We start from the raw sequence: 544,043 nt of genomic DNA, 5'->3' as shown, positions 1-544,043 counted from the left end.
CTGGCTAAACATGAGTCTAAACTGTTGAACTATGAGTCTTTACTTTTGTCATTTAATTTTCTGAAACTAGGGGACAGAAAAAGGAAGTGAAGAGTAATTTGGAGCAAAATGTAAGGAAGTTCTATAAATACAAAGAGAATAGATAGATAGTTGTGAAATGAGCTAGTGCCTTCAGGCCAGATTCCAATGGGTAAGAGCCAGGTTTTCCGGGGTCAATAGGAAAGGTGTAAACTGCTCCATAAGCAGAACGTTGTCCCAATGTCACTGCATCCGGACAGAGGAAGAGTTAGTGTTCGTTTTGTCTCTTCTCAGCTGTGTCCTTATCTAACTTGTCCAGCTTTCTGGGCACAAGTTTTTGCTGTGCACAACTATTCGCTATCTGATATATAATCTTTTGAAAGATTTGGTGAGTGTTTTAAGGATGTGGTTAGTGGTTCTGGCTCCTCTGAGGAAATATTGACTCTCATTTCTGGAGAATGTATACAGTGCAACCATTATACTGGCTTTTTACCCAGACTGAAGATCTAGACATCTAGATGGAATCCATCTCACCTACTTTTAGAACTGACTGGCATAATTTTGCTTTATAGTTGATAATCAGGAATATATGTGGAGGTCTTGCAGTTGTTTCATTGCCCACCAGAAGAGGTAAATGATGACAAAGAGGTTCTTGACATAGGAGGGAAAAATATTCAGTAATTGGAGGAAAAAGGATTTGTGCAGTGAAAAACATAGACTGAGGTTGGTAAGAGGATAGCAAACAAAAATACAATGCAAAGTGTTCAAACAAAGGAGATTGAAGGGAAAGGTTGAAGCAGAAATGAAGGAGTTTGTATTGAGCTAGAAGTGCTGACCATTCCAAGGAGAGACAGGCAAGGCTGAGCATGGCAAAGCAGAGGTCTGGGAAATGCAGATGATGCAGGGAAAAGTGCAGGAGGATAGGACTTCTGGTTGTGGGGAAAGAATAGAGGGTTAAATATACTTTGCATATGAAAATTGAGAAAAAAAGCTGATGCACCTAAAGTGAATGGTTGCCTCAGGAACACTGTTCAGATGAGGAAAGAGAGTGTGCGTGAGGATGAGGAAAGGCTGGAGAGTGTAAGATCTTTGTGTGTTTGCTCCTATTTTCTTGGGTGTTCTTGTGTTCTTTGGAAAGGCCACAGCTGGGGGTCAGAGATGAAGGCAGGATGTCTCTCCCCTTGCTCTGTCTCCTGATGTCTTCCACAGGGCAGAGCCATCTAGAAAAATGAGGAGATGGTTTCTTTATTGAGAGTGGTGAGTGTGCAAAGGATGTGGCTGATGCTTCAGAGCATTGTGCTAGAGTGCAGAGGATGGGAGGGAACCTGGGTTTTCCCAAGAGGAACAGAAAGTGGACCTGTGGGGAAGCCTCTGGGGCAATGGAAAGGAAGAGGTTTTTGGCTAGAGTGCTACAGAGGAACTGTGTGGGTTGTTTTGCAACCCAAGAAGACACTGAGAGAAAGCTTACAGCAAGCACTTTCTCTGCAAAGTTACTGTGAAAAGTGGAGACATTTGTTTTTAAACCTCTTGTTAGAGAACAAACACCCCCTGGTGTTCGTTGTCTCTGCAACACGGTTCAGTTTGAAGAAAAGGTGCTGATTTTTCAGCCTGCTGGATCTGCCCCCCTTGGGGTTCAGTGGGTGTTGAGAAACCAAAACAAAAGGGAAAATAAAAGGTGTACTGACCTCTAATTAGTGATGGGAATGAGGAGGGTGGATAATCTGTCAAAGGGCAAACAGAATAGTAAAAATGAGGCTAGATTACACATCTCCCATCTGCCCAAAGATTTCTCCTCCACTCCATATTTCAAGAAAAGATTTTTTTTTAAATTCTGGGCAGTGGGAATAGTACAGAACAGAACTTTTCTCCTAATAATAGTGCTTTTCATTTCAGAGTTACCACATGAGATGGTCATGCTTGTCAGGCTGCTTATGAAAGTAAGCTTATGTCAAAGGCACCGTTTGCTTTGTACATTGGCTTAATCATACATTTAAAAGTGCACAAAATTTAGGGCCTATTCAGAGTTAAATCTGTTTGCAACCAAATTTTAACAGGAAGTAGGAAATTAGAAATGTGCAATTTCCATATGTTGCAAAGATAACAAAAGCCTGGAAAAGAAGAGGCCATTTATCTTCTTGACTGTTTATTTGCCAAAGCAGGTTCATTTAGTTCATATAACTATGAAACTGCTATTCTTAGTTGGAATTCAAATGAAAAGGAATTGATTATGCCACAAAGAAATGGCTACTTCCCTGAATATGTGAAACTCAATGATATAGAAACTTAGCATAGTGACACAAATCTGGAAGGGCTTTTAAGCAAATGAGGAAGCAAGATAAAAAGGAAGGAAATCCTAACACTTTGCTTGAAAACCATTTGCATTCACTTAAAGAATCACAAGAGAAAACCACTGCCTATGAATTTTCTTCCTTTAACAATTTTCCATTACTTCTTGTGTGCTTTTATAATTTGACTAAAACTGCATTGGCTGCTACAATAATTTCAATTCCAGAACTTTAGTGTTTTCTTATAACTCCAACTATTCCTAAGTTGTTTTTTCCTCAATTATTCTTATGATGTTTGATAGTTCAGACAACTAAAGTGTCATTCAGAGTGAATTTCATAAACGGTTTCTGCCTGTTCTCACATTTAGTGTGTTCAATATAACATGACATTCTACTCTTGTTCTCATGCCAACACAGCTTGACGCATAGTTTTTCAACTGATGACTTCTAGAAGAAACATATCTGGAGAACTTTTTTTCTGTAAATAGCCTAGTGGTATACTATTATGATTTAGTTCAGAGGAATAAAATGTACATTCACTCCTTCCCATGAAGAGCAATGGTAGCTCTGTGTGTCTATTTTTTACTATTACTTTCATTAAAATAACTTTTCTCTGATCAGTCTTTCCTTACTTTGGAATCTTCAATTTTGCATTTAATTCCTCAAGCCAGTTACTGTATATTCTTTATAAAGTTCATTCTGTATTTTAGTCTTTGAATGCTTCCTGCTGCTCCTCTCTGCCCCACTATTCAGACTTTATCAGGAAGTGTACATGCCCAGAAACTGCAGGACTGGATGTCTTCTAAACGTGGTGAAAATAGTCCACATATGTTTTCATATGTAAAATTGCCTGAAATGAAAAACCACATTCAAGCTGGTATGACTATTAAGTACAGTTACTAATAAAGAGTAAGAATGAAAGAAATTTGGAAGAACCATCCTATTTTGTGAATTAGTCTGTCGACAACATGACCTAAAGGTCCTGTATCACTGGTAATGCTTTAGGAAAAGTCCTGCAATTGCTGAAATAGTGATGGAGATGGTAGTGAAAGAAAGGAATTCTTTACCCTATGCTTTGAAATATTCTCATGATTTTTACTATGTTCAGAGAAAGCTGTCTGTCTGCTCTTCATTAGTGAGTGATTTTGCTGTAGCTCTGAGATCAGCCATGGACATTCCCAGCCTCTCCAGAGACAGAGCAGGTGCAAGGACAGCACACGAGGATCTCTGGCACCTTTCTTGCCCTTTGAAGCAGGACAGCCTGGGCACAAGGCTTTGGTTGCAGACAGGAGTGAGGTGATCCCAGGCCAGCCTGGGTCAATGGCTCTGGCATGTGGACCCCAAGGAGCTTCCCTGACATACTGCTGCACTTTAGAGATGCAGAGTCTTTTATTTACCACTGAGTGGAGTCCTTAACAAGACTACAGATGTGCAAGTCAACATTCTCCACTTGCTGTGTGATATTTTGCTCAGAGCAGCTTGGCAGCAAATCTGTGCCTGACACCACAGCCAGATTTTTCAGGGTATGGGTGAGTGGCTTGTCATCAGGGTACTACAAACAGAGGGTTATCTTTTCCACCACTGTCAAATACAGTTTCTATCAAGTAGTAAATACAGATTTTTGTTTTGTTTAACAACTGAGAGAGATGCTTCTAAAACAACATTATTTTCAAAATTTTTGTATCTCTACTCATTATAGTTCACTGGCCCTTTCTTTGGACAATGTCTTATATCAGATACTCACCTTGAGCCTCTTCCTGTAACTGCATTTACTACATTAACCCACTTGCAAAGCTGGCTCAATGCTCCCATATATTCAAATCCCATGGTCAAGCAGATGAGTGCTTCCAGTAGGTTGTAAAAGTTGCATTCCAAATCAAGGTCCAAACCAGATGTGAGCTTTCAAGAAATTGGGGTCCCAATTCTTCAAGAAATTAATTATATTGCAAGTGTGAAATGAAAGCACAACAATCAAACAATCCAAAGAAATCAATCGTGAAAAGAAAGTAAGGAAATAGGAGTTAAAAGCAGCTATTTTCCTCATCCTCATATTTCTGAGTGGCTGTGCATACCTGTTTGTCATTCTGCAGTCACTGATATTGTCTCCCAGTATCAGATCCTCTTCCAAGACTTCTATTTGCCTCTCAGTACTCTGCTTGCTGGTAGTACCTTAACCCCTGCAATTGTCTGTTTTCCTCCATCTCTTCATGGTGTGCAGGGTCCCCCAGTGAGTGCCCACTACCTACTGGTCTCTGCAAAAGCAAATTGCCATGGAGGAGCACACATTGATCCAGTCTCTTCCTTCATATCACTCCTGTCTGTATGAATAGACAGAGAAAGCAGAGGAAAGCACACAGAAGATGCTTCACCTGTTGTGTGCAGAAAAAGTTGGTGATGATGCATCACATGGGAGCATCCTTTCTCAGAGATACTCAAAACATGAAGTTCAGCAAGGCAATTGTAAAAAAAACAATTATAATTCCTAACAAACAGCACTGGGCCAATCTGTTGTCGTGCTGCAACTATCAAGTTCTTACCTTGCACTTTACTTCATATTCTTATGAAAACAAACATTATATAAATCTTCAGTACACAGACACAGTGTGTTATCTTACTGGAATGTGTTACTTCCATGTCACACTAATTGTATTGTGAAACAATGTGCTACTTCATAGCTTTAAGCTTCAAAATACCTTATTTTCAATTTAGGAAGCATTGTGAAGATTCTTGGATAAGCATGATTTCTGTGGTTCTGAATGCCACTGAAAGAGAAGTGTGAATGCCATTTCTTTTTTCAAATGCTAAAACACACAATACAAGGCATGATATAATTTAAAGCTTTAAGGTCTTAGAATTTGATATATCCCGTGAATATGAACCCATAATCATATACATAATAGAAGTAGGGAACTGAAAAGGTCCTGCCCAAAAGCAGTGTCAGCTAAAACTGATCAACTGCTGAAAGATCCGGCACCTCTTTTAAAATTTCCAACAGCAACCGTGATTTCAGCTCTTTCCTGGGCAGCCTTGGCAACGCTTCTGTCCTGATAGTGTTGGAGTGCTTTGCTGTGTTGCTGGCTCCTGAGCACAGCTGGGCTACAGTGGCCAAAATAAACTCTTGGTTCCTCCAGAACAGGCTGGCACCAGCTGTGTTCAACCTGCTTCATGGGAATGGCCCCTGGAATGCTGGTCATGCCAAACTGGACCTAGAAACCCCTTTGGGGATGTGTTCACTGTCGTGGGTGAAGGACACATGCCGGCACTAATTTACTGAATAGACAGATCTGCAATATTGCCTTTTCCTGAGTACTATTTAAATTAATTAAGGGTGCCTAGTTACCAGCTGGGCTTAAACCATGAAACAAAGCTGAAATAATTTATTAACTACACTTTCCCATTATTTGAGCTGTTAACATACAGAATGGCACCAAATCTTTCTAAAATCCTTGTCAGTACACCTACCAACTCAACATAAGCTACTAATTACTGTTCTTTTTTTAGGACAATGCTTCCTTATTATCTAGTCATCATCTCATGATTAGCAAATAGTACTGCTTTATCTAATACTTTTTCAGGAATTCATTTCAGTGTGCCTGTCTTATAATTCCTTGGTATTTTGATACATTCAAACCTTGCCTAGCTTCTCTCAGCATTTATTGAGAATTGCAAATTTCTCCAAGTATTACAGCTTGTCTCTAAGAGTTAAAAGAGTTAAAAACAAACAAGTTAAAAAAAATGGAGTTGCCTTGCAGCCCAAACATCACATTAAGTTTTCATCTTTAATCTTTCCTGTTGTTTTATGCATAGTTGGGCACAATTTTTGTAAACTAAACAATGCTCCTCGTATAGGAAATGGTCTTGCAAATATTTCCTTATCTTCCATTGTTTACAGGCCTCCTAATGAAGTGTCTGACAAAATGCTGTGGAAATGAAGACCAGGCTTTAAACATTGCATGCTGTGTTTTGGTAGGAAGCATTAAGCTCATGAATGCAGCATCACTGCCTCATGTAAAATGAGAAGAAAAATGTATTCTGCACTGAAGCTTTCCAGAGCAGACTAAGTGTGATAGACTATGATGCTGCCAAGTAAAAGTGTGAGATTATTGAAAATGTGAGCAGGAGCTCCAACTTATTTTAAATGCACATTGGCTTCATAATATGGAAAATCAGCTAAATTAAAAGTACTCTGTACATGCAGTGATGTGAACGGCATCCAAAAAAAAAAGTATTTTGATGGATGATGTGCCTACTTCAACAAATATTTAGAGAAAAGTAGTGACTGAAAAAATCATGACATTGGCTGCAGAGCCTTGGATAGTCCTTTAGTTGGAAACTGGCTCTGACTTGAATTTGAAGCTTTGACCAAGGCTCACCAGCTTTCTAGAGGCAATTTAGATCATCCTAGCAGTTTTTAATGCAGTGTACCACTACACAAGGTCTTGTGTCTGAAGAACTGAAAACATTTTCCTAGATGTCATATAGGCTTCAAAACAAGATAATTTCTTGCAGATGCAAAAATTGGAGGTGTTATGGTTTGAGTATGATAGGCAGGAGCACCTGATAGGTGGCACAAGGGCAGAGCTAGGAACAGATACACTAAATTATTTTTTAGTTCCTGCATGAGTTCAAAATCAGGGCAGCTTTTGGTTATGCTCTGGCCTGATGAAGTATTTTTTAAGGTAATTACATGGAGGTTCTGAGGTGCTATCAGTGGCTGCAGTTCACTGACTGTCCTCTTCACAACAATCAAGGAGTTGTGGAGTATCAGCAATGGATAAAAGAAGATGAATCTAATTCTCTCAAAATTTGTGAATGTGGTGCCTGGTTTACCTCAAGTAAGATCATTCCCCACTCCTTTTTCTGTGTCCATACAGCAAGGAGCAGGTGAGAGAAGAGAGAGAAAAGGGTTAGAGAGCAGCTGGTCTCGCTGGATGCGCGTGGCTGGTGGCTGGGCTAGCACATGCCTGCCCTCGACTCCCTGCAGAACGAGGAGTTTGCATTGTCAGCACTAAGAAGGCAAACAAAATTGGTCCTGAAAATGGGATCTGAACCGTAAATCCCATCCATGACCATCACCCTTGTAGCTCTTTGCCACTCAATTGACTGTCTTACTAAATCTGGATTAATTTAGGGAAAGGATAGGTGCCTTTCTCTCCAAAAGAGGCAATTCTACACAAATGGTGTGACCAACAGAGTGTGCCCAGGGCACGCTCAGGCTAAGTAAGGTCATAGTTTTAGCATTAGACAGTCCTGAGAAGTATGTAAACTGAACTGATGTTGTTCAGTTGATGGCTGAGGCATAGACAAATCACTGTCTGCTCCTACAGACCAGGAATTGACATTCCAAAGACAAAAGGAAGTAAAAAAGAAGAAAAGGCACTGCAGTGATATTACAAAGCTCAGGCTATGCCTGGAAGAGCTGTGAGAGAATAAGATGTCCTTTATAACAAGGAAATCTGGAAACTATTTCAGATTAAAGCCAGCCCTTACAGCTATTTACGGAACTCATTTTGCTATTTTATTTGAACAAGTGTGTGCAACTTACCAGGAAAAAAAAAAAAAAAAAAAAAAAAAAAAAAAAAGCAAACCAAAGAAAACCACAAAACCTAAGCCCTACATATCTTTTAGTAGTTTTGCAGTTAAGAAATTCCTTTGGTAACCGTCCATGTGAATGTCTGCTCTCTCTCTGCTATCTCCTTCTATGCTGTTAATTATGAAATTTCCTTCCTCTTTCAGAAAATGGGCTTGATACAATTGTATTTTGAAGGTTTGTGAGGAGGGGAGGAAGTCCAGTGTCTTCTTTGCCAGTGGATGCAAAGAAACTTCAGTCACTCCCCCCCAACAGAGACCGACACATAGGTCAGGCCATGAATCTGTGTTGGGCATCAGGACATTTTTCAGATATGGAATTTTTCACACACCTTTGTTGCCCATCTTTAAAATCATGTTCTGGACCTCACCAATCCACAAAAAGTGGGGGAAGAAAATGTTTTAAATACATTTTCTTGCCAACTTTACTGCTTCAGCATGTTTCTCTGAGTTATTCAAGTCAAATTTGGTGTTTAAATTTGGTAGGGAATTCTACAAAAACAAAAGGATTTAAAATCTTGAAAAAAAAATCACAGAATATCTTTAGTTGGAAAGAACTCATAAGGATCTTTAAGGACAATTCCCTGCTTGTCACAGGACATCCTAACACTAAACTATATGACTAAAAGCATTTCCCAGATGCTCCTTGAAGTGTTTGCCCATGGGAAAATGGTATACACTTTCTTTTTAATAAGAAAGGAAACAGTGATAAAGCAAAGGAAGAAAACAAAGGTTAATAGAGATAATATAAAGAACAGGCACATTTCCAGTTATTTTTAAAACTATATACTGGTATCCAGGAAGTACGACTGGACTAATTATTTTTTCTTCCACTATCCATTATTTAAACAATAGTCCAAAAATGCATGTTGATTATTTCCAATGATTGCTGAGCTCAGTTAACAAGAAGCAGTTAAAGGGTAGTACAAAAGGTTGATGAGTGTATCTGTAAGCCAGTGCTCATGGAGATATGTTTGTCTGCTGTGCCTCAGCCAAACTATTGAGGTTCAGGTGCTTGTGTCACCAGGCAGGCCTATGCAACCTCTGCAGCTGTGATGTGCACCCTTGGGTGCAGTGTCCTAGATGGGGGACTCCTCCATCCCTTGAATGTGGCCCCTGTTGTCAATGGAATTTTTCATGATCTTTTAATTGCATTATGTAATCCACAACCTTCCAAACATTAAGAAAATTGTGTTTATTCTTAAATATTATTTAAGCATGTGTAACATTCTTAGATGTTATGCAACTTGCACACTTTCCAGGAGATTACATTAATGGTTTAGCATTGTTACATTAAATTTTTCAAAAGTTCAGTCTGAATATAAGCCCATAAGGCAAAACTGATTTAATTTCAGTACACATCCTTTCCTTGCTGTTCTTCCCCAAGCTTACATAATTGACACTTGTACCACAAAAGACTCATGGGTTGAGATGAGAACAGGGAGAGATTACTCACCAATTACTGTCACAGGCAAAATGGATTCTGCTTGGGGAAACTTGTTTAGTCTATTACCAATCAAATCAGAGTAGGATGGTGAAAAATAAAAATATTTCTGCTTAAGTACTACATGCTTTGTGGTTGCTTTCACTAGGTAGGTACAGAAATCAAGCAAATTAATGCAATAGCCACAGTACTTTCAGTCTCATGGCTTATTTCCCTAAATTACTTCTTACTTTGTTCTGTGTGGATTTCATTTTTCTGACCTTGTTAGAACAACTTTAAACTGTTGCCTTTATCATTCTGAATGAAAAGGATTGTGAAGGATTATGGCAAAGAGTACCTATCCCCCTTGTTAGAACCTGACCAAAAAAATAGCAGACTCATCAAAATATTCAACGAAATTTGGCAATGGAAGACCAACTAATGCCATAACCCATGAGAACAAGGAGTCTGCAATGAGCCCCCATGGCTGGGGCACTGCTCTCAGCCACTGCAGTTGCTGAATGGGCGCACTTACCCTGCCCATAGCTGCTTTTTCATCAGAGCAGATCTTTGCTTAGAAGGGATCCCAAAGCACTGTATGGGTATTCCTATGTCACTGCAGCAGTCTGTGAATGCCTAACATCAATAACTGGCAAATTATCACCTGCAAAGCCATCATGGCTTGTTAGCTCCCACCCCTTATCCATTCAGACCCATCAGACAGGTAAGGTAATGTTGAGGTTGTGCTTTTCCCCTTAATCTTAGAGATAGTAGAAGTTTAATGAACTTGGTGGGATTCCAGAGAATCCTTAACAGCTCAACTTTTATGCTATCAGTACTCTCTAAAAGAAATTAGTGTTGGGGATGTTGGCATAACAATTGAATTTGAAGTATCAGACAATTGTGTATATTCATGCCAGGGAGTAGCTCTTTGTTGTTAGCCCAATTTCTGACCTTTCAGATCGGGACTGCCCCACCTGCACTCCACGGCTGGATGCAGCTTGTGCTGAGCTGTGAGTGGTGGCTTGGGGCTGGTGCCTGACACTGCCAGATTTCACAAGTGCAAAGGAACAAGAAGGCAGTGCCACCTCCTGCCTGGTGCTCCCTGAGGTGTGTGTCAGGTGCAAGGTTGGCTGTTCTAACTTTGCTCTTCCTTGGAGTCTGTCCTCAAGGATTTCAGCAGCCTTGAGCAGGTACCCCTTTGCAGGAATCAGCACAGCACCCCATCATTCACAGTACTGGCTGTAGGAGGAGAGTGGCAAGCACACCAGGTGTGTTTGTGGTATCAAGGATGCGGTGCAATTGTTCAGATTTTTCGCCCGAAGACCCATCTGAGACCAGGCTGAAGAGAAAACAGTGTTTCCTTTACTACCAGGCTGCAGCTGGCTCTGGTGTGGCTTGAGGGGCAGAGGAGGCTGAAGAAAACGGATAATTTCCTTTAATTTCTTAGTTATTACAAAACGTCCAACTGAGAAGAAAATGGAATTCCTCTTGACCTCATGTTGTACAGGCTCCAGGATAAAACAAGGCTGTTGAAATCCCTGACAATATAAATGACAATATATCTTTTATATAAATAAGTCACATGCTGTAAGGGAACATTGTCAGTACGAGGCAGATCACTTAAGGTCAAAGAAAACTTGCTCTTTCTAGGCAAGATCTTTAACAGCAGATTAAAACATATAAGTTTTTTTAAAAAATGTATTTTCCAAAAGAAGTGGTTGACTTTATCCTTGTTGTTAGTATATTTTGTCATAATCTGAAAAAGAAAATTCAGCTAACTTTGCCCTAACATCTGTACCTAGCATTTCCTTGTAATTTCTTATTTCACTGTTCACTTTCTTCCTTTTATTTTAATCCTATATATTTTCTCATGGAATTAACCCCCTTTCTTGTGTTGTCTTTCTGCTGAGCAGACAAGCAGAATCAAATCCTGTATTTGAGAAATGCAGTCATCTTGGTTAAAAACAGGAGAGGACGACAAATTTTCTTGATATCATACTTTTGCTACAGGTGCCAATCAATATGTTACTACGCTTCAAATGATACTTTTATATCACAGACTGCTTTTATCCATTTAGAAGTTTTTCTAAACAAAACAAAATACTTCAATTTTAAAAACCTGCTGTGACAAAATCAGGGCTTTAGACAGATATAGGGACAATCTTACAGTGTTGAGGAACAGAGTATTGAGAGTGCTGCTTTTCTCAAGTCTCAATATTTAAGTTTGGAAACTATAGTGCTGAATGCTGGCCCTGGGTAGGATCTTGATTTGGGTAAAAAGCAATATGTGACATTTCTTGAAATTGTGACTGGCTTTTGGTATGGCTCTCAAAAAAGTATTACCTACTTCATAAGAAAAGGAAGCACTGATTTACCAATAAGCAATTCTTCATGTAGTTTTCTAGTTGCATTTATGTAGATGGCAAAATCCTGTAGAAGGGCAGAATTTTTTTTTAATGTCCTGCAGAATGAATTTTGATGAGACAAAAGTGAATAAATTTCACTTTTTTCTTATCTCACAGATAAAAATATGAGGCTTCTGTGTTTTCCTGCTAGATTTTTTTTTGTATAGTTAATAGGTAAGATGTAAGATTTAAAAGCTAAGGCTGAATTTCTGTCTTTAGTATTTAGCTGTTGATTTGATCCAACGAGCTCCATGTGTCTCATCAGCAGGGACAGTGGGAATGTACTGAGATATAAACTTGGGACCACCTGCTTTCCCAATGAAGCATGGTCTGCTCTCAGTGAGATGTCATTCTTTTTTGAGGGTAAAATTTGTGCCACGTGGTCTTGTTTTTTAGAAATGTGGCATGTGACAGAATGTTTCCTTATTTAGCACTGGGAGTTTTTACCCAACCACCCAGCCTGCAAAGCTGAGGAGGAGCGGCCGCTGTCCTCTCCTCAGCAGGACTTTACCCCCAGCAACTCTCACCATCCAGGTTTTGCTGAAGGGAAAGAAAGGAAACAGAATTTACAGTTATGTTCTCTGGGCTCTTGCTTGTTCTCTCTCTTGTTCACAGTTCTTTGCAGCTGGCGGGTAAGTGCCTCCTGCTTGGTTCCTGGGAAGGTTGTCATGAAAGTGCTTCCACTCCTCTGGCTTTTCTGGGTGATTATGGTTCTGTGGTACTGCCAATATATACATTATTAGTTTGGGGATGGGGAACCTCTTAATGCCAGGCAAGAGGCAGGGGAACAATCTCACACAAAAAAAGAAATGGTTATAGAAAGAACCAGAGACACAATCCTTAATGGTTTTATTAATATATAGTGGCACTATAATTTCAATTACTCCAAAAGATCAGACGTAAGAAAATACATGTTTAAATGCCATAAAAAAAAGATTTAATTTTTTGCTACTGATTTTTGAGCTGTTGGTGTCTGGGTAATGCTTTGCAAAATCAGGCAGGGAAAATCTCCAGAAGTGGCGAAATGCAGAAATATTGGTAGGATATTAAGATATTCACAGATGGCTGTAAAAGGGGTTTTATTCATTGTTTTAAACAGACTCATTGAATTCACTGGCATTGATAAAGTGGATGGATTTTTTTTTTTAACACAATTGGATTAAGTTTAGGAAATCTCTTGTGGAATTGCAGTCTACAACATTACTGCTCTCCCTTTAGCTGCATTTCTCTCTTGTAGGTATTCTGCAGACCTAAATGTTTGAGGTTAAATCCTTTCACCTTTATAACTCCTGAGTATTGGCACAGATTGTCTCAGAGTATATGGTATTTTTTTAACCACCATGATCTCCCTGCAGGCCAGAAGAATTATTTTCAGTGTACTGGCTATTATCAATTACATAGATTTCAATTTTTTTGCAAGCTTTTTAAGGAAATGTCTTTAACCTCTTAAATACATTTTTATTGAATATGACACCCACTGCTCAAGATGTGTATCAGGGACAAAAACTGGTTATGAATCCCACAAGCTTTGACAGGAAATACAACCAGATGGGTCACAAGGCAGCAGAGCAAATTCATAGGCACGGTTCACAACTGCTGCTGATAAGGACTGAAATTAGCTCGCCTGCTTCTACCTTACCTTGAAGCCAACACTCCAGGCATGATCAGGTAAACTGTCTGGAGAGCTAGGGACCCAATCTCTGGTGTAGGTGTACCTTCTATCTTCCACTAGCCTTTACACACCCGGTCAGTGTCAGATGCTACTATTCCCTGCTCCTTGCTACTTTCTCAGACTGCAACTGGCTTCCCAAAGTCATTCCTAGTTTTATAGTCAGTGCTCATAGTAGGGGATGGCAGATCTTGTAGTCAGGAGGAGCCCAGAGTGACCCCTGAGAAGCCCAGACCAGTTCACTCACACTTATATGATGAAAAGGAAAGGAAAGGTGGATTTGGGGGAGGGGAAGCAAATGGCTCAGCAAAGATGGCAGTGTGCCCACTGGGAGACCTGTAAGATCTGGAAGGGTGGGAAAAGTTCATAGAGGTCAGAGATCTACCAGGCCATGCATCTGATCGTAAGCTGGATGGAACAAGGTAATGGTAATGGCAGTGTGGCTGAGGGAATTCACTGATGTAAAGCCATCCAACAAGCTGTGCTCAGCTCAGCTGCTGCCCACTGCATGGTGATGTATAATCGTGACATACATTTTCTATTGTCTACTTTATTTTTAATCAGTAGAATTGATGTTGGTCTGGACCCTGTTGAAAAACAGAATGTTTTTATCTGACATGAATGCAATGACTTCTTCATGTGAATGGGAAGTACAATCATATTCCATATCCACTATACATATATTCTACAATAACTATTTGCTATGTGTTGTTTTGTTTTACAGACATTAAAACATTTTTGCTGTATAATAAAGTCAACAGGCTCTGTCTTGAGGCATCTATTGCACAGTCAGTTAGAACTGCCACTTGCAATCAAGACAATGAATCACAAAAATTCAGGTGGATCACAGATCATCAGCTTATGAGTGTGAAACTGAAACTATGCCTGGGGGTGCCACTGAAGAAAGATCAGGCCATGGTCACCCTGTATCCCTGTGATCAAAAAAGTGAGCTCCAGTGGTGGGAATGCAGAAATGAAAGCCTCCTTGCAATCCAAGGAGAAGATTTATTTTTCAGTCCTGGCAATGAAGAGCATGATAATGTTTTGTTAAAGAAGGAGCTGAGTGCAAAGAATAAATGGAATATCTATGGGGCCACGGATGTGTTATGTTCCCAAGGATACGAAGGTACAAAAAATTGATTCTTTCCTCCTTTCCATTAGTTACTTTGTGAGTACTAGAGTGTTTAGGATCTTTGGCTCTGACTATTCTGACTCCTTCAGTGACCACCAGTTTTAGAACATTCATGCACTGAGGTACTTAACCTTGAATTTAATGTTATATTTATGTCCAAGCCTGTATCATACACACACACTTTTTTAGTCTATGCATTATAGTACATTAGTATTTCAAGTACTATAAGTATTACATGTACTCTCTATATATTCTATAAATATACATTATTAGTAAATATGTATATACATACTTACTCTCATACCATTTATAGCAATCTATACTATGTATAAGTATTCTCTAAAGTCACTATTGCTCACCATACTGTGTCACTACCTTATTAACAGAGCACATAAAGACTAATAAATTTCTTAAACATTCACAGGAATATGAAATTTACATCTCCATGAATGAAGCACAATATGGGTGACCTGAGTGAAAGTACTGATTTAAGCAGAGGAAGCGTGGTTTTTATGACTCAGGAGATGAGGATGCTCATGGAATTATTACAGTCAGCAGTGCAATTACCTTTTTTGATTTGCTGAAGTCTAATTGTTCTGACTGGCTTTCTCACATCCAGAATGAATGCTCCAAAAACCACCTCACAGGATATTTGAGCAATGAATTCTTAGCTTTGCGTGTGGGAAGCTGCTTCACTGTACGAGATGTTTAGAATAGTCATTGGAATAAAAACACACAGAGATAGTATAATATATGTTTACTTTTTTTCCCAGGAATCAAGACTTATAAATATTAGTTCTTGCTCTTGCACATGTTACATAAATCTTAACATTGTTTGAAATAGAAGTATCTTAGGGTAGAGCTCTGGATCCTTATTAAGATTGTAAAAGCATCTTGGTCAGAAATTTAAATATAGACCCTATCTATGATATGTTACTTTACATCAGAATAGCACACGTCAGCAGCTGAAGTCTGAAAAAGTGCTGAAGCAATTTTTTTTAGGATTGTGGGACCGGAACCACGGAAAGCACTTTGAGATGCAATTCTGCCCCAGACCTTACTCTTTCTCTAGTTTACATTCATTTGTTATTTTCATATTCATGTTATCATTTTGTCTTCTCAGAGACCTTCACGCTGCTAGGAAATGCTTTTGGGGCCCCGTGTGTTTTCCCTTTCGTGTACGAGCAGCAGTGGTGGGCGGAGTGCACGGCCGCGGGCCGCACCGACGGCTGGCTCTGGTGCGCGACCACTGCCAACTACGACACGGACCAGCGGTACGGGTTCTGCCCCTTCGGAGGTAAACCTGCTCCCTCCCAGGTCCCCTCGGCGTGCCTTTGGCAAACCAGCACGAGCAGAATATGATTATCTTTATAATAACAACTCATAACTTACAAGAATGTATTTTAGTATACGATGCATTGCCACAGGCTGCAGGTCACTATGCAAATAAATGACATGTCGCACAAAGATGTGAAGAGAATGATTGAAGAGTAAATCAGCATTCAGTTCCCATTTGCTGTGAGGGTGTTGCTGAGCAGTACAATAATTCTGAGCTCCTCACTGCTTCCCAGCCAGGATGTGTGCTGCCACTGTTTGTACAACCCTCTTCTGAGGACTCCCGTTGTGATGGATGTGGGCACAGAAAAGGGCACTGTAGGAAGATTGATATTGAAGTTAATGTTTCAATTTGCATGATTCTCATGTAAACATATTTTTTTGCTAAAGTGGAATGTGTCCTTTTATCCATGCTTTTAAGCCCTGTTCATATTGTCCAGGAAGCAGCCTTTCCACCCCATTGACATCTGCCTGGCATTTCTCTGCAATTTCAATCACTTTCTTTTACTTCTGTGGTCACTTCTCCCTCTATCTCCCTTTATGGCCTGGAGAGCTTTGCGTTCATGATGCTGAAATCTCCACCTGACACATCTCATCTTTCCTCTGTATTTCTCCCCATGGCTCCTGTTCAACGTTGGCTTTTGTTATTAGAATGTCCCTTTACTCCACTTGATTTAAAGTGGACTTTCAGTGTGGCACACATCCCTAGTCAACTGTGCTTTCCAGGCTCCTGCAAAGATATCTCACACACTGAGCCCTGAAGGTGTAGCATAGAGTCATTTAATAATTTTCAGTTTTTGAAAGGTAGTCCCAGCTTTCAGTTCTTTTTTCAAAATCCATCTTCATGTCGACTTTTGGGAGTGATCAAATACCAGATAAAGTTTTGTATTGTGCTTGATAGAGCGTGTTGGTATCTTCAACAAATCAAAAATGCAAAGGTAATCAGAGGAGGAACATGGTGCTGCTCAGCACCATTGCTGTGTGACAGGCACATCCAGAGGCTCTTTAAATGGGGATGGGAGTAATCTATGAAATATTTTGATGCTAAATTCAGGTCTATAGCTATAGACCTGTATATATATGTATATATATAGTTCTTACAGCTCTCAGTGGGAGCTGCTGTCCAGAGAGAGAAGGAGATGTTGCACAAATACTTCAAAATTTTCTCCTGGGACTTCTGCCACGCACTCCATGCAGTGCATTTTCCTGTGCAATCACTTTCCTTGTGGTAACTCCTGACTTGTCTCTCCTCATGGAACAGGAGGCAGTACAGGCCAGCTTTACCTGTCAGCTTACTGGCCTTAATCTTGTTCTTCCCCATCTGCTCACAACATTTTCAGTGGTCTTGAGAGAGCAGCCCAGGTGAAATTTAAGGAGACGAATGAGAACCTGCTGCACAGAATGAGAACCTGCAACTCAGTTTTCTGTGGCCAGTTACTATGATCTCTGCTGTTATTATTCTTTCCACAGATAAAGACAGCACATGGACTGTAGATCTGTCAACAAATGTTCACTACCAAATAAACTCTGACTCGGCTCTCACATGGCACCAAGCTAGGAGGAGCTGTAAGCAGCAAAACGCAGAATTACTGAGTATCACAGACATTCATGAACAAACATACCTTAAAGGTAAGGGAGTAAAGCAAACCCTGGGTTACATCCAGGATCTGTTCAGGTCATCATAATAGCTAAGGATTATTTAGTATGATTAGGCCATTGCTTTTGGAGCTAAATATGTGTAGGCAAGAAAAAATATTTTAGAATTTGCAAGTTCATATCAAAATTGCTGCCAAATTTACGTAGAATTCAAAGTATTCCATCATCATGCAAGTGTAACAGTTTGACTTCATATTTACAAATCTTATTTTTTATATATTTTTAAATGGAGGAAAAATCTTGAAAAGTAAATTAAAGACTAAGTTTTGGAAAGTAAACTTAAAACAAAAAAAGAAAAGAAAGAAAAAAAGATTAATCTTTATGCCAAAAGAAGGACTTGCTTTGTTTCAAATGCCATTTTGACAGCTGTTTTTTTCCTTCACTTGGCAAACTGAAAAAAATCAGTTATTTACAGATATCAAATTGCAGACTTATGTATCCACATATAGATGAAGAAATGATATGGAAGAAATATTTATTGTTGGTTTTAAGGATTAATTTAACTTCTAACAAATTTTTTATTAATTTTTATATTTATCAATAATTCTACTTAAATGTACAGAATTTAGCCTATTCTGCAGAAGCAATTTTGTTTTGGATATTTGGATATACTCTGGATATAATCTGTGTTCATTTCACATTAGTTGACAGAATAAAACAGGAAGTTTCTGTTTGTTTGCTTTCTTACAGCATTCAAACTTTGGTATATTTCAATGTATTAGGTACCATTATATCTACAGATATTTGCAATTAGATATTTTGGAATACAAGTCTTCCTAGAGACAGTTAGAGACCATTGTTAAAAGAGATTTATAAAATAATTCCTCTTATTTTTGTAATTTAGAATTAACAGAAGGTATAGATTCTGCGCTGTGGATTGGACTCAACAGACTGGACTTGAGTAGTGGATGGGAGTGGATTGGAGGCAGCCCTTTCCAGTACTTAAACTGGGCTCCAGGTAGGTGGGACTTTGTTTGATTTTTTATTTCCAAAGAGAAAAGATACATACCCCAAATACTGCTGTAAACTTTATTATCAGATAGTTATGCCATGAGATAAGTATTTTAGCTTTTCTTGCTTTAGCTTTAGAAAAATCTCTTTTTCTATAGCAATATAAGACAGAAACCTTCAATGTATTGCAAAAATATTTTAGCTGTGAAAACAACACTGCCTGTCCCCAAAATATTCAGTCTTCCATTTCTTGACTAGCAACTAAAGTAGGAGTTTACAGGTTTGTATCCTCTTATCTAACTTACACACTACATTTCATACAGACATTTCCACTACTGGAAATATACCTTGGCTCTTACCAAAGCTGGGAAAGACACGACCTCCATCACTTCAGCCAGGAGTGGTCTCTCATGTGCATTTTAGGCCTTAGAGCTCTGTTTTTCATTCAGAAAAGTTCATTTTTTTCTCTTTACTTTTCCCAAAGGAAACCCGTCTCCTGAATCTGGAAAGCTCTGTGCAGTTTTGACTCCTGAAACAAAAGCTAAATGGCAAAACTGGGAATGTGATCAGAAACTTGGTTATATTTGTAAGAAAAGGAACTTTACTTTGGTTCCTTCAGGTATGTTGATACATATTGGTAATTAAAGTAGAAGCTGTTACCTGAACGCTCAACATATTGACAAAGACGAACAGAAGAATTTTATTACAAATAGAACTATTTCTAGATTCTCTGGTTTACTTTGTACAACGATTGTAAACTTTGTAGTCTGATCTCCAGTTCCACAACACACAGACTGAAACAGATAAAAGCAAAGAATGTCCAGCTAGTCCCTCCTGTCTTTGTTTCAGGGGCCAGGTCTCCCCCTTAAGTACACACACTGCTGACCATCAAAAGGGAGAACAACTCAAAAATTATTTTTCAGAAGCAGGACATTAGTAAATATAATCCCAAGAAAGAGAGATGCATAACTTAGTGTGGTTCTAAGTCATTCTCCACGACTTGTGGTCAATCAGCATCCAGACAAGCAAGTTCAGAGTTCATGGCAGAAGTGGTGGAAGATTGAGACAGTAGAAGATCAACACAGTGAAGTGAGAAAAGATATTCTAAGTGTATGAAGATTTCCCTGTTCGTGTGACCCTATGTATTCATCTGGCTGTAAATTTGTCTTGATGGCTTTTACTCTATCAATATACTTAATCCTTTAAAAATTCATAAACCTTCTATGTTAGCTGCAGATAATGTCTGATTTCTCCTATCTGACAAATAAGTACTAGGTGATACAGAAGGTAATAAAATTAATGAGTTGCAAAACGAATGTATTTGATTAATACATTACAGAACTAATATATTTGTTGCAGACATTTGACTAAACTAAGAATTTGTATTAGATATTACTTGTATTAAAAAGTTTTCCTTCTCCAAGCTAAAAATTACCTGGTTTAGAGAATCACATTTATGTCTACTGCATTTCCTTATGAAAAGAATTTAAAAAGAAATTCTTAGTTTAGAACTTTTGCTCAGATGAAGTGGAAATATTTTCAGTGTTATGTCTCTTGCATGGTAATTGGAGCTGTAAAGCCTTGGGACGTGTTCCTAGGTGACCCTGGGTCTGTCACCTGCCCAGATGGATGGGTGCCCTATGTGGATCACTGCTATAAGATCTTCAGGGACAGCAAAGGATGGGAAGGAGCTTTCACCTCTTGTCAGAAGGAAGGGAGTCACTTGGCCAGCATCCAAAGCCTTGAGGAGCACAGCTTTATGGTGTCTCAGCTTGGGTACAGTGAGTATTTCCAGGGGGTCTCTTGCCTTTGCCTGTATGGAAAAGAAGACATTGATAGTTCCTGCTGAACTCTGGATGTTGTCAAAACTATTATTTTATTTATTGCCTACTGATTGATGTAGGTCTGGGAGGCTGGGCTTAGGGGCTTGTTGAAAGAAGCTTAAAACATTCATGCTTCAAGTTACATAAAAGCAGTATTCTAAAATTTGACCAGTTCCATTGCACTGGAAAAGTAACTATTCAGACTTCTATCCTCCCATCGTGGTGTATCAGCATTAGGCTGGTAATTCACACCCACTGTTATGAGGAGGAAGAGCAAAATTTTTTCACCCAGTGCAAGAATTTCCTTACAGCCTAATTTTCCAAAGCATACAGTCTTTATTTTTATATCTATATGAAAATATTAATTTACAAAATTATCATAGAACATGCTGCAAAATTTTGTGAAAGGAATTGTATGTTCAAAGCCCAATGGTTGGTGCTATGAAAAGGGTGGTGTGCCAAAAGAGGTTTTATCTCTGTTTCCATCTTCAGAGCCAACAGACAAGCTGTGGATTGGGCTGAATGACCGTAAGGTTCAAATGTATTTTGAGTGGAGTGATGGTACCCCAGTGGCATACACAAAATGGCACCTGGGAGAGCCATCCACTACAAACAACAGGCCAGAAGACTGTGTCCTGATCAAGGGCCAGGTGACATTACTCAATACATATTGTACTTCCATACTAAAAATAACTACTTAATAAAAGAATAACGTGCTCTGTTATTTCAGCAAATGGCTAAGGCCAGAAAAAAAAGAGATGTAGGGATTGAATTGCATGAGACTGGGAGTGAGATTGAATGTGACCTTTAAAACAAACAAAAGAAATACTTCATCGCTGGTGAAATTTTATCTTTATGCACATCTGAAAGTCACAAATGAAATTATTAGGATGCTACAAAACAGGTATCTGAAGGTATTTTGAGTACATTCTCTCCTTTTCATCTGGTGGTAGTGATGGTATATGGGGATCTCTGATTCTTGCTGACTTGTCTTTGGCTGCTTATTTGCCATCCCACAGCACAACTGCCTGTGCAGGACCCAGTACAACAGGTCAGGGAACAGCTCCATGCACCTTCCTTCCTTCTTATCACAGCCAGCTGAGGCTATGCTGCTATAGCCCAGTCCACTATTTCACAGAATGTGAGCAGATTTGGTTTTGAGATCATGTAGGAAAATTGGATAATGAAAAATATTCCATTTAAAAATAAAGGAGAAAGAAAACAAATAATTTTCATTATAAAGAAAGACATTATTTATGTCCTTTAGGTTATTCATCTTTATCTTCTTTTTGTTTCAAACTTCTTCCTGACACAGAATGGCTATTGGGCAGACCATGTCTGTGAGAAGAAGGCTGGCTACATTTGTAAAAGAAAAGCTACATCACAAACAGCTAGAGAAAAAGAAAGTAGCCTTGCAGGTTGCAAAAAAGTAAGTATGTGAGAATAGAATGTCAGTTTCTTAGATGAAATAGGTACATTGAGAGTCAATTAGAATTATTTGAATTATTTGTATTATTTACATGGAAGGTTTTTTTGTTTTATTTATTATGAAGTTTCTCCCTCTCTCTCAGTTACTCTAAATTTTAAAAACCCATTTACAGAAACCACTTAGGAGAAATCTGTAATTTCACTGCAAAAAGTTTCTAATTAATAATATTCATTATGATTATGCTTTATTAATTTTTAAATGTCATATTTAACTTAATACATGATACCAAAATTATTTAAAATTTGTATGAAAATCCTAAAATCATGTTACAGGGCTGGAGAAGATATGGGACCTACTGCTATTTTATTGGACATGTTCCAGCAACATTTTCAGAAGCAAACACCACTTGTGAAGGAGAAGAAGGTTACTTAGCCACAGTTGAAAGTAGGTACGATAATGACTTTTTCTTTGCTTTTAAATATCTAAAGACTGTATCTTATGAAATATTCCTAGAAAAGCTAACACAACACTAAGCAGCAAAATGGTTAAGAGACAGATGAGGTCTCTAGTTGAATAACAAAAAGTCTTGCTTTTTTTGTCGTTCATATGGAATCTGAGTCCTACGTAGGGTCTTCTCCCCAGCCTGAGGCAAGGAATAAGAGAAAAAATTCCATCATCACATGAGACTGACAGGATTTGGGTAAACGCCTTTGTTTTCACTTGCATCTTGATGTCTTTTCCAGGTATGAACAAGCCTATCTGACTAGCCTTGTTGGGCTGAGGCCTGAGAAATATTTCTGGCTTGGCCTCTCTGATGTGCAGGATCAAGGCACCTTCAGCTGGGCCAGTGGTGAAGCTGTCTCCTTCACGCACTGGGATGCAGGAATGCCTGGTAGGTGCTGTGACGAGGGATGGTGGCTGCTCTCTCACAATGTGGGTAATAGGAGTTAGGTTGTGTGGGTAATGTCCTCTGAATTTTTTGTTTTAAACTTTTGGTATGTTTTATAAGTACTGGCACTTTTCATATCCCATATTCTAATTTCAAAGGGAAAATTTTAAACTGCACTTTTATATTAGGACATCTGATATATTTACCCATAAGATTAACTTTTGGGCCATCTTCACAGGGAGATAAAAGGAGTTACAAATGGGTCCTAAGACTATTCCACGCTTGTCCCTCTATTGAAAAAGCTAGCCTGGCAGAAGAAGTTGAAACAGAGCAACTGGAATATGAATTTTAAGTTAGAATTACAAACTCAAAGTATCAAAAATCACTGTGGCATTATTATTTTTATGTGTGATACTAAGAAAACTGCATTAACGGGTTCATACTGTACAGAAGTACAGAAAATAAGATTTCATTATGCCATGAAGAAATCTGTTTTTTGTGGGATATACTATGTTCCTCTTAGTGATTATTTGTCTGAAGACTTTTTTTAAAACCTTCAGTGAGGTTATAAAATTTAAAATAAAAACAATAAAAAATTCTGAAAGACAAAGACTAATAAAACCTTAGCAAATGCCGTAAGAAAGCTTGCCAAGGAGTCTGTGCTGTCAGAAGATGATCAGAGCATGAGGAGAGCACTCAGAGGTCATGTTAAGGAATTTTCCCTCTCTGACCATCCAAGTGCCCCTCTGCAGTCACGCTCACACCACCTGAGCTGGGACCAAGGTCCTTCCCTGCTACACCTCCACACTCGCACAGTCAGACAAAGTTTCCTTAACAGCTTGAACCCAGATTTCCTCAGATTTTTTGATCCCTAAAATAATTCAGTCACGGTGTAATAATAAAATAACCCCTTGAGCTGGGTGCCTCCAAGGAGGGTCCATGAACAAAGGAAACCCTGGGCTGTTTTACATCTAAATGCAGTAATGTCTGGGGTCCTTGGCCCCTGCTGAGCCTTTGGGTGTGCAGTCACCTGGCTGGACCACTGGTTCCTGTGCCCTTTGCTATGCAAAGTGTCAGCAGCAGTTCAGTCCAGTCAGCCCTTTGCCTTGGGTCCCACCAGCCAGAGCTTGAGTTGGCACTGCGGCTGGCAAACCAAACTACCCACAGCAAATGAACTCCTCAACAATCAGGCTGGAACAGTAAAGAAAAATCTGTTTCCTTGCATCTATGTTCACTGAGAAGAAAATGGACTTTGTGCTGGAAAGTTTCTTCATGAGAGTATCTTTGGAGAGTCTATTTCAAGCTGAAATATCAAGAAAATAGATTATGGAGGAAGTTGATGGCATGAAGTCAGGACTAAGCATGGCTGCAGAAGTATCCAGGGACTGTTAAATTACATGAAATAAAAGCTTCTCTTTAATGTGTAAAGAGAGCTTCAGCTTTAGCTTTCTTGCTAAAGCTGCCTTGACATCTAAGCTTTGCTAAAAGACAAATTTGGTGCCAACATTTAAAATGGTTACAGAGAGATATGGGGAAATATAGATTAATAAGTCATTAGTAAATTAACTGAATCTGTAACAGAGAAGCTATAGTGGGAAAGATACATAAAATCACTTCTGGAAAGGGAGGTCATGCTTATAGATCTCTCAGAGCTCCACACAGTAGGTGAAAGCATATGAATGAGGGAAATCTAGTAAGTGTGGTCTATCTCATTTAGCAAAAGCCTTTCAGCTAATCTAATATAACACAGAAAAGCTCTTACATTAATAAAAATATTGATAAAAAGGCACTGACTGGAAGTTGAAGGTGGATTTTTTTAATGGGGGCTATTTTTCACAAGGGAAGTGTGTCCACCAACAGAACCCCATAATGACCTGTGCCAAAGCCCATGCTGTTCAATATATTTGCAGACCATACGGAAAATGTGCAATAGTGAAGTGACAAGATTTGCTGATGAGAGGAAATTATTTCTGATAGCAAAGATGTGCCTGTGAGAAAACTCAGGACAGTATCAGGAGAATAAGTGACTGAGCATGACCAGTAAAACATTAGGTGCATTTGATGCAGGCAAAGGATATTCTTAGGAGAAAATGCATGCATTGAATTGCCATAAAATGATGGATTTATAGCTGAATTTCATTTCAGCTCATGGCACCACAGTAGATGAGTGCATTAAGACATCAGGTCTGTGCCCAACAGAAGTTAAAAAAAAGAAACAACCAAAAACCCCCAAACAAAATGTTAAAAATACTTAGGAAATTAAGAGCACAAAGAAGCCCATTTTGGGGATTTGACTGCATCTTGTGTGATGTAGGCACCTCTGTTTCCTTGTGAGAGAACAATCTAAAATCACAGCAAACATCATGGGATAAGTTTCACCCTGAAGCTGCCTAGGTTTGCACACCTGCCCTCTGTATGAACCAGTGGGGCTGCTGCCATCTATGTGAAAACCACTCATGGCCAAGGTAATGTTATCTCATGTAAAACAGACCTAACATAAATAGAAATTAGATTGTCACTTGAAAACACAAGATTTCACTGTAAAAACTCTCACTCTACTTTCTACCCAAATAATTAATTATGTGGGATATTCAAAATGAAAAAAAAAAAAAAAGAAGTAGGATTCTATATTGATCAAGACTTCCTCAAACAGAAAATTCTACTCTGCTTGTATGAAAACCACCTAAAATACAAATTTTCTTTTCAAATGTTATTGCATAGCAAAAAGTGAATAGCTACTGATTGACAGAATTAAATAATTCACACTTTAGAAAATATCCAGCATGTTTGTTTTGGTTTTTTTTTCCTCATAAAGGAAATAATCCAGGATGTGTAGCCATGAAGACAGGGACTGCAGCTGGATTATGGGATGTTCTTGACTGTGAGACAAAGCAAAAATATATTTGCAAGCAGTGGGCAAAGGGTGCAACAGTTCCACCTGTTCCAACTACGGCTCTGGTCCCCACATGCCCTGAAGGCTGGGTGTCAAACAAGCACAGAAGTTCTTGTTTTAAAGTAAGTGCCTGAATAGTTAAAAGAAGCAGCTTGGGTGGGGAAAAAATAAAAAAGAAAAAAACCGGAACTGAATCTTCATTTTGCAATATCTGAGATTGGAATAGAGAAAAAAAAAAAAATTCTTCTAAGGAAAATATCCATGAGAGGGGAGAAACTAAGGAAGAAAGATAAGGTTGAAGGGAGGGAAGGGAGAGGAGAAGGGCACAGGAAAGAAAATGAGGAAGTTTGTGCTTCAGGGTTGAAGGAACTGGAACAGGAAATGGAAGAAGAGGAACATAAATATCAAGGCCACAGAAAGAAAAGAAAAGAAAAGAAAAGAAAAGAAAAGAAAAGAAAAGAAAAGAAAAGAAAAGAAAAGAAAAGAAAAGAGAGAAGAAAAAAAAGAACTCCATGTTAAAATTATTAAAAGGAAAATGTCAAAATTCCATGTTAAACAGCAGAAGCAGCAAAGCTGGTTTGTCAGCGCTGCTCTTTATGTCTGTTGTGCAAAGATGTGGTGTTTGCCTGAGACTTGTGGCAATTCAGGGAACAAACAGAGAAACAGTGAAGTGTAACCTCCAGCAGCACAATGCCTAAGGCTGGACCTTGCTAAAATCAGCACATTACCCCACAAAAAAAAAGATAAAAAGTAGTGTGCAAGGTTAATTAAACCAGCATTAATGAAGGACATTTACTTGAGAGTTTCCCATGCAAAGCTACAGAAAACTTGTGTTTGAAGTACAGCCAGTTGTATCTGAGCAGGCATAAAAAAGGAGTTTGAACAAGAAATGAGTGTAATGTGCAAACAGTGATTTGGGATCATGCAAAGTTGAAATGTGCTAAGTGCGAGGTGTTAATTTTTTTATCACTTTATTGAATTAATGAATAAGTCTCTCTTGTTTTTTTTTTTTTTTGTTTGTTTGGTTTTTTTTGGTTTTTTTTTTGTTGTTTTTTTTTTTTTTTTTTTTTTTTGTTTTTTTTTTTGGTTTGGTTTGGTTTGGTTTGGTTTTTTTTTGTTTTTTTTTTTTTTTTTTAACTTATTTCTTTCAAATTCATCCGGATTGCTATTTATTTGGCCACCTTTATCCCCAAACCATAATTTAACTTTGGTAAAATCTGTACTGTTGTCTCTTAAACCAGTTAGACATCATATGCTGAGAGATGTAAATTACCATGAGGTTGTTCTTTTGCCTGAATCTTCAGAGTCATTCCAGACCATTTTGTCTCTCAACCACAGCTACTCCTCTTTCCCTTCATATGGATGTTGGCTTGTGCACTTCTTCAGTTAAAACAAATTAATGGGAGTTGGGGAGTTGTATTCCCTTTTCCCTTCTAGGAATTCCTTTTTTTTTTTTTTTTTTCCCACTACGCTAAGTAGGTAGGCAACCCTGGTGTAAAAATTTGAGGAACAGAGTGGGAAATGTTATTTATCTTACGGACTTTCACTCGGCTCATATGAAACCTCATTTATGTTTAAGCAAGATGATAACTTTTTTATTATTGTAACATGTATATTTAAATTGATTTCTTCATAGTGTTTTTGCAGATCAAAAATTAGAAAGAAATCATGGTTTGAAGCTCGAGATTTTTGCAGACAAATAGGAGGGGATCTGGTCACCATTAACACTAAGGAGGAAATGCCATTACTAATCCAAGCAATGAGGTTGGTATTTGATGTGTGTTTATCTTATCTGATTCAAAAACTTTTCATATGAACTATTATGAACGATCCTAGATGGTTTCTGAAATGTGTGGTTTCATCAAAAACCAAAAGACCTGTGATATTTTGAAATTTATCTGTTCAGTACTATTTTAACCTTTTCATGAAAAAAAAGAGAAAGAAGAGTTTTTAAAAAGAAAAGCTTTTAAAAACATCCACCAGTATCATGATTACTAGATATAGTTTAGAAACACATGAAATTAGCAGTATTTCTACAAGGGTAGAAAATATGATCAACGTACCTACTGTTGAAGTAGGTTTGTATCAACCTTTCAGTGGTCAGTGCTGAAACCACTTTTTGATTTTGTGAAGGTTTTCCCTGAGTGAATAGTACATTTGGGAAATACATGACCAATACTACTAATAAGTCTGATAACCAAGCTACTGACACTGAACCACAGAAATATTACACATTTCTATGAAGAACAAGTGTATGCACTTCACCAAAGGTAATAGGGAAATTTGCAACTTCACTGCTTTTACAATGTGCTTTAGAAAGTTCAGTTATGTATTTCTGGATTTTTTTGTGCTGGTGTTTACTCACTGCTCTGTCCTGTGCTTTCTTTTAGAGCCACTCGCTGTTTGTTTGAAATAGTTTGGCTTGGTATATTTTCATTGAATCCAGATGAAGGATTTGCCTGGAGTGATGGCTCTCCAGTGAGTATCTTAATTTTTCATCATATTTGTTTGCTTAAGATCTTTTGGAATTTGTACATATACTTAGCTTTTTGCTGTTATTCTCATTAAAGAAACCACCAATCCTACAAAAAAATCATGTAGATGCTAATCTGCATTGTCATGACTAATATCACAGCTAAACATTTGAATACATGGAAATTATTGGCATCTCATCAGATTCTCTAGGTTTCTGTGTAACACTTCAATTTATTTTCTCTTCCAAGATGATAATATTTACACCTAAGATCATAACATAAAAACATAAACATCTAAAAAGCCGATCAAACAGCAAGCATGTTTCCCAGTATACTCCTGAATCCCCCAGTAAGTGATGGCTCAGGGTCTTTTAGAACTGGAGCTCATATCTGTAATTTTAATTTATTTATTTATGGGAATTTATCCAGTCATCTCTTGAACCCATGCAAATATCAACAGCTGTGAAAAACATTCCTGCAGGATTCTACTCCTTATTAACTCCATTTACCACTACTCCCTGTATTTGGTTTTCTTTAACACAAGCAAAGACCTTTTATCTTATCCTGTTTAAGTTACTTTCCACAAAAGTTTCAGAAAGGGTTGTTATCAAGAATTCTTGGCAATAATAGGTAGGTTCTATCACCTGTGTTTCCCTCACCACTTGGATGTCACTTTCTTCAGAGGTACCTCCTCTAGATTTGTAGGATATGACTTCCCTGCCCAAAGTCACACTCCCATCCTCGTTAACCACAGGGAAGGGAAAAAGTAATGCTGAATTGATGCACAACATGATCACTGCCACCAGAGAGATGCTGGACAATGTAATTTTGAACCAGCTCAGATGTGGAGTGAAAAGTACCCTGTCTGCACATGATTAGCATGAGTGATATGTGGGCAAAGTTCATTAGAAACAGTTCCTTTGGCTGTTTCTCTTCTGTCTGTGTCTATGGCTCAGGGCACAAACAGAAAAGCCCTCCATGGCAAGACAGCCATGTCTGAACACTGACACCATTGGCCCACTGTAAAATCCTCGTACCTACAGCTTTCCCTGCGTTTCCAGCTCTTTTTAGCTAAAACCAGAATATTTGAGACAAAAGCAATTAGTTTTCATTTTCCAGTGGAAAGTATGTCTACTGAAAGAGATGAAAAGAGTAACAAAATTGATTTCTCCTATAGGTTAGGTACACAAACTGGGATCATAGTCCAAGGAGCTCAGGACGACTCCAGTTTTGTGGCTCGTTCCATTGTGCGGGATATTCTGAACCATGGTCTCTTTCGGTCTGTCAAGTACAGCATAACTGGGTTTGCCAAATAAAACAAGGTAGATTTCTTCTTTATTGGCAGGAAGATTAAAAAGCTTTAAAAAGTAGTTGCTTTCTAAGTTAAGTTACTGAAGAAAGAGACAAAATTTTGGAGGACTACTTTTTCCAAATGGATGTCAAGAACATTAAGTAACATATTATGGGCTGAGATTTTTCAGTCATGAATGATATGAATGAATTGAAGGGTTTTTTACATAAAAAGGTGTATAAATAATCCATATATTTGCAAAATTACAAAATTGTTTATATTAAGTAACTTTTGCTTTTATTTTTGTAATGTTGGCGTTAAGGAGTTGCAAGGGCAAGTATTGTATTCCTTACAATACTGGTATTTATACTAACACAGGTGAAGCTAAAAATCAAGTATGATATATTTGTCAGATTTGTTGGTACTTCAGGTTCTCCCATAGAATTATTCAGGATTCAACTGGTTTTGGAAAAGCAATGGTTCATAGCAACGCTATTTATTTTTCTATCCAAACCAGAAACAACTCACAGTTATTTTATATATCTATACCTATATCATCTATATCTACACCTATATGTATATATATATATATATATGTGTGTGTGTGTGTGTGTGCGCACATAAAATCATATTTCCTTTTGTTTATTAATATTACTCAGAGAGTTTTTTTTGGCAGAGCTAAAATAAATCTAGTGGAAATTTTCTCCTTCATGGTGAAAATACTCCCAGGTGAATTACGGAATATCTACTTATGGATCAGTAAAGGAGCTGTATGCCACAGTTTAAAGTGTTTCAGATAAGTCTGCTGTGACTTACAGGCTTGGAAGAGCAATTTTCCCTTGCCTTGCTCTTTGCGGGAATGTGATTCAGCCAAAACTATGCCGTTGCTGAAGTGAAGCACGGCTTATGATATAAAATTAAAGTAGATGACCTTGCATATTGAGCAATGTGAAGCTGAACTGTGTGGCTAAGCCTGCTTGCCACAATGGCAAAGGGGCGCAGAATCCTGCTCTGTTCCTCACTCTTCTTGCAGTCAGTCACAAGCTGCATCATAACATACTCTAAAGAGATTCATCATGCCTTCTATTTTCTTCTTTTGCAGGAGTGTCATTAAAACCTGAACCAATTGACACATATGGTGGGTCTTTGTATCTATTAATTATTTCTATCTTTTTATTATTAATAATTTTTTTCCTAAAATTGTTATTCTAAAAAAATTTTGTGTTCTACACATATAAAATTTAAGGATACTTTATTTGTCTTCCAGAATATAAAACCACTCCAGATGGATGGGTCATATATGAAGATAAGCTCTACTATATCAGCAAAGAACAGGTCTCCATGGAAAGAGCCCGAGAGTTTTGCAGGAAGAACTCTGCAGACCTAGTTGTTGTTAATAGTAACAGTGAGAGAAGGTTCCTAAAGAGAGCACTACAAGAAAATGTAAGAGTCATTATAAACATACAGCCTAAATTAGAAACGCTTTTGACAATCTGCTTGTAAATCTTGAGTTGTCTCAGAAGCAGAGCCATCAGCATTTTCACTAATGAAATATCCCCAAAGGCACCATTTGATCCCACGGGATTTGGCTTCTCCTGCTTCACGCCAGCTGCACTGATGCAGTTGACAGGAAGAGTGATGTGGAAAAGTACCAGCTGTCTTGGGAAGTAGCTGGTCTTTGAGGGAGAATAAAAAAGGAGTACCAGTTTTGACTCAAAATCTGCTTCTTTTCTACTCCATCCTAAGGCCCTTCAGTGCTGCCGGTCTTGGCTCTGATGTCCCAGGTGAAAACCTGACTTCTGTGCCTGGGCATATAAACACGTTGTAGTGGTTAACTGCAAGCAGGTGCTTTACTGCTGTGGACTTCAGTGGCTGCTCTGTGACCTAATCAATGGTGTATCAATTTCTGTTTGTTTTGCTTCAAAGATTTCTTTTTTTCATTGAAGTAGTGTCTTTCTGATTTAGGAGAGGTACGGGAGAGAGCCAATAGGATACTTCATTGGTCTAAGAGTGAGCCTTGATAAAAAGTTCAGGTAAGTTGAGATGATCAGTGCATGTTCTAATACATAGAAAAAAATAGAATATTTTATGAAGCTGGAGGGACTCAATATGGTCTCTTGAAGGTCTGAAGGCTGTTCCACATACCGTATACAAAGCAAAATGGAATAGTCCTAGAATATTCTAAAGTCCAATAGTTACCCCCAAAAGTTATCTTGAGTAAGCACTTAGCCAACGAAAATCTTGGCAGCTCTACTCTCCATACACACTTTCTCAAGTTTCTTCCAGAGATTTGTCCTATAAATTGGAGTGATACTTTCCTATACTGAATTTTTAACCTATAAACATACACATGTACACTTAAAACATGCCCTATATCATAGGATTTGGTTTCTTATGCTTTTTATCTATATAGCAGAGGGGTTCTCCAGAGTTAGGAAGACACAGGCAATGACTACAAAAGGTAGTCTCTGCAAACTCCTATTCCAGGAGAAAAGTCAGCAGAAAATTACAGTACAGAAACAGTATCTAGTATTCTGAAAAGACCAACATAAAAATCAACTCAAAGCTACTCTAAAAGATACCAAAGAGCGTGATACACTGCTTACCTTCCTACCTGCTAGGGAGGATGTTCCTGGGAGGTGAAAAAATGTGCTTCTGAGGTTGACCTGGAAAACGTTAGAGGAGATTTGACTTTAACCTTTCTATTTTAATACTACTGTTGAATGTATGTAAATCACTTACCTTGAGAAAGGCAGAAGAGGAGTGGAGAGAGAAGTTGATAGTGACTGAGTTGGTGGATGACTTTAACCTCCTGATTTAGGAGTCAAATTAGGGATATAGAGCATTCCATGGATCCAGTGAGAATCTCCTTTATTTAGATCAATTATATCAGCAGCAGCAAGACAGAGATGATACAGCTGAATTTTTTCCCACTTCAGGCTTATTGATCTATATTCTGAAATACTGATTAAAATGTGGTGAAAACCTCCTCTTCCTCCAATAGCAATATATTAAAATAAAAAGCAGGTAAACATTGAGGAAAAAGTTTCAACTTTGGTACTTTAGAAAGGATGGTTTTAAAGTTGACAGAATGTCCTTCAGTTTACACAAAAATAGAACACTCCCCCCTACTCCCCCATAGAGCAGGGTAAATCCAGAGAAAAATATTTCTCTGGAAATATTTCTTGTTTTCACCTATGAAAACACCACAAATGCTCAGATTGAAAAGCACAGCATTACCCATGAATAAAATAGTTATTGCAATAACTATTAAGATAAAAATAATTATTGAGATAAAATTTTAATATCCTTTCTGTAGTATGTATTATGAATAACTGATTTTGATTTCTCTTATTAAATGTTATCAAAACAATTGTGGCCATTAACAGAAAATATGCTTAGTGTATGCTTTTTCTAATTTGCAACCAGAAATATTTTACAGAAATTTCTTCAAACTGGAATAATCAAGTAAACAAAGGGAAATCTCTAACAGTCCCTCCCATTGTAGTCAGTTTCCATGAATCCTCATAGACCTTCTCACTCATGAGGTGTTCATTAAGACTACCACGTCACAAATGAAGGTATTAATTAATAACTACTTGTACATTTTTTCTTTAAGCTGGGTGGATGGAACTCCAGTAACCTATGTGGCCTGGGCTCCTAATGAACCCAACTTTGTAAATAATGAGGAAAATTGTGTGGTTATGCTGTCAGAGCATGGTAAGTGACAACACAAAACTATTAGATTTTATTTGTCTCTGCTTGGGTTATAACTGATGCCGTCAAACACCTGCTGCCAACTGTCACAAAATCTTTGGTAGCTGTTTTCTGCAATTTCTTTTCAGTAACAAACCAACACAATGCAGAAACTCCCAGTCATGGGACCAGCAGCCATGGAAGAGTCTATGCCCTTAGAATGGGGGGATTTCAGTACCATAAGTAATTTAAAGCAGAGTTTCCTTCTGGGTTTTGTCCTTTTTACAGGGTTTTTCACTACTTCTTTCAGTAAAAATTTGAATAGTCGATCTTCTCTACCATGAACTTAAGAAAACATTTATAGCAGGTGCAGGAAATAGGAGTTGAAGGTACAAGTCAATGAGGAAAGAAACAAATACATCTAATGTCCAAAGATATGTTTACAAGTACACTGAAATGCAAATGTCTTGCAAATCCTAGAGCTCTACTTCCTTTTGGGTCTATTTCTGTAACTTTAATGAGGCTAATGGGAATTTAGTATATATGTGTTGATCTCTTAACTTATGTTTTACAAGGGATCCATGCAGTATGTTTGCACATCTATTGTGCCATTAGATTGATCTGGTATTTCTTATCTCATCCATTCTGATCCTTTTCTTTTTTTCAAATTTGCTTACTGGTGTATTTCCCCTGCGGCCTGCAATGTGATGATGCCACAGCTCAAAAAAAGCCAAAAACCTATGAACAGGTATAGACACTTCTGAACAAGGAGCAGATGGGTCAGGGAGCTCAAATTAACTACAAGGGGCTACAGGACTCTTACTATTAGAGTTTACTTAAATGTGCCAGGTTACTTTGCCTTCAGATCAAGATATAGCCTGAAATACAAAACAGAGAAAATTGTGTTTATTTTAAAAAAAGGTGGTAAATTATTATTACTAAATATTAAATACTATAATGTTGAATTTTTTTTTTTCCCAGGCTTGTGGAATGACATTAACTGTGGTTCTGCCAATAAATTTGTATGTGAAAAGCATAACAGTTCTATTAATGCAACATTACCTTCTCCATTGCCTCCTGGAGGATGTCCAGAAAGTTGGATTTTTTTTAACAACAAGGTATGTCAACAAACATCTTCAGTAAATTGTATAAAGCAGTAGAACTGAAGAGAAAATACTGAAAACCTCACATATTTTTATGAAAACAAAGAAAATCTGGAGAGTAATTACTTAGTCAAAATGGGCAGACTGGATGGCTGGGCTTTTTTTGAGGTGACTTAGACATCTAACTTTGCAGAGAAGTACAGTAAAGTACACTGAGTGTATTTCAGATGTACACTGAGTGTATTTCAGAGAGCATAGTTTGTGCAGGCTTAAAATACACTGTTACTGTTTAAGAAAACCTCTCCTTCTCTCTTCATGTACATTATTTTGTTTAGAAATGCAAGTTTGTAATGGTCAGTCTTGTAAAAAAGGTGGAAAGGTTTAGAAAGAATGTATTCGAGCAATCCCTTCTGCCTTTAGGAGTTCACAAAGCTTTGAATTCAGAAAGATTTTCAAACTACAATTGTTTTGAGTACAGCTTTGCATTCAGACAGAGTCTGGAAGTCCTCATCACTGTAAGACAAGAGTTTGTACCAATCTGAGTTGAAGCTCCATCTACCAAAGGATATTTTGTCTATTTTATGTACACTGTGCTGTTATTGCATCCTCAGAATGCTAGGTCAATGTGCCAAAGGATGTTTCACACCCTTTGGCAGGATGAACAGTTGTAACCACAGTCATCAGAAGGAGGACAAAGCACAGTAGAGATAATTCCCTGCAACTGTGTCACCCAAAGCTACATTTTCTTGGTTTCAAATGATGCCTCTATTACTTCAGGAAGAAGGGAGATGAAAATGTGAAAAGTGATCATATACTTGACCTCGTTACAATCAGTTCATTTGATACCAGACTCCCAGATTACACCTTGTACAATGAGGGGGGATAAGTGTATGCCTGGGTAGACATCCAGACTTTCTACTCCTGAGCTCTGTCACTCATTCTTGGCCTGATTTATTTTCTGCAGAAAAGTACATCTTAGAGATAATTGATAATATTCATATATAGTAATTCCAGTCTTTGCTAGTTTGAAAAAGTGCTTGATTTGTTTCCAGTGTTTCAAAGTATTTGCTTCCAATATAACAAGAAATCTCACATGGCTTGCTGCACGAGATGTTTGCTTCAATTTGGGAGGAAACCTGGCTACTATACCAAATGAACAAGTGCAAGGTATGTATGGACTCTATTGAAAGAAAAAAAATCTTGATCTCTCACTAAACAAGCTGCTGAAGTCTCCAATATAAAATATGGGATTACCTGATGAAAATTGCTTATTAGCCAGGTCACTCCATGGTTTATTTTAACTTCAAACTGCAAGGCAATAGCTAAAATTATTACAGATAAAAAATGAAGTTTATTTCTAGTTCTTTCAGCTGCTTTGTTTTCATGAAACTTCCAGTGTGTTCTGAGGGTGTTTGCACGGATCTCTCATACTGACAGGAATCTGTATTTCCTGTCTCTCTCACTGGCAGTAGGACTTTCTGAAACCCTATGTGTGCATACACAGTGGGGAAGGGATGCTTATCTGAGTATTTAATTAATGGCAGATAGGCTGTGTAGGGGAAAATGTTATCCTTTTATTGTGTCCCCCACTCTGGGCCTTTGCATATTTTCTCTCTTTTAGGCAAGTCATGATGAGCTTTCCTTAATGAGAAAATTTTGCTTCTTTCCAGCTTTCCTTTTCTATCATTTGAAGTATGCCACAACCAATGTTTGGATTGGGATGAATGATATCACCAGAGAGTCCACATTTCTTTGGACAGATGGAAGCACTGTTTCCTACACCAACTGGGTTAATGGTGCACCAGAAAAGCAGCAAAGCTACTTTGACTTTTATGAGCATGAAACATTAACAGATGATGCTCTGGAGGTACAGAAAATTTAAGTAACTTCTATGCTTTGGGCAGCTAGTTGGTTTTCCTAAAAGAAAAGTTAGTATAGAAGCAATAATAGGATGCTGAAACAAGTCCTTTTGTAAGCACTATGAGGTTTAGTAAATCATCTGGTAATAATTCCAAATACAGCCAAATGTTTGGCAAAGGTTCTGTAGAAGAGGAATTTTAAGACTTCCATCTGAACTATTGCAAAGAAAACCAGCTCTGTAAAAGAAGCTTGGAGAAGCTTATATCAGTTCCTCCCCAAACTGCATTAATGCAAATACTAGAGCTGCAACACCAAACAAAGACAAGGTATGATAAACCAAAATTAAGATTTTTGATGCAAAAATAATTTAGCTGTGTGTATGCCCCACTTCTGGCTAATGTGCTCCCACACTGCTTTACTCATTTCTGATGGTACAAATTGATATCTTCAGTGAAATTACTCTTTTTCTGCAGAAACTCAGGCTCTTTTCCAAAGGTGGTAATTTCTGAGGAAATGATTGGCAGTTATTCACCCAAGATTTTTAACATCTGCCATCAGTCAACTTTAGCTGATGACTAAAATTTATTTAAATCACCATAAAGGAGAAACTTGGATGACATGCCAAAAGACTGCCATGGCCGATCTTGAAGTCAGGGGAGTCATGAAGGAAATACTGGAGCAAGTAAATATAAGGAAGTAAAGAGAAAATATTTTGTTGCATCTGATAATGGTAACTTGATAATAACTATAAAAAAAACAGCAAACAGCATCTGCTTTCTGCAAGAGAGTCTGCTTTGGTTAGACTAGTGTAGACTAGAGCTCTTAACAGTAGTTCTTTTATTGTTGGTCTCATTGATAAAAATTTTTTAAACAGATTTACATAACTGTAAATCAGAACAGAGAAGATTTATTATAGGTACCTTTGTCATTTATACAGTCATTATAGAGTTCTTAATAAAACTGGTAAAATGAGTTTTAATTGACTTCTTTCAGAACTTAACTGGCACCAGTGGAAGCCTGGTTCAAATTTAAGGGGTCACTAATAAATACCAGGTCAAGCTGCTTGGCAGAAAACTAGGAAATTTGAACTAATTACAGAGGTGTTCAATGAGCTCCCCTCCTCTCTGCCATAGGCCTGCACTAGCAGTACAGGAGCTTCAGCTCACCCCCTCCCCACTGCCTCTTGTAATGGCTGTGCCTCTTCCCCTCCCCTTCAGACAGATTGTGTCTTCATCAGGAAGTCAGATGGGCAGTGGAGAGATGATAGCTGTGACAATGAAAGAGGCTACGTGTGCCAGATGAATTCACGTGAGTTCTGTCAACCCAGTCTCCTGAAGAGAAAGAATACCTTGGTTAAATAAGATGAATATATAACCTGATGTGATTCCTTCCAGCTTTGAGTCTTATTCTGACTCTCAGGCTTTCAGAGCTCCATCAGTGTTAAGCCAGTGCTATGTTTAAAGTACAAATTGTTCCACAGAAATTGCTGGAGAGGAGCTACTATCTTAACTGGGATTTTGTACCTAATAATGAATAATACTAAAGAATAATAAATAAAAATATCTTTTTTTTCTCAGTGAAGTATAAGAGCTTTAGGTATCCTGTCTAAGTGCAGCATAAATCATGTTCTTGCAGTGATCTTCCCATTCTCTTCGATGATCTGAGCAGAGAATTTAATCCTCTCTCACAATTTCTACTGAATGCCATATAATGTCAATCAAAATGCACAGCTTCTTGGATGTGTCTTTATTGTAGAAGAATATTGTTATCTTTTTTTTGCACCAAAATGAGTAATGAATGTTGACTCTACTCCTGTAGAATTTTAATTACACAAATCACAGCTGCCCAAGCATATAACGGGAGTAGAGAAGGCGAAGCACTGATAACAAAACAATTTTGCCCCAGCTTTATTAAAGTAAAAACTGTTCCCTGATCCCTCTTCTTCAGTCAGTTCCTGCAGCCTGTTCACTCAGCACAGCTAACATTCTTGTAAGAAGATCCCCTCCCCACACAGCAAATATATAGTTTTATGGAGGCATTTTTAATTTTCTTGATCCCAGTTCCTGCTCTTCTGGATACAGTCACAAAGGTAGAAATATACACTGCCTGACTCAAACATGCAGACAACATTCTGGCAGCCCTTACAGACAGGCCAAGAATTTGGAGTGAACAGTGAGTGGTGATTAAATAACATCAGGTCTCAAAGTCTTAGGCTGAGTCTAGAGATTACAACAGTTAATGCCTTAAATGCCTTGTCCTAAGTTCTATCCACCAGTGATGAGAAATAAATGTATACTCAGATATTCAGATTTAGTCAAATAAAGCACAGAATCTGAAATATGCAATTTAGGAGTCTTAGTCTGAACCAGTCAAGTCTGTAGCAAGTATACTCTACTTCAGGGCATCCAGGATTTAACTCATCTTATTACATTGACAAATTTGCTCCATGTCTTGAAAGTTATGTTTGGCACTTTTTTTGGGGTTTGGAGGGGTTTTATTTGGTTTGATTTTATTTAGGTTTCTGATTTTGTTTTGTTCATGGGCTTAAAAAAAGATTTTGACTTATTGACTAGTACCTTTTGACCAATTTTTATAGCTTGCATGCTACAGAAGAGCAATATGTTGTAAATTCATCCATTCAGTTTTTCCTCCATAGTTCCCTCACAACCTGAATTACCAACAACAAATCCAGCCTCTGGCTTTACTCATTATGGTGACAGTAGCTATTCAATAATTTCATCTGAAATGCAATGGGAAGAGGCCAGAAGAAATTGCCAGGACAAATCTGCAGAACTTGCCAGCATCTTGGATGCCTACATCCATTCATTCTTGTGGATCCAGATGCTGAAATATGGAAAACCTGTATGGATTGGTCTTAACAGCAATATGGTAAGTGCTGGGTAGATGGGAGGGGCAGGTGCTCAGGGAACTTTCCTGCTCTAATAGTCCTCTGGATGACCAGTTTTGAACACTGGAGCAATTGTATTCGGAATGGCTTCACTGTGTAAATGCACAAAAATCTAGGGGTACTGTTAGAACTAGTCAAGGATTTTCATCCTTGACACCAAACAGAGTGAATAATCACAGAAAGTGTTATGCAAGAAGCAAAAGATGAAACCAGAAAGTTCTAGAAACAGTAGCAGAAGTCAAGCTGCAGACTGAGAGTCAGAAAGTGCAGCTGTCATGAAGTGACTGTTGGCCACCCTGAAAGTCAAATGCCCTGCTATACAGGGGGGTACTTAGAGCTATTAATATATTAATAGAAGTTACTGTGAGTATTAGGGAGATATTTTAAGATTTAAGCTGACTGTTTAATGTTTAATGTCAAGTAATCTCTATGCACAAGTAAGTCCAAGTTTTAACTTAAATAAAGCAGAGCAGAGGGGACAAATTCTCTGTAATTGCTTCTCTTGATGTAGGATTTACTAAATGACCCAATATGGCCCCATCTGACTTTCCTGCCATATTGTAAAAATTTGTTACTTCAGAAAAACCCTCCCAAAAGCAATGCAGTGTTGAACACTGCTCATATGTAGTTCTTGTGTAACTCAAATTGCCCGGTGACATTGCTTAGAACAGTGAATGGGATTTTTTAAAATGGTCCCTTTTTTCCCAAAAAAATCAAATAAACATATGATTATATTTACACTATATTTATGTGACAGAAATTTTTATGTGGAAAAAACCCCAAACCTATTACCAGTATTCCTTTGTTTTCAGACTGGTGGCTATTATAAATGGACCAATAACTGGAAAACCAGGTACACAAAATGGGCAGCAGGGGAACCAAAGGATAACAATGCTTGTGTTTACCTTGATCTTGATGGTACTTGGAAAACAGCATCTTGCAATGAAAGCTACTTTTCAGTTTGCATGATATCAGATGGTAAGCAAAGGCATTTAACAATTCTAAAGACACATTCCTAATTCCATAAACCTGCCTAATCCTAGAGACTCTGCTCTACCCTGGGCTACCCCTGCAGAGGACTATGCTTCAGGGTAGCATGTACATCTCAGCAGAATGTGGACATTTGTTATTGGATGATGTATGAATTTAGGCACAGGAAAGGCTCTTGTGAAAATCCAGATGGCTGCACTGCTATCATGATAAAACTGTTTCCATAAGATGAAGCTCTATCTTCAAGGTCTATCTTGCTCTTTACAAAACGTGACCATAAATCACATGAGTCTGTGTGTAATATAAGTATATGCTGGGTTTGTGCCCTGACTGTATGAACTTCAGCTGGGGAAGGTCACACTTGAGTGTCACTGAGCCGAAACACAGCCAAGAGTTTCACTTCCATTCACCATTGCTAGAGCTAAAACTGTAAAAGCCTTGGCAATGTGAATGTCACTTTAACTCTGCAGATATATGCAGAGGCACAGTTGCATCTAGATTTTGTAGAATCGTGCTATTTTCCCTCCTTTATGTTTTAAGGTTGCATACATTTGGTCTGCTTATGCAGTGCAAGATTCATCAAAGTGAATTGGAGTTGCAGCCATGAGCAGAAACAGAATCTGATTTGGCAGAGGCATGCTACACTGATGGCTTTTTCTTTTTTTTTTCTTTTCTATAAAGTGACAACATTAAGAGACCAAGCAGCCAGACATCATGGGACTGTGGCATTAGTGATTCATTAGCCTACAACAGCTTTCTGTGTTGTGAAAATGCAAATTTGAGATTCGTATCATCCCTCAGGGTTTGCTTTCCTCACAGTACTGCCAAGGCAATTAGTTAGATATTGCAGGATGCAATTTGGTTCCTTGTCCTGAGAAATGTGATTTGAGAAATAAAATGTTTAACACTTTTGGCTGCTTAGCTCTCCCTGTTGTCTGGGTTGGGGGAATGTGGGAATAGTCATGAGTAGATGTTAAGACAAATAAAGCTGGGTGAGAGAAATCCCACACTATTTACACACATGTCATAGAATCCGAGATGACTCACAATGCAATACCAGTTTCATACCATATGGCTTCTTTAGAGATAGCTCCTACTGACCCTGCTGAGCAGCCTGGAGACTGTCCTGGAGAAGATGAACTCCAAGCTTGGATCCCTTACCATGATCACTGCTACTACCTTGAAGCATCAGCTGGGAGAACCTGGGCACTGGCCTCCCTTGAGTGTGCTCGCTTAGGTGAGAGCCTTCATTATCGACTAAAAAGATTCGTACCAATGTTTTTATAAAACTATCATAAAAATGTAAAGATATTGATTAAAAAAAAAAGTTAGAAATATATTTTGTTTTACCCACTAAGCTGTTCTAAGGCTGGCACAATGGAAATGTCCTCTCAGGTCTACAGCTTCCCTGTGTAGGAGCTCACCATTATGTCCTGGCTTGTGGGATACCATCCTGGGGGCAGCAGTGGGGGCCACAGCCTCTAAGTACCTCCAGGTCATTGTCTTCTGCAAGAAGCAGTGGAGACACCAACAGAGCAGCATTAATACAGGAGCTATTGCTTGTACAGACTAAAAAGGAGGTCATTGCAGTGGTTGGTCATGTGGGTTATGGTTATTTGCTTATTAATGCCTTTCAGGAGCTACCTTGGTTTCAGTAGAAAACATGGATGAATCTCACTTTCTGACTCATAAAATTCAACCACTTGGAAATAAAGTAGGAGGCTTTTGGATAGGACTTTACCAGAATGTGGAAGGTATGTCTAAATTTCAGTTTTTAATGGAAAAGTGCATTGCTAATACAAGAAAATTGAGTCAGTACTTGACAAAAAAAACCATGGGTTTCTGATGAACAGTGGCTTACTATAGATATTAAAAGTAAATTGCTGAGCTAAGGAGTTAAAATATTAATGAAATAGATATGTTTTAATTTTTTTTACTCTGCGAGTTGCTCTGTAGGCCAGTGGTTGTGGCTAGATAATGCTGTCCTGGACTTTGTTAACTGGGAGGAGAAAGAGTTGGATGTGGAGCATCAGTGTGTGGAAATAACTGCACCCTCTGGCTACTGGGACAAAAGTGATTGCTCTGCTGAAAAAGGATTTATCTGCAAAAAAACCAAAGGCAAGTCCTCAATGTGTCATCCCTGAGTGACAGGACAAACCTGTTCACTAGTGACTGTTACAGCCCTTCACCACAGCTCTGGAAGTAATCCCTGGCAGTTTGGTTTGGCATATCCCACTTCTCTAACCATCTGTAGCTGCCTTTATTTTATAGACTGCAAACTCTCCAAATCACTGTCTACATGGACACGCAGTAACATCCTGCACAGCCTAGGTTGAGAATGAAACTTTCAGAAATGTTTGAGTACCTAACACAGGTGTTGATATGGCACCTGTCAAACACCTGTGCAAGGGTATGACTATTGCAAGAACTGATTATTGTAACAATTATACCCTTGCAAGGAGGAATCAATGTGAATAATCAATCTTCCTCTTCCAGCTTGTTGTTCTCAAAAATATATATTATTTCCCAAGGTACCAAACTGGCTTCATATTGGCCCTGATTCAGTAATGCCTCAAGGATTCTAAAAGGTCACCTGTTTGTATTGCAATAATGAATGATATGAGAAATACTTGCATTCTTAATGTAAACTTCAAGTCATTAGAGAAGCTGTCTCATCAGCATTTCTGGAAACTTTCACTCAGTACTGTATATATCAGACTAATGCTTCAGAGATAAAACACTACATGCATTATTCCCAAGTGGAGATACAAAGGAAAATGTCTGCAAGAGAGCAGTATAATTTTATTCTTCTAACCTGGATGTTAAAAGTCAATCTATCTAACTTAAAAAAGTGGTAGGTAGCCATCATTAAACCTTTGCACTTCCTTTTGTAGTAGCTGTGGGATCAGGCTTAATTTTCCAGATTTTGCATTGTGCATGTTCCCAGTAAATCATGGGTAGCATCTCTGTTCTGTGTTGAAAAAAAAAAAAGATTGGCTGTAAAGCCGGTTTTAAGATTCTATTTTTCAGATGAAAAGTTGAAAAAATTTGGTTTCAATGCTAAAGACATCTCAAGACATGGTAGGTGGTGAAAAAATAACTGAAAATTTAGGGTTAGCATTTACTCATTTTCCAAGTAGTCTTTAATTAGAAAAAGATGCTGCACTGTAACCAAGAAATAGTCATCTCCTGTGCACTGTTAATTGCTGTGCTTAAATCAGCACATGCCCATGGCAGTAAGTCAATTAACCCTTATTAAATACTTAATAAAACATCCAAATTACATCCCATCCTACATCGTACTAAAATAATAAGGAATCTCTAAAGTTCCTACATTGAGTCATACAGAGCTCCCATATGTACTATTTTATGCCTTAGTAGGGATTACTGTTGTATTTATCTATTAATTTTGCATCCTGTTTTGCTTTCACTTTACATTTTGCCTTAATAAATTCTCCTCTGGGTATCAAGGGTGTTTGCAAACTGATGCAGAAGAACCAAGAGAATAAATATTTTCATGATAATTTAGAACTCTTTAGTTCTATGTGTATAATTCTTCATTTCTGAGTGCCGAACTGGTTTTTTTTTTTTTTTTTGCACTTCTTCAACAGCAACAAAACAATGTTATAAAGGTCTTTCATTTTTCTTTGTCTTACACAGAGTTGAATAGGAAGATTACTCATGTGATTTAGCAGGCATTTTCTTGGGAAGACATTTAGGAATCAAAAACTTTGTAGCAGCTAGACATGCAGATCTTCCCAAAATATGCCATGTAAAACAAATCTCCGGAATGATAAATCATGTTCTTAGTACATTAAAATTAATATTTCAGGAAAAATGAGAAAAGATGTTTTGAATGAACATAAGAAAGAATCAGTATTTTAATGTTATTAATATAAAAACAATATAAAGTTTCAAAAGTGGATAAAGTAATGCTAAGTAGGAAGGTGAAAGCTTGGCAATGTATTCTTTGTCTCAATGTATCTTTTGTCTCAAGCCTTTTATAGCAGATATATATGTTACTAATTCAATGGTAGAACTTGAGGGGGTTTTGTTCCAGTACTATTTTTGCAAACAGTCGAACATACGGATTCTAATAAAGTGTAATGTGATTTCTCTCTGAAATTCATTGCAGTTGAGCTGAATGGGAGTCTTACAAAGCAAAAAGGTAAGAGCTTTCATAAGAAAATGAAGAAAAATCTAAATAGAGGAAGAACTTAAAATGAGTTTTCCCAAACCACTCTCTTTTGGAGCACAAGCCCTACTGAGGGTTGCGCAGTTATCAATCACTCGGGGTGACCCCACGGTGCCTTTCACAGGCACAGGAGCACTCATCTGTTCTTGTGGGACTGCTGCAGGGCTAACCCTGAGCTGGCAAGCTCAGCAGTGACCACACTCGAGAAGAACTTTGAGAGCAGCTACACAGTGCTTTAACAGGCTGTTAGAAACTATGTAGATGTATGTGAAAGTTTCTTACAAAGATATTATTGTAAATCATGTCACAAAATATTGTAAAACTAATTTCCAGTAATGAGCATCCCATATCCATCTAAGGCATACATTTTCATTACATTCTTAAAGCATCCCTTGCACCCATTGTACATTACTGTACCCCAGATCCACTAAAACTACATTAGTTTCACATCAGCTTCAGGAACAGCGACCTGACTACTGATCAGCAACAACTCAGGGCTCAGCTTTACAGCCTTCAAGTTCAGGCAGGAGAGGGCAACTCATTCATGTTTTTCATGTTGTATGTGGAAATAAAAACTACTATGCTTTCTCACAGTTACATGGATTCATTTCAGGCAAAGAAAAGAATGAGGAGACCCACCCACCTGTTCATGTTTCTGTTTGGCCACTCATTTTCTTGGCTGTTTTAGCTGTCTTTGGAGCTGGCATGGCAGCCTACTTCTACAAAAGAAAAAGACAAAACCAGCTCTCAAGAGATTCTGGCAATGAAACACTATTAAGATGATATCTTGGTAACAGAAGAATTGGTGAGAATGGGTCCTGTGGTATGTTACTTGGAGAAGCAAGTTACTCACTGAAATTAAAGGATGTGTCTGTAGTGAGATCTTAAGTGAGATCTGGTGTAACCTTAAATTAAATCACTTTCCTCTTTTAGTGCTTGTGGCATTCACATTCTCTGGAAAAATCCCTTTGCCCAGGATTTTTCTTCTGGGAAGCTGAGAAGCCTCAGAGAACAGGAAAACAATTCTTATCTCATTTGCTTCTCCTGTGTTGTGCTCACTTGTGGAAGGTGTTTGGAGATTGTTTGCCCACAGGTGATTGTTTCATTGGATTCTGGTGTGAATTGTTTTGACTCAGTAGCCAATTATGGCCAAGCTGTGTCGAGACTCTGGAAAGAGGCATGAATTTTCATTATTATCTTTTTAGCATTTAGTAAGTATCCTTTCTGTATTCTTTAGTATAGTTTAGTATAGTATTCTTTAATATAATATAGTATTATAAAGTAATAAATTAGCCTTCTGAGAACATGGAGTCAGATGCATCATTCCTCCCTGCCACACATGTCCCTGCAAATACAATAAGTATTAGCAGATTTTTTTTATCATTAATATTTTACAAAATCGGAATTAGAGTTTGATGTTACAATTTTGCAATGGTCAAGATGTTCTCAAGTGCCTTAACAAGGATGGTTGTGCAAAAAAACTTGTCAAAAACAATTACATGTACTGAAAAAGGACTATGAAAGTCACCTGGTAAGAATGAATGCCCAATAAATTGTGAATGTCATTTAGAACTTAGTTGCTGTGATATTGTGGACACTAAAAAAATCTCAAAAATTAGAACACGTCTAACTCTTTTGCAAACTTGAACTCATTTAATTCCACAAACTTCATTGCATCAGACCAGTACTTTTACTGTTCTTTATGGCTAAATCCTATTACACGTATAAAACTGCTTCATATTCTTTTCTCAGAAAACTTTGGGATAGGAAGCCTTGTCATGTTCATTTTCTGCTATGGAAAACACAGTTCATGTCAGCAAAGAATATTAAGACCAGGTATAAGTTGTAATCATTTTTCAATACAGTGATGTGATTTTTAACTGTATTATGCTTGCTTACATGCATTAAAACATTCTTACCCTGACATTCTTGCTTCTTTTTTGTTAATGCTTTGAAATAAATAAATAAATAAATAATTTTTCTATTGGTATAATTTTCAGCTTCAGCATTCCCTGTGAATCAAGTGAGGAGAAGGGGAAAGGGGGGTGCTCCTGTCAGTACAATAACTCTTTTGTCAATAACAAGAAGGGCTTCTCTCCTCCTCACTTTGAATTCAGCTTGAATAAGCACCAACTTCCCATTTTTAAATGCAAGAAAAAGGAACTGAAAACTAAGGAATTCAGCAGATGGTTCTGTACTAGAAATCTGCAAGAGACTAAATTTTAGATGTCAGAAAAACAGTAGAAAACACTACAAGATAGCTTTTAAATGAGTTGTAAATACAAACTAAATGCTTTATGAGAAAGAGTGCTTAGCAGATATCCCCAGGAAACAGCCTGCCTTCCCCAGGCTGCACAGAGTCTGTTGAGCAGGCTGGAAAGTTGGGAAAAAGAAAAAAACAGAAAAAACTCCCCAACCAACTAATGAAGTTGTTTTGCTAAGCACTGAAATCCAGTTTTCTTGGTGTAAATACAAGCAAGAGTGTAGGACACTGCTGAGAACAGTTTATTGCACAGTGTGTTATGCAGCACACAAGATACTGACCCCAAAAAGTTTGCAGCTGGCACAAAGCTGGTTGGTCATGCCAAAGGGGAGCTCTGAAGTACTCAGTTCCTCTTTTAGCCTACCCCAGTGTCTGCATTAATCTTTCCCCACCACTGTAGCCCTGGACAAATCCTCACAAGCATCCATTTACACCAGAGGGAGGAGAAAGCCCAGTTTGAACCAGATCCAGGCTGGTACTTAATGAGCAAAATGAGAGAACTGGGCAGGAATTGTTACCTCCAGGTATTTTGCCTTGGGATTTCCTTTGCCAGAGAAATTTTATTTTGTTATTTTAGATGTATCTGAAATATGGTTTCACTCAGGAAAGCCAGCTTTTATTTCAGCCCCACCACATTGGTGCCTGTGGCACCATTCAGCTGTACAACTTAGAGCTACTCATGCAACCCTTGCTCATGCTGAGCCCTCTCTTAATGTGACCTGCAAATAAAATAGTTATTATTAAACAATTAATTAAATTCCTAACTTTGCTGTAATCCAGACACTTTTTCTCAGAAAATGTTTTTTTCTCTTACTGCTTTCTACAGGCAAATCAACAAGTTTGTCTGGTTCTTGCAATAATTTTTCCCAACACTCTTAAAAAAAAAAAAAAAGCAATGATAGTTGCTCCTCCTATGACATCTACTGCTCAGCTGCTATATATATATCTCACTACTGGCTTTTTCACTTCTTGAATTTTTCAATTCCATTATCACAACTTTTAATTTCACTGATGTAAATAAACAGAAGGAATAGCAGGACTTTTGAACATTTGCAGTAGGGCTTTGCAGAATGTTTGTAGAAAAACTGCCATGCCAATACAAGTCTTCAGATGAGCACTTTGCTTACACGTTAAAAGGAGCTTTTGCAATTTCATTTGTCTTTGGCTTTGCCCTGAAACAGCCTCAAGGGGAATTTCTCAGATAGATAAACACATCTTTTTACTTGGTAAAATATTCATGTATTCCAGGCAAAAAGTTTCCTTTCTGTTACAGGGAAGCTTACCACTAGACTACGGTGCTGAACATCACTTTTTTCTGGTGTTTGACAAGCAATTATAAACAACTCAGCCCCAAACCGAGATCAAATAAACCAACATAATAACGCTAATTTTTTCCTTAAAGTGAGCAAAAGCTCATAATGCACCAAAAATGCAGTTTCAGCAGTTTGCTCTCTTTCTTCTAAATATATAATGCTGTGACATTATTGCAATGTATTGAACCACTGGGATTTTGAATCTGCTTGTTTCTGAGATGTAAGGGTTAAAGCAGAGGGCTTTAATTGATGATATTTCACTGCTGGTTTCTTTCCCCTAATTCTCAAGTTGCTTTTCCAGATCTGTGTAGCACCCCACCAACTAACCTGAATTAACGTTAGCAATGTCACAGAAGATGGCAAATGTCTCCACCTCTAGTTACAGGGATGGAGACTTCAGTTTTGGAAGGGACTTGCTCTTCAAAGAGAGCAGTGTTTACAGTGTGCACTCCAGTTATTTCAAAATACCACATGACAGAACATTTCCTTATTTAGAGTACAGAGCTTTATCCATCAACCCGTTGACACAGAGAAGGACCCATCACTATCTGCAGAGAGAAGGATTTTTATATATCACCAATTTTCTAATCCAACTTTTGGCAGAAGAATGCGAAACAAGTTACATTTGCAATGAGTTTCTCCAGGTTTCTAGTTTTCCTTTCCCTCCTGCAATGTTCACTACAGTCATCAGGTAAGTTTCCTGCTAGTTTTGTATTAAACTAGATATGAAAATGCTTTACTTTGGGCAGCTTTACAGTTTTAATGTAAAGACTGATGATTTTGTATGTTTTATCAGATTTGATACATGATGTAAAGAGTATGTTATGTACCCTGGCAGTTCTTGATTCACAGAATAAAAGGGCGGGGAGTGTAAGGATGATAGAAAATTTGAGGTAATAAGAGAAGGATCTTTAAACTGGAATTCCTTTCTGTGGAAATATTAAATCAGATGGCATTGTGTGGGATGGAAATGAAAAATGAGGGAACATGGACCTCTTTCCATTTACCTTCCTCATTACACCCACGGTGCAGTGATCAGTTGAGGAATTTACATATTTACACGATAGTTATGTGAGTTTCTCTTTCTGCCCCACGACATGAGGTATGAGAAGGAAGAACTGGCTCCTCCCCTCCAGCCTCAACAAATTAGATGGGCACTTCTACTTTGAAGATGTTTATCAGTCATTGGCTATAGCTATAGAGAGAAATGGTAAAGCAGTAATTTCTGGAGAACTGAGTGGAGGAACGAATTTGCATGAATGTGAGACTGAGGGTCTACATCAGAAATTTCACCATAAAATAACATTCCCATTATACTGTAATAGTTTAAAAATATGAAGCATTGTAAACCCTAAAGAAACTGAGTTCAGGATTAATCTGAAAGAGTTCTCCAAGTGGAGTAATGTACAAGTGAAACCTAATATTTTCACTGTGTAAATATGCTCATCACAATATCATCTCTATTTTCTCTGATTAGTCATCCTTTTTCTTTTAACAGTTAAGGAATAGATGGGGTGAAAGAGTGGTTATGGATAGAGTAATCAAGCAAATAAAGCAAACTTACTGAGCTGTGCAGAAAACAAAAATGCAGTGAATGTACTGTTGTTTCTGTTCTTGCAGTTTTTCTCTCTTCAGGAACCAAAATGTATCACCAACTTTTCATCACAGAATTTGACTTGCCTACAGTGTATATACATCAAATTCTAACCACAGTATTTAAACTTCTCATTTTACTAAAACATTTTATTTAAAATCTGTAGCCACGCTAGGGAGGAAATTATAATAAAAATTAATTTTAAAAGATTGCATAACTTCTCAATTCGATAGACAAATATATAATAGATAGATCCATTACTAGAAATTTAGATATACGATTTTATTATTATTTTCATGTCCTTTAATGCTTTTTTCCCCTCCTAGTTACTTTTACATTACGAGGAAATGCCAATGGACAGCCTTGTGTATTCCCTTTCAAATACAAAGACAAGCAATACAATGAGTGCACAGATGCTGGCAGGTCAGATGGGCTGCTCTGGTGTGCAACAACTGCAGATTTTGATGCTGATAAACTCTATGGATTTTGCCCACTAATAAGTAAGTCTTGCATTTTATTCCTTACCTTGTCATGAAATGTTGTTGAGCAGACCATCTCTTGAGCTACCAGGTTTTTATGAGCCACCAGCTGCACACCTGCGTGCCTGACCTTGTTAGAGTAGCCCAAATGAAAACCACCGGACAGGACACTAGTTCCAATGGCCAAGAGCTCTTTTTGTAGTGAATGGAGAGCAAGAGGTGCCACCGAAGAGTGGCTCAGCCCAGAAAGGTCCTGACTCAATTGCTGGAGGTGACTGTTTCTCTCTGTGAACCAGAGGGATGAAGAGGCTTTTTCATGGGACTTAAGTGCAAGGCATGAACAGCATGAATTTAGACATTCATCTTCCTTTCAAAAAATTCCTATTTCTTTTCCTTCTGGCATTTCCTATAGGTCAGTTCTCACTTAAACTGCTATTTCCTAGTTTTTTCCCTTTAATTTTCTACCTTATTCTCATTTCCTACACAGAAATGCTCCTGTGAGAATTATCTTTCTCTCCCAGCTTTGTTCTGTCTTCTGCACTGAACTTAGCTTTGGATCCTTCCCGTTCAGGACACAAGCATTGGTCTCACAGTGCCCTTCCCAATTACACAGCAGTTTCACCAGGTTTGGTGAGTTGCTCTGCAAAGTCAGCAGCTGAACTGTAAATTGGTGTTACACAGAGTTATTCTGTTGTTTCTCAAACTGTCAAAGGCCATTTTCTGTTATTTTTGGAAAAACTGCTTCTCTTGATGGTGAGTTAAGAAGAAGTTCCTACCCATCAGGCATGAAGAGCTTCCAGGGTCATAGTTCACTTACACACTTGCTTTTCTCCTCTGACTTCACCCTGGAATCTCTTTATTTCAATCAATAGATATGTCTGGTTTATGTAGAATTGCATGTGCAGTATTAGAAAATTCAAAAGCAAATATTGGGAAAAATGTCACTCCTTTCTAAAAATATAGAAATTTTAAATAATATTTTTATTTAAAAAAATATACATTTTTCTAATTTGATGCCTAGACTTATTATTTTTTTTTCTGATGCTTAGCATGCATCTTTAGAGATTTTGCATTATTACACACTTTATTTTCTTTTAGTTGGTATATGTGAGTCCACTAGAACAGTGCTCTATGTCACTTCTTCCAGACGACACAGAAAGATTTTGGACAAAAGACGTTTCAACTGGCATTCACTACCAGATAAACTCAGAATCAGCTCTAACATGGCACCAAGCAAGGAAAAGCTGCCAGCAGCAAAATGCAGAACTACTAAGCATCACAGAGACTCAGGAGCAAGCATATGTAGGAGGTAAAAGGATGGATAATAAGACCTTAAAATGTCTGTGATGAAGTGGGCTGCCTTGTTGTGTGCCTCAGGGAAGAAAGGGGGCAGGGTGTCAGGGCTGGCTGGGCAACCACCAAAGGAAGATGGTCTGAACTGCCCTTGCACTGCCTGGTTTTTTTTATGAAGCATTGGTCACAAACCTCTTTGGCAGTGAAATGTCCCCATGCCAACACTGTGCTCCAGATGGGAGCTCCTGCAGCTCCTGCAGTCGGTCCCAGGGGAAAGGTTTCCTCTGCTCATCTTTGTGCAAGGGCACTCAAACCTGACCAGGGCTATGGGCTGGTCCTCTAATTTACCTTTTTCCAATGTGCTTCAAGGATTATTAGTATTTTCAGGAGAACATATGCTGATGGTTAGATTGGTCCTAATATGGATACATTTGCATACACAAAATCAAAATAACTCTAGTGGATTTTAGGTACAGGTGTCATGGCTTCTGTTTGGTTATACATAGTGTAAAGAAGGCTTTGAAAGAGCTCCCACAGAAAAAAAAGCTGGAAAAAAACTTATTGACTTTTACTCCATGAAATCTGTTACAGAAGACTTTTAGAAAAATTCCCTTATGAATGACGGGGCTTTTTTACATGTCTTGTGTTCTAATAAAAGCAAGTGAGAAAAAGAAAGTCTTATTTAAATAGTGAAATAAGATGCTGATTTGCCCTACTAAGATTTCTGGTAAATCAATGTAGATTCATTTTCAAATTTTACTTTTTGTAATCAGTGCATCTGCAGTAATGCAGAAAGTACTGGTTTGGGGCTGGTTTAAAATAAGAAATATGAATTTCTTACTTTACACTTAATTTCTTTTAAATGATCTTATTATGAATAAGAATAGAGAGATACAAATGAGGGATTTCTTTTTCTCATTTAGAGCTAACTAAGGAATTTGGTTTTGCCTTCTGGATTGGATTGAACGCTTTGGATTTCAACAGTGGATGGCAATGGGCTGGGGGCAGCCCTTTCAGATATTTAAACTGGGCTCCAGGTAAGAGATGTATCTATTTTGTAATCTTTGAATTAATTCTGATAAGACACCAACTAATAAAAACTGCCCTAGCTAACTTTATTTTAGTGAAACCCGTTCTGATTTACAATAGCTCAAGACCCAGATCCCTGTTTTAAGACTAACCCTTTCAAATTACAAAGTTCATTGTGGATATCAGTTATAGCATATTATTCTATTCTCTTATCTAAACAGAGAGCTTGTTTATGAAAGCAGAGTCTCATTTGGAGTGATACATAACCCTACACATCAAAGATCAGAATTTTCCACAACATGTTGTTCACGAGTGTGAATAAAAGTCAAATCTTCCAAAGGTAGCAAAATATTCAGCAAATAATGGCTCTATGTTGTTTAGAGAAATTCTAAACACTATTGAGAGGCTTAGGGAGCCAGCTTATAATTCCCAACAATTTATGCAAAATTGCACTGGGCCACTCCAGGAAGGGAAATGGGGTAGGTTTATGGTGTTCCTCATATAGGGTGAGCTCTTCTTTTTGTTTTTTGGGGTTTTTTGGTTCCGTGTTTGCTTTGTGCCATCAGTATTCCAAACTGTCTATTGATTTGGAAAATTTTCAAAGTGTCAAATGAAAAATTAAACTCTCCTCTAAGTTTTCAAAAGCTATATCAGGAAATTTCCTCTGCTGCTTACAGAGGTTTGTACACACTGCAACAGAAAATAAAAGAGCTATTTCATAGGAAAGCAGAATTGTAAAACTCTTGCAATATACCGGAAATATAATATAACTTAAAACTCAATATACGAAAGTTTGGAAGTTTTTGTCCAGTTTCAGCAGTTCTTCCTGTAAGAACCAGGGTGTCAGGAAAAGAATTAGACATTTCCCTGTACTCTCCTGGTAACAAAATCAGTGGAGGGTCATTATTTCACTCTCAGTGTATTGACTAAAGGTAGTATTGTATAAACATCAAGGCAATTATCCTGTAAGGAAGAACTTCTTCCTATTAGTGATTCAAGGAATCATAAAAAGCAGATGTGTCCACTGGTAATATGGTGTTTCTGTTAATGTTTTTTATTAATTTCTTGCTGTGAAATTCTATTTTCTCTTTCACTTAAAGGAAGTCCTTTCCTGCTCCCTGGGAAAATCTGTGGACTGTTGAATCCCAGAAAGAATGGTAAATGGGAAAACCAAGCATGCAACCAGAGACTAGGCTACATTTGTAAAAAAGGATCCTTCAGCTCAAAGCCTGACATTATGCCCAAAGGTAGGTTAGTCAAATAAAAAGAAAGATTTTTATGACTTCTAGAAAGAGAAACTTGTGTGCAACATTATTTTTTAACAAGGGTGTTAGAAACCTTCAAAATACACAGCTGTACATGACACACAGACTTTTATAAGCTGCCCTTTTTCTTCCTTTGTGTATTAAACATTCATAGGAGAATTTTATTATTTTGTTCCATCACTCTGTCTTTCATTCTTGCAAGACAGATTGTAGATGCTTCATCATGGTAACCAGACCCAAAAGGCAAATTTGCATAAATATGGTAGGAAATATTATTCTCCATTGCTCCAGATGAATACCTGCAGTTACTCGTACATTCACGAAAAAGTCCTCCTCTGTCTGATGTCTGCAGTTTGCAGTGCTTTGGTTTCATATGAGCAGAGCAGGAGCAGCAACAGCACTGACACAGACCTTGATGCATCCGTGGGCCACCCCAGCACAGCTGTGAACATGGCCCATGTGAGAGGCGTCCACTGGAGACTGTCACCTGGGAATGTTGCAAAATCTACTTTTAAAGAATGAGTTACACCAAACAAAGTAGAAAAATAAATTCAGAGAATCTCTATTCCAGTATTAACATTAAAAACAAACACAGGATTTTATTTTTAAAACAAAATTCCATTTTTAAACCAAGGTACTTTTAAAAGAATGTACGATATAAAAATGCCACTGAGAGGATATGCAAAGTCCCCACTAATTTACAAGGTTTACTGACCAGCAGTTGCCAAAGAACTGCTTCATGCTTTTACATACCTGAAAAATAAGTTTGTTTGTGAGAACCATAGACCAGCAGGCAGAGCCAATGTGAGTCACACAGTCAGCACAAGACTGAGTAGCTCTGGGGGACAAAGAGGAGAGGCTGATGTCTGCTTTGTTCTCTCTTTTCTCACAGATCATTATTTCAAACTGCATTTCTGAAACAATGTGGGTATTTTTCAGTGGTTCTCTGTTTAAGCAGAATTCATTCTATTTATAAATTTAGCATCCTGTGCCTTAATGATATTTGCTTTTAATTTGAACGTATTTTGCATTGTCAACTACAGCTTTATGTTTATTCATATAGTTCCATTTTTGTAAAGAGTACTCATTCTAGTGTCCTCTATTTTCCTCTTGTTCTGAAAAAATTCTGTTCTGATTTTAGGGGAATTGAGGCCTGTTCAGTGCACAGATGGCTGGTGGCCATATGCAGGTCACTGCTACAGCATTCACCGGGACCCCAAAACATGGGAAGATGCTCTGTCCTCATGTAAAAAGCAAGATGGAGATTTGGCAAGCATCCACAACATTGCTGAATACAGCTTTCTAGTGTCACAGCTTGGTTACAGTGAGTATATATGTAGACCTGTATTGCATTTGCTCTATCTGTGACATAAAAGCTGAACTTCATATTAAAGTTTAATGTTTCTCTGAAATATGACAAGTGAAAGACTGAATTCAACTAACCATGCTCTTTTATGTTTTTGCTGTTGCAGAACTATATCCATGTTTATCAAGAAATAAGCCATGTTGTAAAACATTATAAAGGAGGAGAAGAAAACAAAAAAAAAAAGAATTTTTTCCAGAGACACATAAAGATCTCTAATGATTGCACTTTTGGCACCTAAATTTTATGTACAAGGCTTTAGAACTCAACTAGAAACCTAGAAGCTAAGCTTGTTGCTGAGATTCAAATCTCTTGCTGACACTAACCTCTTGCCATATATCCTTCTAAGAAAACAATATCTTTTCACTTCTAATATTCCTTGGATCTGTAGTAGCAAGTCCTGACACTGCAGATGCTGGCCTTGGTGAACACACCTGATGGGCCAGCACAAGTCCTCTAATGTCCTGGCAGGTGTCTTCATGGCTTGGACTCAGTATGATCTCCAGACAGGTGGGACGCCCACAGCCATTCAGTGTCCTCATGCTCAGGACCATTTTGTTCTGAATCACAGAAAGTTTGCAAAAATCTTCTGCTGGATGTAAAAAGCCTTATGCACATTAAAATCAGCATTTCTGAATGGAATCTGATGGTTTTCCCACAATGTATCTCCTACAGAGATCTGAGAGGAAACAGCATTTTTATAAAAGCACAAAGACCACCTCTTGTGTACCACATGCCAAATTTATCACTCCCTGCATGTTCTGCATGTGGAAGTATTCACTGCACGGTGGAGAATAACCAAACCCATTTCTTGTCATGCTTCAGAGCCAACAGAAGAGCTGTGGCTGGGTCTGAATGACCTGAAGGCTCACTTCTACTTCGAGTGGAGTGACGGGACCTCTGTGACGTTCACCAAATGGCAGCGCCGGCATCACACCTACACCAACGGGCTGGAGGACTGTGTGGCTATGAAGGGGCAGGTTAGCATGCACTCATCTTACAGCAGTGCAAATTACTGACATTATCTGCTTATTCAGGTACCATTCCTTATGTTATCTTGAAATAGTTTTGCTCCAAAATTTGGTATCAACCAGAAGACAAGTTCAGAGGCCAGGAGACATCAGAAGGAGAGGAAACGTTTTCCTAGTACCACCTTCTGAAGTTCCTTGTCTGGTGAAAATTATGATCCAGAAATTTTACATTAAATTCTTTCCCTTGGTTTCAGCAAAAAAAAAGTTTAAGCTCTGGGAGAGGGATAGGGATGAACTAGTTAACACCCCATGTGGGTACCACTGGTGCTATTTGCATACCTCATATTCCAATCAGATAGACAATTTTTTCCCTCAGTGTCACATCACTGAGACATGGCATTGAGGCACAGAGACCTGCCACCAGGACATGTTTCTTCAGCAGTCATCTACCTGCCAAAAAACTAATGTAAAATTCTATAGTATTTCTGAAAGCTTGACTCACAAACTTTATTTTATTGCAATACATGTTTGATACAACCACCTGCATGTGCATGCCCATGTATGCACACACAAAAAGTGTCATAAATTTTGAAAGAAAAAAAATTAAAATGCTGGTATGAAATGCATGCTGTTATTGAGAGAACTTTTATGTCATACAATAATGTTAATGTTTGCCAGTATTAGACATGAAAAAATTGAGCCTAAACCAGATTTTATTGGGGGGATGAGGGTAAAGCTCTTCTTAAACAGGCTATATTTTTTAAAGTAATCAGTCACATTCAGATTCCTTGGTGGATAAAATATTTAGACGTACTACAACCCTAGCAGATGTGCATTAGTTAGGTTTAATTAATCTTTTTTCCAGCAGTGTAGTGAAATAATCTTGCTCCAAAGGCAGATCCTATCTGCTGCAGATGAGACGGATCTTTACAAACCCTTTCATTTAAAAGTTATGATAACAAGTAATGTTGAGACTTCAAAATGTTAATTTCCTTCTTTCACCTCAAAACAGCATTAAATGGATCTTAAACTAGTACTTACAGACGTGCCTACTTGTTTTAATAAATCTCCAGCTGGCCTTGTGAAGAAAGAGAAAAACGACTAGCTGTGCTTTTGTGTGCCTTTTCTTGACATTTGTTCCTTCTCCCTGCTATTCTAGGATGGATACTGGGCAACTGATGTTTGTAATAAGCAACTTGGTTACATCTGTAAAAAGAAGCCTTCATCACAATCCTCTGAAAAAGAGACAACTGAGGACCCAGGCTGCCAGAAAGTAAATGCTCTCTTGTAAATAATAATCTTTGAAACAATGCACAGGAATTAATTTACTTGTTCTCGCTTCTTTTGGATACTATCTTTGTATCTTATAGAAAATCTACTGTTGAGGCAACCTGTCTCTTCCTGATAGCAGTTTACTAACACCATTTTTCATTTCTGTTCTGAAAATTTTCAAGAAAGTTGAGATTCATGTACGTATAAGTGAATATTGCCTTGCCCTCCATTCCCAGATGAGCCACCCTGTGATTCAGAAAAGCATTGTGTTGTATTGGTCAGCAGAGATCTCTGTAAGAGCAGAAAGAAGTGGGACTGCTTTACTGATATTCCTTCTTTCTGCTCTCCCTGAAAACAAGCACTTCTGGATTCCTCTTGGCTCAGAAAATCTCCTCACTTCTTGTACTTGGGAGTTGCAGGGACAGCTTTGGGGGGCTGTGCTTGAATGTGAATTCATTTGTGTGTTGCAGTACTCAGTATTTCATTATGTCTAATTGTGCAGCTCTGGAAAGCTGGAGCTGCAGGTGCCCCTGGATAAATCACAGGCTCCTTATAGACTCAGTTTGCATAACCTCAACCTCACAGGGCACTGGAAAGCCACTGCAAACAGCAGTCACAATTTTCTTTGAAAAGTCATGTATGCTAAAAAGAGCTGATAACTGAGATTTTTATGTCATCTCTTAAACAAAAAGGCCTCCTGTACGATTGAACAGCATCAAAAAACAAAGCTTTTATTTACTAACAGATCAACCCAGTCTCATCTTAATTTTAAACTCAGCTGCAACAAATTGAGCATTTAATGTTTATACACACAGAGCAGATAAATATCTACACTGAAGTCTCTTTCCATTGCACATTAAAAATCTTATGTTTGTCACAGGGTTGGAAAAGATATGGTTTTCACTGTTACTTTGTGGGTTCTGCACTTCTGACATTCTCAGAAGCAAATAAGACATGTGAACAGAGCAAAGCTTATCTGGCTACAGTGGAAAGCAGGTGGGAAAACAACTTCTTTAAAAATCAATGTTTTTAATGGAGAAACTTGCAGGAATTTTCCACTTTTTGATCCCATCAAAGTGTTTTATCAAAAAATATTATTGTAGCAGAGCATGCAAATAATAATCCATGCAGGAAACCTAAACTCAAACCAAACACTTCAATGTTGTAGGGCTATCACTTAATCCATTACAGCAACTTTCAAATTTGGGGGCTTCTTGAGTTAAACAGTTTCCTCTTATCTTTCAATTCATAATTAAAAATTCTGGCATTGGTGGGGTTTTTGGTTTTCTTTTTGGTTGGGTTTTTGGGTTTTTTGGTTTGCTGGGATTTTTTTCTGTTGGACAGTAGGTACTACAATTTTCATCTTATCGAATTCACTTATTGACAGGAGATTTCTCATTATGATAGGAAAGCTTTAATAAAAATATTTTCCTAAACTACCTTCTAAGGCAAATTCTGAACAAATGTAAGAAATCTTCCCCAGAGCCTCCCTCTCCAGGATGTATCATCTCTAATCTACCTACATCCCTGTCAGGCTTCAGAGGCTACATGGCCCCTGAGGAACATGACCGCCTTCAGAGGTGACGGGTGACCAAGCTGACTGCTTGGTCCTGTCTTGGTGGTCTGTTTGAGGCACCTCAGAGATTTGGAAAGACAGTGAAAAGAGTAGAATATAACTAGAAGCCCATGGGAGCAGCAATTTGTGATGTTTCGGATGCATTAAGCTGTAAGGAGAAAGTTGTCCCTCATTAAATTCTTTTGACTGCAATTTAAAGGCTGCCAGAATTTTGCTTCGACTTCACTGAGGAGCTTCTGTTTTGGGGTCATGTTAACACTCCTCTGTTTGCATCTCTTTGATGAATATTGCACACTAACAGGCTGTGAATGAACACTGTTTCCCATGCAGAAATGAGCAAACCTTTCTGATTAGTCTGACGGGGCTGAGGTCTGAAGAATATTTCTGGATTGGACTCTCTGACACAGAAGAACGAGGGAGTTTCAGGTGGACCAATGGAGAAACTGCTCATTTCACACACTGGAACGCAGCCATGCCAGGTAAGCTCTGCATGGGCTCAGCCCCTGCGACAGGAGTGCAGCTGCAGCTCACACAGGTTTGTGCTTTCATTCCCCTGGTTAGAAATTAGAGTGGGCACTATGTTTTGTGCCTGTAGCTGTAGGTGGCCAACGCCATCAGACGTGTGTCTGACACCAGCACTGTCACAGCTGCGCTACAGGTGATGGTGTAAGTCAGCCTCCTGCCAAGGTGTGCAGAGACAGATTTTGGTAGGTTAGACTGAAGGCAATACTGTGTAGGAGTTAACAAGGTCCATGGTACAATTATTTTTGCCATTTTTAACACCAGTTAACAACTACTCATCAGCTTTAGAAAAATTATTCTGGACAGATTTTTGACCCACAACGTGCATATGTGAGAAATGAGCAGTGAACAAGAAGCAGTTTGGTATTTCAGCAATACAGCTTAGCAGCTACCTGTGAGCTCTTGCCTTCACACAGCTAGCTGTGCCTTAAAAGAAACCTGCTGTACTTGATATCACCCTTCTTGAAACTGAGTTACAGGATACTCTGAGTACTTGTCAGGTCATCTATTATGTATGCATATTTAATCAAGGGCCATTTTCCCAGGGTTGGCAAGATAAGGAAGATTTGTTTTCTGAAGCTGCAAATCTCTGGTCTTGGTAAAGCTGTGTATGTGGACTCATTGGCCACTCTCTGGCCTCTGACAGTTGATATTAAACATAGTTTTATATCCAGGATATTTTTAATATTCATAATCTGCATCTTTCTTTTCATAATTTTCAATTAATAAAAGCAAAGGTCTCATTCCTTAGACAGCAATTAAGACTTTGGTTTTACTCATTTCTCTTCCACATCACAAAGGGAAAGAGGAAGGCTGTGTTGTCATGAGAACTGGAATTGCAGCTGGATTATGGGATGTTGTTAGATGTGAGAAGACATCAAATTACCTTTGCAAGCAGCGGGCAGCAGGAGTGCCACCTCCTGCTCCTCCAGGACAGGTCCCTGTGGCCACGTGTGCCGAAGGCTGGGACAGAGCCTCCCGGGCAGACTCATGCCTCAAAGTAAGTGTGTGTCCATTTTCACTGGGAGCCTCAGCGTGGCCCAGGCCAGGGGACAGTGCCCTGGTCACCAGGATGCTGGGGCATTATTTGGGAATGCTCTCTTTGGTATTCAAGGCAAGAAAACATGGGGAAAAAAAATCCATCAAATGTAACAAAAGTGAACAACAGAAAATGATGAACACAGAGTGCTAGAAACGTGATTTCTTTTATCTAAATGCCAGGTGAGAACCTCACCTAATTTATTTGCTTCCAGAAGACTGGAACTTCGGAAAAAACATAGTATTACATCTCAAGAACTGGCAGTGTCATTCAAACAAAACAATGTTTCTGAGAGAAATTGTGCCCCTCTGACAACCTTTTCCCACACAGCATGTGATACCTGTAGCAATATTTTGAATCTGGATTTAGTTGGTAACCCTTTATAGCAAGTAAAACTTTTGAGCATTTTCTTGATTTAGCTAAAAGTGCCTTTTAAAGCTCTCCTTTTTTGCAAAGGAGAAAATGAAAGAAAAGCAGTACAGACCAAGTAAATAAACATGCAGCATTGCTCTTCCATGTCTTTACATAAGTCTGCTCTCTCTTTCCTGAGACTCTCTGCCTGTTGGGAAACCACAGCTGATTTTATTCCTGTATTTACAAGGGTCTGAGCTTCTATGTCACAAGCAATTATGATTAAATTGGTTCTGCCATTTACCAAATTGTTAATTATAATTTCTATAAAATGTCAAGCACTCAGTCCTGTTAAACATTTCCTTAGTCCAAGAATGTATGTTCCTCATGGCAGAAAGTGTATTTTGTATTTGTATGCTTGCACCTCAATACAAAAACCTCTTCCTTAGCTGGGGTCCACACTTGGCCAAACAACTTTCTATCCATTTTATCTTTTCTAATCCAACTCTCTGACTTACCCTTCCCCTTCCTTTTCTCAAAAATCTTCTTCTTTCTACTGCAAAATGCCATGGTTGAGTTTTTCCATCTTTTTTTGAACGTTTCAGTGGACAAAGCTTCAAGTAAGTTACAGATTAGCTTTTTCTCCTCTGTACATTCTGATAACTTTTGTTCTCCTCAGATGCCTATACTACTTTTGCCTTATTTTAAAATAGATGATGCTAAGAAAAAAATATTTACACTTCCCATTTTTAATGTTTAATATTAGAGGCTTGGACAGCTGTCATGTTTCACTCAAGAATAAAGGCATGCTAAAATGATGCTGATTTTAATTACACATATTTTATAAGTTTCACAAATTTACTAACTTATTTTTACTTTGTGTTGTCAACAGTTTTATGTGAGAGAGGGAAACCAAAAGAAGTCTTGGTTTGAGGCTGAAGAATTCTGTAGAGAAATAGGTGGAAATCTGGTCACTATCAATACAAGAGAAGATCAAATTTTATTATGGCAATTAGCTTCGTGAGTACTTGCATAAGGATTCTTTTTCATATTCCTGCTATGTTAAATAAAAATTACTTAAAACATACCTGGAGCTGAACAAGTGAGTGAGTAAAAACAACCAAATTTAAATTACATTGATACAAGAGTTTAGCATCCTGCAACATTGCTTTTGAAAAAAAATCTTGGAAGTTTCAAAGAGGCTTAATATTTTGGTTTTAGCAAGGCTGTCTTCCAGATCTTATGAAAGATAAGTCCCTCTTCCTAAAGGGAGAAAACAAAATATTCAACTCTAACTAGCATTTTGTAACTGTCTGTAATTCTTCTTTAACCAACTCATATAAAAAATCCCTTGAGTTACCAATATTCAAGGAATTAATGTGATTTTTTTTTTCCGACTATAAACTGAAGAATCGTGAAATCAAAGAGTAATTAAATTTAATTAACCTTTGGTAGCATTGTAGATGCTATGTCTTGCTTGTGACATATAAACTTGTGGCATTATTTTCCCCTCAAATTAGATCAATATTCTGATTGTATTCCATAATATCAAGACAGGTCAATGACACATAATATACAGCTTTTTAACTAAAACTCTTCCACATAGTGGAGAATTGAGATTTACTTTCTGAAACAGATTTAAAACTTTGCTATTGAGAAGTTTTTGTGATCTTACCCTTCTTAATTTTAAATATATTTCAGAATTGTTATCACCTGAATGTGGTTTTATTTGTCTGTTAAGTCTCTTTGCTTTAGAGTATAAAATATTTGCTGAAGGAAATCTTTGTGTTATGCAGTGACTGAAATAGTAATTTTATTTGGTCCATAGGCACGACAAAATAAAGAGCATGAAATATTAACTAAACTACTTAGGAAGAGCTAAGAAGCAAATGAAAACAGTTGAAAATCAATCCTCACTATTTTTATTAGTTAAATAAACATCTATTTATGCTTTACTTTTGCTAAAGCCTCTGTTATTGAGCTTGTACTACAACCAAGATGTGTGCTACATCTACAGGGATGGGAACCTGAGCTGGCTCTGGGCCACATCACTTTAACTCATTTTTAAGTATGAGAAGTTTTAGCCCAACACAGAGCATTATCTACACCCTGACAGAGTGCAGGGAGTGAGCTTGGCTTTGGGCCACAGCTCCCAGTTCAGGTGTGACAGAAAGCAGGATATTTCTATGCTTTTCAGGATTTATATCCTAGCTTTCTTTCTATGCATTTTTATCTATATTGTATGAATTATTTTAGGGACAAAGGACTGAACACTCAGGCTTTCTGGATTGGTTTGTTTCTCTTAAATCCTGATGAAGGATTTGCCTGGATTGATGGCTCCCCTGTGAGTATTTATTTTCTGGATATTAATTGACTTTCTGTCTTTTAGAAAATATATACTTTAGAATATATACTGAATAGATGCAGTGCACTGTCTTAACACAGCATTGCTTGTGTTTCATCCCTGCTACCATGTTATATCCCACCTTCAACAGTCCTTAGACCTTCCCAGGCTTCCAAAATGGGCACTGCTGTGTGGCAGCACAAGGAAGTCCAGCTGCCAATATTCACAAAACAAGACAAATGTGACTCTGTCTATCAGTTTTTCTTTTGTCAAACACATGGTTTTCTATACCATGTAGTCTCTGCACGTTCTTCAGGGGATGGTGGGGAAAGTAACCTGATCAGCATGACCTTCACAGCCCTCTCAGGTCTGTTTGAACTCCTACTGATCCCATAAAAATGGTACTTGAGATGATGAGATACTGCAATTGTGTCACGATGGCAAACTCAATTACTTCTATTCAGCTCGTATCACACAGTAATTGATATGTATTTCCAACACAGGTAATTTATGAGAACTGGGAGGAAAATGAACCCAGCAACTATGGAGAACTTGAACATTGTGTTATGTTCAATAGATCACCCCAAATGCGCTGGAATGACCTGCGCTGTGAACATTTACTTAATTGGATTTGTGAAACAAAAAAAGGTATTATTACTTCCCCATTTAATTGGAGCAATAAACACAAGCTTAAAAAGCAAATTTTATGGATTTAAACAAATTGAAAGGAAGAAAGACACTGGGAATTATTCATTTTAAAACAGCAGTAAAGGCAACACATAAACCAGGCAGAATGAATTGAAATATTTCTCTTGTCCTTGGGTGCAGGAAGTTAGAGTGACCCTATTACTTCATCTCTAGTTTTTTCTCTTTCTGGCATGGGTTCAATAAGTTTGTGAAGCAAAGTTACTTATCCCCTCTCCTTTTACTATTTCCTCTATTTCTATCTGCTTCAGGCTTACCCGGGATAGCTGTAGATGCAGGACACTGGAGTTCTCTCTATGAAAGTGAAAAAAGCTTTGCTTCCCACTGAGACACAGCTAATGGGAACCAAGAGGGGATCAGTGCTATAAGAACCAGAAACTCTGAAAACCAATCTGATCAAAAGCTGAGGCTGGTGTAACCTTGATGGACTCCTGCATTCATCAGCTTTGCCTGGAAAGCAGCATCCCAGTGCCGAAACTCCCCCACCAGGTGCCAGGCTCACAAAATGGACCTGACAGATGTTGGGGTGCCCCCCAGCAGGAGATGGGAATGGGGTCTGCAAGGGCTGAAGAGATCAAGTGACAGCTGACAATGAAAGAATTTGTTTTGCTTGCTCAGTCCTACTTCTACATCCCTGCTTCCTGGTTGTAAACTGAGTATTTGTATGCATCTCCATGGAGAAGGAGATTTTTAAAACCTTCTTGAAACAAAAAGAAAGTTGGATGCATACAGGGAGGCACAATAGGAAGGGGAAGGGATAAGTAAATACATAGAAACACTGAGTGTTTCTAGTATTTGATGACTCTGCCAACAAAACCCTTGAAGGGTGAATAAGGCACCATGGTAACATTGAAAAATTGCTTAACCAAAAAGGAAGAATCACTGTTCCCTTTTAGTAAACTAGTCACACAAGTGTACCACCCAAGCCCTGATTTCTGCATAGCAGCTCAAAGCAGCACATCCTGTGCAGCCCCTTCTGGCACACTGAGCATGCTGCTTTGTATGGATGTGACTCTCTGCTCTTGGTGAGATTACTCAGAAGGAGCTCAGAAACCACAACACAAAGGCTCTGATCAGTTTATCTTGATCATAGACGACCTTTCAAAAGCATGAACAAAATCAAGAAATTAATCTTGTAATTGTGAATCTAGATTATGTGATGAGCAACATGAGAGAAGATGTGCTCAGATATGAATTCCCTCATGTGCACTTAAGGCACCTATTTACAAAAGATATTCCAGATTTCTGAGAACAATGAATGTTACAGTTATGTGAGGATTAAGCAATAAAATCAAAATGACCAGAAGTACATAAATGAATAATGAGACATTGGGATAATTTTAGTTCTATTGTTTACTAAATACTTAAGAAGAAAGTGTTTAAATGATCCCAAAATAATTTTACTTGGTTTTTCTTTTTTTTTTTTTTTTTTTGTTTATTTCTCATCAAACTATTTCTGCCATTTCTACAATACTGTGTTTCTGCCCATCAAACCAGAGTAGAAATGTGAAAATTAGTAGTCCAGAGGTACAAAATAACAGGCAATCATATGAAAGCAGAGTTTCCTTTGAGAGGCTATAGGTGGCTCTGGGAATCCAGCTAATTTGCTTCCTCCTAATTCAGCTTGTAATCAGAAACTTTAGTTTGATATCTCTTGGCTCTCCAGGACTCTTAAACAGACTGTCCTAGTAAAAGCCAAGTCATTAGGAAAGGAAGAATTCATTGACACACTGGAAGTTACATCTGACATTAGCAATAAACCAGCATTAAATTTTCAGTACTTGTGGATAGTCCATTACCATCTAGGTAAGCTTTAGAATTTACTATATTGGATTATGTTGTTTGGCTCTAGTCCCAAGAATATAAAAAAAAAAATTAATCATAGAGTGTCAAGTGAAAATGCTAAAACAAATTTTCAAAGTAATTTTTGTTTAATCTACCATAAATTTACTATGAAACATGGATTTTTTTTTTGACACAGTGCTTTTGGATATACATTACTGTAAAGTACATATTTTTCACTGGCTAAATATTTCTAAATTATACACTTTAATATGGCAGAATGTGCTCTAAATTCTTGGAAATGTATTATCTGATTCAGTTTGCTTGGTGGGTTTGGTTTTTTTCCCTTCTATTTTACAAAGCATGTGAAACTACTTAAAGCAAACATCCCTGATATATTCTGTTTTTAATTTAGGATGTTGCTTATGAAAATCTTCTATTTTACAGGTACATTGATAAAGCCTGAAGCAAACTACAAGCTTGGTAGGTTTTTTTCCTCTTTCACAAAGATTACTGTATAGTTTTCAGACTCTGTACAGACCAGATAGGAAAGCATTATATATGATTCTTTATCTTTCAGACTATCAGCTCACCAATGATGGATGGATTATGTATGAAAATAAGGAGTACTATTTCAGCCAAGAACGTGTCCATATGGAAGAAGCACGGAGAATTTGTCAGAAGAACTTTGCTGATCTTGTTGTCATCGAGAAAGAAAGCAAAAGACGATTTCTGTGGCATTATGTAAGCAGAAAGCCTATTAGTTATATATAGTTGAATTTTGAAGCAGAGCAGGTGATAAAATACAGGGAACATACCAAATATTTAGCAAGGCTGGAGTCCTGAGCTATTGTCCTACATTACTTATTTATAGAGCAATAGATTTGTTCAGGACTTATAAAATTACTATTGTTTCCAATAGGTAGAGGAAAATGGAAATATTAAAGAGTTTGCAAATATTAAAGGTTCAGCAAAGGATAGTTCAGGCCCAGGATGCTTATCTTTTCTAATATATGTAGAGTTCAGCACAGTGAAAATTGCTTTCCTGTCCAGTGAGCCTCACTCCAAGATGTTTCACATATCTCTGTTGCCTGCTCAAAACCTGAGTCTGAACCTACCGTATTCTTAAGTAGTTAAACATAAAATAAAAAAAAAAAAAAAAAAAAAAAAAAAAGAAAAAAGAAAAATAAATCATAGGCATGATTAATTGGCTTTCAGGTTTTTCTTGACATTGAGGAGCAATTTAGTGCTTAACTATTAATTACTTCTTTTTTAGATTTACACAAAACAGAGAGGAAAATCTTATTTCATTGGCTTAGTTGTCAGCTTTGATCAGAGATTCAGGTGAGTAAAGAAAAACTGGTAATGGACAACAAATGATGGTAATTTCATCTCAGGGAGCATTTCTGTGTGCTTTCATCTTGCAAGTTAAAAACAGTTGTACAAGTGACTTCTGGACAGTTTTAACGAGAAGTCTCAGATCCAAAGTATTACATTCCTCTATATTTAAGCAGAGAAATGCATTTTCCTTCCAAACTGGGAAGAGCAAACCCAATAAAAATTCATGGCTAAGATTCAGCTCACTTAATACCTTACACTGTGAGAACTGCAACCCTGCATAAGTAGTGAGGAGAAGCAGCTAATTTTAAGATGTTATTTACCTGCTCTGTTCTTGGCATCAACCTAAGGGTGAGACTTACCCTGACCAGATCTCCAGTGGCTACAGAGAAAGCCTGGGAAGTTTTGATAAAATATATATGTAAGGGTTAAATCAAACTAATCCCAAGTGGTTCAAGTTACGTGAGCGGGAAGCAAGAAGCATGAGCAGCATCTACTCCAACAACCTTCTGAAATTTCTGGCAGGAAACTAGTTTTAGCAATCCATTTGTAGAAGACTTTCAGGAGGACACCTTTCTGGGATGTGAAGGATGTCCATCCATGCCTTGAATCTGGTAGTACTAAACAGATGAGAGGCAGCAGTAGTGCTATGGCTGTATCCTTTCCAGGATATGTGGAGCTTTTGCCCTCTGGTCACTGCTAATACTTTGCTTAGCCCTCTGCCCAAACAGATCTTGTGAGTAACTGACTGCTGAGACGTCGGCTGGCAGCCACTGTCCCCTTGTTTCTTCCAGATGGCTGGATGACAGCCCGGTGAATTATGTTGCCTGGGCTCCAAATGAACCCAATTTTGCAAATAATGATGAAAACTGTGTGATAATGTCAGAAGATTTTGGTGAGTAAAACAGCAACAAGAAATATTTGGGTAAAATTTAGCATCAAAATCCAAAATGTTTGGTACATACTTAAATTTGAGGCTACCCCACAGAGAGGTAGTTCAACAATACTGACATCTTTTTGTAACACGCTCAAGTTTGAAAATGTGTCATCACTTAGAAAAGAAACACATTGCAGAGGAAGGAGGAGTGCATTTGGGTAAACGTGTTTCACTTGTGCTTTATGAATGCCATGTGAACCTGACTGCTCTAGTGGTTATACAAGAGTTTCTCTGTATTCTGCAATCTTTAAGAATTATCTGTATTTCATTTTTTACAGGCTTATGGAACGACATAAGTTGTGCTGTGAAAAATGCCTTTATCTGTGAAAGGCACAATTCAACTTACTCAGGATTTGCTCCTACTGTACTTCCACCTCTGGGAGGATGTCCTGAAACTTGGCTTTTGTTTAACAATAAGGTACAACAATAAATCTCAGATATTTTTAGGAGATTTGCTCTAGGTGAAGAAAGCAACTATCCCTTTTATCTCATTAAATAAATTCTCTCTCTTTAAACACCTATTTACCAGGAAGTATGCTAGTTAGCAGTGCAGTGCATTTTCAGGTTGGCAAATTTGTGACTAAATATGAAAAAAAAGGTGATTTGAATGTTTGAAATGATAATTTTTGTAAATTACTGTGTGCCTTTAGCCATAGTTACTTTTCTAGTTTCTAGATACTTCTGCTTATTTTAGGCATATTTACTGCATGGAAATCCTGATCCATTATCCTTATCTGTAAATGTAACCCTGTTTTTCTGAGTAACAAAGATGAAAAAATGAAAGGTCACACTTTTCATAAGTAATTGGCCATCACAGCAACTCATCCTAAGCTGAGTAACACAAACAGCAATAAACGTCAAATCAAATATAAAAGACAAGCAAGCATTGCTTTCTGCTAAGTTAAGCAAAAAAACCTGGACATATGAACTTCTAAAAAAACCCAAAAAACAAACAACAGGGGAAACCCAAAAGTCAATTCCACAATGCAATCAGTAGGAAAAGTTTTTGTGCATTCAAAGGGCATGAAGAAGGAGGAGCTGTGTCTTCTGTCCCTCAGAAGAAACACAAAAAACATTTTACACTGGTATTCAGGGAAAACACCCATTCAAAAGGGCACTTCTTCCTGACACTGTTCCACTCATGTGAGTTCTCACATGAGCTGAGGTTTTGGCACTCCATCTGTGGTATATAATTGAAAAAACTTGACCTAAGAAATTACTACCTGCTCCAAATTAGGTTCACAATCAGGAAATAGTTCCAGTCCCTCAAAATTCTACTTTTCAGTAACATAGTTCCTCAAAAGCTTTTGGTGGTTGTCTGCTCTTTCCCAGCAGTGATCCCACACGATTGTCAGTGCTGTGCACATGTCACTGGGATTGGCTGGGTCTCCTTCCTGCCGGCTGACAGTATTTGTGTTCCAGCAGATCCCCCATCTGCAGCTCTTTGCATGCAGGGACTAGCACAGAATTAATCCAAATCAATCTTCTTAATATTCTTTGACACCTGAAAGTCTGTCTAATCCTTTACTCTCTCCACAGTGTTATAAAATATTTGGATCCAGAGAAGAAGAGAAACTAACTTGGCACTCAGCAAGAAGTGTTTGTAGAGAATTAGGAGGAAATTTGGCTTCTATACACAATAACCAAGTGCAAGGTATGACACCTGAGCCTCACAGCACTGTGTATGAAGTCACATATTTCACCATCTAATGATGAGCCTGAACCTACCTCCAGACCTAAATTACCTACGAAGAAAGACCTGGAGGTGTTTGATCCAGAGGGAAGACTGGAGTGAGATATTATTACACTTCCCAAGTTTTGTTCATCTGTGGAAGGAATAGGATAATCTGTTCCCCATGGTCTTGGAAGGTGGGATAAATTGTAATAGTTTATAGTCATCAAATGCTCACAGATATTCAAGTTAGACATTAAACAGATATCCATCAGAAATTACATATATGCAGTTGATGTTACCTTGGGAAAGACAATCCTTTTGAAGTCACTTCTGACCCTGATTTCTAGAACATTTCCAAGAAGCCTAAATAATTTTTATCAAATTTTTTTCCCTTTTTTCCTCCTCTTTTTTTTCCCTGAAATCAAACTGCTTCAGCTTGATTACCCATAGTGAATTTTTTCTTTTACCATTCACTCATAGCCTAATAATACTGAGGTTGGTATTGCCAATATATTTAGAAGATGATTGGTTGTTGTCTTATCTGTAATTTGATTTACATGGAATTTACATTGAAAAAAGGAAACTCCTCAGGTACTTTTATTTTTTAATTTATTTTCTATCAGCTTTCCTTACCTTCCACCTAAAGGATGTTGCCAATGAAACATGGATTGGGCTGAATGACATTAACAGTGAGAATACATATCTTTGGACAGATGGAAGTGTTTTTGACTATTCAAATTGGGCCCCAGGATTCCCATTCAGAGATAAATTCACGGTGGTTGACTGGAAGTATATTACAATAGAGGTAAACAGAAATAAATCAGAAAATGTACAACATAAATGACATACTCAATGTTTGAGTAACCAGCCTGACTTCTGTCTCAGCAAAGATCTGATCTTTAATAGCTTAAAGCAGAAGTGAACTGAAATTGCAAAGATCAAATTTTTAAAGCTTTAATAAGAAATTAACAGGCCTGTTTAGAATCTAGGCTTAGTCTCCTTTGTCAAAGTCTAGAAATGCAGAAAAGAAATCTTTACTGCTAGAATTAATTATACTTTTTATAACTATTACATTTTAGTGAAAATATTCAGTGTTACTAGTTGTGATTTTTATTCTGGTTTATTGTTTTTCCTTGTATGATGCAAATTCAAATGAACCTCCAACAAATTCAGTACAGATTACCATAAATTCCATACTAAAAATATCTTCAATACATTCCAAGGAATTTTAATTAACTGACATAAGTTCTTGCAGCAATCTGCCAATGAAAGTACATTTGCTTAAGATATATAAAAGAATTTAATTTCCAACAAACAATACATGAAAAAAACCAGAAAATTAGAAAAGAAAGCTATTAAATTTTTCTCCTCACATCTTTTTCTATTATTTTGCTGAAAATTTTGCATTTTATCAGCAACAATTCTATTTTTCTTTTTTTCCCCTAGACTGATTGCATTACAATGACAAAAAGGTCTGTAGATGGTGCAGGTTTATGGGAAAATACTGACTGCCAGCATAAAAAAAGCTATATTTGCCAGATGGACAGCGGTAAGATTTTTTTTTCCACTTTTTTTTTTTTTTTTTTTTTTTTTTTTTTTTGTTGCAAAACATTTACTGAACAGTTCAACCATTATAACTCAGAGAAGCTGACCTTGCCTACCCTGCAGACATCCACACTTAAATCAGGCGCCTGGCATCTAGACACTTTGAAGACAGGTTTCACCTTCTTAATCATAAGAAAAATGCCCTAACCAGGTTCCTAGAAGGTCTGTGCCTTCAAAATACCTGTTTTCCCTATTAACAGAAATGTGTAGCAACCTGTGCTTTACCCAACTATCACAGATGTAGGTGGCTGAATGCAGTTATTTTGCAAATACAATACGAAAGATGAATCCCTCAGTGACCTCCAGCTGGGGGTCAACCGAGGCCAATTAAACTGATTGGTTTGCTCATCAGTCTTTAGCAAGGCCTTCACATCACAAGAACAGCAATACTCAGAAGGGCAAAAGTTCCAGTTCTCTTCATGGAGCCTTAGGGTGGGAGACACATCCGGAGCACAGCTGCACTGCAGAGTCTGCAGGAACAAAAACAGGGAACTGCTGAGCAGCAAGTCAAAATAGAGGAAGAATCCACAGCTGGGTCAGATGATTCACAGCTCTGTCCCGTGCCAGTGCAGAAAGCTGCATGAGGATGGCACTAGCAAAAACAATCGCCAGGGCATCCTCAGCAATGACTGAACACAAAGTTTATGTCTTTTCTTCTGCCCCCATCACTACCTCTAGGCCCTTGCCTTCTATTTCTGCATACATAATTATAGGTACAAATACAGTTTCCTTTTTCACTTCATCCTAGGAGAGAAAGATGTAGCAGCATGGTCATAAAATTTGCACGGTCATAAAATTTGCTTAGAAAGAAATTATTTTGAGACTGAAGTGGTGTGAAGATCTTGTCCTGTGCTCATGCCTGGGAAAAACTTCACCTGCACTGTGGTCACGGGACATAGAGAGCTTTGGGGGGAGGATGGTGGTGGAACCAGTATTGACATAATTTCATCTGGACAGTCTGTGTCTATAGATACACACAGCTCATGCTCTGCCTCTCTCTAATCCTTGAATGTGTTTTTACACTGTAGTGTAAAATAATTCCAAATTGCCATTAAAATAAATCTCTTTGGTTTTATGTAAGAAATGCTGCTACTTGATGCTTGTGCTGCCATGTTATATTCATCTGCTACTCAAAAGTAATACTGCTATCCAGCAGCTAGTAAATTTTCTGTTTTCTCCTCTTCCTTTCAAATTTGTACCTCTTTCCTACAGACCCTGAACTGTTTCACCCCAGAAGTGCTCCAGATTTTGATTTTGTCCATTATGGCAACAGCAGCTATTTAATCATTCCTTCTAAAATGAATTGGGAAGAAGCAAGGAAAGCATGCAAGGAGAAATCTTCAGAGCTTGCAAGCATTTTTGATTATTACAGTAATATATTCTTGCTGCTGCAGGCAGTGCAGTATGGAGAGCCCTTATGGATTGGGCTCAACAGCAATGTGGTAAGATCAAAAAATTAATAGTTGATAAAGTTAAATGCTGCTACTATTAGCAGGAGATTTGTAGCATGAACATTTAGAAACCTAGGACAGGTGGACAGTCTCACATCTTTTGACTTTATTGATCTTAAATCACTAAACTCCATTTTAGGCTATGGAGAAGGATAAGAACCTTTGGCAGTGCTGGACTCTATTTACTAGCTCTGTGTGAATCTTGGAAACTTAGGTAAAAACACCTGGTAACCTTTCAGATAGCCATTTTTAGGAGAGGTGACCCCTACCCAAAGAGTGCAAGATGGTCAGTAAGGCTAGTGCCTCATGATCATTGACAGCTGCAGCTTTTCCATTATGTTTTGGTTCAGAAGGGTTCATAGGCCAAACCACACACCTTTGAACACACACTCTTTGTTGTACCTGCTGGGTCCCAAAGGTTAAAATCAGTAAAAGCTATACTGTAGCAGGAGTAGTGAATACTGAGACCCAGGTCCACCACTTTCTAAGGGAACACTCAAGTGACAATCAGTCTTATTAGCTCTGTGACTGAGTGACAAATTGAGCTTCAGCTTCCCCACTGAATATGCAGATGCTAAATGTACTTAATTATCATGTTTCTATTTCATTGTTCTTTGATCTGACTAAACCACCTTGATAATAAAAATGAGCTTTTTCATCAGTAATAACCATCTTAACTATTCATTGTTTTTACTAATTGTGATTCCACACTTGTTATATATTGTGATATATAACATAGCAAAATATGTCTGAAATTCAGTATCCCTAGGGATAGTTATAACAAATATTGTGTAAAAATAGCATTTCCAGTTATATGATGTAGCAACACTCTGATACAACCCCTCTGAAGGCTGAAAAATTATCTGAAAAAATGGACTTGTTGCTGAACAATACATATTTCCACTATTCTAACAGTGCCGTCCCCACACCCACCAGCAAAAATGCTCACATAAGTGATGGATAGTCACCAACCTTAAAATAAATCCTTCCACTTGCACAAGTGCACAGGACATCTCTACCCAAATGAAAATAATAGTGTTTAAGTCCACTTAAACTTAACCACTTACCAAAGTTGGTTGTTTTTTAGTCATAGCAATATGATTTAGAAAGCAGCTAAAATTCCTTTTCGATCCAGCTTGAATCCCCAGACATTCCCCTGGTACTTATAAATAAGCCATCCTTGATCTTGCAGAGTCCAGCTTTGTGGTTCCTCCTGCTCCCCAGGCAGTGAGTGACCTTGCCCTGATGATGCCAAGCTCAGTATGACCGTGCTCACCTGGCATCTCTCTTGACACAGCCAGACACTGCAGTGAGATCACATCTTATCCCCCTCTTCTTAATGGCAGCAATATATTGCCTGTGTCATTTCACTTTTCCTTGTAATTCTTCTGATTTTTCCCAGAAAAGAAAAAAAGGGGAGGAGGAAAGACTAAACAAAGACTCAAGAATTCCTGTTCAACATATTTCTCTTTTGCTTCTCACAAAGTAATAATTTTCTCTGGTTCCTCATAGCGATGGCTGCAGTTTACTCCTGAACATTTCTCCTAAAAACTGCTGGAGCTTGAAGTCCTTGTCTGATAGCAACTCTGAGACAAATTTCCACCTGAACTTTCCACTGGTTTCATGTTCTTATGGTCTTCCTGCTTTTCTTGGAGATCTGACTCTTCTGGGGCGGTGATTCCACCTTACAGCACTGTTTGACAAGGGACTGAGTCCCCAGGGAGCATTATTTACCCTTAAAACTTCCATGGGATGTTCCAAAACGGGAGCCATAGTGCTGTGTCTGGTTTTTATGTTGCTGAGTCCTGATTCAACCAGTATTTTAACAGTACTAGCACAGATACACAAACTCAGCTGCCTGTATCACTTTGAAAATGTGCTTCTGTGTGACTGCATTTAGGTGAAATAGCAGATGAGAGTTTACAAAAGTAATGTCTAACATCTGTTTCAATTTCAGAATTATGGATATTATAGATGGACCAATAAAATGAAAGTAAGTTTTTCTAAGTGGGACTATGAAGAACCAAAATGGAAAACAGCCTGTGTCTATCTAGCACTCTCTGGGAGGTGGAAAACAGCACGTTGTAATGAGAAACATCTTTCTGTCTGCAAAAAATCTGAGGGTAAGCAATGGCAATGACTTTTGGTTTTATGGCAGAGACTTTGCTTGATCTGCTTTGCCTAAGTTACAAATTTTTAAGTATATAGTGAAGAATAATAAGGCTGACTATGTAATGTCAGTACCTTTATTTTGCATGCCAATGTTTTATTTTGATGGAGTTGGCATTCACCAGCCAAGATATTGCCATTTTACTGGACTGGAGTGATAGCTGCCATGGGAGCAGGCAGACAGATCTTAACGATTATGGGAACATCAGGCATCTCACATTGAGTCTAGAATGCAAATTGTTTTGCTGATAGAGGTTTTATGAGAAGGTCTGTAATTAATGAAGTCCACTGAGTATAAAATAAATTTCTTTCCTTCAACATAAACACATCATTCCTACACTGGTTGTTACTTCATTGCTATTAGATTCCAAAAACTGGGTATAGGAGAAAGAGTTGTATCTGATAAAAAAGGGTCTGTTCTTAGACCCCAGAAAAAGTTCATACCTCATAGGGTTTGTATGGGCAGCACTGAGGAATGCTACACAGTGAAACTACAGGCAAACCTCAGGATGGGTTTTTTGCTTTCTCATTTGTATTAGAATAACGTCTCTTAGCTCTAGTGACACACACTTAATGGAAACTCAAAGTTTATTTGGGGATTTTTGAGTTTGTTTTTGTTTTGATTTGTTTTGGGTTGGATTGGGGATTTTTTGGGTTTTTTAATTGGTTGGTTGTTTTTTAATTTCTTTTCTGGGCCATGTTCTGAACTTCATAGCTGTTAATTTGCAACTTTTGTTATAAAACCACAAGTACTAAGTGAAAATGTTGCCTTTTCTTTTCATAATGTCATTGCTTATAGGAAAATGAGGGGTTACTACATAAATTATCAATGAGCCTCAGATTACTCTATGCTTTGTCAGATATAAAGATGTTCAGAAATTTTATGTAAGGACTATGTTATCTTGAGGAAAATATTAAATGGGAAATTTCTATTATATGATATTTAATTTAAAATAAAACTTATTTGCACTTTTTGAGAGTTTGGGAGTTTTCTAGGGGTATTTTTTTCTGCTTTTTAATGCTTCTTTTATTTATATAAATTTTTTGATTATAACAAAACAAACTAGAACCAAAATTCTTGAACACTCAAATATCCTTGACACAGTCCAAGTTTGATTTAGTTAGAACACAGAAGAGCACAGATTCACACTGAGTCATCCTCTCACAGCTGACCTGATCCTCATTGTCACTCTTGACTTAGTCACTCATAATTCTAGCACCGCTGAGTCATCCTCTCACAGCTGACCTGATCCTCATTGTCACTCTTAGTCACTCATAATTCTAGCACCATGTGCCAAAGAATACTTCAAACACTTTTAAGAAAAGGTGGCTTTAATGTTTGATTTCATGTATGAAGAACTGCAATCCTTACTGAATGAAAGCATTTATAATATCTCATTTCTTCTAGATGTACTTCCTTCTGATCCCCCCCAGGATATTGGACAATGTCCTGAATCTGATCACATATCTTGGATTCCTTTCCGAAGCCACTGCTATAACTTCAATGCCAATGAAATGAGCTGGGCTCAGTCTGTGACTCAGTGCATTCAATCAGGTAATTATTACTTTTGCCCAAATATAGAACTTCAATCTTGACATTAAAAAGAAGTCTTGAAAAAAATCTTGAAAAGTAATAATGCAAAATCTACAAATATTAAAAATAAGGAATAAATGTCTCATTTATTTTTTACTGCTATGTGCTTTTAAGTTATGTTTAAGGTGATTTCCTTGTTCTATTTTTCCAGCTATGCTTGTTGCTTGCTATATGTCTTCATTCACAAAATTTCTCCTTTTAGTAAGATCTTAAATTTTATGTGACTTGAAAAAACCCATTTGTTTCTGGCCTTATCCCTTCTTTTCCATATATTTCCCTATACAATAGGCAAAGTAAATATCATAATGACAGCCACTCACTTTTAACATGGGCTGCGTAGAAGGGGTTGATCCAAAAGGTGTTGCTTGTGCTGCCTGATAGCCCTTACTCTATGAGCAAGGCTCCGTGGCAGACTGCAGAGTCCAGGGAGGGAAAATGCTTCCCTCCTTCTCCTTGGAGACATCTGTTCCTGGCCAAGACCAGAGCAGCACCTTGGCACACTTTCACCTCTGCTGCTGAGTCATCAGCTAGCTCATCCATGTCTCAGGAGGCCAGGAAAGAGAAAATAAATGGATCCTTTGTTTCATACCTTTTTAGATCCTCTTAGCCCTCTTATGCTACCACCACTGCCACAAAAATTAATACATAGGTTTGAACTGCGGATTTGTTTGTTGCGCAGATTTTGTTGAGCAGTATTTCATGCTACATATTATTCTGTCAAACTATGAAGAACAAATAAATAATCACTCATAATTCCTATGAAAAATATCATCTAACCACTTGAAAACATAGTGCACTTTGCCTGCTGTTTAAAAGTTATCATATCTGTGCCTTTGTGTCTTTCACTTCAGATGAGATCTCTCACTGTCTGTGCTGTTCCCCTACAGCTGGACAATTCCCTGTGGTCTCTGTTTAAATTCTTCTTTACTCCCTATCAGTGGGAGAGGTTTTTTAATTAAACTTAACCTGTCTCAAAAGCTGTAACTATGTTGGGGATATCTCCAATCATCTTCCATTGCTTTTTTTATAGGTGGTATGTTGGCTTCTGTAGAAGATCTGTATGAATCAAACTTTTTAATAGAACATGCAGATTTATATGCAAGCAAGACAAGCGGCTTCTGGATAGGGATATACAGAAATGTAAATGGTAACTATTTAAAGTTCTATAAATAATCATAAACAGACTTTATTAAATTGAAAAAAAATATTAATAAAATTAATGGGTTTTAATCAACCAATTGAAGTAGAGTTGGAGTTCAGACCTGAGTCCTCTCAGAGGTTGTCTCCTATTCCTGGTCTCTGAGAAAGCTTTTCCTGTTGAGTAAAAACTCCTGGCTGGCTGTCATCTTCTCTTGGCTGGGGAAGGCTCACGTGGGACCTGTGGGAGTCCCACAGCATCAAGCTCCTCTGTGACTCTGTATGGAGAAAATTAGGCTGCTTGCTAAAGCATGCAGTTGTAAATATGCATCTGGAAGAAAACACTGTTATTAGACTACAAGCAGTCAGAAAGGGTTTTATTTTAGATTATTTTCAGTCCATTGAAACATCAAAACTTCCTTTAGAGTTTATAAAAAAAGTTTTAATTTTAAATAAATGCATTTTGAATGCGTTTTAAATTTAAATAAATGCTAATTTTACATTTAGCATTACAGTAAAAGCTTCATGATTTTCATTGAGTGCTGATGAAATAATAATTGAGACATTTTTATAAAAATTCTGAATTGATTTTTTTTCAGTTTGAAATTTTAATATCCTAGGCAAACATACAGAGAAATATAAATTAAAACTGTGATATTATTATAACTGATAAATCTGCAAATCATAATTTGGGAAAGCAATTCTATTGTTTTTGAGACAACACTCAAATGAGATAAAATGCATCAAAAAAACAAACACAGATGGAATTTCTGAAGAAAGTAGTATTGCTTTATAGGCTGAAGAAAGTAATATGTCAATATTCACTAAGGTGAAGACCTTTCCTGTGGATCTATTAGCATTGATACTAACATTTGCCACATCAGGGCAGCTGCTTTGGCAAGACAACAGTGTCTTAGACTTTGTCAACTGGGCTGAGGGACAGCCCTCGGGGGACGAGCTGGCTTTCTGCGTGGAGCTGTCTGCGGCCACGGGCCACTGGAGTGTCCTACCCTGCTCTTCCCAAAAGGGCTTTATTTGTAAGAAACCAAAGAGTAAGTGACTTCTTTAATATTCACTCTTTCCATTTATGGTTTTATTTCAGTAGTAATAGCACAATATGAGTGTTGCAAAGGACTGACACAAATATTTCAATGTTCAGACAAAAATAATACAAGTGTATTTTTTTGTTTGCCCTGTTTGCGATTTCTTGCTTCATAACCTCAGATTTTCTTACACTGTATTTTTTACACAAATACTTCCTGAAAAAAAATGCAAATTTCTTCATTTTTTTGTTCCCTTCCAACATAAACACATTTTTTTTTTCTACTGACATTCCTATTTTTTTTCTATGGAACAAGAGTGGCATCAATAATTTGCTATTCTTCCTCTTGCTGTACTATGATACATGCTGTTCTAGCAAGAGATGGATGAAGCAATCCTATTTAAATAGGAGCGGAAGTGCAATCCAGAGAGCATATAGTGACTTTTGAAAAGAGTAGAAGTGTTTTGGTTAGCTTTTTTTTTTTTTTTTAATATTGTATTTCTGTATAACTGAGTACCATCTGCTTCAGTCAGGAAGTAGAAATATCGGAATAGTGTGAGCCAAGCAAGCATGTGGTATTTTGGAGTTTAACTGTTAATTCTGCAAAAAAGTCCAATTTCCTGCCCTGTTTCACAACCCCAAGGTTCAGGATGTTTCTGAGGTTCAGTCCTTTCCCCCACCAAAGCCAACCTGCAGCTGCTGGGGGAAGCAGCAGTCACAGCATTGTTCAGGTCACGCTCTCGAAAGGATAATTCTGCTTTCAGGACAATGCCTAGTTTTCTTTGCAGGCAACAGACACTACTGAATGATAGCTCTCTGCTACCAGATGTCAGAAAGCAGAAATTCACTATCACCACACACTTTATGTGATGGGTTTGACTGTGAGTGGCCCTGATGCGCAATGCCAAAGTACAGAGGTATTTTATTCCAGCAGAACGGCGTTTCAGCACAACCAGGTGTTTATCCCATTACAGCCAGCTCTGCGCCCTTTCAAGAGACAAATTTAACAGCTGCTTCTCCTTCGTGCTCGCAAAAACACCAGAGCCCCATGCATTGCCCTGGCTCTGCTGTAGCAGCCCGGCTCCTGAGCATCCCTGGGCTCCCGCTGCCCACGGGGAGAGCCGTCCTTGCGGGGCCAGCTCCCAGCATCTCCCAGCATCTCCCGGCAGCTCCCGGCAGCTCCCGGCAGCTCCCGGCATCTCTCAGCATCTCCCAGCATCTCCCGGCAGCTCCCGGCAGCCGGCCGGGAAAAGCCTTGCAGACTGCGCCCTCTGTGCACAGCCGGGAAAAGCTGCACAAGAAAGTTGAGTTTATACGTGTAGTTACAGATGCAAATAAATAATGGTAAATTAAGACCTGCTGGGCCTCAAAAGAATTATGATACAGGAAAGCTCAGCTGTCCTCAGCAGTAGATCAAGTTTTCCCAGACTCCACAAGAAACAGAGCCGGTGGAAAGGGCAAGGTCAATTAATCAGGAAGAGTCCTCTTAAAACAGTCAGGAACCACTACTGCTTAGCTTGGACATATTCTGGTTATTACAAAAGAGGCAAGAAGGGGGATTTAATATGCAAAACACTGCAGTCTTATTGAAAGGAATATGGAATTAAAACTCTTTCGTGCATTTTCAGCTCTCCTAATTTAGCAGATGTGTTTCCAGAAGTGATGATGATGTGCAGGTTACCAGATCTTTTGCTAATATGAAACTGTCAGGAAGAAAATGTGACCTTTCTAGATTTTGACTAAACATTTGTCTTTATTTTTGACAGCTATTTTTGAAGCAGCTGGAAATGTGAAAGGTAGGACTTTTTCCCCTTCCAATTAATTTCAAAGATACGTGCTTAAATTTAATATTATTTATTTAGTGTATATATATATATATGAGCTTAATTTACTTAATTGCTATTGATTTCTTTCCCAGCCTAATTTATCAGTATCTGCAAGACTCTTAGGGAACCCCAAGATAATCAAATGCTTTGGTAAATTGAACACCCCCTCTTTGATCCTCCTTTTGTAAGATTCTCCTCCTTTGGTAATATCTATGAGAAAGACTGACACAGAGACATTATAATAGATTTTCCACGTGGTAATTAAAGAAGAAATGACAGTTTTCAGTAGTCTTATATGTGTTTGTGGCTACAGTTCATTCATTTCTATTTACTTTTTATTTATTTACAGATGCCAAAAAGGACAAAGACAGTGGTCACCTGAATATGTGGATACTACTTACTCTGCTCCTCATAATTTTATTGGGGGTGGGCTTCATGATTTATTTCTTGTTCAAGATCAAAACTGGAAGTGGAACTGGAAGAGAGGTGAGGCGGAGCAGCAGGCAGCTGGAATACTGCCGTGTCTTAGCTGCAGGAGACAGTGGAAGTGATGCTACCAACAACAAAGAAAAAAATGAACATAGTGCTGTCTGATGAGATAGCACAGCCAAAATAAATGATTAAGCTGAAAAAAATATAGCTGAACTAAAGGAAACCTTAGTCTCTCAGGTGCATGTAATTCCTACTATGGAGTAAAGTTGGCATTTATTCCTTTGGTAAAGATTAGGAACTATTGCTGTATGCTCCTCAATAAATACTCTCAGGTATTTATTGACTTAGTACTGTACAAAATGGCTAATGAAGCAAGCAAGGAAAATAACAGAGCTAGTGGGAATTTAGATTTAAAAGTTATGGGTTACTTATTCAGGAATTTGTGACAGTATCACATACAGAGTCAAGACTAATACTGAGCACTCTTTGCAGAGCCATCAGCCCTAGTTTCTGCACTTTGATAGTATCTCACCATACTGTTCTGAAGCCTTCACACTGTTACTTAAGTGATATGTGGAATAAACAGAGATTTACAAAATTTTACAATTTTGTAAAAATTTACAAAAATTTATGAATTTTTTGTCCCCATTGCTGCCCTTGTGTTACACCCTTTACACAAATATCTTGCTTGTGATAGTATTGTAAGTGAAATGCAAATACTTGTCCTTCATTCATGGCTTCAACTTGAATTTTGCAAAACAAATAAATCTTTACATACAGCCTTATTCTATCACTTTGAATGTTTTTTATCTATTATGAACATGAGACTATATCAATAAACAATCTATATATTACACAATAACATTTCAGTGTTTAATTAGCATGTGGAGATGATACATGGTTTGTTGATCTAATGAGTCTTCTTCCTTAAAAAAGAGGCTGACAGCAGGAGACACAGAAACATGAACAATATGACTAAAAAAGCCATAAATAAACTATAAAATAAAATAGTTGCCAAATAAATTTTGAAGAATGCACTCCTGGTTCTATTCCACTTCATCACTTATTTTAGGATAGCTCTGCTAACTATCCTCCACCTCTCTGATAAATGGACTGATAACTGGGCTCTGTGTCCATGATTCAGGCCAGTAAAAGAGTGGGGCATAAAGCAGTACCTTGCTAGTGAAATGTTTTAGAGATTTATTGAGATGCTTAAGTTTTCTAGGAATTCTCTGTGGTCTACGACATTCTGAAGAGAAAAAGATCTCAAGGACCTCTGGGAATTACAAACCTTTAGAAAGAGCCTAAGAACTGCAGAGGAGATGCTACATTGGATTGACAATTTATAGATATGTCAATTAAACAAAACATATTGCAGAGGATAAGGAATAAGGCCATTTTTTACTCAAATACTATTTTTTATTCATTTTTTTAAAATTCATTTTTTATTCAAACTACTTTTAAATGGCAGTCCTCTTGATCTTCTTTTCTCCCCTTCATGTAAGTTACAAAGAATATTTTTTTTTTGGTAAATATGGAAATGGATTCTGTGCTGTTTGATTAAGGCAAAGTAAATGCAAAGAATAAACAGAGGAAAAACTCCAACATAATATAATTATTTAAATGTTTTATATTTTATATTGATAACACAACTCCAAAGATTGTATTGTGTGAATGAGTTTCTTCTATCTTATTAAGTGATGCTTTGCTCTTGCAGAAAATACTGTGAGATTTGTTTTCATAATAAAGCCAAGAAAAATGAGAAAAAATTTGAAGGGCAGTTTCAGCTGAATTTCTTTCCTCCCTTTTTTTCAAAATTACTAAGGGATTGTACATCATAGCTGTAGTTCATTTCCACTTAAATGACTGAAGTTCACTTGTAAAATTTGAAACTATTCCTGTATTATTGTCTCACTTATGCTTGGTATAAAGAAAGAGTAAAGTACTTAAGTTCATTTGTATTTTATGAATGAAATAATTTTGAAAGGCAGGAGTTTGTTTTTCAAAATCACAGAATGATCTGTAAAGATTTGGCTAATTTGTGTTGGTTCTTCTAAGATAAATTCACATGAAATAACAACTCACTAGTTCTACTAGCTGATACACCAGATAGATAAAGGCAGGTGCATGCATTTTGTCAAGTCACCGTGCAAAATTAAATTGTCCTGTGCAGGTTAATTTTTTTATACTGAAATGGTCAATATTGCTCACTGCAGTAAATTACATCAACATATCTTTTGCAGCAGTGAAGACCTTTCTGGCTAAGAAATTTGCATGTATTTTTCTCTGAGTTCCTCAGGTACATATGTCTGACATTTAAGATTCATTTAAAGAGCACTCCCTACTTCTTTGTCTTTGAGGATCAGAATGTTACAATTCCAGCACAGAACCAAGAAAGTTAAAAACAATTCAGTGGAATGATCTTGAACTGTTCAGACTTTGCCACTTGCATTTGAATGGATGGAAACTTCACTTTCAGATGCAAAGTTTAAATTTTGTAATTATTTATAGATTTCAAAATACCACATGTGACAGGATATTTCCTTATTTAGAGCCCAGAGTTTTCTCTTTCAACTAAAAATCTTCAAAACCGAGAAGGAGCCAGCACCAACTGATTCTTTAAGACCTCTACTGCAGCAATTAATTTCATGTCATCTCATCTCCTTGTGAATAAGAAGACAGAATGAAAAACTTGACCTTTTCTACAGTTTTAGTTTTCCTGTCATTTGTTCATACTGCTTTTCAGACACTCGGTGAGTCTATTTTTTATTATCCCCTGCAAAAGTGGATGTGAAAGTGGTCATCTTTGTTGTCTTGCTGTCTTCTCTCAATCTAAGATTTTCACATAGATTTACTACTCTACATTTCATATTTCTGCTAATGGGAGTGGTCCACAGAAGTTTCCACAAAACAGATACAGAGATGTTGGTTTACTTTTAAAGAGAGGCGAATATCCAAAATGGGGTAAAGCTGGGAATCAAAAGTCAGGACTGAGTCACATATATGAATAAAGATTGCCTTTTAGGTACAACTTATTTATTGGTTATGTTTGCTACTGTAAAGTAGATGGACTTCACAGTGTGCTCCATAGTCTTTGTCTGTATGTGTGACTGACTCACAAAAAAATGAAAAGGATAAAGGAATTAAATAGGGTGTTGCATGTGTATCTCCTAACCTTAGCATGAGATTGTGTGGGATGAGGTGGAACTTGTGGATTGATGTAAGGTGTAGCAATGTGGCTGAGAACACGCCAGTGAAAAAAAAAAAAATTAGAAATATCTGAAAGTCAATAACAGCTGTGGAATAACCACTACAGCAGTAAGAGTAAAGACGAGAGGGATACTTAAGGCTTTGAAGCTGGCCAAAGACAGATCACAGCTCCTTTTTAAGTAAGTATGATGATAATTTTCAAAGATGTGTTTACTTTAGCCTTCAGTTCATTAGACTTGTGGAGTGAGGTACATATCACAGCTTCCAAAAGCAGACCCTGTTCCATGTGAGCTGTGACAGCACTACCCTGTGCAAAAAATGGGGTTTCTCACCTGCTCTGTGAGCTGGGAACCTGACCCAAAAGCAGAAACCTCACAGTTTCCAGCAAGAACTCCTATTATTAGATCCAAAAATTTTATGAGGGACAACAACTGGTACTTAGGGGACTACACTAAGCACTTATTTACTCAGCAGTAAGAAATTAAAGACTTTGTAATATTTAAAACTTTTTGCCTAAATGGACAACAAAAGAAGAAACTAAGTCTCAGCTTCAAATTTAGATTTACAGAAGTGAAACTCCTATATATTACTGAGCTGGTCAAAGTAATACAGGGACCTTCTGAAAGAGCTCAAGAACTCTTCTTTCTGTCATACCCTCCCAGAATTTCCCAGAGACTTTCTCCTCTGTTCACTACCCAACACTGGCTCGCCCTAACATCGTACACTTGTCCTAAAAATTTACTTTAGGATGTGGAGGGGAATCTCACTGCCTCTTCTGAGCTATTCTCTCGGAGGGACATGGCAGTGAAGCTGCATCTCAGTTTCCAGGTGTGAATTTGAGGCACAGAGGGCTGAAGGGCAAAATTTTGCCCTCCTGTTCTATAGGTGCTAGAATATTCTTTGTAGTCCAAATTCCAACCCCTCATGACCCAAAGCCAGTGAGAGCTGCATGCTACCTGACATTTTTAAGAGCATGCAGCTGTTTGCCCAGGAGGACTTGTTTTGTGTGTCACAGCAGAGCTGCAGTTCTGGACAGCCCTTCCCAGCAGGGTTTACTAATCTCAATGGATTACAAGAGCAGGCTGCCTGTAACCCTTTGGGAGTGTTCATTATCTTGTGTGGCACTCACAATGCACAGGCATGCAGGCCCACCCCTATAGTACCTATATAGATAGTACCTATATAGTATCAACATTTATATCAGTGTTTGTTCTTGTGACAATGTTTGCGATTTATTGCGCAAATTATGTTGACTTCTTATGACAAATGTGCTATGGAAATTATACTGGATCAAGGCAAGGTAACAAGTCACCATTACATGGTTTTTAATTCCAAAAAATACTCCAAACCATAACAGAACACGTAAATTCCAGAAGGAGCACTCACTAACTCTATTAAGAACAAATGGGATCCCATGGAGATGTATGTCACAGGAGCTAAATCTAAATCTGTAATGCATGAAAGTGATGGCCAACTTCCAAATTTTCAGTAAAGGTCTCTTTTGGAATTCTTGAATGAAATGTGCATTTCAGAAGAAGATAAAATTCCATTATTATGATCACATATTTGAAGCTGTCTTAATGTAGTTTATGTGTTCTTATTCCCCTGTATTGTGTTCCCATGTATTTCATGAGCTGTACTTACTTTTCCTTCCCAGAATGAAATGTGTCTTGAAAATGCCATTTGATCCTTGTAAAAATTTGCAGCCTCCTGACATGAGTCAGAATAGAATCATAGCATAGATCAGCATAGAATAAACAGCACATATTTCTCCTCACAAGCTCCTCTTACCTGTGCTCACCCTAACCAGTTATTCTGAATGTTTTGTTTTACAGACAAGGAAATATTCTTAATATTCAATGAGGATACTAAGTTCTGTTTAATTGCTCAGAGTTCTGAGGCAGTCACAACAGCTGCTTGCAAGAAAAACAATGATTTACAAAAATTCAGGTGGGTCTCTGATCATCAGTTAATGAGCGTGGCGTTTGCACAATGCTTGGGAGTGCCCAACAAGAGAAACCAGGCTAAAATTTCTCTGTACCCATGCAACAAGAAAAGTGAATTCCAGAAATGGGAATGCAGAAATGCAGCCTTGGCAATCCAAGGGGAAGATTTATTTCTTAGTGCCGGCAAAAAAAGAGAAAATATTGTGCTGAAAACAGGATCGGATGCAATGGATAAATGGAAGATCTATGGAACCGTGGATAATTTGTGCTCTCAAAGCTACGAAGGTAAGGTTTAAGGTTATTTTTGTGGTCTATTGAATTGTCTTGTTTGCCATCAGAGATAGGGTCTTTTGATTTCTGCCCTCCTTAGCCTAATACCAGCTTTTCCCCCTGAGGCCATTGTGGACTAGAGAATGATTAGCTCCCATATTCAGGCCTGTGTCACTCCATCCTAGAGAAAAACAGCTGCTTAGAATCAGACACAGTGCAGTATGTGAGAAAAATGTGCATATCTTTTGTTCTTTACTTTTAAAGCAAATGTGGATGTAGGTTTTTTTTTAACTGTTAGTGTTAATCACTCTTCCCAGTGGTGCCTAGCAATAATACAATTGGCAGAAACCAAAGCACACAAAGTTCTGCTTGAACAAGAGGAAGAAGTTCTTTTACCAAGCACCGGAACAGATTGTCCAGAGATGTTGTGGAGTTTCCCTCACTGGAGATATTCAACAGCCATCTGCACACCATCCTGGGCCATGTGCTCTGGGATGGTCCTGCTTGAGCCGGGAGCTTGGAGCAGATAACCCTCTGTGATCCCTTCCAACCTGAACCATTCTGTGATTCTGGGACTTTGTAATCAAAGCACTTTATTTAACTGCATACTATTACTACCGAGATTGTATTAGTATTATTGCATGAAAGGGAAAAAAATCTCTTAGTTTAATACATCAATATTTAATGTAAGGAAATAATTCCATGCATAATACCTTCAGTTGCTCTAGGAGATTTCAGGTGCCAAAAAATCCCACAATATTGAACCACATGAAGTGGAACTTAAGGCACATGATAAAAAGATAGCATTATTTTTAGAAAATTATAGATGAGATAAAAATATATCATATATCTGTAATATATATATAATATATATAATATATAATATATATTATATTATTATATATATTATATTATATATGAAATAAAAATCACTGCAACTCTTTTATAGTTGACTACAGCATGAAACTGCTCAATCTTTAGCTGGTACAGCTGATGTCATATCCCAGAAGAAAAGGGTAAATTGCAAGACCTACCAAGAACTTCCATGGAAGACATTGCTGGTGACAGCATTTCCCCAATTACACTGGTGAAACACTTGTCATGCTTTCTCCACATAGTCTCATGGAGAGTACAGACACACATATTCACAAAGCTATATTAATACTTCTCTTTTGCTCCCTCAGACATGTTTACACTGTTAGGAAATTCCAATGGAGCCCCATGTGCCTTCCCCTTCCTGCTGAGTGGAAGATGGTACGCTGAGTGCACAGCTGCAGGCAGGTCAGATGGTTTGTTGTGGTGTGCAACAACGTCCAGCTTCGATGAGGACCATTTGTTTGGGTTCTGCCCAGCTGCCAGTAAGTCCCACATGCTGACATAGACCCTGTAACACAACCCTGCCTACATAAATATATCAATATTGAGATGCTGTTAATGCACAAGGGAAAAACCTTGTAGTGGCCTAAATTTTACTCAGAAATGTCTCTTTCATGCAATAACTTCCTGACAGAAGTAACAAATCTACTTGCTAATAGCCTACAGTAAGTTTGGAAGTTGTCCAGGTGTGTCCATCAGTAGTTAAGACTGTAGAAAAAACAGTGTGCTTTAAATATCACTCTCTTCAGCATAGAATCACCTGAAAATTGAGATGCCATTCACAGTCTAATACTCACTGATGTTTGTGATAGCAGTAGTCTAACCTTTTCTACCCAAGCAAAGCCCTGTTCTGTATAACAAGATTGGTCTACAGTTCATGGGAGGATGTTGTTTTTGAAAGATATAAAATTAAAAGATTGGCTCAAAGGTTTTACTGAAATGTTAGCACCATCAGCATTTCCCTTTTAGTGTTTCAGACTATATTACAAAATAATGCTATCTTAAACAGATAAAAGTAATGTCATGGGAGTGCAGGATAAAGAACCCCAAAATACATGTTCATGAAGATATTAAAAATGCTGCCTCTGACCTAAAGTTTCAGTTCAATACCACAGAACCAGAATCACAATTTGTCAGTTTGATGGGAGCATTGCACTGGTAAACCAAGTTCAGCTCGCTCTTAACCACTACCAACCACCAACCACCATCATTCTGACTGATTTGGTGAAAATTATTCTCTGGTGCAATATTGTAAGCAGTAGCTTCAAAAATCCCATTACATCCTCCTTATATAAACTAGAAAATATGAAGTATTTGCCATTATAAAATTGTTGGGACATTATCACTAATACTTGAGTCTACAGTTAAAAAAGAATGTTAAAAATGTCTGAATCAGCAATAAAGAAACACAATAAGAAATAGAAAACATTTCCTCTAACAAACCATTTAAGAAATTTAATGTTTTTTTCTCAACAAAAGAGAAATTTAGGACAAGTTGTAATCACAGCTCATTTTAGTACTTGCCCAGTGAAGAGTTTTGCTAACAGTGAGCTCCCAGAAGACAATTTCAACATTTGGTTATCTAAAACACATGCGGTGGTCTATAACCTCAATTCCCTCATCTGCTCCTGACAGGGCCCTTCACCACCTCTCTTGCCCTCCTCTGGAGGTGCTCCAGCACCTCAAGCTCTTTATCACAGTCAGGCTCAAGACTGAGCTGAGTATTTGAGGTGTGGCCCCACCAGTGCAGAGCCAGAGGGGCAATCACTGCCCTGCTCCTGCTGGCCACACTCTTGCTGATACAGGCTAAGATGCTGTTGGCCTTCTTGGCCACCTGGGCACTCTCTGGCTCACGTTTGGCTGGTTATCAACCAGCACCCCCAAGTCCATTTCCACTGGACAGCTTTCCAGCTGCTCTTCCCCAAGCCTATAGCATTGTAAATGTGATCAGTCATGGCACTTTCGCAAGAAAGGTTTCATTACTGCAAATGTTTGTATTTCAGTTGTGTTCCAGCCAAGAATAAACTTGGGCATAGCCTATGAGCTTCTGAACAGGTTCTCAGGGTAGACAATGATCAAGATACAGTTTTGACTTATTGGCCTCTTTACAATATTCTTTTTCTCCTGGAGATTATAAAATTTGAAGGGGAAAGCGCAAATAAAGGATGAAAGGCTTATCATTGATAATGTCAATGTCACACCCTCTTTTCTTAACAAAGATCAAGATAACTTGTGGGTCTGAGCCTTAATTGCTCCAAAATGTTATTTCACAAATAAGCTTGCAGTTAAATTTTGCCATAACACTTTGTGTAACATGTTTATTACAACCTCAGGTACTAAATCTCCTTTCTCTCCCACAGACATGGGCAGATTTTGGAGTACAGATCCTTTGACAGGAACCTACTACCAGATAAACCACCAGTCAGCTCTCACATGGCACCAAGCAAGGAAGAGCTGTCAGCAGCAGAATGCAGAATTATTAAGTGTCACAGAGATACATGAACAAATATTTCTAAGAGGTGAACTAATAAGCAAGATTCAGTAAAAGCTCTTTTGAAAAGTATTTTTTGACTGATTAGAAATGTTTCAATGCTTTAATCACATTACAGTGAATAGCTGATGTAAGAAAATGGTATCTATACTAATCAGAAATAACACAATTACAGTACATTAGGATTTTGATCCGTGGAACTTTAGTAAATTGTGAAATTACTATTTGAAATTATTATTGTTGTTGTTGCTGTTGTTGTTGTTGTTGTTTTTTATTTTATTTTATTTTAAAAATTTAAGGATTTTCAGCTAATTAAGCAAAAGTTAGCTCAAGCTCAGAAAACACCAGAAAGATTCTGGAAAGAGTCACATGGCAATTACATGGCAATTACATTATATGACACATTCTAAGATTATATTTTGCGTTAATAAATCAGTATTCTTCATGTATAGCTAATGAAATAGTTGTTTTAAAATATGATACAAATTTTATACAGACTTTATAGATTTATGCACACTGTAGAAGCAAGGTTGCACCACAAGCAAGAAAACTTATAACAATATTAATAATAGAAATTCAATCTTTCAATTTTCAAAGCTTATTGTTTATATAAAACTGTAGAATAGCATTAAGTTCAGGTAAACTAATATGTAAAATAACCTTTTTCAATTCTCTACCCTTTATCTACAGAAAAAAACCTCTGAGTTTATTACCAGTAAACATGAATTCTGTACTGAACTTACAAATCACTAAGACTTTTACTATCTTCTTCTAAACTTTAGAAATGCTAAGTTTTCCTAGCAAATCTCATTAGAATTCAATTCTTTTGGTTATCTAGATTTGATTGACAGCAAGAGATCCTCTCTCTGGATTGGGCTTAACAGTCTGAATCTCAACAGTGGCTGGCAGTGGAGTGGTGGCTTTCCCTTCAGATACTTTACCTGGGCACCAGGTAGTAATCTTTTTAAACAATTTTTGGAATTCTAATTTGAGAATTATGCTGTTCTTAACTAGATACAACTCATGGAATTTCAAGCAGAAGACCTAACTAACCTCATCTCCTATCAGAAGCAGATAAAGTAAAACACCCTAGTTGAGTTGTATCATACTGGGATGTCTTCAAGGCAGTGAAATCCTCTCTGTCTCTACAACTGTCACAGGGTTATCAGACCCTGCATCCTGCAAGGACTCAGCTGTCAGCCAGCATTGCCCTTGCAAAGCCTTCCTCTTCACTTCTTATGCTTTTTTCTCATTCAAGAGTTCATGGCATTGACAGCTTCTCTTTGAAAGTCAATTATTGCCATGGCAACAGCTGGTTGCAGCAAATTCTGAATAAATGCAGGCATAGTCCAACTTTCTGCCTTCCCAAGACTCAGGTGCCACCCGCTATTACCTGGCACAGAAGATGAAGGGAAAGCCCAGAGTTGCTGAGTCTGGAGGAAGATTTTCTACCTTCTGTTGAGCTGATCAAATTCCTCAAGCTTTGCAGGGCTGAGAGGTCAGCTCTCGGGGCACTCAGCCCACAGCCCCAGGGCTCCCCACGCAGTGGCTGTGGTCATGAGCTGGTCTACACACTTCCAGTTCATTGCAGAATTAAGTGGTAATTTTTGTGGAGAGAGGGGAAAAAATTAATTCTTTACACTGTGGGCCTCTCTGAGAAGAAAACACTGACCATTCCCCAGGGATAGTGGTCCTCTGGAAAAACTCTGAGGTGGAAGAGGCAGGCACAGGAGAGACAGCAATTGTGAGGGAATGTCAGGAGGTTCTGCTTGCAGCAAGGAGCAAATCTGCATTCAAATTGCAACAGGACATGCAGAAAGGACCACTGTTCTGTAATTAAATGCGTGAATTATGCAATAACCATCAAAAGAAATATTTTGATGGGTACTTCTAAATTACATTTCGTTATCTCTGGTAGAAAAACAATTGTAGGAGTGAAATAATGAGCCCGTAATTGACACATGAAAAGGTGATCAGTAAATTGCTCTTTTAGCTGCTGATATAAACCCTGTGCTACATAAAAATAATTGGTTTTTATCCCATGAAGGAAGCCCTGAGCCTGAGTCTGAAAAGCTCTGTGCAGTACTAAACCCCAGAAGAGATGCTAAATGGGAAAACCAGCCATGTGAGCTGAAACTTGGCTATATCTGTAAAAAGGAAAAATCTACAAAGGATCCTTTAATTCTTCCATCGGGTATGTCAACCAAAAAAAAAAAACCTCTTGATAAAAGCATAACTTGTGTCACTAAAGTTAAATTTAATGGCTATTAAAAATAAAAAGAAAATGCAAGCATTGAAATTTGGTTTACTGCTATGATGACAGGTACAGAACATAGCTTATTGTTATTTCTTTAGCAAAATATATTTAAATACTGAAAATGTTCCTGGAGCCCACTAACCACACAAGCATTTTTTACTTTATATTATTATTCACAATTCCAGAGGCACTGGGTTAAGCCATAGAGTTTCATGAAAGTATCATGGTCTGCATGGACATCAAAATATAGTTAGAGATGCTTCACCCTTCCTGCAGTGCATTCTAATGGAAAGACTGAGGTTTGTCACAGAAGGGTTGGGAAAATGTCATCAGTAGGCTCAGAGCAAATTCTTGATGGCAAAAAGATGGCAATCTTTTTAGATTGCTATAAATATTTCGAAAATTTTGATCTAGAAAGATGGCAGAAAGGAGCTCTTTTGGACCACTTTTCTACTATACTTCTCTCCGGTTTATTTAGTGAGAGTTGGCATGGAAAGCCATGAGTGCAGAGAATTACTTGTGCTGCAGTAATAATGCCTTTCCTTTATGAAATATAAAAAATGTAATTGGGTGGGGTATATTGTGTGGAAATGCTGCATATGAAATTCCAAAATATTCCTGTGGCCAGTGAATTCTTCACACTAGTGAAGCCCAGTAACTGCTGGCTCCAGTCTTTTCCTCTTTTGTTTAAATGCAGTTTGCTTTCTCTAACAGTACCATGAGCAACAACATACAGACTAAAATACGTGTGTGAGGAATGAAGTACTGCTTGTTTGTTGCCACCTCCTTTTCACTTTAATTTGTTAATTAGCTAAATTTCAAATGTAATTGCAGTTATTCTAGGCTTCAGTTTGCACCATTTAAAAACTTGAAATATCTATTGATTTTGAGGGGATGTAGAGCCTGTTAAATGCCCAGAAGAATGGTTGCCCTATGGAGGTCACTGTTTCACGGTTCATAGAGACCCCAAGGAATGGAGAGAAGCTCTAATTTCCTGCAATGAGAGCAATGGTGACCTGGCCAGTATCCACAGCCCTGAGGAGCACGGCTTCATACTGTCCCAGCTTGGCTACAGTGAGTAATTCTACAGGGCAGTGTTTGGCACAGAGAACTGTACTACTAGAAATCTTACAGGATTTAAATAAAATAATTCTTTATTGCTTTTTATGAATATTTATAGGGAAGGCCACAGATATATAGGTTAGAAAAATGTGAAAGCCAAAAAACTCGTAAGAGGAGTCATTATTGTCTTTTCATTTTCATTTAAATTCTTTTAATTTTGATTTTAATTTGTTTTTCACTGCATGAAATCACTTGAAAGAAATAACAGCTCTAGTCACTACAGCATTTGAGTGGATTATCTGCATCAGACACCTTGTAGCTGTAGATAAGTAATGTACTTTACTGATAAATCTGACCAATCTAATTTCCTGCTGGTATATAATTTTTAACTTATTGAAAGAAGAATGAGAATTACATTTTAAAATAAATTCATCTGTCTTTTAATACAGATGAATTTGCATTGCAGCTTTGCAATTTCAGCTCATCTCCATAAAATCTCACTCCTATGGACTGTTTCAACTCGGGTAATAACACAAATGAATTCCTGTCCTTAGGAGCTGTGGACGAGCTGTGGATTGGCCTGAATGACCTCAAAATTCAAATGTACTTTGAGTGGAGTGATGGGACTCCTGTGACATATACCAAGTGGTTGCCTGGAGAACCAACCCATGAAGTCACTGGCCAAGAAGATTGCGTCATTATGGCAGGAAAGGTGAAGCATTCCACATGAATCATGCAGTGTAGCACTGCACCATTTGACTTTTAGCTACATTTCTAGGGAGATTTTTAATGCAGCTTAGCATAGTTGCTAAGCTGTATAAAATCAAAGAATGTCACATTTATTCACTCAGACATATGGTTGTTCTAAATTAAATTTAAAATGAAATTTCATAAATATATAAAATATTCATATCTGATTGTGAGTGTACATTATATGCCAAGTAAACCTTAACAGTCTGGCTGTGCCACTTAGCTTAACATAACCTCACCTCCAAGCTCAAATACCTGGAATCCACTAAAAAATACCACTATTCACATTGAAACAGTATTTTGAAAAGAATGATAATATTTCTAAAGTAAAAAGTTTCTGCCTCACTGCTTTTCACCTCTTCCCAAACTGCAACTAGGATGGGTACTGGGCAGACAGTGCCTGTGACAGGAAGTTAGGCTACATCTGCAGAAGAGACCCACTGCAAGGAGTTTCTGGAACAGCAAAGACTGATCCTGCCTGCCTGAAGGTAAGAAGAAAGCATAACCAAGAATCTGGTTAGCAAAATTTCACAAGTTCCTCTTGACAGTGAAATGATCTTTTTTTTTTTTTTTTTCTTTCCTAGCAAGTGTTATTCCAGAACAAATTCAGGGTGATATTTTTCACTACATTCCCATATAAGGAATAATAACAAGCCAGGCCTATTACTTCTCAGAACTTTCTGTGAAAGGAGCTAAAGCCAATTCTGTGGTTGTCAGCATATTTGTTACATTGTTCTGCAACCATCTGTGGTTATTGAATACGTAGTAAGGACTGGTAACAATTCTGGACTATGCAGCATGATGCAAGTGAATTTGTTTTGATCAAGTCATTGTATCCTACTAGTTTTTTCCTTCTTTTTCCTCTTTTTACTTTCCTATTTACTCCTATTCTATATTTAGTAACCTTTCCCACAAACCCATATGGGGAACAGAGCTGAGACTCATTGTGCTCAATGGAGTTAAGCAGCCAAATACAGAACACAGAGTTCATTCACCTTTCTTGGGTGCAGCAAGCAAATCTTGAGATGTCACAACAGGGAAAAGTGACTTGGAATTCAGCTGTAATTTTGAGGATTTTGCTCTTCAGTGATTTCTATGTTACCTCTTCAGTCAGACTTTTTAGGTGATCTGATGTATTACATCAATTAATTAATCAATTTACTGTTCCTTTAGCCTCAGAAACATAGTAAACTTGAGCCAGCATCTCTACTATAATACAGACTACACTTTTCATTTGTTCCAAGCAAAAAATAATTTTATTCATCTCTGAGTCCCTCTGACTTCTTACCAGTAAAATTTTTTTCATTATTGTCAAAAAAGTGAGACTCCACTTTTAATAGGCATTAAATCTCTTCTTTCTGCATTGCTAATCTCTTCTTTGCATTTGCTAAGCTGAATTTCCATTGGTACACTGGAATTCAGATTTATACATAATCATCTTACGTTATATTAAAAATATGTTGGCTTATATATATTCATTGAAATTCAAGTGCTAGAACTTACTTTTTTTTAATTGCAAGTTTATTTCACGTGTTCTTGACAGGGTTGGGAAAGATATGGTTTTTACTGCTACCTGGTTGGACATACCTCTGTAACATTTTCAGAAGCAAAGAAAACCTGTAAAAGGAGCAGTGGTTACTTAACAAGTATAGCAGACAGGTATGAAAACAGTTTAAAAATTGTATATCTGATGCAATAATATTGGAATTTTTAAAAATAGTTGAGAACTTTTTGAAAAAAACCAAACAAACCAAACCAAAAACCCCCACAATATCCCCACAACAACAACAACAAAAAAATAAATTAATAAACATAGTATGGTTTTTCTTACTAAAAATAATTTACACATCGATATTTTCTAGTACTTTACTTTGAAAGAACAGACAACAGCAACTTCAGCTCTGTAAGGAGCAATTTTTCAGTATAGCACAACTTCACCCCCTCTTGCAGCTGGGCCCAGTTAAACAACATATTCCCCCTAAGAGGAAATTTAATGGAGAATCTATTCATTCTAGCTGTGTGAAGTTTGGATGCTGAGGAGTGGAAGATGGAAGGAAAGCTAGACTTAATCCCATCTAACTCCTATCATTTCAGATATGAGCAAGCCTACCTGACCAGCCTCATTGGTCTGAACTCTGAGAAGTATTTTTGGATTGGTCTCTCAGACATGGAAGAGCAAGGGATTTTTAAGTGGGTGACTGGTGAAGGTGTTCTGTACACAAACTGGAATGCAGCAATGCCTGGTACTCTACTGATGCCAAATGATTTTTGCCTTTTTCTTTCTATATATTCTCTGTATTCTTTACACATATATTTCTAGCTTATTATGGTATTAGAAGCTAGTCCCAATGCTTTTCCCTATCTTTCCCCTATCCAGAAGAACAAAACATATTCCAGACCTCCAAGCCCCAGGGGATACAAGGCCCCCATCCTATCTTGTTTTTTTCTGGGAACCAAGGCCAAAAAATAGCACTTCAAGATATATTTTCATAAACGAAGTTTAGTTTCCATCTGAGGGGGGATAAATCTATAGGCCCAGATGGGATCCATCCCAGGGTGGTAAGAGAGCTGGCAGATGAGCTTGTGAAGCTGCTCTCCATCATTTACCCACAGAGAGACCTGGAACAGTTGGATGGATGGACAGAGTACAGTAGGATGAATTATGGTCTTTAACAAGACCAAGTGCCAAGACCTGCACTTTAGTCACAATAACCCCCTGCAGTGTTACAGACTGGGGATGGTGTGGTGGGACAGTGTCCAGGTGGAAAAGGACCTGAGGGTACTGGTTGACAGCTGGCTGAACATGAGCCAGCAATGTGCCCTGGTGGCCAAGAAGATTAACAGCATCCTGACCTGTGTCAGGAATAGTGTGGCCAGCAGGAGCAGGGAGGTCATTCTTCCCTTGCACTTGGCACTGGTGAGGCCACATCTTGGGTGCTGTGTCCAGTTCTGGCCCCTCAGTTTGGAAAGGACAAGGAACAACTGAGGGAGCTGGGGGTGTATAGCCTGGAGAAAAGGCAACTGAGGAGTGACCTTATCACCCTGTACACCTTCTTGAAAGGTGGGTGTAGTCAGGTGGGGGTTGGTCTCTTTCTCCAGGCAGCAACTGACAGAACAAGATGACACAGTCTTAAGCTGTGCCAAGGGAATTATAAGTTGGACATTAGGAAAAAGTTTTTTACAGAAAGGGTGACAAAATACTGGAATTGTCTGCCTGGGGAGGTGGTGGAGTCATCCCTGGATTTTTTTAAAAAGATTGGATGCGGCACTCAGAGCCATGGTTTAGTTGAGATGTTAGGTCATGGGTTGGACTCAATGGTCTTAAAGGTCTCTTCCAACCTAGTGATTCTGTGATTAGAGAGGGTAGAACTGAGGGAAATTACCTCACCTCTTATATATCTTACTGGTGATTTTTGTCAATTATGCTAATTTTCTAAACTTACACAACTGTATTCACCCTATGGTGGGCTGGGAATTTTGTGGACATTTTCCATATCTGCCCCTGCAGGCCTCCAATAAAGATCAGCCTTTATATTACCTCTTATACTAATGTTGTCTCAAAAGTCTGTTGTTTCATTTCTAGGTTCTTTAAGGCATCACTACCAGTGGATTAAATCTATGCTACTAAGGAACTGTGTTCCCTAATTCTAAATTTTCCAACTGTTTCCCATGTATTTATCAAAATAAATTCATGACTACACATATGAACATTCTGCCTTTGAAACAGAAGTGTCTTTGCTACATGTACCTGGCACTGGTGAGGCTGCAAATCAAATCCTGGGTTCAGTTTTGAGTCCCTCACTACAAAAAAATAGGGAGATGCTGCAGCATGTCCAGAGAAGGTCAACACAGCTGGTGAAGGGTCTGGAACATGAGTCTAACAATGAGTGGCTGAGGGAGCTGGAGTTGTTTGGCCTGAAAGAAAAGAGGGTCAGAGGAAACTTTATCACTTTCTACAACTGCCTGAAAGGATGTTGTAATGAGGTGGAGATCAGGCTCTTCTCCCAAGCAACAAGTAATACGGGAAGAGGAAATGGCCTTGTGGTGCATCAGGAGAGCTTTAGATTGGATACCAGGAAATGTTTCTTCACAGAAGGGATGCTCAGGCCTTGGAATGGGCTGCCCAGGGAAGTAGTTGAGTCACCATCCCTGGAGGTATTTACAGGATGTGAAGATATGTAGATGTGGCACTGATGGTTTAGTGGTGGGCCTGGCTGTGCTGTGTTAATTGGCTGGACTCCACAATCTTACAGATCTTTTCCAACCTAAATTATGCCAAAGCCTTGCCATGCGTGACAGGGGAAAGAGGCAGGCAAAGAGTTGTTCATGCATTCAAAGGAAAGGGACAATGATGAAGGACTTGCTGGTTTCCTCTTTTCACAAAGCTTCTCCTGTGATTCGACACTACACTTAATATTTCAAATAGTCTTTTGTAAATTAATTACATGAGCCATAAAAATGTTGAAAGAGCCTCTTTAAAAAACATTTCAACTTTCTTTTTTATCTTGCAAAGGGAAGGAAGCTGGTTGTGTTGCCCTCAGGAGTGGAAATGCAGCTGGACTATGGGACGTTCAGAACTGTGAAGTAAAGGCAAAATTTATCTGCAAAAAATTAGCTGAAAAAGTCACTGTTCCTGCTGCTTCTGAAACAGTTTCTGATTCCAAATGTCCCTTGGGTTGGGATACAAGCAATAGCACTAATTCATGCTTCAGAGTAAGTATTGTTTTTTTGCCATAATCCTACCTGGGAAACAGGAGAGCATCAAATGCACAGGCAATTGAAACCTCACAGAATAGCACAACATAGCAAGCTTTTACACAACTATTCAAGTACCACTGCAATTTTCACTCTATCAGTGATAAGTAAGGTTATCCAATTACTTTTGAATCCATATTGTAATGGATAATCGTAATGGAAGGTTTATTTATTTTTCTTATGCAAGGGAGCCACCAGATTTCAGTTTAGCACACTGAAAACATGGTGTTCAACCTGCATTTAGGGTTTTGTGAGAGAAGAAGATCAAAAGAAAACATGGTTTGAAGCCCGAGATTTCTGCAGAGAAATAGGAGGAGACCTGGCTGCCATTAGAAATGAAGAAGAGCAAACAGTGTTAGAAAACTTAATAAGGTAAGCAAGCAAACTGTCTAATAATTTATATTTTGGTGTAACAACACATGATACAGTAATAAATAATGTGTTGTTTTGCTCCTGAGATAATTATTTTAAAATCTATCTGGTTTTCACCATAACAATAGGAAAAGTAACTGAGAGAATGTCTCATATGAGTAATGTTTTCAAAGAATTTTTGGAGCTCCTAAAATGTGTCATAACCGCAAACATTTTACACTCAGATAAAAACCAACCCAACAACAGAATTTGTTAAATGCTTTTCCACAGACCCTATTCTAAATTTGTTTAGTGAATAATTTTTGAAACCAAATTTTGCCTTCTAGTAGCCTGAACATTTTATTTCTGAGAAAAAAACCACTATAATCACAACATCAAGGCAGAAAAACAACATGCTGTGTTTTCAATACAACCATTTGCAAAGCAGAAAATTTTAAGGTGTGAACTTCATGTACTTGCCAATGGAAGTTTGCTGATCAACAGTCAGCACCAAGTTTAAAATTTCTGCATTGAAATGTTCATTAAGTGTCAGAGTTATTGTCCCACGTAACTTTTAAAATTGAGCAGAGCTAACAACATTACCCTCTTCCACTGTACATTTTTTCACACTAGAAAGAAATCCTCATCATTTCAGCTTTTCTGGATAGGTTTGCAGTGTTTGGATCCTGATGGTGGACTTTCCTGGAGCGATGGTTCTCCGGTGAGTGTTTCACCATGCCAGTTTCCTTCTGTTCTGACATTTTTTCTATTGGAGAAGCTTCCATTACTGGTGTGTATAAAAGGTGTATAAGAATTTCCAAAAATGCCTATTTTTCAGCTGGGTAACTCTGAATCATTATTCTTCATACTAGATTGTTAAAAAACAAAAGAGGCCAATAAACCCTGAGGTTATACCATCACAAAAGTGATAAACAAAGGACTACTTTCAGCTACAGAAATGATTATCCAAAGGCACAAATATATGAGAAAGGTCTCTCCTGATTTTTGTTAGTCTCTGGTGATAAATTGCCAGAGACTTTTTCCTGTTTTTCATTTATAATGTCATTTGAGTCCAGGTTTTGTGGGACAGCTACAGACTGTTAGATGCTGCATAAACTCAAGAGCCCTTGTTTCCTCTTGCAGTGTTTGTAATTTAATAGCTCACATTGGCTTCACAGCCAGAGGAGGGGGAAAAGGAGTGGTTGGAAAGTTTTGTTCTACTTCTCATTCCTTATAGAGTACAGTTTTTTTCCCTGTAGATTAAAATAAAAACCACAGGTGCGTTTTCTCTCTAGGTGAATTATCAAGCAAGCAACTATTTTTACAATACTGCTTTTCAAGATTGTGGAGCAATCAGTGAAAACCCTTCCCTGTCATGGATTAAGGAGCATTGTGAATACAGTCACAACTGGATTTGTGAAATAAAGAAAGGTAGGTTACTTTTTGCTCTAAACTCACCTTAGGAAGAAATTCAAGTTGAATCCATTCTATCATAACAGGAGACTCTACATGTTACATATAGGTAGAAAGTTTTGTTTATTTCACAGGAATTTTGCACACAGAAAAGTAGGTCAAGACCTTTGGAATACAAGATTTCAGCTGTTAACAATAAACTTTTTTGTTTCATTATAAAAAAGTGTATTCCATGATAAGCTTTACTAAAATTACACTTCTTTACGTAATTATGTAAAAATAGAAAATATTATTAAAGCAATCTTAAGAGCTTACCTTGCAATATTCACTGCTCTGCAGAAAAGCAGATTTTTGTCAAAACAGAAATTCTGACTGAGCGAGGAAGAGAGGACTATAATTCAAAGAAAAAAAAATAAAAAGAAGAAAAATACTATTTTGAATTTCCATATGCTCTGTGAAGTGAAACTTCACTCCTCTGCTCAAATGTTGGTACACAACAGCACAGTAGTCACCTACTCTAAATTAAACAACACTACCAGCATTATAGAATTGGTCTTTTTGTAAGATGACATGTAAAGACATGCCTGTAACAACAGGCCTGCTGTAACAAGAAGATGGTAACAAATGCTTCAAAATTTAAGATAGTTTCACATCTTCATCGCATACTAGTAGAAAAATCTCTACTTCTCTGTTTTTTTTTTTCTTTTCTCAGCTATTGTTGGGAAAAATATTCAGTGAATGTTTTTCAAGAGGAATAGCTATGTGTTGGGCTACATATTTTACTTCCCACAGTAACAGCAATGTTCCTCTTGTGGCTCTCACACTAGCCTCTGGGCTCCTTCACACTCATTTCATTTATTACTTCTCTAAAAATGTAATTTCTGTGCTGCTGAATTATTCAAAACAATTTCCTAACCAAGACACATAGTCTCAGCTTCTTATACTTATAAAGCAATAATCATAGACCTCTATCTCAGAGAGATATTGTGAAGATATTTTTCCTGTTAGTTGCTTTATGAGTTGCTTTACCTGCATAATCACCACAGATAAAAATCATTAGCAAAGTGTCAATAGTGGCTGTTTACTGTTAATTAGTAGTACCATATGAATGGCAGAAATTACAGCCTGAAGAAATTGCCATCATTAGTCAGTAGTGCATAATGGCATGCTGAAATAGACACATTACTTCATACTTGAGGAACAGAAGTATATTAGGGCTTTCTTTTAAATCTTGTAACCATTTGCTTTTTAAGATTGCAACCAATCATACAATACATTATTTTTAAAAGCTGACTTTTTTTTTAACCCAAGCATATGTCAAAAAGCAAAAATTTGTTTAGTATTTGAATTTCTTGTTCAAATACAACACAATGTCCATAAAGAATTGTTCAAAGTTTACCAACATTGGAGTATTTTCTCTATTTTCTGTTCTTTCAGAAACAAATATTCATTCAGACTAACTTCAGCCATCCAATTTAGGCAATATTCAAGATATTCAAGATGCACGTATCAAAAATCTACCAAGACAGAGATGTAGGCCTGTAATGCATCTTTTATTCACCAAGCATCCATTTTTAACTTTGCACCAAAGATTCCATATGATTATATTCTACTTTGAGTATGTAAAATGTGAAAAGTTAATAGACATTAAAATAATTTCCATTAATCGAACACTTATACTGGCTCAATGTTTGGGAAATATTTTACATCACCTTTTTTTTATCCTATTTCATTACAGGGACACCCTTGAAACCAGAACCTCTGGGCCCTTCTACCAGTAAGCTTCTGTTTATTTTCACTTACAATGTAACACCACCAGCTTTGCGTAAGAACTGAGAAGAATGTAGAGATTTCTCTTCTGTGTTGCAGCATATGAAGTCACAGAAGATGGCTGGATTATAAAAGGAGACAAACAATATTTTTTCAGCCTAGAAAAGACCTCTATGGAGAAAGCCAGAACATTCTGCAAAAGCAACCACGGAAATCTTGCTACTATTGGAAATAATAGTGAAAGAAAATTTTTGTGGAAATATGTAAGGGGAGATTTTGTTATGTTATACACTACATGGCTTATATCCTCTGCTTGTGAAGTACAGAAAAATGTGCTTGTTGTATAATATTACCACTTTTACCAAATATTACTACTACTAAAATTTTATTAGTATTAGCTTTAAATATTCTATGAAAAAATATTTATGCTACTAAATGAATTTTCACTTTGGGAAAAAAAAAACATGTAGAAGAAGTTACTGTTTACTAGAATGGGTATATTTTTGTCTATTTTAGTCTGAATGGAGTTCTGAGCAAATACATAAGGAGCAAGGAACAGGCAGAGTAGGTGTATTCTCAGAAAACTCTCCTGCTGACAGGGTGGTTGCCTCTATTCTGAATATCATATACTAGAATACAGCGTTGGGCATAGATCAGGCAGGAAACTGCCAGCGTAGCTTTGATGGTCCTACCTGATGGTCATGTTGCTCTCCAAAACAGCTTTTCAAAGAAAGGCTGGTCCAGGTTGGACTGATCATTCCAACAACCCTTCATGGATCAGTTTTCCTGTACCATGACCAAAGCACAGCAAGGGAATGCTGACAACCAAATAGCACGGACGGTATCTCAAACCTCTGCCATAATCCTGCTTGGTTTGCTACTACCAACATAGCCACACAATCACCTTTCTGAGGCACACTATTAGCTGGTTGTTTTTATTGTGGGAAGGGATATGACAGGAGGAGAGCTCAGCCAGCTTGAGATACAAGAATTACATAGCTGCTTACAACCAGGAAAGTATCAAAAATTCAAAAATTTTACACTTCATGTTTTTCTCAAGTCTTCTATGACTTTTTCTTCTTAAATTGAGAACAGAACTTTGAAAGCTTTGATCATACCAGTAATTCAGCCAAAAATGGGAATGTATCAACAAAAAAAATAATAATAAAGCAAAACTAAAAGCTGTATGGTATCTCAGGTGACTGTGCACAATAATTTAAAGAATATGTATTAATTTCTTTGCTTCCATAGCACAATATTTACACTTTTTTTTGTATTAGATGACTAATAAATATTATAAAACACTAATCAAAAATATATTTTTATGTTTAGATCTTAAAAAATGGCAAACTGAACTCATATCTTATAGGATTAATTCAGGATGCTGATCGACAGTTCAGGTAGGTAAATACGCTACATCAAGATCCATAAAGAGCAGTTGCAGTAGTATTGTACTGCCAAAGTTCTTTCTGGAGGAACCACTGCAAAGGAGTTAAATGCAGATTCAGAGAGTGATAATGCTTGTTGAAATGTGTGCTCTCCCTTGGTTAAACAACACTGTACATACACAGTTCAAAATGGAACTTTTGTATCTATGAATATGTCAATATCTGTTAAAAATAAAGGTATTTTTGTCTTTGACTTGATATGCAGGGATTTGATTATATAAGGTCTTTTAATCCTAATGGAAACTCAATTTACAGAGACACTCAGCTCTAATGTTTAAAAAATATTTTTAGTATGTTAAGGAAGATTTTTCTCAAGTGTTTCATGGACATTGTCTCAGCAACCACTACTGTTTTTCAGTTGGATGAGTGGAAGCCCAGTGCACTATGCAGCTTGGGCACAGGGTGAGCCCAACTTTGCACAAGCTCAAGAAAATTGTGTGGTTTTAAATAAAAAAGATGGTGAGTTACACAACTATGGTTTGTAAAGCCATTTTATGGCTGCTGTTCTTCCAATGTTTGTTTGAAATCTCTTGTCAATTTTCACCCATTCTTTACCAGAAATTTTGAGAAATATGCATTATAAAGAATAGTTATTATATCTGAGGTTTCTTCAGGGGAAATATTATCTGTAAAAGTGGAGTCTAAGAAATTGATTTTAATGGGGAATGCAGTGGCAATTTAATCAGCTGCACAAAGAAAATGTTCAATTCAAATCAAGAGCAATTAGTTTTTAAAATCATTACCATTAGATAATAGTGAATTGAAAATATTTCCTAATAATAGAAAGTATTTGAACTTATAATAATAGTTCTATAATTTATTTTTAATAATTAGATATTATTTTTAGTAATAAGAGAATTGTTAGCAAAGGAATAGAACATATACAGATTTTCAAATTCTATAGTGCTTTCACTGATTAAGCTTTACTTGGCACTTGCATCTTTGAGTGCAACAAAGCTGTTTGGGAGGGTTTCACTGAGAGGCCATCTCATCTGGCCACTTCTCCCCCAGTCACAGCAGGACCAAAGTGCTCCTCTGTACAGGGACAATGAGAGGTAGAGCTGAGCTAATGCTGGTTATCCCATATTCCCAGGCAGATTGCTTCTGAACTCCAGAAACCAGTTCACCTTCCCACAAATTTCAATCTTATTCAGTGTTTTAATACCTAAACTTCAATTGATTTCAGGCTTGTGGAATGATGTCAATTGTGGTTTTTCCAATGGCTATATCTGTGAGAGGCACAGAAGTTTTATAAATGCAACTCTTCCTTCAGCAGTACCTTCAGCTCCTGGAGGATGTCCTGCACATTGGATTTTATTTAAAAATCAGGTATGATATTTTCATGTAAGCACAATGATATTACTGCTTTGGAAGATACTTAAATATACAGTAAAGGCCTTTTGTCTCTCAGATATGTTTTGTCAGTTGTATTAAAAAATGAACCCATTGGCTAATTACTGCAAAATTGGTTTTACAGATGTTTAATTGTTTTCTTGAGAAGTTGTCACCTGAGGCACATTGGGAACTGTTACATTGTATATATGTTTCAAAAAACTGGAGAACTGAATTCATCTGAAAGCACTGGGCATAGCACAAAATCAGTCATTTGAGATGGAACAAAGCAGAAATAAGACAAATTTTTTCTAAACAGGCTTCAATGTAATGCTTGCCTCTTCCCAAAAGGGAAAAACTCGATGTGCTTAATAAGTGAGGGTTCTCTTTCCATACATAGAGCATTGTTATTAAGGCATCCACTGATATCACACCAGGTGAGTTTATGCCAGGTTACAGTCATCAAAGTTATTATTTTCCACAAACCATGCAAGATAATTCTCTGACTGTGCTACTGGCACAACACAGAGCAGAGGGTGAGCTGCAAACATGGAGGGCACGTGAGGCACCCTGGTAATTATCAGAACTTTGAGAGTGAAAGCCAGAGAGCAAATTTAAAACTTGTAAATGGTTTTGACTTGGCTCCAGATCCAAATTAACTGAAAAAATATTTTGGGGGTCTGAATTAGGCTGATTTTTACTTAAACTAGTGTAATTCATACCTAAATTCTTTCTCCTGTCACTCTAACAGTCTACACTTATTTTTCCCTAGTGTTACAAATTTTTTGGCTCTGGCTATGATAACTGGAGTACTGGAAGAAGAGTTTGCATGAGCCTTGGAGGAAATTTGGCAAGCATACCTAATGAACAAGTTCAAGGTATAGTGCAACAGCCCCTTAGGTAATAGAGAGCCTTTATTCTGTATACAGTGGACATTTCCGGCAAAGAAGGCAAATGTCAGTATGTAAATATATGCTTTTTATAATTTGTGTATTCAAATTATGCTTATATGGCCATGGCATCAAATGTTTTTAGAACTGAACAATCTGTTTGGGGCATGCTAGTGATGCTAAGGATTGCTTCCTCATGTTACATGCAAAGCGTCTTACATTATTTATAGGCATGAATTAGGATAAAATTAAAAATCCAGATATGGCATTTGTAGCTTTAGGCACAGAGAAAAAAACAGAATGCATGGTCTGTTTTGCCAGAAATAGAATGGGATATGCTTCTATACCTCTGCCTAAATTCTGCAACTCAATTTAGCAGAATGGCAGAGAAAGGCATATTTTTACCTTGCCTGTGTTCCCTGGCTTCCATTTGCAGCTGTATGTATTTCCATCATCCTGACTGCTGAAATAAGTGAACTCTTTAGATATCATGGTGGTCAGACAGGCTTTTTTTTTCTTTCCCATTTCAAATCTTGCTTCATTGTTCCCAAATTCTATGACTCTTTGAGATTTTTCATGGGCATAGGCTTGGCATAACCTTGAAATAATGAAATCAGGTAAATTTCTGATCAAATATAATTAAAATGTTTTATAAGACTTCAATGAAAAAAAACCAGTTAAGTATTTGTTTATGAGTTGATGTTTTGACTGATCATTAACACATGTAACACATTAATTTTCTCCTCTATTGGCTTTTTATTCCAGCTTTCCTCACGTACCATTTGAAGGAAGTTTCAAATGATCTTTGGATTGGCTTGAATGATATGCTCAGTGAACTCAACTTTGTTTGGTCTGATGGAAGTGCTGTCCCATATACAAACTGGGCTAAAGGTTCCCCAAAACTTGTAGAACCTGTTTTGTATGACAGTCTGCATCCAGAAGATGGCCTAAATCGGCAACAGGTAAATATTGCTTAGTGTTTACCATCAAGCCTAAATCTGAGGAGCAATATCACTCCCAGTAAACAGCTCACTTCACTACAGACCTTGCCCCAGCCTTCTCCACTGGTTGGTCATCTATCTTTACACTGGAACTAGATATAAAACCTTTCAATGTTTGAGTATTCTAGCTATTTCAGAGCATAAAATGGCATTGCTAATTTTGTCAAAGTATTTGGCAAAATTGCAGCAATGGCCAGATTGAATAAAAGACTGGATATATTGAATAAAGTTAGCAAAGTTACTTTCTTTTTCATAGTAAATTGTTAATTTTTCAGAGAATATAAATGTAACATTAGAATTTTAGAAGTCAACACACAATTACTTTCATGTCTATGAAGGAAGGAGAAGAGGATGCAAGAGGAAAGCATTTTAACTTTTTCCCTTTTTAAAATTGTAATTGAATTACTAAGGGCCAGTAAATGTCAACTACCTTCTAAGCCCATCAAACTCTCTCCACTGCTAGCACTTAAATTAAACCTCATAATGCTGTAAATAAAATAGCATTCTAAATAACCACACCAATACAGACTGATTTGCACACCCACATTGCCTATTTTCTACTTATTTCTATATCTTGCTTTCCAAACTTGCCCTTCACAATATGTCATTCCACTCACTGTCCATTCTCCCAGCATTTTTGTATCCATAGCTTTAGTGAAGTCAGGGATCTGGGCAACCAACTTAATCTACACCTGAGCCAATTCATGTTGCTCTTCCCCATGTAGCCATTGGTCAAGGCATGCAGGAAGACATAAATGACACTGCACAAACCATAGCTCCACTGCAGCTCTAATAACACTAGGAAATACCAAGCAGGAAAAAAAAAAGTGCCAAAGTACATTGTGCTTTTCTCCTTCACCTTCAAGACACTAACAGCTCTCTCCTTTAAAGGGTCCTTTTCAAAGGCCAAACAATTACCCCATGGCAGCTTAGCAGAGGAGATTGCAGCTTGTAATAAACTTGTAATAAATTTCAGCTTCTTAAGCTGATCTCATGTAGCTGAAAGAGAAATTCTAAGAACTAGAGCTGATGAGAGCTCTGCCAAGGACTGTAATCTAGGTGACTTTGTCAAGAATCAGCACTATTTATAGCTGTCTTTGTAAGTGAAATAAAAAGTACAACCTCTATTTCATTTTTATTCAAAAACTTAATAATAGTCACCCATTAGTTGGGATAGATAATGTGGAAGAAAGTTCTTGAAAATAAGAATGTCTTTCAAGCATTTCTCCTGGAAAATAACTAAATGAACAAGCAGGCTGAGCTGAACAGTGTACAACAGGGGAACTGGCCATCACACGGGAGGTCAGAAAGGACAGAGAAGGATGAATGAAAGGTATTTCTAGAGTTGTAACACACCCTACAACATCAGAACTAAAAAAAAAAAAAAAAAAAAAAAAAAAAAAAAAAAAAAAAAAAAAAAAAAAAAAAACCAAAAACCAAAAAAAACCAAAAAAAAAACTAAAAAAACCCCAAACCTAAAACTACTCAGTTATAGTACTCTGTTTTATAACTTCTAATATGCATGTATATTAATTTCCTTACTTCCAACAGTTTGACTGTGTTTCTCTGAAGAGAGGTCCTGCTGATGACACAGGAAAATGGAATAATGAGGAGTGTTATAAGCACAGAGGGTATATATGCCAGAAGAATAGTGGTGAGCTCTGTAATGTTAATCTTGAAAATTATAGCATAAGGATAAAACCAAATTTTCTTGTTTAATATACTTTATTTCAGTTTATTTTTGGTTTTCTTTCATTTTGTTTTGGTTTTTAGGTAAAGGATCAGTAAAACCTAAGGGCCCATCCCGCTTCCCAGTGTTACTTAGCAATGTTTTTCAGAAAACATAGCAGAATATAGGAAAAGAAAATTATTTTATTTTTAAAAGTGTAATTAAATAGATGAAGCCCAAAACCATTTTAATTACATGTGTTCATAATGATCTATAGGGTATCAAAACTAGTAAGTTTAACACTTATCCATATAAATCTTATAGTCATTAAGCTGCAAAGAGTATTTGAAAAGCAGGCAGGGCAGATGTGTTATTTTTGAATGATGGGGAAAATTTACCTCTGCAGTGTAAAATACTGTGCATTTACTGATTCAGAATTGTCAGAGGTTGAAAATACATGTCTTTTATCAGAACTGTTGTTTTGATGTTATATTTAATTATAAAAAGCTAAGAAGATGTTTCATTCCATTAGTAATTTTATATTAGGTTTGTAAATAACAAAGATGTTAATTGCTCAAGTCAAGTATGTGACTCCAGATTTAACTACTCGTGGGGCTTTTTTTTTTTCCCCTTTTTTCCTACAGATCCTGAACTTTTTAAATCACCAGCAACAGTGCTGGACTTTGCTTTTGACCCTTCTAGAGGGATTAGCTATTCTGTCACCCATTCCAAAATGAACTGGAAGGAAGCACACCAAAACTGCAATAACAATGCCTCAGAACTTGCCAGCATTTTAGACCCATATGGCCAGGCACTGTTGTTCCTACTCGCAGAGGAATATGGAGAGCCTCTGTGGATTGGTCTTAACAGCAACATGGTAAGAACCAAGGCATTGCATACATGCAGTCAGGCTGACACAGGACCTGATTTTACTTCATGCTCTCATCTCGCTGCCATTGGGATTTCTGCCAGTGTAGAGCTGAAAACAGCATGTTACATCAATGTAACAGCCATTTGCAATGGAAATCTTCAAATAAGACTCATACAGTCGAGATTTCCTTTAGCACAAGGAAATGTTCCTGTAAAACCAGTACACAACAGCGTAGTGTGTTGTTTGGAGTAGTTTAAAGTATCTTGGATATAAATTGTAAAATTTCCTATTTTTTGAGTTGATTTTAATCTAAAAGTGGTTCCTGCCCTCCTGCCATGTGTTTATGTACCTCAGTGATCAGTGACAAGGTATCAGAGGTCACACACCTGTCACCTGATGAGGAACGATTTTTATGTGTGTGTTTATGCTCACACATTTTACTAGAGTAGTCTTATTTATGGTAGAAATAGAAAACTACAGAACAGAAACTGGGGTAAATACTAGTAAAAGGAATATTGAGACTATATCATATGGCACATATTGACCATGGCTGTATTTTTTTTTAAATTTGAAAATATAACTGGTGTAACTGCTCCCATTAGAAATTAGAATACTGTGGAAAAATAATCCTATCTATTTGTGAGATGTCTATATCAGTTGTATGACAGGAGAGGGTGAACATTTGGATGGTAGGTGTGTTTTGACATGCTACACTCTTCATCCTGAATCACAGTCACGACAACTTCAACAAAAGCATTGGTGATCAGAGCTGCTTAAGAGCACTCCCACACACACTCCCATTCTCCATGCAGATGTTTGGGTGGTCATACCAACAGGATATCTTTTCTGACTCCTAATTTTATGCCTTCTCTCATGCCCCCCTTTTTTACCCTTCAATTTCACAATGCTTGAAAAAAAATGCTCTGAATTAATGTTAGATATTTTTTGGAGACGTTCACATTTGTGGATGACAGACACTGTACATTTTAGTCAGTTAGCATTTACCAGCTAAGAAGAGGCACTAGTAAGCAGACAATTCTACACTGGTTATGTGAGAGTCCTCTTGAGGATCCTGTATAGTAACTGTGTCTCTGTAAGCAAATGTGAAATTACCTCCATTTCACTTCCAGACCAGTGGCAAGTATCAATGGATTGACAGGTGGAGTTTAGTTTACAGCAAGTGGGCCAGTGGAGAACCAAAGCAGACATTAGCCTGTGTCTACCTAGACACTGATGGCACCTGGAAGACAGCTTCTTGCGAGGAAAAATTCTTTTCTGTCTGTAAAAAATCAGATGGTGAGTAACTCCATACATGCATCTTGACTCGAGGCTGTATAGTGCAATAAGCCAGTGGAAAAATACTTTGTTAATACACCAGTATACAGGAAGACAGGATTACCTAACTAGTTCTAAATATGACATGAATTCTTTCCAAAAGTTAATTGATTCATAGTAATTACCAAAAGCCTAACAACTAAAGGATTGAATATTCACTTTTTTAAACTACTTATCTTATTAGGAAAAGTAATTCACTTGCTACAAGATCTGTTTTTATTAGACATTATATCTGGGTATCCAGTTTGGGGTAGCAACGTTTGAAAAGCTTCTCGGTCAACTAGGGTTTTCAAATCACCAGTAACAATAATTTAAAGAAAAGACTGGAGTTGGACAAAAAACTAAGAAACCAAAGACTGTGAGAAACCATATTATTATTACTAAATATTAAAAAATATTTTTTACAGCCTTACAGGATGGAATTTAATTTTTCTATGTGTCTGATATGAGTTGGAAAGGGGTAACAGACTTAAATACAGCAAGAAAAACCTTCTGATTTTATCAGTACAGAAGTTTTTAATAAATATTCTGGACAGACCAGCAAATCTCCATCACTACAGCTTGCAAAGAACAGACAGGACTAATATCTGTCAAAAACAATATATCAGCTTCATGTCACCTGTGAGCACAAAGATGAAGTAAATAACCCCTTGGAAAGCACAATCTTGTATAATTTATATGGAAATAAGTAAAAATATTATTTAAAAACTTAGCTATATTCTTGGATTTTTTTATGGAAGACTTTGAATCATTAGCAAATTTAAGTCACATGTCAAATTATGTTCTAAGCTGTTTTAATAGGACAAAAAAACCTCAAAATTCATATAGAATGTCTCTTTTCACTTTATGATTCTGGAAATCTCATTTGAGAGCTAAGTATCCCTTAGGGGAAAGCAACAGACTGTAGAAGACTCACAGGAAGAAAATTTGGCAGAATACATAATATACATTGCATCTGTATTTATGTACCCATCCAAAACTTTTCTATTATATCAGTCACCATGGAATGTATTCAGGATGCAGTTTAATAAAAAGTCCTGCAAGCTATGCTTAGTTATACCAACACTTTCATTCACAATTACAGTTTGTATTGTCTCAAACAGAAAGAACCATATTCAAGCTCTTAGAACTGGCTTCATTTCCTCTAAGATTACAAACCTAACATAATCATTTAGTTTTGTCATACTAGTATAATGGGAAAAACAAGTCATATAAAATAGCTGGACTCCACCTACCTGATCTCTTATCAGTAATGGCCCCTACTGAACCCCCACAACTTCCTGGAAAATGCCCTGAATCAAGAGGACACAAATCTTGGATACCTTTCTCTGGTCACTGCTATTACTTTGAGGCCTCCAAGAAAAGAAGTTGGTCTCAAGCTCAGGAGGAATGTGCCCGACTAGGTGAGTGTTTAGTCTTAGAAAGATTGATAATGTAATTAAACACATAAAATAATGGATAATATTGCTAAGCAAACCTCAAATTACTTTAAAACTTCATATTTAATACCTTTTTTGGTTGCTTTTCTGAGCATGCTTTTGCACAATAAACATAACTTTTGTCAGAGACAGCAGCATATCTCAAATATCAGGTGAAATACAAGAACCACAAAAATATTAAATTCCTATTATTTTTATGGCAAAAAAAAAATAGGGAAATAAACATTTTTACAGACTCACTAAGGCACAGGCTGAAGGATTGGTTTTCCTTTTCCCAAGTAAAAGGATCTCCACATGCAGTGCAATCTGGGAGACACAAAGTCATAGGATAGCTGTGTTTGTTAGTTACAGGGCACAGTTCATTAAGTGGATCTTAGTGGCTGGACAAGAAATGAGATGGAGGAGCTGCTTATATTTCATGAATCAGTAAAACACACCAACTGGGTGTGCTCACCTGCTCTGGAACAGCCCCATGCTTCCTCCATGGAAAGAAGAGCAGTACCTTCATCAGAGAAGGGAAAAGACACTTTGCCCCACATTTCTGAGAACTGGTGCAATGCAACACATATTTCAGTGTGAGTAAGAATAAGAAACATCCTATACATTTCCAAAGGCACTTCTTCATATATCTGAAAACACTGACCTATAACTGAGTAAACAGAAAAAATAGCTTTGTAAAGTCATTTTGCTCTACAGCTGTACAAAACAGAATTCCTGCAGTGGTTTTGTAGAAAGATAAATCACATAATTACTACAAAAAATAAACATTGCACTAATAACCAGGATGAAAGGTTACAACTGGACACTGCTCTGTGTTGTAAATTCCTACACTTTTGCCTGCCTGTTACCCACTGGCCAGGCCAGGAAGGTGGTCATTTCCTTGTGTTCCCAACACAGCTTTGTGTATTTCCAATGCCAGGGCATATGAAAATTATAAATCAACTTCTGGACATCTTCTGGACTGCAACCTCCATCTGCTGACACATCAGGCACTGCCAAAACTGCTGCCCAGCCACCAATGAGAGATAGAGCTGTAGTGGCAAGAGGCACGGTGGTGACTACATCACATGCACCTGTTTCAGCTTACTAGCACCACAATCTGGGATGTGGTCAGGCTTGTCCAAAAAGTATTGCAAAAAAGCAATTGTTCTTCTCTAAAATAGCAAAGACTAAAAAAATCCAGAAAATTTCAGAAAACCCATATCTTTGTGCAGATTTGTATCCATACAATACACAGTCACGCTCAAAAAAATACCATACAGAGATACAATACCCACAACAAGACTGGTGAATAATACAGAAGAGTTGGTGTCTTTTATATACTTTTGCATCTCTTTTATGTGTTTGTTGACTTGAGCTCTAAGAAAATGACTCACTGTGATGTGTTCCTTAATATTTTTTCAGGTGCTGATTTGGTATCAGTAGGAGACTATAGTGAAACAAACTTTCTGTCAGAAACCATTAAGATACTCCATGGAAAATCACTGAACTTTTGGGTAGGGCTAAAGAAAAGTGACAGAGGTAATATTTTTCATCACATTACCCTATCAAATGAAATTACATGGTAAAAGAAATCAACTTTGTACACTTGAAACTACATCTATATATATAAAAATTACACAAAGTTTATTTCAAATTATGCCTAAATGTGCTTAAAATTATATCTAAAACATTTAACCAGCTATTCATGTTATAAATATTTGTTTTCTCCATTACAACTCATTCTATTTGTCTAGACCCATGTATTTTACACATACATGTCAAATTTTTAATATTAGGACAGTGGGTATGGACAGATAAATCTGCAATGGATTTTGTCAACTGGCAATTGGGAGAACCATCAAACCAAAGGCTTAAAGACTGCGGAGAACTATGTGCAGTGTCTGGCTTCTGGAACACCAACCTCTGTTCTTTCAAAAAAGGATATATCTGTAAAAAAATTAAAAGTAAGTAGTATTTCTAATATTTTAAGGTTAATAATGTCTAATAATGTATTTTCATTGTACAACACAGAAATGTAAAATACTCTGTGTGCAAAATGAATTGATTCTAATGGCTGCCTAAACACTGACAAGCCCCACATGGCTTCTGACTGCCTTCTCAAAAGGCTGCATCTCCCCTGTGTCCTCTAGGACTACCATCAGCCCTGTACAGCCATCACGAATACTTCAGGCCCCTGAGTTTAGGTGAAAGCTAAGCTCAAAAGCAACACTTTGTCTAATTTCAGCTGAATGTATTCTCAAACAAAATCTTGTTCTGATGAGTGCAATGCAAACTGTCTTGTAGAAATGCTGGAACTGGTGATTCCTTTCCTTACTGACCACCGATCTGATGGATTACAGGAATAGTACGGCAAACATTCTTGTGGCATTCTTTATCTACACTATGATTATTATTATCATGTTTAATAAAATACTGATAGTATCCTGATAGAAAAATTATAATCTGTAAGAAAATGCATAAATTAGTTTACCAGTTACTAAATCAAAGTGGTACAGAACATGGACATTTTGTTTGGTTAAACTTCATATTTCTGTTCACCTTTGTATTACCTGCTATGTTCAGGAAGAGCAATTACCATAGGGACCACATCCACATGGAATGGTTGTCTCTCACAGAAGGGGCTACAACAATAGAAAAGTCCTTTCAGCTCAAGTAAAATGCTCAAGATGCACTGCTAACCCTCAAGACATCCTTTCAGGAAACACCTTAAAATGACTAAGGATACTGTGGGGAGATTCTCAGAAATAAACATATTTGAAAACACTTTTTGAAATAACAGAAATCTGTCTCTACATGTTGTGTTGGGTATCATGACTGAGGAAGTCAGATGCTCTTAGGATGAAAGACCCAATCATCCTACTAGAGTTTTACACATGCTTAGTTCCATCCCTCTGGAAGAGTGTCCATCACCAACACATGAATTCAGGGGGAATTATCAGAAACACTGACACTTAGGAACTTTGAAATGCCTTTTTTTTTTTTTTAAGCATTCAGAATAAACGTTTTTTTCCTTTCTAAAGCTCCTGAAAACAAAGAAATGTCAACAGAAAATACAGGTAAGCATACTTTCTTTTAAGTAGAATAACAAGAGCATGCTAAAATCAAACAGGAATATAATTACAGTTTCACAGTATTTGTTTTGAGAGTGTTTAAAAATAAAAAGTCCATAAAGTTTTACTCTGTATCTCAATATAGGATATAGAGGTTATCCTGAAGTAAACATTTATTTACTTTTATGTTTATATATTTAATATTGGCCTTGGATCAGATTTAATTACATTTTGTTTGGTATTCATTAAAAAAAAAAACAAACCAAAGCACATGTTGAACTGAAAATCCATGTGCACATTGATTTTTTTTTTTGTTTTCTTGTTATAGAAGTCTCATTTATTACTAAATTCTGAAATCTTTTAACCTTTATTCCATTGTATATTCTTACAGAAGAGAAAATGGGGAAAGTACTTTCTGCTGGCATCATTTGGCTGTTCTTTCTTCTAGCCCTTTCTATAGTTGGAGCTGGAAGTATAATTTATTTCTGCTTGAGGAGGAAAAGACAAAACTTGCCACATATTTCAACCAGAATGAGTGGATCAGAAGCAACTGTGGATATTCAAGTAAAAGACACACATTCAGACATGCAGTCTGACCAAATGCCCATGTGATCCAACTACCAAAAACCAGGCCACAAATCAGTGAAATCTTACCCCAGCTTTGTCTTCTCCTACCCAGACAACAGTCTCCTTTCTTCTCAAATATACATACATCTTTCAAAATTCCTTCCAAAGTGTTACAGAGTAGTTTAGTCTAGGGAATGTATATGTGTTATTCATATAAATGGGCATGGGTGAAAAGATGGCTCCAGAGGTGCTATGGGGAAAGTCTGACATATATTTATGATGTGAAAATGACTTTATTTAGCTTAGTGTAGAAATTCTCCCTTTTTAAAAACAGAGGAAATCATTAGTCATTGCTTTAAATTATTTTTCTCTGTGTGTTATTATATGGTATCTAGACTATGATGGGAATCACAGAATTAACTAGGCTGGAAAAGACCTTTGAGATCATCAAGTCCAACCTATGAAACACTGCTCATATCAGGTTTTCAGTTTCATAGTTTATGATACTATCTTTTTATTCATGTAAAAACTGTTACCATACCTGCATCTATGCATTAAGTACTATTTGTTTACAAAAGAAAATTGCAAAATAATTGAAGAGGCTAATTTAATTTTGCCTCCAGTCTGAATTTTTTAATAATGCAATTTCCTACAGTCTTGCACTATTCTAGTATTCTGCAAATACCTCTATTTTTCTGCAGTTCAAATTAATAATAATGATAGAACAGGAGAGGACCTGTCCACTGGGTTTTATTTTAGTATGCAGAACTGCCCCTTTCTAAATCCAAGCGTGCATAATAAATGGCTGTCTTATAGTGCTTTCTGTAATTCTTTGGTGCAGCAATATAAAATCACTGACATACTTTTTGAAAATACATTCCTTCTTTTTTGTTGTGATTTCGTGTGACAAGGTGCTGCCTAGACCCTTCTCAGCTTTTCTTCCATTGTACACAGTAGCAGCGTTTGCCTCAGGGAGCAGTTTATCATTCTGCGTATTTTAAGACATGCATCACCCCTCCTGAGAAATGGGAACACTTTTTCCCAAGCCACAAGAGGACATGTGGCACTAACAGAGCTCACTGAAGGCCATTTGGAGGAGCAGGACTACAGCAAAGGGGCTTCTACCAAATGTATGTACTGGGCAACAGATTCTTTCTTTTGCACTTCTGTCAGAACTTCTCACTCACTCCACATGCTTACAGTCTGACTGACAAAAAGATGTGACCACACTAAAAATCTCTGCAAGGGAAGAAAATACCTGGAATAAGTGGAATAGGTTTCTGCACCAGGACTTCTGTGTCTATGCCTCAGCAGCTTGAGAACATGCTTGAATTACCTCTATTATTTACTTTTATTCTAGATATCCATCAACCAATAAAGGCTTCTAATTAAAAATGTTATTGATAGTTACTTATAATGGAATTCCTTCCTCTAGGAATACTTATTTCAGATATTTTAACAAGGGCTATCTTGAAACATGGGTCACTCTGGTAATATTTCCTTCTGAAAGTTCAATTTTCCCCAGCACTCCTTTGCTGGATGGACACACATGATTCCACACATTATTCTACACCTTTGGTTAAGCTGGTAAAGAACTCTCACCAAACACAGAAACAGAAAGATATCTGAAGAATGTGTGGCTTTCCTTTTCTTACTTAACCAAGTAATGTTGTACATAAAAGACCTGGTTAAAAACAAACCAAACCACCAAAAAAACCCAAACACAAAACTCCCATCCACAGGTTATTGAAAACAGAATTAAAAATTAAGTAAACAAAAGTCTATTTTACAATTTATGTAATTTGAATACTTTGTAAAGCCCAGAGATAACAGCCTTCAGATAACAGTTCCTTGTTACTATAATAAGTCCTGTAGTACTCCTTGCAATAAAGAAAGTCATAACCATTTTCAGGAGGAAATAGGAAATAGCTGTGAGAGCTTTGCACAAAACTGTGCAAATGGGAAAAACAACACCTGCTTCCCACGGAGGTGACTACAGATAAAATTGTTTCCTGGTATGTAGTACAGATATCTGGGGATACACAGTTCTGCTTGCCCTTTGGAGGAGTTAGTAAGGCAAGCACTTTTCCTGGTCTATGTTTGCAAACAGTACATGCTGCTGGTCCTACTGTATTTATGCCCAGCTGGGTGAATCTTATAAATTAAAGTTACCTTTCCCAAAAGAAAAAAAGGAAACATACAATAGAAAAGACTGGGGTTTTTTAAAGGTATTTTTAAGTTAACTACAAAAATTGGGAGTTTGTGACAAAAGTATTCTGGTGACCAAATTCAGCACAGCCTGGGACCTTCAGAGAAGAAGCCTGGCTGATATTTCCACCATACAGGAAGCACGGAGAGCTCAACAGTCAGGCTGCTCTGCATACCAGCTCTATGTGTTATCTCATGAAAATATTTTGATATGTGTATATTTTCATGTCCAGATACTCTATAGTTGGACTGAACATCATGACTGAACAAAAACTGGACAGGATCACAGGCTAGACATGAAGTATGTTGCTGATCCCCCTGAAAGGTACTGAGAGACCAGAGCCTGATCCAAAATGCCTCCTACAGAAAGACAGAGAGCACTGCAGTGAGAACAGCAGTGAAACTGACTACTGAGTGAGCCAATGCAGCAGTGCTCACACCCAGGGACAGGAGCTGAGAGCCATAGCACCGACCAGATCTGTTCACTGTCATCATTAGCTGCTGTTTGCAGCATGGGACAGCACTGCCAGAGCAAGGACACATCATTCAGCCTACAGTCTCTCAAACAACTGAACAGTCACTGGGGACCAATGCATATGAGCACAGACTTTTCTGCATTTGTCATTTGGACCTGACAGTGGCTATGAGTAGGACACTGCCCACACACCTCACACATTGCTCAGACACAGAAGAGGGGTGGGTTGCACTTGTTTAAACTCCACAAAACAAAAAAGGCCATTACCAAATCCCAGTGTTTCTGCTCAAGTAAGTTGTTTGCATGTCTCTTTTCTTTCCAAAAAGTCCTGTATACTTAAAATCACTGTCCTGTCAGTTCAGTGCTTGGAATAGGAAAAAAATTTCCTATTGCTGCTGTTTAAATTAGATTTAGAGTGGAGAAGACACCTCAGCATTGATGTGTTTCATACTAATGTGTGTGATGTGGGATTTTTCTTCTCATTTTCATAAATAAATGGTGCCAAATTTTCCTCGGTTATAATCATTACCACTTGCAACGACAACATAATCTCTTTCATATGTAGGCTCAGCTACCTAAGGCGCCTGAAGGCGATGGAATTCATCTCACATAATGCAGACATCTAAAATGCAGCCATATCTAGCTAAACTACTCACCCAAGGTCATCACTGTGGTCAGCACAGAAGGATGGATACATTAGGGTGCAATTATTTGATCTGGGTCTAGAGACTGAAGAGAATTCTAGACTCTCTCTGACACAAAGCCTAAAACAATTATCTCACAGTAAATGAGCTCTGCAGAATCCACTTCTTAACTGATATCTTATTCAATTTGTACAAAACACACTAATAGCTTTTAGTTGATTATATTCATCATCAATAGCTGCAGGCTATTCAGAAAACTGCTATCAAAACAATTCCTTGTAGATTTTTCCCCCCTGGCTTGAAAATCGTTACTTTTGGAAAAAAAAAGCATCTGTCAAATTAAAAAAATTTTGTTGATTTTATTTTCCATACTAATTCAGAACGGAGACTGAGCTGGTAGCACTTCTTAAGAAATTTAAGAACACAGACAGAAGCTCCTACAAAATTACAAATAAACTTCCAAGGGAAGCATCTGCCTTGGTACCTCCATAAACACTTCCTAACCTAGTGCCTGGACAGGTGAAAAATCAGTGAAGTGTGTCTGCTCATAATCTTGATACAATCTCTGTGTTTAATGCACACCAAACTGTTCCCCCAAGCAGCTACTGATGTGTTCACACCAGTGAACCCTTGGGAAGATTAAGCTGTGCTAAGCATCAGAAGTGAGGGCTCTGACACTTCTGCCTCCACCACTGATACACAGAGTAGAAAAAATGAGCATAAAAGTACTTTTCAGTCCCATACAGAGTGCTGCTGCTAAAAGTTCCCTCTTCTATTCTGCACAGACTGCCATAAAACCACTGCACCTGCTTTGGCTATATTCTGTTTATATTTCTCCCATTTATTTCCTTCTGTATCCATAATCTTGATGCTAAGCTGATAATTGCTGTTTACCAAGAATCGTGCAATTTTTAGTTCACCTAAATCTGGACAGAATTTATTTTTAATTTCTGTAACCCCCATTTCTGTTCACAATACCATAGATAAGTCTTATGACATAGATACATAATGTCATATAAATCTTAACTATTATACTTAACTATTTAAACATCATTACTTATTAATATCTGTATATCTCAGCCACTCCACCCAATGCTGTCCTCATACAATGCAGGAAACATTCCTGAATTATACAGCATTATTCTCCTAATGGTTTCAAATGATGCCATGTTCCACTGGCAAAAAGTGATCAGAAATGGCTCATTACTTGAACTGTATTAACAAAAAATTTTCAATTTTTTTGCACAAATACACAGATACAGGTGGGTAGAGAATGGGTTGAGAGCAGCCCTACTGAGAAGGACTTGGAGACAGTGGATAAGAAGCTGGACATGAGCCGGCCATTCGCCCCTGCAATCCAGAAAGCCAAACATGTCCTGGGCTGTAGCAGAAGAGGTGCAAGCAGCAGAGCCAGGGAGGTGATTCTCCCCCCCTATTCCTCTCTGGTGGGACCCACCTGGAGTGCTGCATCCAGCTCTGGGGTCGCTGGCACAGGAAGGACATGGACCTGCTGAACCAAGTCCAGAGGAGGCCACCAAGATGATGAGGAACACCTCTGCTATGAAGACAGGCCGAGAGAGATGGGGTTGCTCAGCCCGCAGAAGAGACGGCTCCAGGGAACTTAGAGCACCTTAGCTACAGGAGGCTACAAGAGAGCTGGAGAAGGACTTTTTACAAGATCATGTAGTGTTAGGACAAGGAAGAATGACTTTAAACTTTAAAATGACAGGTTTAAATTAGATGTTAAGAAGAAATCCTTGACTGTGAGCATACTGAGACACTGAAACAGAAAGTTGCGGACCATCCCATCCCATTCTAGGATTCTATGAAATTAACTTATTGCTACATTCTTCTCCTTTTCCCCAATTTATTCTCTTTACCAAACCTTGCCATTTTAGTAAATTTTGTCTCAATAATTATTTTTTAAAACATTTTCAAAGGAACACTGGTTTCTCAATTTTCACCCTCAAAAATACATCCAAGATATCTTTTAGTAGTCAACTGCTTCCAGTTACTGGCACTGATGATTACCACCAATATCTAGGTTATTTCCTCTCACGTCCAGTCTGAACTTTTCCTGGCGCAGCTTTGAACCATTCTTTTAACAAGCACCTCTCTTCTCCCCCTAACTTTCTTTCCCTGCTGTGATTTTAGTATTAAGTTCAAAACTGAAACGTTAGAAGGAGACCAAAGTATTACACCACAGCTTTTCAGTACCTCTTTTTACATCAAGGAAAGTGGACTGATGACTGCCGTTACCTAATTTGTCAAATAGTTGTAGGATTCTCTAAGAGAAAACTCACTTCATTTCCCAAACCTTTTACACATCTACCACATACAAGTTTAGAAGATACATTTAGAAAGATACTTAAATGTAAGGTCTTCATGTAATAATCTCAGTGCTTTCGTTAAACACTTAAGAATATTTTGCAAATTTTATGGCTGAGAAAGAGTATTTGAAATTTGACATATGATACAGTTTATGTTCATTCAGCACTCAAGCACAACCAAACAAGACTTTTTTTTTCCTAACTGAACATTAGTTTCATCCACTCACTAGCGGGTTTCTGCAATTCCCAGTTGCTCCTAACTAACTTCATAATTTGTTGTTTATAACTTTGCTACATATTCAGAGGAAATTGTTCAACTTCATTACTTGATCCCTTTTTTAATAGAAATTGAATGGTTTACATTATTCTGGACTTTGTCTGAGTCAGGTTCCAGGTATTTCTAAAGAAGCTGCAAAATGGAGAATTTTTTTCCCACACTGACATTCAGATGACAAATTGGCATTGGCATCCCAGTATTCCATGACCCACACACTGAGGACAGGGCTTCATCAAAGACCAGCTGACAAATAAGCTTTTATTGTTTCCTCACATAACTGCAAAGCAAGCAAAGAACATATTCCCCATCCTGGAGTACTAATAGATGTCTCTCATTACTCTGGTTATTGGGCTGAGGAATGACCATTGGAGAGTGTACCTTGTGAACAATGGAAGAACCCAGGTTTGGAGCGTGCCTCCAAGTCTGACACTGGCTGGCACTGCGGGCTCGTGGGGCTGGGAGATATGCACAGCCCCTCTCGGTGCCAGGGGCTGCACTGTGTGATTTCTCTTCCAACCCCAGCCTGGGGCGGCTTGGCCATGCTTTCCCTCTGCCAGGGCAGCCACGCTGGCGTCCGATGCGGCCAAGCCTCACAAAGGAACAGCCCCCCAAAGGCAGGGCAGACTGAGCCCGCTTCTATCCTTTTCATTAAGCCCCGGGCTGCACGTCCCGCAGCCTTCCTCGACGCGGGGGATCATCCCTGCAGGGCCCGCACCTCACAGCCGCCTTGGGCCGCACCGCCAGCAGCGGCCCCGCTGCCCGGCACGCACTGCAGGCCTGCCGTGCCGTCTCCACGGGAGCTGCGGGAGCCAGTGGGGCTGGGCAGAGCTCGCAGTCTGTCGGGGAGCCGGGAATGGCGGTGGGGCAGGTACAGGAGGGGAGGGCAGGGCAGGAGAGCAGCAAGAAGGGCAGAGGAGGTCAGGGTAGAGGAGGGGAGGGCAGCGTAGAAGAAGGGAGGGGATGGTAGAGGAGGGCAGGGCAGAGGAGAGGAGTGCATGGTAGAGGAGGGCAGGGTAGGGCAGAGGAGAGGAGAGGGGAGCATGGTAAAGGAGGGCAGGGTAGGGCAGAGGAGAGGAGAGCATGGTAAAGGAGGGCAGGGCAGGGCAGGGTAGGGCAGAGCAGAGCATGGTAAAGGAGGGCAGGGTAGGGCAGAGTAGAAGAGAGGAGAGCATGGTAAAGGAGGGCAGGGCAGGGTAGGGCAGGGCAGAGGAGAGGAAAGCATGGTAACGGAGGGCAGGGCAGGGTAGGACAGGGCAGAAGAGAGGAGAGCATGGTAACGGAGGGCAGGGCAGGGTAGGACAGGGCAGAAGAGAGGAGAGCATGGTAACGGAGGGCAGGGTAGAGCCGGGGCCGGGGCCGGGGTCGCAGCAGCCGATGGCGCCATCTAGCGAGCGAGCCCGCGCGGAGCTGCGGCGCTGGCCGGGCCCGGCGCGCTGGGCTCCGCCGCCGTTGTTGCCGCTGCCCGGGGCCAAGGGCAGCACCTGAGCCTCGGCGGGGCCATTTTCGCTCTGCAGGCGCGGATCCCCGAGCTCGACGTGTCCGGGATGTGCCCCAGCACGGGCGCGCTGCGCTGCCCCGCGGGCTGATCCCAGCAGGACGCGTGAGGCCTTGGGAGGCACGGCCTGGGCCCGAGGGAATGGGCTGCCCAGGGGATGAGAGGGAACGGCTTCAGAGCATCATTAATTTTTTAGATGTCAAATGAGATAATGGCTTGGTGTTATCTCTCCAGCTAAAATTGTCTGGTTTTCTAGCTCAAGGTTGTGTGTGTGTAATTTTTTTCTTATGTTTGGCCTGTAAGTGAAGTAGAGCTAGTAAAATAATGGTAATTTTCTTCAGTTTCTCTTTTGTTTCTAGCTTTTTCCCCCCATTCTCACAATTCTTGTAGGACCATCACAACAGTGTTCCAGGTAGGCATTTGTCATCATCCATGACATTAGGGTGAGTTTGAACAATATTAGCAACAGACAGGATGTGTGAGTGATTCACTGGTACTTCTAGTTAGCAGCTCATTACATGGCAAATGAAAAACTGTGTGCCTCCATCTCCCTTGCTAATAAAGGGATAATGTGTGTTTGTCTCATAAAAGCATTATCAAGATCAGGTAATTGCTTTTAAGTCTTAAAATTGAAAAGTCTACAGAAATGCAAAGAACATTAGCTTATTATCATTACAGATACAGAACTGACAGGAATTCTCCTGGCTCAATTTCAGAAACTTGTTTATACACCAGAGTTGCCCCTCTTGGGGATATAAATATGGTCACTTTTATTTCCAACTTTTTTGTCATAATGTCAGGATGAAGATATTTTGCTGACTGCATCACTTGTCTTTCTGTAAATGTCCATTTATTGCCTTTCAGTAAATGTCCATTGTGTTGTTTTTATGGGTTTTTTTTTTCAGACTTTAATGAGATACATTTATATCTTTACAGATTTCTGAGGAAGTGAAATGGAGTTGCAATTAGAAGCAATATGGCTTTGACACATCAGAGAGCATCAGTGTAATTGCAAACAGTACTTCTGGTTTTGTTGACTCTTTAAACTGTTTGCTAAGATGGTATTGCCTACAACAGATTGAGAGACTTCAAATGAAGCAAGAATATTTAGTTATCTGCACAATGTTTATTGTATGGGTGGGTAGTCATGTAGACAGCACATGTGCATGTCCATATCTGCTTTTTGTATCAAAAGCTCACAACAGAAGGCTAATCCATCCTAAGAACACAAGGCCATGTAAGTGTTGTGCTGAGTGAAGGTCACTCTGACATTAATTACATTCTCCTCAAATTTTACATATGTTAAGAAAAAAAAATTAAGAAGTATCCTAAAAGTTGTTCTGAAAGAACTAGAAATTGCTGTTTGCTCTATTGCATAATCTCTTACTGAAAACATTACCAATGCCAGAGGAATAGCAAGACACAAATGTTACATCAGTCTCTAAAACAAGCTCTCTGTTTCCTGAGTACTTTAAGATGGCTAATCTAATTTTCTGTAAGGTAGACTGATAGAAACAGTAATAAAATAAGAATTAGGAGATAGCTATGATAACTTATACAACAGTAAATATGGGGTCTGTATTGGAAGATGAGGCCTAAAAACTACTGGAAGGATCCAATAAATGTGGAGAATGTAGATCATACCCTATTCAGAGTCCTAAATCACCTGAAGAAAGAGGTAGTGATGGTGTTTACTGATGATTCACATGTATTTGTGGTCACCTAGAACTAGAGCTTCAGTATGGATACCTGCAGAAGATTTTTCCGCTGCTGAGCTATGACATAATAAAATGGAAACTAAATTTAGTGCTATGAAAGTCAAACTAAACTACAAGTTCAGTAACAGCTAAAATTAGCAACATTAGCTATGAAATGTATTTCTCTCTCTCATACATGTATCCACTGGGGTGATTTCTTTAAAGTGTTTCTTTACTGTCTGAAATACTCAGCTAACTTTCCTTTGTCAGGAATTCTGACAGTTAATAGAAATGTTTTATTTTGTCTTGGAAAAGAAAATTTATGTTTTCATAAGACATTGCCAAATGTATTCTGCTGCAGAAAATACTCGCTGAAGTTCCATGCTTGCTTATGTAATGGTTTTCCAGCATTTGAAAACAAGCCCAAAATATGAACTGTATATTTGTATGGAATCATTCACAGAGATAGATTTTACTGACTAGCAAAAGACACTTTCTGTAACACTAAAAAACACATATGTACTTCATCTGGGATGACTTCCAGCTCTGTTTACTAAGAGACTACCTTGAAGACTTTCATACCAGTTCTTTAAGTAACAGCTCAGAACATGAGCAGAAATCCATGTTTGGTATTCTGAAGATGTTGAGTGTTTAACTTGCTCATGATGGGGCAGTTGGAACTAGTGGATCTTTAAGGTCCCTTGAAGCCCAAACTGTTCTATGGTTCTATGATTCCACTTATACTTTTCCATTGGTTCAGATGCTTAGCCAGTATGTAGGGCTATGCCAACTTGCTTGTATTCAAATACATATTTATATAACACAAGTGATTAGTAGATTCCAAGGTCAGAAAACAGTGTGATAATTACCTTCTTTAATCAGAGACCAGATTGTATGACTTAGATCTGAGTCAATTCATGTCAGGCTATTCTTCTACTATATCTTTTGATTATTTTACAGAGATTACATATTTTTCCACTACCATCAATAACAGAAACACATTAAACTGTCTCCCTGCTTTGTTCTTGTAGCATTCGCTTTGTTTCAGAAATACGCTCTTATTTCCTGCAAGATTTCCTTCATGGGCCTGTTAGTCCTTCTCACTTAGATTAAAAATATCCTTTAATCTTGCTTTGTGACTAAGTAATGAACTTCCAGCACTGTGTTTATCTGTGCAGCATGCTGGAAATACTTTGTCCCTCAAATCTTAGGATGCCCGGAATGCCGGCTGCTTAACCTATAAAGACCTAGGATAGGGCAACTAATAATGCTTTTCAAGATAGCAGCCTTCCAACCACCGTCCATTCAGCCACCCTATCAATTGTTCAGAGATGTGTGCTTTGTGGATTCCCTCATATTCATTAACTGACTTTTAGTCAGTTTAAAATCAAAATTTGAAGTTTACAACAAATTATACTTCAACGTCTTTTTTTTTTTTTCTTTCAGCTTTAGTGAAACCAGTTTAAATATCACTTTCAAAACTGACATAACAGTGCTACATGTAAACAAGCCTGTAGTCCTGTGCAGCTGCTTCCTGAGAAATTTTTTGAATCTCGGCTGCTGAAAATGTAAGCTGGATGTATTATGCCTGATGCAAACTGTATTTATTTGTGCTCCTGTGTAGGCTTTGCTCACTGTAGGAAAATGCTCTGTGCTGCACATCATGCAGTAACTGGCAGGACTGGAGCCCTACAGAAATATGATAGAGGAGGTGAATTGGTGGATTCAAGTCCAATAATTTGTGACCATCTAGCTGATGTACTTTTATCTTTCTTTCCTTGAGAAAGGGTCTCAGGGGAATTTGATACATCTTTTGTGATGGATTTTTCATAGCAAATATCAGTCCCAACCAGTGAGTTATTTTCTGTATTTAAATTGGTTTTGGAATGGCATATATTGCACTTACACAAATTTTATCAGGGAAATCCATTATGGTCTCATAAATTCAGCAAAGGTTTCAGTGATTTCATCTTGTGTGCATATCCCACAATTTATTATTAAAACAAACATTGTTGAAGACTGTGGTAACAAACTACGATGACTTATTTCACCACTGAGTAACTTCTGGATAGAAATATTTTCCAATTATACAGAAGGAGTCACTTACTATCTAGTACATTTTAATTTTTATTATAAGGGCTTTTTTCCTATATTAAACATTAATCCAGAACTTTATATTAAACTAGTAAGAAATTGATCAAGAATTATTGCCAAGATTAAACAATCATTGTGCAAAGTTTTAGGTGAAATACTTGGAATGTTCAGTAATTTTACTGTTTCATCTTTAGTTTATGTTTGTAGTAGATAAGTTATGGACAATTGAAAGTGCCATCTTTTTAAGCAAAAAATTTAAATCCGGTTCTCTAAAATGTGATGAATCAGAAAAAAAGTATATATACAAATAACAAAGAGCTCTAAAGGATAAACTTCTCTTGTGGTCTGTTTCTTTCCCTGTTCAAAAGGACATGAATTTAAATCTGAGTAGGATCTTCAGTATAGTACTTAACTACTGCATAGGGAGTAAGAGAAAATGTGGAAAGAAGGGAAATTTGAAGAGAAGAAGGGAAGTTTTCTTTGATGTTTTCTACTAGTCTGGATTTTTATGGCAATATTGCAAATCACATAGCTGGCAAATGAACTGTGGAATCACTACAAGTTGGAGTTCATGAATATTCGTAAGCTCACTTACCATATTAAGAATGAAAGCTTGGTAGGTTTTAGTGATAGTGTTGCAGCTGTCTTGCATATTTGTACAATAATATATAATCAAACTAATGAATTCTTTGTCTTGATAATATTTTTTATTATGCTGTTGTGATCCTTAATGTTTCATGTATGGTCCTCCATGATACATGATTTAAGAGCTCCATTCTTACCAAATTAAATGGATTCTTTACTAAACTAACCACTTATGGAGGTGTTTTACACATCAGTTTAAGATTCTCAGCCTTGGGCAGTATCCTGGATGAGTTCCCAATTTGAGTTATAGCTAAAGCTAGAAATTGAAATTCAAAAACTCTTACTTGATAGGAATATTTAAATAACACATCATGGAATGTGGCCAAGTGTACAAATCTTCTGTTCAGTTTCCTGCAGTTGAATAAGGCCGGATTCCTCTTCGAGCTGCTGGAGTTGTGTGCTGTTACAGAGCGGTCTATGTTGTAGCCACTGTAAGAAGACTTCAGACCTAAAAGCACTAGATGTCATTTTCTTGATGAATGGAACCTTAAAAACTTCATCAGTGATGACCCCAGTGCATCCCAAAAGGATTTTCTCAGTCAATAGCCAAACGAACAGTATTTTCTCATACAGATAATTGAGAGCAGCAGGACTGTAAATGAAACTAACAGCTAATGCCTTTATAGGGGCAAGGACTGTGTTTTAGGCAGGCTGACAGGACAAAGGCTGCCTTGGTGTGTACACTCAAAGTTAGCACCTTCAAGCAGCCTTACCTCGTAGTGGTAGCATGCCCACTGTACTAGCGTGTGGTACTGCCCTCACTGCCACACCTGTGCAAATCCCTGTGACAAGGCACGTCTGCTCTCATGTGCAGCACTGCTCCTGCAGCTGCCAGTGTCAGCGCCTGTCAGTTCAACTATCCCACCTCTCATAAACACCACCTGAAACCAGGCTGACGAATAAGAGAATAATACCTGAGTCTCCAAAGGAAGTTAGTATATTTATCTAGTCTTCCCTCACACTGGGTCCCTCCACAGCAGCTCTTTGCTGAACTATGTGATTAGTGGAAGTAGTGTAGTGGATCTATTCCCCTAGCAGCCCTAGCCAACAGAATCAGCCAGGATTGACAAGGTAGGGTGTGTCTGTATATATGTCCAGCATTTCCTAGTTTAGGCCGTTTCTGTTTAGGTACAGGCTTAGAGATGTTGGAGAGTATCAGGCTAATCTTAATCAAAGAAGCTTTGTTGGGTGCTTGGTGCAATGGGTGACAGCTCTAAACACCCTTGGCTGGTGACTCCCTTATTTGTGGAGCATTCCTCAAGCCTTTCTTTTTATTTTAGACTAATGGTGTTTTCAATTAACTTGTCTGTTGAAAATGGCCTGTATTGCTAAAAAAGCCAGAAGAAAACAAAAGCAGAACTATACAGAACTTTATACAGAACTAGCTGAAAGACTGTAACATAAAAGGAAAATTATATTTATGCAAACAGCTTCAAAGTAAGCAGTTTAACTTAATAGTTTCAATATGGGGACATGATATTTTCTTAAGTGCAACAAGGATACCATTTAGCTTGCAATTTAACAATGACAAGTTAAACATGAGTCAGCAGTGCCCTGGCAGCCAGGAGGGCCAGCTGTGTCCTGGGGTGCATTAGGCACGGCATCGGGAGTAGCTCACAGAGACTGTGCCCCAAGACACAAAGAAAATGCTTAGAAACAAGATTTCTTGAGGAATACAGGATGCAGTTTATGTGCAAATCTGGTAAATCCAAGCAATGTTTATTTGTAGTTGAGTAAATTCCTGTAAAATGCTTAACTAGTCACCAGGTGCTTACTCCCATGCCAGCAGCAAGAGGCATCTCCTTGTAACTTCTGATTGCAATGCGCATGCTGTGAGACAGGACTCTTGGAAGGAAAGGTAGGTGTTTTCCTGCCCTCACCTTCACTAGCCGTAAACTTTAGTGCCATCATGCTATACTTATCTACCTCCTCCTCACATGTGCACAATTTTTTCTTTTGATTTTGAGAGCCAGGCACCTTGCAGAACATGTGGGAGAACAATGATAGCTGCTGCAGATTACTGACTTTATGCATTGATACCAATGTTAAGATGACCTAAAAAACAGTATGATTCCAGGAGCTGTATTATATTAAGGTGATAAACTAAATCGAATACTTGTTATTAGTACTGGCTTAGAAATACAGGGGGGAAAAAAAGGGTACAGAACTGTTATTGATTTAATTTTACAATATGCTAAAAATTTAGTAAGGAGAAGTTAAGAGGAAATTGATTTTAAAGGGACAAAAGAAAATCCTATTTTACACATGAGGTGGAGAATTTCAAAAATATTTTATCACAGAATGTTATGAAAGCAGTGCCAAGATGGATTAGCTAAATGTGTGGAAAATGTTTATGAGCATTTAGAAAGGCAACAATCATGGGTGTGCTCTCTAACAGCTCATTCTAATGACTGCATGTGCTGCATGTGAGGGGAATGGACCCCAAACAGTGTTGGGCTTGCATGCACTGTCTAAATAGCATTTTCTGTTGCTGTGATATAATGCTGAGCAAGGTAAAGCAATGCTTAAGGCCAGAAGAGCTTTTCTTAGTCCTGACGGTCCTCTGCTCTGGCTTATTCCTTTAAATTCACTTTGCATCCTTCTCTTCCATGCCTTGGAGCTTGTTGCTTATTCCAGTTGAAAAGTAATTTAAAATACTGCAAATACTTATTGAACAGAATAAAATGGACAAAAGCCATGGACTTTTGCAGGGTTTTCAGCAAAACCATGGATGTTTCAGAAAATGCACAGGAAGAAAAAAAGGTCTCATAATTTGTGAATATGGCTAAGCTTTGTGAATATGGCTAATTTGTGAATATGGCTAATTTGTGAATATATATATATCTAAGCTAAGGTTTCTGCTGTAAAAATAAAAATGTTTCATTTTTAGGATATTGTTAAGAATCTGTGACAATCATCACATAATTGTCTATGCCTTTTATTGGATAAATGCAAGTGTAGTTGGATGTGCACCCATTTGAGGATGTGTTTTCAAAGCTATGTTATGTCACAATGTGACTGGGCTACCCTGCAGTGCAAGTCACATCTTTGCAGATAATAGGCTTATTATTGTTGGGAGTATGGTATGGAAGAGTAGCACTTTCTTCTGAAATGTACAGATGGATGGATGGATTTAAAAAAAGAAGAGTAAGAAAGAGAAATGTTGGAACAAACTGTCCTGTAGACTGTTCATAGACTGTTCATATTGCATCTTCTGTTCTTACTGCCTCCTCATTTATAACATTCATTGAGAGATGACATTTAAAAAGACATTACATTAATGTCATGAGTATTGCAGCGTGTTTAGTTAAAATATCTCTTGAAGTAAGTCAATCTACTTTGCAAAACAAAATTGAGAATATATTTCTTCATTGTATCATGTATCATCTTTGATAATCATTTATTTACTTTGACAATTCTGAGTCCTACTGTAAAATTCACATTCCTCTGCTGCCAAATAAACTTCATTGCAAGTTAGAGAAATAAACAAAAGCAATCTGGCATATGCACTTAAACATCTGCCTCTAAAACTAGTCATTCACCAGCTTAATGTGAAATGGAGACACGTGGAAACTGTTCCATGCAGCAGAGGGCAGCAGTAGTAAAACGGAGTAGCAAGGAGGTGATTGCAGCATGCCTACTTTTATAATCTCTAATACAGTATAGCTCAAATAGTAAAAAAAATTTAAAAACCCTGCTAAAAGAAAACAGAGTTAACCCTTTATTTCTGTCTTCTTAAGGATGATGTCAGCGTTTATTGTCATTAATAAGAGAAAATTATTTTCATCCATAGTTTCTAACTTCTGGGCTTGAATTACTGTGGTTTTCCCTTCACAGAAAGTTCCCTGAACTTTCTACCCTGTAGAATTTGTATTTTTCTTTGAAAAAAATCATATGAGATCTGGTTCTCAACTAGGAAATGGACTTTTTTTTCCCCTGAGATCATAAATTGCTGCTTCTACAGATGCATTTTATTAGAGATTGCTTCATTACATTCTAGTGGTCACCATCTTGTTGTACTCCCTCACAATCACTGAATTCTTTTTCATGAATATAAAAATATTGGAAAGCCTTTATAAATTAAACAAGTATCAGATGCAATGAAGATGTCTGTGTACAATGGCTTTGAATCTTTTCTTTGGATTCATTTTTAATAGCATGGTTTATGGTTTTCATAGCATTTCTTTTTGTTTATTTCATGTCTATAGCTAAGTCCTATGTCTGCAGCTTTCCTGCACATAGGTACTAGTAGAATGCTTTTTCCAGTCCTTATTTTGCATAAAACTTGCCGAAATCTTGGATATTTTTGCTCTTCTGTCAGATATATTTAGAAGTGGTAAAATTGTTAATAACTTACTGGGATGAAAGGAGTAAGGGAATTCATACAGGGACAGAGAGGGATTTAACTGGCAAAATGTAATTAATAGTACAGATGTCTACAGCAAAGAAAATCTCTCAAGGCTCTTTTAGCTGTCAAGGATGTTATAATTACAGAGGCTACAGTGCAATTCCTCTCATCCAAAAGTTTGGTGTGGAATAGGCCTGACAAATTGCCTCCTAAAATGCCTCAGTCTCCAATGACTGTACAGGGATCCTAGGATGACTGGTCCAGATGCTTCCATATACTGCAAATTTAGATAAGACCCATCTTAACTACACACAAAAATCTTGTCAGCTTTAGCCTCACTTATTCAGGTGATGACACTGAAAAAAGGCAAAAACCCCTTCTTTTTTAAATGAGGGTGGAAAATGAAGGTAAAAGAAAGAGAGAAGCTAAATAATTAAGACTATACTCAATTATGAATAATAATGGTTGCAAAGTATTTTCTTTTTATAAAAAACATGATGAAAGAGAATTAGTGGTTTCCATGCATATGTTAAAAGGCTTTTTGGAACTATGCTTTTACAGAAAATAAAAAGATTGGAGACCAAAGAGTAGTAGGCAGGTAAAGGGTTTTACAGTAAAGTTTGTAGATTTTTAAATAATTGATTCGTTGACAGAAAGCTAAAAGTTTGCATTCTGAAAGATATAATTCAGCTTTATCAATATGTTAAAGAAGAGATTACATAAAGAAGCATGCCAAAGGGAAAGGGGGGTCTACTTTTCCGCCTCTCACGCGCATGTAATTTCCTCTTTCAATGATAGTAAAGGTAGTCTTTGGCAGGTGTATCTATCTCAGATTCCTTGCTGCAGTAATAGAGCAAACTGAAGTTATTACATACACAGAAAAGTGTGAAGTTAGCCAACATACCAGTGTCATTTATTGATTTTAATTTATTTGCAGAAGAGTTCCATGTCCCTCAAAAGCAGGCACAGAAACAGTGCAATGAGTTATCACTCAGAAGATGGGGAGGAAACCCAGTACATTGGACCTATCCATCTATCTGAAAGTGCTTACAGACTCACACTACTCTTTTTCTTCACTTTGTCACAGGTTTGTAAGGAGACTCAGTTATCTTCCTCTTACATTAAATTGCCTCTGTTTCCTCCTTAGTTCTTTTCAAGGCTTCTGCAGAAAAAAATAAGATTTTTAAAAAATATAAAATTCTGGTAAAAAAATCCCCCAGCTCTCCTTGTAGGGAGTTAATTTTGAAAATTACTTCAATGCCCTAATGCTCTGCATACTAATCCACTTAGGCTTTATTTTTCTAGCTTATGAGTGCCAGCCATTGACTTGTTCTACTTGGCTACTTCAAATCTCACACTGGGTTGCAGATTGTATATTGTTGAATGTAAGAAAGCGTATCCAATTGTTAATAATTACTTACTTTAAATTCATCTAAATAAAATGTGAAAATTAGGATTACACTTTATAATTATGGTTTTTCAAATTCCTCTGGGGGAGGGGTGTGTGTGTATATTTAAGAAAGGCAGTGGGGAAAGGGCGATTAGAATAAGCTTTATTCTTGAATACTTCAAAATCTATTTCCAAGTGTGTGGAAGGTAGCGTGGGAACAAGAACCACAGCAAAATCAGAGCTGCAGGAGGCTTGGTTAGTGTTATACTAAACAGGTAAGTTGCTTGTAGTAGACCCTCAGCTCCAGGAAAGTTTCTGCTTTCAGTGTTCACAAGCTGCTCACATTGAGCCCTTCAGTATAAATCTGTAGCACACATGAGAACTTGCTTGCTGCTAAATCAGAATACAAGCACTAGCTTAGAAAAGAGTTAGCATGGACTGCAGTTCAAGACTACCTGATTTTTTTTTTTAAACAGATTTTTTTCCTTGTCCTTATCTATAGAGAAGAGACACGAGGAGCAAAAGAGAAGATAAATCTTATTTCTGTACTTTTGGAAGAATTTGTTCAGCAGAAGGAAAGGCTTGAAAAATCTTCACAGAGAGATTATTGGTACCAAATTTTCCCTGTGCTGTGGATTGCTGTTTTGCTTTTTAAGACATAACTTACACTTGTGTGGATTTCTAGCTCTTGCTCTTTTTACCTCATTTTAATCTATTTGTTAGCTTTAAGCTGAGCATATCTTTAGCATAGTGCTTTGAAGATAGCATTTCAGGATTTTCTAAAAGTATAGTTGCCATAGACCCACCAAAATCTATACAGCTTAATTCAAATTAAAGGCTACAGTAACCGATGGAATTGGATTGGCCCTGAACGAACAGTTGATACCTACAGATGCCTACCAAAATTCTTTTCTAGGACCTAGTGATACAAAAAATTCTATGGCCAACACTGAGCAGAATGAACATTGTGTCCTCTTATGATAAAAAAATAATTGTTCCTAAACTGGATAGAACAATTCTACAAGGATATATGGTGTGTTTAACTCAAACTGTATTTGCAAAGTTAAAATAGTAGTTAATTTTGTATTTTCTTATAGGTTAGAAAAAAGCAAGCATTTACTTCAGAATGCAATGGTTGCATGTGTGCATTTATTGTGAATACTGGTATTCATATACTGGTATGGTATAGAAAAACAATTATTTTAGAAACAGTAGAGAGAAACAATTATTTTACAAGTGAAAAAGTTTCTTTCATAAAGTTCAAACATTTCTTATTATGAACTCCCTTCTCAGTACTCTTGTTACCAAACATTCAAACAATGAATATACCAGGCTATAAAGGAGAAACAGTGGTTTGTCAGTAGTTTTAATAAAGGCAGAAGTAAAGTCACTGACATGCAGTGAAATTTGCATTTGTCTACTTCTTTTTCTGTAGATACTGGTTCTTTCATTGTTCTTCCATTCTAGGATTTTCCTTTTTTTGTCCTTTTCACCTTTATTGCTTCAGTATCTGTTACTTGAAGCCCATCTAATCAGTCACATATTCTGTAAACTCTTCTTACTATTGGTACCACTTACACACTTCCTGAATTTAAGACAAAGAGATGGAAAGAGACTTTCTCCTCTCATTCTGGCTTGTATTCATGCCTAAGAAACTTACATAGTTTTCTTTTATTGGTGGTAGCCTAGAAGACCTTGAAAAACATTAATCTCTCAGACAACAGGCTTTTGCCTGAAATTACTCTTCTCTGTTGTGAGAATTTCTTTAGAATTGAAAAGTGAGTCATAGTTTAAAAAATGAGTAATCACTTGTTATCTCAATTTCTCTGATAGAAAAATTATTTATAAATATTTTATGAATATTTATGTAAAGAAAAAATACAAAAGTACATAAAGAACATTTGAGTGGTTTTCAAGGATAAGGTAATAAGTATCAGTAGGAAAGGAAAAAAATCAATATGTTGGGGTCAGAAGTCAATGGCTAAAAAGATGCAACTTACAATACATGTCAGTTTCCTACAAGGTGAACAATATAATTTTCAAAAGGTTGTTTTTCAATTTTGAACTCTATTTTTTTCATTGAAATATTAGTGTTCTATGCTGTAGTACTACACAATATTTCACTTGGGATATTTAAATTAATAGTTCAACATACATGATAAGACTGTAAGTGCTTTGCATTAGGTAACACACTCTTAGTAAGATCAACTCAGTTTTTGAGCCCAGTTTCTTTGGAAACCTAAAGGAACAAAAAAAAAAGAAACAACATACATAAACAGTCTGATAATACTGCAGAATAAAACCCTACAATAGGCAGTGAAAAGCTTAGAAATTGATTTCTGCATCTCTTTGGTATAACAGGAGGTGAGAGAACTGAAGCTGACTTGGTGGTCTAGTAGCTTTACTTTAATGTTTAGATACTTTCATAAAATTTAGGTTTCTAATGTTCCTAAGAACAATAAATACAAGTACATTTTTTAACCTATGTGTTCTTTAAGTAAAAAATGAGCAACATTATATCCATATTTATGAAACCTTTTTTCGTACCCAAAATACTAATATCTCCTGTTCTGACAAAGTTCATGATAATAATTGCTATCACTGAATAGTCTTGATGGTTATACCTACATCCAAATGTATTTCAGTTTTCTTTCTCTGTTTTGTTTTAAACACAACCAGACAGAGCAGTAGAGAGATTGTGTGAGGGAGAAGTCTGTAGTCAGATGGAGTCAACTAATAATTTTTAAATCACACTTTCCGTATAAATGAACACTTTTGTTTAATTTCAAAACTGTTTCCATGACAGTAATATTTTAGGACAATAAATGTCACCTTAATTCTGTAATATGTGAGAAGGCACCTCTGGGGGTATATTTCTTAAAATGTAAGAGGATTTGCTGGCCTAGAGTGTACAGTAAACTGTAACTTCTTTCTTGCTATTCTACTTTAATGTAAATAGATTTCCAGGTTGTCTTGGAAAACTTTCTGCTAACAAGTGAATTTTGTAATCCTGAACTAAAACAAGATTTGTTCCAGGCATATATATATATATATATATATATACACTAATACATGTAACTCAGATAATTTCAGTAATATTAATTTATTTTAATTCATTGGCAACTTTAATACATGTGATATTGCTAAGATTGGCATGTGATGCCAAAAAAAGCTTAATTGACTCTGGTAATTTTAAAGTACTGACATTTTTTATTACAGCACCCTGGCATTACATTGGCAAAGATACTTTATGTATTGAAATTCTACAAATTACATGCAAAATGTAGTTCTTTCATATGTCAATATACTGCCTATGGCTGTAATTATACAATGTGCACACATCACATTAATAACATGGAGGAAAGCTGCAGTGCCAGAAGATTCACTTCTGTTTGCCATAATTGCTGCCATTAGTAAAAAGGAAGAAAATGCATTTGCATAGTCCATCAAAACAAGTTACACAGCATTGAAGGAATAAGAGTTATATAGCTGCATTACCCAGTATGATGTGAAGTTCAGCAGGGGTCTTGCTAAAATTATGCCTACATCCTCTCCCATTCCACTGTAAAAATAAAATAAAGCCACTTGTCATGTTGGTAGGGCTCGTGGAAATGCCCTTGTCATCTCAGAGTGAGTCTTCAATAGAGTTTTCCTATTCCTACACAATTTATTCATCAATCATTGAAACCCAGTAAATTGCAGAGTGCAGTTATCCATGGCATTTGTGAATGGGCAACTTGCTTTTGTTCCCACAGCAGGTGTGAAGGTGGGAGAAGCCAGATAAGCTGCAATTAGTCTTACTGGTTCACTTAAAATTAAAACTAACTAACTAAACGCCTGAAACTAGAGAGGCCTTGCTGCATGTTCTATGTCTAGTTGTGACATTTCTAAATTGTGTTCATTCCTTTTCACTAAGACCATAAGTTGCTGCTGTATGAGCTTTCTAAATCATAAAAGATTGTGGGTGGAAAAAAAATTATATGCTGTTTTCTGGGATCATTAATCTAGTAATGAAATAGAGTTTTGAGAAGTTCACATTTTTTTCACTCTTTTTTTTACCTTATTTCTTCTTTTACTTTTTTTTCCCCGGGTCATACACCTATGTCTGTCAGCAATTAGTTGCTTTCTTGCAAGTACCCCAGCACAGTAATTGTTCAAACTAATTTTAAAATACTGATTTTTTTTCCTGACAATTCTTGATCTTATATCCTTGCTTTTGCAGACCAAGGGATGTAAATAAGTGCAAAATGGAATAGTATTTTTAAAAAATTGTTTATTTTGTCAGAAAATTCATCCTACCTTTGGTTTTGCTATAGAATGTCTATTGTCGTGTTAGAATGGTAATGCACTTCACTCTGAGTTACCCCAGTTCTCCAGTTCTTCTCAAAGTTTTCTTCCATGCATATTATGATTCTCTAGTAAATTGAGAGTCTTTGGCTTATGAGTATTGTTCATGGAGTTTTTTTCCACTTTATCAAAATTTTCCAAAAGGCACACAGTAAAATCTGAGTCAAAATGTTAGTATCATATCACATGAGTTACAATATTAGTGACAGGTGCTTTGGGAGGTTTTAAGATATTAAACTGTATAAATGATTTTTTTTTCTGTGTATCAGTAAATTTCTAATAGGTATCTAACTACACATCTCTGTATTTGTCGTGGTCCTATTTGATCAGTTGGCACAGCCTCGGGATGGGTGAGTAGTGGGGGCATAATGCTGCTACACAAGGGTTTGAACAAAAGACTTAGCAACTGATGCCAGCAATTACTTCAGAAGAAGTAATCCAAGTGCTGTGTAGACATAATAGTTCTTTAAGAACAGCGGCATGACTGTGAAAACACAGTGTCAAGGGTAAAAGCAGAGTGTGAACCTTGAGTCGCTGTCAGTGATTTTGCCACCACTGAGAAGCTCATTTCCAAGCCAGGAGAGGTTTGCAACACTTAGTCATAGAAAGGGATGTGAATTCCCCTTTGAGATCAGCCATTGTAGACTGTACCAATTATCTGTTGTTTTTTCATGTACTGAATATTTTCTTTTTTTTACCATCACTATGTAATATAAATATTAAAGTAAGTTGTAGCCAGTATTATTATGCAAATCTCTCAGAAGCTTTCAATAGTTATGAATAATCAAATGTGTTTTTAAATGTTAGCTTTTCTCAGTAAACTGAAACAACTCACCCTCTGTTTGTACACTTTAATTGTATGGAATGAATTCTTAGTTTCAATTTTTAATTATACATAAAACATCAAATGATATACAGATAAACTTATTCTATGTTTGTTTGGAGATTAAGCAATCCCCAGAGTTAAATTCTGGAAGCTATTGCCCCATTATCTGAGGAATTATTTTTATTAGTGGAACAAATCTGGACATGGTTAGCTTTGTTTGACAGAGCACATTATATGAAAGCCAGAGGAAATGCATATTATCATGTGTTTCTGCTTTTCAGTCATTCTTATAAAAATATTTATATGAAAAATTTCTGTAATTCCTGTTTTTTTAAAGTGGTATATTTAGAAATGTTAGATTGATAAATATCTTTTGTAATTTATGAAGTAAAAATAATATTTAAAAGTAGGACTGTTTTTTAAAATAGCCTTCATCACATGGGAATCTTTACATGTACTTGTACTTTGTGTTTTTGAGAACGTTTGTTTACATTTTGTATTTCCCTCAAGCTGGCGTTGTCAGTTGAATTCTTTTATAGTCAGCATCAGTTGTCAGTTCTCAGTCTTGCTAAAACAAGGCTGTTCCCTTTGAGCTTACCACCTTACAGACATTTTAGAACCCTGGATTTTTTGTTAATCTAGCTTTAAAGAGAATTATAATGTTTATATTACTACAGGCTTACTGCTTCACGGGATTTCTTGAGCCAGCTGAGATGATAGTACTCCATAGCAGCACGGAAGGTTTGGAAGGTGGGAGAATGATATGACTGGTGTGCTGGTCTCTGTAGAAATCTGTCAGTTGTGACAGTTTTCACTAACTTCCAGTGCAGTAATATTGTAATAGTGTGGTGATGTAAATGTCAACTTCGTAACAGCGTCCCTCTGGAAAATCTGAGTGGGTGGACGGCAATTTTTTTCACCACAGGCTGAGCTATCTCAGCTTTTTCAGTTGGAGCAAATGTGACACAGGATAAGTGGGAATGAAAGAGGCTGTTTTCTATGGGCAGTGTTTTGCAAAGAAAAAAATATAATTTTTCTATGGATGTGCTTGAAAAGATTTCTATTTCTGTTGTGTTCTCATATTTTGAAAAAGTAGTAATATTTTAATGAAAAAAAACCAAAACTGAGGTTTGTTGTAGCATTGATCAAATAATTTAGTAACACAGAGAACAGTTATGAGTGCTTGCATATATTATCCATCACAATGAAATACACTCTTTAGTAGATTTTATACATCTTGTATTTCTAAAATAGACTGTTTACATAAAAAGATACCTACTAGAAAATGTGAAATAAATTCAATAATGCAAGGCTTAGAACTTGCAAGTACAAGAAGAACATGTACTAATTCCTATCCACCTCCATTGTTACCTTAAGGGCAGCTCTCTCCATAGCAACTGAAAACTTTTCAAGGCAGCAATAAACTAATCCTCTCCAGCTTCCAGAGCACCATCAAGGAATTTTAAAAACATTGGACTTCCAGCAGCTAAATACTTCTGAGGATTCAGAAGGCCACAAACCTAGATACTCGAGCACTCTTTTTCCCTTCAGAAGGTAAGGAAATAACATTTAGAAATAAATACTCATAATATCCTTGTAACTATGATACATATTCCTAACAGTAAAATATATCTAAACACCAAAAGATTTCCTAATATCTACAAACATACTAACTTTTTTTGGGACTAAATGCCCATTTGAATTCAGCAGTTCTTTTTCAATTTTAAATAATTTGTTAGCAAAGTTTCCTTTAAAATAAGACGTCTATCATATTGCAGTTCAAAGATGAATGTACATGTGGCTGTTTAACATGTGCTTTACTATCTGAATATGTATGTCACTGCCAGCATCTGTCTATCAATAAAATCAAAACTTCTGTGGAAAACAGAAGTGAAACTATTTTATAGATTACTGTTAAAGTAGAAGGAGTGGTTTATTAGGAAGGATTGTGAACAAGAGAGATTTATAGTACAAAATGTCTTTTGCACCTAGAGTTAACAAGTTACGCTTGTTTGTCTTGTTTATTCACTGAGTTCTTTGAGTGAAATTATAACCTCAGATTTGTAATTCTTCCATCTGAGTAATAATCACTAATTTTTAAGTACATCTTGTTTCTTCCTTTTTTGTGCAGTATAGCAGGAGTTTAGTGATGTTGGTAAAGTGTTTTGACAATATAACCTTCTTTATCTTATTTCTATGTAACATAATTACTGTGCATTCATAATAGTATTAGACTAGCAATATTTATTTACAGCTATTTTTGTTACTAAAGACCTGTTTTCATGATGAAATGAAAACAAAAGCTATGGTATTTTCCTATTAGAATTAGTAGAGAATGCAATAACATAACACTGAAATGAAAGCCATAGACTTTATTTTTAAGAAGAGGGAAGGGCACTTTGAGACAACCTCTTATTGGTAATTCTAAAGAAGTTTTGAGGCCATAGTTGTCTTAGTTTCCTGCTGTTCTGTGCTGTAAAGTCCTTACAGGCTCCCTGTTGTTCAAAACCAGCTTGTCACTGCAAATCAGCTTAGCCGACCAATTAATAAATCCTTTCGAACATATTGCATTCACACTAATTAAAGGGTTGGGTTTTTTTTCCCCTTTACCATTCAGATTCTTCAGATTTCCAGTTTAAGCTGTGCAGCCCAAACAACAATCCAACGTTCAGTGCAGATCACAAACTGCAGGAAGAGGAGATGTGTTTTCTGACCAAGCATCCAGCTCTTGGGGTGGTATGTTCTGCTTTCATATTCAGCGTGCTCATTGCTGAAGGACAGCCTGGGGAAGAGCATGGGCAGGATGGCAGCAATCCTCCCAGCAGAGGCTCTCTGGTGGAAGTTTTACGCATTCTCTCAGCTGAAAACACTGAGCTCCACATGAACCACTCACGAGAACTGGTCAAAATGTTACTGAAGAGAGCTGAGTGCCCACAGCGGATTTATGGCATGCAAGAGGATTGTAATCTGGTTAGTGCTTCAATTAATGAGGGATATCTTTACAGAATCATCAGTGAGTTCTAACATTTGTTTGAGTGATACTGTCCTGAATATGACACCTAAACATGTAAAAATCTTGTTGCAGCAAAAAAAAATTGTTCATGCTTTGTTTCATTTTGAATTATTATTATTTATTGTTTGAGCTCATGAAGAGATATTCCAAACATGACCGACATTCCTTTTAAAGTTCCCAAGTGTTTGTTTTTGAGCAAAAGTTTTTCTGCTGAAACCTGGTGTAACAATAAAAGCATGAGCTTGAATTTGGGGCACAGGATTTCCACTGTGGAAAGACATAGGTAAACACTGGGGACCAGTTTTTCCACTTCTTTTGTTGTTGTTCTGGATTTTACTTCATAAAAATAAAACCAGACAGGATTGTCTCAGATTTATGTACCACTTCACTGAAATATTCAAGATTAAGGGGAGGGTTTGTAAGCAGTTCAGGTCAAGGAAAATGAAAGGCAGAACAATGAATCTACAAATCCAAATTGAAACTGGAAGTAGTCCAGGGTACAGTTGCACAGAGGGATTGGTTGTCTACTTGAGAATATTTTAAGGACTCAGTCCTGATTCAGTGAAGAAAGGACAGGGACAGTGTTACTGAGCAACTTAGCTAAAAGGGACGACAAAGGGCTTGGTCAGCCTTGGCTTTCATTACTCTGGCTCTGGCACTGTTCAGTGACCTACATACAGCAGTGTCATTTTATACCACACTTACGAAGATGGTCTGAAAGGTGAATGTTTTTACAAGGTGCTGTTTTCAGCAATCTGCCAAGCCAAAGAAGTAGTAATCTTTTTATCCTGTGCAGTAGGCAGCTGCTCACTTTATTAACCCTTTCTAAAAATGCTCCCATTTTTCATACGAACCCAAATGTGAAATTTCATACACAAATATTGTAGGTGCCTCTCCTTGCCTAAATGGATAATTTTTCATGAAAGAGATTATTCACACATGGGCAACACATATGCATCAGATACAGGCCCAGACTAAAAATTAACAACATCCTCCCAAACTTCACAAAACAGGGGGCTAAGTTTTTGTTTGCCCTTTTTGTTTTTCTTTTCTAGTGGCATGGTTTTTCCTTGTATTTGTGATGTATTTCTGGAGAGCTTGCTGGTGTCCTTGGATGGACAAAATCTAAGGGAAACTTACCTGAGGCTTACTTTGGTCAGTATTGCTGCTCTGCTCAGGCTTCATCTTGGAAATTTTCTAGAGGAAGACTTTGAGGACTCTTACCATTTTCGGGATTCCTCAGTGTAATCTGAGTCAGAAACACTGCACACATCCTGCACTGTCAGTGTTTCTGTGCCAGCACCACAGGCACGTAGTTTTCTGTAGGAAGTCCTTGAGAGAAATGTGGCACTTCAGTCACATGGTGCCCACGTGATACTGTGCTGAAATCTTCCATGATGATTTAACAAGATTTGGTAAACCAAGATAGCAAAAACTGTGCAAGAAGCACTATCCTTCAAGTTCATCAAAATTTGAAACAGAATATCCCATCTTATATTGGCATTTTCTTCCTCATACTTGCTGGGAATCACTAATTGATTTCAGATTCAATTTCCCTTCTAAATCCAGGATTGGCTTATACCACATGACTTTGTTTTCAGATTTTTTTAATTTTTGTTTTTATGATATCTCTATTGGGCATTTAAAAGCAGTGAAGTTTAACATTTTCTTTAGACTCTCTTCTGGTTTGTTGTTATATAGTGGCCCTAAGACTCTTTGGGCAGGGGCTGGCAACTGTTGAATAGCATCTGATATTTTTTTATCTCCTAAGCAAACAGACGTCATATATTTCTTGCATTGGTAAGCAAAATTTTTTTGGAACTTCTGGCCACTTAAAGAAAAGAAACTCAGACTTCAGTGCCAAAGTTCTGGGCTTCTTTTTTTGTTTAGCTTTTCTAAATCAAGGACAGATGTTTTTTTCCTGTAAAAATAATAGTAGCAGCAAAAAACCCCCCAAACTAAAAAACAAACAAAAAACCCCCCAACCTAATGACTAACTACTTTATATTCTCTTAATATCGCTTCAAGGGTCAGTCACCACGGGCTACCCATATGCTATGGAGTAACTGCATCTTTTACAATGCATCTGCTTCCTTCTGATTAGCAATTTTCTTTTCAGTCATCTTCCTTGCAAGAGCAAACAATGGACTCACTGATTGCAATTTATCCTCAGTGGATTTTAAAATCTTACAGAAATCTTTGAAAATCTTCCACTTCATGCCATATGTTTATTGTATTACTACTGAGTGTTCATAAAGGCTGGTTGACTGACTTGAGGTCTTTGGGACAGAAAAGAGAATAGACTCCTCATAGTTGAAAGAGTAATTGTCAGAGACTGAATTAGGAAAAGTTAAAGACCTTAATAAGCAATGAAGGCAGGACAGGACACAGTGAACCATACTGTAATCTAGCTTATTTATGTATATAAATAGTTAATTTGGCTATTAGTGTCTGCAATTTTGTACATATTAAAAATCTGTGCTCAGATGTAAAGCCTGCACAGGGTGAATATGTAATTTCAGTCCCTCTTGAAATGCTTTTGAAGGACTAAATGGGGTTGAGACCTTGTGCTGGCTCTGCACTGGATCTCATTGTTGCAGTTAACAGAATTCATTGAGAAACATAAAAATATCTGTGTGATTATGGGCTCAATTATGTCTCTCAGCAGTGCATTGAATATGGTATAACTTCTGTTTACATAGCCTCAATTAACTACAGTTCAGCAACTGTTTTTATCTCATAATGTAAACACGTATAGAATGCACAGATGAAAATATAAATAGGCCTAGCCCTTATCTAATATATTTGCAAGCAGAAGTATAATCTGCTGAAGCCAGTGGAAGGTTTTCACTCTCTACAACGATTGATCAAAATTATTCCTAATTGTAGCGAGTCTCAGACCACTAAATCATAGAATTACGGAATAGAATCATAGAATGGTTTGACTTTGAAGGGACCATAAAGGTCACACAGTTCCATTCCCTCTACCATGAGCAAGGGCACCTCCCAATAGACCAGGTTGCTCAAAGTGCCATCTCTAGGACACTTGACTTTCCTTAAAAATAAAAGGGGCTCTGGAAAAAAACCCCATGGTGTGATCTTGCAGTCATAGAACTCTGAAGAATTACCTACCCCCTCCTCCTGCCATTCTGCCAGCCTGCATTTGTGAAGTTTTGGGTTCGATCCCTTAAATAGAGAACTTGTATTCTCTCGTTGTCCTTCCTATCTGTATTTGCAGATGCCTGGCAGGGTGTCACTTGAGTTGAATTTCCATTTATTTTTATTTCTTCACAGTGCCTTGAACCAGATGCTTTGTTACTGATAACTGGAGGAGATTTAGAAGATCATCTCAGTGAAGAAGTATTTGAGAGAATTTCTCTTATTCTTCTCTACTACATTCTTCATCGTAGAGATATGTGCTCTTCAGAATTCAGCTTGAATGATAAGGATTATAAATTTTACCTACAGAGTATGCTTAGTTTAAGACATGATGAAGACTGTTATTATTTTTCACGAAATGAAACTGAAGATATTTTAGCTGCAGTAAGGCAGCATTTTAAAACTTCTGAAAACCAGGTAAAGAAAACATATGTAAAAATAACTTCATCTTTATTACAGGTATAATGCCTTTATGCTAGTACAGAGACTGTGCCAGTACCACAGTCCTCCAGAAGACTTGTAGGTGAAAGTGTCCTAGCACAGGTTGAACACTGGGATTGTGTTTTATGTGCTCCTTAATGCTTTTCTTTGAGTTGTTTCTGGCAGGGTCTGTGGAAGTGGTTGGTGAAATACTGCACTTTAGGTACCATTCCTAATGGACAATTCAGATGCAGTTGCTCTGCTTAGGGCAGATGGAAAAGAGCACAGCTGTGTAGATGCAATATTTTGCACGTGGCTCCAAGGACAGAAAATAATTTCTCATAGCTGATATTTGTTAGCATGGATACACTACCAGTGATCTATGAGATCTATTTGAGATAGATCTAAGGATCTATTTAAGATGCTTATCTCAAATAGGATCTATAAAATAACAGAACAATATTATAGAGTTCAAAGTTGAAGTATTCAATGGTATAAAGCAAAACAGATCCATTACTGGCTGGTATAGGAGAAATAATGAATTCTTTTGCTGTGATGAAATCCCTGCCAGGTTCTACACTTCCCTGTCTATCCAAAGCTGGACGAAATGAGGAATATGAAGATATGATGGCTTCCTTCAGTAGGAACACATTTGTGACTAATTATCTACCAGCATGGATGTGCCTTGTAGAAAGATTGTTAAAGATAAGCTTAAATTTAAAGTTGAAGAAAAAAAACATGTTGAGGATTTTTGGCTTAGATCATCATTTCTAAGTCAGGGAACATGTTGTGAGTTTTCTCACTGCTGTTTAGAATTCCTTATTTCAAATAAAATCTGTAAAATAATAGAATAATATTCTGGAGTTCAAAGTCGAAGAAGAAACTTTTTCTTGTAATGGGCAATAAAACAGGTTTTAGCCAGATTAGATAACTCCTAAAGTACAGGTTGACCTCCTGTTTGTAGCTCCTTAGATCTGTTCAATGGATTGAGTTAAATTTGGTTTATACAAAGCTCAAAATTTTCATTTCATTAGATTTTCATTTACAGCATGCTGTAGTAGGGTTTTCTGCGCAAGCAGAAGATGGGTAGGAGACCTGGCTGTGTCCAGAATGTTGAGAGCCTCCAGTTCCTCTCTATGTCTTCTTTGTGTGGTCATTTCCCTCCATAAATTATTCATTGACCAGTGCTTTTGATTCTGAGTCTTGATGAACGTGCCGATTTCCAAGGACTCCAATGGTATCTGAGCAACTGTAAAGAGGCATTGGAGGGTATTTGGAATGTCAAGATAGAATAACAACGCTAAAATGTTTTACTGAGGGTTCTGTTTGTTTATGCTGGCAGTACAATCAGTTGTCAAGTCTGTCCAGTGACTGAGACTTCACCATTCACTGACTTGAGGGAAAAGAGGTTTCTTTTATGAAAGGTACACAAAACATAATAGCATAATACTTGGAATCACAACACTTGAGTTGTGGAAAAGGGCCAATGGCACAGGGTAGTCATAGAAGAAAAGCATTTTTAGTGGCTCTTTATGTGTTTTGGTTTCACAGAAAATATTCTCTTCTTTAGTCATGGCACCTATTATCTTGTTGGAAATGAGAGATTAAGCTTTGGATTGTGAAAATTTTAATGTATAGTGAATGAGCAGGAAAAGAAATGGCAGCCTCCTCTCTGAAGTGTTTGTGGCCTACATAAGGAGAGATGAGTATGTATGAAATAAATGGCTACTGTACTGGCTCATCTAGCTGACCTTTTAATTTTGCTAATATGAGTTAGAAAATAATTAAATCAAGTAATTTTTTATCTTTGTTGTAGTTTCATTCAAACCCAACTATTTGCAGTGAAAATAAACGAGAAAGGAAAAAATGGAAGAAAATATGAAAAGGGGGGTAAATTTCCAAGCAACTAAGATAGTTTGCAAACCTCCACACACAGTTGGTATACCACTGACTACTGTTTTTATTTGGTCATTCAGCAGGAAAGTCACCCTTTATCAGCAAAATTATATCTTTCCATATTGTACCCAGATAACTAATCCATAAAAAACTATTGATTCCATTGAATAGGTCAGGAACTAAAAACATTTAAAGAATTCTTTCTGAAGTTTGAGATGAAGAGTTACAGTCTGTATTATTTGAGCCAATTTCTTGTGCCTTAACAAAAATTCCTTCCCTTTCTTCCACTTTCTAGAAGTAGATGTAATTGAGGAGGACACTTGGAACAATAGAAACAGCAGGAAAATAACACTAAGCAAAAATAACCTGAATGAAGGGCTGTACTTTTCCCCTATTAGACACTGAGTAAATGTTCAAGATTTTTAATTCTATGCCTGTTCTCCTGAAAATGTCCTTTGATTAGCTGTCCTGCTGGCAATTACAGCTTGCATCTTAGCATTTGTTCTACTCTGGCTGTCTGTGAAATTGTTCTCCACAGTTTCTCCTCCTGTCACTTTGATTATTTAAATGAAGGTGAGAAGGACTGTCTTCATGCTGTTTTCTCCTGATTTCAGTGTGTTGATGTGAGCACTCTGGAGAAAAATGCTGATATAGTGGACAGAGATGGCGCTGATGAAAACACTCTTCCACGCCTGGCTGCTTTAATCCTTACTCTGGCTCTCCAAGGAGTCTGTATGGGGAAAGCAAGTTTGCCTTCCCCAGAATTCTTTATAAAATATATTTTCAGTTCTCTAAATAGTACCACTGAGCTCCAAGTGACAGGTAAGCTGGAGTATGCAAAGGTAATTTTATTCAGGAAAATTTATTGCTGGACTTATCAGAAATGCTACTTAACCATAAATAAATAGAAGTATAGGAGTGCTCTAACTGGTCCAAAAATAACAAAACAAAAAACCTGAAACAAAACAAAACAAACACCAAGCTCTCAGCACCAGCAGCTATTAATTTCTGTAAAAGGTTGTGCCTGCTTGGCAGTTTAAGAAGCTACACCATCAATTCAGAGGCCTGGTATGGGTTTAGAAGATTGTTATAAGATATCAACTTTTCCTTTTTTGTGGCAATTGCTAACAGCAACAATTTACAAGCTTTTCAGAGCACTTTCTTAAAGTTACATTAACTATGGGTTAAAACAGATTAAAAAGTTGAATTGAGCATAGCTAAAAATATTTTAACATTCATAGGTTACACAGAGGTATATTGAATCACAGAAATAAATACTAAAAAATAATAATCCTTAGCCCTAAACTGGGGCTTATAGATTGTATTTAAAAACACTGGTTTGGCAGCAAAGCTCTTCCTTTAAAATTACCCAGCCATATCTTGTGAAATAATTCTCACAAGAATGGATGGAGCCATCTCAGCACAGTGCTACTAAATAGCTATATATGGTGAAATCTGGGCCCCAGTGAAGGTAACAGCAGGACTGTATGCTTGGTGGAGTTAGGATATCATTCAGAAAAACAAAAAGAGATTCTTAACCAGTTTGTTACAGAGTAAGTATATTTTAAGTCTAAGCTCATTATATTGTCCCTTTAAATTTATTTAAATTCTTAACAGTAACTTCAGGAAAGAGTAAGAATCTGAAGCATAGAAAAAGAAAATTAGATTTTACTACATTTAGAAAACAAATATACCTGCAAATATAGCTCCATTCAGATCTGTTTGTTTAAGTAGCCAAAAGAAAGTAGTGAAACATTTTATCAGAAACTTTTTTGTGAGATTTACCATTAAGATTACACCATTTGCATTTTCTGAGTAACAAGATTTAAAAAATTAAGGATTATCATATTGAAACATTCCCATTAATCTAAATTTCTTGAAAGTTAATTTGTGGACCCCTTTTTAACAGACAGAAATTATCACTATGGTTTTATTTGACAGTGCAGGGGAGAAGGAAGGTGATAAGGAAGATAGGATAGGGCCTGCCTCTCAAATAACTGGGCATTCCATCAGCAGAAGCACCCATTGCACCCCAGCTGTGTCATGATACGTCTGTGCATGATCTCAGATTTGGATTAGGGATCCTGTCTCTCTCCTTCCTGTTTCAGTGCTCTGAGCAGGCATGCTTCCCAGTTAACCAAAGGAGAGAAAAAATTCACTGTCCTGTGCTGCACTTCTGAAGTGCAAGGACAGCACAACATCCTGAAGATTCATTTCAGGACACCCTATGGAGGATGAGTTTTCTGATCCGAATACCTGGCTGTGGCAGCTTAGCGTGGAGTTCCATTTACACAGGGAAATTTTAAGAACAGTGAAGTTATTTAGCAATTACTAGATAACTTTGTCAGAGATGCTGATTAAATGAAAGATGAGTTGCCTTCCAGTCACATCTGAGTGTGATATGTAAAGAAGGAAAGGCTGAGGATCTGGGTGTCTGGAACTTCCAGAGTTGTTAAGCAGAAATTGCCTCCAGTACCAAACTGAGAAAAGAGTATTAAAATGAGGAATTGAATCAATGTTGTAACAAACAAAAAGAAAAAAAATATTGTCTTTTAAATGTTTTGTCTTTTAAATGTGCATTTTCCTATGGTAACATATCTGTTCTCTAATTAATTACTAGAACTAGAACAACTGCTCAATGTGCTTAGAGCCAAAAAGACCTGCACTGTAAATGGACAATTTCACAGTCACAAAAGAAGACGTTACAGTATGGCAATCAGAGATATTGGAAGAAGAAATACTTCAGTCAAAGGAAACCATACAAAAGGAGACTATCTGAAAGGCTATTTTGAAGATCGTGAAAGAAACACAGATTGGGACCAGGTTAATTTATTTTTATGTTATTATAATGTTGGTGACAGAATTTCACTGACAGAAGTTTAAATTGATTTGCAAACCATGCAATATGTCTGAGGTAAAATGTATTAGTTTCAAAAAGGCGTGTAGATATAGAAGAAAATATAGATTTATAGCTATATTTGTTTAAATATTAATTGGGAAAAAAACCTTTGTGGATGTTGAATGTACAATTGTAGTCACTGGGAGGGGCTAACAATGGTTAGTGTTATGTGGCATCAGGTGTTTCTTCAAGACTCAGAGGAGTGGATTAACATGGCTTTGATGTTTTCTTACAGTTATTAGAGATTCCTTGTGGTTTTATGTCACAGAGTTTCTAGGATGCCTTAAGTGACCTGGTAGAAAGAGGGATTGTTTTGTACTAAGGAAAACAAAGTAAATTAAAGTTTTTATGTAAGTTGCTTTTAAAAGGCTTCTGTAAATTGAAGATTGGACATTTCCAAACTCTTTTTATAGCCATCAGTGGAATCCAGAGGCCTTCTTTAGAAAGTATAAGGTCTGTAAAACAAAGCCTTAGGTATTCAAAGTATCCTCTCGGAGAACTTTGAAGGACACTGGCTTATTGCAGGCGATTTCATTCTTATCCTAAGAATCTGAAAATAAATAAAATTTGTTTATGACAATGATCAAGATGGTAATTGACTTCCATCCTTAGAGTGGGTATCATTCCTTAGACAAAAAAGGAGACTTCAAAGTATATATTTTGGTGTATACCTTGGTGTATACATTTGAAATATATCCTTCAAAGAACACTTTTCTATTGTTTTCAACCCTTTACCATTTATATTAACTCAGTGGCAATGTTTCTTCTCGATTTAGGAGAACTGAGCAATGTGCAATTGACTTTTTCTGTATGGTCATTTTATCATGGAAAGCTGAGACAAATTTCATCTGGCTAAATGCTATAGATATTTATCTGTGTAATTGTATTGCATTTGAAATGCATACTCTATCAATACATTTATTTCTTTGCACCACAAAAAAGGATCACTCTGATCAGCATGATGAGGCTTTTAATGGGGTCTCAAAATAATCTTAAATTAAGGTCATTTTAAATGTGTTTCATAAGAATTTTAAATTATGAAGGACAGAAATCAGTAGTGATTCTATCTGTAAAAGCAGTAAAATTCTCCAGCAATTGAAGTATTTTTAAAGCTCAGTTTTTTGATGTCTTGAACTTCTAAAACTGACTGTAAATCAAAGGATAAGTGTGCAGGGGCATTATCTGAGTCTTAGGAGTCAACTGAAAGCCAAATATTCTGTATACATTAAAAAAAATCACAAAGAAACATCTGGACAGAAGATAATTTCTCTTCTTTATGAATATTAGTAGTTTTTAAGGGTATTTTTTATTATTTCTGTTCTTTTTAGCTATGTCTATTTTCCTTTACATATTTCATTAGAACACTTCATATTTCACTGCAGTGTTGCTCATTTTGTCTCGTGTTTTCTGCACCTATGATAGCCATTGTGTTTCATTAGTAGCAGATTCTGCTACATACAGGACATTGACTTGCCTATGGCTTGTGTTTGCTAACTAGCTTAAGATCTGTAATTTAATTTTTATATAGGAATAATTATTTAAAACATTACCACAAAAAAGGGTCACTGCTTTCTTTTAAAGTCATTATTTTCTCTACAATTAAAAATGTCTATAAAAGAAAGTAAGTGGCAAATGATCTAATAAGATAAATAATCATAAATTCCATTAAACTATGTCACAATGTCTATGTATTCATTTATCCTTCCTCATTAAACAAACATGGACTTTGGGAACCCAAATCATCCATCCATCCATCCATCCATCCATCCATCCATCCAGTTTTTCATATTAAAACATGCAAAATCAATGTGCTTATTTCTTTGTTATTATCCTCTAGGATGATACATACATAATTGCTTTTCTAATGGAGACAGTTCTCTGCCTCCTTATGTTAAAAAGCTTCAAAGACTGGGGCTTGCAACTAGAAAAGATGCAGGTCTTCATGCCCCACATCTTACAAGAACATTTTACTTAATAGACATTAATGCTATTTTTATGTAGGGGTGGACAGTTTCTTTTTACAATTGATATTTTGCTTTTCATTGAAAATTAGTGGTAATAAATTCACATTAAAATTTAGATTCATAGTAATCCTGGACCTCATCTTGTCTATTATACTTTTCAAAAAGAGCCAGCTTCAAAGTCAGATCAGGTTTCACAGAGCCATGTTCAGTTGAATTCGGAATGTCTCCAAAAACAGTGTTAGACAGTCTTTGGGAAACCTTTACCAGTGCTTTATTGCCTTCATCTTGATGGCCTTCTTTATTATAACAAATTTGAGGTTTTTGTTGCTGTAACTAATACCTTTTGCCTCTCATTCTTTTACTGTATGCCTTTGAAAAGACTCTGGTTATCTCTTCCCTCTAAACACCTTAGACAGTTGAAGACTTAAGATACCCACCTACCCTTCTGTTCCCAAACTGAGCAAACCCAGGTCTCTCAGCCTCTCCTGGCACATCATGTGCTGCAGTTCCCTAGCAATCTTGGTGGCCCTCCACTGGACTTCCCTCAATTTGCCAGTGTATTGCACTGCTGGTTATTAAGCTGGACATAGTCCAGATGTGGCCTCCCGTGTCCTGAGTTGTGGGCAATATTTTTTCTCCAGTACCTGCTGGCTCTGCTCTTGCTAATGCAGCCAGTGTGCAGTTAGGGGTCATTGCCGCAAGTGCACACTGGTGGCTCATGTTCAAGGTTCCTGTCAGGACCCACCCCAAGGGCTTTTTCTGGAAACCTGCCTTCCTTCTGGCCAGTTTTCCCTAGCCTTCATTGACACATGGAGCTATTCTGTGTGAAGCACAATAAGTTTGTCTTGGCTGATCTTCATGAAAGTCTGGCCAGCCCATTTCTTTGTCTTGTCAAGGTCCCTCTAAATAGCAGCCACACCCATCAGCATACTGACTAGTGGTCCCAGTTGAGTTTCACCTGTGAATGCCATCTGGTGCACTCTGTTCCATCACTCAAGTTGTTAGTGAAGCTGTTAAATAATATCATCCCTGCTCTTACTGGTCAGCAATTCTGCTCATAATGAGCCAAAATCCCAGTCTTCCAACTTAATACCAGATATCAGTGGTCCCTAGTTCTAGAGTCAATATCACTGCCTAGAACAGGCAAAATTAAGGTCTCTTCCAATATGGTAGGTCTTTATTGTCTTCATGCTCTCCTTTGGCTTGAAGGCAGGTCCAGGTGACAAGATCACCCATTGTCCTGAATATTTGAACGTGGTTTTCAGAAAAAAATATATCGGTGCTCAATTAATTCAGTTTCTTAGTGAACCACAGGGCATATTTTACTTCACTAATGGATGAGCAATAGCAGGAATGTGTTGGGTTTTAACTGGGTTATTTAAAGGTAATTATACTTAACAACTTCAGAAGAAGCTTAGGCTTCAGTAATGAGAGAAAGAATATTTAGGAATCCCTTGAGTCTCAGATGCAGACCAATTTAAATGAAAGAAAATTTTTTGTTTCCAAATATTGAATCGCAGCTCATCAGATGAGATTAAGAAATGAAGATTATTAATAAGATAACATATTTGTTAAGTAAGATAACATATTTGATCTGCAGTTCTGTTTAAAAATGTTTACAGAAATTTCCACTAGAATTTTTCTTGTGTTAACTGTTCATGTTTTTACTAGAAGTTTCATCCTAGAGAGAAAAACACAACTCTTCATGAAAATTTTGGTAATATAAATGCTTCCATGAAAAATTGCTTCTTTTGACAAAGAGATGGTCCAAGCAAGAACAAAAAAGTAGATGGAATTCTGAAGTACCTGTAATAATACAATTATTAAGCAATCTTTAGACCAGTGTTAGACTATGTAACATCTAGTTTGCTGACGTGCACTCATTTAATTAATTTAAAGTGCTAACTTATTTCCATATCTTAGCGAAGATCCAGTACAAGGACGAATCTCAGTGTTGCTTTGATGTAGGCAGTATCTTATATGAATAGCACAATTACTGCGAGAATAGTTTCACAAAAATAGCTAAGAATATGGTTTGTATTAGCATTAAAACATTTTTCTTAGCACATATAACAATAAAATATTGAGAGATATTATTTTTTAAGATCTTAATGACATTAAGTGGCTTCAATAGAAATTGAGCTGGTTAATCCCCAAGATTCTGGTCTTTCTGAAATATATGGTAATATCAAGTTTACACAGAAAAAAAGTGAAGTAATTAAATTAATTTAAGCAAGAAAGAGTATAGATATATAGCAGTTTTCTTCTAGGACTGGAGTGCCCTGTCTTCTTCTAAGATTCTGTATTTAACCTCAAAATTAAATGCAGGTATATGCAACATGTTTAGTAACTCTATATCCTTTTCTACAAAGGTTTGTTTCTCTGCCAATGAGCTTGTGAAGATATTTTTGAAAAACAGTTCTTCCTCCATTTCTAAGGACCACTTCAAGCAAATCAGTCCAGCTATCATTCAACAACTTTTAAGTTGTTCATGTCAGCTTCCTGACTTCAAACAGACAAAGCTTCCACCAACAACTGTGGAAAGTAAGTTATGTTCTTATTAATAAATTAATATTTAATTAATATTGATAAGATAAAAAGGTGCAAGGACTTCTGGGGACTTTTCATTAATTAATAATCCAGAACATGGGATTTATACCATCTGTAATTTATGCATTCTATCATTTCATAGCATACATGTCAGATAATAGTATTATATTGAGAAATGAGGGGATTCAATGGTCAAATTTCATAGTATTTGGAATTTTATTTCCACGTGTAAGATTTTAAGCTTTATTTTCTTCTTTTGTTAGAGGACTGCTTGATACTGCCAGCAGGTGGGCAATAACAGGTCCTCGTCTGTGGATTGCTGGGCAGTAAGGGTTTATATTGTGAAAATTGCACCAGGTTTCTGTTGTAATCATTGCATTGCTCTTACATAAAGCTTCAAAGTTACATTAGCTGGCATTTTATACAATGATGTGGCAAATGCTTGATACAGACAAGTTGTGCAGGAGCATTACTGGTGTTTCAGCTTGTGATATTTTATAGCAGAGAAGCTTTGAGGATTTTATTGGGGTTAGAAAAACATCCAGAAAATCCAGGGCAGCAGGACCTGTGTGATAGAGCTGGAACACGAACTGACTGAGGGTATAATTGAGTTGTTTCTACTTGCAGTTGTAGCCCTCACATGCCTCTGCTTCCAGTGTTTTCTGCTCCATGTGTTCCATGGACTCCACTTCTCCTGTAATCAATCCTTAGTTCACCTTATAAAAGAAAAATCAGAATCTGAGCTGACTCAGATTCAGGGTCAGCTTCCTAATTATTCCTAATTAGGGCTTCCTAATGTGTTTTCTGGGTTTTTTCCTTACTTTAAGCCAATGATATCTGGGTTACAAATCAAAGTGTATTGGTGTAATAACAAAGACATTAAGTTTGGTAGGGAATTTGGGAGTCAGGAATGACCAAAAAGGAGTAGACATCTAACCATAATTGCCTGCATCTACAGGAGCACTTTTTAGGCTACAAATCAATGTCTTCAATGCCTTTATCCTAATATCTACTTGGTCAGCTTTAGATGACTAGGTCTTTCTGGAGCTAGTAAGTTTTCCCCACATCCTGCCGCTCAATGATCCTTATGGAACAGCACACGAATTAAAAAGCATGAAAAGACACATGTGAATATCCCAGAAGTAAAAAGCATGGGAGGATACTCATGAATATCCAAAGAATTGTTATAGTAGAAAGAGAATAGGAAGAATCATTATTGGTCTTCAACAGGCAGCAGTCCTTCTTTCTTATCTTATATCTCTGTTCATTACCTGAACACCTTGCAGTCTTTACTGCTTTGATCTTTTCTGTGCTTCACAGATATGACCGTTTTTTAGAACAGGAATCAAGGGACAAAGAAAGAAAACAAAGGAACTTACTCAGGTCACATACAAGGTTCATAAAAAAATTCACTGTTAAGTGGGATTCTTCCAAGTCTAAAGCCATCAGCCTAATCAATGACATTTTACTGATCTCATAAAGGTGAGAGATGAGAAAAATTGAACTATTCAAGTGCAGAATGGAATTAATAAGAGCCCTTTCTGCAGCCCTTTCCCTGTGCATTTGGACAAAGGAAGGTTTCCATGACCACAGGGACACTTCTGCTGTCTTGATACAGATAAAGAACTCCATGATTGACCTGTGTGTGACCTAGTGACCTGGGCTTAGGCTCATTAGTCTTATTCTGAACTCTATTTTACTGATGGGCTGTGCTGTTTTGGCTGTCACCAAGGCCTGACATTCCATATATATCTACTATACTCTTGTATTTGGATGTGCAGTCTGTGAAATTAGCTGTCTGATTTTATGAGGTGCTAAGCACTTGCAGTGCTGTTGAAGTTTAAAATGTTAAGTAACAGTTTTAAATATTTTGGCATTAATTCCTTTATGTGTGTTTCTCATCAGTGTTTTACCTCCCATTATAAGACTTCCAAAGAAATTAATCAGGATTCATGTTGTGCAAAAGGTTGGAAATGTGAGCAGTGAGTAACTCTGAGGAATTATAAGACTAACATTCAAAAACATTCCAGTAATCTGGGAAAAATAGGCTGATGGTCCTGGTGTGTTAACTGAAGGGATGTATTTCCACAGCAGAATTTTAAATATAATTTGGACCAAAATGTTTATGCTTAGAACCTAAATTAGATCACTACATTTATTTGAGGTTTTAGGCCTTTGTTTGTTTACAGAAAATGATTTAGTTAAAAATGTGGTGTTGACTGTAAAGATACACAGGTGTGGCATGTGAGAATATAGAATCTCAAGCATAAATCTTTTAATAGAGGAAGCAAATGCAGAGCAGTGTTTACTGTACTGCTCTGAGTGCCTCTGATTTGCATAGCCACAGTCTGTTTAGCTCTTAAGGTCTGAAATTTGGAAGTACTAGACTATTACACGTAGAGCCTGAAAAAATGAATGTTTTCTGGGCTTCTAATTCTGTCATCTGTTCACACATTACTAGAGAAATCTATGTGGCTGTTGTGGCTTAACCCCAGACAGAACCTAAATATGAAGCAGTCATTTGTCCACCCCTCACTGCCTCCCACCCAGGGACTGGGGAGGAGAACTGGACAAAGGTAAAACCCATCAGTTGAGCTATCATCAGTTTAATAATTGAGATAAAGTAAAATATACAATTCATGCTACTCCTCCTGCTACTGCAATTAGTAATGGGAAGGAAGATTAAAAAAAAAAAAAAAAAAAAAAAAGAGAGAGAGAGAGGGAAATAAACCCCAAGATAAAGAAGTGACGGGCAACACAATTGCGTACCACCTGCTGACTGATGCCCAGCTCACCCCTGGGCAGCAGTCAGCCCATCCTGGCAAATTCCTCACAGTTTCTACACTTGGCATTATGTTCTGTGGTGTGGAGTGTTCCTTTAGCCAGTTTGGTCAGCTGTCCCAGGTGTGTTCCTCCCTCACCTCCTCAGATTCTTGTTCAGCTCCTCACTTTCAGAGCATGAGATACTGAAAAGTCCTTGACTCAGGGTAAGCACAGCTTAGCAACAACCAAAACATTAGTGTGTTGTCAACATTATTCTCATCCTGCATCCAAAACACTGCACTGTACCAGGTACTAGGAAAATTAACTCAATCCCAGCTGAAATCAGATAGTGTCACAATGAATCACTTCTGCATGCTTGTATATAGGGGTATGTAAACATGCCCTCAACAACAATTATGAATACAAAAAAATACTCAAATACAAATACAAATATTGGATGATTAAAGGTGCCCTTGTTTTGTTTCATTTGTTTTCCCCTACAGAATATGGTTACAGCACTGTTGCTGTTTTACTTATTACTATTGGATCTATGTTTGGTACAACTCTCATTTTATTTAACTCCTGTCAAGAAATCTATACACTCATTTTACAGCTGTTTGTCGGTTTGGCTGTTGGAACCCTTTCTGGAGATGCATTGCTGCATCTTATTCCTCAGGTAAGTAATAAAGACTTCTGTGCTGTTTAAAATGTTGACATATATGAAGAGAAAGATTTCATTTAAACCTGGATAATGCTCATCAGGTTATAAATAAAGCTTTCCATTAAATCCTCCCAGCACCCCAATTAAATTTGCACTCTGTAGCTCAGAGAGAGGTTAAAAATAATAATAAGCAGAAATCCGTAATTGATGTATTCAAAGAAAGAAAGGTTCCTATTTTTCAAAAAAAAATTCAGAAACTCCACAAGTACTTTGCAAGGCACATTCTAGATTGGTATAAATTTATTTCATAAGGCAGATTCTGTAACACATTTTAACAAAAATTGTTCTGAGGTTATATGAGCCATCCACAGTCCCCTCCACAGATTGTTCCAGGGAACCAGGCGCTACCAACCTAATTAATCCTGATGCCTAGAACTATAATAAAATGGGTATCATAATCTTTTCCTAAATTTATAATCTAAATTTTAAGAACAGGATAAAATGCAAAACAGAACCAAATTTTCCATTGTGTATTCATTTATTTTTAACAGTCTCCTCTGATATGACACAAATGTTGTGAGTAAACTTACAGTGGTCACAGAAAGACCTTCGGAGCTTCACTTCAGATTCTGGTTAAAATTTTCTTTATGCTCAGTGTATCATTTCTGGAAGCAAAACTGGGAAAGTGGTTTAAGGAAGGCAATTCTCACTAAATGTGAGACAAATGCATTTCTTTCAGCAGCACTTTTTAAGTGTGGAAGTAATCTCCTTCACCAGTTTTAAGTGATGTATCCAGTAGCCTTTAGAGCCCTCACTTTCAGAGCAAAGGAGGGCTGCTGTGCTGTGACACTAAGGAAAAGAAGGAAGCATACCCACCAACAGAAATGCATTTCTGAGTTATTTATGCATTAATTAATTTATTATATGCATTATTTTCACAGAATCACAGAGTTACAGAACTACAGAATAGTTAGAGTTGGAAGGGACGCCTGCAGATCATGTAGTCCAACTCACTGCCAAGGCAGGATAACCTAGAGCAGGTTGCAAAGGAATACATCAGGGTGCTTTTGAATGTCTCCAGAGAGGGAGAATCCACAACTGCCCTGCGCAGCCCATGCCAGTGCTCTGCAACCCTCAGTGTAAAGAAGTTCTACTTCATGTTGAGTTGTGTTTTAGTTTATGGCCACTGCTCCTCATCCTGTTGCTGGGAACCACTGAAAAGAGTCCGCCCTCTTGGCACTCACCTTTGAGATATTTATATGCATTAATGAGATCCCCTCTCAGACTTCTCTTCTCTAGACTGAACAGGCCCAGTTCCAGCAGCCTCTCCCCATAAGAGAGATGCTCCAGTCCCCTAAACATCTTTGTGGCCTCTGCTGGACTCTCTCCAGTAGCTCCTTATCTATTTTCAATAGGAAGTTTGCATATTAAGATAATGCAAGTATTTTGTATAGAATTTTAGCATCAATATATTGCAAACAAAATATATCTCATATATATAAAGGGTGATTTCATAAAACTGTCCCTAAAAATAATGTTACTTTCACCACTGAGAGATGAAAAAGTGTAGCTGTGCTCCTCATGATTCATTTCATCCTCTATTATTCAGGTGATTATTTCAAAACACAATTTAACTTTGACAGAACTGGAAAAATAAAATTCTGAGAATAAAATGAATGCATGCACTATGGCTTGCAGCAGCCAAAATTAAAACATTGCCATTTTAATTTTTTTAACTTTATCTCTTTTATTTTAGACTCTTGGTTTGCATAAACATGAAGCACAAGATGTAGAGCATTTCTATGAGGGAAAAGAATATATTTGGAAACTTTTGGGAATAATTGGAGGAATTCATGGATTTTTTCTGATAGAAAAGTGTTTCTTTCTTTTGGTAACACCTCGTGACAAGGTAAAGCTTTGTACAATTTACCCTTTAAAAAACCTCTTGTATTTTGAGATTTTGCAGTGCACAGAATGTTAAAATGATTGTGGAAATGAATTATAATTTCTGTGGGTTAAATGAAACATTGATAATTGCTTTCCAAAGTGGTCCTACCAGATTGACCTTCAGTTTCTATTTTGCTTTGCTCTGTGGATTGTGCTTGCTTCATGAGTGTGTTCCATATATTTATAATTCCAGAAAGGGAACAGTTAATCAAACATGTTCCACAAGCCTGCATTCCTGAGTCACACTGAAGCAGGTGAAAAGTGTGTATCCATATGAAATAGCAGTGACTGTTGTTTGCTCTAGGCTCTGTTTGAAGAGGAGAAAGATGCAATGGAAAGATAGATGCAAGCATAAGATATTTTCAAGAATGATATCTTAAAATTTCCAAATTGTTTTTGATCCCCATCCCAGTGATGTGAAAATCTAATATGTGTGTTGCAGTCAGTAGGACCCAATTTTTAATAATAAGATCTCCTTGCTCACAGCCATGCTTACAGTAATTCTATTACTTTATTTCAGTATGGCAGGAGCCTGAAAATATGATTATGCGCAAGGATAGAATGTAGCACAAAATGTGAAGGCTCATTAAGTTTCTCAGCATGAGAGACAATCCTAATGTCACTTAAGAAGGCTAAACCTTTGCTTGTTCTGTTTACAGAGTGTGTGAAGACTGATTTAGGCATCAATGACTCCCTAATCCCACTACCTTTGAGTCACCCATAAGAATATAATGTGAGATTAATAGAATGAGAGTATTTTGATGATGGTGATATTTTGTTTGCTTGGTAAAAAGGAGTCCTTTTTATTCCTTGTTTGAGAGAAGGGTTTTATCATCATCCCACCAATTTTTAATTTTTTTCTACTGAGAACTAGATGAGTCCTGAGAGTCAATTTTTATATCTATCACAGCTTCAAATTTGAATATGATTTTTAAAATAAATTAAGTTTTATCAAACCTTTGTGATTGTCACTGATGTATCTGATTCACTTTTCAGGGTTTTTAACAAAATAATCATAAGGAAATGTTGATGCCAGTGATCTTTTTCAACAGATTTTGTTTGGGAAAAAAATCATTAAAAATGATAAATTTTCACAAAACACTGAGAATTGCTGCACCTGTGTTCATTGGGTTTCAGAACTAATTGCAAAGCATCTTCATTCAGCAGGGTCTTTCTTTAGTTAATGGGCACTGGGGACATTCCCATGATCTTCCAGTGGAGTCTGAATTAAATGAACATTCAGGCAGAGGCAAATCTACTTCAACCATACAGTTGGTAGGTTATCAATATAACATAATTTCCTAAATTTAAATTCTTCTTTCTCTGTTCCTCTAAAGAAATGAACAAAACTAATGTAATAAATCAGTATTATTGTTCAGTCTTTATTGATTTGTTGTTTATTACTTGACATGATTGTCAAAAATCTCTAAATTCTGAAGTTTATAATGAGCTTTCTCAGATATATCAAGAACAGATATTTTACAATAACTTTTCTTAAGTGTGTATCAGATTGTTATAACAATACACTTCCTGTATTGTTATACATTTTGTTGATAAAATTCTTGAAAATTTCCTTCTCCCTTCTTTTTATACATTGATCATATGTAAAGGCAGACTAGACTCTCCCTTAGGAAAAACTTCAGAACTTCCTGCAATAAGAGTTAAGTGCATAATTAGTGAACAGATTAAATCCTGGACTCTTCCTGGGCATTCTTCCACAGATTTGAAGAGTAATGTAAACACTTCAGATATCTGGGAATGGTGCTTACCTACAAGAAGTTACATACTTTTATACTTGTCTGTAGATAGCATCCAGACAAATAAACCTTTGCAAATTAAATTGAGTCATAAATTTTACCCTTTTTTCTCTTTCTTTCAACAAATGTCTTCAGTTTATATCCAGTATCTCGATGCACAGGTGAACTCCACTTTACTAATCTAATTGTGGCGAGCAAGAGCTTCATGAGCAACCACTAATCTCTAAAACACAGTTGGAAAATTCTCAATAAAAAACAGATCAAACAGGAGAGTGAAGCATGTTTACTTTTTTGTGAGACATGTCAAAGCTTCCTGTTTATGATAATGAATGAACATGTTCCCCTCAGATGTAAGATCCCCCCAAAATTCTATATAGATCACAATATCTACACAAAATTAGCCTGGCCGAGCTGGTTTGTACAAGAGCAGCCAATTTTTCAGAATCATGTGAGTAATACTAAGACAAACACTGGTTGACTAAGAAAAACTTATAAATCCTTCAGATCAGTAATTAGTCTTGCAGATTTGACTCACAGTTCATAGAAGTGGCATGTGAATAAATATAGAAGAAGTGGAACAATTACTGGAATTCGTATGACTGGCTGCAGTCATGGGAACTAGAGACATTTATATTTCCTTTAAAAAGTAAAATATGAGAAACAATTCCTTTTCCTTCTCTCCTCATGCTTCTACAGAACATATCCTTCATCACAACCAAGCTAAGACCAACCAATAAACATATCCTATTTTGTAGCCAGGCACATCCCTGTTACAGTTTTTGGAGTGGTGGCTGCTGTCCCTAACACAGAGCTCTTGTGCTGTTGTTGACTCCACTGGCTGTCATAATAGATTTTAACATACTTTTTTTGGGAGAAAAGCCCTCAGAAACTAAATTTCAGTCTTTCTAGTTTTAAGCAAACAAGTCTTTTGGCTTCTCTCTCCCTCACATGAATTTCTAATAATTTCTCCAATAGGGGCAGTGAGAGATTACTCATGTTCTCCTTTATTTCCCAACAGTTGCCATATCTATTAATTAAATGTTTGGGCTGGTACATCAATTTCTCTCTCTAGGATAAGGAGGAAGTCACTGTCTCTTTCTTCACTTGAAGTACGGGTAAATTTCACCATGGAGTGTACTCAAGTGCTGCTATGCCCAGCCAGTGCTGCCTGATGCTGAGATGAAGCCCTTGCTAAAAGCCAAGACACGAGACACTGGAGAAAAACCCCTGTATTTTGAAAGGGGATGAAACCTACTGATGATCATATTTTTCAGTCTTGTGTTTTCACAGATAAACTCTGAAGAACATGAGTTACTAAAAGACTCTACCTCTTTTTCCCTGGAAATCCTATGGACACATTCTCCAGGAAAATACAGTTATCCAGTTATGACAAAATGAAAACATGCAGTTTTAATTATAATGTCCCTCCTAGTCTTTGGCTAAGGTTTTTGTGTATTCAAGCAGAAGTGTGGCTTTCTTGGGTTACAACAATGCCTATGAATGTATTTCTTCCTGCCTGAATAAGACTTAACCCTCCCTGGCAGAGGTAGATTTCTTTTTTATGTGTTTCTGCAGTACCAATCATACTGCCAGTGGCCAGTAAATTATTCTAATGACATCTGTGCAAATAACCATTGACTATCTTTAATTCAAATAGCTTGAACTTTATTTTCCTGTATTTATGGCAGCAGCTGGAAGACACCCTTAACACTGACCCATTATCTTTGCTTTTAACTAGAGAAGCTCGGAAGATTCTGAACCTGCTGAAGCTCCTCCAGACAGCAAGGTGATCAGCAAAAAAAGTTAGTATCAATAAAAAGACTAGACAAGACAGGAAAAACCTTCAGACCTAAGATGGAATTGAAAGTGTGCAGCTGGCTTAGTTCTATGTTTGCTGTGTGACACATCATCACATCCGACGGTGCCTGGCTACATAATTTAATCTCTGCTTAAAGACCTTCTCATCTGCCAACCCTGTAATTGTGAAGTTCATTAATCTCACACTGGTCCTTGCTTTAGTATTTGCTGTCTTACTGTTGCAGTCTATTTTCCTAAAGTCTTTGCTTAAAGGGAAATAGTAAAAAATTAATACAAGACATATTTTTATAATTTTAAACTTAGCTCAGGGTTTTATTTCTGAAAGTGGTGAAATATTTTTTGTAGACTTGCTGTGCTAATATAATTCTGCATCCTTCTCTTAAACAGTAAAGCAATAGACTCTTTAAAGCAGCAGTGATTTATCACAGGTATGGAATTGTAGCCTCATGATGGCTCTCAGTTTTAGAGTAATCTGTTTGCTTCTGAGAACTTTGATAACTCCTGTCTTCTGTGGTTTTTTGCTGCTTAGTAAAAATACAAAAATAGAGTATAAACCAAATTTTGCCTTTAACTGTACTTTGTGACCTTGGTGAATTCAGTAGAGCTGGAGTCATTTAACTGAGGGAATAATATTTTAATTTAAATCTGTTTATTTACTATAATTAGCTCCCCTTACTTCCATAAATGAAACCTTAGTAGGAAAGGGTGGGAGGTAATTTGGGTTTTTTTTGGGGGGGGGGGGGGGGAAATACGTAATTAGAAAAGTTGGTTTCATTACAGTTCTTTTAAATAGCTAAGAGCATAAACATACCTGGGTACCTTGATACTGAGTGAGGTGTTTCTTCCCCAAAATTGAATGGAATCTGCATGTCTAAGAGAGAAGCCTGACAACTCCAGAACTGCAAAGCTTCACTGTAAATGCCTGTCAAGTAGGACTGCAAAAAGAGTAAATCACCATAGATAGTCAGGGAGTAACTTAGAAAGCAAGAAACTTTCTAAATAAAAAGATGTCTGACTGGCCCTCTCTGCATTTATCCATACTTGTTCTATCAATATCAGAGAAGAACAGTAGCATTTTATATTTGTTGTACTTAGTGACACTTTACATTGACTAGAAATATTTTTTCTGTGTTAGTCATGGAAACATTGGAAAATATCTATTTATGGATAAATGTTTGCTTTAAACTCTTCTAAACTTAAAAAGTGCAGTATATGATTGAGGTACCCATTAAGGAAAATATCTATTTATGGATAAATGTTTGCTTTAAACTCTTATTCTAAACTTAAAAAGTGCAGTGTATGATTGAGGTACCCGTTAGTTTTATGAACATTATAGAATAGAATTTGCTATGACTTCTGATCCTCTATTTAAGCAAAGAAAAAAAAGGAAGATTGTTGAAGAAGAAGAGGCTTTGTAGAAAAAGTTAAGGTACTAAGTTAATAGTTAATAGTTTGTGTTGGAATATAATGCAATGAGATAATTGCCAGTAACAAAGTTGCTTTAAAATAGGTTGAAAGTGAAGTAAGATAAACATTCAGATTTGTTTATACATGCATCTTCTTAACTTTCTGTCAAGTAAGGTCACAAGGCTTATATCTGTAATTGCTCCACAATGTTAACCCGATCCCTGTGTTATACTGAAACATCCTGGAATGAGTTCCAGTAATCATGGAGTATATCTTCTCCAGCAATCAGATACTTGAACAAAACAGACTAATAAGACCTCAGGGCAGGCCATGAATTCATCCTGACCAGTGCTTATTACAAATCACAAACTTAATGTAAGACAGCAATCTGTTATTTCTATGTAATTCAGGCTCTGCACTATTGATTATAAACTGCCCATAGTGTTTAGAAAGTACTGTGCAAACTGGGGACATCCACGTCCTGCTCTGTAAGCTGGCAGCAAAATCTTACAAGCCTGCCAATTTTTCTGAACCCACAGAGCTCCCAGACAACCAAGGAGGATTTTCTGAATACGGTTGTTAGGCTTTTATGTGCTCTGCGTGTTTTTTATAATAGTCTGAAGACTTCAGTTCTAGCCAGTTTCTGTGAGAAAAATATCTCCACCATCACTATAAAATGGTCATCTCAGAGAAACATTACTGGACTGAGACAGGTAATAACTGTATTCAGACAGATTGGTGCAGTTTGACATTTGCTCCTTAGTCTGTCATATTATGTCTATGTGGGGTCACCAAAAGTCAGAAAAATACATATTTAGGGCCCAAATTATGACCCTGCTTCTTCAGGCATTAAACAAACCCTTTTCAAAATGTTCTATCTGTTCTGTGTAGAGGGAAGCTGGATGAGTTTCTTGACAGACATTAGGCAGCCCTGACTGTAAGACTGTAGATTAAATGAATGAAAAAAATACAGAATAGAGCAGCCAATTGTGTGTTACTAAGTTTAGACATTGAACCTATATGGAGCCTTCTTGCTTCTTGAAGAGATAAACTGCCTCCCTGGGAATCTGTTCAGCATTCCACCCAGCTGTCTCTGTTACAGGCTGGGCAGAGAGACTATCCCTAATTCCTTAGCTTGATTTCAGTACTTGCATTGCTGGTAGCACCTTTCCACTCAGGCCAGGTGACATGATGCCATGAACACCCAGTATACTGTTCTACACTAAAACAAGGTCACAGAGCAGCATGGGAAAGACAAACAGCCATCTACACCCATGAGTAGTGCTCCAGATAGGAGTACTATGAGCATAACAGCCATTAATTGACTGGAACAAATGTTGGCTATAAGCATGCTGTAACCCTGTACTGTAAGTGATACTCTGAGGCTTGGTGTCTTTCATTTCTATCTTTCATTGTAATACAATTGCATAAAAAAACCAGACCCTGCAAATACTATTCAGTAATAGCAAGCTTTACAGGATTAAAACAATCAACTGCATGAGACCAAATATTCATCTTCACTATAGCTCTGCAATTCTGTGAGCAATGGTGGAAGAACTCCACATACCAACTAGAAAACTTGTGTGAATTTCATCAAATAAAGAAAGATTAATAAAGAGCCTTAGGATGCTTCATGAGACAGGACACAAACCTAAATGTTTGTCTAATAGTTGACCTAGTAAGAATAAGGAAGTTATTTCTTGGCATTTGCATCTCATTTTGAATTGTTATGGAACCTGCTTTTTTTTTCAAATTTATTGAAGGAAGTGCCATAACAAGGACAAATCAGATAAACACTATTTCCTTCTGATTATTATGACTTTTTGTAATGTTATATGCAGTCACAAAAACCCCAAATCTTTTGTAACATAACAAAGCTGGCAATATCTCTTTGGGTTAATACTGGGCTTTTTATCTGTTTGTTTGTTTTTCTTTTTTGAGGTAAAAAAATCAGCTTGTTAGCAATAATGGTTCTGGTGGGTGACAGTCTTCACAATTTTGCTGATGGCTTGGTAATAGGAGCAGCATTCTCATCCTCAACAGAAACAGGTGTGACAACGACTGTTGCTATTTTATGCCATGAAATTCCTCATGAAATGGGTAAGAAATATATGTATGTATTTTTCCTGATTGACTTTTTATTTCCAGGTTTCCCAAAAATTTCTTTCCTGTATGACATTTGTGGGAATTCTTGCTTATAGCATCATGAATTACAGCATTGCAATATGAGACTGATACTTTCTTTGCCCTTCACAAAAACCGGAGGAGGCTTCTGCACTCATTACTGGATACCTTTCCATTTCACTTTCTCCAGATGCAAATGGCATCAGGTCAGGAGTGACCTGTTATTCTTATGTATACGGACACAAAAAATAATAAACTGTTGGCAGGACCTGTGTGTGTAATGGCCATGCCTGACACAATGGGCTATCCAAGAATTTCAATACGCAGCAGAGCTATTTAATCAAGTATACCTCTTACTACCCTCATTCCTGCTGGACAGGATGGGTGGATTGTATACTGCCCTTGACTGACTGTTTCTGGTAAAACTTCCAGCATGGCTGAAGCTGCTCCTGACATTGTGTTGATGAATGTTTATGAATTGGGAAGTTTTATTTGAGAACTGCAGGTTGTCATTTCTATCATTAAATGACTGAAGATTTCACGTGCTATGTAGAAAACTCCTCCAAACAAAAAGGTGGGATGGAGGATTGCTGTAAATCTGCTAACTCTTGTTTGCATAGCAAAGCAAATTTAAATACTTGACAATTACCTCCAAAGACACCTTCTTAATTCTGGGGCAATAGTGCCCCAGTGTCAAAGTGACATTTTTACAGTCATGGAGCAAAACTTTTCAAATCTTCTAGTTTTGGCCTGTTATGAAATATTTCATTTTAGAAGGCAAATGTGTGATGGGATTCTGATGTACAATTTACTCCATCTGATTAGGACTGAAATGAGTGGGATTACACTCAAACTGGGATCAGACTGGCATAGATTACTCTGACTTGCAGCACCTGTAAAACACTCAAAGACCATGCTGCAAATATACCCACATGATTTGAGCTGGCAAGTTCCCAGTGGAGAAAGATTTAGAAACTCTGGGAAACCATGTGACTTCACTTTTGCATGTATCCAAGCTGGAAATGTCACGGAACACAGAGAACTAACAGAAAGCCACTCCCCAATACTGTATGCTATCTTTAGGAACAGCTAAACAAGTACAAATCAATATGACTTCTTTGTTTTGAGATTTTTCTTTCACACAGGACAAGTTTATAACTAATTCTACAGAATTCTAAAGGCAGGTATCCATCATTCTTTGTCCATATCTTAATTATTTTCCTTCATATTTTATTACCAAGAGTCTTAAAAATACATTCATCAACTAAATAATAAATGTTCTTCTTCTCTGTGCAGGAGATTTTGCTGTGCTGCTAAGTACAGGGCTCCCAACGAAGATTGCAATTTTGATGAATTTTATAAGTGCACTAACAGCATTCTTAGGACTTTATATTGGCCTTTCTCTGTCGACTGACCCATCCATTCAAAACTGGATCTTTACTATTACAGCTGGAATGTTCTTGTATTTATCTTTAGCAGAAATGGTGAGCACCTCAGTCTATTTTTATATTTTCTTTTTAGCATAGCCACATCATAGATGAGTGTCAGACAAATGCAGGGGGATGAACATGGAGACAAAAAGAGCTTGTTGGGAAGAGCATGTTGTCTGCCCTGTGTGTGTACAGTGCTTAGAAAAGTACTCTGTTTTTCTTCTGTGTACTCTCATGCTAGGTTTCATTATAATGAACAGGGGAAATGAAGACCATTAAGAGACTAAAATAAGAGAAAGGCATAATGGAATTTTAGAGTCTTTTAAAAAATCTTTTAAAGACTTTTAAACAATGTACTTTTAGTTATTTAGTAAAACATATATTTGAACCTTCAAGGATTATAAGATCTTGAAAAAACTGGTTGGTTTTTTTCTTTTTCTGCCCTTTTCTTTATATATTTTTCACCCTTTGTTTCAATGCAAACTTGCAGTTTCAGAACTAAAATGTAAGATGCTTATCCTGAACACTTCCTTTTTGTCCTAGGGAGGTTTGAATTAGATCTTAAGTAATAAAAAAAGACTTCAGATTACCTCAACTTTTTAATAGTTGCCCAATATTTTTCATACTCCTAGTTCAATAGCAATGATCTGTCTATCGAAAAATAAAGTGTGAAGATACAAGGTAGGAGGAAGGTCTAAGTAAAAGTGTGGAGCAGTCATAGCTCATGCAGATGCCTCAGGCCACATAATTTATTGAAGAGGTGGATAACTGTTACACTTGTAGCAATGCAGAACTTAAATGCCTGCCCAGCTTTGTCACATGGGTCTTTAACCATCATGTGTTGATGTAAAGTTCCTTGCAAGCTCCTCCACAAAGATGGAATGTTTTGAGTGAGTAGATCATGAGGGAGAAAAAAAGAAGTCTCTTCAAAAATTATTGTTTTGTTTTTTCCCAAGATTGTCTGTCTCTCACTTGTGTTTATTACCACTTCATGCCTGAGATGCTCTTTACCAGGTTCAGGCATCATGCTTTAAACCTGATATGCCATTCCAGTATTATGACCTATTTAAAATTCTACTTACATTAACTGATCTTAGTCCCTGGTAGTATTTTAGTCTGTTTTTGCTATTGTAACTAGAGTAAAATGAACATAAAGTTCACCTAAGAGTTTAAGAGGCAACGGCCAAAGGATTGCTGATGTGTCAACAGTCCTGACTGAGGTAGTAAATAACAGACAAGAACACTTTGTACCAAGTTGCAGCTTGTTCTGGCAGAGAAATTTGGAAGTGAGGCTGCCTACCAACTGTCTAGGCATGGTTTTACTAATGGGGCTGAGAACGATGTACACATATTTTTCCTTCAGTGTAGGATCGGCATCCATCAAGAATCCACTAGCTCCGAGAACAATACCATGTTTTTCCCTGAGTTTTCAAAGCAATGTGTCAGCTGTAAATCTCAAGAGAAAATATAGTCCCAGGCAGAGACAGGGACATGTTTTGCCTTGTTCTCAGCTTGTCATCATAATCCTAGTCTTGATGTGAAGGGAGGAAAGAAGGGAGAGAGAGGGAAGGATCTTATTTCTCTCAATCCCTTTTATTAATAAGACTCTTATCAGCCTTTCTCTGCATTTTGTCAAAGGAACTGCCATTGGGTGGCTCACCTGTATATCAGTGTCAAATATCTCAGAAATTATTTTATTTTAAAAAAATATTTATGTAGCACTGCAGGCATCTATAGGTCTGAAAAGTTTTGTGTTTGTATAGTACATCTCAAGATAAAATGATACATCTCAAGAGAAAACGAGCCATTCTTTTTGTATTTTTCTACTTTCTGCACAGAAATAGGTTCTATACTCTGCTGCACTCTCATATATAAACCGTCATCAGTTCTCCTGCCAATGGTGTACAAACACTTAATAGTACACAAAGTTTGACTGTTATTTTCAATACTTGTTTTATGGGCTCTCACATATTTATGTGCTTGTCAGAATTGCAGTTAGATAAAACTGAACAGCCTCATTGGTTTCTGCACTGAAGAACACTGAGGGGTGTGAGTGGAGGTTTGTTGACAGAACTGCACTGTGAGACTGCCACCACAGACAAAGTAGCACAAATCTACTTCTGTGGTTAATTAAAGGTTTTTCATTTCTACAAATGGCATTGTAACTCCATTAGCAAGCTGGGTAGACTAATAATTTCAGAAACTGAATAAGGAACAAAAGATAAAATCACTTATCTCCATTATTTTTCACCAAGAAATCATACAAAACTGGAGCTTACTCTGATTAATTTTAAAAATGTTTTCAATTTTTAAGATAAGAGGGTAGTTTTTAAGTGATTTTCTGGACTGTTGCAGTGCAGCAGCCATGCCACATGTGCCCAGCTTGGTAAGAGCTCTTTTTCAGCCAGTACATGCCTGAGAGCCTCTCATGCCTTCTTTCAGCGTGCTGCTTCCTATTTATTCTTATCTTTTGTGCACTCATGATAACATGAGCTGGAGTAGAACAGAGAACTCCCTTGATTAGCTGTACCTCTTTTGCCTCTGACAGACTTGGAGCACTAGCAAGTGTGATAGCTTCCTACAGCTTGGATGTGATGCTGCGTTCACCTTAACTCGTGAAGTGTGGTTTGCATCTGCCTGTTGAATAGTTGTGCTTTTTAACAATGACATTCTCTCTGCTGTACTACAAACTTTTTTGTTCAGAGAGAGCTGGGAACCATGGCTGATATTGTGACAGCAGCCATTTTATTTTAACAGATGAGCAGGGATGTCACACTAGGTACAGCTATAGAAATGGTTGCTGTGTTGATTACATGCACGTAGGTGAGACGGAGGGAGCAGACATCAGCACTGGATGTGGGAAGGGTACTACTTGCTAAAAATTCCTTTGAAAACTCTCTTAATTACCTATTGTGCATGTGTATAGCTCCTAAATTGTCGCTGACAGCAGTAAATAAATTGTCACTGACAACAATAGAAATTAAATTTTGCAGTGGGAGGAGAAAATTTTCTTGTTTGGAGAACTTTTCACTCAGACACTGGGGAAGAGAAAAAATAGACTGATTATAAAGATAAGAAAGACTAAACATCTAGACTGGAACTCTGGATTCAGGCTAGGTCTTAATTAACAGTTTTTACTTATATACACAAAAAACTCAGTGTGCTCTGAGCACTTAAAACTGTCAGTTCAGAGTCTGATTTACATCAGAACTTTGAGGTATTTGCACTTGCTTTAGATTAAAAGTTTATGATTATCTTTAAAAACTGATCAAATATGACTACATAAGTTTCTGTACTGTAATTTAAACCACTGCCTTGTAATGAAAATCCAGGGCATTTGAGTTTCCCTGCTTTTTTCAGGCAAAACTTGAAAGCGGAGGCAGATTTTTCAGCACAGTTTTGTTTTGGGCCCAGGCCAACTTTGAGACAAAAGAAGAATGCAGAAGAAACAGCCCCAAAGACCCCCCTCTGACAGAGGGAAGGACAAGCATAGCAAACACTCCTGTTAACCTCCTTGGTCAGCACCACTCCACTGTCTCCCAGTGGCTGCTGCTGTTACAGCTACCGTGAAGAGCCTCCAAAGTGCACAGGAACTCAGTAGTTTTAGTCAAGCACAGAACAAAACACACAACCAAAACCAGAGGTCAGCACCAGACTATTGCTCTGTATTTATTTCGAGAGTTGATGTGACAGTATTAGCAGTCATCAGTGTCTCCCCTGAATAAAGCAGAAATATTAAGAGAATTTGAGCCTGAGGCATCATTTCTGCAAGCTCTGTTTAGACACATACTTAGTTTAAACATTTGATAAAATACAGTGTGTAGAGTGAAAGGTCAATGCAAGTTGCTTTTATTTTGATTATAAACAAGTGTTTAACATGATTTAAAACTCACAGAGAAAAACACTAAACATTTATTTCAAGCATATTTTAAAAGTTCTGTTTTCTACTTGTACATTTCCTAAAGCCCAAGTAAATAGGAGTGTTGCCAGTTATTTCAGAAAAAGCATGATTGACCCTATATATAGTACTGAAGCAAAAAAATACTCCAACTAGTTTATTCCCACAAAAGGAAATCACTAATTTTACTAAATAAGCATTTTCTTGCAGACAGCTGTATAAAATTACTACAAAATATTGACATGTTAACAAATTTCAGAATCTTATTTATAATTCTTGTCAGTGCTAGTAAAAGAATCAAAGTGGATAGAATTTGATTAATTTAGATATTTCATTGTCAAGATCAGCTTTGTCAAAATGTACAGAAAATGCTACACATTAATAACTATAGTCAGAAGCTCAGCATTTTGAAAATTGCCTTTTTTTAATGAAGTTTGCCTTGTTTTCCCATAACTTTTTTTTCCCACAGATGAATGTATCTGGCTCTCATTCTGCTGTCTTATTCTTTTTTTAGCTTCCTGAAATGACTCATATTCAGACACGGCGACCCTGGTTGATGTTTCTGCTACAGAACCTTGGATTACTATTAGGCTGGCTTTGCCTCTTACTTTTGGCTGTATTTGAACAGAAAATTAAAATATAAGTTTTCTGTTGGAAATCTCAAAGTACCACTTATGACAGTGGATAGCATTATTCACAATTTTGTTATGTCTGCCATAGTAATATGTAAATTAAGTTGCTGGGATTTTATATCTGAATAGTAGATAACTATTTTACTTGATTAACTTATTGTCCATATTTTTGTAATTATTTTTTTTTTGTAAACATGAATATTTAGAATTCTGTTTTATTTGTTACTGAGTTTACCAGATCCCATGCTCAAACTCACAGGAGCTTTTGATTAGCTTTTATTGAGACTGTTCTAGTTGAATGCTCTAAGTGATCTCTGCCAGTCTGATTGAAGAAAAGAATAAAACACTTTTATATGCAATAATTAAAGTGGACTAACCATAGTTTAATAATTTGAATATGGAATGGTTTTTTTTTTGCCTTTTAGTACAAAGAATTATTTCTTTAAATTTAAAAAGTGTAGCAAAGCTAAACTGCTAAATGGCATAAAGCAATCTCATAAAGTCTGCACTTTCTACTTTGTCAACATAAAGATTCTCATCAGTTGCATCTTTCTGGACCACTGTGGCAGGAAAAAATGAAAAGTGTAAATGTTGAAGTTTATGATACAGAAATTTGGGAATACTCTTTTTGGACTATAATACAATTTCTCATATATGATGGAACCTGTGCCAGTTAAGCACTGGACTAACCACCTTTTGATTATCTCACCTCTGGTAGTTGCTTTTAGCAACTGCTTATGAAGCATTCCAAAAAATATGCTTAAATTTACCCTGATATTCCTTCTAGGCTCCTCAGATAAAGGGATTTCTTGCTGCTTCTGAGACATCACATTCAATAAACCCTTGCCTTCCTGTCAGCAATTAGCTTAATCATAGTTATGTGATGTGCATTGTGGAAAGAACTTTTTCAATTGTCTAGAGGGCACGTAGCCTCACTGCAACTCCTCCCATTCTGAATGATTTTTGTGTAGTTAGTCCTCTTGATTTCAAGTTAATTCTGCAGAAGTTGAGATGATTCATTTAATTTAGTTTTGCAGAACCAGGTCTGAAACAAATATACAAATTCTGCCCTGATTCTGATATGCTGAGCAGCTTCCAGGAGATATTGGGCAACATTCAGCTGTGTGATTTCAGCTTTTTACATGATCTCAATTTCTGGTGCAAGGACTTCTCCCCTACCTTATTTATACTTTTGTATGAGAACTAAATTATGTTCTTTCTTTCTTCTCTGATGAGCTGTGGAAATAGGGAGGGCAACTTACAGAATAGACATACATTCTTTATGAAGCAACTGGGAGTTTTCTTTTCTTTGTCTAAACTCTGTCCTGAATATCTCTACATTATGACACAACATGACTGTCTCACAACGTGCCCTGTGTTTATTTGATAGCTCCTAGTGAAGGTACAATTATTCTCATATTACAGAGGGGAACAGAGTTTACTCTCCCCCAGCAGACTATCAGACCTGTTAGTTCTCCAAAACTTCATGGGCACCATACTAACTTATCAAAATACAAAGTGAAAAAAAAATACGGAATGGCACTGTTTATGATAGCCCAGGCTCATGGGCTTGTGAACCCCTAGTCAACCACTCAAGGAAAGAAAACCAAACTTAGAGATCATTTTAAAAGTAGACATGCATTCATTTTCAGTGCCTGTTAGTTACGAGAAGCTGTAGCAAATACCCCAATTCAAATCTAGATAAATTTAGACATGTACATGCATTCAGAAACCTCGTCCCAAACAATTTATCCAAGGTAACACAGGAAGTCTCTATCTGACAAGGGAGTGAACTGAGCTCTTTTTAAGGTCCAAAGTACAATCCTAGCTTTTTTTATTTAGGTGTGCAACTATTACGATTGCTTTTTATGTTGATGTAATTTTGAAAGGTGAGTTGAGAAGACCTGTCTAATGCTTCTGTTTTAGAAGTTTACATTTTTTTCCTTGAGCTTCTGCTTGATTTTATTAAGGTAATATTTTTAAAAGGGATTTCTCAGTATTTCATCTATTTGTATTGGCACTGAGTCACTTTATGACCTTCAGCTGTGACAGTCAATTCAAGCAATAGCAGGGCATCACTGGACGTAAGCAAAATCTATTCCTGTATCAGATGGTGCAAATGAATATTGGAAACATTCATTATTTCAAAAAGAAGAGTTACCATAGTTTGAATGCTTATGTATGCCTAATGTTTGCTTCCACAGAAAACAAGATGACCAATATGATCATGTTTTAGTAATGTTCTAGTATTCTGAAATATTTGTCTACTATTTATTAATGTGTCTGAAAGAGGGCAAGTATTTTGTGGCAGTGTGTACTTTAAAGTTGCATATGAGCATAGGTTCCCACAGATATGTTCTGTGAACATATTGTATCCACATCTATTAAGAAAACGCTGTCTTTTGGCTATATATGCTTATCAGGCATCTTGATCACATTTAACAACCAAATGTATTTATACAGCTGCCACCACAGGCACAGATATGTTGGTCGGAAAGCCAGTTCATCTTTATTTCTGCAACAGAACTCTGGCTTTTGTGGTGTTGGTCAACAAGTGAGTAGTTCTATGACCATTTTACCCTGGTGTCAAACCTGAACATCTGAACTCTCATCAGCATATGAAAGGTTGAATTCCTGTGGCACTTAGAGAGAATTTATCTCACTACTTAAGGTTAGTGCCTCTGCTGTAAATCTCTTTACATTAGCATCTTTAAAAAGGTATTGAAGGTGGAGTATTGTAAATCAAGACCTCTAGCCTTACAGAGGGCTGGAAACTGTTCCTATAGATCATTGAAACAGAAAACTAAATAAGTTTTACATCAAAGAGTCGAATTACAGAGTTGATTTACACCACTGTCAAATTAATCGTTTTAGTCAATGTTCTCTAAAAATTCCAGGAAAAATAATAGATGTTTTTGTGTACTTACAAAAGAGAAGACTCAGCACAAGTGTTTTTATGATGCATTCTCTTTTAGTTTGTTTTATATCTGTAGAGTTTGTTCATAGAGATTTGAAACAGATCTCTTTTTAGAGCCAGGTACATCTTTCTGTTTCTTCAAACCTAACAGACGGAGAGCATAATATGCCAATGTTTTCATTGAGTCAAATCCTGAGTAAGGACTGCAGAACTTCATCACTTGCAGCCCTTAAATCAGGACTAGGTTTCTTGGTAAGAGGTGTGCAATTACTCAAACAGATGTTATGTGCTTGATGGAGAGATTACTTGGTGAGGTTTTGCAGCCAGTCAGGCAGTTCTAACTAGATAATCATAACGTTCCTTTGAAACTTGAAGTACATGAATCTATAGATAAAGGCATTTTTCTGGAAGAAGCTGTTTAGCGTTTCTCCCTTTCATCTATTCTTAGTTTTCAGGCACTCTTAAGATGAAATAATCTTGCTTTCCTAAACAGAAAACTAGAGAGAAAAAGAAGGGTTGAAAGAATTTGTTTGCTACGGTATTTTTTCTTGGAAGTTAGATGGCAGAGGGCCTCACAAAGAATACTTCCAATTCCAAACTACCAGCGCTCCTGAGAGCTGACCTTGTACCTCTCTTTTCTGTATATGTTACACATTATCCAGTGACTCCTAAGATAAATAGTTCCTTCTTTGCACTCAGTTATAGTAATGCCCTCAAGTTTCTGGAGCTCATCTGCATGTTTTAAATACTGCCATCTATTCCTTTACTGTATTTTATGCTTTAAACATGAATGTGGCATTTTCTGCACTTTTCTCAAGTGCCATTGCACTTGAGAAAGCAAACTATCATTGTAACAGTTTTAAACATGTTTATACCTGTCTGATGTATGGAATAGGGCTGATACCTTATCAATGTCCTTAGCTTTTCTTTCTTTACTGTAACCTTTTGTCAAGCTTTCCTCTCATTTTAAAAATAAGCTGCCTTCTATTGTGAGTGTAGCTGTAGGAATGTGACTACAGAAAATACAAGCAGTAGTTGCACAATGGCTTTAATCAAAACAAAAAGTCCTGCAATTTATTTTACTAGACCCACCTACATTCCCTTCTCCCCAAAAGAACAAAAAAATCCACACATGGAGCTGTTGCTCTGGGTCACGTAGGGGAGTGTAAGAAGTGCCTCTTTCCTTTTATGTCCCTGATAACAGGACCCAGCACAGCGGGAGCCCCTGCACAGACGCGTTGAAGTCCTTGCCAGGCTCCCGTGGGCGGCAGCGCAGAGCGTCGTCCCGGGGCAGGGAGCGGGACCCGGGTGGGCTGGTGCCGCTCCCCCGGCAGGGACAGGCACGGAGCAGCCGGGGAATCCCGACGGGGAACCGCAGGGTGGCACTTGGGCACTTGCAGCGGCAGGATCCAAGGGTTTACAGCTGTCTCCCTGCAGGCCACGTTGGTGCATGTTGCCTGCTTTGGAAGTGAAAACTCTTGCGGTCCGGCCGATAGCCCGTGAGCGTGGGCTCCCGCAGGACAGTGGTCCGCTGGAGCCCAGCAGTCAGGGTGATCCCATCAGGGTGATCCCAGGGTCTCCCAGCGAGGCCCATGTCCACCTGCAGCTGCCACGTGGCAGGCTGTCTCTTCCAGGGTCTCAGCTCTGGCATTGCCAGAGAGCATTAAGCACAGGATTACCTGGCAACCTAAATCTGCTTAGCAACCATTTACATATTGGCCCAAGATAATGCCAAGAAGCTCTAATGCAGTGCTGTAGATGTGCCTATATGTGACATTGTTTTGTTCCACTGCAGCTGGCAGGGGAACCCTCCTCCTCTTCCCAGGGGCCAGAAGGACCTCATCTGACCCATCCAAGAGAGGTTACAAGTGATATGCATAGGGAAATAGACTGGTCAATTATTATGACGTATTCCAGTCTTGATTGTAGATCACACCAAATTGTCCTCCATGGACTCTCATGTTGCAGGAAGGGCAGCAGACAATGCCTGCACTGCTCTGTTGGGTAGCTGCCCAGGCTGTCCTCATCAGGGTATAGGGCAGGTGAACAGCAGCCATAGCTCAGGCCTGGCAAGTGTTTCAGAGCATTCCAGGTGCCCCTGTATTGCTGGCATATCCACCAGCACACCACCTCAGGAACACTCTTTTTAGCTTTTCTGGCAAGGTCTTTCTAGTGTTTGTCTTTCCATCTGCTATGCAAATACCATAACTCATTTGATACAGGCTGATATCTGTTCTTGTCCCCCACCCATGTTGGTGGTTTTGGACAGGTTTTTGTGTTGCCACAGTTTATTTCTTCAGAAAGGGAAACAGAATGTTGGAGAATTAACTGAGAATCACACAGAAGGAGGTGCTGGTACACAGTGGTACCAGTAATACATCTCGTTTTTGGAGAGACACTGCTGTGAGTACTGAGCACACACACAAGTAAGTCATCTCTTGATTCCACACTGAAGTGTGTTGGTTTATCTTTGTGCTCTTCTTGGGTGATTTTATCACCAACAACTGGTAGAGTTTTAAGACTTCAAAGGCCATCTACATATTCCTGTGCAAAGGCATATTATGAGCTCTGGAGCAAGAGTACACCTACTTTTTGTCTGTCATCCCAATCCAGAAGAGGATGGGTATTGAATTTAAATATACAACCTAATGCCAGCTATATGCAGAGTACAGTGACTCAGGAGCAGGTAGCTATTATTTTCAGCAAGTTTAGAAAGTTGTAAATGGGCAATATGTATCTGGTGATTCAGTATGTGCAGGATAACACAGCAGCATTCAGAAAACATCCACACTGTGCTATAGCCATGAATGCAATTCTTCCCAGGTACTAACCACATGAGAAGTCCTACACATGTTAAAATCACTCTATTACACTCCGGAACATCACTGATGATATTTTTGCACAAGGTTTCAGAGAAAAAGATAAAATGGACAATAAGGTCTCTTCTGTAATATGGAAAAAACCTGAACAGAAATGGCAACACACTGTAAATTGCACAGTGATTCCTCATGCTGCACACATGCAAAGCATCTCCCTTTTCTCTTTGAGACAAACAGGGCAAAACTGATACAGAAGAGGAAAGTCAGAACAAGGAACTGTCCAGAAAAAAAGTTCTTATAGATGTGTAAGCTGTACAGATGCAAAACAAACAACAAATACATTAAAAAATTACTCTCTCCTCATTGCAGTACCTTCTCATTGACAGTCACAAATCCCACGTAATTCTCTCAAATGTTGTTGGAAAATATTGTGGCTAAGTCAAGTTTTAGCACTGGAAATAGTTCACATATTACAAAATAGATGACTTTCAATAACTTAAACTTCAGACAGGCATTGAAAATATGATCTATATGTTCATAGGCATGCAGTTTGGAAACTACATATTCATATTCAACTACATATTCAATTGATGAAATTAGTGTAATTTTGTGCACAGGATGTAAATTCCATCTCAAGTAATGAGAGGGGAAAAAGCTTATGAGAGCATAGTCCATTTTCTATCATTTTCTACTACCATAAAACCTAGTTTTCAAATTGGCTTTTTGTGCTTGCAATTAGCAAGAATATGCCATTTGTCTAGACAACAGAGTAGCTGAATATCTGATGTTTCTGGCATTATTAGAGTAGACTAAGAAATCACATGACTATTTGTAAATTCCTTCCTAGCATGTAATATTTTAATACACCATCAAAATTCTTAGGTTGGAGTGCACCAATTAACCCTTATTCTTGACTATGATTCCTGCTCATGGAAATGTGTTTTCTAGAAGTAATTAAAATGTATTTTACTTGAGGGAAGTGGCTTTTTCTGTTTCCTTCCCTTTCTCTCACTTATTTTCTCCCATCAATATAATTCCTGCTATGTGTTAAATTTCAGTTTTGGTGGAGAAAATCTGATTTTTTTAGAGGCATTTCATTACTATAGTGTGTGTTGGATCATGGGCAAGAGAGACTTCAGAAAGGATGGTTTGAATTCTGAGGAAGCATACATAGAACAAAAGGTTCCTACCTTTTTTTTGGTTGGTTGGCTGGTTGCTTGAGGTTTTTCAACTTGTTTGTTTTATTTTGTTATTAGAAAGTATACTTCAGCTTTAAAAGAAAAAGAAAAAAAAAAAAGAAACAACTAAAACCCCAACAAAAAATTTAAATGTCAAGGTGTAAATACCAACTCTGGTACTCACCAGTTTACGTTAGACTGCAAGTGATCAGGTCTTCTGCACATCTGCAATCACTCTTTTAAAGCTATTGCTTCCCAGCTGAGACATATTAGCTGACCCTGGCCATGTGCCTAATGTTTTGAAAATTCTCAGTAAAACAATTGCTAACCACTTTCATTTCTACAGCCTACTAGTATTACAGATGAAGACACAGAAAAACAGTTTCTAATAGTGGATAAATATTGGATTTAGGCAATATAAACTGAAAATTGCTGGTGACTTGAAGTAGATATGTACTTGCAATAAACTCTTGCAGTTTATAGCTCTGGTATGAATGTAAACTACAGCAATAACAAGAGTTGCTTTTGAGTATCTCATATTGATTTCAAGTAAGAAATATTCCATAGTTTTCCCTTCAGAATTCACAACACAAAGGGAATCTCAGACATTAAGAAGAAACCTTCAGGTCCCTGGCTTTCTCATGAATTACATTTTTAAAATGGCTATTTGAATAGTAAAAAGGCCCTTTCCTGTCTTCTGCACTTTTGTCCTTTGCTACTTATTTCAGAAATAGCCACCTTTTACAAAGAATTGCCAAGCTTGTTCCCCAGGGAAATTGGTGGTTCACATGGTAAGACACACAAAGTTTTGGCAGAAGAGACATTTATATTCACTATATTCATGGTTACAAAACAGAATCAGATGTCAGACTCAAGACTTTGCTCTCTAATGCTCTTTAAATCAGTGAGAGTTTGCAGTGAGACTTAACGAATAAACCACTTCTGAATCCTCAGGTTTTTTTGTTTTATATTGGCAAAATTTTACTAAAAAGCAGTAATTTCTGCTTCATTCTATTTTAAACAAAAGACAGCACGGGCTTTTGGATTCTTTATAACAAAACTCCTAAGTCTGCACAGCGCCTCTGTTACTGAGATCTACATGATAAGGGGATCATCTGAAATACAGCTGGCAACCAGCACTGTTTCTCAAGTACTGAAAGTTCCTAGGCAGTATGTTTGATGAAAAACACACTGCATGTTCATTTATCCTCTATGTCTATTTAAAATGTGAAATATAAACATCTCTACTACAGACCAGCTCAAAAACCCTATATCTGGTTTACATCCTTCAGTCACCACAAGGACACTTCATTAGCTAATCCATTGTGAAACTGATTTTTAACAAAATAAAAGCAAATTCAATTTGTTAAGTTTAACCAGATCACATGTAATACCCTTCCAGTAAGTCTACCACCACAGTTCTAGCTGTCTTGTGTTATTATTTTCTGGTGACAGATAGGCTGCTACAAATACTTCTACCATAATTAATCTGCTCCGAGGGGAAAAAAAAATAAAAATAAAGGGTTGAAAGTAAACTTCTAAATTACTTGGTGCTGCACCTTACAGTGTGAATTGGTCCTTGGGGTTTTGAGGTCTATGAATGTAAGACAAATAAGACAAAACAATTTCCCATGCAGTTACAGGGAAGAAGCGATATTTGATATGTCTGTGATGCCAGATAATAATCATCAATAATAATGTAACAGTTTTGGCACTAGTCTGCTTGTCTTTAACTCTGTCTGTGGGCTACATCTACTATTTTCATTCTATTTATACAGTGTTCCATATTACTTACTTAAATGAGAGAATAATCAATAAAGTTCTCTCAGAGAAAATCAAATGAAGAAGAGTCCCTTCACAGATGAGGTTTTTTCCATGTCTTGTCTCTCACATTATCTCATCAACTGAATTCTGCATAATGGTAAGGAAATTGAAAGAATTTCTACTAGAGTTCAACAGAAAGCTCAAAACATGGAGTTTTCTGGTCAGTTTTAAGCAGCATCTTTGGGTGCTTCAGGTAACCCCTAGGTCTTGGCAAGTTTGTCAATTTGTAGTTAGATACAGCAAAAGAAACTTCCTTAGCTCTGTGGTCTTATCTTTGCACAAGAATTTGTAAGGGAGCACAATGGCAGTAGGACAGAAAAGAATTGTCAGTGAAAAGCCCCAAATATCTGCACAGAAACCACCTGTTTCTAGGTGTGGCTAATGCAAAAGGAAGCAAAATATATTAATCCTACCTTTTTTTCTAGAGTTTAGAGACCTTTGAGATTGCAGGGATAATCCAGTCTGGATGTAAAGAATTGGATGTAATCCTCTCCAGATAGTGCACACATTTTCTATCAAAGATCTGCATCTGATCACTCCTCTCTGTTAGACTTGTATAAAATGTAATTGCAGATCAGAATACTCAAAAACTAATCCAAAACTAGTTAGTCCCATTTCCAGAGACTGCTTGTGCATTTTCTACAGGGCCTACTGTTCCTTGGAGCAAAGACTAGAATCCCCAAGTGATAAATTGGTTGCCAGGCTGAGGAGTAACAGCCAAAAAAGAGCTGAGGTGGGCAAACACCTCTGGAGATTCTCTAGTCCAATCACCCTAGCTCAGAGCAGGCTCAGCTAGACAAGGTTTCCCACAGTCATGTCCAGCTAAGTGTTGACGATCTCCAAGGATGGAGACTGCACAGCCTCTCTGGGGAGCCTGTGCCAGCACCCAGTCACCCTGTTTCAATTTGTGCACTTCACCTCTTGTCCTGTCACTAAATACCACTGGGAGGAGTCTGCCTCTGTCTGCTGCATAACAGTTTAACTTCAAGTATCCATGCTCAAGGATAGGATACTTCCAGACCTTCTCTTCCTGAGGGTGAACAGTCCCAGCCCTCTCAGCTTCTCCTCATGCAGCAAATGCTACAATCCCTTCAGCGTCTTTGTAAAAGTTTGCTGGCCTTGTATTTCCATGTGTTTCTAGTCCTGGGAAGTTCAGCACTGGGCCCAGCGCTCCAGATATGTCTCATCAGGGCTGAGCAGAGAGGCAATTCTGGCAATGCTGATGGACAAGCTGGACATGAGCCAGCAATGTGTCCTTACAGCACAAAAGGGCAAAAGTCTCCTTTGCAAAGCTGATTTCCAGCTTGATCCCAGCCTGTACTGGTGCATGGGGTTATTCTTCCCCGGGGACAGGACTTGGCATTTTGACTTTTTGAACTTGATGAGATTCCTATTTGCCAAGATCTCCAGCCCATCAAGACCCCTCTAAAGGGCAGCACAACCCCCAGTTCTTTACCACCTGCAGATCACATTCCTTCTTTTCTTTTTCTCCAACCTACCACCTTAAATTAATTCTTATGGAGTTCCGAAGAGAACTGAGGAGTGTCATGCCTCAGAGCTGCCAGTAAGTGTGATGTAAGCACAGTCCTTTGGGGGGGAGGAAACAGGGATCTCAAGCTCCTCCTGATAAAAGCAACAAGGCAATATCCCCAGCAACGTTCTTCACACATTAGATATCTTGCCTAAGAATAGGGATCTGTTATTCCCTCAACCATCTCTGGAAAGGCAGTGATCTTACTCTTGGTCAGGGGATAGTTCACAAATTAGGCAATTTTGAAGCATGTCTTGGCTGGCCCCTAGAAAATTCTTAATTTATAGGTCTTGAATCCTTGAGAGATAACATTCTGAATTGCTCAGACTGTAACAGAAGCTGAATTTGAGGAGCTTATGAACCAAAGGGAGTTATTTAACAAGTTTATGTAACTCTAAAAATTATTCAACTTAACCCTGACTTTGTCCTTTCCATTCAGCCTTACAGAGTGCCAAGAGTGCACAATATTCTCTGTCAAACTACTGCTACTGCTAGAGATGGGAAAAGAATGAGATGAGACAAATATTGCATAGTTATTTTATTCCAACACTCCCAGCCAGTTCACATCCCTGCAAATTAGTACAACTTATGCTGTAAAAAACCCACTAGAGCTACAGATTTATATGTTGAAAGTTTAAACAATTAAGCATTTTTGAAAAATAAAAATAAAAAGTTAAAACTCTACTTACTACCATCTTCATTTCTGCCAAAGCTATGTGAATATGTGAAGTACCCAAACATTATCTAAGCTTGTTTGAAAATCTGAAATTCAAAGAATGATGTTTTATATTCATATGTTAACAGTTTACTTGCTATCAATAAATTCCTTCAGCTTCCTGCACTGCACAGATCTGTCTGTACTTTCCATGCTTTTGTTAATGCCAAAATGTGCCCATCAGATAAAGTTTTCTATTTGGATAGAACTTCTTGTCTTTACAAAGCTGTTCACAAGTCTGGAACACAGGCTTTAAAATGCCAAGTTTGTAAGATGTCTCTTTATCTGAGTGAATGTGCCCTCAGTTAAAGCAATAGCCCCTTACACTTCAGAGGTTGTCTTAGGAGACCAGGAAGAAATTAAAGGTAAATGTGGGTGAACTACAATAAAAAACTGAATATATTTCAAAGGTGATCTCAGTGCATTTATTTAAATAAAAAAAATGTAAATCACAAATCCTTTAATTAAAACAGTTTTCAGAGCCCCTTAAAGAATCACTGTAGGAAGCAGTTAACCCTGAATCTCAATTGCTTATTTCTTGCTATCAAAAAATTATCAGTATTTATAGTTGCAAATGTAGAAACTCTGTAGAAAATGAAAGTTAAATCTTTGGAAGTTCACAAATACATTCGCCTGTGCTGTTTCACTTACTTTTGCTACTTTGATCACATTCTTTGTCAAAGGTTTTTTGATGCAATTACAACTAGCTGGCATTCACAAAGGTGCTACATGATCGAACAGAGGGTATTCAGTAGGCTTACTGTAGCAGCATTTGTTCCTATTGACTTTTTTCCAAAATGTTCAAAATTTGTTTCCTCCAGGGAAAGCTTTTATTTGCCTTAATACTCATACTTTGCTGTGGTACAATGAAAGGGAATCTTTTGTGCTGTAAACAGCTATGGAATTGTGAATTACTTCTATTCACCCAAGAAATGCTGTTTCAATAGTATTCAATCCCATGTAAATGTTTAATGTGAAGTCCTTAATATGCATTTCCTTAAGAAGTGTAATTCCTATCTTTCTCACGACACAAGTTAGTGGGTTTAAAATAAAATAAGCTCATTGGTTTGCAAACCATGGAATTTTTTAGATGTTGTTTCTTGACATCTTTTAGTTGTAAACAATAAAACAGAGGTTGATGATAGGGCAGCTCTAGGGAAACTAGTATCTTTTTTCTAAATGTTATAATTTTTTCAGACATATATTGCTCATAAAATCACAGAAAATAACATTTCATATCATAAATCATATCATAAATTATTTGAAAATACCAACACTTGTCGTGGTGTTACTACCTGTATATTGCATGATATATTGCATATATTTGCCCTGAGAATGCATTTATGGCCTGAAGAAAATATAGAGGTAATGAAAGTGATAGTAAATGCTTTCTTATGAATACTGTATACTTCATACTAATCCCTTATTTATGGTGCGGGCCAGATCCAAGATAGCAGAAATTAAAATTAATAGGTATTTTTCTGGCAAGAAAATTTACTCCATTATTATGCACTGGATATTACAACAAAGAAGGGCTCTTCCTTTTTGTGCTCTCACAGTGGATTGACAAGACATTTGGCTGTCATCCTTAAAATTTTTGGATATAAAAAAACAGGCTTTGCCATAAATATTTACATTTGGTTGTAGTTTTTTACACTGTGAGGACCAAATAAGAAAAAGGCTTGAAACCTTCAAAAGCTGTTGAAGTAATACCTATCTCTTCTCATTTTATAGCATTTCTGTCTTTTAAATGCATTTTTACTTCTCATTTGGGAATTCCTAGCAAGATCAGATTTTAGCATAATGGAAGAGAAAATTTGGAAGCTGCTGTGGAAAACAGGTTACTAGGGTTACTAACCTGTTAACTTGTTTTCTACCCAAGATCTTGTAGGGGTTCAGAAGCTTAAGGTATTTCAGGTCTCTTATATTTTGTGAGTAAATAATATTGGCTCCCTGAATAGATCTCATTTTAAAGGTTTGATTGTTTAAAACAGTGGCTGGTCCAACACCTTGAAGAGCAAAAGTCTCAGGACAAGAGCAGTGGCTTTGCCTGGAGTGCCCAGCTCAGGGCACTGCTACTTCACTTCCACAGATTTCAAATTTCCACCAGCTACAGCAGTTCAGGGGAGTTGTATCCATACAGGGAAGAGATGTACACTCGGTATCCCAACCTGGTTTTCAGGCTACTGTGCAAAAAGGGCTGTGCAATAGCTCTCAGTGTTGTAAATCCTCTGAAGAACAATCATCTTAGCAAATTTAGTGAACTGCAATAAACCAACTTCATCTTATGGCAGTGTTAATACTTGGTAGAAGCCCAGAGCACTGCAACAATCAAAGTAGGAAAATCTGATCTCCTCTCTAGAGTGACTTATCTGGCAATTCTCAGAGAACCTGACCTAATTTGAGTTACTCTTCTTGCACCTGTGCTAATGTGAAATGTGATGAGAGCACTTAGAAACTATTCCCGAAAAGTCCTCATGGGGAAAGGGGGGCGCGTGTGTGTATCCCCCCTCATATACCCCAGCTGGCAGCTGTACAAACTGAGCTGCCTTAGCTGAAACTCAAGTGACTCATCATTTTAAAGACAATTGCGATTTAAAGTGTGCTTCTATAATAGCTTGAAATACTCCTTATAAATGAGTAAATGAGATGACTGTTTATAAATAAGAGTGTATATTGATAGTGGTAATATTCTCCTTCTCTCTGAAAGATTTATGATAATAATTCCAAAATAGTACATCCTTATAAAATACATAAGAAGAGTTTTGTTGAGAATAATTGTTTTAAATTATTATTAAAATAACTAGGCTTGCCTAGTCTCTGCCTCAATTCAGAGCTCTGCTACAGGAGTTTATCAATCAAAATAACAACTGACTTATCCCAACTGGCTGTTACTCAATTTAGTCGTTTTAGAACAGCTGATGTCACAGAAAGGGATTTGTAAAAAATTATTATTACTTTTATACTAGCCTGCTTGCTAAGATATCCTTTACTGGACTGGATTTGTATTTATGAAGCTGAAATAAAATACTGACTTCTTCAAAAGTTTTGCCTAGACCTGGCACATTGTGATGTGGTTGTACATGACATGACTACTGATGTGGGTGTGATGTTTACAAGCCTCTCAGGGGAGTTTTGTTGCTCAGAAGTAACACTGGTGAAACACTATTTTTGGAAGTGTTATCATATGGATTGCTTTTACTAGCAGCATTCTTGTGCATGAGGCTGGCGCTCTTAGATGTGTGTTCACGTCAGTATTGTTAATCTGAGAAGCTTCAATGAGTGCTACAACAAATATATGCTTAAAGTAACCCTAATACAAAAGCTGCTGTAAAATTCTAATAATAAAGTCACCAGGTAGAAATGCACTGATAATTCCCATTACAATCAGAATAAATACCAAAGTATTTGGAATGGAATTGCATGAACTAATAGGGAACAACCTTGAGCAATAGAGGTACTGTTGCTTTGATGAAAAGGGCAGGAGACACCAGAGAGCAGATTCTTTCTTTAGCCCCAAGAAAGTATAAGATTTATTAGGCAACCAATTATTTCCATTCTATATGGCGGCTTCAATAGCTATTGAATCAAACAGCATTTCAACACCACAGATATTTGGTTGATTGGCTCTTAATATGCCAGCCTAGTAGGTATGTATAAGCAGTCAAAAGATAAATTCTAAACTCTGAAATGCAGAATCATACTTCATCTCTATCAATGAACTTATTTTTTGATTCTGACCTGCTTAAAGCTAAACTTTTTCTGTGGTGTCTCTCAGCATAACGTAGCTTTTTGACATTTTGACCTTTTTCTAAGTGGGTTGTACAGCTCTACATAGGTTTTTCTCTTAAACTTCACTAAAAGCAACTGAGGAGCCATAGAAACAAAGGTCTCTTGGCATATACATACTTACTAGAGTGAAATGGAATACATTATATAAGCCAACATTTTACAGTCCTTCCAAACTAAGACTAATTACCAGATGTTCAAGAAACTTTATCATTAGTGCTATCACTCCTGATGTCCCTGCTTTATGGTATACCTTGTTTTTGCCTTTCTGACACATATTATTTCCTGTAGGGCTTAAAATGGTGCAGTTATATGGCTCTTTGTGTGAACTGGTTTTACTGCACACATTTTTAGACTGGTTTCTCTTGATTATGATGCAATCTGAGAAGTGCCAGCACAGGAGTCTAACCTGTCTGTGCTCCAAATGCATGGGAATTAGTGTTAAGAGAAGATTTGTGTGGAACTCAGTCACAGAATCCAGAGAACAGCCAAATAGCACTTCCCATTCATGACATTCTGCTGTGTTTGTCTTAGGGCATTTTGGTCTCAGAGTTTCCACGTGTGAAGTCATATCCACATGGAGAAATCTTCAGTTAAATTGCCTTCCCTCTAAGACCATAAGGAAAATGAACAGCAGAAGGGTTAGAGACTCTGACAGCCCTACATTTAGCTGGCCTGTGAGGTTCAGCACATATCCCACTATAGCCAGGGCTGAAGCCATAAATCAAAGGCAGTTTTACAACAGCTGGCCAGCCTAGAGGCAGCACGCTTCCAGCAGGACAGAGCGCAGTGAGTGCCAGCCACCTGAGCACTACCAGCTTCAGTTCAGGTGGAATGTGCAGCCCTGGCTGGATCCCAACACTCTCCTGTTTTCCCTGCCAGCTGCCTTCAGCCTTTCTCAGTACAGACTTCTGACTGCCAGGGATGTGCTGGGACACAGCTTTACACTCATGGAGTCACAGAGCCACTGTTGTTCCACACCAAGCTTTCATCTGTCATTAGCTTCAGAAATCTCTGTGGACCAGCAGTAGTTTTTAAAAAAAAAATTTGAAGCAGGGGAGAAGAGGATGAAACAATTTGGATTTCCAATCTTTAGTGATTTGCTTTCAGCAAAGCTACTGACTGACAAATATTTAACAATATATATGTTTTGTGCTAGAAATGCAAAGATGTAATCTATCTGCAGATGTCTTTGTTCGCAGTATTAACATGAGATATTTTTCTGGAGAGCCAGGGAAGTTGAAATCGAGATTATAAAAATGTCTCTTGACAAAGCAGGTTCTTGTTAATCTAAGATCCTGCAGAGAACTGTAATTTCCTGCTGACAAAGATAATATTCAAGGATCACGTGGCCTTTGTCATCTAACAAACACTGAAGGGTGCTGATTTTACTTCTGCAGCAGGTAGATTTTTTCTGTACTGTACAGCCTGAGGCTTCACACCTGAGACCTTACACTACTGCTCTGATACCAGTGAAATGAGGTAATTTATGGCAGAGTCCACAGCATGTCTATGTTAACAACATGATTTTCCTTTTTCTAGTCTGAATGGCTAAGTAAATATCAAAACTGCTTAAAAATATTTTATATTCTATAGAAAACAATTGTTTTTCAAATACCTTTCTGTCTGTGCTTTCACTTTTCAAAATTTTCAGGTTTTTAATATTTTTATTTTACCAGGGATTTTAATTTGTCTCTTTCTTTCTTTTGTCTTTCTTTATTTTCCTTTTTTTTTCCCAAACTTGGTCTTGGATCCCAGACAGAGGAACTTGTGCTATGGGTTACAAGTTGGGTTTACTATATACCTTTGCCAATGAAGCTGGCCAGTCAAATCTAGTCCTCCTTTTTTGTACAGACATTAAACACACTTATAAAGTAACTGCAATGAATTATTCCAAGTTTGGATTCTACTTGTCTGGGAGATAAAAATGGTAGCAACAAACAATTATAAGATACTAAGCCTTGAAAGCCTTCATTTTGGTTTGGTGTGGGAGGATGTTTGATTTTGTACTAAACTGATGCTATACACTTGTTGCAAATCACTCCCAGTCTGATCATTAACTTTGAATGTAATGCAATGCTACTTCTAACTCTCTGAGCTCTGAAAATATAATCAAAATACATTTTCATATTATACGTAAGTTTATTCTTCAGTGCTTTCCCTACTGAAGTATATGTTTAGAAAGGAAGATGTGGAAGTGTTAGAGAATGCTGAATGTTCCATTTCACTGGTAGGTTGCAATATAACATTTTACCTCCCAGACATTTTTTTACAGATTTTTTTCTGTTAAAGAAATTCTTTTTGAAACACTTTGCATTTATAGTTTTTGTACTTGTATGTTACATTTACAGCCAGTCTACCTGTTTAATATTTATGTTGCTTATCATTAAAAAAAAAGTTGTATGCACAGACCTACTGAGCAAACAGTAACTGCACTGAGAGAGTGTTTGTTTCTGTTTTTAAGGATATTTTGGTTTGTAATCTGATATCTGTTTAATTACCCAAAATCTAAAAAAAGGTCATCTTTAGGATGTCTCAGATTAGGTTTACCAGTTGTGTTTTCAATACTTTTTGTCATGTTTTTCTGTTTGGAATTGACTTTGCTTTGTTTGATTCAATAAGTTTGGATTTTCTCTAAAAGATGTTGTGTAGTATCTCTGAAATTTTAGCTACTTCTAAAATGTAAGGGCTGATCTAAAAATAGGATTACTCTCATAAAATGGGATCTGAATTGAGGTTCAGAAGCAGTAAAGAGCAAACCTGATAAACCCTCCTGGGGTGCCAAGTGATCTTAAAGGCACTCAACTCGATGGATTTGTGTTTCTCTTTCAGGTTGCACCTGGGACCAAAGAGTAGGTAACTTTTTTCCCCTAAGAAACTCCTTGTCCTGATAGGTGAGGATGCTTATATCTACAATATCTATCTGTCAGGAAGTTCCTGTAACCATCCCAGGCAGAGGATGCAGCATCCCTGAAAGCTTTCAAAGTCAGATTGGACAGGGCTCTGAGCAGCCTGATATAGTTGAGGATATCTCTGCTCATTGCAGGGGAGTGGACCAGATGAGTTTTAAATGTCCCTTCCTACTCAAACTGGTCAGTGATTCTGTGATTCTATGATCACAAATGGTCTCTATTCTGAACACACATTTTGATAGGACAAGGAATAAATATTAATTTTTAGTCAGAGGGTTGAGTATTCCAAGAAGTTTGAAATATCCTGATTTTATTCCTGTTCTCAAAGAACATCTTAATTTATCCAATGCCTATGTTGGTTAAAAAGCCAGTACAGTCTCACCTTGGAAACACTGAAATGTTCTGTACTTCTTTTTCCTGACTTGCAAGTTATAATTTCACTGGCTAATTATACTATTATTTCTAATCAATGTTCTATTTTAAAATGTTTAAAAAAAAAAGCATTCAAATTACAGTGCAAGCCATTTGGCAAAATTACTAATTCTGCAAGACATTCAGAATAATGAAAGTGTTAAATGTACTGGAACACATATTTGTGCAAGAAAGACACCTATCTCAGAGTTGTTGTTTTCCCCTTCTAATTGAAGCATGGTAGCAAATGCAAAACAGTGATGAATTTTCTTACAACACGCAGAATGTAGCTATGCACATGGAGATTATATATAGACACTATAGTAGATTGTGGCAAATGAACTTTCATTGCAGTGGCAAACAGCAACATGAATGCTAATTAAAAAGAGTTTACAGGCTTGTTGCACAACAGCATATGTGCAATCCAAGAAAAGCAGAGCAGACACCCAGCCACGTGGTGATCTCAACTGCAGTGGGAAGGAGCACTTATGAGCAGCACCTAATCTCTTTATGAGCTCTCAGAGCAAGGAGGATATAACAAGTTTCTTTCTTCTACATGATCTTCATGTAGATACTTTGGTATCTACTCTGTTTTTATTGCTAATTGATAAAAAGACAGGTAAAAGCCTTTATTATAACTTTAACCTTGTTTATTTAGGGAAAAAAAAACACAAAACACAAAAAAGAAAAGAAAACACTTTGGCAATAATTCCTAGTAAAAGCCATTTTAGTTTAATGCTAATAGCTGAACAAACACTGAAAACAAACTGATGTTTCTTCCAGAAGGAGCTACATGGCAAATGAAGCTGGAATTGCTGAGTGGGTGACCACATTCAGCTGGCCCCTTTGCTGCTTTAGAACATTGCTGCTTCAGCAACGCCTGCTGTTTAGAGAACTATTACACTGAACATACAAGTGAGAATCAAACATTAGTCTTGTTTTAAACTGGTATACTGGATTTGAAACAGCAGGAGTTCAGGAGTTGATTCCTAAACAATAGTTTGGCTACAAACAGCTGAAGTTTTTGTTCTGACTATCTCACTATGTTTACTGTCATTGTTTCCTTTATGCTGGGTGACATATAGAGCAAAACTAAATAAAACAGTTTGTTTTTTGTAGAAGCATGGAACAGAGATTTTTCTCCAAGAAGCAACCTCACAGCGACTCAACATGAAGAGCCCAGAGTTTCACACTGGTCAGTAATATTTATGACATTTGCCATACTATGTATGTAAGGAGCCATTCACCTATAAGTTATTCTGTTGTTGAGGAACTTACTTTAATACACAGTGTTTTCTTTTTTTCATGTGTTTGATCTATTCTAAATGTTTTGTGTCAGCCTGTAGAAATGAAATCATGGGGTTTTGCTATTTTTTGAAGAGTAGGTGAGCATTCAGAAGGTATAAGCACATTAGCTACAGTAAATATTGAATTACTGTTTATAAAGTGCTAGAAAAAACTTCCATGAAGAATTGTGTTAGTGTTTATAAGCCATACTGAAACATGTTCAGTGCAGGAGAAATCATGTTTGGGATTCTGGCATCCAGTCAAAAAGTGTAGAGCACTTTGTAACTCATGAAGGGTTCTATGAAATTAATGAAGCTATGTTCATGAATGATTTTCAGGACTCCTTTTGGTACCCTGATGTACAGCTCATTCACAAATCTTAGAAAACTAGGGCTTAAGTAATATCTGAAGAGGAATAGTTTTCTTTTTTGATGCTTCTCTTCAGGTTGATGTGAAAACTGGCAGGACTTCCTGAGCTTTGAGTGAATAAAAAGATGCACTGATTATACCAGAAAAAAAAAAAAAAAAAAAAAAGGAAACAAAGCAACAGCATGAAATTTATTTGAATATTGTCCAAACAAAGGCTGTAAAATCTCATCTGGAATATATTTTGTTCTCAGGAAAAATTCTTTATGGCTAATTACCAAAGACCATGTTTTGCTTCTTTTCTTGAGGAGGAAATTTTTTAAGGCTTTGCTCATTATCACTCTTTGAAATGTATTTTTCTTCCTGTTGTGCTAGAATACGCTCCATGTATCTTTTCAGAATGAGGTCTCTGGCTAACAGGATGTTTCTTTAGTATTTGTTGCCATGGAGCTGCCTCTGCCTATTGAATTCACCTGGGCAGACTTCAGTTGGCTCACCAGAGCTGATGCAGTCTGCCACTAACACGTGTCTTCAGTGACCACAGAGTTTCACAGGTGCCATAAGGAAAAGCAGTTCTGATCAGATTTCCTATGAAGGGATTGTTTTAAGTAATACTAAAAAGTTTGGGTTTTTATGGGTGCCTTGTGAGGTCACTGATGGCCTGAAATGCCCTCCTTGAAAGAGCAATGCTTCCTCCCTTTCATTCTTTGCTGCCTTTTTTAAGAAATAGGCATTCAGGCAACTAACCAAGAGTGAACAGGGATGTGTTTCACCGTGGCTTTCACCATGGCTTTCAGCAGCAGCTCCTGCACTCCCCGCTGGAGTAGTGCAGAGTGGTTTGATTTCTAAAGTCCTGAGTGGCACAGGCTTGGACACCAATACATTAGCTCTTGATTTTAATAGATATGTGATTTTAGAAATTGATCCTTTTCTATTATTTTTATAAGTGTAATTCCATCATGAAAAAAAAATTTAAAAAAAAAGTCTATTTCAAGCTATTCCTCCTACAAAATAGACCAGAGCAAATTCTAAGGGAAATTTATTTTCTTAGCATGCAATGATATAAGGAAACTATACACATTTGAGAAGCATCTGAGGGTGTATTTTAAAATACACAGTTTCAAAATAATATAAAAGTAAATGTTTATTTTCAAAATGTATAGTACATTTGATTGATACTTGCCACTGTTTTCTTCTTTGCACATGACTGGGATCATCAGAATGTTGCTTTAGGCTTTTGGCATTTTCTTTCTAGAGAAGTCAGATGGGATGGCAGTGTTACAATAGAAAATTATTATGTCTGTACTAACTTGGTTTTAGGTTTTTGAAGGACACTTCAAGGATAGTTATCTCAATAAAATTCAGGGCAGCATGGAGTCAGAGAAGATGGTGGAGACTTATGCGCCATTTCATGTTCTAGGGACACAAAGGTTACCCTTAAAAATTTTCTCTGGAAATAGATAAGTTGGTTTTGATGGCAATTAATTGACTGTAGCAATTATAGCACTTACTTCACAGTAGTAATGTGACTGTTGATATTTTATTCTTCAGAATAATTTTTCTTATAAAACTTGAAGGGTTCTTTATTAAAAGTCATTTTCTTACAAAACGAGAACTTCAATTTTGGTAATGATTGGGTGAAAGTTGAGTAAAAGAGGCTTAGCAATATGTGAGAAAAAGGAGGAACAAACAAAAGCATGAAGACTTGTCTTTCCTTGCCTCCTTTTGTTGCATAAACTCAAAGTACTTACCAAAAATTACTTTTCTGAAATCAAATCAGCATTATTCTGCAGTAATGTTCTCAAAACTAAGCCTTTGCAGTTTGATGTTTATGGCCAGGCTGCCTTAAGTGTTGGTGTGCTGCCAGGAAGGAATTTTTCAGCCCTGCTCCAAGTTGTGTATCCCTGCTGTCTCTCCTTCCCCTTTCACCTGGCAGTCACACTACTCAGTCTTCATGGTAGGATGGTTCAGGGAGATAAAGCAGCAGATTTACCCCATGGAAAGGTAATTAATTTTCTGCTGCATTTTACCTTTAGTTCTTGAGTGGAGTCCCTGGTGCTCCAAGAGCCAAGCGGTGTGCCATGGAGGATCAGATTAGCGCAGCCAAGGCAAGGAGGGAGGGAAATGACATCTGGCAAATGCTCACTTTTAAAACTGACTAGATGGCAACATGGAGCGGTGCCATCATCGATTTGCACTTCAAATCTGTACATGTATAAATTGGCAAAGAATTTCAATACTCTCAGACGTATGAACTCTGCCAGCAGCCTTGGTAACGATGAGTTAACTGTCAACCACGTCGGTGGTTTTGCAATCCGCACACTGACTAGAGGTTGTCACTGTCTTCTCTTACACAATTTATTCTGAATGAAGTTTTGCCTCAGTGCCACAAATAAATGATTGTTGGGTTGATAAAAAAACCACCAACAAACTACCCAAAAGCAGAGAAGCCCAAACTGAGCACAGGGCTCAATGAAGGGTGGAGGAAAGGCCATCCTCAAGGAGCTATGGAGAGCTTGGATGCTGTCCTTGGACACAGGCCACACACAATCTATTAAAATCTGTCTCTCATGTCAGTAACTCACATGGGCTGAGCATATTTGTGGGTGAGAATGCTATAAAGCCTTTTTGTGTTTTTGTGATTCAAGTAGTTAATAAGAGAAAAATGATACTATAAATAGGAACACCATAGTTGGTAAGGACTGGGGATACAAAAGGAGATATGCAGTCTCAGTTATGACAGGAGAGCAAAGAAAAAGCAAAGAAAACATCAACTGAAACCAGCAACTTCTGCAGAAGTGCTTAATCAAACATGAACTTTGTATACAACCCATTGACAGTGAATTTGCTCTCGCAAAGTGAACAGCTTGCGAGCGGGAGCGTGCCTTTTTTGGTCACGTTCTGCAAAGGGCTGAAAATATGTGCTTAGTAGGTGTTGTGGCTTTTTCCAGTATTGTGGGCCTTTCTGTGCATTAAAAACATTTTTGCCAGTGTTTATATATTACTCCTATCTTCCATCATGTGGAAACCTTCGTTGTTCCAATCCTGTCTTCTCCTGAAAACATTGCAACAGGATCAATCAAGGCTTTCTTAGGAGTGTGGCACCTATATCCAAGAATAAAGCATAATAAACAGGAGCTGGGAGAATGGATCAGTTCATTAAATCCAGCCAGGTGGTGTTGTGCTCTGATACAGACAGATAACGAGTTCAAAAGTGAGCCTGTCTGGAGTGGTTTTGTTCAGACTTGTGTGAAAGATAAAGTACTAAAATAAGAGGAATCCCTTTAATTTGCACTTGTGACAGGCAGCTTCCCCTTTATCACTGAAAAAGATGAACTATGCCTGTTTTGAGATATTAAAACCAGGCAATCAAGTGATTTTTTTTTTATTATTATTATTCACAATATTGAATTTCTAGCTACAATTCATTTTAGGCAGGAGGTGGCACAGACTAATAGATGGCCAGCATTTCTTTTTAACTGAAAGTCCTAAAGAAATTGTCTATATCAGGGCTTTAAACGTGTGCTCAGTTAGAAGCATTTTATATAGTTTCATAAGAATAATTGTAAGCTCACTGGTCTGTATTTGTGCAAGTTTTTAATGAAGTCCCTTGGGTTTAAGTTATTAGCTTTTAGCTGCACTTGCACAAATATCAGCCAACCCTCCTTGGCCTATTTTTTGCACATTTAAGTGACAGTTATAGGCTAAACCAAACATGTACTTGCCATACGTAGGTACAAAGGCTAGGACATGGTGCTGACAACACATTCTTACACTAGCAGTAAAGAACAATTAAACATGCAAAGTAATACAGACCTCCTTGCTTTAAAAGAACATCTAAACTCTCATGCAAAAAAACCAGCTATTTTTGGCACCCAAATCAGGTTTCTTGTTTGTCAGTCTAAGCTTTTAGGTTTTTTTTTTTTTGTTTGTTTGTTTTGTTTTTTTGTTTTTTGGGTTTTTTTTTTAAAAAAAAAAGACCTATGAAAAAACAGCTTGTGTTTTCTTCTGATTTCTAATATTTACATGTTTATAAAAATCCAAATAAGCATGCACAACACCTCTTCGTTGCAGATAAAAGTGTAAATAAATGCAGCAGTGTAGCTTTCTGCTGAGAAGGGGTTAGGCATACCAGGTTGCTTTTCCCCTTGAGAAAGAGCAAGCAATTTAGAATCTCTGCACACTGTTTTTACACTGACCCTTCTCCTGGAGCAGAGGTGGCCAAAAACAGCATGCAGAGGGATGACTGCATGCATATGTGTTCAGCTGAAGGATTTTCACTGCACATTTCAAGGTTAGAGAACTTGGATTAACTGGTGAACAAAAGGAGTGAAACAGAATAAAATACAATTATTTCTCTATGCTAATCTTCTAGCCACTCATTACATCAAGGCAATGAATGATAATTGCTGGTAAAGAACTGTTATGTAGAATATTTTTCCTCAAAAAGAAAAACCAAATAAACTTACTGAAAATTCAGGTGTTATTTGTGTGTGTGTGGGGGTGGGGGGGGGGAAACTTCTTTCTTGAGTCTTTACTTTCTACAGACCCTACATGGGTGTACATAAATACGCAAAGTAATCATCATTATATTTTTACAGTGGAAACAAAAAAAAAAAAAAAAAAAAGACAAACTAATCATGAAAGATATGACTGAGCACAGAAAAAAGAACTTCAACTGACATATTCAAGCTCTAATTTATAAGAGAGAAGAAATACTCTTTCAATCCAGATTCACAATTTATGGTTTTAGAAACTGTAATGTTTCAAAAATGATCACTACTACTCTTACAGAAGGATGGTATACTAAAAAAAATGCTCTTATTTATACACTCTTTCCAAAGTGAAAATCCAGAAGGCAATATGAAGGGCCGCTGTTACATGATTAAGTGATTTCCACTCCCTTCTCTGTGTGAGAGAGAACAGGCAATCCCTGACAGATGCCTGAAAATCTACCAAATAGATGTACTGAATCATGGTCAAGCGCCTGTCCTAGAGCACGCCTTGAAACAGAAGGATCAATTGTTCCAAAGCCATAAAGGTGTTAGAAATTCAAACACAACGTCCTTCAATAATAATATGCCGCCCAGCAATTATTAACAAAAATACTGTGTTTAGGTTTTCCAGTAAAGTCCTTAATAATTATGATGATCACAAAACGTAATTCCATTTAAACAATCTAATTTGTGCCAAAGAAATAACTACTTCAAAGCCTCTACTAGATGGTGAAGTATGCATTTTTTACACCAAATGTCTAAAAAGAAAATATCTTTTTGGTTATAACCACCTGAAGAACATCTGGATGCAGTCCAGGCTCCAGCATCTTTTCAGTTTCAAGATTGTTGAACATGTCTATTGAGTTATTTGAAAGAAAGTTAAGCAATAAACCCCACACTTTTCACTTTAAATTAAGGTTGTGTTTTGTCTTGGACAACACCTTAAAATTCTAGAAAATAATTTTGAAATGTTGTCTTCAAAAATAAATACGAATTTTTTTTGACAAATGAAGGTTCTTCAAACCTCAGAGCTCTTCCTTTTGCAGAGGCAGTAAATTCCTTCACAAAAAAAAAAAAAAAAAAAAAAAAAAAAGGCAGTTCCTGTAAAATTTTCACTATTCATATAAAAAAAAAAAAAAAAAAAAAAAAAAGGGCAGTTCCTGTAAAATTTTCTCTATTCATATAAGAAAATCCATAGGGGTAAGCTAATTCAGAAAGGAACCTTATTAGCTATTATGAAAAATGAAATAAATCAACCATGCAATCTGGACAAAGCTTGAAAGTACTTCTTGAAATTGATCTGGCTTTTGTGCTGGCTTTGGTTTGCTGGCTTCTTTTCCTGAAAGCGACTTTTATTGCTTTTAGTAATGGTGGTGATTTTAAGTGTGTGCCATTAGGCCAGTCAGTTTCTAGACTTAATTTTCACTGTTTACAATCAGCTGATAAGAGATTTCACGAACCATCACAAAGTGATTCTGAAAACGTCAGTTTCCATCATGCTGCATGGGGCACAGCTAGGTCCCATCCAGTGAAAGAAAGGTATCAGCCATTGTGGGCATCTCAGGGTCAGAGAGATTGGTCTCTATCAGGACCAAAACGATCTGTCATTCACAAAAAATTAAAGATCATCTCAGGGGTGGAGGGTGATTTTGCCGAATCAGGTTTCAAACAGGTGTTCCAAGCGCGTCCTGTGGGGTACCTGATAGCACGACTGAGATTGTGCAGACACAGGTTATATAAAATTCGACAGTGGGCTTCATCTTTCTCATCCCTTGTTGATATATGCACAGATATATCCAAGAACAGGCAAAAACCCCTATCAACACGAGAGACCTACGGACCTTTGTCCAAGAGCCGCTTTGCTCACTAAAACCGCAGGTCTCAGCCGAGGCGCGCTGAGCCAGGCGATGCCGTGCGGCCGGGGTCGAGACGCCCGGCAGGGCTGAAGGGCAAAGCAGGGCCTGACCGCACCCCTGCACCCCGGTCCGCAGCCCCAACAGCCCCAACTTTGCTGCTCGCCGCTCGGCCGCCTTCGGGCTGGGCCGGCGCGGATCCCGATCCCGGTGCCGGTGCCGGTGCCGCCCCCGCCCGGCGCTGCCGGAGGGAGATGCTCGCTGTCACTTTCCCTCTTCCCCACGCACCGCCCCCTGCCCTCCCCCGCGCCCGCCGCCGGCGCTGCCCCGTCCCCGGCGCCGAGCGCTCCCCGCCGGCAGCAGGCAGGGCAGGGCGGAGCAGAGCAGAGCAGAGCAGAGCGGAGCGGAGCGGAGCGGAGCCGGGCTGGGCAGGGCAGGGCAAGGCCGCCCGCCCGCTCCTCGGCATGGCCGGGCGCTGAGCGGCGCCCGCCGCCCCGGCTCGGCTCGGCTCGGCTCGGCTCGGCTCGGCTCAGCACGGCTCTGTCCCGCCGAGAGGCTCGGCGCCCAGCCACCCTCTCTCCTCGCCAATGGTCCAGAGCGACATGTCCAAATCTCCTCCCAGCCCGGCGCAGGAGGTGCAGATGGAGCTGCTGGACAACCCCCTGCCCGCGGCGGCGGCAGCGCAGGTACCGCGGGCTCGGCCGGGGCTGCGGGGCGGGGGCGCGGGGCCGCCGGAGCTGCCCGTCCTTCAACTTTGGTCACCGCCGTCAGAAAAGTTTGACAGCTCCCCTAAGACGCCCGAAATCCCTGTCTTCGCCCCCACCCTCAAATGCCGTTTAATTAACATCCATGGGATGCTCTGGGCCGTAGAAGCATCGTAAATCAAAAGAACCTTGCGATTATTTGGAGGATGAATATGTAAGAATACGTTGCTATTAAGCTGATCTTCCACACATGTATTACTCGCAGGGTCCGGCTGTTTTTCCCTGCTCCAGTAACCTGTTGTATCTGTACCTGATGCTTACCACGCACGGCTGAAACCTGCCTTGTCTGTTCCACGGGCTGGTGACAGTCTGTAGGTGAGGGAAGGCGATTCATGCCAGTTGTTCAGCAAGAATTTTGGGGAGGCTGAAGGTGTTGAACATGCTGAAGATTTAAGCTGCTCCATTTTCATGCAGAAGGTGGTTGTACAGTCGTCTCAGAAATTTTAAGAACTCAGTTCATGTGCAGTGTTCGGGCGGATGGGTGATGAGAAGGAGGCAGGGTAAGGCATACTTAGAAAAGATTTCATATTTTGAAAGGTTGTTTCTGTTGCATGTATGAATGTTACTTAATATCTTCAAGTTTGCAATAGTTGGCTACAAACACTTCGGAGTGCTGGTTTCGAACCCAGTAAAAGGATGGTAAAATCTGATTGTGTGCATTTCAGATTACAAACGTGCATGATCTTGTTAGGACAGAGGTTTTTCCTTTTGGGGTGCAGTTTTTACTGTTGCTGCCAAAGCTGTCTCTGGTGCTCTGTTTGAGAAGGTGGACCAGCTCCATCCTAGAAGTGCTTGATTGACAGAGAAAAATGCTGTCAGTCTGTCAACAGTCTTGGTGATTGATCTTTACTTACTCAGGCCCTGTGACAGCAGAACAAAATCCAGGCACTGAAGCAGAGACTAGGTTAAACTAAAAAAGAGAAAGTGTCTCTTTGGATGTCAAAGCCTCCAAGCACAGAACAGACATTTCAGTAGGGCCATATGCTTTGCCAGCTTCTCCAGAAACAGTGGCAATGGAGCTAATTTCTGACCTACAAATCCCCCACTTTTTACATCTTTTCAGCCCGAAGCACAGATTTAGCAACTGTCAAATCATATGGTACATCTCTGTTGTGGACAAATATCAAATACTGATCATAAAATTGATTTCTCAATCCTCCTTTTTACTAGGGTTAAGAACCTCTGTTTAGAGAGGAAGAATAGTTTCCTAAAACCCACATTATTTATGTTTCAGGTTATGCATTATATTCTATTTTATAAAACAGGTTTCTGAACATTCACAGCCAAAAAGATTCACTTTTTAAGGCAGTGATAATGCACCTTTTTGGTTCAGAGATGTTTTTCAGTTTTTGGAATCAAAGTCATTAGGCAGAACAGGAATCATCTTCTCAATATGTACTTGTTTTAGTCATATATAAACCTTTGGTAGAGAGGAAATAAGGTTATGGAAACAAAAGAGCCCTTTGTCTGAATAATATTGCAGGTTAATTCCTTAGCAAGCACTGCTTTTAGAGACAACTATTTTGATTTGAATTTTTGTTCCATGAACATTTAAAAAACCCAATATTGTAAAATCTTGGTGCTTTAGAACACACAATGAGAAGGAGAGGCTTAATGAGGACATGGGAATCATCAAGTAGATTGCCTACAGGTACTTCAGTTATTTGTGCCACTGTCTTTTTCTCTAAGGTAGTTGAATATCAATCCTAGAAACATTTCTACCAAATAATCTGTCAGGAAAAAAAAAAGACCCCAAACCAACATGTGAGTTTATGGCATGATGTCACTCCTAAAATTGTTCACTCTGAAGTGCTTCTTCTGGAAATTATGATTTAAGGAAATATTACTGAAGAGCCTTTGTAGAGTTGTACGAAGTCATAACAATTGTCTTATGCAAGAATTTTACTTCTGTAAAGCTGAGATTTCTTTTAATCTATGTTAACATCATGGTCAATATTTTGGATTTTGCCTGTCCATTTGGATTGTGCCTTTTGCATTTCGGCCAAACTTGTCACCATGGGGCAGAGGAGTGAAATGTAGTTAACACTCTAGAAATAGTTCACTTAAAAGGCAGTTAAATATGTGAAATATTCCTAGATAACATCTGTGTAAAATCTATTTCTTATTTTCATAATGCATTTTCCTAGCAAGATCTAGATCTAAACAAAAAATCTCTTTGGATGTTGATCGTGACAGTTATACTGTATTTTTCCAGGGAAGTTCTTTGCAACTGGGACAAGATATTGGTGTTTTTTTCTGTATTACCTAAAATTCTGTGGCTTTTAGGTCCATATGACTGTAAAAATATAGTTCTATTTATAGTTCAGTGTGATCTTAGTCTCAGATGGATCTTGGTCTTAGATGGAGTCGCAGTAGAGTTTCAGATGTCCAGTTTTATCTAAAAAAATCTGCATGCTGATAGTTACACTGTGGACTTATTCACAATGTCCAGGTGTATGTCAGTGCAAAGTGGTGGTTTTAGGTGTGGCCCTTTTGTAATGAAATCAGCATTAGGTTTTCTGAAAGAAAAGAAGCAAACTGTTCAAATGTATCAGTGTTTGGTGATCGGTTTTTTGGTGTATTTTTAAATTGAAATCAACTCCATTCTTCTCTTTACTTCCTTATTTAATGAACCCCTTTGTTTTTTAGGAATCTGAATTAGTAGAATATTCATTTTAATAATTTTAATTAACCCAGGTACTATTATGAATTGTTTATAATATATCATAGCACATTAATGCCTTTCATCATAACTCTTAGCCTCTCTTCCTTTTCCCCCTTGCTCCCATGTAATTTTCTTATGATCCTTCTTCAAAGTCTCTCAGTCCTCAAAAATCATTAGATTCAATTTCTGTTGCTGTTTTCTCATCACAAAGCTTCCTGTGCTGTGCATTAGGGACAGTCATAGCAAATCAGATGAGTAAATTACACGAAGACATTTCAAACAAAACATAATGAAACCTTCTATCAAGCAACTACAGACTACCTTGTGGAGGGATGAATCTTACACTGGATGAATTCTTCCCTATTCCTCATTATTATTTTCCTCATGTTCTTCTTTTTTGCCTGCTTATTCATCATCTGTCAGTGCACGTCCTAACAACCTGACACATTTTATGTGGAAACAATTCTCTTCTCGATTGTTTTCTTCAGCTCTTTCACCTGCATTTAGATTTCCTCTGCTACATGGTACTGCTAAATGCTTCTGCCTTCCAAGTCTAAAGGCTTCATCATCCCTGGAGTGCTTGGCTTGTTTTTCAGGTTGCATTGCAAGAGGTAAACTGGATGCATGAGTCTAGAGGACAGACTTGTTCAGTTTTCCTTCTGTATCAACTATGATTGATGTTAAGGTGAATTTTAGGGTGATGTGCATGTGCTGACTCCAGAAAATCAGCTTAGTTACAGGCCCTTACACTGGCTGTTGTCCTTCCTGAATCTCCAGCTACCTTCTCAGTTGTATAGCACCATCCCTTCACTGCCTGTCTTGTGGTAATGAGGAATGGAACAATATCCAGAGATTTACTCTCAGCAGATTAATCACACTGCCCTCTGCTGCTTTCAGCCGAGTTGATTTATCCCAGTTCATACCATGTTTACCTGTTCTTCAAACAAACATTTTGCACCCGTGTATTTCCCAGTACTGACTTGCAAGAATACTTTGTAAGCCATAAACAAACAAAATGTATATCCCTTTGCTTACTTAAATAATAACCATACCCATTTTTTATAGAGGTGTGGAAGGTTTTACTCTCTTCTGGCAGCATCCCTAGAGGCCAGATCCAATGTGGCAGCAATTCGGTGGAGGATATACAAATGAAGAAGAGATAAAATCCAATTCCATTCATTGGACTTCCTCATGGCCCTCAGCAAGAGGTAGTGTTTTCTGTCCTGAAGTGGTAATCTCCCTTCAGTGTTGTATTCCGTACTGACAAAAATAAATTTTAATAGTCCTTCACTGCAGAAAGCCCTTCAGGTTTCAGCTATTACTTTTCTGATAATTCTCTGTTCTTTGGGGGTTTTTTTGCATTATCCTGTACTCAAGCAATAAAAGATGATTTTGCATGCTCATCTCTTCCAGAGATATTTTCCATTTGGGTATTACACATTATCAGCATAAATGGGATATAATAGTTGTTCTTTACATTATCCTAGAGTGTAAAATCACTCCAAAACAGTTCAGCAGTTTCAGTTCTAACTTACATATATCAGGTAACTATCTTCTAGAGGCAGTGTCTTTTGTCTTGTTTTGTCTCTATGGATGAAAAGTTCCTGTACTATTACAAGGCTGGCTTTCCTGGAGTCTCAGTTACTTTTCTTCTGCTATTTTTACTCATGTCTTTACTGTGCTGCGATAGAAGAGTTTAAAAATCAAGGAACAAAAATTGCCTTCCTTGCCCTCCAAGGGGTTGCCTTGGTCTCTGTCCTCAGGGTAGCAAACCCTTAGCAGAGGGAAACTGTCTCATAGTTGGCTGTTGGTCCCTGCGGGCATCCTTCTGTCACAGATCTCTTTCTGCTTGCTTGTGCAAGTGAAATACAGAAATCCGTGGAGAGCGGGTGGGGAGGTAGAGGCACGTGGCCTGCAGCTGTGGTTGCCAGTTTTAAAAGGCTGCAGGAGGCACAGTGGGGTTTGGGCATGAGCTTCAGCACCTCCTGCTGCTGGGCGCTCCTGTTTTGCTGAGGGGGGAGCTGACATCTTCATCGCTGGTATCACAAGTAGATGTGCAGCAGGTTTGCACCGAGGTGGGTTTCCAAGCCACTGGGGATGAGGAGAGCCTGCCAAATTCCCAGCTTCTTGTCTGGCAGGTGGAGACCGCCAGATGACCTGGTCTGAGGCCAGGGTGGGAGCACTGGGAGATGGCTTACAAGTGTAGGAACTGGCAAGAATAGGGCTGTTTCTAGATGCAGTGCTGGCAAGGCTTTATCACAGGCCAGCAGAAAAGAGCATCTAAGATTTAACCATTACAGGTTGCTCAGCAGAAATTAGTTTTCTTTTAATGGTGAAAAAGAAGCATCTGTTAAATACTTATTTATGTATTATATTTGCAAGTTTTGAAAAGTGAATTATTTGTGGAGGTTTTGGGGTTTTTGTTTGTTTGTTTGGGTGGATGGATTTTTGTTTTGGTGTAGGTGTAGGATTTTATAAAATGACTGTGAAATGGACTTTGCAGGCTATCCCTGTAGCTTGCATGAACTTGATGACTCTATTGGAGATCCTCAATTTGATAGGATTCCTGAGGGTAAGTCCTGTCTTTCCTGAGTTTTGTCCCGATAGCAAAAGTTGTTTGTTTGGAGAAATCCAGGTTTTGAGACCTAAGCTGGGGATTCTTTTCTGCTATGGGGACGTAAGTCTGTGCTGCTCGGGCTGCAGGTATGTCACAGAGCCGGGTGCCTGTCACAGGGCTGTGCTGATGTTGACCACACAGAGTGACTCAAACCCCTGCTCCTGAGGTGGAGGCAAGCCAGGATATATTGCTGTATCCTACCTTGCCCTCTTGCCCTCATTCCTGTCGTGGAAGGGAGATGTGGATTAGTGGGGAACACATCACCAAGGTCTATGTACTTCTTCCAGTCCTTGGCTATGTGGTCAGGAAACTGACCTCTACTCCTTTATGAGATTAGTATGATTTGTGGTGCAAAAATCGGAAATATTCATGTCTTTTTCTGTTAAGTGAGAGTGTGGAGGTTGCAGCTATGCAGCTGATGCTGGAAGGTTTAATTTCTGAGTGGTGATAAGCCTGACCAGTGGCCAGAAAGGGCCCAGGGGGTCAGAGCTGCAGGAGCATTTGTTTCCTTGTTGTAAGGAATTGCTTAAAGAGGCAGTGGCTGTTCTTTTAAGGAAAGGATGAAGCTGGATGCATAGTCTGCACTGTCCCGACGTGCTGTGTATGGAACATGTGCATCTTTAAATATTTTTTAAGCTTTTGCATGGGAAGGAAAAATACTTGGTGCATATTGGCATTTCTGACCTTCTAGCAATTCCCTAATCCTTCAGGGGGGTCACTTTTTACCTTTTTAGGTGTTTTGATTTTTGTAGTTGGTCCCTTGTTCATTTGAGATGATGTAAGATTCAGTGTAGCTCTGAAATTTAGTTTTCTGGTTTTGTTTTCTCCAATTTATTTCTTCCATCTTTGTTTGAGGACCTGTTTTGGTGTCAGTGACTCTGCTGCCTTAATCATCTGTACCCTTCCTTCATGAGACCAGATTTTAAGGGTTTACCTCTGCCACCTGCCATCAGTCTCAATGGCTGGTGCTGTTTTACCTATGATAAATAGTTAAGGTTCAGACTCATCCTTTGTGTAGTCCTCACGACTGCTTTGCTATGAAATGCCATTACAGTGGTTACTGGTGAAGGACATTTTAAGACTCCCACAGAAGACCAGTGCCCTGGTTGTAGATGGTTGGTAATTTGAAATGTTTTATATTTCCTCTTCCAGATGATAGTATTTTGCCTACAGGGATAAACGATGCCTTCTGCTTGTCATGTGTGTTACAGGATTGAATGCTATGTGTTTTATGTGTTGAGACAGAACCTCATTAAAATTCAAGTTTTACTGAGCAGCATTGATCTCATCTGTTTACAATAACAAGTAATTGTACATAAAACTGTTAATTATCAGGAAACTGCGGTGTATGCCTTTAGTACTTGATACGATTCCCATATTTTACTTGATTATATGGGTTGAATAACAGTTGCACAATCAGAGTTTCTAATCAGAGCTGGAAAGCAGAGTCTTCTTTGCTTTGTTAAGTCTTGGTTGATGAACTGTTTTTTTTCAAAACTACTTTGGTTTGGGTCTGGTTTTTTGATAAGGTTTCACGTTGTTTTTCAGGTATTTTATGAAGCTTTAGAACATAAATGTGTGTGTTTTATTTCTCCTCTTTGAAAAGTCAGCCAATTTTAAAGGAATTTCACACCTCTGACTAATAAATGAAGCTACACTTTTGAACTTGTAAACACATGTATACATAACTTTATGTTTGAATAAGATGCTCTGCTAAACTCCAGTAAGAATGTTACTGTCAGCAAACTTTTTTTATGAACAGGTTTGTTCCCAGGGCTGGAGTCAGTGGTAAGCGGATCGGCAGGGACAAATGACGATGTGCCAGCCCTGCCTGCTGGGTTTGGAGGCTGCCACCATTGGGCACTGCACACTGGGGTGCTGAGGTGTTTGGTCTGCAGTGCTTGTTCTCTTAGGTACAGCTGCCATACAGGTTAGGAAGGACTGCCCTGTGTTGCTGCTTTTGCTGGCCAATGCCCTCATGTTGTGATTCAGCCCTTTATTTTTAGCTGCCTAATTGCAGCCAAGTGCTGCACAGAACACAGATAAGGGAACGCATTTTAACATGAAAATCACAGTAATATATTGGGCAAAAATATTCTCTTTTTTTTTTTTTCCCTTGAGAATTGAAAGTAACTGAGAGATCATTACAAATTTATTTATTTATTTATTTATTTATTTACAAAGGCCTTGTTCTCACATTTAAATCTTTTGGAAAAAAAACGCACATGAAAAAGCAAAACATAATGATCATGACAGGATGAGTATTCAAGCTTCTCCACGTGGCAGAGATAATTAAGAATTTTTAATAATATATAAGATTGTTTTGATTATGGAAGGCTAATCTCATTTTCAGAAGAAAGTTTCAGGCATTTCTTACTGTGGGAATAAGCTTGAATGGCATGGAAAGGAAACGTAGCCCCCAATTAGCATCCTTTAAAATAATGAAAAGAGTAATCAAATCCCAGTTTTCCCACATACAAAAATTGTCCCCCATTCTTCTGACTGAAAACTGCTCTGTGCAAAGAAGCAGGTGTAAAACTGACTCTGCCTACAATCTGCAGCCACAGCTTGCCATCATGTCAACAGGTTTTTTGTGTTTAAAGTTAGTATGTTGCTCATGCTTCTGAAAAGTTTTCACTTTAGAGCAGTAGAACAAAAATATGCATGTTGCTGTGCACAAAAAACCTCCTCAAACTGAAAAATCAAGGTGAGTTTTAGCCTGAGCCGCATTTCTGTGGTGTTGCCAGAAATAAATGCTTTTAGTCATTGCAGCACAGATATAAAGCACACCTCTCTATCTGTGCTTGTAACATATTCTTTTTCTGCTCTTATTTGTTTTATCCTCATCACTCTAGACTCAGTCCCTCTTTTGCCTCATAATTCTTTTGTGTTAGCAAACCGAGCACTGTGATACTTTAAATAAAATAAATGTTGTAGAAACTGGAGACAAATACAAAATGTGTGACTGTGAGAGAGAATATGTGTACATGTTTTTAATTATCTCCTTGTGAATTACACAATATTGTACTGTACACTATTAATGAAATTTTCTAGATAGTGTGGTCTTCATGTAGATGCTTTATATGCTTGAGCTTCTTTGTGAATGTTAGAAATTGTTTATTTTTTCATAAGTGTATTTTTATATTCTTCCACAAAAGTTGTAGGAAAGGAATTCAGAATATTTGTGTGTAACCCTAGACAATTAACTCAATGGGAACCATTCGGAACAGGTAAATTTAAAGATGTTGTTATATTTGAAGAATACTGCTGTCAGAGATATTTTTATGTATTTTAGGTACTTTGATATTATATTAGGTGGAATATTATGTTAATTGTATTATACTGGGTGAAAAAAGATTGTTCTGGTAGAACTGTCTATTATAACTGGAAAATATTTTTAATAATTTGCTAGTAACAGTGGTTCCAATCTACTTATTACTCTTATTGATTGAGGAAGATCTTTTCATTGCCAGCAAGTTCTTCAGTTATAAAAGTTTCCTTTTAGAAATGCAACCATGTAAAACTATTCCTGATTGAAATTTAATTTTATATTTTGAGACCTGCTGGTTTACAGTCCTAGACTCATCAGATAGTCCTGTTTTCACCCCCATAATCTTCAACATGCTGATTTTTGTATAGTTCTGTCCTAACCAGCATGCTTAGAACCAATTTGGGTGCCATTCAGAAATTTCTTGCAAGATTTTGCAGTTTTGACAAAAAATCATATGAGCTTGGCAAAATGTCTTTCCCATGAATCTGTTTCTTGTGGGATACAACATTGCTTTTTTTGTAGTCATTGTTAGGTTAGTGAGATAACAGATACTGATTTTGCTGAGTGAGTGTCCGGCCCACAGAACTGCTATTCCTCGAGTCATCCTTCCTAAAAGATTGGTGCATTAGATTCCATCAAGTGCTCCAAACTCAACCAGTATCAACACAGTTACAGTTTGAGATTGTTCTCTAGCATCTGGTGGAGGCAAGGTACATGGATGTGCCAAAAGACCTGAAGTTAGCAGCGGCTATCTGTAGTCCTCCTCAGTCTTAGACTGCAAAATATTTAATCTCACTTACTGTATGTGTTACTGCTAAGAACATCACTCACATTTTGGAGACATGATATTAAAAATCTGCCAGTATGAGATTTTAAGTGTTTCAGCCTGCGCTGGAGCCCTCTCTTCCCTACCACGAGAATCAGTAAGCTCAAGCCCAAAGCTCTGAAGGCTGCACAGCCCAGAGGTGGTGTCATGGCAGAGTTTACAGTCTACACAGTTTGCACTCATACAGAAATATGGTTGCAAATAACATAGTTTTGAACTATTTCTTTTTTTTCCTTGTAATTTAATGTAAAAATATTTATTGATGACCCATTTTTAATGCACAAAACAAATTACTTTTTGTGGACACATGCATGCATTTGCTTTGTTTCTAAATCATTATTTTCTGTGTTTCCAAACCACAGTTTTAAAGTTTTTTTTTCAGCCAACCATATCTTTCTACTCATGTCTCTTTAAATTCTTAGTAGATGAAAGCAGATTAAAGATGCCTTGCTTTTTAGTAGCATATTACCCCTTTCCCAGTTACACATATAGTCCTTTTTTATTGTTATACTGCTTTTACTTTCTTGAAATTATTGTAAAGAATTATTATTGTAAAATCTCCCTCAGTTTTAAGATTGTATCAACAAGTTGTTTGTCACTTCTTGCTGTTAAAGGTTCCCTCAGCTGACTTGGCTCATAGCTGTGATGTACTGGAGTCTGCTCCAGTACCTCCTCTCCTGCCTTGTTTATTTAAACTAGCTGCACAACAAACTGTACTTGTTAATCACTGTGACTTAGGTAAATAATGTTACATCTATGTGAGTCTATAAATACGTTTTTGAACCAAATGTGAAAAAAAACCCAACAACAACAAAACATTTAGGGCTCAATTGACCAAGCCTGGTGAGCAGTTCACATACATCCCATCAGTTACTTACTGAATATGTGCTTATTGATTGACACAAAGCTGATAATCTGAATCCCTGCTAACCTAGGAGACACTGGAAGCTTTCTGTGCAACACAAACTAATGCTGTAATGCTGTTTCTCTAATCTGTTGGTTTGTTTTTTTTTTTTTTTTTTTTTTTTTACAGTCCTATGGTAAAGGGGCAAGAAGAAAAAACCGATTTAAAGGCTCAGATGGGAGTACATCTTCTGACACTACCTCCAACAGTTTTGTACGCCAGGTATGGGTTTTCAGTTTCTGAAAGATTGAATGGCTTGCTGGTGTAAATGTTCAAAATATAATTTTTAATTTATTTTTTGTAAGTTGTCAACTCAGACTGATGCTGTAGTCTGAGAAATAGCAGAAGTCTCTTCTGGCACAATGAAAAATATTTGGTTGCTATTGTTTTGATCTTGGCATAAAAATACTTTTTCTTTTCTCATTCCTTTCCATGTATAGTAGTTACCCTTATTTTTGTTACTCTAATGCTATCAGGTGATTAAAGCTGGAGGAGGAGGCAGAGTCTGATAGAATTGCCTGAAGTGGCAACATTTGGAAGAAAGAATCAAACCCCTACCAATCCTTAGGGTTTTCCTGCTTAAAATAGTGCTGCATGAAGCAGTGTTAACCTAGATGCTTTCCTCCCACATCCCACTGTTATTTTAGGCATGGGTTGGAGGGGAAATCCTTGGCAGCATTTGTCCCCGTTGCACTGATGCTGGAAGGAGCCTGTAGAAGATGGGGTGGTGGTGTAGGCTTCTGTGCCCTGGTGTCTGTGTGTCTGCTTCCAAGGGAGAGGTCCTGGTGGAACCCATGGTGATCCCAGACCAGTGTGGGTGCTCGCAGGACAGCTCATTCTGGCCAACAGAAGGTGGCTGGAAGCGTGTCCAGAGCCCAGGGTGGCTCTGGTGCTACTGAGACTGTGCTTCTGAGGAAGGAGGGTGCGTGTCAGTGACGTGTGGTTGACAGCTAGGAGAGCAGAAATGGTACCCAGAGCACCAAAGTGGCTGAGCCTGTGCAGTCTGAAACACAGCTCTTCATGCCCAGCTGATTCAAGCCATGGTATCTTCAGTGCAGACTTGGCCATCTTTTTCAGAGAGGTTCTGGAATTTGGGAACTTTCATAGCAGAGTTTTGGGGGCTTTTTTTACCATAAGCAGGCATCACGCCTCCTTCTCTGCTGGCTTGTTCTGCATGTCCCTTCATCCCAAATTATTTAATGACTCCATTGATGTTGCATTGATTATATCAGTACACATCTCCTGTATACAAAATTTTTTGACTTTGTCCTGCTGTGATTGTGTTGGTAGGTTTTGTGGTAGGCTGTGTATTTGATAAAGTCAGACCCTTGTTACATTTCACTTTCTGTTGGACCCAGATATGAAATATGAATTGATCATGGGAGTTTTCAGCAGCAGTATACTATATCAAGGTGGAAACCCTGGATCACGTAAATTACTTGTTTGGGACATTTTGTCCTGTCTTAAAGTACAGTGAGTCTAAGCAGTGTTTGAGAGTAGCAACAGAATCTCCCAGTTCCAAGGAATCTTTGTAAGGAATTCTTTGTTGCTGTTTTCCTTAGCTCTTTGTGGATGTTCAATTCAGCCTGGAACATTTTTAGCAGAGTATGAGTGTTTATTTTACACCAGCTGCACATGCTTCTTTGCCTTTCTTGTTTACCTAAATGAAATCTGAAGTTGGTCTCAAGTATCTCCTCTTGCTTGTTTTGTGATGGTGAGGAGCAGGGCAAAGAGGATCCACAAGGAGGGGGATCATCAAACCAAGCAGTGATGTTGAAGTGGAGATCTGGTTGTCTCTACAGAGTGTGAGGCATGATTTATCAAACCTCCAGACCTACCATAGGAAGCAGATTTGGTGAGCTGTAGACTGTGTGTCTATTTCTTTCTGAGGGCTTTAAAGGGAGTGTGACTTCAAGTGTAGATTTTTACAGAAGAGATTTATATATTTCCATGAAATAAAATTTAGTAGTTACTCAAGTGGTGTAATACAAATGATTGAAAAGTGAGTAGCTTCTGTGAAAAATTAGAGATGTCATAGATTGCTAAAGCAAAACTCAGCTTTGTAATTGTATTGTCACTGAAGATAATGAAGGGATGTTAATGGATAAGTTAATTAGTGAATACATTTGACAATTAATGAATTAATTTAATATTACATTAAATTGTCCAGAGTAAATTTTTAAAAAATCCCCACAAAACACTCCTACCAAGTAATGTGCAGGCAGAGCCGTTCAAGTTGTAGCAGATGTAGGAGAGAAATAAATGCTTCTTCACAGTTGCTGCTGAGACGTTTATGTCAGAGCTTGGATTCCATGTTCAACAGGTTTTCCTGCTCTGATTCCTCTCCTGGGACAGCTTGGTTTCTCTTACACTAAGGAAGAGTTACCACCAACATGACCAGGGTGCCCAGTGTTCCAGATATTAAACAGAATGGGGGCAGAGTTTTCCGCTTGCTCAGCTGCTGTACCCTTCCCAGAAACTCTCTTTGTATACATATTGTTTATCTCCAGGTATCTTGCAGGATATTTTACATGGTGTAAATGAACATAATTGTTTTGCAATAGCCATTTATTTGCAGGAAAAAATATAAATCCATTAATTTTGTCTTTTTCTAAGATGGATGATAATTGCAGAAAAACAGGGCAGACAAATGAATTTAAACCCTTTAGAGTCAGTGATGTACCATTCATTTCCTGTTATTTTATTTTAGTGCTGTATTAAAATCAAGAAATAAGCTCTTGCTTAAAAATGAATTTGTGGGGTTGTTAATGGCGGTTTTGATCTAGACATAGGATACACAACCTGTTTGTTCCAGCAGTGCTTATGATGCCCATAGCTGCCTTTTGTTTCTCCAACCTCATTTCCCTCCATCAGTTCCCGCTTCCTTTCCCATTTAATTTTTAACTTCTCTTGCCACTTTTATGTGCATCTCTACAAGTACTTCCCTCTGCACTGAAGAAGGAGTCCTGGGGTTGTCCTGAACATTTATCACCAGGATCTGTCTGTATTCCTCATAAGGAAGAAGAAATGTTTGGAAGGTGCTTTTGTGGGATATTTAGCTGGCGTATCCTTAAGCCAAGGGGAGCTGTGAGAGGTGTGCAGGTTCTTGCCATAAGCATCAATAGAAAGTAGTAGTTCCTAACACAGAAATATATTGTTGCTGGATAAAAGAAGACAAATACATTAGTCCTAAGGAAATGTCATGCACATGGAAGGCAATTGAGGTATTTGGCAGGAGCAAGGATATAGGATTCAGTCTTTTGAATTCACAGAGCTGCTGGGCATTTAAGGAGGGCTGCAGGAGGGAGGGACGGACTTCATGTTTATTGTTAACATTGATGAACTTTGTTGTCTGGGTTTTAATATTTCCTTAAGGACATATGCCTCTCTTGCTCCAATATATTTACCTGGCAGGTTTCCTGCTATGCACACCACATGTTACAGTAATAAAAGTAATGCCAACATTGTACTCTTTCCTTCAAATGCAACTAAGTAATGTTCAAATTGCTTGTAAACTCTGCTGCTGTATAAGAAGAATGAAATGTGGCCTGCAGAGCCCTGTGTGCAATGATCTTTTCCATTTAAATCTGTTTTGTGGAGTGCTGAAATAGAGCAGAGCAATCTATCCAGTATTGTTTCTGATGCGTATAAAAGAAGATTTAAACTGGAGCAAGAGCATCTGTATATAATATACAAATTAAGCCCCCATTCTTTTCAGTCCAGTTAGAGCTCCTCTGTGCTGTGAATTTTATGTATTGATACAGATTTTTATTATAATTTTTACTTGTGACACTATAATATGTATGAGATTTTAGGGGAATGTTTGGATCATGTTCTGTTTGTTTGTTACCAAAAAAATGTTTGTTTAGTTTTGTCTCCAGTTTGTTATTGATGATATTTGAGCTTAAAAAAATAACAACAATTTGGCCTTCTTTTTATTTGCTAGCAACAACTGCTTGTCTTTTTAATAGCAGGAGAGGGAATTTTTTTTTTTTCTCTCTGTTTTCTTGTGAAGTTGTATTGGCAATTAAGCTGTGTATTTGGAAAGCAGAAGCATCATTGCACACCAATCAGCTCCTAACTGAATGTAATAATGTCTTTAGGGAACCAAAGGACATTGTGTTATATAGTTTTCATCATCTTTTTTGAGCTTTGGAGTGATAAGCAGCTTGTTCTTAGGGTTAGTTATGAAAGACTGAATTGGATTTGAGCTCTAGTTGTTGCCATTTTGACTGATGGTTGGTAATGATTTTGTTCCCAAGGGTTTCTTCAAAATACAGATCAGACAACGTGTTTTGCACACAACACTATGGCACTTCCCAGGAACATTATTTTAAGCAAATTGCATGTTCTGATAGCATTACATATTTTGTGGTTGTGCTTCTGGACCTGTCTTTGTCAAGGTTTTATTTTAAATCATAATGATTAATCAGAGAGGCAGGCTAAGTTGTTGGGATTTTTATGTATTGCAAAGGCAGATTAGATTGTGAAATAGGCTGTTGTCTATGGACTGGCTTACAGAAATATTTAAGGATTTACAAATCTGGTTTTTTTTTCCTTTAAATATTGGCTTGATGCCTGTTATGCTGTGTTCACTCAAAAACACAGCTATAAATAATTATGTAGGAAATTCATTATTCTTCTGCTTTCCTCTAAGGACTTTTGCCTAGCTGTGTAATTACCTATTGAATTTTATGAATGGTAAAACTAAGATTTGCTCTAAAAACCAATTTGAAAATATTGACTTAGTTTTGCTCATAAACATGCCTCTTAATCTTGATTTCACCAGAGAACTGGGCTGTGTCAGAAATGTATTCCTCTTGTTTTAATTGCCTTTTTTCTTTCAGATGTAGAGCTTAGCTTTGATTTTTAATTTTTTTGCCTTTTCATGAGGGGAAGAGCTTATGTATTCAGCTCACAGATGCAGCCTGCCAGTGAGGCTATGCATTTACAGGCTGAGCCACAAAGAACTGGTGCAGAGTGGGCAAAGATATTAGCTTTGGTCTTCATGCCCAGTACTAACAAGCTTAGGCTGAAAACCTGTCTGTGTTTAACCTGCTAGGACTATTCCTGCTTCTTGAAGACTATATGTGAACAAGATTGTGGCCAGCCAGAAAATCTAAATAAATAAGTACAAATAGGGCTCACTTGCCTATTAATATATTCTTACATCCTTTGTGGGCCTCGAATTATGAGACATGTTTTGCTTGTAGAGAGAAAAAGGAGCTTTGCAAACTTACCATTAGATTTTACCCATAAAAAAAAAATAAGGTATGTGAGGCACTTTTAGAGGTATTGTGCAAACACTGATTGTAATACATAAAAATATATATCTGCTGCTCAGCTCAATTTTCTCATCTCCTATTTCTGATGCAAATGTCTGGAGTTGTTAGATTTTTTTCTGGTGTCTTTCTGCAGATTTCACTGAAAGCCAGATCAGTGGTGCTTGTGGTCTGTGTTTGCTCTTGGGATTGCATTGAAGCCTTACACAACCAATAAATTCTAGAAAGTCTGCTTATTTCAAACACATTAAATAACACTGTTATTTCATGGGGAATTGATGCGATTGTGGTGCCCTGTGTTTTGCACCATAAATTGTAAGTTATTGAAAGAAATGCATTGCACTTGGATAAAGCCAATTTAGTGAGGGCATGGGGAGTATGACGTGTGTGCTGCTCTGTTCTTCTGGTGGTAGTGGGAGCACCCAAACTTTCCCCTGAAGGCCAGTGTGTGACTTCAAATCCTGGGCAGGCAGCGCAGTTCCAGGGTGGCCTGCTGCTTGTACTGAGCAATGTGAATCAGCTCTTAGTCAAATCCACTGAGACTGCCTGTGTTGTGATACGACTCCAGGAGTAGTACTGGCATGGGAAAGCAGCTGTTTTTTATGTACTTCTTGTTGTATGAAGTAAACCAAGTTCACAGCAGGGTGAAGAACTTGGAGCAGTGCAGGTATTCATAAGAATATGTCAGTTCAGCTGTTGATGTAGAGTTTCATTTATGGCTCATAAATAAATAAGTAAATTGTTCTCAGTTCCTCAGTTGTGGTAAAAAGCAGTTGGATAGGGAGTAGGAGGAGGAAGGACAGCTTTTAGAAGAGGCCTGGGTTGGGAGCATGGGGCTGGAGGAAGGGAGCAGGAAGAAAGGGACTTTCCCTTCTGATGGCACTTGTGGAGCTGCAGACATGGGGAAAAATAATCACATTAGGTTCATTGAGCTATAGATTTCCTTGGCTGTAGTAAGAGTTTGAAAAGTCTCCTTTTTTGGCCTGGAGAGAATAGAACAGATGCCCCTATAAAGCATGGGATTTTGGCAGGCATGACTGGAGGGGAGATGGCTGAGAAAAAGCTGTCAGAAAGGAAGTTCATTTGTGGACTTCAATTCTTTCATGGGCCCTTTTTTGCCTCAAATGGTTTCTAAGAATAGAAGTCAAAATGTTGCCATGTGTTTAAAATAAACCCCATACACCCTCTAACCAAAACAAACAGGCAAAACATCTTAATGCTCTTCTGACATGTCCATTTATGCTTCTTGTAGCAGGGTAAGAGAAAATTACCAAGGGGGGAACAACTAAATGTAATTCTTTGTAAAAACAGAAGGGTAGGAGCTCTCTTTATAGCCTTGAATGGGTGTGCATGTTTGATGTTACTCTGCATGCAGCTGAAGTCAACACATCCTTTTCCAAGGAGCAGTGGAAATTTTGAAGGTGGGGCTCATACCTGATGTCTGCTGAGATGATTGCCAGCATTGCTTTGGAGCTTGCTGAGATGATGGGTGGGTGTTGAGAGGTGTCTGACAGGTCAGACGTGGCCTGCTGCACAAGGGAGATGCAAGCCCTGAAGGCGGGTGGGTGGCATCCCTGGAGGGGCAGCTGTTGCACCTCCTTTGGCATTCCCATTGCTGCTGGCTCTGTGCTTCTCTGGCTCTGTCAGGGAGAGAAGGAACGGGGCTTTCCAGTTGCTCAGTGTCTGCCGCTCAATCAAACCATCACTCAATCGCCTTTGGCAGCATCAGATCCGTCATTTTGTAGCGGGGCCTTCAAAAGGCGTGACAGGACTTGTGCATGGCTGAGCCAGGGGGTTTCTGCGGGTGACTGAGCCACCTCCGTGCAGAGGAGGGCGAGGAGGAGGAGGCAGGAGCTCAGTTCTTTGAGCAGGCAGAGGTGTGAGGAGTTTTTAAACACTTAGCTAAACTGGTGAAGGATTTTTGGAGACTCTTCTATCATAGTGGATGGCATATGGAATGAGCAGAAAGCCTAAACTGGGTTAGGCTTAAGCCTTTGTCTTTGGCCAAATACCTTTATAGCTGCTGATTGCTCTCTGACTGTCTCCATCTTTCAGCTTTGCTCTAATCAGAGTGGGCTTGCAAGAGCTGAACCTCTCAAAAGCCTTACAGCTGTGCTGGGAAGGAATCTCCTTGCCTGTATTTGCTGCTCCTTGTGTGGGATATAGCAATTTTTTCCTTTTTCCATGGAAAAACTACGCAGTTGTAAACAGTTAAGATCAAAATTAGGAATGGGATTGAATGAGAATCAAGTGTTTTGTTTTATTTTGTCCCCTGCTTCTCCCAGAAAATTCAGTGTGGTTTCTAGTTCTTGTGTGCAGCATTGTCTGTAAATTTGTGGTGAGATGCAAGGTTTATTATATGCTATCATAGATGTTTTGTAGTACAGACATACAAAATATCTGCAATGGAAGAAGGTTTCTTATGCATATATTTAATTATAGTGAGTGCAGAGACTGTAAAAATATTTTATGAAGATAAATGCAGTATTTTTACAACTTTTACTTATGGGCCTATCTAGTTGGAAATTTTTTTAACAAGGCCCTAAAATATGAGGGGTCTTTTTAGAAATAACATGTTTTAATTCACCTGCAAAATTCCGTTTATAATTACATTTAAGTGCATCATAAACAATTGTTTAGTTCCTGAAGTGTTTTCTGTAATTTTCAATATTGCATTGATTTTCAGGGTTTGCATTTACACTGTGTGGTTTTGATTGGGAACAAACGCCTAAGACAAGGGAACAGTTTGATCCTCTGTAAAGTAAATGTCATCTTCTGCTCCAAAATGCAGGCAGATTCATTGGAAAATAACTGCTGCTTGGCCAATGTGCAGCAAGCTGCTTCAATTTCTCTCCATCGTGAAGATGAGCCGCTCCCAGTTGCTGGCAGGGCTCAGGGAGTAAGGAAAGATCGTTTGCAATTAGCCAGGGGGATTTACTGGATCTTTTGTTTTTCATGATATTCCACCAGTACATCCTGCTTTAACTCAGGAGTGCTTAGTTTCATCCCTCACTAAATAGATACACTGCAAAATATATGTGCCATTTCTGTTTAGTTAGTCACAAAATTGCCAGTTTTATGGGCAGTTGCAGGAGAGATCTGTCTTTTCTTGGGCTATGTGTTTAGACAGTATTTCCAGTGCTGATTATATGTTCCTGTATACTTCAATGTTGCTTTTTTTTGTGTGATCTCACTCAGACTTTGCTGGAATACTAGGTTCACTGAAAAAGTTTATGATCCAATACTTTTAAAATTGATTGTAAATCTTCTCAGGAATTAATTTTTTTTTTTTAATTTGGCTATCAAATTGTAGAGTGACATCCATGTGAGCACAGTTTAGTGAGTGTTGTTTCCACTGATGGTCACGTGATATTTTAGTTCCCGAATATGACTGGCCTGAAAAAGAGTGGGACCTTAAGCGAATCTGGGTATGTAAAAACACTTCTTTAAAATATGATATTGTAGAATATATGAATTCTTTTTCCTCTGCCAAAGGAAATAAGTAATTAATAATACTCTTGTGATGTGCAGTATTAATTCTAAGCACCATATAAACCTGTAGTCCCCTAGGTGTTAAATGGTTTTAATCAGATGGTTTACCAATAGGATAATCAGGTCTTGGATAGGAAAGAGAAGTAATTCCTACAAGCAGGTGGGGAGCTGAAGGAGGGGAGGATGGATGAAGTGCAAAAGGCGCAAGAAAGATGATGTGAAGAAGGAGAAATATAATTATACATGCCTTTGATATTCTTCCTCCTATTGTCTCCACTGGTGTTTCCAAGTTTTCAGTTGTTTTGCAGATTGAACCTGGGGAGTCTGTTGCAGGATGAAAGATAGCCTTCTCTTTTATGCCAAATTGCCTTTAATTGCTATGTTTTTTATGTCAGAAATATAGCTTTAAGCCATGGTTGATCAGGTGGCTCTCAAAAGTGTCCTTATCAGATCCTGCTTTTGCAGGGACTGAGCTGAAGGCAGGCATCATTGCTCCTGCAGAAACAGTGAAGCATAGCTAGTTGGGTTTATTTTTCCTACAAATGGTGGACAGTATAGCATATGCTCAGTAATGTCCTCTTGCTTTTTTTCTAAATATGTGTTATTTTATGTGCAGTTCTCTGAAAAATCAATCACTTTGTCCAGCTTCTTTGACCTTATTTATTTTTTAGGAATCCTTTTGAAAACAGTAATGCGTCAATGAAATGTTTGTTTATAATACAGAAAGATTAAAGTCTATATCAGCCTTGTCCTTGAAATAATTGCTGAGTAAATTGCCAGAGTTAGTAATAGAGATTAATCAGGAATTGGTTGGTTTTAACGTCTCTTCCCAAGGTTAACTACAATTTATCCATCATCTGCCATTTAAACTGAAATGGGAAAAGGATGCTTTCCTAAGACGCTTGTATTAAATAAAATGCTGAAATAATATGTTAAAGTAAAATTTTCCATGCTTAGGAGAAATTATGTTTGCTCAAACTCCATAAATAGTTTGAAGATATTAAAGGTTAAAATACGTAAAATCTTCATGTTCCTGTTATTATCTGAGAAAAGTGAACAGTATTAAAATGCTATTATAGACATTGCAAAGAAATGAAAGTACATCAATAGATTTAAACAATTATGTTGTTACTATACTTTGAAATCTGAATGTAGAAAATTAATCAACACTTTACACAATCAATAAGTGTGATGATAAAGTATGGTGCTGAGATAAAGCCTTGGAAGGAGATGACACAGCCAAGTAAAAGAGAGACAGCATCATTTTGAGGCCCAAGAAGCAGTGATTCATTGGAGATAGTCTGGAAGAATTGGCAGTGTGCCATGTGGTGTTTTTTTTTTTATGGAAATAACTTAACTCTGGAAGGTTGAAGATTTTTTCTAGTCTTACTGATTAACTGCTCATAAACAAGAGCTACTTAGAATGATACTTCAATTTTTTGCACAGTTCTCAGCCTCTGTATAATATTTATTTATTTTAGAAAGATTCCTGGCTGTTTGAAGCACATAGGAGTATCACATTTTATCTTTCTTGCAAGTTTTTCCTACTCAGTGTTCAACTCACAATTTACTTAATTTGGTCCTGTAGTATGCCTAAAAGTCAATGTGGTAAAATGCTGTTTAGCACGGCATTTGGGATTTAATCTGGTATTCTTTCTATCAGAAATCTGCTCTCTACTGTGGCAAAGTTCATTACATCAGCCCAGAGTTCATTTTGCACTGAGAAAATCCTTTCGTCTCCTGTGACATGTGATGTCACACTCTCTTTGTTAACCTACACCCTGTATTTTCTCTTAAAGCAGGGCCAGTTAAACCTAGGGTATTTCCAGCATGCATCAAATGTATATAATTTGGGGAATGTCCTATTAGTTCTTAAATTTTTGAAAGGATAAATGGAGTCCAAAACCACTGGAAAATGTATATTTTTGATACTGTGTCTCCTGCTTGTAACTTTCACTATGGTTGTTTGATTGTTGATGTGGCAAAGCACTTGTGGGTTGCTTACATTTAGCATGGAGTTACTAATAGCCAGGGGAAATTAAGAGATGAAATAATAATGAAAATCACTGTTCCAGTGTTTGCTTCATTAATAAAAGAGTGTTCATCCATGTGAACAAGTACAGACATTACGATTTTGGGAGATGTGTGCATCATTTGTCCTTTTATCAATGCTGCAAAACAAAAGCCCCAGCCCCAGTTCTGAAGGGAGTCTTTGCTGATGGTTCCCTTGGGGTTGAAATGAATCTCCTTGTACTGTGCTTCTGACTAAAGACTGCAGCATATCGGTCAGAAGGTGGCATTGATCTTTTCTGTTTTTCTAGTTTTTGTGCTGTAAAGTACTAACCTGTTTAGACTTGCCAGTGCTATTGGTTCTGCAGGCTGTTTGCAAGTAAAGACAGACCTTGGCCAGATGAAATTATTACCTCTGCTGTTTCCACAACAGTTTTAATTTTCTCCCATTGGAAAATCTGTATTCAGCTTAAAATACTGGATCAATTTACGCATCCGAAAAGAAGAGTCCTTGATTTAGACATCAAATGACCTCCTCTTATTGCCTGAATATTTGGTAGATGGACTTGGGGGAAATCCTATTCCTAGGTTGTAAAAAAATTTAAACAGAAAGTTTCTAGGCAGACTTTCTTGGCAGCATACATGAGATTTTATTTTTCACATTAGGAAAGTTCACTGTATTTATAAGACTGGCATTATTCATGTTTTTTCAGAACACATGCTTGAAGTCAAGCAGCTGCAACTAACAGTTAATCTGGCAAACATTTACCTCTGCTTGCTCTGAGTACCACTCAGGGACTTTTCTCTGCTAGCTCTTTATAAGGGTTTTTGAAAGGTCTTACCAATGTGGTACTGCCAGCTGTGGAACAGGACCTTAACTTGGTCTTATTTGTACTAATGGACTTCCCTTCCAAGTCTGTTTAACTGTGTATGAATAACTAATTTTTTCTCTGAAAGTGGTATTTTAGTGGTCATTCAATAGCTGGAAATACAGTTTCCCTTTCCAGGAAGACAGGATTTGCCTGAAAATGCATCATCAGTTTTATTACATAAGTTATCCCCAAAACAGAACACTATGAAAATGTGAAATGTGTATAAACCCCATCTCTGCCAACTTGTGAAAGTGCTTTTCATTGCTGCACTTGTTTGGGACAGGAATATTGTCAGCCACGGGGGCAAGGAGGCACTCTGAGACAAGAGGGCGAGCTGCTGGAGAGTCATTTGCCAGAGCTGCAGCTCCCAAAATATGTTTGAGCTGCTTTGCTGGGCCAGGGAGGCTGCACAGGCTGCTCAGCTGGTGGCGAGGCAGGGTTTGGATGCTTTGTCCCAGCAGGTGTCCTCTCCAGCCCCAGGTTGTGTTGCTTGAGTGCTGCTTTGGGTCAAGTGCTGCATGCTGCTTCAGAGGACTCTAGGAATGGTCCTGTGGGTTTTTACTGTACACAGGACAGCCCCTGGCTGAAGAGTGTGGTTGAGTTCCTTATCATGCCAAAAGCCATCCAACTTGGATGCCGTAGTCTGTCTGGTTTTGCCCACACTGTGGGAAGCCCCTGGCTTGGGAGCACACCCTATTTGCAGCATGGCAAGCAGAGATGCATGTAAACCCCACTGTCTTTTACCTCACCCCTGCATTGTGAGGAGTTTACCTCACAACTGCATTTTAGTTTCCCTGGAAGGGAAGCAGTTTGCAAGGAGGCTCAACCTGCTGTGTGTTCCAGAAGTTTCTGAGCTTGGGCAATGGCTGGACCATTTTTTCCCTGTGGCTGCTGGACATTTCTCCCCCACACTGACACCTGTCTTGCTAGCATGTGTGTCCCCAGCTGCTAACAGGAGACTTCAAATCCTGTTTCGAAAGAAGCTTTTGGCAAAGAGTACTGGAAATTGTGATATCAGCAGGTGTTAAGTATGAGATAGGTCAGGAAGCACACTGACATGGAAGTGAAGGTCATGTGTCAGTACAGAGAAGAATTCCCAGCCTTTGTAAGCAGAAAAACCAGAATACCAGATTAAACAAAAGGAAATTTTCCCACTGTGGCTACAAACATTTTACAGGGCCCATTTGCTGTATGGGATATTCTAGGGATTTCAGAATAGAGCCAATTTATCAGATTGCTAGCAGTCTGTTGTTTGTTAGGTCTCTAGGCACCATAAATGAGGGTGACTGAGGCATTTGGCTAAATGTTGTTTGCTCCTTATGTGGTATATCATTGCCATTTAAGAGAGTATCTATTAATTACTATCCACTTATGCAAACTTGTCTGTTTTTTCATGAGAAGATAGGGTACAATTTGAACTATTCTATTTTAGAAAATTTTTTCCTTGCTTTTATCCTGATTTTCTTAGGAGAAAAGGAGAACCTGGTATGTAGTCTGTGTTGCTTAGCTCATTTTTCTTGCCTCCAGTGGATGCTGTTGGCATTAGGCAGGGAGGAAAGTACTTTTTGAGCTCATCCGAGCTAGCAGCATTCTTGGGTGTGCTTGATGGTTATGGACTCAGACCATCTCTTCCAGAAGTTGATTTGTATTGCCTAAATTAGTCTTGTGCTCTGGAATACTCTCCAGAAGAAGGAATTAGTGCAGGGGGAGCATCAGGGAACTGGCTTTCTCATTTAGCTGCCTCTGGTTGGTTGCTGTAAATAGTCTCTTTTGCTCATACCTGTGTCTGATGCTCAGGCTTTCCTCTTGGCTGATGTTTCTGGAGCTGTTTAGCATTAATAGCACCTGTTCAGCTATTGAGCACAGATTCAGCACACATTGCTATAGTGTTTTCTGTGTCTATACATCTTATTTCAATGGAAACCTTTTGCATCTGTTCTAATCATATGTTCTGATACCTGTGGGGTGTAGAATACAGCAGCACATAAGCTGTTTTTAATTGTCTTGCTGCTCTGTGTTTAGGAGTGACTCATTGCTTTGGAGACTGGGTTGATGAAAAATTTGCACATCTCATTAATCTAATACTGTAATTCCTGAGAAACATTACACTGAAAAAGCCCATTGTTCAGATGGTGCATGGTAACTTTTACTCTATGGAATAGTACTATGGTCTTCATGAAACAATCCTAGGTGTAATTTTCTAGCAAATAAAAATAGAACACAAGGACCTTGCAGAAACAAAAAAAAAAAATGATGCCTTGGAACTTAGACCTCAGGGAGAGTTGGATCAAGAGTTTTAAGAGGCTTCAATTTCATTCTGTTAGTCATATGATTCATTGTTATTAATATCAACCTTGAAGCTTTTCTGAACAGTGACATTTTTCTTTATTTTTCTCTATAAATCTAGTAGATTGATGACAACCACCTGATTGACCAAGAGATTGGTTTTAAAACTGTTTTAAAGCTCTTGTTTTATGTAGTGGTAGTCCATAAAGGGACAGAATAACAATAATAAAAAAAGGAAAACCTTATACATCTTTCCTCCCCTTTAGTTTTATGATTCTCATTTAGACAAAATTTTTAATGCAGAGCATAGCTAAGTGAGCTACTTCTAACAGTTTTAGAACCAAATTGATTATTTTCTTGTTTCACTATTTGTTTTTACTTTGTCTTGTAATACAGTGTCTCATGTCTTCCCTGCTTCCCTCCCCCTCCCAAAAAGCCCAATCCCAAAAGAGCTAATGAAGGATCCCTACAACTCATTTTTGCATATAAAAAGTTCTGAAGGTGAGAAGAAACTGAAAATAATGTTTGATGTGGCAAACAGTCATTCCCAATATTAATTTTAATGGAATGTGAGAATTGTAGGAATGACAAGCAAAAAAGTAGAAAAAAAAAAAAACAGTGGAGAGAGCACTGGAAAACACTTGATCATAGTCAATTTTCAACGTCTCACTTCAAAGACAGTAACACTAGTTCAGTTTTGGGCCTGCTTACTGGGATCTGGGCAGCCCAACTCCACGTGAGCTTGAAGCTCCTGTCTGGAGCAAAAGCTTGGTGTCTGCTGTAACATCCTTCAGGGTAAGTGCCAGAGTTTGCAGCGTTTTGTATCTTCTAGGAGTAATATTTTTGGTGTAGTAAAGTTACTATGGTAATATACTAAGAATGAAAATTCTGAATGTGGTAAAATGTATGGACAGTTCTTAACTTAAGCCACACTCCCTGGTTGTAATCTTTTTAATGCTGTAAGAAGACAGCATGATGAATTGCACATGGAAGTGAAGCTGAGCTTTGCTTTTTTTAATCTATAGGATGTGTCTGTGTGTGTACTTGCTTTATTTCCTTTTTTGTCTGGAGGACATAAAAGTAGTTTTCTTGCCCTGAAGTTGTGGGCAGCCTGGTGGGCACCTGATGTGAGAATTTAAGATACGTTTTCTGAAAGGGAATGGTCCATGAGTCGCAGTGATTACTTTTTTTTTGGCTCACATAAATGATATCTGCTCTGTTCAACGTTGTGTGCATTCCTGGGACTCTGTTTATTTCAAGTACAAACTAGGAACAGAAACTCCAATTTAAGAAATATTTCTTTAACTTCCTATAATTGGAGATTTTGACCTCCAGTTTAGGTTGGAGAGTGTACCTACATTTCAGTCTGGTAGGTGGTGTTTTAACATGTTTTGGTTCAAGACAGAGAAATGTAAGTGAGGAACAGGTAAGTTGTATGAATATAATTAGCTGTAAATTGTGGGACAATATTGCATAGACTTCAAGCTTTGTTATTTGTGAGTGTGACTTCCCTGATCCTGATGAAATGCAGACTTAACAGACACAAATGAGAGTGGCTGTCTCTTGGAGGAAAGGCTCTTGCCCCCCGAAGCAGAGGCAGCTGATGCCTTGCAGTGACCAGTGTTGCAGTTCTGCATGGGCTGTGAGCAGCTGTCCTGTTACACTGAGGAGATGTAGAGGCACTGGTTTGTAAACTAGTACATCCTACTCTTTATCTTTCTTTTTGAGCCCTGCTTTGTTTCATAGTACTTTAGGCCACTGGTGTTTGATTTTTTAATCCTGTGAGTTAAAAGCTAGCTACTATATTAAGAACAGTAGTAAAAGAAGTGTCCATCATTTACTGAAGAAAATCTAAAATTGTATGCATTGAAGGTTTTCATAGTAATTTTTTACATATATATTTATTCAAAACATTGGGGAAAAAATCTGTTTGCCCTGCTAGTGGTCTCTAGCAGTTCTACATCTAAGCTTTATGTGTTGCTCCACAGCTGCTGTGCTCCAGGTCTTTCCCTTGCTGCCTCCACACCACATTGTGTCATCCATCTGTTTCTTTAGCTGATAACATACAGCTATTCACAAAACATAGATCAAATTGATGACACTGAGTAGTGTACTTAGTATATCTTTAATTCTGGAGGCATGCCTTTTTAATATTGCTTGTACAGAGCTTATGCTAGTTCTTTATTTATTTTACCTGTGGAATAACCTGGACATTCCACCCTGATCTAAAGACGCTGGCTGCCACACTAGATTACTAAAGGTTGTGAAAGTTAAACATATTTCATTTTTATTCTTGCTTTTGTGGGAGTTTTAGATACACAGACTGGTTCTGGTCATGATGCTTTTAAATGTATGGCTTTGTTTTTGCTTGACAAGAAAGGAAGCCAAACTCTGTAAGAAAATAAAATGTTCTCTTCTCTGGGATCAAGATGCATTACATATAATATATTATGCAGAAATCTGTGCATTGTTTTCTAAATTATGTGTGCTTATTTCCAAAACTAAGCAAAATTGAATATGAACTGTAATGGAATAAAATAATGAAAGGATGAGGAATTTTAAGTTTCCTCAGTAGTGTCAAAAGTTAACATGCTAGTTGTCTGGTTTTAGGTGTGGGAGGCATCACCAAAAGTATGTTTTGATACCATCGTTATTATGAGACCAAGTGGCATTTTTTCTTTTCATTTTCCATGTATTTTTCTCTGAGTAATCTAAAATAATTATCTTACTGTCCTTAATATTTTAGATACAGATGCTGTGATACATATCTGTCTGGACAATTTGTGAAAGACAATGAGGCATGTGTATGTTAGTCTGAAAAAATAATCATGCACTGACTAAAATTTGACACCCATTTTTAACATGTTTCATTTGCATGCTAAGCCATTAAAAAAAAAATTATTGTTAGTCTGCATGCATTGTTTAATATCTACCAGGTACTACCTCTTCTGAATAATCCAGCAGGAAAATAGTTGAGCAGTATTAACAATATTGTTAAAATGATTGTAATTACTGATTGATTACTAATGATTGTATCAATTATCAAGTTGCCATAATACTTTCATAATGGAACCTCATTTATGTAACTTAAGTTTTTATACATATACATTTACTTTAAGAGATGTGGCAAAAAAGGAATTTTCTTTCTTCTAAAAAGGAAGTTTTTATTGCAATTCTGTTAGCTCAGAAAAATGCTAATTAAACACATTAAATTGATTGAAGATGTAGACAGGTTTGCTCTTTGCTTTTCCATTTGTCCTTTCCATTCAACCTTTCTGATACTACATATTTGGTTACCTGCATTCGATAGGAAATCTTCTTATTAGAAGTTTGCATTGTCTTCTACTTAAACTGGATTAATGTAGTTAGTGAATTCCTACCATGTTGTGTTTGGTGTACCACTAAATGTAATTTCCACTGTTTAACTCTCCTTTTTCATGTTACTTGAGCTGTGAGCCTGAGAGCTCCAGCCGTGTTGTGAGTCCCACCACACTGGTCAGAGTTTCAAGTGTTTCATAGATCATATGATAGTTTGGGTTGGAGGGGACCTTTGGAAGTTATCTAGTGCTATCCCAATAAGCAGGGACACCTTCAACTGGATCAGGTTGCTGAGAGCCATATCCAGCCTGGCCTTGAATGTTTCCTGGGATGAGTCATCTGCCGCCACTCTGGGCAACTTCTTCCAGTGTCCCACTGCCCTCATCGTAAAAGTGTCTTCCTTGCATCTAGTTTAGATGTAGTCTAGTCTGAGATGTAGCTTCCTTCCCATCTCCTCTCTGTGTTCTTGAGGATGCTTGCACAGTGGTAGAAATTTCTTTCCATGCCTGTTCCTGTCCCCATTTTGGAGTTACTTTGAGCTCTAGGGATGATTACTGGAAGCCTCAAAAAGACTCCTTGGACCACACTAGTATCAATGAACTAAAGCTCAATAATCCCGAGTAATTTGCATCAGTTTTGGCTCCATCTCACCCCTGCAATTCCTAGAGCTCTCGTCTCAGAGGACCCTCTGTGCTATCTTTTGCCCATAAGTCACTTCTAAGATAATTCTTTCAAGCAAAATGAAATCTATTCTTTAATAGATGCAGCTCATGAGCAGAGTAAAAGATTGCTCAGAGTGGTGATTTTACAAAGGGCTGTTTTTAAGCAGATGTGTTTCTTGTTTCATTCCCTGGCTGGGAGCAGGTTCAGGTGTCTGTAACCATTCCCTGCCAGAGCCGATGTTATCATCACTGTGTTCCCTCTGCAAGGAGCGCTCTGTCCTGCTCCACACCTGGGTGGGCGATGGAATCGGCTCTTGGAGGTGAGACAGGGGGCCCAACGCTGGACAGGCTGCAGGAACCAAACATTTCAGATGTTACAGAGGACCCTCTAAATCTTAGACCCAAGGATGAGCTGGAAACAATTCCTGTGAAAGAAATTCAAGACCTTAAACCTAAGGATTTGCAGGAATCTTCTCCTCCTGAAGCAACTCAGGATGCTAAACCTGAGACTGGACAGGTACAACAAAGGGATAACTGTGGATAACTGGGGTGTTTTTGCAGTTGCAGTAATGTATTTGTTAGCAATTATAAGCATACTGTTTTTAGTTATTCTTGAGAAGGCTTGCTTGGGTTTTATGGATTCAGCCTGGTATGTCTAGAGGTTGTAACTGTCAAGCCCCAGAAGGGTGGTGCATATCATGGGAACCCTTTCTGTTTTAACTAGGGAAAAGTTTATGTGTCTCACTGTCATCTTCAGGGGGGTTGAGTGGAATGGGAGTATCTGTTTCAAGCTGACCTACATAGCCAATTTACAGGTGTAATGCTGAGCACTGTCCATAATGGATAAATTGAAGCTATCCTAGTATAAGAAGAATTTCTGTGTGCAGTTGAAATTACTGGCCTCAGATGAGAGTGAGGCTAGAAATACGATTGTTCCTATCTGTGGTATTTTTAGTGTTGGTTCCTCTGTAGAAAATTGCATTTTATTTGATATCACAGTCCATGGAGACACATGAATATTGAGGGCTTCAAAGAGAGCAGGTGTAAAATAGGTTTTCTTCATTGGAAAAAACTTAAATTATTTTTCATTGTTGCTCTAAACAAGCGAAGAAGAGATCTCAGGAATGGGAGACAGGTTTTGATGACTGGTTCTGATGATCTGACCTTTCACTGCAAAACAAAACCTTGCTTTTATGTGCTGTAAGAAGCAGGTGTCCAAAATTCTGGACTGGGGTCTTGCCCAGAAATTTTCTCATCTTAATATTTCTCTATAAAATTTCCACGTTTGTTGCTCCCTAGATTTCCCCAGCTGTTCCCCAATTGTTCAGCTCTCAGTGCAGCAGGCATTTGAAACATCTCCTAAGCACCAGGTGAGTGTCCTACCCAGCAAGTATTTTCCTCCAAATCAGTAGTCCAGATCTACCAGAAGCTGGATCTCAGCCTGCTATCTACATCCTGAACAGGTGTCTTTCTGTTCCTTAAATATTTGTTTTGTGATAAGTGCTTTGAATTTTTTTAATCTGAAATTTTAACCAGCAGTCCTATCTGGAACTTGAGAAGTCTGTCCCAAATAAACTTTTATTAAAAATATCATATTGTTGCTAAAAGTCTAGCTAACAGATTGACTGCTTTTATCTGCAGTATTGTTCTTCTGAAAAACTGTTAAATCAAGAAATGTTAGGAAGAATTCCTTGCCAGAATGAAAAGATGACTCTTTTCTCTGGATGAAAGAATAGTTAATAATACAACCAGAAAATTATCAAGTGTCTCACAACAGTTCACTAATCTGAAAACATTTTTTACAGAGTGCCTTGACTCTGCTGGAAATTATGAGCTTCTGATGTTGAGGGTTTTCTTCTTTCTTATTGAAGGTTTGAGTCATAGGGTAAAGGGTCGTGGTGAGACGGTTGTCACCTAAACCAGTGTGACATGGTGTCGCAGTTGACAGCAATGCAGTTCCACACAGCTGCTCCTCACTCCCCCAGCAGTGGCACTGGAGAAGGAAGCAGAAGAGAAAAAGGTAGAAAACTTGTGAGGTGAGGTAAAAACAGTTTAATAGGAAAAGGAAAAGCAAAATCCACACACACAAGCAAAGCAAAACAAGGAATGAATTCACTGATTCCCATGGGCAGGCAGGTGTTCATCCAGGAGAGCAGGGCCCCATCACTTGGGGATGGGGACTTGGGAAGGCAAACACCATCACTCCAAATGCTCCCCCCCCCCCCCCCCCCCCCCCTCCCTCACCAACCCCCCCCCCCCCCCCCCCTCCCCACACACACACACACTTCCTCCTTCTTCCCCTTACTTTATATACTGAGCATGATTTCATAGGGTCTGGAATATCCTTTTGGTCACTTTGGGTCACCTGTCCCAGCTTTCCTTTCAAGTCTTGAACCTCCCATGCCCCCTCATCTCCCTTGCCATTGGGGCAGTATGAAAAGCAGAAAAGGCCTTGGCTCTGTGTAAGCTCTGCTCAACAACAAAAACATTTCTATATTATCAACCCTGTGTTTAGTACAAATCCAAAACACAGCCCATAGCAGCCACTGTGAAGAAAATCAACTCTACCCCAGTGGAAAACTGCAGACGTGCAAAAACTCGGGTACTAAAATTTTGAAGAACAAATGCTTCTGAAACAGGGCTTTCTTTCTACTTCTAAAAATTATTTCTTGCTATGAACAGACTCTAAATCTTAGCCTTTAATAATTGATTTTCCTATTGGTCAAATAACTTCCTTATTTACTAAATGAAAAAAATGAAGTGTGAGGGGATTCTGGAGTTGCACTTTAAGAGTACATCTTTTATATCTCTTTATCCAGGTAACATTCAGTGTTGCTGAATGTAAGATATGATTGGTTAATGAGCAGTTGTGATAATGTGTCCAACATTCTTGAGGCTGGTTTTTAATGCCAAATTAAGAGGAAATCCGTCCCACTGGGCATCTTCAAATATGGAGTTACGAAAAGGAAAGGGTTATTTTCAAAACTTTGAGATTTAATCTTGGCATAGTTTATTGCTTTTCTCTGATGCTTCTGAACATACATTTTCAGAACATAGACATACAGCTCTGTGAAAGCACCACTTTGGCACAGTCCTTCCCTTTTCTTTGTTTAATAGCTGGGAACAGTTCTTGCTGTTTAGTTCTTAATGTTTTCTAAGTTCTTTTTGCTGTTGCTGACTTCATGTGCAGAACCTCATGTGTTTCAGGGTTGTATGTGTACATGGCCCCTTTCAAAATGAAACAATTAATCAAGTTGATAGAGTTGAAAAATTCTTGGCACATGTACAGGAGTTCTTTGCTTATATTCAGAAGGTCTTTTTATTGTTTTTAAAACTCAGCTAAAGTACATCCCAATATTCTTTAAGGTCTCTGAAAATTTAATTTAGCTAAAAAAAGATGGAATTCATTAGAAAATATGTTCTCTGTTTGGAAGTTTCTTCATCTTAATGCTTTGAACTAGATACAAATAAGTTTAGAATGATTTCCATTAGTATTTTGATGTGAGGTAAATGAAAGCAATAAACCATTTATGAAGAAATAAAGAAAGCTATTGTTAGTAAGGATACAAGATGATAAATCAATGCTTTAAAAATATTTCTGCCTTTTTAGGACTGTCAAGAGGCAAACTTTCAGTGTATTCTGGATACTAAGCACTTGCATTATATAATGATGTGTGTGTAGTTCTTGAACTTTTAAAATAATGTTTAGTTTATGAACTTTTCAACTTGAGATACAGCAGATTCTGCCTAGTGACAGAAAGTAAACAAAAGTTAGAACCTGCAGCTTCATTAGATGCCTAGACTAAATACAGTTTGTTTTCTAACAAAGCAGTATGAATGCTATTCATTCCCCAGCCTTTATATTCAGGGACTTCTGGTAGATTTATGGATCTTGAGTGTCTTTTTCTTTTTTTTTTTTCTTTGTCTCTCTCCCTCCTTTTCATTTCTGGCATCATTTCGTATGACTCAGATATTCCACTATGCTCTCTTTAAAGTGCCAGTAATGCTTGCAAGAAATGCCAGTGTAATGGACTAGGATATTCTGGTTCCTCTTCTCTAGAAACAATCCAGGCTAGGCAGTGGCCAGCCAACATCATCATACAGCTGAAAAAGCCACCATTTCTTACCAGTCTTAGCCTATGAATGGGGAATCCTTAGTGGCAAATAACTGCCCCTAATAATAGCAGAATTATGTTCAGCTGGGGAGCCCAGGCTGAATGGGGCACAGGAGAAGATTGTTTCCGATGTGGTTTCCCTTAAAGTGTGCATGTGCTTAATTAAGAACAAGTGAAATGCTCAGCCAAGTATTTGGGGTTTATTACTGTCAAGGTGTTCTTCTGCATAGCCTCTTGTGGTTTCCCATTCTGCACTGTTTGCTCTGCTCCTTTTCTCCATGAGAATAACTTCATTGATTACTCCAGGTCAGTGTGACAGATCTCACCTAAAGAAACTACGTTTGATTCAGATGGGCTCCTCGGCATAATCTATGCATTTACACCACAATTTCTGCTCTTGGTGCTTTCTTTGGATGCAATCAGGAAGCATCCCTAAAAGGACCTGGTATCTGCAACATTGGCTCATTCCCAACATTTGTTATATCATGCCTTCTTCGGGGAGTGCAGCTGTGTGTCATTTTCACATATATTCAGAATACATTATGAATGGAAGTTGCTCTTTCCCAAAGAATGTGCAGCTCTTGTTTCTGTTTGTGATCAGGAGCAATTTAGATTGATAATAAACTTGTAGGAATTAGTAGTGGTGGATATCATGCATCTGAAGCAGTCTGATTTGTGTTCACTCTTCTCAGTAGCATCTTACTTGTCAAAATTTGAAATTTTTTTGCTTATTTGTCAATATTTTGCAATTCCCTTAGGGGCTTTTGTGTACAAACTTTGAATCATGTGTGAATTTATTGACAAGTCAGACTGCCTAATGCTTTGTAAGTTTTCCATGATTGTTTTAATTGTTGAAATAAGCCAAAAATCACAACAGCTTTCTTCTAGTCTGGATTAATGATTACTACTCCAACTGATTGTAACAGGGTTCACTTGGACATGGGGCATGTCCTATATGATTGGGACCAGTGTTATTTACTGTCTTCATCAATGACGGATGAAGGGATTGAGTGAACCCTCAGCAAGTTTGCCAGTGACACCAAGCTGAGTGGTGCAGCTGACACACCTGAAGGACAGGATGCCATCCAGAGGGACCTGGACAAGTTTGAGAAGTGGCCCATGGGAATCTTATGAGTTTTAACAAGATCAAGTACAAGGTGCTTTACCTGGGTTGGGGCAACCTCCAGTATCAGCACAGGCTGGGGATGAAGAGATGAAGAGCAGCCCTGCCCAGAAGGACCTGGGGTGTTGGTGTCATGAAAGGTGGGACATGACCCAGCTGTGTGCATTCACCTCCCAAAGCCAAATGCGTCCTGGGCTGCACCAAAAGAGATGTGAGCAGTAATTTGAGGAAGGGGATTCTGCCCACCACTCCATAATTCTTTACTGTGAGGGTGGTGAGGCCCTGGCACAGGTTGCCCAGAGAATCTGTGGTTGTCCCGTCCCTGTAAGTGTCCGAGGCCAGGTTGCATGGGGCTCTGAGCAACTTGGTCTAGTGGAAAGTGTCCCTGGGTATAGCAGGGGAGTAGGAACTAGATGATCTCTAAGGTCCCTTCCAGCCCAGGCCGTTCTGTGATTTCATTGTGATTGGTGCCTGGGTGAGTCCTGCTTTATAAATGTATCATCCTGAATCTCAAGCTAGTAACAGGAAATGATTTGGCTCCTCAAGCTGTCCTGCAGTTTAGTACTTTGCATATCTGAACTTGAGGTAAACCATTAGTTTTGGAGGTGAATGTTTCATCAGGAGACAGCTGCTTCTTACAAGCTGTCCCTGCCATGGTCAGTGAAAGGCGGTGTTAAAAGAGGCGAAGCAAGTGTGCTGCATGACTTACTTTACAGTGCTAAAGCCCTCCACAGTCACAGTCTACCAAGGCCAATGTGAAACCTGTGTGAGCAGCTGGAGGATTATGAATCATTGCTCATTATGAGGAGCCATAATTCAGGCAAATATAAGTGGCGACTCAGGAGACACTGAATTGTGAAACAGAGAGCAGCAGATTAGTTTCAGAGGGGCCCAGGAACCTCCCTTCAGCAAACCAAGGAGTGGAAAATGGCACATTAAATGCCAAATGATCCAAAACATGAACTCAAGTTATATGTAAGATTTCAGATTCTAGATGAAAATTAGAAGGTTTCATAAATCAACACCAAGATTTAAGGAGCAGAAGAAACCATGAGGTTGAGATTCATTTGCAAAAGGCTTTTTCTGAAATCAGAGCATTGTGAATCAGCTTTATTGTTTGTGTCTCCAGTTACATTATTTAGACCTTACATTATCTGAATTACTTAAGCACATCAAATGTGTTTTATTACACTTCAGTATTTATGTGGTTAATGATGATCATCATAAATTTCTTCTCTTAATTTTAATGCTAAAAAAACTCTTTCAACCCACTTTCATGCCCTCTCCTCATTTTTTAAACCTGTGCCATCTAAATTTGTTCTTAATGACTGTCCAAAAGACAGTCTCACCTAATTTGTCTAGATTCAGTTTCTAATCCTTTGCATTTGTTTTGACATTTTCTGCTAGATTAAAGACGTGTTTACTGTTATAAGTCCTTCCTGCTCCAGCTTACGTGTAATCCTTGTTCAAGTCATCTCTAACTTTCTTACTGTAATAAACAGACTCAACTGCCTTAACATGCCTGAAGTAATTTTTCTGGCACTCCTCTAAAATTGTACAGTTTTCATCAGCAGCCTAAAAGATGCGTGGATGTTTGTCCTGCACACATTACCACTTAATCTTGCTAATAACCATCACACCACCTACTTGCTCTCTCTTTACATTTCTTTGTAGGTTCAAAATCATTATGACCATCTAAGCTACAGACCTGCTTAGAAAAAGTCTTTCTGTGACACCAGTATTGTTCATGATCCTTTCTAGTTTGCTCCTTTCCAAAGTATTCAAGTACTACCTAGTTCCCCCTTTAAATAGATCTGTGTGCTTGGCTTAAATTAATTTAGTCAGGCCAAGTTTCCACGTAATTGTGTCATCTCCAATGTTTATTGCATCCTAGATTTTTCAGATTATTCTACCAGTGAAGTCACCACTTTGTTGCAAAGTCATTGTCTGTTCTATCAAATTTGGCAGTGCAGTGGAGATCTTAAAAATGTTAATTTTATGCTGAATTTGTGAAAAACAGAGGAGAGTGTGGGAAGCAGACGGACGGGGATGGTTCCACAGCGCAGATGGGTGAAATCTGACCTTTGCCCTCTCTTTATGGCAGTGGTGACATGGTCAGTGGATGTGAAGCTTGTCATGGGGCAACAAGCACACGTGTAGGTTCAAGGCACCTGCTGTCACCTGAAGATGCGGTAGGAGAGGATACTGGTGTAAGCAGGGAGCACTGTGGTGCTGCCCAGAATAGGAATCTGGTGCATGAAGAAACTTAGGGAATCTGGGACACTGGCTAACACAGTGGTTGAGATATGGAAATGCACAGGGGCTTAAGACAGACCAGTGTAAGATTTCCTGGTTTAGGCTGCCATTAGCTCCACTGAACTGCTCTGAGCCCATTTACCATCCTTGCATTCACATATTATATGTGTCATGGGTCTGGGCTACATATTTAAAGTAAAACATAGTCATTTGCACTTTGCTGTTTTTGTCAAAATCTTTTTTGTCAGTGTACTAAACACACAAATCTGAAAAAATATTTTTGTTTAAGTTAAGAAAATCAATGTAAAATCCCATTTTTTCCCTACGAAAAGTTCTAACAGGAGATAGTCATAGCTAGAAGCACCAAGCAAATATTTTAGAACCGCAGAAGAAACCTAGTGTTGTGCTGCTTTGGGTAGCATATGACAAAACTGGTTAGAGTGCTGTTTGAGAGCTAAGCCTATATTTTCAAAGATAAATCCTACACAGTTAAACAGCTAATGCATTATTCATGTGATATTAGGGAGAGATATAGATTTCTGCAGATAATTCCATATGGCTGGAATTCCAGAGCAGTAGCGTGGAGTCATTCTTGCTGTTGCTTGCCATGGGGGAATATGATCAGGATGACATCGTGCTGTTGCTCACCAGTTTAAACCCCATCCTCAGCTATGCAGAAAGCCACCAGACTGTAAAATGCAAAATGGGAATGGTGATAAGAAGATAATATTTTTTATGGAATTTTATTTGTGACAGTAGTTCAGTTTTGAAAAATGCCATTTAATGATTGTGTGTGCCTGTATTTGATATTTTTATGGAACAATTATTTTATTTCTTAAAAACACTCTAGCAGAAATGTTTCTAAACATATATATAAAGAAGAAACAGATAAAAATACTGGATAGCCTTCAGCTGCATATTTTGGAGGAAATTTTTTAAAAGTTACCAGGCTCGGCTTTTTCTGTGATACTTTCTGTTGATTTTTTAAAAATAATATCTTCTAAATAATAATGCATTATTATATAAATATGGACATTAACTTGTGTTGCATGCTCCCTTTAAATGATTTGCTCATTGAATTTGCTCGCCCAAAGTTATTTGTTATAAATATTTTGCTGGTGTCCAAGCAGTGTTCAAGTAAACTTTCTAATAATGTCTCTGAAGTCTGACATAACAGGGAATTTGTTATGGTTATATAAAGGTGAGACTTAAGATTAAGACACTGGGGCATGGAGCATTTGACTGTGAAGCTCAAATGTTCAGTATGAGTGTATACAAAATAGGTGTTGTAGGTTTGACTTACCATGAGCATGAAGGAAACTGTTATAAAAGCAGATAACTGGAATAGCTTATTGTTTTTGAAGATTGCTTTTCTTAATGGCATGGGAACTGGGTTATGTGTACCCCCCAACATTCTGTTCTCCACTCATGTCCAAATGATTTTAATTGTTACATAACCTTTGATTTCATGTATTTCTCTGAAGAAATGCCGGGAATAATTTTAAGACAGAATTGTATCACTTCTGTCTATACAGTGTCTAGCAAATCAAACTGTGATATTTGGTAGAGCATTACATGACATTTTATGCATTTTTATTATGTCTGCTATTAGCAATAATTTGTTGGAGACTCAGCTTATATTTCTATAGTTTATTTAAACAAAAATGTATAATTGTTTTTTTGGTACTGATCCTTCAAAATATAGCCACAAGAATCCTGTTTTCCTGAAGAATTTAATGAAATATTTCTTCTTCTTGTGGTTCAGAGGAGTATCTCTTTACCATGCAAGAAATTGAATTAAAAGCTGTCAGAGCATACAGAGTTTTCATAGCTGGTATTTGATGGCACTAGAGCTGAATTGCAAGAATTAATAAATATTGTGTTATTATTTAATTGCCTCACTGATCAGCAAAACATGACACTTCAGTTGCCTGCAAAGAGGCTGCCAGCAGTTCAGATAATCAGATTGTAAATATCAGTGTCCAGTGATCTACTCTTGGCTTACTTCAGGAAATTATCTAGTCATATATAAAGCAAACACTAAAGACAAATTTAAAAATTAACAATGAAATTTAATGCACACTACTCTGTGCATGGAAATTAATTCACCTGAACTCACATTTAATTTTTTGACAAATACTGTACATTCAATTGTAATCTCTGTGAAGCTGAGCTAGATGCTGCAGTTGGCATCTTCTGGAAATCCTGCTGAAAGTGATAAAAAGTACTCAAAGGTGTTATTGAAAGTTGGCAAGAAAGCAGAAAGATATTACAGGGAAGCATTATTCCATCTATGTGAACATGATGGATTCATCTGTTGAATACAAAATTAGGGGGTTTTTGAGTTCTTTTTTTTCTTTTTGACTAACACATTAAAGAATATGCACAGGATAAATTATCATAGGAAGAAAAAAAAGACGAAGGCAGTCAGCATCTATATTATCATTTGAGTTTTTAAAGTGCTTTTTGTTCTCTCTGGTTTATTTGAATTATTTTTATTCTAGCAACTGCAGAAGTCTTCTAGAAGCTAGGTTAACTATATTAATCAGAGATGGTGATCAAAGAATCAGATGAGGGAGGATAAGAAATCATCACTGCTTCAGTAATGATTGAGCAAAGCATACAGTAAATGCAAGACACAAATGCATGTGCATTTGGGACATAGTTTAGAGAAGCTGCTATAGCTGGTTTCTGTAATTCTTTCTCTCTTCATGATCACTGCTGAGACAACTCTGTGTCCCTGTGTTTATTGCACAAGGGATAGTTCTTCATAATTGTTACTGCCCAAGAATTGCCAGTTATTTACAGAGTAAAGCAATTTTAGAATTTCCTACAATATAAGTTTTTTTTTTTTAAGTTCAGAATGTAATAATATTCATTGTGGAAGTACAACAGGTTTCTTTAGGAGTAAATTACAATGTTTTTCTGATGACAAAAGTGTGCCATATTTGGTAATCTGTTTTTGTGATATCTATCAACATGTATTCAGGGAAACAGAAAATATGTCTAGGTGTAGTTTCTAAAATGTCAGTTGCTGTTAGAGAAGCATAATGCATATGAATCTTTTAATGGCTAAGGTACTGCATCCATAATTACTACAGGAGAATGTTTTTTATTAATTTAAGTACAGCCTAAACACTTAAAAGATTTAAATTGCATAGATACTTTGTGAAGTAAGTTTGTCTTTTCTTTCTGCTCAGCAGTCAGGCTTAGGTCCCTTTGAATATGAATGTTTATCTCTTTATCATTTTGGTATTAGAATAGCACAGAGGTAGATGTGGTTGTACTGAAGTTACCATGCCCTGCCAGTATGTGTGTATTTTTTCCCTAATATGTATTCTGCTGCTTGCACCAGCAGCATGTGTGTGTGTGTGTATATGCAAAATGGATTCCTCTTTTTTTCTTTTCAAAAATTCTCCAAGGATAAGTCTTTTGCTGCATGTAATTATAATCTCTGGAACATATTCTCTGAGTGACCCTAAATGTTACAGATTTTTTTTTTTAATCTTGTATTCTTGTGTCAGCCAAGGGATATCTAACTTAAGAACACAAATACATGAAAAATATGTGCTTCCATAATTCTGTTTTTGTCCTTCACTCTTTAATGTCTCATGAAGTTTCTCAATATAGTGAATAAACAAAAGCATGGCTGTTAGTTGGTTCCATCTGAATTAAGCTGCAGCAAGTACATATGGAGTACTAAATCACTTATTCAAGGATGCTTATAGAGAATAATTTGTCAGTTGTGTTGACTTTGGCTCTGATGAGAAGAAAACTGGCTTTGACTACAGTGCAAATGTGTTCTGCATCTTCTAAATTCTGCAGTTAAAAACGTTAAGACAAAAGAAACTTTGTTAATGAATATTGAATTTATGTTATCAATGTAATTGAATTTAAAGGAAGATTTAATGAGCTGAGGCCAGTGGTAAATGGTTATTCAGCATATTTATGAAGAAGACCATGCACAATTACTAATTTTTCTGTATACTTGCTGAAATGGCTTTTGATTTCAAAGAGTTACAGAAAAAACCCCCACAGTTCTAAAGAAATTCTACTATAAAGAGTCGACCAGCAAGAAGTTTCATGATGTTTTCACTTTCCATGCAATTGTGTGCAAGTTACACATAAATTGTAAAAAACATCAGATGACAGTGAAATGGTTAATATTTACACAATTGTATTTTTGGATACAGAACTGTTGGTCTGGAAAATGAAATTCCATTTTTAATTTCTAAATATGTTTGTTCCCTCTGCTCTCTGAATTTTATATTTAGTCCAATACACATGACATGGATGCTAAGTTTACCTAAAACAATTATCAATCTTGCCCGCCTTGACAAGCTTAGGGGAATACTTCTGACCTTTTGCAGTGTCATTTAAAACTGAATATATCTCATGCTGCAGCGTTACAGATATCAGACATGCAGGCAAACTTTCTAATAAGAGTAGTTTTGATTACATCTTAAACTTCACCATCATATGCTGGAAGTAGATCTCTGTTCCAATGGGATTATTTTGTATTTAAGACTCATGCATAATATTTAAAAATTTTTCATAAAATTTGATTTGTCAGGTAGTGCCCATACATTCATCACATACACAGCATCAAAGATATTAGGACATAATGAATGAATCAGCATAGAATTCCCAGATACCATAAATTGTATAGTAGTTGTACAGTGGCAGGGAAGAAGTTCTGTGATACTGTGAATGTCTGAGAGTGTAATTATTCATGTCCATTAACTTGGGAAGACATGTATTTGAAAATACAAAGCCAGTTGTATCAAACGCTGTTTTTTAGTAAACATTTATTAAAGATTTTTATTTTGTTTTAAGAAGGTTTGGTATTTTTTTTTCTAAATTATTGTTTTCTCCATAGATGGTCCATTTGCTTTCATGTTTCCACTTCTGAGGCTTGAAAGACCAAAACTGAACAAAACTCGTAGGTTTTCTTTGTGCTGAAAATTTACATTATATTGCTGAAGGAACACAAGTCAGCTCTGGTTTATGTCAAGCTTTCTTTCTTTATATTTTGAGAATACTCTAAAATTTGAAGAGAAAGAAAATCTCATTATAGAATGGTTTTTATAAGCATGATGGGAAATTAAAGTGGCAACTGTGTAAAAGCAGAAGCTCAAGGTGTGCCCCAAATGTTCTACAATCCTTTGTGGTTCTAGTAGGGTCCAAACCAGTGGTTGAATAATATGTGTGCCAGTAAACATTTTGTCCAAGATTAAATCTTTTCTGAAATAAAAACCTTTCTGTGTACAGTGGAGGCCTACATGGGCATCGGCACTGATTTTTTGTTCGTCTGCTGAATGGTTTCTGTGGTGCTGCATAATTGCTAATGGAGAAGCAGCCAAGACTATAATCTCCTTTTGGTGTTAGTGACTTCCTTAGATAAGCCATTTAAAGGCTTCCTCCTTAGCATTCCACAATCTCCCCACTTCTTTCTTCCCTAAGTGCTAGTACATTTTATAAAACTTGTTACTATCATAGATAAAGGTGTAGTTTTTCTTCAGTTAGTCTTCCATTTCTTGCACATCTTTCGAATCTATTAGAAGATATGATTTTTTCTTGGCCTTTGGGGGGAAAAAAAAAGTAAGGATTGTTAGTAGTACAAGGTCCTTAGGCAGCCAGAGGATATGTTTTTGCAAGCTGCTCCCCACATGTATGTGTTATCAGGAGGGATGTGCAGCATCTTAACGTTTGCTTCTATGGTTCATTGATGTTAAGAATGTGAGAAAACCATGAGATGTGTTTGTGAACAAAATGATGAAAACAATGCTTTAGATCTATTCAGTTTTCCCTGTATCTGTGAAGGAATCTACACTGACTACTGTTGGTTGTTATTTGTCAGGATAATTACAGATCCAAGCTAACACTGCTTGGGTGTTAAAATTAGTTTCACATGTAAATAAATATAGATGTCTTTGCAAAAGGGGTGAAGAAGGTCTGTAACATGAAAGATGGTCTTTAGCATTGGGTTGAACTCTTCTTACAAGACTCATTCTAAACTCTCTTAGTACTGTACTCAGTCAAGTGACTTACAGCTTTGAGTGCCAATGCAAGCCTATATTTCTCATAGAAATAAAAACACCTAGTGATGAAAATCTGATTGTTGGGTTGTTTTCTTTTCCTGTGGTATTTTGCTGTCTGGGTTAGGCTGTGTTTCTTTTTCACTTGGTGTGAGAAGATCAGACACTGGTGTTTAGTGTAGCAGCTTTTATGTCACCAGAAGGAGCAGCCCTGGATAGGCTGTTTTCATCCATGTCTGAAGGGTGGAAAGGATGGTGACAGGGAATGTGCAGCCATTGCCACAGCAATTCATTAGTCTGTGCTTTTTCCAGTGCTGTTTGGATACAGGCAGGGAGTAGATTTGCAACCTTGATGAATATTTACAAATAATTATTTTCTCTCAGCCATCACCTTGACTAGAGATTTCTGTTTCTTCTAATCTTGGTGCCTCAGGCAGAGCAGAGCAGGGAAGGACAGTGTGTGGTGGAGCAGTCACTGGTGCTGCTATCTAGTCATCCTTCTGCCTTGTCCCAGGGAAGTGCCAGGGGGACATGCAGACCATCCAGGTAATAGGCTGAGCATCTGTGGTTTAGTCCATCCTGATGTTGGGGAAGTGGGTTTAAGTGTCTGTCAGTGAAACTCTCGTGAGGAATAAACCCGATAGGATCGGATCACCGTGGTGATCTCCTAGTGCCCCTTCTCCATACTGAAGAAAGAACTGAATTTTGTTACTCCAGAGTGCCCCTCTCTACTTTGCATGAGCACAGGAGGCTGAAATATTTACCTTCAACATGTGGATGATAGATGTTCTGCAAATTAGCATTTTCCCAAGTGAAAGAAATGGACCAATGTCAAGAATAAGTTTTATTCACTGATTGTTAGTTCTATAATTTATTAAAAGCCTGTGTATATCCAGTTAGTTTCTACCAAAAATTGCATTTAATATTAAAATAGTTCCCTATCTAGAAGTAAGAGTACCTTTCTCTGGATTTAAAATACTGAAGGGTAAAGGAGTGAGTGCCTTGCATCACTAACACTGAATTTACCTTCCACTCACGTGTAGTGTGCATTAATATAATATTGTTCTGTTCAGGACATGAACTGCATGACAAAAATGCTTCTCTGGTTATAGGGGTTTTAATTTCTTTTTTCTTTGTTATTTTCTGACATCTGTATTTATTTGGTTTTTTTTTTCCCCCAAAAGTTAGATAAATCTTTATTTATGTATATTTTAGAGAAAGTGTGGTTAAATGTCTCTGTCTGAAATGCTATCTTGCTAAAAGCAATTCTGTATAGTAGATGGAAGTATAGTACTGGTATCTCTCTTATGGTATTTGAGTTTCAGAATAAAACAGTAACCAAACACTTGATGAGCTCATGGATTCTGGATCTTGGGGGTCGTATGTCTGGTGTCTGAAAAACATTGGCTATTTTGAAAGGGTGTATTTTGTAGTGATGGAGATAGTGCTGGTGAGCTTTAATTACTGTTTCATTAAGTAAAAGGTTTTTTTCGGAAGCTTTTTCAGATTTCTTGCACTTAAATAATATTTTGGGATTAGAACAGAATGAACATTAAGGAGTGGTATATTTTAAGTACATGAATAGTCTTCTACAGTACAAAATCCCCCATTTTGTTTCCTCTGCTAGGTTTTCTTTTGATTACAGATGGCCTGTGTGATAGTTGCTATAGAAACCAGACCATTTTACTTCAATCTCTCTCTGTTGCTATGGTGTGCGGAGAGCTGCTATGTGTAAAGTGTCATTTAGATTTTTTTGTGATACCCCATGTAATAGTTAACTTGCAGTCAATACTCTCTAACAGCAGACAGAGTAATGTGACATGCTAATTAATGCTTTCTGCCACCAACTGTTGGATTCAACAGTTTGGCAGAAATTAGTTGCAAAGTTAATTTAACGGCAGATAAAGCTTCCTTTAAATGCTGTAATATTAGAAGAAAATAACTCACTGTTAGGCGGAATTGTTTTTCCTGCTGTAGCACGCTCCCTGACTGAGAACGAATGTATAGAAGGCACCCAGAGCCTCTGAAGGCAGAAACCTCATGTTTGCAGGGAGGCTACACCAACCAGAGGAGCTGGTTTTGCAGCCTGCAGTTGCCAGTGGCAGCTGTAGCCTTCTGGCAGTTCCCAAAGGCGCAGCAGTTGGGACCGCTGAGTGTGAATAAGCAGGAGCACAGCTGTCCCGGCCTCCAACCTTCATCCTTCTGCCAGCCTGAAATAAAACCACTCTGGGGTGGGGTGTAAGACTTGTAACACTTCCCTGTTGCAGTCTTCATAACTGGATTTGGCAACTAAAAATTAAAATTAAACCAACTTCTATAGGACTTCAAAAATTAGATTTTCAGGAAATGCTACAAGGGTGGTATGAATGAGCCCTCAGTGAAGGCGATGATCCTGTCATTATCCCAAGGTGAAGATGAGATTATTTTTCATGCAGAATAGTTGTATCCAGAGCAAAAGCCTTATGTGAAGCAGGCTAGTGAGGATATAGAATACATAATATGGCAAAATGTTCAGTGATCCGTTGCCTGTTGCCAGACTTGGTTCGTACTAGCTCCTACTTAATTTATTTTGCTCAAACCCCAATTGCCAAGGCAGCACAAAAGTAACAGAGCTTGCCCTGGATCTGAAGTGTCAGGAGGAGTCCCCAGGTTAGGAGCATGGTGGCTCTTTGCCTCCCCTCTGGGCTGAGCAGCCCTGGAGAGGCTGTCCTGGGGCATCAGCAGTCAGTTTGCAGCCATCGGGGTGGCACGGCACCTCAGCCTGCAGCACCGCCGTGTTCCCCTGCAGCACACGCTGCAAAGGAAGAGAATTCCATGGAGATTTTATTGGTTCCCAAGTTCTGTCATCCCAGAGAGGCTCCAAAATCCTCCTTCCACTTTCCCTGCACAGTTTCAGTAATAAGCAGCAAGGAGTGTTTAGATGATGCTAGCTACATCCTGAGGCTTCATCAACCCCCAGCTCTTCAGGTGGGAAAATGGTACCATCAGGGTGCATCTGTGTATGGCTTTGGTAAAGTTGTTTCAAGGGTAAAGTTGTTTTATTTTGAAACATAAAATCTTAATGATACCTGCTTTTCAGACGTGAAATCTTCTTTATTATCTAGCCCCCAGTAAAGAAAAATAAAAAAAACTTGCTCTGCTGAGAGGAGTTCTTGGGAAGTGATATATGCTTTCTGGAAGTATACTTTTGTAAACATCAGGATCTCCTTTTCAGATGTGAAATGTTCTTTAAGATTTTTAACCCCCAGTAAAGAAGAATAAAGAAAACTTGTTTGTTCTGTTGAGAGGAATTCTGGAGAAGTGATGTGTGCTCCTTGGAAGTGCAACAAGATAAGCATTATCATCACTCAGTGTCCTGAAAAGACCAAGTCCACCCTCCAGAAGTCCAAGGCAGAGGCTTTCTTCAACCCCTCCTTTATTTCACCCAGGATCAAAAACTCTTTATCATTTTGTGTCTGCTGTGCCCAAGATGAACTCAGCACCACATCTCCCACATCTCTGTTTATAAACAGCAGGTCTAGGCACACACCATCCGTGGAAGTCTTGCCTGCCAGCTGTGACAAAAATTTATGTTCCATGCACTTCAGGAACTTCATATACTTTCTCCTTTTCACTGTGCTGAGTTTCCAGCAGAGTTACAGCAAGCTGAAGTCTCCCAAAAAACCTTCACCTTGGATTCTTTTCAAGGCAATAAATATATGAAGTTATGTGTGGTGAATTTAATTTTTTCTTAATGCGATTGACAATGCTGAAGTTGAATAGCACAGATGCCCATTACCTGTCACTGGAGCAGCTGAATCAGGAGGTGGTCATGACACTTACACTTTCCACTATTTTTTGTGTTTTGTAATAATTTATTTTTATGTTTTTGTAAATGAGCCTACTTTATTCTTGTAAATGAACATAAACCTTAATAATTGAAGCTCCTGGTTTAGGTCTCATGCCTTTGTTTAGAAAAAAATATGAATTTTTGCATCTTGGAGAAACATTATATCACAGAGCTGTGAGTGCACAGCACAGTTCTTTAGTCTGTGAGAGAGGGATCTGTCTGTCATGTTAAACTGGCTTCTAAATTGCACCCTTTCCAACACATATTACAAATGGCACTTTGTACAAACAATGGGGTTTGTACTTCTCATGGGTGCTTTGCTGAAAGAACAGGAACTGTCACAGTCTGTAAGGACCATGGATGGGTGTGCTCTGTTGTATTCTAATAATATGGATTTTCACAATTGTAATACTTTGTTAATATTTACAAAAGAGAGGATATATTCCATTATGAGCCAATACTATATTGCAGACCCTCTAACAGTAAAGTAAATACACATTCCAGTGTAATTTTTCATATTAAAAGTTAAAGTCTTGTTTAACTAGTCTGCTTAATTAAAAATTAAATTACCCAAGGCACTACAGCATTGAGAAAAGCTGTCTGAAACTATTTCTGTAGGAGTCAAAATTGAAATTGAGGGCAACTTGAAATTGAAATTGAAATATGTTTTTGTTCTACCTCATTCATTGTTTTTTGTCATTGTTGTATGTGAGCTAATGAAAATGAAAGACCTCTAATCTAGATAATTGAGCCTAGTCATCCAGGATGTATTGAGAGTCTGACATCTGGAAACATCTGTGTATATTAATGTTATTTTAAGTGGTTGTGGTTTTAAGGACGCTACTAAGACTGCTGTGCTGTGTTTATGGTTTGGACTGTTTTCAAAATCAATCTTTGTCTTAAAATATATATCCATGTGGATAGTATTGAAAGTAGGCATGCAGATAGATGCTCATTGGTTATCTAGTAACATGTATCCCAGACATTGTTCTTAAAAAACTATGGTGTTTTATGTTTTTATAAGTCATTATTACGTTGCTTCTTTGTATCACTGTTATCTAGGGAAAACAGAAAAGTCATAGTAACCACTGAAGTCACAGTTCATTACTGAGTCACACATAATGTGTTCTTGAGCAGGAAATGTTACTTGCACCATGCTGGCAGAAATAATTTTCAGTTATTGACTGGACTACATTTAAATATATTATTTCAGGCATGTCTTGATAATTTTGAGTATAGTTTTATTTTCTGTAGTTATGTAGGTACTAATGTAGCAATTAACATAATCTTTACTGATGAAGTATTTTTCATTTATTTCTTATACCTTGAGCCTGTCTGTACTATTTTAGTTCTTAAGTGAATTTTTAGAACACCTGAAAGCCAAAAAAAAAAAAAAAAAAAAAAAGTGAGGGTTTTTTAAAGGACCCTTAAAAGACTCCAAGACCCTTTTTTAAGTCTTTGTAGTTTATGAACAAGACTGCTTCCTACAGAGATTTCCTTTATACCTCAAGGAAGGCTATTGCATTTCTGTCTTTCTGGTTGTCTTTATCCCCCTTCAGCAAAAGTGAGACATCTCTTGCTTCTTTGGTTGTGATGAGCTGTACTGGCTTTTGATAACCCAGAGAATATTGCCATAAAGTTGGAGTAGGACTGCAGGATGTCTTTGTAGGGTCAGAAGAGGAGCAAGAGCTTATTGGTACCTCTTCAGGGAGAGACATCTAGTGTCTGGTTGTAAATTAGCATGGAAATAACCTATTTTTTTTTTTTCCTTAAAGAAAGGTTAGATTCAAAATAGCACCTTAAGAGCAAACTACAAAATTATGCCCATGTGATTTGTGGGGTTTAGGTCAGTGTTTACTGCAGGCAAAGTATTACCAGTAGTGCAGGGAATTTATTTTTATTTTTAAGAGATACTTGATGGTAGCAGTGCTTTATAATTAACTGTAAAGGTAGGTTTCTCTTACATTTGTCACAGTGGAATACAAGATATGGTCTTAGGTATACATATATTTCCAGAAGCGAAAGTTTCTCTGTTGAAGAGTTGAGTCAATGTAGAATAAAGCTGCTCATGAAATTATTGCATCTTTGCTGAAAATGGTTGTAGGTCTAAGTCATTTCCTTCTGAGTGTGAAATTGACTTTAGTGGCTCAGCATGCTGTGAATATTAACTGAAAAGCCTTTTTATCAGTTTGTTGATTAGTATATTTTATTCTTGGTGATAGAGTTCTGGTTGATTTTACTAATGGCTTTCTTCTGTCTTTGTGCTTTTTTCCCCCCCTTTGTACTAGTTCTAAAAATTACTTTGCAATCCCTTTGGAACACATGCTTTGCTCTGTTTGAGTTCCTTGAAGTACTGTGCACAGTTGGAAGCAATGAAAATTATCAAGTATTACAAATAATCTCTCAAGTAATATTCTAGATGGTGAAAAGTAGACTGAAAATGAAAAGATTAAACTAAGGTGGTGTGTTGGTTTTTTTTGGTATGTTTTGGTGGGAAGGTTTTGGGTGTGATTTTTGGTTTGTTTTGGTTGATTGGTTTGTTTTGTTTAAGGAAAATAAATGGAAAATATATTTTTAACTTAAAAAAAAAAAAGGGAAAGGAAAAATATCCTTATTTGTTTTCTTCCAGAATTCTGGAGCTGTTTTTAGTTAATTTTAGCATTCCCACCATTGCTCAGCTGTTACAATTTTTGTGTAAGATACAGTAAACAGAACTAAATTCCAAATCAAACTTGGAGGAAACAAAACTTGCTTTGCTACATTTTAACAAAAATGGTGTGTATAATGTAGAGATTCCTAGTGGCAATTAAATCTACACAATTTGCTGGAGCATAATATCAATTCAAACAGGAAGTCTATAAACGTGCTTGACAACTAATTACTTCATTCAAGAGAAAAGTGCCTTGTCCTTTGTTTGATGCCAGCACCATTCTTGCCTATTGTGTGTGTGGCAGCAGCTGTATGAAACGATTTCCTATACTGTGAATACAGTTAATTGCTGCAGCTATCGTTTCCCTTGGTGGAAGAAAACCCCCAAGCCATCTGAAGGGAAAAGGGGAAAAGGAAAAAGAAGTCATTCAGGATTGGAATTGTAATTGTGGGTTTGTTTTCTCCAGTCTTTGTCAAGGTAGTTTGGCTCTGAGAACATGAGCCTGCCAGTGAGTGGAAGGTTGCTGTCCTTGTGATGAGTGCAGTGCCAACAATGTGACATCTGTGAGCAGATACTCATCTCCATGAGTCACTGGTGGCCCGTCATGCTCTTGCTTATTCTCAGACATAGGGGTGTGTTGAGAAACGTTTTTCATGAGATGCCTCTTTCTCCAAAGTGTGGACCCCTTTGCCACTGTATTAGCACTGTCACTTCTGTATTTAATTTGCTGAGGGAAGTGTGTTCGAGGCACATCCTCTTCACCTGCCCTGCAAAAGTTTCAAGCTGCTCATAATGTGAAAGATATGTTGGACTTTCTTCCTAGCTCCTGTTTACTCTCCTTACTTTCCTGAAGATGAAAACCAGGGAATAGACTAACGTGTAGATTTTACCCTCTGTCTTTGTTTTTCTTTAATATTTTTAGCATTTCCTACCTATAAAATAGTTGCAAGGATGGGTAGATATGTAAAACAACACTTTTCAAATTGATTATTAGTGCTTCCTTTAGGAACCACAGTTGAGTTGTGTTTCAAAGGAGAAAGAGCTGTAAAGTCAGAATTAGTTTCAATCCCTGGTATAAAAAAGTAAAGCTCTAAAATATTTTCATTACCCTTCTGAATATTGTGGGTTTGTTAGTGCCTGGGGTTTTTTTTCAAAAATCAGCTCACAAACCTACTATGTTGACTACTGGTGTTGCATTACAGGCAAGCTGGAGAGCATGGCTAAGCATAAGATGTACAAGCTTTCCTGTGTCCGCAATCCTGGACAAATAGAATTTGGGACACATCTTTCTGACTCATTTCACCTGTGAATGAAACCAAGCTGGTAATTATCCAGGAGCAGGCATTTGGTGTGTGCCACATGATAGTGGTGCTTAGCCTGTTACCAAGTGTCACAACTCACCTGATGCTATGCAGGAACACATCTACAATTGATCTGAATCCAACTGCGCTCTTTGCTAATATGATTTATATGCAGTCACTAAATCAGCCATTTTGTAAATGAAGTAAACTGCGCTACTAACCCTCCGTGGAAAAACAGTGTGAGTACAAGATTGGTCATGGAAGGTTATTTTTGTCCTTTGGTTCTGCTTCCAAAACATATTAATTATTGCATGCAGTTAGGTGGCACCTTACTTCTGCCCTCTGCGATATGTGAAGAAAATTCTGTCAAGCCTATGACAATCATCTTTTTTGTATGAGGAAATGCTCTAAAAAGAGTGAATGATGTCAAGTGATGGCAGAAAGCAAGATTTATGTAACTGCTTGTAGTGACCTGGTAAAGCTGTGATGAGAAGAGCAGAAGTACTGTATTGCTTTTTAAAAGTGCTAGAGCATGCATTTATGGAAGAGATTGTCCTCAAGTAAGGATAGACACTCCTGAATTAGCAGAAGTGAAGGTTTTTATGCACTGTGAAGTGTAGGTGAGAGACTGAAGGGGATAGCAGAACATCTTTTTGCATAAAGATTTGTTCTGTTTTGACTTTCATGAAGCAGAGATTGAAATACCATACCAGCGCTGTTGTATAGCACAGAAGTGTGAAAAGGTATGCTGGCCACTCTTTGCCATTTTTTAACCATTCATGACCAGCCTCAGTGGTGGTGTTGAACACATTGAAATTTGATATTCTTGGGCTACCCCAAGCCTTCTTCCAGGGATAATTTAAAGTGGGGTAAACTGGACCATCTGCTCCAGGAGCAGGTCCCAGGTCTGGAATTCCTGTGGATTTTAGCAGGGGTGCAGCAGCAGTGCCAGGGACTCTGCTGGGCAGTGCATGGTGAGGGGGAGACATGTCCTGTCCCCAGCTCGCCTGTCACCCCAGCAGTCACTTTCCATCCAGGCCAGACTGCTGGCAGGTGTGGGAAGGGGCCTATGTTTGTTCATCTGGGAAGGATTCCAGTGCCAGTTCCCAGTCCTTCCCTGGGGAGGGCGTGGTGGGTAGTTGGAAAGCATTTGGCTGGCTGACAGCAGAGCCCTACCGGATATTAAGCTACATAGGAAATTAGTGAAGTTAGCACAGGGAAGTTTAAGTTGTGGCTTTAAAACAAAGGTTTTGCTTTCAAGGCACACCATATTTTTATTTTATTTTATTTTTATTTAGTAGTTTAAGAATACAGAAACGAAACATTTTGTTACAGCTCAAACAAAAGGTTTGGTGTTCTTAATGCACTATTTTGTGAACTGTTTATGTCTGGGTAAAAAAAGTTTGATTTTTCCTTTTATTGGAACCAAATTTACTTTCTTAAGCTGTAGCAGTTCAAAAATTATTTTATATAGGACCTGGTTTGAATCCTGACACATTTTTAGTTATTTGCTCACATTGCTTTTCAGAATGGAGTTTCTATTTTTTGGTTATTTGAGTCACCATTTCATGTCAATCAATACACTCATTTCAGGATTCAAGGTGGCATCTACAAGGAAATGTAAAAGTATTAGCAAAGCACTACAATTCGATTTCTATATTATACTTTTGTTTGCAACTGGTAACAATTTTGAACTGATTATGCTTCTAGAAGAAAAACAATTATAGTGACCTGCTGCATTTAACAATGATGGGTTGTATTCTTTATGATTTATATGCTGCAAGGCTATAAAGCCTGCACTCCCTCTTCTGCTACTCTTTCCTCATTCCAGTGTGTTTGAACTTCTGATCACTGTTATCAAAACAACATGCCATCCAAACAGAGAAGCCAAGATTAGTCAGGCTTAAGTTATCATGTATGGAGTCTGTCTCAGGAGACAGGGGCTTCCTGACACTGCATCAGGTTTCAGGCAAAGTAGGACTGCGAGGTTTAAAATGTTTTCATTTCCAGCGAAGTGCTTTGGTGCCATCTGAATTCTTCCAAGCAACAAGTAGCTGGAGGAAGTAGAGATTTCATTAGTTAATACCCCAGGGATGTCTTATTTGAGTTCACGAGATGTGCCATCTGGAAATTCTTGTTCATTCACATGTTGCATCCTTTTTTGGACACTGAAGAGATCCAAGGTGCTTTATTTGAGTTGCTTTGGAAGTGCCTAAAATAAAATGGGGAGAAATATTTGAAAGTCTCTATTAAAAATAAATAAATAATAAAAAAATCTGTTTCCATCAGAGTTGCCCAGGTTACCATTCTTTGCTATGAAACCAGTCCAAGCTTTCCTGCTGCTTACTGCTATGCTCTAAGCACTGACTTTTTCTTCTACTTTTTGTCCATTTATACTTTAAAAGTCCAAGAAGTCACCTTCAGAAGCATATCCTTCTCTCTCCCTCTCTTTTTTTTCTGCCCCTCAGCTTTTACCCCCCAGTGTTCCTTGTGGTCCATGGGAAGTTTGGGAACATAGCCAAATCCAGACAGTAATACTCAGCACAGCCGTTGTGATGTTCTCGTCCTTGTAGTTGTCTTGTTTGTCGTGGGGTATGTTTGCTAGGATGAAACTTGAGTTCTCCTAATTCTGGTGTGTTTTGCTTGCAAAATGCTAATTTGAGAAAAGTCTCTGATTTGGCAGAGCCCAAAGGGTGGCAGAGGTGTACCTTGTGGTTTGCTGTCTCTCTCTGCCTCCTACCCCATGACTGCAGCCTTGGAGCTCAAGGATTTCTGGGCTTTCATGGTCTGGGGTATGGAAGCTGCCCATAGAGACAGGGGTTGGGGAAGCCACATCCCTGCAGAGACTGGCGAAGCTCAGAGAGTGCCACAAAACTGACACTAACACGTGGTTTTTTCCACTTGCCATTGCGTAATGCAGACATTCTTTTTGGGTGTTGGGTCAGTTTGGAGAAGGAAGAATGTTTTGAATTACTTTAATGAAGTGTGCTGAAATTTTAATAATGAAGTAGGATTTATTTTGCTGTTTCAAAATTGATTCAAATATGTTTAGCCTTAGTTACTAAGGCATTTTGTCCAAAATTGAGGCCCTTTGTGTAATGGTTGCCATGTTTATCCCTCAGCGTTTCCTATAGAACCTACAGTTTCTTTTTATTTGGCTAAGCAAAGCGGTAGGAAATTTGTGCTTAGTGAGGTGAAACACTATTGAAACTGACATATGTGCCCAGTACAAAGAGGGAGACATAAGTTGTATTAGGAAACTACTCTGAAAGGTGATCGTTCATCCTTTTTGGTTGGAAGTAGTGAAATATTGCCCATAATTTGGAGAAAATCCAAATCATATTGCACCAGCTGCCTTTATTGTAGTAAATTTATTTTCCTAGGAAAATTTTATTTTAAATAAGCTGTGACATATATATTTTTAAAAGAAGTTTGTGTTTTTGTTTGCTTGGTTTTGTAAGAAAGAATTATCACTGGGTACTCTGATCTTCTTAAAAAATATAGGTTTTGTTGCATTTGAACTTCTCCATTCCTTATATTATGGTTTGCCAATCAGTAACACAATTCAATAGGAATAGACAATTGTTTTCCAAGAGTCCAACAGGCTTGGTAATTATGAAGTGAATGTTTGAAAAAAGCTTTGGAAGTTAGTGAGACTATCGTAAGAGGAAAGTTTTGTCATGCTTTTTTTAAATGTTTTTATGTTTGCTTTTTCATAGCCGTGCACTCTTAAAACTTTACAGCATCTTAGTATCTATAAAAGCTTCACAAAACAATTGTAAAACATCAAGTAATTGTCTTTTGAATACATTTATTCTTTGATTAGTAATAAGGACAGATTTAGAAAAACAGACTTCTTTTAAATAAAAATTACGCTGATTGTGTCCTTGCTCTCAATAAAGTAGCTTGAGCATTACTTTCCTATTGCTTTTAGAAGCTAAACATTAAGTAGTATAAGAAATGGAGATTGTAAGTTCTTTCTTTAAGTAAAAAGACTACTGCAAGTTAAGCTTAGGCTAAATTCTGTGGCGAGTCTACTTAGTGTTTGTAGAATCAGAGAATGATGGAAGTAGGAAGGTATAACTGGAAATCATGAAGTCAAACACGTTGTTCAGAGCAGACTCAGCTAGAGCTGTTTGCTCAGGGCTATGACCAGGAGGGTTTTGAGTATATCCAGGGATGAGGACTCCATAGTCTCCCCAGGAAACCTGTTAAAAGTGCTTGACCACCCTCACTATAAAATAGCTTTCTAATAATTAATTGAAATTGCCTGTATTTCAGTTTGTGCCCATTGCCTCTTGTCCGGACATAGGGCATCTCTGAGTTGCTGGTGCTTTTTATGATGTCCCTTTAGGTACATAAACATATGGATAAAGTCTCTTCTCCAGGCTAAGCATTACCAACTTTCTGTCTCTTTCATGTAAGGTGATCCAAGCCTTTCCTCATCTTCATGGCCCTTGGCTGGACTCATTCTAGTATGTCCCTGTTTGTCTTGTTGATGCTGTCTTTCTCTGGACAAGAACATTTTCTGAAGGAATGAAGGTTTGTGAGACCATGCCCTGTTTGAAGTGTGATGAACTTGGCACCTCATCAAGGTGCTGTGAGTGAGTGATGTGGAGCCCTCCTGAGATACAGGGACTCATGCTGTGCCCTCACTCTGGACATTATTGTAAGCTGCTTCCAAGTGACCTGTCTGCAGACTCCTGCTTTTTGGAGGGCTGAGAAACAAAGGTAGCCAGCTGTGGGAGTACCTTGCTCTGTCTCTCATGCTCCAGAAACTGGACTGCTCAAATGTGCTTAGCTGGGGCCTTGTTCTTTTGTTCCTCCTTTATCATCCCCTTCTCCTCCTCACAATGTGCTTTGGATCATAGACATGCCACAGTTTAGGTTAAGAACTCAGAGCACTTCTGGCTGCTTCTTTTAGCCTCTCCTGTGACACAGAAGCTCATGGATTTTATGGCTGCATCACTGTGATCAGTAACTGACATGTTAGATGACACACATCTAGGAATGGGAGTGGATGCTACTGAGCAAAAATACATTCCACATCTACTGCGTGTAGCTGGTAACATTCCAGGGGGCAGTGCTCACTGCTTTGGAATGACTCGTCCTCAGTCTGGTTTATTGTTTTCTTTCCTTCTTATTCTGAGAGGGATGTTTCTTAGTGACTGTCATTTAAAATAAAATGCAAACTAAATAGTGATGTTACTCAGCACTAGATCTTCCTCCTTTACTATGAAGAATGCCATCAAAACTGTTGAGCATTTACTATCTGCAGTGGCTGTCTCAGATTCCTTCTTCTCTCCAGTCTCCCTGCCTTGCAATGCTGGAGCCCCAGTGGTTTGTAAAGAGCTTGATATGACAAGAGCTTACCATTAGAACACACTCAGTACAGTATGTTTATCATTTTCTGGCTGGTTAAGTAGTTTAGCTTAGGCAAAAATCCTTACCTGTGGAGCTCACAGTACTTCTATCTTGGAGATAAGCAGATCTGTCCTATGAAACAGGGGAAAAAAAACCAGGATCATCCTGCCTTTATTCACTCTGGACACTTCATGCTCCTGGTTCATGGTTTGTTTTTTGGATGGTTTTTTTTTTTTTTTTTGTTTTGTTTTGTTGGTTTTTTTTTTGGGGTTTTTTTTGGTTTTTTTTTTTTTTTGGCAGAAGGAGGTACTAATATTGTGAGTACATTTTCACTAAGTGCTTGCTCAGTATTTCTTTGGGAACCATGGGACAGGAGAGCTCTTCTTCCAAACTCTTATCTTTAAGATGAGTTCCAGATGAGTCAGATGGGGTTTGCTTTGCAGTATATTTGCAGGAAGTTTGTGGATCTACTAATGTTCGTTTCATGTCACTTTTAGCTGTATTGGAGGTACCGCTGATTCCAGTACAGTGGGGTGTGTGAGTGTAGACAGCATGAATCAACAAGCAGATGTGCTGAAATGAAAAGAGAAAGTAAGAGCTAGCCAGAAAAGGTTAAGGAGAAGAAAGTACTAAAAGAAAAGCTTAAAATACTGTCTCACTTTGTAAAGTATTTGCTGAAATTCAACCAGATGGAGAGTGACTCTGCTGGTTTGAAAGACAGAAAAGCAGCTTTTGTATCAAGAAACATAAGGAGTACTGTGTCTTCTGCAAGTTAGCATTACTGTACCTGCTGTCAAGTCAGAAGGTATTATATGTTCTAGTAGGTATTCTCTTCTAAAGTTAAAATTTGTATTCAGTATTTTTATTGTTACCCAGTGCAGTAATTACTTCATTTGATTTCAAGAACAGTCAGTAAAATTATTTTGCCATCTTTTAAATATTTAAATAGATGGAAGAAGCAGTTTAAATTCCTTATGGATAATGTAATAAAATAGGTTTATGATTACTGAATTTAATTTTTCCTTTACACTTCTTTAATTTTCTGTGTCATTTTTTAAATAAGCCCTTTGTATTCAAATAGAAAGATACAGCCAAGTTTCAGACATTTGGTTCTTTGGCCAACTTTGCCACCTAGCGGCTATAATTAAATAGAACAACTCGTTTTCTGTATTTTCAGGAAAGGTAATGTAGCACAGTACTGCTGCCTTTTTTTCTTTGCAGTGAATTATTCGAGGTTTTTTGAATTAGCATAATACTCAGATGCAACTGAAACCACTCATAATATGTTATGAAAAGAAGCACTCTTTTCTAATGTTTAAAAGCTTAGTATGCCAGTACAGGAGAGTTCAATACAATACTTTGGTTTTCCTTTTTTTGTAAAAAAAGTAGTCTGGTTGTAATGGAATCAAAAGAAGAAACATCCCTGTTATATTCTCTTGCAAAAAGATGTCATTTTAGGTATGTGTTTTATCTACTGTGAATTGTTTTTTCCTTTAATATCCCTGTGAAATATATAAAATAAATAATTCTTCTTTAGCTATCATTCCTACAAAGCAGAGAGGAGAAACCAGCACCTGCAGTGTTTGTGCTTCTATTGTGCTTTATAGGCAGGCTGAGCCCACGGTAGGAGTAATAAAGACTGCATAAGTATTGTTTTCTCCTCTTCTACTTGCTCCTAGTTCTGATACTGAATCAGGTCCAAGAGAAGTAGAAATTAATCTGGCTGGAAATTGTACTTTTGTATGTTGTAGTGCCTGTATTTCTGTGAAATTCTGTTGAAATAAGAACTCTGTAAAAGCTGTTTCCTCAGTCTTCCTGCCATGGGGTGGCACGGGTGCTGTGAGCAGCTGCAGTGGGCAAGAAATGTGTGGTGGGTGCAGTGATGAACCCTAAAACCTCTGGGCAGTGATCCATCTGACATCTTCTCTCTGGACTACACAAAGACACAGGCAAGGCAGTTCCCCAGTTTGTATGTAATCCTCCTCCTTCCCTCCCCTCTTTTTTTTCTTTTTTTAAAACCAGAAATGTTACCTTTTGTTTTTTTCTTCCTCATACACTTTGAGCTGACCTTGTTTACACTTAGTAGAAATTGGCTTAAAGAGAGGTGTTGAGGGAAAACTAATTCTTTCAATAGAAAAAAAAAAAAGGCATTTTTATCTATAACATGGACATTTGAAATGAACAGTGATATTTAATTTTGGAAAATATGGTTACAGCAAATAGTTTTTTAGACATGAAATGTTGTCCTTCAGTCTCTCTTGAAAGGTTCAAAGGAAAAAAAAAAAGCAGCTGTTGTCTGAGCAGCAGAGCTACAGAATCATAATTTCCTTTTCCTCTATGTCCTTTTTAAGTCATATATCCCAATAATTCTTTCTAGGCAAGCAGCAGCTTGTGCTGTGACTATTTCAAAGTTAGATGTGTGGTGACTTCCCACACATGTATGCATGATATAATATTGTGGCAAAGCATGAGCTGTTTGTTTATAATTTAATATGATTTTGTAATTATCAAGGGTGTGTGTGTCTCTCACTTTATGCATCTTCTAGTAGGTGACAAGCCTGTAGAAACCAAATATCCTTGAAATTTCCAGTATTTGAATTATATAGACTGACAGGTGGAGAATCTGATGAGGTGGTGAAAGGAAGGATCACTGAATTAAAGCTTTGTTCCCTAAGAAACCTTATCTAAAAAGCTGTGGGAAAGGCTATCTTGCATCTTGATCAAAATAGAGCCAAGAGAGCATTCTGCATACAATGAGAAATTACAATAAAGACCTGAAACTAATAAGATATAGCATGGACATCTTCTTAATATTTCATAGCATTCATATTATCAGATTCAATGCAGCAAATTATTTAACTTCTGGAACTTGTTCAATAAATCCCTAAAGTACAGGAACAAGTAGACATAGGACCAGAAAAAAAGGGAGGGGATGGTGCAGATTGTCTTTAATGAGAAAGGAGCAAGTCCTTGACTTTTGAGCTGGGGACAAGGAGAGGTGATGATAGTGTCTGAGATGGTATGAGAGATGACCTTCCCATGAAGGAGCAAACAAAGATGACGGGGTGCAGAAGCTGCCAAATGTGCATTGCTAATGAGATTTCTGATAACATCTGTCTGTGCATGATATGACCTGAACTAGGGGCAGAACATATCTGAACATTAGAGTTCTCAGGTGGAAACACTAGGGTTGGAGACAAATTGGAGTAAAGAAGAGAGGATGCCACAGAGAAACATGGTATGTTCAAACAGCTGTCTGACAGGAAAACCTGAAAATCTGGCTGCCGCTGCAGAGAGTGATGGATCCAAGTGCAGAATCACAAGAAAAGAAGCTGAAATACAGTTGATGTTTCTGGATAAAAAGAGACAGCATGAACTGCAGACAAAGGGAATAATGAGGCATAAAGAAACTCAGCTGACATGCAGACAGCATATGTCTGTAAGCAGAAATCCCTTTAAAAAAGAGTAGGTAGTGTGGATACCAGATCACATAAAATCTCCTCTTGCATCAAAGCTATAGTGCTTCTAGCAGAGTAGTGTAACTGTAGTTAAATTTATGCTAGATAGAGAGTGTCTGAGAGAGCCTGTTGGCTTTTTGAGGGCCCTTGTTTTCCTTGGTTTTTTGGAGGCTATGTCCTTGACTACTTGCATTTGTGTCAGTTTATGTGACTGCTATCCTTGAATTTGTCCCCTCTTCTCCAGTAATGTCTGTGGTACTGCCAGTGGCAGAAAATTCCAGAATTTTATGCCTGATATTGTAAGAAGTATTTTATTTTATTTGTTTGACTTTCTAGGAAATCAGTTTCAAACAAGTCAAATAAAGTTTAAACTATGACTTTCTGGTTGCAATTCTCTGACGTAAATCTGTATGAGAACAGCCACAGCTTGGATGATAGCTTGACAGATTCATATAAACCTAGGTTAGCAATCATCTAAAGGAAATTGTTTATTATCTGTCTTTGGAGAGATTTTAACATTGAAAAATGAGCTTGAAAATATTGCAGTTTGTATTACTCTCTAGGTTAACGGGCACAGTAGGGTTTGCATACATGGCTTCTTTCAGGATCAGCTCTGAGGGATGATTTATTAAAGGATATTTTAAAAATTATTTATTTTTGCTCAGTAATTACATGTGCATAGATGTTGTAAGCAAGATCTAAATATTGCTAATTAATGTAAACATGTACACCATAATGTAATACATGTAAACCAGCAAAAATAACATAGTGATAAATAACTAAATCAAAATACTTCAGGTTGAAAGGGTTTTGGTCTTTTCCAGTCTATTTAGAAGTATCTGCATGCAACTTCAGCCGCTTTATAAGAAAATAAAATTAAAAATTGAGCAATACAGCTCTGAGGTAGAGATAGCCAGCATGAAGCTCTCTTAATGAACATGGACACTCCTTAGCACTGATATTCTTCTCCAGAGAAAGGCTGGAAGAGAAGAAGATATTTATAACATTAATAGAAAGTCAACGACATTATTTTCTGATGTAAGACAGGAAGGTGGGAGCCATACTTTGCAAAAGCTTATTGTCAGTGATTAAATCACCAAACTGTTATTTAAAAATGTTATGTAAATGCAGAGTTCTTGAGCTAGTATTGAGTACTTTTTTATATTAAATTTAGTTAGTTTTTTCCTGGACAATAGAGATCATACATGGATGATACAGTATAGTTATCAATTTGGAATACCATTAAAAAAGCAGCTGACTGAGGAACATTGTTTTTCATCTTTTGAGCAGTGGAAGAGTTAGACATCAACAAAAGCAGGTTCTTGAAAAGCCTTGGGAGAAATTGAGTATAGCACATAGTCAGTAAAATATCATGTGAGAAAGCTGATGCTGCTTGAGAGAAATCATATTCTTAAGTTGTTTCCAGCAGATTCTGAGAAGCAGTTTTGCCTTTTTTTCCTTCTTCCTGTGTGTGATTTATTGCATAATACATAGGAAATGCTTTGTAGAAGTTGGACTGTTTTTGAGAATCTCATGCAGGTTTTTTACCTGTAACTTTGTAAACAAAGTAAGTTTTTTTATTTGGTTTTGATTTTTAGGGGGGAAGGACTGCATGACTTTTTCTACAGTTCAGAAAACCAAGGGATTCAGAAACAGCTTATTCTGCCAAAAAGTCTGAGATGTTTTTGTTGTGATTTCTCTGTCACCATAGACCCTTCCAGTTTAGCATGGATGCTTAAATACTTAAAATGCTTTTTTTGTAGGTAACTGAGTGGCTTAAAATATCTCAAATCAGTTTCTCGGAAGTTCTTCATGTTAAATGGAAATAAGTAAATGAATCTATTTAAAGACTGACCAATATGCCAAAAACATTTAGCTAAAAATAATACATTATTTCACAAACACTGACTCAGATAAACTGCTAAGAAGTGATACTGAAAAGCTTTAAGGTGATTAAAATTAGAAGAAAATGAAACATATTGATGTAAATTTAGGAATCTATTCACATATTTAGAATAAAGTAATGATGCAACTGGTAAAATCAGACCTAAGTATGTGTGTAAAGCTTTAGGGGAGAGGCCTTTCTGAGGGACACTGAGTATCTATTCCACAAAGCTGACGTCCCAGCAAATTGGAGCTTAATAATCTTTAAAGAGTCATGCTGATTAGGGAAAGTTGGTAGGGCTGGAAGAAAGCAAATATAACCTGGGTGAGAAGGGTGAGAAGAAGAAGAAGAAGGAGGATCGGAGGAGCTACAGGCTGCTCACTTTTACTTTGATCTCTGTAGGTATTGTGGATAAGTTGGTAGGGCTGGAAGAAAGCAAATATAACCTGGGTGAGAAGGGTGAGAAGAAGAAGAAGAAGAAGGAGGATCTGAGGAGCTACAGGCTGCTCACCTTTACTTTGATCTCTGTGGAAATCCTCTTGGAAACCATGATTAAACATATGAAGGACAAATAGGTGACTGGGAGTAGTCAGCATACATTTACACAGGGCAGATTGGGCTTGACCACCTTGACAGCCTTTTATGATGAGATGAATGGCTTAGAAGACAAGGGTAGAAGAGTGGATGCTGGTTATCCTGCCTCTGGTGAGGTTTTATAAGCTATTTCCCAGCACACCCTCATAGACAAAATGATGGAATGAGTAAATGGATGGTGAAATGGACTGAAACTTGTCAGAACTGCCAGACTAAACAGTGTTCAGCAGCATGAAATCCAGCCCAGACTGGAGTCCAGTCACTAGTTTTGTGCCCTAGGGTGGTCCTGGAGCCAGCACAGTTTAACCTCTTTGTTCGATAGTCTGCGTGATTTATGCAGAGCATACCCTCAGCAAGTTTGCTGATGCTACAAAACTGGGAAAAGTGGGTGATAGATCAGAGGGTTGTGCTGCCATCCACATGGACCTCAGCAGGCTGGTGAAATAGTTTGACAATAGCTTTGTGAAGTTCAACAAAGGGATAGGCAACGTTGTCCATCCAGAAAAATTAGTCCCATGCACCGATATAGACTGGGGCTGACCATCTACAAAGCAGCTTTGTAGGAAAGGCCCTGGAATCCTGGTGGAGTCCACGGGAGCATGAGCCAGAAACATGTCCTTGCAGCAAAGGCCACCAGCCTTCTAGGCTGTGTTAGGAAAAATGCTGGCAGCAGGTAGGAGATGACCTCTTTCTGCTCAGCACTTGTGAGACACATCTGGAGTGCTTCATCGAGTTCTGGGTTCCCCAGGACAAGAGGGACATGGACATTCGAGAGTGAGACAATCCAAGAGCCAAAAGATACAGGAAACTGCAGTTACACTTAAGATAAAGCCTTTTTTTTTTTCCTGTGGGGACGGTCAAGCACTTTAACAGGTTACCTTGAGAAGTTATGGAGCCTTCATCCTTGGAGATAACTTGAAACTGGGATATGGCCCTGAGCCACCTCTTGCAGCTGAGTCTGCTCTGACCGGGGATTGGACTCAGTGATCTCCAGTAGTGTCTTCCTGCATCAATTTATCCTTTAATGGATAAATTGAAATAATAATGTAGTGGATATTACCTCCAAAGGATCCTGAAGAATCTGCCATAGCAGTCATTTTTTCTGTGACTTTTTATAGAGGGTTTGGAGGGGGAGGTTGTGTCTTGTGTTTTGGGTGTTTTTCATCCAGAAGAAAGATTCAGCATGGTTTTATTTTGTCATTGTTGTCCTTTGGAGTGGATGCAATGCCATTTGAGGTAGCTAGGGAAGCAGTTCCTTGAGCTTGCTGGCACTGAACGCTTCAGATCAATCTCATTATCTCTGGACAGTCACTTGATCACATTATGGAAGATCTGGCTGTGAGCTTCAGTTGACTGAGCTGGCAGAAGCTTCACCCAGACAGTGCTGGTTAGCTGAAGAAACCAATCCAAGTAAATGATAACACTTCTGTGACAGCCTCTTTTTCTTTCCTCACCCTTCAGTTTATATAACCTGTGAAATGAAGCACTTGAGGAGAATACAAATAGCTGTATCACTCATTTACCTTCTAGAGGTTCATTCCTATTTCACTTTTCATGCCAGCCTGTTCATTTAATTTCAGATAAGAACTTTTGTCCTTTCTTCTGTGCTCTTTCAGCATTGGAGAAGCTGCATCTAAAAATTGAAAAATTAGCCTCACTGATTACTTCAAAACACTTCTAAATTTTCTCCTTATTTATTGCACCTGTTAGTATATATTTCACTGTCTTTTTCACTGTCTTTTCTTGCTCCCCAAGTGTCTGTACAAGTCTTTTAAATGTTTTGTATGTGTCTGATAAGCTCCTTTTTTGAAGGTGCTATCATTTTGCCCTGTATGCAAAAACAAAATCAATCCCTGAGTACATTAACCTTGGTGTTGCCTTAATGATAATGGCTAATGAAAAGGTCATTTCAAAAACACATCACAAGGAAAACAAGATTTGTAGGATTTTTTTTCCATGTTAGAGCAGGGAAAAAAAAACCTTTTACTGGCTTGGTAGTTTACTGTCTTCATAGTGAAATTTTCAAGGTTTTAATTTTTTTTTTTTGTTAGATGCCTTGTTACACTTTCAGTTTAAGGTAACATGCAAACATTTTTGTTTAACAGAAAATGTAAGTGGTCTGATTCTGTTTTCACTGCATTGTCCTATGGGGACTGTGGCAAAGTCATATTTGCTGAACACTAAGTTTTACCAGATTTCAATTAGATGCGTTTGACTTGTGTCCCTTCTATCCCCATATAGTCATCCTTTCCTTACGTTTCCATAAAAAGCAACACAGACTCACATTTCAAAAATTGTCTTTGGTAATTTTTTGACGTAGACTCATGACAAAGTATTTTAGTAACTTGGAGTAGGAAGAGAGAGACAACCAAACAATTTTCCTCCCTGTGTTGAAAGGAGAGATTTACTGGTTAAATTATGAAGTCTTTGGTTGTGAGAATAGTTGCAGACTAATTTGAGTAAGAATTCTGATACTGGTTTTGTAGGAGGTGCTTGTGGTTGCTGGGAATCTTCTCGATGAATTTCAGGAAGGGTTAAAAACATAGATGGATATGTCTTCCTCAGAAACAATTGAAACTTCTAAAATTAATTGCTACTTTTCGTATTGTTTCCTTACCAGTGCAAGAAACATTTATGTGAAGCCAATGTTACTGATCATTTCCACATAAGTTTCACAAATTTTTAAAACAAGTTGAATGTGTAGCATACAGCTGATGCATGGTTTTTATATTTGTGTTATTTTGTGTCCCCATCAAAAGATCTTCCCCAAGAGTAAAACGTAGTCATTATAAGGAGGGAATTTAGAGAACTGATTTTTACCTACATATGTAAGCTACTGCTGCATTATTTTGTCTAGCTTTATTTCATTAGCTATTTTGAAATACATTACCATACTTTTTCTATGGTAATGTTCAGTATATCCTACTTCAAAATGTTTTGTTCTTCCAGCTAGTTATCATTATTGCTATTATTAATGGTTTTATTAGAATAACTCTAAGCAGTCCTGATCAGAAGAGATTAATGATCTACATTGCTTATTGATCTGGTATTCTGCTTTTGAACTGTGAAATTGCTACAAGGACACTTCCTTATGGGTCACTGGGAAGTACCAACTTCTGTTCTTCTGCTAAAGACAAATCAATATATATCAGACTGTGTGGTAGGAGGTAAAATAAAGATAACTTAGATTTAGGTGTATATATTAGGTCCTTACATCCACAATTTCCTGGTTTTAATTTTATTAGTCTTATTATATTTTTTTAAGATGCTGAGAGCATCTGCAGATCCAGCTGAGATGAGTTATCAGCAATATATCTTCACTAACAACTGTGGCTTTACACCGAAAGTACATTTGACTTAAAAAAAACAGTCGGCCCATTGGTGTCCATAGGAATGGACGGTTGTTAGTTGGATTGGAAAAAAATCTACCAAAAAACCCCCACCTAAACCAGTCAAGCTGATGATATTTGAATGGCTAAACAGTCATTTCTGTCCCCAAAGTCACAGACATACTTAGCCCCACTGATTTTTACTGTTTTAAGAGGGATGTTGCAAATCAAAAAGAAGTGTACTTGAAATTGGCAGGAAGTGAATTGCCAGACTTTGGGCTTGTAAATGTTAACTCTCTTTGTTACATGATTTTATCACACTGTCAGAGGGCTTCCTACTTCAGTGGGGAGACTCCTTACCTTGCACTGGAATAAAACTCTGACCGTTCGGCTCGCTTGTGTATCTGATAATATTTTGCCCACACACAGATAGCTTGCCTTCTTTGGAGTCCTCTCTGAACTCCAAACCAATCTCTGAGGAGTATCAGCTTCCTTTTCTTTACCTTTTTGGGAAGATTTAACCCTTTCATTAGTCATCATATCAGAGCCTACATAAAGACAGGATAGAGATAGCTTGTATCATTTCTAATTTTTTCATTGCAACTTTAAACATACTGTAGTACAATAATACATTAATTTTAGTTAATATTACAAGTATTATTCTATTAACTATTATTTTAGCAAGGATAACTATAATTATATTAACAACTATTTTAATCCCATTGCTTATCCTAGTTTTTAGCAAAATGCCAGCACTGAAAGAGTTAAGTGTACCTCAGTGTTAAAAAAAGTGCGTGATGTATTCATCTGACAGGAGATACACAGTACTGGAGACGTTTGAGACTCTTAGACCACTGTCATAAAGTAGTGAAGGATGGAGTTTTAAGATATAATGTAGCTATTAAGCCTTTTCAGTATTGGTACTCAGTCTCTCCCATAAGAAAAGTGATGAACTGTGATCATAAACAGGTTAATTTAATCTGACCTGATTTCAGAAGTGTCCCCTTATTGCTTTAAGGGTAATAATTTTTCATTATATTTGTCTTTTCAAAATCATTATCTGTAAGTCTCAATTATCCAGGTATTTAATTAGTTCTCTAAGTGCGTATTCAGAGTTTTAATGTTCTCTTGAGTTCTTTTTGTAAACAGTGTCAGCAGAGGAGACTGTGCCTCCAATGCAAGTCAGGTAGCAAGGCCACTCAGCAGTCCTGCCTACAATTCATGTGAAACACGTCTCGCCAGACAAAGCATCTGCCTGTTTGGAGAGTGGTTCTGTAGTCTTGCAAATCCAGAGTGAATTCAAGTCTAGACTCCGTCATTTTTCCAGGCTGTTGGGAAGGGCTCAGTAACAAATCAGATATGCCTAAGATAGAGCAGAGGTAACGCTGAAGCAAGGATGCTATTGCTGGTTTGTGCATTGGGAAGAAAGCTGTAATAGCAGCAACAGCAGCAGCAATAACAACAGCAGCAGCGGCAGCAGCAGCAAGAGACCTTCAGAAAGCCGGGCTTGCAGCAGTCGCAGATATAAGGATCCTGTTATGTCTCTGTCTCTCCTAAGTTCAGAATGGTTCGTACAAACCTTACGCCACGTGTAGTAAAGGATGTACAGGAATATGGAATTTGCTTTGTAATAACTGGATGCTGAGGAAATAAAGACGTACCTCTGGGTTTTTGTTGTTGGGGGTTTTTCTTCTGCCTTTCTTTTTAAATCATCGGAAACAGAAGAGATTGATTTCCTCAGAGAAAGTAAGTTTCATCTGTCTTCACGATAATTTAAAGGGATAGTTTCAGAGCTGAAGGGTGACCATTTTGCTATCTGTTCCCTTGCATCTGGGACTGAAAAGTGAAGAGAAATGGACAGTGTCTCAGAGGAGACAGGAATGACCAAAGCTCGGTGAAAGCACACACTGATTGTTGTCTGCTGTCCTCTTCATGCAGTGCTGTGGGCTGGTGCACCGACGGCGAGTACGGGTTTCCTATGTAAGTTTGCATTTGTATTAGAACGATGCTGACTTGTATGTTCCACTCCTAGCATATTAGATGATGTGGTATGACTGAGGCAGGTATTTTATTGCATAGCTGAATGACTGACCAGAGTACCTGTGAAATAAGTTTTTACAGCCCAAAGACACAAGGATCTTTTTAACAGGTATGAGTCTTGTTATCTATTTTCTTGTAACTTGTTCTTATTCTCAAGGATTTGTTTTTTTTTAATGACCTGTAGTATTAAAAGACTAGAAGTCTGACCATTCTGACTTCTTTTTTTAAAATTGTGTATATATTCTTGCTAGGTGCTTTGTGTAAATGGAGTTATTAAAAAAGGACATCTCTACTTATGCATATATGATAACTGAAAATCAATTAAAGTTATAAGCAATTATGGACTGGGAACAAAAATTTTTGGAAAGACCCTGGGGAAATATGTAAATAATACTGTGAGTTATTTCTTTTGAAAAAGAGCAGTAGTACAGTGGCAGAAGTATAACCTGATATTTTGCATGGTGTATTTGCTTTCCAGAACAGGGTGTTTCAGTACTCAGGTATGATATGACTGCTCTGTCTTGCAAAATGGCTGTCTCAAATAAATTCCACAAGGAAGGCCAGCACCAAAGCTTAAGTATTAGTAATGAAAAAGATTAAGTACTAGCAGAAATATATCTGAATTACGCTCAGCTGACATGATAACCCTCAAGTAATTAATTTATGTTTTAACTTTCCTCTTCTATTCTTCTATTTAGTTGTCAGACAAGATAAGAAACAGGAGGTCACAATGATCAGGATAAGCTGCAAATTAAAATTGCTGAGTATGAGCAACAAGCAGCTTGTATCTTGTTGCACAAGAAAAGAGCAAAGGTATCAGGACATATAGTTCTGTTGTCAGAATTACTGTGTTTTTCTCTTTGTAATAGAAAGGTCTTTTAGAAATGCTTAAAAATTGATCACAGAGCAAGCAGGTCATAAATAGCTGCAATCTAAGTCAAAGTTTGTATAGGGGATTGATGGAGAGAATTGAATTATTAAAAACCCCTAAATCTCTCATTCAGAACAAATTGCAGAGATGTAAACAACTGGAAATGTGAGTGTGATCATAACTGTTTTGCACAAAGATAATTTGGCTTTGGGTGGGTTTTCTTCTCACTGTTGCAACAGTTGATACTGTAAGAACCAGGCAGAAGAATGGAGTATCAGATGAGATAAAGGAAAGAACTTAAACAGTACTATATTTTGTATAAACTGTGCAAAACATAATATAAAGTTACTTTTAACCATCAATTCGGTATAAAATCAAAACTTGGATGTCATTTATGCAGATACTTGATAATATTCCCAGAATTGCACACAAGTTGAAATACAAATACATTGAAAACGCTTCTTGATAGCTCTCGCATGCCAGTGAACTTTAGGGCATATGATAATAATGACCTCTTGAGAAGCATCACCCACCTCCTTGTTACTGTTTTTTTAGCAGTAGCACTGGCCACTATGAACAACATTATCTAGACAGAATTCCGTGAACTCCATCATTTCTTGATGTTTGTGGGTAATAGAGAGAAAGGTGCTTAGTGAATGTTTCATAAAGTACTAAAGTTTGTACCTTTTTTGTGTAAAGGATACTGTGCAAAGCTGATGCACCTCATGGTATTCTGAATATCTCACTGTTTACAAAGGAGAAAGTCACCCAGTCTTAGTTAGGATGAGTGAAATGAAGTTTGCCCTTGATCTTTTTGGTCTGAATGCTAGTGTGTGAAAGATGACCGTGTTCTTAAATAACTTAATTACAATGAAAATTCTCTCTGTTGTTTGAATCCTTGATTATCCAAACCCGTTATTATTAATTTTTTTTTGGCACTCCCTATGGCATTGGACTAATTGAGGTTATACAGTGTGATTCTTTTGGGATGAAAACACTGAAATTAAAGTGAGCCAAGATATGACCTTTTTATTAACGTATGACTCACTGGGGAAAAACATTAGATTTTTATTCTGGGTTATTAGTTTACAGTTCTGAAGTTGCTTATGAATTGTAGTTGTAAATGATCTGTATTGGAAGTGTGGGGTTTTTTTTATTTTTTGGGGGAGTTTAAGGTACTGTATGTAACTGAAACATATGACCAAACCTAACTGACCGATGTGTGCCAGCAATAAAGGTCATTCTGGTCTGGGTCCTAAGATTTGTGCAAATCTTAGGCATAATCAATCCCTTTGATGATGTTTTGGGTCTGGAATATAGACCACTACCCTTACTACACAGGCTGTCATTGTTTCTTTGGAGGAGCAGCATTGTTGGTAGAGAAGATATTTGTATTCATATATTGCTCCTTTCTGTGATCTCCTGCATGTTGGGCTGTCATGCACAGAGATTAGTCCTGCATCAGTGTGCTGGGATAAAACTGAAGGCCTGGATGGGTTATATCCATCTTTACCTTCTCTCCTGGTTTTGTAGCTAATGAGTAGTGTGGAGACCACACAATGTTAACAAACTTAAATCTGGCTCAGGCATTCTCACTTGGCTTGCCCTGATCATTGACTCTTCCCTCATGCTGGAAACATGTAATGCCTGAATCCACATTTCCACTCTTCCTCTTCTGTAGTTTCTTTGGATGGGTAAGCAGGGTGATGGGGGCATGAGGTATCATTTAATGCAATTTGTTTAACACGGTGTGGAATAATCTGCAGCTCCTAATGGTAGGAAGTTTCATGTAGACATTATGACTGCCTTTTAATACTCAATTTCAGAAATAAAGACCCTCATACTGGACATTTTCATGGCAAAAGCTGGAGATAATTCCAAGTAATATCTTCATTTTATTCCTTCAGTCATGTCTGTGAGATGCCATTTGTCAAATAGTATCTATTTGGAGTAGTATGGAGGAGCAGCTGAGTGAAGTCTTTCCAGTAAATAATCTCGTATCTTTCTGAAAGTGAAGTTTAAAACATTAGTACTAATTATTTATTGCCCAGAAATGTTTTCACTATTCTTACTGCCTAAATAGTATGGAAAATCTAAAAGCACTGAAGCCTGAAGAATGAGCAGTTTATTTCTTGTTCAAAGTTTAGTCCAGTCTATCAATTGTTGGTCCAGCCTTCAGGAGAACTTGCAATCTGATGGGAGTCACTCAGAAACCTTGTACTGCTCTCTGTTCTCCCTGGAAGAGTCTGGAAGTAAAGGCTGTTTGAACACAGAGTCCAAGATAATTCCAGGGTCTACGCTTATCTGAGCAGAGCAATTCTGTCAACCACTTTGCCTAACTGTATGTGTGCTGCCTTCTCTTACTGCTGCGAGTTGTCTCGTTTGCTGTGGTTCAACTTGTCAACAGATCTGGAAAAATCGGTTTTATGGCACATAATAGGGTTTACTGAGCTTTTTAATCCATGGCAAGTTAGATTGAGGAGGACGATTTGTATAGTTTCTTGAAAGACTGTTCAAGTCACTGTGCATGGAAGGGCCAAATCCATATCTGGAAGGCATCTACTGGAGCATACAGACAGGTAATTTCAATCCCCTTGAGAATCCCAGTGTACTGCAGGGCCTGCTGGTTTCTCAGGATGCAGATGTGTTTATTGCTATTTTTTCAGCTTGTAAACAAGGAGTAGGTGAGTGTGGTCAGGGAGGACCAACACATGATAATCTGGATAGGCAAGCCATGGGTTGGAATCCATTGTACTTTAAATAATAGCTTAAAATCTTTAGCTGCCTGGATTTCCAAACACTGAAGTTAACACTGGTTTGTTTGAAAACTCATGTGTTTTTGAGTTTTTGTGGGCTTTTTTTTTTTTTTTTTTTTTTTTGGGTTCTTTTTCAGAATTGTTGAATTAGACTTTTGTTTATGTGGAAGGACTATTCAGAATATGTCTGATCTGATGTTTTAAATCTTTTTCTCAGATATATAACTAATTTGATAAAGCATCGAGATGACGTCTGGAAGGCAAATATTCATTACTCTGGCTCTAATCTTAACAAAGTACTATTATAATTTGATATAAAAAAGAAAAAAGAAACTTCAAAAATGCATTCCAAAACAATATAAAATTTATTTGAACATTAGTAGTGAAATTTATGGTATGGCTTGTACTGTGTGTTTTAGTTTAATGTAATTATAGGACCTTGGTATGGTTTTGTTTCAAGATGCTTCTTTTCTAATGGTGGGGACTGTAATTGGAGAGCTTTCTGCCTGCAGCAGTGAGTGGGCTCCAGACGTCAGGCTCTTTGTGCCTGTGTCTGGAGGATATTTCATACCTCCTGAGGGAACGTTCTCTTTTTGGTGTTGTTACATTTGTGCTAGGGCTTGGTTTTTTGTTTGTTTTTTTTCCTGTTCCTTTTGAGACCATAATCTTTTCTATCTATCACTCAATAATGTTTCTCACCAGATCATTCTTTATCATAGCAGATACTGTCCTTTTCTTTGTTCCTTTTGCTTGCCACCTCCCTTTCTCTTCTTCATTGCTGATTCACACTTTTTTCTACATAGAGCTACATTTTTACTCTTCTCCACCATGCTTCTCGACCTGCAGAATTCTTGCTTTACATTTAAGAACTTCTTTTGCTTTTCTTGACAGTAGTCTCAGCCCTTCATGGCACCTGCCAGGGCTATTTCTGTGACCCCCCTAATACTCCTGTGCCATCAGCTCTAGTCTTGTGTCTACCCCTATTTTCTTCATTGCTGCTTTTGTCAGTTTTAGTGGAAGTCTGAGCTGTTCACAAGGACACAAGGAGAAGTTGCAGGCTAAGGCAGCTGTGGTTGAACTGTTGTTAGCAGAATTTGCATCCATGATTCTCTTCTTTGTTTATTGTTGGCAGAAAAGCACATGCTGAGGAGGAGGAAAGAAAGTATAAACAAGTTGTAGTTTACTGATGAAGACATTTAGAGCAATATTTTTCAGCATAGTTATATTTACAGCTTAAGGGAACTGGCTGGAAAAGGGAAAAGCCCTTTAACTTGCTTGAGTCGCTGCACTGCCCTCAGTATGGGTGCCTCAGTACTGTTAGGAAGAAACTCATAATCTATGGATTTGGGGGCATATTTTCTATATTTAAGTTGTCTCCAGGAAGTCCTTTTGCTTTTTTTTTTATACCATAATTTTCTAATTTTTTGTTTTGGTAGCATGGGGAGAAGAGAGTCAGTGAATAAAGTGGAATAAACCAATGGGGCAATATTTAAAGGGAAAGTGATTTGAACTGACTCCCTTAGTCATTGTATATCAGCCAAACCAGGAGTGCCAAACGCTGCACTGCCAAAATTAAAAGTAATAAATTCTCTTTGTCTGCATTTACTCTCCTACTTCTGTCTAATAACCTGTCTTCATTATGCTAGGGAGTAGTATTGACACTAAACTCTTTTGATTGCAGCTCCAGTCCTTTCAAGTGAAATGTCACACTTGTGTTCCAGTTGTTTTTCTTTTAACATCATTAAGAGGCCATTTTTTGGGGGTTTTTTTTTTTGACTCTGTGGCTCCATTTAGAAGATTTTATAGCATAGATTTGGGACTACAAAGCCTCTGTTTTCTTGGCTGCCTTATTTAAAATTCTCGGTGCATTTCCTAGGTGCAACCTTAGAATTTTATTAACTAGCAAAAAGGGCTTCTTTTGAAAAAAATCTTACACTTAGGAGAATTAAATGGAACATTTGCAGCTTGTTGTGCTTTCTGTAGTAAAATTATATAACAATATGGCTGATGAATAAAGTTCTGTGACGATGTCTGCAATAAGTGCACACTATCATTCCTTTTTCAGTTGTGTATAATGTAACTGCTTGAGTAATAGATTTAAAATATGTAATATGTAAAAATTTCAAGGCAGCAGCAGTATCCAAATTTTAATTTTTTACTGAAGTAAAGAATTAGAGAACCCCATTTTAATTATTTTTCACTACCCTCATCTCTTAAGGCTGAGTTCATATTTCCTTTAGCAATTCTATCACTATTTTGCTGTTGCTTAAATGAAGCATTATTTTTTTATTCCTTGCTAGTTTTGGTATATCAAAGTAATTATATTATTTGCATTGTTTCTGGCAAGAAAAGCTCAGATGTGTGAAACCAGCTGCTTCCCTTGTAAACTCCTCTTCCTCCATCAGTAGCACCCTTGAATGTTATGTGTATTTTAATGTTAGTTTTCTGAAGCTGTGTTCAGATGAAGTGTTTTTAAAAAGGCTTTGTGTTTTCTGAAACATATGATATATTACTGAAAATAAGTTTGCATATTTTCAACAAGCTGTACACTTCAGTCACTGGATGGCCTATGATTAGACTATTGGTGTTAATAAGTGGGAATTGGGATCTGTAACCTCTGTCTCCAAACCCACCAGTGATTCATCCTGCGTCTGTGAAAAAGTCACATGGATACAGGCCGGGGGCACTTCCTTTCCATAAAACTTGAGGAGAATCCTGCTGCACAAATATGTGTGCAAACAGAATATTTTTTACTAAACTTGAAAAAAAAAAAGAGTATTTGTTAAAAACAAACACTTAAAACTAGCTTAAGAGGTTGCTATATGTAAAATGCAACCCATTTTCATGCTTCATTTCTTTTTGGCTTTTTCTCCTTTGCCTTTTCTCCCACTTCATGCACAGTGAACTTTGTCATCTTCATTTGGTAAAATGTTTTTCTCCTTTTTTGGTAGTGTTTTATTGGTTTGGGTCTTTTGTTCTTTCCTGAGTGTATTTTTTTTTCCTTTCAGCAGTTATTTATTCTTTCTGCTCTTCTTGAGTACAGTGTCTTTGAGTACAATACTTACTGACTTCAAGGTGGAGGAAAAATTTAAGTAGTCTTGGCAATTTTAATGAATTTTCTGATGAGTTGGCATTCCTTAACAATTTTATGAGTGTGAAGTCATGAAAAATTAACTGGCTGTCTTACAATACTAATTGAGTCCCCTGAATTCTCTATAGAAGAATGCCATGCTGAATGTCTTTCCTACTATCTTTATACTAAACCAAAGTGGCAAAATTAGTAACTTAGTATCAGGGAAATGAGAGGAAAATAAAAGAAGACTTTTAGATTTGAATGGAAAAGATAGATTCATGGAGTGCTGGACATAGCAAGAGTGCTTCACTGAGTAGAAACACTTCTGGAAAAAGTCTTGTAATTGTTCTGTTGTGATTAAACGTCTTCCATCAGGAATGTTGAAGGAATACAGGAGAATTTTCTGAACAAAGCTCTGATCGAATGAAGTTTGCTCAAAGATGTGGCTGCAGCTCTCTTCACAGACAGCAGCAGGCACAACTTCCCCAGGATTTTTCCTGGGGAAGGCAGTGAGAAAGCTCAGAGAAAAAGAAAAACAATTCTTATCTTCACTTGCTGCATCTGTTGTTTGGCACATGTGGAATGTGTTATGGAGATTGTTTACTCAAAAGGGATTTGTTAATTGGACACTGGTGAAGGTGTTTGGATTGATTGACCAATTAGGTCAAAGCTGTGTCATGACTGTCTGAAAGGGCCATGGGTTTTTCTTTAGTTTAGTATAGAATATAGTATAGTATTAATATAGTATAATATAGTATAGTATAATAAAGCTCTCATTCAGCCTTCTGAATCATGGAGTCTCTGCACATTATTCCCCGGCTGGGGGTTGTTCTTCATCGATACAAAGTTGTCAAGAGCAACAAGAACAACCTCTATAGGTGTATTGATGATAAAAGAAAAACAAGGGAAATTGTGGGACCTCTCCAGACAGAAATAGGAGACCTGTGTACTTGGCACATGCAGGCTGAGGTACTCACTGGCTTTTTTGCCTCAGTCTTCTTTGAAAAATTCTCCATCCACACCAACTAAGTCACAGAAGGCAAAGGCAGAGACTGGGAAAATGTAGAACTGCCTGCTCTAGCAGATTAGGTTTGAGACCATCTAAGGTACCTGAACATGAGCCAAGTCCATGGGACCTGAGGAAGTGTGTCTGTGGATCCTGAGGGAACTTCCAGGTGAAGTGGCCAAGCCACTATCAATCATATATGTGAGAAATCATGGCAGTCCAGTGAAGTTCCCGCAGACTGGAAAAGGGGAAACATAATTCTATGTGTTATGGAACAAGGAGAATAAAGATATGATTGGTGACAGCTAACATGGCTTTACTAAGGTCAAGTCATGCCCGACAGATTTGGTGTATTTCTACAACTTGATTACAGCATTGGTGGAGGAGGGAAGTTGGTCAGAGCATGGTGCTAATAACACCAAGTTTGTGGGGTCAGCCCCTGCACAGGCCATTCACCTAGAGCTGGACTCAGTGATCCTTGAGGGTCCCTTCTAATGCAGAATATTCTGTGAATCTACCTGGATTTGTGCAAAGCATTTGACAATGTCCAGCACAGCATCTTGGTCCCTAAACTGGGTAGACGTGTAGCAGGCCCAGGGCCTGCAAGGCCTCCTTGGCGGTCAGAAGCCTGAGCTAGGAAATGCCAAGTCACCATGACTGGGCCTTAGAAGCCCCTCTCTTCCGCCTTTGGACCCTTGCTTATCTCTCTGTAAGCCTATAGATCACTTTCCCCTGACCCTTATTATTGGACAATTTCCAAAACCCCTGTAGGGTATAAAAACCCCTAATTCTGCCTGGTTTGGGAGAAGAGCTGTCACTGAGAACCTTCGTGGAAGACCCTAATAAAGAATCCTGCGGAACTTTACACAGCTCTTCTCCTCTCTCTCCCTGCATCTGCTGCTGCAGCACAAGCAAGCAAAAGAGCTGAAATTACAAAGAGCTGACAATCACTAAGAGCTGAAATCACTATAGCTTGCTTGGCTGTCTGCAGCTGGGAACTGCTTGGGAGTTGGGACGCTGTTCTGAGCCGCCACTGAGTTGTCCTGGCCACGGCAGCCCACCTGGCATAGCTCGGCTGGAAACTGCCGCGATAGACATGGATCTGACACAGGGATAACTCAGCATGGATGCACTGGCTGGATGGTTGCACTCAAAGAATTGTGGTCAATGGGTCAATGTCCAAGTGGAGATCAATGACAGGTGAAATTCCCAAGGCGTTGGTTTTGGGACTGGTGCTGTTGAACATCTTTGTCAGCAATATGGGTAGTGGGATAAAGATCTTCCCTCAGCAAGTTGGCTGACATCAACAAGCTGTGTGGTGCACTCCACACACTGGAGGAAAGGGATGACATCCACAGGCATCTTGTTCCACCTGAGAGGTGGGTCTGTGCCAGCCTCATGAATTTCAATAATACCAAGTATCAGGTCCTACACCTGGATCAGGACAATCCCAAGAATAGGTAAAGGCTGGACAGAGATTATTCTGAGTAGAATGAGAGCAGCCCTGAGGAGAGGGACTTGGTGCCCTTAGACCTGAGGGGAAGGTGTTGGTAGATGAGAAGCTCCACATGATGCTGCAGTGTGCACTCACAGACCAGAAATCCTGAGTTGCATCATCAATAGAAGCAGATTATAGATGTTAATAATTCTGATTACAACATTATAATTCCTGTCCAGTTAACCAAGCAAGCAGTACATACTTGTGTAGGAAACAGAGTACTCACGGACCTCTGGTAGCAGGTAGCAGGGCCTTTATACTGAAAGTTCTGTAGTAATGTTTTATGCTTAGTCTTTATTTAAGAATAGCTAGTCATCAGGGATAAGTAGTTTTTACACACTCTTCCTCTAGATGGAACCACTCTGCTGCTTCACTTGGATGAAATACTATTTGTTTAACAGCTGCAGAATCTGTTGCAGTGTGTATTTGCAATCATGCATTTATGTTCACATGTGCATGTGTGGCTCGGAGCAATCTGTGTGGTATTAAAGCGTGATGCAAGAGAAGGAATGCTCCTGGGGTTTGTGTTGCTTCTGGAAATAAATAATTGGAAGGTAGTGTTTGCACGCTTTGATCTGTTACAGAGTAATAAAAATTACTATCTCTATGGGAATAATGACCTATTTATTCTACAGCTGGTGAAATGCTTCATCTTGTCCATCATCTCTGTAATATCTATTTCATAGTTTATAGCCAGACTGCTAGCAATAGCACTTCCAATCTTCACATTTTATAATCTTTTCTACTTACGGGTTTGTGCACAGAACCTGGTTGACTATAGCAGACATTGATACCTCTGTTTTCAGTAGAAACATCTTGCTTCATTTATTGCTTCTCTGTTTCCATTTGTTACTTCCAGAAACTGTCCCAGTCAAAACCTTTCTTATGAACATTTCTCCCATATTTTCTGATCATGAGTTTTTTTAGTAAGTTGTAAATACCAACAACTAAGGTTTTCTAAAGTTCCTCTGTTTTTACCTGACTTAAAAATATTCTGTTTACCTCTTGTTTTTCCAATTGTTAATGTGAGCTGCATGTATTACATAATATCCTCTTTATATTGTTGTCATTGAATTGTGAGGCACAGACTTTACTTACACTGGATAGTTTACTATTTCTAAGAGCAGCACTCTTTCTAAGGCCTGTGTCACCACAGGCCATGCAAAAGATTCAGAAAATAGACTAGTTGGATTAATGATCTGCCTAATCAGAATGAAACGTAGTAGAAGGTTGTCCAAGGGAGAAGAAAAAAAAAATGTTTTAATACAGTTAATTTAACTATTTTTTAGTCTTCATTTGTTCATGGAATTTTCTCATGGAATTCTGAAAGTATGCTAGAAAAGCCTGACCCTATACAATACCAGCATCAGTAAATAAACACAAGATGCTGGTTTTTACTGCCAAGCAGCTAAGGAAAGAAAGGCTTAGCCATGCAAATCTTTAAGAACTTACCAGCAAAAATCTAATTGAGAGGTTAGAAATCAGATTAATTCAGATCATGTTCGTATGGAATAATAATAAGCTACTTGAACTGAAAGAATTAGAGACATGATAAAGAGAAATTCAGAGGGGATGTCAAAGAGAAGTCAGCAGACCTGGAGGAGGTTTGCCATGTGTATAGAAAAAGCAGGTGGAGAGGAATCACACTCATGGCACCTTCTTTTGTGGAGGAAATGGTTCATATTGTTATGAACTACTGCACACATTTCATTAAAGATATATGTATAATTTCATTTGAGATACACGTTTGCGTGTGTCTGAAACCACAGTACCAAAATTCAAGTAAAATGGACAGCAGAATTTTTGCAAATGTTAGTTAAACTATGTTACCTAATGATTGCTGGTAATTGTTAAAGTATTGTCGTGTTTGTCTTTTGAATTGTCACTGTGCCATTATTTATTAATCTATTTGCATTTTAGTAATGACCTTTCTCTACAAGGATTAACATATTTGTGTAGGTTGCATACGAATTACAACACATACCTTAGGAGAGGACATCACCAAGGGCAGCAGAGATGAAAGAAATCTTACCTGACTGAGGCAAAGAAGTGTGCATTAAACCAGGCAAGCCTATGAAATGATCCCTTGTCTAAGAAGGAAATATTTGCATCTCTGAGGAAACAAAACAGGATTTGTTTTGAGAGGTAGACTAACCCTAGAGTTCTGTGTGTTGTAAAAAAATAAATTAATAAATTTGTCTCAGTGACAAATGTTGAGGGAGAACTCAATGATCAGGTTAATTTTAAAATGCCAAGCGCTTCACCAAAACCAGGAGAAGTTGCACCCTGAGGATAATGATATGCAGAAAGATGGAAAATGGAATAGAAACACAGGAATGTCTGTGAAAAGGAAAGATTCAGCTTCCTTACTTTTGTCTTCATAAAAAAATTTAACTGTTGACTGTTTTGGAAGTTTAAAAGAAATATTTTTATTTTTGTTTTAATCTTAAATGGGCTTGTGTCAAGGATTGGAAAGCTCCTGGGTAAAGCTCCTCATCCAAGCCTATTGTGAGTCAATCAATTCATTCACTCTCTCTTTGAAGAAATATTCTGTTTGTCCAACGTGTGTGCAGGGTGACCAATGGTAACAAGGTTTGCCCTGGAAAAGGGTGTCCTAGGGTCACATGAGTCTCTGTGTCCCAGTCACTGCTGGGGGATCAGAGACAGCAGTTTTTAAATGGGTCACCAGTGACCTTGCCAAGAAAACATTTTAAAACTGCTTCCCTTGTTGTGGTCTATGATGATACATCTTCCCATCCATATGGAGTAGGATTTGTGAAAAATTAAAAAGGTTTAAAAAACAACAACCAGAAAAACCCAACAAATCCCCCCCATCACACACACACACACAAAGCTGGAAAATTGCACAGGAAATCTCTCCTCGTCTGAAATGCAGTGACCTAGCTCAGCCTTGCCTTTGCCAAGCTCCAGGCAGCTGCAGATGGAAGAATTCCTGCAGGGGACCCTTCCTCCAGGTGTGCATTTGAAAATATGGTGTTTATGCCAATTTTCCTTTGATTTTATACTTATTTTTTAAATTGGTTTGGATTCAAAGAGATAAGACATCATATTATCATGTTTTCATGCTAGTACTGTTACTTACAGTTCAAGAGCTGACCCCAGTCTTAGTTATGTTTCTAAGCCGGATAAAGTGATCCTTGTTAATTTTGAAGAAAAATGCCAAAGTACTGCAGACTGTAGTACTGTTTTCTTCAAAGAGAGAAATAAAAAGGAGACAGAGCAGAGAGGATAAAAACTCTTTCCAGAAATAGTGATATTTACCTGTGGTACAGGCAGAGATCACAGAGGTGGTTTTTTTAGTGAACTCTCTGCAGTCACTCATGGCAGAGATCTGGGTGGAATCAAAGGAAAAATCTCTGTCTTCTTGTGCAAAGCTTGCTCACAGTACCAGTTGTTATTGTGAGGCCGTGTTTCAGGAGCACTGAACAGAAAGACTTGCTGTACTCATAGAGAAATGGCATGGTCATAGGCAGAAAAAAATATGTTTCTTATATACTATAAATATACAAAAGGAATAGTGTAGCTGTTTGGTATTAGGGAAGTCATATATATTCTAGAAAAAGTAAATGTATTCAGAGTACATGGGCGGAAGATGGGACAGAAAGGGTTTATGACTACTGCAGTAAATAAAAAAGTTGTTCAAGAACAGTTCAACCAGCTGGAAATTAAAAAAATTGTAAAACTGTCAAAGTCAGTGAGACCCAAAGCAATTTGCTGATTGAATGATGATCACATGTTCATGCGCCTGTGGGTTCTGTTTAGTTCTTGTACTTTCATGCTGTAAATTTAAAGCATGCTAAAAAGGGACAAATTAGACAGAAAATAAAACTTGAAGTGTCAGTAATTTCTTTAGAGCTTGTATTCTTTTTTTTTTTTTTTTTTTTGGTGTGGGACTTGTCTTTGGTTTTTTTTTGGTGTGGGGTGCTCTCCAGATATGAAGGTGTATGAATCACAAACTGAGAGTAACTTCTCTGTCACTTTGTTATCACATAACATGTGAATTTCTGCCCTAGAAGGTGGAAAATTATTTTTTTATTTTATTTTTTAATAACTGATTGTAATCTCATTCCTTGGTTTAATACAGCAAATGACATCAACAGTTCTTAATATAACAATTTATTTTGCCTGGAGAATTTGTAGATGCCCCATCCCTGGAAGTGTTCAAGGCCAGGTTGGATAGAGCTCTGAGCAACCTGATCTCGTGGATGGCATGCTGCCCATGGCAGGGGGCTTGGAACTGAAAAATCTTCGAAGACTTTTCCAAACCAAAAAGTTCTATGATTCAATGAATATGACTAAATTATTGAGGTAAATGCAAAACTCTTGCTGTGATTTCAATAGGGTAACTTTTTCAGTTTGAACTTGAGAGCTCAGTGTATTTCCCAAACTGAGTGGTGCTGTGTGGCATTGTTATCATGACATTACAGACCAGTTTGTCCAAGCTGAAGGGCTGGCCAGCAGCAGTGACCTTTAGGACAAGGAAAAATTGATTATAAGAATCAATCTTCTTCTCAATCAATCTTTCTGGACTGGGGACTTATTTACATTTCCCAGTAAGAAGTGGATGAAAAAATAAAATGTGCCAGTTACTCACAGCTCAGTGGGGTAGAGTCTCTTGCCCAGGGCAAGTAAGTTGGATGACTTAAGGTCTATTTGATTGGAATTGTAATGGAGTCTTTCCAAAACTAGATGCAAACTCCAGGAAGCTGGAGAAGGTATGATCAGGACTCTTTTCAGCCACCAAGGCTGATTTTCTTGTTTTGGTTTCAGCTTTTTGAGGCAGGATGTCTGTGCCAGCCCAGCACCAAGAAGAATATATGGGAACAGGTGGGCTGCTGCTGTGCTAGGTAAACCTGTTCTACAAATGCTCTAAAGTTGCAGAGATCAGTGGGAATATCTGGTTTCACACATTTTGTGAAAACGAAGCTTCAAGGCTTTGCCAGTGGCTGTGCTTTGCTGTGAAGGAGGACAAAGTAGAGACCCCAGGAGAAGCCATTGCTGCTGTGCTGCTGAGCTCCCTCCTCCTGTATCTCCCTGCCTCCTCCTACCTCCAGCCTGCCTCTTCTGCCTCCTTCTGCCTACTCTCTGAGGAGAAGGAGGAGGCTGGAGCAATGCTTCTTCACCAGCTTAAATTGAAGATAGATTGCAGCCTCAGTCATGAATCATGTCGAGATAAAGATGTTTCTGGCAGGTTATGAGCTTTAGAAGAAACTCTCCCATTTTTCCTCTTAAGCTCTTTTGGGTTTGTAGAGTGGTCTGTCCTACTGGCTCTTCTGAGCTCAGGAGACCACTCTCTGGCACTACTGACAACAGGACACTCCTGTTACCATAAATTGCTGCCCATCATTGTTTCATGTGCTGATCTCTTTCATCCCTTAGTGTGCTCCTGAGCTTGCTCTGCTGCTGGAACATTTAATTTGGTGCATGAAGGATGATGTAATTTGTGGCCTTTTTCCAGTACGCTACTCTTGATTATATTGGATTGTGTTGGGCAGCCCAGGAGGATAATCTGTGTATATAATACATAAATATTACCTGGCCAAGTTGAACTTTATTTAATTACCTTTTCTTTTTCCCCTCTTCTGCATTTTCTCCCCAGAATGTCTCTTTGACTTTAACTACAAGGGTACTCCAAGCCAGAGCCAAGTGTTTTCCCTTGATCTGTCCTGAACTGGCTGCTCTGACCACTCTTGCTGTCTTCCCTGCATGTAGGTGCTATGCCATGAGAAGCAGAGGTATAGAACCATCACACCATTTTGCCTATAGCAAGTGCAAATAGGCATGATAAAAGAGTGATTTAAAAAAAGGCTGTGTAAGCCAGAATATTTCTTGATACATGGTCTTCAAATATTGCCATCTTTTCTTTTAATAGAATTTTTGAGAGCATTTTTGTTTTGAAATCAGTGCTTTGCAGTATGCTGCCTGTCCCTGAGGAATGATGTGACATAGTAGGACAGACTCTGATTTGAACTGCCTTTTCACTGATGATTTAATTGATTAAAAGACAACACTGTGTGAGGTTAAAATGAAAGTGTTTCTCTGAAAGGTTTTCACAGTTCTAGTAGTGATTTTGAGTATCCCCTTCTAACCTCTATTGTTTTTAGCAATTTGGGCTTGAAATGCTTGATAATGTTGTCCAACAGCAACTTCTAATAAACTCTGTTATTGCTGTAGTCTAGGGTATTTGGCTTTTCAGTCCATGACATTTTTCAATTGATAGCCACAGGAAAACAGGATCATCTGATGGTGTATTTAATTAGGGTTAGAAGTAAATAAAAAGTTAAAACAAATTTTTGTTTCCCCAAGCACTGCTGTACTTTTCATGGCTTTGCTTGTGTGTGTGCAATGTTTTGATTGTTCTGTTGTATAAAATATTGCAAATGAGTCAGCTCCTTTTTTCCTTTTTTTTTTTTTGTCTCTATGTGTATTCTGAAGGAACTGTTTGAGTGGTCATAGAACAAAGAACAGAAAAATGAGAAAGAAAATATTCAAGTCATGTCAGTAACTCATAGTAAAGAATATTACACAGTCATTCAAATAATTGCATTAAAAAGCATTTATTTAACATTTATCTGTATTTTTGGATGAGAGATGAACATGAGTGGGTTGTGGTAGTAAGTTCCATAGTGTACTCACTGTACTTCTGATTTTCTTATATAAGAATTGTACAAAGCTTTTAAGGTATAGAAACAATTTAATACATTTTTTTAAAAAGATATAAAAATTCCTTTTGCTTACCAAGGAATTTTGAGAAATTTTGTTTCATAGAAGCATTATTAGAATTAATATACTACTTCAGGAATTGATACTTTTCTTAACATATAGTACATCTTTTTACCAAAAGGTTTGATATGCCTTGCCACTGATTACTGATAACTTATTTTGATTATTTTTCTTAGTGATTTTGAATACAATTTAATATGTGACACTCAACAACTCTTAAATTTCAGTTCTCTGAGTATTTTTAGTACTTCCACAATTATTTGTATGCAATGAACCAAAATACCACTGAAATACTGCATTTGCATACTCTTTAAGCTTTCCTTTGCTGTGAGCATGTAATTAATTTTCTACTTATAAATATCTAATGTGAATTTTTCATTTACCTCTAAAGCATGATGCAGTAGCCAGTAAAAAATCAGATATTTTTTGTGTTCCCATTCTTGTGGTGAACCACTTTTTTACACTTTCCTGCATTATTAGGAAACTTTTGGGGTTTTTTGTACTGCTGAATAGGACAGATATGGAAAGAAGTTTTTATCCTACCAACCTTAGAAACTAACTATAGGAACAGACACTGTACATTATTAATATCCATAGAATTTCTTCCTGAGAAACATCATCTCTGAGTCAGCTGCAGTATCTCAGATAATATACTTTGAAAATATTAATGATGATTATAAACTATGACAAATGCTGAAGAATTATTTTTGAATCAAACGCTGAGTTATCTGAATTTTGGTTGGTTTTGCAGCTTTGCAGGTGGGGGCTCATTGTAAATCCATCCCATCTCTTCCCTCTCTGCTGGGTGTAGCAGCTGGGCAGCAGCCTTCTTGCCTTGCTGCCTGACTCCTCCATTCACCCCAGGCACATTAACTATGAATTGTGCAGCTTGGAGGTTTTCTACAACCGTAGCCTATATTCCAGTAGATTTTAATTTTGAATGAGATTAGAAAAAATAAGCTGATCCTTCGAAAACACCAGTTACAAATATGATTTGGCTGTGGGGATCTGCCTCGAGCAAGCAGTTGGTTTTCTGCTGTGCTTGGTTTGGCTGGCGAGGCTCAGTGGTGGTAGCACTGCTGGCTGGGGCTCAGGGCAGGATGGGAGTCAGAGGACTTGGAGGGATGCTCAGCAGCTGGGCTGTGCACTCAGGAGTCAGTGCTGGGGAGGAGATCACCTCTGAGATGGAGAGCTGTCGGGGACAGCAGCTGGAGGGCACAGTGTCAAAGCTGCAGATATCTTTCCACTATCAGTAAGCAGAAGATTGACCATGTGTCTCATCCTTTCTGCAGCCTGGCCATTTATTTCTCTGTGTAAAGAATAGCAGTTGTGGTTTGGCAGCCCATGTCACGGTTTGTTAAGTATGCAAAGGCTTTTCTTTAATGATCTTCATTAAGCAGTGCAGTCCTGTAACGCTCTGATTGCTTCACAAAATTTAATGAGAAAATTGGTAGCATATTTTTGCAAGGTCACAGTTTTATTTCTGTTTTATATCTAGAGAGAAGACACAATAATTCCAGCATCTGCTTATTCTGAAGAGACAAAATGCATCTGTTTCAGCCACAGCTCTGAACTGCGGGCAGTGGCTGTGAAGCTTGTTGCAATCAAAATCAATGCATACATACGTATGGTTTCTATTCTGGTGGTGATGGTGCTGGAACGTTTTTTAAAACCTATAAAAAAAGGAAAACCTGGCATAAGAAAGCTTTGAGATTAGAAGTCAGTTATTTGAAAGCTGAAACATCCTAGAATTCTGTGTATATGCTACAATGTGGTATTTAAAAATCAAGAACCAAATCCTCTTTTTCTTAGTGGATGGCTCATACTCAGGGAAAAAAAAAAATCAGTTTTCTTGATGTGAGACACCACATTCTTTCTGAATGCAGAGCTAACCAATGTAGGGCAGGAAGAGAGAGGATAGTTTTATGAGTAAAATGTAAATAGATTTGGTGCTTACTTGGCTTTTGGCAATGCTGAACACTTTGCTTAATTCAGAAATTCTGTTAATAGTCTAAGTGTCTTGTGTACCACCATTTGGGAATACTCAGCTTAAAACAGGTCTCTGATCTCAAAATGGAAGTGATGAAGATTTATTTGCATAACTGCTGAGTATGCAATGCAGAGAAAGTCCACAAGTGTGCTCTAGATACAGAAAGTATTATAGAATGTTAAATTCTTGAAAGGATCAGACCAGAATCCTCTCAGACTAGATTCCTCATTAACTAATGGACTCATCTGGAATATATATTCCAGCTTTCAAATGAGAATAACAGCAGCAGCTTCCCTCACAAGCATGTTCTGAAAACATGCTCATTAAAGACAGAAAAACTATGAGATATTGCAGTGACTGTAAAAAAAAGTGCCCCACCAGAAAGGAGAGGATGCATGGTGCAAAATATTTCTGTCATTTTAGGTTTATTGTTCAGCATTTTTCCTCTTATGGGTACCTTCTGTTTTCTACAATGTGATTTGTGTCCTCTGGAATTAAATATTGCACCACAGGTCCTACTTATAACAGGGTCAATTTATTGACTTTCTAGTCTTGTTAGCATCTAAATTTTCAACCTTTATTATCTTTTATTTCATTATATTTTAGCAGTAGGATTTTTTTAATGTATGCCGTTGACAGTAACTTAGCTGCTTAAAGTAAAATTCAGTATTTCAAAATCCTTCTGTGTGAGGGAATAAATTTAGTTCATTTTATTTGAGCATGTCTGGCAAGCCATTAGCAGCTGCTGCTCTAAAATTCTGTGAACTGAGTTAATATTAAGAAGGAGAAAGCTCAAATGCCATCTGTTTTTCAGCTTGTATGCATAGGACCAAGTGTATATTTATTGTCACAGTGTATAGGGGCAGAGCTGATCTAATCCATTCTACACCAGTGATAGTACTATAGGATGCCTTTGTGTTAGATGCTAATTTAATAGACTTTAGACTTATATTCTTTAACTTTCAGAATGGAATGAAGTAATTTCTCAGTGAAATATTTTCTTTAATATGTCTAGACAGGGTATATTTGAAACAGAACTGTTTCTAATAAATGCTTAACATCTCATTGAGAGTTTTTCACTGCATAAAGTTTCCACTCTGCTGGATTTATATCCAGTCATATACCTTTGTATTCCACCTGTCCAAGTACTACAGTTTGAATCTCAGTGCACGTATTGAAGGCAATCATCCACTCTTTTATTTGAGTCCCAGTCATTTAAAGCTACAGATAGTGCTTCAGCTTCATGAGACTGAGTAGACTTATGAAAAAGGGGGAATCTAATTAAAAACTGTGTGCATATAAACCTTCTTTCCACTATATGCAATGCAGAGTGTACCAGACTTTGCTTCTGATTACCTACAATGTGGACTAGAAATAAACAGAGGACTGTAATTATTTAAAAATCAGATAGTTATTTCCAGTGAGAAGTACAACATTTTGTCTCTGTCCCAATCACATAAGCAGTTTCTAGAGTTTCTTTTAACAAAATAAGGAGTTTATGTTGCCACCTTGGAAAAGACCTTAATATTATTTTAATACCCACAAACAAATCACAGACCATCCACAAATTGAATTCTTGCGATCATAAACCCATTGCATTTATGCAAATACATTAAATAATCAGTGTAAAGTGACAGATGATGCTTGAAGCATAATCTAGGTCTGTATCATGAGTAGATAATAATATTAAGTTATTATTTAGGAAGTCCTAGAAAAATGGTATGTTATCATGCAGACTGCATCTGTCTGTCACATTCATAGTGTCTGTCAGCTGGACTTAATTTTGTACATTTTTTTTAGTGCTTTTTATCAGATTGCTCCCTTGTTCCGTGTCACTTTCTTTTCTATTTTGTGTTTTCTTTTCTTCTTTTCAAGATAACATATCACTATTTTAGGATGTTACTGTACCTTTTTACCTCATAGTTCATATTCATATGTAAATTAATATATATATTTGAACATGGTTCAGATAAGTCACCTTCCTTGTACATTTAATGATATGCTTTGGAAAAAGCACATTTGAATTAAATGCTCTTGGTGAGTTGTGTAGATAGTGTCAGTAGGATTTGCAGATGTTATCCCAGGGAAGGATGATGCTTCTCACAAGTTCGGTGCTCAGATTCCACGGAGGCACACTTGGACTGGATCCACATCTGAGCAGTAGCAAGCAGGTACACAGAGCACTTTAGGTACCTAGTGCCACTCTTTGATGCTTTGTGGTGAATCTGTGAGACTCCAACAAACTCTTCCCCTGTAAAATCCATGCAGCTACTGAAAACAGGATCCCTTTTCTCTCATTTATAAAGACAGTTCAGTCTGGCTTATTTGCACTCCACTGTTTCTCTTCTAATGGACTGCTCCAAATGCTCTCATACTGTGCAGTGAAGCATAAGTATTTTGCAAATGGTACTGGCCCGTGTGCTGAGTGAGGAAGCAGAGGTCTTCCTGTATAATCCGATTTCAATCAACTCACTCTAATCACTACTGATAGTTGCAAAATTTAGCCTGGATCTGCACTGGTAATCTAGATTGACAGGAGGTAAAAGTAAAAGGACAGAAGGGCAGAGGAACAAAGAGAAACGAGCAGAAACAGTGATTTTCAGGCTTTGCTTGCTGCTCTGGGACGCGTGTCCGTGCTGGCGGTGAGCGCAGAGCTGCAGGAACAGGTGCCCTCTGCGGGGCTGGAGCGCAGCCACCACGCCACGGGCACACACGGTGCAACAGGTACCTGCACGAGCTGTTGGCATGCATTGTTCACTGACATCGAGATCCTAATGCTCTTTATTACTCTGAAGATCCTGGGGTCGTGAAATAGCAGCAGTTAAACCGTGCAGCCAGCAGCTGTGTGTGTCTTTGACATCCTCTGGAGGCAAGTGGCTCCCAGTGCTGGCTTCACTCTCCTGCGAGATCAGTGCTTGGCTGGAAGCTTGCAGGATAACTGGACTCTGCGTTTTCTCACTGGGCAGGTGAAGTGTCTGTGAGAGTAAGTCCCTTTGACTTTTGGTTTTAACTTTTCAAAGAGAAGAGCAAACTCTGGATTTCATGGATATACAGAAATACAGCCAGCTGCTGCTGAAGACAGATATGTCTCAGTTTGATTGGATTGTACACCGGGAGGAAAAATGACTTTTTTCCTTGTTACCTGACCACATGCTCAGTGTGCCTGTGTCAGCCAGGCCAAGGAACTCTACATCCTGGGGTAACCAAGGCAGCTGGACTATCACTCCATCTGACTTTCCATGCTGGTGGGGCTGTTGTTGGTCGTTTCAGCCTTGCATGTTGCCATGCTAAAAACACCCAAGGCCAAAAATGTGTCCTGGGTAAGTACAGAAGCATGAACACAGTTTCTGTAAGTATGGATTTTTCAAGTATATGCTTTGCTTATATATGTGGTAGTATAAACTTAGGCTGAGTGTAAAGTAGAGGAAAAGATTATAAGTCATTGAAGATCAGAATGATTTGAAATATTTCTAAGAGTTAAGAAAAAACACATTATTTTGAACACTGGTATTTTGAAAGAACTGTACCAGGAAATATAACAATGGCAGACTTTAAGCTTACTTGTTTATTATATATACTTTCCATCTATGCTAGTAAAGGGTTTGTGCTACGTACTTTTAAATCAATTGAAAAATTGTTGTGGCTTTCAGGATGCAGACTTAAGACTTAAAATGTAAGATTTTGAGGGGATTAATGAATAACTATAGTTGAATTTCTGGTTTTTTATATTTCAGTGGTTTGATGCTGTAGGTATTTTCCTATCTAGTATAAGTCACATCTTTAAACACTGTTTTAAGAGTCCCAGGAGTTGTTTTGGTATGTTGTAATGAGTCATAATACACAGTGGGATGAGGGAGTCCGCGTTCATTGTCTTTTCTGTTGACTTTCTTCTTTTTTACTAAGAAAATACATTGTTATTTTTTCCTTATCAATTATTTCTGTATCAGAGACTAGGATTCCTGTTGGGGAATAAAGTAAGCCATGAAATACAATTCCTGATTTAACAGTGCCCTGTGCTCACCCCCATCATGTATGATTATACAATGCTAGCAGCGCACAGCCTGCTCTACCCAATAAACACAATATCATCAAGTCCCAGCTCCACACAGAGTCCTGGAAATGCTGGCAGCTGCTCAGGAGATAGCTTTAGGCCTTCTTCAGTGACCTCATCGAGTCCCAGATATTGCCCCAAGTGTTCCCCATAACTGCATTTACTTGTCTACAATGCTGGGGTTGTTCAGGAGTAAAGGATGACAGTGCCAGCTCTGAGGTTCAGATACCTTCTCTTCCCTGCTGTGAAAATGCATTAAGTTTCAGGTTACTTAGAAATTTAAGTGTGCCCATGAAGCAGGCTGTGGTTGCACATGAGTCTAGTTGAGAGATGTTTGTATCCCCCAATTCATGTACTGAGTGATAAACTACCCACATACAGAGTGTCTCTTCTTGGAAGTAGACTCATGAGTCTGCAGCTGTGACGAGCTCCAGGTTTGGCTATTTAAATATGAGATATATTTAGGTATTCAAATACCTTTTTCTGGTGATTATGTTGGAGAATGCTGAAATACTCTTACCCATAGTTTTGTGCTGTGTAATAGTCACCAAGGATAAAATAAAGTCCTTTCTTGCTCTCCATCCTTTCATTACCAATTTGCATAAAAAAGGGAAATAGATCTATGTTGTCATGAAAAGGTAAATTTTGGTAATCATTTCAGCTGGGTGATTGATGCAGAGTTTATCTATCATAGCATAGCCCTGCATTGCAGACATTAATGACCTTTAATTGTTTCACTAAACCCAGAATTGCACATGTGAAATGTACAAACTATAAACTGATTTGAAAATTCCAGTGCAAAACTGACAAATTACATGATTGCAACTGTTTGCTATATAAAGAAATAGATGCAGCATCCAAACCACTGTGGCATCTGGGATTATTTCTACTTCATGTACCATTTTTTCCTTTAAATGAAAAACACAAATAATTTTTACAGGTTTATCTGTAAGGATTTCTGACTTTATTTTTAACTAAGCGAATTCTGTTAGTAATTTACGATTGTAACTGGATAGCTGTTGGAGCAAAACAAAGAAATTAGTAGTTATAAAAGGATGGAGATAGTTTTATCTAAGTCTTTCATCCATCTCTTTCCCTTTGGCTTTCTTGGGGGTGTGTGTGTTTAATCGCCTAATGTCTTTTGCAATAGAATATAAAAGCTATTATAAAAGCTATGGAAAGTGTCACTTCCTTAGTAAGTATAATTTGTGACCAGCGCTTTAATTGAGAAAAACAACACATTGCTCTGAGGATGCTTAAAACAAGTAAGAAGAATAGTGGAGTTTTATTTTAATGCTTTAGTATTTTGAAAATCTGACATATCCTACAGTGAAGTACAAGAGCACGCTAGACAATCAGATGCCTGCTCAGAGTATCACTTGGTTTAAATCCCAACAAGTGGAGATTAATTTCAACTCCTTGAAAATCTGGATTTTGACTCTGGAAGTTTTACCTGTCTGGGGATTTGACCTTGACCTTTGTGCATATGCAATGAAAATACAAGGGTTCCAGGCTGAATCACAAAGATAAAAGTGCATGATAAATGTTTTGGCTGTAATCCAGCAAGATGCTTTGACATCTGCTGAAATTTCAGTTTAATTTTCACCTGCTTAAAACTTGAGATTCTCGCCACTTTTTGGCAACTACTTCACTGAATCAGTGTTTGCTAAATCTTTGCTAGTCTGTAATTGAAGTTGGCATTTTTTCCTTGTATCTTTAGCATATAATGATTTAAGGACAGAAACCACGTTATATGGCGTATCTTTTTACAAAAAGCCTGCTGCCCACATAATTTACTCATCAAGGCTTCCAGGTGGCTATCTGAGTGCCTTCCCCTGTGAAAAAGAAAACCCAAACTTTCTACAGCCTTTAAAAACTAGGCAGTTTCTGTAACCTGTGCTAAAATTTTGTGCCAGTGTGTCTGACAGTCCCTGACTGCTGCAAGCATCCTCACATCAGAAATTGCAAGGCTCAGAAGTTCATATCTAATGTCTTTCAAGGGCTGAGGAGTAATCAACTTTTTAGTGGGTTGTTGTTTCTTTCCCAGAAGTGCTTCAGATACCATTTGATAGATCTCCATGTCTTCATTACAGGTTCTGTGAGTATAAACCTTGGTTTTGTGCTAAAAGCAAGACATGTGGGGTTTGGCTTTTTAAAGGCACTAAATGGTCTTCTAGGAGCTGTGGGGACTTTACTTTTAAATTATGTAGAGAAAGTTTTTACTTCTCTCTCTCTAATGGCCGTTGGTGCTGCCACATGTGAATATTTTTGAAAATCACTGGGAAGAACTGAGGCTGACCTAGACAATATGACTGTGAAATCTGTTTGTCATCTAGTGCCTTGGGGGTTTTTGTATTTGATTTGCAAAATGAATTCATTTAATTATCCCTAATGGAATAATTTTGTTAAATTGACTCCTATTGACACAAATTTAATTTTCATTGTCTAATATAAGCAATTTGATTGTTTGTTACTTTATGTAACAAAGCTACCTTTGAGCTCTGTGACAACTGTAGGTAGGACCTGTACCTGTGGAAAAGGCAGTAGGCTACAATGAACGTGGCTGTGGGGCATGGTATATTTCTTTAAACTATGTTTTTTACCTAAGCAGCAGATGGTTGTGAGAATTGAAAAGAAAGGAACTTTGAAATTTGAAATTTCAAAGTAGCATCTTCAAAATGCATGTTAATGAAAGATGCCCCCCCTATGGTTTCTGTAAGCTACTTGGCTAGTCTGTTCTACCAGTATATTAGAGGAGTAAGCACCTTCCAGTATTCTGTAAAAGACATTTAATAGTGACCTGATGTGCTCTTCAAAGGTAGCACCATTTCAGGGTTCTAACTACAGCCATTTTTACCTATCCAAGCGTCCTCTGGCCTTTGGAGCCGTACGAGCCACGCTGGAGGGCCGCAAGCCTTGACTCTGTGCCAAGGCAGCCTACTGAGCAGAAAGGTCATTGAGCCACAAATACCCAAAATAAATTCTAGCTCTTTAGCTGAAAGCTGTAGAGCTGCCTGCCATGCTCTGCTGTCAGTAGTTATAGATTGTGGTACCCACTGCAAAAGAAGAGCAAAGTCTGTGCGGCTTTTTTAAAAAGTAGCTCTTCCCTGAAACACAGGGTGGGTTGGGTAGGAAATTTGCTGCATTGTTGTTACTGTAAGTAGGATGCCTGTGAGTGCACACATAGTATGTTTCTGTTTATATTAGTATTTAAATTGAGTTGTCAGTGTTGGTATTAAAGAGATAAATCATCTCAATGGCACAGTATCTTTTATCTCTGTCTTCTTACTTAATAATGCACTGTTGCACACCTTGTAGCACTCAGGTATGAAGGAGTGGAGTTTTCAGAGGAGGAAGACTGATTTTATGTAATTAATGAAATTTTAATTCTTGTTGAATTCCCTCAGCTAATAAGAGGGTATGATATTTCTATGTCACGTTATTACTTAAAATGTAACATGGTGATACATGCAGTGTTACAAAGGTACAGAAAGGGAATGAGAAAAGAATAAAAATAGAAGGTACATATGAAATACGCTTGAAATATAACGTAATGTGAAAAAATGGTGTTATGTAGTCAAATAGAAAGGGAGAACAGAGGATAAAATTTTAAGGGACAAAAGAGAGAAAAAGAAAAGGACTTACTAAAGAAAATAGAACTTTGACTCTTAAGATATGCAATATTGTTAGAAAGGAGGGATTAAACAAATACAGAAACACAAAGAGGAGGATGTGGCTACATTAAGAGCTCTATTTTTGTGTACTTGGGGTCAAATTGAAAATAGGAAATGAAACAAATAGTTTGAAGGAAAAGACAGTGGAAAAAGCCTGGAAATAATAGGAAAGTTATCTGGGGATGATTTCATGTTTACCCTAAAACATGAAAGATAATGGTAATACAAATGAAATTTGATGTGCTTCTAACAGAGGACAAAAGGTTTCCTCGGGTGAGTTCTCTTCAGTTGAGGCTCTTGAGGCACATGGATGAGAGGAAAACTTGGAGCACCTGCTATTCACAGCCTGCTAGTGCTATTGCTTTGCTGTGGGTTAGTACTGATCTTGTGAAGAGACTGCAAAAGTGCATGAAAATTGTGCAGGAAAGTGCATGAAAGTCCAGAAAATATTGAAGGTGCACACCTCACCTGTCTGTGAAACAGTAATAAAACTATTGCTCATTTCATAGCACTCTTTAAAATGTTACTGAGAGAGGGTAAGCTAGGGTTTGATGGAAGAGCTATGGAGAGATCTCCTGACTGCAACAGTTATTTCCCTGGACTTAAAATGTGTATCTACACAATAATTGCAGAAGTATGTGGCATAAAAGACAATTAATTGATTACTCAGCTCTGGTTTGCATGGAGGACTTTCATCCTTTGATAAATCATGGCTCTTAGCATTTAAAGATTGACACATCTGAAACAGCTGTAGATATTTTCTATTGAAATGCACCATTATTGGTGAAAAACAGAAAAAAAATCTTGTGTGTTACATTGCTTATGGAGTTCTGTTTCTTTTCAGTAAATTGGTGGGTTGCTGTTTTGGTTCTGTCTTGTCCTGGTCTAGTGTGTGCCAATGTGATACAATACTCTGTCAAAAAATCACTGATTGAAATAACATTGTAATTTGCTTTCTTTCTGTTGTTTTCAAGTCCTTTGTTTCTAGTGGAGACATCTCTTAACATTCCTAAGTAATAGAGCAAGCTTCCTCAGCAAACTTCTTATGACACACTTGGCTCTCTCTGCTGGCAGCACAGGTTTTATTTCTATTCATAGAGGCAGGTCTGGGTTGTCTCCATCCTTCAGAGGCAAACCTTTTGTGAAAGCTCCTGTGGCTGCTGGATTGACTTCCTTTGGTTGGGTGGGGTTCAGTGGTGTCCTGCAGAAAGTTCAGGGGATTCAGAGCACTAGGAAAGAAAAGGCAAAAAGCTTAGCTACCTATTATCCCTTCCTCTGTTTTTCTTGTACACATATTTATCAGTGTAATTCTTACTGATTTTGGTTGGCGCTACATTCATAATCTGATTAGCAGAAAGGTCATCAGGACATGCAGAATTTTGAGTAGTCTGCTGTAAGCTAGAGGACTTGCTTCCCTTGACATTTCTGGAAGTTTTCCCTTGAGTCAGGGGAGCCGGGGCTCTGCCACATCCTGGAGCAGCTGGGCTGTGCCAGCGAGCGGAGCTGCACGCAGGGCAGGTTCTGCAGGACACTGTGGCTGTGTGTGCAGGGCTGGGCTGGCACTCACCTCACTCTGCTGGCACTGCCAGGCTGGGCTGCGTGGGGGGATGCAGCCCATCCCCAACACTGCATCACCCGGCCTGCTTGTTCTCTGACATCAAGCAGTCAAGTCTGAAAAATAAATTACTGGTGCATTCCAAATTGGAATCTATCATTAATTTTAGCAGTTCTGTACAGTGTGCTAAGGTCGTGACTACCAGGCAGCAATTTTGAAGAGTCTTGAGGGTGATTTGTGTTAAAAGTAGAAAAAAAAAAAAAAAAAAAGTTGTTGTTGACTGACTTCATATAGTAACGAGAAGTTAATTTTGCCAGAACACTTTCTTCTTCATATTGTGTAACAACATGCACAAGCATTTACCACAGATTTCTTATTGCTGCTTCTAATTTCGGTGGGATTTTGTAACCTCACAGATATAATGAGGAGGGCAAGAGGAATACGCTTTCCACTTTTTAAAATGTAAAAGTTAGGGTGGGGTTTTTTCCACCTATCAAGAGATAATAAAAAAAGCAGAAATTAACTGTTGACCCAGTCATAACTGATTTGAGCTGCCTTGAAGTGTCTTGAAATTTTTAGAAACTTTCAGTTTTTCTGGAACAGAGGAGAGTGGTGGGAAAAAATACAAACCTTAGATTGAAAGTGAGTGATGTTGTCTGAGATGAAATAGAAAGTGAAATTACAGATGCATCTGTGGACAAAAAGAAATTGTGTCTGTTTCACTCAGCAGTACTTGGACATAAAACTCTGGATACAGAGATGCCAGATGTATACTCCAGTAGTTTAGTTATTTTTATTGTCATTTAATGTTTAGTTTCTTAAGGATTTTGACCCTACTAAAATTGGAGATGCTTTCAATATAAATTTATAATACAATTTTCCTGTATTTTAATTACAAAGATTAAAACTGACTGGGGTTGCAATTTATGCCAAATTCTCAGATACATCTCGCATTTCTAGAGGCATAAATGGGCCCAGAGTGAATAAAGTGTAAATGGTTTATTTTTCCAGTGATGCATGACAAATTTAAACATGTAACGGCATAAGCATTTATGAATTCTTCACTCAAAACATTAGTGCATTAATGGGAAAATTATTCTTAAAATTATGGTAGCCAAGGGAAACAGAAGGGTAATCAAAAGAATGAATAGTGGACATTTAGGACTACTGAAACCTAGGAATACTCTGCAAAAACTGAGGAAGATGGAGACATTTTAATCTTTTGGACTTGCTTAATGTTACAGCTGATTGGGATTTTAAATTATTTATTTATTTATTCATTTGATTTTTTTTAGTGCGGTATGTTAAGAATGTATAATTTTCAGTTTGAATTCATCTTGCTCCTTTCCAAAAATAATTATCCTCAGCACAATTGCTACATTTCAGCTGGAATTCTGCTGGTGTATAGATATTCTAGTGTCCTGAGAATTGTATCCCATGGAGTTGTACTGTTCTTCAAATAATGTGTGATGCTGAATGAGAATTATGCATACACTGAAAAAGGCTCTTGAGAAATGTTCAAGAAATGTGCCCATATTTTAGTAATAAATTTGTGGATACAATTGATCAGAATTTTGTGGAAATTTAGTCAATAAGTATTCTGTATCTGTTTATTTATTGCTAAGTATACTCATTCATAGGAGAATGTTTTTATCTAACCATTATTATCTTATACTGAATTCATAGGGGATACAGATTACTTTGTAAGTCTTCTTAAGTTCTGTTTTTACAGGGCACCTGTTCTGGAAGGAAACTATGACCATGATTTCCCTCATGGAAATATTTTTTGAGTATTTAGAAGCAATTTGAATGTAACACTGTGCAGAAAATGAAACCAAATTAACTATGCATTTTTATTATTTATTATGGTAGAAAAAGCTGTGATAAAAATTACTACAATAAAAAAAAACCCAGCAGGACAGTTAACATAATTTCTCTGGATCGTCATCAACTGTCAGTAAGCTGTGTCAGTAAGACATCTTCTTTAGAATAGAAATAGTATCCACACTTGTTAACACAAGATATAACAGTTGGTTACTAGACTAGATAAATCTGGACAAAGATTTGCAAAGGTGTGCCACATATGGGGGAAAAAAAAGTACAAATAAAAAGTTACTAATGTGGAAGGGTATGCTACAGTGTCAAGGTAGACATTGCCAGTGAAAATCTCTTTTTTCTATTATACATGATTTATAAATGTTTTTGGTCACAAGTGGAACCATTGCAAAAATGAGAGAAGAGATTCAAAGGACATGAGGGAGTGAAGATAATTCGGCCTGAAAAGCAGGAAAGAAGTAAATGGAACAATAAAAGCTCTAGAATCCAATAATTCAAAAATCTGTACCTGTACTTAGACCCTGTCAGTGATGCTTGCTCTGCAGAGGCTTAAGGGCTGGCCTTTATATCTGACTTCTCACTCTGCTTCCTAATTTCTTTCAATTTATGTTTGCTTTGGTAAATAAGTATCTAGGTACTATAATAGGTACAGTATATTGAATTCTTTCTCTATTTCCAGGCTGAATGCTGTTTCCTCATTTCAACATGTCTTTGGCTTTTCTTCCAGGAAAATCCCACTCTGTGATACTTCTGCTATGTTATAGAGCCTGTTTCTTAAACGCACAGTATTTGTAGTCAATTTATTAAGTAAATTAAATTTGATAAACTTCAACAGACATTTTGATATTTCCTGCAATAAACTCCATTGAGTCTTCTAGTAATTTTGGGGTTTCATTGTCTGATTTCCTTCTGCATCTACCCCATGCTGAATGAAGGGAGCAGGGCCTGTTCAGCCTCAAGAAGTGACTACTGAGAGGAGACCTTTTCTCTCTCAGTACCTGAAGGGAGGGTGCCAGAGGATGGATCAGTGGTGCTAGCAGTAGGACAAGAAGCTGATGCACAGGAAGTGCCACCTGAATATGAGGAAGAAGTTCTTTACCATGAGGGTGGCTGAGCATTGGAACAGGTTGCCCAGAGACAGAGTGGAGTCTCCTTCACTGGAGATATTCAAGGACCATCTGGACACAATCCTGAGCCGTGTGCTTTGGGATGGTCCTCCCTGAGCAGGGAGGCTGGACCAGGTGACCCTCTGTGATCCCTTCCAACATGACCCATGTGCTTCTGTGGAAGACATAAAGCACTGCCTAGTGTAAGAGGTGCTCCTGCTGTGAATAAGAATAATGCTTTTGCTAAGTAACAGTAAATGCCGCTTCTTAAAAAAAGACTAGTAAACAATTTGAGATAGATGCATTCAAAGAACATGCTCTCCTTAAGACTCAGAGGCAGCTGTCTTAAAATAAAAACAAACCAGCATATAACTGTGTTCGGTCATTTGAGTACACTAATAATTTTTCAGATTTGTTCGTAGCGGCACTTCTGAATGTGAATGCTGTTAAACTCCAAGTACCAAATGTTCTTACTCTTTCTTTGTCTGAAAAGGGCCGTTCAGATGTCCTTGAAGTTCAAAGTTCCTCCCTGAAGATGCGAGAATGTTTAAAGTCATCAGAAAAAACAGAATGAAGTCCCAAAAACACAAAGGGAGGAGGAAACACAAAGTACTGCTATCCCAGCTGCTGATAGCTGCTTCTTTATTTATTTCATATTGGAAGGCATGAATCAGATATGACATCTTCTGAGAAACTGTTTACTCTTTATAAGCCATAATCTCAATCTAGTCCTAGAGCTGTTCTTGCCTGTTCGGGAAATGGGATGTTGCTGGAATGCCTCAGCATTTATTAGTTGTCAGAAATTAGAACAGCAATTAATGTGGTCTGCTGTGATTCAGACAGATGCATATGAAGCAGAAGCACCATAGCACAGCACTCAAATTCAAAAACTCCTTTTTTATTCTCAGAAAAAACTTGATTTTCAGACTTTAAAGTTGCTCATATACTGTACCTTGTTTCTCACAAAGCACGCACATAATTTCTTGGTCCTGTTTTATTTATCACTTAGAAAAGAGTGCAGCATTTCCTTGTAATTTTATCATAGTTTCTATTGTACAGAAATTGAGATTGTATTTAATGTCTTGATCTCTTTCTAAACACTGACAAAATAGGAATTTGTAAGGACTTGGTGTTTATGTGCATGGAATACTGTGCTTGGAAGACATTAATATGTTGTGATATTATTTTGAGTCATTAACAATCAATAGAGAATAAAGCTAATGAGGCAAAATAGAACTACAGAATATATATTAATTTCCTCTTAACATATTTTTAGGAGGTCTTTTTGTAGGAAGAAGAAACATCATCTCATATTGCCAGCTATAGCAGATTTTTAATTCAGCAACTGATAAATTGTATTCTTTCATGGAAAACAAACAAAATGTCTATTTTGAACTGTTGAAATTTTTAATGTAGTATTAATATATTATTAATGTAGTAATAGGGTCTATAATATTTTCACTTAAGTAGCTCTAATTTTTTAAGAGTTTTGACAAATTTTTGTTGGTTTATTATAATTGTAAAATGCTTCTCAATATCACAGAAACTTGTGAAATTTTTCCCATTGTAAACAGAAATTAAACAATCTGTGTGCCAGCTATTTCAGCACTGACAATTGGGCCCTTGCAAGGTCACTTACAAAAGCTCATAAAGTTAATTGAGTTCTCTATGAGCTTTGATATGAAGAGTAAGTAGAAAAGTGTTGGATTGCCAGATATTTTGAAGTGTTCCCAGTGCTTTGGCCAACAAAGCAGCAGGAGAGAGGACAGGGCAGAACGGGGATGTGCTCTTCAGTTCCTGGCAGAATGACACAGTGGTAGAGCAAAATCTATTAAATGACTTTCCAACTTTGTTCTGAACAAACTGTACTCTCAAGTATCATCTGAAATGTCGTCAGCTCTGTCAAATGCTTAATATTGTCCTGTAGGCTTAAGTAATTATCTCTGAATGCTTGTTTGAAGTCAGTAAGTCTGTTCTGATGTAACCTCTGTGTGCTGTGTAACTGCAAGACAATGGGAGGTATAGTTATACTGTATTTGTGATGAGTAAAATAGTATCAGTCACACAACATCTTTCTCCAGTGTCACCAGATCATACATTTCAGTCTTTTCACCTGCATTCGGGATGACAGGGAATGTGGGCTGCACGACAGGTTATGTGGGCTGCACTGCAATGCATTTGTTATTGGCCTGTTCTCCTCTATCAGAAAATCTCAAGTTATCAGTCAATCACCTCTGTACACTGTTGGGTTGTAAGTCTTTTAAATGAATAAAACTGATGTCTCACCTTTCCAGAACAAGTGGGAAGTTTATTTTATATCAGCAAGTCCAGTGACCGGCTGCAGTCCCTGGGCCAGCAGACTGTGTGGAGGCACTGCTGCTCTGGGGGGTTTTGAAGGGATCCCTGAAGAGTGTTCAGCTGCTGTGCATGGGCTGGCTGTGAGGAGGGAGATGCTTCTCTGTCCAAAGCAAAGTCAGTCCCTGTTAATAGCCCAGCACTGTTTAAACCAGCACCCTCATTTCTAAGCTGTTAGTGGAAGGACCCAGATTTGGGATCAGTTGGTAAGTACCCCCAAACAGCCATTTCTTATTATCCATTCTTTCCTCCTAAGTTCTTCCTCTTTCCCACCCTGATTCTCATCCACAAAAAGAGCTGTCACCTAATCACCTTTTTTTCCAGTTTGTCCAGATTTTGGTATGTCTGACAGTGTTGCCCAGGTAATATGGTCTTACATCACCTTAGTGATAGAGTTACCTGCACACTGTGTGCAGGTTTGGTGGGAGAGGGAGGAAAAGGGTTCATGTGCTGATGGGCAAATGAGGTACTGGCACCTCTCTAAATCTGAACTGCTGCTGGGACGACAATGTGCTAAGCCTCAGATCCCAGTGAGGATGCACGTTTTAATTTAAACTATTTTTTGGGGTGATTTAAGCACTCATGAAGAAATGGCTTTTGAATTGCAGCCTTTCCTGTAAATATGCCTTATCTTCTTGGTAAATTGGAAAGAGAGTATTTAAGAGATGTTTTGTAAGTGACCTCTTCCAAGGGACAAAGTTTCTGGTTTATTTTTCAAAGTACCTCCTTTGAAATGTGTTTATAACTAAAATCTTAAAAATGTGCACATTGCCTTCTTTAGAAAATAAAAAAAAAAATTAAAAATTGCTTAAATGGAAATCTAAACCCCAGTTGGTCTAAATCACTGGAGTAATATCTGCATATTTATGATTGGAATGTCACCAGACTTGCTCATGATTGTAAATTAAGGACTTCTTTTCACTTACAGCCAATGCTTTTAACTACTTCCTTGTATCTTTTCTCTGAGTTTATTGTTGCTTGGGGAAATATTTTGAATCCTATGAGAAATGTGGCATGTTCCCACACTAATGGAAACTACTGTATTTTTGTACTATACAGTTTTCAAGGAAAAGGAGCTCTTCATGCTGCAAGTTACATCACAAGTAATGAGCCCATTGAATCTGGGAGATGATGTTCTTGGGATGGTGTAAATTCTCTGTTGTAAATATAGCAGTTTTAAGGAAAAGGAATGAAAAAGATCTTTAGCAGTAACTCAGGCATTTCAGATTAGTTAATTATAATGTTGTGTGATAGTCTTTGATTTAAATTTGGGGCATTCATGACTTCTCTCGGAAACTTGTTCCAGTGCCTCATCAATTTCACAGTGAAGAATTTGTTCATCATGTCTGATGTAAACATCCCCTCCTTCAGTTTAAAACCATTCTGCTTGTCCTATCAGTGCATGTTCTTGTACAAAATTCCTCTCCAGCTTTCTTGTCAGGTCCCTTTGGATACTGGAAGGCTAACCTGAGGTCTCCTTGGAGCCTTCTCTTCTCCAGGCTGAGCAGCCCCAACTCTCTTTGTTTGTCTTCATTAGGTTGGTTTTCCAGCCCTTTGATCATCTTTGTGCCTTCTGGACTTAGTCCGACAGGTCCACGTCCTTATGCTGGGCACCCCAGAGCTGGGTGCAGCACTCCAGCTGGGGTCTCACCAGAGCAGAGCAGAGGGGCAAATCCCTCCCTCACCTTGCTGGCCACACTGCTTTTCATGCAGCCCACAATTGGCTCTCTGTGCTACAAGTGCACTGTGTCAGCTTGTCATGAGCTTCTCATCCACCAACAACCCCAAGTCCTTCTCTTCAGGGCAGCTCTCAGTCCATCTTCTGCCCAGCCTATACCTTTGCTTGCAATTGCCCTGACCCAGGTGCATTTATCATTAATACAAGACTTAGTGGAACTGTTAAAACTGTAGTTTAGGTTGAAATTTTCAAGACTTAACAGACTGTAGTTCATAAAAATATGTAGATAATTCCTCAAGTCCATAATTAACTGTTTAATGCATACATTCTGATAGCATTTTTCTTGTATGAATGTGCCTCACTAAAAAGGAAGAGGTAGAAGAAAGCTATTCAAATCCATTGTGCTCCCAAAATGAATGTTACCTGTTATTTCTGATATCAGCCATGGTAGCTTGCCTCAATCTACACGAAAAGTTAGGTGTCCACTTCTTCTGTGGTGGTAATGTGCAAATTGACAGAGAATATAAAATCCAAAGAGAAAAAAAAAATCCTCCCTAAAGATGCCAAGTAGTCAATGTGTTAAAGAATGAGAAGAGGTAGAGCTTTACACCTCACTGATGCTCAGGACTGTTTGCTGACTGATGAGTGCAGGCTTCCAAATGTAATGCTTGTGAACATAAGAGAGACAATTACCTGCCTATTGGATGGTTGCAAACTAGGTTCTCAATTAAAAGGGTGGCTGGGCTGTTCTCTACTTAAGACAGCAGAAAGGGATTTCAGCAAAAAATAATAAACCTTTTGAAAATCTGAAGGTGGAACCAGCTGTAAAAACCTATCTTCCTTTCCATCACAAAACTATTTAGAAAGGAGAAAGGATTGCAGGGTAAAACTATAAAAAATAAAGTTGAACTTCAAAATTATTCAGCCATAACAGAAATTGTTGACAGGAAATTTATCTAGTAATTAAAGAAAAACATTATACATTATTTAGTATTTATTTTAAAGCTATCATCAATTTCTACTTGCACATTCTTTTTCAGAGACACTGTGAAGCTACTGAGAAACACAGGTTTCTGTCACAATTTATTTAAAGAATGCATTCACTAAACACTGTAGAATAGACAGACCAGTGTAATACTGTGTGCTCAAAGTCTTCAAGTTTTTTACAGTAATTCATGATACCTTTGCCAGTCTGTGCTTAGGGTTATATGTCTTATTTCATTAATATATTGTTTATCCTCTGAAGTGTGACTGTCCATCTGTTGCACAAAATGTAAGAACTGTGGCTTCACCCGGACTCTCCTGAAAGGTCTGAGGTCACATTTTTTAAGTTATTCATGGCACTTTTGTCTCTTGCAAGTCGTGTTTTGGCTCCTTGTGTTTCTTAGCAATGCTGTACTTACTGGTCCATTATTACTGTAGGAATGTGCACCACAACAGGACTGGTCAGTTCTCTGAGAGCTAAACGGGTGCAACTCCTCTGTTCCTGCCAAATTCTGCTTTCTGCTTCTGAGGTTTTTAGTTTTTAATTTGCATGTCTAAGGATTGCTTCATCTGTTTACAGCTGTAAATTAGGACAGTCAAATGTTTTCATTTATGGGAATTTATCATGGTATACAAGGAGGGGTTTGGGATCATTTATGGCATCCCGCAGTTTCCTCCAGAGGATGTCCCCAGGCAGTCAGCCTTTTCCAGGGCTCTCAGATTCCTGGGAGAAAATTCTTCCTTCATGATGGCAAATCTATGGTCAGACTGGGGGATCAGAACTTCAAATCTTATAATTTTAAAGAGTTTTTACTTATTACCATGGGTCCCCTGATGTGGGCTGTCTTGACTAGATGTTAGTAAAGATCACCCGTCTGTAGAGCTTGTCTTTTCCTTGGTCAAACATAGCCTCTAGGCTGAGGAGCACTTGAGGCTCATACATTTGTGAGTGTGAACTGGGGACTCTAAGGAGTGAGAAGAGGGATGTGAGAAATACCTTCAGTGAGACCCGTTTCTGGCATTCTTCAGACATAAAGTCAGCATATTAAAAAGAGATGTATTTTTAGCCAGGATTGCTTCCTAGCAACAGACCATTTACTGTACTGTGGGCTTAAAAAGTATTAAATAATTTTAGCTTTCCTACTTTAACCTCGATGGATTACACTAATGCCTCTAGGCTCTTTTCCTGTGCTATGCTATCTGCCTTCCGGTACAGCAAACTACTGTCAAGGCCAGACTGCTCTTAACTCAGATGCTGGGAAACTTTTTTAGCATAAGGATGGTAACATAATTTCTGCTACCTTCCTGCTAAGCAACTAAATAAGTAAATACTTAGCAGCTCAAGAGATTGCTATCCAAAAGCTGCTCTAATTTATAATTTTACAAGTTAATAAAAAATATATTTTACTGGTTATATTTCTGCTAAGATTATTATTAGAATTTTTAAAAATTAATATTAATTTCCTTCTAGTTCTAAATATTTAAGAATTATTACTCAATGATTTTCACTGAATGGTTCAATTTTGACTTTTATATTCACATTACAGTGTTTTTTAGAACTTACTGCAAAAGAAGTTTTGATTTTCAGCAGTGACCAGTGTGTGTATCCTGCTGAAGGCAAATAATTAACCTGTCTGCCTGATCAGCTTATTGTCTAAATAAAGCCTGTATTGTTTAAAGAGGATACTTTGACTAAAGTATTTAAATGGTCCAGACCTGAGAGTGCAAGAAGGCAAAGGTCATGCAAGTCATTTTCTTCCATATCCTCCCACCTTCTAAATGCTGTTTAAATCCAAAGAAAATCATCTCCTCAGACAGCAAACCTGTCTTTTATTGGCACATTCTAGTCACCTAGACTAAAGCCAAATTTACTTTTAAGCATGTTTTAAATAGCTAGAAATTGTCATAGAAAGAAGTAAATAATAAACCTTCAGTAAATTCCAGCCAGTGACTACTCCTTGTAGACTTCAAAAATATCTTAAATTTAACCATAGACTATATTAACCAAAGTATTTTAAGGTACTTCAAATTACTGTAAAATCCTAAAAATATTTTGAAAATATTTTCATTTTGTTTAAAAATTTTGAAATATTTGCATATTTTCAAAGTATAAAAATGGTAGCTATTTGAAATACTGAGTTCTCAAAATACTTAAAATATTCTTTACCATTTCAAAGAAACATCTATTGATTTATCCCTTGTGTCTATACGTCCCATTCAGCTCTGAGGTCAATATATTGAGTATAAATCTCTGGTGATTTGGGAATTTAAAATTCTTTTCTTACAAATTTTTTGACGTGTTTTCTTTTCTAGTGTGTACTTGGTAGGTCTAGGCTAAGTGGTTTTCCAGTGTTTCTGAAAGTGATAACCTTTCTCTTAGCCCTGTTAGGCTTCACATTTAAAACGTGAAATAAAAGTCTTTGGGCCAATTTTGTTGTTATTTATGCATGGGTAAAGCAAATCACAGCTGTCTAGTTTTGTACACGCCATGGAAGATGTTTATGCAAATCACTGAATAAGTCATTATGCATGCTTAATGCAATTTTGCATATGATAAAAGCCTTCCATTTGAAAAACAAAAATGCTGATGAAAAAATGACTGTTCTCTGTGGTTGGACAAGTCTTTTATTATGTACAGGGTAAACATAAATGGTAAACACATTACCCTGTTGCCATGTCTGAGTTCTTGCCTGGTGGGAATACAAAGGTTATTTTTGTCCTGTTTCATTGCTTCAGGTGCTTTTCTCTTTGATTACCAATTAAGATTAGCTGTGATGAGTACATAGTATGGAAGCTGGAACTGAAAACTCAGGAATCTGACAGATGTGAGATATGTTTAACTGTTACTGAGATGCAAAGGTAATCATCAATGAATTCATGACACTCTTCATTACCCAGACCCAAAGATCTGTGAGGTTCTAAAGAGGGGGTTGTACTTGTTCTACAAACATACACTCTGAATTTGGATGTTTTTAAAAATCAAGTCCTGAATCAGACATCAATCCTTAAAATACTAACTTTTTTAAATTCAAAATTATTAATTTTGTATTTGTATTTCAGCAAAAGTAAACAGGAAAAAAAAGGTGTATTCCTAGTGTTCTACAAGACATTATTAATGTTCCATGACACTGATTTGGCCCCAGCTCCCCAAAAGAAATCATTCAAGAAGCTCTAACTAAAAATGATGGAACATGACTTTCAGCACTTCTTTCCTGCACCAGACGAGATGCTTGAAATTGCCTGATTTTCCCTGCTCTTCATATATTTGCAATTTCATTATTTTTATCCTATTATTTTTTTGGGTCTCAGTATTTCTCATGTTTTGTTGCAGTAGGCTGCTCCTGTTTGTGCATTCTCCGAAGCTGCCAGGTGAAGTCTGGTAAGGGAAGAGTGCAGAGATACTCCGTGATCTCAGCAATCAGATAGTCTGTTTGTCTCAGGAGTGAATGCTGCTTTCCCAGAAGGGGTTTTGGAGTGTAGCAGGAAGGAGCTTCCAGGGTTGAAATGCTAGGTTTGACCTCTACCCTTGACAGATCCTTTCCCGGATCTGGTGCTCCCATCCGTCACGAGCATGGGATATTTTGGCATGGGCCTGCCTTACCTGTTTGGCAGGCTGGACATGGATCCAGTCAGAATGGCTTGAGGTGCCAGTAACTCCCCAGTGCAGTCAGGGGCAGCTGGAAACGTGGCCAAGTGCCAAGTGCCGTGCTGGGTTCCCTTTCCATGCACAGTGTTCATTGCTCTGAGTGCCCAGCTCTGTGACAGTGTGCCCAAACGCAATCCGCACTGCCTGTCTCACTGGGACATTGTGCAGGTCTGTTCTCTGGCCTTGGCCATGAATTATCCTTTCTTCAGGGTTGGGATAATTCAATCTAAAAATGCTCTATAGTAAACACTAGGGTTATGTTAACCTTAAAACATTCCACAGCATCTTTTTTTATTGTGCCAGGAAGATTGCAGCCCTTTCAAAAACTATAATAAAGAACCTATATACTTTGGGATGCCATTTAATGCCTATTTTGTATTGAGCATCCTATTTTCTCTTCTACATATATTTTGATGTGAAAAAATATGAAATAATTGAATATATTTCAGAGCAAAAAGGCATGCTGAAATTGAGTGTCCATGTTGATACGGCAATGGGCTGCAGAGCACTGAGATGAAAACTGTTCTGGAAAGTCTAAGGTCGTATTTTTCAAGCCTTGAATTTCCAGAGAGACAGAAATGTTTCAATTGCATTTTTATATGTGCTTGAAAAACCTAAGCAGTGCTTCCTGTCTGGCATGGAGGCTGCCCAGGGGGCCTCTCAGTGGTCTGTGCTGGGAGGTGCAGAATCAGCTCCTTAAGCTGCTCTTCTCTTCTACCTTCTACAAAATCCTGCCATACAGTGAGTTACGCTGCTGTCAGCATGTCATGTTTTTATCCTTCCAAGTTTTGTACTGTCCCAGTTTCAGGATGAATCTCATGAGATTTTAGTAGAGAATAAATGAGAGAATTAGTCTTTTAAATTTTCCTTAGTACATCCGAATAGATTAGTCTGAATCATACACATAAGAAAAGGATATTACAGTATTGGTATTAAAATTCAAGGATGAAACATCAGCCTGAGTTCCTCTGAAAAGTAGCCTTGCTGGTGCCAGCAAAATTACCTTCTTGGAGACCATTTCCTTCTCTGCTCCGAAGAATTTTTGTATTCTTTTGTAGACAACTTTTGCTTTCTGGTCCCCTTTCTAAGGGTTTTGGTGAGCTTCAGAAATATTTATAGCTGGCTGCAGTATTTTATGGTATAACATTATCAGTTTCCACTTGATGGTATGGGAAAAAAGCCCAAGTCCCCAAATCTCGTACAGTTCGGTGATCTGATATATGATTGGTGAGGGGCATGCCAAAAGTTTTTTAATGTTTCTATGTTAGATTTGAGATTTAGTGTTCTTTTGTGGTTCATGATTTATAAAATTTTATTCTAGCAGAACTTATAAAATTCTTTTGCTATTGAATGCAATCTATTAACTGGGAAAACTTTTAAAAAAAAGTGTATGATGAATAAGTAATCAAATACCCATCAGAATTTAAATATGCCTAAGTATTTATTCTAATGCCTGTTAAGATATCTGTCAGAATTGAAGAAAACTGCATATTTAAATATTTGATTGACTTGATAGTCTTAGTTTTCTTACTAAAAATTGTCTTTAAGGAAGTGCAGTGGAGTATGGAGCACTGGGGAGCACATATGAATTTCCTTATTCTGCTGCATTGTGTTTTTTTTTAAAAGTTTTAATGTTTCTGCTTTGCAAAGAAAAAAGAAAGAAAGAAAAAAGAGAAAGATGAAAAAAGAGAGAAAAAGAAAAAAAAACCCCAGCAGTCTCATGACCGGCAGAGTTAAAAGTTAATTTTACCAATGTCATGGTTTAACGCCAGCCAGCAGTCAAGCTGTACTTAATCCCCCACTGGAGAGATGGGGGAAAGAATTGAAAGGGTAAAAATGTAGACGACTCATGGGTTGAGATAAAACTGGTTTAATGGGAAAAGTAAGAGCAAAAGCCACACACACAAGCAAAGCAAAACAAGGAATTATTTCACTGCTTCCCATGGGCAGGCAGGTGTTCAGTCATCCCCAGGAAAGCAGGGCCCCAGCAGGTGTAATGGTGATTTGGGAAGACAAATGCCATCACTCCAAATGCCCCCCGACTCCTTCCTCCTTCTTCCTCAAACTTTTTATCCTGGGCATGATGTCACATGCTCTGGAATACCCCTCTGGTCACGTTGGGTCACCCATCCCAGCTGTGTCTCCTCCCGGCACTCCCAGCTCCATTGCCTTTGTGGCAGTACCAAAAGCAGAAAAGGTCTTGGCTCTGTGTAAGCTCTGCCCAGCAACAACAAAAACACCTCTCTGCTATCAACCCTGTGCTCAGCACAAATCCAAAACACAGCCCTGTACAAGTCACTGTGGAGAAAATTAACTCTACCCCAGCTGAAACCAGCACAACCAAGGGTATTAAATTTGAGTGTTTTAAACAAGGCAGTGGAAAACAGGTGAAGAAACTGTGTGAAATTTAAGCTGTAAAAAAAAAAATTTGTAGTCTTTAAATGTTACCCCGATGCTCTGAGGAGGGGCATCGGTGAAAATGAAAAGCTATGTCATTCATGTACCTTATGTGATGAAGACATGAATATCCTGAAAAGTGTAAGTGTATTTATCTGCATAATAGGGAGTTCCTAGCTTCAGCATCGGCCAAAGTAGTGTCTTCTCTGAGCCTTGCTGAGCGGCCCGTGTCTCAGAGCTGTGCAGAAACAGCAAGTGCCGCTGGGTGAGCTCTTCCTCACCTGCATAGGCAGCTGGACACGAAGCTGATAAAGCCAGGCTGCCAAAGAGCACAAAACCCTGGTACAGAAGCTGGCCCTGTTTAATCCCTACATGGCATAAAGGGGAAAACAGAGTGCTTCTCCCCAGAAACAGCACCTTTATTGCCCTTTATTCCACATAGATTATAGTGTCAGCACAGCAAGGACCTGAACCTGTAAATATTTAGAAAAATGATTTCTCTTTAGTAGAGAAGACCAATTTGTCTGCAGGATCTGGTTTTACTTACATCATCATTTTCTATGCTAAACTCTCACTCCAGGGTTATAGGTAGTGAGGTGTAATGCAGCTCAGACAAGGAAGTGCAAAATGGTCTCTGGAGCCGTCAGCCTTGGGACAAATGTTACAATCAGACGTAGATTCTCCCCAGCTCTGCTCCAGCAGCCTCTGGGACAGTCAGCCCATCACTTCTCCCTATGTTGCCATGCCCTCACAGGCCCTTTTTCTGAGAGCCAGGAGCTAAATGTTGTAAAAAACATCTGCTCTGCTCTTGCTGTTCCGGTGTCTCATTTTAAACGCCGTCCTAAGACATGAAGCAAACGGGTTTGTTATTTTTATCTTAGATGATTCTCTGGCTCTCTTTTACTCTCTTTCTAGCTGTTCTGATTGTATTTTGTAATTTGTGAGGGACTTTTTATACAGACAGTAAATGAGGGGTGATGCTGCCCTTGCAAAGACTCAATAATTTCCAAATGAGTGTCCCAATCTACAGGTAAAAATAGTCATAGTTGGTTCTGATTTCTTTCTGAAAGAAATTTCATTGTCAAAATTTCTATGTTGCAATACAAGTACAGTCAAGTGGAAAAGGCTTAGAAATTAAATCGTAGTACTGGGCAAACTGATTCTGTGGCATTGAACTGTCATTTCTAGAATTATCCGGCTTACTGGGGAGTGTTTCAAGGAATAACCTTCTGGTGTGGCAGACTACAGTGGAGGGATTAGATGGGGCTTGTACAGCAGGCCAAATTCTGCCAGTGTTAATTAGGATTGATTGAGCATAAGTGAGGACAAAAACTGTCCCAGCGATTGCCATTTTACTTTTTAAACTTCTGTGGTACATTTTTTTCCCATTTCCACATTACATTATTTATTTCCAGGTAGAAGCAGGCTCATACCTCTTTGACTTACAAAAAGAAAAGAAAAGATGATCAGATAGTGTGTTGACAAAATAATTCTACAAAGCCACAGAATTTGCTTTTTTTTTTTTTTTTTGTGTGAAATTTAGGATATGTTTGGGACCCTGTTTTCAACAGAAATACATCCAGTTTTAATTTTGTTTAAGAAACTGGGCAATATTACCCCTTGAGCAGTACCTAGAGTTTTGAAGGTTTATGACAACATCCTTAGAACCTAATTGAATGCTGTTTACATGGGGTTTTTCAGAAAGGCAGCGAGGGTCCTAAGGAAGCCACAAAGTGAGGAGTAGCTGCTGAGACTGTGAGGCACTTCACTCAGTCCTGCTACCCTCCCTGCTTCTGCAGGGGCATGGAAAGAGAGAAAGAAGTTGATGATTTTGGATTTTCCTCCCAAAACGAGTCAGCAGAAGAACATGGGAAGATAAGATGGACTAGCTTTACCTGAAAATCTTAGCATGATGCTTTGCATGCTTTCTGAATTGCTATTTAACAATGTCAGAATGAAATTACTCAGAGGCACAGCTTTGAACTTCGAGTCAGTCTGAGTGCAGAATAGAATACACAGCCCACTGTCTTCTGCTTCAAGAGACTAGAATAAAATGGAGCTGATTAAATAGCATTAATGCTGTTGTTTTCAATAATGTTCTTTTAACTGGGACTCTTTGCTATTTTTAAGAAAATCAGATCAAAAGTTCAAGTGCTAAGAGGTGATATAATTGTAATAAGCTTCTGACATAGTGGAGGGAACTTTTGGAACTGTGGCTACAAGGATGACTGTGACTGATTTAACAGTGTTCAGTGGGAGCTACCAAACAGCTTACTGAAAGGAGAATCTAGGGCAAAGAAGAGGTACTTGTATTTAAATTATTTTATGAGGAAATAAAACAATATGTGAGCTGTATTTAGGTGCCTTCATTTTAACCTGGGAGAAAAATGCCAATGGGCTTGTGGTGAGAAGTGAGGAGAAAAAAATGTACCTGGCTGCTGGATGACAGATCATTTAGGGGGAAGGGATGTTTCCTTGTCTGCCTTCTACTGGGCATCTGGCAAACTGCTAATCTCGTGATAATTTCCTGAAGTTCATTGTGCAATGATTAAGCTAGTCTTTAAAGACTTCATAATTTCATTATATAATTGTTTGGTTTGCTAGTATGTGGTTCAACATGGCCGGGTTTAAAAACCCAAAGAAATTGCTTCTAAAATCAAGTAGGTGTTGCATTGGTTTTGCAATTTGAAACAATGACATCCAAGATTTTAAATTAAATCTTTTAGATATTAATTATTATTAATTATCTTTTTAGGAATATAATATATAGAATAGCAAGAATGTTAATTGAATACTAATTGAATAATATTTAATAATATTCAATCTACTGGAAAAAATCTGACAAGGCTTGAAGCTCTGTAATTTGTGAATGTTTACTTTTTCTGTAGTTTTGATATAGATGTACTCTATTTCATGGACCAAAGCTTAAGCCTTATACAGTAACTTGTTATTTGAGTTTTGTCTGTTTCCTTATTTAGACAATTGGAACTGAAAAAGTGATTAATGACTGCCTATGTTTGCCATGTTAAAGGTTTTCATGCTCTGTATGTAATTTACATTGTTTTCCATAAGGATTTCCCTTGTATTTATATGTGCCTTTATAGATGTTATTACTTTTTTTGCTACTGTAGAGAAATGAACCTTTAAAAGCAGTCCTGTGATTAACTGATAAGGTTGGAGAGTAAAAGAGGAGAATCCACTAGAAATCGCTAACTTCTTGCCAGCCATGCACCCTTGGCTCATCAAGAAAGGTGCTGGCAGCTGTTTGTTTGTGTAAAGAGGGGATGGCATTTATGCCTTGCGTTAAATCCTTGATTGACGCAAACTGCCTAAATCTCCTTAGGAAGAAGCAATCAGGGAGAGGCAGGCTGGGCGGGCGGGCAGCGCTCCTCCCTGGGCACAGCGGTGTCAGGGCAAGCCCTGCCTGCTCTCTGCTCTGCCCTGGGCAGCTGCAGCCAGCCCCGGCTCCCTTGGTGCCCCCTGAGCCTGCCCGTGGCCGCAGGGCTGGACGGCGTGGGCAAGGGACTGAGCTCTGGGTCAAAACGATTGCTTGAAATGTGACTGCGCTTCAATTTCCTCTCACAGCAAGATAAGGAGTAAATTCTAAAAATGGCAAATGTAAGGGAAAGTTGAGTTTTTTGCTCTACATAGGAATTTCCCCTCAATGGCCCATGTTGTTGGTTTGGGGATTTTTGATGAACAGAGTCGCAGCATTCTGCTTCCTTTAAGTAATCCCACCCTGCAAAGAAGGGGAGGAATTGCAGTGATTCTGCTTAGTAACAAGAATGCCTTTCCATCTCAGTTCAAACCAAAATAAAACTGGTAGTTTTGCAGCCTTTTACATGATCTGTTTCATCACCCTGCTGGGCTCTGTGGTGGCGAACTGTTAGCAGAGTCTTTCCTTTCTCTCGTGCACTGTTTCTCACACAGACTGATGAGGAAGTGTATCAGGAGATGAGAAATACATGACAAAGGAGAGAGAGGCCTCTGAACCCCATCAAAAGGTATCTGTCACAAAATGTCCTGTAAAGCAGCTTTAAACCAAAAATACTACAGATGTAGCACCTTCCAAATGACCTGACTTTTCCATGTATCTGAATTTTTTATATTCTTCATTACAAATTCATTTTTGTCAGGGCTGAGCTAATAGATTTACAACAGAAATAATTTTGCAAGTAATGGATCTTTATTTAGCTCTGCTGGATTTCATAGGGGAAAAAAATAATTAAGAAATTTTATTTTCCTGACAGTTCTCAGGTAAGCTTCAGGTCTTTAAAACAAAAGCTGTTTGATTAAATTATTATTTTGGGGCTGTTTTAAGAAAATAGGATTTAGAGCAGGGGTTTACTTAAAGGTTTTTTTGTTTGCTTTTTCTAGGAGCACCAATATAGGAGAACAACAGAATAAGTTGAGATAGAATGGCTTAAAAGAAGGAAGAAAAATCATACTGCTTAGAAAAAAAGTCAAAATATGGTGACAGTAACAAGAAAAATAGAGGTAGAAGGGAATGATAATACAGAAAAAATTAATCCTGAATTGAAGGTGAGCTTTTAAGTCAGCTTCAGTAACAGCTGGCTGCATAAAAAGGTGGATGGAAGAAGACTGATGCAGAAGTTATTGTTTGAAACAGAAGAAATCAGAGCAATTCTTAAAAATTTGTCTGATTTATAGATATTCCATCAAGGGGTTACAGTTGGCCTTTTAATACTTTGAGATGTACTGAAATGGTAATTGAAAATATTGGTTTAATATCTTTAACTCAGGATTCACTGTTGTCAGACATCACAAAACTCTTCTGTTTTCCTGTGTTGCCAACAACAATTGCACAGAGCATGGAAGCCAGCACAGTCTCATGAAGAGTGCTTCCTCTCTGACTTCCGTGTGCTGTTCATGAAACAAATAGGTAACAATTAGGAATTCAGTCTACAAATGTATTTTAGTTTCTCATATTTTAAGGAAGAGGTGCAAAAGATTAATTCCATGTTTCTTTACCATCCAGGATCTGGAAAAGGGGTGTCCCTCCTCCCTGTCAGTGTCTCAGTGGGGTGGGCAGAGGGTGTTGGGTGGGCAGAGCAGCACTGAGCAAGCTGCAGCCAGGCATCAGATTTAAAATCACTCCTGTAGTAAAATATGCTCTTTTAGAAAAGACTAGCATTTGATTCATTCTCTTTTTTTCCTTAATCCCCTTCCCTTCTTTTATTTCTGTTACATAAGAAGCCTAATTGTTTTTATAATTCACATTATTTCTTTTCTACAACGTATTCACCTCTCTGCATCATGAGCTAATCCCAAAATATCTGTTATGTACCAGAAACAGAAAATGGCAGTTTTGTGTTCTGTTTTAGTTTAATGTTATGGTTTTTTATTCTCTTTTTCTAGAAGCTTCTTTCTGCAGCCTCTGGTCTAAATGCTGCTCAGCAATCCTGTGTATTCCCTGGATCTGGGACACAAAATCATTCCCTTAATTCCTGTCTCTGATTACTTTCTGATGCTGACCAGTGTCTGGAGCTGAAGCACACGGACTTTATATGTTTGATTTGCTGTGCAACTGAAATCTTTTATCAGCCAAGAATTAAAAACAAAAAAAACCCCACACCCAAACATCTTCTCTGCAGCTGTACAGGAGAGGGCACAGTCTAGTGAGCCATAAACTTTTAAATTTTCTGCAGATGCTCCAAAGTGAGCATGTGCTTTAAGCTGTATTATGTTATACTGATCTGAATATTCCTGTGTCTAGAAGTTAGTTACATTTTGTGTGGAAAGGCACATGAGAAGGGAAGCGTTGGTAGAGGTGGGTTTGTATCAGGGAAAATTTGTCTCAAAAAGGTCTATAGAAATAAACTATAGTTGCAGAAAAATAAATATGTATTTTTCTTAATGGATGTTATAAGCAAACTTAAACCTGTGTAAAATGCCTGGAAATGCCTGTGTGTAAAATGCCTGGAAATGTGGTAAAATCTGTGTATAAAATGCCAAGATGTGTCTATAACTCTGGTCTTAAACAAACATCGACTGCATTATAATAATCAGGCATACAAATGACAGTCCTGCATCCAACACAATTTGTTTTGTTTTATAAATTTCCTTTCATATACTTTACTAAATCTTTATGGAAATAATTACTGAGAAGTGAAGATTCAGAACAGAGATAAGCTGATATTAGCTATGCTCAAATTTGACAAAACTTCTCAAAGCCTTTAAGAGATGTGAGATGCTCTGTGGGCCGCTGATGGCCTGGCCCTGCCTGCTGGGGGAACGAGTCTTTCTTTTAAAAGAAAACTAGATGAGCAGGTGAGGGTATCAAATAGAAATAATTGATTTGGCTTAGAAACTATGGTGAAACTGTCACCTGAAGGCATTTTAAAATGCATTTGTGGCCATAAATGGGGTGTAGCTTTGCCTATAGGAGTTACTGAAGCTGTCTAGCACCAAGGCTGTTTCTGTAAGTCCGAGCTGAGGAGCGCCAGAGGTTTCCTGGCAAAGGAGCACAGCTCTGCAGAGCTGTCAGAACAGTCGCTTGGTGTGCATTTGGCCAGGACTAATTCCAGACTTAGAGGCAGCTCTTTGGTGTCACCTGGGAGACAGCACAGGCCAGGTGATTCTGTGGGGCTGGATTCAGCCATGCTCTTCTGAAGGAGAAGAGTTTAATCCTGTGGGCTTGGCAACTTCAAGGCAGCTGGCTTTGGTTCAGGAGAATTGTCCAGGCATGTCAGTGCATTAGACTCCACTAAGAGGAGCCAGGGGAGCCACCAGTTTATCCTCTGGGGCCCTGCAGTGATTGTCCTGCTAACTGCGAGGAGACGACCAGGAGCACAGTGAGCAGGGAGGAAAAGTTGTGATCTTTCTCCAGCCCTTCAAGGTACCTCTGTGTTTATTAAGAACCTTTTCCATTTCTGCTCTTTTATCAAAGATGGTATTTGCATTGCCAAGACTACATTTTAGCAATCATTTGTAAGCCATTCATTTTGTGCTTGATAAATCACGTAGCAGTAGAAGCTTAGAAAAATAATTTTCTTTTTTAGCTAAGCAGCTGATCTGAAATGCAGTCAGTGGTATTGCACTGTTCAAAATATTAAAACTCTTTGGTCTCCATATTCCACTTTTGAAAATAGTTTTGTCAAAAGTTCTATGTTGAAAATGAAACTTTTAAAAACAAAATACTGGCACTAGCTATACAGCAAATTTAAATGAAGTGCAGTGTCTGCTGCAGTTTCCTGTTATGGGCAAATGATGTTTAAATGTAGAGTATATCATGTCCCTGAATCATGGAGAATATTAAGGAAATAATAATGGGAAAAATGGACTGAATTATATTAGGCACTATCAGCTGAAGTCTCTATTTGCAGAGATAATGTAACTTCCTGAGCAGTTCCTGCTGTCTTGGGCTGTCCCTCAGCTGCCTAGTTTATGGTAAAAGCACTGTTTGATGCTGTTGGGAAAACTCCTTCCCATCACCCAGTACTTGACAATACAATGTCTGTACTGGCCTGTGCAGTTTAGTGAAATTGCACAGCAGTTCCTTGTGCATTTTTTTCTCCTGTTTACAGTAATATAAAGGGACTGGTTGCACTTAGTACCCCACATTTGGATTTGATGGTTCTGGGAAATTTGTGCTCTAACACAACAAGAATTTGAGTTTTATTTTACCAGGGGGAAAGCTAAGTCTGTGATCAGAAGAACAGAACCAGAGTTAAAAGAGAAAAACATAAAAGGAACAAAAAGGAAACTTTAAGTATATTTAACACCAACCTCCTTCCCTGGAAGATTTTGCTGAGGTATCTCTAAGCCCTGAGGGGGGCTTAGGGGCAGCTTAGCATCATGATGTTTCCTGGGAGTTATATAGTTTTATATCAGCCTTTAAGCTAACTTTGAAAGTTGAAGAACTTGGTGTGTATCTCCTTTTCTTCTCTCTCTTCCCCTCATCTATTAATTTCACACTTGACATAAAATATGCTGTACCAAATTAAATCAAAGATTTATTTAGCTGTTTGCAATATTAGCCAGTAGCAGAAATAGAGAGAAATTTAAGCACGAAGCAAATGTGCAGTGATGTCCTTCCACATAACAGTTTATTGTCCATGAATACTGGCACAAGAACTGCAGCTGTGGTACTATTCCTAAGCTTTATTTAATGTGTGTTTACTGGCTTTCAGTGGATTTGTATTCCAAGAATGTGTTGTGTCCACTCACTTTTTGGGTCCAGTTCTGTCATTTGCTGTGTATGTTACTTACTCAACAGCAATATGGTTTCTGAATTTACATGGCAGATGGCTGTGATGGCTTAAGTTTTTTCTTGACAGCTGATCTTTAGATCAAAATGCAAGAGGAGGGAATGCTCCTGCCTTAAGAGGTTTGCCTACATTTCAGTTCTGTTCTACCCATTAATTAGCACTTTTCTTCTACTTAAAAAAGCTTTCTTCCTTTTTATTGTCATGTGAGTGAATGACAAATTATCTTCATGTCTTCCTAAGATTCCTTACAAGAGGTTCTCTTTTTATGAGCTGCTTGGAGGTGACACACTGGTACGGGGAGCAGGAGGCTTGTTCTTACACACCAACCTTTGGTGCTACAGGAAACAAGAAGATTGCATTCTCCAATTTCAAATACTGAGGTGGTATTATGTCCCTTTTTGCCTGTATTCTGGCTGCTTAAACTCTTATCTGAAAAGTGGGAAAAAGTTCCCCTTTTTACTGTGCTTTTTATTGTGGAAGATAAATTTTTGAAGCTATAGATAATGCTCATGGTGAGCTTCTCATAAAATAAAAAACCCAAAGTTAACAACATGGGTTTCAGAACATGCAGGAGGTCTGGGGCCCAAATACTCAGGGGAACAAAGAGAAGAAAAAATATATATAACATAGCAGATCAGTAAACATTCATGTGTCTGAGTGCTGAAAAATGTAGGAGCTCCCTGGAAATGAGAATATGATTATGTAGGTGAGGACAAGGGAATTCAATTAACGTTGACTAAATGCTTAATTGCTTTATCTTGCAGTCTAGTCTTCTGTCAAAGTAGGTTATGTGTGTAATATATTGTCATTTAAGCTTGGTATGAGTGTGGTTTTTATCATCCTTTCCCGGCTTAAAACAGAAAAAATCCAAAGTACAGTGTTTCCTATTATTAAAAAGAGTAAGTTAGCATTCTTTTTGCTTGTTACATTATTTTCTTGAGCCTATTTACATGTCTTGGCAAATAATTGCTCTCCTAATCCAGATAAGTAGTGTGGAACTGTGAATTGCAAATCCCAGTGCCTTTTAGATTCATGGGTGGAGACTGCTGTTTGCAAAGGATCACTGAAAATGCTGCATTATCAACCTAATACACTATGTCTGTTGATACAGATAGATAATCTCAGATATTTGTGGACTGTAGTAGTCTGTGATACATGGTTCTCCAGTGGAGAACATTAAATAAATTTAAAGACAGTGTGAATAATCCACTCCTATCACATTGATAGGAGTTGGGAAAATAATTTCAAAATTGCATATTTTTAGTCCTTATAATGCACTGTTGTACTGATCTATTTTTGATATAATCTTAGATACTGTAATTTGAAGACTGTTCTCTGATTCCCTGTAAATTAGTGCACCGTACTCTGATAGTAGTTCTGACTTATCCATTTATTTCGGCAAGGTTTTTTTTCTATAGTAGCAAAAATGAATTCTCTGCAAGGATTTAGTGATAATCCTGTTAACATTTTGTTGTTTGTGCATTTACAAGAATGGATATAGATATCCTTCTGTCATGTTTTTATTGTCAGTAGAAAAAAAGCGACTTAACAAGAATTTGTAATTGTTCTTAACTGGAGGAAAATTATGGTTCAGGAGAAAGTCAGTTATAACAGTTCATCATACTTCTGCATTACCTATAGCTTAATGGGCTGTTGTGTGTGGGGATTGCTATTTAATAGCAATCCCTTCCAAACTTCACTGAGGAGTTGCACATAGACAAATACGCACTCACTCACATTATTAACAAGTACTTTGTGTAGGCTCTACCATGGTGCAGTGTGTCTTTTGTGCTTTAATATTAGATTTCTTTCATGGCTTCTGAGTAAAATCACAGATCGATCTGGAATTTACACAGTATATGTAATACTTTATACTTTGCATAAAAATATTATAGGAGAAGAGTACCAAGCCGGGGTCTTCTACCTTCCAGTAGTTCCAGCTGTGGCAGTACTGGCCTGCTGTGCCTTTTATGCCCTGTGCAGATATGGATATTAATTTCCAAAGCACTGACGTTAAACACCACACCAGAATACATTGGATGTGAATGTCATATAAAATTGCAGTATTTATTTCATTATTTTCTTGGAGAATATGTATTAGCTGTTCCAAATTACAGGTGTCTATTAAACAAAAACTAATTTATACTCAGAGAAATTCTGTCTGCTGGAATTTGCATAGTTGAAATGGGGCCCAGATGTTGCAGTTATGTAAGGGCCTAATCTAAAACCAAAGAGAGCTTGTGGGCTTCGGATCACGCTAATAAGAATATTTTCAGAAGAATTAACATCAAAGGAGATTGCAGTAAGCTAACATTGTCTGTAGCTATTATAAGTCTAAAATCAAGATATACGAATGGAAGGGGTGTGCCTTATTCACTGTGAATGGAGTTAAATTTGTATTTTAGAGGGGAAAAATGTGACACGAATTATCTGTAACAAAAATACCCCCTTCATTTAAATGTTAAGGCTAACTGTATGTATCTTAAAAGCCATCATCACATTTTGTCTATTTGCTTAATTATTTGTATGGGAGTTGTTAATTATTAATATTTTTAATGTGAGATGCTTTTCAAGTAGATCTTTTTTCTGCTTTAAAATGTATACAGCTTTACATTGCATAGCTATTGCTATGCATTGCAGGATAGAAATTAAACTCACGAAGGGATTTACACCCTTGGTGTGTTATTTTGTAAGGCTTTGCATTGATGGAATTGCTCCACCATTACCAGCATCCTTTCTCTAACTTTTTTTTCCTTTATCCATTTCATCTTAATGACCGGAAAAAACCTCCACAAAACAAACAAGCAGTTTCTGACTAAGGCAGGTATGTCACTGTCCTCCTGGAAGGCTCTCACAAGCGCTGGATGGTAGAGGGGAGGGAAGCTGGGGATGCACCTGCTGGGGGTGCCAGGGATGGGGGCAGGAGAGGAGCAAGAGCTGTGCTCATAGCAGTAGTGTGGATTCATCTAAACCTTTAGTTTAGCTGGTTTACGTTATGTTTGCGTTTTGCGTGCTGCGCTCGGATTCCTGTAAATTTCCTAACACATCTCTCAGTGCCATCTTAAAATTTCATCTCGTGCTGAAGCTCCTTCTCTGCAGAACTAAAACCAAATTGAAGATGCTCTATGAGTCCTGCTTGCCTAACCAACACTTAACTGTGTAGTGCTGTTGTGCACTGATCATACTTGGTGAATCTTGCAGTAAGTCTCATGAAAAAACAGGAGTGTATTTAGACTGCTTGAATCTCTAATTTTCTAAACTTATTTTTGCAAAGCAGCGTGTTCTTGAACTCAGGAAGATGAACAGCCATGAAGATGCAATAATCTGCTCTCAGGTGTACCTGATGGTCTCAGAAGCAACAATTTGCAAGAGTTAGCTGGTCAAAAGTGAGGAAAATCAAAGTAGTTCTTTGTAAGCCAGGCACTCTTGTTGTGATTTTCAGCTGTGAACGTTTTTGTTCCAGAAGGTATCTAACCAAGTCAGATTACCCTTATTAAAAAATGCTCATCAAACTCTTCCCTGTTATAACCAATAACTCTGCTGGCTTGTGTACTCACCCGTTTCAAACCTTAAAACCTATTTTACAATATTTAGGAGTAACAGAATTTTCTTCTTTATTCTCTGACAATTTTTTCACAGAAAGAAAAACAATAAGTTGACTTTAAATCCACTACTGAACAAACTTTTCCTTAGAGGCAGGAGACCCTGTTAGTGTCCTTTGCTCAAACTGGGCAGAGTGTGCTGGAAGAGTGATCAGTGAGTGATCCTAAAGCTCAGCCCCCACAGTGCTGCGTGTGTTCTGTCTTTTACTAGAAGTATCACCCAGCTGCTGTCCCAGCATCTCACCTGGGACCTGCTGTGTTAGCCAGTGTGCACAACAGTGAGCAAATTTCCCTTTGATACAGGTCTGAGAGGGAAGGCATGAACCTGAGAAACCTTTGTGAATTTTGACATGTGCTGCGGAGCTGAGCGCTCTCCTGCTGACAGGGCTTGGGTGGGTTTGTGTGTTTTCTGTGGACAAGCTGTTGGAATAATTTAAAAGCATGAGTGTGGTCTGTTTGCTCATGAGTTGTTGTCTCTGTGTGAGCTTTGGCTGTTTTTTTATCTCCCTTCTCAACAAAAAAAAATTTATATGTCAAAGTTCATATATATCAATTTTGCATAGACATATACAGAGTGTTTTTCTGTCTTGTTTATAAATGAGGGATTTTAATACCTTGGTATCTTTTGGAAAGACTTTAGCTCTTCTACAAGGGGAAGTAAAACTCTTCTAAGGCTGACTCTTGCCAGGTGAGAAGAGCTGATAGCATGTGTCACTTATATGAATGGCAAAGGGATAATACTTACCTTCACATAGGAAAAGGGAACAGCTTGGGTTGTAGCAAACTCAACTTGAGCTCTTTGTATGGGGTGCCTGAATACCTAAAGGGCCAAGTGAGGCAGCTATGAAACATGAAGTTGTGTTTTGAGAACTCATGTAAGACTGGTGAGATACATTATGACTGAATAAAAGCAAATGTGATGTCTCAAGTAACTGAAGAAAAACAAATACATTATCTGTCTTTAAAATGGGAAGGCAAAACTGAAAAATTTTCAAGTATATATATGTTACACTTAGGTATTCAGATTTATGAGTTGCCATATTAATGCATATACTCATCAGCAAATGTCAGATAACATAATTCATAATGAGGCAGAATTACAATAAATTTCCTTAATTTGTTTGCCATATGCTAAGCATGCCCACATGTCCACATATGGATCAGCTGATACACAGTAACTTGGTGATGAGAAAAATTACTCATATGTCTTAAGGTTTTACCAATTCTGAGTTACTGACTGTGTGATCCCTTAACAACTCATTTGTGATCTGGTTTGTCAACAAGAACTTTTATAGACTGACATCCATCTTGCTTTGTTACACAAAAAGACAGAACAAAAGCAGCTTAAACATTTACAAGCAAGCTTCTATTAGTATGTTACTGAGTATTTAGTTAATCAGTACTTTGGTTTTCTCATGTGCTTAATGGCATTTATAGTCCAAACATAGTAAAATTCTATCAAGCTGTGTTTAATATTAATTGAGACTTCTGATGAAATCCCTGTGTAAATATAGATTATTAAAGTTAAAGTTAACTTTAAAGTTAAGGCTGCTTCTCCATCAGAACTATATGGGATTAAAGAATGAATAGTAATCTCTGATTTAATTGGGCTCCTGTTCTCATAGTAAAGGTGTGTTTTTCTGTAAGGGTTTGAAGGTCTTTCTTCTCAGGCACTTAATTTGTCAGGTTACATAGCAGATACTTTTTAACAAATCTGACACATCTTAGGTGATGATTCACCCTCTTGGGCAAAAAAGGGTAGAAGTCATCTAGCACGTACTGCATGCTGGTTCCATGGTGTTTGCTGCTCAGAAGTTAAAAATATTTTTTAAAAAATTAAAAAGAAAAAAATAGGAATAAAAAGAGGTGTTTCTATTCCATGACTGAAAGATTTAAAGAACTTTAGAAACTATGATTGGTACAGGCAAATTTTTCTGTTGCTGTTTCTGTATTTTAAATTATCTCATTACTGTGTTTTCTACTACAAAGTTCTTTTTTTTCAATATTATGATACCAAAATTTGCCATGATGACAGTGTGGTCTTGCAAGCTTAGTTTCAGTATTCTGTAAAATCTGCTGAAGGGCACAAAATAAGCCTCTGGAATGAGAGCTGCTCTGTCCTAATTGCAATATTCCAGCTGGGACTGTGATTGTGTATTCTTCAGTGTAGTTCTGATTTGCCCCAAGGTATTTGTGTCCCACAGCTTGTATTAAATTTTTTAAGGATAATAACTTTGCTAAAAAGCTTGCTCAGTAATTTTACTGTTAACCCCCCAACATTATTAATAAAGTATTGCATCAGAAATTGCTCTATTTCTCACAGCCTTCTAAAACTGTATTTGCTGAAGTTTACTGTTTGCTTCCTTGGAAACCAGTAGTTGTTTCAACATTTTGAGTTTAATACCCATCCTAGAAGTGCCTTACAGAAGTCAAAATAAATTGTGCAAGAGGTTGTCAGTGTTCTGTGTATTTTTCTTTGCTCGGTCTATTTCATGTAAATAGAAATGTCTATTTCATGAGAAATAAGGGCAAGGTTTCTACTTATTTAATTCTCTTTTGGCATCCAAAATGGACCTAACATGAATACTGGATTCTGAAACCATGGTTAAATGTTAAGAAACCTGCACTCCCATAGTCCCCTTAAAAAAATCCCCAAACCATAAAAACCCCTTTAAACAAACAGCCACCTGATCAGGTATTAACCAAAAGTCACTTCTTGTTTCTGTGAGTGAGAATTATTAACATATGGCATGCAGATTATGTAAATAAGAAATTACATTTTAACTTTATATTGATCAATCTTGGTACACCTTAAAAGTTTCTGTGTGAAAAAATCTGCAGGGACCAGTTAATAAAAATGGAAGCCAGTCTGAGCTTTTTGCCTAAAAGGGGAAAAAAATCTGTTCTGGTACTTTTTGTGAAACATGTAGGTAGGGTCTGCCCTTCCATCTCCAAGTACTTTTGACTTTACAGAGTCTACACACAAAGTTGGTATTAAGAGTTTAACCTTTGAAAATGGACAGTGTTTTCAGCTTTCATGGACCAGAGACTGGACTTTATGGGGCTTTTCTTGCCTCACATGTCTATTGAAGAACAGTCTTGAGGCATAGGCAGAGGAGAAAATTGCTCAGCTCATTGAGCAGCTGGAGCCAAAACAATGTTTGTGCTTGTTGCTCCTCTGAGGAATCACTGCCTTGATATTCATTATCTCAGTGGTAACAGAGGGGGAAAGTGGCTTCTCTGGAGTTCTTTTTCTGTTCATACCATTCCTTGCCCATTGCTGCCTGGTCCTTTCTCGTCTTTACTTCACCTCCAGAAGCCTCAGACCAATACAAACATGCATCCTTATTTACTTCTAACCTATGCTCTTATTTTAAGCCAGTTGACCTTAATCTTGCAAATTCTTAAACTCATTAGGGCCAATAATATTATGCATGTAAGTTTTCCTGATAATTTCAGTTGACTGACTAATATATAGAAGTATTGCCATGATGAAATGTCTAGTGAGAGTTTTTTAGGATGAAAGTTTATATAAAAATCATGATTAAGGTTCATTTATATCTATCTTCTACCATAATAGATCTTTAACCTTAGGTAGAGTCAAGCAGAATTTTTCTTTTACACAGAAAATTTCCAACTTAAATTGATATTTACAGCTTGAAATTCCAGCATAATATTTCTGTTGGTGGGGGGGGGGTGGGGGGGTGGAAATAAAAATAAAATCTGTATCCACAAGCATCAATAAATTGATTATGCCTTGTTAATGCTCAGATGCCTTTCCTGTTTCTGGCTGCACAGCAGATGTATGTTACCAGGAGGCCATGCATGTTGCAAGCCATACATCTGAGATGAGCAAAGAGTGATGTTACTCCAGCAAGTGTGCAGGCTCTGTCCTTACAGCGGCTGGCGTCACCATGAGCACGGAGCCCTCCCACTCCTCCTTGGTAATTGATGGTGACAGGCTCTCTGCTGAGCTGTCCCTAACGTAGGGACTGTACCAGATCAACAGCTGAGAGGAACGGCCAGCTAGCAGTCTTGCTCCAAAGCTGTGCCCTTTAAAGCAGGCCTTGCAAGTACAGGTATTTGCAATGATGGCCAGTGTGGGCTGACTGGATGAAGGTCTCGCTGGTGCGCTGCTTTGCGTCGGAGGCTGCGCTCCTGTAAGAAGTGTTGCTGCTGCTGGAAGGGCTGGCCTGCTTGGAGTGAGGCTGACATGCTTGACAGACGCCTGATGTCTCCTCAAACTAAGCACATTGCTCCTGGGGTAAGCATATGTAGAAGGAGTGCAGGCCAGATGCTCGGGAACCCTTTAATTTTACAATGCGACGTAGAGCTGGCTTGCAAGTTAACTTAATTACAGTTAAACTGCTTCACTTTGTTCTCATTTAGCCAAGCTGGAATGTTGTTGAGAAATGTGCCAGCTTTTTTGTGGAAGTCCAAACCATACTTTTGAGCTTCCTTTTTTGAAACATGCTAACTTGACGTACGGTTTGGAAAAACTGTAAAAAAATGAGTTGAGGGGAAGGGAAAGCACTTACAGGTGGCTGCTGCTGAGGGCTTCTGTCTATGACCCTATTAAAGTAGTTAAAAGTGGCTTGCTTTTTGTTCAGTGATTTTTGGGGATTGTGCTAAATTGTTTTCCTCTCAATATGAAAGCAATGGGACTCTCTGCTGGCAGTAGCTTGAAGTACATTCTCTCTACAGACACAAACATTATACTCTCTATTATTTTTTTTGGGTTAGGTCGTATTACGTTCATGAGTCTTGCTTTGGCAGCATTTGACCAGGTATGTGTATCCTGGAGCCAGGGAGTTTTAGTAGCAGACATCCCACTACAGCTGTGCTGTGAAATAAAATTTAAATAGATGACAAACAGTATTTTTAAAGTTCAAATGGATGTGCTTTTTCTTTTTACACTGTATGAGAAAGGGATGGGGATAAAAATAAAATTAACATAAACAGAAATTTAAGCTGAATGTTTGCTGAATAAGTTTGCTTCTTTCTATAACGTTTATGAGCTTTTTGAATAAAATTGTAGTAAAAGAACAGTATCTTAAGATGACAGTAGTTTTCCAGAGTTCTTCTGAGGGAAGTCAGGGGCATTGTCTTGCATAACAGCTGCTCCACAGCTTTTTTCTAGAAGGAAATCAGATTTGGATCATTGCTATTCCTGGGTTATTTAGGGATCTCCACATAGGAAACTGATTAGTTATTGCTAATATCCATTCTGTTCTCCTTTTATGGACAACTTTTCTTTATAAACAACTTCTTTTTATTTCAATTATACTGTGCTCTTATGTTTGTGGGGAAAGTAGTGCAACAGTGGGTCCTACAGGAAGTGTGCCATGAAGCAGGAAAGGGTAAACCTAATATATACAATTCTGGCATGGATGTTGTAGAATAGTAGAAATCAGCTACTAATAGAATCACAGAAGCATTTAGCTTGAAAAAGACCCTTACAATAATTGAGTTCAACGATAGCTATAGCTGCCTTTAGTCTTTTCTTATCTAATTAATATAGTAAAAAAGCTTAAGTCTTTATGTTTTAATCTATATACAAGCAAGAGTTCTGATAAACAATATGTGTTAGGATTCTCTGACAATAATAATAATAATTACCAATAATTCTCTGACAATATAATCCCAATACAATTATAGGTAGGGAGAAATCAGGATATAACTTTTTTTGATGGGAAAAAGTTGTTGTAAAATTTAAAAAAAAGCCTCAAATTGGAAAACTCTGTTTTCCTCAACAAAACCAATCTGATACTGAAACTTAGCACAACTAATGTACATGTTTCCATGCAGCATTTTCATCTTCTTGTCTGCTCATTGTCAAATAATGTCATCAATACTGAATCCCTCAGTATTTCGTCAACCCTTCCTTCAAAGTGATAGCTGATGATTATTCTATTCCTGTTTCCTCAGTTTTTATTCTAGTCTCCAGATATGTCATGTGGGGAAGGCTATTTTGTTTTGCTAATGTGAATTTTAGCTGTAGTCACTTCTTGTTCAGAAGCATGTTACAGGAAGCTGTTCTTACAAATTAGCATTTTGTTTAGCAGTACTGGTCCTCAGACATTATGTAATTGAAAAAACGAATTGTTTAAATATCCAGGAGGAAGGTAATTGGGAAGATTAAAGAAGAGAGATATTGCTTGAGAACTTTCATATTACTGGCATCAATAATTAAGTAAACTTATTATTGATGATAGTCTTTGAATGGCAGTTGTTGCATCAAAAGTAGATTGAAATTGTGTAATTGTCCAGAAATTCAGTTAACTGCTTTATGGTGTCCAGAAATTCAGTTAACTGCTTTATGGGTACATTTTTCTAAATTTCCAGATAACAGAATGTCCCTTGGAACATGTTGACCCCTGATGTGTTCAAGTTAATTAAAATGTTATAGAAAGATGAAATAAAGGATTACTTATTGCATAACCACTGACACATTTTCATCACTAACAGTCATTGTAACATAGAAATTCTGAAGTATGGAAACTTCAGTAAGTGTCAGAAAGTGTAAGGACAATTTGTCCTTACCTCACCCTCTATGCAGAGAAGCAGCACTGTGCCTTTTTCCAATTTATCAAAATTTACATTTTTGGCATCAGTGAAATAGATATTTGCTGCTAATAATTTTTATTCAGTTTTCAAATAGCAGTGAACAAGCCTAGGAATTCATAAACTTGAAAGGGCAAATTCTGCTATTTGCTTCCCAGGATCCCCGGTGTGGAGCTGCCACAAAAAAACCCAAAAAACCAAAAAAAACAAAAAAAAAAAAACAACCAAAGGACAGGAGGTAAAGTGCTTTGAAACATCAATTGCATTCAGATATCAATTTTATAGGCTATTAAACCACTGGGATTCTTTATTTTTGGGTTTTTTTGATTTTTCTTTTTAATTTATTTTTTTGCTATGGATCAAAATACAGCAGATGCCAGAATTATTTAGAAAATAGGTTGTCTAATTACATATGAATATATAAATGTTTGCAATATTTAATCACTGATCCCTGAAGTCCTTTGTTACAAGTGCAGTATTTACAATTTTTTTTCTGCCACTGGTGCTGCATGTACATGACATGAAAACCTGTGGTTTATACTGTGCTCATAACGGCTTAATAACTGCAACCAGTGCTCTGTGACAGTGATGATTTGAAAATTTTCTGACAGATTAAATGTTTATATTGCTGCTCATGGCATCAGCTTTTATTTAAACAAGCTGCTGAGTATTAGAGTGCATGGACAGTCTTTGTATAACAGCTCTGATTTCTTAGGTTTGGTTCCTAAGACAAGATTTATGCAATCCCACTTTCCATCTGTTAGTTGTGCTTCTCAGGAACTTCAGTGGCCGATTTAAACCAGCTTTGCAGAGGTCTCAGAAGCACTGAGTGATTATAGCAGAACTTCCTGGGGGCTGGAGGAGCTGTTAAAGCCATTTCCTCAAGGGGCCAGTGTGGGAGACGTAGAGCACTCTCTGGCCTCCTCTGGCATCTGGAAGGCAGCATCCATCCAGCTGAGAAGCACAGCTTTAACTGCAACAGAGCAAACAAATGCTCACTCCTGCTCAGCTCATGAAAAGAGAAGTTCAGGGAGGGGAGGGGAGCTGAGGGTACAGAGCATGTGGTGTGTAGGGAAAAGGAGAGAGAGCTGAAAGTATTGTGGAGGTGTGTGTGGGAACCCAAGCTTCATTACTTCTGCTGTCACTAAACAACTTTTTTTCTTCAGCTCATTAATGATACATTGCATTTTGCAGTATTTTACTGGATATAAACATCTATTTTTTTTTTCTGAATGTTTTGAGGCTGTTGAAAGGATGCTCTCAGGTTGATGATTTATAATATTAACCACTTAAAAATTACTAGCTGGCTAGTTAATGGTATTGGTAGAATATTAGTATCAGAAGAAAATATAATTTTAGAGGCCTGCTAGATATAAAAACTAAATTTAACTTTGAGTATGCTCATGCTGATCAGAGGATCCCTGTAGAAAGACTGACTTACAGACACAGTAATTGTCTTGGTGTCTTCTCACTTTGATAGAGTCCTCACCCAAGTATGTATTATCATTCCTGTGCAACTCCCACAGTTTCAAGTACACATTTCAGCAACTCACTTCTACAGGATAGAGCTTCCTTGAAAATCTCTCTGACCAAAAAATGTTTGGGCTTTAAAATTTTCTCTCGTATTAAAAACCTTACAATTGGAGGTGGGCTAAAAGACCTTTGAAGGTCCATTCCCACACAAAATATTCTATGATTCTATGATTTTGCCTATTTGTTCAGGCAACATTAAGTGACTGATATTTATTTGAAAGGTTCTGGTTGGTTTTCTTGATGTCACATTTGCATATACTTTATTCTTGTAAAGTTATAAAGTCGTTTCTATGAGCTAACAATGAAACATGTATTTTCAAACCATAGTATTATTTGAAAGAGTCATCTCTTCAATATTTCCTCTCTAGAAACTTTTAAGTTTTTAAGCATAGAGGAAGGCATTGGAAAAAGTAATTTTTGAAGTTTTAAATTATTGTTTTTCATCAATATTTCCAGTTTGTCTTCGAAACAGGGTCACTTTGGTGTGTAAGAAAAACGATAATGCTTGATTTAATGATAGTTTGAATAGCTGATGCTATGGTAGAATGCTGGAAAAGATGCTTTCAAACTAAGCACTTTGATAACTTCCTGCAAAATTCAGAGTAAATCAGTGAGTTCCTAGGACATAATGATATTTTCTGGCTGAATGTTTTCTGTCACAAAGGTGTGATCAGGTTCTATCACTTTAATTTCACATGGATCTCTCAGCTTCACTAGAACTTGTGTAGACATAAACAAAAGCAACCAGCCTTGTAATGGCAGGAGTATTTTAATTTAGGAGAAGTTTAAGGTGTCAGAACCGAACTACTTGAGAGAATAATTTCCTTCTTAAATTTTATAAGCAACTTTTGTCATTGATGCTGGTTCAGTGTAAATCCATTATTCTGTTCATGTTATGGACAGCACAATATACAATTTAGGTGCAGTTTTATGAATTTAGGAGAGGAGAAATTCTTGCATCATGGAATTCAAAATAATGTCTTTTTATAGGTTGCTACTGTATTAAGATCAACAGTTATGGATTGGATTAGAATGCTTATTTTATTTACTTTTTTCCCGCCTGTTAAATCAAATGTCTAGCAAATTTTTTGTACTTAGGAGGAGTTTCTCAGGGACTTCAGAAATCCTCATCCAATGCACCTTAGTATCATAGATTTGAAGCTATAAAAGGTGCTGGGGGATGACTTCTGAAACACAGGAATGGGTTCACCTTTAAAACTCTAGTCAGGGTGTAGAAAATGGCTGAATGCCTTTCTTGGAGTATGAGAGTCCTGCAGTGTCAGACAGAGAAGGAGAGCCCCACAGAAATGCAGTTTGAGATGTGCTCTTTGCTCGGCTGCACGAGCCTTCAGTGCTGTCAGCATGGGGGAGCCAGGCTGCTCAGAGCATTCTTTTATGAACACTGATCAGGAATTGTGGCAAGAGGGAGGGGAAGAAAATGTGCAGTACAGAAAGATGCAATTGAAAAATCACATTTTTACATCTTACTGTTATATCTAGATTATAAATGAGGGGAAAAAAAAGTCATTTCAATGTAGAAGAGGAAAGATCTTAGCACCTTCTTACTCTCTGCCAAGTATTCACCTTCTTATTCTCTGCTAACAAGATCCTGTTAATTTGAGTGGACAAGGAAGATTGACTGAAAGCACCTTACCTTCATGATGCATCTCATCAGGACAGTTCTGAACGTGTTGTTGTAACACATTGCATTAATTCTCTGTGAGCAGCAACTTACTGCACTTATTTAATCCCTTGCATTGCAACCTGCTGTCTCTGCTTAGCTGACACGCTGGTTCCTCCGGCCGTGTTTTCACTGGAACGCACTGCGAGTTCCTGGCCAGGGTTACACATCTGGCTCCCTGCTCATTAAACTGAACATTTCTGTTGTGCCAGGGTGACACCCAGCCTCATAGGTGAGAGAGCCGTTACAGCAGCACATATGGTGCCTAAATTCCACTTAATTCCTATTTTGAGCTCTCAAGTGGGTCCCAAGAGATAAATAGTCCTTTCTGCAGAGACAAGTTTTCCAGGTCTCACACTTCACCAGAACTTATTTCAGTGGAGCTTACGAAATTGCACAAGCTAGTCCATCAAAAATTAAATATAATTAATCCAGATTTTAGGAGTGTGAAACTGTGACCATCAGAAATATCAGAGGTTTCAAAAACAGTAAAAAATGAGAAACGAGAACTGAGATTTGAAGAAGCAATGAGGCCAAAGAAACCACAATGTTTGGTGATAATCAATAATTTAAATTGATGGAATCGTGGAGTGATGGCTTGTGCCAAAAATGCATAAACAAAGGCAGAGTGAGCCAAAATGACTCCTGTGGCCTGCTGTTGTGGTTCTCCTGGTTAGATGCATTTTATTTTCTGAAATGAGAACAGAATTTGGATGTATCAATAGCACAAGTTTTATAAACACTTCTGTAAATGTGATCTTGAGATATGGCTGGACATTTTAAAAACCAAAACCATTTTAAAGGCACAGGGGCTCGGACATCTCCTCCATGAACTATCAGTTACCAAGTTAATGTCCTGAGTATGATGGAACTGCACAGCAATTGTCCCAGAGGACAACCTGTAGGTGGACCACAGTTTTCAGAATGGGGACGTGGTTAGAGGGTAACATTCCTACTAGTCTGGGCTAGCTGCTCTGCACAGCTATGAGCCAAAGTTATTCCTCAGTCTCCAGGTCTGGACCATCAGCATCTGGCCATGATGGAGCTGCCCATGGCGCTTGAAATATTTCAGTGCCCCCAGAGGCAGACGAGTGCTGAGTGTGAGAGGTGAAAGCTTTTCATCAAGATTAAAAACCCCTATTTATTTAATGCTGCATTAATGCATGGGTAACACCATAAAGTAGTAACCTTTCAGTGGAAAGATGTACTTTTTAAGGAAAAATAGTGAGCAGAAGCTGTTTCTACAGTATTGTGCAAGTTTTATATATTCTACTTCAGGATATTAAGTGTTCTCTGTGAAGGTTGTTTCTTTTATTGAAATTCTTGTGCTCAAAAGTATATTAATCTCCCTTTTTGCAGTTAATACATATAGGAAAGCAAACATTATCTCCTACTTAATACTCAGGTATTACTTTTTTAAAATATCATTGTTGAATTAATTTTTTCTTCCAACTCCTTAAAGCTCTGACAGAATTTACTGCTGTTTCAGAAGTGTTTGGCAGCACATTCAGCTGCAGGTGACTTCTGTGACCATCCTAGACCAGCAACAACATGTTGAATTGTTCTTTCTTCCTCTCTCCCTATTCTCTGTGTTTCACTGCAACAAGGCTTTAAGAAGAAAATGTTCCACATGACTCTACATCACATGTAAAAAATAAAAATAAAAATCTTGCCCACGCATGGGAACAATCACCTATGGGCAGATTTTGCAACTTTATAGCATTTATAGCACCTGTCCAATATCTCAGTGATGCAGGGGTTTTATAATACAACAGGTACTTTTATAATGTATCTGTAATACGAATGTTTTCAAACATGCTGAGTGTTCCTGACACTCATTGTGAGTTTAGATGTTTTAAGGTCTGACTGCAGGGAGATCAGCAGCCTGTTATTTCTGTGACTCTGTGAGAACATACTCACGTTATCTTTCCGTGCAGCAGGAGATAGCATGTGCCCCTAATGTATGGATGTTTGCAAGTTGAGAAGTTAAGTCTGCTGTTAATGTTATCACTGCTGTATCCCGAAATAGAAAAGTGCAGGCAGATTGGATTGTGTCAGAGAATGGTAACCATAATAACCAATAACAATCTGCAAATGATAAGCAGTTTTAATGTTTAAAAATAAAATTTATATAGCATTCTTGTACTTCCATGGGCATACTTTCAGATTTTGTTATTCATTCATTTGAAGCTTGGTTTTGAGATTTAAGATGTGACATTAATCTTAAGGAAGTGTTTTCATTATTGCATCTTGAATTAGTTGACACTGGTTTATTATATACCTAAACTAAATCTCAGAGAATAAAATTTTACTTAACAACCCTCTTTCAGATGTACACCATCTGTAAGGGAGAATTACAAGCATCCTACATGATGCATGGAATTTTATGGAAGGAGATGGATTTTTATTTTGTGGTTAGATGTAAAGTGGATAAAGTCAGGAAAAAAATACAAAGTCTTCTGGAAATTAATGCAGTGTATCTTGACAATTTGGAATCTGCACCATGTTCAGGATGCTGCTCATCACTTTGGCTGATGCAAAAAATTAAACAAACAAATAAAAAATCCCTTTTAACTTGCCCGAACCTATGCTATTTCTTTTGAGGGATGCTTTTAAAAGAAAGGAAGGTATCATTCAAGAGAAGGAAGTGGTCTAAATTGTGTCCTGGCCCTGCCAACCCCCTCCTTGCCTACCCCCAGCAGAAAAATAGGGATTTTAAGCACAAGTCTGGGAAACTCCATCTGAATTCCTTAACCTGTCATGAAACTGTCTGAGCAATGTGGTGCTATGAGCAAGCTTTTAACTCTTCTGGGTTAGCATGCTCTCAGTCTTCCTTGCTGAGGCAGTCCTATCATTTTCATAAAACACTTGGATGTTTCTTAGAATGTGGAGTCCTGTTTCAGTTGTCCTTAACTGCCGAGACACTGCAGTTACCACCACATGGCGTTCAGAGAGTTACAGTGGCAATGAGAAGAGCTGGAAAAGACCATTCTTCTAAATGTGCTGATGTCCAGAGGAACAAAGCAGCCTGGGCTTCAGACCCATGCTGTAGCTCTTTCAGGACAGCAGCACTCCTAAAAATTTAAGTTTATGCTGCTGGAAGGGTGTTGCTCACACTTAGAAGGACCCCTATGGGAGAAAATCAATGGCAGAGCTAAAATTCATAAGATAAAACTAAATAATTAGTTGTTTATCATAATTTTCACATATAAATAACCTTTTTAAGAAATTATTCAGTGCTGATGTGGGATGGGATGGAATGGGATAGTTTGGATGCAGGGTAATTAAAGTGCATTAGCTCTTTATTTATATTATTAGCTCTTGCTCTTTCATGCCGTATGTGAGAGGGAATAGCTTATTCAGAGTTTTTTGGCCAAAAGTTTCCTTAAGCTTTCTTGTTGCTAGCTTTGTAAAGGTGTTACAAGCTGTTGACATTCTTCGCTGGGATTTGAATTTGAACCTGAATTAGGTAAGAGAGAGTCAATTGCTTTCCATAGAGTTCCCAAAGAAAAAAATGTTGTTACTCTTGGATACAATCTGAAAGATTCTTGTTTATCAAGAAAGGCCTGTTTAGTCTATTAACCTTGACAACCATGTCAGCATTTTTTTCTGTTTGTTTTCCCAAAGGCACTGTGTTGAAGTACTATGATATACAAAGCTATTTATAGTGTAGACAGTTCATAGCTATGCTTAAAAGACATGGGTCAGGGTTTAAATACCAGAGTTAAATGCTATTCTCTTTGACAATCTGAAAAGTCATTACACTTAATGCCTGAAAATTAAAATGGAGAGATGGAATCCCTAAAATATCAATGTGAATCAGATAATTTTTAATTTCATAGATTGCTTGAAGTAAAAAGGAACCTCTGGAACTATTCCAGTTACCTGCTTAGAGCAAGGCCACCTAATGCTGGTAACCCAAGACCATGTTCAGATGGCTTTTGACTATCTCTAAGGATTAAGACTCCAAAACCTCCCTGGGCAATCTGTGCTCTCTCACTCTCTCAGTAAAATTAAAAAAATGCAACAAAACAAACCTTATCACGCAAAAAAAAAAAACCCAAACCAACAAACAAAAAAAGCCCCAAAAAAACCTCTCTGTAAATCTCTGTGTCCAAATGTATTTTCCTACATTTCAATCAATACTCATTTCTTTTTGCCTTTTCATTAGGAGTCACTGAGAAGAGTCTGTCTTCTTTATTCCCTTTCCACCAGATACTGTACACCTTGACTGATTTTTATGAAAGGAACAAAACTTAGGGAACCAGTCAGGGAAAACAAACTCCACAGATATTGACACACCTGTGTTTGTACCTGTTTGCCTCAGTTAACACATGATTAATATTGCTATTGCTGTGTTGGCTTCCACAGATGAGCAAGTGCTACTTTAAAAGTGGTTGTATACATTGAATAAGGGATTTACTTCATCCTTGTGATTTACTTCATCATTTCAGACTGTAGTCTTGACTCTCACAGTCACAGTAGTTTATTTTTTGTTAGTCTGAATGCTGGTTCTTAAGGTCCAGTCTTCATCAAGTCATCTTGGTATAACTCTCTGTCGACATCTGCAAGAACGTGTCCTGCTGGAAAGTGCCACATGGGAAGAGGCGCAATTCCACCCTTAGCTTTGTTTCCACCTACGATTTTTTAGACATATTTCTGCGGTTCTGATACTTTCTGTCTTCATCCCAGTTCCATTCTATCCCAAAAACAGAATAGCAACTTTGTCTCTTGCTGAAGTCTCCAACTTACAGGTTTTCCAATGGCCTGTATTTGCTTGATCAGCAAGTTCTGCCCAGGCATCCCATCTCAGCATTTCTGCCCTGCTCCACACCATTCCACTCCTTCCTGGTTGCCTTGTAGCTTGAGGCTGGTCAGCTGTCTCTATGGAGGCCTTTTCAAATCCTATTGTGCTCTCTGCCTACCATGAACATTTTTCTTGCAGGATCTTAGTTCCTGTTTCCTGGCCTGGCTTCTAGGCTCTCCTCCCTGTGGGTCACACTGCTGCCATCCATCCTTGTTCTGCATTCTGGTTTTCTGCTTTTTCCAGCCCACCACCTCTTCAGCCCCATTGCTCACAGATTCTTTTCCAACACTCCTCCATCTCCTCCACTTCTCTGCTCACTCTTTCTGTGATCATGGCATTCTGCCTGCAAGGCTCAGCCCTGTGAGATGCTGCCCACCCTCTGCTGGCCAGTCCCTTGCCACACTCAGCTACTGGGGGAGCCATGTGCAGCAAAAACCCTGTGCTGTCACGTAGTTGGGAGAGGAGCACAGGTCATCCAGAAGTGCTTTGCTAAGTTTAAACACCCTCAACAGGGGTGGCATTTTTGCAGATATTTAATTCTTGAACCATAAAAGCTATATGCAAATTCGCTTTGTGGAGCCCTGAGACAGACTTTGGTACCTGTCATGATGTTTCAATTCAAGAGAGCAATGAGCAATTCAGCTTATTTACTGTCCAAGCTGCCAGACTCTGGCTGCTTGTGCTGTCTGTAGTGAGAATTACTTGTGACATGAAAGTCACTTGTGGTGACAGCCTGAATAATGCCCCAAGTCTCTGTGAGTGTATGTGTACTGCAGTCCTCCCTGATTTCATATTCACTGCCAAAGTACAGGAGCTGATGAAATTATTTAAAAAAAATTATCATAATTTTTAATACATACAAAGCAATATGTTTTCCCCTTTTTTGATGTTAGGAGTACTTGTAACATTCCTGCTGTTTCTTTTTCTCCAAATTAGTTGTGAGAGCCATATCCAAAAGGGAGCAATCAAGCCACAGCACCCAAATTTCAATTGCTTACAAGAGCTGTATCAGACAAGCAAAGTAATGTGTGATGACACTGGCTATGCCAGTATTGACAGGTGTGGTCTCACACTAAAAACACTGTGTGGGAAAACGTGGGCAATTGCATTAAAGCTAATAAGTGTGTGTGACCACACTCATTCAGCATCAATAGGAGCAACCAGCTTAGACAAGTGGTGATTACATTCCAGTAGAGGTGTCTTATGCCTGTTAGCCTCCATGCAGGAATGATGCATGTTTTATTTACACTCTGGGAATTAACTATTATGATATTATTTGTTTGAAGCATAATTTGCAATTGATATAATGCAAAGTGACCAGTTCAGCTGACAGATTAAACAAATGCTATTTTGTAAACATATGGTTGGAAATAAAATTAATGTCTTCTGATTTCTGATTTGCCCTTTTCCAACCATTTTCTTGCTTTTAACTCTGCTTGTGGATACATACAAGAACACAAAAAAATCCAGACTCATGAGTCACATCACATATAGTCAACAGAGGACAAAAGGTCTGTTTTGACAGAGAAAACAGATTGAGAGAAGAATGTCCTACTAACTCACGCAAAGAAACTGAGTTAGTCAAGAGATGTATTTAAAATAAGCAGGGGATGATTCAGGGGAAGGAACAGGGAAGATATTTACAATGTATTTGAACTGCTTCATTTGCTGGTTCTGTTAGGAAAGAGGTCTTGTTCTCTTCTGTGGAAGAGAAGGAAATTGAGTATCACAAACTGGTTTTCAATGCTATATCTTGTCATGAGATGCTGTGTATATTAACTTGATTATAGATATAAATGGGCAAGCATACACCCACACATTTCCTCCTTAAGAAATTACATATTCCATATTTTTTTCTTAGTGTTTATGTATAGTTCTGGTTATAGGATATAGTGCTAGCAGCAGTATGAACTATAAAGAATTGAGAGGACTGAGCTGAGAAGGGATGGGTTTCATAGTGCTGTTTGAAAGCAGTTTTGATGGGGGGTGCATTACTGGATGCCGACTGGTGGCCTCTTCCTCAGCTGTAAAGAACAGCCTTTCCCAGAGGGCAATATTCCTGCCTGCCTGGTTTACTTTATGCTGTATTCCTATGCCATCTTTATTGGGATTTATTTTTAAGTCCCATTTTAATATTAGTTTAGGAATGCAGTTGGGGATTTGGTCTCTGAAGTCTTTTAGTTGTGTTCTATCCTGCTCTTTGGCTTTTTTTACTCTTTCTTGCCTGCTCTGCCTGGACTAGAAGTTGGCCAGGAGCGAGGCGGGTCCCTGGATTCTTCTGTCCCGATGTGGTATTCCATGCCGGATCCGCTCCCGTGCGCTGGAGGTAGCGGGTGTAACTTTTCAGTGACCTGAGTGCCACTGTGGCACCGAGATAAAGTTACACCGCCTTTACAGAGCACTCTGGGCTTATCAGTGCGAGGAAGCAATGAAGCGAGCGAAACATACAAAAGGGAAACTATTCTGGGCTGTTTGTTTGCTTGTTTGTTTGTTTTTCAGAAGAGATTTTTCTTTTTTAAGACACAGATAGTGAGGTAGCTGCAGGGGTTTCTGCAGCACGGTCAGAGCAGCGAGGGCTATGTGTGAACCGAGCTCCCCGCGCCTCACAGGTGCTGCCGGCTCGCCCCGGCCGCAGCAACCGGGCCTTCACCGGCCCCTCACCGGGCCTTCACCGGCCCCTCACCGGGCCTTCACCGGCCTCTCACCGGCCCCTCACGGGTCCCTCACCGGCCCCGGCGGCTCCTCCCGAGCCCTCCCTGTCCGAGCGGCGGCTACCCGGCCGCTCTTTCCCCGCTCACAATTTGGGCGGTGTCGCGCCAGGCGGGGCAGGGCCGGAACGCGGCGCTGCCGCCCCTCACTGCCCGCACCGCCCCATCCCTCAGCCCGCACCGCCCCGTCTTGTTCCATCCCCTCCCGTCCCTTCCCGTCCTGTCCCGTCCCGCTGCCCGCACCGCCCCGTCCCTCTGTCCCGCCCCGTCCCTCTGTCCCACCCCGCACGGCTCGGCACGGGCGCGGGGCTGCCGCTGCCGCCCGCGGAGTTTCGCAGTTTTCCATCCCGCCGGTGCCGCGGCCCTCGCAGCAGACTCCGAGTTCATGCCCGAGAGCCCCGGTGCCCCAGGAGCAGCCCAGGCGTGGGAAAGCAGCCTGGGAAGCCTGCCCGGCTGGGACGCGGGAGCTGAGGATGCAGTGGAAGATCTGACTTCAGGCTACTGGGCGCTCCGGGCAACTGGTGTCAGACCGCCAAGGAGTAGCTATGTACCTTTTTGGTAGTGAGGAGTACGAAGTGGTAAGATGTAAACTAGTGATTATTTTTTTTTTTCGTAGTTTTTACTTACTTTTAATGCTCCAATCCAGAGTTTATTGGGCAGCTTTGAATTTCTGTCAGTATCGTTTGTTCTGTGTTTGAACTTTAGTATTCACCAGTTCGATTGATTTTAAGTATGACATTTTTCTTCAAGTTCTTCAAGTAGTGGGGCACTATTTGGTAGATAAAATTGAATTTACTTTCCTTGTTTTGTTTATTGCATTGTGGTGGTATTGAAAGTATTTAACTACTGAGTATTACGAGGCTGTTTGGACTCTGAGTTAAGCAAACCCATGCCTCCAAATAATTCAGAATTTGTCTCATACTTTGCAATGTAAATAGACTACAAGGAGCTCAAGGAACTGGCCTTAATAGTATGTTTGTGGGGATGTTGCCAAACCATTTCTTTTGTACAAAAGTTCAAAGCATGTCATTGTAATGTACTGCAATGTCCATCAAAAGAGCTGGCTTATAAAAACCCAAACACACCCACGTTAAGATCTGACACTCTTTACTTAAGTACGTGTGTAAAACAGTGTTTGAAATAAGTTGATGATGTCAGAGAAGACCAGAAGAAAACCACTAAACAGCTCCACACTTTTGCATGACATTGTTAGCTGATAGAAAAGTTTGTATTTTTTCAGCCTGTGGTTCAAGTACTACGTTGTTAGCAAAATGGATGGATTCTTCCACCCACACGCATTTGTGACTGAGTCCAAATCTGAGGAGCTTTAGGGAAGAATAACACTGAAAAATATGTATGAACTCTACTGTAGGACATCAAAATAAATTTCACAAACTCAAAAGTGCTACATTCTTTGCATATAACTGGCAATTTCAAATGTTTTGTTTTGATTATTGAAGTTGCTCTTTGAAGTATGAAAGGGCCTTTTATGGCAGTCTGGTTTCTACAACACATTTCAAGGAATTAATTTAGTTATTTTGGATTTTTTCCTCTTTTTTTTTCTTTTTTAAATTCCAGCCAGCTATGTGTTTTAGATGCAACAAATGTAGAAGACATTCAGGAAAATAATTTAAGTGCAGCTGTCTGCACATTGAACTCATTTGAGTATGTGTGACTTGCACAAACTTTCACAAACCAAGCTAGGGAGCTGAAAAGAACTTACTTTTTCCAAAGCAGTAAGCCACAGGGCATTGCAGTGATTATGCTATAGAATGTTTACTTGTGTATAAAAATTGTAAAGCAGGAGAGAGTGTTAAACTTTGAACCTTTTTTTTTTTTTTAATTTGGTTACATTCAGATATTCATAAAGGGTAGCAAATCGCTCTTAACAGACTTCTCCATTTTCCTCTTCATTCCGTTGTATCCTGTGGAGTTACTTCCTGGTTCATACAGCAAGCAAGTCTGAAATTTTATAATGTCTTGAAAATAACCCAGATGACTGAAGAATGGTGTTAGAGCTTTGGATTCAAATCTCAAACTCTTTCTCTAATGCTGTTTCAGCTTCTAAACAATATCAAAGTATTCTGTGTCATAGAAAGTAGTTCGAAGTTTGAGACAACTTTCCCAGGCATACGAGCCATCTCATTCCAGTCCCTTTTCTACAACATAGTTGTGCAAAGTGAAATAGCATCAGTAGAAAAAGTAAGAAGCCCACCATAAATTGTGTGGGGTTGGGGTTTTTAAATTTCCTTGTTTTTTTCTTTTCTTTTGTTCTTTTTGATATCTCTAAAGGTCCCTGAAACTGAAGAGTAATGATCTCCTCAAACAAAATGTGTTACTAAGTGCAGGCTAAAATACCATTTGGGTTTTTTCTTCTTAGTTTTTTCTTTAGAGCAAGACAGTTTGGGAAATAAGGATGCACTTTTTTGGTTTTATTTTGGCAGCCAGACTTCCAAGATGTTTGCTTTACTCAGTGACAAGTAAAATAGAATTGATGGTGTACATAAAGCTTGAAGAACACTTTTATTGTTCAGTAAAAGCTAAATCAATGTGAAACTTCTATCTGTACAGATCTGTTGTTCATGAAGCCATATGCTCTGTACTGTGGAAAAGACATTTGTTTTGTCTTCCCACACAATTACTTGAGTTACTGAAGGACAAAGTGAGTGAAAAGTGACAGTGAAGAATTTCAGGGTTTAATTTTAAGTTTACTATTAATTTAAATAAATTTTAAATAAGTTTAAGGAATTCTAGCTCTGCATACAAAATTTGATTTTTATCCTAGGGAGGAGGCTACTGATGAAAAGAAACATAGCATCATTAAAGCATCTCTTAGAGGAATTCAGTAAATCCATCTCTTGAAACTTAATATTTAAATTGAGTAGTAGAGAAATGGAGCTGTATGTGATCATTGTTTGCATTTCATATGCACACACACGTCCATGTGAGCATGCAGACACGTTTGCAGAAACATGAGTATCTGAGGTGGTATTCTAACCCAGCTGAATTTAATAGCCAAATGCCACAGACTGCTACTACCAACTTTTGCATCCACTTTGCTTTATTTTTGTTCTTGTGTATAAACAAGCTTGAATTATTAGCTTACTCTGAGTGCATAATAAGTCCAGATATCTGACAGCACTGATAATCATCAACTTTGATAAACTTTTGATAATGATAATCATCAACTTTGATAAACTTTTGATAATGATAAACTTTGATGTTGTCTCCCACCAACCCCAGCTGACAAAGATAATATTGCTTAAGAATCAGTTATCAAAAGAAAAAAGCTAGGGTTTATGACCACTTCATATTAAAAATAAAAACAAAAGGTCATGACACAGTGACAAAAGCTATCTTTTTGAAATAAATAAAAGACATAAATAAATTCATTAATAATAAACCAGGTAGCAGTGGTCCTTTTTTCCATTAGTATTTCCATAAATGTTCTAACTTGGGATGCACAGTATCTTTCACATTACATTTTAAAACTTTAAGTAGATGCTTATTAAGCTCTTTATGAGTGATGAAATAAACACATAAAATCTTTTTAGGCATTCTTTGCCACAAAAATGGCTAAGTAGATGTGTTTGACTATAGTAAGCAATTTAATTTCATAAGTACAGGAACCTGTAAAAAGCTGCAGGCCCAACAGTCTCATTTGTGGCTGTAACTTGTTTGTTCAGGCCTTTTCCTGTTTGTTTGTGAGATAAACCTCTGATTAAAGGGAATAAATAAATAAATTAAACAGAATTGGAGTAGTTCATCAAAAATGAAACAGAAAGAGGGAGCTTCTTTCCACAGATGCCTGGTAGATCGTAGTCTGCATTACCCTCCCAAAACAAAAGCATCTAAAACTTACTCCCAACAGACTTTGGAATTCCACATAAGGAATGATGGGACTCCAGAGGGTGCTTGCAAGTTTGGGAGGCTCTGCTGTGCCCCTGGGTACACTTTGCCCAGCAGAGCACTTCCCATGGCTGCAGAACACCAGCTCTTCCTCCCTCAGGTGGGCCTTGCCAGGGCTGTGGGTGCTGGCAGCTCCAGCCACATCCATCCCTCCTGCCTTCCCGGGGCCCTGATGGAGGTGTGCCAGGGCTGATGGCACCGACTTGTCCTCAGCTGGGCACAGGACACCTTTAGTGTTTCGTCACTCCTTCCCAGCAGTCTCCCCTGGCAGAGACTTTGGGCTCTGCATGATTATTATTAGTATTGGCATGATCCAACACGGTGATGGTAAGTGTAGGATTAATTAGGACTACTTCTGAGAAAAACCTAATCACTGGGAAGCTATTCTTTTGGCAGAGTAATTCAGAGGCAGCAAGTTTTCTTGGTTTTTAGTCATTTAAGAAAAATAATTTAATTTCATTCACTCTGTTGCAACTTTCAGATTTTTGTGATCAATGTTTAACTTTCGTAAGAAACTCAAAACTTGGCTTTTTTTTTTGATCTCCATATATATTTTTTCTTGGAAAGTATCCTTAAAAAGAGTGGGAAACCTCTTTATAAGTCCAGTGAATTGCTTGTGATGTCCAGAGCATATGTTTTGGTTGCCTTGGAAATCGAGCATTTGTCACTTGTGTTCTCCAGGCAAAAGTTTTGAACTTGTCTATTTAAATTAAATCTTTGCTTCCATTGAGTTTGCCTATGTCCTGTTGAAGGATGGAGAACATCTTTTGGAATAATAAGTATCATGTTGATAAATGCCAGTTATATTCATGACTCCTGCCAGGCAGAATTATCTTCCAAAAAGTATGAAAATCTGTCTGCTAAATTTCTAAAGAAGGGGAATATCTTGGAGCAGTCAAATGTCATTCAGGTTTGAGAAGAGTTACTTTTTGACTGTTCCTCATGAATCAGACAGATCCCAATTCTGTGTGTACAGGCATTATGCTGATAGGATTCATTTTCAAGGGAAAACCCCACCTATTTTAGAAATATTTTAAGTCCTAGAAATCAGTAGGGAGAACACAGTGATGTATTTTCTGTGAGTCATTGCTACTTACCTTATTTCAGAAACTGAGTGAAGGGAGAAAAGGATGTTGTTTAAGATCAGAGAGAGTCACTTGTAACTTTTTAGCAATGGTAGTTTTTATCATACTGTGGATTGACATGGGAATGTATCTGAATAAATCAGAATTGCTTCTTTGGGAACCTCTCCCTTGAACTGCATGTTTGTTATTACAAGGATGGTTTGGCAAATCACGTGTGGCAGAACACTGTAAAAACTTAACTGTAAGATTTTGGAATGACTTTTCCATGTTCACCTTAGTTCAACCTAAGGCAACAATATCTAATGCTACGTTCAGATAGATAAGTTGTACAACACGTGAGTGTAACTTGAAGTACAGACTTGAAAGGCAGTCAAATTGAATTCAGTCTCTGAGGTTTGCTTCAGAGCCATGAGTCTGTCCTTTGAAAAACCCCTGGACAATTTGATTCTTTGTCTTTAAATTTTAGGAGACACTTGGCTTGTTTCTAGTGACAATAGCACTTGGTTAATTTTCAACTGCAAATATTGTACAGCTGCACAAGAAATGGAGTTATTCATGCCTGAAACTGTGTATTTAGTAAGAAGAACTCTTACGTGGAAGAAACAAGTGCTTATATGTGAAGATAGATGGGCTCACATCCAGAGCTGGATGTACATTTGCGAAACAGTCACCCTTAGCAAGCCTTTTTCCTGTGGATTTTCTGCAGCAGCCAAAGTGTAGAAGCAATACAGTTTTCTTTTCCTAAATTGGAAAAATGAGGGTCATTCTGTATGTCATTATTCCCCGTGACTAGCTCAGAGACCTCACAGCTGTGTTTAAGCATATGAGTTTTGGGATTTCCCCAAGGAAAGCCTAGGAGAGCTGTTGGTTCTGATGGTGTAGCAGAATGGCTCCTGAAACAGTTTCAGTTTAGAATGGGGAAACACTAGAGAGGAAAATCTAAATAAACCCATGTGGAGGAAAGTATTGGTCATTTCTGTGTTACTCCCAATGCACCCAGTGTACTTGCCAGATAGTGTTTTGCACAACTGTAGTGACCATACTTCTTTGCCCAGAGAAAATCAGTGTTTAATCTAATGTCCTGTAGTTTATGTGAAGTAGATTTTTTAATAATGATGTTACTGTTTGTTTCGTATAGCTTCTATTTCCTTGCCTCCTGTCTTTAATTTGAATTTCAGTGACTAAGGATGGAGCCTTTTATATTTTTGAGAGTATATTGAAGGTATTTCTAGTGTGTCTGACCTTCCCCTACTTCTGCCCCCACAGTCCAACACATGAACACTCAATAAAGAGGTGGGGAGCTCTGTGGAGGCCATGGGTGGAGGCATGAGCTGTAGTCCCTGTTATGTACATGAGTGTGTGAGCAGTGGATCAGCTGTCCCTTGTGAAGAGCTCCTAACACCTGTTTTTTAATGTAGAGTCCTGGGGAGTGTGGAGCTCTGGGAGATAAAGGTTTCTCCCTTCAGAAAATAACTTTTAGAAATAGGTATTTCCAACAAAAAATATGAGGCAAGTCAATGACTGCAATTTATCTGGATCCTTTTGTACTGGTTTAGTGCTGAGTGGTGTCTGAATGCAATGAAGGAAGGGGAATGAGCATTTCTGTTACGGTGGAAGAGGATCATGGTGAGTGCATGATGTTTGAGAAGCAGGTTTGTGCCTGAGGCACGTGTGAGAGGGAGTCCTGTGAAAGTTAAATGCTTTCTGACATTTAGAAACCAACCCACATGACCAGCTCCAGGTGATGAAATAGCAAAGGAGAAATTTACTTACGTTTAGTAGAGTTTAAGAGAAATAGAGTCTGAAAACTGGCCTGGGTTGGCAGGACCAGTGCAGTTCACCTCACAAACACTAAGAAAAAATAACAAAACCAAAGTACTTAAAAGTCCCACCAAACTGTTTGAGGGAGCTCTGAACCTCTCAGCTACTTTTCCATTTGTGAGAAAGCAGTGGGAAGGAGGGAAGGAAGTCTCTCACAGGATCTGGCATTGATAGCGCCAAGGCCTGATGAAATCTGTAAATTCATCTATTGATCTTGGTTTCAGTTTATTTCCATCTCAAGGAAATGGCCATAATAATGACCTACTTCTTGGCAGTGCACTGCTCAGCCTCATGCTGCACAAGGCACTTTACCCCAGTGATGTGAACCAGCATGGACTTGGGGAAAAAAAGAAAAAAAAACCCAGCTTGATAACTTCATGATCAGGAATACATGAGTTTTTCTATTCCATATTCATCATTTATTCTAGAGGCCTTGATAGAAAAAAAAATGGCATTTTTCAGTGAGGAATTTGTATGAAGCTAATGTAGCCATAAAAAAGTGTTAAAGAAAGGAGTAGTAATCTAGGCAGGGCAGTACAGTTAACAACAACCTACTTAGTTGGGCTCCCCTGATTTATGTAGCTTCATTAATTCTTGGATTCCTCTGCACACCATGTGAGTGTGTCCAGGCTTTTGGAAATTATTTACAACTTCCTCCCTCTTATGCCACATATATTCATAGTTCTTATTTAATTAAATGTCAGGAGACCTACATAGCTAGAGATGTCCTCTGGGTAAAAGGTACTAATGGCATGTGGTTTAAGTAATGACCTTATAATGCTTGGGGTGGAGCCCTACATGCAAAAGTTGAGATACTTAGAAAAAGGTGGCTTGAATGTCTTCAGTTAAGGAAATGGGACATGCATATGCTTTGCATGAATATGGTACAAAATAAATCCAGGTCTTGCAGGAACCCCAGTGTTCTGCCTCTAATAATAGCATTACTTTAAAGTTTGTTTTCCACTTAAATATTTGTGACATGCATTTTGATGTCTACATTGTTTAGCCTGTGGATGGATGTGAGGTAGCAGAAGGGGTAGCAGAAGGGTTAGCAGAAGATGTTTTATGTGCAAAATGGAAATCGTGACTTCTCTACAGCACATATGGAAAGCTAAAGTCAAGAAGGCATGCTGGCGCTGTCTGCCATCCTGCCTGCTCGCCTGGTGCAGCAGGCTGCCTGTTTTAGCCTCCCTATCCTGGGCAGCACAGCTACTCTGCCATCAATGGTGTGTGAGTGGTGGCTGGCAGCCTGGGTAGCTTGTTGCTCTCTTGACCTTTCAAAACTCTAGCAATTACAACAGCTCAATTAAGCATTCCTAGCAGGCAGGCTGGATATAGTCCAGTGGCATTTTGATAAAAACCTTCCACATAGGGAAATCAAGGACCAAAAATCCCATTTCAGAATATTTGATATGAAGTTTATTTGATAGTCTTTTTGGGGCACGAGTCCTTTTTTTTCTTTTTCTCCTTTGTTTTCCTCTTCTTTTACAGTTTAGGCTGTGTGTTTATATCTGTTTGGGAATATGTTTGTTTTCCACTTGATGATAATAAGTAAGATGATTTGTTCTGATGAACAAATTCAGTAGCAGCTGATCGGAGCAAATCTATAATTTGTTCTTATTTAACATTGGTTCTCAGGAAGGCTATCACAGGGAAAAAATCCATTTAGCTCTTTATCAAAGTCATGGACATCTATTGTCATGAGGACATGTCTTCTCTAAATTATAAACAAGCTACAGGAACTGGAATGACTAAATGAAATGCTGTTTGTTTGCTTACACTGCATGTTACTTTCCAGATAATTACTTCAGCTGATGAATAAGAATTACAAAATCCAGAGGATAGGTAACATATCTTTAATTGGAATCATCAATTCTTTTTTCAGCAGTCTTTTATTTACACAGAAGTGGTAATGATAGCCATGCTTTTTTATTTTTATTATTTGGTACATCCCTGACCAGATTAATGTCTAAGATTCTGCTGGGAAAATTTTTAGCAAAACTTGGGTGTTTTCATTGCTGTAACTACAGACCCATGGGAACCAGCCATTTAAAAAGGTTTTTTTCCTTGAGAAATGAAAGATTAAAATCCCTGGGAAATTCTTCTGTGAAAATTTCATTTTGCATTGTCATTTACAACACAGTGGGATTCTATATGTTTTAATTTAGCAATGCATAGGAATTTTTGACATTTAAAATTCTAGAATTCCAAATTATATTTTATGGTTTACGATAGAGTTTTAGAGTTCTTTTAGAGTTTACAAACCAGTCAAACGGAGTTAATAATAATTGGGGTTAATACTTTTTTTTTTTTTTTTTTTTTTACTTTTTTAAGGCAGTTTCTGTGTTTTTAAAAATACAGATGTTCTTAATAAAAATAAATTCTTTAAATCAAAGTAGTTTTTATTGGTATAAGAAAAGCAATTATTTTTCTGGAATACAAAATGAGAGTGCTTCCTACTCAGCTGAGTGCTTAAGTCTAAGGACAGGTAGACCATTACAAGAATTTTTAAGCAGAGGGAACAATAAAAGGCCAGTTTTTGGGAGCAAGGCTGATACATTAATATTACTAGTTGAGTATCATAAGAACATAATAGTATTTTAAAGCTATTCCTTTTAGTAACAACTAAGTATGAAATAAAATATCTGTACATGTCTTTTCATGAAGTATATTTGCCTGAAAGGAAATTACAAGCTTAGTTTTACCTCTTCACTGAAGGTAATTGAAGTTTATTATATGTGCAGAAATGGGCTTTACTAGAATTGACTTTGTGTGTATCTTCATAGAATTGTTTCTATCTTCTTCTGGAGGCAGCTCAGCTAATTTTTGAGGATAAATGTCAAACTTCATAGTTTATTATCCTAAGACATAATTACTCTTAGAATTTCTTTGCACTTTTATTTGGTATAGGAGATTAAAAACTAAAACTCTTTGTAAAGTTGCAAAATTTTAATCCATGGAGATTGTCAGACCTCAACTAGACAAGGTCCTGAGCAATCTGCTCGGCTTTGAATGTGCTACTCGTGAGCAGGAGGTTGGACTAGACGTCCTTTCATCCACATGTCCTCTCACCAGTCTACTTTTTTTTCTTTGATTCCACTGAGAGAGTGCAGACTATATAAAAATCTTCAGGGCACAAAGGAGGAATATCCTTGTTTTTACTTCGTAAGTCAAAACTCATTCTTAGAAATTTTCATCTTGTCCAGCAGTTGCCCAGCAACTGATTTAGTTCCTGTTAGTGAAGGATGCCCAGCTTTATTCTGAAATTTTAGGCCTTTGATCTTTGATTCACTGTGATTGTTTTGCCTTCATCTAGATTCCATGTAAATATGGGGATAGTATCTATAAAGTGAGATATGAAAGAGACATTAGATTGTTGCTCGAATATAGTCAGTTTATCATATGTATCATATTGTGGTTTACCTCATATGTTTAAGAAAGTTGTGTTGTTTCCCTTAATTCCTTCTAAAATGGAATAATTCATATTGTGTGCTGTAATTCTGTTATTCATTATGGACATCCTGGCAAGAACATGGGTGGCCTTCAGACATGCTTAAGTCAAATCATAAGGTTCCCTGTACAAGACCTTAGTACCATATGTGAAATTTTGATTTTGCTGATGGACATTTCACTTGAACTTGACATTGGGAAAATACTTCTTTTCTTTTAAATAACCACCACATACACCTATTTCCTGATAAATTAAGCTGCTTTGCCTTCTAGGAGGTTTCCTTTGCATTCATGAATGTTACCCCCTCCTCTCCCGCCAGGAACATAGGAAAAATTACTAATTAATAATTCAGTTCAGTCATGTCCTTTTAGTACAAAATAATGTTCTCATCACTTTGAATCCAGAGGTTCAGTGGAATTTGCAGGCAAGAACATCTGGGAAATGATCTGGATGGGACTGTCCTGGTGTGCTGAGGGAGAAAGCATAATTCAGCTGATACCATTTCCTATAGTTGTTTTTGCCTTTGGCAGGACTAAAATTTGAGATATTCCTGTAATCAAATGCCTCCCAGTAAAATGCATACATTTTTAAAAATCCAAACACTGCAAATGTTGCTGTTTTGTTTGGGGTTATTTTAAATAAACCTGGACATCTGTGTCTCTAAGTGTGGTGGGAGAGATTAGTCCTGCCAGTTACACTACATGTTTTACGGATCAGCTTGACTTGTAACAATTGAAAGTGTTGTCCTTGCACTTCTCTGGTAGATTTTATTATGTGAATACAATGCTATTCAATTTAAATAAGGTCTGGTTTAGCATAATCAAGAGAGGAAACAAGAAGGAACTGCTAGGGAAGTCATAGGCTATGATGATTTTGGAAATTAACAGGAATAAAAAGTACTGACACCTTTTCAAATCATGAAAAGATCCAGGTTTGCAGACAACTGACAAAACATGAGAGGTTATAAAAGAGTACACTTGTGTTACTGTGCCAGCTTGAGCAACAAGCATTTCCTTTTCTTCTGCATGATGAAGGAAACAATAAGCCATGATTCTTTTTTTAAGCATTGTAAAGTTAAAAGCTTTGAACAGGAAGGGAGATGCTGACTGTGTGAATTATTGCTGATCATAAATGGAATAACTCTTACAGAAGGAATAATGGAAGGAGAGCAGTGCAAATCAAGAATGACATTCTGGTTTATGTAAATAAAATTTTTCAATATTTTGTAAGAAGTGTTTCTGACTAATTGAAATCAGTTAAGAATAAATGTAAAATTTAAAAAAAATAAATAGAAATCCTTTTTTTTTTTTCGCCAAAATTGAGTTTAGCTGGCATAATTTTGAGAGCCAGGAGGATTTCTTAAAGTCTTGAATTTAGTGGTGACTTCTGACTTTTACCTGACCAGGGAATCTAGCATTGTGTCTGGAGAATGTTTGAAGGGTTTTGAGTACAAATGTGGTATAGCAGTGCATATACAGTCCACTGAATGGGCCATAGGTGTGACCTAGGAGAGGTGATGCATCTTGGGTTTTTTTAGCATTTTTAAATTTTTGCATGCCCATGCACACTTAGGGGACTGATTTAATGTAAATCAGGGTGAGCACAGAGAACCTGTTGAATGCTTGTAAGCAGGAAGAAAAACCAGTTGTGGAATCAGCTTTCTACCTGTGTACTTCAATTCAGAAGCCTAGAACTGCTGGGTATTTACTGGCTGGCTTTCATGGAAAGCTTCATACAGTACAGAGGTGATTAAATGTTGTAAAAATGTATATTGTTAAAAATAAACAAAAGGAAGATACTAGCTTACAAACTATCGTTTTCATACCAGGCATATAAGCCCAAATAATGCTGAGGTAATATTTTTTCCTTTTTTTTTTTTTTTTTTTGTATTTTTATACAGTATTTTTCATCCTAGAAAAGATACCTTTCTACTTTTGTGTTCTCTGCTGCTAAACTGGAGAGTGGCAAGAACTAGCAAAAGTTCAGAAAATGCTCATTGGCCTGCCATCCATCTCTTACATGCTTGAAATACTCTCTCATATTTCTCTCATATTACCCTGATATTTCTCCTCTTGAGGCTTTGTCTTTCTTTGCTGCTTTGTCATGGTGCTCATCCTCTGGATAATCTGAATGATGCCCATCATCCAGCTACCTACATTTGGCTGCTCCTTGTTCACTCTATCTTTAGGACTCTCTTCCAAATAAGAGTTGCTTTCCTGATCAGCACAGCAGAGCAGCAATCTCAGAGCCCCCTTTGTCATATTCCTGTCGCTCAGTGGGAAGCCAGCAGTGACAGCAGCAGAGGTACAGCTGATACCTTTGGGTGGTAATTCCTCAAGCAGAAACTGATCCCCTTGTAAACTAGAAGAAATAGAACTTTTGACTGAGCATAACCATATGAGCCTAAGGAGAAAATTAATTTAATTTCCAAACAATGGCTCAGAGAGGAAAAAAGCAAGCTCTAGCCAGTGCAGTTCCTGAAGAAAACAAATTGTCAGGGATGACATAGGATTGTTTGTATTTCTTTGATGGAAGTTAGCATAACATAATTTGAGACCTTAAGACTTGCAGAACTGGAGTTTCTATTCTTGTGTCTTTCATCATTGCAGTTGCTGAAGACTCATTTGTTACCAGAAACTTGCAAGGGTAAATCTCTTTATCTGAGGGATTTAAAAAAGTTGATTGATCCTGGTAGCATATTAATAATGTCACTTTACAACATAGTGTAATACTGCTTGCCTTAAAATTTTTGAACAAGTTGACTTGCACAGCAAATCTAAAAATGAAGGTTTGCCAAAGGTGTATGTTGTCTCTTTTTGAGAAGAATTCTATTGTAGTTCTTGTTGCAGATTATTTTGAAATCCCAAACTCATGATTACTTTATGAAAAGTAGTACAGGCACTCTGTCCATGGAGATGATCACAGCATTCATTAGAACATAGCTGCTTGACTGTGACTGGTTTTGGTGCCCCAACAGAAATACGTGGATAAATCAGAGAGGATGATTCAGTGGACGCCTGCCAGGATGGTTGCAGCTGGATCACTTGACTTGCAGATACAGCATGAGGGAATGGGGCTTGCACAGCCTGGAGTCAGGATCCCTCAGCATCCTCAAGGAGGTTATCAACAGCAGGGAGCTGGGCTCCTCAGAGGTGTGAGTGGCAGGGCAATCAAATACGTATGTTCTGCCAGTATTCAGTATTGCAACAACAGATGAAAGAACAACCAGAGGTATATCCTCTAGAAGAGAAAATGGCTCTGTGAGAGTTATGATGTAATGTGCTCTCCTGACCCAGGCAAAGTCTGTTCTGAAGCAGAAAGAATGTTCCTGATGTTTCTCCTATGTCTGAAAACCAGAAAATTCTTGGTCTTCTAGGTTGCAATAATTTTAGAAACCTGAGTTCAGTTGTTATCCTGGAAAATATCTGTTGTATTTTTCCAATCTGTGAATGTCCCAGATCACAAAAAATACTCCAGCACTGAATTATGAAAGTTCACCCCCCCATTTGCTTTTATGATTTCCTTGATTTTTTCTTTTGCAATTAATTTATATTTTATTTCCTTTCAGATTAGCAACTAATCTAATCAGGTTAGCACCATCTTCATCAGCAAGAACATTTCTGTTTCCATGTTATCTAAAATACACCCTGCCCTTTTAACCCTCCCATCTTCATTTAAGCAATCTTATTTCTAGTGTTAGCACAAATCCATAGTACAAGATCTGTTTTATCTATGAGAAAATATATTTAGGTTTATTCAATATTGTATATTTTATACTATCAGATGGTTTCCTAGAACCTTTTACTATTTTTTGTTGTAAACAAGTATTGTATATACTCTCCACATTCTTGCATTGTCTTGGAGATGAAAAACACAGTCAATAACATGCAGAGCCTTCAGTCTTATTTCTTCGTAAAGAGATGGGGATAGTGCTCTAGAAATGATCAGACTCAGAATCACAAACTGTCTCACTCTTCTTCTTTCAAAGGACAGTTGGTGGAGCTGTGCAAGCAGTGACAGCTGCGTAGATTGGGATGGGAGAATCACGCGTGTATTGCTTCCTTTAGCTTGATACCCTCATCCACTCTGTGAGGATGCACTAGGTCAGGTGGCTTTTAGAGACAAATCTCTAAAATGAGCCAATGGATGTGAACAGTTGGCATCATGCAATCTATACATTAATTAATGTATTTTTGGTTTAGAAAAAAAATATGAAAATATATGCTGGAGAAGGAGAATTTTTCAATATTATTTTGATAGGTGACAGACAAGAGGTACAAAAGGTCTTTCCAGAGATATTTTCATTAATTCAAAGTATTGCAGACTGTTTATTTTTGAAATCAGATGAGAGTAATTGTAATGTGTAAAATGAGTGAAATGAGTGAAAAATGAGCCTCATCCTCTTAGTAAAATCACAAGTAGTTTGCTTTGTTTTATGCTAGACCTGGTGGACAGGTAATGGGTATAAAGAAACAGTCCTGGTATTTTTGAAGGAGTCTATGGGGATGAAGACCAAAGCAAAGGACTAACACCTGAAACCACAAGGACTCGTGTGATTTTGACACTCTTAGAAACTGGGCTTAGATTCACCCAATGATGAGGATCTATTTTTTGTAACGTTTATATCCTGAAATAAATGATGCTAGGCAATGCAAAACAGCTTACTTGGTGTTTCTGGCAGTATCAATGAGAGGAAGGCTGCTTAAAGGGTCATTGTGTCTGCAAGAGATACCTGGGCTGACTCACAAATTAACCTCTGTTTTAATGGCTTGAGGTTTCAGTGAGCCTGGGTGAGGGAAATTTAATTAATTGCTTAGTCTTCATATGCACAGTTTAACAGAGGTCTTGGTAAGAAAACCTCTCCTAATCTAAGCAGTGAGCAAATGGCACTGTTCTGTGTCATGACAGTCATCGAATGTGGTTAACGAGAGACCATGACTAGAAAATCAAAATTTCAGTAGCAGAAGATCTGAAAAATAAACTTATCAGTAGACAACTAGTGTATGACATCAGTTTCTTCAGTGTGTATGTGTCAGACTAATTAAGAGATGGCAAAAAAAGATAGTTATTTAAACAGACAAAAACTGTATTTATGGTTCAAAAATAAAGGGTAGCAAGCAAAAATATGTATAAAAGCAGCTGTTACCTTTGAAAGATGACAAAGTTTGAGTGCTGGAACTTGAAGTTGTCATTAGCACAGTTGAAAGTCCCTAGGGGGCTTGATGAGATTCATCCAAGAGTCCTCAAAGAGCTGGCTGATGTCATTGCAAGACCTCTCTCAATGATTTTTGAAGTCTTGGTGATCTGGAGAGGTCTCAGTTGACTGGAAGCTGGAAAATGTCCCCGTTTTCAAGAAGGGCAAGAGGGATGACCCTGAAAATTACAGGCTTGTCAATCTCACTTCAGTGACTGGTAAAATTATGCTGAATATTGTTCTGGGAGTTACTGAAAATCACCTAAAAAACAATGCATTGTTGGTCACAGCCAGACCACTTCTTGAGGGGAAGGTCCTGTGTGACAGACTTATTTTCCTTTTATGACAATATAATCCACCCAGTTGATCAAGGGGAGCCAGTTGATGGAATATTTTGGATTTCAGTAAAGCTTTCAGTGCTGTCTCTCACAGTGCCCTTCTGCACAAGATGTCCAGCTCACAGCGGGATAAACACATCATGTGATGGGTGAGCAGCCGGCTCACAGGTCAGGCACAAAGGGTTTCAGAGAATGGAGTGACATCAGATTATGGATCTGATGGGATTCTGGAATCTAGTGGGATTCTGAGGTTTTACAGGGCTCCATCTTAGAAACAGTTCTCTTCAACATCTTCCTAGATCACTTGGACATGGGACATACTGATATACTGAATAAGTTTGCTGATGACACTAAATTGGGATGAGCTGTTGGCTCCCTTGAAGGCAGAGATGCCCTGCAGAGAGATGTTGATAAATCAGAGGGCTGGGCAATCACCAGCTATTGAAGCTCAACAAGGGAAAGTGCTGAATTCTGTACCTGGGATGGGGCAACCCTGGATGTACAGACAGACTGGGGAATTAGAGGCTGGAGAGCCAGCCCTGTGGAAGGGGACCTTGGGGTCCTGGTCAATGACAAGTTGAACCTGAGCCAGCAGTGCCCTGGCAGCCAGGAGGGCCAACCCTGTCCTGGGGGACATCAGGCACATCATGGCCAGCAGAGCAAGGGAGGGTTGTCCTGCTCTGCTCTGCCCTGGGGCTGCCTCACCCTGAGTGCTGGGGGCAGTTCTGGGTGCCACAATATAAAAAAGACATTAAACTGTTAGAGTGCCCAAAGGAGGGCAACAAAGATGGTGAAGGGTCTGGAGGGGAGCTGTATGAGGAGCAGCTGAAGTCACTTCGTTTGTTGAGCTGGGAGGACATTGAGGGGAGACCTCATTGCAATTACAATTACAATTTCCTTGTGAGAGGAAGCAGAAGAGAAGACACTGATCTTTTCTGTGTCTTGCCCAGTAACAGGACCCAAGGGAATAACCTGAAGGTTGAAAGTCCCTAGGTAAGGATTAAGGGACAAACAAATAAAGCAGATATCATCGTGAGAGTCTTCTATAGGGCACTCAGCTAGGATAATGAAACTGATTAATTATTCTTTAAAGAATTAAGGGATAATTCTAAATTGTCCATCCTTGTCCTTATGGAGGACTCCAACTTGCCAAGTGTCAATTGGGATCACTACAAAGCTAGCAAAAACAGGTCCAGGAGATTCCTAAAACATCTGGATGATAACTTCATGGTACATGTACTAAGGGAGCTGGCTGGGAAAGATGCCCTCCTTGATTTGATGCTTGCTAATGAGAAAATCTCATGAAGTTGATGACCTTTTTGGTGACAGAGACCATGAAGCAGTTGAGTTTAAAATCTCTGTTTGTTGCAGTTCGTTTTGGGGTGGGCGGCACCCCGGGGAGTTCCCGAAGGGCCCCCTAGGCTGTGAGTTGGCTGGCAGCAGCAGGCAGGCAAGGAGACTCCACACGGCTTCTGAGGGTGCTGATTAGATGAGGGTCTATTCGGGGTCCCATCCCCGGGAACAGCATGGTTACTGAGGGAGAAGGGGGGAAAGGGGAAGGAGGGGGAGCCTAGGGGAGGGAAGGGGCAAGAGAGGGGAAAGGCTAAGAGGGGGGAAAGAGGCTAAGAGGGCGGCTGATTTAACTAGCACAGTTTAAGAGGGAGATTGAAGTGGGCGCGGAATCAGATTTGGGCCGATGGGATTACAGGTACAGGATGGTTCAGGGCAGGACCACAGGCTTAGAATATACCATACATTTCGGAGGGGTGAGACAGAGCATACCATTTCAATAAAATGCAATACTACATCTGTTGACAGGTGGAAAACTGCCAGCAAAGCTTCAACCCTAGATATGCTAGATATGAGGGGACCAGACTTTAGGCTGCTCAGGGAACTGGTGAATAAGGTTCCCTGGGAAAATCCTGCTGAGGATGTTGGGGTCCATCAGTGCTAGTTGCTCTTTTAACACCACCTCTTAATGGCACAGGAGTGGGCAATTTCAAAATGTCAGAGGTCCAGCAGGCAAGGCAGATGTCTGGCTTGGCTGAGTAGGATCTTCTGGAGCTAAGGCAAAAAAAGCCAGTGGAAGAAAGGTTGGGTGACATGGGATGACTGCAGAGATGGTGCTCACAACTAGAAGCTCAAATAGAGTTGAAGCTACTCACTACTGTGGGGGACAATAAAAAGTATTTTTAAAGAGGTAATCCAGTAATAACTTTGACATGTTACTTGATGAGTGTGGTCACCTCACAAACGGGGACATAGGAAAAGCAGAGTTGTTTAATACTTTCTTTGCTTCAACACTGATGATGGGCTTTGGGGGTCCCAGGGCCCTGAGCATGGATGGACGATGGCTGTGAGAATGATAAACTCCCAGTCATCTCCAAATTTGTGCAAGATTTGTGCCAGTCAGTCTGTGGGGCTTGATGAGCACAGCACAAAGCCTGACAGAGTTCAAGAAGAGTTTGGAAAATGCTCACAAACAAAGGGTGTGATACATGGGGATGGTCCCTTGCAGGACCAGGAGTTGGACTTGATCCTTGTGCATCTCTTTCAACCCAGGATGTTTTATGATTCTGTGAAATAGTAAAATACATAAGAGTTCATTACATATGCTTAACATCACTGTTTTTAATAAGGTAAAAAATGAATAAGAAAGCAAGCCCCCAAACCTTCAGTTTTTTATCTGGAGTAGATTAAAAGTGCTGGATTTGAAAACCAGGTAGGGCCTGTATGTATGGGGATCAAAAATAAAATTCAAGGAAAATAGTCTTTTTTTCCTTCAGAATTCTCCACTGGTAACAGAATTTCATGTTGAATTTTCAAGGAAGCTATTTTTAAGTATGCAGAAAATCTTAATGACTTGAACCAAAATCCCAGATAAAAATATACTGACGCTCTGGAACACAGAATCTAAATTGGCACTTTTTACTGAGCTGAGACAAATTGGGATGATGGTTGCCATGCTTTCCTGCAAGTTCTTTCCTTTCCTAGCTTTCTGGTTTTTTGTTGACATCCCAGATGTGTTTTCCATTTTTCCTCTTTTTTACTGTCCACTTTTAATTTCATGACTGACTCAATCTTTGTCTTTCTGTCTGTACTCTTATATTAACTACATAGCATTTTATATTCTAAATTTTTTTTTCTGAGTTGTCCTTCTGCAATTTAAAATACTTTCTTTATGATATTTTCTGCTTATTAATAAATCCAGTCAAAAGTTATATTTCCATTTTCCTTAAAACCATTAATTTTTAAGCCCCTTCTGCCCTGGTAAACAGCACCACAGGTCAGCTTGTTTTTGCTAATAAGTCTGATTTACCTTCACCTATTGTCTTAAACATATAATCAAGTTACCAGTGTTTTCAAAAGTTACCCTGAGTCAATCAGTCTGTGTTAATATCTATGTGTGTACTTACAGTCTGAGACAAAAGAGAGATGATTTAAGTTCATGCTGCTTGCAGTTATTTCCTTAGTGTATTTTCCTTCCTTTGACACCTGTCTCCAAGTCATTCCGCTGGCAACATCTTAGTTCTGTCACCGCTCTGACTTTCCTCTATAGCTCAAAATCATGAATAATTTAGTACCATTCTCTAAAGCCAATTAATTATCTCAAAACATTGAATTCCATTTATTTTCCTTTAATTTGGGGGATGTTTTTGTTTCATCTTCTAAAGTTCTCGATGTGATTATATTATTGATAAAGCTTTTTTTTTCATTAATTTGGAGACCGCCTTCTATTTCTGTCATTGCCCTCTTCCTCAAAATCCCTTTCTATTATTTCATAAATGTGAGAATCTCTCTGTCAGAATACACAGAGCTACCAGATTATCCTCCTTCAGAGGCTTTTACAGAACTAATCTCTGCCATAATACATATACGAAATTTACTTAAAGAACAACCCACTGTGGTTATGCAAGGGATGAGTCATAATACTGGTATTGAGTATTTAAAAATGCTTTATTTTCTATTGCATTGCTACCTTGATCCCTTTGTTACTCCTTTGCGGTTTTTTCTGCTCATATTCTCTCAGCCTTTAGATTGCAAGCTCATTTAGGCAGTGTTTGTCATTCACTTTGTGACTGTGCAATGCCAAGCACAATATGGTCTTAAGGAGTCTTATATCTTAGATGTTGTTTGGAAAACAGGTAAACTAACACACCAGAGCATCTCAAAGATTTGGGAGAAGTTTAGCTCTGACTATGAGGGTTCTATTTGTTTGCTAACTAGGCTGAGCTCTGCAGCTGCCTTTTTGCATATTTTCGAAGATTTTCTGAGGAGTCTCCATGAAAAGACCATCATTCCTCTCAAAATACCTACCCATTCCACTTTTTCATAGTGAAACAACATAGAAGCAAACATTCAGGCTAATATCATGAAATGTGAGTACAAATGTGGGGGAGGTTATTTTGGTTTTGTTATTTTGATTTTTCCCGATGAAGTACCTGGTACAGCTGTTTACCTGGTTTCCGAATGCCAAAATCTCATCTTCTGCAAATCTAAGAGCTGTTTTAAAAAACTCCTCTTTCAGGCAGCTGTTGATTGGATTAGTGCCTTGCAAACATGTTAATAGGGAGCTGGATGCTGCCATCAAGCTTGCCAAAGTCATGTTAAGGGTAAAGAAAAGACTGATTTCCTATATAATCTCCCTTTTAATCACACTGCCACCCTAAAGCTCCCAACTGTTCTGAAATTTCAGTCCTGTGATTTGAACATCTCCCCTGGCTGTAGATGCCACAGCAATGCCACATAAGCTCTAGAGAACAACAAAAACATTGTAATCAACATTTGGTTTGGTTTTTACATGCAAACATTGAGTATTTCAATGTCTGTGGTAGGAGCTGGTAGCACTACTTGGTAGTAATTGTCTATTTACATGTAAATTTTGTGGCGCTGCACTGTAGGGTGCATGCCAAGAACCAGGGAGGACATCAGGACTAGACTTCGCCAGGTTGTGAGGCATCCATGACCCATATGCAAGAAACTAACTATTCCTGTTTGATAGTGCCTTAAAGAAAACATGGACTCTCATTTTTCCTTTGCTAAAAGGTATTTCTACAGTTTGTCATACATTTCAAATATACCTTGCAAAAATTAATTTAATTAAATTTGGTCTTTCTATAAATTCTACACTCAAATAAAGAACATTCCTATAATATTATATAGCATTCTCAGAGCAGCCTTTTGTGTTTTCTTCAACATAATTCAAATCAATGACATTGTTTAGGCATCTGGAGAAAACTTCATAGATAAGAAATTTTGACGTTCACCACCTGTGGTCCCTCTGCCAAACTGAGGTCCCTTCTACTCATGGTGCCTTTGTGGGAGAGCTTCTGACTTCTGACTCTATATTTTTCAGGTTGATCAGTTTAGGGTGAAACAACAATCTGTATTCCCTGGCATATTATGATGTGCCAATGTCAGCAGATTCACTTCATACTAAACTTTGACATTTCACATTTTGCCTTTGTTCTGAATCAGTTTTAAAATATTTTAAGATAAATTAACATTTTATGGAAATAACTCTTTTTCTTTACTGTAGTTCATAGTAAACAAGAGGGAGTTGCACATCACAAGGACATAATACACTCAATATCTCAAATCACGTCCTAGTGGGACGTGTGATGCCGTTCTTACTGCTGCCACAGGATAAGAATATAAGCAGTTAACAATATCTCTATAAATTCTGAATGCTGAAGTGATTTGTTCCTCTTACTGGCACAGTGAGGACTGAGCTTTCCATATTCAAAGTATAAATCAAATGAAGATACAAAGTAATTTCTCCTTTTGCATTTAAAAGCATCATTAGCGTCAAGTGAATGAAAGATGAAAAATATATCTTAGAGAAGACCCCACTGCTATAAATTAAAGAGTTTATATATGTGTGCAGTCACATATATTTCCTTATTCCTAGTAAAATCTCAATGCATGTTTGCTTACTGCTTCCTGTCTTCATTTAATAAATAATAATGTGAAAAGTCTTTACTTGAAAGAACTTCGTTGATCTTTCTAAGAAGATAATTACTTCTGAATTTTCAGTAATCTGGAAAATGATCTGCTCTAATGATATCTAATTCTTAACTGGATTACCCTGTGGAAGTTAGTCATGGTACTCAGATTGCTTTTATTCTTTAAAGGCAAAACACTATATAAAGGGCATGATTGAATTGGTGAGAGTAGTGATGGCTGTATTAACCCAGTGAGAATTTCTCAGTCAAAATCTGTACTTAAGCTCTAGCTGTGCTGATGAAAGTTAAGCATGGATACAGAAAACTAACAAGAAAAATGAGAGATCTAGAGGCACTACCGAATTTACCTAAATAGTTTCTACCTGCAAGTAAACAGAAATAATATAAAAAACCCCTTTTACTTGAGGGACCCGGTCTCGTAAAGATGACACACTTCTGCAATACTAAAAACAGCAGACATTTATGGTCTTGAAGGAAAAGGAACTCAAATATGATCACATATGACCACTACCAGTGTGAAAAGTACGAGTTTGCACTATAAGAATAGCTCATAGCAGCTACTCTAATAAGTGGTAAGATAATTGGGAAGTATTTTTCAAGCATGTTATTAAAACAGAAAATTATTTTTCAAACAAACTGGGCCCGTAAATCTGCAAAGTAAGAAATAAAATAAAAAGAAGAATAAATAGATGGAGTAATTATTAACATGAATTATCTCACTTTTATTAGACAGTTTCCCATGAAAGATGAGGAATTGGGGGCTGCAGTATTATATATTACATACAGATATTACTGCAGCTCTTCCATATGGCAAAGGAAAGAGATGGAGACATGAAGAATTTCACAAAGACTGAATTTCAGAAGCTCTTGGGAAAAGATTTTTACTGTACTCCGGAGTAACCCAAAAAAAACTTCGGCATCATTTCCTCCTTCTCAGGGAGGAAATGTAGTTTCCTTGGTTGTCATGAATGGAAGATGCACATCCACTTGTCATGATTTTTTTCTTGACTAGTCAAGGTATTTCTATTATAGTTTCGTCATAGTTTTTGTATAGGTTTAATTTTTTTTCATCTTAATGCAACTGACTGCATTCTTAGCTCATGTAAAAATATTCAGAAATTCACACAATTAATTAAATGTAATTGTATGCTCTTCTTTTTCCTCTATTATCTAGCTGTGAGTTTTTTCCATATTCAGAAAGCAAAAAAGCTTCCAGCTTTCCCTTTGCGCAGAAAATTTACATGACCATGTCTGTACCATGGGGAAAATAAATGTAATGCTGTGGTTGATTCATGCAATTTGTCAATATAATTAAAATAAATGGGATCACTCTGATTTTTTGGATGTGTGTTGGGACTGTGGCCAACACAAGACATGACAAGCACAGTAAATGATCTCTGTGGTCGGGAAGATGAAATTCAAATTTTAGCAATTCTAGCCTGACGCAAAAGGCATTTTGCCCCCTTTGGGGACATAGGAATTATGTTACTGTGCTTCATGATTTTTTTTATAGAGTGAGGACTGGTTAGGTAGCATCCCTTGTGCACAGCAGAATGAGGGACAGTAAAAGTGATGCTGTGCTTCTTGGTCAGTGTCAAATATTGTGTGCTCACCATAGAAGTGCTGTAGGAAGCAAACACCCACACTGTCCTATGATCTGTCAGGCTTAATGGCTGCTTTGTTTGTTTGCCTCTTACTTACAGGTGGTGTTGCTTCAGGGCTGGTTTATGGCACCATTCCTCATGGCAGCAGAGTGGCACCAAGGAGCTGCAGGGCTGCTGGGGAAGGGTTTAGGTGTGCCCTTTCCAAGGAGGATTGAGTGTCCAGGGACCACAGAGTGTCCTGGGGGCTGGGACTCTGGGGAAGCTCATCACAGTCTCACCTTTCATTAGTGCTGTGCTAGCATCAGTGGTTTTGTCCACAGGCCAATGGTGTGTCAGCCATAACTGGATTTAAACTCTGCACTAAAATTCTGTCTGCTTGTTGATCATCTTTTCCCACTATTTCCTTTGGCAGCTGTGTCAGAAGTTGTGGCAAGGGGGAATTTTAAAGAACTGCAAAATCTGACAGGCTTTGGGGAGGTTACAGGGCCTCTGTATATTTTCTTAACAGACAAGATACTTTTTAAAATGCAATAAACTTTGAGTGTGTTTTATTTTGATTTCTGCTTCTGTTGCTCTAGCTCAGGAGACATTTTAGTTTTGAACAATCACCATAATTTAGCAGATGTATCTGAACTCCTGAAAAACAATATATACCTTGGAGAATAATTTTCTTTATGCCAGTTCAAAGACAGCTTATTAAATTCTATGCTGTAACTATTACGGGCTTCAGGAAAGAAAAAAGTAAAACATTTGTAAAGTTAAAAAGTAGCTTTATTTAGAACTGTGAGTTTAGTGACAACTGTTGCTTGCTCTAATAATGGTAAAATGTAGGCTGCTGCATCACTTGTGATGGGCAATTTCATTGTTACACAGACACAAATCATGGCAGGATTCGATCATTCCTGGGATATGCGGACATACTGCAGCATGTGCATGGCCGCTGTTCTCAGCTGTAATCTTTATTCGCTGTTTTTCTTGTAAATCTGAGTTTATATCAGAGGTGGTCACTGCAGTCAGATTTTTTTCACCTAGATTGCTACATGTCTGACAGTAAATTGTAAACGCTCTAGGAAAACCTGCCTTAGCGTGTCACTCCCATGTCAGTTTCTTAGAGGGTAGGGGGTGATTCTGAAAAGCAGAATAGGGAAATTTAAGGTTTTGTTTGGCTTTTGTCATATTAGGATCTAATATATATATGTAACGTGGTATGTTGCAGTTATTTTTTGCTCCTTTCCTCTGCTAATGTAAGAAAAAATATAGGCAGTAAGCAGGGGGTTAAATTCCCACTCAACAGGCGTATTTTTGGTTTCTGTAAGGGAAATGTGAGTGGAGCTCAGTGCTTTGCAGCGGAGGGCAGCACTCCGTGGCAGAAGCAAGCATCCAAGGGAAACGTGGCTGGCAGCAGACATCCATGACGGGAATGAAACACTGTACCAGCTCTTCCAGTTTCACAGGGACCTCGCGTTTTCCAGCTGTTTACCCTTGAGATGTAAAATGGCAATTTGGCATAGGCTAACAGCCCGGTGTGATGTGAGCATCTGCGTAAAAGGCTGCACATATGGAGCATGCCCAGTGGTATGAACAGCCTGTTACCCCACCCCCAGCCAATCTAGGAAGAGATGAAATGAACTTTGCACTTGCAAATGTCACTGAATACATTTTGCACAGGATTTTAAAAGGTTCTTTTACAAGCACTATTTTTAACAGCCAAATCCGCCCCCCAAAACAGAAAGGAAAGAGCCCTAGGTATTTTTCTGTGATCGATCTCAGTTTATGATCAGCTGAAGCATCTCTCACAATATTTCTGAAGCTGGTTTTATTTCATGTTTTTATCACTGAAGTTGAGATTTTTGGAGGTGGTGTGGATTTTTGGGAGTTTTTCTGAATTTTTTTTTTTTCCATTTTTTCCTACTGGCATGAGAAAATTTGAGAATTTAATTCCAGTAGAATACTTGGAAACAGTGAGGCTGGAAGCTTGAAAGGCAGAGGGAAGAGAAGGAAGGCTCTCACGGCAGAGCATGGATAGGAAAGGAGCTGTGATTCTGCAGTGCTCAGTGTGCACATGTTTTATGAGATCAGTGCCGGGCGCTGCAGCTGCGGACAGTAACTGAGCTGTCTGGCTAATGAAGGCCACCTGGATCAGGCTTCTGAAAAGAGCCAAAGGAGGACGCCTGAAGAATTCTGATATCTGTGTAAGCCCTGCATTTTCCTTATCACCTTATATTGTGTATATTGCAAGGAGGGAGAGGAAAAAGGTGGTGAGGAGAGGACAGTTGTTTTCATTCTGATTGAATTACCAGAACTCTATTTTGTATGCAGGGAGATGCAGAGGGAAAGCAGAGCTGTCATTATTTATAGAGCTGTTCTGGCATTGTGGCTGCTTCCATTGTGGTGATACAGGGACATGTGTTGAGTCCAGACGGATTTTATTAGTTGGAAGTTGATTTGTGGTCATTTGCATGTCTTGCTGAGGGGCAGAGATGGATATGAGCCATTTGCTGTTCTGATGGGGAAAGTGTGTCAGGTAAAGAGGCTGCCCTAAAATAAAAATGCATAGCAGAGATTAAATCTCTTAGCAGTGATATTGTGTAATGGTAATTATTGATACTAAATTTGCATTTTGATTATAGAAAGTCTGTTTGCTTGCTATTTCTGTCACTGTTTAGAGTTCTAATTTTTACGGAGCCATCCTTGAAGCTGCTGTGTGTCCTTCAGCCCTGCACTGCACCAGTGCTGTAAGTCTCCAGAGAAACTAGCTCTGCTTGCTGAAAAGCACACAAATAAGAGTGCAGAGATAGGGCAGGAAGTAAAACACTGGAGAAGGCACCTGCACCTTTTCAAAGTTTCCAGAAGAAAATGTTTACATAGATAGAATTTCTTGTAAGTGAATTTCCCTTTTGGGCAGTTAGTCTCTTTTCAGTGATAGAGAAGTAAGAGAAAAGGCAAGGTGTATAAGCACTCCTACTTTTTTTTTTTTTTTTTTTTTTTTTAATATCATCAAAGGAACTTGTGACATTATTTTTCCTTTTGTTTTGCAGGGTTCGGCGGACTCCTACACCAGCCGTCCATCTGATTCAGATGTATCTCTGGAAGAAGATAGGGAAGCAGTGCGGAGAGAGGCAGAGCGACAGGCCCAGGCACAGCTGGAAAAAGCAAAGGTAAGGTATTGTTTCATGTTACAAACTCATAAAATGCTTGGCTTTAAAGCAGGGGTTGAAACTAGATGATTTTTAAGATCCATTCTAACTCAAACCATTCCATGATTCTTTGTCATCTCATCCATTAGTGATAAACTGTTTTTAATGTATTAACATATAGATTAGAGCTCTTATAATCCTTCCAGACAGCAGTTGAAAATATATGCTCCATGAAAAATCACTTAGAATCAGTTTTCTGTAACAGGCACTTGATTGACTTATGTGTTTCAGAACATTCTTATTTAAATGTGTGCATTTCTTCTTTTATTAAATATATACTTCTGCTGCAGTGTATAGGGTCAATGCTATGAATTCTTACTGAAGATGTTTCTGAAAGTTTGCTCATGGATTGCCAGGGCACTTAATGCTTTTACAGTGTCAAAAATCAGCCCTCAGTTGAACATCCTGTTCATCTCCCTTCAATGAAGAATCAGTCCCTACAAATCATATGTAAATAAGGAGAATCTGTTACAAGTGTGGTTTTTTCCTAAAGACTTCACTGGCTTTCTTTACAGTTTGTGTGTCAAGTGACCCCGTGAGTCATTTGCTGTAGGTCTTCTTCAGATTTCTCCTCTCAACATACTCCTGGCAGATATGACAGTGTAGTAAGAAAACTCTAAATGAGCTTTAGGTTTTTGCTGTGTGTTTATATATTTTCCATGAGATGTATTTAGGACTGTGAAGGTTTTAGCAGTGAAACTGATGGGCTTGTTTCTCTTTCATCTGTGCTACATCTTTAAATAATGCTGCATCTGTAAAAATTGTGCTAATTTTATTTATTATCATTAATTTATCACTTCATTCAAATTTTTCTTTTTTTGGTATGTTAGCTGCAAGATTTAAATGTATTAACTGTTTTCTAAACTCTGGTTTTTGTTCTAATATATTTAAATACACCATTGAGATCCCCCCTTAGATCTATCTACCTGATCTACATTTTTCTCTCACTTTCTCTGAGTCCCCTCCTCCATTTTGCCTAGTTTTTTTTTTTAATTCTTTATCTCCTTTCCATCTCCTATTCCATTTAACTCTCCACTGACAGCCTCACCTCTGCCCATTTATGCCACCTGTTTTAAAAGGGCTCTTCAGAAATCTGTGAGTCCAGATCACTTTGCTCTGTAGCTGATCGTGTGGTGAGGACCAGCTCTGTAAATAATACAGTACTATAATGCACAAGCAGACATCTTCATCAGGCCAGAAAGCCTGAACAGGGAAGCCAAAAATGGTTTTTTGAAAATGTAACTGTTAACTAATATTTAATAAGAGCTCCTACAGCAGCTTTTTAATGAGCTGCTGGAATGTGTCAAGTGTAGGAGATGCTGAACATCTCTTTGAAGTTGGATCTTGCTGTTCTGGGATCAGTGTAGCAGAAACTCAACAACAGAAGCAGCTCACTTCTTCCCTTCAGCCTTGTATCTCAGAGATTGCTGACTGTAGTCAGGAGTTTCAGTTTTATCAGGGATGGATTTTGCTATTTTGAGGTGGTTTTTTTGCTCCTGGGAAAGATTATAAGGGCTGCCCTGAAATTCAGGTGAAGTTTTAAATTTTATCAGTAAACGCACAATCTTGAAAAGAAGAGTTGAAGCTATAGTATCTTGCAGATTAATCAGGGTAGCAGTGCAGTGCTCACTGCTGAACTAATGCATCCCTTGCAATGAGTAAATCTATGCGAGTGTTGCTATGGGAATTTGGCTTACTGATGCTGGCTTAAATACATGGACAGCCCTTATGTAATATTCATGACCTCTAGCACAGCTGCCATTGTAGTTTGTAGAGAATCTGCTAGCAGACCTTGACTTCTAAAAGCTGTATTTCTATACATAAAACCAATGTTCCCACTCCAGCTGGCATGAGATATAGTCTCTAGGTCTGACACCGTCTGAAACTGTAAGACAACTTGTGAACAGTGAAAGTAGCAAAGGCACTGCCAAAACCAACCTGTTGTAACAATGGTTATTCCAGTCATAGAAAACACAAAATTAGTTATTTGAATACTATTTCCTTTAAAACAGATTAAGGCTGGAATTAGATAAACATTTTTGTTTCTCTAGTCAAATGTTAAAAGGCATTCCAGGATGTAATGTATGGCAATAATTTTACGTAGAGGCTGTAACAGTGTAATATTTGGTCTAGTGTAATATTTAAATTAATACTATTAAACAAAATATTATGCAAAATTGGTGCTTTTGTTTGAAATAAGTGGTAAAAAAAATGTGTTTAAATTAAGCCTAACTCGGTGGATGTAAAATATGACAGGGTGTGGTTTTTTGCCTTTATTGATGGTTCAGTCCTTCACCTCCCTGAAACACAGTAAAATTAATGAAGCAGTAGCTGCTGGTGGTGCCTCCTGGCTGCTGTCAGCCCCAGATGTGTTTGCCACAGGCTGCAGGTTTGCTGCCTGCTCCCCACGACTGCCTTGCCTACATCCTGACTGACTTCCAGGCAGAGCCAAGTGACAAAGCTGCTTTAACTTTTACCTTTTTTCATTGTGAGAGGAAGTGTTGATCCTAAATAAAATCATTACAAATGTGTTTGTCACAGGAATTAGAAGAGGGTGACATACATGAATAATGCAGTGGTGGAGGAAAGATGATAGTGAATTAAGGGTAGATAAAAAACTATTGAACCATGTCACACAGTTAATGAAAAGAGTTAAATGACATCCATTTTCCCTTATTACAGCTAGGGAAAACACCTTAAACTGAAGATAAAAATACAGTGATAGAGCAGACAATGCCAAATTGTTAGGACAATTTTAAGATTTTTAAATTTGTATTTTTATAGCATCTAAGTGCTTGTGTGACATGAAGCCTGAATGTGTCTCTTATACCTATCCAAACAGGGAAAATAAAAGCAAAAAAGCTCATAAGGAAATACACATTCTGGCTACATTTATTTATTTATTTATTTATTTATTTATTTAATACAAGCATTGCTTCTATGGAAAATGGTTAAGCATATTTTGCTGACTCACTTTGGCATGTGACTTACTGTAAGGAAGGTGGGGCCACGGGCGCGTGTTCGGAGTCATCCAGGGACAGAAAATTAAGAGGCAGCTGATGAGGCTACCTGCAGGCCAGCATCTACTCCTGAAGCAAACAGATCTGAAATGAAGCTGTTAAGCTCAAAGCTGAGATGAAATGTTCTTGATTAGAATCATTTAGCAATAAAAATGCAAAAAGGCTGGGACTTTTTGTTGTTTTTGTTGTTAGTTTTGTTTGGTTGGTTTGATATAGGGGAAAAAAAATTGAAGGAAGGCATTGAGGATTTCCTCAGTGCTCTCCTCACAGACCATAGCATGTGCTAAATCTAGAATAAAGAGAGAGGACCTGTGTTGTGTCCAGGTATGGTATGCTAATGGCATCCAAATCTAAGGGCTTCCATTGATATTTTGCTGAGTTTCCTGTTTTCACAAAACCATGAATCTTCAGCATTGACAAGCCAAAAAAATAATGACATTAATTGTGTTTAGCACTAATAATTTAAAAACCATCATTTCTACAGTCTAAAAAGCTTTTTAGTTGTTGAAGGATGGTGATTCAAAATTAAAAAAAATGACTGTCAAAATGAGACCATGGCCTATGAGAAGTCAGTGATTGTGTTAATAGTAGGAAATCTCAATTCCCCTCAACTCTGCTTTGTTTGCACTCCACCTAATGCTCCACTGCTAGCATCCTTTTAGGAGTCTGTAAAAATTTGAAATATGTATGCTTGTAGTTTTAAATGCTGTTGGAATATTATTGATGTTAAGATGGTGAACCACTGAAATTTTGATACTAGATGTCCCTTTTCTGGGTCTGAGGCAATGATATAAGCTGTCACATTTTTCTTTTTTTGATGTGTGCTGTAGTAGTGGTGATGGCTTGTGACTGTGAGTAATAATGCAATGTCTTAAATGTAATGCAGTGCCTCCATGCATGGTTTGGGGACCACAGCTTTGAAATGTGTAGCAGGCTGGGATAATGCCTACATATCTCTGTGAGGCTGAGGGCATGAAAAAGATTGTCAGATGTAATTATCCAGTGCAGTGTGCCAAGACTAGTTATATGAGTATTTATTCACTCTCGGACAGGTTTCACAGCCTCAGAATGACCCCATGCTGCTAGCGGGCAGCTGCAAAGCTAGTTGAGGTATGTCTACTGAAGCTGCAGTAGCATTTTTGACAGGCCAAAAGTGCCCATCTCCTTGATGTGCATCCTTATGTTATGTCAGCTTGTTCCCTCATGGACATTCTTTCTATTTTCTCTCAATTGCCAAAATGTCATGGTGATGAGCAGCACACAAAGCTATAGCAACACAGGATAGTACTGTTAGCTGTTGTGTGTGGTAATGCTTTTTTCACTGATTTCTTCTCATTACCCTTTATGTTTTGGAATATTTTTATTGCATGTAACCATTTAGATCACTAATGTGTCATAGTTACTGGGATCACATGGGAGCTGGCACACAGGTCTAGCTGGAAAAAGAATGAGTTGTTGATCCCAAAGTACAATTGCAAATCTGGTTGTTGCTTAGCTGCAGGTGAGTTCTGCATTACTGGACCTGCTCAAATCAGGTTACAGATATTCTTCTTCTTCATTTTTTTCATTAATTGCTTCTGTTTTTTCTTGGGTGTGTAACACTGGGATGTAAAGCAGCTTCCTCTATGCTCTTTGTGACGTATAGTTTTTTCTGGTGTGTATTCATGATGTATTTTGTCTTCAATTGAAGTGTATGTTCTTGTTCTACATTAGTGCCTGCTGTTATATTGGTTATTTCCCTGAACAGATTATCCCTTCTTACTGTTGGGCTGAGTTGTTGGCAGCTAGAATTGTTTCTTCCAGTGGAGTCTCACATAACCTGGAATCAAAGGTCCCAGAGACAATACTGTTTCTAATTAGAAGGCATCGGTCATCTCCCATTCATACCATGATTAGAGTGATTAAATACGTTTACTAAGTAGCATTTCTTCTTTTGCTTGTTGGGTTTGAGCAGACAAAAAAAGAGTGCAGGGATATTAACACAACCTACATTTATAGACCTAGCTGTAGATACTTTAGTATCCTGGCTTTCTTCACATAATAAGGAAAAGAGATAAATTGTCGCCAAGGAATGGATGCAATACTGAGACAGCATTTTGAGGTTCTGAGGACAACCACAGCTCTTCTGCCTGCGCTTTCACCTGCTGCTTTCACATGAGCCTGCTCCCTTTGGTGAGATGTCTTTGTAGTGTTTGTTCTGTATGGTTAAATTACCACATAAAGGGCAGCAGAGCCAGTGGAAGTTTGTGTTAAACTAAATAACTACTTTATTAAGAGCAGTGTGAAAGAAGTGTTTTAACTGAAGTAGGTGTCGTAAGCCAGGTGCAAACATCGTCCCTGGATGTTTTTCTGCTCCTTGTCCCACAGGTCCCTGACACGCCCAGCCAGTGAACTGTGAGCTTCTGCTGCAGGCTGGTACTGCACAGGTCACAGCAGAGATTGCTGAACCCTCATGTGCTTGCATCCCTCCTGTGGCTGCTGAACCAAGCTGCAGATAATGTGTTCTCGGGCCAGCCCTCCCTGTGGCTCAGGGGTGGTGACTGATGGGTCTGGGTGTTGAGCCAGATGTGCATGTGGGGGTCAGCAAAAGCTGTTGAGTGTCACAGGAGCCATACAAGAAGATGAGAAGTGGCCTTGGGGATGTTCTCTGTGATTGGTGGGGAGTGAGTGTGGCATGGGAAAGGAGGAATTAAGGTATGTCTTTGCAGGCTGCTCAGGCTGGTACAATGGTGAGCAGTTTCACTGATATCAGATTGAGGTAGATGCCCCTGGTTGCTCTAAGCAAAGAGATTTCCACTTAAGACACATATGACCTGGTTCATTAACTTTCTTAAGGTTTATAGGGTCTGATTTACTTTTCCAACATCCAAGACAGTAATGTAATCCAAGACACTGTAATCCAGAACTTCATTTTTATCAGCAGCTGCTCCACCTATTAGATGCCATGGTTTTTTTAAAATGGTTAACATACACATTTTCTACTTAAAAGGGAATAATGATTCAAATGTAGAGGAGAAGGTAGGATTTCAGGGCACAAGCCATTGTTAAAGGTAGCTACAGTGTGTGTGATGTTTGAATTTAAAAGTCTGTGGTTCTGGACCTCTGACCCTGAGATCAGTTCAGCTGGCCAGAGCATGGTGCTAATAATGGGCTATTTACTTAAGATCCTTGTGGGTCCCTTCCAGCTCCAAACATCCTGTGAATCTGTAAACAGGAGCATAAAGGAATTATTTAAGGAAGATATGCACATGTGATTATATCTGTGTGGGCTTATACATGTATATGTATGCATTTTATATATCCATATACACATGTATTAGATAACTATCACTGGTGACTTGAACTGGCCATTTATATTCTACAGCTGTACAGCCTTCTGTTGTAAAATGGTTGGTTTGTATGCAGGGAGAGCTGTTGTACCAAAGTATTAACTTGTGCAAAAATGCAAAGAATTTGTAAGAGAATAGTTCTCCTGGGATTAGAGCTGGTAGTGGACTGTCATGGGGTTTTTGGAAGCAGGAATGAGTTGGAGTAAGGACTTCAGTGCAGGCAACGAGTGTCTCACCTTGCACAGGTGCCCCAGCTCACAGTGACACACATGAGGTGGCGCAGTGCATTGGAGAAAAACTTGTTTGGACAACAAAGCCCTGTGCTTTCTGCTTCCTGAGCTAAGGGGACTATTTTCCAACCAGTTCATGAGCTAACCTGATTTCTGTTGGAGCAGACACCTGGCTGATGTGTATTATTATGCAGGGAAGTACTTGTCATCTGCAGTGAAAACAAACCTCCAGACAGTTCTTGAGTCCTTGGCAAAGATCTGAATCTTTCTCCATAAATCCTCCTTTCTTTCTCCATAAATCAAGCTCCCAAGAATTAGGAAGAAAGAAGAAAAAATCCACAAGTATGTATACTTTTGCTATATATATATATAATCAGAAAAAAAAATGGAAGGAAGCTTCAAAAATAATCTCTCTTTTTCATCATAATTGCGACTTGTTTTATAAAATTACATGCAAGATGCCAAGGAGTTCTAACTATAGGTAGCATTAGAGTGCTTTGATACAAAATTAGACTGACATTAGATGCCAATTCTAAAGTGTTTCCTTTGGAAAATTTAATATTAGTTACATAAGCTAGTCACTGGTTGTATAAAACTTTAAAAAAGAAAGTAGGAACTCAAAGTAATCCTGTAATACCTGGGAGAAGGATACTCTGCGTTCCCAGGTTAGGAATATTTTAAGTGCAAAACTCAGCTTGAACTATGAAGAGCATCTAGATTCTGCATAATTCAGAGTATTAGAGGAATTACTTTAAAATGAAGGTTCAGAGAGGTCCCACTGATGCTTTTCTGCTTATGTTCTGGATATGTTCTGGATATTGTCTGGATGTGTTCCTGCCATCTTTTTGTCCATATTCTGTGTAAAGCCTGTGCATATCCTAGAGCAAAAAACTTCCCCTAACATTCATCTGTGGATGCTGCAGAAAGCTCTGAACACTTCCTCTCTATATTGACCTCCAATCCTGCTTTGACGTTTTCCTCCAGGATTTCATAACCACCTGGGTTGTATTCCCACATTAAATACAATAACCACTCTATTTTATACTCCTAAAATGATCAGTCCTGAGGTTAAATGTATATACTGAGATGCATTTTAGGCTGCCACAAAAAATCAAAGATTAAACAGACATTTATCCTTTGTGAAAGTATAGATAACCATTTACCCTTCTCCTTTCATTTTGGTCATGGAAATGTCGCCAGTGGGCATTAGTCCTTTAACTTTCACAACTATCTAGTTTTATTTTTACTTACTTGATTGAAACAATTCAACTCTATTAACAAGTAAGCAAGCAAGCAAATACTTTTATTGAATCTGATATGAAATCTTAACGTATAAGTTTCAAATGGTATTCTCTAACTTAAGATGAGATATTTATCACTGAAATATTACTTCTTGGAGTTATTTTTTTAAATGCCTTCTTCTCCTTGCTAAATAGCTAGAGGGTGATATTTAAATCCAATTTCATTGTTAGCAAGATCTGCAAACAGTAACTGTTTTAAAAAATGATTCAGTGTCAAGCAGTACAACGGTGCAGAAAATTTAGATTAATATTGTTGCAAAGAATTCAAGAGTGTCTCCCATTTTAGTTTTTTTTACTGTCTCCAGCTTTACTTTTCTTAAGATTCTCTCTGGCCGGATTTGGGTGATTTTAGCATACTGTAATTGTTATATTAATCTTTAGTTTATTCAAGTGGTTGCCTGTCATAACTGACATTAAAATAAGAACTTCTAATTCAATTATTCTTAAAAGTGAGGCTTCCTCTTGCTTGTTGGTGTGCAAATATGTGAGTTAAATACATGTTAGCGAAATTGCCCTTTAATCTCATTTTGGAAATCTTATCAGATAAGATACATATTTTCAATGTGATTTGTTGTTTACATCTAAAATACAGAATCTAGTTTGAACACTGATGATTTATTTTCAGTATTTTGAACAAATCTGCATTTGACAGGTATGGAAAGCAGGGATGCACCCCATGGTTTGAGTTTTGTTGTGCAAATATGCTTGTGTTATTGAACTGAAGTCATCCTTTTTCAGTGAGTGAAGGAAAAACCAAGGGAAAAAACAACTTGAAAGGGAAGTTGAAGGATCAAACTGCAGCTGCTTTGATTATTTTGACTGGAGATGTCAGATTGTTGAAGTGAGAGAAGAGATGCGTATGCTGCCTTTTGGCTCTATCCATTTGGCCAATTACTTTAAAATGAATTTTAAAAAGTTTTTGGATTCTAATATTTAAGCTGGGGTAAAACTTGTGAGCACAAAGCATCTGGGGTTACTCTGTATCCCTGTCACCATTGTCTGTCGCAAGAGAAACACTTCCTCACTGAAGTGAAATTGAGAAGTGCTGGGAACCTGCCATCTTGTAAATCAGCTGTGCACATTGCTTTTAATAATCAGCAGTAATAAATGACAGGAATTGGAAAGGAAAATCTATTTCTGGCTTTCAGAAGCAGTCAGATTACAGATGACCGTATCCTTCCCAGAGGAGCTATAAGGGAACTACATTTATCCCAGCTCTCTCATTCGATCCTTTTTTTCCCTTTTTGCAGTGATGCACGTGATTCACTCACAAAACACATAATTCCTTGCATTCTGCCCTGGTGTTCCCTGGTAGTTTAATCCAGTTGAGTTACAACACTCACCATGGAAGTGCTCAACTCTGCTGCCTTTACAGTAGCCATGGCGTGTTCAGTGGACCTGGTCTGCTGGTGTTGAGCATGGTCCTGCCTCATCCAGCTGCCTCCAAGGGTTTGAGCTGCCTTCTGCAGGCACAGCGATGTGACACGTCCTGACAGGAACATGAGGAGGGAGGAATGTTCTCTGTACCTGTCCCACTCAGCTGGCAGTGACCTGGGAGACCCCAATAGCTCCAGCAGCCTGTGCCAAAGGAGATGGGTGCTTTCCTTTGGTGAGGTGAAGGAAGACACAGCTGTGCTGGTGTAAATGGCTGTATGCATGTGAATGAAACCCTTACTTTTTCCTCAGAAAGGAAGAGGTTCCTTACTTCTAGATTTAAACTCATCATAAAATTGCCAGGTTAAATTACCCGGTGTAATCCATATCTGCCATGTTTGCCTTCCAGAGCAAGAGTTTGTCTTGGCATTACGTTCAATACTGGGTAAAATCTCTGAGGGAAGAAGCTCTCAGTCCAGGAGCTTCTCTTGGAAGCCTATGATTACAGTAGAGGCCTGAGGACAAGGGGAGATTAGGAAAGGATAAGGGGGCAAAAGTGGAAAGGAATTGGGAATTTTGGAAAGGAATAGACACCATGTGGATTGACTCTCACAGCCTTGTTCTGTGATTCAGCTTGAAGAAAATCCAGTGGGAAGGAAAAACAGGGAGCTGTTCTTGATTTGGCATTCTTGAGCAGGTTTGAAAGATTCAACTTCTACCTTGTATTTCTCAGACTTGACAGTATTTCTCTCACACCCTTTGACTGTTCTGTCTCTCTGGCAGCACAGTTTCATGGCAGTGGCTTTGGCTCAAAGCATTGTTTTGGAAAGTTTCCATCTGCAGCTGCTCAGTTCATTTGTTTCAGAAGAGGTATTTTGAAGCCAGCTTAGTTTGGCCCAGTGTGCATGGTGCAGCTTTGTAGGCAGCGGTGTGCCGTGCTGTGGGGAGTGCTCCAAAGCACAAGGCTGCAAAAGTAGTGTACTCTTTTCAGCTGAGAAATCCACCTTCTCCTCTGTGAGTTGGGATCTTGCTCTTAATGTCCTGCTGATCATAGTTTGTGATAGAGCAGCACATGCTGTTGGGTGTTTGTTTACCAGCTGGCAGTGAATTGATTACTCTTGAGGACTTTCCTTCAGAAGCTGTCTGATGTAAACAGGGACATAGCTACATACTTGCTGCTTTAGTTCCATGAAAATGAGCAAGACATAAAAGATCATAAAACAGTGTATCTGCTTTACCTGCTTCGTTCTGTCATTAATGGACAAAGTCTTATTTTGGTATCAAATATTTCAGTGTTTCTTCCTGAATGCCCTTGCAAACCCAGTGGAAATTTTGTCTAATGCAGTCTGGTGGAGAGTTGTGTTCCAACAGTCAGAAGTTAAACTACCTTTTCTCCTTAAATTTCAGTGTATGTTGCAGCAATCTCACTCTATTCATCAGCTATAGGGTCTCTGCTGTTACTGCAGGACTGCTGCACACTAGGACAGGAATGAAGACAACCATAATTCAACAGCTGGAACATATAATATAGATACCATCTTGCATGCATCTTTCATGTCATCACAAAGCCAGTTGTAATAGCTTTTTCTGAATTTTGTTCACACCAGGTTCTTGAAGCTATGTTCATTAATTCTAGACACCATGAATGTCTGCTCTTGTACATGACTTCCTATAGAGTCTCCTTGGGTGTTTTAATGCTGACTTGAAGTTCTCACCACAGTGATCTGTTGACAAGAAAGACCCCCCACACTACATGTGATAAACCCATTCCTTTATGAGAGCCTGGAATTGTGGAGATGAAAGGCCACTAAATACGCTATAACTGTATCTGGTTCTCAGATGTTCATATGAAACTAAATTTCATCATATATATCAGTGGTATAAATTTTGTTAATTGTCAACATAAAAATACTCCGTCTTTCGAAAAACTATTAAAAAAATTGAATCATAACTGATACTGTATAAACCACGGGTAACACAGGAACCTTCATGTCAAAACCCACAAAAAATTTTCTTCCATGTTAAAACTATTATTTTGTGTTTAATAGTTTAAGGAGAAGTAAAAGGTATCAAGCGACAAAATACACATAAGGAATTATGTTGCATTAATACAGCTGGAAAAAAATTCATATGTTGATCCCTCTTCCAATTCAGGCCTAAGAAATATCTAAGCATTTGAGAGATATATGGGAGACCCAGGTTGGAAACCATTCTTCATGATTTATATCAAGGAATCAAGTTAGTTTCTTTTGCTCCAGGCTTTTTTGTAATTCTTCTTATGGAGCCACCCTGAAAGTTTAGATGGCGGTAAAAGTGGAAGGTCTTATCAAATCAGTTACATCTGGTAATACTCTTTTTTCAGTGAAAGAACTTTGAATGGAAATAGAAGATAATATAATATTTTTGGGACATTTTGAATTTGCATTTTAAATTAAGCAGCTAATCAGAGTCTAAGAGCACACATTTATATTGTTGAAGGAATATAAATTAGTTGATCAATCTGATCAAATGTATTGATTTTCAGAGTCAAAATATGTTTTTTGTAGAGTTTTTTCAAATTTTTTGCAGAATTCTAAATGTTAAAAAAGTATTTTTTACTTCTCATTATTGTAGATTTTCGCTTAAATAAAAACTCCTTAAGTTATTTTCTAATAGCTTTTTCAATACACTCAATATTTTTTGTGACTTTGATTCTTCACATTTTATATATAAAGCTTGAGATTTCTAGTAAAGTACGAGGTCTTTGATACAGTAAAAGGGAGATAAATTGTTGAAGATTCAGCAAATTAAGTGCTATTTCTTCTAGCAAATGTCGAGTAGCTGCTGTGTGTTGCTTTAGCTACTCTGAGGACAGAAACAGCTTTAGCAAATGTTGGGCCCTGTGTGAAATCAGTATCTAGTATGCATGTGAGAGAAACCTTCTGCAGAGGTGGGGGACGCACATGTTCTTGCATAACACTGTCAAATTTAGCAGTCAGTTGAATAACACCAAAAGAAATTTCATGCGTGGAGAGTAAGGCTTCTCTAATTAGCTGTAAAAGTCCAAATGATGGGTGCTAAACACTGTATTATAGCAGTAAAAGTCTCTGCTGTAAATCTTCCATCACTATCATATGTAAGGAACTGCTGGGTGTGGTAGCCCATGGTGTTACAGAAAATTTAGTTACAAGCATCATGGTAAACTACTGCTTGTGGCTCACTGCACATTGTCTGAGGCACTCTGTATTTGCAGAAATTTATTTTATTTTGGAAGAGGACAAAAATAATAAAATCCCTCAAATCTTCTTTAAACATTCTGCAGATGTATCTGATCCTTTCTTTCACTTCTGAATCCCAACACATGCTTCCTCAGTGTGTCCCCTCCAGAATGGCCAACAGAAGCTTTAACACCAGATTCTCCTCCAGCCTGCTTTTAGAGGTAGAAAACATTTAAATTGCTTCCACTTCCTGACCTGGCTCAAATATTCCACATCCTTGCTAAAAGACAGCTCAGGCTGGCATGGAAAGTGAGCGGTGCTGAGACCCATAATGACACTGTCTTGCTCCCAGTATCTGCTTTGAGACCTGGTTTCAGCCCCATTAAAGAGTGAATTTCTTGGACCAGCTTCATTACAAAAAAATCTAATAGATCTATTTAGTAACACATACACCACATTTAAATTATTAGTTCATCTCAGGGTCAAATTAGATAAATATATTTTAATGTCATTCTAGAACTTAAAATAAAAAAAAGTGTTATATAAACTTGAGCTGCCTTCTGCAGGCGCAAATCTCTCCTAAATCTCTCCTATTTCCTCTTAAGGTGAGAGGAGGTATGCTGCATATGCAGAAATCCAGTTTTGAGTAACATTTTGTTTACTGTTGAATCTTTAAATTGAAATAGGAATTCAGTATTCAAGTCTTAGCTTAGTCATTATATTTATCCTAGTTAAAGTAGAAGTTAGCTGATAGGCTTTTTAATTTTTTTTTTAAATTACTCTGATGAGTTTAGAATGTCTATCAAGGCAGGCACTTATTACATGTATAATGTATGTATGCAAATAGGAGATACAGGTAAAGAAATGAGTCTGCACTGACTGTGAAAGAAGTGTGTTTGTTTGTAAGTAGGCTGGAGTGAATTTCAGCATGTTAAATAGTGAAAGAAATTCTTTCAAATTTGCCAAAATGTAGTCCATGAAGCTAAGTGCTTTTATCCCACAGTTACTTGAAGAAAGACATGAGTCATCAACTAAATAAAGTTTACATTTTAAAAAGGAACATATTCCAATATTCCAAATATACTGTGTTTAAATATGTTTCTAAGCAGAATTAATTTGCTATTAGTTTTGTTTCCTGTTGGACTACACTCATTGGTTAATATAAAAATTGATATAAATATATATATATAAATGATATAAAAATTAACAATTTACTATAGGTGAATGCTGTGATCCAGCTCTCTTGCTGGAATAGCCATTATGTGACTGTATAGTGAGAATGTTGGCTGAAAGGAATTGAAAATATGCATAAAGCCATGTCTGAAGATCATTCTGAATTAGGGCTCAATTTCATTATTAAAATACCCTTGAGAGTACATTGTTAAGATGTACTTCATAAATAATGAATACTTGACATCAGATCCAGGGCCATTTATCTCACCTGTGTATTTCTCCAAAAGGAACTTTATAGAGTGGATATCTACATTATATTTAGATGTATGTTGGCTAGTCCTAATTTCCTGAAATGCAAGGTTTGTCTAGATTTCATTAGAACAGAGGATTGCGTCCAAATCAACACCTTGTAGGGCATCTACAACAGCTCAGTTTGGTGTTGGGTTTACCCTCAATTTCTCAATCTCTCTCTATATTTTACCTGGCATCTTACTCTCTTTAGAGTTCTAATTCTTTCCTTTCCCCTTTTCCTCAGTTTCTCCTTGTTAGTCATGATGAGGATGGGCCCAGTCCCTGGGCAGCCTGCTCCTTTCCTTCCTGCTTGGCTGGAGCATCTCTGCAGGCAGACAGTGGTGCAGGGGATGAGGAGGGGCTGGGAGCTGCTGCCTGTCATGTGGGAAGATGATGCATCAGCATCACAGTAAGAAAGTGTCATTCTTGGAAATCTTGAAAGTCCCTCTTGTTTAAAGAGAGAGGAAATTCTAAGGGGAAGACTAAGACCTGCTTTGCAGAAATTCCTTCATCACCAGTAGTTGGCTCCTCAGCTGGGGAAGTAAAACCAACTGTGTAGACAGCACACATCATCTATCCTTCATTGTCTGATCTAGTTCCTGGTCTTTCTCAACTGTCTTCATTCATGTTTTTGCCAAGCAAGTAGCAAGTTGGGTGAAATTCTCAATGCCAGAATTAAACTGCCTTGAGAGAGAGCAGGAGCTTTCTTCTTTTTACCAGCAGTGAGAAAAAGGATTGTTAAATGTGTGAATTCTTTCCAAATGCATACTTGTATGATTTCTGTATAGTTCTTTGGTGGTTTGGTTTTTTTTTTGGTTTTTTTTTTTTTTTTTTTGTATTCTTGTCAGGAATAGAGCATTTAATCTCTTCCATTTCATAGAAGTGGAAGTATATTGATGTTTTGGGGTTTTTTTTGGTAGTTAGTTGGCTCTTTTAATAATCTTATAATGTGTCAGACATTTTTCCTCTCCTAGAAAACAAGGACTAGTCTGCAGAATGAGAGTTGTGTTGCTATTGCTGCTTGATTCCATGTTTCTTTGTTTGTTGGCTTCCTTAATGTTGAAACTTCCTGTTCAGTTTGTGTGTTGTGATTACAAAGACTGTGAGGTATGTGCAATATTGATAAATGCAGTAGTCTAGTCCACTAAATGTCTATCAAATAGAATAAGACATCTCTATAGTTGATACATTTTTAATTACTCTGTTCTATTTGTCTGATGGAAAAACACAGGCAAGTTGACACTTTTAATATTAAAAGTGTGGTTTACCATTGCAAACAATGCTGTCACATTCATCTCTCTTGCATTTTCTTTCCTCACAGTCAGTTTCCCTTGCTGAGTTTCCTTTGCTTATGTTTGTTTATGACAGAGGAATGCTGTCTTTCCACAGAAAAGAAGGTGCAGTGGTTGCAAATCTAATGGAACGTGAGGTGTTAAACTGTTCATGCATTGACCATGTCTATATAGATATCCTTTCAAGATTACTGAGTGGCAGTGAGAAATGCTTCATGTTTTCATGCCCTGTTTATTGGTTGGAGTTATCTCTGAGTTCCCAAAGGTTCTGCTTTCCTTCACTCTAACCACCAAATATGTTCTGCAAGCTCACATGGTGGTTGGCACCAGACTGCAGATGAGGAGTGCCCTGAAAGGACTATTCACTGTTCTGTGGTAGAGAATTTGCAAACATTGATTTTGGAGGGACTTTGATTTTATAGTCCTCAGCATTATACATGGAAAGGATAAAGACAGAGATGATATGTGCCTCTTGAATTCTGGATGTGGCTCTAACTTTATTCTCCTGTTTGGGAACATTTGGTACTTTCAAAGGCTAAAACCAGCTCTTGGCAGTGTAAAACCCAACAGTATTTAACCCAAAATATTCCTCTTATCATTTTCCTTACCAGATGTATGAGCATGCAAATGAGAGAAAAAAAACAATGTCTAAATCTGATGTATATGATTTATAGTCCTGCATAAGCAGAATTTTATACAAACTTTACCTTATGGCGTTGCTTAGTTTGAAAATTAGGGAGACCAAGGAGAAGGTTAGCTGCAACATCAGCTTAGAAAAAAACAGCATTTCAAATTTAATTTTTATTGGAGAAAACAGAATACAGGTACATATTAAGTGGCATAGGAATGGTTGTATCTGTCCCTGGTGCATTAGGTTTATTTTTGCAATTATAGTATGCTTTAAAAAGTGTAATAAGTAGAATTTTAATAATTAGCCCGCATTTCTACAAATATTTTTTTCCTCTATACAACAGAAGAGCATAAGTGTAACCCCAGCAAATTTTGGTTTTCATTTATTTTTTAATGTTAGTAATTGAAAAAGTTAATGTATTTAGTGATTTTTGAGCAGAGTAGAGTGAAGATAGGGGAAATATGATAGTGAAGCTATTTGGCTGGATGCTCTTTTTAAGTTTTTGAAGCAAAAATTTGAGTGATATGGAAAAAATACATTATTAAATGCTGTCCATTCATCCAGCTATTTATATATATAAATATTTTATATTGTTGCATATTTTTGCATGTTTTTGAGGATGCAGAAACCTTTGAGCATTGTCTGTTGTAATCAGTTGGGAAAATGAGCCTAATTCTACATTTGGCTTATAAACACCAACGTGTTTGATTTAAGGAAGTTGAAATCTTGGACGAAGTTTTGTTGAATCATTACCTGGTTTTGAGTCATAAAAGGAATTGACAAAAGCAAGCACTTTATACAGAAAGCCAGGAATTTATTGTCAGTTCAGTCAAAGAACTGTTGTTGTTCCAATTTCAATTGTTTAGAACTATATGCAGTTAAAAGTATATACGCACAAACTTTCTGATACTCTTCTTTTTTACCTCTGCACCACTGCGTCCTGAGGTCAGTGGCAGCTGCAGCTGATGTGATTAGGGTGGGACTTCAGGGAGTCATCACAGCATCCTTACTGGTGATTTCTTCCTCTTCCATACAAGATCCATCATAATGTTCTTACCTGTTTGTCAGCACGCTTTGGGGCTTGCACTGTGTTTTAATTCTCCATTACAGCTATTGCTGCTGGGTGTGCTTTATGTGTGTTGATAAGGGTTCTTTTTTATCTTCTCTTTTTATCCCCTAACACTATTATTACACAGTGCCTGAATTGAACTTACTGCAGGATGTTGAGGTATATATGCTACTTCACTTGCAGTTGGCACTTCTTGCATCTCTTCCTGTGAGGCTTTGAAAGAAGATTTGCAGAGCTACCAAAGAGGCATCATGACAGCACCGAGGGCTGAGGGGCTGGGCAGGATTTTACTCAGTTAATACTCACACAGTTAGCAGGAGAATGGAGAGTGGATGCGGTGAGAGTCCTCTGAGAGAGAGGAAGGAGACAACCCCAAAGAAATGAAAAAAAAAAAAATTGATGAGATGGGAAAAGCACAGCTTGTGATGAAGTGACCATGAAGGGATTGAAATAAATGGGGGGAAAAGATCAGAGAAGTAAATGCTATTTCCTCAGTTGCAGACTTCAAGAAGTCGCAAGATTAACATCAAAAATAATACTTTTTAAATGTACTCCCAGGTTTCTGGGCCATTAGGCAACATTTGGAAAATATTTTCAAGATTTATTTTACATTTGTAAGGACTAGAATATAAGCCCTTTTTTTTTTTTTTCTTATTACAGTTTGTTTTGTAACTAAATTATGAAATTTTAAGACCATGAACTTAAAGAGCAAGAACCAGATAATCCAAGACTTAAAAATTATGTATATTGGCTACACTACTTGCTTGCTTTCATTAAGCCATTAACTGATGGGGACGGGAGAAAACTGTATGTACCTTGTTGTTTCAGCTTTGAAAACTGTCTCCTGGTGCATGTGGCTGTCTGTGCACCTCTGCTTTTACATTTCAAATCTTCTTTTCTGAATAACTTCAGCAAGTAACTTAGATACTCCAACACATTACTGCCTTCAGGGTTTCTGGAAATTAATGGAAATAGTGACAACAGGTGAAATGTGATTAGTGGCATTTAGAAAGTTGATAGTATCTATTCCAATTTTTCTTTTGTGGCAAAGACTATACAGAGCCTCATTTTTATTTTTTTTTTCTTTCTGAAGTGAGTTAGTATATCTGAAAACATTCTGGAATACATCTTTCAAAGATGCAAATACCTGGAAAGGAGACTTCCATTTATCAAGAAGAAAATGAAAATGAGTTTTGAGTTTGCTCTCCAGGTGGGAGTTTGCTCTCTAGTTGTGAGCAGCTTTAGCACTGTCTGTCCAGAAATTTCTGCAAAATTTGTATGAAAAGGCTTACAGAAAAACCATATAGCATATAGATTTAGTCATTTGAATTGCTGTCAAATTTCTATATTTAATCAGGAGTTGTTATAGAAATACTCCTTTTAAAGTAATAACAGTGTCACATGAGGATTATATCAGAGAACTGTTTGTATCTCTTATGGTTATGACCTAAATTATCTATATTTAGAGCACATCACAGATCTGAATACCTGTGACTTCACATTTTGTACTGTGAACATCAAGATTTAGTTAGTCATGAATGCGTGCAGGTAGCAATATAAGCTTCTATATTGTGGCCTTTTAGATCTGTGCAGCATTTTTCCATGGTAAATGCTCCCATTTTTTAAGCTGGTTACACATCAGAGGAAGAACAAAGAAAAAACTCTTTGTCATGGTCTTAGTCTATTTGTGCTCACATACATTATTCTTGTATTTACTGTGCTGGTAATTTTGTATTTTTAAAGAAAATACCATTTCCTCCTTGAAAGCAAGATTTCTGTCTTGACAACTTCTCGCTTGAGATTGGTTCTTCAATGTGATATTCTTTGCACTTGGAAGTTATATATGTGATTTCTTAATTACCCTTTGTGATACTTGGTCATTTTTTTCCAGGACTAATGTCAAATGAAAGGCAATTTATGATTATTGCATTAAAGTAATGGCTTTCACAACTGATAGGTTTATCGTGTTATGTGCAAAGGTTACTAATGGAAATAACAGCATTGAGTGGAGGACAGTAACCCTACTAAACGGGAATTGATCATATAATCATATACTTGGAAAGCTAATTTAAATTCCAGAATCTTGTATTAATTGCAGAATTGTTACTGGTAAATTAACGTGATGAAAAAAGAAGTGTTTTCTGTTTTGAGCACTCTCGTTTCATTATCACATCTTTATAAAGATTTTTATTTTTATTTTTATTTTAAATTAGCAAAAAGTATTATTTCAAAGCAGCTGGTTTATCACACTTTGAAAACAGTCAGTTATTTATATTTTCCTGTCATGGCAGTGCCTTAGAGAACACTTCACTATTGGTTTTACCCTATAGATTATTGTATGTTAATGAATTTTGCTTCCAGTTGTCCTGGAACATTCTGATGTATATAGAAGTTGTCTCCCAAGATATCTCAGGAGCAAAATTGAGCATTTGACTCTGTACAGGTTTAGATAAAACTTCTACAAAAGACCGAGAAGACTAACTTCCTCTGAAATACAGTAATTTCTGGAAAGTGATTGTTATTATTGCTTCTTATGTAACTTAAGTGATTCTTACACTTTCCAAAAAGGAATTTGCTAGTAATTTGATTCAAACCTATGACTTTCTAATCCTAATTAGTTTTTAAGCATCACTGGGGGCAAGAAGTCTGCAACTTTTGATCAATACAGCTTAGTTTAGAACAAGTAAATGAAATAAAAATTTAGACCTTGTAGCACAATTTCAATTTTTATATTAGAAAGATAAAATTTGTAGTCAAAATTATTTGATTGGTCAAAATGCAGGGCAGAAAGGCTGGAGATCTGTCATTCATGGACTGCATACACAATCAGTAGATTGTGAATTGCTTTCTCTTAGCTTGCTTTCATCAGCAGCCATAACCATAACCAAGGCTGGTAAGCAACATTTCTCCTAACAGTTTTAGTGGAAATGTCTGCTTAGTCTCAACCCTAAACTGTCTTGTTGAGTGAGATCCTGCATAGTATCTTCTTAAATAATTCAATAATGCACATACTACGTGTTCAATTTTGTATTTTAGCTGAATTATATAGGAGGGTGGGGAGTTTTGCCTGTGCAGAGGGAGGAGGCTCCGAGGAGGCTGAGCAGGTGCAGCCTCCAGGAGCTGCTGCTGTGGGGACATGATGGCAGAGCAGGTTTGTCAAATATTACCTTGCTGAAAGGGTGGTGTAAAACCAAGACTGATCTTGCACATTTTAACTTACCAGGGAATCACATTAACTTCTGAATTAGGGCAAACAGTTCTCTAAGGTTGTGTGATGTTGGCAGGATGTCCCAGCGCTGCAGCCATAAAATACTAGCTCAGAAAATACTGTTAACTTCCATCCTCTTGGAAACCAGGGAGCCAGGAGGGAGCAGGGATATGATCCTGAATGCAGCGCAACAATCAGTGAGAGCGCTGCAGTGGTCAGTGAGATTTCTGAGGAACAGTATTGCCAGAGAGTGCAGCCAGGTTGGAAAGGCAGAAGCTCAATTGCATAGCGGAGAGGGATTGTGATTTTTCCCTCTACAGCCTGTTATCAAGGGGAGCAACAGAGGTTTTGGCTGCAGCTTTGTCCTAACTTGGAGGAATGGGGTTAGCACAGGGAAATCCAGGAGCCTGTTGGGAACATCTCTAAACTGCAGAAAGATCTGTGAGGGGCAAGAGAATTCCTGTAGTTAAAGCTGGAGAGATCCTGAATATCCTGGTGGAAAGAGGGAAGATGTTCTGGCTGATGGGCCACAGTATTCTTTTCAAACACAAGAACTAGTGAAGTCTATAGGAGTGGCAGATCTGAACTGGCATGTCTTCATTGCCACCTTCATTTTTGTCCTCTGGCTGGGAGCATAGTTACCCTGTATTGTAAGTTGTCTGTAAAGGTGACAGAAAAATTGCATGCCTTTTGTTGCACATGTTAAAAAAAAAAAAAAAAAAAAAAAAAAAGGATACTGTAATGTTAAGATATTGTAATATTGTGTGTTCAAAGTATACGCTTTATCCTGTACATCAAAGACTTGAATTACTTGGGAACTTTCTCATTTTCTTCTGTATGTAAAGGAAAGGGTAGCAATTTCTAAGCCTAAGCAACTTTTAGTCCTTTCCTTCATATGCATTGTCCATTTACAGAAATGCTAGGTTTGGCTTAACATGGGAGTTTACTTCCTGCCCTTTTGGCCTTTTTCTATTCTTGGCACTGGGTACAGCTTGGGTACTTTTTAATAGTGAGCTGATTAATTTTTCTCTAAAGTCAGACGTTGATATCTTGGATTTCATTTAACTGGTTACTTATGTGTAAGATGAAGATGGAAAAAGAAAGCAGCAGATCTGTGCCACTGTGATCTAATAAACAAGTTCATTTATAATTTGAAAAAAAAATTAAAAATGAAAGGTAAAATATTCTCAGTACTTGAAACAGTTCATGAAATGCTGATGGGAGAGAAATGACAAGGCCAGGGAATCTAATGGTTTGTGAGGTTATGGGAAGCGAAAGCTAGTCAGCTACCATTACCCTTTGGTTGACCACTTTGATATGGTGAACAAAAAGGTTAAAGGTTTCATGTTGTTTGCTTCTTCCTTTTTCCTTCTGGGAACAATTGCATCCCTTTTCTTGGCTGGATCAGCAGTAATGTCCTGACCTCATGAGACATTTTCCCAGGAATTAATGTCCCCTCCCTCTGTTCCCTGCCCTCCTGTGTCCCATGGGATGGTGCTTCTCTCAGCCACCTGACTAAATATCCCCCTCAGAGAAGGAGGATGTGTCTTCCAAGGACTTCTCACAGCAGTGGTAGGATTTTCTCTTTCCAGAGAAGTCACAGTATTTATGATAAAGGATCTTCTGGGTGCTTGTCTCTGCTGTGCTTTTAAAAGCTATAAGCTTTTCCTAAGCCTCTCAGGGGTCACTGGGTTAGCCATGGCTTCTGCTTCACGAGGAATTCATTGGTTGGTGTTGATGTTAACAGTTCCAGTCTGGTATAATGTACTAAGCCAGGGAAAGGCAGTGAGCTCTTCACTGCTTGAAACAGGGCAGAAAAACACTCTCATAGGTGGCTTGAAAGAGCATAGCTTTTTCATAGAATGTCTTTATGTTACCTGTTGTAAGTTTAATGTTAACTGAATTTGATATTTAAATAAAAAATGTAGTTTGTAGACTCCACATCATTTTTCACACTGAACTCCTCTTTGCTGAACCTGTTGTGTAACTGGACTACCACAAAGATTTCCAGTGCTACTATTAAGTGCTGGTTTTATGTGACTAGGTTTATGTGTTTTGATTGCACTGTTTACACATTTGCTTTTATCTGCTCACCTATCGTCACAAAATTCAAGAGTTCTTGCTATTAGTATTAAACTTTTACTTCCTCTATAAAATGATAAAATAAAAGACTGAAAACTTTGTGGGTGCAGATGTTATGGTGTGTGGGAAGGCTGCTTGGATGACCACCAGAGCACAGTCATGGATACTCAGCATAAAAGTCTCACACTTTTCCTTTGGTTTACTGCTTTTCCATAGTTCCAGTGGTTCCAAAGATCAAAACAAAGAAAAGTACAGTCTCAGTGCAAAGACCATTGTAAATTAACACCCTGTTGTTCTTTCTGAAATCAGAAATGGCCAATTTGATTCTGTGCAGGAAAAGGAAAAAAAAAAAAAAGAAGAAGATAAACTGTGAGCAAATAACACTGGTTCTGGTAAATCAGAAGGGTTTGGGCTTTGGGGGATTTATGAGAACATCAAGTTACACAGCCAGAACGCATTATACTGAGCTGGACTATAAAAAAGGGGGAATACTTCCAACTTAAACTCTGTAACTTTTGCCTTTGACTTGTTGCATAAAATGAGGATAAATAAAAGGAATTAATTTACAGTTGTAACTGATGAGAAAAATTCATTGGTGTTTGTTTTGTGCCTCCAATCACAAAAATATAAACAGCTGGAAAAGATAGAGTTTATACTGTTTTTTTCTTTTATTTTTTAAGTATTTCTTTGTTTTTAGTGTCATGCAACAAAAACCCCAAATCAATGTACGGGGTGACAAACTTGCTGCCTGAGCAGCAGGTTGCTGCTTCTGTCCTGACAGTGTAGGCAGGGCCAGCCTTGCCATCTAGGGCCGTGTTTGCCAGGGTTCCTTTGTTTGGTGCCACCTGGCTGCAGTGCTGTGGCCAGGGAGGATGGAGCCATGACACAAATGTCTAACTGAGGCCAGGCGATTCTCCATCAAAACGCCTCAGCTGCTTTGGAAGCTGCATTTCACTGTGACACTGAATTTTTAAAGATTCTCGTTGCTTCCCAGATTTTCCTTTCTCTCTGTGGCCCCTGAGTCTATCATATACACATTTTAGCAAGAAGGGCTGCCAAGTGACATAGAGCACGGACAGTTTTGCACTTTGGATATGCTTGTGACTTTCCTTTGTTGCTTGGCAGAGCAGTTGAAGGCAATGGGGAGAAGCAGAAGCACAAATGAAAAAGGAGGCGGGGAAATGAATTTTAAAATATATTTTGAACAATAAACTCTGTCCTTACTTTGCTGGCTGCTGTGTTTTTGCCAGCTGGGGAGAGCTGTGTAGTAATCATGTCAGAGTTAAAGCTAAAGGCCACACCTACCACTATCTCCTGCTATGATTTTCTCCCTGAGCAGTGCTGAGATGCGGGACAGTACCAGGCCATGTGTTGGGGCTGCTTCCAGTGGCTCAACAAACTCAGCTGCTGTTCAAAGAAAAGTGTCAGGACAGCATCCCACCAATTTCTCTCCTAACACACTCTTTCACAGCTTAGGCTGTCTCGCTCCTTCTCTTTTTTTTGCCTATTTATTTATTTATTTTTCCTCTCAGACAGTTTTTTCAATCTCAGGTTGTTTTAAATGTTACGTTTCTGGATGGTGTAAAAAGCATTTTATGAGTGAGTTCTAACACTTCCCTGTCTGGCCTATGGAGGCAAGTCATCATCACCTGATGTGTTATCTTCCCTGCAGCAGATAATCCTGAACAAAATGCCCTCTGAAGGGCCACCTTTTCCACCTCTCTTGGCCTTTCCCCTGGCTGTTTCTTGAGAGTGTGGGTGTTGAAGCCGCTGCACTGCCTGATGGCTTTAGGACTGGGACCAGCCTAGTAGTATCTCACAACTGATGCTTTGCTGTCTGTGCCTTAGGTTTTGAAGGTTGACTCTGCAGGCAAATCTGAATACCCATGTTACCTTCTTGGTAATGTCCTTTGTGCTCAGCAATCCAGGATGTTTTGCTGGTTTTCTTGGTCCTTCTTGTATTTCCTGACATAGTTCCCACTTTGTTTCTATCTTTTTGTGGTCTTTTAGCTTGCCTGCCACCATGGTATTTGGCTTGATTTTTTTCTCTTCTCTACAAATACAGGCAACCCCTTAGATCCTGTGAGGGATCGAGGTGGGCTTTATGGGCCACTTCTCTGCACTTTCTATGTCGCAGTAAGTTGCTGCCTGATCTGACTTACTACAGGTGGCTTCTTCTCTGAGTAGTCTTTAAGGGTTGTTTTCTGCCCAACAACTTGTTCAGTTGAAATAAGCCCCACCTTGTCTCTCTTAAATCTTTCAATCTTTTCTTCTGTCACTCTGGGTCTAGTCTTTTTTTTTTTTTTTTTTTTTTAATGCTTCTCTCTACATCACTGTGAGATGAAAATGAATGCTTGCATAAATTTTTTATATATAGCACTTAGATGCCACATTAATGAAAACATGAGAAGTTCATTGTGTACCAGAAAAAGGTAATTAACTAATCCAAAATATATGTGCATGGAGCTTGCTTGCTTTGGGGAGAAAAGGTAGATAAAAATAGTTCTTTAGAAATACCTCAGTTCATAGAAAACAATATTATGAGATATGCAAGAGAGGAGATTTACAGTGCTCCTTCCCTCCTTCCCTCCTTCCTTCCTTCCTTCCCTCCTCAGCAGTATTAAATTATTACACTTTTGACACAGTAGCTGGAAAAGGATGAAGATAAAGTCTAAAATTAAAAGAGTTTAGTAAGGTTTTACATATTTTTTTAAATAAACTTATGTAAATGTGAAAAAGTTCAGAGAGTAAAATAAAATTAAGACTTAAAGATATTTCAAGGCATTCCCAAGAAGCCTATTCTTCTACACACCTTATAGGTATTTGTGCAACATTTTCTTGCAGCCTCTGAAAGTTAGAAAATAAGTAATTCTCATTGTTCTCCCTGTCATTTTCTACACCTCCCATCATCATTGCTGCTCGTGGCCGAACTGTTAGTCTTATTCCTTCACCCATGTCTTTCAAGTGCTGTCCTCAAGACAGTGCAGCACTGCTGCATGGGGCCCCAGAGCCTCTCAGACTGATTGTTTAGGAGCAATGTGGGCTGTATTCTTGCCTGGTCATCTTCCTTGGGGTACTGACTTTCACGTACTTAACAGCCATTCTTAATTGAGGTCCAGTTTATAAATCCTGTCATTAGGACAGACATTGAGTCAGTTAAGTGTTACTGTCATACAGAGTTAATGAGTGTTTTGCCATTTACATCTATCCTTATAAACTGTGCTCTGTTTTTTCATTTAGTTAATTCTTCCAGTTTAGAAATACATAATTTTATGCTGATTTTTTTCCTTATTTGTTTCCTGTATTGTATTTGTGTGACAGTTTCAGGTTATGAACTGTCCATCTTTTTTTACATAGTTTAGTTTGTGCTTATGCCTTTAATACTATTTCAGTGAGGACCTGTCACTTTCCTGAACTGACTTTTTCCTTGAGTTGCTTATACTTGAGGATGCACTGCAAGTATATTAAAATCTGCTTTCATATAGACCATTGTATTTATTCCCCTGTTATCAGTCTTTCCAGACTGTTGTGACTTTTTTCCAAATCCTGATCACTTTTTCATTCTACTTGCATGTTTTAAACAGTTTCTACCAGCTGATTAGAAACAAAGCTAGAGGAGCCCCTTTTATTTTGCTTTCTCTGCTTGTGGTTTCCAGCACACTCAAAGATGTTACTCTTGCCCTGCTGGATTCCATTCTTCATAAATGTCTACATAGTTTACAGATGCCATTAGGACAATGAACTCTCTTTATATAATTGGTAATTATTCAAATAAAACCCTTATCATCTTCTTCAGACTTGATTGCTTATAATGTGTCTCTTTCATGTCCCTTCCTTGGGTTGTTTGTTTTGGCTTTTTTTGCTGATTTTATCCTTAAATCAGAGAGTTTCAGTGGTCTATCTCACAGTGCATTTTGAACTTCAGAGAAGGCCTGTGTGTTTATTGTGCTAGACAAAATATTTTTTCTCCTGTCTTAGGATAGGAAATGTTTCCTTCTTCATGTAAATTCTCATTATGCAGTTATGACTTCCCTTCATTTAGTTACCATATTGTTGAGAATGCAAAGTGACAAGAAAAGGTTCATGTAAATTGTTAAGTGATACCTAAAGAGATAATGTCTTCAGTTTTTAACTGGATGCTGATTAATTAAGTGCACCATCTGTATTTTTTCATGTGGTACGAGTCTTTATAAACCCATCATGAAAACTGTCATGAAATCAAATACTATTAAATAAATGTTATTTTACAGTGAATATTTGAAAATTTAAGATAATATTGCATTAAATCAATATAAAAATTATGAAGCTGTGTAAAGTTAATATAGGGTTTATATTTATTCATTTTAAGTAAATTTTAATTCTCATTGTGCAGAAAAGGATTCATTTTAGATGAAAACAAGTAAAACATGCCTTTATCTTCCAGTGTCTGACTCAAAAAATGACACAGCATGAAAACACATACTAGAAATTTTGACTTTGGTACCAATCAACTGATTTAATTTAAAAGTTCTTAATGCTAGCAAAAAAGGGTATTTTTTGGGGAAGAAATGCAAATTTAAAACAAGATTATAATGTGTAATTTAAGTAATAACACACTGATTTTATTGTGTTTTGTTTTTCCATTTTCCACATCTTGCAAAAAGGTTTTATTCACAAAAAACAGAACATTTAACAACATTGCAGCTCAATATTCTACTCTAAAGGTTCACTCTAGTTTCTTAATGTATTTAAGTAAATACAGAAGTAAAATATGGCTATTTAAAAAACTAATTTAAATTTTAAAAAACTAAAGAGCAGAAGTCCACCATCTGTTTTCCTGTACCCTCAGTGTCACTTTGTGTATGGGTTATGCCATAAATCCATTTACAAACTTCTGGTTGACTACCAGCAATTCAGAAATTATTATAGATCTTGGAGTATAGCCATGGATTTTATGTAATTTTGATACTACCAGAAAGATACAGAATTTTTAAATTGCTCTTTTAGAAGCTTTAGAAGTATGCAGAGTTTTACTTTCCTATTAGGGAGCCATATTTGGTGTCCAGTAATATTTTGTATTCCATGTAAAAAGGCATTGCTGCAGAGTGTGCTGAGGCTCGCTGGTGTGCACACAGCTGCCCCACCAGATCCAGAGTGTGCATCACTTCTTCATAGGGATAGGGAGTTTGGGGGAAAAATCAGGAAAAAACAGGATAAAGAGGAAAAAAGGCAAGGGGAGACTCTGATTGGCCAGCTGGAGAAAGAAGTGATCCCCTCCTGAGTGTACTCGTCATCCTCTGGGGGCTCTCCTCTCTACAGTATGTGGCGATGATAAAGAAATTTCGAGTTTCTCTGTTATAAACTAGACCCTATAAAATAAAAGGCAAGACAGTTTGGGGGTTGGAGGAGAGAAGGCCTGATTCTCATACCACTGGCAGTCACTTCCCAGGAGAACCAGCTGCCGCCACAGGTGTAGGCAGGTAAAATCCTATGTGATGTTGAGAATGTAAATGGCAGCTGCTTATGAATAAAACACTTGTATGTGTACTACCTGTTGTGTGTGGAGAAAACAGATGTGTGCACATAGGCAGCTGTATCATACAGGGTTGATTCCCTGGTCAGACTGAGCACAGGCTGCTCCACTGGCTTTGGTTCAGCCTGAGGAGTTATGACCTTGCATACCACAGAAAATTCAGTCCACTGAGCCAAGGAAAGTGCAGTAAATTTAAAAAGTCTAGAAACCCAAATTAGAATTCCTACTGACGCTTTGCATTTTGATGCCATGTCTCTTTTCTTACAAAGAGAAAAATTGTTACAATTCTGTGTCATTTTATTTCATGTTTTTATAATAACTCTTGCTGCATCCAGCCTGGAATTAAACCTTAGCAGTTCTATGGCTATAATAAGAGTAAGGTTTATTGCCAGCTAATGTTTCATCTGCTGGCTAGATGACTAGCTGTGCACCAGCTGCATAATATATTCTGTAAGGATATCATCATCACAGCACTTCACTCCTGCATCTCATACACCCACCAGGAGACATGTTTTATCTTGTGCTCTGAGCAAAGAATACAAATGAGATGTCTCAAGGAAAAGTAAATAAGAATATTAGGAAATATTAAAGCAGAATATTATGAAATATTAAAGATAAGTAATTTTGGTTTTAGCTTGTTAGTATGAGAGACTGTTTTTGAACAGGGATGAGATGAGAGCTCCCACAAATCTTTAGGTGCTGATGATGGACTGCGTTTGGCACAGCTCAGACAGAATGGCCCAAAGCCCAGCTTTTAGCTGTTCTTTGCTTGGCTTCTCCCCTGCATGGTTGTTCCTTGGCTCCTGGCTTATGTCAGAGATGCCCTAGTGCTGCTCTAGCTTAATTCTAAACCTTTAGAAGAATTTTTTCTAGCAGAAGGACATCTCCAGAACATATGAGCAAGGCCATGGCTCCTCCTGTACTGGGGCAGGTGAGCCACAGTGCAGCAGCTGTGCTGCTGCTAAACCTCTTGGGAGCTCCTTTGTGCGAAGAGGAGAAGGGGCTGGTGCTCACTGGTCTCCCAGATGTGCACAGGCGCAGTGGTGGCCAGGCTGAGGAGTCAAGAATTGAGCTTTTGCTCAAAGCACGAAAGAAAGATTACGATATATCAGAGATGCACGATACAGGTGAATTATAATAGATGAAGTTTTTGGTGTAGATGTAGTTTTTGAAGTTTTTTACTTATTATTATTTATTATTAATAATTACTTATGTTATTCTGCCAAAATTATTATATTTTTCCTAATAATTTATCAGTTTTATATCACCTTCATGTAAACTTTGGTTTTTTTTAAATAAAATGAAAAAATTAGATGAAACTACATTTCTCATTAGCTTTGCTTTGAAAAGCTCTAGTTCCCAAGTCTCACAGTTGTTCTCCTTCCAGCAAATATTTGAACAGCAGAGCCAAAGTGTGCCTTGGCTCTAGTGCTCTGCATCTTACAGAATATTAAACCATTTGCAGTCTGTTAATTCTGTGCTGGATGTTGCAAGGAGTTTTTGGCAATGGATATAAAGATTTCAGTCATGCTGATGGTGTTTGAAAATGTCAGTGTGACACTAGAAAGGCATTGCCAGGGTGATGTTTTGTTATTTGTTTTAATTAAACATAGAAAATTGCACATACACATGTAATTAAATAGAAAAACGTACAAACCATGTATACAGTGTCAGGTGCTCCAAAGGTAGAAAATGACATATTCAAAGTGTTTTGTGCTATCTTATCTTTCCTGTGCAGATGTATAAATCTATAGACTTTACTGTCTAGTCTGATAATATTTAACATGTAGTTGTTGATTATTTTGTTTCTCCTTTGTTGTCATGGGATTGGTGCATTAGCTCTCTGCTTGGGGGATGAAGACAGGCAAAATGTTCATGACATTTTAAAAAGAGAGAAATCATCCCTTAGAGACCAGTTGCTTTTCTTCTTTTGAACTGGGAACTTGCTGGCAGAAAATGAATCTATTGAAAGGTTCTTGGATGCTATGGAGAGCTCCTTGTGTTTCACAAGCTGTTGGTTTTTTTTGCAAGGAAAGACCCTCCTCTATGCAAATAAAATACAGAATCTATTGCTCTCTACAATGATATGAGAAGGGGTTGGTCTCTTCTCCCATGCAACCAGTGACAGGACAAGAGGAAATGGCAGGGGAGGTTCAAGTTGGACATCAGGAAGAATTTTTCACTGAAAGAGTGCTCAGGCATTGGGATGGGCTACCCAGGGAGGTGGTGGAGTCACCATTCCTGGAAGTGCTCAAGAAGTGACTGGACATGACACTTAATGCTGTGGTTTAGTGGACAAGGTGTTGTTTGGTCAAATGTTGGTCTTAGTGGTCTTGGAGGTCTTCTCCAGCCTTAATGCTTCTGTGATGCTGTGATTCTATAGTGCTGAGGTGGGAGAAAATATATTACTGTGAAGTTATTGGTTGAACAATAATACTATACACAGTGAGGTCTAAGGTGAAGATATCACCACCATTCTCCTAAGGCAAAGGTAGCCTCATTCTCACTTTTCCTAAGTCTGGGATGTTTAACTTTCAAGTTTAACAAGTACTCTTTTACCACAGCTTTGACTGTGCAGTGAATATGTGCTCTGTGTTTATGTAATCTGTATCTAGGCTGTCAGGGAGATTTGAAGTATAGATGCCATTTTAATTTAAAAATGAGATGTATCTCAGATAGTGCAAGGCTTACATAAACAATAGATGTCCAGGTGAGGCATAAGATAACATAAGCTATGGCCATGAAATGTAATAATTTGAAAGGGGCAGGAGCCTTGAGGCAGCTGTAGTGTTTATCATATCCTCACATAACTTCAGCATGAGTTAAGAGCTAATAGAACATTTGGCTTTCAGACTTTAAAATATCATCCTTGGAACATATAGCCATATAATTCCTGGAAACAGAGCAGTCTAGCTACAAAATGTGTGTTTTGAATAAAGGAAGAATTTTTCAGCAGTTACTTAGAAAAACATGCATAAAATATTATGTAAAAGTGAAACATTTTAACAAACATTAACCTTTGGCTCTAGCAGTTGTAGACACTTTCTGATCCAATTGAAAAAACTGAAGTGCAGAATTACTTAAATATTGGAATCAGCAAAAAAAACTTGCATGAATAACACTAAGATAAGCGAAGTAGCATTTTTTTAAGAGATTTTGGTAATTGAGTCTACATTTTTAACCATTGCATTGCTAATTTATTTAGTGTTCACTTAGCTTGCTGTGTCACAGAATTTTGCTTTTCCTTGAAAATTTTTGTTTGGGAAGAGCCTGAAAATGTTACTGCAAATCTTTTCTCTATGTGAGCCTCAGTTTAGCCAAAAAAGCTAAGATCTGCTAAAATGCTGTCTCATAAGCTTAAGATGTCTCATAAGCATAAAACGTCCTCATTGTGACATTGAAAAAAGAACTTGAAATCCCAGCACAGTATTTTTATTGCAAATGACAGTTTTCATCTGTTGGCTTTTGCTGCCAGAATAAGCATGTTTTCAGTAAGCACAAACAGACTTTTTCAGCTGTGCTGGTTTCCAGCGGTTCCTGTTTACTCCCCAAGTGGGTGGTATGGAAGAGCCACCTTTCTGGCGTACTTGCATGCAGACAACACATGGCCACCATCGAGTTTTGGCATTATGCTCTAATAAAAAAAGATCCTGCTCATATGAGAAAGCTTGGTGTGCGTCAGTACAGCTATTTCAGTCATTGCTGCCTCCTGAGCTGAATGTCAACCGACATTGGTGACTCTATTAAAATACAATTTCGCAAAAGGAAGTAAGAAACATGACTTTCAAGCTGTGTGTGAAGATGAGCTAAAATAGTAACAAAAGTATCTCTAGAGAGTACTAGAGGACAAAAAAAATTTCTCAGAAATCTACCTATTGTTAAGAAAAATTGGATCTGGCAGACTTTTTTGTACCAGCTGGATGTGTTAAATTTTCCTTCTCTTCAACACTGAGTGCAGGCATTGCTGTAGGAGGGATTCCAAGGAACTGGAAGGATTCAAAGGTTTCCTCAGAAAATTTCTCCAATGAGCCTCAATCCTAAGGAGTCAGAATTAATTTTCTGAAGCTGAGTTTCCGTGCAGCAACCCTTACAGCCCGTGTCAAGTTCCAAGAGGGAAGCTGGTGGCGCAGGGTACTCACGCGACAGGCACCGGTCCTTGCTGGCTGCTCTTGCAGGAGGCACCAGAGAGCAGCGGTTGTGACGTGTCCTAGGCAAGAATTCAGTGAGCCAACCCTTTGTAAGGTAGCAGAGCAAGCACTGGTAATGGCTGGACATAGTTCACTATGCTCTAATTTTGGAAACAGGTGGGAAAATGTACTCAGATCAAATAATTTTGTGTTTAACTACTTCTCTCCCAGATCCTTCTGAAGGGATCTGTGCTATCCAAAGCCATTATAATTCAGAAGAGTTTGGATGTCATCATATCACTGTACTTAGGCTGCTACTTATTAACTGCTATTGTACTGTGTTTTGTTCTCATGCTGTACTTCTCAGCTGCTTCACTTCATTGAAAGTCCTGAATACAGCATAAACCCTCTTTTGAGACCACTTAAAATTAAAACTGGTAATTGATAAATTCTACTTGTAAGAACACTTCATTTTGCTCTTACTGGACTACAAAACTAAGCACTTGTTTTCCATTATGGATTTCTATGTTCCTCACTCATTGATATGTGAGAGAACCATAGTTCCTGTATGTTTTTTTCACAACCACAGTAGTCAAATAGTGGAGGAAGATGCACAGAGAGGTTATGTTGTTCTGTCCTTGGAGGTGTTTAAGACTCACTGGCACACAGCCCTGAGCAGCCTGATAAAACAGACCTGTTTTAGGCAGGTGTTGGACTGAGAGACTCCAGAGGCTCCTTCCTACCTCAGTTGTTTTGTGGTTCTGGCTTCCTACCAGGCTTGTTTGGTGCACACACCTATGGCTGTAAAAGAAGGCCTGATCTTTGCTGGGAAGTCATATTTTTGATCTCTGCCTTTAGTGACAGCAGCTGTATGTGCTCCTAATTTTCTGTTGGGACATTAATGAATTGTCATTGCTTCCTTAGCAATGAGATTGCTGAGCAGATGCTCTTGTTAGAGATTGTGGACAATTTCTTATCTGTCACAAGGCTCCAGCAATAATCAGCATTTAGGACAAAAAAAAATTCCTGTAAATTGTTTGTGTTCTCAGGTGAGTTTGGTTTTTCTTTCTTGTGTAACGGGTGCATAAATTAATGTGCAAAGTAAAAAAGGTAAAATAGAAAAGTTATTTTATTAATCTTGCATTTGCATTCTCAAGCTGCTTTTGTGACAGTATAGGTTTCATAACATTGTAAATTTCTCAACAATAGTAATAAAAAACATGCAATTCTGTAAAACATAGAGGTTTTGAACTGCTTCTGCTTTATATATTTGACTCTATGTCATTAGTAGGGCAAAATAAAGTGAGATGTTTTCAACACAGCAGTCATTAGGCCATCATGGTGCTATTGATCTTTGTCCTTCTTAGAGTATTAATATTGTGGATGGCACAAACACTGTGTACAGGGCTACTCTGTGAGAAAAGTGCTGAACATAGGTCATCATCTGTCATATTTGCTCCCCACTAAGACTGCTAGTGAAAAGTTCAGTAGTAGTAATCACCTTTCCTCTGATGAAAGAAATTGTGTGACTTTTTAAATTTTCATAAGTGCAAACTTGTTAGTGATTTGAGAGACATCCATTATATTCATTACCCAAGAGAAGAATAATTCCTTATGTTCAGGATAAGGCTGCATGCATGTGTGAAAAGTGGCTAGGATGAAGAACGAGTAGCTTTATGAAGAAACAGGGAGGGAGTGAACTAGCTTTGAGACACATTTTCTGAACTGTAACACAGACACCAGCTTTGACAAGCATTTTTTTGAAATGGTAGCTGTAATCATTTTCTGAGTCAGTTCTTGTCTTAGCTGGCATTGCCTTCACAAAGTTGCATTCTGATTTCATTTAAACTGGTATAAATACAGAGATGCCTCTACTGTGGGAATGATGTGACAGAGTAAGAAATAAGATGGATCAGAGATCCTAGATCAAACCCAAGTGTAGACAGAAATGGTTTGGAGAATGCTTTCATCAGTTTTTCTACATCTTAGTAGTGGATGAGGAATAGAGATACTTTGATTATCAACTAACAATTCCAAAATTAGTGGCCATGAGGGAGATGACCTGTTCTGTGAGCAAATTCCATAACAGAAAATATGCCTCCTTGGCTGGGATCCCCAGGGGCTGCGTCCACTGGGTTTATTGAACAGCATAAAAAACCTGAAATTAGTTATAGGAAAAAAAAGGTCCTGTCATGTTTTGAGTACGTTACCGGAGAACAGATTGTATTATTTTGCTCTATTATTGGGTGAAATATTTATTGAATGCAAATTCAACAAAACAGGTACAAACTTTTTTAAACTGACAAATTGACCAAGACAGATACAATGTGCAAATTCTTATGTTTACATTCAAGTAAATCATGGCACAAGGAAATATAAGTAGTAAAGTATAATAATACTGCAAATAGTATGAAATTAGTAATGAGGGTTGTTATGAAGATGTGTAAAGTAAATAGAATTTGTGAAGGAAGAGGTGACATCCAAATAGAAAAAGAGAAAATTGAGTAAAGTCTAGACACACTTTAATTTATGTATGTTACCAAAAGTGTACAGCCAGGATTGGTTAAACAGTTGTTGAATAAGATTTTGTTGATTTATATTTTGAGTTTATGTCAGAATCTGAAACTGGTTCATGAAGAACCTCATTCCAGAGCGTGTTCCCTGCTGTCCTCATGGTATAGGTGATGGTAGTGTTCGTGGTCTGATTGTTCTCCTTCTGGGTTTATTCAGCTGGTTGAATGTTGTACTTCTGCCAGAGAAAAAAGGAAAAGCAAGATGGGAGTGTTAATTTTGAAGATAAATTAACTTTTCCAGGCTACTTTGTTTCTCTGGAGAGACATGACATGTTAAACTGTTTAACATCTGGGAGCATCTGTCCTGGTAGTCCAGCCTGTGGATTAACTGAGTGCTAAACTGCCATCCCATTTTCATGGAGATTTAGGGAATGAACAGCAAGTGCTTAACTGTTTTGACCCAGTCTTATTTTAGAACTGCAGGATATGTAAGCAAATGCTAGATACATTTTCAAATATACATATGCATGTGTTTTTTGGTTTTTTTTGGTTTTTTTTTTTTTTTTTTTTTTTTTTTTTTTTTTTTTTTTTTTACATAATACCCTAATTACATAACAGCTGGGCTTTTTTAGTTCAAGACAATGTAGTTCAGGAAAAATACTTAATTTGCTAGTGCTATGAAACCTTCAGAATTATTTATTTATGTAAAAAGGCTAGCATTTAACTTCTATAAATTAATAAGTTTTAAATATTCAATTAGATTAATTATTGTAGTCTAATCCCATGATAATTTAGTCTCACTTTCTACCAGTGTGGCAAGTATCTAAAATGGGACATACCATTTCTGTGAGTATCTGTAACTCAATGTTCCGCTTTGTTTTTCTGCTCACAATTTTGCATTTTTTTCATGGCAGAGAATGACAGAGAACTTTCACCTGCTACTTTTCTTTCATGTAAACATAGTTCTGGAGTACTTTCCTACTCCAGAAAGTATTCTTTTGTATTGTATTCTTGTATTCTTTCTCTTGGGTAGTCAGGTGTTGCCTTCTAACAGGAAATTTTAGATCGTGTCTAAGAAGTATGTCAAGGACATTAACTTCCTGGAGATGCCTGTTTGTTGCAATGCTGCCAAGATTTTAAAGTCTTTAGTCAACCTAAAGTCTTTCATCCACTGTTACTTTTAGGAGCAAGTCACAATGCTTAAGCAATTTTTTTATATGCTAGAGAATATAGAAATGTGAGAATGGATAAGCAAGTGTACTATCCCTCCTATCAGTGTTTGGCACAGATTGTTCCTTAATAGATCCATTCCTGTTCTGAAATATATTTCTACAGTGACAGGTCACTGCCATACAAAATGGTCATTCTTAAAAACAGGGAATGATTTGATTCTTTATTATTTGATGGTAAGTATTGCTTAGGAGATTTGACAATTCAGTGATTATTCATCTCTTTATTTTGAGTGTTGAAATTAGTAATAGCATAGAAATCATCAGCTCTTAGTCTGTTATTTTTACATTCAGAAATGTTTTGAGGTTTTGTATGAATATTTAAATCCAGTAATTTATAGGGTCCTTTATTTTTAAGGAAGATTCATGATATCACTGAATCCAGTGCCTGTGCGACTCCTTTTTTTGTGGCATGACTAGCTCTGTAATATTTTGATATCTTTTATGTAGGGTAATAGTGGAAGTAACATTGAGAAAATTATAGAGGAGATAATTAAAATACAAATCTGAGCTGTTAGGAAGTGGAAATTCCCATTGTATCAAGACTGCAAGATATTTTAATTGATGTGCAGAAATCACCAAACTTTAGGTTTGGATTATTGTTTTCACAAATGCCCAGTTTCAGAAGGGTAATAATGAATAGATAATCATATCAGGATACCCTTCTAACAGTTTATCAGGTTATGACAAATTGGGCTAAAGGTTCAACCTTTGTGGGTCCTAGGGATACTGTGTGATAATCTCTGTGGGGAGAGCAAGCTCAAGATGTTGTTTAGCCTAGAATAAAGCAGAAAAAATGTCGTTCTCCTGAAAATGGTTATACCTTTGAGAAGAGGAAGCCCTTGGTAGCTGTAGCTGGGCTGAGCTGGATGGCACCTTGTATTACCACACCTGTGCAGAGAGGTGCTCAGCACTGGTGGTGCTGGTGAGGAGAAGCTGTGCAGATGTGGAGCTTCTGTGTGACTCTTCTGGGAACTGCTTCTTGAAAACAAAACTTGGGAAAATCCTCTAACTCTAATTGATGTCAGCTGGCAGCATAAGAAGGAATTAGGGAAATGAACAGATCTCTCTGTGGCTGGTATTGGGTAATGACATGATGATCTCAAGGCACATTGCTCCCCCCTCAGAGTGCAGTGGAGTGACTTGCTTAGGGGTTACTGTCAACTGCTGGCACCTCTTCTCCAAATTGGCAATTTCCCCAAATAGTTATTGGGGGCTGAGGCTGTGAGGGCTACACTTGGAGCAGTCTTAGAATGATCCTGAGGTGACCAGCACGTAGGTGCCCAGACAAGAATGGTGTGGAAGGTGCAATGTTGGTGCAGTGCCATGCTCCCCTTGCAATTCCTTTTGCAGCCCCATTGTCATTGGAGCTTAGGTTTTGTAGCTCTAGAAGACTCTTACGGCAGCCCCCAAACACTGAACTCACAGCAGAACTGCAAGCTGACAATATTATATGGATTGCCAAGTCAATTGTGATTACTTATTACTAACTTTACTTACCTCAAATTAATTCAGAGCTCTATCTCCTGCTAAAAATATATATTCTATGAAATGTGCTGATATTAATAATTAATGTCAGTAAAAACTAGGCTTCGTTATGTTTTGCATGGGTGCATTGAGAGTTCTTTGCAATTTTTATGATTTTAACAGCATAACATAGAGAAATCTTCTCCTGTGTATATGTTTGTACAAATGTATGTGTTTGCAAGGGAATCTTCATGATGTTCATCTTTTATTTTGCAGTCAAAACCTGTTGCATTTGCAGTTCGGACAAATGTTGGGTACAGTGCAGCTCACGAAGATGATGTCCCAGTCCCAGGCATGGCCATCTCATTTGAGGCTAAAGATTTTCTTCATGTTAAAGAAGTAAGTGAAACCAGAGGAGTAAGTGAATCACTCTTTAAGGGAATACTTGAGTAATACTGCTACTATTTTGCAATATTGATAACACTTCACATTGCCAAAGCACTTTACAAATGTTAAAGAAGCTAAGAGTGTATAAGGAATTTAATGTTATTTTAAATGCTATTCTTGTGGAAGCAATGGCACAAATTTCTTACAATCAAATTAATGAAGTTCAGAAAGCAAGTACTTTTCTTCTCTAGTAAAAAATGCTTATTTATGGGTTTAAATGCCTATTTCTGACTATTCAAAGATGAAGTAGTTCTGGGGTTTTTTTTTCTAATCTGGTACTGTGAGGGTTTGTTGTGATTCAGCAGCCAAGCGTTACTTCTGTTTTATCTGTGTGACTGCATCTCAATTAACCCCAAAATCAGGTCTCCTGTTTTGTTACTGAAGTAACTTCCCTGACACAGACAGTATTTAGTTAGCAGTTGCATGCTGAAGAACTGGAATGATGTTTCAAGATAACTGCAACTGTCAATAAATAAGCTTTGCATTTGCTGCATTGGTTTTCTTTTCCTGTAGTTTGGTTTTGACATTCTTAAATTTTTAAACACCTAAAGTAAATTTGTTTCTTTGCTCCTTGCAAGACACTCCCAAAAAGTAGCTTGGTAACTTTAACATGCAGGCCCTCCTCTGTAGCCTGCTGCTCCCTTTTGAATGACTCCTTCATTTTAAAAGGTTTCCTAGCTTTTGGTCATATTCCATTGTGGTTTGTCTCAAAACAGATATTTTCTGGATATGGAAAAATATAGGAAAATAAATAGAAAGTTAATTTAAGGTTGAGAGCAACCCAGCCATGTATTTGAAATTATGTCTTCGCCTCATTTTAGACTATCGAAAAATCCCTCAGTAGTTACGATTGATGATGCACAATGATTCTTCTAGCACAGGTGCTTTGGGGAAGACAGAAACATTCCTAATACAGAGATAGAAATACAGGTGGACAGAGGCTAAAGGAACACAAGAAACAGACTTGGCTAATGATCGTAATTGTTCATATATATTAAACACACAAAACGAGAATAATTTTGATTCAGACTGTATATAGTGAAGGAAGTATGCTTTCTGACTGATGATAGTGTGAAAGAATTGCTCTGCTCTGTCCTGTGACAAAAGAAGAGATGAGCAGGCACAGAGTCCTGGCCAGAGAAAACCATCAGCCTTCTCCAGTGAGTCTTGAAGCACTGGAAAATAAGGCTCAGTTTGGTTAGATCAAATGGTTTTGTATAGTCATCTATTCCATCTGCACTTCAAATGAAGTGGTAATCTCAGACTTTACATCAAGTATTTCCTCTGTTTCCATATAAACCAGACACACAGGGTTAGCAGTTTTCTGTTAAAAGTTAATGCATTTTTCTTCACAGCCCAACTTAGTCTCAGATGCATATAAATATGTGGGAGAAAATCTGGAAGGAAAAGTCTCCTGAACTTTTCCATATCTCCCAAATGCCTTGAAGGGAAGCTTAGCTCAGCTGAGTTCTTACATTGTCTGTGGCTGTGTGTAGCATTGAGGGGTGGAAAAATAGATTAGAATGTTCCTGCAACCCCAGGTGTATTGGAACAGCCATTCTGTGCTGATTGCCTTTAGAAACACCTGGTTTTCTCTGTAAGCTGTCCAGGAGAAGTTATTGTCTACTGGTGCTGGTCCAGAGATTGGCTGGGAAGGCACCCTGGGACCAGGCCAGCTGCACCGCTGGAATGGCGAGATGGGAAGAGATCCATGGGGAGTCAAACCGGGACTTAGACTCTTGCCCGGCATTTGGCAGCAGCTGTTCTGTCTGGGTAGGTTGAAGCTCCTTCAGAGGGTGCTCCGGGCCCAGCCCTTCCCTGCACAGCATGTCCTCCCCCTCCATCTTCTGTGCCAGGCCCTGCCCATCCTCCAGGGCTCTGTATCCCACCAGGCATTGCTCCTTCAGTACGTTTGGTGCTCCCTACAGTTAATGCTGGGGGAACTGAATTGTCCAAACTTTAATTATTTATGCAGATTAAAGAAAGAAACATATTAGACTATAAAATGCAGTGTTGCTTACAGATTTTATACCTAACCTATTGCTAGAAATAAAGAAAGCTGAGTTAATCTCCAGTAGCTTCTGCCTGTATGAGGATGCCGCTCTGGACCAGTGCTGTCCTCTTTTTGTCTGAAGGGGCTGTTCACCAATTTGTGCTGCTGAGAGGGCTCAAACAAGAAAAACCTCAGTTCAAAATGTACATGGACAGTGATGGAAAGCACTGCAGTGATTGAGTGTGAGGGAAATTTGTCTTCATTATTAGGTTACATTCATTAAAACCCAGTACACATAAGGATGATGGATTCCTTCCTGCATGAAGAAACTGCTGCATCATAGTACCTTATGAATCTTTTGAGGCTTTAAATCATGGTCATCATTTTGCTCTGTGTTTAATTAATTTTTGCATTTCCTTTGGCACTCCAAACATAGGTGAAATACAGAGAATCACTCACCTGAGCCAGCAACTTCAGAGCTTGACACCTCTCTACCAAAATTTTAAAACAAAATTTAAAATTAGAAGGTATTATGTGTGTTATTATGAACTTTAAAAAGTATCTTATACTTTTCATATACTGACACAGCATTTATCTTTGAGACCTTGCAGAAGTATGCTTTTATTTCTACAGAAGAAATTCTTAAGGATTTAGGATTTCTATTGCTTCTAATAAAATTAATATTGTTGCATGGTAATCTGTTGTACTGTGGGACAAAAATAGTGACTGTTCAGATTTTAATTCAATGGTGTTTTTAAATTATCTATCTCTTCCTTTTACCAAGTTAATGATTTAGTTAGCCTTTTGTAATGATAGTGTATAATTTTAATAATACATTTCAGTCTAATACAGCTTTGAGAAACTGCTATTCCAGTGTAGCTTCCTGTGAAATGCTGGTATTCTTACTCATAGAGGCATCCCATTGGATGAATATTATAATATCCTTATGTTTTATAAGCTTAAAAGTGCTTTTGTTTTAAGATACATTATTTGTTAGTTGGAATATCTTACAGCTAGTCTCAAGCACCACAAGATTTCTATAGCTGCCAAAGTGAAAGATAATACTGCAATGTAGGTTGTGTATCAGTGATCCACCAATGATGGTAAAATTAATTTCTTTTTAGGGGAGCCCACACATTTTACATGTTTTATTCCTAACTGTACACTTGTTAAAGTTACTTGTTATATAATTAAATATGCACTATAATATCTACATTAATCTCTTGAATCTTCAGATTCAAGAGAGCTACTTTCTTCACATTCAGGTAACTGTACACTTGTTAAAGTTACTTGTTATATAATTAAATATGCACTATAATATCTACATTAATAGCTTCAGATTCACATTCTTTCTTCACATTCAGATGTTCTCTTAAAGTTTCATAAATATTCCAAATTACCCAAAATTCCTCCTTGGTGATAGTTATTCCCATGGAACACCAGAAGTATTGTTTGTGGGGCCCCTACATGAGTGACCTCTTTTCCTTCAAAAATGGTGAATAAATAAGAATGGAAAAAGCAAATAGTTCTGCTGCATAGACCTTTGCAAATCAACCAACCTCTCCCACACATGGTGGGTGGGGGGTGGTGTATGAATAAAGGTGTGGAGTTAAAGTAGTCAATATCTCATATTTAACAGAGCTGAAATTCAGTTAATTGGGCTATCTGGTGGACTTGTAATTGTTAGGGTTTTTTAGTTATCCAGAGATCTCCATTCCTTGAGGATGTGTCATGGTAAGTTTAAGATGCAGATCACATGAGCTATCTGAAGCAGGGTATATATAAGCAGCCAAATTCAGTCATATTTCAGAAGATTTTAGTGAGAAGTGGGGGGATTTGTTAAGCAGTATTTTTTAATTTAAATAGAGAATGGAATAAAATGGAATAAGTAAAATAGATTATTACAGAGCTCTAAAAATTCTAGCAGTAGGTGAGAGTGGATACTAAGTTTCTGGTGTCCACCAAGGAGAACCGTGAAGGGAGAGCAAAAGCAGCTCTCATATATGAGAGGAGACTGTGAAGCAAGAAAAAATAAAGATGGTGAAATGGGTGGAAATAAAAACCAGGGAGAAACATGAAGTCTTTGCAGGAAGGTTTCCACTTAAGAACTGTGGATTTTAATGATTTGAAAGGAATAATTATTTTAATGTATTTCTGAATATTACCACAATTCTTCATTGCCATAATAACATAGCACAGTGATTAAATACAGGGAAAAATTACAAAAAAAAAGAGGCATAGCTGCAAATTAAAACTAATAACAAAGTTATCCCAGAAACAATAATTTCTTAGTATGGTACTTTTTTTTCTTTTTTTTTTTTTTAATCTGTAGAAATTTAATAATGACTGGTGGATAGGACGATTGGTAAAAGAAGGCTGTGAAATCGGATTCATACCAAGCCCAGTCAAACTAGAAAACATGAGGCTGCAGCATGAACAAAAGGCAAAACAAGGAAAATTCTACTCCAGGTAATAACAAGAGATCATTAATAATAGCAACATTGTCTGTGACACAACTTGGAATTTGATGCTGTGTATCAGTCATATAGATGCTTAATTATTGTTAGTGGCAGCTACAAACATTTTTGATCAATGAAGAAATTAATATATAATGAATTATTTATTATATAATACATAACATTTTAAATATATTGCTAATTAATAAGCTTATTTGTATCATTGCTATTTGGGAGAAAAGTAGATATTTAGATTGGCAATTTGTAGTGGTCTACCACTGAAATGGTTTCCTTCCTTTTTTTGTAAAATAATTGCTAACATACATTATAGTAAGTACATTTACTATGTGCTAGTAAATTTTTTTACTTAAAATTGACTTATCTAAATTCTGTAACATTTTTTAATTGTTTTGATGGTCTTCCTATTTCTAAACACATCTAAAGCTCATTTTAGAAATTACAGAATGTTAAGATGAGTTTACTTGTAAGCCAAAGCCAGTGCCTGTTAGTTAGCTCATAGGGAAAAAATAGTCGTGTCAAATTCATTGCCTACAATCACAGCTTTTAAGAGCACTGCATTTTATGATGGAAGTTTCATGTCAAGTCATTTGTTATCTCTGACTGCAGCCATCATTGCATAAGAAAAAGGACTGTTTCTAGGTATTCTGGACAATACTCAAGATAGAATAATGTCACCTTTACTCTCAATTCTTAATAAAATAGTTTTCTAGTAACACCTGTGGAAGCAAATGCCGCTTGTTTCCCTTTAAGTACGAAGGAAACAAATATTCCCAGTGTATTTGAGTGGGACAGACCTGTAATTGAGCTAGGAACCATTCAGGAAGCCAGAAATGCTTTCCTATCTCCACAGGAAGGGCAGCAGTGTTTGTAGAGCACATCTAGAGTAGGACACCATGACTGGGCGGTGCTCAGCTGCATGCACCAGCTGTGAAATGCCTTTCCCATGAGCATGCTGTCCTCAGCAGAAGGATGCTGGATTCCTTATTTCCTCTAGTGACACTTCTGGCACAGCTAGATGTGTCCCACTGATTCATAGAGAATCATAGAGGCTTCCATTCTCCAGAAATTCTCACTGAAGTTAACCTTGTCCTACACCACAAATGCATTAACTTAGTGCTTGTTAATATTTCAATATAGAGAAAGTGGAAACTAGTACTATTGCATGAATTATTTGAAGAGTGAAATAACCTTTCTTACATTTTTTTCAGAGCTTTTCTCATTATGGTAACTGAAATAAAAAAAACTAGAACTGTTGTTTCATTTTCACAACTTGGCTAGGTTTTTACTAAGCAGAACTCGACAAAAACCTCAGACTGCTTTGTTTGAGAGACTTTTTTTCTTAAGTGCTATATTGTATTGAGAAAGCAAAATAATTTGTATGTTAATTAAATTGAAAAGATGATAGACACAGTCTCATCTTCATTAGCAATTCATCAATAATTCCTCAACTAAAGGAAACAGATATGCTCACTGGCTTAAGAATTACTCTTATTAATGAGTAGTAATATTAATCAATATATACCAGTAGTATATCAGTATTATTTACTGAATTGTATTAAGATCCTGAGGAAGTCAGAGCAGCAGAATGAATTGCACAGCAGCACAGGAAGTATGATTGATGATTGCAGTTCCTCAGGTCTCAAAATGTACACACATTTGGTGCGAGATGTATATTTTATACCTCTGCCAGAAGTACTGTTTGTCTCACAGCTAGCAGCTCATTTAGAAGGCAGATAATAAATAAACTAGATTAAATATTGAGAAAGCTACAGAACTTCAAACTAATGTATTACTTTACTCCAGTAAATCAGGAGGAAACTCTTCATCCAGTTTGGGTGACATCGTTCCTAGTTCCAGAAAATCGACGCCTCCATCATCTGGTGAGTAGGTTGTGAACCCTTTGGTAAAGAGACTCATGAACCTCATCTGTTAAAATCCATGTACCTCTTCTTCTTATTCCCTGTTCTTCTTAGGTAAAACCCGAGTGATGTGTTACCAGATAAGGCTGGTTTGGGGTGGTTTGAAGTAATGGAGTCAATGCCAGCAAGTCCAGACAATTATAGAGCTGTTAATGCACAAAATTCCCTCTTTGCTTTTACCACAGAGTTTTGTAGTAAAGACATAATACATCTGTGAGACTACATTACAGTAGGATAGTGGAAGGTTTGGTCTGGTCTGAGCACTCCTACTGAACAATAAATACTTCCTAGTACAGGAGAAAAAGCAGCAATAAAAATTGAAGTTCCTGAGAGGTTTCTGCAGTAGCATCAATAAAGGCATTATTTTAAAACATCAGGAACATTTAGTTTCACAATTCTGATCATGAGGATGTGCTTCACATAATTCTAGGATGCTGGATATTTTTTGCCTTTAAAAATTTTTCAAAAATACTATTTTGTACTTAGAACATCAACATACAGATTTAACTGTAGTTAGGTTGGGTTCAAGTGATATGAAGCAAATACATGGCACGTTGGGGGAGGATGCTGGCATTAGCTCCATTAAAAAAGCACAGCAGAAGATAACAAAAACAATTTATATTGAATTCAGCTGCTGTGTTGCTAGATGTTTTATTTTCTCATATGCATTGTAAATACTGAAAACAGAAAATATTAATGAGTGTTGCTAGTGCCTTTTTACTAGGGCGAAGACATGGATCTTCGAATCATATTCAGTTTTATGGAGTCTGGTCTACAGACCAAAATGCGCCTGAAGATTTTAAAGTATTTCCTTGATCATTTAAAAGGGAGACAGAGAAATTAAATCCTGTTTTGGTAGTGTCTTCATTTGGTTCAATCAATTTAAGAACGTATCTGTCTTGTGAAACCATGGATTTGTTAGTAACAACCAACTTTATTGCAATTGCAGTTTGTTTATAAAAATTCCGCCTCAGTTTAACTTCTCTTTTATTTCGAAAATATTGTTTTAGTTTACTAATGTATGTCCATAGCAAGTGTGTAGAACACACCTTAATCTCTTATTTTCGGACGGCTTTAAACATGTGTTTACTGTTAAGGCCAACTTTTTCAACAACTGCATTTTTGTAGTAAAATTGTCCATCAACTCGACCTATGTTGTAATTTTATAGTTAAAGCACCTGAAATGCTGTGATATTATTTGCTATCAAAAAACCACTTGAAGATCAGTACATGTACTTCCAGAATGTTGCCCAGAATTTAGAGTTAGGAGCACAGATATCACCTGGATTACCAGCTGACTGATGCTACCCATCCTCTAATTTTCATTGCACTGAGTCATTTCTTCAGACGCTGTCTTTCAAGAAACATGTTTTTTCTAGAGAAAGAAGGAAATCTGTTAAAAGTTTATTCAGTTACAGTAAAGATTTGGAAAATATGTATGGATAGTGCACATTAACTTATTCTGTGATAGCAAGATTTTGAATCTACAATAACCTTTGCTAATGATGTCTTAAGAAAGGTGAAAGAGGCATAGTTTGTGTCTAAAACAAGAACTCAAGTGACTTTGAAACACAAATTATTATTCCCACACCTCCTCTCTTTGAAAGTATAATCAATTACAAATACATCAATTATTTAATAAGTTGAAGATTACTAACTGAATAAGTTAATTTCATTTTTTACTTTGAGTCGGAGATGGGTTTTTTCAATATAAAATAGTGCCACCAAAAAACAAAACCAAAACAAACTCACAAACAAGATGAAGAACCAGTGAAAAACAAATGAAAAAGAGGCTAATATGCATTTAAATAATCAATATTGATATAGTAAACAATCCATACAGTCCTGTTAGGCCACCAAACTGGGTAAGAAAAATGCTGAAAATTACTGAAAATACCCCAATGAACTAAAGATATTTAACAGTAAAAGAACTGTCACAGGAGATGTTCCATACTGTGAAGACTGAGAATGAAAAAAGGAGATACTGGTAACTAGCTGATCAAATTCTGCATTTCTTTCCTTCAGGAAAAGCTTAAGGTAACTAATTTTTTTTGCTGACAATTTTGGTTGAACATAGTAACAAAGAGTTTTAATATGTCTTATTGTGAGTGATTTACAGCATCTGTGCTGGCCTGTATTCAAGAAAAGATAATATGCTCTTTTTATACTTATGGAGAGGATGACGGAACAGTGTTGCTAGAAGAAAATGTTACATGATTTCTGTGGCTGTTTTTAGGAGTAGATTGTAGAAACAGGATGCAGATCTACTCACTGGGTTTTTCCTGGGAAGGACAGACTCAAAGGCACAGTAACTCAGGGAATGTCAGGCATCAAGGCATTAGATCTGTGGCTAATTCAAATGGGAAAATGTACTTTATGCAAACAAAAGAGATCGCTGCCCCAAGTATCTGTTCCATCAGTAGCTGCACATAGGCTTGACAGAAATATTTATTTGTTACATAATTTAGTAGCACATGCCACTGTATTAGTTGATGTCCCACTCATGAATCAGATGAAATCAGGTCACTAAGATGGTTTCATAATAGTTTGCAATGATTAATTAAGGGTTTGGATAAAGTCGATACAAACGATTCTGCTTACACATCTATTTAGGGTTAGGCTCAGTTCGACATCATGGCATGGCAAGATAAGTGTGTGTTACCAGAGGGAGTGGAGAGGTGGGTAACACCTTCACACATGAGGGTGGTGATGTATGACTGATTATGGTTCACTTTTGTGCATCTACTTGCTTTCTGAAGACAAGTTTAAACCACTACTTAAGATCAGGATTGATTGCTGTAAACAAGAAAGGTTTTGTTGGTTTTGTTTCATTTTACCTGTGGTTGGCAGGTATCTTCTCTACTCAGCATTCAGGATAATACAGCTTTGTGTTTTGAAAGTGTATTTATTACTGAGTCTGTGAGGATTCCTTTTGAAACTGTTATTACTTACTTGCTAAAAACCACGTAATTTGTGGTTATGGTATAAGCATTTTTTGTTACATATTCTTTTGGGGTAGAGATTGAACAGCAACGGTTTATTGTATTCACTTCCATTTTACCCTGCCTACGTCCTGACTCTTTACATAGGATGCACGTCTCTGAGCTAAGTTGGGATAAATTTCCTTTCTTCTGCTATCCATTCTTTCCAGTTTTCACTATTAGTAGATCTATGTTTACTTATTCATAATAAATGTACCTTATGAGTACAATGCATTTTTATTTAAGAGATTAAAAATGCCAATTGTAGTCCATCCTGACATAAATGTAGATAACATTGTACCAATGTCTGGCTGATTTTGTCATCAAAAGTGATTTTTCTTCTAATTCTTCATTTCCCATAGACACAGTAGTGACATTTCAAATTTCAATTGATAATACCCATTTTCAGTTAGTGTTCATTGCTATAAAATAATCCAAATGTTGTTAACCAAGTTATGTTGTTACATTGGTGGAAGTCTTATCTATTCAAGTGAATATCTTGGATTTACACTGGTGTAACAAGAACAAACTTAGCCATTGGTCTATTTTGTAAATGTTACAGTAGCTGTTACAGATCGCCTTCTGTCTTCCAATCCTAAAGTACTGCACCTTTAAATTTCCCCCTTGGTTTTATTGTGTTTTTTTTCTCATGGTCAACATTTATTTATTTATTTATTTATTTATTTATTATTTCTCTGGACAGTTTTATTTCTCTTTACCTGTTATTTCCTTTTTAACCTATCTTTACTTTCCCTGTCATCTGATAATTCTGAATTGTTTGTCTGTATATAGCTGTAGACATAGATGCCACTGGCTTAGATGCAGAAGAAAATGATATTCCAGCAAACCATCGCTCCCCCAAACCCAGTGCAAACAGTGTAACATCACCCCACTCCAAAGAGAAAAGAATGCCCTTCTTTAAGAAGGTAACACCAACTTCCAAGCTCCCATCTGTCCACCTGCTCACCTGCACTGCGTCGCATTTCTAGTCCTGTTAACTGTCTGCGTCCTTTGACAAGCCAATAACATGCATGCTTTGTTGTTCTTTGTTTCTCTTCCATGCTGCTGTAGCTAAGCAGAAGCAGAAATCGGTAAGTTTATATCGACATCGCCTGTGTTTATCCTGCCACTGGCATCATTAGCATTATAACTCCAGATTAACAATGCAGCTATTCTAGAGTTAAGGATGAAGAGATGTGTTGAGCTGATAGTGGATTCATTACAGGAAAACAGGCAAAAGTTCTGTGTGTCTGTGAAACTCTGCTACATACTTATCCTTTTTGATGGAATAAAAGGACACACTTAGCAGGCCTAAAATCTTTGAGAAGATTGTTTCTAGCATTGTAACGCACCTCTCTAGTGCATGTTTATTCTTTCTATATCTTACTAAATTTTTTTTTTCTTTATTATTCAGTCTGTTGAAATCATTATTGGAATCTATCAGATACTCGGTTTGGACTTTGGAAATAAATTGTCAAATTTGTTCTATTTTTAATTTAGTCTATACTTAAGCTTCTAATTCACTAGGTGCAAAGTCTGCAAGTGCACAAGACCAATGGAAAACCTCAGACTTGTTTTGACAGTTTACTTCAGGTTTTTCCTATTGTCATGTATAAATTATCAGCCAAATGTTCTTGCCATCCATCAGCGAGACTTTTTTAGTATCTCAGCTATTGGAAGTGGTACTGGTGGTTCCCAGGAGAGCTAATGTCTCTCCACAGATAACCTAGATAACTACAGAATTATGCAATTGGCATCCTGTTGCAAAAAGCTGCAGTAGGTTTCTAGGGCCTTTGCTGGAAGAACTTAGCAAGACATTAGGTAGCAGCTAAACTATGAAGTGAAATACCACATTTTGACTTTTTTGTTTTAAAATCTGTAGTCTTCATAGCTCTCATTCATTTGGTTTTAACCACTCACTTAAATCTACAGGTAATAACCGACTGTTATAGTGCTTAAGCAGTGCCAAGTGACATTGTTGTCCCTGCTGTGGGTGCTCTTGTGTTTAATAAGTAGATCTTTGCTTCTGTCTCTCTTTTCTTGAGCTCTTTTACATAGTATTGAATCCTTCTCATTTCCAAAGTCACTGCTATTGGCTTCAGTTTGGTCTGTTAAGCCTGGTGTAGAAATCAACAGCGGGTTCTTACTTCTGAGTAATTTCTTACTTAATCATATTTTTAATTGGATAACACATGCTGACATGTATTGGATGCTGTCTGCATAAGCATCTTTCAGAGCTGCAGCTTCCAGATGAACCACCTTAGATCTGAATGAGGGTTAGTCCCACATCTTTCTTTGACTCTGTGGTGCCTCTTTTCTTCCATATCAGAGTCATTGCTAGTGTTAGTGGGGTTTGTAATACTGACATTTACATTATGTACTGGATGGCCATCCCAAAGTAATCTACATAGCCAAATCACTGAGTAAAAGCCCTATGTTCAAACCTGCCAGTTTTTATTCTGAGTTCATATTTGAACTTGAATCTGCAGTGAAAGCTGTATAGTTCAGTGCCAGTCTCTTAGAATATATTAGATTCTATACTGCTAAATTAATGAACTTTAATGCTTCCATTAGATAACTTCTACTCAATTTCCTGCTGACAGCTTCATTATTTAAAGCTGTAAAAATTAGAGGAAAAAATGCCCATTGCAACAGAACAGAATTTAAAAATACCCCATATTCCATCAAATAAGGTAATTTCTATGCTTGCCCTGATTGTCAAATAGCTAGTTAACTTCTAGCATGAATGCCTTTGGTTAAGTCAGCCACATTAAGACAAAGATCTGTTGCATCAGGGCACTCATGCTAAAAGCACTTGCACAACTGTAATGAATTTTTCTTCGAATCTGTCTCAAATACGCTTATCAGATTAGTAAAAATGTTAGCAAGAACAGTGGAGGACTGCTTTTGGATACAGGCCCAGCCTAATTGCAGGGGTTTGCTTTGAAACATGTTGAGTCAGATTCTGTACTGTGAAAAATAAATTAATTTCACATGCTTATGATGCCTTGGGCACTGGTCTTCATTCTCATGTTATTAATTATCTTGTGAAACTACAGGTAACAAAAAATAAATTACATTGAGGAACATTCACAAAAATATTTTCTGTGTTTTAGACTGCTTTAGACTGCTGCTTGTGTAGCATTGTGTGCTGTCACTGTATAAATGTCTGTCTTTGTGGGTTTGTGTTTTGGAATGTATATACTTATTTTAATGTTATTGCGAAACACCTTGGGATACATTGAGTTCTGGAACAATGAACAATGTCTGTATTCTGTGATCTTGACTGATGTATTTGTACCATGTAAGCATTTGAAAAATAGATCTGGCATTTCTTTTTCTGTAACACCCACACATTTCTGGGTTTGGATTTCAATCTCCTATTCCCAAGACAATGATAAAGCAAAACTTTCCTTATGAACAAGAAGCTCTTTCTGATTAGACCTCATTCATGGTGATATATATTGAACAGCCACTTACTGAAAAAGAAAAAATACCAAACTTAACATTTTGTTTCTTTTTATATTGTGTTATGATAACAATATAAAATTTTTGCAACCCTTAAAAGGAGGCAATCTATTTTATCTCTGTATGCTAGAATACTTTTTTAGAAATTTTGCATGATACATCAGTTAATATTTTGGTAAATATGGTGCTACCAGAATCCATTCTTGGGTGGTGACAAGAACTTCCCAAAGTGGAAGAAATGCTATCCCAAGCTCTGCTTATGATAATTTTCTATAAATACTAACTTGATCAGTCATTATTTTTATTTAATTTGTAATTGAATTGTGGGTGCAAATGTGGATGTCAGACTGAGTGGTGCCATCGGAATTTGCAGTGATGTCACAATGTTTTTTCAAGCAGTGGGAAGATCTGAACATTTAAAAAAAAGATGCATTATGCTTTTCTAATCCCCTTTTGTTTTATTTTTCTCTTTTATAATTTCCTATATAAAATTCCTGTTGAAAACAGATGTCACAGCTGTAGAATTAACGATTTCGATTCATTAGTTGTTGGAAATAACCTTTTCAATTTAGCAGTTAGGAAGTATGCGCTGGGAAATGTGCATGACCCAGAATAAGAGTTTTTAACTATCCAAAGTATATATAAAAACAGTAGGAAACCTTAAAGTCAAAGAAAAGTTTTTTCAAAAGAAATCCCTGGACCTCTTATGTCCTTATCTTGTGCTACCATTTCCTGGGAAAAGTTAATGAATTTGAGATTCCTGTGACATTACTGGAAATTCAGAGTTCCTAACGCTTAAAGAGTGTATAACACTTTCTCTAGGTGTTGTGATGCTGAAAACTTTTTCTGTTTTGCAGACAGAGCACATCCCTCCCTATGATGTAGTGCCTTCTATGCGACCAGTAGTTTTAGTGGGGCCTTCTCTGAAGGGATATGAGGTAAATGATTGTTGTAAATAGTTTCATTTTTTACAAAATACTGTGCTTCATTTGTATTTGATAATTTATAACATAGGCAAACATCAGACAGTTTTTACTCCTACTGAATAGCTGCTTATTTTTATTTTACTTCATCTCAGAATTGAGATTAAGAACAAATTGCATTCCAGCCCCATTGTTTGGATACAAGATTTATTGTCAGCTTTTTTTCTATAATATTCTTAGCATTCAGAATTATGAATTTTCTATGCAATTATTAATTTGTTGGTTTTTTCCTTCTAGGTAACAGATATGATGCAAAAAGCATTATTTGATTTTTTAAAACATAGATTCGAAGGGCGGTAAGTACTTTGCAATGCAAATATACTTCAGGTTCCATTTGGGTATTACCAGGTTTTTCAGAAATAATAACATTGGACAAAATTAGGAATCACAGTTAATTCCTTGGTCAGTGGATGGGAAGTTTCCTTGACCGAGCATGCAGAGGCTGTGTTGCAGTGGGAAGTATTCTGGGGCATATATTTATTGAGAGTGGAAAAAAGGATGTCTTCTTCTTGAGGACTGTGACATTCACACTCCAAATTGGTAGATATTTATCTACAGATTAAAAAGTGATTTTAAATATTTTTCAAGTGATATCTCATCAATGCTTCCCAGGTTTTGAGCAAACGGAAAGAGCCACGGTTTCTCCTCAGCTCTACTTCCTCACTTGGCATCCAACTCAGAAAGAGTGATATGGGATTCAAACTATCTGGTGTATGGGATTGTCAAACTTTTGATCACTCAAGATAGGAGCTTGGTTTGACCGTAATTCTGGGCTCTGTAGTGGGAAGTTTCAAAAAGAGTGGGATGAGGGGGTGGGGCAGTGCCCTATCTTGCTGAAATACACTCACCCTTGGCAGCACTCGGGCTGCACTTGCTGGGTTCTGGCCCGAGTGGTTGCAGCACACTCGGCTGTAACACATGGGATTTGTATTTGAGCCTTCAGGCATTACTGAGGCACAGGTGTCAAATGATAGTCTGACTCTAAAAGCAGTGCCCTGGTCTATAACTCCAACATCACAGACCCATGGAGCAGAGACATGAGATGCATTCTCCAGACATGATTATATTGGTATTGGATCAAGCTCCAGATTAATATGTTCTAATGGGTTGACATTGGGAGGAAAAATTGTGAAAACAGGAAGATCTTATAATAAAATCTGTAACTTCAAGCAATGTTCTATTTAGCTTGGAAGTGGTCAGATCTGTAACACTATTCTGTGTGTCCTGCTGCTGTCAAAACTTTGAAGAGGGAGCATGAGGTTTCTTGTCAATAGCTTCAATTCTTTAAAATATCACGCATAGTGGTTTAAGCTGGTGGATTTTCTCAGTCAGAATAATGATGTCAATACCTAACCACTTTAGTAATCCCTATTTATATTAGTTAGGATTGGCAAGCCCTGGATAACACACCTTCAGAATTGGAAGTTAACAAAACATCTGTTGCAAACAGAAGAAAATTACTGCATCTTTATGTCTTTAAACATTTTAGAGCATGTCAGATTTTCAGTTGTAGATCCAACTGTGGCAGGGTGAATCCACAAATACTCCAAACAAAATCTGTGTCTATAGTAGCAGATTTGAAGCATCCCAAACTTCAGTAGCTATTGGAATCATTACTTAAGGCCCTGAACAAATTTGCACCAGAGATTCTCAGGTTCATGCTACTGCTTTGAGCTGCCACACTGTTGTCTCTACTCTCGTTGCAATTATTTTGCAATATGAACATACACACCCTTTGTTTTGATACCAGACTTGGCCTTCCTGATGTGACATTTCTCAAAGACATGAAAATGTCCTCAGAAAGATAGTAAAAAGTCTTGAAATTAAGAATAGTATTTTTCATAGACAAACAAACTGATAAATCTGGCGTTGCTCAGGATACCATAATTTGATTTGAAATGGCAAAAATTTACTATTGCCTGTAGGAAAAAAGATCAGCAGAAAAGAATCCAAATCAACTCAAAAAACCAAAAAGTTGTAAAAGTTTGTACTGTCCTTCCATTAGCAAATAAAGAAAACTAATAAGTATCCCAATATACATGTTTGATTTAATTTTAAGACAAATGGCATTATCTGTGAGGAGCTGTGCCACAAAGCTTTGGTTATGCTTTTAGCTTAAGTTCAATCACCCCTAGATTTCCAAAATTATAATACTAATCAGTATTGCACACATAATTCTGTTTTTCATATTATTTTCTGGTTCTGTGACATTTTTTAGATAAGTGCATACACATGTTGAGTTCATTGGGAAATGGCCTATTGGATTACTTTTCAGATGAACAAACAGCATCTGATGTGCTTGCTAGAGAGGAGCCCTCCCACTTCTCAGCAAATCCATTTCCTCTTTTAAATTGCAAGTAAAATCCTACAAGAAAGAAGAAGGGAATATCTTCAGTCTGATTTAACTCTTAGCACTGGAAAAATGTGACCTCTAAACCTCATTAGACCAGAGAGTTTGAAAAGGATCTTAAGGGTGCATTTTGACCCTGTAAAACAAAATAAACCAAGGTAACTGTTTTCCTAGGAAGAAGAATATGCAGAAGGTTATGTAGCAGGTCAGCGCAAACAACTGAAAGTAACTTCTTGGCTCTTCTTTTCGCATAAACACAAAACTGAGCCTGCCAGATAGTCAACCTAGGCTTTTCAAGTATGTGCTTCTCCAAGTTACAGTTCCTATTTTTAGGTGCTAGCATTTCACTGCTAGCTTGAATCTTTCTGGAAAATTATAGGTAGCTCTTGCACTCTGTTAGAAAAACACATGCTAGTAAGCTGAACAATAAAAAAGCCAAAAAACCCCAAACCAAAACAAACAAAAAAATCCTCAGTTATATTGCTGGACTCATTTCCCTAATAAGCCTTACCTTTACCATTTAATTCTGCATGTCCCTACATGTCTTACACCCATGGCTAAAGTAAGCCAGGTTGTTGTTCACTACCGTTCAAGAAGTCAGGGAAAGGAGAAACCAGCCTGTTCATACTGGGGATACTGGTGAAATGTCAGACCCTCACCAGACCTGGAGCCCCCAGGGAAGTCCCATCTTCTGCAACAATCCCTGACCACCTCCTGCCTCCCTTCTCCCCAGGCACGTGTAGGAGGATGATTTATCAGTAGTTATTGTAGCCGTATTAAGTTAGATAAAGTTTTTTCTCTGTTCACATTGGGTGAAGCATACTGTGCTGCTGAGAACTTATTTTCCTATAGTCTTAGCCATCTTCTAGTGTTAAACGAGACTTCTCCCCACATCCCTGAAAGATAAATAACATTTAGTGCTATTTTGCTGTATTTATTTTGCAGTATATCAATTACACGAGTCACAGCAGACATCTCGCTTGCCAAACGCTCAGTGTTAAACAATCCCAGTAAGCATGCGATCATAGAACGGTCTAACACGAGGTCAAGCCTAGGTGAGTACCTGTAATGATGCTATCTTTAAATTGCCTGTGAAGTATGCTACTCTCATTTCATATGTATGAGCTAAAAATAGCCTTCTCTCTGCTGTGGGAAAATCACAGTTCCCATAATTTAGAAATCATTTTAAAAATCACTATCAGGTAAACTTCCTATAGTGCTGATTTTGGTTGATTCTGCTTGTGCTCAGTTTTCATGTTTTGCTGTTGGCCTCAGTGGGGAGAGGCAGCCATCCATATAAAATCTGAAAATATGTTATTCTGGGTAAATATTTGGAATTATATGAATATTATTGATATTATGCATTATTTTTAAAAAGATTACCAGTAGTGATAGCTACTGACATGAAGCCTGAGAAAAATTATTGAAGTACACGTTATGAATTTTGTATCAGTTTTAACTAATCGTAAGGTTGGTACAAACAAAGGAAGGATGCAAAAGGGAAATGTTTTTTCAAAACTGTATAGCTACCTTCATAGCCTAAATATCTCTCATCTTACATGAGTCTTTTTATATGGAAGCTTGTCCAGTTGTATCAATAATTAAACATTTATTACTCAGAAAAAAAAATAAGCTTAGCTGGGAAGTTGTAATTAAATATAACCATTTACAGTACAGGTGGCTGCACTGGAGCTTCCCATTGCAAGGTGGCCTTAGAGTTAGGAGGAAAAGGTGATTATTTTGGAGTCTTAATTCCTAACTTCCTTTGCCTTTCCTCTAGAGTGAGATGTATCCAGGACTCTGCTGCTGTCACTGGTGCATTCCCTGTGTAGAGACACCTGGAAATAGCCAAGAGGTCTAGGGGAAAGTTTCCTGTCCATGGCAGGGGGCTGGAGCTAGATGACCTTTAAAGTCCCTTCCAATATAAGCCATTCTATGATTCTAAGATGAATCCTGCCAGGAGTCTATATCTACATACTTGTGTAAGGCTTGACTGAGATACGGGACAAAATCCCATAAACCCTGCACAAGTCCCCAATCAAGTACCAAAAAAAGGGGAACTTGCTACATCCCAGGTGAATACTCAGTCATGTTTCTGCCTTATAGAGAGCTCCAGGTCCCTCTTTGTAGCCTTTGATAGAGATTGGTTTCCCCTGAGCAGCATTACATCTTGAAAAACTGTAAATTTTATGAAACAAGAAAGTAGTTTCATTTATCCTATTAAATAAGTTCTTATCAGTTATACACCAAAAATTTTCCAACAACACCTGAACTGTGATTGAATATTTAACATTTGCCTAATATAGCAGTACTTTTTAGAATAAGCTTCTCCACCTTAAAAATTTTTACTTTCCTTTTTTGAAAAATTGTTTCCTAAAACCTTTGCTTCTAGCTATATGGAGGCTGTGAATTTTTGCTTGAAAGTGGTCTGTAGCTTCCAAATATGTCTTATTTTAGGTGTTTTCAAATATCAAAATGCAGTGTACTGTAACAACATAATTAATATCTTTACACACAGAATATTCTTCTGCGTGAATTTCAGTCTTGTCACCAAAAACTGTTTAATAATCTAATGAAAAGATAAAGTATCACTTATTTTGACCAGGACTGAAAACTGGTAATAAGTATGAAGGTCAACTAGTCATGGAACAGAATCATGATGATTAAGTTTCCAGCCTCAGCAAAGTGTGTGGAATTTTGCAATACTGTACAAATATATGCAGCAAACATATGCAGCAGTGAAAGCATATCATTAGTTTCTCATATATGTGAAACACCTATCACAAAATTCTATACAGGAAAAAAAAAATCAATAAAAATTAAATGCTCTTCTTGTACACATTTACCATCTTTACAGTAGAACTGTACTCTTGAGAGCATCAGCATTTTTTCTTTGTATCAAGGTACTTTTTTAGATGGAGGTATTTAAAATGGGAGTTCTGACAGAACCTCAGTTTGGGACACCCAAAAGATGACAGTGTTTATACATATATGCAAATATGTGGATAGATAGGTAGATGTGTCTCTCTAATTTTTGTAACAGGCCTGTTATTAACTAAGATTTCCTGCTACATATCAGATTTTCAGTTGAGTATAATTGTTCTGAAAATTACCTGATTTATAAAATAACTTTGAAGACCGTTGACCAGAGGAACTGGGTCATTCTAGCATAAATTTAGGGAAAAAATTAATTTTACATATGCTAAAATATTCTCAAACCTTTTTCTTTCAGAAGCTGTAATACTTCCATTGATCTAGTAATCTAGCATGGCTTTGAAATTTGGTAGTGAACTGAACAAAATTTCAGTTACATTTTTCTGGGAAATTTTATGAAACTTATGAGAAAACTTGATCAAATTATTAGAAGCTGCTATTAACACATAGTAAGTTTTGCATCTGAATTGCTTGAAGACTCAGCTTTCCTTGGCAAGATCCAGAAATGATGCTGAGCAGAACTTGCTCCCAGCAGACTGAGTCAGGGCAGCCAGGCAGCACTGAGGTGAAAAGATGCTCATCTTTCAATTTACAGTCCCTCCTTTGCTATGCAGCATGGAGAATGGAATAAAAAGTCATTTGCTTAAAAGATGTTCACCTGGAGGAATAGATGGCTGGCCAGGCTAAGGCAGGAAGGCACGTAGTGAAAATCCATTATGGGAAAGGTTGGGCTTATGGAGTAGGAGATTGGATAGTCAAACCCACTGATAAAGCACCTCCAGGCCAGTGCTCTAGGCATGGGATAAACCATGGGAGGACAGAAATCAGGCAGAATTCAGGGAGGGAAGTGATGTGGCAGCAGTGTTGGGAGGAAAACTAAAATAAAATAAACTGGAGTCAGAAAAGGTAACTGCTTTTGTAATACAGTGGAAAACCCTTGCAGAAAGCAAAAGAAATAAGTACAAGGCATGTTACAGCCTGTTCCCTTGTCTATCTGCAATGTACCTCAAGGCAGAAATAAGAGTCTGAATCAGAAAACATCATTATAGTCTGCTGGTAGGTGACAACACACCAGTGCTGTGAGTATTTAGTTGGCTGAAGTAGAAGAGGTGAGTGGTAATATCACACTATATAGTGGATTTTTTTTTTCAGTTTGTGTGATGAATTTTCTATAAGTCAAAAAAATATCCTATTAAAAGAATATTTTTAGTTTTACAAATTCAAGCAGTGCAAAATAAAGGTTAGGAAGTGATAATAAGAAGGTGAACTGTGCAGCATTTTAGTATCTTTAGGTTATGTATGCTGTGATCCAGCCTTTGATCAAATATTTACAGACTACTTTTCCTCTAGTCCTCTGCCTTAATATTCTTGAAAAATGTATAAAACAGTGTGGGGAATTGGAAGCAATGCAATTTCCCCAATGCAATAGTGGCTTTTGCTGCTTCTGATACAGAACTGCACAGTACTGGATTAGTTTTTCTCAGACTTTATGAAGACGTCTATGTTTTCACAGTGTTCTTTGTATCCTTTAAGCATCTTCTGTAGAAAGACTGAGTGTTGCAGCTGAAACAGAAGTTCAAGCTTTGGACCTGACAAATAATGGTGTATACCATCAAAATCAGCATGTTGCATGGTAATGCACTGACATGGAGAAGGGGGATGGAAAGCAGGCAGTCCTTTATGTAGTACTGGAGCTCCTGTTGGGAGCTTGTGAAATATCAGCCTTGTGGATCCTCATTCCCCAGAAGTTCTTATTTTAGGCTCTACTCTTTGCAGACATTTAACTGGGGAGGTATTCTTTTTATTCCCAGCCTAACTCAAAGAATTTTATCCTTCTCTCAAATTAGTACTGGTACTCTGTACTGACAGTACAGAGCAGCATCAGGAATGTCCTGAGTCTTAGTACTGACTTCTAAAAGAAGCTTCAAGGTTATGTTCCATTTTGGAAGAAAGAATCCCCAGGAATCAGGATTTCCTGCATTTCTATTCTGAATATAATTTTTACTGGTAATTACTCTGAAGAATCAGACACTACATTTCTGAATATTAATCCCCCTGAATTATTCATAACTTGTGATTATTCTTTCTAATTCAATTTTCTCTTTGGAGTATACATTCGTATCTTCCAGTTTCTCACCTAACTGGGATGTTTCAAAGGGAAAAATCATTTTTTTGCATACACTACCAAAGTAAGCTCCACAAAATAGCCATAAATATTTTATGCATTCTGTTTTCAGAGAAAGATTAGAGCCATGTGTTCTAAATGAGATGTGAAACACGTATTTGACAATGAAGAGAAAGTAAATTATTCAATGGCTTCTTATCAGTTGACAGTGTATGGAGCTGAATACTGAATGAGACAGCAGCCCTAAAGGAACAGCTATATTGTATGTTCCTGAATGTGCTCTCTTGAAATACAGATCACAAAAGATTTGATTAAGGAGAGCTATTTTGGCATTTCATATTTTATCAGCATTAGCTTTGCAGCCAATAGTATTCTGTACTACTGCAAGTCTTATAGATACATCATTAAATCAGGACTCACATCACATTAGTTCTTTTCTAGTATCTGCTGCAGGTCTGCTTATAGTCCTGGAAAATAATTTATTTTTCTACCTTCATTTTCCCTTCTATAAGATGAAAATAATAGAGTCTTTTCCCCAGATCACTGATGGGGGGAGGAAAAAAATCATAGAATTTCAGCAAATACTAAATTCTAAATTTGTGCTGGGTGGGTTTTTTTCTGTTTTTGTTAGGTTTTTTGTTTGTTTTTGTCCAGACTATCTACAATGACTTAGTTCTGGCCTATTTAAAACTGGTATTTATCACCAAAAAATTTTGTTCTTTTTAAGGAAAAACAGTATTTGTTTTGGTTTGCTCTGAAAGGGCTTCCAGGCTGCACAACTATGAGATGTGGGGAGATGAGTTGCTCTCTTTTCTCTCCTCCTTGAACAGTCATTGGCAGGTGGACAGAGATCTGTGTGGTTTATTCCCACACCTGGTACAACTTAAAAATGCCTTTATGCAAATATATATATACACATATTTGCTGTATATATATAATATGTATATATATAGCAAATATAGCTCCCCAGAACTGCTTTTTGTTAATGCAAATCCTGCCTTCCTTCCAGATTCAATGGAAAGCTATTTTTTTACTCATCAAGCTTTTTGTAGTGGTACCTCATACAGCCAGGCCACTGATTTACCCCTCACTTATGATCACGTTTGTGAGCAGCAGTTGTAACTGCAGCAGAGAAGGCTATTTCTTAGACTTCTGAAAATATTTTGTTGGTTTTTCATTATTTTAATAAGTGTTCTATCAATTACTTAAGGTAGTAAAAAGGTTCTCTGCTTGATATATTAATATCAAATACTTTTCTCTGGGAAATAAATGTACCTTATTTTGAGAACTCTTCCTTATCATCCAATACAGGTCTGCAATGTTGTACATAGCACAGAAAACAGTGAAGTGGACACCATTCTTTGGAATGATTTAATAGACAAACCAGAATTAATTTCAAAGAGACATACACCAACAATGTGATAATCAGAAATAGGAATAGCCACAAAGAACTGGATTTACAGGATTATGAGGGAGTCTCAGTCAGCTTATAATGCTACACACACCTATCGATTGACAGTTTGCTTTTGTAATGGAATCAGTTAAAAATAGGCTTGGGATTTGACTTATTGGAAACCAATGCTGCCACTGAATATTTAGTATAAAATTAATGTTCTCGAGAACTTTTTTAAAATAGTGTCTGGCTCATAAAGATTTAGATGGATAGTGCGGTCTTATTCCTCTCTGTCCCAGTTTGAAACTGGACACTCTCTAATTAAGCCTGTTTTGATGTAAAGGGAAATGTTTGCTTGTCAATATTGTTACATGTTTTAACATGTGAGATGTTAGAACTAAATTGAAGGAAAGGGTAAATTTCTTTAGAAGCCTAGAAGAAATCTGTCATTTTGAACAGATTTTTTCTCCAAGAATGTACAGTACGTGGTTAATTCTTATTCATCTGAAAATCAGCCCCAATTGGCTTAGTTAATTCTTTATATGGACACATGCCATTTGCAGAAACTGAATCAGCTTTGTGCTTCTGCTGCATTTCTTTGTCTAAAGAACCCAAACCTTTTTCTGTGTGTGTTACACTTGTTATAACCTTACCTCATGCTGTATGCTTTGTACAAAACCTGATTGTGTTGGCTTTTTCCATTCTTTGCTTCATTTATGCTCTCCCTTTCCAGATGTTTTAGGTATGTATACAAGCTTGCAAATTACTTTTCCTGCTGTTTTGTGTTCAGTGCTTTATTGTACCTGACAGAACCACCGTGTGTTTCTCGCATCTGGCTCACTGACAGACAAAAGCCGGTCCTGTGCTGTGTTGCTAAATCTTTCCTTTAGAAAACCTTGCTGGTTTTCCTTATTTAATTTCAAGTAATTCTAAAAATAAAGTTGCCATTGACAAGTAAACACTACAGATTAGGTATCCCATTGTGTATTTCTGAGATGTGTGCACCTAATCTGCGTGTTCTAACACAGACGTGTGACTGGATGTAAAATGTGTCATTGTCCTTATGGTAAATTGATTGCCATCACGTGCCTGGGAGTGTTTATTTGCTTTCCATGTGCATATGCCTGTCAGGCATTACATGCACCCAGTTTGCATGTGCAATTGAGCACCTACCTTTGGAAGGCTGTCTCTAAAAAGTGTATAGAGCTTCCATTCACATCATTAGGTTGATACCGTAAAGTTTTGTCTTCTGAAAATGAAATATAAATGCTCAAAGAGATAGTTGTGGATTAGCTGTGTGAATTTCAGCCTTGTGGGTTTTTTCCCTTGATATTTATGTGAGAAGGCAATTAAATGCTTGAAACTATGGTAGCAATTTATTTGTTAATTATATACATATGTATGTATATGCATACATACTGTATATTTTATACATATATGATATTACTATGTATTTTCCATGTCTGGTAATTTAATGACAGTTGTGCTATAGGGTAAGTTTCAAGTAAAGGCCTCCTCAATTATAAATCAAAGATAAATTTAAGAGAGTGCTAGCAAGGCCCCGTAAAAAACCTTCATTACTTACAGAGGCTAAGGAAAAGGAATGCAAAATTTGGACTGAACCAAGAGTGCATTTCCTTCCCAAAGTCTCAGAGATCTAATATAGCTCAAAGAAAATAAAGGAGATGTTCAATCTGTTGTGGAAAATCCTGATTGTCCCTTTATAATTTTATGTTCAAGATACTTGTGACAAATGTCCATAACTCTCACTCTCAAGTGTTAAATATGTTAATCTGGTAAACCTGGACCTTCCTTGAACCAGAATGCAGTAAAATAACAGCTAAAAGCTTTTGAGTTTTCATGAGGATGTAACTATACTTCTTTTTGCGCACAAATGGAGAAAAAGTAGCATGAATTTAGTGAACCCGTTGTAATTTATGAGTCTCACATGTCCCAAAATACTGTTTTATCCTGCTGGAACAGCCTTGATTTCCTCAACATCTAAGGTCAGAGTTTCCCTAATGAATTCTTTAGGTAATTCTGTATTAGAAGTTTGTTACTAACTTTCCAATATTCCAGCTTTCAAATAAGGTTTTCATACAGTATAGGCAAAGGACTTGAATGAAATTTCCTGAGTGTTTTCAAAGGGTATATGGGGGGAAAAAAATTCTTCATTTCTGTAAATTAGAAATAACTCTTAGCGACCACTTCCTATATTTTGTTATGATACTATGCAGAAATACGTGTGATTGATAATTACGTTGAAGTAAAACATGTGCTCGAAAAAAAGTAGTGTAGCAATGTGTTAGAATAATTTCTAAGGTTATGGATATCTTTGTAATAGACAGGATACTTGGATAGGTGAATAAAATATTTTTAGCTAGTTAGCTGTTTGTTCAAGAGTACTTGAACACTCAAGTGCTTCCCTTAAAGCTATTCACACTGTAGGTTGAATTGATCAAGGCTTTTTCTTTGTCCTGGGCTGGTGGAACTGATTAAAGTTCAGTAGTCTGTGTCCCCATTTTATTCAATACTAAAAGTATGCATTGTTCAACCAGAGCGCAAAGAAGTCTGAGTTCAGTTCTGTTCTCTGCTAAGAGAGGCATGGACTCATCATTCCCATCACCATGACAGGGCTATGATCACCTTTAGGGTGGCTGTTGGTTGGTCCTGCTGAGTCTTACGCACTTTGCATAGTAATTAAACTAAACTTTCCCTGGAGAAGGAACTGGAATCCATGTGTTTTGCCTCCCACTCTGAGCATCAGGCTGCAGAGTCAGAATCTCTCCCACTCAGTGAATACGCAAATGTTTTGTGAGTGGCACACCATCAGCAGGAGGGGTTGAATAGCCAGGGATGGAGTAGTTCCGTGTCCTGTCTGTGAGAAAGGCTGAACATTTTTATTTATGTTTGTTCTGAAAAAAACAACAAACCATGAAAACGCTTACTTGGTGCCTACGTGTGGACTAGATCTGTAAAAGCCTATAGCACTGCTTGGGGTAGTGAGGCATGGTGCACAAATACCCAAGTTATTGCCAGCTTGACATGATGATATCCATTCTGAACTACGCAGAGACACTTGCTTTATCCCCTGGATAAAATAAATGGTAGACTGCTTCTTTGCTCAGTTTTCTTATTACAATTACTCCTTAACAGAGTGTAAGGGAGCCTGATGATAGGAGCAGTGCTGTGCTGTGCTGCTGCATGGCACCTTCTGAAGCTGCTGTAGTTCTTCCTGGCACAGTCATTTCAGTGCACCCTTGTACAGTGCTCAGCCACTTGTGTTACTGCTGCAGTCTGCTGCTTTCAATCTTTTCCATTCATAGGCCATTAAAATTTACTTCCCGTTTAAACTTGGCAGAGGAAGCATCATTCCATGAATGCTATTGTTTTGCTAGCCCAGAGAAATGAGGCAGGAAGCAGACATTTTTATGTGCCATTTAGTATTTTTAAATGACACTATCTGTTTTATATTTTCACATAATTACAGTGCTACATTTCAGGAGATGTTAGTCCACTATAAATAGATCTTGGTTTTGTTCAGGTTTCCAAACATGACATCGTTTCTGTCAATACCACTTGGACGTGTGTGTACGTTAAAAGCCATCTGAATTCTGCCTAAACTGAGCCTCAGCAGGCAGGAGGAGGAAAACCCTGTGTTCCTGCAGCACCTCACCCCACAGCTCCCGTTCAGCAGAGCCCAGACAGGAGCTCCAGGCAGAGCAGCAGACATGCTTCTCTCCTTTCTGCCTTATCCTTTGCAGGAGCCCCATCTGTTAGGCATGAGTAACACATGCAGCCACTTTTCCTGGAAAATATTGTCATCCTCCCACTCCCACCCTCCTCTTTTTATGTAACAAGCTAGTGGCTAAGGTATTTGGTGGAGACCAGGGAAATCTATGTATATTCACTAAACAACATTTAGGTTAGACATTTGATTAAAACACCTGTAATCCAGTCATCTTTTGACCAGTTGCCTGAGGACTAAGCTAAAGCATTTCTTCCCTCTTGCTTATGTTTTTCAAGATCTTTTCCTTCTTAGCTGGATATGCAGGAGCAGAGGCACAAAGCATTCTGCCCCCCAGCGCTGGGACACCCCATGGTGTGGGGCGGATCATGCAATCCTGCCTGGAGACTGTGGGACTGAGGCTCCCTGCCTGGGGAAGAATGGAGACTGCCCAGCCCAAGCCCCCGTTCACTCCCTGCCTGCCCAGAGCAGCATTGCTGCTTGTGGGGTGGAAAAGGAAGATGAAAAGAAAGAGGGCAAACACTTAAACACCTGTGGGGTTTCTTCTTAGCTGGCTCTGCTGTGCTCAAACCCCTTGTAACTTATGGGGTCACCCCCGTAGTGTCTCGGCCTCGTTGCATTGTTTGCAGGGTGCAGCCAGGGCAGCCTGCTCTGGCCTGCATTCTGCTTACAGCAGTACCCCATGGAGACACTGCTGATTTTTCACTCAATGTGAAGCATGTGTGTACACACACACGCTCACAAATTAAAATTTAAAATTTTAATTCTGTCAGTCAAGCTCATGATTTTGTTTTCCTTAGAGACTTGTGTGAGCACAGCTCAATAATTATCACTTCCTATTTTTTTGTTATTTTCTTGGATTTCAGATAATACATTTAGCATGTTTTTTTTGGTGCAAGCCCTTCTAGGTGGTTTTAAGGCACTGGGATAAAAACTACATTTTTTTCTTTCACCTTTGTTATGGGAATCCTGAGGCCTACCTTAAACTTCTCATTACTTTAGTTATAGTCATGGAGTTTGGTGGTTAATTGTTTTTAAGTAACTTGTAAGTTATTTATTTTTAAATAAAAGTATTAGCATAAAAATCATGGCTACTGATAGCTATTCTCCTTAATTTATAAAATTATTTCAAAGCCAGTTGTGTAAGGTGTTGCTAATCATTTTGTATTGCATACATTGACAGAGTTGTGTTCTTTTCATTCCATATGTCTGTAATATCAGCAGCCCTGTTTAAAAAATCTAGAATGCTTTGTCTCTGTGCCTGTTGCAGTTGAAATCATAATTTACCTATCAGTTTCAATGAACAAAACAGAGCCACCGATGCCACAGACAGGAGATAAGGTCAAATTTAATTGGCTATAAAAGTCGTACTGTGCTCAGCTGAGAGTATGTGAATTTCACTGCTCCTTGTGAAGATCAAAATTTCTTTGCTGCCTCTAAGCAGTATTTTGTGCTTCACTTGGGCCTTTGCAGGCCAGATGTGTGTCCATTTTTTATCGTGTCCCTCTCATGGAACTGCTATTTCATCAGGGTCTTGCTGAAACAAATTGCTGGCAAAGGCACTGCTCTGTCACGCTGGGTCCCGGTGACTCGTGGCTGCTGTGGATGAGCCCAGGTTTGCAGGAGGGTTGTGCTTCTCCACCTGTGTGTCATAGAGAAGGTTCCTGTCCCATGGCATTACATAAGTGACCCTAAGCTCCACCACAGTTCATCATGTTTAGTAGTGAATTGACAGAGATAAAGTGTTGTTGTGTCTTTGCCTGTATTTTAGGGGAGGTTATTGTAGTGAACTGGGAAAGGTTTTTTCTTGGAATTCACTTGTGAGGTCCAACTGGTATAAAGAATATTTCTCTGTGCCCATAATGGGATAAGTGATTTACTTGTCCTTTCATTACACTGAATTTCTGTTCAAGGTACAGTAGTGATATTGGTAATTTATATTTGGAAGTAAGTTTAAATGTGCTGTATTTAAAGTTCTCTGGGAGATGTGTACTTATTGTTTCTTAGAGCTGACTTGTTATCGTACGGAATAAATAGTTGAATGCTCCTGTCATTTAAAATGTGTTCACTTTCTGGTTACCAAGGAGACCATATGAAATAGATTGTAAGGGTCACTTTAGAATTTGGTAGCTGATTTCTGGGTTTGAGTGTTGTAGCTGGGGTGTCAGCATCTCATGATGATTGTCACAGTAATTCTAATTATTTTTATGCCTTTCATTATGATTGGCAAATACAATTTATTGGAGTTTAGTGTTATAACTTCACTCTTATGCCTCTCCAGTACATAAGAAGGGACATTATTATAAATAGATTGTATTCATGGAGGTGGAAAAATTGCAAAGCTATTACTGTGCTGCTTTGAAGATACCCTACTGTCACTGTTCTCAGCTCCCTATTTTAACTACCAGCGACATTTATGTTACTATCCCCACATGACTTTTTGAGTTATTTGCTTACTTTGGGCAAAAGTCTGAGATAATTCATGTTGAATGTCTTGTTGAGAAGAAGTTTTTACAGGTAGAGGATTTGGTTTGTGAGATTATTGCTAAAAAAGAATGAAAACCAAAGCAGTAGCAGTGGTTAAAGCCTTTGTCATCTAAAAGGAGCTACTGTTATGTAAGTAATTGCAACAATCTTGTAAAGTTGGAATTCAAAGAAGATTTCAAGCAAAGTGAAAGTTTTTCCAGGAGCTAAAGAAGTACTCTAAGGAACAGGAGATCAGGACCTCTTCAGCTATCCCTGTGGCATTTTTCCCATCCATTCCTGACTGAAGAGGCAGAGGCACATGTATTAGTTCACCAGTCATGCAGTGGAGTTCCTTGAACTTTTGTCCTCTACTCAATTTAAGAAAACTAGGTACTGAAATACATTTTAATTGGCAAAAAAGATCTCTCTCCATCTGCAGACTTAAGTGGAAACAATTGGTTCACAGGACCATAGTTACTTGCAGCTATTGCCCTGGGTGTGTTTCACAATAGAACATACCCTGAGGTAAACTCTGCCCTGGCAGAGGGTGTTTCAAAAAGTATAGCAGAAAATCTAGTCCACAGAGATGTGTTCTGTACTGGCAGAAAAGTGCTGCGAGGAGTGTAGAAAATACTGCTTCCCCAGACAAAATTATGATACAATGGCATAGAGACAGATTTTGCTGGTTATAAATTGTCTTGAACAAAAGTTTTTTAGCAGTCTGGAGTGGTCTTGAAATGATACATTAACTAATATTGTTATACTGACCGAAGTGTTTAGCCTGGTTTGAAATTGCAGGAAAGCAATCTAAACTCACCATCAGAACAGTGTGACAAATTATCTCTGATATGTTTATTCTAGTTGTCATTTGTACTTAAATTAGGGATAGATTATTGACTGTCTTCTACTAAAACTCTGAGACAGTGGTATTCAGTGATTTCAGCAGTATTTCTGTGCAACAAAGTTGTAGAAAATGCAATTGTGAATGTGGCAAGAGCCATCAGAAGTTCTGTCTTAAAAAATGTGGTCCTAATTCAGGACTGCAGCGGGACCACAGAGCTTTTATTGACCAGCAGCAAAGCATGCATCGATGTTTTCCATGCCACACTGTGCACATCTCACAATGTTCACTGCTGTAAAAGACTGATTGTATGTGCTCACCCAAATCTGCAGATAATCACAAACAGCTGGAAGTGATCTCTAATTAATCCAAACCAATGTCTACCTCATCCAATAAAGGATATCATATATAGATTTTCTGATGACCATTTAGATGTTACTTTGTTTTTAAAATGACCATAGCAATCACCTATTGATTTGGAACCAAAATACTAGCTAGGATGCCTTGATCTCTCTTGGAAATTTTACAACCTTTTTATAGTACCTGATTTATGCAGTTGCTATTCTAAGATAGAAAAAATCAATCTCATCATGTCTCTTGAAAGAGACCATTTGATGTAGAAAACTCCCTCTCTAGCCAGATCAGGTAGGTTGTGTTTTCAAGCAAAAGTTAAGCTTTTGTCAGCATAATAGCTAAAAGACTGATTATGTAATTTCGAGAAACTCTCTATTAAATTTTTGGTACCTCTTCTTTGACCTTTAAGTCTCTGTTTGTTATCTTCTAATATTTTCTTTGAATGGGCTGGATATCTAATCTGGTTTTGGTTCATGAAGCATGCACAACCTTTAAAGGGAAACCTATATGAATTAAGCTTCTGTGGCCCAATGACTTTCTTTATAGACTTGCATAAATCACCCAACTTCTCTAATTCCTCTGTGAAATCAGCCAATAGCAAGATGTGAGCAGGAAAATGTGATTTCATTTTAAAGATGATTTTGGTATTATAAGATGTAGTTTTGTTTCACTGGGGAATGAAGACAGTTTCTACACCACTTGTGAAAGCGGATGCAGCCCATCTGTCTTGAAGAGGTTTGCCCTGGAAAGTACTGCCAGTCAGGCAGGGTGCTGAGGAGCTGGGAGCATGACTACCAGATAAAAAGATTATTTTCCTCTGGGAAAATCAGGTTTCCACAGCTCCTGAGATTGTCAGGAGGATATCATAGCATTATTTGGATTATTCAGTTATTTTCTCTTATAAAAGTGTTTTACACATGATAGCCAAATTTTTAACATGGTACCATACTGAGGCCAGTAGAACAAAACCTGTTTTCCTGAGCTTTGATAAGTTGAAGTAAATAGGAAAACAGTAGTTCCTATAGTGTAACAATCAGTACTTCCTAAAGCCTATCTCAGGCACTCCAGCTTGAGCAAACTGGTTACTGGGTAAGAATGAAGTCTGAGCTGCCATTATTTACATGTAGCAGATTTGTGGCATATTGAGGTTGCCGTTTGATGCAGCAAGCGTTTGTGCCCCTTTTTCTTATATACATGGTCTGGGGTCATGCCAGGAGGTGTTATCAGTATCTGCAGCCTAGAATAGCAGGAATTGGTGAGGCAGGGAGGCAGGCAGTGCCTCAAGGGCAGCAAAGCGGGGGTGAAACGCCCTCATTAACGCTGTATTCATTACCCTGCTGCGCCTGGGATGTGCAGGGTAACAGCAATTCCTGCAACCAGAGAAGGAGCAACACACCACTCTGCTATACTGCCACATTTGTTAAAGCTAATCACCTCTTAGTATTTTCTCTAACTCTTATTTTCTACTTTGCAGCTGAAGTTCAAAGTGAAATTGAACGGATTTTTGAATTGGCCAGGACACTGCAGTTGGTAGTGCTTGATGCTGATACCATTAATCACCCAGCTCAACTGAGCAAAACCTCTCTGGCTCCCATTATAGTATACGTAAAGATTTCTTCTCCTAAGGTAAATATTTTAGATACCTTCATGTTCTTTCTGATTTTTTGGGTTAGTTGTTTTTTTGTTGTTGTTGTTGTTTTTTTTTTTTAGGTTTAGAGCTATATATTGTTACTGCTTCCCTTTGGATAGTGAACCATTAATGATCAAAAAAGTATCTGAGCTCTAGTGTTAACCAAAACCTGTTTTGGAAAAGATTATGTGGGTCCAATGAGTTTTTAAATTGGAATTGCATTTTCAGTATCAATTACATAAGTAGTGCTCATGGTTTGTTAAATCAAAATAATATGGAAATGAAAGAATGATTTTCACTGAATGAGTATCAGACTGATTGCTAAACTTTAACATCTGATAATATACACTTTCACTGTGTGTAAAAAAATGCACAGACCTTGTGAAGAGGCATTTGAAAGAGAAAAATGAATTTATGGGAAGAGCACTCAGGAAATCGACTTTAAAAATTCAACTTAGAAAAAAACAAAACCAGAAGCAACAGAAAAAAGGCAGGAGTGCAACTTTTTAGTGCTTGTAAAAAGGAAAGGAGATATTTGGGTGTAAATGAAAATTAGTTTATTTCCCTCCCTGGAAGAGGGAACACAGGAAATGTTCTTGAAGCCAGCAAATTAAGAATTTGCTCTGCTCATGTGAGCTGTTTCAAATGAAAACATTTTAAGTGGTTATATATGTATATTAAGTCTGAGTCTGCTCACTTTTTTTAATGTCTTATTTTTCACAGGTTTTACAGAGGTTGATAAAATCTCGAGGGAAATCTCAGGCCAAACACCTTAATGTTCAGATGGTAGCAGCTGATAAACTGGCACAGTGTCCTCCTGTGAGTTACTGTTAATTTATGTCTTCTCTCAAAAAGGTGCCTTTCTTTTCAAGCACGATGTTAATTACATAATTTTCGGGAATGTTTGCCCTCTTCTGGCCATATTTAACTATTGCTTTTTGCAGAACACCCCCTGAGGTCTCAGGGCTCCGCTTTAGGGTGCAGGGGAGAAAGAATCCTAGTCAGAATCAGTTATTAGGATGTGTGCTGGTACAGTCAGTGCTTCAGTAAACTGAACATTTGCTTTGCTTGCTAAGTTTTAGGGAGTTACTGATTGAAAAATGAACCCTCTCAGTGACTGTCCTTTATCTCTGGTAGTTTAGAGCTCCTCTGGGGCATCTGTCAGCATGGCCCACCACTGCTAATCTTCCTGGTCAGGGATTTGCCAAAGAGCTGAATGGTACTGCATAGCTGACAGCTCTGCAGCTCTTCTTCAGATGTGCACTGAAGCAAATTCTCTCAATTTCCACCTATAAAGTGGAGGTGATGACACCCCAAGTGTGCTTTAAACCTGGCATGCATGGCTGCCTGCATACTCAGCTGCCAAGTGTATGGGTAAGGAACCAGAAGATGGGAGTACAGTTCAGTTGCAAATATAATTTGCCATAGTTACGGAGCTGAGTGAAGGGAATGTCTTCATCTTTTAAGTTCAAGCATCTCAGTTAAGCAATGCTTAGGTCTCCAGGAAGTCAGTGAAGAGTGCTGGAGTCCTGCATAGGCCCTCAAAGCTGCCTTCTGCTCCCTGACCAGAGTGGAAATAGATAAAAATCACCTCCTCACTTTAGGAGACTAAAATTAGACTGTGTGACTAATCTCTTACCTAATATTTGTATGACACTTGGAAACTGAATGATCTGTATTCTTATCGTTGTTAGTTATTGGTCTTAGTTTACCTTAGTTTTCTCTTAGTTATTCTACAAGGGGACCGAATCCCTTTCTTGCCATCCCATTTTTTCCATAGTTAATTGTTCAATATTTATCCCTTCTTTCTGTGTATTTAAGATTTGTTCAAGCTGCATCTTCCTGTCTTCTTTGACTGTTTGTGCATTACTATGTGGAAGTCTCAAGGCCTTGCTTTAGCAAATGTAATATTAGTGCTAGTTATGATTATCATCTTTTGTATCAACTGCATTCAGAAAAAACAAACAAACAAAAAAACCCTAAAATAAGTACTAAAAATGTAGTTAATTTTTGATTCATGGAAAGCATGATCAATGTCTCTAGCTGATCTCCCTTTACCTGGTGATTATTGTCACTAAAACCTTTTCTTTATCAGGAAATGTTTGATGTAATTCTTGATGAGAACCAGCTTGAAGATGCTTGTGAGCACCTTGCTGACTATCTGGAAGCCTACTGGAAGGCCACACATCCACCTAGCAGCAATCCTCCTAACCAGCTTCTCACTCGCACACTTGCAACAGCCACTCTTCCTATTAGCCCGGGTCCAAATATTAATTTACAGGTACAGTTTTTATGCCATCTCTTCTTTTTCTTCTGTCAACTTCTTCTCCTTCCAAAGCACAGAGTTAGGCTGATACTAGAATATGCTGAATATGTTTTCCTGTTTTTGATAGATTGAAAGCTTTTTCAGCAGACATTCACCCATTTTCAGTATAAAATGCAAGCCTGTTACTTTCATTGCTGTTGTATTCATAGTAGCATGTGTTTGTGTATTGGCTAGGGGGCTGGTTTTGATTCCAAGGACTAAGCTGGCCTGACTGAAAACATATGATGTGAAATGGAATACTTCAGGTTTTATTGTGCCCAGGACACCGCTGTGCCAGTAATATGTGTACCAGCCACAAGCATTTTTATAGCTGGCCATGTGTAATCCAATCAGAGAAATAAAGCTGGGCTAAGACTGGGCACATTCCAGCCTCTGGTAACTCCCTGACTGATGGGCACACTATGGCTAACAGGCAAATCCCGGCCCCAGAGGCCCTGCATGACAAACTGGGTTATGTACAGGGCAGATCCACAAATGTTTGAGGGAAATCTGTTCCAGTCTTCCCACAGGCTGTAGAGTTGTAGAGGTTGAGGATGACTGACTGTATTAGTAAAGACTCAAGGTCAAAGTGGCCCTTCCAGTGTTTCCTTTGTTCTTTTATTTATTGGCCATTGCTGTGAAAAGTACAGACTTCCTTGAAGCCAAACCCTTATGTCAAATCCAAGTCCCACTGCACCGCACGTTGTGCAGGAAGACCTTGAGAGAGGCTCTACGTTCTGAACAGCAAGGACACTCTCCAGTGAGTTGGCAAAAGGAGGCTTTATTCTTCCCTCTGCACTGATGTGCCTGTTGATATGGGCATATTATGTCCCCTCTCTTCTCCTTTGACTTTTGATTTGTGTCATTTTATTGAGGTGTTCAGCATAAGGAGATGGTTTCCTGTGGATATGTGTTGCCTGATATGAAATGAAGTGTTTGAACTGCTTCACTACTTTATTATAAGTAGTGAGTGACTCCTTGAGGCTGAGAAGTACACAGAAGGGGATAAAATAGATCTGTCCCAGATCAAATAAAGGCTACATCTAAATTTCTACCTCAGTTCAATATGTGCCCATAAATTACATACATATGCAAGTTACAATTCATAACTTTGGCTAAGAAAAACACTTCCTTTTAGAAAATCAAAGGAAAAAAATGTATCTTCACCCAAGTTAAAATGCAAATAGTTGTGCTCTTTTTTTATGGTTTTGCAAAACAAGTTTTTGTGTCAAATAATTTATTTCTCATTAGAAAACCACAGACTTGACAGGTTTGTTCTTTAACAAGAAACATTTCTTTAGCCATTTTGAAGGGTATCTCCTTCTCTTGCTTTCAGATATGGTTGCAGGAAAAGAGACTGTAAGCTATAGCTCATTTCTGCCTTTTTTTCTGTCCTCAGAGCTGAAACACCTTGAAAAAATTGTGAGCTGGAAGAATTTCTGAGTATGAAATTCAGTATTGTTGTGTGCAGCCTTGCTAGATAAACTTTCTTTGCTTTGTAAACTTCTAAATCATTTTGCTCAAGTTTTTTTTATGCTTTTTGAGTGTGGATTTATAGCTCACATACTCATTGTATTAACCACATTCTCTGGAGGAACTATGCAGAGTTTTAATAACACTTCTCTGAATGCTGTGCTGTCTCCTTACAAACTAACAGATTTTTATTTTAAGGACTAAAAATTATGGTGTATTTGCAGTTTCAAAGTTTGTTTGTAGGTCTACTAATACAGAAGTGTGAGTCAACAGGGGTCCCTTATGGAACATAAAACCTATCTGTTCCTTTGGTTTCGTTTTCCTACGATACATCTTCAGCTGACATCTCAAACCTGAGCTTGTCATTGCCTTGGCACAGAATGGGTCTGTTTTTTAATGATGGTGGCTGAACCCATTCTTTCAATATTGTTAAGACCCTCTATTTAGGGAATTTAAAGTCTATGCCTGTGCTGTATTTCTGGACTGCTCTACAGGGAAAAGCCACCAGTTGTTTGGTCTGGGAGAGCCACGTCTGCACTGTAGAGCATTGGAGTCATCCTCCCCTGGGGCCAATGCAGTGCTCCCTTGCCATGAAACATATTTTGGGTTTGTGGTTTTTAAGTCCCCAGTGTACATTGTAAGGAGGGATTTGTGTTGCCAGCTGCCAAAGTGGCATTTTTACAGCATGAAGCTGCCTGTGTGCATTGCATGAGGTGCTTGACGGCGTGAGGCATCCTGGGACAGTTTGAAATTAATTAGGCAAAGACCTACGCAAAGACATTGTGTCTGTTTTGAGGGAGAGCTTCGGAAAAAACTTGTATGGAAATTGTTGGCTAACTCCAAAAGGACTGGAGCAACCTCACACACATATGGTGCAGGTGATCAGGGACCACTGGAAATAAGGAGCAAGGCAAATTCACTCAGTGGACAAAGGTTTCTCTGTCCTCTTTCAACACTGTATAAACTTCTTTCCAAGAACCCCTACTTCTCTGAAAGTACAAACTGAGTACTGAAAAAGGATTATCTCAAGCTTTTTCTATTTTAGACAAAAAAAACCTTAAGAAATTGGGTTATAAAATTCCTGCACTGAAGAATCTATTCCAAATCAGAGCCCGAATTTGGTTATGAGCCAAAAAGCCGGACTCTAATCCAGAATCAGACATTACCTGTTCAGTGTCGCTGTAATATTTAATAAAACTTGCTGTCAATGAATTTGCCCATAAATCCCAGCAGCCCTAACACTATTCTGAAATTGCAGGTATTGGTTCTAAATTTATTCATTGTTTCTTCACATGTGCTCATCACAGCACAGAAGATGCATCTGAGTTTGTAAAAGCAGCAGTGTTTCCAATGCAGGTTCAAATTTTACATTTGTTCTCAAACCACAGCAGTGACAGATTTTATTTGTTGTGATTATATACAGGTACTTGCATTTCACCACATGAGAACTGTAGGGTTTCACATATATACTACGTTTATGTGCCTTAAAACCAGTCATGGTGGTGAACTGATGAAAATTGTGTTTCCACATGCAAAGCAGGCATGTTTCTGCTTTGGACTCTTTTGCTTTTCTCTTAATTTCATTTACAATTCCCCTCTGTTGAGTCACTTCATTTCACCTTGAACAGATCTATTCATGTTTACAATTATTATATTCTTTTGTGGCAAATCGGAATCATCTTGAGAATCACAAAAGCAAGAACAAATAAGAAATTTGACTGCTATCCTGTTACTTTGTTCTCATCTGTGCCGTTTGTTTCGAATTAGAAACACAGCTCATCTCTCAGATGTTTACATAATAAAATGTAGTCTTAGAAAATTAAGATTTGTCAAATTTACCAAATTGCTGATTTGAAATATGCTGCTTTTTATAAGTTTCTGATTAAATACAGATTATTTTCCTTTCCAGTTTCCTGTAATTTTACTTTTTGGGTTGCTAGGAAACCCACCTGCCAGGATCTGTGGCTGAAGGACAACATTTCCTCCTTCCCCTAGCTCTTTTCCACAAAACAGAAATCAGAAAGAAGATATGTCCATGAACTGCCCTGGGGGCAATCCGTATTTTTAGACAACTCTGAACATAGAAGGGCAAACTTAAGACTAACTTTGGTATTCAGAACAGTCTCACAAACAAATGCCTGTATAACTCTGGTTAAATGTCCATTAATTTTGTGGCAGCAGAGCAATAAAAGCAGGTTAATGTAATGAAACCCCCAGATGAGGTAAATAATGCCACTTGTTCATTTTGCAGTGATTTCAAAGCATTTATGCGGGTGAAGAGTAGGTTTATTGCCTGGTAATTTTTATTTCGGTCTTTTAATAGCAGTGGTGTGTTAGGAAATTTTGTATGTGATAATATCACTCTCCTCCTGCTTTTCTTGGCAATGGGCTGTATTCTCGAGCTCTTAAAATTATGAGGTCAATGTTTAATTTTTTATTACCAAGAAGAAATGAAATTATTGCTGAGAAAACAGAAGGTCAGTGATACTATTAGTATCATAATACAAACTTTATTCATACCAGATTCAATTGCATTTTTTTTCCTTAAAAAAAAAGTTCCTCTGTAAGAGCCAAGGTTTTGTACTTTGGTTCTTTGCTGGAATCCACCTCCTCAGCCCTCTAAAATCACTTTCCCATAGCAGCTGTTGCCAGACACGCATCTGTAAACTCTCAGCTGATATATGCCCTCTCCTGGCTGGTATCTCCTCTCAATTTTTCTGCAGTTTGTCCTGTTTCTGCATGCTCTCTTTTTCTTTGGAGGGTGGTGAAAATTATTGCTAACTGGAGTAGTCAGAAACATCACAAGAAATGAGAAAGTGCCACAGAATAACCCAAGTGCCACCCTAAATTCTGATGAGAGTAAAAAGAATTGTTTGTATTATAATACTGAATTTTCAGAAAAAGTGGAATACTAATGGTTTCTTTCCTAGTTTAGATTCAAAGTGGATTGTTTTGTACTTGAAATTTTATTGGTTTCATAGTACTTTCTAGTTGAATTTGATATTGGGGGAAGTTTTCCATGTGAACCTCATGACCTTACTGCTGGTTCTGGTAGCAGGGATCTCAAGGAGACCAGAGGAATGACCATTCGGTCCCTGAGCGCAGCGGTTCCCACATTGAAGAGGAAGCAAGGGTCGAACCCACCAAGAAATCCCAGCACCGCTCTTCCTCCAGCCAGCACCACAACCATCGCAGTGGTGGCAGAGGCCTTCACAGGCAAGAAACTTTTGACTCAGAAACACAAGACAGCAGAGATTCAGCTTACGTAGAGCCAAAGGAGGACTACTCACATGAGCATGGTGACCACTATGATTCTCACAGGGATCATAATCACAGAGACGAGTCCCATGGGATCAGTGAACACAGACACAGAGAGTCCCGGCATCGCTCAAAGGAGAGGGACCGCGAGCAGGACCACAATGAATGCAACAAACAGCGCAGTCGTCATAAATCAAGGGACCAATATTGTGACAAGGATGGGGAAGTGATATCCAAAAAACGTAACGATGCAGGAGAGTGGAACAGGGATGTTTACATCCGTCAGTAACTTTTGCCTCTGGCAGTCTTGTGTTTCTTTGAAGTCTTGTAACAATGCCCCTTGAAAATATCTTGGGTTCTTCTTTGCAGAACATATGGTATCCTTCTGTATGCTGATTTGTATTGCTGTTGCTTGCATAGCAATAGCATGAAATAGAATATTCATATACTTATTTTTTTTTGGTTAGTGCTATATGAATTAGTGTAGTACAACTGAAGAGTTCCTGATGTTGTACTATGACATTTTTCAAGCTGTTTTTGGTAGCTGCCACTTGAACAATATCTGTTGCCATCAAGGTGTTGTTAGTGCTTTTTTAAAAAAAAGGTACATTTGATGTTTAATAACTTCCCATGTATTCAGCAAGCCAGGATCAGCACATAAAAAAAATCTAAAACTTTTTGTCTGCTCTGATTTTTAATTTGTATGCACTTGATTTGCGTATTGATTTAAGCACCACTCTGTTGCTTGTACCTCTGGTGGTCTCCGTATGAAGACAGAATTCAGTCTTGCCTTACACACAGGGGATCATGGAGTCAAAATCTATTTTCTATGTACTGGTACTGTGTACTGTATATACAGTTTATAAATGTTATTTCTGCAGACACCTTCTTACTATATAAGTTTGATCACACTGTTTTAGAGTCCTAATGCCAAGTCAGCAGATTTGCTTTTGAATTACTGGCAACTGGAACTAGCGTCACTTAGGAAATCTGTAACAGTGTTCAATCTAAATACTTTTTCTTCTGTAGCAGAAAGCTTATACTTATTGTAAATACGGATGAGTGCTTGAGATAAAGGGTGTAACTCTTATAACTTACGCTGTCCTTGCAAACCAAATTTTACATTTTAAAGTTACAGTAAAGATAATGAACTTACCATGATAAATTATTCTTCTCTGTTCAGGTCACAATATTGCAATGGGCACAGCTTAATTTTTGTTCTACTGTCAGTAAACAGAGCACACATGTTGGAGGTGTGTATGTGAGTGGGTGGGTGGTGGATTGATGTTCGTGTGCGTGTGCACGTTAGGCAGCAAACTGTGAGAATCTACTGAAGAAAACAAAGGTTACTCAAAAGCCCAAAAAGTCTATTTCTACATTCTGTCTCTTAATTTAAAAATCCAAATTGCATTCAGGGAATATGAGGGAATTTACTGACCCAGGTAATTGGGAAAGCATAAATCTGCTGGCTCTTTGTTGAGACTTCAGGAGAGTAAAAACAGGCAAATATTACTGTGAGTTTCACTGGAAATGTAAAATCTTTGTGTTTTAGAGTATTTGTTTCAGTAAGAAAAGTTTACACAGCTTGTGGAGAGTTATTTTGTCGGAAAATAAATTTTTGTAGCTTCTCCACTTTTTCTACACTTGCCAATTCTCTGCATTCCCACTCTGAAGCCAGCTCATTGCTTTTCCTTCACCAAAGCTGTTGTGCTGCTGATGAGAGCATAGAAAAATGACTGTGACTCTGTTAGGAGCTTTCTAGAGAAAATGCATTGAAATCAAAGGGAGTGAACACAGTTTGTTTTGCACTGAACACCTGTTGCACTGGTAAGTGGGGGGAAATTCTCTATTATTTTTGACTCCAGGTTCCATACCCTTGCCTAGTGTAAAAGCTGTTCTGCATCACATGTAGTCTTTGTAGTACTTATATTAATGAAATACTTTTTGTATTTCGCTGTAAATAGCACATTATATAAAGACTGTAGTGTGATAATAATTAGTTTAGCTGGAAGTTCTTTTTATTTATTACTTCAATTCTGAGAATATCAGCATTGCCTGATTTTGAATATCATTTTAGTGAAATGGATAAGATATATGGCAGGTGCATGCTTTCTCCAGTCTCCTAGCCCAGCATCCAAGAAGTTTGCTTAAACATTCTCTACCCTTCCTCTCCTACCCCTCGCCCTGATGCTTTATAAGCATTTTTACAACAAACTAAGAGTGGGAAATTCTGCTGTCAGTTATCTGGCCATTCCTCCCAGTGCTGCTGACTGTGGTGGTAATTCAAGGGTAGGTTTTGGCTCAAAGCATGAACTGTGGGGAACACAAGAAAAAAGGTTATTTTTCTAGAAATGAAATTCTCATCATTTTCTAAGCATCACTAAATGGCTTTGTAGAGAAAGGAAGAATTGGTAAGTAGATCTGTTGTATTGCTAAATGGATATAGAAGAGTACATAAACTGGTTTTTGATACAAGAGAATTTTCAGGGTATCTGTAAAAAATGGCATTAAAAGACTGTTGTTTGAATCATATCAGATCACATGTAAGTAAGAAGAAAATTATTGTCTTGCTCTGTATAGCCTGGCTTTAGCTAATTTACCAGCTGCAGTAAATGGTGTTGCTCCCTGCAACTCATGACAACTATGTCATCTAAGAAGTGATTTCACTTCAATACCTTGAATATTTTGTTCTTTTTTTGTTGGGTTTATGGTTGGGTGTGCGGTTTTTTGCTTTGTTTGTTTGTTTTTTTTTACTTTTGCTCCAGAGAGTTGTTTATTTTTCAGCTTTCTTAAAGTATTTTTTAAGGAATGTTTGGCAGAATTTCAAAGCACTGAGTAGTAGTATATGAAAACTATGACATAGGCAGTTGTGTATAGACAAATAAATGAGAAAATAAAGAGCATAGTCCAAGCCCTAGTATTTAAGTATTGATTAATGGAGTATAAACATAAAAAAACCCAAATCCAACTGGTCATAGAATTGTGTTTTATATAGTGCTGCTATTTATGTATATACAACATACTAACAAACACGTATATTTCTTAGGCAGACTCACTGAATAGGTTTTATTAGCTGAGATACTTTTTTTCAGTTTCTGTTTTAAGAGTGACAAATCATTTGTAATGTGAGCTTGTACTACATATGTTGCACAATACCACCTGCCTGCTGAGCACTACTTTGAAAAGCACTTTAACAGAGTTATGTCATAAGAAGCTTTAAAAATACTCCAAGTGGAGGACATATCAAAGATTATTGTGATGAAATGTCTTTGCAAAGTTTTGCCATTAGAAGGTTTAATACTGGTTGCATTAGGATACTAATGAGTTCATACTTCTGTATCTGGTTTCATGGGTTTTGAATCTGAGAAATGGTAGGGGTCCCAGTGAGCTCCAGAGTCTTATGGATTTGTGGTAAAAAACAACCTGTAAAATTTCCATTCAAATGAACTAAAAAGATCATAAAACCAGTGAAACAGAAGGAAAGGGAGGAAGATAAAATAGTTAAGTGATATGTAATCTGGGCAGCTCAACTCTGTATTTTTCTAAAGAATTTCAGTATATGGAAGGAATGGGATGCATTTCAAAATCTGCATGTATATGTTAGATGTTAACCTTATTTTTATGTGTTTTTTCAAATGACTATACATCAGTGCTGAGTAGCCTTAGTCTATTCTTTACCAGTTGTCTAGTGTCACACAGATGTCATGGAAGAAAGAATTATCTTCCAGAGGGACTGGAAGGAGGTGACAGTAAAAGTCTCCAGACCTGCTAAGGGACAGGACAGTGGGGAGGAATAAGCAAACCAGTTTGTGCACAAAGGCAGCATCAGTACCAGTTATATGCTGAAAATACTGTTTTTTGCTAAACTGATCTATAAATTACTGCCTAGAATTTAAAGAATTATTCTAGAATGGTCATGAATTCATATTCTGTGTCTGGCATCAAGAGGTCAGGATTTTAAGAGTTCCATAGTTTTTGCTTCTCAAGGAATTCTCATAAGGCTCTGGACTTATTTAATGAAGATCAGTTCTAAAGCCACAAAGAGTTTCAGTGGAGCACCTCTTTTCACAGAAATCTGTATACTCTTAGCCTATAGCCCTTATTATAAATGGAGGATAAGGAAATGAAATTCCACTCACTGAACCCTGAATAAAGGGAGAAGCCCATTTTTACTTCTCCCTGCATAGCTGGTTACTCGCAGTTCCTGCCCAGATCTAATACACTGCCCCTTAATACTTTGTCTTTTATGAATCTGTTAGCAATTACCATTTTTAATCTCTGTTGGTTTGTAAAGTCATTCTCATGTTCTGGGACACCTGCAAAGGTTTTAGTGGGGTCCATTATCATTCCCTCAGCTGGAATGAAGTGAGTGGTCCGACTGCTTTTAATCAATGGATGTTCAAAGGAAAAGAGCTGGTGTAAACCACCCCCTGTGTTTGTTAGTTACTAAAGCCTCTTCAAAAGATATTTTGATTTGTGGTTACATTTGACCTCTGATTGCTTTAAAACATCAGGCTGAAAGATGTTTTCCAAATGTTTTTGTCTTTAATTCTATTCCATCCATAAAAATTGAGCGCATTGCAAAAAACTTTATTAAAAAGTCTAAAGAGAGAAATTATTTTTCAGAGTGTAATATAACATTTCTAGTGTACATTTACTTATATTTATTATTTTATTGCAGATCTTTCACCAAAATCTTCATTCTTCTGTCATCTGTAAAAAATGTGGATGCCATTTTTACTGTGAATGTTTTTAATCAAATGTTATTCAGTCAATTTTATTGCTTGGCAATTTGTCTGTAATTTATTTCCCCGCTTTTATATAACAAACTATTACATATGAGCTTACAGTAGTTTTATAGACAGTTTCTTTTTATAACTTACCACCCTAGAAATGTATTCCTACGCAGCCCCAGAAAAGGTTTATATCAGATATAAGAGATTAAGCAGGTTCTTTTAACTCATCCATATTCTCATTTCTTCATTTACTCTTGCTACTTTTATCTATCATGCATACCTACTCTGCAATGAATTCTAGCAGTAGAAAATTGGATTTTCTCATAAACTTTTTATTCATGAACAATCAAACATAAAACCAAGGTTCTTTATATTTTAAACTACCCACTCTAAAGTAATTTCTTGACTGATCACCTTCACCAGCCCATTCCTTAAGAAGCATATGAAATGCTGTGATCCAAAAAATTGGTGCATTCCATGACACTGAAACAAGAAAAAGCAGTATTATAATTTCATAATATATGAGGCTGCCTATTTTAGTATCTTTCTACTGACCAAGACAGATATTTAGATTTGGCACTATAACTTATCATTATTTCTGCAAATAGAGAAAACTACTTTTCAGACTTTCTTAACTACAGGATCTGACTGCATGCCTAATCTATCTATTTTGTAGGTTTAATCTTTCATTATAATGACAATAACTTTTTAAATTTAATATATAAATATCTCATATATATATAAATATATAAATATATTCCATTGTGCTTCAGCATCAACTGGTGAAGCACAATGATTCAGTGTGTAAAGATTATCAGGAAAGTAATCATATGTTTAAAACATATATACACTACTCATCAGAACTGTGTCAATGAGAAAGTATTCCTGCCACTTCTAAAGTCACAGTAAGATTGGAAAAGAAAAAGGGCATCCATCCAACTTTAGTCATCTAACTTAGCCACACCTGTAGTGAGAAAAAGGATGCTGGCTCCTTCAAGGCTGCAGCATCTTAACGGAGTTTCTGTTCTGACCTGCCTGACGAAGTCACTCCCCCTTCCCAGCAGAGACTGGGCCCTCGGGAAACAGCTGAGGCCAATCCCTTGCATATGCTGAGTGCTCTTCCAAGGCTAGCAGTTGACTTTTGCAGAAACAACCATAATAGCTAAAGTTCATATATCAGTAGTTTTTTCAGGTGAAGTCTGCTCTGCAATTACACTGGAATTGCCTAAAAGTTAGTTACATTTTCTTCTCCCCCCCAAGAAACTTCTCCTATAATATCAAATGAGGTCACCTCCTTAAAATGCCTTTCATCCAAAACTAAAGGAAGTGGGAGATGTCTCGACAAATATTCCACTAAAAATACAGCAATCTTAATTCCTTCAAATTCAGCATTGCACAAATCCTGCTACTGAAACTGGAGGTAAAGTTCCTTACTTTATATGAATACACAGACTTCAGTATATAGTTTATGTGTGCTGATTAATGTTTACAAAATTTATATAATCTGCAAGAAAGAAAATGTTTTTTTACTAGCACTGAGTTAAAGATTTCAACACGTTCCTACAATAAAAGATTAATCCCTTTTGTTCCCAGGTAATTATTTTCACCATATTTAGACTAGAAAGATTATAGTATGAACTTACATGACTCTAAATAGGATATCTCACCTACTACTGATGAAAGAAAATTACTTTAAAATTTCTTTAGACATGGTGTGTTTAATGGCAAGGAATGACCAACAGAAGTAGAGAAGTAGTAGACAAGAATTCCATTTTCCTATCCTGCTAGGATAGGCCTTACAGAGGATGTATTTTTCAACCTTGGCAGGACAGAAGCAACATGTTGTTTTTATTCAAGAGCAGGAGGAAACATACAGTATCAAAAATTTATGGAAAACATAAGTAAACAACCAAACTACCAAAAAAGAGAATTGTATATTGTTTTGATTGCAAGGAAATACAAAATGCACTTCTTATAGTAGAAAGACAAATGATAAAAGAACTATTGCTCTTTTTAATCCAGCCAAATAGTTATGTGTGAAAAGACAGACTTTTTCAGATAATGCTTTTTAAAACTGGAAATTGATGAGTGAGAGGAAAACACCAAACACAGATGTCAGTTTCTGTTTTTCCTTGTCCTTAGCTTTCCTTCTTGAGTGCTATTGTCAGTTCCAGCAGGACTGAGAATACTGTTCAAACTGGAACTGAAGCAGAATTTTCAAATACATCTAACATTTTTAAAGAAATTTAGATTATTTACTTTGAGCAATGTACTAAGGCAGTTTTCATTAGCATGCTTCCCCAGTTTCAATTTTCATGATTTTAGCTGGTGATGCTTTCTAACCAATAAAGAGTTAATGTCCTTAGTTGTTTGAAAGGTGATTTGCAACATTTCAGATGGTATTATGCATTGTTTTCTGTCTTTTGATATTAATCATAATTGTAGCCCCTTCTGTTACAAATGTTTGACTTTAAAACTGTCACTTGTCAGCCAGTCCAATAGGCTATTTCAGAACCAATACAGTTTATGCATGGGAAGTTTGATGTTGAAACAATATTTATTTACATTCCCAGAGTGAGATGGTTTAATATATTCATGCTGCTATAAAAGACATGCTACAAAGCCTAATCGTATTTTGTGTATATACTATGTGTACAGAGAATCTTGCTTGTATTAAAATAAAAGAGAAATGAGGTTCTAAGTATCAATTTATAAAACAGTTTTTTGTAAAATGTTGCAATGTTTTGAGAAGCACTATTTAAGGAAACTAACTATTGGTAAACCTCCATAGAAACCACCCTTTCCAAAATTCATTGTAATAGCTCCCATCTATTTTTTTATGTTTGCATTTTGTAAAGTAGCTTACATCCCCTTCCTACGCTTGCTGCACCAGATAAGGGGAAACCAGAGCAGACAGCAGTCTGAGTGAACGCAGTTGTCATTCAGGCACTGACCTGCTGTAAATACAAAAGCAGAGGGAGACTTACAAATGATACTACCCTTCCCCCAGCCATGACTTTTCTGCTGCAACTTGTGGCTCTTTCCCATCAGAACAGCTGGCAGATTTTAGTGCTGCCATAGCAACCCTGCCGTCAGCCCGTTGGCTTGGTAACATTGCAGCAGGAAGAAAGGCACTTCACGTCTGAGCTGTTCTTAGACTCACTGAGGTATTTTTTCAGGTTGCATTCCCAAATCCTTATTTACTGTTCGATTTAATAAATTTAGCAATGAAAAATCCTATACAGTCTTTATTTGCCAAAGAAATCAGGTCATCTTCTGTGAAATCTTGCAAAGAATTAATATCCATTCCTGGCAATGTCACAGCAGATGGATCAAATCTCTGCAGCAGCTTCAACTGATCAAGTGATAGTCCAGCTCCCTTCATGCCTTCTCCTCCAATATGAGGTTCCTGATCAAGTAACAAAGAAAAGCAAATTATTGCATCTCTAAAATTCTTAAATGCCCTAAATGTATTCTGCTGAGGATATGCAGAGATACCGAAGAATTCACATGGACAAGCTGTGCTTGTATCATTCACACCAGAAGATCCAGAAGTAATGTGGTTCTTCTTGCCTTCATCTGGCCAATATTATTCAAACATATATAGAAGATTTAGACAAGATATATACAAGTATTTTGAGGAGGTAATGATGCCCCTCATCCACTTTTATCTCTGTAGCTTAGAGTACTTTTTAAGGATAGGTGCACAGGTCTAAAACAACTTAGCACTCCAAGGGCTGAAACATTCCAAGAAAGCTGTTACCAGCAGACAGCCAGTCTAAAGGGTTGCCACTTCTAAATGATTCAGCACTTCTGTGTACTGACTTAATAGCTATGAGTTAAGTCAAAAATAGGGAGTCCTTAGCCCATTACCAGTATCATCAGTAACACCAGTAGAATTCCAGAGACAGCTAGGTTGGAAAAGACCTCGGAAATCAAGTTCAACCTATGACCTAATACCACCTTGTCAACTGTACCATGGCACCAACTGCAGTCAAATCTTCCCTTAAATACCCACAGGGACTGTGACTCTACCACCTCCCTGGGCAGCCCATTCCAACACTCAGTCACCCTTTCTGTAAAGAACTTCTTCCTGATGTCCAACCTAAAATACTGGGATTCTTCACAGTAAAAAATTCAACTGGAGAGACTTAAAGCCCCAGTCCAGAACATTTTACTGCCTGAAGAGGCATCATTTTGGCAGATGATGCAGCAGAAAAACATAACCTTTGAGTTTTCTAGTAATTTAATAAGACTAAAAGGTAAATAGGACTACCATTACATGTGCCTGTCTATGATGCAGAGAAGAAGAGGAAGAATCAATTTCAAGAGATGACATCAGGCTTCAAAATCCTGGAGAGGAGAACTTAAAATCCCAGCCCTCTTCTCAATATTTCTTGTCAATAGCCTTGACCGCTTCTTATTTAATACCCTAATTCCTGGGAAAAAAATTAATTCTTAGCTGGATTGTTCTTTCAATGCATTCAGTAACGAGATGGAACAAAGTGTGCAAAAGCTGGCACTGCAATATCAAAAATAGATCTCCTTTGTCAATCTAGTCTAATGTAGTCCATAATGCAGCCTACAGCAGAGTGTTTTTTCAGCCATCACACTTTGCTAACACATGAGCTCACGCAGTCAGCACATGATGCGAGTTAGCTGCTTAACCACGTACTGCATGCTGGAGAGCTGGGCAGCCAAGGGGCTGCAGACTGATTCTTCCTTTCCCTCAGCAGGATTTTAATGCTTTCCAGGTAAAAGACAAACACAGGTGTCTATTGTAAATTGAGAGAAAAGTAACATACAAAGGGAGACAAGGGGAGCAACTTGATGTAATAGAAAGAAGGAAAGGTAAAAGTCTAGGGAAAACAGTATTCCACAGGTTCAAGTAACTTGCTTAAAGGCAGACCAGTGTCCTCCTCTACCTTTTCATTTTTCCTTCCAGTTAAGTTACTGCATTTAAGCTAATCTACAGTATCTCCTTTGTAAACTCCTAAGAGGAAGTCTGCACAAAGGAGCAGCTGCCATGTGGTAACCTCCACCTACAAGAACAATGCTTATGGCTCCATCTCCTGTTTTTTCCTTGCCCACATTACCCAATATATGTGCTTCCAAGGTCTGTTGCCAAAATGAGGAAGTGGGAAACAGTGGACTGGATAAAAAAGGAGGCGTCCACTGAGACGAAAGAATATGGAAAATAAATACATAAAAGAACATGAGGTAAGTAGATTGTAGACTCCTGTTTAATGTTCATTAAAAAATATCACCTTAGTTTACACTGGTAGGGACCTGGTAATAAGGTATTATAAATTATATGTGGGTAAACAATTCAATGTCATCTCATTTAAAATATACTATACGTAAAAGATTAATTTTTACAGATATGGCATGTGTGTGTGAAAAACAGTGCTTTATTCAAGACTGATATTACTGGTGAGAGAAAGTTTATATAGCAAGAATTAATCTTGCATTTGACTTAATAAGGCTTATGTTTCACTCTGTCATTCTATCCAGGAGGATTTTTTTATGCTGTTATGCTGAATGTATAATCTCAGTTGAAATGCCTGGAACTGAAAAATTCTTAGTGAATGGATGGTGAGAATATAGACATAAGAACACACCATAAAAAGCTTTGATGAAGAGCTTCAGTTCTGTTAAATCTTTATCAGCCATCATATTAATTTCTCATTGTACAGCTATTGTATATTTTTTTTTAATTTCAGTTGAAGATTCATCTAAGCTTCTTAAGACAGGTACAAGTAATCACAGAATGTGTAAGCCAAACAGGTATCAGAGTTAGACTTTTCCTCAAAGCCATGATGATAAACAACTACCACACCCAACTCCTCATCAAAGAGGGAGTGGGACACACGTGGTCTGATGATAAACCCCCCTGAAGTACTATAAAAGTAACAGATATTTCTGAATTGTATGAACTGTAGCTAGTATAGATATATTACCTCCTCCCAGACATCTTAATGGTAGACACTGACTCTAAAAAAGACAAGGTACCTTCTTGGGACATTGAACCTGAAATAATTTCTTTCCCTCATTCCTTTTAAATAAATGAAAAATAGGTCCCATATATATAACATCCTCCTTCTTTGAAACAAAAATTTATTTTCATTTATGTCCCACACTTTATATGCAAGTCTTCATGACTTCAGTGGCATTAACAAAAAAACCCCGAAATTTCACCTCTCCTTTGAATGTGCAAAAGAAGAGAATAAAATATATGTGCTTTAAAGAAATTGCAAGAGAAATTTTAACCTGTACAACCTATCTTTCGTCCCTGTTGTGTTTTAAAAGACTGTTGTACAAATCAAAAAAAACCTCACAATATAGAGTAGGAAAATACGTAATGATGCCTCAATAAAGCTCAATTAAGGCACAAAAACCTACTTTAAAAAAAAGCCTCAGAAATCCTTCTGTTATTTCTATCCACAGCAGTTAAAATTTTCCATGGTGATAAAAAGATTTATTGATAGCAAATATAGCATGTAACTTTATAGTTCAAAAATAAGATCACTAGATTGTGTGAAGTACCCTGAAAATAGCATTACCTGTGGATGAAGCTGGAGGCATGGAAAAGTTTTCAGGGCCCAAGCAACTTGCTCCTCATTTTCAGAAAGTGTAATTGTACATGTACTATATACTAAAACACCTCCTGGCTTCAGCAACTTCACTGCCTGCAGGGAGAAATAAACAATATTTCAGCTTATTTTTAAATTTCAAACTTTCATATTTAGCAACATTAACTAATAACCCATGCACCTAGAATATTAAAACTGAACACTTAATTAAACTCAAACTGTTAAGATACTAATTCCTCTCAGGGAATACAGCAAAGGATAACATGGATTAGAAAGATTCTTTCAAAAGAGGCATTGTAGCTCATGCAGTTTATTAATGTCATTGAGATGACTCACCTTGTAAGATTTGTTATTTGTACAGCTCTGCATACCCCAGACAGATTAGATCTGTTTTCACCACCTGCTGCCAACCATGGATACACAATACTTATGTCAGTTATATTAGGTGTCAACTGTTTCCATGTATTTGGCATGGAAGCTATATATATGCTGCTTTTCAAGCTGTCATTCACTTTGAGTATGTATCATTCAGATTTGGTAAGTTTCACCTTATCCTTCAGCATCAGCCCAAGCACACTCCTTAGCATGTTCCTAAGTCACCTGCTCCGTGACTTAGACCTTTGTAATTATTATCATGTAAAATAATGATGTAAAAAAACACAAAGCTTTTTATTTATTATGGATTACATAGACCTCTACCATGCTCCAATGAATTGCCTTCACCTAGCAAAAGATCTGGTGGAGCTGAGAGGTTAACAAGACCCTAATACTTCCTGGCTGCAAAGCAGGGAAAATGAGGCACCATTTTTTGGGTAAGTTTTATGCTGCAAAAGCATTTGTGTTCAACTTAGCTTATCTACTCAGTGTTTAACACATACCACAGAGAAAAGCTTGCGCTGTAGTGGCTGATATGAGGTCACTTCCTTTAAAGTTGAGGAATAAGCCATGTTTGGTCTCTGTCCCATTCCACTACATGGAGCATCAAGAAGAATTCGATCAAATGACTCTGGTAAGAATGGAGGTCCTTCTGTGAAAAGCAGTCATTAATGTAAAATGTGGCTGTTTCCTTCCTTGAGATTTCACCGTAGGTAAGGAGAAGCTGTTACTGCTTCCTTGACATAAAACATTTATGTGCTATAGACAGTGTCTGCAAAAGTAGTTTTAGCTAGAGGCAAGCCTCAGCACTGCTGGTGGTAGTTTTAATCTCCCAGAAAACTGAACAGTTTAAGTTCTATGAGCTCAAAAACTATTCCACTAGGCAATTTTTTTAACTTAATTTAGTAATTTTAAAGTAAAATGTAAAAGTAATCAAACTAGTTGAAATATGATTGGTCAGAAGTGCTGGGTGCAGAGTTGCACATATAGGCTGTAAAGAACCACAGTCAGCTCAAAAGTGTGCAAACCTTTACTGAGACAAACCCGTAGTTAATCACTGAGACTGCCTTATAACAATTGGACTGTCTGTATTAATGTCCATAATAACTATTTCTTGTGATGTATGCATAGCAATATAAAATAAAGCACCTCATAATCACATGAACTACTGCAACTTCTCGTGGACAAACAATTCATTATGAAAAGGATTTTGAAGAGAACAATTTCTGACTGTTACCTAGATGACAATATATATCTTCCATATGCAGAGCCTATCCTTTAATCTGTACCCCAATGGCTCAACAGCCCAGAAGTTTCTATCTCCTCAGTGCTAGAGAGAATGGCTCAGCATCACTGCTGCCAAACTTGTATTATCACACTACTGCTATCTAGCTTTTTCCTGACTACAAAATGAGTCTATCTGGTTTATCTATCTCTGATCCATTACTAAAATGTTCAAAATATGTAATGTGTTACTTTCAGGAATGTACAGAAAAGCCTTCATTATCTCTCAGTATTACAGCTTGCTCTTGTTAATCTCTGTAATTGCTACTTGCCACCTACAATATTTGATGTTCATAAAAAGACTCCTAAGAAAGTACCTTTGTTCCTCCAAAGGAGGAATAACTGCAATGCATAGGGACAAAGAAGGTGAATTATGTAATCTGATTCCTACTTAGCCTAACCAGTGACTGAGATAAAATAGACTGAGAAAGAACAGCGTACTTTGCACAACAAACTAAAAATAATCAAGGCAGCAGATACCATTTAAATCATTCCATCATGGGAACAGAACCAATATTGTAACTGCATCGCTTCAAAAAGCAAATGAAATTACTTAAAATAATACACTGTGCTTGTATATATAACTTTCCCTTGAACAGCTGAATAAACATCGATGAAACAAACCTTGCAGCACTCCTGGGAGTTAGGTATTAATAACCCCATTTTACTGATGAGGATTATGAGGCAGAAAAGTGAAGCAAGTCTGCAAAAATAATTTTTTTTCTCAGACTAGCCCATAAACTTCCCAGTATGGGGTTAAATGTGATCATGAAAGAAACTTTAAGGCTTCTTCAGTCTTCAATATTATCTGGGAAAGGAATGCATTTTCTTTGAGAATATTATGTTGTGACAATGACAGATAATTTGACTTTCTATTTGCTTCATAGAGAAGCTGATAATCACAAAAGAGTAGAAAATAGAAGTGCATTCACAGTGCTGAAGCAACTTAGGTATCTGCCAAGATTTCAAGAACTTGTAAACCTGTGACAGGTTTAATACTGTTTTTGCAAAACATTACCATTTTCTTCTAAAAGCTACTACCCAAATTGTTTATTTTACCTTGTTTATCCTCTCTCTCCTCTACTGAAAGGGCCTTTGTTCCATCATAGCAAAAGGCCTTAATGCAATTCAACTGTAGCAATTCAGCATTCTGCTTGATTTTCTTGACCTTGTTAGCTATCTTGTCCATGGCTATAACTTCACCCTGAAAAAAATCCCAAAGTTTTCATCAAAAGCATAGGGATTAAATGGATGTTTCCGATTTCCTTTCCTCAACCCTGGCAGTGTAATAGATAAAGCACAGTCTTCCCTACAGAACTATTTTATTTTTAAATCCACACTCCTGCACTCCTTGTCCCCACGTTTTCCACAATAGCCACATTAGTCTGAAGCTGCGCACATTCCAACTGTTTGGCACTGTCACTCTAAGGGATGCTGTAATATCTGACTTCTGGCAAGTGGTTTTGTTGTTTGTTTCTTTTAGTTTCCTTTGAACTGCAGAACTGGGCACTAAAATAAAAATTTAATCATTTGAATGAGGGTAGAAGCCTCAAATACATAGTTAAATGGGTCAACAGGTTTTAAATTTGTATGGAGAGGGTAGGAAATATGATCACACTACAGCTCAGTGCTGAGGAAATGAGACCCACAGCAACGTCTCTGACTTGCTCAGACTTGCTCATAACATATTGGAATACTTGCAGTTATTGTCATTCAAGTAACTTCAGGAAATAGTGTAAATACTAGAATAAGTTTAGAGGTGAGGGAAGGGAAATCACAATTAAACGATTCCTGTTATGTAAAAATAAGATTTTTTTTTCCTCCCCCAAAATAAATCAAAAAAGACACACACCACTACCTGCTACATGAAATCTGTGAACACAAAGGAAAGGGAAAAGTAGCATAAGTAAAATCCAGAACAGAACAACCTGACCAAAAACTTGTAGTAGACTTGATACAGCAAACACAGTACACTGAGAGAACAACTTTTTCTATTTGGTGATGGCTCCCCTAAAGGCCTCTAGAACGGTAAAATGACTAAGATAGTTTAAAAAGTAAAAAAAGAAAATCAGTAAAGATAAGCTGCTATCTGTATGTCATGTTAGACAATATGCAGGTCTAAGACTGAGAGGTAAGAATGGATTTAGGTTGTGTCAGTGGTGTCCAGTCTTCAGTGCTGTGAGCCAAATCACCTCCTGCTTGTCCCCAAGCACCATTCAACCTATTGCACGTGCTCTAGGACCTGACTGGGCTTCAAAGGTTTGTCTGTTGCAATAACAGTGGATTTGCTGGACATCTCTCCGTACTGTAGAGATAAAGAGATGATAGAATCATAGAATGGTTTGGGTTGGAAGGGATCTTCAAGATTATCTAGCTCAACCAACCTGCCATGAGCAGGGACACCTTTCACTAGAGCAGGTTGCTCAGAGCCCCATCCAAGCTGGCCTTGAACACTTTGAGGGATGGACTATTCACAGCTTCTCTGTTCTTTTCTCCAGAGAAAAGAACAAGCTGCAAGACAACTCTTCTCCATTTGGCCCATGCCAGCCACTGCCAGAACAACTACTTAGGAGTCATCTGGAAAAAACAGTGGTCTAGACTGGGATGCAGTTAATAATAAATTCTCAAGCTTTAAGTATTCCCTAATCTTATTTTAGAGTTCTTAACATTACAGAGTAATCTTACATCCTGGTTATATAATTTAAAAACAATATAGAAATGTTTACAATTATATCACAAAAAAGTGATTTAAATCTTCTGAAATGTTAATGGTTTAATATGCTGTGAAGCATCAGTATGGAAAATCTGTGAATGGAATTTAAAATCCACATTCTTAAAAAATAAGTGTTTTTTTTCCATACCTTTATCTTCCATATCTTAAATTAAATTATATACTCAGAAAATGAAAATCAAGTGAGATAAATATTTACCATCTGTATTCTTAATCTTTACCACATTAGCTGCAGGCAAGCACAATCAAAATATGTGAAGTGAATAAAGAAAAAGTAGTTTTGCAAATTTATACTAAGTGTAGATACACAGATGGAAAAAAATACAGATGTAAATGAAACCATTACATAAATATATGATTTGCAGACTTCCTTTATTTATCACACTGAAATCTTTACTGGAAGCTTTATATATGTATAATGTCTAATGACTGTCTAATGCATTTTTAATGCCTTCCCATTGTTCCATACTGATGGAAAAAAAACACTTCTACAGACAAACCATCACAGAACTGAATACAGGCCTTTTCTCAATGCATTCATACCATTACATGCTGTGCCTTCACATTTATGCACAGGCACCTGTCAAAGTACTGCATAATCTAACTGCAAGACTTCTAAACAATCTGATATATTCTAATAACCCTATTTCAATAAAAATAATAAAGCCTTACAAAAATTTAGAGGAAATATTACATGCTTTTCCCCTCTGCTAGAGAAGAGTAACCTGCATTTCTGTATTTCACTGTGCACATAACACTTCAACATACGCAAAGCTGTAATCCTATATTTTTACACTCTTACTTTATTACATTCTCCTTTCCTTTGTCTTTCTCTACATACTTTTTGTTTCTTCTAATTTTTATTGCTTTCTCATTAGATAGTTTTGGATTTTGTGACATTCTACCATAGAGTGATAGAAATTCAGCCTACTCTATGCAGAATTGATAATTTTTACTGAGAACAATCCTAATTGGATTAGAAATATTTTAGTAAGTTTTTGTAGAGAGTTGTGTTTCTCTGGCACACAGTAGTAACCCCTGATTTTTATGCATCTCAGTTTCATGAATCCAGCATATCCTTGCATAACTATCCCTTGCATGTAAAAAATTCTATTATTAAAAATAATTCAATAACATTTTAAAAAGTGAAATTAGATAAATTTCAACTATCAATCTGTAGCAAATAAGATTTTATAGCTGATGGTGAATACTTAATAAAGACTGTCTGTTGCCCATTTCAGTAACTGATGTGTAGCAAAATACACTGGTAAGTAAAATGTCAAAATATTAATTTTTTGCTGCTGTAAATTATCTGTGCATTCTAATAGTTAAGTGAAGAGAGCTATACAAATGAACAGCGATCAGACTTTCTTCCTTAGAAAATGCCAAATTACTTCTCTTACCTGATCATGCATTAGTGTTGCAAGATGGGTTGTTTTTCCTCCAGGTGCAGCACACATATCCAAAATTTTCTCTCCTGGTTGAGGGTCTAAAATATGGCTCACAACCACAGAAGGTAAATTCTGTAATAAAAACAAATATGGGAGAATTCAAACTTTAAACCCTGCACCAACTCCTTTATTAAGGAATGGCAAGCACATTTAAAAATACAATTCATTCAGCAGGGAAGACACCTATGATAATGCTCTCAGTTCTTTGACAGAAAATGAACTATTTGTATTATATATAACAGATAGTACGTAAGTAGTCTCCAGTGGCTCATTTTTTATTTAAAGCTATGTCTGAGTATTTATGACTGAAGCTTAAGAGCTCATGACTGCGGAGACTACAGTGCTAAAAGTCCAACTAAAATAAGCTGATACTGGCACAGAGCACAGCAGCTCTGTTTATTAAAAATACTTTATATTAACCTGTTTATTGGAATATTTCCTGTATTAACATATTGGTGCAGATCAAACTGCAGAAGTCTAAGCTTGCTGAATTAAAGTAGCAAGAAGCTGAACTGTGCTATTAATTGTATAAACAGAACGGCTGCACTGAAGAGAAATAATGTGCAATAATTGTGCATAGTACTGCACTTTAGACAATACGGAAATACTTTCTTCTTAGGTTCAACACAAAGGTATAAAAACCTTTTAAAGTTGTCTTTAATACTTAAATAACAGCTTCAAATCAACCTAATATTTGGAGATTTTCCTGATTATCTACAGAATTATGTACCTTGAAAGGGGCTCATATTGCAGGGTTCATAGGCAAATTCCAAAAACTAATAGTTCTATGCAGAGTATCTGTGCAAGAGGAATTTCTACGTTTTTAAGTGAATATCTCTTATGTTGCTTTGAAATCCCTTATCAACTCTCAGACACAGTATGATTAAACCACCTACATGTAGATACTGACTTAATTTTAAATGCTTTGTGTTCCTCACATCCAAAGACTGAATTAGGTGCTACAAAGCACAAGGAATGTAGAAACCATGAATGTGTGCCAAGAGAATATTCATTATTCTGTAAATAGTACAGACTTTTGGTGTTGGAACAAACATACCTGTAAAAACAAATGACTAGGGAGCACATTGTCAAATGAAGGACTAAGGTAGACTGGCTCTATCATTCTTATGCCCAGCCCCCTGAAAAACATGAAAAAAAACATTCTATTACTCAGTTTTATGCATCTTAACAGTAGTCAATTATAATCATCATGCTTACAAATAGCAACCTGAGACAACAATCTTACAAGAATGAAAGAACAACCAAGAAAAATACTTCTATGATTTTGTAATATGATATTCTCTAAAATGACATCATTAAGTTGAGTAAATCATGGCAAAAAATAATTACACAATAAATTGGAACCATCTGTAAAATTACATAAAGCAAATTTCTGGTTCTGTACACAGGATAAACCAAGATGTAATTCAAGCCTTGATACTGTAAAGAAATGCATAAAACCAGACCTAAATATCTTAACTTCAATCCATAACTGCTTTTGGCGAGCCATGTGTATGCACTAGAGCACTGGCATGTGATTTCCTAGTTAGATTTTTCTCCATTTCCTAAATTCCTGAGATTTCAGTCAAATTACTACAGAAATCCTATATGAAAAGCCTTGCAAGAGCATTGATTTGCCTGCAAAGCTATGGTTTGAAATTAGAAGTCACCTAAAAGTTTTAAATAGGGATGAAATTGTGTCGCAGATATAATTGTTAAACCAATGTACTAGGAAATGGATAACAATAAAGAGAAAACTATGCAAAAGCAACTCTGAGTCTACAAACAAAAGATTACTAAAGAGAAAGAGTATTATTTTGCCTCTGTACTGGACAGTCCAATGGGAAGAAAGGATATGAGAAAGCAAACTTGCAGACACCAGATTTAGTGTTACATACTGCTGTTCCATGTCAGCAACTCAACAGCTACATCCTACCACTACTCCTACTACGTTTAAGCTCTCATAAATCAGAAATTCTCTGGAAATGTACTTTTTTCAAAAGAACTTTTGTAGCTTGTTCTCAGGAAGTAAAGTCTTGGTCATTAATTTGACATCCACAGTCTTTTACATTACTTTTTCTATGTGTTTTAGGTGACACAAGAGGAATAAACCATATGCTTCACCAACAAAATAGAACAGCAAGTAATCTTGAAATAGGTAACTACTTTGGCAAATGTTAATAATTTTTTTAAGATACCCGACCTAATGTTCTGTCCTTTGTCACGCCAAAAAAAAAAAGAGCCTCTACAGATATTTTTAAAAGATGGAGAAATTGACAAGGCTGCACTTCTGTTCCATCCAAAGAGGGAAGTAGTACAACACAATTCACCAAAATGCAATTTTGCCAGAGTGAGAACATTTGTCAGTTCTGTTTGATATTATTGAACTGAATAAACATAAATTATTAAAAGACTCCCACTTATTTCCTCCTACCTCTCAAGTAAATTGGTATCTGAATCCCACTATGAAACTAACAGCTTACCAAAACATATTGGAAATCCCAATGTGTAATGCCACCTTCTGACTTCACATAGGGTACAAAATAATTCAAAGTGTTTCCCCTTCTTCCTTCCCTTCGCAAATTTTTACACGTAGATTGCAATTACAATGGACTTACTTCAATGGGCCACTTGAACTGAAGATTTCACTGCGGCTGAGTTCTGAAATCCCATTTCCAAGGAAAACTTTGACTCCATCGAATTCTTTGGCTCCTCTTTTGCATTTCCCTTCAATATCTGAGTACACTGAAACCAGATCTCCAGCTTTCACAACTGCACAAAGGAAAATGGAAAGCTCGAAATCATTAAGACATTTAACAAAACAGTAGTGACCAAGTAACTTAGGATTTTCAGTAGACTACTTATTTCAACTCTTCTATCATACCAAACTTCACACTTTCTAAATGTAATCAAAGAAGATCAACTGATATAAAGCTTTAAAGTTTTACACAGTGAATGACAGCTACCAAATCACTGGAGGTACTGAGAGACACCAAGGTGCAAGTCAGGCACTGTGTCTTGTTTTCCAAGAGGCTACACAAACCTGCATTTTATTTTATCAAGGCAAGGTCACCCAAAAGTTTTAGGCACACCTTTCAGGATCCAGTCCCCTACGTGTGCTCCAAGCACACAAGTACGTGAAATAACACTGCTCACCCTTACTGAAGAAAGGCAGGAGTACTAAATTTATCTAATGACCTCTCAATAGCCACCTAGAACATAGCTATAGCTGCTTTTTCTGTAACTACTTATTGCTTTGACACAAGTGATTATATATTCTTGTTCTGGTCTGGCTCTCTTCCCTTTAAGAGAATTGCTGTTCTCAATAATCTTCTTAGAGTGTTTTATATCTCCAATTAAAACCCACTAGATCAGTAAAATACGTAAATATACACCAAACTCTAAGTGTAATCCTACAGACTTAACAAACTTTCTGAGTTCGGAAAAAAAATATAAAAGGGATGGTTTAGGTGATTTTACATAATAGTGAACAAGTGCTATGTGTTGACTGGCTGAAAAATATGCTTAAAAATAAAGGCCTCTTCTGATAGCAATAAAAAAATTTCCAAAATTGCACTTCTGAGGTGCTGACAGGCTAGAGGAACAAGAAGATATAACAAGACTAATGGCAGTTCAGCTTCCCAAGAGTTCTCGGATTGTACCAGAGAATACTTTTCCCCATTTTCAGGTTTCTGATTATGCCCAAATGTCCTGAAATTCTTAAATTGTAGTGTTTGTTGGGTAGCCATTGAAAATAAATTTTTTACACTATTTATTTTTACACAATGCGACACAAACCATTATGTGATTGCTCAGTATTAATGTCTGCTTAAACTTCACTGAACAAAAACCTGCAGCAATTTAACTCTTCCATATCTGTCAAAGATTTTTGCAGTATTCAAACATAAATTATTTTATTTCACTCTCTGCTGACAATCATCCTTTCAAAATACACTAGTCCTGCATAGGATTTTTAAGTTTTCTGTAGATTATAGCAGCATTCCACAAACATAAAGGTTAGAGTTTGATTAGTTAAATTAAGCTCAAAGCCCCCTGATCATTAGTTTACACTCATTTGGATTGCAAGTTCAGTGATTAAATGTTTTCTTGATGGACTATTTTTTTCCTAGTTAGACCATCTGTGCTTAATACAGTTTTATTATATTTGGCATCAAGTGGGTAGTGTGCCCTTTTATTTTATTTTCTTATCTGCAATTCCCCTGAAGTGTTCCTTAAGTTTTATAGTATCTTTATTTTCTTTGAATTGATATTACATGCATAATTACAAGTGGCAATTATGATAAATCACTAGCTGACTCAAAGAAGAATTTGAATATTTATGGGGTTCTCTAAATAAGCAGTTCTAACAACTGCTATGCCAATGTACTTATTTCATGATCAAGCCCTAGACTGAAAAACATTCCTGTTCAGTGAATTGGACTTAAGCACATGCTTAAAACTTCTTGAAGGTTTTTTCCTGAAAGGAAATGAAGTGACTTGATAAATGCTTTTCTGACTCATTTTGTTTAATAATAAGAATCAAGATGATCACTAGATCTCATCACAATAGACTAATAAGGTGAATCATCCAAAATTATACTGGTTTTACATAAAGTTAATTTGACATTTAAAGAACAAAAATAGGTTGCTGAACAAAAAGCATGCATATGTAGATTTTTTTTAATCTTGTTTCACAGGCATTGATGCATAATTTCCATTTCTTAAGAATTTGACATAAAAACTGACATAAATTTCTTCTCATCAATGAAAAATATATTTTTACTACATCTCTCTTAGATAAACAAATGATTCGCCAATGGATTAGAAAAAAAAAATGTGGGTTTTTTTTGATTTGTAACTTAAATCAGGGTAAGTGGCTCTAGGACTGAGTGAAGAAATAAAAAATCTGTGTCTATTAAATAATCAAGACACACCTAGTCACCATGCAGAGGTGGTATCCTTTTTGTTTTTTTTTTTTTTAAGCAACCAACTTTTGTAACTTTATTCAACTTAATATCCTTATTAAAAGTTACAGTATTTAGTAGTAAAAACACTCATTAAAAAACCAGGTTTTACTGGTTTTATTTTGAAAATTCTCTTTAAAAATATTTTGAAATGAAATTGAAATTCTTGAGAACTAATACTTCAGCCACGAATTATATGGAAAAAGGAACTTAAAACAGGCCAGGCCAGTGAGAAATAATTACATATAACTTACTATAAGTAAAATGAAAAATAGTGAAAATATAAAAGAAAAAAAGCCAGAAAAACTTTTAAAAGTCTCATCGCCATGAACCACAACTGTAAAATTAATTTCAGCTGAGAATAGAAAACAACTTTGTGTCACTATTCATTTATCTGTTATTCAAGGGTGACACTTTTTCTGCCATCTTTACAACATAATTGGGTGTATTTAGAGAACTCTTACATCTTGAGGTAGATACAATTCCAGGTACATAAACGTGTGCTCCTCGAAGTACTGCATATCCACACTGGGATCCAACTATGACTTCAGATGCATGTTTTTTTAAATCTCGCCTAGAAATACAAAATGCAGTTGAGTAAAAAAGAAAAGTATACTGAAAAAAAAGCCAAACACTCCCCAAGTAAACTCTAGTTCACAAATATGGTTTTTATCAGATATAATAGAGAAAAGGTAGTTAAGTACCATGTATTACATTTAAAATATTTATTTTAGTTCTAGAGAAATCACAGGAAAGAGTCAAGAAGAAAACCAATCCTCAAAATAATGCAGATTCTGGCACATTCTGCCACTACTATGAACCTGATACAGGAATACAAATAAATTATACTGGGATGGAGAAATAGTCCTCTATCCCTTCCTATGCCAGATGATTGTGAAGTGACTTTGTGTTTAACAGCTGCTGAGGAACTCTTGATTTCACTTGATTTCTTCCAGTGGAAGAAAACTGCCTGTACTTATCCATAGTTTCTGTATTCCACCACAAAAGTTTGGCTCTTCTATCTGCCACCTACCTGGCTTTCCAGGGAGGATGCATACATGTCACTTTTTCCCCTAAAATATTAGTCTTATAAATAAGGAGAGAACTCTATGTTTTCTTTCATTTTTTAGGACTAAAACTCTGACCTGGTTAGTGTATGGACTGGCCACCAGGTCATAATACAAATGAAGTTGTGTCTCAGTTATAGAGAGTTAGTTATTATAACTGTTTAACAAGAAATATGTAAGAAAACTGTGTTACACAACATTTTAAGGCTAAAGACTGAAAATTTCAAACCTGGGTCCAATGACAGGAATTAGTAAAATGTCCTGAAGTTTTGGGTGCTCGAGAACTGGAACACATAGTCCTTTAAATTGCTGTTTCATTAAAAAATATAATTAGTAAGCACTAGTAATAAACTTAATATTTACACACTTAATTCAATTGAAACCCATTTTTCCATTCATAATTTCTAGGTGTAGAGCACAAAACACAAAAGTAGTGACAACAGTTAAAAGCAGCTGGGAAATAGTGTGCAAGGGGGCATTATATATTAAAAGTACTGGTGCAAAAGACTAAACATTCAACAAATTCAGAAATAACAAGACCACTAAGAGATTGACTGAGAAATTACTTCAGGGAGTGGGAGAGTGTTCTGACACTCATAACCCAATCACTGGTTTTTGCTTTCTTCTGGAAGAAGATTGAGTTGTTGTCAGAACACACGGTGACACCACCTTAGAAGCTTGGGTGTATTCTGTGTTAACTCTCAAACGTTATTAGTACAAGCCACTGTTTAACTCCACTCAGTAATTGTTTGTCTTACATAATAGGCCATGCTGGCAATACTTTTCATTTTTCTTGTCAGGCCCAGTTTGGGCACTGTTAGGTGAGTTATGTATTTAGCTGAATAAAAAATTGCCGTTTTATAAAGATTCCAGGATTTAAACAAAATTATGTCTTCTCATCTGAGCCTTCTAAAATATAACCTTAAAGTATGTAAAACCATAAATCAGCTTGCATCAAATAAACAAGTATTTTCTCTTAGCAAAGGCAACAATCTATGATGATACTTTTGTTCAAAAGCATTATGTGATTTCCTTTTCTATCATGTAATCACATTTAAAAATACAATAAGTTATTGAAAAGCTGGTCTGAAGTCAGTTTTCAGCAAAGCCTTTTCCCTTGAAACAAAATATAACCCTGCAATATCCATTTCCAGACTTCTACAATCAAAATAAAATTAGCAGAACACATTATCATCCCAGCCAGCAGAACACTGTCAACTCCCTCTGCATCACAGAAATGTCTTGGCTCCTGTCATGCAAAAGCTCCCTGTACACCCACTAGCATTAATGATTTACTTAAAGAACCAGATCTTTTTTAGACAGAGTGAAGATCTAGAACACAATTTCAAAATAATACATTTCTTAAACATAATTGTTTACGTATTACCGGATAAATAAATGTTTAATTAAGAGAAGTGAAAATCCAGAAAATTATACAAGGATAATTTGTATAATTTGTATAATTTGTATTGTAAGGTTTAAATAAAGAAAATACAGTGGCTCCAAAGCATCACCATGGCTCCAATTTCCAAAACATACCAATTTTCCCACTTTCCTGAACAGTTTCTCCAATGATATCTAGATATACAGGCATTCTCCTTCAGTATTAAACAAAACTTCTAAGCATGCTGAAGACAGCACACTGAGGTACACTTTTTATCTGTCATCTTCTCTTACCAACCTATGACACATTTACATTATTTACCACAGCAAATCCTATCAATCCTATCAAGGGTTTAGATCTGCCATACAAAAAAAGAGTTGGATGCCTTTTCCCTCTGTTATTGCCTTTCTTGGAGGGATGACATGCGGAATACTGGTACACAATAAATTTTCATTTAATGTTTAATGCTGGCAGGAAATCAGTGTGATTGAATTATGTTAATACCACTGGATGCATTGAGGTAAGGTACAGTTTTCAGTAATGAAAAGGTCTCATGTTCAGATGAAAGATGAAATACCCTGCTGTTTTTGCTGTAACAAAGAAATTGCACAAACCTTCTGGATCTCTTCAAACAGCAATTTTTTCACATGTTTCACTGAGGCCAAGTGGGTATTTACTCTAACAGTTGTAAAAGCTGGTGGATGAGATAGATGACTTAACAGAGACTGGTATTTTTTCTCTGCCTCCTGTGCACCTAAAGCAGTGATAAGCTGAAAATGAAAGAAGAGATTTTATATCAGGAGATTCACTCAGAAGCCTCTTGCTCAATGCAAAAGAACCCAACTGAATAAACATTCCGTAGCAATTGAGGGATATGGCTGTGTGGTGTGAAATAGTGACAAATGTCTATGTCTGGAAGCCTAATTCCACTGGAAGCCTTATAAATTTCCTGAAAAAATACTTATTAGAAAAACAGCTGTATCAGCAAAATCACTGCAAACAGTTTGCAGCAAGTATCAAAGCAACTGCTAGAGAGCTCTCTGCTATTGTGCATAGACCAGCCCTAAGGAAATGGAAAACTAAATTCCAATCTATGAATCAGTAACTTTCATACTGATAAACCTGTACATTAAAAAGCCATTTTTTTTATCCTTGGCATTAGGAATTAATGAGATTGTCTGTAGTATTCTACACTGGGTAAAGGAGTATTTCTTTTCAATATTATGTGGTGTATATGTGCTTAATTATCTATGATCCACTCCTCAGTGGGATCCAAAACTGAATTCTCTGATTTATAATCAATTTAATTTAAATATTTGTATGCTACTTTGAGCCAATGGGCATAAATGATGATTTTATATTTTAAATATAGAAATATTTTATATTAAAAAGTCTGTGTTTAATGTGAAGATAGCATTTTTTTGTAAGGTATTAAAGTTACACAAAAATTTATTATTTTGTGATGGTTAGGGGTAACTATGTAACATACCTCATTATTTCTGAACACTTTGGCGAGATACTCTTGAACTTCATATTGGAAAACGATTTTAGGGAAAAAGGACATCTTCTTTTAGTTTTTAAATCTGCTGGCAAGGAACTGAAACAAGCAAAGTATTTTCTTCGTGATTATCATATTCTTTAAGTTTATAAATTTAACACAAGATGTATCCACAAACTAAGCTGTTGGTTTTGATTCTTCCTATTTTAATAATGCCATTTTATTGCATTCAAATTTCCAAATATTGGTCATGATATGACTCTAACATTACTCTCAATTACAAAAATTCTACTGATCCTTAAAATAAATCTTCAAGCTATCTGGTGAAAAAAATACATGGATAAAAGGTACAGGAAATTTCAAGATGTAGCTTTAATTCCTCTTGAAAAGCCCAGATATAAAGTCTTATTGTAGCTCAGTCCTGATAGAGATTTCACTCTTCACCATTTTTCTCTGTAGGTAATAAAACACAGTTATCTTCCCAAATGGTATCTGCCCACCCATCAAAAATTTTGACAAATTATATACATTTCAGTCTGAGAGTACCGAAAAATTTAAATTTGCTTACAACAACTTAAATGGAAGGAAAGAGAGAACAACACTCCAGGTTTATTCCATTCATAATAAGGAATTTTGACTACTGAAATACATTTTCACTGCACTAAATATACTTAGAGAGATCAGAATGTTTGGTATTCATTTTATTTGAATAAGAGATTATTAGTCACTTCTATCATACAAAACCCCTCAAGAATATTTTTTTATTTTTAATATTTCCAATTCAATTCAAATCTTAATACTAAAAAATGTGACCTTATGCAGACTTACTTTTGAGACCAGACAAAGGTCAAGTTTCATGAGTAGGAATTTCAAAGCCTTATTCGGCAACATTAGCAGCTATTGAAAGAAAGAATCTGTAATTGAATTAACTTCTTTTTACAGGCTAACAAAATGCCAAGAATTTCCCCTGCTATTGCCAGGAAAACTAATAGTAGAATAGCACTACAATCTAACAGCAGATACAACTGAAATCACCAAAGCTCAGATTTAACTTTTCAGAAAATGTGACATACCATGTGCCTGTTGTTCTAGAATGCCTACATTACAAAAACAAACAAACAAACTCACCAAAAAAACCCCATATGGCACCATTTCAAAAGGCTTTTCTTCAGAAGCATAATAAAGTAGCCTTTCAAAAAATCCCATCCATTCTAAATTTTTTAAAAGAATTGAAATCCTGAAAATAATTAAGCAGACATTTGAAAACTCGTAGAAATGTGGTGTTTCTAAGCCCTGTGACTTCAATATTTACATTATGAAGGCAATGTTGAGGCTCCGGAACATAGCTAAGGGACAGGACAGCTGCTTTTAAGTTCAGAGTGAGCAGGAAGCCCGGCTGGTGAGCGACACTGCCTAGTGCCCCTACTGCCAAGTACAAGAATCAGACTTCAAAGGCTCAGCAGGAGGCAGGCTGCCAGTACCTGAGTATTCTTGGGGATTTTTTTTCTCCAGACCTGCTGTGCCGTACACCTTGCCCCAGAAAAGTTATGACGGATTTTAGAAGAAAAGATTTTTACTTTTTTTTTTTTTTCACTGATGTGCCTCTGTGGGGCACTGCAGCGGGGAACGCGATGCCGGACCAGGGCTTCTATCCAGCTACGCACATGAACGCTACCAGCAGTCACACGCAGCCAGCACCAGAGATGCCGAGCTAGCTTTTCAAACCTCCCTGCCTACCCTCTGCTACACGAGGAAAACCACAGTGCGGTCACTGTCGCAGGGAGCGGAATACGGGGCTCCCTCCTTTATTCCTTCGCCCGCCCGTTATTTAAAAATCAGGGAGCGGGGAGGAGCGGGACGCGCAGCTCTTCCCAGTCCCCCGAGACCCTGCGCCTCAGCCCAGAGGTACCCGGGAGGCGGCCGCACCCCAGCGGGACGCGCCACCGCCACCGCCGCCTCATCCTCGACGGACCCCGAGGCACGCACGGGCCCGGGTCCGGCACGGGCCTCCACGAGAAGGGCGGAACACGCAGGGGCCGGACCGGACCGGAGGGCGCTCAGCCCGCCCGCAGCGGCGCGCAGACCCGGACCCACCGCCCGACACACACCTACCGCCAGGGCCCGCCGGGCCCGCCTCCTCCGGGCGGCAGCAGGAAGTGCCGCCCGCCGGTGTCGCCATGGAGCCGGGCACGCCGCGGCGCAGCCCCCGTGCTCCCACCCCAGCAGAGCCCGCGGGGCTCCCGAGCTTATCGGATATAGACGTTGCTGACATCCCTTCATTTTTTAATTATTATTATCCTTTTTTTTTGGTTTTCTGAAATTCTGCCGAGTGGATTAAAGTAAAGGTTTTGTACTTCCACCGCTTCTGCACCTCAGTGCTTGCGGGCTCGCTCGCTAGGGCGGAGCGGGTTCGTGCTCACTGACGCTCCCCAAGGTGCTGCTAGGGAGGAAACCCGGGTGGACACACCCGCAAGAGCTCAGTACAGGAACCTGCAGCACAGCCCTGAGAGCGAATCCGCTGCTTTCGAAAGTTTTACTGTGCACGGGAGCACTGCTTGCCCTGAAACCCTTTACCCTTCCCAACGGCAGAGGCCGCGGACCGGCCACAGCACCGCAGGGCTGGAGGACACGGGGCGGGCCAAAGCGCGCTGCCAGAGCCTCCCACCCCGGCACCGACCACCGCGGCGGGGGCCTAGCGCTCCTCGCAGCATTCGTCCCTTGCGGGGCGGCTCCGTCCTCCCGAGCGTGCCGACCGCAGACCCCTCGGCTTTCCACCAGCCCCGGTGGAAAGCTGGCAACTATCCCCTCAGACACGCTGCCGCCGCCATGACGCCGCAGTGACGCGCGCGGGCCGCGCCGGCGGGGGCGGGGCCGTGCGGCGCCCGCTCGGCGCTGTCGGGGCCGCTGCGGAGCCTCCACCGAGGGAGCCGGGGGAGTCGCCGCCGCCGCCGCCTGGGTGAGCTCGGGGTACCCCGGGCGCTCGGCGGAAAGCCGAGGCCAGGCATGGGCCTAATCTTCGCCAAGCTGTGGAGTCTCTTCGGTAGCCAAGGTGGGCGCGCGGGCCCGAACCGGCGGCGGGGCGGGCGGCGAGCGGAGCCCGCGGGGCTGCGGGGGCCGCGGGCAGCCGTGGGGGCTCGGGGCCGGCTCCGCTCGCCGGGCTTCCCCTGAAGGCCCGCCCAGCCAAAAGTTGGGCTTTGCTTTGTGCAGCGCCGCGAGCGCTGGTCCCGCGGCGCCTCATGCTCGGGGTCGCTTTGTTTGAGTTGCCGAGGTGGTCCCTCCTCTCCCCCTCCTCCCTGGCCGCGCTGAACGCGGCGTCTGCCCCAGGAGCCTTCGGGCGGTGCGCGCCCGGCATCCACGGCGGCCAGGACTGCTGAGGCTGCGGCGGACGATGACGGTCCCTCTTGGCTTCGCCGATCTTCCTTTTTAAGTCGGAATCTGTTATTAAAATCGTGTCGTTTTAGTCTTTAATTAAAAGGAAAGGAAGGACGCCAAACATATAAGGGCCTTCGAGGTAAAGATCTGTTTGTGTTTTGGCAAGGATGTTGGTTAAATACAGTTAGTGACCCAAGAAAATCAGTTCTCCAGCCAAAAATGAAAAGGTCATAAGGGGATAGTATCGATTTCCATGCTCCTGCCCAGTTCATCCAGCCCTGCAATCATAGCTCGTGTTATAATCCAGAGTTCAGAATTTGGATCTGCCACCACCTTTACCTCAGATGGTTATCATAAAAGTAGAAAGTTATGGTTTTTCTGTTAATTTATTTGTTTTAATGATTTTGGTTTACCTAGCCAGCTTTGATTAGAAAATTAAATAGTTAACAGTAACATCATTTTACCTGCTCCAAGCTCAGGGCCTCAAGGAAAAACAATATAAACAATAAATTCATTAATTGTTCTCTCATCAGGTTTCCAAATGTGTACCTCATTTCCACTTTAAAGTTATTGAAAATGCAGATAAGCCTTTTTTGTGCAATGCTGTGTTGCAGGTTTTTGGAGGCAGATACACCTGGTGTACTTTAATAGTTTTCTGCCTGTGATTGCACATAACTCAGTCTAATTCTCTACATACCAAAGCCTCAGTTGTGTGTACATTGACATCTGTGTATCAAACTGTCTTTCATGGGATGGGATTGGGATCCAGTCCCAGATCATTTATTTTTCTCATGCATACACCATCCTACCACATCATTCCTGAAGACTTCTAAGAGTCTTCTGAATTTGTTGCTAATTTTTTGTTCTTTCCCATATCCTTCAGAAAAATATTAAGTACCTTTTTTTTTTTGTTTTCATCAAGTATCAATCTGCAACTCCTTTTCTTCCATGAAGTATTCCAAAGACTCCAAAGAGATCTATAAGCAGGGAACTGATCAGCAGATAAGTGGTGGCATTTAGTATTTGCCTCTATGGTAGATTATTATGTCAGTATTTATCTTCAGGAAAACACATTGTCCTGGTTATTGTATATTATTTCCTGGAAGAAAAGTTATTCTTCATTGTGAGTGACCCTGGCTGGATGCCAGATGCCCACCAAAGCAGCTCTCTGACTCCCCTCCTCAGCTGGCCTGGGGGAGAGAAAACACAGCAAAAAGGCTTCTGGACTGAGATAGGAGAGATCACTCACCAGTTCCCATCATGGGCAAAACAGACCCAATTTGTGAAATTAATATAATTCATTACCAATCAAACCAGAACAGGTTAATGAGCAATAAAAACAGATCTTCTGAACATCTGCTCCCTACTCCTCCCTCTTTTTTTTCCCAGGATTAGCTTTATTTTTTGGTTCTCTGCCACCTCCCTGCAGGGGGGAGCAGGGAATGGGGGCTATGGTCAGTTCATCACATATTGTTTCTGTCAGTTTCTTCCTTATGGAGGAGACTGCATCCCCTGTTCCAGTGTGGGATCTCTCCCATGGGAGAGAGTCCTCCATTTGCATCTCCAGTGTGTGTTCTTCCCAAGGTCTGCAATTCTTCACTCATGTTCCAACACAAGTCCATTTCACGAGGCTCAGTCCTCAGAGACGGGCCGTTCTAGCGTGGATCCCCCACAAGGTCACAAACCTGTCAGCAAACCTGGTTCAGAGTGAGCTTCTCTCCACAGGTTGTTGCCAGGAGCCTGCTCCAACATGAATGTCCAGTGGGGTCAGAGCTCCCTTTGGGATCTACCTGCTCTAGCATGGGGTCCTGCGTGGGCTACAGGGGGATCTCTGCTCCCCCATGGACCTCTGGCTGCCGGGCACAGCTGCCTCACCTTGGGCTGTGGGTGCATCCCAGACGCCTGCAGCACCTCCTCCCCCTCCTTCTGCACCGACCTTGGTGTCAGCAGAGTTGTTTCTCTCACATATTCTCACTACTCTTTTCTCTGTCCGTAATTTCACCTGTGCAATAACTTTTTCTCATCTTAAATATGTTATCCCAGAGTACACCTCTTACTGATGGCCTTGGCTGGCATTGGCTGCATACACATAGGAGAAGTTTCTAGGAGTTTCTCAGAAAACACTGTGTAGCACTCTCCACTATAAAAAAAATCTCACGTTGCAAACCTAATGCATTCATGTATTTAAATGGTTAATGAAATATTAGTCTCACAGTTAAATAGATGAGATAATACCATGAAATATTTACTCTTTGGCATTTATCCCAATAAGAGACTTAGGGTGTGTCCTGATCCTGGTTTAGTGCTGGATGTGTCTTTTGTTTCGTTTTTGCTTTGTTTTGGGTTGGTTTTTTTTTTTACCTCCTTTTCTTGTGTAACCACAGAAGCGAAAGTGAGTTTCTTTTCATGGCCAGAACTGAAATTTCATTCTAGAAAATTTGCTTCAAACATAAATTTTTGATCTAATGGGAAATTATACACAACTGTGTTCTCTTAAATAGTATCATTACTAATAATAAAGCATGGTAATTTCTGAGCTGATTTTGGTTGCTCTTCTAGTTTCATCAAATCTTGATAGTTCCTTGGAGAATTCACGGGCTGTCCTGTGGAGTTGCTTTGTTGAGCAGACTAGCACAGTGACTTACACACTGATTTTGGCTGTATAGAGGGAATATTCCAAAGATGCAAAGGGGGTCTGCTGTGTGAGGATCATGGTGTCAGTTCTCATGGCTGGTGCGAGTCGTGTGATAACCTGCAGCACTTGGCGAAAGGAAAGGTGAAACTGAGCAAAGACCATCTGTGTTCTGTCAAGTAGAGCATGGGGGATGAGGTGTGTCGAAGTCTTTCAGCTCTCAGTGTATATTGTCTCATAATCAAGTAGTAATTAAATGATGTGAACTGAAATGGAGATATTTTTACTCATAAAAGAAACAGTTGGCTTTAAAATAGACTTTTTTCATTTTTCTAGATGACTTTCTAATTGCTTCATGATAATTTTTCCTTTGAAATTGACAAACATTACTCAAGTATTGTTTTATTTAAAATATCATTCTCTGCAGCCATTTAAAGTCTAGTTGCTAAATTACATAAGTTCAGTTGAATTTACTTTTATTAGTAACTTACTTCAGAAGTTTTAAAAAATCAGACTCCAGAAATGACCTGCTGAAGCTATGATTCAGTAGTCAAGTGGCACATTCTTCTAAGCAACATGTAGTAGTGTGGATAGATGGTGGAGCCATGAAGTTAGTGCCTGTGTTAATGCATGTCTGAGTAAAACTTGCTTGACTTATCATTCCATCAATATTACCAAGATAGTTCTTAATTAAACTGTGGGTTAAAAATAGAAGTGAATGTCAGCAACCCTGATAAAGATAAATGACTGTTATCAATACCTTATTTTTTTAAATTTATTTATACACCTTATTTTTGTGGTGTATAGAGTTCTTTGAGAAGCTCACAAATCTGGGGTTTACTTATTTTTGGAATGGTAATTATTCAGCGTCTTACAGGTTGCTCTGAAAAATTGCTACAGTTATTAAAAAGTTGCTTTAAGAAAAGTAATTGTAAACTTTAATTCAAGATGATTGAACTTCTGTAACTCCACAGTTTATTTCACTTGGCCTTACTGGCAGTTCCCAGTCAGGTTAGGGCAGACCGTTATCTAAAAACCAAATTGTTTTTAGCTCCTCTGACTGCTAACAGTTTTTGACAGCTTCTCTACTTCCTTGAAATCAAATCTGGGGATACAAAATGTATTTTAGCAGTTCTTTTGTGCTTAAGAGAAGACTCTTAAGTTAGCTGTTAGTGTGCAGAATGAGTCGTTGTATTGAAACCTCTTTGACCTCCAGAATTACGCTATTCCTCCTGCCTTCTTTCTAGCAAACTGCATTCTGTCTTCAACTCTGAGGCCTCCAAGGTTATTGCTCTTTGGAACCAGATGAGCATTTTGTTTCACAGCTTGAAAGCTGTCAGTACTCATTCAGTAGTCATTTCTTCCAGATATGTTAGAAGTCTCGTCATTGAAGTATTTAGAATTTTTTTTATTTTTATCTTTTGCAAAGTAGAGAAAAAGCCTTGTTGGGAGAATTGAATCTTCAGTTTTGGGCCCTTTTATCATGGAGAAATATAGATGAGTAAGGAAGAAAAGAGTGTATTATGTCTTTCTTCTAACATCTGGCAGAAGATAATCTTCACTGTCCTGTGGTTTTGTAATACTAAACTGCCACAGATTTTTTTGTTAACAGTATTATAAATCAGTTTTTTTAAACAGTATGCTAGAAAGGGTTGATGAAACCAAGAAGTCCTTGTATTCTTTAAGGAGTAGTCTAATCCTGTCTTTTCTTTTTTTCCCCTGCATATGCCTACTTCTTCTACTTTCCCCATCTTCCCTCCCTCTTCCTACATGATTTATAAAGACTCTTCTGCTCTCTCAACTTTGTTATGGATTTTCTTCTTCTTTTGCCAAGAACATGGTGGACTGGGAAGATACTAATGAATACAACCTAAACTGAGTTTGAATACCAGCCAGTGAAAGGGAAAAACTTGGGTTGGTCTGTAAGTACAGAACACACAAATCACTACCTATGATTTACCCAGTAACTGTCCTTCCTCCTAAATGTGGCATCTGTCTTCTCCTAGTTACTCTTGTAAACAAGTAGCTGTCATACTAAAATTCTGTTCTGTCTTAGTTTGGTAGTTTTTAACCTCACATGTTTTTCCTCTAATGCACATCTATGTGTGAATTTTTTGTTTTCATCAAACTAGACAGAAATTCAACTTTTGAATGTGTTTGTAAGTGAAGGGTTTCCATTACTATAGTTCTGAAATCTGCTACTTGTATGAAATACCCATGATTTCATCTTACTATTTTCATGCCAAGATCACTATTAATTAACACTTGGGTGACTGTTTATTGTTTGTGCTTATTCAATCACTGTATGAAACACTATTTGACTATGAAGCAACACAGATAAGCTGTGCCTTTTTTTCCCAGTTAGTGTTGGACCATTCACACTTCAGTGGCTTTCAAAAGCAGCCATCTCAGTGGAGGCTTTTTCTTCATCACTTAGTGTGATGTTGTATCATCCAACACTCCAATCATTCATGCCTTCTATGATGTGTTCTAAGAAGATAAGATAAGAAGATGAGAGAGCAGTGTAATGCCTGACTGGAATTTCTTTTCTTTCTTGAAAATAACTTAAACAGAATGCTGCAAAAGTAGAATCATCTTCCTGGCAATAGTTGACAACATGTTTGGTTTGAAAAAAGTGGGAGGGTATTTCTGTGTTTGGACCTTTGAAAGTTCTTTAAATTTAACTGTATTTGAAGAAGAGATGGACAGTCAAGCTACTAGGCATGATAGAGAGGATTTCATACTATTTATGTATTGGGAAAGGTTATTAATTACTGATGCTGATGTTAATGGGGCTAAAAGTACTGCATTTACAGTCAGGAAATGTTCTTTGCTTAGGATGTGTTGACAGGATGCAGTAGTAGGGGAACTGGCACAGGGAAATACATTTTATCATCTGTTATGACCCTATTGCATAGCAAAACTTAAACAAAAGTTCCAAACAAGAAAATATTTTATTACAGTAATAGTCAATATAAAAATACCTAGGTTACTATATATAAATAGATTTTTAACCAAAATGCTTCAATTTTTTCCTTAAACCACCCACTTTTGGGGTAAAAAACATCAATTTGATATTTATGATAGATCTTCTGATCTAGTAACTTGTTTGATCCTGTAGATCAAGTGTGGTATTTTGTAGGAAATCTTTAAACTGTGAGCCATGTTTTGCTTTGAAATAAGTGCCCTAGAACAGTAAATATTATCTCTTTAAAAGTGAGTTTGTTCACAGAGTTTTTATATATCCATTTGCAAATTTTTCACTCTCAAGTGGTTTGCTTATTTTTGTCAGTAATTGGATCAGTGTGCTGTAGCTGCACACATGTAGCAAAAGAGCCACCATTCTGAGTGGTTGTGGTACTGCATTTGAAATTCTGAGGGATTATTTACAGAGAAACATATAAATTCTGGAGGACTTTTTTACGGATTTTGTTTGTTTGGTTGATTTCTGTTTTGTTTCCCCTGTGCCTGGATACAAACAGTATTGCAGCAATTGTGAGATCACTATTTTGTATGTTGGACTTTACAGCAGGTTGGGGCAGCAGGTTCTTTCCTTTCTGCTCAGCACTGATGAGGCTCACCTGGAGTACCATGTCCAGTTCTGGGCTCCTCAGTGCAAGAGTCATGGACATAGGGGAGAGACCAGTGATGGGCTGCAAGGGTGATGAGGGACTGGGGCATCTCACGTCTGAGAAAAGGAGGTGCAAAGAGAGAGAGCCAAACTTGTCTTAGTGGTGCCCAGTGGCAGGACTGGGCAGTGGGCACAAACTGAAACGCAGAAGTTCCCTCTGAACATCAGGAAACATTTCTTCACTGTGAGGGTGACTGAGCAATGACCCAGGCTGTCCAAGGAGGCTGTGGAGTTTCCATCTTGGAAATAATAAAAACCCATCTGGACGTGGTCCTAGCCAGCTGTGTAACTGGCTCCGTGGGCCTGGTTCAGCAAAGAAGTTCAACCAGTTGACCTCCAGAGGTGTCTTCCAGCCTTGACCATTCTATCATTCTTTTCAGTTCAGAAGCTGCAAAATCAGAATCTGTGGCCTATTCAAAATACAGTTTCCTCTTAGATTCTACTGTGTGAATAATGGTGGTACCTTAACAAATGGTTGTTATTGATCCTTGAATGTTAGGGTAATATCTTTTGCCATCTTTGGATATTTTTTAGTGTTCTTAGCATGATACACCGCTATGGATTATATTTTTTCATTGTACTTTTCTTTCTAAAACTAGACGTTGTAGATGAAGTAATCATTAGTAGCCACACCTTTATTAGGTTTCCAGTGCTGACTTTTCCTGAGACTGGAGTCTCAAGAGAAGGTGAGGCTTTGTTTGGCTTTTTTTCTGTCCCGAAGTCACCACTAATCTGTATAAGGTATTGATATAAAAGAAACAAGTGGTTGCTTTCTTCAGTAAGGGAGAGTGATTAACCAGAATTATAATTATTGCTGTTTCCACTAATTTATTTTGTCTTCTTCTTTTTTCTTTTTTTTTTTTCTTTTCTTTTTTTTTTTTTTTGTATTTGCAGAGCACAAAGTAATCATAGTGGGACTTGATAATGCTGGAAAGACTACTATTCTTTACCAGTTGTAAGTATATTAACTAATTGTTTTTCTGTTTGCATTTTATTATTTGTCACTGTTTAATTTTTGAAAATTCAGCTTTGTAACCTGGTGTAATCTCTAGGGTTACGCAACAGTTCTAGACCACACTTTGTACATTAATGATATTAGTTGTTTTAAACAGAATAAATGTTTAAAGGATAAGTGAAGGAACTGCTGTGCTTTAAAACTGAACTGTAAATTGAATAAGAAATTTGTACATCCAAGCACAAAGTAAACTGCAATTTTTTTTTCCCATGAAAGCCTGTCTGAATTTGTATGCATAGAAATAATCCTGTTTCCAGTAACTGCAGAAAAGAACATGGTTTTTAAATTAATGGAAATTCTAGCCACCCTGCAAAAATCCAAAAATGTTTCCAAATGTTTCTCAATTCCAGTGTCTAAAATTTGTGATAGAGAATTCCTAAAAATAATATTTCAGCTTTCCCAGGTCCTACCTTACTCATTTTCAATAGCATCATTGCACCCAAATCTTGGCAGCATTACAAGAATATCCATAATAAATTCAAGAGTGTTGTCAGGACCATAATTACTATTGTAATTGTGGAAAAGGAAGAGAGTATAGATAAATTAATATCCTTATATTTGGATATCAAAGCAGCATAGTATGCTTTCCAAAAAGACTTTCTATTCCTGAACATTTTGAGTAAGCTTAAAGGTGGACCTGGGAAATTTTCAGCTATGTAACCAAACAGTCCTTTAGGATTTAATATCTAGTTACTAAGTAGAGTGCTTAGGTAAAATTATATTCTGATTTATATTTTGCACAGTTTAGTGGTTTTTGTATTTGGGATCTTTAGAATGGCAGCTTCTACTTTAAAACAAGTGCATTTTAAGTGTCTGTTAATGTCCTTTAGAAAGACAGTCCTCTTATAACACTTAACCATTTGTTATGCCTTTTATGTGCTTTTTTTCCTTGCTGATTTCTTTAAGCATGAATACAGTCACTGCTTTCTAAAGTTCAAATGTATAGCTTTTTTTAAAATATGCCTGATTTTTTAAAATATTTTTTGTCAGTTATGCATATTTACTTTTTCTACAAAAAAATTGTTATAACTGAACTCCAAGAAGCCTTGTGGATTTTGCTGACTGGTCTTTTTGGTGTGATATTGTTTCCTTTAGCTTAATGAATGAAGTGGTTCATACTTCTCCAACCATAGGAAGCAATGTAGAAGAAATAGTGGTGAAGAACACTCATTTCTTAATGTGGGATATTGGAGGACAAGAATCATTACGGTCATCGTGGAATACCTATTATTCAAACACAGAGGTATGAGAAGATGCTTTGAAATCTGCAAATTGAATAAGTTGGTTTGAAATTATATTTATTTATTAGGAATTTTTGTAGAGATTGTAGCTGTATTGTTTTTACATTCTAATGAGGGAGAATAAATTCAAAAAGTGTGAGGTATCTCTGGTATGCAGCTATTTTTCTGGTAATATTTGAAGCATTTTTTCTGTTTACTGTAGTGTTATTTGATCTGTGCTATAAACTGTGAAGTTAGACTTTTCCTAGGCAATCAAATGATAAGGAAATGCATTTTATTTCAGTTTTTTTGCTTGTTTTTTTTAAGCAGATTAAATGTGCTATAAACTGTGAAGTTAGACTTTTCCTAGGCAATCAAATGATAATGAAATGCATTTTATTTCAGATTTTTTACTTGGTTTTTTTTAAGCAGATTAAGAAGAAAATTTTGAAATGTAACTTGCAAATTTTGTGATGATTTGCGGTGGTCAACTGGACTTCTGTACATCCAGTCTGAAATGGTTTTGAAATAATGATAATTAGGAGAAAATGAGGAATGAAGGAATAAAGGAATGAAACTTTCTCTAAGCCTAGGCAGCAGTATTTAAACAGCTCATCAGCTCATAGCTTTTGTCCAGATGAGGAAGGAAAGTCTTGCTGTGCACTACTCGTGAGGTACTGGCAGAGCTGCTGTTGCTGGAAAGGCTGGAGAAGAATTCAGCAACAGCTGACTTGTGGGGTTTGGTTTTTATGACATTCTTTTTGAGGCAAAGAGGTTATCAATACAAAATGCACATATAATCACTGAGTGCTCTTTTTGAGATATCTCCACTGATGTAAAATATTCTAGACTTCATTTCTTACCATTTCTACTAAAAGCAGAGACCTCTTGTAGATATTACTCCTTATGTAAAGTATTCCATTCTCTTGTAAAATTAGGTTTTTTATCTCTTCCTCTTTCTGTATCTTTTCCTATGCTGTTGAAGAGAGGTGAGATCAGTGATCTGCCCTAGATCTACTGTAAGCCTGATAGTGACATCTCCACCTTCATCTCTAGTATTTTAGACTAATTTTTTATTTTATCTGGAAAGGTGCAGCTACATCTAAGAAACAGATGAAGTTAAAGAGACTTCTACCAGCGTTATCTGGTATAGAGCAAGAAGTTCTTGGCATTTATCCCTTGAGTATCTTTGATTTTGGAATTTGAAGAGATGCATATATTATTTTTCTGATACTTTTGAGATGTTCTTTGTATTCTGTCTAGCAAGTGCTTGAAATCCAGTGCCTTGTAGTACTTGGAAAGAGGAACTTTCCCTTTACTTAGAAGCTTTGTCTGCTGGGAGCAGGAAGAAAAGAGATCTGTTTACTATGAGTTATCTGGTATAGAGCAAGAAGTTCTTGGCATTTATCCCTTGAGTATCTTTGATTTTGGAATTTGGAGAGATGCATATATTATTTTTCTGATACTTTTGGGATGTTCTTTGTATTCTGTATAGCAAGTGCTTGAAATCCAGTGCCTTGTAGTACTTGGAAAGAGGAACTTTCCCTTTACTTAGAAGCTTTGTCTGCTGGGAGCAGTTGAGGAAGAAAAGAGATCTGTTTACTATACTAATCCTAGCCTCCCTCATATGAATAATTCTATTACTGTTCCACCTCATCTGCTAGGCATCTCAAAGTCACAGCAGCATTAAATTGACTCAGGTTCTCATACTTTGTGGTCATTTTCAATGGCTTAATGAATGCCTTTAGTTTTATAAGGCAAAGTGATTTGGAGAATATGTTGGAGAATTACAACAGTAATTTCTGATTCTCCTTTTTTGCTACTCTCTTTTCTCTCTTTTTTCACTTTCTCTTTTCTAGTGTTCTCTAAAAGCGTTTGTCTCTTCTGTAGATAGACTTGTGGTAGTGGTCTCTTGAAATTTTGCTTTCTGTAATTTGTAGATTTTGTTTACATATTACACTATTGGTGTTTTTCCCTAGTTCATCATTCTGGTTGTTGACAGCATTGACAGAGAGCGACTTTCTATTACAAAAGAAGAACTTTATAGAATGCTGGCTCATGAGGTATGGTGGGGAGTTGGGATAATAGTTTTGTTAAGAACAGTTAAATAACATTTCATGTTTCCTATGTTAACAAAAATAATACAATCAGGAAAAAAATTTGAGAATAAGTGTGCATTCATGTTGATCACATTTTAAAACCATGTAAGTTTTAATAAGGAGAAAAATTATTATGAAGCACCCTTCAAATAGGACTTGCTTGATGGTAATCAGATCAGTCTTTACTTTGCAAATGTTGGACTTGTAAAATATGTTATGCTTCATATTAATGTAACCGTGTATTGTTGTCCTTTACCACTGACTAGTTAAATGTTAATGGCTAAAATTTCAAGAAACATTTTTTTTTTTAGGTTTAATTTTAGAGAAATGGAATTGCCTACTTTTGTGGTTTGTTCTAATTCTGTTCTCTAAAATTAAGGAGTATATATTATACTATGGGAAAGTCAATTTCAGTTCATTTTCCTTCAGAATTATTTGTTTGTATTTTTATTATATGTTCAGCATTAGGTCAACTCACTCAAACATCCTAAATTAACTTGTATATTTGCTTAGGTAAAATATGCTAAAACCTTTTGTGATCACTCTGAAGCTGAATTGAGGTTGTTTTAAATCTAAATATTCTCCTTCATTTTTGAAAGAAAAGGATTTAGTGCAGTAAAAGTAATCCTGTTGGGTTAATTTCTCTGACAGATTTGTTGTCACATAAGGTTTTGATTTGCATTTTAATATTAGTTGTAGTTTGGGTCTAACAGTAAGGAGTAAATTCACTACCAAAAAAGGTGGGAAAAATTACTTCTTGTGCTGAAGTTTTCCCATGTAGTTTTTTGGTTTCCAGTCTCAAACTCTTTAAGAAATTGTGATCTACCGTATCTTGAAATCAGTTGGTAGGCCTAGACTAGGCTACTTGTAGGCTTGAATTTTCAGCTGTAGATCATAAAGCTTTGTTGTTTTCAAAGAGGTTTTTTTTCCTCTTGGTGGAAAAATACTCTCAAAATTAAACATGCATTGGCATGCATTGAACACTTTTAGTTGCAACTGTCAGCTTCCTAAGTATTAGATTGTTTACCCTTCTGCTCTTTTAAAGCCATACATTCTTGTCTGTTTGGAACGCTAAATTGCACGTTGCAACAAAACTATTTTAAGTAGTTATTAAAGTTGATGCAGCATTAAAACTCCCTTTTTTGAGCACTAGGGTTAAACTTCTAGTAATTCAGAAAACTTTCTTAAATTATTACTGCTTTAATCAATACAAAACTTCTTTACTAAAGTTGAAGGAATTTCAAGGGACTGATATCTAGCAGGCTTTTCCATTTGAATAATATTTATTTGTAGCACTAGCAATGTTTAACGAGACATAATTCTGCTGGCTGGGTGGTTTGGAGCATTATAAAGTATATTTTGACAAGGCTTTCATTAGTTATGTATGAACATGTGGTCAACACCAAGAGGATCCTCATGTAATATTTTACAATTTGATTCTCTGTGATGGTGAGCACTTCTGAATAAATTATTTTTTCAGTCTTACTGTAACAAATACTTAGTGTAGTAAGACAGTTAAAACTCCGTGCTCCACTATAATTGTTGATTAGCTTGGATACAGTTCTTTTAACAAATGAAGTTACCACAGTGGCCTTTTAGTTCTGTATAATAACTGCAGGAGTACTCTGAATCGTTTCTAGGATTTACGGAAGGCTGCGGTTCTGATCTTTGCGAACAAACAGGACATGAAAGGCTGCATGACAGCTGCTGAGATATCTGCCTACCTCACCCTCAGCTCCATAAAGGATCACCCGTGGCACATTCAGTCCTGCTGTGCTTTGACAGGAGAGGGGTAAGTGCTTACTGCTTACTGTGGCAATTCCTGGTAAATGAGAGTACTGATTTAGAAGCCTGCTGACACCAAAGTGGATTTTCTGAACGTTCATGTTTTCTGAACTTTGCTGCCAAAGAGACATTTTGAATTTTTCTTCTTTGTGATTGAACCTTGTGGGTTTTTTCATAAGCTCAAACTCCAGATTCATATGAAAGTCTTCCACTTGTTGAAAACCCCAAACCAAAACCAAACACCACCCCTCCACCTAAGTATGTTGCTGTTGACATAGCTGTCTACACTCTGCTACTTTCTTGCTCTGGTGTGTCTTTCTATGTTTAAAGAAATAAGCTACTTATTTTCTGTTCTAAACCTACAGGAAGCTTCTGTGCTGGGAGATTGAGGTGTTTAGGGTTTTTTTGGTTGGTTGGCTTTTTTGATTAGCATTGAAACCTAGTTTTTAATGAAAAGTTACATAGATCTGTCATAAAACACATTTCTTACTAATATTAAACTTTGTTTATATCTGACTAATGTAGCTAATTTTGAAATTTGCATACCTTAAGCTAACAGTTACTAAAATAGAATGCTGGGCTAGCTTTAGCTCCTTAGTCTGTAAATATATATAAAAAAAAATGGATACCTTTTAACACGTTGGGTAATGTCTTGCTTGTATGGTGTGAAGTGTACTGATTTTTCATCTTGATTTTAAAGCAGTCTTGTAATGTGTGATATTTAGGGTTTTTTTTAACAGTGTTGTACAACCTTTACAATGCTGTGGTCTTGTGACATCAAAAATAGTGAATCCAGCTGAATATTTGGGAAGGGAGAGCATCTGCCTCACTTTCTAGCATGAAGTATTGTCTAATGTCATGGAGATGTCTTGTAGAGTGAATGGTGGCATTAACTTCCTTAGGGTGGAATGTGTTAGTGAGAACAAAGTGGGGGTTTTTTAATGGGGTGGATGTATTATTTCGTTCTAAGAGTTAACTCTACTTTCCTTCTACCAGTTTTGCTAAAGTCACTTTTGAGTACACAAAAGTACTCAAAAGTGACTTAGGAACTAAGATCTTTAACTAAGTTGACATTTAAAGGAAAATAATAATTAATAAATATGAGGTTTACTTTAGAAACATTGGTCATCCTAGACTGCTTCTTTCGTATTGTAAAACAAAAAGCGATGAATATTTAGTATATTTTAAACTATGACAGCAGTGAGATGAACTTAGAAAAAACATTCCCAGAGTTAGCTGAGCTGAGTCTTCTTTGGGAAGATCTGACAAGAATCTTGGGGGATCAACCTGATGTGAGTGAAGCTACCATTCTTGGATAGCTAAACACTGATTTACTGTAAAAAGGAAAAGCTCAAAGGGGTATAAATTAGGTAACTAGGTCCTTAGAAAATCAAAGGAAAGTCTATCTTCTGAAATGGAAGACTTTTAAATGGAGATGCAAATTAAGTTAGGAAGTAGATTAGATCCCATGCAGTCTTAGTATTGAGTATAAACACACTTTTAATTTTGTGATGTAATTTTGATGTACTGTCTTTTCATGAAACAATTCAGTTTGAATAATCTGCCCTTTATCTTTTAATATTAGTATGTAAAGGTCTAGCTTTCTGTAGCGCAAGAAAAAACTTTTTTCTTTTCATGTACTGGTGAGTAAGCATTTAAGGATAGCATCTTTTAGGTTTACAAGGAAAAAAAAAATTAAGTACTGCCAGGATTCAGTAAAATAGAATGCTTGACCATTTTCATGAGGCTAAAGCCTAAGTAGACTTAGTACACTGGTTAGTCTCTTCGGCTTTCAATCCCATTTCCAGTTGATTTAATTTATTTTAAGTAGCTGTTTTTACACATAAAAACAAGTAGAAAATACCTTTAAGATTCTGGAATAGAAATCATGCCAAGTATAACATCTCTTATCTTTCAGATTATGCCAAGGCTTGGAGTGGATGACCTCCCGTATTCAAGTGAGATAGCTTTTTTTTTTTTGCCTTTTTTTTTTCTTTTTTTTTTTTTTTTTTTTGTTATTCCTCCAAAAGAAGAGACTTCTATTTATCCTGTGAACATGTACATTTTTCTGTACTTTTGGCTGCTGAGGCAGTGATCAGTGTTTAATTTATATCAGCCAACCTCCAAGCTGTGCTTGAATCAAGCGCAGTTGAACTGAAACACAAAAGTATTTTCTTAACTTTTTTTAATACACTAATCTTCAACTGGATGAACATATGTGAATCTGTTTTTAAACATTGAAATTCCTCTGAATATGAATTCTAACTTTTTCAATGATAGCTTTTTAAAATCTGTTTTGTCATTGTCAATATTTCATATTTCCTCTTTCTAAATAGTTGTATAACTTACTAACATAAATGAGCACATTTTATTTAATAATTAAAAGTAGCATTTAGGTTAACTTTACTCTGCCATAGCTTTAACCTCAAAGGATAACCATATCTCCAGCTGGACTTCCTGGAATATTAGTAGAGTTCTAGTCAGCACGAGAATGAATAGTTATGAATGCAAATTTTTAAGTGCTTAATGAACTAGTTATAGTTAATATTGTGGTGGCTTTTAATCTCGTATACAATGGAACTTCTGCCTTAAAAGAAATCTGTTTCAGTCTCAGTTTCTCTGGTATGTAGTTCTAGGACATTGTTCTATTCTTCTACTTGAAGGTACATCTCTGTACAGTGCATAAAAATATTATTACTAAGTGCTGGTGTAGTCATTTAGAACTTGAATACCTTTTCAAAGATAAATGGGTAATTAAATCTGGAATCACAGCAGCCAGTGTTATGTGTAGACTTGGTGTATTTTGTTAAAATTTTAAATTCTGTATAGATGAGCCTTTCTCACCTTTTAGTGAGAGTGCTGTTTTCTAAATGAATACAAAATCAAAAGGGAAGCCAGATCTATAAACAAAACAAAACCATGGTGCTGTATCTGTAGACTTCAGAGTGAAGCTAATCTTGACATTTATTTATCTACTATCATATATGTTTTCAGATTCTGTTACAGAGAAATTATTTTGCCTTCATTTTTGGTTTTGGTCTTATTTGCACAAGCAGAGAACTTTTGACAGTGTTTGAGTTAGGTTCCTTCACCTGAAATTTGAAAAACAGATGGTGAAAGAGTGGACCCACTAACTGTTAATTCAATTGGAATGGAATTAAGTTAAATCTAAAGATAATCTAAAGATACGGAGTTAGTTGAGAACATTAAGCATCAAATAAACCTGACCACCACCCCAAAAAACCCCACATGAGGATTGAAAAAAACCAACAAATGAAAATTGATAGTGGATACCCAATTCCTAGCAAAGTGCCAGCAGCAGTCAGGTACCCAGCCTATCTAAACGCTTGGCAGGTTTTTCAGAAGCACTGTTCTGCACTTCTGCATGCCTAAAAGCCACATGGAGTTTGGTTACCTGAACTGTTTTGCAAACTGACTGTAGGCCTTTGATGACAAAATGTTTTTGTTTAATCTTGTTTTGAAAATTTAAGCACACTGAGTTTTCTTTAATAAAATTTTAAGCTTTGTAAATTTCAATTTGCTTCCATTTTATTTAAATAAAATTTAATGAAATTTTAAAAGCAAATATGTGGTTGTAAGTGTTGGAAAGACTTTGAATACATGTGGAAACAGTGATTAGTTGTGAATGAAGTTGTCTATTATTGCCAGTTAGAAAAAGTCACATTTAGGACTACATTGAGTGTCAAGTCAAAATGTTCAGAAAATAATTGAAGTCAGCAAAAAATAGTGTATAGAGAAAAAAGATGAATGCAAGGCAAGGTTAAAATCCGATATTAAAGCTGCTTGCAGTGATGTTCAGCTGTTTTAATGTGTGAAAATAAGATTTGTTTTGCTCTTAGGGAAGCAAATTATAAAGGAGAAAAATAAAATGACAATATGAATGATGTTTCTTGTTTGATGACTTAAAAATAAACCTAAAAATAAATCTAAATTGCAAACTGAAATTATATCATTCAGAAGGTAGTCCTGAATACTTACAAAGAGCACTAGCTGGATGTATTGCCCTTTGGTTGGTTGTTTTTTTTTAAAGGTGTGATTTTGTATTTAATGCTTTCTAGCTAAAACCATTTGTAAATCTATAGTTTGATTTCAAAATCCAGTCTTACCTGAGGTAATACATAAAGCTATGATTAGGAGGAAATGGTCTGGTTGTAGACATTAGAATAGCAGAATAATGGATATTTTTTTTTTAATTTCTTAACACTCAAGACGTTTGAGTATCTTTACAGAATAAAGCATTCCTAACAAATGCTATGATTTTTATCACCTAACAACTTTATTTTCTGCAACAGTTTTCCATTGATAATACTGGTTTGTTCACAGCACTATTGCTGTGATTGTTTTTTACTATTATTATTTTTTGGGGGAAAATGCCTTGGTATGGAATTTTGGTGGGCCTATTTTTAATAACTTTGGAGCCTGTTAAACTAAAAGTGATTTGATCATAATATTTTTAAGCGTTACCTTAGAATAAATACTCTGTTTCTTTGCATTGCCAAATACTGCATTATGTTTGCTAATTTGAATGTAGTAAATATCTTGCAGTACTTTTGCGCTTTAAAAGTATTCTGTGTTTAATATGCTGTTCACAAAGAACAATGCTAATCATCTTAAGTTCAAGAAATTATGGAGTCCTATGCACATTCATGTTGTACTGCTCTAAATTGGTTGGCACATGGCTTTTTATTTGTTTATGTTGTTTTACTTTTTGTCTAGGTGGCAAAGAGATTCAGTATACCCAAAGCAGGGATTCTTTCCAGCTCTTTAAAGACACTGCACTCAGTAAGGTGAAGAGGACTTGGGCACAGCTGCTCAAAATATTTGTCATCAAAATAAAATTGAGTTGTTCTGTGAAGTTGGATGGGGTTTTTGTTTGTGAGTACTCTGTGGTGAAGAGGTATTGCAGCAGTGTAGCCTTGTCACCTTCATTTCATCTCCAGTGTGTTCACTGGGGCAGAATGCGTGCCTACATGTGCAGCTGTAGCCAGTTCACAGAACATCTTGTCTGGACACCTGCTTCCTTCATCTCAGACAAGCTCCAGCTTTGATCCTAAAGATCACATCATTTCAGCCATGGGAAGTGTGGGTCTCTGTTTGTTTTAGTGAAGGGTGTTTGTTTTAGTGGACTGTTCCCTTTCTCAGCAAGAACAAAACAAATCCAAACAAAAGACTGGGAAAAAAACTTGTATGGATCTTTTTGTGTGCATTTGACTATGCTTAGTATTTAGCTGAGTTTGCTCTTTCCTTTGGTAGAGTCTGCCTTGTGAAAGGGCCTAGAAGGCAGCAGTGAGGAGAGCAGGATGAGAAAAACCTGGCCACGATGCCAGTGCTAGCAGTAGAAATTGGCATCTTGGAACAACCTTCAGCTTCTGAAATTACCTTGATGATCTTTCAACATTGAGCGATTCTGTATTTTGCTTCCTAGGGGATAGTGCTCTAGAAAAGCTGCACGCTGTCCACACTGTGTGTGCCTGCCCTGCAGGCAGGAGAGGCAGCTTTATGCTAGGTTTGTTTCTTGCTAGGTGTGCTACTCTTCAGTTCAGTAGATTTCTCTTTTGCTGGGTAGAGATACGCATTTCACACAGAAAGTTTTCCTGGATGGAACTGAAGACATTGTTCCAGTTGCACACCAGTTTGTGTCCCCTAGATGGCAGGAAAGGATCAGTTTAACAGTTTAACCTGCTTTAGCTGGTGTCCTTCGGCATCTATCTGAAAGACTTCTAAAATGCCTCGGTAAATGAAGAGGCTGTGTAGTACTGCTTGAACCGTGGGGAACACACCTAGATAAAATGGAGACAGCATAAGGGAGAGAAAGCTTGAATCACATCTTCGGTGGGAAAAAAGCTTACAGTGAGGTTTTAAAAAATTTGAAGCTGTTCTATAGCTTGAAGGCATTTTATCTTAGTTCTTTATGGTTAGAATTACATTCCAAACCTTCTATTGTTGCTGCAACTGAGAATGTAGACAACAAAAAGAATTAATACAATTCCTGGCATATTTAATTGTAATAATAAGTTCTGTCTGTTGCCCATGACATACTTGATTTTTTTTGAATTTTGGTTGGTGACAGTTGCTCCTGTAATGCTCTGTTGCACTGCTGCTCCTCAGAAATTGCAAGGATCTGGAACATTTGAACTGTCATCTTACAGTGTGTTTAGCTATGATGATGATTTGTAGTCTTTACTATATTCTACTGCATATGAAGGCTAAATTCAAATAAAATAGTAGTTCTGTTGATAGATTTAGCTTATTTTTAGTGTAAGTAGTGCTCAAAATAGCAACCGTTGCCGTGGGCAGTACCACCAGCAGGCTTTCATTGCCCATGTTGTTTCTTGTGCAGTGATAAAATGTATCACATTTCTCATATTTGTGTATTTCTCTTTATGCAGTGTTTTAAAAAGTTATTATAACTACAACTATTCACAAGAGTATTGCCTAATAGTTAGCACTTCATTTTTATGTCCACATTGAAAGTTACTGCTGGCCAATCTTCATTACAGGTGGAAATTACTTGTTTGGTCTCAAAGGAGTCATTCTCCATACTGAACAAGAAAAGAAGTGGTGAAAAGTGTTGGGATGTCTCAGGAGGGACTGAAGTATATAAGACCATAATTTCATGCATATTCTGTATTGAAGCGATGAACAAGAACTTCTTGAAACTCACTATCTGTTTTGGCAGCTCAACTTTTACAACTAGAAGCAAAAGTTAACCTGTATGTACAAGTTGTACCTGAGTTTAGTTGAAAAATCTTTGGACATCTGGTGGGCCAGGTGAGAGCAGTCATGACCTAGCTTAGCTGTGCTCCGAGTCTGTAGGCTGAGATCCCATTCTGCCTCCAAAGCCACTCTGATAGATGTATTGGCACAGCGTTCAGGATTTCAGCATGTTTTCCAAGAAAGCTGACCTGGAAATGCCCACACCCTGAGTGTGTGGGTACACCTTGTGTGTGGTTGTTCAGCGCACAGATGCCATCTCCAAAGCCAAAGCCCTACGCAGAGGCTTCTGTGCTCTGCAGTGCGTATGGTGCATTTGCTGCGTCCGCAAAGAATAAAGTGGATCTGCCTCTTTAAGAGATAAATTTAGTCTCACTGCACTCCTCTCCTGAAGTGACCATGAAGTCACTGGAAGCTGAAATGTAGTGTACCAAGATAAACTCAGTGAAAGTATTAATTGAAATTTTCAGATGTAAATTTCAGATTCACTGACATTTTAGAATTAGGTTTATTAAAAAGTACTGTTGGTTGGGAAAATACCTACTGAGTTCTTTTAAAACATTTCAGAAAACCTTGTTTCAAAAATAGGGCTGCTAAGACTGATAGTGACTTAAAACTTTGGTAACTGGCTAAAACTGGTCAAAATTTTTTACAGTTTTAAGAAAAATATAACTCTCTTCTCAACAAAACTGGGGTTTGGCCCCTCATTTTTCAAGACTCCACTTACAAAGCAGTCTTTTCACTGAATCATTTGAGTGCTTTGCATTTTTCCATCAGCTTCTCCCATATTCCTGTGAAGGTTTTATTCCATTCTGTAGACTAGTTCACCAGTTTAGGCTTGGATCTTTGCTATTCTAATCTCATGTTGAAAAAAGGACTTTTTGGTCAGCCTTGAAAGTTTGACAAGACATCTTCAACCACCACCAATACTCCACTGTTGGGAAAAACTTTAAATGCATTTTTTAAAAATAGTGTTGCTAGATGTTGCTTGGTGTTGATTTCAGTTGAGTACACTACTTAGAATCTGAAAAAGCCAATTGAAACGTTAATGTTCAAACTTGTGGGAAAATATGAATGACTTGATTTGTTTTGAAAGATACAAATATATATATATGTATATATAAATTTCTCATATATAATGGAAATGGATGCACATACATACTGTAGTCTGTCCAGTGAGTCTTGAACAAGATCCCCATTGATCCTACAAATGCCTAAGCTCTCAGTTCTTAGCCTTTCCCATCCAACAGTTGCTTTGGATTCAGCGCCTTTCAAAGATAAATGCAACCTCTTAAAATATTTTTCATTCGCTTTTTTATCAGTAAGTTGCAAGGTAGCAGCTACTTGATAGATTCCATTTTCAATTTAGTAGGAAATGTAATGTACTTCTGTTCTGGAGGAAAATTGGTAAGTAATTACTGTAGAATTAAATCCTATTGCTTCTGTGAAAATAAACAATACAGGAGGTGTCTGGGGACCTGCAGTAGGATGCATAATCCAACAGTACTCATTCTTCTTTATAGAACTATCTAATTAGGAGTTAATGAAAAAATATTGGACTGCTTGCAATTCCGTACACTGATTCTCTGCAAGTGTAGAAAGTTTCTTTTGCTTCTTTTGAATCTCTATACTTCGGCTTCTGTTTTTTAGCTGCAATGAAAATAGGATCTTGCATTAACACAAATTGTTTATATCTTGGTAGTAAGCAATTAAGTTCAGTACCTTTGTAATTCAGTTGCTGGTTTGATTGTGTCTTCTGTGCAGTCAAGACTTTCTTCTAGACTAAGTATGGATTTACAATTTTTTGCCAAATCAAAAAAAGGGAAAAAGAAAATGAAAAAAAATGTTAAGGAAAGAGAAAGTAAAGCGGGTTAACTACATATGAGTTGAAATAAAGATGGAGAAAAAGTAATTTTTTCCAAAGTCAAACCATGTGAATCTGTTTGCCTTCTTCTGTTTCTTTTGTAGAAAAAAGAGTTTTGAGGTTTTTAATTGTGCCAAACAAGTACTAAACAGAGGCACCATGTGTGAGCCATGGGCTTTATATTCCAAATATTCTCTTCTAGTTCTATTGATGAAGTGTCATCTGGGATTTCTCTGCACTGAATGCAAACTTTCTAAGATTCCTGGGCAGGGACCATATTGGTGACAGTGTTATAAACCACAGCGCATTTCTGTGCCCTGTTTTTACTCTGCCAGGAATTCAGATTTAAACCAAAGACTCTCCCTACCAATTATGAGGTATAAAGACAATGTCCAATACTCTTACGGTGTAGGAAGTGAAAATTAGCTATTGGTCTTATAATATACATAGCAATGCATTCAGGATTATGGACAAAAATAGTTTCAAGATTAATAAATATTTGATTGCTCTGAAACACAGATGTCAGTGGCTTTGTTTTCAAAGCCTGGTACTAGAGTTGGATAGAATTTTAATGTTGCTGAAATTATGCTAAAATGCTTTTGGAACTTCAGGCAAAATAGATCTAACTCGGGTAGTAAATCTGATTCATTTCAAAGGGACAGAGCAATAAAACCCCTGAAGCTGGCATTACCTGAAGGTAATTGACTGCATCTATGAGTTAAATGTTCCAAGGAAGACTGCTTTTATCTGGCAAGGTCAATTATCCCCTCACTGTGTCCTCTTTTGGTGGTACTGGCATTCCAAACACATCCAAAATTTTTAAATAAAAATTTTGAGAGCAAAATAAGGTGTCTTCAAATAAAAGTCTTACTGACTATTTTTAAAAACTTACATATTAAAGAAATCAGTGCACTGAAATAGTACTTACCCAGTGGATATATGTGCTTTCAAGTGTTAGTTATCTATCCATTGTCACTTCTGGTTGGGTGAAATCTGATAATGGAATTTTTGTGGTTTGTTTAAAAAACATAGACTGTAAAATGGCACTGTATGATAAATGGAGTAGGTAAAATCTTGTACCATCTTTGTATTTGAGCATCCCTGCAAGCCCTGTTTTATGGTGGATGGAATTCTGATGAAGTAGAGGCAAGTTGTGTGGCCCAAAACAGGCAGTGCTGAACCACATCGGGAGTTGGTGAAAGGTCAGTGCAGTGGTTCAGGTGCCAGTAACAATAGTTCTTCCTTGGCTTTGTTTCAGATGTCCCAAGTTCAGCTGGCACATCCCACACAATAAAACCTCACCTGCTCTCTGTGCCTGAGGAACATGAAGTAGATGCTCTCTTGGCATGTTCCCTGAGGAGCAACCTCAAACTCTTCACATAGCTGTTTTGGGCTCCCCAGTGAAGAAACACAGATCATGACACATCTTTTACTCTGTATGAGATATTTGTCCTCCCCTTTGGTAATGCTGTATATAAATTGTATCTTTTCCTTTGTTTTAGTTTCCTATTCATTTATTTAATTTTGTTTCCAGCCAACATTTTTGCTATAATAAAGCATATGAATTTCATCTGTTTTCCTGCAGTTTTTCTTCAAAAGTAACGTTTACCATGTCCTGATAACACCAGATTATTCATCTGTGTCCAATTTGAAGTTAACGTTCTGCCTTCTTTAAAATTGATAGCCCATTCACTTTGTGGTGCTGTTTTGTTCATTCCTTCCAGTATGGTAATAATGCTGTTTCCAGTCCTGTTCATGCTCTTTATATTCTGCTAATGTTTGCATTTGCTTGGGAAATCGCATAGCCTCTTTATTATTTTATCTTTTAGTTATGTGCTTATTCATTTTGTGAATCTGCCGTGTAATTTAATGTTCTGTGCAGCTTTTTGTCTTGTTTTAATTCCAGTGCTAACCTCTGCAAGTCCTGCTTCTCTTTCTTGCTCTGGGATTTTGTCATGTTTGCCATAGTATAGGTTGCTCTATACATTATAAACTTCATCTCTAGTGATACTTGAGTGGGAAATGTATTATTTCCATAAAGATTAATTTTTTCCCATACACCATTTTTTTTAAATCAGATTCCTTCTAGATTAAGTTTAAACCCCATGTTTTTCAGTCTTTAGTTGGAAGTTCCTTGTACCTTCCCTTACTCTTCCTAGTGTCTATTTAAAAGTGTGCTGAAGCTGTTTCAGAAGTAGTTGATTGCAGCAGCAATGTCCTGTGGCTGTCTTCCTTCCTCTCTTGAACCTACTTCTAGTGGCCAGAAATGGAAGTGATGCTTTAAATCTTCTTTATTGTCTTTCACATTTTTGGAACAGTTCAGCTGTTAACAGATACTCAGAGTAGTTTTTTAGCTTCATGTGCCCTGATACTTTATCCAGAGATTGTTCAAAAGGAGATGCTGGCTGTCTTACAGTGTGCCTGAGTAGGAGGGTAGAACAATGCTCCATGTGTGGTGAAATGAGTAAAGGAAAAAGAGAAATGAGGGCTGAAAGGAGAAGGGAAAAGGCATCAGAGGTGGAAATGCCTTGAGTCTGCCCAGGAGAGCAAACATCAAAGTCTGCATGAGTCAGAGCACACTGCCCTGTGGCAACTGGGAGCTGGAAGATATATTTGGAGCTCACTAACGTCAGTGCTTGACTGGAAGCAGGGTCAACTTCAAATTTAGGCTTTGAGCCTTTTCCCATTGTCTTGGCCTGCACTTACTGGGAAACTGAGCTTTCTCACATTGTCCTCTTCAGCTGCAATCCCATCTCTGTGCCCAGGGCATTGGTTTGAGCATTCATGAGACCCCACTGAGCGTCAGGAACTTTATTTGACCAAGAATCAACCACTGAGTGGCTTCACAAGAAAATAACGTTGGTGTTAGCAGCATCCTCTCCTGGCTTTTCCTGAAGGAAGCAAGGCGATGAGATGTAGGAAAGAAGCAACCCCTTTGCAAACCAAAAATTGTCCCTTCTTCCTTCCCCCCACAATACACACATGTGGGAAACCTCTTGCACAAGTGAGAAGCTTCATCAATGTAAACTGTGCTTTGGATGAATGGGCAACATAATCACAAGCTACTGAATACTTTTTACTTCTCAAAACAACCCCCAAAATAAGATTCAAAAATGCTTAAGTACCTTTCTTGACAATGTCTTAAATTTAGGCTTCAACCAAAAATGTGATAGGAAAACAAGTATCTGCTGTAATTTCTGAAAGCTCACTGAAAGCTACAGTTCAATTCAAATTCTGGATTTAAAGTGAAAAATATAGGTAAGATATAAACCTTGGTGTTTAGTAACAAACAAAAGCCTCACAAAACCTTTCTGTCAGAGATCTTGCTCAGCTTTTCCATAGCCTAATATTAAGCTCAGTGACAGCTAAAGTATTTTCTGAGGTTTATTCTTTGGTATAGAAAACCTTTAATTTACCCTCTGGGATATCTGAACTTGCGATGGAGAGCTGTCACATTCACTCTGATTCTATGTGTCAATCTGCTAACTCTTGTGCTGTTCAGTGCTTTATACTGTGTATAAATGAAGTGATTTCTGCTGCTCTGCATCAGGTTTCTGAAGCACATGCCATGATAATAGGACAATCAAATGTCATTGGGATGAAATTTTACCTATACTACTTTGAGTACAACAACCAGTTGACAGATCCTGTGTTTCTGTTATTTACATCCTTGGGTTTTTTATCTCAACAAGAACACTATAATCAAATTAAATCAGGGTGGGATTGGAGCTGGGCAAGTGTGTGGCGAAAGGGGAAGGTGCAGTCTAGCTGTACAAGATGGTGTTTTATAGATAATGTGCAGCAATAGAACTGTTCACAGCTCTAATTTTTGTTCTGTTCTTTATTGCTCTGAATATTTGGCTTTTTTTTCCTGTGGTTTCTTTGTTTCTTTCCTTCCCTTCCCAAGCTTCTAAGTGAAGCTTCAGTTAGGAAGACTTTTAGTTTCTTTTTCAAGATTTACATGTTTCAGTGGTGCAACAGATAAGCTTAATAAATTGGGCTATCTCAATAGCATCAAATGTTATAGCTATAAATGGCATTATGAAGTAACCAGTATTGTCTTTGTATTCCATGCATTTTTCATGTGAATAGTTTTCTCAATATAAAATAGTGTTTAGTATCTTGACACCTGTGCAAATACAGAAAATATGTCTTAAAGTCTTCCCAACTGCACCAGTCCTAACTTCTGTTCTTCCCCCACCACGTACTGGATGAAGCCTAAAGGAGATTGACTTGTGATGAAAATTGTATTTTTCTGAAGATTTAAACTAATTTTTTCACTAGTATTATTAATAATTTTATTTGATTTTGGTTTTTTCCTCTAGAGAGTTCATTTTTAGCAATTTATTTTATCCAGTATTCCATACTATGTAATGACACCCAGGTTCATTGGGGTTTTAAAATTTAAAGTGTTATAGGTGTTTGGTAAATTTAACTATATTTTAGTTCAGTTTAGCTTATTTTTTCAACTCGACTTTCCTATCAAAACTATCAAAATATAGTGTCAACATCAATTATAAACTGCTTCCCTGAAAGAGGCCTCTGTACTGTCATATAACAATTGGCCTCTTAGGTTGATTTGTTCAAACCATATTCTGCACATAAATGTCTGGTATCAAATTACTGCAGTACATAGATATTTTCATTTCTGATTTGTGAATTGTTATATTGATGAAAATAACAATATGATAAAAAACCCTCAAGTTTCTGTTCTCATTCATTGCTTCAAGATAAAAAATATCAATGCCTTTGAAGATAACATTAGATGCATGTACTTATGACAGCAAAACGTGCTCTAAAATCAAGACACAACTTCAGTTTTGTGAAAATGTTAAAGAAAGACACTTCTAATGGAGAGAGAGATGTAGATGCAATACGTGACTTCAGCTGCAAATTGGAAGCTTGCAGAGTTTGGGATTGTGTATCTTGGAGGCAGTAAAAGTTAAAAGCTAGAAGGATAACATTAATTGCTACAAACCACAAGAATTACAGGTGTCGAGCATAACAAGTGTGAAACACTTCTGAAACATTCACACCATTGTAGAGCAAGGATTGCAGGAGAGGTTGGCATGCTGAGTCAGGTGCTCCTTCAGTTGTGAATAAATTCATCATTCAGCAGATACCCTGACAGATCTGCACTCGTGTAATGAGATTTCTGACAGAGTTTGCAGTTTATTCTGTGTGCATGTAATGTTTCAAATTGTAATGTAATATTCTTCAATTCTGACAACCCTTCCACTGAAGTTGTAGATTCTTACCTCTCTTACTGATCAGAGATCTTCCATGATAATTGGTGAATTACTTTGGCAGCTGATCATCTTCTGTACTCTATACTGGATTATTCAAACTGCAGAAGTCTCAATATAAGATGATCTGCTTATCACCATCAATTTAAAGCAATGAGAATGAACAGGAAACAATAAAATGCAATCAAATTCATTAAGGAAATGCAGTGTAGTTTTCTATGACTTGCTGAAAAACTTAGATAATGGTGGTGATATAAATAGCTTGTGAAAATTTAATGTGCTGCAATACTTCCAGTATTTTAAATACACTTTGCTGTGCTAGAGATTAAGTTTATCAGCAGCTATCCACCCTATTAAAGCTCTTGAGGTTCTGCTAAACACAAACAATTGCTAAACAACATTTCTTTTGTTTTGACATTGAGAGTCACCAAAAAGTACTGCATGTGACTTAGTGCATGGAGGCTGAGTGCCATTTAAACTGTCCAAACATGAAGCATGCATTTTTAAACACTAAGTAGATGTTAAATAATAAAACCTGTTTTATTTTCCTTGTATACACCACCTAATGTATAATGAATAGTTTGAAGGGCTGTTCTCCAGTGAGTTTCTTAATGAGGCTGCATTCTGTATAGAGAGCTTCATCTGAAATGTGTGCTGGCTTGAGCTATGTGCAGCTGTGCTGAGCTTCTTGGGATTGCAGTATTTCCTGTCTGTAGGGAAAATATCTTCTTAAAAATATATAATGCATGCTATTTAAATTGTGTTTAAATATGAACAAAATTATGAACAGACTCAGCTGTGTTTGAATATGCATTCTTTGTCACTACCTCACCCTGTAGGTTTATGTCTGTCTTCACTCCCATAAGAAAAGAGGAGTAGGATACATTTGCAAAGATATAATTTTGGTTGCTTATTTAAAACACATTAACAGTTCTGCTGTTTTCTGTGAGCAAATTAAGACTTTCTGTCTTTGTCAAACCCCAGCAAAAAAACTTGTGACCTAGCCCAAAAAATTTAAAATAAGCAAAAGGAAGCTAGTAAGTCTAATGATGATGGAAGTATTGCACTGAAATGTGCTGCTTGGATAGTTCCTATATGTTTACATTGGAGCCAGCATATGAGGACAGTTATTTCTAATTATACTTTGAGTCTGCACAGGGATGTTTGAGGTGTATTTCATTAAGACATTAACAGATAATTGCTGCTCCAAGGAGAGAACCACCTTAATGTCATGATACCTGCCAAGTTACAGCTAACACAGGAGTAGTAGACTAGGCTAGTAATATTGTATTTCTCCCTAAGTTATGTGTGACTGTTGATGGCTCCATTCATTTTTCATTTCCCCCTTTGGCTGCTTACTCTCCCACTCATTTCACAGTGAAATGTTTATTCAATCATTTCCTTATACTGGGGAATCTTACATGAAAGGATGTGAAGAAAATGTCATGTGAAAGGTCTGGAGATATCTTATGCAGCAGAAAGCTTTAGAGCAGTTAGGAGTTATTGCAGGCACAGCTGAGGCTTAAAAGACGAGACCTCACTGATATGGTTGAAATTAGCTGCTCTGAGGGGAGTGGGGCAGAATCGCATATGAGGAGCTCTCCCAGCTCAGCTCAGGTACCAGCTTGAATTAAAATCTGATGTGGGTCACAAGTTAAAATGAGTTTGCACCCTTGTCCCCAGGGGACATTTATCTATACACTGATGCCATCATGCAGTTTGGCACATTAGCACTGTCAAAAAGCTTTCTTAGGGACTGCCTGCCCTGTGTGTCCTCCTCCTGTTATGGAATCAGTACTGAGTAAATCAGTCTCATTCAGCAGGATGAAAAATTAAAAACAAACAAAAACCCCAGCTAAAATCAAGCAGCCAAACAAAGAAAACTAACAAACAAAGAAGGAAATAAATAAAAGATAAGTGTTGGTAAACAAGAACTGTAGATTTTTTTTGTACACAGTGATTCAGTGATTTCAATACATAGCTAATGTTATTTGTTTCTTCTTGTCTTTATTAAGCACGTCAGTCAAGAAGGAACATTTAAATAAGAATTTATCTATTCATTGTGTCTTATTTTTGTACTTTAAATCTCCCTTAAAATGTCGTGCAAGCTTGGGAAGTAACAATCAAAATCCTCCCAAGAGTAGACTTTTATTTCAGATATAATCCAAAGACAACTGGTTCATAGATTTCTTTCCGTACCTACTAGAGGTATAATTTAAAATGTCCCTTTAACTATCTATACAGTTTGTAGATTCTTCAAATATGATTTAGATTGTTATCTTTGCCAAATAGATAATTTCAGGAGCAAAATGCCATGACAGAAAATAGCAGCAGCTGGTGCTGTATTACATAGAAGGAGCTGCTGTGGTTGGGTGTGTCCCATGTCCAATGCTCAGGTGAGGGACAGATCCTTACGTTTCCTCGGAGTGAAGTACCTGCATCCTGTCACAATGCAGTTCTTCCCTTCACTGAACCAAGTGGGGTTAGAGATCAGGGATATCTATCCCTGAGAGATTCAGGCATGCTGGCATGTCCACAACACGCTCATAAAAACTGCATAATTCAGCACCTCACTCCCAGTCTTTCATCATCACTCTGCTACTGGCTCCAGACTCCCTCTCCAAGGTGCCTGGGTCTCCCTTGCTCATGGAGCAGCCACCACCTGTCTTCTTAGGAGGGCCAGAAAGCAGCAAATGCAGCCAGGAGTGAAGATGGGGTGCCAAGGTCATCACCTGAGCATTGGTCAGCCAAGGGAGAGATGAGGCAATTCCAAGTGCACTTGAGCAGAACACTTGTAGTGAAGTTTCAACAAAACAAATTTTGATTATCCTCAGTCCTCCCACAGCTGAAACATGCACATTTGTCTCCTAGACTGCAAGTGTAGCAGACTTTTTTCCCAGTTATCCAGTTTTTCTTGATTCACTACAACTTCAAACTGTTTTTCTTCAGTGTTCCCACTCTGTCTCATTCCAAAAATTGTAACAACACCTAGCCCAGAGTCCAGCTGTTTCAGTGTTAACAAGAGTTGTATGATTTGGGGATGTATATAAGTTTTTTTAAAAAATTTTAAATAGAAGTATGGAGGCCAGGGATGTGGGACATGCCAAATTCCAAAAGATGGATTTCCCCAAGACTTTTTAATTTGCCTTTATTACTACTCCAGATCTTTGCCTGAGAACATTTTCTTACTCTGCTTTACTTTCTTTCCTAAATGTTACTTGCTATACAGGTAATCTTTATGTGCCAGAGGATATCCTGCTATTTTTTTAACTATTACTTGGCTTAGGGTACAGAGTTGCCACAACAAAAAAAAAAAATGTATGTAACTAAGAGCTGACTAATTTACTTCTCACAAGCAGGTGACTGAAGTTTCTGAAAATAAGGCATTGAGATTGGTAAAAGGAAATATAACCATATGGAGAACTGAGAGTGGAAAAAAAAGAAAAAAATAATTATTTAAGTCTTTTTAAAAGGAAAAGAGGCAGCAAAGTACAATAGTTCAAAGGGAAAAAAGACCAGATAATTGGATTTGACAAAATTTAAAATGGAATCATTTAATGATATGGCCTTGCAGATACTTATGTTTCCCGAAACATTGTGATGAAAATATTTTGGGAAAAAAAAGAAATACTGCATTCATAGATCCTGTCTTTCCCAAGCTATAATTTCTTTTCTTCTCAGAATCAATTGCTGAAACCCCTATACCACTGCTGTTAACAAAATTAGTCATCTTTTAAGTGGGCAGTGAAGAGGCTTTTGATTTCCATTGTGTTCATTTATAGATAAATAAATTCTCAGTTCTGCTCTTTGTAGTTAAAGATGCAATACTGGCCAAATCTCAAATAGTTTACATATGTACTTGCCTCCGCAGAGGAGTTCCCCAAAGTTTAGTGTGGGAGCTTCAACAGTCTTAAGGGGAAGTTTGTCCCAAGACTTCCCTGGACATTGCAGAGGAGAAAGGAAAAATCCTTGGAAGCACTTTATTTCTTTCCCCATCTGCCTTGATATGAAGAGTACAGGTTTGTTTTGTTGCAGAGTGAGCCTCTTGATCAGAAATAAAAGTATGAACCCCATTCTCTGCCCTCCCTCTCATGCCAGCTGTCATGCCAGCTTAGCCCTCCACCTTCCTACTTGAATCTGCCTGGGAAGCAGTGAGAGTCTGACCTGCTCCCTTCAGCATCCAAATCCTGCCCGTGGTTAGGCAGCAGCAACCCAAAAGAGCCAGACAAAAGCACTGAGTGTGCATCCTTCTCCCCGCAGAGCCAGAAGTGACACAACAGGAACATCCCACATCTTTGCAGGTCAGATGCTATTGTGGTCCTCGAGTGTTCAGAGCAAAGAGGAACATAATTCAGTAGCACAACATTTCTCTCTCTTCAATCTTCAGCTCATGACACAAAGTCAATGTGTGGATTGATCACAAGGCGGCTGCTGTTAAAAGTTCCTTTTGTTTATTTATTTTCCTCATGCAGAGAGGTGCCCATGAGTGTTCTTATTGGCTCAATCAACTGCAGAAAAGTTTAAAGCATCATGGCATGAAAATTACTTTTTCTTTGCTGTAGGAATTAAGAATTCTTAATACCATGCCTTGTTATAATTGCTTGTATCTTGAGCTTACACTGGACTTTTTCAAAAATAGTATCAGCCATGTAGGAGTACAAGAGAAACCCAAGGCGCCTTAATGAAACAATTTTCCTGTACTTATCAAGTTTCAGCTTTTTTGTCTATTTTTAATAATCACTATTACATTAGAATAGTCACAGGTATCGCAGGAAGGCATGAAGAACTGTAACATTTCACCATCTAAGAAAGATGTTTGTAGTAGCTGAATTTTCATGTATTGATATTAGATTATGATACAGGTTTTATACCCCTTTTCTGTAACAAGCAAATAGAAAGATCAAAGTTTTATACCCTTCTGAAAACAGAGGAGAAAGAAAGAAAGAGGTAAAGGCTATTTTTTGAATATATTAACAGCAAATATTAATGTATGTTGTCTAAATGACAAGAAATGTCAACAAAAATTAATTAGAGTGGGTATTTCCTTCCATTATATGGATCCAATTGAATTGATATTTTTGTTTCTTCAGTTAGTAAAACAGTTACTGTGAACAAAATAATAATATTACTCAGGAAATGCAGGTCAGCCACTGCTCTTTGACTAAGATCTATTGTGTTGTTTCTTAAAGTAATAAATTGCAGAAAAAGAAATATGTGCTTCATATGTTACAGACTGACTCACCTTTCCTATTTGAATCAAAATGTCTCATTCAGAAACAATGAAATTGAAACATACACTGTGTAAAGAAATACAATTTTATGTATTTCTCCTGAGGTCTGTTTAGATCATACATGCCTTTAGCTTGAGAGATTTAGCCTTACCCTATTTGTATCACACAATAGGGAGTGTCACGCAATTTTTTTATGCTGTGAGAACCAGTGTGCAGATCTTATCTTGATGAACCTTAATCTCTCAGAGCCTTCTGAAAAGTTATTTTTTACTCGTTCAAATATAAAGTATTTTAACTTAGAATGAACACATTTCTTATGCATGTGACTGCACTTGCCTCAATGGGCTGGAGCAATCCTTTGAGTGGGTGCAGCTCTGTTTGGAAGAGGATGTTGGAGTGGGTTTAGAGGCGTTCAATCTCCTTTCTGAGTAAACAACTTTAGTTTTAGTAGTCATGAACTGCATTCATAAATTTAAACTTTTTTTTCTCAGAGAACTACCCCAATCCACTTCCACAGTGCCAGTAGTGGCAGCACTGTCTGCAGCACACTGCTGAGCAACCGCTGGAAGATTGGTGCTCACACAATGTCTGGGTGTTAGTTGTCCATGAGGGTGTTTAAAAACTGAAAACCCACACAATTAAATTTGTTACTTCAACCAGAAGCTTGAAAAATGAGAAAGAATAGAATACAGTGTTTTGCAGAAGGTTTTGCTATTGCTTGTTTCAGCCTGGTTTTAGTAGGTTTAGGAAGACGGTTAAGACAACTGTTTCATCAGACTAACAATTACTCACACAAACAAATCAAAGTCTCATCATTACTGAACATTTGACAGCTAAAAAAACAAGTGAACAATTTCAGCTGATACAACTTTGTCCCTTCTAGTAACTGATTTTTTTTCCTCAGTATTTTTCCCATTTGAAGGTTTTCCTTATTTGGTAATGGTAATATAAACTGAAGTTTCATTGGAAGCAATTAAACTGATCTCATAGAAAGGACTATTACTTATGGAAATACCTAAGATTATTTTTGTCCTTTTATGGTTTTGTTCACTGGTGTTTAATAGATATAACTTGAAGCAAATCCCAGTTTTAAAAATATCTCCAGAGTGCCATGATTCAAAAAATAGTTTAAACATATATTTCAGCAAAACACAGAGTTCTTGCTGCAGGCAATACTTATGTGCTCTCTGAAATCCAGAGAGCAATATCTCTGTAGTTTTATCTGTCTTTCAGCCCACATTTTTAACTTACGGACCTAGGCATGAAGGGGTAGGAAACTCCCACAGAAATGGGAACTGTCAATAACTGATGATTTATGGCCAGCACAAGGTTTAGAACAACTGGAGTTTTTACATTCATGCCATCAGTCTTACAGCCATACTCTTTGGGCATTAGCAACTCTGCAACAAAAAGTGATAAAATTAATCCAAACAAACATAAAATTACCTGGTAGACACTGTGGATGAGAGACATCAATCCTTAAATTTAGACACTTAAATGTTTTTGTTGTAAATGGTTAAGATATTTACACTGTGCTCCTTCTGCACTGAAAGCACGTGGTTCCCTTGTTCTGTGTTAGATGTCAGCATCAGGATGACACAACTCTTGCCCTGCCATCCTCTGACTACATCCATGAGCTGTCGCTTGAAGGCAATTGTGTGTGATTAGCTCAAGTGTAGATTTGATAATAAATCAGATTAATCCCATACTATGCCATCATTTTCTTTAAAAATCAATAGCCCATTGAAAGGAGTGCATTTTTTCATTCTGTTGTTGTAGTTTATCAGTAAGTAGGCTTAAAAAACACTGAGCATTTGTATACAATTCGTAAGTATTTGGAAAAAAAAAAAAAAGAAAGCTAAAATAATGGGTTTTTTTGTATGGAATAATACTTCCTTAAAGTAGGTGAGGGTTTCTTGGGTATTTTGAAGTGCTTGTACCACACTAATATGTGCTACAGAATATTGGAGAAAGTAAACAGTTATACTAGAAGTTCAAGTAAACAATTATACTAAAAGTTCATTATTTGAAATGGAAAAGCATACAGATTGATGGCTTGCTTGAATATTACACCAAAAGGATTGTAAATCAAGTCTAGAAAATCTTCAATGAAAAGTATAAAAAGTGAAAAGAAGAGTGAAAGGTTTGAACCAGGGGTGGTGTAAATCATCAGTATGGTGTAAGTACCATGCTGCTTGATGCACTGTGCCAACTTTGTCTTCAGTGTGTGAATGGGAATGAAGTTATAAGCATTTATGGATACCTGTCTAAAGCTGAATTAAGCCCTTGATATTGCCTCCACCTACCAGGTGTGGCTCACTAGCTATCTCAAAAACCACAGGGCTGTGGAAATCTGTTGGTGCACAGTGTCAGTGCAGAAGGGACTGTGCCTTTTGTCCTCTGAGAACTGATGTGATGCTCTGAAGAGAGACAACTCGCTGCTCTCTACATCATCCAACATAAAGGCAAATGAAAGGCCCATGCAGACACTAGAATAAAATAATACCTGATGCAGCTTCTGATAAGATGATCAGCAGTAAATGACCAACTCCTGAAAATAATATCCAAAAAATTAGTATCTGGTATATTTTTGGCTAAAAGACTCTTCCTCAAGTTCTAGATTGCTAATTGGAAATGATGAGGTTTGTGTTTGCCTGGTATAATTATCTTTTAGTTTTGTCATTTTCTTCTGCAGCAATTTGTAGCTGGCTATTCTTTTTCACTCTTACTTTCACGCTTTCTTACTTATAAGTAATTTCTCTTCATTTTGCTATAGATGAGAAAAGTTAGTAATTTTTATCTTACATTAAGTAATAGCATAATATCTCTGATTCTTTTTACTCATGGAGGCTTCTTTTGCAGAAAATTTTAATAATCCTTTTGAAGCCTCTGAACTTCCATGTTTTATAAAGTCTAGTCAATTTTTTATTTCACACCATCATGCTTAATCTTTTTACTGCTAAAAATTGTTCCACTTTGGTAATGGGCATGTCAGTCTTCATCACACCAATACATATTAGCTCTCATCTCCTGTGCTCATGATTGACCTATCGTAGTTCCTTCTTTTTATCTTATAAGCAGTCTGCTTTTTCCACTTTTTATTATATCTAAAGCCATTTGGCTAATTTTATGTTGAAGTACATCAGTGGATAGGAAAGTTGGCAGATAATGATAGCTCAGTTTTTCATATGATAATGTTGCATTTTAGAGCACAGAAGAACGAAAAACAATGTTTGCTGTCCTCCATAGAAATGCACCCATCTAAAAAAGAGCAAGTGAGCTGAAATCTAGATACAGAAGCATTTGGTACCTAGAAATACATCCAGAAATGTAAAATGATTTTTTAATAAGATAAATTATAGATTGTCCTGTTATTTTTCCAATATCCCCCAAAAAATTTAAAAAAATTAAAATTTGATGGACCATAGAAGAAAAAAGCCACCATTTTCAATACCTAAAGTATTGAAAATTCCCACTTGGCTTCAAGCTGCAACTGCAGCAGGCAATAGTCCAGTAGGTTCTGGGTCATGTTTGGGTCACCTGGTGTGGGTATTGTGGGTGCTCAAGGGGTAACTATGGCACTCAATACCAGTGTTCAAGCAGGTGAATCCCCTACCTTTTCTTGTGTCATTCTTGCCTGACAACTTCAGAGTCTATTTTTTTCTCCCCACAATTTGGCAGTGATGAAAGTCCAACGGGTACCATCTTTTGTACAACTTCAGTGAAAATTGTCGTCCCCATAGAGGAGAGACCCCTTGGCAAAGGAAAAGCAAACCTTGAGGGGCAGCCTTGGTCAGCAGAGAGGCAAGGCATGGCCTGACAGCACCCAGGTGCTCATTGGCTCGAATCCATGGATGGTGGGGACATGGGCAGGACTGGAGGGCACTTGCAAGGTTTCACATCAAATCCTTCTGCTGAAGTCAGTGTGAGATCAGCACAGCTCAGGAAATCCTGCTGAATTCAAGGACTTTGTCTGGAGATTAATAAGGTTGCTCTTAAAGAACTCTTCCCTGAGCTACATGGTTAGATTTGGTTTACCACATTTAAATTTCTTTCTTTCACTTCAAACATTGTATGAAAGTGTAACTGCAGCAGACAAAACATGTCCAACTATCAACTTAAATGGCAGTCTGATCACAACATGTGCATCCACGTTTTACTTTTCATAAATTTTCTTTGTAGATATGTACTTCTTCGCTTTTATTGGAATTTCTTTTAATGATTTTTCTCTAGTACATTTTCTCTAGTGTGAGCTTCAGCTTTCTATTTCTCTTTCTAAATGGAATGCCTAAATCTGCTTGCTGTAATTTACACAATACTCCAAGGCACGAATGCATTATTTGGTCAGCTTTGCTTTGTGTTTTTCCTGCACTCTCTTCTGGGACTGGTATCAGTTGCTATTAACAGTCTCATTGTGAAATACTCTACCACCTAGGGCTCCTAAGTTTCAGGTAGCACACAAGAATACTTTTTTCCCCCTTGTTGACAGTTTCAGTGTTTTCAGACTTACACTTAATGTCATACTGATGATAATATGGAAAACTTGCTATTACTCTCTATATGACAAATATTTCTTGTGCAACCATCTGTGACCATTTCTGGTTATTGTGCCTTTATTATGTATTCCACAGCTTGAGGTTTTGAAGGATTTTAACATTTATTCTGAAAAAAAAAAAATTCAACAGATAAATTTGCATCTTTGATGCCATTGGTCAATATGCTGTAAATATTTATCTGAACAGCTTGTTTTTTTATAGAACACTGGAAAATTAAACAGTGAGACTACCTGTTTTTTCTTCCACTTCAACTTGTCCATGTATTGTGTTTCATTGGCTGCTAGCAAACCAGAAGCTTGGTTTTGGGCATTTGGAAAATTTCATAGATTTAAAATTAAGGAATATAGGCTTTTTAAATTCTGTAACCAAATCTAGAAATATTTTATTGAATTTAAAGGTAATTGGGCAATATTTCAATTGCACCCATTTAGTAATTTCTTAAGTAGTTTCACTCTAAATATACATTATGTCTAAGAAAATGTGGGAATTAATGCACAAACAAAACACCTTTCTGTGTGATAGTTTTTCTACTGATACTAAAAATGTACAAGGGCAATATAGAGTGACCAGTCTGATCAGCCAGCTAAGATTTCTTGCACTCTTTCCTAGAAATCAAAGTGTTATGGGACAATGACTGGGTGGATTAATTTGGCCTGCACTTCTTGTATTATTTGTAAGTTTACTGCAGACTCTTGTCCTTTACAAAAAATGAAGTGCTGGTAGATATTTGGGTTATAAGAAAAATTCTTATACAGAAGGATGCAGCAAAAAGACTCACAGATTTATATTTTTACCTTTCGGCAGTTTTTTATGTTTCAGTTCTGAAGTTATTGGATGGAAAGCTTTTTCCTAACTAGATAATGAGGTAATAAATTATTTGTTTGTCCTTTTTTTTGGAGAATAATGTTAGCATTCTGCCACTAATCCTGTTTGCATATTGCTCTGTCTGTCTGCATTTGGAGCAAGGTCTTTGCACAGTCTCAGGATACTATCTTCAGCAGAAGAGAGAAAGTTCAAAGGGGCCTAAAGGTATTTTATGGGTTTCTATGCCACAGTTTATACTTTGCAATAAAAATAGGGTTTTGTTATAATAAAAATCCTTGTTTTCTTGCTAAAATTTTTTTTTTTTTTTTGCTTAAAAGAAAGTTTATCATACAGAGAAAATTAATAAATGTCTGTTGTCTGGCAACTGGCTTGCAGCCAGTGAGGCCTTAGGGAAATACTTGGGTGCAGAATGACAATTAGGTGGCTTTATTCCTGTAATTTAAAAAATTTTACAAAAATAAAATATTTCCTACCAGTTTTTATGCCTCTATTATCTTCATTTATTGTGATCTGGACTATCACAGTACTCCAGGGTCTTGCCTGTAACTGCTTATGCAAATCTTTGCACAGCCCTCACATATGCTTTGTCTCTGTATTTGGTGCCAAAAATACACCTTGCTTTTAAAGAAAGAAAAGGAGAGTAGCCTGCAAGTGCTTTAGCTAAAGAGGATGTTTCTTTTGCTGTGCAGCTGTATCTCCTGATGTGCTGGATGGAGTTTCTGATAATAATTTATACCGATGCTTTTGATTTAAAAACATCCTCTCCATATGAAAAGCAGGTTGGAATGCAGTGTCTGACTTTGAAGCCACTTATTGCAGCAAGGTCTGAATTCAGTGTTGACACTGCTCAGAAGAGTAGGCTGCATTAGATGAGAAGCCTATTGTCTCACCCTGTAAGAGGATCTACTGCTCATTTATGCTCTCCTTTTCCTCAGATTTTGGTATTGATGGGGTAATTTTCTTGTATGAAGTTGTCAGCCCTGCTATCTTCACTTAGCATTTTATAAGTCAATTTTAGCATATTATTTCTTTGTCTTCATTCAATGTACTTTAATAGAAACATTTTTTTCACCTTTGTTATTATAGGAGAGCTTTCTTGCTTTAGAAATGAAGAGGTAGAGTGAGGACTTTCCTTCTAGCACTGATGTAGGCATGATGTGCCTACTTTGCAAATCGTTAAATTCCTCCCATGGGCTTTACATCAAATTAGTGAGAACATTTTTTGGTACATCCTTGCTAGAATACTGTCGGTCATAGCATTGTCCACCTACTAATTAAAAGGGTGTGTGATAATGACAAGACAAATCTCAAAGGTAATTCTCAAGCTAGGATAGGTCAAGACTCCAAAGTGTGTTCTTTTTAATTAAAGCCAAAATCTTTATAAATATTTAATAAGATATTTCATGGAGACCTTGTTGGGACTCTATCTTTTCTTAAAGGGAGGAGAGGAGCAGTCTGCCTCGAAAGACTAGAATAGAGGCTGCTCTTGAAGTTTCTCGAATTCTTCTAGGACATTTTAAAAATACCATCTACAACACAGAAGTGGTAAAGGTCAGTATAGTGAAAAATGAAGGTGGAAATGGAACAAACACATCCTGGCCTTGTGATCAACAATTTAGTTTAAGTTCATTAGTGCAAGCATTCAAAGAGTCCTTTTTTTAAAATATATTTTTCTCAAAAAAAAATTTGGGAAATTGTATGGATTTTATTTTCCTCACTCTTGCTTAGTGTGTATTCCATTTATGCCTTTAACCTATGCCCTGATTTTTAAATTGTATTGCCAACCTGAGCATGAGCACCTACAAATCAGTGTGAGGGGCTTGAGGTTTAAAAGAAAAAGATGCACTTAATAAAGGGATATAATTATGTTTACCAACAAAATTTTGGATCCTTTTCAACTGATTCAATTTTGTCACCTTTAATATAGGAACAAAAGTTTATTTATTTATTTTTTAATTAAATTCAGTGTAATTCATGCTTGATTCCCTAACTCTTTAAGTGTTGCCAGAGTTATGACAAAATTTGGAAATTGATGGTGTAAAAAATTTTTTGTCTGTTTTGTTTTGTTTGGATTTTTTGTTTGTTTGTTTGCTTTTCATTCCAACAAGCCATAAGGAAAAAAAATCTTTAAAGAGTCAGTTCCTGGGCCATTGATATCCTCTTAAGTTTGACAAGGCTATGGGATAATTGTTTCTGAAACCACTGTGCTTTTGAAAATAGGTTTTAGAAAATAAATGATGAAAATAAATGATGAATAAATGATGAACTCTTTCTATAAGAAGGTATAAGCTTGTGGTTTTTTCATTGCTTATATGCAAAATTATCTTTATGAAATAGCATTATAGCATCAAATTAATTCTAAAAGTTGAGTCAGGAAGTGTCTTGAGAAAGAAGAATTTTGTATAGTATTGAGCACAGCACCAGCTAGGATGTTACTTCTGAGAACCAGCTTTTCTACTATGGCTTTTACATATTCCACTCATTCAAGTATGAAGTTTGGGAGTGCATAAAGGCATGCTTTTCTAAATGGGAGCAGATGAGGAACTGATTAGAAGCAACTAGTATTTTCCCCTTGGTATAGCTCCTTTGCCTCATGACAAACGGCGCTGCTGATTCTCAACTGTGTGCTGTCATTTTGCATGGACTTGTCTTGATCATTAATGAGAACCAAACACGGAAAAGAATGAATCCAGCAGAAAGAAAATATGGCAAATCAGTGGAGTGCAGGCACTGAACCTCTGTTCCCTTTTTTTCCAAGTGAAAATAATGGACGTGGCAGAGTGCAGGCTCGGCACAGCTGCTGTAGCTTGGTCTACATCGGTTCCTTCTGAAGATGGCAATAGCTGCTTCACTCCTGCCATTCAGGGCTGCACAGTTCTCTGAAGTGAGTGCTCATGAAAGCATTCAGAAATCAAAAAGCAAAGAGATTATCTGGTATGGGACTCATTTAGCATCAAGGATGCAAGAGAAAAAATAGCCAAAGAAACTGATAAGAAACATGTCAGTCAGGCTGTTGCAGAAGTATCTGTGCATTTCATTTTAATCTCTCTCCCATTCTTTATTTTGTATTTTCCTTGGTCCTACCTAAATTTGGCTGAATGGAATTTGACCAGAAATTGCTTCCAAACATCCTCTTTATCATTAAGAAATGTAGCAGATACCAGGCAAGGAGACAGAGACCTGAACAAATATTAAGTGGCTTTTCCTTCCTATGCTCCTCCAGTTTCCAAAACCTTCAGGTCCTATAAAGTTATCCTGCTTTCCAGTGTTTCCACCAAGTTTATTAAAGTGTCCATGAAACAACATATGAAAAGCAGATGATCACCAGCAGTGTTTGACTCTCTGGATTTCACTCTTAAGACTCTTGAAGACAGTGCCTACTCCTCTCCTTTTCTACAGCCCTGAGTGTCTTCGATGCTCCTCAGTTACAGCTCTCCCCAGCAGCAGAGCTGGGATGGGCTTCAGGCCCCACACTGGGCTGAAGAAACCCAGAAGGCAGATAAAGTACAGACAGTTCTTGGATAAGCAGGAGAAAGGAAAGCTTGCTGGAAAAAGAAGCTGCAGGAAGGTCACAGAGGAAGTGGGATAAAAATTCCCATGTCCTGTGTTACGTGGCGTATCCTGTACAGCCATTTAAAATAAAGCAGGTCAAATTAGAGATTTAACTGAAGTTTGAGAAAGGATAGACTTATGGGTACTGGAGATGATAAAATTTTTTTTTCTGTCTTGGGCCAAATACTACAATTATTATAATAAGAGAAGCAGTTTAGTATCAAATTAATAGTTATTAATCATTCTATATTAGCATATGAAAACCAATAATCCATCTCTCATCTATCCAATTCTACTCAAACTCATACTGCATTCTCTTGCCTACCTCTTTACTTTTTAAAATAATCTTAGTTCACAAAAATGACTGAGGAAATGCTGACATGCTTGTCTTCTCAGATGATTTTTTTTGGGGGGGAGGAGTAGGAATTTGACTAGCACAGAGAGTTTTCTGTCAAATATCACATTAGATAGCTTAGTCTTGATTTTAAACTTATTTAAAGCACATTAAACTGACTTTTTAGAAAGGTCTCAATCTAAAATTGTTTTCCCAAATATAGACTAGTTTTCTGATTGTTCTCTCATTTATCAAAGTCTATGCTAAACCATCAGCAGAAACAGATGGAATCACCAGGGAAAATTCATTAATGCTTCAGATAATAAGCTAAACTTCCTCCCCCTTCTATTGTTTCAATAATAAATACTCTATAAAATCAGAAATTCAATATTTTTAATTGAAATGGATTGTACAACTAGACGGCAAAATATATGTAATGAATTAGCATACTAGAATTAATTTTTTGGGTAATGGACTGCTGTCAGTGAAGCAGTACCTTGGAACCCCTTTTCCCTCTGGATTTTTGAGAAATCCCAGAATATTTTAAAGAGCAATATCCAGTAGAAATGTAGCTTATATTACCTCTACAAAGGTGATGCAACACTCATGTTGTCAGATTAGCATTTTTCATTAATGCATCCACCAGCCAGCTGTCCTGAACATCACATTTTCACATCTGTAGTAGCTGATCCTTCAAATGGAAGGATGAAGAAAACGATTTGGTTTTTTTATTTCCTTTTAGAATTTACTTTATTCCACGATGTAAAAGAAAATCAGTTCCCTCTGACTCCTCTGGTATTCATATTTTGTGCTATTTTTCATTGTTCTCTGCTGTATGAATGGTTACGTGTATTGTCTCCAGCGGGAAGTCTCCAGATAACGCCGCAGAGGGTGATGTGTCTGGTCACACTTTGAGCAGAGGGATGTCTCTGGGCTGTGTGTGTTGGTGGGGAGCTTTCAGCATATGTAGAGAAGAACTTTGTGAAGTCCAGAGACACTAACTTATCCAAATTAAAAATATCCAGAGTAATTTGATGTTTACGCCACCTTTTTCACCCTGATGACATTGCAGATTATGAATAGAGAATAAATTGCTGCACCTACACTGACACATGATGTGCTTCAGGGCTGTAAACATCAGCTGTTGAGTAAGGGAGCATGAAGTGAATAACAACATATCTAATTAACACAGGAAGGGGCATTCAGTTAGTCAGAATGTAATTTGAAGCTGTTTTAATTTTGTTTCAGTTAAGTTAAAAAATGTGCTGTCTGTAGAAGCAAGATCATAGCAGATAAAATAGTGATGATGGATTGCTTACATTACTGAAAATATTTCTGTGGTTATCTTTAAACAGATTTTATCAGAAAGAGTCATATTTAATTTTCTGTTTAATAATATTTGCCTGTATGGTCTGATCCTGATGATTTTAAAACCTAATAAGGTAAACATTCTTCCTTGAGGTCTAGAAATGTTCTTTTTTTTTCTAACTACAAATTAGTTTCTCCCACCCTACTCCATCTCAGGAATCTTTTACATAAGCAGAACCCTGATTTTCTTGGAGACCACTGATTTTAAGGCTCTTTCAGTTACTCGTCTTGGTTTTTGTTTTCTTCATAGGCTTTTGTAAGTCTGTCAGCTGAGACTAAGGCATTTACTAATGGCTTTGAGATAAATGATTGGTTATTAACCATTTGATTCTTTTTTTTTACTCATCTCCTAGCATAGTATTAAATGGCAAAAATATATTTTTTATTAAAATTCACTAATATTGCTTACCACAAGGGCGATAATGTGTTAAGCTGATCATACTGGCTGCAATGTCTTGACTAAATAGTGATTTGTATGTTACTTTATAGTTTTATCCTAGTATTTGATGACTGTGAGGCTTTAATCACAAACAGGTCATACAGCATTCTCTTTGTCTCTGTTATAAATGTCTTTGTCAAACTTTTCATAAGAGTTTCCTGGCATAAATATGTTAAAAGTAAAATTGGCTCTTGGTGGGCATTCTAACAATTTTTAATCAATGTTTCGGTGCCCATTCTGGGGACCAAGCAAGTTCTAATACCACAGAAGACTGTGCGTATCAGAAAACAGCTCTTGAATCTCACTGTTTTTCTGAGACTCAGAGTACACAGAGTGGTGTAAATCTGGAGTATTCATGGTGACCTCTGACACTTAGTAAACACCTACAGCATTTAGGACTGGCTGCTATTTTTGGACTTTCTTAGCTATAATGATGGCAGCTGAAGAACATGAGTGTCTGAAAGACAACTCTATGTCCTTAAAAAAACAAGCTTTCTACCCAGAGGCAGATGACCATAGCTATAGTGGGAATACAAGGCAGTAAAGACTTACAAGGAGTCCTAAATTTGAAGTTGCCCCTTGAGTGATATTGGAGAAAAAAAAAGAAAAACCACCAAGTTTTTCTTTCTGCCTGTTGGTTTTGATCCTTCTTCTGCTATCAAAGGTTAAGCAGCAATACTTGGGGTGGGGATGGTCTGGGATATGCTGTCCCTCAAATTTAAAGCAGCAAGACGTTTGGATGACTTCCATGTGTGTTTCTGTTGACTTAGTACTTTCCTTAAGGAAGATCTTGAAAATGAAAGTCGAAATAGTGACGCTTTTGAAATGAAAATTGCAGTTTTCATTTGCAGTTTGAAATGCAAACTGCATTTCAGTTTGCAATGATTATTCACCAATTCTTTTTACCTCTAAAACATTTAACCAGTTGTCTGCTACAAGCAGTAGTGGTGAATTCTGGCTGTGTGTCCCACCATGGATAAGGGAGAAGTGATGTGTGAGTGCAGTCCCTGTGCCTCTCATGTGATCTGAGTCTGACAGCATTGTTCAGGAAATTGGGTGTCCAGATAATGTAGCAGACTTTCCAAAAATTCCTCAGCTAGGTGTTATTCTGAAAATAAATCTATGTTGTGAGAAGTCAGCTAGTGGCATCAATAGTGTGATGGCTTCTTTAGCATTGTTTGCCAGTGCATGGGTATTTAATAATAGATTTCTCCCTTTGAAACATGGATGTTTTCTCTGATAAAGCTCCTAGCAGTGCTCAGGAGCAGAGGCAGAAGGCTTGCAAGCATTCAGGCTGCCTATAAGCTCACTTTTTCCACTTTGCTCAAGACTGAGCAGGGATGTTGGACCAGATAACCCACTGTGGTCCCTTCCAACCTGATCAATTCTGTGATTCCATCTAATCTGCAAAATTATAGTTCCATTCCATCAAAAGAGGTATTTGGAGGAGGGGCCAGTGTTTGCTAATTTTACCCTGATATGGAGTCAGTATGTGACTGGAGCACTCTGCAGAGAACATAAAATATGCTCCAGCTTGATGAAGGAGAGGAGGCCCCAATAACATAGAAGTGTTCTAATGTGTTCCCACAATGAATATCGTGGACATAAGATAAATTATTTTTGTTGTTTACTACCTGTGATATCTCCTAAAGCTCTTTGTGGAGATGCAGCAAAAGTTTTTGAAGGAAATTTATGATTTCTTAGAGAACTAAGATTAAAGCAACCTGGACTTACAAAGAACATTATCTTTTTGAGCCTTTAAGAGCATAACCTCCATATATGAAATAGTTTCAGGATAGTATTTTTCTATTGCTGATTTTTTCCAGGATTTTTCAGAACTGTCACTTTCTGCTCACAAGATTGTCAGGAAAAAAATAATCTGGTGCCAGGTTTCCAATATTCAACTGAACTGCTGTTAGGGTTTTTGGGTTTTTTGACTTTCTGTTTACTTGAGTTGATTCAGTATTATAATTTGATATTGATATGATCCAATTAATTTCAAGGGCTTCTAGCTGCTTGACAGTGCTGTTTTTGCAAATGAACCAGAGAATGGTTTGATGATTGATTTTATTTATGTGTGGATCAGAGGTTAGATAAATAAGTGCATCTCTGGAGAACTAAGGTAACAACACACATTCTTTTCTTGGAGCATAGATTTTATTTTGGAAGGCTACAATATTTTGTGTATGTATTAGAATATTCGATCAATGCTTACAGATCCATAACAAACAAGAATTCAGATTAATTTATCCTGTTATTCTATTTTGCTGTATTTTCTATGCAATCTGTGAAGAATATATATCAGAACACAATGCGCTGAGTTTTTATATTCCAGGAATTCTATTTTATTGTTAATTTTATTATTATGTTTTTTGTTTGTTATGGGATTTGGGTTTTTTTTATTCTTATTTTTTTATGGTGGTTGTGGTTTGGGGATTGGGTTTTTTCAGTAGGGAGAAGTTTTACTGCAAATTGGGGATTTCAAACTGCAATTGCTTTCTACCACCACACATATATGTGCAGATATTTCTACTCTAATTCTGGGGGAAAGTGTCTATTTTTATATTTTTAATCTTAACAGAATTATACAACAGTCTTAATGACATTATACAGTCATTATTTTCTGTGTATTTTCGTCTGCAGGGAACATAATGATCTGCCACAAGATGGAGTATTAACTCTGGATTTTTCATATTCTTATATAGCCTTCAGTAACTGGAGACAGAGCTCATGTATCTGAAATGTGAAAGCGACAAGGCACAATCTAAACTATTTACTTCTATGCTTAACTAGTTAGTGCTTAACTAGTGCTTAACTAGTTAGGCAACATGGGAGACTAGGGAGTGAAGTTAACCGGAGGTGATATTGTTTTATATGGGAATCATTTATTTATTTATTCTATTCAATTTATGGTTAGTTTTAAGCAAAAATGGGTAGCTGAAAATGTCTTTATTCATTCCTTATGGACTCCAATGCAGAGCAGAACACTTAGGAACAGCAATTACAGAGCTGAGGCTCTAGCATGGTTCGTGTTTTCAGCTGTGTTGACTTCACAAGCTCCATAGGAGTCAGCAGGAAGGGTGGCTCCTCAAACTGCTTGTTCTCAGCAAAAACCTGCTGAACTCCTCAGTCTCCTAGATCTGCATGTTGTACCATTGCTGCAGAGGATTCCATGGCTTTTGGTCTGCTTCTCCTCTGCAAAGTGAATGTGTTGGCTTTGCAAAGCATCTTAGAGTCTGACACCTCCCGGCTCCCTCACTGGGGCTCACACTGAGCTGCATCCCAGTGCTGCTCTGGCTGCCCACCTCTGCCAGCAGCAAAGAAGAACTGTAATGTCCAGGGTGCACTAAGGCAGGCTTCAGCTGTCACAAGATCTATTTCAACTAGGAATGGAAGCAGATGTGGAGAAGCGACCATGGGAACATACAGAGGTCTCTGGGGCTCCGCATGTAGCAGCTGAAGCTCCCTGCATCTGTAGATCCTTGGCTCTTTGAAGCTTTCTCTTTGCTGCTCCCAGCCTCTGATGTTGAAAGAGTAGATCAAAAGCCACACAAGAGAAACTAACACAAATTTACAATTTTCTCTTCTGATGGAAAAAAGAAGAAAGGGCACAGGCCACAAACTGTGCATGGTATGATTGACATTCAATGACTAACCTAGTCTTTATAAATGGACTGTAAGGTCTATAATGCCAAATATTCATCACCTCCCTTTCCCACCATCTCACCAGCAGTGATGTGCTAGAGTTTTGAGAGCAATGGTTGCTTTTTACTCTGCATTGGCCTTGAAAAGGGCTCTTACAGAGACCTGCTGCTGGTCCCCATGGCCCTTCACCACCACTGACTGAGTGCTAGGAGTCACTCACGTTCACAAGGCTTCTTCTGCCAAAAATAGTAGTAACTCCTCCTGGGTGAAGTCCAGCCCTGTAGGATGGATCTGGTGAGATTTGTATAATCCTTTTCTAAGGGCAAATGCTTAAGCTACATTTTAAAAGTCTAATTTTCTAAGAGTTATTGACTGAAGTGGAGATAAAGGGAAAAACAGGGAAAAAAATTCCCTAGTATGGTCTTCTAGTAGCCCCATTTGATCAGCTTCAGTATGCAAATAGAGTTTTCATTTACATTTACATTTCATTTTCATACTCTGTTATTTTATATCAACTTAACACTTTTTTTCCATAACATGTACAGGGGTTTTTCTGCTTGGTTTTTTTTGTGCATGTTTACCTTGCTGCCACTGTTTTTCTATGTTGCTAGCAAACAACTGTATTCAAGACTGCAGTAGTTTGGTCTCTTTGATGATTAATATATTACAGAATCTTTTATGCTTTTGATATGGAAAACATAGAAATTCCTTACATTTATTGTCCAGCTTTGTTTGAGGTGTTATCCTTAGTAAATCATCAACATACCTGAGATGTCTCACAGGTATATGAGGTATACCTGCCATTTCATAAAACTCAGGTGTGATTTCTATGTAGCTTATCCATTAAATATAAACAGTTCAACATTATAATGTAAAGATGGAAGCAGCTGATGTTTATTTTGTTTTCTTGTTTATTCTAGTAGCACAGATGCAAATCTGGTAAAGTGTCAGAAGAGTTGTTAGATGAACACTATATTACTCAGAGCTTTCCACTCCATGTAATTTCAATTTTAAAAGTGCTGAGTGAGATGTAGTACAATAATTAAAAACACATAATTTGTAATTATGGAGAAGCTGATAAATCTAGCACAATAGCATTAGCATCATAAAACTTGTCTGTTCTGGTCATACTTTTTTTCCTGTGACATCATGTCTTCATGTTTTCCAAGTTCCAGCGTTTTCTGGAATCTAAAAAGGAACAAATCAGATAATTTCACCTCTGAAGCACAGACATAATTGTTTTTTTCCAATTTGGATAAAAGCTTGTTGCAGAAGTTAGCAGTTTCCTTTGGCTGGGGTTGTGCTCCACATAATTTTTATGTCTATTTTTCATCTCAGTAGTCACAGCTTGTGACCTGAGTCTCTTTTTTAACTATTGTATGGAAAAAAAAATCATGGAAGATGACAGAAAATGGTTTCGACTTTGTGCTACAGTATAAAGTGGTCTTAGGATTTGATGCCTTAAATTACACAACTTTTTCAAGGAGCAGATCACAATTTGGATGGCTTTCAAAGATTTAGAGCACCCAGGATGCACATTAGTTTCAATTAAAACTCTAGGTACTCATCAATTTGTTTGATGATTGTGCTTTTGAAAGCTGTATTCAGGCTTTCATAAATCTCACACTCTAGTTTTGACTTCTTTTGTTGTCTGAGGGGAAAGGTTTCCTACAAATGGCCTGTGGAACTTACAAAGCAGGAGGGAGCAAAGTTCCACTTCTGTTTTCTTGGTTTCTTTTTCTTTTTTCCTTTTTTCCTGCAAATTGCTAATTTAATTTGAGGTATAGCACAAGTAGGAAAAATGAAAATGCAATAGAACAATCCATCTGGTGCAAAAGAACAACTGCATCTTTTACTTCCAGAAGTGGCATACATGATTTCTTTCTGCTGTGCATGTGATTGGTTCTGATACCATGACGAATAATAGCATTGACAAAAAATACATAAGAGCATTTATTTTTAATTTTTTGTTTATAATATATAAGCTGTTTATATAGAATAGTCCCAAACTATAAATGAGACACTGTATTATTATGCTTTGTGATTAGACTGAGATAAGTGAGGAATGTATTCTCTTCCTTCATAAAACTTGCGTGTCAGCTAGAAGGCCTAAAGGTCTAGTTTTAGGTGAGAGCTGAATGCAGAATTTCTGTTTCCCTCTAAGATACTGAAGCGTACTGTATAAGTCTTGAGAACTGGAAACTCTAATTGCATTCAGTGTATTTTATAAAAACAAAATTAATATCAGTGAATACAGTAATAACGTGTAAAAACTAGAAACTGCCCCCCACTTTGTTTTTAAAGATCCAATATTAAGCCACAATGATAATATGATATTTTAATTAGCATATTATTTTTATTATCTATTTAGTGGGCTTCCTTTAAAGTTGTAAATGAACACTTGCTAATGTGCAGTACAGATTGGTGAACTCCAAAACCTTTAAGCTTTTGATGAAGAGCCACAGAGTTTGATTATGTCCTGAAGCTTCTGCAGCATCCCTGCCTGTGTCACCTAACAAAAGTAAATTTAATGAAGAGAAGCTTGATGTATGACTTGGAAGAGGAACAAAAGTGTCCCCATCTAGAACTAATTAGAGTTATGGCTCCTGCAATTCCTGCTCTGCCCACAGTCCTCAGGGGAAAGAAAACACACATATAGAGAGGTAGTGTGCACGTGCACATGATGTGCCAGCAATCTTCTATAGCTTCTGTTGAAAAATCCATATATTATAAAAATCCATATATTAACTGCCAGGCTATAAAACAAAGCAATCAATGATCAAAAGGAGCGTGTTGTAGCAATATGCACAGTTGCTCCTGTCTGTAAATACAGCTCAGAATCAGAAAATTGGGCAAAAGATTCAGCTATAGTAGATTTGTTTGTTGAAATTTCTGGAACACCATTTAGCAGCAAATATAGTTTGAACCCAACAAATCAAGACACTATCACCATTTCTGCAGTTAAAGGAATTTTCAGCAAAGAATTAGAAACAATGTACTAAATCAAGTGGAAATTTTGTATTATAACTCTCTCATGCTTCCAAATGCTGATATCTCCTTATTCAAAGGATTACTATTCCCAAATCTTTTTTGTGTCAGAGTAACAGAGGATTATTTGATTGATTGCTTACAGGCTAATCTTGGGAACTGTAAATAGCAGCTTTTTAAAAACAGAACATATCTATCTTAGAGCTTATGAAAAGCAGTTCATGAAAATGCTCATTCTCATGTCAGTATCTCTTTCGGTTTTATACATTGAATTTTTTTCTTCATTTACATGTCTCCAACAAAGTTTTTGTTTAGATTAGCAACATATACCTGTCCAAAATAGATCAAGAGTATTTTCCTTTTTATCCAGGCTGTTCTTCTATGCATATGGAACAAAAATCTGTACTCCACTATCTATGTTGTTCTGCTGAGAAATTTGCTGGAAGTTCAGTAGCTTTGATTTTTTTTCTGCCTGTAGAGCCAATCCCTCTTTCATGCACTCTATCTCTGACAGTCCTGACAGTTGTTGTAAACTTCAGAATTCTGCAGCTTTGACAGACACGTACCATGCTTTGGTGAAAAACTTTGGTTTCCAGTGTCTGTGTGGGTTTTACTCTGATATGCTGATGAGTACTTAGTGCTATTTATTATAAACACTTTTAAAATATTGCTGGTAAAAAAAAAATCACTTGCCATACAAAATAAAGATTCAGGCAAGAGTTTCTTCAAACAAACATCCTGAAAACAAATTGCTAATTTGTATGCTGTACAGAAGATGGTTGGTCTGTTCATGGAGCTGGAAGTCCTACTGGAAGTGATGTTCTGGAGAAACACCAGCCTGAAGGTAAACCATGCCCATTTAACTTAATGTGGCTGCATGCTATGAGAAGTGGAAGTGTCATCATTCTCCTAAAACTGCTTTACTTTAATTTTTGTTCACTTTTCGTGCAAACAGAAAGCTGTTCGTGGAAGTGCTGCTGTGAGTAAAGGTGAGCAGATGTAGTGTGCAGCCTTTTCTGGTGGGGCTGATGAGGAGAAACCAGCACAGAATGTTTAAATTTCTGGAAAAATCCTCAAACACAAAAAGACTGAGCAAATAAGTAAATTAGTGAAAGGAGACTGAATAGGTTAAATTTGTCTGAATTCTGCCTTCCTGTCTCCTCTTTCCCTCCACAGCCCCCCCCTTTTATTAGCCAGATAAATGTAAAATTGCCAGTTTTTCCATGGCAATTTTAAATGACACAGCTTATTTTGCTATGTCGGAGAGATCCACACTAAGGAAGTTTTGTAGTAGAAGTGCACTCAGTTTGAACATTTTAGCTTTCAAAAGACATTTGATGATCCTTTCATTCTAGTATCAGCATAAGTGAGCTTGGACTTGTATTACTCCAAGAGAAATTAAGTAAAAATTTCAGACTTTTTCTGCTTCTTGGTATGAAGACATAAACCACTAAAGGTTTGCTCTAAGATAAGCTCAGCATAATTTACTGGGAATTAATTAAGTTGTATCTGCAAGAAATATCCACCTGACAGCTTCAGAGTAGAAAATCAGTACACTATCTACAAAAAGCTATTAAGATTTTTCTAAAATTGGATATTCAGGTCATTGTTGCCAAATGAAAGTTGCATTGAATAACAAGATAATTTGACAAAGGACATCAAACTTGTCTAGGTGTGCAGCTTGATTTGATAGAAGGATAATTGGACTCACCAGTACTTGAATAAAGAAATTGATAAATCTAATTCAGTAAGATCTTAATTAATACTATAGAAATCTCAGTGTATTCATTAGTTGTTATGATAGACTGATCAAAGTACAGGGACCTACTGCTGAAATCACCTCCATGAACCTCACAGAACTGGAAAACTTTCAAAGAATAAATGTAGAAAGATTTTATGCAATTTTAACCTCTTATGACAATTATGCACAGAGCAAAACCACTCCTGAGCTCTTCCTGTGGAAGAAACCTTAATTTGTGTTTTCTGCAGTATTAATATAAGATGTTCTGAGACCTTCACCACAAACTATGTAGACAAGGTGTCAAAGGTAATCTGAGCAGCTTCTTTGAATTTTCCTTGTTTTGTTCTCAGTTTGTTTGGCTTTCAGTTTGAGAAATTTTGGCTGCCGTACTCCTGAAGAAAATGGGAATTAATGCCCTAATTATTTCTGCTAAATGCTTTTGGGGAAAATCATACCCTTAGCAATATGACACTTCAAAAATCTACTATGTGACCTGATATTCCAACCTTCCCTGGCCCTTCATCAGCCATTTTTTGCCTTGTTCTGCTTTTCTATCTTTCATGGTCTCTCCTAGATTCACTGACTTTTTGCTTATATGGCTCCAGACTCACAGCTGAGGTTGAATTTTGTCATCTATCTGAAATTATCAATTCAAAATGCTCTATCCTTCAACCGAGGATGATAATTCTCATCATGAATTGTGTGGTTCAATCAATTATGTTTAAAAGATGTGCAGATTTCTCTTCTAGACTCTTAAGTCATATTACTGAGCTTGTAGTTTCAATTTTACTGTATTATTTTGTTCAGCATTGCTTGTTTATTTTCCCACTTTTAGCAGATAGTTTCCTGTGTTCAAAATTGAACACTTTTTTTTTGATGTGGAAAGTGGAATCATTAAACTGCAGGTATCTGCATTCAGTGGCTCTTTGGCAGCTCTGTTCCTTGTCATGTGTATAAGATTAGTGCTAATGAAGAAAAAAATCCCAAAAACCTCCCTGATGCACCTGCTGCCTCTAAAATAGGATTTGGTCCCAGCTAACTTCCATGTTAGCATTGTTAGATGTCATCCAAAGAAAGAAATCCACTGGGACTGCAAAAATTACTATTGAGATGAGTCCAAGAACTGAAAGCAAACTAGGAAACGGTAAGGTTCATTTTGTACAGGTTGCTAGAGATCACACAGATCATACAGCCCTACACTGAAGGAGGATGAAAGAATGCTGAGTGATCACATTTTACAAGGAAAAATAATCTGGTATTTCTCATTAACAAGACACTCCTTAAAACTGCATCATAAAGTCTGACTGCACTTGTTAACATTACTGTGTGTGCAATTGTGTGTAGGCAAATAAAATCAGTGTGAATGTACATTTTATGTCTCAGGTTATAAATCAATTTGTATGAGATTCTACTATTTTAGTCACATCCTCATGGATGAGTGACCTCACTAAAAGCAGGTGACTCAATTTCTGGCTTGTTTGGCATATCCTTTCTGATCAGCTTTCCCATCTGTACAAAAAGCATTATTTCCATGGTTAAAAAACAGAGCAGAGTACTACAGTAATGTGTAGTCCTCTGTAAATATAATTCTGCATTTGCCAGTAGCCTTTTTTAGGTGGAACACTGTTGTTGTTGTTGTTTTGTTGTTTTTTTTTTGTTTTTTTTTTTTTTAAGCATATTGTAACTGATGGTAACATACACGCTATTACCCAGCCCTGGCCTTTTTCCCATTCAAGTCATGTTTTCCTTAACTGCATTTTCTCTCATTAATAGTCCAGAATTTTAAGACCTGTAGCAGCAGGAATAAGTCACTCTACTAATTCCAGTATGTCAGAATTTATAAGAGCTTTGCTCAAACTATTCATAAATTACATAAAGCCTCCTTGAATGTAGAAGTGCTTAGATGGAGCTAATGTCTTTTCTGAAACCCCCATTCGCTTCTGAAACCTCCTTTGCAATCATATTTAATCTTTTGTTAAACAAAGAAGCATATGATGTCCTCACCATCCCAATTTCCTCAAAAAAGCCAAAGTCACACTGGCACACATGCATGAAACACCAGATTACCTGAAACTCATTAAAGCCAACAGCTCAAACTCAATGTGAACCTCCCACCACCCACTTGTTCCACCAGCTGGCACTTTCAGTAAATGTACTTTAAAGTTTTCAGTTTCCTTTTATTTTCTTTCCTTTTAAACAATGTATAAATTTCATTGGATAAAAATACACATACACATGCAGGTAAGCTACTTCCATTACTTACCCAATGACATAGACCAAAAATGAGGTTTTACTATATCAGAATCTTTCTAACCTAATCAAGGGGAATCCATTCAAATGTGTCTTTGATGCTAATTTAGCAACAAAAATCTTTGTTAATAGTTGGGCAATTTTATGTGTTCCAGTATAATTTATTAATCTCTAATAATCATTATAATTTAGATACAAATATTTAACCCCAAAGCTCCCCTACTTATGTTATAAAACTACATATAGGAAAGGGCTCTTTCATGCATGCATTGGAAGAGCAGTGAAATCACCTTATGAATATGATTGATGTGAAGATGTATTTTGATTCAGTCATTCTTTCAAGTTACTAAGAAGCCCTGACTCCTTCAGAAACAGGCCTGAAGGCTGCTACAAACTGCTGACCTGGAGACAAGTCACTTGGCACAGGATGTTCTGGCTTTCATAGTTTCTGATGTTATAATTTCATAACAGTGGCTTGAAGTCTTTCTAATAAGCCCACTGCATATATAATTTTTAATGGGCCGTAGTGGTACAAACTACTTTGCTTCCTGGATTACCATAGAAACTCTAGACTTGTTTAAGACAGAATTTGAGAATAGCTGCTGAGATGCAAAGAAAATTGTTTGAGAGAAATTAAGTTAATGCAATTAAAGATCTTAATTCACTTAGAATTTTTTTTTTCTTTTTTAAAGATTTACATGGATCTTCACTGCTATATTGACTTTGTGTGTGTGTGTAGGACTGGTTCCATTTTCAGTGTTACCCTGTTTGTTATTAATTACATGTTTCACATGTAATTAAAAGCTTTTATCTCTGGACGGAATTATTTTTCAATTAGAAAAATAATTATTTCTGAGAACTAGGAAGAAAAAAGGAAATTGGCTGATAGGAAGTGGCAAGAACCTAAAAAATCTCTATAAAAGTGATGAAATTTCTTAGCTCTTTATCAGTCATAAGTAGTACTTTTCTCAAAGTCCACAGAGCCATGCCAAATATGCAACCACAAATTCAGCAGATCTGAAGGCCAAAATTAAATAGCTATTTAATGAAAACATAAATTATTTGGTAGCATCTTGTTCCAAAGACAGATTTTATTGCTGAATGAAGAGCAGCTTGTTTATTTGAAACCGTTACATTGCAAAGAAAAGGAATATTTTTCTCTGAGCAATATCCAAATTCTCTTCTCTTAATTCAACATTTTTTCCCTCCCTGATAAAACACCAGTTAGCACATTGCTATGGAAACACAAAGGATGTAATTTTTTAAACAGAGTAATTTAAAAATCAATTTAATTAAAGCAATCCAAAAGGATGATTGTGTATTAATTTGAGGAATAGGCATACAAGTTAGCCCAACATGCATCTATTCGACCATGATAATTACTCATTCACGCAGTCTACAGACAGGACAAGTCACAAGTTAAGTCTGCTTAAGTCTCAGCTAATCAGAATTAAGGAGAGTGGCATTGCTTCATTTTGCTACAGGTTTGGGTGCACAGGCTGCCACATCCTAGATTTCAATAATGACTTCTTAAACAATGTCAGTTTGACCAGGTGTCTGAGTCATATTTTAAAACTAAACTTTAACGCCCTTTGTATACACTTGTAACTAAAATAGATTCCTTAATGGCATTTGTACTGCTTTAAGCTAATGGGGGCTTAACCAAATTAAAATGAAAGCTTTATAAGAAGACCCAGATAAGCCGTGTAGAACAAGGGTAAGCTCAGTCCTCTGGAGTGTGCAATGTTTCCAGTTCTAGTGATGCACAGTTTCAAGGGGAAACACTGCACTTCAGGTTTCAGAAGAGTGGAGTAGACCTCCATGAACTTAATGGAGCCTAAAACTGATTTAGTGAGACAGTTCTTTAACTTGAGACTTGATGGCTCCGTTGAAGAACACAATTTGGTTATAAAAGCAGGATTTACAGACACCAGGTCTTACAGTAACAATTATTTTATTTGTTAACATGCAAATGTATTCCAAGTGTTTGAGTGTCCCTGCAATGACATTTCTTTAATATATATTTTTAATACCTTTTTGTATAGTGATATATTAGAAAAAAAAAATACTTGTATCTTTTACTTTTTTAGCAGCTACACATTAGTGTTGTAGGAAATAAGCATCCTGATTCTATGAAATGAAGTTTCCTTTCAAAAGACCCAGAGTGATAAATACTTTTTGTTAGTTAACATCAAACTTTGAGTCATGAAATTGGGGAAGTTAACTAAATATAATAATAACTAAAATGGGAAGTTAACCATCATCAATTTAATCAGAGGCAGGCATTTAATGAATGAGCAGCCAACACTGATCATAGCTTGAAATTTTTGCTCTGGGTTTGTGTGGCAAGATTTTGGTATCAGCAGGGCTGCAGAGGCAGCTTCTGTGAGAAGACACCAGGAGCTTCCCCCGTGTCAGACAGAGCCAGTGCCAGCTGTCTGCAAGAGGGATCTACAGCTGGCCAAAGCAGAGCCCACTGGAGTGACAGCAGGGCACACTCTGGTGTGACTGCATCTTTAAGGAGGGGTTTAGAAGAGCTGCACAAGAGCACTTGAGGAAGAGGAGTGAAAAATGAGAACAAGAACTGTGCAGACACCAAGCTCAGTGATGTAGGAGGGGCTGGAGGTGCTCCAGGTGTCAGAGCAGAGATTCCCCTGCAATCTGTGGCTAAGACCTGGTAAGACAGGCTGTTCCCCTGCAGTCCATGGAAGGCCATTTTGGAGCAGAGATCCAACTGCAGCCCATGGAGGATCCCATACTGGACAAGCTGGATGCCTGAAGGGGGCTGTTCCTCCATGGAGAGTTCATGTCAGGGCAGGCTCCTGGCAGGACCTGTGCCCTTGTGGAGAGAGGAGTCCATGCTGGAGAAGGTTTTCTGGTAGGACTTGTGACCCTGAGGGCAATTCATGCTGGAGCAGCCTGGTTCTAAGGGACTGGACCTTGTGAAGGGGCCCCCACTGGAGCAGTTTGTGAAGAACTGCAGCCTGTGGGCATGACCCACGTTGGGGAAGTTCATGAAGCACCGTATTCAATGGGAGGGACCCCATTCTGGAGGAGGATGAAGAGCAGAGACCACAGTATACCCAACCATGAGACTTCTGTCATATTTTCCTCCTCCTGCCCTGCTGAGAAGCAGGAGTGATCAAGCAGATTGGTGTGCACCTGGCACCTAGGCAAGATCAACCCATTACAAAAGTAATTGTCAATTTGCTGTCCACAAAGGACTTAGAATATAATTGTAATAGGATAAGTGTTCACACCAACCTTTATTAAAAAGGGTCTCCAATAGTCTTTAAGTAGTTAAAGTGAATTTGTTGTGCAGCCTCAGAATTTACTAAGGTCAATTAATTCTCAGTTGCAAAGACTAACTAGAAAGTGTTTGCAGAGGCAGTAAGAGAGGTATTCAGAAGGGCCATGCCCAGGGGTGATGGGTCAGATGTGCCTTTTTGCCTGACTGAACACTCTAAAGACACAGACATGCTTAAGAAGATTTGTCTGAAACTAGTTAATTTACCTAATTCTCATTTTCTCATTGACCAAGTCCATTTTTCATTATGTTTAATCAAATCAACAAGAACCTGGTAATTTATTTCTTAATTAATATAACCTTATTTTTAATATTGATGAACATTCTATTTAGGATATTCAATCATTGATGCCTAAAAGAATCCTGCAATGCCTGCAGAAAATAACATTTTTTCCCCCACCCAGTAAATGTAATGTTTATACCTTCTGTTATGCAATATTTTATACTAAATAATCCTCACAATCCATTTTGTACATAAAACCTATGGAATAATAAATATTCTTGTCTGAACCTGGCAAATAAACTTTTAATATAAGCTCATGCATTCTTTTCAGCAATCTTAACAGCACTTTTATCTTTTAAAATATGTCCTTGTGTGTGTCATCCAACTATTGCTTTGTGCACAGTCACTACAATCTTTATTTATGTTCCTGCACACATGTAGGGGAGGTTGTGTGTGTGTTTATTGGTTAAAAAGGTAATATATTAAAAAAATGAGAAGTGGAAAAGGAAATACCTGAACACAAAGAAAACTCCCTTGTGAACCAAAACCAGCAGCCGAGCAGAGGGCTGGGTTGAATGGGCTCCTTGTAAATGGCTCCAGGTGCCATTTCACAGTCCCTCTGCTCCACTTCCCTCTTCCACTCCTCAGAGGTTTTCTCTAGGCAGTAAACTCTGAGTCCATGGCCTCAAGCATTGTTTGGTGGACTTTCAGCATCCAACTCCAGTCACATGGAAACAGGCAAATGTCTGTGCTTGGCCCTGCAGCTCCAGACTTGGAAATATCACTTAAATTTCAGGGGGTAGTATCTTGGAGAAAAGTAAGAAAATTTACTTCCAACAGGTTTAGTAATGTACCAGCAATATTACTGTAGTTTAATAGATATTAATAATGAGTCATTTCCAGATTTTTCTTCAAAAAGAGAAATTTACATTTGAAGTGATTCATTCTGAATTTACCCTTGTGCTTACAGTTGAAAACAATAACATCCTCCCTTTCCTGTGCTGTGTTCCTCCTGCTGCCATCTCCAGCTTTTGACTGAAACTGATGTCCCTGCATGGTTGTGCAAACTAGTGTAAGAAATTCCTTAAGCTGAAACTTTCTCGTGGATGTGGCTTCATTTTCACTGCCTGGGGTCCCCAGACATGAAGATCGGTATCAGCTACTGCCTCCAGGGCAACCACTGCCTCATGCATCTCCTTTTCTTTTCCATGGCATTATAACAGCCATTAATAATTTATCACAAAAGAAATATCTCAGAAAAGTACTTCCCAGTGGTAAGAGACAGATCCCTCAACTACTAATTCAGTGCTGTATTTATTATTCCGTACTCAAAATTTCTGAGTATATAACAGCTTGGTGTATTACCATCATGACAGAGGATGGAGGAGCTCCCATTCTGACTCAGCCTGCAGGTCTCTAACAGGTCTCATTTGCACCTTTAGCAACTTCAAACCTCCAGTTTTTTCCAGCCACAGCTCATTATTGTCCACTGTGCTGATGCAGTTACTGAGTACCAACTATATTTAGTTTTCTAACCTTCAAACAAAATGGGGCAGAAACATTAATCAAAGCTCCAGAGTAATCAGCAGGTAAGTTTCCAGCCAAAGAAAAAAAATCTATCCTTTTACATCATTGTAAGTGGCTCATAATTTATGTCAAGGGAGAAGTAATAGAGGCACCAGGCAGCAATTTACTTCTAGTGGCCCATGCAAAGGGAAGACACATTATTTGTTTAGTGGTCTAGTGACAGGTGCTGGTGCCTCACTTCCCATCCCTACAAAAAGCAACAAACCAAAAAGTGATTGTGGAGAGCTAAAAAACATAAAACAGTGCTTTTAGGTCTTCAGTATTATTTTATGCTTTGTAATTTCTGGAATCAACTCTATTAGATTATTAATTTATATTCTGGTTTACTATGCAAAGAAAACATTTTCAGTCCTTTTTTTTTGTTTTCTTTTTCCTTCACTTTTTAGCTTTACTGCTGAAGCAGTCTGCCAAGGCAACTTTTGACATTTTTTAATTTACCTCTAGAGGCCAGGTTTGCAAGCACAAAGGTAGAATATTTTTTCCACATCAGCTCTCCACATCACTCTTGTAGATGCACGTATTGTTTTAGACTATTCTTTCAAATGAGATTCTCTAGACATTTAAATTTAACTCTATAGATCTACAACTTGTTGGTAATTTTCAGTAGTACTATTTTCTTTTCAGCGTCACTGTTACTTAAAGAAGGAATCCCGGAAGGGCTTTACAAACTATTGCTTTCTTGTAAGCTCTTGGTTGTCAAAGAAATGCATGAATGCATAAAGAAACAAAATGCATGTTTAAATGGATGGAGATCTGTATTAGGTAAACAAAGCAGGTTATTTTAAAACAGCATTAATTTTGCTTCCAGCATCCAGAACTGACTTGTTAAAATATTTGTGGAAGTTAAAAATTTGCATTTTTCTGAAGCAAATCAGTTCCCCAGGTATTTTGAGTACTGAATCTGAACAAGTCCTTTCTCCTCTTGAAAAAAAAAAAAATAGCATCTTTAAATCCCTGTTCAGACAGACAGTGATGTGAAGGAATACATGTTTTTTTCCTTGCTCATTGTGATCAGACATTTCTTCCTATTGACTGAAGTGCCATTTCCAGTGAAAAGTTGGGTCCCTGACCAATCAAATTTTTACAAAGGAAAAATGTTCTCATAGTAAATTGTTCCTAAGTCATTATTCTTGCTTGTCATGTGGATTGAGGGACAGATTCTCTGCTGTTTTCTACTTTCAGCCTTGGTGACAGGAAGACAAAAGTCTTCAGCTGTAATACACTTGCTTGTACGACCTCTGAGCAGCAGAATTTCTGTGACAACTGCACTTAGCCTTGGTGAAAGACCTAAGCCTGGAGAAGTGACACATCTAGCAGGAGGCAGACCTCAGTCCTCTCACACGTGTACCCGCTCCAGTGAATGCACAATTAGAGAGGTAATTTTCCTGACTTCTTCCCCGGTTCCCTCTTTGTTCTTCTTCTTGCCAGAGTTATGCTGAAATAGGAACTTTAGCCCTTGGGGTGTAATAGCATTGATTTATCTTTTTGAACTTGAGAGAGAGGGTCACTTCTCTACCTCATGCACAGCAAAATTTTCTGAAGGAGATGTCTGTGCCTGTTTGTTTTAGCATGGTATCAGCAATGCTGGAATGACAGTGTTGGAGTCCTGAATTACTTTTGCATTCCGTAGCCTTTGTCAATAGATCAGCATTTCATCGCCTGACCTTTTTGTTTGTCTCTTGTTTAGCCTCATTAACCTTTGAGGAATGAAGTGCATTGGACAGTAGGCAATCAAAACACAGAACACCTGAGAAGGTCAGTGTGATATGGAGTGCAGCAGGACTTCACACAACAAAAAAGGTACATATTTCCTTTTCCTGCTGTCACACCAGAATATTTCTTAAGGGAAGTATCACAACACATGAGTTAAGCCTGTGCTGATCCCCCAGAAGCATTGCTCATCTCCTGAGTATGTGGAGGTCTTCCCTGTGATATTTATCACACCATGTCTGCTTCTCTAGAATGATTTTTAAATTGTAGCATTTGTGAAAAACATCAGTTTTGCACTAAGAAAAGGAGCTTCTCCAAAATAAGGCTGTACCACTTTAAGTAAGTTAAACTGGGGCATTCAGTTCTGTCTCATGGGAACTTGGTTTTAAAAGTAAAAAACCCCCATGCTGACAGAAATTTCTGTGCCAATTTAACTGTTTTATTATAAGATCCTTAAATATATTGGCACAAGTTTCTTACTAGGGTAGGGAGAGAACGTTGCAATCATCTTTGCTGGTAGAAGACAGGTGCCCTCTATTCCCTGCACCTTGCTGGGGGTACAACTCCACAGGTCACCTGACAGAAGGGCCTGCACGGACAGTTGTCCATATAAATCCCCTACAGACCAGGCAAAGGCAGGCTTAAGCAGGTTACTGGGGAGAGACTGCACTGGCACTCCCCTCCACATGCAAGAGAAATGAAGGCAGCAACACCCACCCAGCTGTCAGTGACATGCAGCTGAGAACAGCAAAACCTTTACAGCACAGGTAGATCTGCAAAGGATACCTGTTCTGGGTTTAGGCAACAAATGAATGAGTGTAAAAGAGCCCTGATAATGTAGACATTTGTAGCTGCTTGGACTAATGGATAGTCTATAAGTGATCATGTTTAATTGGCAGTATTGAACCATCTAACATTGTCCCTTTCAACTTATTCCTGGGCATGACTTGTGAGCATCTACACAATATCTGATTTAAATTATACGTAGGGCAGATGTAGTTCAGTGTTATTTAAGAAGTCTAGAAGCTAATTCATCATACTCTAAAGACAAGGAGCTACTAGAATCAACCAAAGGTCTTCAAAATGATGAAGGGACTGGAGTCCTCTTAGGATGGAAAGCTGAGGAACCTGGGCCTGTTTAGCCCAGAAAAAAAGACTGAGAGAGAACCTTATCAATGCATACAAATATCTGAAGGTCAGGTGTCAAGGGGATGGGAACAGGCTCTTCTCAGTGGGGCCCAGCAGTGGGATAAGGGTCAATGGGCATGGAATGACACACACAGAGTTATGCTGAATTTGTAGAAAAACTTCTTCACTTTGAGGATATTGGAACACACTGCCCAGAGATGTTTGGGGATCTCTTTCTCTGGAGCTATTCAAAACCTATCTGGATGTAAACCTGTGAAAACTTTTCTAGGTGATCCTGCTTTAGCAAGGTGGCTGGGTTAGATGATCTCCAGAGGTTCCCTCCAACCCCAGCCATTCTGGGACTCTGTAACAATGTGAGTAATGAAGTAGAAAGTGATTAGGACTGCATTTTGCAGAACTGCTTTACTAACAAAAGGCAGGAAAATTCTACTTTATTACTGATAAATGCTTTCTTTTTTTTTTTCAGAAATAAAAAGGAAAAAAAGAAATTATGCTAATTTTCAAATAGACATCTAGAAATTGTAAGGTCTTTTTATTGATGTGTGTGTCCATACCTCTGACAGAGTAGCCACAATCTTGGGTGAGAGGAGCATCTTTCTGCAGTTTTAAAACATAGCAAAAGATAAAGGAAGCATGCAGGGAATAATGATTTTTTAGATGCCTTTTTATTTTTTTTTATAATGAAGATCAAAAAAAGTCTCAGCAAAAACAAGGGTTGATTTTTCATTGTGATGTCTATATCATGTAAAAAGGAAACAGATTGATATTAATGTTACACTTACACAGTGTTTGTATATAGCTTGCAGTTTTAAAAACATAACTGTGTGGATGCATAAAGTTGTACTATTTATACAGCAAATGTGTATATGCCAGTTTGGAAAGATAATCTATGATAGGGCTGCTCGGCTCTCTCAGTTGAACATTTTCACTGACAGTGGTGACATTGCTTCCAAGTACAGCATTAGCAGGACTTGGTTCTCTGAAGTTGTGCTCTGACTATTATACTGTAGATTGCAACACCTCATGTTTGCTGCTGAGAGAAGTGTATAGCAGGGTAAAATGTACTAAGGTGATGTCAGTCAGAGCCTGACAACTAACTGGCATTACCCCTGTGCTTTGAGTTAAGCAAATGTTTTATGAGATCCCGAGTGGAAATTGTGAGTCTCAGGGTGAGACAAAATCATTCTAACTGAAAGTCCTCTGTTCTTTCTTTCTTAAAAAAAAAAAAAAAATCAAACCAAAACAAAAAAAAAACCTCTCTACACCTTTAATCAAGAAATGAAAAAAAAAACCCCAAAAAAAAAAAAAACAAAAAACAAACCCTGAGAAACACCAAGAGCAAAGCCAAGCATGGCTGAGCTTTATAGAGCCAGAATTTGTATTTTTATGAAGTATGTGATTTAGTACCACTGAGACTGAAACAGGCAAAAGATGAAGCAAGCATGAGTTTCTGAGTCCTGTTCCTGCAGCAGCTCAGTCATAACTGATGGCAGCATCTGTTCTATCAGCACTAAAATAAGTATGTAAATAAGGAAGTGATATAACTTTCTGGTAACAGAGCAAAGATATTGCTTCATTTTCTAGTTTCCTTTTTTAAAAAAATATATATAGAGAGAGCATGTCTAAGAGCTCCAAACCCTAGGGAGGATCGAGACAGATACCTCCAAACTAGGAAGGACAAGAAGTGAGAGAGGAACCAGAAAAGACTGCTCTAACTAAGACTTTAATGAATGGATAAGATTAGAGTAGCAAAGAGAGGACTTTTATCTCACTTTACAGTTCCTCTCTTCCAACTGTAGTTTTCATCCAGTGATGGTATCCTGTGACTTCATTTGAAAGACATTTTTGCTCCCTGTGTGACTATCCTGGAGTTGAATAATTTGCCAGTTTGAATCTCTCACAATCTAAATCATGTCTGATCATGAGCTGCTGTGCCTGTGGCAGCCCCCCCAGAAGTGGCAGGACTGTGACCATGTCTGTGACTGGCCCATGCTGCTCAGAAGATGGGGTCCAGTCCCCTTTGCTCTCCTAGTAAGGTTGTGCCTTATGAACATTTAATGACACTCTGGTTTTCACTCTTGCACAGAGACCACTCTATCCTGAAATGTCAGCATTCCTGCAAGCATTACAGTGATGGCACTTGAAGAGTTGAAAGCTAACACTGGGGGAAGGAGATAGTCAGTGGCCAGCTCTTTCAGCCTCAGACAGGAAGACAAATTCTTAGTTTTCTCAGTAAAAAAAGGCAGCAATAATGAAATCATCCTATTGAGAAGCTGATTTCCTTTTTAGAAGCTCAGAGCAAGGTGGAAATTCAACCAGCTGAACCGATACCTTTCATTGCAAAGGTCTGTTCATTTCATCTGGCTTGAGGCTTCTAATTAAAGAAGGAAAATTTTCTTCGACTCCTAAAAATCACTGGGTATAATATAAGGGGGTAGAAAGCTCCCTTGGAAGGAGTGCATCTCTACTGTAACTCCCTGTTAGGTAAAGGGAATGTTCCTGATGTGAATTAAATCAGATTTGGTATAAATAAGGTAGTAAATGATGCAAAATGAGATGATACCAGGATGCTGTATTGTGAATATGGAGATATTTAAAGTTACAAACTATCGTGTATTTTTCTAGGCTAGTCTAAAGAAAAAAAAATATTGCAACTGGCTTATTTTGTGCTATTTTCTACAAAATATAAACTCTTTACCTTAAAAATTTACAGAAATGTTTTTCAGATGTACTGATAGTCTATGACTCAGTGAGGAACTTTATTCAAATGCATGGAGCATTTATGTACAGTTCTCTGCTTTCTGAGGGCAGAGCAATGGCTGATTACAGTGCTTCCCAAACAGACAGGGCAAACAGCATTTTGTACAGCTTTCTGAAAGTTTAGGATATGGGCGAGGGGGGTGGGGGGGCAAGGAAAGTCGGTCTAAAAATTCTTTTTGTTTTCATCTTTAGATATTGTTAATGCATATTTAATTCCCTTTAACTACCAGGTCAAATGAATTTGAGATTTTCTTTCATTTATAACCATAATTTTCCATTCCATGCTTTTCAGGTGTGATCTCTTTCAACACAGGAAGTTTTTAACTGAAGCCCAATGGCTTGTAGCACACTGCCAAGAGGAAATATAAGAACAAGCTTAGGAGCAAGGCAAGGTTGAGGAAGTAGCTCCCAAATGTAACGTCCCAGCTTCCAGCAACCTACAGCTCAGAGATTAATTTTGATCTCATTACTTCGTGTTTAGTAGTCCTTGATGTACTTCAGCTCAATTAAGGTGTCTGGTTACTTCTGAAACCAAGTAAACTTTCAGCATTCTCAGCACCTTGGGACAATGAATTGCACAGTTTACCTCTAATTTCTGTGGAAAAAGCATTCTATTTTTTTTTAATTTGCCACTTGCGTTTGATAACTTTTGATTTTTGTATCATAGGAAATGATTAATTGCTGTTCCTTATTTCCCTTTACTTGTGCTCTTACAAAGTTTTATTATATGTCCTTGCAGGCAATTATTTTCCAGGCTTCAGGGTCTAAATCTATTGAGTTACATTTTCAGTGTGCACTATTTCATACTTGTCTTTCTTTGCAGCTATTCTAGTTCTACTTAGGTGTTTTACTGACAGAAGTGGAACACCCATTTAAAATGTCATGTGGATTTATTCCATAGTATAGGGATAATCTTTTGCTGTAGTCAATGTTCCTTTCCTAAAAAATATTAATATCATAGTTGCTTTTCTGAAAGTATCTTATTTAACATATTATAAGGAATATTAGCTAGCTAAGAATGCACCAGTGGGTATACATCTAGTCAGTGTTAGTTTCCCTAGGTGCATTACATTATCAGTAATTTACTTCCCAGTGCATTGTTCAATGACTTACCTCCAACACATCCTTAGCCATTTTCTTCAGGCTGTTGTACTTACTAGCCTAAATTTATAATCATGATAAGATATTGCTATCTTCCTTTTTTTACCTTCTCCAAATTTGTGTACACTTGCCATAGTTAACAATTTATACATATTTTGAAAAGTATCAGATTTAACTATGCTTTCTCTGGCATGCAAATGAGTATCACCTTTTGAGCTTATTCTGCTTCCTATTTTGCAGCTAAGAATCCACAAGACAACTTTCTTTCTTATCTTATGACACCAATATTCTATACTCTTTTATTGACAGGCATTTATTTCATTTAAAAACAACAACAACAGCAACAAAAACAATGAAGAAAACCAGAAAAACGCACAGAAACCCACAAGTAAATGTTGTATTAACTGAATAACTCTGGTCTATAAACTTATTTCAGTTAATTCAGAGAGCTCTACTGATATGTGGTCATGACCCCCATCTACAGAACTGCGTTGATTGCTCCTCAAAATTCCCATTTTCTTAAGGTACCTGCTGATCCATTTTCTTCTTTGGTCACAATCATCAGGCAGACCAATATAGGATACTGTGGTGGACATCTGCTGCACACTGCCTGAGCAAAAAGAAGAAAGATGTGGCCTTTCCAGAGAGCTAAAGAAACCTTGTATTTGCAGCATTTGATCCTCATGAGAGGCTTTAAAATCTGCCTTTTAGGATAACTACTGATGTGAAGGTCAGGGACAGCTTTGGCTGTAGTGTTGGTGGAGTTCAGGGTCCTGAGAGCAGAGTACAAGGAAAAATGTAGGATCACCTTAACCTCTGGAGAGCTGCGTTTTGCCTGTGCAGGGATTTTCTTGGAAGTATCCTTAGGATATGTCCCTGGAGAGAAGTGCAGGGGAGCTGCCTGATTTTCCAGAATCAGCTCTTCCAGGCTGAATACTGACCCATAGCAATGTGCAGGAAGTCAGAGAAAGGCAGCAGAATGTCTATAAGGATGAACAAAGACCTAAATTCTGCCTAAAATCAGAGGGGAGAAGGAAGCATACAAGACATAGAAGCAGGCACAGGTGTGCTGGGAAGTGTATAGAGATGCAGTTTGAGCAGGCAGGAATCGGGTTGGGGAGAGCATGAAGGACAACAGGAAAAGCTTCTGCAGCTATTTCATCTGCAAGAGAAAGACCAGGGAAAATGTTGGCTTGCTGTTGTGTGGTTCAGGGGATCTGATGACAAAGGACACGAAGAAGGCTCACCTCCTTCACCTCTGTCTTTAATAATAAGGCTTTCAGGCATTCCAGGCCCCTGCAATTATTTGTGAAAGTTCAGAGAAAGAAAGTTTTATCCTTGCTAGACTAAGATCAGGTTAGAAACTTTTTAAACCAACTGGACTTGCTACAGCCCATGGGAACCTGTTGGGATGCACCACCAAGTTCTGAGGGAGTTGGTTGATGGCATTTTGAAGCTACACACTGAAAATTTTGAAAGGTCAGAGTGACGGGGGAAGTTCTCTGAGAACTGGAATAAAGCACTCTCAGAAAGTTTGTTGATGACTGAAAATTGGAAGGGGTGGTTGATACACCAGAATGTTGCAGCACTATTTAGAGGGACCTTTAGAGGGTGGAGAAACAGGAAAAACAAACAGGAAAAAAGAAACTTGTGAAGCTCATCAAATGGAAATGCCTCTTCCTTGCACCTGGAGAGGAATAACCCCATGTATCAGTGCAGGCTGGGGCCAACCATTTGGAAAACAACTCTGCAGGGAAGTCCCTAGGAATGCTGGCGGACAAGGAGTAAAGCATGAGTCAGCAAGGAGCCCTTACAGCAAAGAAGGCCCCCAGTTTGCTGGGCTGTGCTAGGCTGTGTTGTAGCATTGCTAATAGCTCTAAGGAAGTGATTCTTGTCCTCTACTCAGCCCTGGTGTCACATCTGGAGTGCTCTGTCCACTGCTGGGCTCCCTAGGGCAAGCAAGACTTGGGACACATTGGAATTCACATATAAAATGTAAAACTGTTTTACTGTGAGGGTGTTTGAACAAGAACAGGTTGCCCAGTGGGGTGGGGATCTCGTCCTTGGAGACATTCAAAGTTTGGCTGGGTATGTCTGTAAGCAACTGACTTCTCTTTTCTAGCTTTGAGCAGGGGTTCGATTACCTCAATCAATCTCCAGAGATTCTCCCCTACCTCACTGCATTGCCATGTTTTTGTGATTGTTACAGCTTCTACCAGTTTTCCCAGTGCAGATGTCAGAAACAGTTGTCAATATTTTACATTCAGAGCTTTCAAAGATTTTTTGTGCTAGGTTCTATTCCCCTGGTGTTAGTAAAACTTTAAGGAATTTAGTTTAGCAGCACCGCTTATAATCTTGAGATTTTATTTTCCTTTTCTTCCAGAATTTTTCTGATATTAACATCTGTCATTTCATTTTATATATTTTTCTAAAGCCTCTTCTTCTAACACTTTTATCAGAGTCAGATTCTTCAGTGTATTTCAAGTAAAGAAATTTCAGTCATCACAACTTTTCTAATATCTCTACAGTGATTACAGCTATAAAGGATTTGGAAACTTCTCTTCTTTAAGAACTTTTTTTACACTTTCATTTTATGGCCCCACAGTCTATCCATCTCTGACCCTGATATGCTTACTAAACAGTTTCTATTATCCCTTACATCATCAGGTGTTAAGTGTTCAGTTAAGAACTACATTCCATAGAGTCCCTGGTGTTTCAAAGGATACACCAGCTGAACATCATATTTATTGGTACCTGGGACAAAATACTCTTTATCCAAAACTGTGGTTTAGATATATCAAAAAAGTTGTACTATTTTTTTCCTTCTCTCTGGTGTTCAGAATTTACAGGTAATGACTTTGACCCCATCAGGACCTTTTCAGGTAATAGATAACCAGAAGGATGTGTATGACTGGAGATGACTGTGTAGGGTCAAGAAGTTCAATTTCCAAAAGATCTTTAGGGGATAAAGCTAAAGATTTTAAAGGACGTTGCTAGACACAAGTGCAGTGATATTGAATTTTAATGAATACAGCTGCAGCTGTAGTATAGTCCCTGTCCTAGCTTATAGCTATGAATTATGGTCTAAATAATATTTGCTTTGTCTTCTTTAGATCATTACAACTTCTTTGTGCAAATTATTATTTTTTGTAGCTGCTCAATGTCACGTTTTCAGATTCTCATTCTCTAAAAAATACTCTTTCATTTTATATTCATATGTATGTGTTTCTGGATCTATTTGTTTACATTGTTGGATGCATTTATATTTCTATATTAATAGACATTATTTATTATAACCATTATGATATGTATACATCAAAATTGAGAACCCTTATTCAATATTTCATCAAATATGAAATTATTTTTAATAGAATATTGAGATTTTAAGAAATGCATTTTCCTTCCAATATAGTGACCAATAAAGGAATAGAAAAACATGAGGTACTAAAAAAAGAGTGCATTTTTAGTCAGTGTTGAATCAAATTATAAAAGCAACTGTGTCTAAAATGTCCTGAAACATTTTTAGCATTTGACATCAATTTCTGTGAGACCAAAATGAAGAAACATTCCATTAAGGTCTATAAGAAGCATAGTTGCAGATGATACATACTAACAACATCAGTATTTCTTTGGATACAGTTTGCCAGAAATTCACCTGTTCATTAACACTGGTGTATTTTTTTTCCCATAATTTCAAAGATGGGGTGTTTGTTTCAGTTAGATATTGCCTGATTTAAATGACCACACTTTAACTTGCCTAGTTTTGTGTGGAACATAGATAATGCACTATGTGAATTCAGACTGATTGCTTGTATTAATGTCCATAAGATAAATCTGCCACTGTGGAAGTGTTTTTTATCTCCAAGACACAGAAGATTTTTTCTCCACACTGCTGCCAATTAAATAATCCAATAGAAAGAGAAGTGCTCCAATTGAGCAGAAGTGAAAAGGGATATACAAGTTTTCTGATGTACCTGAAATTCTGGGATTATAAAAAACAAAACAAAAAAAAATAGCAAAGATAATTTGTCAGTTTACCTTTGACTGGAAATGACTGATAGTTGCATATTTTTTGAGGATGTAGAGAGTGTATTTTCTGCTTGTCAAGCAGGATGTTCTCAGAACAGAATTTAATCTGTTATAAACCAGCTTTTTATTTCCCCCACTTCAATCAAATTTGTGTTTGTCTTTACACAGAAACTGCTGTTTAAATTAATTATGAATACTTTTTAAAATCCAGACTGAATTTCACCAATGCTTAGTTAGTTCTTTGTATAAAAAATTAGCCTTTCTAATGAGGTCAGCTTTGGTCACAGTGATTTGTTAGAAGAAACAGATCATATTCCAGTTTGTCAAAACTTCATTACATTCCAGTTCCTAAAAGTGCCAAGAAAAAAATAATATTGTAATCTAAGATGTCAAGGAAATAATGTATCCAAACAGTTTATGTGCTTAAAGCCTCAGCGAGGTGGTGTTGTGCTGTGCTGTGTCTTCTTTTTTATTACATCTGGCAATACATTAGATCAAAGTTCTGCAACAGGAATGATCCACAGGTAGGAACATAGTCATATTAGCTTTATCAGAGGTACTGAAAGTTGTAATTGAGACCTTCTGTAGGTTCCTGGGGCTGTGTGGCATCTGCCTCCTTCGTGGCAGATGTTGAGGAAGGATGAAGAGGCCTTGGCAAGAGTTTGCAGCGTCACCTGTGCGAGGTGTGTCCCGTACAAGAGGGCGATGTGCACAGCACAGGTCCTGCCCCTGAGAGCTCAGCGCCCTGCAGGGTTTTGGCTCTCTGCTGAGATCAGCCATGAGGATTTCGGTCTTGCAGTCTCTGCTTTGTTTCATGTCTAAACTCTGCTTGTGCTCCCTTGGCATGTCAGTGCTCTTTTAGGTCTGCTGCTCAGGTATTGTAAGGATGATCACTGGGAGGGTGGAAGTGCCTCCAAAGGGGCACGCTGGGTTTCCATGTGCAAACCAGGAGAGGCAGGAGAATTGAAATCTCTCTGTGCCCTATGCCCTGAATTCTTTGAGTGCATTATTATACCCGAGTCCTGCTTTTCTACTTCAAAGGAGGCTGTAAAGTGATCATTAATGTTCCCTTGGTATAACCTTATCATTCTGATGAAATTCCATCTCAGATAATTGCGTTCTGCCTCCCCAAATTCCCTGTGCCATTTCAGCTGGATATGAGATTCTTTTCTCACTATCTGCTCCTAGCTGTTGTGAGCAATTGCTGTCTAGAGGCAATGCTGCAGTGGGTGAGCATTCTGCTTACATTGTCTCTCCTTTATTTATTTCCTGAGGGAATGCTGATTCTTAATTTAATATTTTTTTAAATACTTCAGGAAAAATTGAAGTAAGTATTGGCAAAACATTGCTTTCTTTGCTGTTCCAATGGGTCTGATACTTTGATAAAAGGTGTATAAAATAGCATAACATTTTAAATAATATGTCTACTATGTATGGTAATTTTATGAGGCTTGTAACTCAGATGTAAATCAGTCCTATTTCTTCTGTTTCCTGGCGGTAGAAGACTTGCCATGCTCCATGAGGCAGAAACAGGGGATGATGAAGTGAATGTACATGATAGCAGGAAGGAAGAGGGAAATGAGGGTTGTACATAAAGCAAGAAAATGAAACTAAATACTGTGTCCTTTCCCTTTCTGAGATGTGCTGTGAAACATATAGTTACATGACAGAATGACAACTTTGCTGCTATTATGCCCTCATGACTGTATTGATTAACTTGTTCAATCAAAATAAAGATGTTTTCTTTGGATTCAATACAGAATTTGCTTTAGTGGAATGCTAATCAAATAGAACATCAAGGGAACAATTTATTTCTGGCTGAGTTATGAACTACCCTGGGGTTTGACAAAAGACAGTAAAAAATCTTTGGACATGTCCCTCATAATAGCATAACTTCTTTATTGAGAGCAACTTCATAACAATATAATTAAATATAAGAAGGGGAATTTGGCTCTGTGTGTTGAACTAGTATACATAATTCCTTGCTACAGTTCTGTGGAGAATGACCTTTGCTATAATTATCCTCACTGAGGGTAAAGGGAGAAATCTGTTGAATTCAAATCTTAACATATAATGCTGTCTATTCATAGTGCATGTTTCTGCAGCTATTGAAATAACCTTGGCAGTTACAGGGCAATGGGAAGCTTAATTAATGCCCTGCTATGTCACCTACAACTGGGAAGCACTGTCAGTGGCAGGAAGGGCAACCCCTGTCACACTCCCTGAAAATTTATGCCTAAAATTGATTACTAGACCATAGTGGACCATCCAGTCAGACCTCCTGTATATTACATATAGTATTGCATTTTATTCAGAAATGACATTAGAAGGAATCAAAAACTGACCTACAGTCTGTTACTGTCTTGAAGAAATCCCATCCAGTGGTTAATCACCCTAAATATTAAATAAAATCCTTATTCTTTGTTTTGCTTGTTTTAGCTGCAGTTGTCAGCTTCTTTCTGCAATCTAAGTGGCCCCTAATATATTCCTTTCAACTTAGGTGCTATGTACTTGAATAATTTCATAGTGCTTTATTTATATTATTTGAAAAATTTTGTATTTTAAAAAAATTATTCTAAACCACCAGATATAGTTGAAACATTTTAATGGGAAAGTATTATTTTTTATAAAACTAAAACTTTCTAAAAAAACTTTCCTGAATCTAAAATACTAAGCCTTACCAAAAAATCAATATGATAGCTGACAGACTTTTGACTTGAGCTTCAGATACTGTCTGTTGTGTGCATACCAGCTGAGAAGTTGTTTTGCCATGGCTTTAGTTTGTTTTCTCTTTTTGTGCGATTTGTGCTGAAATGTCATTTTATGAAGTTGTTTGCCATTTTTTATTTTCATCTAATTCAGTTTTTAAAATACTGATATTTTAGCTGAGAATGATTTTTTTTTTCTGCCTGGATAGGTTATTTTCAGAATATTCCAATCTTGATCTTATTAAACAGAAGTAAAATCATCTTAGTTCCCTTTTTCCTAGCCTCTGTTTTTGCAACAATTTTATTAATGTGTTATTTTTGCCTCATGGTGGCTCCCTGGGACCTGACTGTTTATAGCTCCCACAAAATTTCTGTAGGTGTTTTTCCCAAGTAAGGCTTGCATTCCTTGTTTCTTCCTGTAAATGTTTACATTGAGCTGTATTGAATCAAGATTTTGAAAACTAATCTTTAACCAAGAAATCTATTTTATTTTGTATGTCATTTTATGAGCAAGACCTTTGTTTTCTGATCTGAGCACCAGTCATTGAATACTATTAAATCTAGATGCTTTTAGAAAAAATTATGAGTTTCAAAGACACTTCTTTCAAGCTTGGATAATAAGCCAAATTGCAATCTTCTCATTATGCACTAGAAGAGCTAATTCAAATGCCTTTATTAGTCCTTTAGTCTTATACATCTACAGTAAGAACACTGAAATAAATTTACCATTTCATCCAATGATTAAGTCACTTTTGCTTGACAAGATCAATTTCCTGTAAGACAATTACAAATTAAATTGTTTGATTCCTATAACAGGTTTTCCAAGAGTTTTTCTTCCTTGATATAAATGGTTATAATTCCTGTCATCCTTTTTGCCTTTCTGACTTTGGCAGAACACTCTAGCAATATTTTAGCATTTCTTTGGAGTTCCAGATTTATTTGAAGGAATATGGAAACTCCAGAGACTGTCCACTAGTTTTAAAATTTGACCATCACTACTAAGTGATGATTAATAGCTCATTTAGTTATTATTGTGAAGTATTCCACATTTGTCAACTTGTGCATTATCCTGCATCTTCTCAAAATTAAAATAGACATATTTATTGAACACTTCAGTTTGCCTCTTAGTTTTGCTGTTATTATTATCATTATCATTTCCATCTGATGGTAATAACAGATTAATGTTTTCAATATGCTTAAAACACTTGGGGTTTTGTGTTATTTTCTGTGAACAACTGTTTTTCCTAATTGTACTTATTATCCTTTCCCACTTCTTTATACCTCATAACTTCTAATTTACTTTGATTTCCATTATCTCTTTTCCTCACTATTTTATTATTGACATGTCATGTTACCTGAAGAAGACATCTAGGATAAATTTCTGAGACTTTCACTATTTCCTGAAGAAATGGCAACAGAAAGGGCTGTAAAGAGTTACAGGGGGAACATTTGGGAAGCATTGCTATCAGCACTTTATTTTATTGCAAAAATTATGGACACATTTCTGTCTTGATCTCAGTTTATGAAGATTTTTTCAAATTTGTCCTGTGATGGAAGTGGTTCATTTCTGCACAGAGCTGGGAGAGAGGCAGTCAGATTCATCTCATGCCAGACTCCCAGGGGAGTGGTCTGTAATCCCTTTATCAAAAAATAGTCTGTGCCCTTGAAAGGAAGGAGGAAGAACTGGTGAAAATGGCCAGCACAGCTGACAGTTTCTGTAGCCAGTGATGCAAAATGCCTCATGTGATTAATTTTGTTTCAACCACCTTTACCTGCTCAGGTCCTCTATTTGCAGTGAGATACAGATAACGTTTAATTCCTGAAGCTGTAGTGAAGTGCTTTTTCATCACTGTGTCCTGCCTGATAAAGAAGACAGCATGTGAATATGCAAGGGAATGACTTTAAAGTTGATTTCCATAATAAGGTATTTAAATAAAATTTTGCTTGGAGAATATCTGCACCAATCTAATCAAAACTGTTGAAAGGAGTTTATTCTCTAATGTGACTGCTGTGATTATTATTTTCCCTAACCTACCAGTTTCAATTAGTTAGTTTGTTCCATTTGGTGTAAGACAAATAACAGAAGCAAGTTATTCCTATGTAATACTTATGTTCCACAGATTAAAACAATTAAATTTAGTAATGTTGCTGCCATCTACATTACTGAGCTAGTTCCCACCAGACCTGTTCAAACCCTGCTGAGCATTTGAAGCTCACAGCAGTGGGAGGCAGAAATGCCTATCATTCCATTGCTTGGGCATCCTCCCTCAGTGAACCATCACTACTGAAGTTACACCTCTGTCTCCAGCATGGGACAACAGCCAAACTTCATACAGACATAAAGACACAAGACTTTTCTTTCACTGGTATTTTTTTCTCTATGGTTTGAATAAGAATGTGTTTTTTCTCCAGAAATATGATGCATTTTAACAAGTTGCAAACACTTTTTGGTTTAGTCTATAGACTTTGATAAAGACTTCCATAACCTCTTTTGATATTATTTTTAAAAGGCTAAACCACCCAAGCATTTGTTAAATATTTTACATCAAATCCTGCCAGTGTAATATATAGCTCAGGATTTCGGTTTATTTTTCTATTCTTTGCATCTGCAATGTTTTGTAACATCTTGGATTGATTTCTAGTTCCAGAGTGCAGCATATTTCAAATAAGACCTTTCCTGAATTGTTTTGAAAAATATTATTTGCTAATCACGATAACATAAATAATGCCACCTAATAGTGCACCTCAGTATTAAAAACTGAAGACAAGAAATGTCAATTCAAAGGGCATGTGTATTATTTCTCTCATGTCATGTAATTTGATCTGCTGAAAACAATGATACGCTGCTCTAAAGTGGAATCCAGAATGGTGCAATTCAGTCAGGCAACGCTCTCCTCAGGCTGATTCCATCCATAATATCTTACCACTTATTAAAAAAAAATCTTTCCAAAGTGCTACTAATTGCTGTACACTTTGAGCTCTTTTGGAAGCTATATAAGAGAGTGTCAGGCTAAAATTACTTAGTCTTCATTTGTCATGAAAATTAAGTCATAGAACATTACTTTAAATTTGCCTCATCTTAGGTGCACATTGCATAATGATAATACATCCTTATAGCACTATTCTTCATGCAATCAAGTTGCTATTTCAATGATTATTTGATTGAAAAATATGAAGATATATCTTCATAATGATATTATGGGATGAAATCTAATGGCATTAGTTTTAGGTGAAGCAGGTGAAGGAATGAAAATCAAGTAGTAATTTGTTTTTGTAAAAACAAACTGAATGGGTTTAGTTCATGAGAAATATTTTACAGAAAATGTCTGTGTCTTGATGAACATGGGCTTGCAAGTGATCTGAGGATATTTAAGTTTTAGAATTATTCCATGTGATGAAAATAAATATGCACCTTTGCATGAGTATTTCATTGTGGGTAGAGAGGGTAAAAATATCTTGATTCAACGCTGCAAATAATTGTAGAAGAAACTGTTCCTGGGAAAAAAATATTCTTAGTCTACTGTTTTTAGAGAGACAAGTCTTTTTACTGTTGTCTGATCATCACTTATGTTAACTAGTGTTTGGATTTGTTTTAATGTTGTTTAAAACCTGAATTTTTTCATAGAAACCACGTCAATGAATTCATTAACAAGCTTTAAAAAAACCCCAAACCCCTCTACCTTCTACCTGCTCAAATGCACCTGTGTCTTATGCCAGGAAACTCTCTGATGTTAGTATTTTTTCTGATTTACATGGACTAAGTGATATAAAGAAAACAAAAAGAGGTATGGATCTCAGCTTCTTTATTTCCCAGACATCATACAGTTCTATTTTTAATATCTAAAAATTTCAAAGTTGAGGTTATGACTGGTCAGTCATTTTTTGCATGTTCCTGCATGTACTGGTTACATGTACTGCATACAAAGCATGCGAAGATATGATTATATTCTCAGTAGTCACCAAGAATAGAATAGATGCAGGTGCATATGTGGGAAAAGCCAAGTGCAGACACATACACAAATACTTAAATATGTACATAGGCACAGACACTCATGCCTTTGCTTTGTAGGTCATGACTGATCACTTTGACTTTCGTTAGGAGGTCAGGCAAACATCTTGGCATTTCACAGTGTAGGACACAACAAGTGCCAGCAAATGAAAACTAGGCAATTCAAAACCAATTCATGCTTTAACCCCACATTCAATTATGCTATTTCATTCAATCTGCTCTAGTGAAGCTATCATCCCTATAAAAATATGTCTTTATACCACGGAATATGTTAGGATATTATGTATAAGGACATGTACTGTCCTGAATAGTACCAAGATGATACCACCACCAGCCTAAAGGAAGCAATTATTTCTGAATAAAAAGCTGTTCTGTCATTCCTTGGCTGGTCATACACAATTTGAAACACATATTGGAAAGAATATATTGCTGGAGGGAAGGAGAA

General features: G+C 37.7%; 8 protein-coding genes across 19 annotated transcripts; 7 read left to right on the top strand and 1 right to left on the bottom strand.

The window, feature by feature from the left end:
* The first annotated feature begins 12,221 nt into the window (after positions 1 to 12,221).
* On the top strand, positions 12,222 to 45,059 carry LOC121364022 (macrophage mannose receptor 1-like). The gene is made up of 30 exons (XM_041486901.1): positions 12,222 to 12,355; positions 14,117 to 14,518; positions 15,648 to 15,821; positions 17,330 to 17,488; positions 18,360 to 18,473; positions 18,951 to 19,085; positions 20,065 to 20,247; positions 20,782 to 20,939; positions 21,605 to 21,718; positions 22,051 to 22,166; positions 22,462 to 22,610; positions 25,423 to 25,622; positions 27,137 to 27,264; positions 27,891 to 27,978; positions 29,152 to 29,296; positions 30,368 to 30,403; positions 30,533 to 30,708; positions 31,231 to 31,298; positions 32,885 to 32,985; positions 33,943 to 34,079; positions 35,117 to 35,231; positions 35,735 to 35,931; positions 37,142 to 37,232; positions 38,581 to 38,813; positions 39,645 to 39,810; positions 40,907 to 41,059; positions 41,460 to 41,576; positions 41,779 to 41,940; positions 43,958 to 43,990; positions 44,631 to 45,059. Exons 1-30 carry the CDS (start codon positions 12,298 to 12,300, stop codon positions 44,798 to 44,800), a joined length of 4,278 nt encoding a protein of 1,425 aa, XP_041342835.1. The 5' UTR covers positions 12,222 to 12,297; the 3' UTR covers positions 44,801 to 45,059.
* A 3,050-nt stretch (positions 45,060 to 48,109) lies between these two features.
* On the top strand, positions 48,110 to 80,973 carry LOC121364028 (macrophage mannose receptor 1-like). The gene is made up of 29 exons (XM_041486914.1): positions 48,110 to 48,284; positions 49,514 to 49,687; positions 50,814 to 50,975; positions 51,883 to 51,996; positions 53,089 to 53,235; positions 54,395 to 54,577; positions 55,442 to 55,596; positions 56,747 to 56,860; positions 57,740 to 57,855; positions 58,766 to 58,914; positions 59,758 to 59,957; positions 61,240 to 61,367; positions 62,604 to 62,691; positions 63,195 to 63,339; positions 65,626 to 65,661; positions 65,759 to 65,922; positions 66,455 to 66,522; positions 67,311 to 67,411; positions 67,732 to 67,871; positions 68,993 to 69,107; positions 69,752 to 69,933; positions 70,575 to 70,677; positions 71,946 to 72,175; positions 74,142 to 74,307; positions 75,762 to 75,908; positions 76,978 to 77,094; positions 77,969 to 78,136; positions 79,893 to 79,922; positions 80,302 to 80,973. The coding sequence occupies exons 1-29, from the start codon at positions 48,224 to 48,226 to the stop codon at positions 80,544 to 80,546; spliced, it is 3,948 nt and encodes a 1,315-aa protein (XP_041342848.1). The 5' UTR covers positions 48,110 to 48,223; the 3' UTR covers positions 80,547 to 80,973.
* Positions 80,974 to 82,998: 2,025 nt separating this feature from the next.
* On the top strand, positions 82,999 to 116,516 carry LOC121364006 (macrophage mannose receptor 1-like). Of its 3 annotated transcripts, none has more exons than XM_041486880.1 (30): positions 82,999 to 83,137; positions 85,430 to 85,825; positions 86,995 to 87,168; positions 89,047 to 89,205; positions 90,016 to 90,129; positions 91,225 to 91,371; positions 92,335 to 92,508; positions 93,051 to 93,208; positions 93,624 to 93,734; positions 94,790 to 94,905; positions 95,341 to 95,489; positions 97,760 to 97,959; positions 98,246 to 98,373; positions 98,986 to 99,073; positions 99,648 to 99,783; positions 101,504 to 101,542; positions 101,635 to 101,798; positions 102,868 to 102,935; positions 103,342 to 103,442; positions 104,170 to 104,312; positions 105,088 to 105,193; positions 105,971 to 106,167; positions 107,758 to 107,860; positions 108,520 to 108,752; positions 109,877 to 110,042; positions 111,332 to 111,484; positions 112,925 to 113,041; positions 113,299 to 113,466; positions 114,544 to 114,579; positions 114,965 to 116,516. In XM_041486880.1, exons 1-30 carry the CDS (start codon positions 83,068 to 83,070, stop codon positions 115,183 to 115,185), a joined length of 4,335 nt encoding a protein of 1,444 aa, XP_041342814.1. In that variant the 5' UTR covers positions 82,999 to 83,067; the 3' UTR covers positions 115,186 to 116,516. The 3 variants fall into 3 exon arrangements, with proteins under 3 accessions (XP_041342814.1, XP_041342822.1, XP_041342804.1); XM_041486888.1 differs by having other exon boundaries at positions 92,326 to 92,508; positions 115,022 to 116,516; XM_041486870.1 differs by having other exon boundaries at positions 92,326 to 92,508.
* A 22,773-nt stretch (positions 116,517 to 139,289) lies between these two features.
* On the top strand, positions 139,290 to 172,790 carry SLC39A12 (solute carrier family 39 member 12). 2 transcript variants are annotated; one of them, XM_041488183.1, is made up of 13 exons: positions 139,290 to 139,470; positions 140,534 to 140,886; positions 144,224 to 144,505; positions 147,019 to 147,226; positions 149,025 to 149,227; positions 153,640 to 153,811; positions 157,084 to 157,256; positions 158,998 to 159,150; positions 160,353 to 160,463; positions 162,684 to 162,747; positions 166,112 to 166,270; positions 167,591 to 167,778; positions 172,137 to 172,744. In XM_041488183.1, exons 2-13 carry the CDS (start codon positions 140,617 to 140,619, stop codon positions 172,263 to 172,265), a joined length of 2,112 nt encoding a protein of 703 aa, XP_041344117.1. In that variant the 5' UTR covers positions 139,290 to 139,470; positions 140,534 to 140,616; the 3' UTR covers positions 172,266 to 172,744. The 2 variants fall into 2 exon arrangements, with proteins under 2 accessions (XP_041344117.1, XP_041344127.1); XM_041488193.1 differs by lacking the exons at positions 160,353 to 160,463; positions 166,112 to 166,270 and having other exon boundaries at positions 172,137 to 172,790.
* Positions 172,791 to 198,779: 25,989 nt separating this feature from the next.
* Positions 198,780 to 439,087, top strand: CACNB2 (calcium voltage-gated channel auxiliary subunit beta 2). 6 transcript variants are annotated; one of them, XM_041486795.1, is made up of 15 exons: positions 198,780 to 199,038; positions 209,529 to 209,621; positions 362,056 to 362,175; positions 399,536 to 399,658; positions 404,032 to 404,168; positions 405,980 to 406,056; positions 409,869 to 410,002; positions 413,402 to 413,482; positions 413,765 to 413,823; positions 416,823 to 416,932; positions 431,213 to 431,364; positions 432,092 to 432,187; positions 433,464 to 433,649; positions 435,073 to 435,116; positions 438,205 to 438,325. In XM_041486795.1, exons 1-14 carry the CDS (start codon positions 198,940 to 198,942, stop codon positions 435,076 to 435,078), a joined length of 1,473 nt encoding a protein of 490 aa, XP_041342729.1. In that variant the 5' UTR covers positions 198,780 to 198,939; the 3' UTR covers positions 435,079 to 435,116; positions 438,205 to 438,325. The 6 variants fall into 6 exon arrangements, with proteins under 6 accessions (XP_041342729.1, XP_041342739.1, XP_041342748.1 ...); XM_041486805.1 differs by having other exon boundaries at positions 438,202 to 438,265; XM_041486814.1 differs by having other exon boundaries at positions 435,073 to 435,095; positions 438,205 to 438,253.
* A 5,884-nt stretch (positions 439,088 to 444,971) lies between these two features.
* NSUN6 (NOP2/Sun RNA methyltransferase 6) lies at positions 444,972 to 466,675 on the bottom strand. Of its 4 annotated transcripts, none has more exons than XM_041486858.1 (12): positions 466,596 to 466,675; positions 464,479 to 464,586; positions 463,604 to 463,759; positions 461,835 to 461,914; positions 461,003 to 461,112; positions 458,193 to 458,346; positions 456,632 to 456,713; positions 455,527 to 455,646; positions 452,452 to 452,596; positions 450,612 to 450,760; positions 449,704 to 449,829; positions 444,972 to 446,549 (listed from the first exon to the last, which is right to left on the bottom strand). In XM_041486858.1, the coding sequence occupies exons 2-12, from the start codon at positions 464,551 to 464,553 to the stop codon at positions 446,337 to 446,339; spliced, it is 1,410 nt and encodes a 469-aa protein (XP_041342792.1). In that variant the 5' UTR covers positions 464,554 to 464,586; positions 466,596 to 466,675; the 3' UTR covers positions 444,972 to 446,336. The 4 variants fall into 4 exon arrangements, with proteins under 4 accessions (XP_041342792.1, XP_041342783.1, XP_041342762.1 ...); XM_041486849.1 differs by having other exon boundaries at positions 466,600 to 466,619; XM_041486828.1 differs by lacking the exon at positions 466,596 to 466,675 and adding an exon at positions 465,316 to 466,087.
* Positions 466,119 to 467,328, top strand: LOC121365171 (basic salivary proline-rich protein 4-like). The gene is made up of 3 exons (XM_041489163.1): positions 466,119 to 466,197; positions 466,327 to 466,748; positions 466,864 to 467,328. Exons 1-3 carry the CDS (start codon positions 466,119 to 466,121, stop codon positions 467,326 to 467,328), a joined length of 966 nt encoding a protein of 321 aa, XP_041345097.1.
* Positions 467,329 to 467,372: 44 nt separating this feature from the next.
* On the top strand, positions 467,373 to 483,778 carry ARL5B (ADP ribosylation factor like GTPase 5B). Its single transcript, XM_041489889.1, has 6 exons — positions 467,373 to 467,536; positions 475,017 to 475,077; positions 476,233 to 476,380; positions 478,337 to 478,420; positions 480,097 to 480,248; positions 482,160 to 483,778. The coding sequence occupies exons 1-6, from the start codon at positions 467,491 to 467,493 to the stop codon at positions 482,206 to 482,208; spliced, it is 540 nt and encodes a 179-aa protein (XP_041345823.1). The 5' UTR covers positions 467,373 to 467,490; the 3' UTR covers positions 482,209 to 483,778.
* Positions 483,779 to 544,043: the final 60,265 nt, after the last annotated feature.

The sequence above is a fragment of the Pyrgilauda ruficollis genome, unplaced genomic scaffold, assembly GCF_017590135.1.
Source record: "Pyrgilauda ruficollis isolate IOZ18807 unplaced genomic scaffold, ASM1759013v1 scaffold12, whole genome shotgun sequence".
Taxonomy (NCBI): Eukaryota; Metazoa; Chordata; class Aves; order Passeriformes; family Passeridae; genus Pyrgilauda; species Pyrgilauda ruficollis.
The sequence above is the reverse complement of the archived record's forward strand: the minus strand, read 5'-3'. Positions and strand labels throughout refer to the sequence as shown.

Excerpts from the sequence above, each read along its gene's own strand:
- NSUN6 (XM_041486858.1), bottom strand. The coding sequence starts at position 464,553 with ATGTCCTTTTTCCCTAAAATCGTTTTCCAATATGAAGTTCAAGAGTAT. Across the intron at positions 456,714-458,192 it reads AGTTCAAGTGGCCCATTGAA|GGGGCTGGGCATAAGAATGA; the intron begins GTAAGTCCATTG and ends CATGTTTTTCAG. Across the intron at positions 446,550-449,703 it reads GCCTCCAGCTTCATCCACAG|GAACCTCATATTGGAGGAGA; the intron begins GTAATGCTATTT and ends TTACTTGATCAG.
- CACNB2 (XM_041486770.1), top strand. The coding sequence starts at position 198,940 with ATGGTCCAGAGCGACATGTCCAAATCTCCTCCCAGCCCGGCGCAGGAG. Across the intron at positions 404,169-405,979 it reads CAAGGAAAATTCTACTCCAG|TAAATCAGGAGGAAACTCTT; the intron begins GTAATAACAAGA and ends ACTTTACTCCAG. Across the intron at positions 413,483-413,764 it reads CTTCTCTGAAGGGATATGAG|GTAACAGATATGATGCAAAA; the intron begins GTAAATGATTGT and ends TTTTCCTTCTAG.
- LOC121365171 (XM_041489163.1), top strand. The coding sequence starts at position 466,119 with ATGCCGGACCAGGGCTTCTATCCAGCTACGCACATGAACGCTACCAGC. Across the intron at positions 466,198-466,326 it reads GCCAGCACCAGAGATGCCGA|GGAGCGGGGAGGAGCGGGAC; the intron begins GCTAGCTTTTCA and ends TTTAAAAATCAG. Across the intron at positions 466,749-466,863 it reads CGAGCTTATCGGATATAGAC|TGCTTGCGGGCTCGCTCGCT; the intron begins GTTGCTGACATC and ends TCTGCACCTCAG.
- SLC39A12 (XM_041488183.1), top strand. The coding sequence starts at position 140,617 with ATGTGTTTTCTGACCAAGCATCCAGCTCTTGGGGTGGTATGTTCTGCT. Across the intron at positions 157,257-158,997 it reads TGCTGCATCTTATTCCTCAG|ACTCTTGGTTTGCATAAACA; the intron begins GTAAGTAATAAA and ends CTTTTATTTTAG. Across the intron at positions 166,271-167,590 it reads TGAAATTCCTCATGAAATGG|GAGATTTTGCTGTGCTGCTA; the intron begins GTAAGAAATATA and ends TTCTCTGTGCAG.
- LOC121364028 (XM_041486914.1), top strand. The coding sequence starts at position 48,224 with ATGAGTTTCTCCAGGTTTCTAGTTTTCCTTTCCCTCCTGCAATGTTCA. Across the intron at positions 59,958-61,239 it reads GGGCAGACTCATGCCTCAAA|TTTTATGTGAGAGAGGGAAA; the intron begins GTAAGTGTGTGT and ends TGTTGTCAACAG. Across the intron at positions 62,692-63,194 it reads CCTGGATTGATGGCTCCCCT|GTAATTTATGAGAACTGGGA; the intron begins GTGAGTATTTAT and ends TTTCCAACACAG.
- LOC121364006 (XM_041486870.1), top strand. The coding sequence starts at position 83,068 with ATGAAAAACTTGACCTTTTCTACAGTTTTAGTTTTCCTGTCATTTGTT. Across the intron at positions 108,753-109,876 it reads TTGGTCTTAACAGCAACATG|ACCAGTGGCAAGTATCAATG; the intron begins GTAAGAACCAAG and ends TTTCACTTCCAG. Across the intron at positions 110,043-111,331 it reads TGTCTGTAAAAAATCAGATG|TAATGGCCCCTACTGAACCC; the intron begins GTGAGTAACTCC and ends ATCTCTTATCAG.
- LOC121364022 (XM_041486901.1), top strand. The coding sequence starts at position 12,298 with ATGTTCTCTGGGCTCTTGCTTGTTCTCTCTCTTGTTCACAGTTCTTTG. Across the intron at positions 22,611-25,422 it reads CTGGGATGCAGGAATGCCTG|GAAATAATCCAGGATGTGTA; the intron begins GTAGGTGCTGTG and ends TTCCTCATAAAG. Across the intron at positions 35,932-37,141 it reads TAACAGATGATGCTCTGGAG|ACAGATTGTGTCTTCATCAG; the intron begins GTACAGAAAATT and ends CCTCCCCTTCAG.
- ARL5B (XM_041489889.1), top strand. The coding sequence starts at position 467,491 with ATGGGCCTAATCTTCGCCAAGCTGTGGAGTCTCTTCGGTAGCCAAG. Across the intron at positions 467,537-475,016 it reads GAGTCTCTTCGGTAGCCAAG|AGCACAAAGTAATCATAGTG; the intron begins GTGGGCGCGCGG and ends TTGTATTTGCAG. Across the intron at positions 480,249-482,159 it reads TGTGCTTTGACAGGAGAGGG|ATTATGCCAAGGCTTGGAGT; the intron begins GTAAGTGCTTAC and ends CTTATCTTTCAG.